Source organism: Tamandua tetradactyla, chromosome 4 (assembly GCF_023851605.1).
Source record: "Tamandua tetradactyla isolate mTamTet1 chromosome 4, mTamTet1.pri, whole genome shotgun sequence".
NCBI classification, from domain to species: Eukaryota; Metazoa; Chordata; class Mammalia; order Pilosa; family Myrmecophagidae; genus Tamandua; species Tamandua tetradactyla.
Window position 1 is genome coordinate 141,126,909 of NC_135330.1, and position 561,524 is coordinate 141,688,432.

The 561,524-nt window shown below is 37.3% G+C and overlaps 1 protein-coding gene, 2 long non-coding RNA genes and 2 pseudogenes across 9 annotated transcripts; 3 read left to right on the forward strand and 2 right to left on the reverse strand.

Moving 5' to 3' along the window:
* Positions 1–1,965: 1,965 nt before the first annotated feature.
* KLF12 (KLF transcription factor 12) lies at positions 1,966–485,440 on the reverse strand. Of its 5 annotated transcripts, none has more exons than XM_077158426.1 (9): positions 485,030–485,440; positions 370,896–371,017; positions 336,658–336,721; positions 284,742–284,831; positions 175,124–175,670; positions 141,054–141,189; positions 87,323–87,385; positions 24,100–24,257; positions 1,966–8,028 (listed from the first exon to the last, which is right to left on the reverse strand). In XM_077158426.1, the coding sequence occupies exons 3-9, from the start codon at positions 336,688–336,690 to the stop codon at positions 7,847–7,849; spliced, it is 1,209 nt and encodes a 402-aa protein (XP_077014541.1). In that variant the 5' UTR covers positions 336,691–336,721; positions 370,896–371,017; positions 485,030–485,440; the 3' UTR covers positions 1,966–7,846. The 5 variants fall into 5 exon arrangements, with proteins under 5 accessions (XP_077014541.1, XP_077014540.1, XP_077014542.1 ...); XM_077158425.1 differs by lacking the exon at positions 485,030–485,440 and adding an exon at positions 484,741–485,011; XM_077158427.1 differs by lacking the exon at positions 370,896–371,017.
* Positions 16,493–54,955, forward strand: LOC143681422 (uncharacterized). 2 transcript variants are annotated; one of them, XR_013174601.1, is made up of 3 exons: positions 16,503–17,333; positions 49,675–49,896; positions 53,931–54,955. It is a non-coding gene; the product is annotated as an uncharacterized LOC143681422 (long non-coding RNA). The 2 variants fall into 2 exon arrangements; XR_013174602.1 differs by lacking the exon at positions 53,931–54,955 and having other exon boundaries at positions 16,493–17,333; positions 49,675–49,745.
* LOC143681421 (uncharacterized) lies at positions 113,619–122,908 on the forward strand. Of its 2 annotated transcripts, none has more exons than XR_013174600.1 (4): positions 113,619–113,756; positions 116,341–116,416; positions 120,325–120,438; positions 122,730–122,908. It is a non-coding gene; the product is annotated as an uncharacterized LOC143681421 (long non-coding RNA). The 2 variants fall into 2 exon arrangements; XR_013174599.1 differs by lacking the exon at positions 113,619–113,756 and adding an exon at positions 113,991–114,207.
* On the reverse strand, positions 192,661–194,176 carry LOC143679390 (THAP domain-containing protein 5 pseudogene; annotated as a pseudogene).
* On the forward strand, positions 228,791–229,151 carry LOC143679551 (developmental pluripotency-associated 5 protein pseudogene; annotated as a pseudogene).
* Positions 485,441–561,524: the final 76,084 nt, after the last annotated feature.

Genomic DNA, 561,524 nt, shown 5'->3' on the forward strand with positions numbered 1-561,524 from the left:
ATGAAATTAGAAGAAAAGGGAAGCTGTTGGTGTATCTCTTGAATAACTTTTTGATTGCTTGGACACTTTCACTGCTAGATTTGGATCCCTATTCACCCTCATTTCTCAGCAAAAATGAGACTCTGATAGTCTTGGTTAACATGCTTTGGGAAAATTAGAATAAATAAGTCATTGGTTCTTTCTTTGTACGTGTCTCAAGCACTTTAAATTTCTAGAGATGAAATTTAGAAAGAAAAAGTACTGATATATCTATTTCCATACTTCATCTCTCTCAACTCACTTTAAGTTGTGGTTTTGTTGAGAAATTATTGCTTGCGAAACACAATTGACTGAGAATAGTCTTCAGAACACTTGCTTTCAGCATGGAAGGGGATTTGCTTATACAGGTTTTATCTCTTCCCCCAGCCAAGTAGCAGGGGAGCAAGATCGTAATTCAGGAGGTTCATTTTCAGAAACAGAAAACACTATGAGAAATGACATTCTCAATGTTTTAGAACGCCCATGAATCAATACTGTCAGAGACCTTGTTCTACATAGCAAAAAGGGGAGGTGGGGAGAGCATTTCATTTCTCTGATGTTGGGCAGTGTCTTCCATAACACTGAAGTGCACAGCAGTGCTGTAAACAAATTTATAGGACTTTTTATACATACCAAGTTGGTGCTGTTAGGTGAGAAATTTGAAAAGGTGTTCTCTCTCTTGGCTCATCAGCATCCCATTAACAACTGTGTGAATGGCTTCTGATAGTAATTAGCTCCATGGAGAGGAAATTTTCACATTAATTTTGAAATTAATAACTATCAGCTCTAAATTGATGGAATAGCTTTTACTATACATACAAAGAAATATGTAGAGATGAGAAAACCCTGTCAGGCTAAAATGCTACTATATAGGGAAGAGTTTTGATTGATTTAGGAGGAAAGTGACAAGTTCAGGGACACATAAGGTTGTTGCTGTTTGTTTATAATGATCTCTCATGGCTGACTTGCCAGGAGAGTTCTAATTTTAAATATTCTGAGCCTTCATCAAATCATGTGTTATGCTGGATTCCAATATTTAACTTGGAAAAAATGATGACTGCTTGTATGATGTCCATAATGAAATAGTTAGAAATATGTGGAGTTGGCTGCTGGGAACATACATGAAGTGTGGTGTGGTGGAAAGGACACAAGCTCCCGAGGCAGACAGAGGCGACTTGAAATTCCTGTCGGGCAGTTCACTATTTCTGTGTTTGTGGACAGCATGGCCACCTTCTTTGTGCCTCAGTTTTCCATCCAAAATTTACTGAAGTTTTATACAGATTATTGGCCGTGTGTCTAAAAAGTATTTAGCATACTGCTGGGCACGTAGTAAGTGTCCAATAGGGATAGCTATTATTTTCATGGTTTGATGAATTTTTGACTTTTCAAGTTATTTTAGCAATTTTAGACAATGCAGAGAAAGGCCAACAGAAGACTTGACTTCAGGGAGATTATGGAACCCCGCAGCTTTTCTTTGACACTTAAAGTGGTTGTTTTCCTCCCTCTCTCCTGGCATGTTTCCTTCTTTCTTCCTATCTGAAACTTGGAGGAAATAGTAGATGGTTTTTCTAGGCACGCGGTCTGGTTCGGGAGAACACAGACCATTGTGGCAGTCTTCACAGTCTAAAGCCTGAGTGTTTAATCAGTCATGCTTTTAAATTGCCCTTACAAAATGCTTGCGCTGAAAGAGTATAATTTTACCAATAGCCTCAATAGCTTGTTTGGGTGAATTTGTGCTCTGAGACGCTAGGGCTGGAGAATTTCCAGGGCTTGTGTCTATTCACATAATCTTATTGCATATTTCTATCCATGACTCCACTTTTAGCAGTAAAGTAATTATAGAAAAAAACTTTGAACTTCTGAATGTAAAATCTGGTCGTTTTCAGAATTGCAGACCTTAGTTAAAGCTAAGGCTTTACTAAGCCTTAGGCTTACTATAAGTATTTCAGTAGATTTTATGGGGAGAAATGATTTTGTCCAATATTCATTCTAGAGGGGTTCTTAAAAGAAATCAGAAAATATTAGAGAAAAAGGAAAAGAAGAAATGTAATGATGGAGCTGTGCATTTGATACTAGTGGATAAAATAAGAGAAAATAAAGTAAAACAAATACAAACAAAAAACCCTCAGTGTTTTGCTCTAATTTTTTTTTTTAATGAGCAAAACTTTATAAGCTATACACAGTCATAAATTTGGGGCAAATCACAGTAAAGTTTTTATCTGAAAATTATAATTGCCATATGCCATAGTGTACACTGAAGATAACTTTAATGTTCAGATAATCTGCAAGTGAGAAAGATCAAATTAAGAAATGCTAATGTTAACAAGATTAGGTATATTTAAAAGACAAAATGATTTTTTGGTGTGTGTGTTAACAGATTTGATTTACTGTGTGTATATATATACCTTGTGTATATGTTCTCCAAGTGTGGAGGGAAAAAACCCAGTATCATGAATTATTGCTGTGTAAAAGTATAGGAAAATCTCATCGATCATACTGTTTATTGACAGGCACTTTCAGCTTTTACTTCATTTCTGAAAATGGCCATTAGCTTATTTCTATTGCCAGTATAGATTCATTTACCATGTGGCCATATCCATGGCATTTAATCTTGTCAACATATAACCACACCTAAAAGTGTTCTCTCTGGAATTAGGCAAAAATAAACTTGGTATAGATTTTTGATCAAAAACCACTTTGTTGAGGGAGCAAGAAAGAACTGAGAAAAGAGAGTGGTTGCAGGATGCTTCTCTTTAGCACAATAAAATCCTGTGCAGATGTTTTGCCCTTTTCAGACCAAGACATTTTGAGTTTGGAATCAGCTGTCTGTAACTCAAAATGTTTCACTGTAATTTAAACCATCCTGGTTAAACCAAGACTAGTGGTCACTCCATTTTGTAGACAAGAAACATGCTCTGACAAAGTTGAACATTTGCATTCCCATGGCAATATCACTAATTGTGTGTAAGATATACAAGGCATATCTGAACAAGTTTTTTTTTTTATTGTGATGAAAACTAGAAGCTTTTTCCCAACATACTTCATCAAACTATTTACAACCTCTGTAAAATCTGAGTTTGAAAATATTTTCTCCACTATCACATGTTACGAATACAGTAAAATATCTTCAATCTATCTTTTAAAGATGCAGTATCCTCCTATTTCAACTTCATATGAAAATCTGAGTTCCTATTGCAGTTGCTCAGTATTTAGCATATTTAAAGTACCAATGGACATGGGTTGCTAAACAGACATTACTCTATAATGAAACTCTGAAAATATAGCATTTTTAATTTTTATGTACATTTCTTAACTATAAAATGCAGGCAAAGTCATATATAGCATTATAAGCTGCTTCCCTATTAAGGTAAATAACTTACATTTCTAGACAGCATGGATTACAAATTCTTCCTTTCAAAAAAATTTTTTTGATATTTATTAGGTATGAAGCCAACAGACTGCATATACAGCTGTGTATACAGATGTGCATGTGTTGAGAGTGCTTGTATAGATAAGTGGAAGGCAGTACAGGGATAAAAAGAAATATAATATGGAACACATGACTTATCAAAACCCCTTTTCTAAATAAAAAAAATTAAGCTGAAAAGATATTTTAATGGGATATACTACCTCAGTAAAACTAAAGGAAGAAATTGATCAATGAAGTTGTAAGAGAATACATTTTACCTGCTAAATTTGCAAGAATTAGTAAAGACTAAAATCTAAGATTGGATAATGGACTGTGGATATTAAGGCTTCCTTGGCCTAGTATGATTCCTAAGTATTAAATCACTTTCAGTATCATCTACACAGACTGGAACTCTCAGTGTAACGTGGGTGTGGTACTCTCAACACTGCTTAAATTCTGTCAATCCTTACTATAAACAACGAGATACCTTTATAACAAAATCACAGCTACCTTTCTAAGCAGTTATATGACAAAGACTTATCAATACATTCGAAGGCCTCACCCCACCAGATTTATTCAATTGCAACTTTGGTAAGTGTAATAAATAAAGTACAGAATAAGGAATACTGCATCTTTATCCATATACTCGCCATCATTCGAATGAACCAACTTCAAGGAGCAGAATTATATTCATGTTGAAAACACAAATGGCAATTTAAAGTTAAAAAAAAAAAAGTTGTGTAAAACAGAATACAATCTTTGTATAACCTATTCCAAGTTTCAATCATAATGAAAATGATCTTTCTAATCATCTATAACTGGCACTTGTAAACACTGTAGCATTTTAAAAGTCTTTTTCAAGTGACAATAATCTTCCTAATTCCTGTTTAAACTTTAAAGAGAATAAAAAGTGCCCATGTTTAAAAGAAAAATGTGGTTTAATTACTGTTATTCCACAGCTTTTGAAAATAAATGTCATATAGTGTTTCGTAAAAGTAATACCAGGCAGTAGTAAAATCTTTATGGTCAGGCCACTCAGAATTTTAATCTGAAAGCCTTAACAGAATTTAAGACAACAAATCAAACAGGATTCCCAGAGTCTATGTACAGTTGTCAGGATGGGGCTGGAGGTGGGCTGGGGAAGTGTGAATGTTTTCCCAACTTCAGAAAAAAGTGTGAGAAGGGAATCTATTAAAACCCCAAAGTCTTAACCTCACCAATTTTCCAATATGTGACTCCATTGAAATCAAACTCTACAAAGCAAAAAGATAGTTGGGCCTACTGCAGCTTTTCTTAAGCCTTATAACAAAATGTGTCTAAGTTTACAAATATACACATACTCTAGCTCAAACTGAATAGCTCCAAATTTAAAACCAAAGAATGCTCCTAGTTAGGGAATGACTGACGGGTCCTTTAGCATTCTATCCTTTTTCCTTTGTTCATTATGTACTGTGCTTTTTAAAAAGAGGCTAGAAATTGACATAAAGTGAAATGGAGGCTTTTCCACTCCTGAAGGAATCCCTGCTTAAAAATCAGTTTCCTTCTGTCCAAAACCATTTTTCTTTCCATGGGGAAACACTTCTGAAAACTCAGCAAGGACAATTTACTGTGTCCCAAGACATGTCAGAAATGAGTTTCAGTTCCTTAGGCATAATTTAAATATCTCCACTATATCAGCTCAATGGCTCATTCACTTAACTTGTGCTTAGATCTCTCCTTAGAAGTATGGATGTGTTAAAAGGGGAAACAGCTGACAGATCTTATCTTTTAACTTACCATCTCAGTCTGGTTTCCACTTTCAGAGGGTGAAGAGAAAAGCTCCTTTCCCTGAATTTTCCCCAAGTTAGAAGGGAGAAGCAGGTCATTTCATGCTGTGCTATATTTAAATCAAGCTGTAACTCAGAGGGGGGGGGTCCCGCTGCCTGTCAGTTCTATGAATTCTAAAACCCATTTCTCCCTGCACCGCTCCCAAGATGTCTCTCAGCAGAAAAACAGATGGACGCTTATAAAAGAGGAAGAATTAAATCTACACTTGACCTGAGTGATTCACCTACTAGCTACCAACTTCCAGGATGGGCATTGAGGGGTTCAGGCTGTGTTCAGCACTCTCTGTTCTTTTGCCACTGACCATCCACCCACGCTGGCAGGCTGAGAAGCCCTTTACTACTGTGAATGGTCACAGGCGATGGAAAGTAGGTGTTGCATACAGTACAGATAGAAAACTTTCCAGTTGGTAAAAAACCAAAAAAAACCCCAGTGTTTGGTGGGTAGTTGATCGTGTAGCTAAAGGAGCTACTTTTTAATAGAATTGCAGCCCTTATCGTAGGGGAATTGACTGAATTTTTCAGGCCTGGAGGAAAACATAGAACATTTATTTTTGAAGATGTAATTTGACCTGAAAATTACTATACTGTCGCTTGACGAACAGTTTTAAAAATTCCTTTTAATGCCATCTAACCCAAATCTTCCTCGTTTCAATGGTCATAGTTCTTTGCTTTATCAAAATCAGATGATCTGAACTAGAAGATAATCCTAAAAAGGAGAATTCTGTAACCAGGAACTATTTCAGAATGTTCAAATATTTAAAAATGAGCTAGTAATAATGTGAGGTTAATTAATTTGTGCGATTCCCAAAATCAAGTGTCTGTAATTAAAATATATTGCAAAGGCCTTTGCCAGAGACCTCTTATATCGGTGCTATAAAAAACCCTAACAACTAAAAACCTCACCAAGCCCCTTAGCCACATAAAGCTGAAAAAACAGCTTTGAGTGGGGGAAAAATACAATTATTTTTCTGAAAGAATGCTTGTTGGTGATGTATTGCTTTGTCTGCTGTATACTTTGCTAGTTGCAAAAAGGCTCATACTTTTAGGGGGGTGATAGAACTACAACTTCCTTTCATGCTCAGCACAGGATGAGTGGGTTCAGCATCCCTGCAGATGCCAGGGGAGGACCACTGGGCACTCATGCAGTTTAGAAAATGGAATTGGCATAGAAGTACCTATTGGAGAGTCGCTTATCCTTGGCTCTCCGAGAGAGGAAACTAGCACCATGTCAGTCTTCCTTGGGGAGCATTCCCTTTCCACTGACTCAGTTCTAAGGAGAGCTGACCCATTAACCCGAGAGTTAATTCCCTGCTATGCCTCCCTTGCCTTTCTAGTCACCAAATAACTGTTTTCAAACAAGAGAAGGGGAGCATAATCTTTAATTGTGGTACCCAACCAAGCAGGACAACAAACAGCAGAAAGATTACCTCGATGCTAGAAATGTAACCAAGACATCTAAATGCTGGGGTGTTTTTTACAATCCCTTTAGTAAGTATTGAAAATTGGTAACGTGAGTCCTTAGTGAAGTTATTGTAGGAAAGTCCTTTTATTCGTTATTGCTTTTCTCCTCAAGAGGCGCATTATTTCCATCTCTGCTTTGTCTGATTTTTCATGTTCACTGACTTTGCCTGGGCAGCCCCACCTCTTACCTTGGTGCCAGTGTGTCTAAGAAAAGTTTTTTTTTCCCCCCGATTCCTTGTAATCAAATACTAGGGGCTGGAAGAGATGATGCCTAGGTGACAGAACACTGCAATTTGAAGTGGGGCAGTAGTTTTTTTTAGACAGGCTCTTCCTATTCAACTACAGAACACCTCTGTGCCAGTCCGTGCCAGGGCAGACACTGGGACTAGACTTCGACTGAAATGTCGCTGCCCCTCTGCTTGAACAGATGAACAAAACAGAATAAAAACAAAACAAAAACAATCAACAACAAACAAATGAAAGATTCAATGTTGGTTTTCTTCAGGGCATGGCATAATGACAAGTTGCGGGTGATATCTGATTTCCACCATTGCCATTGCAAAGGGCTGCTTGAGAGCCCCTTTATTTGCAGGTAATGGAACCTTTCCAACAGCTTCTTCTTTTCTACTTTCATGCTGCTTGCTGGTAACAGATTGGATGCATGTTCTATCTTACTTGGGTAGGAACTAAAATCTTTGTAAAAAGGGATAAGGGGTGGGGGGTGGGGGTAAGGTGGAGGAATAATCCCAATTTAGAAGGTCTTGCTCTAGCCATCAATGTGTGGTAGTTGACCTTTAAAGAATCAATAAGAAAACATCTGACAGCTCAGAAAGTGTACAAGCTACACACATCTTTCGATGGCAGAGGACACTGCATGGAACACAATGCCTGTCTCTTCAGCACGTATGTCACTGATCTCCGAGGCCAGCGTGAGGAAGGTTCTCGTGCAGTCATGATGGGGGTTACCTTCAGACCAAAAAGGAGAAGCGCTCCTTCTTTTTCCTGCTCTGGTTTCAGACATCGTGGGATGGTGATGCCCTTTGTGTTAACACTGTGAAGGGGATTCAGCCCTGCTGAATTGGGTGCCACTAAGAGATCCAGCTCTTACGCTCAGCTGGACAGGTTGCATTCTTCACACCAGCATGTGCCTCCGGCGGTGCAGTGCCAAGTGATCTGACCGGGAAAAGCTTCGATCACAGTCCGCGCACTTGAATGGCTTCACTCCCGTGTGTTTGCGGTAATGCCTTGTCAGTTCATCCGAACGAGCAAACTTCCAGGTGCAGCCTTCCCAGGTACACTTGTAGGGTTTCTCTCCTGGAAGAAACAAAGGGACATGGTTTTGGGGTTCTACAGTTTTTCCATCATCGCCAAGCCAGCACTCTATTTTGGGTAACTGTTGGTCTCAATGCCTTCTCTATTTCGTAATCCTTTGTCCAGGAAACCTAACCAGCTCACCAGAGGATTTGGAGCAAGGCAGGTGGGGTTTTTGATCTTGTCTCTCCTGCCGGGAACTCTGTCAAGTTAGTTTAACACTCGCATCCTTGATTTATGGGTAAATCACTCTGCAGTTAAAATATGAAAAAGCATTACAGAATGATTGCTACTGAATGGAATCACTTACCACTCCTGGGTTTAAAAGGAATATTAGAGTTCAACTCCTGTGATTAGCTCTAAGGTTGGAATTCACAAAGAACTATAAGGAGTAATTATGATGTTTCATTTCAATACCACCTCTCCAAAACTGCACATTGCTCAGAAGCCTTTAGGATATTTTAGGACACAATTATCCATCTATTAGTCATGGAAAATAAACACAACATTTCATGAAAAGGTAGGGCAGCCCTACCCCCTAAAATTAGCTACTAAGTATACAATATTCATAAACACTGTATTTTGCTTGTCCACTGGCAAAGATTCCTTAGACATCTTAATAGTGTAAAGCTTTTTTAGCAACTTAAAAACTAGGGTGATCCCTGAGGAATCATCAAGTTAGTCCATATCTTGAAACTCACGGTATAAAGCAGCCTGAAGAAGTATGTAATTTGACCAGGTCCCTCAGTCGACTTGTAAGGACAGTAAAATAAGCAAAGGCTTTGCTGGGAAAAGATACACTATCAACTGTCCAAATGAGCTCTCAGGGGAAGAGTGACAATAGTTGACCCAGGTGTGCTGTTTTCCTGGCTCTCATGTGGAACAGAAGCCCTGTCCCCAGGCAACCCCACAAAAACTCTTCTCTCCTCCTGCCCCTTCCATCCATTGGCCAGCAACTGTGCTTCCTGTGCACTCAGGGATAGTGGGGATGCTGATCTGTTCGTATAAAACTGCAAAGTGAATATTTGTTAACTCTGCTTAACAGATGAGAAAACCGAAGCTCAGCGTAGTAAAGTTACTTCCCAAGGCCAGTAAAAAATTGGGATTATCTCCAAAGGCAGTACTTCTTCACTATGCTACAGTGGAATGCATAATTCTTTCCCCATAAAACTTTGTTATATCTCCTAACAGAGTCAATGTTACTTTCTTAGGTAACTCTGAATTGTTCACTTCATGTTGTATCCACGTATCACAATATGTTATGAAGATGCCTTTCTCTCCTACCAGTTTCTTCAATAACTGGCAGTCAGGGGTCATGGATCATGCCTCTACTTCTTTCAGTACCCCGGGGGCCTAGAATTGGTACCAAGCAAGTGCTCACGTGAATTAAGAAAACTGTAAAACTCACAAACACAGAGTGAACCTGATGTCCAAATACTTCCTATGTGACAGAACCAGACTGAGTTGGACCAAAGCATTTTCCATTCAACTGGTAAATCAATGCTATCTGCCAATATGGATCCTTTTAGGATCAAGTGGCCCTTTCAGAAGAGGGTGAATAATGAGTGAGCAATTAGACCTAGATATGCTGATGCACTAACTCTGGCTCATAGGAGGGTCCAGGTAACTCTGTCAGAGATTCTTTCACATTGGAGCCTGGACTGATCCAAAACCTCAACTTCTGACTCATACTAGATGTCCTGTGGATGCAAAATCTGCATTTTGAAGTGTCTACTGACCAACAGTTTAACAGAAACTAAAAAAAAAAAAAAAAAAAGGATTCAGGTTTACTATATAGAATTATAAAAAAGAAAAAATTCAGGTTTACTATATAAAATTATGTTAACAGCAATTTTTAACATGCTTTTATTTACATGCCATCCCTATATATTTTTTAATTTACATCATGAACATGGGTTCTAATAAGCTGAGCTTTATATAAATCCTCTCTTCAAGAACACATCTATCTTTGGTATACTGAACTTAGCTAGGTGGCTGTCACAGACAGGCAGGCATCTCCTAGGTAGATGCTTTGTTACTATGGGACCAGCTGCAGAGAGTGTAAGGTTTAAGAAGGCAAAAATAAAGGATTTTCTTAACTGGAAAATTAGTTGCATAGGAGGGAGATGTCTGCTTCTCCCTTGGTGAACAAGAGTCATATGTAAAGCACAATGCATGTCATAGGGTCAGAAAAGCTGCTGGACTCTGATCTTGTCATTGCAAAGAGAGTGAGGGGAAGGTGCCCAGAATTGGGAGGAGCCTGGAAAGTTAGCAGAGGCAAAAGGGAGAGGGACAGAGAGCTTCTCACCTCTTCAGGAAGGAGTTAGAGGCTGGGATGCCTTAAAATAGCGTTGTCTTTTTGTGTATGTCTCAGGTGCTCTGTAGATTTTCTGGTACATCCAATTACGCATTTAAAACTCCAATTTCACCTTCAAAATTATAATAGTTATACTTCTACTTTAGTTTTGGTTGTTCAGTAATGGTATTTATGCCCCTTTTCACAGGCCAAATCCGGCTGGTGGCTTGTTTTTTGCATAGCATATGAGCTAATAATGGTTTTTACCTTTTTAAATGGCTGGGAAAAATCAAAAGAAGAATAATATTTTGTGAAGTGAAAAGTATTCTAAATTCAATTTTTTCACGTTCAGTAACAGCCATGCTCATTTGTTTCCATATTGTCTATGGGTGCTTTCCAGTGATGGCAGAGTTGAGCAGCTAAACAGAGACCGTGTGGCCCACAAAGCCAAATCTATTTCCTATCTGGCCCTTTACAGAAAAAGTTTGCCGAGCCCTGATACAAAGGATGGGCACTTCTGCTTACTGCAGGATTTGTGAATGTGTAACTTACTGAATTGGGCTATATTTTACACATTGTTGAAGGGGGTGTGTGTGTGTATGTAGGGATATTCTGGCCACGGTTTAATCATCTCCCCTCACTTGAAAATGAAGTATATCAGAAATAGTAAATTGAATTATCAGAGCAAAGAATGGGTTTTCCCTGAAATGTTCCTTACAAAAATGTAAACTTTTAATATAGGAGAAAATCTGACGCATGCCATTTTCTTTGCCTCCACTGCCTTATTAATAGACCTACAGTTTGAGTAGTCTCCCTCCATGTATTTAAAAAGAAATATAGGGAGGGAAAAAAAAGAAAAAAAAAACCTTCACAGCTTTCTTCAAAATCAGGGGCTGAGCTATGTATGTGGGGAGCTGCTACTCTGATCAGGCAGAGGCTGGCTAGGTGCCTCACTGGAGAGGTCTTGGTGTGGATTATATCCCACTTGATACCTACTAGCATTTCATTAAAATTAATAAATGCTCTTATGAGACTAATCAAGATTTAGAAATGGATACACATAATTTTAGTAGTGACTGTCATGTTTTCTAACTGCATATTATATTTTACACTTGCACTTTGAAGCAATTTAAAGGGAGCAATTTTATAAACAAATTAAGGTAACGAACTGATTTCACGATGTGAGTAAAAAACCAACTCCAATGATAAATAAGTTTGTGAGATGTATAGCAGTGTGTGTGTACAAGTACTGAAAGGATATAATGAAGAACAGAATCTTTCTTCTAATCCTCCTTTCTTTCCTTTAAAAACGTGCTAGAAAATAGAAAGCTCAAGTTCATTTTAAAAAGCCAGTGATAGGGACTGAGTGGTGGGCAAGTTTTCCATGAAAAGTTTCCTGGGGAAAGTGTTGGCCTGGACAGTGAAAGGAGTGAGACACCTTCCAGGGCCTGTGCTTCAAATGTACGCAGCTGCTTTGCAGCAGGCTGAACAATTGGCCACCATAAAAACACAATTTCCATTCATTTCCCCAAGAATAGAGATTTTCCTTAAATTAATTTGAATTAGAATTCACTGAATGTTGTCTTTAAAACTATCCCTAGAAACAAGCTAAAAAATAAAATAGCATGCCCACTGTCTTTGTCCCTTTTTTCTATACACATACAATCCATAGTGGTAAAATCTTTGAAAATATACTTAATATTCTTCAAAATAATCTTAAGCTTTGACTCTACCACTAGATCACCTTTATTCTTTTTTTATATGAATTCCATGAAATTATGGAAAATGATATGGTATTTCTTTACCAATAATTCTTTGTAAGTGAAGTTTTTTAAATGTTGTGTCATGAAGTTACCAACATACAAGAAAAATAAAGGGTAGCATCTGGGTGACCGGTGGCCTAATACTGGCAATCCAGTTATTAACTTTTAGGTTTTCAATTCTGAAGTGAAGGTCTCTATATTCCATGATAAATCCCTAAGCCATGTGCACCTTTGGCATTTTTAGAAAAAGAATTTGACCTTTTTTCCCAACACAATCTGCACTCCTCCAGTTCCTTAAAAAACCTGGACTAAACCATGAAAATTTCAGAAAAAGGAACAGGTTAACCAAAATGAGTAACAAAAGCTTTTATTTTTAAAAGTGAAATAGTCCTCTAAAGATTAAAATGAGGGTGGGCCACGGTGGCTCAGCAGGTAAGAATGCTTGCCTACCAAGCCCGAGGACCTGGGTTTGATTCCCAGTGCCTGCCCATGTAAAAATAAATAAATAAAGATTAAAATGAGAACACAGCAGAAAAAGAGGGTTTGCTATTTTTCATTCTAAAAAACTCTTTTTGGGGGTTCATGTAAAATATAAATTTCTATGCTAATGTAGCCAATTTGTGGGTATGTGTGTACACACACACACACACACACACACACACACACACTCAAAGGCATTATTTATATAGAATCCTAATTAAGTGTCCCAGGAAAATGAAAACAGTCAACAAACAAACTGATTTAGTTTGAGAATGCCTGTCTCTTTCAATTTTTACTAAAGAAAAGGATTGAGTCTCAATGTATTTTCTATGACTTTTACCCAGCAGAAGGCATAATAAAGTCTAATGAAAACACCAAGCATTGAATGGATTCCCAAAACCCTCTAAACAAAAATAACTTTTTCAGGTGCCTCCCATGTCACCAAAAGAAATGCCGAAAGGTACATGTGTCCTGAGACAAAAGCCAGGTGCCCTTTCGTATTAAAATGCATAGGAGCAGTACAGCTGAGAGCAATGTGCAGTCTGAAAAAGGCTGTGTTAAACAAAACACCCGTGTTCTCATCAGCTTCTCTCTGTTATTTTCTCAAGCAACTGAAAAGGAACACCTTTTGCAACAGGAAACATACGCTTTTTCTTAGGTTCAGAAGTGCATTTGTGAAATGTGTCCCTGCTTAACGTTCACCAAGTTACAGGGCCCCAGACACTGACAAATGAGCTTCATTACATTCAAGGCTCAGCATATTTGCTGTGACAACCTGTTTCACTTGAGGAATGGTATTTGCATATGAGGAAAAAACCAGCATCAAGATTCCTATCTTGTCTTTTTGGTTTCTATTACACTAGTAGTTCATAAAAGTTCATAGATTTTAGATCTGGAAGGGAGTGAGGTACTTATAAGATGAGGAACTGGAAATCTAGAGACCAAGAAAAAGCTGTGGTTACCAGCCCTTCAAGCTCATCCAGGGAGATACCAAGCTGCCTTCCTTCCTCCAGGTTTTACGGTAGCAAAAAATACCACAGGCCCAACACATGTTACATGCAAGCACAGTCAACTGATTTGCAATTGGATCTCAGGCTAGGGAGTTAAGCCTATGGAAGCATGGTTTTCCTAGCTGTGAAATAGGAATAGTGTCCACCCTGCAGTACTACTGAGAAACCTGGAAATTCCACATGCCAAGTGCCTGGCCAATGACACATGCTCAATAAAAGACGTTCAGTTTTATAGTTAGGGAATTCAAGATTTTTCTGCTTTTGTTTAAAGAAAATGAACTTAACACTGGATCTCTGTTGGCTATTTTTAAGGAATGAAAAGGTTTTCAAAAGCCACTAGATGCCCATCCTGATCTCCCTATTATATGCCAAGCAGACCAATTTGATAATGTGTTGGATTCACTTGGTCTTGTCAATTCAATCAGACAAATAATCAACATGCTAGTCTCTGTCCCAATGAACTGTCTGGACCAAATTGACTGTCTCACATTATGTATGAAGGAGATCAAGTGTATCTGTTCTTTTTTTCCCCCATGCAGTTCTATAATGGGTATCTTTATTGGAAATAGTATTAAAGCAAAAATCACTTTCCATGTACCACATTTTGCTCTAAGCACTTTATGGATACTAGCACATTTAACTTCCACAACTTTCGAATGAAGTAGTTTCAATAACTATTTCCACTTAGAGACATTCTGTCAGTGTGCGGAGATAGGATTTGAACCCAAGGTGTCTGATGTCAAAGTTCACAATCTTAACCACCACTCTACACTTCTCTCAATATTTTAAAATACTGCTTTAATAAACCAAGAGATCTGGTCAGAAGTGGGCAAGCAGACTGCGAATGAATGTGAACCTAATTACCGCTTACCGGACAGAGCAACGTGTTGATTATAAAGGCTAGCCCCTGCTCATCTACAAATCAATATAAATGATTTAAATTTGCTAATAATAGAGTCCTTTACAGAATGTGAAAGTTCAAAGTCTAAGGACAATATTTTATTTGACTGTTCTGAATTCATATTTCCATGTAGTTGACACCATTTATTCTCCCATGTTTCTGATTACTTTTTCTCTGTTTCTTTTACCTATCATGTAAATTTTTAATGAAAATTTTAACTTTGACTTCTCACCTGCGTACATTCTCCTGTGCTCCCAGGGTTTTCACTATATTTTCCGCTAAGTATCTACCTCAGTCTCTGTCCCAAGGACCAGCGTGATATAGGACATTTCCAATGGGCAGTCCCCTAGAGCAACCCCAACATGACAGAACTTTATTGATCATTTATCAACCTGACACAAAACTTGCCCCTTCTTGTTTTGTTATCTGGAAGAGAGACAGTCTCATCTACGAGGTCTCATGTCATACTATCTCTTATTCTCTACCTGCCCCAATATGATGATTACGTCTGTTGGGTCTGCCTTCCAAATATCTACCCAGCTGTCCTCTCCTGTTTGTTCCTACTGCTGTGGTCTGCTATTCTTCAGGTTCTTGCCACCTTCTGCCAGGATCAATTTCTAATGATTTTGTTTCCCTTGTGTTATGTCCTGAAATCGCCTACCCCCAACCACTCCAGTATATTACCTCTAAGGTATTTGAAAGACAGTCTGATCAAGTCACTCCTGTAGTGACGTCCAGTTACTGTGGGATGAAGTCTAACTCTTTATCTCATGACACAGAGCCTTGTGATAGAGTCCCCACTGATTTCAGCTTCATCTTTTGCCTTGCCCTTATCTTGTCCCAATCTTCAGTCATATGGAAACACTGGCCATTCCCTGCTAGTACTGGGGATGATATGTGAATGAGCCTTCTGTTTTGTTGCTCAAATAGGTATTCTTCTAACCTTCAAACAACATATTTACTGCATAATTCTTTTTATCTCTAGTTACAAAGACCTTTTATTGAATTATTCTAAGCACTATAAACATTCTTTTATATATTTGTTAATGGTGAACATGTGATATTTTCTATAAAAACTCAGCTCCTCATCATCTTTAATAATTATCATTAAAACAAAAAAAAATCTACCAGTAGCAGTTAATGTAACCATGCAGATAAGATGACCAAATAATCCTAAATCCATAGTTCTTTTTAAGCAGAACAGATGAAAGTATAAAGGATGGAGATGTTAATACTCCACCCATCCTTACTAGCAGCTTTGATGGATTAGTTAAAATAAAGCTAGAAGCCAAGGAAGAAAATTCAGGAGCACAGTCATAAGATCCTGTGACATTTTAAAACTCTCTTCTCTGTCACTGATATGTCGATACAAACAGGATTTTAAAAACCCTCATTTGCCAATTCACTTATTTACATGAGATAATAATTGGCAGGCTATTTTGGAAATCTTGACTTTTTTAAGTATATGAAACAGGTCAAATTATTTTTTTGTATGCTGTATGGTGGGGGTCACATTTCATCCTTTTTCCATGTGAGTATCCCATTACTACAGCACCATTTGTTGAAGTTTTGTTTCTTCTTTGTTTGCTTGCTTGTTTGTTTTTTGGGGAGGTGCATGGGCCAGGAATTGAACCCAGGTCTCCCCCATAGCGGGTGAGATTTCTACCAATGAATGACCCCTGTGCCCCTATATTTTTAAAGTTAATTAAACAGGTAAGACTTCAAAACCAGAAGTAAGTACAATATGCACAGCCTCGGGACCTATGTTCATATAATCGCAAGTGATTGTCAATACTAGGTCCAAAATGTTTCTAAAGAGCAAATCTCTAAAACAGATTAGAGACTCTCTCCTCCCTCCCCATTACAGAAAATAAGAGCAGCACTTTCATTACATTTTGCCACCAAACTAAATTTTTCTGTTTCTTTTTAGTGGTGGCAGTAAAATGTGTTGCTTGCACGGAGTGATGCTCCTAGAGAGGCGCACCACCCGCTCCGAGCTGCAGTGGCAACACGCATGCGCTCTCGGGGCTCCCCATCGCAGGGCTTCCCATCAGGCTTTGCGGGCGGCTGTGTGCGGAGGTGGCCGGCCCCGCCGGGTGAGGAACTTGCTGCCATCTTCACCTGTGCTTCGCCCCATGCCCTCTCAGGGGGCTGTACTCTGAGGAAGCACTCAGGAGTGGACTAGTTCATTATTAAGCTTCCGCTCCGTGTTTTTTCAATGGCTTTCTCACGAAGTACAATTTTAGTAGACTGGGGAGAAAGACGGGTCTATATGAATGAAAAGTCTTACAATTCGGTCATCTAAGTGGCTTGTTAACTTATTACTTCAAAGTACCTTAGACGCCATCACTAACCTGGCAGGTACCGCCAGGGAGACATACTTAGGAACGCGGCTCAGGTGAACGTGAGACGGCGGGTCATTCACAAACTGGTCTGAGGCTCTAGAGAAACTGGAGTTTGATCCTAGTTCTAACGCTTTTCCACTACATGACCCTGGATGAGTGCTCTAACCGCACTCCTGTACAGGGATTTTTGTAGGTGATTAAAATAGTAAAGCAGTAGCAGAGCTGAGCACCGGGCCTGGGGCGTTTCAGGTCCTCAGTCATAAGCCGCTGGCTCCCACCTACGAATCCCGACTACTGTTGGTAGCATTCCCTCCTCCTAACCAAACAGGCGGTGTTGACAATCTTCTTCGAGGTCTCTCTCTCCCCTACGCTCACGTCCATCTTATGTCTTGTTTCTACTGCTCTAATGTTTCCCCCACACCCTTCCTTTCTGACCATCAAACAGAAATGTACTAAGTGCTCTAAGGTCATGGACGATGGACGGGGCGATGGTCAAAGACCTTAACAGACAAGGTAACACTGAGGCGGGTTTGGAAAAGAAATAGGAGTCTGCCAACTAAAGAGGCAGGAAGAAATGAGGCAGCGAGGCAGGCCATTTCAGGCAGGGAGGAGACTGTGAATGTGCTCCATGGGCTTGTATGTCTAGGCATGTTTGGAGGTTCACTTATTTGTATGGCTGAGAAATAGGGTAGAAGTGGGACAGAGTAAGTGAGGCTAAACAGGTGAACAGAAGTCAGACGAGAAGGGTCCTACATGCCCAGCTTATGAAAATGTCCGTAACGGCCACAATCGTTGCCCTCCTTTATCACCTGCTTATACCTTTTTGTCATAGGGCTTTAGGTACTAGACCTTTGTCATGACTACTCATGACTCTAGTGGACTTACTGACAAGTTCTGAAGATGGAGCTGTGATTCTTTCTGCCTTAACAAAACTTCTGTAGTGCCTCTGACGCAGAAAATGCTTAAAAAATATTTGTTTATTTAACTTTGTGTATGACTCGGTGCTGTCAAGGTAAAACTATTATGTTTTGCTAAGTATTTGAAATATACTTTTTAATACTGTTATTGTTTTATGAAAATTATGGCAAAAGGGGCATATTAACCACTAACTTTATGCCAAATTTTCTGAACTATATACATTAGTAGAGTCTGAAGAGATTTTATTATAGTCCATTGTGATAAATGTGTACTAAATTAACCCAATTTTCTTGCTTTGAACTACTGCTCACAATAGCACATCTGAATACATAAAATTTCAATACAAATAATTATTGAGTCCCTGTGTTAGTCACTATATTTACTGGCAATATAAAGATGAATGATGAATAATTATGTAACATGCTATGTTTACCGTCAAACTTAAAGAAACAGAAAACCTGAGATTCAATGACATTGAATAGCATGTTTAAGTTCATCTAACCAGTTAAGGGTCAAAGATGAATTCAACTTTTTGTCTCCTGATTTCAAATTTAGTGCTACCTCTATTCTATTTTCCCATATATCAGTAATTACCAATATTGCTCATATTTGTGAGCTGTTTGATCAAACAACTTAGAAGATTTTTCCCTGAAAACTGATATGTTATCTTGGCATCACTAAACCCTAAGCTTTATCTAATGAATCTAGACAGAGGGTCAGCTTGGAGCTTTACATAGAATGAGTTAATTAATGAATATAGTGAAATTATGAACAGTAGTAGCACCCACTTATCTGAAGGTCTAAGCTAACAACCACAAGCTGGAAAACCCAAAAGACCTTTAAGATGCATAGCTTTCACAAAGCCCATGATTTTACTTTGTAGGAAATACCATTAAATCACCCTAGAATCCTATTGAATAAATTAAGACGCCAAATTAGAAGCAAGAAATATAGGATCAGCAGTGAAAAGTGATGAGGCAAGGGAAAAAGGGGAAACTCATAGGCTATGCAGGCATTTAGGATCAATATGTTTATGCATATGAATGTGCTTCAAATAGTGTCATTACCTGACATTAATAATTATAGCCCCTGATATTAATTATAAAGGCTTAAATCATCAAGGAAAGGATTAAATAATACATACCTTTCTTAATTCATAAAAGAAGGAAGGACATTTAAAAATTGTGTCTACTTTTGTTAAGCATACCTTTAGGTAAACTTTACATATATTTTTACCACCGAGTGAGTTGTTTTTTATAAAGCCAGATAGGTAAGAAATGTGAGTGCCTTAAGTTTCCTTTTTTGGTTCGAGAGAACTAAAATGAAAAATTCATATAAATTTTTATATGAATTAAAATGAATATTAGGTAAGATTGGTTAAATGAGTTTCATATATTTATTATAGGTTATCAATTTGGAATATGGGGTATTTTCAGATTCATTTGGAATTGAGTATTTTTAAATGTTGCAATTACTTTGAAAATCTGGTTTTAAGTTTATCTTGTCTTTTCTTTATTCATTGTTAAATTATGATATTCTGTAGAACACTGACAATCACCTTCCATTTTTAAATCGTCATACACACCACTAGAGGGTTCTAGATGAATCTTTTTCTGACCCTCTTCTAAGATACATCTGGTTCTAGTGCACCATCTAGTGGCTGTAGGAATCACTGATGTTATATGTGCTGCATTTTGGAAATTACGATGGCATAAACAGCAACACTGAATCCACAAAATTATTTTATTCTAAAATTTTAAATAATTTAATAAGGAATAAATTTTTAAAATGAAATCAGGGAAATTCAGAGGACATGGTTATATATAGCACAGATTTAACTGACTATATTAATTTAAATATACTGTATATTCATTTAAAAATAAATACATATAGAAGAAACACATACAATTTTGACCAGTGAATAAGAACAATGTACCTGCTGATAATAACATATATGTGATTGCTGAGATATATATATATTCTTTTCCTCTTTTTAAAATAAGCACCTAAACATACGTAACACAGGCACGTGTTACTAAAGGTATTTAAAGATATTTGGTCAAATCTTATTTCTTAAACTGCATATTCATGAAAACATATTTAATTTATTTTTTAATTTAAAAGGGTTCTCTTCACCATTTGTTTTCTCTAAATTTCTTGCTAGTATCTAGAAAATGTTCCTCTTTCACATTCTTACAAGTATATTTAGTTTACTGCATAAGACCTAAATAAGCAGAAAACTTATCAGGTACTAATGAAACATACAATTTCAAGTGTTATGGCTAAAGTAACACAATGTTCTCAAAAAAAAGTTTCTCTTGTTGCTTGTTCACCTTCCATAATGTACAAGGCTCATAAGTCATCTGTTATAATCCCACGCTCCACATTAATTATTATTGGCCACACACATACAACTTACTCAATAGGCCTGAGGCAAAGGTAAGGCTAAGAAGATATTTATTAAAAGCAGTGCAAGCCACCCTGATTCCCTACAGAACTAGTGGTGATTTTGTTTTGAATGCTGTGTTATAAAATCTTGCATGTAATTCGAAAGCAGAAGCCAGCGTGGGCTCACTTTGAACCAATTGTAGCATATCTACTGAATTTCACTCTTTCTTTTTAAAAACAGCACATTACTGATAGTTTAGCGGACTATGCTTTGCACAGAGGAAGTATCTCTTTTAAATAAATGAATGGATTTGCCCTATTTTGGCTTGGGGCAGGAATTTGACAAGGTCTTTTTGATGTAACTATGGAGAGAAAAATGTGATCTGGAGGTAGGACAATTAAGTGGATTCTCAGCAATTGGTAAAAGAATTAAGACCACTGGGTGGAAGAGTTCTAGGATCATGTCTCAGGGCTTTTTCCTTGAATCTTTCCACTTACTACATTCATCATTTGCTGGACAAAGATGGGCTTAGAATAATAATTTCTCTGACTTGATAGAGCCTTCCAACCTTGAGAATAGTGTTTCTGTCTTTGTTCCACATCTCTAACAAAAGCTCACCCAGTCTGTGTTCAAACACTTTCAGTGACAGGGAGCACACTATTTCCCAAGGGAAACCATCCCTTGAAGGATAGCTCTCACCATGAATATAACATTGCATGTTTAGGTTTCAGATAAATCAGGAAATCAGTACAGGAGACAGATAAGTTCTTAATTTAGATGCCCTAACAGAGACAGTCAGCTGCTAAAAAACTTAGATTAATCCTTACATGTATTAAGGGAAAGTTCATTATCAAGATCTTCTTCCTTCAATTTTTTGGTATGAAAGCTTTAAAAGACATAGTTATCAATTGGAGTGTACTAGAAAGACATGGCTGAGACAACTGGGGGTGTCTGATTTGGAGACATGAAGAGGTCAGGGGTTCAAGACAGTGCTGGGACCAACACCAGGGCTAATAAGTGAAAATTACAGGGAGGTTACATTTGGCCAGTGCCATCATTAGAGCAATCCTATCCAACCAGAATGTTCCAGAGGCCAAACGATGCCCGAAGAGACAATTCAACATTGTGAGATGAGACTGCCCTCACAAATTTCACCCAACATTCTACAGAAGAATAAGTTCTCTGTGGCTTAAGTGTTTAAAGGGAGGTGGGGAAGTTACTGTTGTGGGAACAATACTAGACAAGGAATCACATTTGTACTAAGGAGATAATGATATCTGGAATCACAAGATTGCTGTGAGGAGCAAATAAAAAAAAAATGTGTAAATGTGCAGAAAACTGCATGGTACTGACCCGCTCTCTGAGAGGGATGACACACAAAGGATTCCCCCAATTAGGAAACAAACTAGAGGGTGACACACACAAAGCCCATTTTGACCCTGGGAGCCTATAATTTCATCTTATGAAGACACCAAACTAATTAATTCCACAGCAGCATTCAAGGTTTATATTGTTTAGACTTATAATGCATAAATCGTATCTCTTCTACGTTCATATTATATGTTAAAACCTGTAAAATGCAATCCTATAATGTCATGGAGTTAAATCCTTTAATAGTACCTAATTAAAACTTTTCCACTCTTTTACTGTACATCACCAGTTAAATGGAATAGTCATCTGTGTGAAGATGAGGCTAATATGTATTCCAGGAAGCTCAAAGAAAACAGCTATAACTTAATGTATGCAAGGACTAACTGAAGAAAGATAACTTATTTTTTTAATAGTAATCACATGAAAAGCCATCATATTGACCTGATCACTTAGTGCTACAATTTGTGTTCACTATACACTGATATGATAGAACATGCTTTTTCTACTTTCATGTCTTCTCTGAACTCATTCTTTTGCCTCAATGATAAAGTGATTGATTCAAAAATAGTGCCTATAAAATGGAGACGGAAGAATCTGGAATTAAGTAGGAAAAGGAAAAGGATTGGGAAGAGGGAGGAAAAACGGAAGCAGCAGCTTGAAAATGTGTTGAATTAGCTATCTTGGAAATATTATAAGTGTGAAGTTTTAGATGAGCAAAAGTAAAAGCATTAAATCTGTAATGCTTTTCTGACTTCAGGAAAACTTCCTATACATAATGTTATCATGAAAAAAAAAAAATACCTAGCCTCACAGTTTTGAAGTTATGAAGCAGTCTCTATAAAGAAAGCAGCTGTGGAAATATTCTGATGATATAAAGTGAGCAAAGTAAGTGGGAAGAATAATGACAAACTATTTTGCTAACTAAACAGCAGAACACTACATTCTGTAGTCATTTTAATGTAGTTGAGAAAGGAGTATATTTACAGAGTGTTATAGTTGCAATTGGAATTTCATGTTAGAGGCAGATGAAGTCTAAGTTTCTGTTGTGGACAATCACTGGGCTTGTTTTGTGGCACGCTGCTACCAGGAATATGCGTGCGTGAGTTTCCTTGTTCTATCTGCCTCTTCAAGCTTCACTCATGCCAGTCACCAGTCACTTTTCCTAAAAAAAAAAACTATGGTAGTTGTGGGGTCTTCCTTCAGTCTCTTGCCAGCACCACTGGTGGTGCAAACAGGACCTAAGAGCAGTGGAAGCCAGGTCATGCCAGCTGAGGGGCAGAAGCCTACAGCAGGGCAGACAAAGGCACATGATAGACTGGGGCATGTAGGAGACCAAAGGAAGGATCACCAGCTCATTTCCTGGATGGAGGGATGGAGGGATAGTTAGTGAATCACTTGTGGTCTCAATTTTCTTCTCTATAACTGGGAATAGTAAAAAATTCTCTCCCTCTACAAAAAAGTACTAGTGAGAATCAAATGGAATTGGTTTAAAAATTGCCAAAAGTGCTATGTATATGTAATTTTTGGGGTGAAAAATGATGAAATCGAACTGAAAAAAAAAAACCATTGAGTTAAATGGTGAGAAAGGTGACCCTATAAATACACACAAATGTGTATTTGTGTGTATTTATTTGGGGGAGGGGTCTGAGGAGAGAAAAAAATGTGGTCTAAGGTTGGCAGCTGTTAAAATGTTAACTTTAACATAAGAGAATAATTTGTTTCAGTTTCTTGTCTGATATGCCATACAGACATTTTTTTTCTTTTGCATGGGCAGGCACCGGGAATCAAACCCAGGTCTCTGGCATGGCAGGCAAGAACTCTGCCTGCTGAGCCACCGTGGCCTGCCCTATGCGGAAATTTTTAAACCTGAAAAACTACATAATGATTAAGTGGTGACGCTGATTATGAGAAAAACTAGAGTATTATGTTCACACCATTTAAAAGCTCTTAAGAAATAGAAGACACACTTCATTGGTTTCTAAATTCACTAAGACTTAAGCCCTTTTCAAATGACAGAGAGAAGGCATTCCAGCCAGAAGGAAGGAACAAAGTATATGATGGCTGTGGCAGTTAATTTCACGTGTCACCTGGGCTAGGTTATGGAGTCTGGTTGTTTGGTCAAGCAAGCACTGGCCTGATTGTTACTGTGAGGGTATTTCATGGATAGATTTGCATATACTGTGGTCAGTTGACTGCATGGATGGCTGATTGCGTCTATAATCATGGACAGCGTCCTCAGCAATGAGGGCAGTCTCCTTATCCAATAAGCTGGAGGACTTAAAAGCCAGAACCGAGGATTTCAGCAGTTGGAAAGAACTAGCCTGACAGCTTCCTCCAGGGAGAACTTCACCTTCTTGCAGCCTGATCTAAAGGAATTTGGACTAGCCAGCTCCCACAGTCTAATGAGCCAATTCCTATAATAAGTCCCTTAATGTTTAGGTGTATATGTATTTTGTTGGTCTGTTCCCCCTGGAGAACCCTAACTAAACACAATGAGTGAATTCAAAACACCATTACAGCAGACTTGTGGCCCTGGAGTCGAGCGGCTGGTCCTTTTTGGACTCTCAATGACCCTCCATGAGAAGCCCCATGGAGCTGTACCTGTATGTGTCCTCCGATGAGCCTTCAAGTGAGAACTTTTTGTGTACACTTTGTTGCATCCCTCAAAATCACATCTGTGGATACGCCGTTTTCTGGAATCTGGAGATTCAGAACGTCGCTGGCGTCTTGTGCTCTCAATACTAAATGGTGAAATCGAACTAAAAAAAGAAAAAAGTGGAGTTAAATGGTGAGAAACGCGACTCCATCTTATTTCTAGTGGCATGAGGAGTTGGTCTCACAATCCACAGTGTCATACAGCCTTAAGGCTACAGTGTCTATACTTCCTGCTGCACATCTCACACTCTACACATCTCACTTCTTAATCTCTAAGGCAGGCAGTGTCACACCTCATTTCTGGTGAAATACTCCCAGTGAGAGAAAGGTGTACTTAAAAAAAAAAAAAACAACCAAAACAATAGAAACAAAACTGAAAGCAATGGTAGGTAAGTAAAGGCCCATTATCAGACTAATCTGGTCAGATTTATACCTCAAAATTTGAACTTTTCAATATTTTACAGAGGACATTTGAGGAAGCTGCTATACAAAACTGCCAAAATAAATGTATTTAATAAATAACATGTGAGTTTGAACTGCATGAGACAACAAACAAAATAGTGTAAAATCACAATGTACATTTCAAAACAACTGAGGTCAGGCTGAAAGAAATGACATCAGAACATCAATAACATGACTCATGACAAGCTATTTCTGTTTGGTAAAATGTAAGTGACATTTAAAGTTTCCAGTTGGTGGATTTTCATGCTGAGGAATAAAGTGAACTGCATTTAAAGATTAGCTGTACTCCCATTACGTGGGAAAAAAAAAGTTTTAAATATGAAATTTGGCCCTGACTCCTACCTTGTTTAGTTTTAAAACCCCAGTAGAAAAATAGGACTAGTTTTTAATTCAGTATTTGATTAACCCGTACTTCTTCTAATCTTAGTCTCCTTTGATTGAAATAGAAATGAAGAATATGACATTGTTTAAGATTATAGTGAAATACAATAAAATGATAAATATCCCAAATGCCAACATTAAAAATTTATCACTAATACTGATATATTTTCTCCCATTTTTATGTTCTGATGCTTTTAAAAACTACTTGATTTATTATTAAATCACTTCTTTTAAAAACTGAATATTACAGATATTAACATTTTCCTTAGACCTTCCCAATTCTTTTAAAATACATGTACCTATACATGACCTATAGTCATAGAAATTCATAATATTGTTTTGTGCTTAAGAGGCACGTAAATATAATCTTTGTATCGTTCTGCAAATTGTCCTATACCTTTCTTTATCTCACTCAACATTTTAGACCTATCCATGTTGATGTAAATGGCTATAGTTTATTTAATTAAAGTCCTATGTACTGCATTTCATTTATTTTCAAATGTATTTTTCATATTTAACATCTCTAAAATCTGACACTTCATACAGAATTAGTAGTGTGTTATAGCTTAGTTGGCTAATTTTTTTCTTTATTTGCAGTACATAAAATATAAGGTCACATCTTACAATAGATGGCATTTTAACTTAGATCAGGAGTCAGCAAACTTTTTCTTTTAAAGGGTACGCAGTAAATCATTTACAATTTTTGTTGTAACTAATCAACTCTGTCACTATAGTGCAAAAGCAGCTCTGGACAATAAATAAACACATAATTGGGGCTGTGTCCAATAAAACTACAAAAATGGGGGTGGGCTGCATTTTGGCTCATGGGTTGAAGTTTACCTATTCCTGGTGCTTAGACGAAATCTGAGAATAGTTCAAGGAATAAAACTACCAGAGTTTTTAGATCCATTTTCCAAGACATGGACATGTGGTTTGTTTCTAATATTTCACTGTTATATTGCTCCAGCAAATTCCTTTTGAATATCACCATTAGTATATGTGCCTTTTAAGTTGTTTTTTTTTTTTTTTTGTATGCTGCATGGTGGGGTCACGTTTCATTCTTTTTCCATGTGAGTATCCCCTTCCTGCAGCACAATTTGTTAAATTTTTGTTTGTTTTAGTTTTTCATTTGTTTGCTTGGGAAGTGCGTGGGCTGGGAATCCAACCCGGGTCTTCCTCATGCAGGTGAGAATTCTACCACTAAACTACCCTTGCACCCCACTTTTAAGTTTTTAATGTAACTTTTCCCTTGTACAAATAACAAATTCAGCAGACCAAACTCTATAGTATTATGTAATACCAAATAGAAATGATGTTCGTCTACCTGTGTCTTAAGCAGTTTTAAGTAAGAGCTGTATTAGTTGAATGAAAGAACTTATGGTGTTCCTAAAATGCCTGTATGACCTTCTTATCAATCAATGAGGATTCGTGGTTTTCCACATCATTGACTCAGTTGCAGGAATTGGAATCTATTGTGAAAAGAGTCAAACTAGTGTGACTGGCCTTCCCCAAAGAAAAGCAGCTTTAGTGATGGGGGGTGAGTCGAGGGGAGAGATAAGAGTGAGTGTGTGATAATATAGCTACAGTACTTCATTTCTTGCATTTCTAATCACGAAAATAAATGTGGGACTTGGGACCTAAAAATAGAAGCTACTGTTTTGTATTTGTATTTTGTAATGTTTGACATATTTAAAAAATAGATATAATAATATGGTATTTGTTTTCTTCTTTAAACTCTAACAAATTCTAAAATAGGAACGCTTTATTTTTCATAATACTTTCTACACGTTAATATATGAAAGTCTAAATGTAACTATGCATGAACACACAACACACACAGTTTCACTGGTAGCTGATTTCAGCTATTTATTTTCCTGTGTATTTGTGCATACTGAGAAAAGTAGAAAATAAATCTAAAATCAAAATCAAGTAACTGCTAAATGGTCCTCATGGGACCAATGGAGTAATGTAGTTAACAGTCCATCAGCTACTTAACTGTATGGCATACATAGAAACATGTAAAGGCTGTAAAGACTAGCCTGAAATTACTTCACTAAGCATTTTGAATTTACATGTTAGTGGATGGCCTTAATGCTACAAAACCTTATACCCTGGTTTTCCCAATATGAAGGAGAGACTGTTTTGGGTCATTTAGGAAGAACCACCACCTAGAGGCATCTTATTGTATCTGTGATAACTGCACCCAGCAAAGCTGTATTTGTGACTTTCAATGGATGAAAATTTCTCCTTGCTTCTCCTATTTTTAGATGGCAGAGACACTCTCCAAAAACCTCAAAGCACCCTTTGCTAGGCTCTAACCCTTTCAGAATGACTTATTTGATCTCTTTGAACAGGCGGGAAGGCAGGGGGAGCTGAGATAAAAAGGGACCAAAAGTAGGGAAAAGTACAGCAAGGAGAGAAGATAATCTGACCCCAAGGAGGGCCACTGTTGAACTGGGACCCACATTATAATTTCATACACGGGAGATGGTTACTATGGGCTGGGAGTTTGGCCAAGCAATTTAGTGGCCGAAAGGACAATGGTCACGGTACTGGTACCAAGTTACTTTTTAAACGTAAGACATTGCAGGCATTCAAGAAATGTTGGTTAAATCCAATGAATGGATGAGTGAATGTTAAAAGTCAGGTATTCCTAATTTTTAATTTAATATAATCAGTTGTTTAGTTAATCTTTCATTGGTTAATTAATTCTTACTCTGATCCTTTGATTGCAAGTTTTCAGATGATGGGTACTCAGTTCCTGAGTCCCACTCCTGTTTCCCTAAGTTTTATATATTAAATGTTACACAAAGTGGCTGCTGAATATACAAGTCCCTCAGTTCTTTCCTCTAACTTCAGGGGAAGGGCATACTGAAGCATTACTTATAACTAAAATTCTCAGTGGGAGGCTACTGAGATCTCTTGCAACATGTGTAGGATGCTGATGAGTGATTAATAAAAAAGTAAAACATCTTCCCTGTGATCCTAGTAAGCATTGGGGTAAGGAGGAAAGGTCAAAGGAATGATCTTTACACCCAGCAGCATTATCTGGTCCCATCCCATTTCACTCTGGGGCTATCCATATGTGTGGAGTTTGGTAACGGAACAGCTATGGACTTCGGGTACTTCCACTTGTCTCTTCCCATGCTTTTGGAGCAATGTGCGCTTTGTTGAGAAGGCACTTGAGATATCCTCAAACACAGGCAACCTGACTTTCATGCTTCAGAGACTGGTGTTCTGTAAATTGGAAATGAGCAAATAACTTTATTGCATTTGTCAGTACAGGATTCTTCCTAATTCTTAGTAATAAACTTGCTATGATGACAGGGTTGAGGTAAAAGATATGTATTTCTGAGTATATTCCCAAATACTGTACCAAAAACATTGTTACAGTTCAAAAGAACAATAGCTAAGGCTCCCTCCCTTCCCCAGAAAGTTAGACCATTTAGCATGGTGAATAAATGCCTAAGGGGGCCTCACAGGCACCAAGTTGTAATAATTAGATTTAGGAGAACAAATGAGTGAATCATGACTTCAGCTGCACAATGGTCCCAATTGGAAAGGCAAGTTAAATTAGAATTAAATCCAGAGAGGCTCAAAAAGTCACATCTAAGAACAACTCTATTTAAATAGAAGGCACTGCATGGCTGCTATGAAAGAAATTAGGGTTAACTGTAATCAGCAGCTAATAAAAGACCATTTGTCATGTCTGACCTTAGTGTGATGAGATGCCCTCCACTGAAATTGGAGTTTCTAAAGGAGGTTCAAAAAAAAAGACTAGGACATTCTTTGCAGGCTGTAGAGAGGACACACATATTCGAAGTGCACACAGTGGTTTATCCAATTCACACACATGCAATGTCCAAAGAGCATGGAAGAGGATAATCATGAAGGCTGACATTTACAGACTGCTTTCTACATGCCAGCTGCTGCTCTAGAAGCTTTAAGTGGCTAAGTAATCCTCTGAAGCAGATACTGCTAGTGCCCCCATTTTACTGATGAGGAAACTGAGGCACAGAAAGTTTAAGGCCAAGGCCAAAAGAAAATAAGTGATTAAACCAGGACTTGAACCCAAGTAGTTGACCCCAGATCCCAATCTTAACTAGTTTTATACTGATTCATATGAAGACAATGGTAGTACAAAATCAAAGGATAAAATTATGTAAAGCTACAAAGCAATCTACATTATTGAAATTGTCCCTCTATCTTAATTATATAAAATAACACCACATAAAAAAGTATTCTTAAACATAGCCAAAACTGTTTAAGTGTAGCCTAGAAACATAAGCATATTGTTCTCTCTTGAGAATCTGAAGATAACCTGATTTATAAATGGTATCAGAAGTACCCAGTATAATTATTTAATATTGTTCTAAGAAAAGATTTTCTTAAAATTGTTGTAAAAAATATATATATATATTTCGAGGGAGATGTTCTAGAAGGCTGGGTTTGTCAGTAGCATGCAATAGCTTCCTTGACCATAACGGCCAGAGAAATTAGTTCCTTCCCTGCTATTCCAGTTTAGTTACAGTTGTTCCAACACATATTGCAGGGCCTGCAAGACAGAGTTAAGGGAGGTGGGAAAATTCAGTTTAAAAGTATATTTTGCACTATTTTCCAAAGTTCATTTTAAATTATTTTGAATAGAACATTCAAAGTCATCTACTGGGTGATGTAGCTTCTGCCACAGACTAAAAGTAAGTGGAACCACTCATCACTAAATCAAACACCACACTGGGAATGCAGTATCAAAGCCACAAGCCAAAAATAAGACTCTGATAAGACTTTCAGTTAACCAGATAGTATTCACGTGGACTAGCCAGGCACGTACTATTATGCAGGCTTTCTTTCAGCCAGCAGATGGCTCTTGGATGCAGGAATCTTTACATTTGCTTCCACACTACAGCAGATTCTAGCTCCTATCAAACCAGTCAATGTCTTTTCTAAGGTATTAATTGGAGAAAAGGGGCTATTTAAATATTCCCCCTAACCAACAGTCACAGTCCTAGGCACAGCAGATTTACTGACATGATTTCCTCTTCTGTTCCTGTCTGTAGTGTCTTACTGAAAAGTTCATTTGAACAGATTGAAACTTTAAGATTAGCGGATACCAACCTTTCTGGAAACTGAATAACCCATTATACCACTTGAAGTTCAAATATGGATTCAACACAAATGTTGTCTGAACATGTATAAATTAAGAGCAACACAATCTTAGTGTATATTCAAAATTGAGTTTGCCACTACTATTTTTCATATGAACAAATGTGTCTAAAATGAATGTTTTAAAAGCCGTTTTACTGAGTTAAATTCACATGCCATACAATCCATCTAATGTGTACAATCACTGTCTTCTAGGATATTCAGAGTTGTATATACATCACCACAGTCAATTCTAGAACATTTTCACCCTGAAGAGGCTTCACTATTTTATACTGTCTCATGTTTTATCCCCTAGCTTTCCCTCTAGTGACATATACAACTCCAACTTTTCCCTTACAACCACAATCACACCCACAAATTTTTGCTGTCAATTACAGTCACTAAAATATGCTCCCATCACTCCATCCATTTCCAAACATTTCCAATCAACCTTATTATATATTCTGCACAAATTAAGCAACAGCTTCCCATTCTCTGCTCTTATTCTATATACTTGTGACCTATGTTCCAGATTTTTAACACCATGAGTTTGCTAGTTGTATTTAGTTCATATTAGTGAGGTCATATATTTGTCTTTTGCATTTGATTTGTTTCACTCAGTATACTATCTTCAAGGTTCAGCCATGAGTCATGGTTTCATTTCTTCATAATTATGGTCACTATATCCCATTGTATGCATGTACTACATTTTGTTTATCCATTCATCAGTTGATGGACACCTTGGTTGTTTCCATCTTCTGGCAAATGTCAATAATGCTGCTGTGAATATTGGTGTGCAGATGTCTGTTTGCGTCCATGCTCTCAGTTCTTCTGAGTATATACCTAGTAGCGGGATTCCAAGATCTTATGGCAGTTTTATACTTAGCTTCCTGAGGAGGTTGACCAAACTGACTTCCAAAGCAGCTCTACAATTCTACAGTCTTCCCAACAGTGATAAGTGTTTGAATTTTTCCACATCCTCCCCAAATACTTGTAGTTTTCCGTTTGTGGATGTGGCATTCTAGTAGGTGTGAAATGATATCTCATTGTAGTTTTGATTTGCATTTGCCTAGTAGCTAGTGATCGTGACCATCTTTTCAAGCACTTTTTAGCCATTTGTATATCCTCTTTGTAAAATGTTCACGTCTTTCGCCTGTTTTTAGTTTATTTGAATTTTAATCAATGAATTGTAGGATCTCTTTATATATTCTGGATATTAAACTCTTATCAGATATGTGGTTTTCAAATATTTTCTCCCATTGGTGGGCTGCATTTTTACTTTCTTGACAAAGTCCTTTGAAGCACAAAATGTATTCAGTTTTGAGGAGGTCACATTTATCTATTTTTTCTTTCATTGCTTGTGCTTTGAATGTAAAGTCTAAGAAGCCATAGTTTACCACAAGATCTTGAAGATGCTTTCCTACATTTTCCCCTAGAGTTTTATGGTTCTGGCTTATATATTTAGGTCTTTGATCAATTTTGATTTAACTTTTATATAAGGTAAAAATTAAGAGTCCTCTTTCATTCTTTTGCATATGGATATCCAGATCTCCCGACACCATATGTTGAAGAGACTGTTCTTTCCCTGTTGGGAGGATTTGGCCATCTTGTCAAAATTCAACAGACTATAGAGATGAGGGTCTATTTCTGAACTCTCAATTTGATTCCACTGGTCAATATGTCTGTCTTTATGTCAAGACCATGCTGTTTTTATCATTGTAGCTTTGTAGCATGCATTAAAGTCAGGAAGTGAAAGTCCTCAACCTTATTTTTCCTTTTTAAGATGTTTTGGCTATTTGTGACCCCTTATCCTTCAAAATAAATTTGGTAATTGACCTTTCCAATTCTGCAAATTAGGCTGTTGGAATTCTGATTGGGATTGCATTGAATCTGTAAATCAAATGGGAAGAACTGACATCTTAACAATATTATTCTTCCAATCCATGAACGCAGAATGTTCTTCCGTTTATTTAGATCTTTGATTTATTTTAGCAGTGCTTTGTAGTTTTCTGAATACTAGGTCCTTTACATCCTTGGTTAGGTTTATTTCTAGATATTTCATTCTTTTAGTGGTGACTGTAAATGGAACTTTTTTCCTGATTGCCTCCTCATATTACTCATTATCAGTGTATAAAAACACTATTGCTTTTGGATCCTACAATTTTGCATATTAATTTTGTATCCCACCAGTTTGCTGAACTCACCTATTAGCTCTACTAGCTTTGTTGAAGCTTTTTTTTGGATTTTCTGGGTATAGTATCTATCATATGCAAATAGTGAAAATTTTACTTCTTTCTTTTTTTTCTTGCCTAATTGCTTTAGCTAGAACTTTTTAAAATTTTTATTTATTTAAAAAAATTATAAACATTTATAAAAATTTATAAACAAAAACATTCTTAACATAATCATTCCATTCTACATATATAATCAGTAATTCTCAATATCATCACATAGTTGCATATTCATCATCATGATCATTTCTTAGAACATTTGCATCAATTCAGAAAAAGAAATAAAGACAACAGAAAAAGAAATAAAACAAAAACAGAAAAAAAACAGTACACATACCATACCCCTTACCCCTCCCTTTCATTGATCACTAGCATTTCAAACTAAATTTATTTTAACATTTTGTTCCCCCTATTATTTATTTTTATTCCATATGTTCTACTCGTCTGTTGACAAGGTAGATAAAAAGGAGCATCAGACACAAGGTTTTCACAATCACACAGTCACATTGTGAAATTTAGCTAGAATTTTTAATACAACATTGAATTAACAGTGGTGACAGTGGACATCCTTGTCTTGTTCCCAATCTCAACAGGAAAGATTTTGGTCTTTCACCATTGAGTATGATATTAGCTGTGGATTTTTCAAATATGCCCTTTATCATGTTGAGGAAGTTTCCTTCGATTCCTATCTTTCATTCAAAGTGTTTTTATTAAGAAGGGTGCTGGATTTTGTCAAAAGCCTTTTCTATATCATTCAAGATGATCATGTGGTTCTTTCTCCTTTGATTTGTTAATGTGGTGTATTACATTGATTTATTTTCTTGTGTTGAATCAATCTTGCATACCTGGGATAAAATCCACTTGATCATGGTGTATAATCCTTTTGTAGTGTGCAGTTGGGTTAGATTTGCAAGTATTTTATTGAGCATTTCTGCATCAATGTTCATTAGAGAGCCTGTCTGTAATTGTCCTTTCTTGTTCTATCTCTATCTGGCTTTGGTATTAGGTGATGTTGGTTTCAGAGAACATGTTAGGTAGCGCTTTCTCCTCTTCAATTTTCTGGAACAGTTTGAGCAAGGTTGATATTAATTTTTCTTGGGATGATTGCTAGAATTCCCTGTTCCCGGCACCTGTTCCCGGTCTTTCTTTATTGGGAGGTTTTTGATGACTGTTTCAATCCCTTTACTTATTATTGGTTTGTTGAGATCTATTTCTTTTGGAGTCAGTGTGGTTATGTGTTTCAAGAAAATTGTTCATTTCATCTAAGTTGTCTAGTTTGTTGGTGTATAGTTCATAGAATCTTATGATCTTTTTATTTCTGTGGCATTAGTAGTAATATTCTCTCTGTCATCTTATTTTATCTGCATCTTCAGTTTTTTTCTCTGTCAGCCTAGCTAAGGGCTTGCCAATTTTGCTTTCTCAAAGAACCAACTTTCATTTGTTGATTTTTTTCTATTTTTTATTCTCAACTTCATTTATTTTTGTTCTAATTTTAGTTCTTACATTCCTTTTGTTTGCTTTGGGGTTAGTTTGCTATTTTTTTTCTATTTCCTCCAGGTATATAGTTAGGTCTTTCATTTTAGTTATCTCTTCCTTTTTAATGTAGGCATTTAAGACTATAAATTTCCCTCTGCCCTGCCTCACTACATCCTGTAAGTTTGGATATGTGATGTTCTTGTTTTCATTTGTCTCGAGATATTTACTGATTTCTCCTGCAATTCATATTTGACCCACTGATAAATAAGAGTGTGTTGTTTAACCCCCATAATAAATTTATGCATTTCCCAGTCCTTCACTGGTTGCTGAATTATGGTTTAGTCTGCCAGTGCTGCCAGAATGTAACACACCAGAGATGGATCAGCTTTTAATAAGAGGATTTACTTAGTTAAAAGTGGATAGTTCTTCAGAGGAGAGAGTGCTAACTTTCATCTGAGGTTGTCTTGTTACATGGGAAGGCACAGGCACAGGGCAATGTCTGCTGGCCTTTTATCCTGGTTTCTGGATAAAATGGCCTTCCTCGGGGCGATTCCTTTCTGCATCTCCAAACATCTGGGTCACATCTTAGTGCTGAGGTGAGGTATGCTGAGCTGCTGCCCTCTCTTCTGACCTCTCAATTTTAAGCCTCCAGCTAATTAAATTAAACTTCATTCATTGTGGAAGGCACTCCCCTTAGCCAACTGTAAATATAATTAGCCATAAATGAATTTCACATACTGATGAGTTAAGTCAACAGAAACAGAATGGGGCATCATCACCTGGCCAAAATGAAACCTGAACCCAACTACCTGGAGATGGCAGAGATCCTGGGTGCTGCCCGAAGCTTGGAAAGGGTAGAGCTGAAAAAAGGTAGTCTCTGCAATGTCCCCCAGATTGCAATCACCCCAATGTTTGGAGATAGCAAAGGCGCTGTGTAGGCCCTTAGAAAAGTGTGGGACTGCAACTTTCTAAAGACCTGTTCTAGTTTGCTAGCTGCCGGAATACAACACACCAGAGACGGACTGGCTTTTAATAAAAGGGGATTTATTTCATTAGTTCTTCAGAGGAAAGGCAGCTAACTTTCATCTGAGGTTCTTTCTTATGTGGGAAGGCTCAGGGTCTTCTGCTGGCCTTCTCTCCAGGCCTCTGGGTTCCAACAACTTTCCCTGGGGTGATTCCTTTCTGCATCTCCAACGGCCTGGGCTGAGCTGTGAGTGCTGAGATGAGGTATGCTGAGCTGCTTGGGCTGTGCTATGTTACACTCTCTCATTTAAGCACCAGCCAGTAAAGTCAAATGTCATTCACTGCAGCAGGCACGCCTCCTAGCTGACTGCAGATGTAAATAGCAACAGATGAGGTTCACGTACCATTGGCTCATGTCCACAGCAACAGAACTAGGTGCCTTCACCTGGCCAAGTTGACAACTGAATCTAACTACCACAAGCCCCAAGGATAAATGAATCGCAGACCCTGAAATCCAATGGAGTTTGTGCTGCAGGTTTTCAGAACTGTTTGGGTCCAGTGACCCCTGTGTTCCTTACCATTTCTCCCTGCGGTAATGACAACATATATCCTATAACTGTCCCTTCTTTTATATTGGCAGCAGATAATTTGTTCTGAGTTTCACAAGTCCAGAGTCAAAGAAAATTTTTGCCTTAGAACAGACAATGCCTATAGCTGACTTTGTTGAGATTTTGTACTGGTTTTAACTTTGTATTGCATTTGTGTTGTTACTGAAAGAACTTAAGCCTTTTCTGATATTATGATGAAACAAATGTATTTTGTCTATGGAAGAATTTACTGCATTGTATGGGGTACCAATGATAGTTTCCAAGTTGACAAGGGGTGGACATGTGGTAGTTAAGTTCAGGTGTCAACTTGGCCAGGTGATGATGCCCCATTCTGTTTCTGCTGCCTTAAATCATCAGTATGTGAAATTCATTTATGGCTGATTACATCTGCAGTCTAATAAGGGGAGTGCCTTCCACAATGAGTGAGGTCTAATTTAATTAGCTGGAGGCTTAAAATTAAGAGGTCAGAAGAGAGCTCAGCTGCTCAGCATACCTCATCTCAGCACTTGGAGCTCAGCCGGACATTTGGAGATACATAAAAGAATTGCTCCAGGGAAAGCCGTTGGAACCCAGAAGCCAGGAGAGAAGGCCGGCAGATGTCACCCTGTGCCTTTCCATGTAACAGAGAACCTCAGATGAAAGTTAGCTGCCTTTCCTCTGAAGAACTATCAACTTTTAACTAAATAAATCCCCTTATTAAAAGCCAATCCAGGAACCTTCCTAGCAACGTGGGACAGAAATCCTGGAATGAGCTGAGACTCAGCATCAAGGGATTGAGAAAACCTTCTTGACTGAAAGGGTGAAGAGTGAAATGAGACAAAGTGTCAATGGCTGAGAGATTCCAAACAGAGTCAAGAGGTTGTCCTGGAGGTTATTCTTACGCATTAAATAGATATCACCTTGTTATTCAAGATGTAATGGAGAGGCTGGAGGGAACTGCCTGAAAATGTAGAGCTGTGTTCTAGTAGCCATATTTCTTGATGATGATTGAATAATGATATAGCTTTCACAATGTGACTGTGTGATTGTGAAAACCTGGTGTCTGATGCTCCTTTTATCTAACTTGTCAACAGACGAGCAGAGCATATGGAATAAAAATAAATAGGGGGAACAAATGTTAAAATAAATTTAGTTTGAAATGCTGGTGATCAGTGAAAACAAGGGTAAGGGATATGGTATGTATAATCTTTTTTTTTTTCTGTTTTCGTTTTATTTCTTTTTCTGTTGTCTTTTTGTTTCTTTTTCTGAATTGATGCAAATGTTCTAAGAAATGATGAATATGCAACTATGTGATGATATTGAGAATTACTGATTATATATGTAGAATGGAATGATCATATGTTAATTTTTTGTTTGTTAATTTTTTAATTAAATAGATTTTAAAAAACATAATAAATAAATAAAGTGTTTAATAGCACGTTGCTAGAAGAAAAAAAAAGCCAATCCAGGATGCACAGGTGGTTCAGTGGTAGAATGTGTGCCTTCCATACAGGAGACCCAGGTTTGATTCTCAAACCATGGACCTCCCCCCCACCCCCCCCCAAAAAAAGCCGATGATCTCTGGTGTGTTGCATTCTGGCAGCTTTAGCAAACTAAAACAACTTCCAACTTCATTCCATTAAAAGTGGAAGTGCCTTTTATAATTTTGATCTTTTTAAAAATTTTAAGGCCCATTTTGTGACCCAGTATATGGTCTATCCTGTAGAATGATCCATGAACACTTGAGAAGAATATACATCCTACTGTCTTGGGTGGCACTGGTCTGTAGATCTGCTAGGTCTAGTTCCTTTAGCATATTATTCCAGTTTTGTTTCCTTATTGTTCTCTGTCTAGATTTTCTATCTATTCATATGAGTGGTGTGCTGAATTGAAATTTCAACTATTATGATGTACTTCTCTTTTTAGTTTTGCTAGTGTTTGTCTCAGGTATTTTGTAGTACCTTACTTAGGTGTGTATATATATGTATAAATATATATATTTATGATTGCTATTTCTTCTTGATGAATTATCAGTTTTATTAATATATATAATGAACTTCTTTGTCTCTTATAAAAGTTTTGCATTTAAGGTCTATTTTGCTGATATTAGTATATCTACCCCAGCTGTTTTCTGAATACTGTTTGTATGGAATATATTTTTTTTAGGCTTTTACTTTACTTTCGACCTATCTGTATCCTTGGGTCTGAGCTTAGTCTCTTATAGCAGCATATAGATGGCTCACATTTTTTATCCATTCTGTAGTCGCTTGTCTTTCGATTGGGAAGTTTAATACATTAACATTCAACGTTATTACTGTAAAGTTCCTGAATCTACCATCTTATCCTTTGTTTTTTTGTCAGATCTATATATTTACCCCTTCTACTTTTTTTCCTTAAGATTACCCATATTAATACTCTTCACATCTGTGCTCTCTTCCAGTCCTCTCTCTCCTGTCCTTTTTTTTTTTTCCCCCAGGGGACAGAACTTCCTTTAGTATTTCTTGCAGGGCCAGTCTCCTGTTAACAAAGACTCTCAGCATTTGACTGTGAACATTTTAATTTCTCCCTCACTTTTGAAGGCAGCTGGATAAGGAATTATTGGCTGGAAGGTTTTCTCTTTCTGAATCTTAAATATATCATACAACTGCCTCCTTATTTCCATGGTGCCTGCTGAGTGGTCCAAACTTAGTTTTTTCTGGCTTCCCTTGTATATGGTGAGTTGCTATTCTCTTGCTGCTTTCAGGACTGTTTCTCTTCAGCATTTGACAGGTTGATTAGTATGTGTCTCTTTATTCTATTTCAAGTTTGTTGGGCTTTTTTGATTTATGTCTTTTATAAGGGTTGGAAAGTTTTCCCCAATTATTTCCTCAAATAATCTACCTAGCCCTTTACTCTTCTCTTTTCCTTCTGCGACACCAATGATTCATGTTTGTGTGCACAACATTCGATGTTATTACTGTACAGGCAGTATTTTACTTCATTTTACTCTTTGGTTTTTATATGTCCTATCTTATTTTTATCTTTTTATTTTTTAACTTATCCTTACTGATGTGATAACCTTCATTTCTACAATCTTGTCTAAGCCTCTCTCTTGTCTTTTCCTTTCAGCCTGCAGGACTCCTTTTAGTATTTTTAGGGCAGATCTCTTGTTAAGAAATTCTGTTTCTTGCTAGTGATCAATGAAAGGGAGGGGTAGGGGTAAGGTATGTCTGATTTTTTTTTGTTTTCTTTTTATTTCTCTTTCTGAATAGATGCAAATGTTCCAAGAAGTGATCATGATGATGAATATGCAACTATGTGATGATATTGTGAACTACTGATTATTTATGTAGAACGGAATGATCAAAAGTTAAGAATGTTTGCATTTGTTTGGTGTTTTTTGGTATTTAAAAAAAAATTAAAAAAATTAATTAAAAAAAAAGCTCTGTTTCTGTTTATCTATGAATATTTTAAATCCCCCCCCCCCCATTTTTGAACGGCAGCTTTGCCATAAAAGCTGGTACTTTTTCTCTGTCAGGATCTTGTACATATCACCCCACTGCCTTCTCACCTACATGTTTCTGATAAGAAATTAGTGCTTTGTCATAGTGAGCCTCCCTTGTGTGTGATGAAGCACTGTTTTCTTGCTGCTTTCAGATTCTCCTATTTCCTTTGGCATTTGACATTCTGATCAATATATCTTGAATTGGGTCTATTTGGATTTATTCAGTTTGGGGTAAAATGAGCTTCTTGGACCTGGATATCCACGCCTTTCATAAAAGTTGGGAAGTTCTTGGCCATTATTCATTCAAATATTCCTCTTGCCCTTTTTGCTTTTCTTCTCCTTCTGGGACACCCGTGACATAAGTTCCTGGAGACCTGCTCAATTTTTCTCATTCTTTTCTCTGTTCGAATTCGGACACCCTGTCTTCTAGCTTGCTGATCCTTCTCCCTCTTCAAATCTGCTATTGTGTGTTTCTGGTGCATTTTTAACTTCATCTATTGTGCCTTTCATTCCCACAAGATCTGTTATTTTTCTTTGTATGTTTTCAAATTCTTATTTATGTTCACTCAGTGTCTTAATAACTTTCCTCTCTTTAGCCATCACATTGAATTTGTTTAGGAGGTTTGAATATCTTTGATTAGCTTTTCCAGATTCTCTATCTCCTCAGACTTTTTGATTTGCTCATTTTTAAAATGCCTTTCCTTGCCACTTGGTTTGTATTACTCACCCTGGGCTGGGCCAGTTAAGGGGTACACACTAGCTCCACAGTGCCCCAAGGAGGTCATGTAAAGAGGCCTAAAAGCCTTTGCTTGCATTCCCCCAAGGGTGTACTTTTCTGGCCTGTCAGCATATGTATTATGTTAGTCTAGAAGTTGCCAGAATGTGATATTCCAGAACTGGAATGACTTTTAAAAGGGGGAAGTTAATAATTTTACAGTTCTAAGCCAATAAAATTGTCCAAACTAAGGAATCCGGGAAAAGATACCTTAATTCAAGGAAAGTTGATGGATGGGTCAGGAACACCTCCATCAGCTGGGTAGTCATGTGGCTGGCATTGGCTGGTCCCTTGCTCCTGGGCTCTGTTGCTTTCAGTCTCTGTTCTTGTAGATGTTTCTCACTTTGCTTCTTCTCCAGGGCTGGCTTTCATCTCTTGGCTTCCCTTGGCTCTTTCCAAGTTCTGGCTTGTTGAGCATCTCATGGTGATATCTGCTGAACTCTAAGCATCTCCAAGCATCTATGTCTTTGTTCTCCAGGTGTGGCATCTGTGTCAATTTGGCTCTGAAGTTTCTGCCAGCTCTGTCACTTCTGGCATTTCTCCAAAATGTTTCCCTTTTAAAAACTACAGTAATTTAATCCAGACCCACTTGGAATGGGTAGAGTCATAGTTCCATCTAATCAAAAGATCATACCTACAATTGGGTATGATCTCCATGGAGATAATCTAATTGAAAGTTTTTAACATACAGTGTTGAATCAGGATTAAAAGAAACGGCTGTTCCCACAAGACTGGATTGTGGCATTAAAACATGTCTTTTCTGAGGTATGTAATATTTTCAAACTGGCACGTGTACCTTATTCACTTACTTCAAAACCTTTCAGATGTCTTTCCAGAGGCGCACTTTCCAGGTCTGCCAGCAGATGGTACTATCAGAAATCAATTCCCCTCCCTGTTGATTCCAGACAATGGTATGGCAATTTTAACCCACTGGTGGTCCCAGCAGTGCAAGTTTGCAGGCCAAAAGCTTCCACAGTGGTAAGTTATGTCCTGCTCGGTTCTAGGGGGAGTGGACCTTTGCTGTCCTCTTCAGTATGGAGCTGGCTACCTTCCAGAAACTGGTGAACCAAAGGTTTTCTGCCCTGAGTGGGGGATGGGCACCAGAAGCCAAGGGTGAGGGGAGTCATTTATGTCCTCTCTTATAGCATCCCTGTCTCTTCATTCTGTATTGTCCTTGGTGTTATAGAGCACTTCTCCTGATCCCCAGAACCCCAGATTCATTGTTGCTGACAGTTTCTGCCTGACCCCTAGCTGTTTTTCTGGGAAAGAAGTGAGCCCAGCCTCTTCCTAATCAGCCATCTTAGATCCTCTCTAAAATTTATTTTAATCATTGCTTTATTTTAATAACCAAAATCTCTAGAAAACTAAGACACAATGGATTTACATATTAACTTTTTTCTAGTCTGTGGGTAGATAAGTTCACAGTAAATGGCTTATATTTCTATTTTTTTTTAAATTTGTTTACCATATTTTAGCAAGTATGAGCATAGGTTGTATTATGCAAAAGGTTTAAGGACAATCAAAACAGAAAAAAATGCACATTAATGTCATCAACTATGAATGGTTTTATTGGCAAACTTTTACGACGATTTAGATAAGACAAATTTGCCAAGTTGAGGCACAGTGTATATTCAAAATAGTTACTTTTGAGTATACCATATACACAGCAAAAACTTAACACCCTCCCCCAAATTAAGTCATATTGTAGGATGTCACAAGGGCTCTGCAAAAAGTATATTTTTTCTGAATTATACTGGGCATATCCATTGAATGGAAGCCATATAATTTACTTAAATATTCAGATAAAGTTTTCCCTGGAATTTCTTCAGAAGACACTGGAGTTTAATCATGTTTTATGACAAGAGTTTTAGTTTGGTGCATCATTGAACCTTAGAAAGATTTCTTTTTTGTTTTAGGTCAGAATAGAATTAGTTTTGTTAATCCAGATGCCTTTGAGACAAACTCTTTCCTGATGAGTTTGGCTCAGGCCCATCACTCCCTATTATCATATAAGGGCAGTGCTGGACATTTATCTTTCCCTGCGGCCCTTGAACACAAAGGATTTTGAGACCCTCTAACCACAGCTGAATTAGAAATAAGCTCTCCTTATTTAATTAACTAAAAGTAAACTAATAAACTCTTGAAGAAGAAAGATGTTGTCTTATACATTCCTTTCGAGAAACTGACATATTTGATGCTGGATGTAGGAAGGGGAAGGAAGGGAAGGAGAAGCACAGGGTTACCCCATCAGCAAATTATAAAGTACCTCCACTGGAAGCCTCACCCTACACTGCTCTCGAGCAGAATTTGATACAGGAGGTTAATTTTTGCATTATCAGGAGGATCTTATAAGGCAGATTCACAAGTAAGATAGTCCCATGGCTGAATTCCAAAGAAGAGCAGAGGAATGAGAGCCCATGTTTTAAATATTAAAACATATATAAAATGTTCCAAATATCCAGTTCTAATGAGATACTATAATGCAACCATATAATAAACTTTTGAAGTGACTGTCAAAATAAGCCTCCATCTATTTTATGCTGATCATTAACCAGGTCTATGTTACACTAGAGATTTTTATTAAAGAGCACTGAAATTATATCAGTTAACTATCTGGTACTTAAGCTTACATAAATTATTGAAACGGTTTTTATTGCTAGGATGGGAATACATAAATAATAAAACCAAGTAGAACTCATCGGCAGTGTTCCACTTCAGTTTTTGTGGGCTAAAATGGCTGTCTGGGTGCCTCAAACAGGTATTTTTTCTATCATAAAATGTTCATGTGTTTGGTGAAAAATTAAAAACCCTCCAAATTGAAAGAGGAAATATTTTACCTGCTTTTTAAATTTCCCTTTCTGGAAACTTTCCTTAATATTTGACCACTCTGTTAAATTAATGTTGGAAAAGTAAGGAGGTAGATTACTTGACCCAAATTCATATTTGGAAGACATTTAGAAGGTGACGAAACTGAGGCTCAGAAAGATTGTACTGATTACTGCTGCAGTGCCACAGAGTGGCAGAGCTGGGTCCAGAAGCCAGGTTTCCTGACGTCTAGTTAGGACTTTTCTACTCCCTGCTGAGGTTGTAGAAAGATTGTATGATTATTTTTATTTACTATGGAGGAAAATCTTCCTTGGAAAATTTATTATTATTAAAAAACAAAACAGATACTTAGAACTACAAGACCCACTGTATTTATTTTTTTTTTTGGCTGCCAGGAAACTCAGCTGTAATATATAGCCCAGAATTTGGTATGCTTATTTTCCATTTTAATAAAATTTCCAAGCCAAAATCATATGGTTTTAATTTTATATAGTTTTTTAAATGTATGGCTCAAGAAGTCCCTTCTGGACTAGATAGAGTACTAATGATGAACAAGGAAACAAAAACCAGAACAAGCTGCTCTTAAAAATGGAGAAAACATGTGAAAACTAAGTCTGGGTTTTAATTTGAAGATTTCTAAATTAAAGTTTTATGATCAGTAAGCTCATATTATCTTTAAAGGAAAAAAAAATCAAGAATCCTTATTTTTGTTGCTGTTTCTGCAGAAAAAGCACAGGAATTGTATTCTGAAAACCTGGATACGCATTATACGTCCTATACTTCGTAGCTGTGGTATCTTGGACATTTAATCTCTTTGATTTCCAGATTCTCAAATTTCAAATGTGTGCATGTATGTATACATATATATTTATTTATTTTTTGCATGGGCAAGTTCTGGAAATCAAACCTGGGTTTCCGGCATGGCAGGCGAGAATTCTGCCACTGAGCCACCTAAATGTATGTTTTAATACTGGAGTTGTCATGAAGATTAAACTTAGAATCATGTAAATCTAGTGTGCAATATATCCCCACACTTCTAAAACCTTGGGCTCCTTCTTCAGTTTTGTTAATAACAGATTTAGATATAATCCACGTATGATAAAATGTACCCTTTTAAGGTGTACAATTCAGTGATTTTTAGTATATCTACAAAGTTGTACAACCATCACCACTATCTAATTTCCTATCTAATTTCAGAACATTATTATGACCTTATTCAGAGTTTCATCATTAAGTATGATTATTAGACATGAATGGTGTTTTGTACATGTTCTTTATTGGGATGAGGAAGTTCTTTCTACTCCTGGTTTGTTGAATCCTTTCTTAAAAAAATCATGAAAGGGTTTTGGATACTGTCAACTTGTTTTCTGTGTCTATTGAGATGATCATGTGGTTTTGTTTTTTATTCTATTACTGTGGTATATTACATTGATTTTTCATATGTTAAACCAACTTTGCGGGTTAAATCCTGTTTAGTCATGGTGTAACAATCCTTTTTTTCCCTACATGTTGTAGGATTTGGTTAGAATTTTGGTTGAGTATTTTTGAGTCTATAGAGTAAGGGATTTTGGCATGCAGTTTTCTGCTCTTGGATGCTCTAGCTGATTTTGATATCAGAGTATTCCTGGCTTTGTAGAAGGAATTGGAAAGTGATCTGGTCTCCTTGACTTTGGACTCTATGATGCCATGTCTACACCAAGAACCATTCCTTAGTATGTTAATTATTCCCATTTGCAGAAATTTCCCCTTTGTTCCCAACTTCAGTTTTATTCTCAGTCTGCTTCGGCTGGACTTGATGTTTTTGATATATCTCTGCTACAGGCCTTATGCTCATCTAACTTTTCACAAGGCTAAAGCCTCGGGGCTATGCTGCCCATCAAATGCACAGTCTAGCTGTCCCTGCTCACCTAAGAGGAAGGGTCAGAATAGAACTCTGCAAGCTTTAAAGCATTATGTAGTTAACTACTTTCCTAATTTCTTCTTTAATGGCCAAATCCTGCCTACAATCCTCAGGAACAGAGTACTATTGTATATTACTCTTAAAAATACTGCAGGTGGCATAACAATGTTACATATCACCATAAATAAACTTAGATGGTCACCAGAAAAAGTAAGCAGGGCACATATTGTTACTGGCAGTCTTGTAGCTGAGAAATAGCTGAGATAAAGAGTAGTTCAGAACAGTTAAGTACCTGGGAAATGATACACCTAAGAGCTCTCTGTAGTTTATACTTGATACAGCACATCTTTTGTATGGAAAGATGGAAAGTATATAATAAATCAAAATGACAATATTAAATCTTCTGCACCATATTTACTGAAGATTAAAAGTGACCCCAATAGGTTAGCCTGGGTGACCAGATAATCAAAATGTCCTTAAGCAGGAGAAGGGGCAGGATAGGAGAAGGTAATGATTAACATGAATCGGTATGTACCCAACAGACTGATGTTTAAAAGACCACAGAATGCTCTTTTCTTCTCATCTGCTAAACAGGCAAAACTTTAAAATGGTAGTGGAAACAGGACAATAAAATGGGTATTTCCAGGATAACTTGAAGGGATTTTACAAAAGATGGCTCATAAAATAAATTAAGTTTAATGGTAATGGAAGTTCATTAAATGTTGTCCAATATGTAATTCTAAAGGCCAGGTACTCTGTAGAGAAAATTAGACTAAAAATGCACAGTTTTTGTTTATTCAGTCAATTACCATTCATTAAATTCTTTGAGGGATACCAAGTTTATAGTTGGCAGTTTACATACTTGATGACCTAGGTGATTGCTTTACTGATTGGTTTTAGTTATAGGAATTTGTTTATCTGGACCTTAAAGAGAATCACTTAAGTGAAGGGTAGGACAAAGGAGAGAAAGAAACAGACAGAAGCACTTCCTGTGACCTTGGGCACTTGCTGTACATGTGTTTCTAGTTTCAGCAGAAACAGTGAATGGATTGAAAGAGGGGGAGTCTCAAACTCCCAAAGTAAGAACCTTGCTGATCAGATTTTAACTGTGACTTAGAAAAAAAAGTTATTGGCTTTCCTAAGCTTTGGCTTCTTTTTCATTTAATAATACCTGCCTTATGTGGTTATAAAAAGGATTAGGGTTTATTAAAATAAAATACCTTATGTGAATAAAGTGGATATTCTGTTAATGACCGATGCTACTGTTTTCATGTTTGTGCTAACCTCAATGATTAACTCCATTTTACAAATGAGGAATCTGGGGTGCAGTGAAATGAACCAATATGCCCAAGATTACACAGATACGAAGTAGTGGGTGCTGGCTTTTCAGTATGTGTTATCCCAAGGACCTAGAAGACTGGCTAGCAGAAGAGGTGCTAAGTGCATATGTGCTGAATCTTACTTGAAAACATCTCGCATCTTTGTTCCCCTCCTCTCCTGACCTCTGAATGCTGGAGAGTCCCCTGAGCTTGGTCCTCTGGCCACTTCTCTCTTCTCTTTTCCCTCTTTCTCTGGGTGAGAGCATTCATTTCCATGCTTACGTCAGACATTTCTAACCTAGCTCTAACTTGACATGTCCAAAGCTGAACTTGTGATTTTTTTCCCCTCTCAAATCCACTCCTTTCCCAGTTTTCTCTATCTCAGGAAAGGACCACTATTCTGGTTGCTCACACCAAAACAGGCTTGATTTGTGTTTTACCATCTTCTCCTACCTAAAATCTATCAAAACCTAATGACTCGACTTTTAAAATGCATCCCACATTTGAATACTACTATCTTCATAGCCATACTCATCTCTTATCTGGATTTCTAAAAGAGTCTCTAATTAGAATCCTGTTTCCATATCCTTACCTGCCCCCAGCCATTTTAATTAAGCAAATGATGTTCCATCAAAATGCCCATGGCTTAGGACAAAGCTCAAAGTCCTCATATCAATTAAAAGGCCAAATAGGAACTCTCAGACCTCATCTTTCTCCCTCTAGCTTACTCTGCTCCAGCCACACCAGCCTTCTGAACTGTTCCAGGTACAAAGTCAAACTCCAAGTCAGGGCCTTTGCTCCTGCTATTCCTTCAGCCTGGAACAAGTTTTCACCATTAGCACATAGCTTCCTGCCTCACTTAATCTGAGGTCTCTGTTCAAATGACACTTGTCAGAGAGGCCACCCCAGCACCCAAGCTAACCTCTCCCATACCCCTGTACCCATACCCTCTCACTTTCTTTGTTTGCTCTGAACATTATATGGTATCTTTCTGTTCATCATCCATCTTTCTCATCAGAATGTAAGCTCCATAGGAGTAGAGACTTTTTCCCCGTGTCTCCCAAATGTCTAAAACATGCCATGCAAATAGTAGGTACTAATTATTGAAGGAACCCTTAGTTTTATGTTTATAGTCTTAACAGTGTGAGTTTTTTCTTTTTTTTTTTTTTGTATGCTATATGGCGGGGGTCACATTTCATTCTTTTAAGTATCCCATTATTGCAGCACCATTAGTTGAGTTTTTGTTTGTTTGTTTTTTGGGGAAGTGCATGGGCCGGGAATCGAACCTGGGTCCCCTGTATGGCAGGTGAGAGTTCTACCACTGATACTCCTTTCCTCAGTGTGGGGTTTTTAGGGTATAGAATCCTGATCTATTTACTTTGTCATTTTCAGAGATGACCAAAGACTCTTTGGCACTTGAAATTTTAAAAACACAAATCTCTTCCTTTCTTTTTGGCAAGTGTCCTCTATTCATCATTTTACAAATAAATAGCTACTAAGTAATAAAAATGATATACTAAGCATCTCCTTGGACTGAAGCACTAGGTACTAAACATATTATTTCTAATTTTTGCCAAATTCTTTAAGGTATTTGCACTTTACCGATGAGAAAACTAAGGCTCAGGAAAGGTAAATGCCCAAGATCATATGGCTGGTAAGTGGCCAGCCAGGAATTCCAACCAGGCACTGCCTAGCACCAAGGTTTATTGCCTATCCCACTTTCCACGCTCCAGCATACTCAGCAATTTGGAGGCCCCAGAGGACTAAAATCCACAATGCTATCTTGAGGAACATGCTGCTTACTTAGTGTGACCAGGCCTTTACTCACACACCCGAATTCAAAGGCGCCTGACAGTACAAGGGACAGACTTGGTGCCCCCATTACTGCTCACTGACATTAGAGGAAGTCAAAGCACGGAGCTAATCTGCGGGGTGGGGTGGGGCTGTGGTGGTTGGGAAGTCATCCTGGGGAAGCAGCTGAACTAGAATTAGTATGATAAGGGAGGTGGGACACAGTGGGGAGGGCCACATGTCAGACTGGGGGAATCACTTGAGCATTGCCAGAAGAACAAAAATGAATGAGAGGTGTCTGGCCAACAGTGGGTAAAGCAGCTGAAAATTCAGAGTTTACCTTTGGAGGCACAGAAGAAGAGGAACATTAGCTGCTTAATATGTGGTGTGAAGTGCACCATAAATGGATTATCTTATTTAATTTTCAGAATAACTCTATGAGATAGATACAAATCAGCACCTTTCAAGATAAGTCTCCCAGCCTCTGGCCGTTCTGATGGGATTGCCAGCCTTATGCTCTACTACTGAAATTTCTCATATATCTCTTAATTCCTCCAATTAAGGACCCATCTTCAAGTCATCAAAAGACCCATGTAATGTAACTTGCTTTGGGGAATGGCTGTACAGTTTAAGATCATTTCATAGACCAGTGACAATACTTAAATAAGGATATTATCTCCAGAAAGCAAAGAGTTTGTTACAATTTATGCCTCCCAACTCTGTGTTAATTATCAATATAATAAATATTTGATTCTTCCAGCTGTCGATATAAACTACAGCTCTCTGAGACTATCCAACAGACTCCAAGAATCCGTAACATGGTTCATACACTAAAAACATACTATTTTGATGATTTTTCTCCATTATTTCATATTTTACACAAGTCTGCACATTGCCATGTAATATAAGGGTTTACATATTAAATATTATAATGCCAAGCAGGGCCTTTCTATTTTACCAAGCATTTGCTGGTGCTTATCCGTATATGCGGAAAACAATGTATTATGGCTTCCAAATAACATCATGGAGGTCAGTTGTCAGGAATTGGCCTCAGCCAGATCCTGAAAACCAGAAGGTGGGTTGTTTCCATGCAGAATGAAATGGGGGATGTTGTGCTCGATTGTTCAGACATGTTTGATAACAGAAGTACAAGTTATTCAGGGAGTTAGTAAGGCAGAAAAATGAAATGTCAATGCTTATTTTTACGTAATAAAAATAGAGAAAGTGAAATAAACGAGGTCTTCCCAATATAAAATTACACAGATAAATATACTCCTATATATACATATAGCATATGAAGACACTGAATTACTATCTTTCATTTACTTTTTAAAATTTTAGAGTAATAACTGAAACATTTGTTTGCTATACAGTTCTCTTCATTATACACTAATCTCTTTTAAAAAAAAGAATTTTTCTTTTGTTTTCTGTCTAGACTACCTGAGGGCAATTTATGGGGCATTTCAGAAAGCTCAAGTACTCAGAAACTATGAAGTTGCTATGGAACTTAATGTATTACTAGCAGCATAAGAGTAGTCTATAATTTGTTATTTCATATTCTGTGCTTTCTTCAACTATAACGATAATCTTTTTCTAAGTCACAAATTGAAGATAATTTCATCAAGACCCAGATTTATTTATTCTTCAAATTTACTTCACTAGTTGCTGAGGTTGCATATTCTTAACATTTTTCAAAAGCCCTACAAGTGATTGTAATTAATGGAAAAGCACTGGGAATAAGATGTGTGTTATTCTTATGTAACCATGGACAAGTCATTTATCATCTCTGGATTCTAGTTTCTTCATGGGTAAAGGAAAGTGTGGAACAAAACACTTTCCTGTCCTACAAATCCATGATTCTAGTACACTAAAATATTTTAGAGACACTGTACAGACACTGAAGGATTAAGTATGAGTTATCAAAGTATCTGTGAATCACTGGTTATTTAACAGTTTACTTTTCCTTGTTTATTGGGCAATTAAAATATACCTTGATATAGAATAACAGGGCTTTGACATTGTCTAAATCTATGCATGAATAGTGTATATATGGGAAAATGTATGGAAGTAATTTCATTGAACTTTATCTGATACCTATGTTTTACAGCAAGAATGTTATTTCACTAATATGTACACTACCAATGTGAACTAATTAAACATTTTTTTTGGAAAATTTTCTGACAGATCCCCTCAGAAGATGACCTGACTGGCTCCATTGTACTTTGACATTAAACCAATGATGCCAAAATATCAAATGATTACAGCATGACAGATGTGAGAAATAACTTAGTTGTTATAATCAAGAATAGTTTACTTCCTTAAATCCACTTCATCCAGCATACCTTTTTGTGGGAAATGAAAAAGTTGCAAAAGATATTGTCTCCAATCCTTAAAAACAAAATCTGGGTGAGTAAAATGTGCATTACGCTTGTGGGGAGGAAAAAAACACAACAACAACATTGCAAAAACCAAATGTGAGCAAATATTGTGATTCATACAGAATCTATGAATGCTGAGGGAGATGACGGCAGCGATAAGATTACCTGAGAGCAGCATAATTGAAAAGTTAAAAAGAACGAGGGTAACCAAGTTCATTTTTATACAGTTTTCATTTATTATTTATTAATGTTATTAATACTCTGAACTATCTATTATGGGAGGGAGTAGGGCTATGATAAAGTGCCTGGGTCTAAAGTCAGATCACAGCCCCACTCATCTTAAGTATAAATCTGGAAAAGAAATTTAAGGCATTGATGACTTGGTTTCCTTTCCATAAAGGTGTCAAAGCAAGTACCTGCCTTACAGAGTTGTAAATACTGAATAATACATGCAAAGTATTTAAGACAGTGCCTGGAATTTGGTAAGCTTCGACAAATATTTCTTCACAGTGTCCCCCTAATTTGCGGCTAGGGACAGAGGAAATTATTTACCTCAAGGGAAACTGCAAAAGTGCTCAAATAAAATGAATTTTACTTCGGTTCAAAGGCAAAAGTATGTTCCACAGCCCATGTGATATGAAGAAGTGAAGATATAAAACAAAAAAAGTTAAGGAGTTATTCATCTCTAAAAATTCTGGAAGTCAGGGCTGTGTGGCAAAGATTAGAGGAATAAACATACCATTATGCCTCTTCTGAAACTACCACTATCTGATATTCTCTAGAGATTCTTTTGTGCCAGTATAGGCAATTAATAATTTGGAATCAGTCTGTCCTCCAGGTCAGCTAGTAAGGGAGTGTCTGAAACAACTGTTCGGAGGACTCTGTAGACCAGAACCTAGTCCAGTCTACCCCCCAGGGATGAGCAGAAGGAAGAGGCTGATAAATTGTCATGATCAGACCTAATAACTGAGTTCAGCAAAATGGCAGGATACAAGATCTGCAATAAAAATCACTAGTATTTTTATATACTAGTAAAAGGAGCAATGTGAGGAAGAAACCCATTTAAAAGTGCAACAGAAGAATCAAATACCAGGAATAAATTCAACCAAGGATATAAGACCTCAAACCAGAAAACTGCAAAACATGGCTAAAAGAAATCAAGGCAGACCTAAATAGATGGAAGGACATAGCATGTTCATGGGTTGGATGACTAAATAGATGTCAGTTCTACCCATATTGATTTACAGATGCACACAATGCCAACAGCTTACTCTGTAGAAGTGGAAATACCAATCCATAAATTTAGTTGGAAGAGGAGGGGTCTTGAATAGCCAAAAACATCTTGAGAAAGAACATGAAGTTGGAAGACTCACACTTGCTGACTTTCAAGCATTTTACAAAGCTACAGTGGTCAAAAAAGAATAAAAACTTTGACCAATGGAATCAAACTGAAAGTTCATACTTATGGTCGAGTGATTTTTGACAAGGCAGCCACATCCATGCAAATGTGACAGAGCAGCATCTTCAACAGATGGCGCTGGGAGAATGATATTCATAGGTGAAAGAAGACCCCCCCCATCTCACACGTTATAGAAATGAACTCAAAATGGTTCAAAGACCTGCACATTAGAACTAAGACCATAATACCGCTAAAAGAAAATGTAGGAGAGCATTTTAAAGGTCTTATAGTAGAAGGTGGTTTCTTAGACCTTAAACCCAAAGCATAAGCAATGAAAGAAAAAAATAAATAAATGGGATGTCTTCAAAAGTAAATACTTCACTGCTTCAAAAGGACTTTGTCAAGGAAGTTAAAAAAAAAAAAAAAAAAGCATGCCCATATGGAGAAACTATCTGGAAACTACATATCCAGTAAAGGTTTAGTATGTAGAATATATAAGGAAATCTGACAACTCAACAATAAAAAGACAAACCAATTAAAAATGGTATAAAAGAAATGGATAGACGCTTTTTCAATGAGGCAATACAAATGGTTAAAAAGCACAAGAAACAGTTTTCAACATCACTAGCTATTAGGGTAATGCAAATCAAAACCACAAGGAGATATCATTTCATACTTACTAAAAATAGCCACTATCAAAAACAAACAAAACAAAACAGAAAACTACAAGTGTTGCAGAGGACATGGAGAAACAGGAACACTTATTCACTGCTGGTGAGAATGTAGAATGTTTCAATCTTTTTAGAAGGCAGTTCGGAGGTTCTTTGGAAGCTAAGTAAAGAACTACCATATGATCTGACAATCCCATTACTAGGAATATACTCGGATGAACTGAAAGCAGGGATGTGAACAGATATTTGCATACCAATTTTCATAGAGGCATTATTCAGGATTGCTAAAATATGTAAACAGCCCAAGTGTCTATCAACTGATGAACAGATACACAAACTTTAGTATATGCATATGTTGAGATATTCACCTGTAAGAAGTAACGAAGTCCTGATGCATGCAACAACATGGATAAACGGTGAGGACATTATGTGGAGTGAAATAAGCCAGGCACAAAAGTATAAGTGTCATAAGATCTCACTAACATCAACTAATCGTAATGAGCAAACTCTGGGAGTTAATATCTAGAGCTGGTTACCAGGAGATAGAAAGAAGATAGAGAATAGGCACTTGATGCTTAAGGTGTAGAGAATGTTTAACAAGGTTGATTATAAATGTTTGGAATTGGACAGAGGTGATCATAGCAAATACTGTGTGTCATTAACAGTGTGTGTGAGTGGGGTCACTAGAAGGAAAGCTAGAGGATAGAACCTGGGACTGTATAACATAGCGAAACCTGTAGTGGATGATGATTGTGGTGAATTGTACAAATATAAGAAAGTTCTTACATGAACTAGAAAAAAAATGTAAGTCACTATTACCAGGTGTTAATAATAGGGTGGTATATGGAAAATTATATAATTAATGCAAACTAAGGACTATAGTTAACAATAATGTAATATTCTTTCATCCTTGTAACAAAGGTATTACATACCAAAGCTAAGCGTCAGTAACAGGGGTATAAGGGAGGGATATGGGATTTTTTTTTTTTTTAAACAATAAGAAGGTTCTCAAATATATTGTTGTGGTGAACGCAGAATAACTATATGATTACGCCAAGAGCCACTGATTGCACACTGGATGGACTGTCTAGTGTGTGACTAAAACTGTTAAAAAATAACTTACAACGAACCATTCTCATATTTACAGAGAGATAATAAATAATCAGGAAACATATTAAAGTAGCTTTGCCAATGATACAAACATTTGTAAATTTATCTAGAGTTAACACATTTTTGGACAATTTTTAAAAACAGGTTGTCTGATTTCAAACTCTGAATCATATTTCCTTTGAACAGAAAACAGAAGACGTTCTGAGGTGTGCTAATTAAAAATTGATAAAATGCATAGGAATGTTTTTCAACCATTTGTCCAGAGCTGATCTGGTGGGCTCAGAGGATAGAGAACTTGTAGAATTGTTCCACTTTGTGCACCATGTGACCCAGAATCTGTGACCTATTTGCAAGTCCTCAAAGTATAATAGGAAGGGCCTGAGAATCACTTCTGAGAGCTGCAGGGCAAACCTGCTCAAAGGTTATCACAAAAGAAGATTCAGGACTAGCCCTGTCACCTGTGCTTCAGTTTTATTAAATGCATTTTAGTCTTAATTTTTTTTTTTTGCAACATCTAGACTTCCTCTGTCAAATGTTCTTTTATCTCAGAAGCAAGAATCAGGGACAACATTCTTTAAACATCCTCTAAGAGTCCTGAGGGGAAATCATTTCTTGCTCTAACATATGGTCTAAGTGTGGGAGCCTCTGGAGCATATCAGTGTGTGGGTAGAATTTTAGGAAAAAGAGAAGAGCAGTCTGCTCTGACAGACAGCTCAACTTATGTATGAAAGTACTAATGCTATTTACACACCCTTAAGGGAGGCCTAAAAATTCCAGGAGCAAAAGCAAAATGTAAGGCATAAAATGGGACAGATCTCAAGGTGCTACAGGCATTTTAGCATCTCAGTTTTTCAAAAGTTTCTAACTCCTTCCTTCCTACAGCATCTTTCCTCTGAGGAATTAAAATTCCTCTAAGGCTTTTCATCCCGAGGATGTTCCCATGAAACAGAAGGAAACTTACTTGCATCTCGTTGGAAAGGAAAACCAAGGCTCAGTTAGATGAAAGCAGTCAACATGACAAGCACAGAAGGAGAGTGACAGAAAAGGTCACGCCTGCTCTGCCATGGCAACCCTGAAGCTGGGAGGCTGGGGCCCTGGTGATGAGCTGCCCTGACAAGGTTCCCAAGACTCAGAGAAGCTTTGGGTGGGTTAGAGTCAAAGCCTTGGACTCGGATTTCCTTGCAGGACGGGAAATCTTGCTTTCGGATGTATGAATCTATAGCATTTCCTTCCAGATGGAGGGGTGGCCTCGCCTGTGCCTTCCTCCTCAGCTCTCCCCTCACATAACACCCTGGAAACACTCCGAGCTTTGGCTGCTCCAACCTTGAGCACAGCCTACGCCGAGCACATTTATGTTTTGAGAAAAGAGCACATGCGAAAATGGTTTCCTAATACTTGCATGCAAGCCCTCGGCACTGAAGTCTCCTTTGTCCCTCAACCATATACAGCCTGAAGCGGGGGCGTCGTGGGTGTGGACTCACTCAGGTGAACCTTTCACTGTCTTGCCAAGTGTTGTAAAGTAGCTGCCACTCTCTTGAAGGACATTCTCCTAATAAACGCTTGTGGCCTGACCACTTTGGCATTTAGTGCCTCTTTGGAATCGCAAGGAGCCCCTGGGGCACGGCAGTTTGGGGCAGTTCTGGCTGGACCTTGCCCTGTCTCTTCATTTGGGGCAGGTCCTGCTGCTGGCTCAGCGGGAACAACGTCGGACTGACCAAGAGTCACCATACAGGCTTCTGCTGCAAACCTCTGAATCCCAACTAGTCTTTCGGCCACAACACATTTTCTCTCAACTCCATGACAGCAGATTTTAAACCTTGAGAGGCTTCAGGGCTCCACGTTTTCTATAATGAATAATTTCAACTTCAAGCAGTCCAAGGCTAATGTAAAATAACAACTCTCCTCTTTGACCCTCAATTAGAAATTTCACATTTACCAACACTCCATGGTTTTCAGTGCAAGACTTTAAAATAATAAACCAGAAATCTAAATTCATTAAAAAGGATAAATTTATCCTCACAAAAGATCACTTGTATCTCTTGAAATATTCCATGTAAGGATTAGGTTTAAAAACTAGCTGCTGCTTTAAAATATCCTCAGAAAATCTCTTCTTGAGGTTGGCCATTCCCTTCTTGTTTCACAAACACTTACTGAGCACCTGCTACGTGCTGATCGTGCCACTCAGTTCTGGGGATGCAGCAGTGAGTGAGGCAGATGCTGCCCCTGCTCTCATCCGCTACAATGCCTAGCACCCAGGCCCCCAAGTGACAGTAAACTTTCACATTCTATAGCTGCTCATGTTTGCCTTTAAAAACAGGGTGGACAGACAAACACACACAAAAACAGGTTGGGAAACCTATGGACATGTTGAGTTTCAAACCCAGCCTGCCAAGGATTCTCGTGCTTTGTGGTTGTGGAGCAGGGCAATTTAATAAAACGGAGGGTATATATAGATGTAAGCAAAGAAAAAACTGATAGAAGCAAAGGGCAATGTTTCTTTTTCGATCTTGCTATAAGCATTAGACTTGGGGAAGATTCCTGAATATTTAAGATATTCTGTGGAACAAGCACAATTTTTCACTTAGAAAAGCAGAAAAGTTGAAGGACTGAACCAAGTCTCTGAAATTACTTGCTAGCATTGTTTCAGTCAAACCTGAGCTCCAAAGACAGAGTATATATACAGATTTCAGTCTTTACTTACAGCACTACAAATAGTAATTTTCCTTTCATTGAACTTTTGGTATTCAAATAACAGTGAACAATAGCTAACACTTATAGAGCAATTATACTGTGTTAAATATTTACATATGTTATTTTATTTAATTCTTCCAACACTCTAAGATGATGGCCTTATCATCCCTAGTTTGCAGATCAACTAAGGTTAAGACACTTGAAAGAGAACGCATCAAACAGAAGGAAGTAACATTGGTACCCTTAGGGTACAAATATGAAATTGCAGGGCATATACTTTCAAATGAAAGCTAGAAATTACAATGTGATATTGCCTTTAAGAAAACATTTCAGCCTCAAGAGACAATAATTATCTATTCCTGTTTAGAACTTGTACTGGCTCTAAGGGGTGACAGTTTCTCCATTATTTCACATCACCCTTTTATTAAGTCAGGGAGCCACAGCTTTGTGTCCTACTGGGCATAAAGAAAAAAAAAGTTAGCTTTTAGTCCCAACCCTCCTCTAGCCTCCTCAAGAAAGTCCCAAATCCGTCCATTATTTTCTCCACTTCAAAGAACAAGTTGTTAGAAAAGAGGGCAGAAGCAACATGTACCATTTCAGAGGGACTGAGGACACTGTCTTTTATAGTAGATTACTCTTTTCTCAGCGCGGGGCTGCACTGTTTCCAAATTCTGGGCTTAGAATATGTGAAAATTGGGTGTGAGAAGTTAGCCGTACTCATCTATGAACTATATAACTATTGCATGTGCCAGAGGATGTTTTTATTACTCACTCTTACAGAATATTGGCAGAAGGGTTTAATGTTAATGTCTTCAAGTTTGTCTTTCTTATGTAGAAAGTTGGCTACATGTTGGGTAAATCAGTATTATTCTCTATAAAATACAGTACTATTTTAAGACCCTGAAGGCACTACAGAATATAGCTTTGCCTAAATAATTTTACTGCATGGTTATTTAACAAATTGAATGCAGACATTTTACTTATAATAAGAAAAGTTCAAGAAGGAATGCTCTCTTATTCAAGTTACATAACATTGTGTCTTTTAAAATGGGTTCTGGCAAACCTATCAAAAGATATGGTATGCATATGCTATATGCATAGGTTTATGGCCAGTTAGAGGTATTTGGACAAGATTGATCCAAAAAGCAATTTTTAAAAATCTGTTTCTGTATCAATATGCTTCAGAAGCACCAATTTCAGAGTAATCCCATTATTTTTAAAGTCCCACTGTCCAAATCAGGAAAACCAAAGCTGCAGTTTCTAAGAAAGCTAGTTTCCAAGAAAGTTGTAGCTTCTATGAGAGAAAGAAATATCACATGCCTACAAAGTACATTGAGAGTTCTTATAATTCGCCAGTTCTTTGAGGCAGGATTGTATTTCAAGCATTCCAGATGGAGGAAACTAGTGTATACCTCAAAAAGGTTTTGAAAAGAAATTTCAACAACCTCAGTATGTTCTCATGTTTATCTGAAAACCCTTCTTTATATAAACAAAGTTCCCCATCTATAAATATTTTTCCATACTTCAAACAAATGCAAATAATTCTTCAGATGTATGGCATCTTTGAACCAAACTAAAACAAGGAGATATGTCTTCTTTTAAATTTTCCTCCCACAAGTAAGAATTCAGAGTCTGACTTGGGCAGCATGGGTTAATAGACCCAGGGTTGAATTTAGAGTGAGGAGTTTAGATGAGCTCGGTCTGTTGCACAGTGGCTTTCTTACACAGGAGAAGGCACTGAATCTCTTTTTTTTAGACCCTCAATTTAATCAGAGACAAAATAGGTGTGCTGGTTTGAAAGGATGTATGGACCCTAGAAAAGCCATGTGTAAATCTAAATCCCATTTCATAAAGGCAAAATAATCCCTATTCAATACTGTATGTTTGAAACTGTGATCAGATCATCTCCCTGGAGATGTGATTTAATCAAGAGTGGTTGTTAAGATGGATTAGGTGAAGACATGTCTCCACCCATTTGGGTGGGTATTGATTAGTTTCTGAAGTCCTATAAAAGAGGAAGTATTTTGGAGAATGAGCGATCCAGAGAGAGCAAAGCAGAACGACGTAGCCACAAAAAGCAGAGTCCGCTAGCCAGCAACCTTTGAGGATGAAGAAGGAAAATGTCTCCTGGGGAGCTTCATAAAACAGGAAGCCAGGAGAAGAAGCTAGCAGATGATGCTGTGTTCGCATGTGTCCTTCCAGATGAAAGAGGAACCCTGACCGTGTTCACCATGTGCCTTTCCACTTGAGAGAGAAACCCTGAACTTCATTGGCCTTCTTGAACCAAGGTATCTTTCCCTGGATGCCTTAGATTGAATGTTTGTATAGACTTGTTTTAATTGGGACATTTTCTTGGCCTTAGAACTGTAAACTAGGAACTTATTAAATTCCCCTTTTTTTAAAGCCATTCTGTTTCTGGTATATTACATTCCGGCAGCTAGCAAACTAGAATAGGGTTTTATAATATCTAGTGTTAATGTCCCAAAGGTTGGTTTTGAAGTTCTCATGAGAAATGGATGAAAAAGCATTTGAAAAGAATAAATGTAGACCCCCCTCCTCCCCCACCAGAACTCTTTATAAAGACCTATTTTGAAAACTCTTCTGGCATGTCAGGGGTAGGAGTGGAGAGGAGGTGATGAGGGTCTAGGTGGACCTCATGGCGCCTGGGTCATGTTTGAGGAGGGGTAGTTACAGCAAGGGCAAGCCCAGCCACAGGGAGAAAGACAGGAAGAATCGCTGCTAAGCCCTGGGACTACAGGAGTAGGTAAGTAAGCACTGAAGAGAAAGGCATGGAATGAGAGAAAATGAACAACGTTGCTTAGGTCTAGCATGACAAAATGATGCTAATCACTGGCAAAACTTGTGACAAGATATTGAAAAATAAAACCACCGGGTGTCATCTATATAAGTATGGCTATGTGAGTGTGTCTGGGTGTGTACTGCTACTTTGAGTTCATTTCAGAGTGGCTGGTTGGGGTCACCTTTGATGAGGGCTAGTGTTTCAGAAAAAAATAAAACCCACAATTGTGCATCCGGGGTGTTAAATCTTATGACAGTGGCAACACTTAGAAATTACAAACCCTTCTAGCTTTCACCGGCTCCACCCTTTAGACTAAGGCCTGCTAAGGTAGTTACTTACATTAATGCCTAAAACTAAAGTTTTACTCATTTTTAGGATAAATTATTTATCATTTATGAGAAGTTGTGATTAATAGATTGATTACCATAAATATCCACAGTATGGTAATTTTTTGAGCATGTGCTTTTTGACTCCTGTGAACATAAGACCATGTGTATTGCAAATGCACATTCATTTAAAGGATATGTTTCAGGTGGGAAAGTGATGACACTACCCTTACCCAGTTGTGAGTAAAATTATGAAATTGCGAAAGAGCTCACCATAATTGCGCTGTACCAGTGGTCAAGGAGCTAGCTCTCTTCTCCTCTATTGCTCTAAATCATTTTAGATCAACTGAGATGGGGGATCTCTGTGCTTTAACCAATATAATTATAATCATGCACATTTTTAACTAATAAATGCAGTTATTATTATAGCTAACATGTATCTAACAAAGGACATGTTATGCCCAGATAGTAACAATGACTGGTTTCATATTTGGTGAAAATTTCACATGCAAAAATTACTATATTTCATATACTAAGTCAAAGTACAAAGAGCAAAATGAAAAAAAAAGAAATGCTCCTTTGTCAGCACTTGCTATTGTGCAGCACATTTATAATTCCTGGAAGCACAACCTTCCCAACCTACTAATAAGCACCAATTTGCAAAACCAAGGCACTGTTTCAGATTGGCGAGGAAAAATAGCCTCGCGGTTCAGCTTTGACTTAATACTATTTCCAAGAGTCCCACCAGATAGAAAGCACAGAAGCCAAGGGCATGTCACTGAACAACAGAATCAATAACAGTGGAAAAACATTTGTGGTCATGCAATAAATGATGCATCATCTTTACATTTCAAAGATAGTAATGTCATATTAAGTAGGCAGGACATGTCTGCACCAGGCAAAACACTGTTACTGAATGTCTGACCTTCAAATGGGTCTCTGGGGGAGAAATCAGCATTCTAATAACATTTGACAAAAGAGTAGCATCAGGATGGTAAAGATCTGCAGGTGAAACCAACAAAAGAAAACACTGCACTACCACAATCTGGAGGGTGTATATGGATACGCGGGCAACTGCCAGATATCAGTGTGATTATTTTTCAATCTGTATGTGGGACTACACTAAGAGAAGCAAAGGCGTGAAGGCAATGAACACAGATACCTCTTTATAACTTATAATCGTCAAAACAAATTGTAAAATAGAAATAATTTGGACTCATGAATTCCATAATATCAAATAATGCCAACTCCCAAGGCCAAGTCAAGAGGCATTATCTAAATCTGTTAAGTTGGTGAGACACAGAAAGACCAACCTGTGACAAAGAGATGACATTATCTCTAAACTGTTAACACAGAGCAGTAACATAATTTTGCTAATTCATTCATGAATATTTGAACTCTTTCCCCAAAGACAAGATGCTCCTTGAGGATTTTTTGATATTTCCAGTATTAGCATGGTGCCTAGCTCAATATGTCACACTTTCAATTAGAAAATTATTTTACTTGACAAAATTTTGGAAGTACTCTCAAACACCCCATTTCATTTGGGTTCTGAATATCCTTCCAAAAAAAAAGAAGAGTAATTTAATTGTGGAACTGGAGCTAGAAGAATTGGAACACTTTGGTTTAATGCCATGGCCCACCACTTTCTTCCTTCTGGAAATATTTAATAAGTACCTACTGTGGACCAGACCTTATGCTACGGGGTAGGGACGGACAGTCCAAAAGAGAGAAACACACACACATTCTCAAACATGCACTTAAGGACTGTGAAAGAAATACAATTGATACTCATTATTCGCAGTAGTTGTATTCCGTTAAATTGTTGCAGATACTGAATTAGTGAACACTGAATCATTATTCTCAGGGAAAATACAGGGTTAGGGTCCGGCAAGCCTTCAGTCATACATTTTCATCAACCAATCAAAGCATAACCTCGTTTTCTGTGTGTTTCTGTTTAAAGACATAATATTTAATACACGTTGCTGATTTGCTAACACTGAACTCATGACCAACAGCACTATAACTCATGCCTGAATGAAGCTTATCAACACACATGTTTTCTCCGTAGAACACATCCTGTCCTTCTTGTGCTTAGGAATACTACAAAGCACTTCAGGGCTACGTGTTGGGCCATTTTAAAGAGGAAATCACCCACAAAAAGCACAAAAATGAGAAAAGTATGGCACAAAATATACTACAAAAAGAACACTTGCTCACAGTCTTAGAGCTGAAATAAGGAGGTAGAGTGCTGCATTGTTAACCACAGTTGGGAGTATATATACTGGATGATTCAAATTTTTACTTGGAACTTATCCATGAAAAATCAAGCACTGCAAGTATTGATTTTGGGTTACAAATATATTTTAGTAATAGGCAAATTTGCAAATACGGAATCAGTGAATGGTGAGACTTGACTACTTGGTGGAGACCCAGAGGAGGGAATGATCAATCTAAGCTGTCATCAGCAACGAGGTGAGGCTTCATCTATAAAGAGGACTCTTCATCAAAAGGGAGATTATGTAGAATGAGACATACTACAGAGGAGATGAAAATGTGGTAGATAAAGAGGAGTGAATGGGAGATTGCAGTAGAGATTTCACGATCAGCTTAGTTATTTCCTACTTAACCTTAGGCTCAATTTCATCATCTGGAAAAGGGTCAAAATACTTTGTTAGCTAACATCCGAGAGGGCTAGTATTAGCCATCTATTTGGTTATGGCCCTATGCCCTACATAAAATAACTTCAAAAAGCCTCTTTTAATAATAGTCAACATTTACTGAGTTTGCAAAATCACTGTCCTTAGTGCTTATATGCATTAACACATTTAATCTTCACAATATCCATGAGACAGCTGCTATTAGCATTTTATAGATTAGAAAACTGAGGCACAAAAGTAGCATGCCTAATTTTGGAGTTAATATGTAGTAACTGGGAGGCAGGGCAAGATGGTGGCATGGGGAGGTGTGGAATTTAGTTCATCCTCTAGAGCAGCTAGTAAATAGCCAGGAACTATCTGGAAAAACTGTTTGGGGGATATCCATGACTGGACACACTTCATATACCAGTGTGGTATACATGGAAGGGTCAAAATCATACCACTGAACTTTGAGTAAAGCCCCCCAAATCCAGAAGCTGGCGCCCCTTTCCCACTGGTACCACAGACTCAGTCAGAAGCACTTTTCCTGGGGGCAAAAGAAGCTGTCTCTGCTGGGAGTTAGGGAAGGAAGCCCAGCCAAGCTCCAAGCACAGATAAGCTGAGAACAAGCAGGTAAGGAATCTGGAGGTTTCTCCTGGAAGACAGAAGTTGGGGCAGATGGGAAAAAAAAGCCAAACTGAGACTTTTGGAGCTGGCCCAGCTCAGAATACTGGAAAAGGGCTGTACCCCAAGGCACATAAAGCCTGGTACTAACTCCAGCTCTTATAGAGCTTATAGATCTTGTGATGGGAGGTGGTTTCCTAGACCTTACAACCAAAGCGCAAGCAATAAAAAAGAAATAAACAGGATCTCCTCAAAATTAGACACTTTTGTAAATGAAAGGATTTTGTCAGGAAAGTAAAAAGGCTGTCTATGCAATGGGAAATAATATTTGGAAACCATATATCAGATAAATGTTTAATATCCAAAATATATAAAGAGATTCTACAATTCAACAAAAAAGACAAACAACCCAATTAAAAAATGGGCAAAAGACATGGGAAGACATTTTTCAGAAAAGGAAATACAAATGGCTCAAAAACATACGAAAAAATGCTCAACTTCACTAGCTATTAGGGAAATGCAAATCAAAGTCACAATGAGGGGGTGCAGGGTAGTTCAGTGGTAGAATTTTTGCCTGCCATGACAAAACAAACCTTGAGAACAGTATGGTGAATAAAATAAGCCAGAAACAAAAGATAAATACTGTAACACCTTACTAATACGGACTAACAATGTGCAAACTGTGAGAATTGAATTCAAGAGCACAGGTTATCAGGTGAAGGCCTAATGTATAGGTTCCTAGATTATAAATTCATATAGCAGTCACATCTATTCCAGAGTTGTAGCTATTATTTATAAATTCTGAGATGCTGAGCTCTTTGTGTACAACCTGATTGTTCTCTAGAACTCTGGGTTTTTGTGTGACACCTGATACTCAGAGCTAGAGTTCTGCAGCTATGAAAATCAGCATTACAGCAACTGAGAAACACACTAAAAGAGTGATCAGACTTCAATTAGAGATATCAATGAAGCTGATCTTGGTAGGACTAAGATAAATCAGACTAAAGGGTAAAGGAGGATATTGACTGTATTTTCAAACTTCAACTTCTATGTGAGACCAAAGGAAGAGATATTTACTTGGTACAAAATTTATATTTTTGGTAGCACACTATCTAATCTAACTTGTATGGTCAGCCATTAGCTACATGGAACCTTGAATAAAGAGTGAGATCTTGTTGGTATGTACAGGTTGATGGGATGCCTCAATGCATCCCAAAGAAATCTGGGCAGAAGATTAAAAAGTATTTGCAAAGTCCCCATGAGGGACTGAGGAGAAAAGGTAAAAAATTAAACTTCCCCACCTGGTGAAGACCTGATAGTCCTGCAATTATTGGGGTGTGCCAATTTGATCGGCCATGCCCTTGATTTTGGGGCTTGCCCTTATGAAACTTATTCCTGCAAAGAAGAAGCTAAGCCTACTTATTATCAAGTCCACCCGTCACCTCCACAAAATCTCTTTTGTTGCTCAGTTGTGGCCTCTCTCTCTAAGTCAGCACTGCCCTCCCTGCTATGTGAGGCATGATTCCCAGGGGTGTAAATTTCCATGTCAATGTGGGACATGACTCCTAGGGATGATCCTGGCCCTGGCATCATGGGATTGAGAAAGACTTCTTCACTAAAAGGGGGAAAATGAATGAAACAAAAGAAAGTTTCAGTGGCTGAGAGATTTCAAATAGAGTCAAGAGGCCATTCTGGATGTCATTCTTATGCAGTATTTAGATATCCCTTTTCAGTTTTTGGTGTATTGAAGTAGCTACAGAGAACTACCCAAAACTGTTGAATTGTAATCCAGTAGCCTTGATTCTTGAAAATGACTGAATAACCAGAACTTCAAAGGTGTGACCTTGTGACTCTGTAAACCTTGTGACTGATACTTCCTTTACTCAGTGTATGAACAGATGAGTAAGAAAACAAAAAAAGACAAAAAAACAAAAACAAAAAACAAATAATAGGGAGTAGAGGTATGGCATGTTCTAAGTGTCCTTTTTTACTTTTATTCTTATTTTCATTTTTTTTTGGAATAATGAAAATGTTCAAAAATCTATTGTGATGACAATGTACAGTTATATAATGATACTGTGAACCACTGACTGTGCAATTTGGATGATTATATGTTATGTGAATATATAATATATCTCAATAAAATTGCATTAAAAAACATTTGTAGGACTTCCGGGCCAAGATGGCGGCTTAGCAATGTGCTCGTTTTAGTTTGTCCTCCTGAACAACTAGTGAATAACCAGAAAAAATACAGAACAGCTTCTGGGGCGTCACTGACCGGACACACAGTGTACCTCAGTCTGGACCAGCTGCGAGCCCCCCCAGAACCGTGAGTTCCCCAAGCTGTGGCAGCCGGTGCCCCTCCCCCATGGCTGCTTCCCACAGGGGCAAGGAGACTTTACCAGCAGCAGGGGCTGAGCCCAACCAAATGCCAATTGTGGAGTTAATTAACAAATTCTGACTACTAAAAATAGGCCCCCAGCTCAGGTGAACCTGGTCAAAGCATAGGTCACTCATTTTTGCCCCGGTGCCAAGGGGGCAGGGCTGACAGAAAAAGGAAAAAAAGAAAAGGAAACAGAGGTTTTTGTGGCTGTGTTTCTACAAAGGCTTGACTGCCTTTAGATACAGCGGCAGGGCTCCTCACCTGCAACTGCCCCAGGCATAGGCAGAAACAAACTCGTTTTGAGGGCTTGTCTGGAACCTGTGCCTTCCCCAGGGGAGGGGTGAGGCCCAACTCAGGTGGAATCCCTCTCTCAAGGAATTCAGACACCAGGGCTTGGTAATTTGAAGCCATTAAAACCAGCCTACAAGCTCTACTCTGTCTCCACCACGCCCCCAGCCAAAGTTAAAGGTACCGCATCATCTTGTGCTGGTGGGACCTGCAGGCAGACAAGCACCATGTACTGGGCAGGATAAGAAAAAAAAGAGCCCAGAGACTTCACAGGAAAGTCTGTCAACTTGCTGGATCTCACCCTCAGGGAAAACCGACGCAGGTGAATCTTTCCTTCTCATAGGCCAGTTTGGTCTGAGAAAATCCAGCTGGGGTCTATAATACCTATGTAGACCCTCCTCAGGGTGGGGGGAAAAGGCACCATACAAGCAGGGCAAGAAACAAGAAACCAAGAACTGAAAAATTCTCCTATGTTAAACAAAACCTAAGCTAGAGGTCCAGAAAAAGCCGAACCGAATGTCAAAGAACAGACAACAAATTTCATCCGGCAAGAAAACCCTAGGTAAAAGAAGTGCAAGCAATCTCCAGAATAAACTAATTAAGGTAATTAAATGCCTAGATGCCAGCAAAAAATAACAAATCACACTAGGAAAATTGGAGATATGGCCCAGTCAAAGGAATAAACCAACAATTCAAATGAAATACAGGAGCTGAAACATTTAATTCAGAATATACGAACACACATGGAAAACCTCATCAAAAACCAAATCAATGAATTGAGGGAGGATATAAAGTAGGCAAGGAATGAACAAAAAGAAGAAATCGAAAGTCTGAAAAAACAAATCACAGAACTTATGGGAATGAAAGGCATGGTAGAAGAGATGAAAAAAACAATGGAAACCTACAATGGTAGATTTCGAGAGACAGAACATAGGATTTCTGAACTGGAGGATGGAACATCTGAAATCTGGCAAGAAAAAGAAAATACAGGGAAAAAATGGAAAAATATGAGCAGGGCCTCAGGGAATTGAAGGACAATATGAAGCGCATGAATATATGTGTTGTGGGTGTCCCAGAAGGAGAAGAGAAGGGAAAAGGAGGAGAAAAACTAATGGAGGAAATTATCACTGAAAATTTCCCAACTCTTATGAAGGACTTAAAATTTCAGATCCAAGAAGTGCAGCATACCCCAAAGAGAATAGATCCAAATAGATGTACTCCAAGACATTTACTAATCAGAATGTCAGAGGTCAAAGAGAAAGAGAGTATCTTGAAAGCAGCAAGAGAAAAGCAATCCATCCCATACAAGGGAAGCCCAATAAGACTATGCACAGATCTCTCAGCAGAAACCATGGAGGCGAGAAGACAGTGGGATAATACATTTAAATTATTAAGAGAAAAACTGCCAACCAAGAATTCTATATCCAGCAAAATTGTCCTTCAAAAATGAGGGAGAAATTAAAACATTTTCAGACAAAAAATCACTGAGAGATTTCGTGACCAAGAGACCAGCTCTGCAAGAAATACTAAAGGGAGCACTAGACACAGACATGAAGGCAGAAGAGAGAGGTGTGGAGAAGAGTGTAGAAAGGAAGACTATGAGTAAAGGTAAAAAGAAGGAAAATTAGAAGGACATATAAAAGCCAAAAGGCAGAAAGCCTGGGCAGTAAGAACACTGATGTTAATGGATTAAGCTTCCCAGTCAGGGGACATGGACTGGCAGAATGCATTAGGGAATGGGACCCATCTATATGCTGTCTCTACTCAAAGGACATGAGGGTAAGGACACAAACGGACATTTGCACACCAATGTTTATAGCAGCATTATTTACAATTACCAAGAGATAGAAACAGCCAAAATGTCCATCAACAGATGGGTGGCTAAACAAACTGTGGTATATACATACAATGGAATATTATGCAGCTTTAAGACAGAATACAGTTATGAAGTATGTAACAACATGGATGGACCTTAAGGACATGCTGAGTGAGATTAGCCAGAAACAAAAGGACAAATACTGTATGGTCTCACTGATATGAACTGACATTAGTGAATAAACGTGGACAATTCGTTGGTGACAGAGACCATCAGGAGATAGAAATAGGGTAAGATATTGGGTAATTGGAGCTGAAGGGATACAGATTGTGTAACAGGACTGAATGTAAAAACTCAGAAATGGACAGCACAATACTACCTAACTGTAATACAATTATGTTAAAACACTGAATGAAGCTGAATGCGAGAATGATAGATAGAGGGAGGAGGGCTGGGGGCACAAATGAAATCAGAAAGAAAGATAGATGACAAAGATTGAGATGGTATAATCTAGAATTGCCTAGAGTGTATAATGACAGTGACTAAATGTACAAATTAAAAAAATGTTTTTGCATGAGGAAGAACAAAGGAATGTCATTACTGCAGGGTGCTAAAAATAGATGGTAATTAATATTTAAAAATTTCAACTTATGAGACTAAAGCAAAAAATGTTTATTTGGTACAAAATTTATATTTTGACTAGTGCATTTCCTAATATAATTTATGTAGATAGCTTGGTTGAACAACATAAGTACATGGAACCTTGGGTAAGACATGAGATTTTGTTGGTTTGTCCAGAGTGATGCCCCAATGAATCCAGAGTGATTTGATCAGTGAGCAGAAAAGTATTTGCAAAGTCCCCTTGGGGAATGGTGAGAAGGGGGGAAATTTCAACCTCCCCCAATTGAATTCTTGATATTCTCACAAGCAGTGTGGACAGTCAAAGCTATAGGCTGAGCCCCCAGTCTTAGGGTTTGTTCACATGAAACTTAACCCCACAAAGGATAGGGCAAGCCTACTTAAAATTAGGCCTAAGAGTCACCCCCAAGAGAACCTCTTTTGTTGCTCAGATGTGGCTTCTCTCTCCAGCCAACACAACAAGCAAACTCACCACCCTCCCCCTGTCTACGTGAGACATGACTCCCAGGGGTGTGGACCTTCCTGGCAACATGGGACAGAAATCCGAGCATGAACTCAGACTCAGCATCAAGGAATTAAGACAATCCTCTCAACCAAAAGGGGGAAGAGTGAAATGAGACAAAGTGTCAATGGCTGAGAGATTCCAACCAGAGTTGAGAGGTTATCCTGGAGGTTATTCTTATGCATTAACTAGATATCACCTTGTTATCCAAGATGTAATGGAAAGGCTGGAGGGAACTGCCTGAAAATGTAGAGCTGTGTTCCAGTAGCCATGTCTCTTGAAGATGATTGTATAATGATATAGCTTTCAGTGTGACTGTGTGATTGTGAAAACCTTGTGTCTGAGGCTCCTTTTATCTACCTTGTCAACAGATGAGTAGAACATATGGAATAAAAATAAATAATAGGGGGAACAAATGTTAAAATAAATTTAGTTTGAAATGCTAGTGATCAATGAAAGGGAGGAGTAAGGGGTATGGTGCATATGTTTTTTTTTTCTGTTTTTGTTTTATTTTTCTCTTGTCTTTTTGTTTCTTTTTCTGAATTGACGCAAATGTTCTAAGAAATGATCATTATGAATCTGCAGCTATGTGATGATATTGTGAATTACTGATTATATATGTAGAATGGAATGATCACATATTGGGAATGTTTGTGTTTCTTTCCTGTAATTTTTTTTTAATTACTAAAAAAATTAAAAACAAGAACACAAAAAACATATGTAGTCCCTGGACCAGATAAACCCTGAAATGCAGAGGGGCCAGCCTCTCCAGAACATCAACTAGTTCCATCCCCCATCCCATATTTTTAACAGCCCTTTCCAACATGAAGAAGTCAGAGTAGGCATAACCAAAATACCCCTAAAGAGTAGGAGAAAGATCAAAGGTGATGGTGGAGTTATACAGAAAAGGTAGGGTTTAACAAATGAGTGTGATTGCTGAATCAGTATCCTGACATTTCTTTTAGTCTCCAGTACCTTAGAACAGTAGAATTAAAAGCCTAAAATTGTGGCATTGTAACCCATACCAACTCTGAAATCTGTTCTACAACTAATTGTTGTGAGGTATTTTGAAATTTATTGTTTTTCTGTATTCCGTTATTTTCACACACACACACACACACACACACACACAAATTTCTTCTAGCCTCCTGTGGTTTGGAGCAGCTAGAAAGAAAAATCTGAACTAGTGGAATGGTAACCCATAACAGACTCTGAAATCTGTTCTGTAACTACCTGTTGAAGTGTACACTGAAAGTCATTGCTTTTTCTTTTCTTTGTATCTCTGTTATATTTAACAATAAAAAGTGTTTAAAAAATTTTAAAAAGTAGACTGAGTCCTTCATTCTTTACTCTATTTTTGCCTCTCCTCAGATTATACCTCAAGACAGCTCACAGAATAGCTATGAGGAATAAATGAAATAACATAGGAAACTGTGTGAAAACTATACAAAGCCTAAGAATTAAGATCTCATTGAATGCTGGTTCTAACAAAGCACACTGTCCATCTTCCAGTGAAGCCAATTTCCCCATGAAGAGAAATGCAAACGTTTATTCCAGAAAGTGTTGAAAACGAGGAGTTTGTAGACACTCACTGTGGAGACTGAGGTCTACAACCGAGGGGGAATTACTTAAGAGCAATCTATAACCAGGCATGCCTGCGTGCAAGTTATTGATGTCAGGGACCATGTCTAATCCCATATCAGTTTCCCTCTGTCATCAGGGAGTACAGCACTCACACAGAAGCCAAAGCCTGACACAAGTGGTGTTTAGATGATTGGCTTTGTGTTGGCATTTTAATAAAAATTATCACTAACATTTATGCTCCTGTTCTGTCTACACCTTTGACCTGAGTTAACACATTTAAATTTTAATCTGCTAAACCCTGTGAAAAAGGTATTCTTGTTGGATTTTTTTCCCGGAGGAAAGAGAGGTGAAGCGTTTGATGACTCTCTCGAGGCTGCATCACCATAAATGCACAAGGCAGGCTTTGAACCAGTAACACCTGACCCCAAAGCGTGTGCTCTTTTTTAAGAGTCGCCTGACTTACTCTTCCTTATATTTATTCATCCCAGGTCAGTTTTAAAGGTCTTAAAAATTATTGGTGAATAAAAATCTTGCATTCAATATTTCAGAGGCCACATCTCCCTCTGCGGCCAATTAAAGCACTAGATTTGCTTAGACAGTCATTTTCTGTAGAGTAAACCATCATCGGCTTAGTCACACCCTGCTCTATTAGCATGGTGGGCATCCGACTGAGTCTGGGCTGAAATTTACCTTCCTATTATCCTGAAACAAAGCTCTCCAAACTCGTTCTTTACAGTGTTGATGTTCAAACAGTTTTATAGAAGAAGCTGTCTGGGAGAACTTTATCACACTGAATGTAAAGAGGAGGCTACTGAGGAAAAGGGAATCTTGTCTAATTGATTTATTTAAGTCAACCAGAAAAATTAGTGGAAAGGACTTCGGAGGTTGCTTCATGTTTCTGTAGTTACTTAAAAGAAACATTGTATTGTTTAAGATGTACCATAATTGAGGCTTTTTATTAATCCAGATTATCTTTTTGTCTTAGTGAGTCTTACACTGCTTCTTTTCTAAACCACATAAGCATGACTAAGAAATATTATCTCAGGATGAAAATGTGTATCATGGAGCTGACCACTTAAGCATAATAATAAGTGTAAACTTTTTTCTGGTAGGCCTTGACATATTGACTTGAAGGTTGATAATCACAAACACTAGTTCACAGAGCCACCAACATTCTGAAAATTTCCACTTAGATGAGTCTATAGTGTGAATATTAAATGGATGACATATCCTCTACACAGCATGGATTCTACAGTGATTAGGGCCACATTAAGAAAAATGGTTATAATCACTTGTTTTAGCATCACCCAATGAACAATTAGAAGAAAGAATCAAGAAAAAAAAAGTTATATTCACAATAACAACTAAAAGAATAAACCATCTAGGAATGAATCTAACCAAGGGAATAAAGGACCTAGACATAGAAAACAATAAAACATTGCTATCAGAAATCAAAGGCCTAAATAAACCAAAGGACATTCTGCGATCAAGGATTAGAAAATGAAATATCATTAAGATGTCAATCCTATCCAAAGCAATTTATAAATTCAAAGTAATCCTAATAAAAATGCCAAGAACTTTCTTTGTAGAAATAGAAAAGTCAATCTTCAAATTTATATGAAAAAAAAAGAATGAAGTTGTAGGATTTGCACTTCCTGATCCTAAAAACTTATTACAAAGCCACAGTAATCAAAACAGCATGGTACTGAAGGGATTCAAATCACTCCCAGTTGACAACCAGTGCTCTAGACTGATTCTGAAAGCTCGCTAGCAATCTCCACTTCCAGGCATTCCTCACTCCAAGTTACATACGTTCTGCTCCTCATGGATAGCCCCATCTCCATCTGCCTGAAACATTCAATGACTCCCTATTATCTACCACATCATATTCACCACAGGCCTCACCCAAACTCTCAAATTCTCTTTCACTATTACTCCATAGATTTCTTTCTCCAAATCATGTTAGACTCACCTTGTATCCTTTATTGCATTTGTTTCCCCAACCTCCCCCACCACCCCGAGTCCCTGCTCTCTCTTGTCACAGCAAATCTAATCATCTTTAAAAGTTACTGCTCAAATGAAATCAGAAGGAAAATTAGATGATAAAGACTGAGATGGTATAATATAGGAATGCCTAGAGTGTATAATGATAGCGACTAAATGTACAAATTTAAAAATATTTTTCCATGAGTAAGAACAAAGAAATGTCAATACTGCAGGTTGTTGAAAACAGATGGTAATTCATATTTTAAAACTTTAACTTATGTGTGAGACTAAAGAAAAAAATGTTTATTTGGTACAAAATTTGTATTTTGACTAGTGCATTTCCCAATATAACTTGTGCGGATAGTTTAATTGAAAACCCTAAGTACATGGAACCTTGAGTAGGGCATGAGATTTCATAGGTTTGTTCAGAGTGATGCCCCGATAAATCCCAGAGTGATTTGAACAGTGAATAAAAAAATATTTGCTAAGTCCCCTTGGGGGAATGGTGAATAAGGGTAAATAAGGGGGAAAATTCCCCATGTGGAGAATTCTTGATATTCTCAGAAGCAGTGGGGACAACCAAAGCAATAGACCGAGCTCTCAATCTTGGGGTTTGTTCACATGAAACTTATCCCCACAAAGGGTAGGCTAAGCTTACTTAAAATTAGGCCTAAGAATCACCCCTAGAGAACCTCTTTTGTTGCTCAGATGTGACCTCCCTCTTTCAGCCAACAAGTTGAGACAAGCAAATTCACTGCCCTCCCCCTCTCTAAGTGGGACATGACTCCCAGGGGTGTAAACCTTCCTGGCAACGTGGTACAGAAACCCTAGAATGAGCTGGGACACAGCATCGAGGGATTGAGAAAACCTTCTCAACCAAAAGGGGGAAGAGAGAAATGAGACAAAGTTTAATAGCTGAGAGATTTCAAACAGAGTTGAGAGGTTATCCTGGAGGTTATTCTTACACATTAAGTAGATATCACCTTGTTATCCAAGATGTAATGGAGAGGCTGGAGGGAACTGCCTGAAAATATGGAGTTGTGTTCCAGTAGCCATGTTTCTTGAAGATAATTGTATAATGATATAGCTTTCGCAATGTGACTGTGTGATTGTGAAAACCTTACATCTTACGCTCCTTTTATCTACCTTATGGACAGATGAGTAAAACATATGGATTAAAAACAAATAAACAATGGGAGAAATAAATGTTAAAATAAATAAATTTAGTAGATTGAAATGCTAGGGTATGGTATGTATGAACTTTTCTCTTTTTATTTCTTTTTCTGAATTGATGCAAATGTTCTAAGAAATGATCATGATGATGATTATACAACTGTGTGATGATAATTGTTAGTTATCGATTATATACCAAGAATGGACTGATCACAGGGTAAGAATGTTTGTGTGTTATGTTTAAAAAAAAAAAAGTTACTGTTCAAAAGTGTCTTTCTCTTTAAAGTCTGCCTTGACTTGGTCTTATGAGCTTCCTCTTCTCTGTCGGGCGTGACACAGTACTCACATTATTACTTATTTCAAAAGCCTGAATTTCAGTAGTGCTGCCACACACCTGGTGTGTAGGACAAAGGTGTTAGGTTGGTGACTTAGCCTTATCTGCCCTCCAGCACCTGCATCTCATGGGAGATGTGTCAGTCTCCATTCACGATTGCAAACATAGGTAAAGAATGGTGATATTTGGGAATTTTGTGATTCAGGGACTTGCAAGCTAGGCCTTTTCAGTATCAGTGTTCTGCTTTGGATTGCTCTCTATTGTTTGCTCTCTGCCAGGTGCTAGTTTTTTCTTCCCAGATGTATTACAAGCCTTTTAAAGACGAGAAGCACAGAACTGTGGTCCCCACCCTGAGTAGCACAGGATCAAGCAAGGGCTCACTCAAGATAGAACCGACTGTTACATTTCTGATACTATGACATTATGAGTTATTTCTAAAATACCTAATAGGAAACTTACGAGCAGCTTGTTTCTAAAACTGTTTAATTTCATAAACTGGGTCTTTCAGTTACCTAGTAATAACTGAGCCAACTAATAGATTAAAAAGAAAAAGATACTCTTTGTTCATGTGAGAAAACCACAGATAGGCCTTAATCTTGTTACACCATAGACCCAACATTTAAATCTTGCCCCAAATCCTATTTCCAGGGTTGTGATATTTGAGGGTGTGTGTATCTTTGTAGGCAAAGCAGTAAAAAACTACCTATGAGGTTGATTTTCAAATCCATTAATATAGACAAAAAATAAAAAAGCCATGGAATTAGTTCAGTCAAAGGACAAAGAATTAAAAAAAATAAATACTAACAGAAAACCCATCCAGGAGCTGAGCTCCTTTTATTGGATTAATTACAAGGAAATATAAAAGGGCAAGCTTTTATTAATCAAGCTCTTTTCATTCAGCCATGAAAAACTGCAAAGAGGGAAGAAAGCAAAGAGACAGGGCGTTCATGTAAGTCTGATAATTAAATTCGGGATCAAGTGGATCAGAGGGAAACCAGTAAAAGTAAAAGTCAGGTGGAAGCTAGAATGGAATCCTAATCCTTTATGATACTATTTGTTTTGTGAGAATAAGAAGACAAAAGGAAAGCTATCAAGTACTTTTTAAAAAGCAACCATAAAGAAGGTTAATTTAAGAGAGAAGGGAAGAGTGAACAATGATCAATCATATCACTGAGGCATTTTGTAGACTCTCGATGTCTATAGCATAAAGTGCTTGCGTATATAGTCCCTTCCATTCATTTCCACGTCATCCCTGTGAAATAGAGAAGCAAGGACAGGCATGAGGGCTCAGATCCCATAATTACCAAGTGATAGAACTGGGCCTGCAATCCATGGCTGCTGAAGTTGAGGTCAGTATTTTATAATCGATCTTTCATCCATTGTGTCAAGAATAAAAATTACAATCCCAGAGAGCGAAGAGGTGCTGTAACCAATGTTTAAAAGATGTTTTTAACTTGAGAAAATTATCACTGCCTTTTGAATTTAACATTTCTACCTTTCTTAACACATGGGGTGAGGGATAGGAAACAGACATGATGGCACGGAGGGGAAACCTGAACGTCAGGAGACAGGTTCTAAGTCCAGCTCTTACTAGCTGTGCAAACTTGGGTACAATTATTTCAACCTTCTGGGCCTCAGTTTTCCCACCTATGAAATGAGGACTTTGAAAGAAATAAATTCATTCTTTCGATCAATATGTGTGGAGCACCTGGCATCATGTGCTGTGCCTGAAGCGAGAAATGAATCTCACACTGAAGGGTCTTGATCTTAAGTTCTAGAAGGTGGGAAGACCATTACACACAGGCAAACAAACGACTACAATAAATTGCATGAAGGGTGATAATTTGGTGCATACGGTGGTAGCGGATCAGAGATGAAGAAGAGGCTGATGGCACAGGGGACTGTAGGTAGGTCTTTGCACAGAAGAGAATTCTTAACCAGAATCTTCCCAAATTAGCTTCCTTGATGATCAACGTGTTTCAAAGCATAACAAATATTATGCCGAGCCTAAGTTCAGTGTGGTTGAATTTAGGGTCTATGGAGGATGGGGAAAGGATGGGGAAATTTATGGAAAGTGAGGTGGGAACGGAGGAAAAGAGTAGGTTTGTGAAGGGCCCCAAAACTTATTCTAAGGACTACAGGCTTCTAAAAGATCTGCAGGGTTTTAAAGAGAGGGGCCACCCCACTGGCATTTTACAGTGATCACTGTTATCATGGTAAAGATTGGATTTGGGGAGAGGTGTAAGAAACAGGCTGAACCCAAGGAGACCAGTTAGGAGCTGAGTGTAAAATTTCAGGCAACAGATGGTGAGGGCACGTGGGGTGAGAAGCGCCATTACTAAGAATTATTTAGGAGAATGCCAGTCTTGGGTGATCAAATGGATGTGGTTTTGACATTGTCGGGGATACAAAGAGGTCTCTGGCTTGAGTGACTGTGTGGATGAGGAATAGGAAGATTGGGTTTGGGGTATCTATGCCTATGCACACTCACAAAAACCACCTGGGTAATGTCACTATAAGCCAGTGGTGCCCACGTTTATAGATATAGCCTGCCCTCTCTTCTAAGCTCCTGTCATGGTTAGGGACAGGTGTCAACTTGGCCAAGTTGTGGTACCTGTTCATCTGATTGGGCAAGTGCTGGCCTGTCTGTTGCAATGAGGACATTTCATAGGATTAGGTCATGATCAGGTCAGCTACATCCACAGCTGATTCCATTTGTAATCAGCCAAAGGGGAGTGTCTTCTGCAATTAGTGATGCTAAATCCAATCATGGGAAGCCTTTTAAGGAGGACTCAGAGGAGACAGGTTGCATTCCTGCTTTGGCTGGTGAGCCTCTCCTGTGGAGTTCATCCAGGCCATCCATTGGAGTCATCGGCTTCGCAGCCTGCCCTGTGGATTTTGGACTCTGCATTCCTACGGTCACGTGAGACACTTTCATAAATTTTATATTTGCAAGTGTTCCCTGTTGGTTCTGTTTCTCTAGAGAACCCTAACTAATACATCTTGGTACTGGGAGTGGTTCTTAAGGAACAGAATCTTAAAAATGGGTTTTTATGAATGGTTTTCTACTCTGACTGGGCTCAGAGACACTAAGGACTCTGATTCCCGTAATGAGAATGACACTCCCAATCCATGGACTGAGTTGGCAAAGGAGATAGTCAAAATATCATCATTCGATTCTCCTAATGCTTCGCTTGTACGAAGCCAGACTCTGGGGGATAATGTTTTTGACACCTTTACAGAGTTTTGTAGAAATAAGAGTTATAGAGATGTTGGTTGGTTGTTGTTAGATACACTGTCTACATTAAAGGGTGAAAGGGATGGGCTTAAGGCTTCAAACAAGAAGCTTAAGTGCCGTCTGAAAGATGTAGAGGTTTCTATGAGTATCCTGAAGGAAAATTTTATTTCCTGTAGCCGTAGACTTGAGATCTCTGAAAATCAGACTCAGAATCTTATTGTTAGAGTAGCAACTTTACAACGTAAACTGAAATCTCAGTCTTCCATGGTGTCTGCCGTTAAAGTGAGGGCATTGATTGGAAAGGAGTGGGACCCTGAAAAATGGGATGGTGACATATGGATTGATAATGATGTTGGGGGTGAGGTTGAAACCCTAGACCATGCTGAGCCTTCTTTAGATAACCCTGTAATAGTCTGCCCTGAGGACATAGCCACCCCACCTCCAGCCTGCCTTGAGGAATTGGCCACCCAACCTCCTCCTGAAGGGATTAGCCCTAGAGTTATTAATCCTGTTTCACCAGATGAAACTGCAAATGAAAGCCCTGAAGCAAATGGCTTGGAAGATATTTTTAATTCTTTTCATGACCCACCCCCACCACCCCTCATTTCTTCTAGACCTATAACTAGACTAAAGTCCCAACAGACCCCTAAAGGTGAGGTACAAAGTATCACACATGAGGAGGTACGTTATACTCCAAAAGAACTGTGTGAGTTTTCCAATTTATATAGACAGAAATCAGGGGAATATGTGTGGCAATGGATTTTAAGAGTGTGGGATAATGGTGGGAGGAATATAAGGCTGGATCAGGCTGAATTTATTGATATGGGCCCACTAAGCAGAGATTCTGCATTCAATGTTATAGCTCGAGCGGTTAGAAAAGGTGTTAACAGCTTGTTTGGGTGGTTGGTTGAAACATGGAATGGGTAGTGGAAGAAGGTAGTGATAAATATGAACTTCGACCACGTGATCAGTTACAGAAACGAGGACTGTAATGCTATTTTGTTTGTGTTATACTATTTAAGTTGTAAGATATCAAGTTCAAGAATGAATGTTGCCCAAGAATTTGCACCCTATTCTGGAGAGATTTAATGTGTTTCCAGTTATATGCTGGACAGTTGAGTATTGTCAGGTAAAAGAAAAAATGTGTGCTTATTTGTTTTCATTTGGAAATTAAGTATGGTCTAAGGTGATATATATATATGCCAAGTTGACAAGGGGTGGACTGTCATGGTTAGGGACAGGTGTCAACTTGGCCAAGTTGTGGTACCTGTTCATCTGATTGGGCAAGTGCTGGCCTGTCTGTTGCAATGAAGACACTTCATAGGATTAGGTCATGATCACGTCAGCTACATCCACAGCTGATTCCATTTGTAATCAGCCAAAGGGGAGTGTCTTCTGCAATTAGTGATGCTAAATCCAATCATGGGAAGCCTTTTAAGGAGGACTCGGAGGAGACAGGTTGCATTCCTGCTTTGGCTGGTGAGCCTCTCCTGTGGAGTTCATCCAGGCCATCCATTGGAGTCATCGGCTTCGCAGCCTGCCCTGTGGATTTTGGACTCTGCATTTCTGCGGTCACGTGAGACACTTTCATAAATTTTATATTTGCAAGTGTTCCCTGTTGGTTCTGTTTCTCTAGAGAACCCTAACTAATACAGCTCCCAACTGCAACCTACCAGTTGCTTAGACAAAAAGTAGGAGTCACCATTGATTCCTCTTTCCTTCCTTCCCTTCATATGCTACTATGTTGTGGACACTGTTTTCAAAACAAGCCCTGTTCCAACCATTTCTCTCTCTCCACCAAACCACTCTAGTCTAAGTCACCATCATCTCTTCCCTCAACCACTGCCACAGCCTCCTGACTCATTTCCTAGCTTCCCATGGATACTCCTTTCTCAGCAGAGCAGTCAGAGTCAGGTTTAGAAACAGAAGTCTGACCATGGCTCTGGTTCCACCCAGGCCCGGGGCCCCATGTCTTTGGATCCCACCGACTTCTCTGACAATATCTCATTCCACCCTCTCCCTCACTCGCGTTTTTCTGTTCTGTGAATACGCCAAGTCGGTGTCTGTCTTAGACTTTTGTGTGAGTTGATTCTACTACCTGGAATAATTTTCCCCAGCTGCTCATGTGGCCGTGGTGCCTTCGCTTCATTCAATTCCCAGCTTCCAGGTCACTTCCCTTATAGAGACTTTTTCTGTTCAACCCCCTTGGATTGTTTTCCAGTCATTTCCTATTCCATATCTGTTATATTTTCATGGCAGCACTTTCTGCTACAGATATTAGCAAGCGTCTCTTTCACTCTGCTACACAGTCATGTCTGTGAAAGTAGAGGCCTTGCCTGTCTTGTAAAATAGCGGCTCCAGAGTACAGATAAACAGCTCGATGACAACCAGCCCCATCGTTTCAGTGACTGAAGAACAAATGAATGAACATATGAATATTCTGGAAAGGGGATGATGCTATTAAGTAGGAAAAATGGCAACTTTTCTTGGGACCTAGCAATGTGAAAAGGTGATCAGGACTATACGTGACACAGGATCTAAAAACTTAAGTTGTTGATTGAATACAGGCTAGGAGAGAGTATAAATGGCAAGTAGGCAGGGAGGAGATCAGAAGGCAGCTAGGCAGAGAGAAGAGATTCAGCTAATGTATTCTAAGGCTTTAAAGTAAACAAAGAATACTCTGTTAGCCTTTTTTTTTTTTAAATAAAGGTTTTGCTGATACCTTCTGGTATTTTTTAAAACTCTTTTTCCCTTTTGAAAACCATCATCACAATCATCAACAGTATTCAGTCAAGGCTCCCCATTCAGGAGAGGAGAGAGAAGCATACCTGTGAGCTCACACACATATTCTCTTCATACTGTCTCACCTTTTCACGTCAGTATGTTTGGCTTTAGTGCCCCATGAGGCACCCCTCACAGAGAACACAATGTGGATAGCAGCTCCTGGAGCGGTGCAATATGGCAGCCCTGGAAAGCAAGCCTACAAGCCAAACGTGGCAGCACTACATTGCTGACTAGACTTTTTCTTTTTTTTTTTTTTTAGGAAAAAGCCTTTTTCATTAAAAAGCATCCTCACAAGACAATAACAGAATGGTGGTGCTACCTACAATCAAGGAACCCCTGTCCTCTCGGCGGCATTCCCTGGACGCTCTGTCTCAGCACACACATTCCTACACGTGCCTCCTCCTGTATCAGAAAGGAGAACATCAGCCCCGCCATTCCGTGAGAAACGGAGCCCTAGCCAAGCTCCTGAGGTAGTAACTGCGAGAGCCTGGATGGTGGAACAGATACTCGCTGTTAAGGCAGGGCGATGAGTTTTCCAGATAACCGAGACTGAAACTGCAGAGGATGAGCCCTCCCAATGATGTCCTTAAGCGTCTGTGATCAAGAATAAGCCACTTCTCACAAAAATGGAGAAGCCCACTAGGGTCACTGCAACGTCAGGGGGAATACTGTCACACTTCCAGCGGGGTGGGGGACCCGTTCAGTACGATGGGATGAGTCCAGTTCCACATAAAGGGAGAGACGGAGTCACATGACCGCGTTTCAGTTTTAGGATGAGATCACACAGTTTCTGTGAAAAAGGCAATTTCACGAGCGCTCACACCGGACCGCTGAGGTTCAAAATGTTACCAACCTTCACCTCTAGGTGGCAGCAACTCTCTTCCATGTCAACAGTTGCCTTTGGCCTTTGTTTCCTAACTACAATAATTCCCTACTTCCTTCTCCCAAATAAATACTTCACGGCCTGCGTAGCTGGGGAAGATTACTGTAAGCCACGTTCACTCTAAGAAAGCAGTCCATTCTTGCAGTTAAGCTACAGGTGCTTCAAAGAGTACAAAATAATTCAGCCTAAGGTACAAAATAAAAGAAAGGCATTTTCTTTCCTTCTCTGTACCTGTACACAGCAAACTCTCACAAAAACAATGTTTCTTTTTCTTTACAGATCTCTGAGGGAAAAAGGCAATGAGGAAAGGGATGCAACAACTGATGGAACTGGAGATATCTCTATTTTACAAAACATTAAAGTAATACTTTGGGTGCTTTGAATCACTGTTTTTCTTTTTGGGATGTAACCCAATGTATCCATTTATGAAGGTGTTCCCAATCCATTATAGGATGGAAGAGGAGATTATTTATTACACAAAATTGAAGACATACAAAGAGCATTATCCTTCTGGTTTAACTGGCCTTAGAAGTAAACTGGCTGCATCTCTGTGACCTAAAAAATGACCATCTCTGCTCAGATGTAACATATGCCCCTTCTGGAAGGCATATTTATATAATGTATCAAAACTCAGTCCTATTCAAATATACCTACTGCTCAGGATTCTAAATTGTTAGAGTTAAGAAGGACCCAAGAGATTTTAAGCAAATTACAGCCTTGTTTGAGGCTATAATAAAAGGTGGCTGTGTAAAAGAATCATCTAGTTGGTAATAAAGAGATTCCTTTGACGTAACATTTTAAAATTCGATTCCTAGCCCATGTACTTCCCAAACAAAGAAACTAACAAAAACAAACAACCACAAAAAATCAATAGACGGTTTTGCAATAATGGGATATTCACATGGAAAAAGAATAAATTGTGAACCCACCACACAGCAGATAAAAAAACAAATATACTATGAAAGACCAAGAGAGAATACGGCTTCTCTAGATATATATAACATAAGATATTCATTTAAATTTGCTTATGTTAATCATAACATGACCTGTACTGGTATTCTTTATAGAAACATATTTTTCAATGTTGGGACAGTGCTTTTCCCCTGCATTATTCCATTGCACCATTAATCCAGAGGAGCTACTTTCTGAGTGCCTCACAGGTTTTGGGGGTTGTCTGGTGAAAAGGAAGAAGGCACATTGAATGACTCCATATTCCCTAGCTCTTCACATTTATTACAGCACAATCATTATTTTAAAGTTCTACATCTGATCAGTTTAGATAGGAGGGGATGGCAATGAAGAATGTCTTACATTACACACTTTAAAACTCTACAAAAAGCTATAGTTCATGTAGCTTTCCCAGAGCAAACTATTATGCCCAACAAGCTAATATAAAAAACAGCAATTGTATGAAAAATATGCTGCAAATCACAATATTACTAACAAAGCATTTTGAAAACTGAGCCAGTATCTCTTAAATCATGCTAAAATTAGTTACAACAAGGCAGATATTTTATTACATGATAGTACTACATCTGGCTACAGTGCTAGGAAGATGCTGAGAATCAATACAGAATATACTGACATGTCCTACAGATTCATGTATCAGATTTTCAGTAAGGAACTAATATGGATCTAAGCAGCAGGTTGGTAAAAACAAAATGCTCATGGACTTTTAATAGGAAAAAATGTCTTATGGAAGTGGTGACCTTTACAACTCAGTATGATCTTATAACCCTAATTCTCCTATAACTATGGAAATAAATTGTAGAAAATAACCTACTTTGATTTTTTCTCCCAAGTCATCTTTACTGTAACTGAAGCAATACTAGAGACAAAATTAGTCGATACTTATAGGGATGAAAAACACTTTTATCATGGAACTTTCTTGCTGACTAGTAGACAATTTAAGAAAATTAGACGAAAGTTCTACAATAATGTTAATTTGAAAGACTGTATACCAGTATAAAGTATACGTAATTGTAACCAAGCTAAATTTGAGGTGGTGGGTTGAAGTAATTAAATCATTTAGAAGGACTCACTAACTACATCATAACATTAAAAGAAAAAAAGATCTAATTTGGAGGTATTTAAAATATATTAATACCCTGGAGGCATACTTCTTTTCAGTGGAATTCAGAATGCATCCACAGCACATAAAACTGGCCCGTGATTATAATAATGGCAGCCATTTTCTCAATCTCCTGTGACCAAACCTTGGAAAGTCCATGTTTCAAAACAAAACTTAAAAGCAACTTCTTGCTACTTGCTATTTTCCAAGCCATGTGCTTTAATCACATGCATGGAATTAAAACTTTCTGAAGGCCATTCTGGGAAGCAGAAGTTTCACATATTAAAGTACACACATAGTATCATGATTTCAAGTGGCATAATTTTGATAAATCACAACAATATAATCAATATTATCTCTAGATAATAATTGTGCAAAGATCCGCATGATGATGCGGAAAGAGTATAGCAGGGAGTTAACCCTTATTTCATCTTCAGCATTTCTCTTGCTCTACACACAAAGGCAGTATCTGCCAGATATTGGAAGACTATTGGACAAGGGTTCTGGGTTTATGACCAGCTTTGACATGTGACATTTTTTGTCTTTGGCTCTCCACTTCCACAATTTTAAAATGAGGAAGTTTCATTGAAATGATGATCCTCCAACATCCTTTAGAGTGCTGTAACTGACGCCTCGTCCATCTGGAGAGCCTCTGTTCCTCCTTAAGTGCTCAGTCCAGGTTTGCCCTCATCAACTTTCTGACTAGTTTCCAATAGCAACAACTTCAGTGCCTCCTTCTACTAAGGCAAAATGTTTAGAATAAGAAGGAATACTCTCATTTTCATGACAAAATTCTATACTGGTTCATTTCCCTCAGAAATACTCTATGCATTCATATCTAACATTGCAGATAAATATTTTAAGGTTATTGTGACACTATATATCCAACAATAAAACCTCAGAAGGAAAAGGCTCTTCCATGCCCTCCGTAAAAAAATTTGTAAAACAAAATGTTTTTGCATCCAAATGCGAAATGTGATTCACATACCAAACAGCATAATTTACATAAATGCTATTAAAACTGGATCTTCTGCTTGTATACAGCTACCTACAATCTCAGGCATGCTGGTAAAAAATAAATCACAATTGTAACCGGTGGCAGCAGCATCCAACTGATTAGGGAAATTATTCTATTTTGCTGGTGACACTTTCTATTAATAATGCTTTATTTTATATGTCATCATATAAATGGTCCATAAAGTCTCTATAACGTGACACTCACCACCTCTGCTATATAATAGCCCTAGACAGACGTTTTGGGAGCCTGGCATAATCACTACCACCATCAACAACAGCAACAATATAAGCCTAAGTCCTTAACAACTTTATGATGGAGCAGGGTAGAGAGAGGAGTGGAGAGGAGTGAGAAACGTGAAGAGCTGAAGATAACCACATACTAATACATACGTCTTCAGAATTCTCATACTGATCCTGGAAATTTCTGAAGCTTTAAATCAACTCCAGTGTTCAGTTCAGTTCACAGATGATCCTCACCAAACCCCTCCTTGGAAGCAGTGTATCTGTAGTCTTTGGGAATGAAACATTCAAGAAGACCTGGAAAGAGCTACTCTTTGGATTTAATACCAGAATTTAACAGATATAAGCAGGAAGATCTGTAAAAAACAAATACGGTGTTTTCCTCTAAATCGAGCAAAGTGTTTGTACCTTCTGCTATCAGATTCAAGAAAGAAGTTATCTAAAAAGGTATATATAGGTATTGGACAAAGAAAGGTGTGCTCCCCTCTGCGTAGGGCCAACGATGAAGGATAGAGGGAAGAGATGATGAATGAAAAAAATAAAATTCACAGAACCCTTTCAAAGGGGTCATAAATCCTCAAAACTGTAATTATTATTATGGCATGGCAACACTGAAAGAGAGAGATTTAGATGGTCAGGGTTCATATCTCTCCTGGATGACTACCTGTGATGGTTAATTTCATGTGTCAACCATGCCTGGGTTATGGCATTCAGTTATTTGGTCAAACACTGGCTTAGTTGGTCCATGGAGCCATTGGTAGGTGGTATTAGTATCTATACTCAGTTGATCTTAAGTAAAGGAGATGACCCTGGAGGATGTGGGTCGGTTTCATCTAATCAGTGGGAGATCTTAAGAGGGAGAACTGAGGATTCCAGGAATCATGAAGAATTCTGCTTCAAGACTACACCCTCCACTCCTTCTTGAGCTCCAGCTTAAGGAACTCAGATGCAAGACTTCAACCTCAACCTTACAGTAATTTCCAGACTCTGGCCCACCCTATGGAATTGTGACTTGCCAGTCCCTACAGTTTCATGAACCAACTCCTTACCATCTTTCTGTCTGTCTGTATGTCTGTCTGTCTATCTGGTAGATAATCTATCTATCTATATACATACACACATATCTTCTTGGTTCTATTTCTCTGGAGAACCCTGACTGATACACTACATTTGATTAATTGTAAATTAAATGAGCCATTCAATGATCTGATGTTCCCTATTGGGCTGCTAATATAACCTGCAAGAGAAGTTCTTCTTGCCATTCTTTAACCCTGGGAGTTCACAGATAAATTCTAACAAACCTGGCTCTGTCACCTGTCATTGGACTCCTTAAACCCAGGGTACTCTCATTTCTTCCCTAAATATGTGTACTTGTTCCAACATTTTCTTTCCATATTAGCAGGTTTTATGTTAATTGAAGGCATTGTGTCAACACATTTCTTTAGCTCCAGAGGAAATGCTGTGACGTGAATGAGGCTAGCTAGTGCCCTCTCTCATTTTAACATTATGCAAAGAAAAACACTACTTAAAAGTTTTAAACCATCTTTACTCAACAATTAAGACTGGTTCAGTAGTTTAACCACAGCCACCGACATCACAACCTACCAACTGTCATGTATTTCCTGTGCTTAATATTTCAAACACTTTCTTTTACTGCGATTTCATCTTACTTGATGAACAATATTTTTAACGTGTTAGAGCATTTGCTAGCCCACCTCCACAAAATCACTATCGCTAATTCTCACCTACAGTGTTTGAAGATCTAACTCAAGCCAGAGAGCCAAGTCAGTGTTGAACCTGACATCCAATTTCAACCAATTTTCCCAAGATTCTACTTTGGGGAGAGTAACCACCACTTTCTCTTTATCTCCATTGCTGATATGATTACCTGAACGTTCTGAATTTTCAGGATCTAGGTTTCACAGACAAATAAGTATTTATCACTTCACTAGGTGCAGATGTTGTGTGATTCACTACTTAGGGTGATTTATTTCCATAAACCAGTCTCGTAGTATTTACTTAAGGGAGATTCACTTTAGAATACATAATGGAAATTTTAGCTAACTCATGACCAAATAAATAAAGTATACAAATTAAATTGATGTATGGTCCTACTATAGATAATCTGGATGTATGTCTAGGGCCTTGCATATGTGCATCAGTCTACAAAGAAAGTACTGTCTCCACCTGTGCTTAATGACCTCCTAACACTTCTAGGTCTTTACTCAAAAACCTTCTTTTGGATAATTTTCTGACAGAACCCCAGTTAATTTCCCTTTTTTATACTTAACCTCTTCCTTGCCTATACACACTCAAGCTGGTCCTAAAGAGAGTTGATAACTCATCCCTTTGAACACTATACCAGAAACATATCTCCTTAGTCCATTATCCACACTTTATTATATATGTGTTTGTGTGCTATATATTATAAATCATGTGTTTGAGTGTGTGCACGATGACACACACACACACACACACACAAACATCCCCCATAAAACACTGAGTCCCTTGAGGACAGAAACCATGTTGTATTTATCTTTCTAATCTAGTGCTCTTTGCAGTGTCTGGGCATATAAGTAAGTCTTGTGAATAAATAAAACTTGAATTTTCTTAAGGCTAGTAATAAAACCCCTTTTCATTTTTCATGGATTGCTTCTCTGGAGCTAAACGTGGTTTAAACTTACTAACCAAATAATGTGCTATGAATTATGCAGGAACAAATGATTGTTACTCAAATATACCACACAGGAACAGTGAAGAGAAAAAAAATCTGTTATTTACTCAGTGTTTCACATTAAGCTACTGAGGAACAACTTGTGGAAACTGGATCTTATGACTGACAATTAAGCATTCTATCCATTGGTTTAGGTTGCTCACTGGAGCGTTTCGTATCCTCTATACATAATACAGTTTCTTCAGCATAAGATACCTTGTGCTGAGCAGGGGTATAAATTCCACATTGCCAAGGAATGGCCTGATGTCTCCTTTTCCTTTCACGTAACAACCATCCTCATCATTATTCCCTCAGCTTTCTAGTTTTGACAGAGGACAATATATTTCAGTGACAGTGAGAAACCATGAAGGCAGCTGCCCTAGCTTTTAGGCTGTGGTGTAAGCAAATGACTGTTTCCTCTATGCTCCATTTCCCCCTGGGTGAAAAAGAAAGCATAATATTTAACAACATCACCATGCTATTGTGAGGGTTAATTAGATTTAACCATGGAAGGGAGGTGAACTGATTAGGCACTATTCAAATTCAAAGTATCATCATTTTGTGTCTAAAAATAATCCTGACTTGGGTATAAAATTAATTTGGAAGCTCCATCTCTGGAAATCATATTTCCATACTTAAAAACAAAGCCATAGTTTTAAATCAAAATTTCATTCTAGACACAATTCAATGAGGAAAAATGGAGATATGTGCATTTTCATTCTTCTCTCCAAAAATGCAGTAGGCAATTCAGTTTTTTTTATTTCATCCTTTTCTCTTCCTTCTTGTTTTTTTGCAGCTACATTATGAGTCAAAACATTAACATTTGTGGAATAAAGCAATGCAAACAAGTAAGTGCTCTGAACCTAAATTTATTTATTTTTTTTGTTTTATGTGAAAATTTTGTTGAAAATTTCATTCAGTTGTTTTTTTCAAGGAATCAATGATCAATGTTTTGTGGTTGAAGTAACTTTTCAGGTTGCTTCTGATAAATTCCATCTATATTTTTTGTTTAAGATCTCAAGTCAAAGAAAATTAAAACCAACAAACAAAAACCCTGGATATTTAATGCTAGGGTCAGGGAAAAAAGAATCATCTAAATAGTATCACTAAATTAATATAATAGGTTATATTATATTAATATGTGATATTAATTATTTTATATAATTAATATTAATATCCAATACCAGAGAAAAATCTGGGCTGCTGCCTAAATCTCACTGAAAAGTCTACAGTATCTTAAAAAAAAAAAAAAAGAGGGAACATTCTCTAAGAATGTAACAAATAGTTGATAATCCTGGGAAAGATGGCATATCTGCTAGGAAAAGTTGTTGCATTCACAGTTTTTGGTGAGTGACATGTTTCATCTGGAAAGTGACTCCATCAGTGTTTATTCAACATTGTCCAAAGGAAAAGGAAACTGCATATTCTAGTTAGAGGTGCTTTCTCTTTAGGAAAGCAGGAAGAATCCTCTTGGTTTTATCATGGCCCTATTAAAATATCCCACCAGGCTTTCAAATACTGGTAATTTAGACTGTATACTTACCAAGCAAACTTCTGATTATTCATTCGAGTTCCCCGGACCCTTGCTACTGGGGATGGATGTATCCTGTAGGCAGAGGAAAGTACTCTAGTCAGCAAAGACGCATAGTCCCAGTTGCAAATGAAAAGAAATAAAGGTTTGTGGTTTATGTATCAATCTCTCTTAGATTTGCTTAATATCACCCCCCCCCAACTTGATCACCTCTTATTAAATGGATACAATTAAGTTCCTATCCCAGCAAGCATCTCTCTTTCCCTCTTCACTCTAAGAAAACATGAATTTGCCACAGTTTTCACTGTGAGGACCCCCAAAAAGCAAGACCAACAGCTTTTACTGATTGATTCATTCATTCGATCCAAGAGAAAGTTACTGAGTATCTAACCGGCCAGGTAAACAGGTAGGCACAAGTGATCTAAGGTATGGTGATTGCCCTAAATGAGCCCTCTATATTACCTCCTCCCAGCAGGGTGGGAGGCAGCAGTGTAAGGGCGGCACAAAGAGCGAGTCTGCATGCATGCCCATGACTTCATCCCAATGCACAGAAGCAGGATTTGTGTTGCTGGGGACAGAAGGACAGATGAGAAGCTTCTTTGGGCAGCAAGGCCCTACTCTACTGCTGGGCTTTGAGAAAGACCATGCCAATTCTAAACTTCAATCAGGTAAGTGAAGGGCATGTTGTTTTACAAGATTTGAGGGTTGGAGACAGCCACTGGGAATAGGTTTAGGCTTCTAGGAACTGCTGGTATCTTCCAATCAGGGGCTAGCACTGACCCTCCAACTCTTCCGGGGGGGGGTGCTAAATGGCAAAATAACATGCCCTACTTCCTGCCTCCTTGTCGCCCCACTTTCCGCTTTGGCTTCTCTCCACTAGAATGTATGGGATGTAGGCCGTCCTTTAGCTTGTGTTATCGGTTTGTTCCTCAGAAAGAAGGAAAACGGGGATTTTAAACCAGTCTTAAAGCCGAGTTAGAACCAAGAGCTTCAAGGTTCACTCAGAGCTCAGTTTTCCATGGCAGCTGAGCAAGTGAAAACCATCTCGAAACAGGTAATTCAGTGCCAGCCTCTCAGAGGCGCCCCCCTCCGCCTTTGTGTAATCCGGAGTGAGTGCACTTTGCTCTCGGAAGGCTGATTTCTCCCAACATCCCTTATTAACATTCTCCTCCTCACAGAGCTTCTCAGTGGCCGCTGCAGCTGAGCTGCTCAGCCCAGATTTTCTGCTCAGCATGGGGGAGGGGGTGTTCATTATGCAGGAAGATGGAGGGGGCCGGGCAGCCCCTCTGGTGAACTGTCTCATTCAGGCTCGGCCACTTCCTGCAGTTCTGCAGCTACAAGGATCACCTGTTGGTCCTGGCATCCGGCCAGGCGGGGGCCGGGTGGAAATGACAGACTCAGCTAAAAATGAAAGCCAAATCAGGGAGTGACAGAAAAAAACATGCAATAAAAATGCATAAAAATTATACAAAAATTATTTTTTTTGACATATCCTTTTTTCTCTGCTCTGCTTGTTCTGTCTTTTTCTCTTTTTTGGTAATAAAATCCTAAAAATGGGAATCTGAGCCCCAAAAACATTTCTCCCCAGTTAAACCTCCTCCCCCTGACCTAAGCGAAAATGCAAGGAATCCTCCCAAAACTTCCCTACAGCCCCCCCCCCCCACTGGGGTGTCAGAGTTTTAAAGCCTAAATAAAGTTTTGAGTAATTAGTCCCCAGTACTCCTGGTTCTTCTTTAAGTAACTGTACATCCTCTAAATGTTTCCCTCTTTCATTGTCCCCCTCCTTAACCCTAGTAATTCAAAGTAACTATTTCTATTCATCATGATAATTCTTCTAGGTGAAGTTTGATGCAAAAAAGTATTTTACTAGTGCTCTCATTGGATTCATCAGTGGAGAAAAATGAGACAGTTTAAATACATAATTACAAGATTCTCTAGGTATCTGTATCTTTTACTATAATTTCATTGATCCTTACCTCCAATACTACAAGGGGACAGTTTTTACAATGGTTTAACACATTCAAAGCAGTATTAAAAAAATTCTAATATTTTATGATCAAATAGTTCTTTCTTAAATAAAAAAAGGGAAATCAAGAAAGTTTTTCTTTTCTTCCCCAAAGTGAGTAAAATAACCTGGAGTTTACTGCATCAGAGAAAGTAGGGCATAAATATTGGTTTACATTTCAGCCACCCCCAATTTTTTGTTTTCTTCAGGGGGACATGCAGGTTTTTTGTGTGTCTTTAAATTGTGACACTTTTTGCCATCATCTACCTTCTTTCCACATACAGCTTCCTGTGCTTTTTTAGCAGCCAGGCAGGTAGCAACCTCAGTAGGAGAAACCACTGCCTAATCTGCATGCCATGCATTATTCATGACCTCCTGATTTCTGCACCTGCATCTAAGCAGGAAGCTTGTGGGCGATGTTCGTTATTCTTCCCCTAGTCTCCCACTGCTAAGCCACTTTGTTCTGTAACTAAGGGTTTCAGGCCTTAGTACTAACTGCTGGATATAGAAATAGGGGAAAAAATCACCATGCTGAAGAAAGAAGGGCAATATTGGCTGTTGTGCACCATGGACCAAAACCTTAAATGTGCTCTTCTGAGATTGACAGTTTATGTCAGCTGGAAATGATCACATTTGGTGACTTACCTGACAGAGGAAATAAGAAGCTACGCCACTGAGGCCATGTATTCCCGCTGTCCTATTTATAGACTCTTACTCACTGGAATCAGATGGCATGTTTGTAATTTTACCCAATGCAGGGCTTAATTTAGCTTTCTTGCTAAGCATGTGAGAACTTTTTAGACATCTTAATATAAAAATGTCTCTTCCTCCTTTGGGTGTAAGCACCAAAGTACCTGCCTTTCAAATTTTGTATTTTTGTAACATCTACAGTTGATCACGAGGATCTGATCACTGTTTTCCGATGTTTGCATGAGCCCACCTGATGGTCTTTAACAGCTGGTGGATAAAGGTGGGATGGGAAGCCCTGACAGCCAACACATATTAGTGACCACTAATAAATTGCCAGGGGAGACGAATAGTCCCAACTTTGTACTAATTGCACCACAGAAAAGCTGTGACAATTTAAATCCCATCTTAAAGGCTCAACTGTAATTAGGATGAAATGGTTAGGAGGGCAATTGGTGTAGCCAGTCTGCCTGGAATTGAATCCCAGCTCCACCACCAACTAGCTGTTTAAGGGCTAGTCATTTAATTTTTCTGTGCCTCAGGTTCCTCATCTGTTCAAATGGAGGTAATAATGACACATGGCTCCTACGGCTCTGAGATTCAAGTGAATCAGTAGTTGTAATGTACTTAGAACGATACTTGGTATCCAGGAAGAATTTATACATGTTAGCTATTGTCACTAGCAAAGGGAAGTTGACTGGAAAGGATGGGAAGATGGACCTGGAATATCTAGGTAAGTCTGGGGGAGCGTAAAGCCTCAACTTCTATGCTTATACAACTTCCCAGAAGGTGAGGAAATAACAAAGAGAAATGAACAGATATAGAGTAACACGAACCAAATACTGTGGCTTACAAGGTATAGCTTACTCTTTGGCACCTCATTTTTCTCTTCTATTTTTAGAAGACTGGATTTCTAGCTACCAGATTGCATGGTATATTATTTACGCCCTATTCCAAAACAAGACAGTAATCACAGCAATACAAAATTGCTCCCATTTACAGATCTGTTACTATGTGTCAGGCACATGTTAGGCACTTTAGACATATTATCTTATCCTCATATCACTATCACCCACATTTGTTCTTTGAGAAAACAGGCTTAGAAGAATTAAGGAATTTTGCCAGGGTCATACAGCTAGAGAACAGCAAAGTCAGAACTTGCACACAGGTATGCTTCATTTGTTTAACTCTAGATTACCATCAAACATTTATATACTCATATATATTCCCTCCTCCTCATCCCAGAGGATGCAATAAAATGATTTAGTACCAGGGGCTTAAATAAGAGAATCAGCATTTATTTAGGCCCAATTGAACATTCTATAATGTAAGTGACTGCAAAGTGAAAGTGAAAGTTCTGGTCTTCCTGGCTTAAAATAGTCACTGGACTAAATCACGAGCATATTGGTGGTCAAAAGAAATACAGTCATCGTAATATACTTTGTTTTCCCTTTGATTGTTTATGAAAATTTCTCATTTTTAGCGCTGCTACTTTAATATACGATGTAGCACAAATAACTTTTGGATAGTAGAAATTATTTCTAGCTATCTCCACTTACCCAAATTATCATTTCTCTAGAATCCAATCCAATCCGGTGTGTGTCCCCACCTCCCCCACTCTTGTTATGGTCACTGATGTCCTCTAGGTTTCAAATCTAATGGTTTATCCTCAGTCCTCATCTTTCTTAGAGTCTCAGCAGCAACTGACAGAACCAATCACTCAATCCTTGACACAGCTTTCTCTACTCAGCATCAGTGACATTCTCGTTTCTTCTTCTTCTCTTTCTCCTGTACGTGAGCCTCTTACTCTCATGTTGGCTTGGCTTAGCAGTCACTTTTCTATGACCCTTTCTATTCCATATGTAAATTCATGCCCTAGTTGTAGGAGTATCAGATATAGCTACCTCATTTCCTTCTACGATCACCCTGTCTAAAGGCCCAACATACCATCTGTACAATGGCGCTGCGCTGGTTTGACTCTATTGTGGACCCCAGAAAAGCCAAGTCCTTTAATCCTCATTCAATACTGCTGGGTGGGAACTTTTTGATTAGATGGTTTCCATGGAGATGCATCTCCACCCATCAAGGTGTGGTTGTTTACTGGAGCCCTTTAAGAGGGAACCATTTTGGAAAAGGCTTTAGAGCCCATGCATCCAGAGACCTTTGGAGATGAAGAAGGAAAATGCCCTGGGGGAGTTTCATGAAACAAGAAGCCTGAAGAGAAAGCTAACAGACATTGCCATGTTCGCCACGTGCCTTTCCAGTTGAGAGAGAAACACCCGGAACTACACTGGCCTTCTTGAACCAAGGTATTTTTCCCTGGATGCCTTAGATTGGACATTTCTATAGACTTGCATTAATGTGGACATTTTCAGAGCCTTGCAACATGTAAACTTGCAACTTAATAAATCCCCCTTTTTAAAAGCTGTTCTGTTTCTGGTATATCACATTCTGGCAGCTTGCCAACTAGAACAGTCACCTTCCAAATTTCTATCTCCAGCCCTAAGTTTTCTTTGAAATCAGACTTAGGTTTCTCAATTTGAGCATTTCCTTAAAAATAAAAAAAGTTTTCTTATCATATCTTTCCAATCTCAAAATTGGCAGCATCATTCACCCAGCTGCTAAGGGCGAAAAACTTGGAATAATACTTAAGTCCTCTTTTTTTATATGATATCGAAGCTAATTCTTAATATGAGAAAAATCAGAATAAATTATTCTTTCACATACAAATAAAACCTTGCTGGTAGGATATTACTCATTTGGGAAGATCAGAGATTTAATATTAAGATCTTCAGAAAGTACAATGTATGAATAATATCTTCTCTTCCAAAATTCATTTTGTTTCTATCTTATGTAATGAAATTATTAGCCCCTACTTTTACTCACAAATTGTTCAAATTGTCCAACATAATATGCACTTTAACTCAGTTTACTACAATTGTAGAATACTACTGTAGGAATAATTTCAAAATATTCTTAAATATGAATATTTTCCTGATGCAGAATCACATGGAAGATAATTTAAAAATAATTATTGGGTATTGCTTCCTTCTTATAATTAGCTGTACATAAAACAAGTTCTCATGCTTATTCAGGTTCGTTCAGATATTTTTATTTTAATATACACACTTTGGGCGTTGCAATGGTGGCTCAGTGGCAGAACTGCCACCTGCCCTGCCAGAGACCTGGGTTCCATTCCTGGAGCCTGCCCATGTAAAACAAACAAACAAAAATATACATACACACACACACACACACTTCACTTAACCAAATAAAAATATGAAAGTGACTCCAGCGTTTTAAGGATGTGGCCCTTGGTATTGCCAGCTTTTAAATCAGGCCACTGATTCGATAAGTATTAGGAATACTGTTTAAAAGTTCTTCGTTTCCCGTCCTTACACTTCCATTTCCCGCTCACGAAAACTCACTGCTGTTACTGATAAGAGTGGGCTGAACTTGAACACTGTATAGAATTAATGCTATGATCATTTTCTTTTCTTTTTTTTACCGTTTACGAGAACTTTGTTGTTCTTGTGTCGTGGACACAAGAGGGAAGGAATAATGTTTATTTTCTGCTATACATCTATAGAATGAGGGATTCTAAAAAGAAAGCCTCTGATCTGCACAATTATAATGTATTAATTAATCACAGCTTCATCTTTCCCACGCCCACCTGCTTCCTCTGTGAAAGTGACAGTGAAGAGCCCCTTCCTTCCATTCTTACTTGGATAACTGATACTCAACCTAAAGAAGCCCCCCCTGAGCCCCAAGTCCAAGTCAACTGGCCCTTAGTTCTCAGAGCGTGGGGTACTTAGCATGGGTTAATGAAGATCACATCTTTCATATGCTTCATTTTTTTGTTACCCCAAACTAGACTATATGCTCTAAGGGGACAAGCAATTGCTCTTCTTTTTTCTCACTGTTGTATCTCTGTAACTGGGCACATAATGGGCACTCAATATAATACCTGCTATATGATTGGCCCTATGTTCCTATAAGACTTACATCTTTTAGGACAGCAGTTGCCATATCTTTCTAAGTCACCATCGTATCCTCAGCACTCAGCACTATTCACAGCACACAACAGGCATATAACAACCATTTATTAATCAACGAGATGTAGCAATGGTTAAACATTTTGAGATTTTGGAATCTGAGCTAGTTCACTGAATTAGTGAATAACTCCAAAGATACCTAGAGCTGGAATAACTAATCAGTATTAAGTCAATCCAACAAACATTTATTCAGTAGCTTCTACACAGTAGGTTCAGTGAGAGACGGTATGAGGAATAAGACAGGCTTTCTGCCCTCAAGCAGTTTACAGTCTAGCTGAGATTAACAGGGAGCAACTATCAATGTAGGTTAAAAAATATATGAGGATTGGAGCAACAAAGGAGGTTAGAAGTAATTTAAACTTTGGAGTAGTGGAGAAAGTTTCAAGGGGGAGGAGACTTTTAGGCTGAAACTTGAAAAATAAGTACAATTTTCAGATATAAAAGTGGACAATAGGGCACATGGGTGGTTCAGTGGTAAAATGCACGCCTTCCATGCAGGAGATGCGGGTTCAATTCTCGGACCATGCACCCCACCACTCCCCACCCCCACCAAAAAAAGAGTGGACAACAAATGTACTTCCAGGAAGATGGTGGACCAAGGTGGCCTGGGTTCACCCCTGCTCTGCAGAACAAGATAAGGGATGTGAAAAAACAACCAGGACTGCAGTCTGGGAGGTAAGTGATCCAAGAGGGTCTTCAATATTTCACAGGGAGGAGAGAGGCTGGGAGATCGAGATGGGGAGAGCAGGGGGGTCTGACGGTCATGACCCCCACCAGGGGCAGGCAGGGAAGTGCAGAATCGGAGGGGAGGGACCATCCCTCCGCTCCAGCCTGCCGAGCTGCTGGCTGCGGAAACTCTCCACCCAGTGTGGCTCTGCAGCGGGCAGCACCTGTAGGGAGCCCAGACGTGTGCTTAGCTGTGAACAACAAAAAGCCACAACGCTGAGTGCTGGAATCAGTTGCCTCGCTGAGAGCCAAGAACTGGCTGTGGTGAATGGTGAACTGGTCAGGCGCTCCCCCCCCCCTGCACGCCATCTTCCCAGCCTGCGCCACAGTCAGGGAGGATGAGCTAGAGGGGAGGAGGTCCGTCAACAGCACCACCTTCTGGGAAGAAGCAGTAAGTGCAGTTTTGCAAACTCCCTATCTGCCTAGTTTTTTAAAAAATATTTTTTCTATAGTTTAAAAATTATTATATATTTAAAATTTTTATTTATATACTACTACATATATTTATATTTCGTATTTTTTAGGGAACTATAGACGTTTCAACAATAATAGTGGGAGACTTCAATACACCACTTTCCACTATAGACAGAACAACCAGGCAGAGGATCAACAAAGAAAAGAGAGAACCTAAACAATGTGATAAATGAATGAGACCTAACAGACATACAGTTTGTTATACCCCAAAACACTTGGACAGACATTCTTCCCTCGTACACACAGAATGTTCTCCAGAGTAGATCATATGCTGGGACACAAAATAACTCTTCACAAACTGAGTAACACTGAAATTATCTAAAGTACTTTCTCTGATCATAACAGAATAAAACTAGAAATTGATAGTCACCAAAGAACCAGAGCTTTCACAACTATATGGAGATTAAACCACACACTCTTGCTAGACTAAGAAAGAAAATAAGAGAGAAGACACATGCAAAAAAAAATCAGAAATGGGGGGGAGGGGGCTGTTACCATGGATCCTGAAGAAATTAAAAAAAATTATAGGATATACTATGAACAACTATGTATCAACAAACTAGACAACTTAGATGAAATGGATTAATTCCTAAAAACACATGAATTACCTGTAATGACTTAAGATGAAATAGGAAATCTCAACAAACCAATTATAAGAGATTCAATCAATCACCAAAACATCTCCCACAAAGAAAAGACTAGAACCAGATGGCTTCACAGGGGAATTTTATCAAACATTCCAAAAAGAACTAACACCAATCCTGCACAAACTCTTCTAAACAACTGAGGAAAAACGAATACTTCCTAATTCATTTTATGAAGCTAATCACACTAACACCAAAACTGGATAGAAATGCTAAAAGAATGGAAAACTATACTCCAATCTTTCTAATAAACACTGATGCAAAAATCCTCAAAAAAATTAGTAAATCAAACCCAATAACACATTCAAAGAATTATAGATCACAGCCAAGTGGGGTTTATATCAGGAATGCAAGGATGGTTCAACAAAAGAAAATCAATCAACATAACAGCACATTAACAAATAGGAAGGGAAAAATCATGATCATATTGATTGATGCTGAAAATCATTAAACAAAATCCAGCATCCTTTCCTGATAAAAACACTTCAAAAGGTAGGAATCAAAGGTAGCTTCCTCAACAACATAAAGGGCATAAATGAGAAACCCATAGCCAGCCTCACACTTAATAGTGAGGGACTGAAAGCTTTCCTCCCTAAGATCAGGAACAAGACAAGGATGCCTACTATCACCACTATTGTTCAACATTGTACTAGAAGTCCTAGTTGGAGCAATTAGATAGGAGGAAGAAATAAAAGGCATCCAAATAGGAAATGAAGAAGTAAAACTTTCATTATTTGCAGATGACATGATATTATACTTAGAAAACTCCAAGAAATCTACGACAAAGCTACTTGAGCCAATAAATAAATTCTGCAAAGGGTGGGATACAAGATTAATATACAAAAATCATAATCTTTCTATACACAAGTAATGACTTATCTGAGGAGACAATTAAGGAAAAAGTTCCATTCAAAATAGTGACCAAAAGAATCAGATATCTAGGAATAAGCCTACTAGGAATATCAAGGACTTGTATACAGAAAACTATAAAACATTGCTAAAAGAAATGAAAAATGACCTAAATAGATGGAAAGACATACCATGCTCATGGATAGGAAAGTTGAATGTCATTAAGATGTCAAGTCTACGCAAATTGCTCTACATATTCAATGCAATACCAACCAAAATCCAAAGAACCTACCCTGAAGACTTGGAAAAGCTAGTTGTCAAATTTATTTGGAGGAGAAAAAGACCCGAAAGAGCTAAAGATATCCTAAAAAAAGAAAATCAAAGTGGGAGGGCCAACACTTACTGACTTTAAAGCTTACTATGAAGACACAATGGTCAAAGCAGGATGGTACTGTCACAAAGAGAGAAACATGAACCAAAGAAATTGAATAGGGAGGCTGGAGATAGACCACCAAATCTATGGACAACTGATCTTCAATAAGGTCCCCAAATCCACTAAACTAGAACACAATAGTCTTTTTAATAAATGGGCATGGGAGAACTGGATTTCAATAGCCAAAAGAATAAAAGAGGACTCCTACCTTATACCTCATACAAAAATTAATTCAAAACTGTATTAAAGACCTAAATGTAAGAGCCAGTACCAGAAAACTTCAAGAAGAAAATGTAGAGAAACATTTTCAAGCACTAACAACAGACATAGCTTCCTAAACTTTATACCCAAAGCACAAGTAGAGAAAGGAAAATAAAAAAAAAAAAAAGATAAAAGGGAACGCCTTAAGATCAAGAGCTTCTGTGTCTCTGAGGGCTTTTCCAAAAAAGTGAAGAGGCTGCCAACTCAATGGGAGAAAATATTTAGAAACCACATATCAGATATCCTACTTGGTATCTGTATATATTAAGAAATTATACAACTCAACAACAAAGGAACAAACAATTCAATTATAAAATGGGCAGAGGATATGAACAGACACTTTTCTGAAGAGCAAATACAAATGGCTAAAAAGCACATGAAGAGATGCTCATTTTCATTAGCTATAAGGGAAATGCAACTCAAGATGACAATGAAATATTACCTCACACCTATAAGAATGGCTGCTATTAAACAAATAGAAAACAACAAATGTTGGAGAAAATGTGGAGAAATTGGAAAACTTATTCACTGTTGATGGGAATTTATAATGGAGCAGTCACTGCAGAAAACAAGTTTGGTGATTCCTCAGAAAACTAAATATTGAGTTGCCCTATGACCAGGCAATACCAATACTCCATATTATACCCAGAAGAGCTGAATGCAGTGACATGAACAGACATCTTCACATTGATGTTCACAGTGGCACTATTCATAACTGCCAAAAAAATGGAAACAATCGACGTGTCCATCAACAGATGAGTGGATAAACAAAATGTGGTATATAAATACCATGGAATATTATGCAGCAGTAAGTCAAAATGAGGTCCTGGCATATATGACAATGTGGATGAACCTTGAGGACATAATGCTAAGTGAAATAAGTCAGACAAAAAAGGACATAAATGAAATGGTTTCACTATCATGACTCTGGTAAAATACAGCAGACCTAGAGATACAAAAGCTAGAGATGGGGAAAAGGCTACCCAATGAAGTTGAACTTAAAGGCAAGGGAAAGAGTAGAAGTGATGCTAACTAATTAGTGGGGTTATAAGTAACACTGAACGTGAATATGATTGAAAGGTGATGTATAGTGCCATGTCCATTGATTACATACACAATTTTAAATAAGTTCTTGCATGAACTATTTCAAAGGATTGATATTGGACAAAAAAAATCAATGGTAGAGGGGCTTAGAGGGAAAACTAAAATTACATGCTATGGCCAATAGTTAACAGGAAGATATCCACAGTATCACAGCACTATTAGGGGCAACTAACTGGGGGGGCAGGGGTAGGGACAAGTGATAAGGGGCAGTTTTGATGTGATATTTGGTAAGGATGTATTTGTTGGTTCTTTGTTTTTATGGACCAATGAAAACTGTTTAAAATTGAGAGAGCTGCAATTGTACAACCAAGTGCGGATACTATAAGACATGGTTTGTTTATTTTGGACATTAAACTTGATGCCCAACAGACAGGGGGAGCCTAAGGGTTCACTGTTGACCGAGAAGCAGAATGGCAAACTGTGATACATTTATAGGATGGAATTTGGTGCGGCTACAAAAAGGAAGGATGTCAAGAGGTATGCAACAAGCTGAATGAATGTTGGGGATAATGTGTTGCGCAAAATAAACCAGAAACAAAAGAACAGATAGGCTAAGGTTGCTTTCACAATACACTTATAAGAAAACTGGAGCCCAGACTGTAAGCCCTTATAGCAGCCACACTTCTTCTGAGGTTGAAAATGTATTTCTAGATTCTGAGACACTGAGCTACATGTATATCAGCTGATATTTCCACGGAACTTTGAGTAACTCTGTGACACCTAAGACCCAGAAATGGAGTGCTGCACCCCTGAAAGTTACTATAGCTGCATATAATAACAATTAAAGTAACTGAAAAATAGATCAGACCTCAATTAGAGATACAAACGAAGCCAATCTGGCTGGGACTAAGGTAAATCAGAATGCAGGATAAAAGATTTTAGTATATGTACTGTAGACCTTCACCTACTGTATGATACCAAAGACAGAGAATATACTGAATTGTGTCTAGAACTTAAATTTTTATAACATACAACCTAAATCAACCTGTCTGGATAGCACATTTAAACAACCCAAACACCTGGAGTCCAGAACAGGAATGATGCCTTGTAATTCTGTACAACAACTTCATTTATTACCCAGATACATCTCAGAATATAGTGGTCTAACTAAAAATATTGGTAGAAACCCTGAGGGTCTGAAGGAAAACAAAAATGAAGCTATTAAACTTTCCCTTCTGGAAAACCCTGGGTAAATTGGAGACTTCCAAGAAAATAGGCTAAATTCTTGATTTTGAGGCTTGCCCTTATGATATGTCTCTAGTGGAAAAGCTAAGACTACCTATAATGAGGCTGTGCTAGTTTGAAGCTCTTATGTACTCCAGAAAAACCATGTCCTTTAATTCTCATTCAATATTGTTGGGTGGATCTTTTTATTGTTTCTATGGAGATGTGACCTACCCAATATTGGGTAGCAACTTTAGATTAGATGGTTTCCATGGAGATGTGTCTTTCCCCATTCAAGGTGGAGTTGCTCACCATTTTGGAAAAAGCTTTAGAATGGACAGAGCCCCAGAGAAGCCACAGAAGAAGCCCAGAGAGAAAGCTAGCAGATGTCACCATGTGCTTTTCCAGCTGAGAGAGAAATCCCAAACACCATCGGCCTTCTTGAACCAAGCTATCTTTCTCTGGATGCCTTAATTTGAACATTTTTCTAGGCTTGCCTTAATTTGGACATTTTCATGGCCTTAGAACTGTAAACTTGCAATTTAATAAATTCTCCTTTTTAGATGCTGTTCTGTTTCTGGTATATCACATTCCAGCAGCTTTCAAACTGAACAAAGGCCTAAAAGTTGCTTCTAGGAAACCTCTTTTGTTGCTCAGATGTGGCCTCTCTCTTTCTCTAAGCCCAACTCTGCAAGGAAAATCACTGCTCTCCCCGTATGTGGAACATAACATCCAGGAGTCAAAGACTCCCTGACAATGTAGGACATGACTCCCAGGGAACAGTCTGGCCCTGGCACTGTGGAATTGACAACACCTTCCTGACCAAAAGTAGGAAAGAAGTACAATAAAATAAGGCATCAGTGGCTTACAGAGATCAAATAGAGTCAAGAGGCTATTCTAGAGGCTACTTTTATACAAGCTTCACTAGATAATGCTAATTTACCATGGTTTGCTAAACCCCTATCAACATCACTCCTGTTGACTCTTAAAAGCACCATGGGCTTGAACTGAGACTCTGGAAGTTTCATGCACTAAATTTGCTTCCCTGAAACCTATGATTTCCAGAGGGTTCCTAGGCCAGATAAATACCGAAACTCAAGGGGATCAGCCACTCCAAGATTATCAACTAATTACATCCCCCTGTCCTTTAGCACTGACACCCCCATCTCAACATCAAAAAGTCAGAATGGGCATTGCCTAAAGATCCTTATAGTCTGGGAGAAGGATCAAAGGAGAAGGAAGAGCTGTAACAGAGAACATAGGATTTAACAAACAAGTATGACTGCCCAATCGCTAATACTGATATTTCTTCCAGCTTCCAATATTTTAGAGTAGCTAGAAGGAAAAATCTGAAATAGTGGAACGGTAACCCATAACAAACTCTGAAAAGTTCTGTAACTACTTACTGAAAGTATACTCTGAAAGTTAATACTTTTTCTTTCTTTTCTTTGTATATTTGTTATATTTTGCAATAAAAATGTTTAAAAATAAGAAAATAATAATAAAAAGTAGACAACGATAGAAAGGACTGGCATTAGGTACCTCAACGTAAACGTGAACTGAGGGTGTGAGGTGAATAAAACGTGGTAGAACTGGAGGGGAATGGTTCTTAGAAATATTAGGAGGGGAGTGAGTTAGAATATGAAGATAGGGTTAAAATACTGATAAATAAATAGATGCCTAAAGAGTTAGAAATTGAGGCAGGAAGCTATAAACAAGATCAAGCTTTCCTCTATTGACAGAGCTGTAAATACAACTTTTGTATCTTTATTTAACCAACATGTATTGCATACCTATTTATTAATCATTGATTCCAATATTAATTGGACACTCACTTGGGCCAGGCACTTTGGGGCTCTTATGTGCATTAGTTGAAGGGATACAACATCAATTAGAACACGGTTCCTGCAATCAGGAAGCTGAATGACATGGTGAATTTAGACAAATAATTGGCCATCATGGTACAATGTGATAAACAGGCACGGGAACATAAAAAAGCAGTATCTAAATTATGCTTTGGAGTAGTCATGGATGTGTCCCTAGGGTGATAAATGAGGTAAACTTTAAAAGTTAAGCATCGTGGATGAGAAAAGGGACATTTCAGATATGGAAAGGCACTGACGGGTGGAGACGTGGCCAACAGCCAAACTACAAAATGTTCTGGGTAACTGGAGAAAAGGGTATGTGTGGCAGGCCTGGGGAACAGGCAGGAGATTATGCAATAATGGGGGCCTAATCAGGGAGGGTCTTGGTATTGTCCCTCAAAGGGACTTAAAGGATAAGCATCAAAGGATTTTAAGCTTGAAACTGGTACAATCTGGAGGTGGGGAGGCAAAGCAAACTGAGGTAACGCATTTTGGATGACACCCAGTGTTCTGACCTGGGTGATCAAAGAACTTAGTATAGGGAGTAAAAGAGAGTTATGTTTTGGGATTAAAATAATCAGCAGAGAGTTGTGAGAAGAGAGCAGCAGACTGGAGAGTCCTTAGCATATAAGGACCCTGAGTTGACTGAGGTCATCAAAGCAAAATTTAAAGTGAGAAGATCAGCAGTTCAAGGCAGGATCCCAGGGAATAAGATGGCATGGGGGATTTTAAACCTTTCTTTCTACTCATTCAGGGAACACCAGAGATCCTCACTTAAACAGAAGGTGGCATTTCCTGACTCAGTTAAGACTGATATGCTCTCATAATGAATACTGAGAGTTAAGAGATCATCTTTTCTATCCCTTCTTCAATGCCAGAAATGCCAAAACAGTGTTTCTCTATCAATGGCTGTCTTGATCAGTAAATGGCACAAACTCCTATTCTGTCAAAGAATCTAGAAACTCAGCAGTTGATCTTCGACTGGCCCTCTCCTCATATCCAATCTTCCATCAAGGTGCATCCACGAAGCTGTCTCTATTTCATTCACTCTTCATTTCTGCACCATCACCCTATCTCAACCACTCCTCTCTCTTACCAGTCTATTCCAATAACCCCCTCGCCTAATCCATTTGCCTCACTACAGCCACAGTGATATTCTTAGAAGGAAAAACTACCCTTTTTACTCCAGCATTCTTTTGGTGGCTTTCTATCACTCTTGAAATAGACGCAAATTTTAACATGGCTAAAACACCTACCATCTGGCCCTTCCCTTCTGTGATCCGATAATCCTGGCCTCCTGGCAGGCTTTCATTCTCATTTCAGGGCCTTTGCATGTGCTGGTCCTTCTATTTAGAACTCTCTAACAGGCCCCCATCCCCTTCTTCTAGTTAGCTCTTACTCATTCTTTAGCCCTCAGCTCAAATACTACTTTCTAAGAAACTTTCACTGACTCACAAAATTAGCTTATGCCTCTACATACTCTGCTTATTCCCTGCGGTCGTCATTCATAGCATTTAGAAGGACTGTAAATATAGGTGTGATGATTCAATGGAAAGCAGGAACCCTTACGCCTTAGCTCCCCTCTATATGCCCTATGCCTTGTACAAAGTAGAAACACTTATTAAATATTGCTCCATAACCAAAAAGAGGTGAGGAGAACTCATAATTTTTCCCAAGATTTGCTTTTGCAACAATCTGCAAGTATTACTGACAATTAACACGAAAAAATAATACAAGGAATAACATAAAAAATAAAGTGGAAGACAGGGTGACTGAGAAGTAATGTGGTCTCGGTTTTGCCCAAAGTAAGTTGGGCCCTGAGAAGGAAGAATATATCAAGGCAGATGCATCCATCACGTCCTCACCTCTGGAGAAATTTATGGAAAATTAGTGGACAATGGTGGGAAAACTGGTGAAATGTGAATTAGGTCTGTAGTTGAGTGAATAATGCTATAGCAATGATAATTTCCTGGTTTGGATAATGGTATTGTAAGATTTTAACACTAAGGGAAGCTGGGTGACGGTTATATGTGAATTCTCCATATTATTTCTGCAAAAATTTTCTAAATCCTAAAATTGTTTCAAAATGAAAGAATTTTAAAAAGCCATTCTTCGCTGGAATAAGAATATAAGCGTTACAGATCTTTCAGGAACTACTATTTTCCTATTTAGTGATGTCCTTCTTTTTCACTCTTTTCAACAGTTAATTATCAATAACATTCCTTCTGTATATATTTACAAATTTATAGTATATCTGTTTGCATATATATATATTTGTAAGATACTCTCTATCCTTTTTAACCAAACTCATCAGTTTTACCACTTTCACATTCATGTCTTTTGCATGCATTAAGTACAGAATTATTAGTAAAAGGAATGTTGAAAAGTGGCAGAAAAAAAGAGAGGGGGAAAATATGGGGAACAAATATTTATCAATTTAATGAAATCATGGTGAGCCTTGGTAGGGGAGATTTGTATTACGTCTATAAAGCAATAGCACATATTGTGGAATTGATACTTATACAGGTTAATATAGACCCCGAGTTCCAGCTCTGACCTGAGATACTCTGATAATTGCTTCAATTTTCCACTTCATTTTGCATGTATACAAAAGTCTGAAATAATATTTTCCAGTGTTCAGGATCTGGTATGTTGAAGTTCATGTCTTTTAATACATGATTTAGTTTGATTTAGTTGTTAATGTGAACTGAGTTGGAGGAATTTCACGAATTGGCAGGCATTCAGATTGGTGGTTATTCTATTAATCCCCCAGGCAATATCTTTGATTTGGTGAGCACTTCAAGAAAGAGTAGTAGCAAATAGTTTGAGGAATTATTTCAAAGGCTTTTGCATCTCTGGCTGCATTAATTTTGATGTCTCACTCATACTAAAAAAAAAAAAGAGGCAAAGTTAAAATATGTAATATGGGGCACCCCAAATTGGATCCATTACAAATTAGCATTCTCTCAAAAAAGGCGTCAGAGCTCACTAGTCTGTACCACTTTCCCCGAGTAGGATACAATTTATATCATTTGATTCGCAGGCATAGTGTAAATTACATAAAAATTCTAAAGATGATAAATCTTCTCTAAAGAGAAAATGTAGCTTACATTTCACAATAAAATTTCAAATGTTATATAGCAACTGTAAAGAAGCTATAAAAGAGATCAGACTTCAATTAGCGTAATGAATGAAATGGACATGGTTAGGACTAAGGTAAATCAGAATAAAGGGTAAAAGATGATAACGTTTGTCGTTTAAAACTTAAACTTCTGTGTGAGACCAAAGGAAGAAATGTTTATTTGGTACGGCATTTATATTTTCTTTAGCACCCTATCTAACTTAATCTGTACAGTAAGCTTATTTAGACAAACTAATTACATGGCACCTAGACTAGGATATGAGACATTATTATTCTGTATACAGTAATGTAATATACCAATAAATGCTAGTTATTTTGGGCAGAAAATAAAGTATTTGCAAAGGCCCCTTGAAGAACTGGGGAAAATGTGGAAGTACTCAATTTCCCCACCTCGAGAATTCCTGATATTCCCACAAGCATAAATTAGGGACTCCCAATTTAGTAAGTCAAACCCTTGATCTTGGGACCAGCCCCTATGAAACTTATCCCTGCAAAGGAAAAGCTAAGCCTACTTATAACTATGCTTAAGAGTCACCATCAGAGAACCTTTTTTGTTCTTCAGATATGGCCTCTCTCTTTCACCCAACTCTGCAAATAAATTCACTCCATTCCCCCCCAACATGGGACATGATTCCCAGGGGTGTAAATCTTCCTGGCAACATGGGACATGACTCCCCAGGATAAGCCTAGCTCGAGCATCATGGTGTTGAGAAAGCCTTTTTGATCAAAATGGGGGAAGAGAAATGAACAGAACAGCATTTCAGTGGCTGAGAAATTTCAAACAGAGTTGAGAGTTCATTCTGGAGGTTATTCTTATGCATTATATAGACAGCCCCTTTTAGTTTCTAGTATATCAAGAAAGCTAGAAGGAAATACTTGAAACTGTTAAACTATAATCCAGTAGACTGGATTCTTGATGATGACTGTGTAACTACATAGCTTTTATCACGTGACCATGTGACTGTGAAAACTTTGGGCCTGATGGTCCCTTTATCCAGTGTATGAGCAGATGAGTAATAAAATAAAGACAAAATAAATAAGTAACTAACAGGGGTAATAAAGGGGATGAGATTTTTGGATGTTCTTTTTTTATGTTTTTCTTTGGAGTCATGAAAATGTTCTAAGATTGATTGTGGTAATGGATGCAAGCTATATGATGATACAGTGAGCCATGGATTGTACACTTGGGATGGATTATTTGTCTGTGAACATATCTCAATAAAATTGTATTTTTAAAAATTTCAAATGTTAGAAAACCCCTAATCTTCTAATTAAATGTAAGTATTATCTTTATTTTAAATAATTGCTTTAAATCAATAAATGTGCGTGCACATGTATAATTAAAAAAAAAATCCAGATGTATTTTCTTTAAGCAGACACTTACATCTGCTTAAAGTTATGTTATGTTTTAGTTTTAGTTATGTTTAGAACATAACTTAAATTTTAGTTATGTTCAAATTCATCATTCTCTCTTCTGTTCCACTTCTAGCCACCTGCACTCTCTTTCCACGGCTTCACATAGCACAGGTCAAAAAAAAAAAAAGATACAGAGGTAAGAACTGATTAAAATGTATTGAGCACTACTATGTTCGCTATACCTGCCAAGCAGGTTAGGCAATATTAAAGAAATCTAAGATATGGCCTCTGACCCTAAAGAAGACTATCGTCCAGTTGGTTGAGTATGTAATAGCATGGGGAAGGTATAATGATAACAATATAAAATTAAGACGATCCAGTATCCGAACAGAAGAGTTGTTGCAAGACAACAGTTAACTAAACAATAAAGCCATATTAGAAAATACTGATTGTTTTAGTTCACAGGAGAGAAAGTCACTCCAAGTGAATGGGGGTGAGATCTGAGGCAGGTTTCAAAGGATACTGCTTTTGTGCAGGCACACAGAAATAGCCAGACGTGCAACTGAAGACTAAGCAAAAAAGGAAGAGGTGGGAAAGAATAGGAGAGTATGGGACCCCTCAGTTGGAAGAAGGAGTCATGCAAGCATGTGCAAACCAGAAGGTGGGATGTGTTTGATGAATGGTGATAAATGGTGTGAGGCTTTTTTCTTTTTCTGAAAAGCCACAGGAAGATTTCTGATGAAACGTAATGTAATAAAGGCAGAACAACTGGTCTGCAAGTGGTGTGCAGAATGACTGGAAGGGAGGGTGACTAATAGCTAGAGAACTTGATGCTACTGCAATAGTTCAGATGTAAAGCAACAAAAATCTAAACCAAGAGGTCTTGAGGGAATAGAAAGAAAAGGATAGATGAGTAAAGATTGACAAAACTTGTTGATACTGAACATAAGAAGATAAAGGGAATAGTAAAATATTTGTAAGACTAGAGGAATGGTGGAAAACTTGGTTCTGATTTTAAGCATCTGGAAATAAAAGACTGCAATTCAAGAGGAAGGGTGGACTTACAGAAATGGAAGCATAAAGGGAGAAGCTAAATCTGAAAAAGTGGACAGGATTTCAAAAAGGAAAACTATAAAGGCAGAGGAGGATGAGGGTATTGTCTCGAACATACCTTATAGTTGAGGCAAGAGGAAAAAGAATAATCAAGGAATGAGAAGTAAAAAATCAGTGAGACAAGAAGGAAACTAATAGTTACAGAGATCATATCAGAAGTATCGGGAAAACTTTAGGGACACCCAAATCAACAGGCCATGCCCTCGATCATGAGGCTTACTCTTGTGAAGCTTATGTAGGTAGTGGAGAAGCTTAGACTACCTAAGATTCCACAAGGATTCCAGGCAATAGAGTAACTAGAATAACTTTCCAGAAACCTGCGACCTCCAGATGGGTCCCTGGTCCAGATAAGTCCTGAAACCTAGCCCAGCCTTTATAGAACATCAGACAGTTCATCTCCCTACCCCATATTATTGACAGACCATTCCAATATCAAAAATTTAGAACTGCCATAGCCCAAATACCCCTAAAGAGAGGTATGGAAGGATCAAAGGTGATGGTGGAGTTATACTTAGAAGATAGGATTTAACAAATGAATATGATTGCTGAATCACTGAATCGATAATCTCTTTTGGTCTCCAGTGTTTTGGAGCAGCTAGAAGTAAAAACCTGAAATTGTGAAATTGTAACCATGTCAAAGTCTGAAATATGTTCTACAACTAATTGTGGTGCTATGCTTTGAAATTTATAGCTTTTTTTCAATATGTTATTGTTCACAAAAATAGAAGGAAAAAAAGTTGATTGTGATGATAAAAAAAAGTATTTAAGCCCTCTACCCTCCTATATCCTGGAAGAGCTAGAAGGAAAGACATGAGAGGAGAGGATTGATCATATGTCCTGTAACCAACTGTTGAAGAGTGCTTTGAAAACACTTGCTTTTTTTATTTCTTTGCTTTGTATGTATGTTATACTATACAATAAAAAAAGTTAAAAAAAAAAGACTGAGTAGACAAAATAAATAAATGCAATACCTGGGGGGAAAAATCACTTCATCAAGTTTTCTAAAAGGAACAGGAGTGAGAACTGACATAGGCCAGTATGTGGGTCAGTTACTGGTCAGACTGTAGAAGGTTAAGGCTTCAAGGTGGTGATAAAAGAGGAGAAGCTGAAACAGAACATCGGTTTAAGAAGCTTTTGCAAGGAAAAAGAAAAAGGGCTGGAATACACAATTGGGTCAGGAAGTCATTCAGTTTTTCTTTTCCTTTTTAAAGAAAATGGAAGACAATTTAATTTTAGGTAGAAGGAGCCAACTACAAGGGAGAATCTTTAAGTACTAGAGTGGGGAAAACTGATTCACAAATCCTACAGGAAAAGAGTAGCCATAGCAGTGTTCAAGAACATTCAGCAGTTAAATATATATGCATTTTTTTTAAAGTAAGAGCTAACTGTGGACTGTGTACTGTGCTAAAAGTTTAATTAGACTGTCTCACTTATGCACACAACAGCTGATGACTTAGTATCATTTCCACTTTGCAAATAAGAAAACTAAGCTTAGGGAGGTTATAGTCCTGACCCGAGGACATACCCCAGAGTTATAACACAGTCCAGGCCTCCCAGGTTACCATCCAATAACCTTTAAAAAACATACTCTTTATTTGATGAACAAGGAACTAACTATTGAGAAAAAAATGTTAAGTGAAGGTAAGCTAGAATAGAAGTGTACAGCAAAATTTAGTTACTTACAGTTTCATCTTTACAAAACAATGATTTTACAATGATCTTGCTTGCAATTGTCCTATAGTGCATTAAAATCAGCTCTTTTAATGATCTAATTTGTATATCAAAATATTGCTTAATAAATTCACTGGTTTGCATAGATTATTCAAATTATTTTATATGAGGCTTTCACCATGCTCTACTTTCTTTGAAGACTAAGTTAAACCATTTCTTTAAAATTCTGCAATTTTTTTGTTTGCTTTATTCTCCTTCAATCATCAATTACTACCAGAAATATAGATGGGGTGAACGGCCATAAAATAGAATTTCCTGTATTTAAATCTACCAATTCTGACACCCTCTTTTAAATAATTCAGACAAACTGAATTTATAAAATATGATGAGAGCAGTTTGCTTAAATTTGTAGTCCCTGATTAAATACAGATGTTATGCAAAGTAAACTGGGTCTTGAAAGTACCCACAAATGGATTCTTATTATCTAGCTTTATTTTTGCTTTGAAGAAGATAAAGCAAGCATTTTCACAGAGCCCCTAAGACAAGTTGCAAAAATAAGGAGAATCAATATAGAATGAAGTAGAATACAAATTTCACATATGTACTAAATGGTAACACACAAAACACATACCTAAAGCACACATATTATCAAACACTGAAATATTACCAAACAGTAAAAAGGAAGTACTGTGATTTTTCAAAATACATGAATGATAAAATTAAATTTGATCAACTGATGTTTCACTCTCGAATTCCTATCCAGGAAAATTGGGAAAGAAAGAAATATAAATCACCTTGTACTATAAGGGATAAAATTACAATTCAATAATTAAGAAGAGAGAGAATTAATTCCGAGTACAGCAGAGGCTGACACTTGTTTACCCGGCCTAACCCCCATATCCTTTATCCTAGGGAGAGCAGGGGGCAAAAAGAGAGAACAAAACAAAACTATCATAACTAATGAACTGAAACATCTTCTTAGTTTCCATAATTTCCCAGGCTGGAGGTTAGGCTCTGGGGATGTACAAAATGCATGGAATATTGCCCTTGCCCTGAAACATTTTTCAGGCTGAAGTTAAAATATTACATAATGCATGGTTTAAAAGTACAGAATTTGGAACAGACTGCTAGGCTTCCATCCAGGGTATACGACTTCTGGCTGTGTGGTCTCAGTTCCGGTATCTAATTTTCCATGACTCTGTTTTTCTGTCTTTAGAAAGGGACCGGTTACCACAAGTAACCACAGGGGTACATCTCATTCAGAATAGTGCTGGGAGCACAGCAGGTGCCACACAAGTCTGCTGATTACCCTGTCCTTGCCTGCTCTGTCCCCATCCCGCAGTGGCGATGCTTGCTCACGGCTGCCCCAGATTACACTGTGAGTCTCTCCGCCTAACTTTCTGCAGAAAAAAAGGCAGTAAGATAGGATTCTGTCTCTAGCTACTGGTATTGACAGGCTATATGCTGAGAGACTACATTAAAGACAATCTCAAAACTTCCAATGCCTGATTTACACGAGGGAAATTCATTATGAAGAAAGTTTAAAAGCTGAATTTTGGAACAAAAAGTAACCAGAGTGTTGTGATATCCTGTTAAAGAGCAAGATAAACTTAACTCACCCTACAAATATCCCAGATAAGCCAGCACTTTAGAAACTAAATGTTAAACTGACTATATAAATTATCTACTGACTAGGAAGTATGACTCAGCGGTAACGAGGTGACCTTTGTTTCTTTTTAATTTTGGATCTACACATTTTCGAATTTGGTGTTGACTGCCAATCAGTTGAGTGGCTGGCACGCACTCATGTCTGGGCTCTGATTCGCCAAGCTGTCTCCTAATTACCGGCTGTGTTTATAAAAGGGTGGTCAATCTGGACAGGGTGAGACGGGGCAGCCAGTTGAACTGCTACACTATATTCCGAATGCACACAGTGCTGAAGGGCAGGGACTTAAAATTCCCTTCCTCTCACATATGTATCAGTATGCTAAAAACACACTCGTTCTCTTGTTTGACTCATTCACACCATGTAAAGCAAATCATGAACAGATTAAACTGTGGATCTTTCAGGTAGCAGCATGACCAACAAAAGTTCAAGGGCTTTAAAACAGAATATTTCTATTTGGCTGATAGGAATTACTGCAGAATGCAGCGGTCTCATGAGGGTCTGGGCATACTCCATTGTTTACCTGCACCATGAATTAATCCACAAGCATGCAATTTTGAAATATACTTTGCACAGTACTAAATTCAAATTATGCCATCCTGTTCTGCTTATCTTTTATAAAATTTTAACATCTTTTGGGCTTTTACAGGCTCTTGTTTTGTAAACTACACAAAATTATAAAGCAGAAACATTCTTTATTTGAGCTATCATGTTAAATCTCTGTATGTATATACATTGCATGTTAATTCCAAACTGCTTTGAATGTAACACACTCACAGGTCATTGCTGAATTTACTTGGAGTTCCAACAGCAAAGTTTAAAAATGACAGCAACATTTTAATTTTTGATCAAAAAAACCTTATTTAAATCACTTTTATTTATAAGCTTTCTTTCCCTGGTACTCAGAAATATACTTAATAAAAAGGACAGGCACATGGAGCTATGGAATCAAATTCAGAGTGCAGAAATGATCCTGTACATCTCTGGCCAACTGATTTTTTTTACCTCGCATGGGCAGGCTCCAGGAATCGAACCCAGGTCTCTGACTTGGCAGGCGAGAATTCTGCCACTGAGCCACCAAATGATTTTTGACAAGGACTCCAAGCCCATTCAATGGGGAGTCGATAGTCTCTTCATCAAATACTGCTGAGAAAACTAGATATCCACAGGCAAAAGAATGAAAGTGGACCTTTACCTCACACCATATACAAAAATTAAATTAAAATGGGTCAATGACTTAAATATAAGAGCTAAAACTATAGAACTTCCAGAAGGAAACATGAGGAAATCTCTGGGACTGTATTATGCAATGGACTCTCCAACTTTGCACCAAAACCATGAGCAAGAACAACTACAAAGATAAATCGGACTTCATCAAAATTAAAAACTTTGGTGCAAAGGTCAATTACCCAGAAAGAGAAAAAACAAACAACAGAATGGGAGAAAATATTTGGAAATCATATATTTGATAAGAGTTTAATATCCAGAAGAATATAAAGAACTCCAAGAACTTAACAAAAAGACAAACAACCAATTAAAAATTGGGCAAAGGACTTGAACAGACATTTCTCCAAAGAAGATACACAAATAACCAATGAGCACATGAAAAGATGCTCAACATAATAACCATTAGGAGAATGCAGATCAAAACCATAATGAGATACCAGTTCACACCCATGAGAATGGATATTATTATTAAAAAGAAAAGAGTGCTGGGCAGTGTGACAGTGGCTCAGTGGCAGAGTTCTCACCTGCCATGCCAGAGACGCGGGTTCGATTCCCAGTGCCTGCCCATGCAAAACAAAAAAAACAAAAAACAGAAAATAAGCGCTGATGAGGATGCAGAGAAATAGGAACCTTATATATTTTTTATGGGAATGTAAAATGGTGCAGCTGCTGTAGAAAATAATTTGGCAGGTCCTCAAAAAGTTAAACATAGAACTACCATATGACCTGGCAATCCCAGTTATAGGTAAATAGCCAAAAGAACTGAAAGCAGGGATTTGGCCAGATATTTTTACATCAAAGTTCATAGCTTTATTTACAAAAGCCAAAATATGGAAGCCATCCAAATGTCCCTTAGCAAATGAATGGATAAACAAAACGTGGTGTATCCAAACCACAGAACATTATTCAGCCTTAAAAAGGAATGACGTTCTGACACATGCTACAACATGAATGAGCCTTGAAGACATCATGCTGAGTGAAATAAGTCATACACAATGGTACAGACAGATATTCTTTTATTCCACTCACATGAAATGGGTACAACGTGCAAATTCATACAGAAGAGAAAGCAGAGTACAGGTTGGGGGTGGGTAGGGAGAATGGGAAGTTAATGGGTATTTTGTGCAGGGTTTCTGTTTGGGGTGATGGGAGGATTCTGATAATAGATAGTACTGAGGGTGGCTCAGCACTGTGTGAAATTATCCCATTGAATGCTATGCTTGGTAACAGGAGATGGGAAAGATTATTTTATGTATGTTTTTTCAATTAAAAAAAGAGAGAGAGACTAAAAAGACAATAACAACTAAATGCAATACACGATCCTTTACAGGATCTAATAATGGAGGAGAAAATGCCCAGAAGTATTCTAATTGGACGTATGAAAATATTAAAACATGGAATTGTAAGCTTTATGTCAATGCTAAATTTCCTGAATTTGATAACTTCACTTAATGTGGCTACTAAGTGAATATCCTTGTTCTGAGAGAAAATATGTGAAAGCATTAAGTGTTCAACTCTTACATGTTTAGAAAAGAGACAGATGGATAGATGGATAGATAGAAATAATGACACAGTATGTGTTGCAAAATGTTAAAAGTTGGTGAATCTGTTTTTCTGGGTGGAAGGTATGTTGGAGTTCTCTGTATGGGTTTGGTATTATTTTTGCAACTATCTTGTAAGTTTGAAATTATTTCAAAATAAAACACCATACTAAATGAGTACACTTAAAAATTGTGCTGGTTTGAGTCTATTATATACCCCAGAAAAGCCTCTGTTCTTTTAATCCAGCCCTGTGGGTACAGACCTATTGTGGGTGGGACCGTTTGCTTAGTTTGTTTCCATGGAGATGTGACCCAGCCCATTCAAGGTGGTCTTAATCCCCTTGCTGGAGTCCTTTATGAGAGGAAATGGCAGAGATGTTTTGGAGGGGACCGAAAGATGTCGCCATGTAGCTTTCCATGTGACAAAGGAAACCTGGATGTCTGCAACCTTTTCTCAAAGAAGGTATCTTCCTCTTGATGCCTTAATTCAAACATCTCCATGGCTTTAGAACTGTAAATTTGTAACCAAATAAATTCCTCAGCTGGTTTGAAACTATTATGTACCCCAGAAAAGCCATGCTCTTTATCCTAATCCAATCTGGCTGGTGAGGGCAGACCTATCATTCGGGTGGGATCTTTTTTCTTGAGCTGTTTCCCTGGAGATGTGACTCAGCCAATTGTGGGTGGAACCTTTTGATTAGGTGGTTTCCACAGAGATGTTTCTCCACCCATTCAGCGTGGGTCTTAATCCATTTACTGGAGCCCTTTAAAAGGGAACCATTGTGGACAAAGCTCAGTACGGACACAGACAGAGATGTCTGGAGCTGCAGAAAAAAAATGCTCCTGGGGAGGTTGTTTGAAACCAGAAGCCAAAGAATCAGCAGATGCCAGACATGCCTTTCCAGCTGACAGAGGTATTCTTGATCATTGGCCTTTCTTAAGTCAAGGTATCTTTTTCTGGATGCCTTAGTTTGGACATTTTTATGGCCTTAGAATTATAAACTTGTAACTTAATAAATCCCCTTTATAAACGCCAACTCATCTCTGGTATATTTACATTCTGGCAGCTTAAGCAAACTGAAACAAGTATCAAGACAAACTCAATAGATCTAAAATGAAATTCATCTTTTTTCCATTACCAATTCTACACCCAAGTTTCTATGACTAAAATTAGTATTTCAGTGAATATTTTAGTGAAGTCACCAGATTTCAGAGTCCTATACTATTCTTTACTGCCTGTCCTGTGTGTTAGAGCCAGTATCACTTGTTGATTCACTCTGAAACGTCTCTACTGCCCTTGCAATCTCCCCAAATGAGGGAATTACTATCTGACCCTTTGCACACTAGTGCCCATATGATACCAAGCCACATATCAACCTCTGTCCCTACAGCATCATCTTACTTGCTACCAATGGGTGAGCCATCTGGGTAGATGCTACCTGTTGGCTCACTGGCATCCATTATACCCCCTCATTTTTTTTGCTATCCTAAAGAGGAGAGACTGGGAAGATTAAAACTACATTTCCCAGAGACTATTGCAGCAGAGGTCCTGCATGTGAGTAAGTGTCCAAAACAAAACAGATGTGAGCAGTGGAAGGAGGAGCCTTGGGCAGGAGGCTGATTTTTTGAGTAGATATGATAACAGGGGCATAGTTCTCCTGGGGCAGCTAGGAGGAGGTTCTGTCATCCTATCCCAATTGAGGGGTGCAAGTGATGGGCGGGGATGGTACAGCTGTTTGACCACAGTTGACCTCTGGCTGCTCTGCTTGCACCAAATGTCTTTTAGTAATTCCCTTCACCATAAATTGCCTGAGTAGATTTTCATACAGACAACTAAGAACCCTAAAACACTTTCCTAGACTACTCTGCTCATTCCCTCAATGCTATGTTCAATAACTGCGGAGGGGGGTCCTGATGTCCACAGGATAAAGCCCTGCCTCCTTAACATGACATTAAAGGGTCCCCATGGTTCAGCCATACCCCACTAGTGCCGTCTCACATCATTTCTCTCTAAGGACATTTCCCTTTAGGCTTGTAGTTTTCTGTGACAGGGCTTCAGCTTATACCATTTCACTCGTGGAAATGCCATTCTCTCTACTTCTGACATATAAATCCTAGCTATCTTTCAATGCGTAGAACAAGCCCCATCTCTCTCATGAAGCCATCGTTGACCATGTCAAGACAAAGTGCTTTTTCTCTCCCCGTTCTCCGAACAGACAGAATGTACTGTCAGAATACATATTTTTCACTTTATTATGTTTTTAGTAATTTCTTATTATATATACTAGGTTTTATCTCATTTTAATTCCTAAGGAATATAATTACAACATTAGAATAATACACCTACTACTCTCCAGCCACTTATTTCATCTCTCATCCTTGAAACAACCATGTGACATTATTGGTTCATTTTAGAGAAGATGAAACAAGCCCAGAAATAATACAGCTTGTTCAAGGTCATGCAATTAGTGAGAAAAGCAGTGTCTGGACTCAAATGTAACACAGATGCCCAGTTTGTATTTTCTCTGGGGTAGAACACAACCCCTTTTATCAAGTTGGTACTCAACAGATATTTTAGTAAATGATTGGTCAAATAATTAGTAAGTTAATTTCTCAGTGAACATTTCTTTAGCAGTTAGTATTTGCCTTGCTCTCTACTAAACACTTTATACACTCTGTTTCATTTGATCTACTCACCACTGTATGATTAAGGTTCTTCACATATTCTAAAGTTGAAAAAATAAAAAAACAGTAACAAATAAACTGCAGCTTCTAGAAATAAAGTAAATTGCCAAGATCAGATATCCAAACACTCAGCTGCAGGTTCTGAACCCAAGCCTCTGGTCCCAGAACTTATTTGCTGGGCAGGTAAGCAACCACTTCCATTTTAACAGATATACCGATTTGAATGGTAGACCATTCATTCAATGAAATGGTTTATGGGAAATGTTTTATTTTCTAGCAAACAAATAAAAAAAGGTACACCATAGTACATTTCTTCATTACAAAAATCATCACAATAACTGTGACAGCTTTAAAATTTCTAGTTTGCAGGTGGCTGAAATAAGTTTACAGCTGAACATCTTAAAGGAAGTCAGCAAAAAGAGAGGGGCAGGCAACTCTGTAAGTGAAATCATTGCCCTTTCCCCTACGTGGGACATGACATCCAGGGGTGAAAGTCTCCCTGGTGACATGGGAGAGGACTCCCAGCGATGAATCCAGACCTGGCACTGTGGGATCAACAATTACATCCTCACCAAATGGGAGAAAAGAAGTATAATTAAGAAAGTATCAGTGGCAGAGAGTTTAAGTAGAGTCAAGAGGCTACTCTGGAGGTTACTCTTACGCAAGCTTCAGGTAGACCTTGCTACCTATCAAAATCTGCCAACCCACAACCAGGACCATTCCAGCAAATCCTAAAGAACACCTAGGGCTGTACATAAGATTCCACAAGGCACTAGAGTAACTTGCCAGTAACCTACAACTTCTAGATAGGTCCTTGGTCCAGGTAAGTTGTGAAACCTAGCCCAGCCTCTCCAGAACATCAGATAGTTCCATCTCCCTACCCCATATTAGTGACAGACCCTTCCAATAGCAAAAATTTAGAACTGCTATAGCCTAAACAACCCCAATGAGAGGAACGAAAAAATCAAAGGTGATAGTGGAATTATACATAGAAGACAAGACTTAACAAATGAATATGTACGAATGCTGAATCATTAAATTGCTATCTCTTTTAGTCTCCAGTATTTTAGAGCAGCTAGAAGTAAAAACCGAAAATTGTGAAATTCTAACCCATGGCAAAGTCTGAAATATATTCTACAACTTAATTGTGGTACTGTGCTTTGAAAGTTATAGTTTAATATATATGTTATTATTCACAAAAAAAAAGAAGGAAAAAAGTCTATCGGGATGATAAAAAAGTATTTAAGCCCTCTAGCCTCCTAAATTCTGGAGCAGCTAGAAGGAAAAAATAGGAGAGGATGGTATGGTAGCCCATGACAAACTCTGGGATCTGTCCTATAACCACTTGTTGAAGAGCGCTTTGAAAACTATTGCTTATTTCTTTTTTTTTTTTTTCTTTTTTTTTTTTATTTTTATTTTTTATTAACGGAAAAAAAAAAAGATATTAACACAACATTTAGAAATCATACCATTCTACATATGCACTCAGTAATTCTTAACATCATCACATAGATGCATGATCATTGTTTCTTAGTACATTTGCATCGGTTTAGAGGAACTAGCAACACAACAGAAAAAGATATAAAATGTTAATATAAAGAAAAGAAATAAAAGTAATAGTAAAAAACAACAACAACAAACAAATCAACAAGCAAACAAAAACAAAAAAAACCCTATAGCTCAGATGCAGCTTCATTCAGTATTTTAACATGATTACTTTACAATTAGGTATTATTGTGCTGTCCATTTTTGAGTTTTTGTTTCTAGTCCTGTTGCACAGTCTGTATCCCTTCAGCTTCAATTACCCATTGTCTTACCCTGTTTCTAACTCCTGCTGAACTCTGTTACCAACGACATATTTCAAGTTTATTCTCGAATGTCCGTTCACATCAGTGGGACCATACAGTATTTGTCCTTTAGTTTTTGGCTGGTTTCACTCAGCATAATATTCTCTAGGTCCATCCATGTTATTACATGGTTCATAAGTTTATCTTGTCTTAAAGCTGCATAATATTCCATCGTATGTATATACCACAGTTTGTTTAGCCATTCTTCTGTTGATGGAGATTTTGGCTGTTTCCATCTCTTTGCAATTGTAAATAATGCTGCTATAAACATTGGTGTGCAAATGTCCGTTTGTGTCTTTGCCCTTAAGTCCTTTGAGTAGATACCTAGCAATGGTATTGCTGGGTCGTATGGCAATTCTATATTCAGCTTTTTGAGGAACCGCCAAACTGCCTTCCACAGTGGTTGCACCCTTTGACATCCCCACCAACAGTGGATAAGTGTGCCTCTTTCTCCGCATCCTCTCCAGCACTTGTCATTTTCTGTTTTGTTGATAATGGCCATTCTGGTGGGTGTGAGATGATATCTCATTGTGGTTTTGATTTGCATTTCTCTAATGGCCAGGGACATTGAGCATCTCTTCATGTGCCTCCTGGCCATCCGTATTTCCTCTTCTGAGAGGTGTCTGTTCAAGTCTTTTTCCCATTTTGCAATTGGGTTGGCTGTCTTTTTGTTGTTATTTCTTTGCTTTGTATATATGTTATACTATGTAATATAAAAATATTAAAAAAAGAAAGGGGGAGCAGAAAAAGTAGGAGGAACCTGTGGGAATAACCTACCAGCAGGAGAGAGAGGGTGGCACCGGTAGCTGAGTGCTCCTCACCCGGCTGCACATATATTTTATTCAATAAAAGGAAATAGTGGTCACATCAGGGTTTTCTTGTTAGGTCTTATTGGATAAGACTAAGTCTTGCCCTATGTAACTTATTTCCAATATGGAAAAGTATAGGTTGTTTTTTTTGTCTATTGGCTTGTCTAACACATTCTCCCTTGTGAAGTTATCACGTAGAAAATCTAGCAAATGTAGACAATTATACTTGTTTTTGAAATTCGTATATAACTAAAGGTATTTTAAATCTTGGGCTTCAAAGCAAATGATCTAGAAGTTATGGCTGGGAATTTGAGGTGTTGGCTCTAGTTTAGTCCAAATGGGTCACCCTCCTGTGAGGATCTTTTTGTTCCCATTCTCATATCTTTATGCCCTACAGGCAAGCAAAGAACAGGAAATGCTGATCTGAAGAAGACAACCCATATAGGCACATTTCAAACGTGCGTGCAGGGAGGTGTGTTTTAGGACTAGACGTTCAGTATGATGCTATAGAATGTTAACTGTTAACAGCACCATGGGGTAACTAGAAGCCACCTCTGTGCCCTTGGATTAAATATACATCATGCTCCCTTTGTCTAGATATTGCTTCTTAGTTTGTGTGTGTATGTCTGTGTGTGTGTTTTGCTTTGTTTTAAGACTTTGTTTCTTCCAGAAAATTGCTTTTATTTCATTTTGCTGTTTCAGAATATCTCAATGCCATATATTAAATTTCAAATAAAGTAAACTGGTACTGAAATGGAAATTCCCTGCAATTAACTCTCTTATAAAGTGTGAAACTTGCACCTACACATTCTGCTAATTAAGATATGAATAAAAGTCATATTCTAGTGAAAACTATATTTCATGACTTTTATAGTCAACAGTGTCATGTAATCTCAGTGTCAGCTCTGCTGAGTATTCCAAAGAAACTTTCACACTTTGTATATGCTTCAAATTAGTTTGTTGCTATTTCTGAAAGCTATTAAGACTACATTTTGTTCAAATTGTAGCAGTTCAAGTCATTAGAAAAACTCAAACTCCTGAGAAAGACTTTCCATTTTACCATGATGAGCAAAGAGCAAAAAAACACTCTTCCTAACACACGATATTCTCATAAATTGCATCTTATGATTGGAAGTTTGTATGCCTTTGTTGTTTTTCTGTGAATATTTTCAATCACTGAACTTTAAGTGAGGACCAATGGCTCACGGTGAGTCTCTACATTGGGGAAGTACTTTAGAGTGCTCAGGACACTTTTATACATCTTATCTCATCCGATCCTCAAGAAAGCCTTACAGCAGGAAGCCATGGCTACATTCACCATCTGTAAATGAATTCCAGGCATTCTGGGACTTGGCGAGTGCTACAATAGCACTAGGCAGACGAACGAATTCGAACCATGTTTCATTTCCCACCGAATTAAATATACCTCAACAGGACTCAGAGGCAGAAAGTATTTTGGACATTGTCTGGCCTGTGGCTACATCAACCCAACCTGACTGAGGGAAAACTCCATGATTTGCCCCAGATTACACAGTGAGATTCTGGCTGCACAGGGTCTAAGAACTTCCGTGCACTTTCAGAGTATAATGGAAAGAGCAAAGATTCAGGCAGAGGAGCTAGGCTTGGATGTTAGTACCAAAATACACTATTCTGATGCTAAGCAAGTTCAATCTAACATGTTCAATTTTAGGTTCCTCATCTCTGAACTGGAAATATTAATACTTACCTTATGAAGAGGAGCGGATGAAAAGAGAAAAGGGATGTGGAAGACACATCCCATAAGCACTGCTGAACACAGATTAAGGTCTTACTCTTTACATAATGGTTACTAGCTTTCAAATTTCAGCTCATAAACAAAAATACTTCAGCAATTAATAGTTACTTACAAAAACAGGTTTTAATTGATTTTAGGTGCTTCTGATTTTTAGAGGTAATCTGTAAACTAAATTAATTGCTTGATCTTTTTGTGATATATTTTCCTTTTCATTAAAATGCAAAATTGAAACAGTTAGAAATACCATTTGTATGTCAAAATAAATTTAGATTGAAATGCTAGTGTTCAATGAAAGGGAGGGGTAAGGGGTATGATATGTGTGAATTTTTTTTGTTTTCTTTTTATTTCTTTTTCTGAATAGATCCAAATGTTCCAAGAAATGATCATGATGATGAATATGCAACTATTTGATGATATTGTGATTTACTGATTATATATGTAAAACAGAATGATCAAAAGTTAAGAATGTTTGCATTTGGTGTTTTCTTGTATTTTAAAAAAAATTTAAAAATTAATTAAAAAATGAAATACCATTTGTAAGTCTCATTGAAATTCAAGTAAAATTACATTTTACTTACTAAAATGTAAGTAAAAACATACATCAGTCTACTCTGGGCCATCTATTTGTTAGCTTTAGTTTATTTTTGTAATTTTGTAATCACACTGTTTTGTGATTAGAATACAAGTTAATCCTTCCAATTAGCAAGTATTTTGTGAAATGACCCATGCTAACACTATTTTGCAATAATAAAAGCCAATACTCTTTAGGGTGGCACTCAAAAGCAAGTAATAGAAAGATACATAATTTTGTGATGCATTTATATCTACTGCATGAAGTGTTGGGCTAGGTCTTGGGGCCAAAACTGACCTAGAGAGCTTCCCTAAAGAATCTCCCTGGGCTGCCACAGTGCATTTAGGGTCAATTTTGCTAAGAAATTTAAGAACTCCAGATAATTGTACTGCTTCCCTTCTCATAATCTAATAGGAGAGGAAGGAGCAGATGTGGTCCATTCCACACTGGTGGGTGCTCAGATTCAATGACTTGAAGGCAGAGCTGGTTACAGCAGAGGTGGAACTAAAATTCAGAAGTAATTACTACCAGCCCTGGGCTTCCACTAAATCACATTTTCTCTTTCATGAAAGTGCTTCCTGTTCTTTTAGGGAATAAAAATAACAGATTGCATTGGATGAAAACTTTTTCTTTTCTAATCTTGAAATTTTGAATGAACAGGGGGAACTGTGCCTTGGAAAACATGTCCTGTATTTTAGAAATAAATTTTAAAAGACTCCAATTTCATTCTTTTCAGGATCCCTAAAATAACCTCACTTTCACTTATTTTATATTCTTGAAGTTCTTTGAAAAATTAAATGGATACAAATTGTGACAGAAATTGGAGTTAGCAGACATGTATAATTAATGCTTTTTGTAAAGCCAAAGAACAGAATGTACTAGGATTTATGCAACTGTGTATTCATATATCTATACATATGTAGCGAAAGCTACAATTTATTATTGCACTAATGATTCAACTAATGTTGAAATTAAAGTATTTTATTGTATATAAATAAATAATATAGTAATAGAACTTTCAAGCAATTTGTCACACCCCCTTATTGAAATGACATTTTCTGCCACATTAACTATTCGTCATTTAAAATAAGCTGTCAAGTAAAAAAAAATCATCGTCTTCTTAAGGGCAATATTTTGTGGTTATTCTCCTACAGTAAAACCTTGGAGAAGTGAACATTAGGTGCATATGGATGAAATTAGCATCTAGTCTCTATTTATTGTGCAGAACCTTAATCTCTGCATATCTAAGTAATAACATTTTCCTAGATTTATCTAACTGTTCTCATATTTTCCTGTTACTTTCACTGTTTTCCTGCTTGTTATTTTTCAATTCTATTATATAGGATACATTTATATAAATTATCCCAAAGTCTTTTTTTGAATTGGAAGAGAATAAAGAAATACACTATTCGGTCTTATTGTCAGACCAAATGCCATGGTTAAAGGTCATATAATAATGATCCTTGTATAGAGAATGTAATAATCAAAACAGGAACATATTACACCGGGCTGATGATGGAATATCAAAATGTATTCCCAGCAACATACTGAGTTGATAGAATGCACAAAACATGGCAAGTTCCAGACCTAAATCAGATGTTTTCTATTATTCTTTCCCCATGTTCAGAGACATAATACTCTTATGAATGTGTCTAATTAGGAGGGTCACTCACTATGGCTGTGACACAGACAGCAGGTCAAATGAAACTGCCAGCAAGTTATCTGCAACTCCTCTCTTTACTCTTAACAGATGCCAGCCTACCAACACCTCCGAACCCATTCATGTGTACCTTACATTGCAAATGAGAACTGCTGGTTCCAGAAGCAGAACGCTTTTAACAATGAAATTTTACAGAGAATCATCTGTATAAAAAAATAAACAATTTCTATGTATAATAAACTTATGAGTGAAAATCAATAAATATTATGAAGAGTACAATGATGTGTTTTAATGAGTACTAAATTCTGAAAGTTTCTGTAACATCAATGGCGGCATCCAATTCAACTCTATTTTCTTCAAATAGTGAGTAGAAAAGAAGCTATATTCACTGAGATTCACAGTTAGAAATAAGAGTATTTATCATGTCATCTTATAATCTTGGAATCCTCTTCCATTAAAACAATCTATATTACCACTAGTTGGAAAAGCTCTAAAATAATCTACATTATCACTGTGGAAAGGGTATAAGAGAATCTGCTGAGGTGCTCAAAACAGTCTCTATATTGATCAGGATGAAAACCACTTGGGTGTATTCATGTGTGACATGGACGGAATTGTGTCCCTTTCCTAAAAAAGACATGTTCAAGTCCCAACCCCCAGTGCTATGAATGGGAATTTATTTGTAAATGGCATCTCTGAAAATATAACCAGTTAAGATGAAGACAAATTGGATTAGGCCAATATGAAAAATTCAATGATTAGTGTCCTTCTAAGCAGAGGAAATTTGGACACAGCGGGTAAGAGAGAGACAGAGAAAGAAATGCTCAGAAGGCAGAGTTCTTGCCTGCCATGTTAGAGACCTGGGTTCGATTCCCAGTGCCTGCCCATGTTAAAAAAAAAAAAATGGCCATGTGATAAACAGAGACTGAGTTAAGCCAGCCAAAAGCCTGGGAAGAGGTGCAAAATATATTCTTCCCTTTAAGAGGAACAATAGCCCTGCCGACATCTTGATCTTGGAATTTTAGCCTCCAGCACCATTAGACAATCAATTTCTGTTGTTTAAGCCTGTCAGTCTGCAGAGCTTAGGTAGAGCAGCCCTGAAAAACTAAGATGATATTTAAACAATTCATTGAACTGCACACTTAACAGTCCACGCCATTCCTCAATAATAAAACAATGACCCAAAAGCTTAAAAACAGAATTAACGGTGTAGAGGAACTTTTTGTTTCAAAGCTAAATTAACAAAAATTTCTAATAAAAGTTTATATTCTTTATCAGTATGATCAAAGTTAGAAACTAAGAACCAAAGTTATTTATACCATTGCAGCCACACATTCATTTGCTGGGTTTTGTTTTGTTTTTTGGCATGGGCAGATACCAGGAATTGAACCCAGGTCTCCAGCATGGCCAGTGAGAACTCTGCCACTGCACCACTTCTGCATTCATCTGTTTTTGTACATGTGTTAGGCTGTGGTGAGGGCACATGCTTAGCACCTGTGCTTACCTCTGCCTGACATCTAATTGAATCTGGCACATGCAGGCTTTAGTAATGTGCTCAAATGTGCAATTTTATGGGAGTGGACATCTGCAGACATGAATTTGAAAAGAACTAGTAGAAAGTGATGGTCTTTCTAACCAATGATATAATAAAAAGAATGAGAACAGGAAGCAGCAAAAACTAGCATTTATTGAGGTTTTACTACATTACGGGCATTATGCTAAGTTCTTGGATTCAGCGTCTCAAGAATCCCATTTACAAGAATTTTAAATATATGAACAGAGATGGTGGAAGATACACTGTGAGATGTGTCACCAAATAAGATAATCTGAAAGTATAAGTTAACACATTTGTTTAGAAAACTTTGGCTCCAATTTGCTTGGTGGCAGACATTAAAATGGACCCTCTGAAAGACTTTGACAAAACCTAGGATTCTGTAGTTAACATTTTGAAAAGGATCATTGAGGCCACTTTCCTGTCACTGGACTCATGAGTTCTCATTGTGAGAGTTCACGGCTGACAGACTCCTTTGACAGCCCACGATAACACTAATATGCTTTGGAGCCCTGAATGAATTTCCTGGATCGGGACTCCCTCCTTTAACATCTGCTCTCTGTATGATTAATATTTTCTGCATGTAAAGGTCCTGCTACTTTTTTCTTGAATCTCTTATAAATCATCTATTATTAAACCTCATTCAACAGTTTCATTAATAAAACTCTAAATTCCAATATCTTACTTATTTGAATGCAAGTAATTGTTAAAGAAAATGCATATAAATGTGACTCAAACTGTGATAACCACCTAATCCTCTCCTACTTAGGTAAAGCCATCATTTTAGACATAGTTACCTGGCATCATAAAGGCAGAGTGAGTAGAAACACAAACCTCAAACCACATGATTAAATGGCCACTGATTCTGGGAGGTTAGGAGAAGCTATAATTACCAAGGAGGGCTCAGAACTCTCAAGTATGTTGATAAATCATTGACTCATTACATAGCAGACCCGAATAGGATCTGAGAGATAATTTCCTCCAAAGCCCTCATTTTCTGGTTGTGAAGGGAAGAGAGGAAAGGGGGGGGGGGGAGGGAGGAAAGAAAGACCTATAGACATTAGGTATTACAGTGGTGGATAAGGATCCATCTCAAACCACCTTTAAAAATGTGATTCTGTGTAACTTACTGGAATAGCCTTACTTAAAAATTGCAAGCACTTTATCTATACTTACAGATATGTTTTCCTAAAGAAAATATAAAACATTTATATTTAGGTCCTCTTTCTACCTATATTTGAGTTGAAAAACTGTTCATACTCCCTATTTGCCTGATACTATTGGATAAATTTAAAGATAACTTTGAAAATGTCTTTAAATAACTCGTCTCCTAATAATTCCAATTTTTTTTTACTTATTCCACAGCCATTACGTTAATAAAAGTGCATAGTAAATAATGACATATATAATATATAGTACATACTATGCATGAGACAAATCTCTCTTTCTCTTTTTTTATTTTATTTTTTTACATGGATAGGCTCTGGGAATTGACCCCTGGTCCCTAGCATGGCAGGTGAGAATTCTGCCACTGAGCCACCACTGCCTGCCCTAGACAAATCTTTTTATTAGACTAGATTAAGAGACTCCAGAAATAGATTCATGTTTTTATAGGAATCAAAACAGAATGTTAATTCAGAGGAGAAAGGATGGTTTTAAAAACATTGGTAGTGGCTAAACTGCCTGGATATCTAAGAAAGCATACCAGGATCTACCTCATTCTATTTGTAATAATAAATTCCAAATAGATCATCATTTTAAATGAAAGCAAAAACAAAAACATGAGACACGCAGAGTGACTATATATAATCTGAGAATCGGGGAGTCTAAAAATCAATGAAATTTACATGGCAAGAGCCATGGGAGCAAGTTGCATTCTGACCTATGTGCCATCTTCTATTCCCATGTAGAAGATTAAATAGAGGGCAAGGGTCAGGAAGGAATGTTTAGATGAACCTGTTCCCTGCAGGGTTTATCTTCTTTTTAACTAGCCTACAAAATTATGGAACCATGATATCAGCAAACTTTGATTGCTTATAACTCTGTGCTTTGCACTGCTTGGGATGTCTGACCCTAGTCTTGCCAAAAACAATGGTTACATATGTATGTTAGAACTCAGGGCCAGGCTACCACTGTTGTGTCTATTTCTTTATAACTGGTTTCAAAATTGACAAAATACAGATCTTACAAGCATCAAAACTTGTTAAAAAGAAAGTCATCATGCTTTTTTTAATTTTGCCAAATATTGACATACAAGGTAGCATTGAATATTTTTTCCTCATGATAAAGATGGTTTTACCTAACCCATGCAGACCTTCCACCTGACTGGTGATTTCCTGGCATATAGTAGATGCTCAATAAAGCTTCCACGATAGATGAAAAAAATCACTGTAATGTACACAAAAAGTTTAAATCATCAGATTTTTTTTTAAAAATACAAATACCTTAGACATCATAGAGGTTGGAAAATAAAATCACTCTTGGCATGTTAAAGAATATTTTCTACTTTCTTACTCCAGAAACTCTTGTATATGAGCAATGTGCAACAAGTACTGAATGAATGAAGTATAAGAATGAAGTTACTCCCTTCCAAAACTTGATATGTCATTATATAGAACAATGTATTCACATAAAATAATCTAACAAGAGTCTCTGGATGAGTCAGAAATGCTTATCTTCGATTTTGATTGTATGATCTCAGTTCTTCACAATATAAAAAAGTAAATCTATAGTATCTGAGCGCTTCACCAGTACAGAAATATGGAAAGAACATAAGGTGTCGTGTATCTCTAAAGGATAAGCAGTGGGAAGGTTAGAGCACTATAAAATAGTACGGAGATGGTGGCTCAACAGGCAGAGTTCTCTCCTGCCATGTTGGACACCCAATTTTGATTCCCAGTACCTGCCCAGGCAAAAAAAAAAAAAAAATTATGGAGACAGCAAGTGAAAGGGCTATTACTAGAATAAAAGCTCCTTTATTATTAGTTCCCACCCCCAGTCGCATGGGCAGGCACCAGGAATCGAACCCGGGTCTCTGACATGGCAGGTGAGAACTCTGCCTGCTGAGCCACCATGACCCAATCCAAAAGCTCCTTTATTTTTATCATCAGAACATACCAAGAGCCAGCCTACACTGTGAGTTCACAATGTACAAATCTGCATTCATTTTTTAAGAGTTCAAAGGAAGAAAGGAAAATTTCCAAGTTCATGTGAATAGGAAGGGAAAGATGTTGCATGTACAATTAAGATTAAATGGGTTGGGCGGGCCATGGTGGCTCAGCAGGCAAGAATGCTCGCCTGCCATGCTGGAGGACCTGGGTTCGATTCCCGGTGCCTGCCCATGTAAAAGAAAAAAAAAGATTAAATGGGTCTGGTATATACTGGGCTTTAATAAATACATTTTGAATGGATAAAATTCATACTTGCTGGGGGTGTAAAGGTAGCTCAGTGGTAGAATTCCGCCTGCCACGTGGGAGACCCGGGTTTGATTCCTGGCCCATGTACTTTCCAAAAAAACAAAACAAATAAAAATTCAACAAATGGTACTGCAATAATGGGATATTCACATGGAAAAAGAATGAAATGTGACCCCTGCCATACAGCATAGAAAAAAAAAATCACACTTGCTATCCACACTGATTTATCCAGAGAATTATCATATAAGCAAGTTCATTTTATGTATATACACACACACACACAAAAACCATGCTATAATTCAACTATTATTCAAATGCAATTATGTGAAGCTCTGTCTTAGGCTGTCTTTTCAAAATGGGTGTATCTCCAGACTACCCAAATGACCATCATTACTCTGGGTATATTTGGTTTAGCTCATCTCTCTTAAAGCCCATCTCTTCAGTTGCGTCTTCAAAATCTACTCCTTCAATATGCAAGATTCTTTCTATTAATGTGCTACACCCTGGGTTACAGCCCTTTGCACAATCAACTAGATTTGTCCTATCTCTAAATCAGAAGCTTTCTGGAGTCTTACGGTCCTCATCTGTAAAATGACATCAACTTGTTCATTACTATACCAAAGACTGCTTTGAGATATAAGTACAAATATACTGAAAATTATAATGTAGTATGCTCCATTTTTAAGTATTTTTATTTGCCATTTTAACCACTTTCGAGTACTCAGTTTAGTGGCATTGATTTCATCACAATATTGTGCTGCCATAACCACCATCCATCACCCAAAACAGAAACTCCGTGCGCATTAAGCAGTAACACCCTACTCCAGCCTCTCACAATCTCCAATCTACTTTCTGTCTCTGAATTTGCAAATTCTAGTTATTTCATGTAAGTGGAATCATACAGTATTTTTCCTTTTGTTTCTGGCTTTTTCTCTTAGCATAAGATTTGCAAGGTTCATACGTTTTGTAGCCATGTATCAGAACTCCATACCTTTTATGGATGAATTTTATGTATACAGCACATTTTGTTTATCAGTTCATTTGTTGATGGGCAGTTGGGTTGTTTTTACTATTGTGAATAATGCCATAACAAACATGGGTGTACAAGTGTCTATACACAGTCTTAATATAGCTTAGGGTTACACTGGCAATTGTTAAAAGCTACTAATGGAGCCTTGGCCCAGGTACAGAATTGCTCATATATGAATTACATCAAAATTTTCTATATTTTCCTCCTGATATTTTTTTCAGTGCATTATCAATCTATTAGATATTTCCATGACTGATAATTTATGATGTAATTCCTTCTAGAATACTGGTACAATCTTAATCTTTTGAAAATATACGGTAAGATTTATTATGAAGCCCCATTTACTCCAAAGTAATTGTCAACCTAGAAGCTCAGATAACAAAAATATAAAAGTAAAAAGCCAAAGCTAAAACTCTTACCAAAATAATACTTAAAAAAAAAAATCAAACAAGAGACAAAATCAAGTTTATCATGGCATATATTATATGCTTTTAATCCAATAACTACATTGTTTTCTTGAACAATTTCTAATTTTGCTGGATAATCTTAATGTTTTAAAAATGTTTATTGGTTTACTGACTTTACTAGATAATAAGCCATATAGAAAAGCTAGAGTGAAAAATTAATATTTTAGCCCCACAATTTAATCTACCCAATATGAGATAAAAAAAATTGATATAAAAAATTATTTTGTTTTTCTTAATCAGTGTGTGCATTTGTTATGCCATATATTGGAAATATTTCTCTAAATGCACAATTTAAAATTAGTTTTATATTTGTGTTAGAAAACGGGCACTTCAACTTCAAGAATCAATCTCAGGTTTTGTGTCATGGTGATAGTACTTATAGCCACAAGACAAAATGGAGAATGGATGCAGAATTGGAGACCAAAACACTTTTTACTGAAGGGCTGTGAAATTTTATTTCAAAGATTTTATTTTCAATTATCTGTATAGGAGCTTCAATTTTATATGTGTGTCACTATTGTAGCCCATAGCTCTGTAAGTCCAGAAATCATGAAATAAAGGGCACAATAGCTGATGTTACTTTTTGCCATTTTGTGCATCAGGAGAGGTCAACCAATTTTACTGTGAATTTAAAGACCGAACAGAACCGTATTTCACAGATTTGGCTAATTCAGCTGGAATGAGCCTTCTGTCAAGTTCTATATTCTAATAATAGCATTGTATTCTACATGGCAAAACATAGCATACATTTCTGAGAGTATAAACTGTGGAGATAAGTTTTTATACTATGAAATCCAGGTATCAAGAAACAACAAACGCTATTACCATATCTATTATTGATTTTAAAAAATAAAATATTCAAGGAGTCTAGGGACAAAAACTTATGAAAACCAGCAGAACCGCATAGAAACTCTATAGGAGATCAAGAATAAAATTTGCTAAAACTTAGGAAATTAGATTGTAAAAACGGGTAAATTCATTCATCTGAATTCCTTCTATAAACAGTCTTTCTTTTCCAAAATATCAGCGCCTCGCACATCCCTCTCCCAAAGCTCCCATTTCCATGGAAGGGAGAAACAGAATTCCCATCCCACTGTTGGTGAGCTTGCTCAAGTGACTTATTGCGGCCAAATGGAATGTTGGCAGATGGCTGAAGTGAGCAAAGCCTTGAAATGGGCTTGCACGACTGGCTTGCCCTCTTGTGCTCCAGCCATGGCTGTGAGAAAAACACTCCCTGGGTAGAGGGCTGGTTCCCCCCAAAAATGACAGACATCAACTATGCTGTCCCCAAGACTTACAGACCTGCCCCAACTGACTCGCAGAGGTACAGAAGGGAAATAATTTATTGCGGTTTTCCACTGCATTTTGGGATGGTTGTCAACACAGCATTATTGTGATAACAGATGGCTGATTAAAAAAAAAAAACTTATTAGAATTGTGGTGTATGTACGTATTAAAGTTTAAGCTTAGTGACAGATATTGTTGGTTAACAAACTTAGTTCCCATACAAATGTCCCTTTTTCTTAGTCCCATTCTAATAACTAGGGCCATGTAAACCAGTTTTGTCAATAAGATAAAGTCACTGAGGTGGGACTCCTGGGAAAGTTTTTTAAAAGTAGTACAGTTGACTGGTAGGTGCCTTATGTACTTTGAGTTTTTTGGCCTTTTCTTTTTTTGTTTGGGGTTGGGGGGTCCCTACTCCCTTCTTACTAGGATAAGGACAAGATACTTAGAGGTGTGGCACACTTTATACAATCATTGGGAAGAAAGCCATAAGTGAAGGGCAACAGAACAGGAAGAGAGAATAAACCTTAAACATTCTGGGCAGTTCGACCAGACTGCCCTTCTTAGCCCAGATATCTTTTTACGTAAGAAAAACAGTCCCACATATAAACTCTATAGTAAGGTTTATTGCTATTTTCAGCCATAAGCAACACCAACCAATATTCAGAAGAATGGATGGATGGATAGATAGAATTTTATTCAAATTATTAACAAAGATCCAGAATTTTATCTAGAAATACTATTTGCCTTAGTCTAATATTTTTAAAAATTATGTCAATAACATGATCATTTTGGGTAGAAATAGCTAATTACTTTTAAGTTAAGTTAAAGCTTCAGTTTTTATATATTAGATTTGCTTTTGCATAAGTGGAGATAAAATGACCCTAATACAGATACATAGTTTTAAATAAAACTGTCAGAATTTTATTTTATAATTTAAAATTTGGAATTATTTTCCCCACACTAGTAATTCTGCAGAAGAGTGATCAGGAATATTTGCAAAGATTTGCTGATGTTTTTAGTATACTAACTGCATATAGTTTGGGATTCAGTTTTTAGGATAAGCCATAGTAAAAGGCGCATTAATAGCTTTCAAGTGGGTCATGACCCTCAGCTATGTGATTTTGAAAGTATAGGGCAAATGTGATCAGAAATGGCCATGGTAAAATGTCAACCTGTTTAGATTCATGCTTATCTTAGACGTATTTTCTACCTGTATCAGACCTTTTAATATAATAGCAGGGTCTCCATGAAAACGTATCCTTCAATTTTTTACTTTCATTTGATGCATGTAAGTAAATGTTTTCAATGAGAGTCAAGCATGTGGGAAAGTGTCATAAAGTAAAGGAAAATTACAGTTCGATAGCTATAATCCATGGAGAATAATAAGAAAGAAAAGTATTTGGAGCATTTGATTGAGACTAGAGGAGATTATATCCTGATGAATTGGGTTACTTTCAAATACATTACAGTATTTTTCTATATTATGTGTACTCTTACTGACTACACTAATAAATGAAATAGTGATGAATGGTTACAGGAACTTGTAGTGAAATATTAATATTTCAATATTATCACTGAATATCTGTGTCAACACATCAAAAATGCATGAGAAATGAACTACTGAAACTCACTGGTTACACCTATTAGGAATATATATGAGAAATAAAAACGGTACACATAAATTTACAACGTGATTACAGGTAGAACAAACCAGCAAGAGAAGAGCTACATGAAGAGTTCACATGGAAAAGTAAGCTGTATAATCAAAAGCAAAATAATACCTGCAATCAGTCTGGGGTACACTGTATGATTACATGGACTACTATTATACTTTAAAATTTGAGTTATTTTAGAAATTATTAATACCTCCCCCAAATAAATATAACTTATAAGTAGCAAAAATAAACAACCACTATCAAGTAAAAGTAGCTCATCAATCTTATCTATAATGTAATTTTGGAATCCCACAGGTAAAAAAAACAAAAATAAAAAATAAAACTTTAGCTTTAAGAAATCTGATTTATATCTACTTTAAAACTGATCCAAGCGGTAATAAACTCATACTAAAATCAGGCATGACAGTTTAGCAAATAAATCAACAATCAGTTAACTGAATAATTTCTAAGTGAGTAAGGAGGCTAAACATAAACCTATTTATATCTGTTATATCAGAAAATGTTCAATTCAGTTAAAAAAACAAATTGGTCATTTAGCATGATGTACAGAATATAAAATGTTCATTATGAGATGAGAAATATAAATTGCTATCAAAACAGCAATATCTGTGTAGTAGCCTTCATATATGATACCTTTAAATGATCAGAAATATCCATCCAAATAATATGATGAGGATAATCTCTCAATCGTAACTAAAGTTGTAACACTTTTATGGAAAAAAAAAGCAAGTACTTAGTTGCTGGAAGATAATGCAATAATATATACAACATTCCAGGATAATAGATATATTTGACTCATCATTGAAGAAAAATAATATATTTAATAAGATCATTTAGAAACAAACACAAATTGTTATTAAAACGAATAACATTCACATTAATATGGTTCCCCCTTTCCAACGTTTTAAATATTTCTTAGAAGAAATCCTTGCATGTGTACTACATTCTCAGGACTCAGGTAAAAAGACATACAAAGTAGACAAATGTTTTGAAAGAAAAAAATGTGTTTTACATGATTTTTTCTTGGGGGAGGGTGTGTGTGTGTGTTAAACTGTTTGTGGAATCTCTTAGAAAAAGAGAATTTCTTTAATAACACACAGGGAAAAGGATGAGTAGAGATTGAAGAGATTCAGTTCCGACTCCTCCTTCCTAGGGATGTGATGCTGGGATAAGCAGCTGGCTTTTATGAGCTCAGTCATTTCTGTAAAATTAAGGAATTATATATTTATGTTCTCTATTTGGCCAGCGAATTTTCTGATTCATTCATTCATTCAGGAATGCCCCTTCCTCAGGGCCTCTGCACCTGTTACCCCTTTTGGCTGGTTATGCCCATCCTCCCACGTGGCCCGACCTCACACCTCTTCAGTTTTCTCCTCAAATGTATTATCAGAAGCTCTTCCTCTCAATGTCTCACATGCAGTGTGACCTGCACCTCCCACCTCCTCACTGCCCAGGCCCCACCTCCACAGCACTTACCTCCTTCAGAGATACAATGATGTTCATCATCTGTCTTCCCCACCGGAATACAGACACCCCATGATCACTAATTTTTGCCTATTTATTCAGTGCTATTCTCAGGCCCTCTTTTTTTTTTTTTGGCCCTGGAAAAGCAAAGAAGGCTAGGACATGTTATCTGCCCTCCGAGTAGCTCAGCATGTTGGAGAGTCATATAGGGGTCTGTGTGTGTGTAAATAACTATTTATTTACCTAACTGCGACAGAGAGAGTCAAGTGAGAAGAGAAACATATGGGAAGGGCTATAGGAACAACTAAGTGTCTGATCTGGGGTTGGAATGATTCGGAGAAGCACCTTTACAAGGGTGATAAGCATCTGAAAAGAACTGAAAAAGAAATGTTGTCTTTTAAGAGACAACACTCTATGAATTGGATCTGACCTGATTTATCCGTTATCCTTTACAGTCAATCTGTGTATCTCTTGGTACTGCCCTTCTTAACCTCATGAATATCTCAATTGTAGGTTTTTATTGTCTGATCACGGCTCCTCTCAACCCCTACATTGTGCCACAAGCTCCTGAGCCCAAACAGGGAGGTTGTGGCCATCTCGGCAGCTCTACTCATATCCACGATGCCGTAACAGGCATCCGTCAGGGTGTACAGTGCTCACCTGCACAGCCGTGCCCGGCTGCCCTCAAACTCATCTCCGTAAAACACAAAGTCAATCCTGCCATTTCCTGCTTCAAACCCCTCAATGGTTCCCCATTGTCTGAAGAATAAATTCATCGTTCTCAATCAGTTCTCCACATACCTCTTCAAGCGGCATCATCTCCTACCTCACCTTCTCACTTACGTATGTACTGGTCATTACGGACTAAAGCACCCCTATCTGTAATACTCTATCGTCCCCGAATACTCTGATTCTGAATTCCTTGTGGTCAGGAGCAGTGTCATTCACTCACACTGCAGTATATAACACAGGGTTGAGCAAATGAATGAATGAATGAACGAATGAATCACTGAATGACTACATGCCTTAATTAGGTAATTCAAGAAGCATTTCAAATTTTGAATTATTGACCAAACTTGATTATCACTTTTCTTTTTTCTAATTTCAAGGGTGGCCAATAAGGTTCCACCAAAGCAGATAAAAGGGACAATATGTGGGCATATGGCTTCCATGTTGCTATTAAATACCCAAAGACTGAGTTACTAAGTCATGACTATATTTTGATTTTTTCTTTTAGGCTTGGGTGACTGGAGGGCTGATAAAGATTAACATAACTACAAGTTTCATCTGTGTTTATTTACAGTAAAATCAGCAGCTTTTCTGACCTCCTTCAGATAAAAAAGAACAATCTGGAAAGAGAGTGAAGAATGCCTCCCAGATTTAACCCATCAGCAGGCATCCACACCAGCCACTTAGTCAAGGGGTACCGAAAAAGATGACATTGTAAACCCTTGGACAAAGTTTTCCTTTTATAGGCAGAAACAAAGGCACTCAAAAAGGGACACTCATTTATTTGGGTTTAGGAACATCAGCATATATATATATATAATATATATATATATAATACTGAAATATGCCTGAAACCATATTTTTCCCAGCAATTATTTCTTTAAATAATAGTAACAGGAAAGTTTATCTAAACAGCACTCTATTTTTATTTTATTTCTTCACATTTCAATATAATACAAGTTACAGTAGCTCAATACTCTCTTTTCTATTGCTGAGAATTGTTATCTAAGAGAATTATTTCCCGCTAAATCGGATTATATTTAAAGTAACAGTGGGTTTGAAGATTAGAAAGTTTGAAATTATTTCATACAAGCTGTATTCATACCAGGGTTGATGACTCAAATAACTATGCTACTTTTAGACAGTTATGGTTTAGCAATTTTAAAGCCACAGCATAAAAATAGGGGCTGTCTTCATAAAGGAATGTGGATTTGTAAGTTGCACATACTTGGGTTTGAATATGAGCTCTGAAAATGACCAGCTGTGGCACCTCCGGGGATAAAGTAAACCTCTTGGGGCCTCAGTTTCTTTATCTGTGGGTTAAAAATAGGATCATGGCAGAACTAAATGAAAACTATATATAAAGTGTTAGGCACAAACTGCCAAAATGTAGGCCCTTCATAGCAGTTCTTGTGTTTTCCCTTTCCTCCTCATTTTTAGTACTGTTCTCTACTGTAATTTAAAAGACAATTGTACTTGAGGAAATTAAGGAGAATGGGGAGGAGCATTAATTATCCAAGAAATTAGAAGAAAAAATTACTTTTTAAAAAACTGCAAGATTCCTAACCTCATTTCATCATTATATGAGCTTTTATAAATTAAGAACCATAATGTTTGAGCTAGCAACAGAAGAAATCAGAAGGAAGCAATAGGATACCGAATTGTTGCCATATCTGCTTTTCAAGGAGCAATGAAGTGAATATGTACTAAAGATAACGTCCTTCATTTCCAGAAATCCAAAAATTGTGTTTCTTTATGAAGAGGGTCAAGTCACAGGAGCCATATGATAAAAACAGGGGGAGGAAGATGGTAAAGTGTTTTAATGAGTTGAATGTCATTGACAGTAAACCAATTAGAGTATCATTTAAACAGGTGCAAATAAATGCTGGTCAGAGCAAAAATTTACTAAGACACTAATTCATGTTGCTTACAGTCAAAACCAGAGAAAGCAGATGACTCACGTCTGACTGAGTTCAGAAGTAATGAGCACTCCCCACGTCTGCAGGGGCTGACTAGGGAAATCGAGGCACAGCTCCTCCCATCCTCATCAGCTTCCCCCACCTTCCACTGCCCTCTGTCCCACCGCACGCTTAATGACATCATTATATCTAGATCATTATTCTTTTAAAGTATGCTCTTCAAATGAAAATAGAAAACCCTCAGGTAAAGGCCCCTTTTTAGACATTAGTATATATTTACACTTTAGTTTGAAGGAACTTGATTATTTTACTCACATCAACAAATGACAATTATGAATGTTTGGAGATGTTTGGAAAGAAGAAATGGGGGAACAGAAATAAGAGTCTCTGGGCAAGGAAACCAAACTTTACCTATTTTTAAATATGTCATTATTTTGCCTAGGGCTGGAGTTAATTATAACAATTTGCTTTAATCGTGTGCCTTTACCTCTTTTTTCTCTAAACACTTATTTCATAATTATGTTTATCAAGTTGTTAAGGGTAATGACCCTATTTTACCATCAGGGGAAGAAAAAAAAAGGAAAGAGACCAAAATAAAACAGATGTTCTATGAATTGCTAGAGGTTGGCTTTGTCAGAATAACTGAATACATGATTTCTGGCTCAGGCAGATCCTATACAATTGAAATCAGAAAAGGGTAGAGCCAGTCTTACAGGTTTGTGGGTCTTTCTGTGACCAGTTCTTGCAATTTATCTGAAGTCACTACAGCTAAACTCATATATGGAAACTGAATGAATCAGTGAAATGGTTGCCAGGATCAGCTTAAGCTCAGTTCAGTAGCCTCACTATATAAATCTACTTAAATAGACACGACCTTAGTATGCTACTCTAGTCAACAAGCAATGTTCTTTTTTTATTTAAAGACAAGTATATCTGAGTAAGTGGGGGCAGGATGCAATTTTGGCAGGCAACTTGTGCATATCGAATCTTACAGAAACATTTTTTAAGAGCCAAGATTTTTTAAAATGTTCAGTTTAAAACCCAATAAAATACATGAAACTAGGCCTTTAAAGAAAACATCACTTACTATGATATTAAATAAATGTACTAATATCAGTAAAGTAGGACACAAAACTGTACTGGTTATGAGCCCTGCATGAAGCAGGGCTGAGAACAGGAATGGGGCAGGAGACTTCAGCTGGAAGTCGTTACCCTGTGGTTTAGCATCTTGTCAGAAGCCCCCAGACAACAGAGCTGGCCTAAGACAGACCCTCTCCAGCCTCATATTTGTTAATATCCATTTCCTTTCTCAACTACCCCCTTCTTTTCACTGATATTCCACTGGTGGTTAATGAATTTAAGAGGTGAGCCTTTGAAGCCTTCTCAGAACATGTCTCTTCTTGGCTTTCACTGGAAAGACAAATGTTTACTGGTTGCCTAGGGCTCATGTGCTGTCTCTATTGTACATAAGTCTGGTTTCATCACCTCTCTCCCTGCAGAACATCTTCTCAACCGAATTCTCTTAGGAAGGTTCTGCAAGCACAAGAGACAAAGAGATAGACAGACAGCTGTCTTGAAATTCTCTCATCTTTCATGTACCAAGGTGACATTTTGTTCTTTTATTACTTATATTACGTATAACTTTAGTGACACTACTACACTGGAATATTTGTTGTTGTCGTTTTTGACAGCTTTTGAGTTAACAGAAAGCAACCAAAATGAGGAGAGAAAAGAAATAGTGAAACAGTGTTATGAATTAAGGAGAAACTAAGAGAAGAGCAGTAGGTCAAATTCAGAATTGTACACAATGAAAGTTAACTTTGTGTAAACCCAGGAACAGAATTTTTTAAACTCTATAAGAATTATATTTTATTTGTCACAGAATAAAATTTTCCTCAATACATTGTTCTAGATTTTGAAATATACCTATATTTAAGAGGTCTCTGAAGAACATTCTTCTTGCTTCACCTAACAGTATCTCAGCACCTCCTAATGTTTACGCACACATACACACACACACACACACACACCCGTCCTGAATGAGATGGTTTATTAACTATCAATGGGTCCTGGCATTTTAGGACTTCCCAGATAAGAGCTCAGTGTATTCCTTATTTAATTGTTTAATGAAAACACATGAATAATGAATCTGGCATTTCCCTGAGATACACGCGCAATTTTTGTAATAATAACAAAGACAGGCATAGGCCCATATATCCAAAACAGTGTGGTTTGAAATGTGCATGCAAAGTGAATCAGAAAAGTATTCTGAAAATGAAGCCTCGGTTTCTGAGGTTGCTATTGAACAGCATCAGGTTAAAACATCCTATTACATTATAAACAGACAATATTAAAAGCACACGTGTTTGAGTTTAGGACATTAATGTCATCGTTTGCTACACCAACCCCCAATAATTTAGATTTTAGCAACCACAATCCCAAACTTTAAAGACAGAACTGAAGCATTTATATACCCATATACACACACTCATAAATGATATACGTATTGCAATGATGTAAAAATTGTGATTCAAATGTCTATGGAACTTACTCATCTCAGAATTGAAATATATCATCATTTAGCCTGATTTTACAGGTCAGAAAATAGGACCTCACGACTCAGCCCACACTAAACTGTGACCCTGCTGCAGCTCACGGAGTTGGGATGAGGGGACGCGGTGTGCCGCCGGTGTGTGCGGGATTTCAGCAATCTCTCTGGTGCACTGCCTATCCTGGCTTGAGCTCACACTGACTCTGGAGAAAATAAGTTGCTACAAACCATTACTTGAACAAATGAGAGGGGAAAAACATCTTTGTAAGTGTTCAAGCGGAAGCCTATTATTGCTAACGGCTACTATAGGCACTTTTAGACAAAGATCTGTTTTGGAGTTTTCAAAGTCCTAAACTTTATGTCATTTTATGCCTTGTTATTGTTTATCATATGGCTTCAGACAAGTCATTTAATGACTCTGATCCTCAGTGTTTTCATTTGTAAAATCAGAATAGAGATATTTTCTATATTTGTATTTCCTTGTTATATACTTACACTGCTACACGATTACCACCACAACTAATAAATAACACTAATTCTATCGTTAATGGAATGCCTTCTTTTCTAGTTTGCTAGCTGCTGGAATGCAATATACCAGAAACCAAATGGCTTTTATCAAGGGGAATTTAATGAGTTGCTACTTTACAGTTCTAAGGCCGAGAACATGTCCCAATTAAAACAAGTCTATAGACATGTCCAATTTAAGGCATCCGGGGAAAGATACCTTGGTTCAAGAAGGCCAACGGCGTTCAACTTTTCTCTCTCAGCTGGAAGGGCACGTGGCGAACATGGCGGCATCTTCTGGCTTTCACGTGGCTCTACCAAAAAGGGACTGTCTCCAAGATGTTTCGTCATTTAAAGGATTCCAGCAAGCAACTCCACCTTCAGTGGGTGGAGACACACCTTCATGGAAATCATCTAATCAAAAGTTACCACCCACACTTGGGTGGGTCACATCTTCATGGAAACAATCAAAATGCTCCCACCCAGCAATACTGAATGAGGATCAAAGAGCATGGCTTTTCTGGGGTCCACCACAAATTCAGACCAGCACACCTTCTCTGCCAACAACTCTGCAACTTGCCTTTTTAAAATTTTTTGTGTGCTGTATGGGGGTCACAATTCATTCTTTTTGCATGTGATTATCCCGTTATTGTGGCACCATTTGTCAAATTTTGGGGGTCGGGTGGGGGGAGTACACAGTGTAACTTGGTTTTTTACATCTTGTATCTGCATCAAACCTTCACAACAGTCCTGTAAGCAAAATATTCTTATCTTCTGATAGAAAAGAAACATTTCAGAGTCTTTAACTTGCCAGAACTCACACAGTTATTAAGGGCTTGAGTGTGAATTTGAATCTAGGTCTTTCTGACTTTTTCATTTCAGATCACCTATACTCAGTTTCCTCTAATTTATATATATATATAAATTATCTATACACGTAGACATATATATAGATATCTATATAACATATTATTCATTTCATACATACACATACATACTCTTTACAACAATGTGTGTATATAATATTTTTCATTTCAAGACCTAATGCATGGAATAGGTAGCTACTTAATCAGTATTTGAGAAAGACAAATAAACAGATGGCAGGAAACTAAAAACATTTTAAGTAGGCTACTAATGAATATGTGTGCCAGCAATAATGGTGGCTATTTAAATCCTCTACTTCTTTATGAGCATGTTGTTAAAGATTACTATAGGGAAAAATATGCATGGACTAGTCATAGGTTCAATTATAGATTCACAGAGTTCACAATGATGGAAAAGGAGCCAATTCACAAGGGCCATAAACTAACCCCACAGCCTAGATAAAAGGAGAGAGAAAAGATCCCTTTATAAATCGCATATACTTCCTATATTTCAGTTTTAATATATTATCTTCCAAATTCTAATTTTCAAAAAAAGCTATTCTTTAATCTCCCACCAAAATAAGATAATGATACCTGACACATTTTCTTTTGCTTGGCTGCTGTATACAAAGAATGATGACGATGATGGTCACTGGATGCTGACATTCAAAAGAACAATATTTTTTCCTCCGAGTTAAGGGGAACAGTGCAGGACTTATCAGAAAAGATGTATAGAGGTCTTATTTCTAATCAAAACACAGATTTTCAACTATTGAGAACATTCCACCTTTTCCCCTAATCTTCTCCAAAAGAGCATAAGACTGAACGGAAAGATGCCGACACATGTGCCGGGTCGGAGCCCGGGTGACGTGTCTGGGGAGCAGGAGATGCCGCTGCTTTCATTATTCATTGAACACCTTGGCAATTCTTAGTTCATCCTGAAACGTGATACTTACTCTTGTACTGCTCTGGCTATGGAAAGGGCCGTGGATCCAGTTTCATTAACGCTATCTAAGGTCACATTTGGCAGGTCATCATCATCACTGTCACTTTTACTTTGTCTGGGAGATAGGCCTCGGGGGTCCATTTGTGCTGGGAAAAAAAGGCATATATAATGAATTAAAATTAGTGTGCAGAAAGTTAACCTTGTCCTGGACCAACAGCAAGCACGGAACATCTCTTCTGTGTAAATCACACGAATGGAATTTTCGAGAAATCACAGGAATTACTGAGTGCCACGTATTTTATGTACTGAGTACCCACTGACTTTTTTTTTTGCCTTTGTTCATTTGATTCGCAAAACCTACACCGGCCTTCAAGAGTTTCAGAGTATGATGAGAGAATAGAAATGATAAAATCCACAATATTACCAATTCCAGAGTGGTGAGAAGCCGATTATGTGGCTCATGAATTACTGTTCAGCTCTCTGGCTTCTCCTCCTCCTTGCTCCTGCGGCCAGAACTCTGGCTGTTTCACTGCTCATTAGCACTTTCCTTGGATGGCAGACAGCACGAGGGAGAGGAGATATTATTTGCTTATAGCTCTTCCCATTAAGTTTAAAGAAGAACAAGGTTTAAATGCCGAAAATGAAGTTTTAGATACTTCTCATATTTCAGTGAATCATTGCCTCGCTGTGCATCACTACTCTAAGTGGAGGTTCGAGCACATTTGTAAAAATGACAGAAATAGTAAAATTTTAAATATGTTTATATGTGCCAGAAAGTGTTCTTCCTCTCCATGTTGATTTTGATATTTAAAAAAGCATTTCCAGATGATTCTCTACCCACCGCGAGCTTGCCAAAGCAGGCAACAGTCCAGTGGTCTGACCCCTGCTGACCAGGACAATCAGATCTTTTCAAATGACAAGATTACTATCAACATTTAATATGTTAATACACTTTTTTTTTTAGGTATTAGATTTCATTTCTACCTCCTCCACTCTTTGTCTTTAGCAACTACAGCCCAGAAACTCCACAGGCCTCACTCCAAGCACAAACTAAGCACACCTAAATTAAAGTACCGCTCTAGCTATGTAACTGCAGTGTTAAAAATACATGACTTCAACCCCACCCAGCTCCAACCAAACTGCTGCTCTTCAAATCTGCTTAAGATTTCTAGATCCACCACTGCTTACAAAGGGAAGTGAAATGCACTGAAAACCATGGTTACAATGATAACTGGATACACTTGTAATACCTATCTTTTTTCTCAAATCATTTTCTTGTCGCTATGCATCATACATTACGTAGAAAACCAGACAGAAATGCTACTATTTGAGAATTTATTTTTACCCACAAAATGGCAAATTCTTATGATTCTATCTAATGTTTATTATATGGCAGGAAAACTATACCTAGAGTATTTCAATACACTTCTAACCAGGATAGGAAGGAACCTGTATCTGTGCTAGCATTTTGACATACATTCTACCTGTAGATATAAACATACCAGAATGTGCTTTGCACAGTGAAAATGCTTGGTCAGTGTTGGTTGAATTAAAGAGATAATAATCCAAATAATCTAAAGCAGCTCTCAACCGAGGATCTAGTCCCCCCAAAGACTCTTAAAATCATCTGCAGTCAGTTTTGCTTGTTCCAACTGGGGTGGACATGCTACTGGCATACAGTAGGTAGAGGCTAAGGATGGTGCTAAACACCCTAAAATATGCAGCACAGTCCCCACAACAAAGATTTTACTGGTAAAAAATGTAAATAGTAATGACTTGAGACACTTCAACCTAGAGATTTATAAGTTTTGACATATAAAGGTGGGACATCTTAATGATTTTTAATTATATAGTTATGTTCCAGTTTCAAAATTTCATAACAAAGAATATAAATCCTATAGAAGCTTATCCATCTGCCCTTGTTACCAAATAAAATGATTCACTTTCACGTGACTGCACTCACAACTCCTGAAACTACAGCATTCACTTCTCAAATGCCAGCATCATGCAGGGACATTCATTAATAGGTTTTGAACATTTTCTGTGTACCCCCTTGGTGGGGGTAGGAGGGGAGCAAAAAACGACTTTCCTTTTCAACTGTAGAGAAGTGTCCCTAGAATAAAATTGTTAGAGAAACTCTCTGCAGGGCAAAATGACCAGTTTCACCATAACCTAGTAACAGAGAGCTACTGAAGCATTCAGCCATTTCAATGGCCCTGAAGGAGTCATATCACTTAAGAATTATTCTGGCTGCAGGCATCAGAAGCTGGCTCTGGCTAACATATAAAAAAGGAATGTACTGAGAGTTACTGAGCAGTTCAAAGGAAAGATGAACAACCAACATGCAAGCAGCACAGGACTCAGGGAAGACACAGGCATTTCATCCAGGAATGCATAGATTCTTTTTGGGGGCTCTGCTATTAGAGAATGTTTCATTTAACAATTGTTCATAACTACTCAAATTCAGTCAAGAAAATGAGTATCAGACATATCTAGGCTTCCAAGTCACATCTTGTAAGTGGCATTATATATGCCTGTAAATGTCAGTAATTTAACATTTAAAGATTTTGAAACATCATGCACTAAGACCCATTTGCCAAGATGCCAGTTTAGCAAACAGTCAAAGAAAAGAGAATGTACTGGTGGTCCCATTTTGTCCAAGACAACTAGTGCTCTTAGAGGTAAGAAATACCAATTCAAAAAGTTTTAGGCAGTTAACCAATGAGTAACCTCTCTGTGAAAGTTAAAGTGTAGTTCTGTGAAAGCTCCTATGAAAAAAATAATTGATGTGAGTTGTTACACGATCATTTAAATTATGTGTGATGTTTATATTTTAATGAAAGCTTAAAATATGTTAAGTATAATATCTTTTTTTGATGTACTTTTAAGGAACATCATAATTGAGGATTTCTTTCCAATATTTTCAATAAATATTATGAAGTACATCTGCTACCATCACAGTGGGAAATTTTTTACCCATACCTTCAGCCAAGTGGAGGAAGTAATTAGAAAGACTTTAAAAAATCTGCATTGCTGATTGGGTCAGATGATTAGCTTATCTACATACTTGCATAATTCTAATCTATTTTTATTAAATGCAGAATAGGGATGTCTACCCTAGTTAACCTCCATTAGTCTTTGAGTTTCTCAGCTCATTTAAAACCAGAATAAACCGATTTTCTAGGGTGCCCATGCACAGACAATGGAAAAGTTACCTGGACATTAGAACCAATACTATATCTACTTCCCTAAGTAAGACAGCAGCAAATGATTTATAGACATTTGAGATTTGTTCCTTTTAAATGAAAAAGGGATCAGACGGTTTCGGTTAATCTAGCTGTTTGCTAGTGGAGGTGTCGTATCTCAGTGTTCTCTCAAACACTGAGGAGATTTCATTAGTGTGACAAAATCCCTGGGGAGAGTGGCACCTCATCACCGGAAGCTGAACCTATTCACTGTGACCTTCGGATTTCCACCAATGGTAGACAGGCACTGTAAACATCCCCAGTGAATCACGCCTCCCTGTGCCTCTGACAATGACTCTGGGCTTGACTACACGGCGTGATGTGACCAACGGCACTACATTAGCAAACGTGACGCAATCAAAAGCTTGAAAAACATTTACACATTCATTTTTTTCTTTTCTCTTGCTGTTTCTGGAACCTGGCCACCATGTGAAGAAGTCCAGGAGAGTACCTAAGAAACATGCTGCTCAAGCTGGCAGCCAAACCCAACTGCCGGACATGACAGGGAGCCATTTTAGACCAACCAGCCACATTCCAGCCCCCACATGACTGTGGGCATACGGGAGACCTGGGGAGGACCAGCAGAACTGCCCAGCTAAACCTATCGCAATTTTGAACCTCAAAGTTGTGAGCAAATAAAATGGTTACTATTTTAAGCCACCACTTTTTTTTTTAATTAAAATTTTTTTTTAATGTAACATACAAACAAACATTCTTATCATATGATAATTCCATTCTTGGTATATAATCAATAACTCACAATATCATGGCCATGATAATTTCTTAGGACATGTGCATAAACTCAGAAAATGAAATAAAAAGAAAAACTCATACATACCATACCCCTTATCCCTCCCTGTCACTGACTGCTAATATTTCCATCTACCCGATATAGTTTAGCCTTTGTTTCCCCTATTTTTTTCTATCCCCCTTACCCCTCCCTTTCATTGATCACTAGTATTTCAATCTACCAAATTTATTTTAACACTTGTTACCCCTATAATTTATTTATTTTTAAACCATATGTTTTACTCATCTGTCCATACTGTAGATAAAAGGAGCATTAGACACAAGGTTTTCACAATCACAAAGTAACAGTGCAAAAGCTATATCATTATACAATCATCTTCAAGAAACATGACTACTGGAACACAGCTCTACATTTTCAGGCACTTCCCTCCAGCCTCTCCAGTATACCTTAACTAAAAAGGTGATATCTATATAATGTGTAAGAATAACCTCCAGGATAACCTCTCAACTCTGAAATCCCTCAGCCACTGAGCACTTTATTTTATCTCATTTCTCTCTTCTCTCTTTTGTTCGAGAAGGTTTTCTCAATCCCTTAATGCTGAGTCCCAGCTCATTCTAGGGTTTCTGTCCCATGTTGCCAGGAAAGTTTATACCGCGGAGTCATGCCCCAAGTAGAGGCAGTGAGGGCAGTGAGTTTGCTTGTTGTGTTGGCTGAGAGAGAGAGGCCACATCTGAGCAACAAAAGAAGTTCTCTGGGGGTGACTCTTAGGCCTAATTTTAAGTAGACTTAGCCTCTCCTTTGTGGGGATAAGTTTCATATGAACAAACCCCAAGATTGAGAGCTCAGTCTATTGCTTTGGATGTCCCCACTGCTTGTAAGAATATCAGGAATTCTCCACATGGGAAAGTTGAATTTTCCCCCTTTCTCGCCATTCCCCCAGGGGGACTTTGCAAATACTTTTGATTCACTGTTTAAATCACTCTGGGATTTATCAGGCCATCACTCTGGACAAACCTACAAAATCTCATGCCCTACTCAAGGTTCCATGTATTTACTGTGTTCAGTTAAACTGTCCACATAAGTTATATTAGCAAATGCACTAGTCAAAATATAAATTTTGTACCAAATAAACATTTTTTGCTTTAGTCTCACACATAAATTAAAAGTTTTAAATTCCTATTATTATTTTTTTTTTACATGGGCAGGCACCAGGAATCGAACCCGGGTCCTCTGGCATGGCAGGCAAGCATTCTTGCCTGCTGAGCCACCGTGGCCTGCCCAAAAGTTTTAAATTATGAGTTACCATCTATTTTCAACACCCTACAATACTGCCATTCCTTTGTTCTTCTACAAGCAAAAGCATTTTTAAATTTGTACATTTAGTTACTATCATCGCACACTCTAGGCATTCCTAGGTTATACCATCTCAGTCTTTATTGCCTATCTTTCCTTCTGATCTCATTTGTGCCCCCAGCCCTCCCCCCTCTATCATTCTCACATTCATAACCTACCACATTTTGGGGTAAATTGTTACCCAACGATAAGATAATCATTGTACCATATCATACTCCAGCAACTATTTTAGACTTCCTAGCAATGACATGGACAAATTACAGCTAAAATGAAAGTCAAATCATCACACGTCTCTCTATTCTCCTCCCCAGTGGCAACCTTGCCTTTAGTTTATAAATACTTGCATATTTCAGGGGATTATTAGTATAGGAAAAGGAAAATAAAAACTATATACAGTGTCCAATGATATTAACTTTTCAATCAAAATTATTCTGAAATGTCTTTACAGGTATTTTGTCTTTAGAGGCATCTTCCTTTGATCCATAACCATTTCTCCCGAGGCAGAGTTCTTCTTTGGAAGAACTGTTCAGGCGAGCAAAGCTTTTCTATCCATTCTTCCAAGCCATACACATGGTAGGAAGCTCATATTGGTGGATCCTCCCAGGAAGTTGTTTACCCAAAGCTCTTTTCTCCTATCATTGGCTCTTTTCAACTCATAGAAGTTGAAACTTCATTCTCTCCTCTCCACCCCACCACTCCCACCCCCATATAAAAAATAGTGGCTGGAAAGACATAGTGGCAACAATACCCATTCTAACCTCACCCCCACTTCAGCCTAGCTGTTGACAAAGGATTAAAAGCTCTTCTAACTTCCTTAGAGATCAACTGGTCTATTCAGTTAATCTTAAGGAAGTTTTTCCACAAGTCACCATATTCAATGTGTACAATACAACAACCTGCAAACATATGCTAGAACATACAAATTACTGTTTCCTAAGAAGAATTAAGCACAGAAGGAGATACTGAATCTCCTTCTTCTCTACCCATGGGGGCCGGAGGAGAGTGGCTCCCACACATGGAAGATGAGAGGTGGCAGGAGGCAGCTGGAGCACCAGTGCTGATGGGCTCTTTTCTGCCTCTCTGAACCAGTGACGGGCTGCAGGTGACCTGCAGAACAGCCCTCACTGTTCACCCTTCCGAAGCCGAGACATGTCGCAGTTAGAAAAATCTGGGCTTCCAGGAGAGCTACCGTTTTTACTAGAAAGAGCGATGTGTGGGCATGACTGCAGGGGGTGGAAAGGGGAAATTCATAGCATCAGGGTAGAAGAGTCCTCTTTCAATATATTGTATGCAGGACTATTTCTGAAAAGAAGGAGAGTTTCTGAAGGACTGAGAAGAAAAGCTCAGCTCTTGACTCAGTGAGCAAGGGTGTAAATCCAGGCTCCACCATTTCTTGCTCTCTGAACCTGGGTGATTGATTTTACACCATTAAACCTCAGTTCATTCCCCTGACCTTGGTGTTGTGAGGAGTAAATGAGACAACACATGCAAGCCATTCAGTACCCTGCCTGGCAGTAGTAGTGGTACTCGGTAGTAATAGGGGTACTCGGTATTGCTGGGGACTGAATCAAGTCCCCAGCAAAAGGCATGTTCAAGTCCTAAGCCCAGGTCCTATGGGTGTGAACCCATTTGCAAATAGAACTTTTGAAGATGCTATTATAAAGTTGCAGCCAACTAAACGAGGGTGTGCCTTAGATCAATATGCCTGTAGTCTGTAGATACACAGGACTTTGGACACAAGCGAGAAGCCAGTAGAGACCGGAAGTCAGAAGAAGCCAGAGGAAATGAATAGTTGCGTGCCTGAGACCTCTAGAGAGGCAAGCCAAGGAAACCCTAGGACTGTGGCAAGCCAGTCTCAGGACACTACAGACTTTGTGAGGCCTTGGTTTGGGACTTCTAGCCTCGGAAACTGTGAGACAAATTCCTGTTGTTTAAGCCGACCCACTGGGTGGTATCTGTCATAGCAGCAATCCTGGCAAACTAAGAAAATATGTTTTACCCCAATAGTAAGTTTAGTGCATCTTTAACAATCCCAAACATTGTTTCTAAGTCCTTCACCATCTTCTAGACCATTCAAAGGTGGCAGTTTTCTTGGTAAATGTGCCTAAACTGAAGATAACACTACAGATGCAGAATATATATCGGATGATATCTTAAACCATTGCTTCTCTTGATCTAAATATTCACTGATGTGTTCAGTTACAGATATTTGGAGGGTACCTACCCGGTACCAAGCATTATTTGGGTGCTGGAGATAGAGCAGTGAACAACACAGATGAAAATTCCTGCTTTCACATTGGGAGAAGACAGATGAAACAGATAAACATGAAAAACATATATTACATCAGATAATAAATGCCATGGGAAAGTGGACAGGGGCTTCTGAGAGGCAAGGGAACAATCTTAGAGAGGGTGGCCAAGAAAAGCTCATGGAGAACATGGTATGTGAGCAAGGATGGCCAGATGGTGTGAGGGAGGCTTACAGACTGGGGGTTTGGGGGTCACTCCTGACAAAGCAAACAATAGGTGAGAAGTCCCTGAGGTCAGAAATATGCTTAATGGTGCCTGATTACCTGCAAATTGACAAGGATCGCTGGAGCAGAGGAAGGGGGAGAGGAGAGGATGAGAGCAGAGAAAGAGGGAGAGGAGAGGATAAGGGCAAAGAGAGGAGGACAAGCAGAATATGGAAGGCCCCAGAGGCCAATATAAAGATTCTGACTTTTGCTCTGGGGGAGAAGGGAAGCCACGGGAGGCTTTTGAGTGACATGATCTGAATTATGTCATTTTACAAGCATCAATCTCTCTATATAATCCTGGAGCACAGGGGAATTCCAGCTGGGGACATACATGTGGGAAGCATCAAGGAGATTAATATTAATGTTCTCTTAAAAAAAAGCACTAGCTTTTTATTCTTCAGTTGCCTTATGCTGTTTGCACATGTAATAATCAATTAAAAATCAGGACTTTATTACATAAAGGGCTATGAAGCATGCCCTTTGTAATATATTTGCACAATTGATATTCTGAAGCCAAATGAGAGCTTACTTTATCCCTGTTAAATGTTATCTCTTTCTGGCTTATTTTGCAGGCACTACTAGGCATGTAATGAGCAAAAAAACATGAGCAAATAAAGCATATACTTGACTCAAAGAAAGGTGAACTCCAAGATTAGAACTGGCTCTCTAAGGTCCAGTCTACTTACTGATGATTGGACTATGCCCTGCTCTATTGCTTCCCTTACTTTTGCTACTGCCTCAGAGATTGCCTGCCTCTACAGCATAGAAACTCTGGGGTCAGTATAACCACAAATGGAGATTTTGAAATTCAATCAATTATGTAAATCCTGGGATGTTTGGCAGAATAAAGAAATAATATACAATTTATTAAGTTTTTCCGACTCCTATATGTACACTCGACAGTGTAATGGCTTCTGCACCCATTATACCAAAAAATAACCTTATAATGCTCTTATAATTCCCTAGTTCAAGGTCCGATTCTCAATTATAACGCCATTAGACAGCTTTCTATAATGCCACTGGACAGCTCTCTACAGCTTTCAAGACTATTGTTATCTCTCTTCATTTTCAGCCTCTACTCCCCTGGTTTCAGGAAGGGGCAAACCATGAGCTGTGGACCTTGCCACCTGTTTGCGTGAATAAGTCTTATTCTTCTTTGCCCATTCATTTCCTTTCTGGCTGCTTTTACACTGCATCGGCACAATTGTGTACTTGTCACAGGACACCATATGGCTCGAACGGCTCACAAAGCTTCACATACTATGTGACCATTAGAGAAAGCCTCTGCTGGCTCTGCTGCAGATGACTGGAATTCTCTTTGGTCTCTCTGAGTAACTAACCTGCTATATTCTTGTTCAACTCCTCTTTCCTCACTCACCTAAAGGTTAGTTTTCCCCTAGTCTTCACTGTCCTGTTTCTTCTTACTGCCTTTCTTTATAGGTGAGCTTATCACCAATTCACAATTTCCACAACCGCTATTACTGTCTGAGAGGGGAAGCGTACCAAAGCCATGTTCCCAGCTCTCTGAACTCACCACTAAACTCCAATCTCATATTTCTAGTATTCTACTGAATCTGGTTCCACTTGCAGTTCAAAAGTCATGCCCAGTTCAAGTCCTGTTCTTCCTCCTGGTTTTCAAGTCTCTATTGACAGCCTCATAATTTTCCTGGTTATCCAGGTTCAAAACTTTCATTCATTTTCATTTGTCCCCCTCATTAAATCAGCTGCTAACTTCTATTGCTTTTACCCCCATAATTTTTCTGGAGCCCTTTCTTTTCTATTCATTCTCCTCTCAATGAACAGCCTCAAAGAACTGCTACATACATTAATTACAGATAGCATTTCCCCAGAAACTGAAAGAACACAGGACTCCTCAAGCATCCTTACTGGAGAGTCTTGAGTTTTCCCTACCACTTACCCAATAAGGTTCAACCATTTCCCTCTCCAACTGCCTCACAACTCACCCGGAGACGTGAAATTGCTTCACATTTTATCCCCCAATCCCTTCAATCCAGTCAGGTTTGGCTATTTCTTTCTATCCACAATTCTGCCAATAAAAATCTATCCTTCCAACAGAATGGTATCTTCCTCATGAACTTCTCTTTATTCTTTAACTAAAGGAAACCTTTCCTTTTTTTTTTTTTTTAAAAAAAACACCCATATGATTACATTTATACTTTATAGGACTTTGGCACATTCTATTTTGAATTATACTTAAGCATATATGTATTTACATCTCCCCAAACCATGTGGCTCAGACTCCCTTGTACACAGTAAAATGAAATATTTATGGATAAAGATGATTGTAATAAGGGCAGGTTTCTATTAAAATGATTCCAGTCGTTCCCAATTGACAAGAGATTCTTCAGTATAATCATAAAAATGTTACACATTTTCACTTTAAAATGTGACTTACATTCTATTATTAACATTTGTGAAAGGAAAGTCACAATTACATTTATATTACTCTGTAAAGTCTCAGATAATTATATTTTTGATTTGAACAGGGCATAGGATAACATGGGAATGAAAATGCTTGTGTTAATTTTTATTCTCTTTTTTTAGCTAAATTACATCTAACAGGATTTCCTTCCTTTCAGGAAATCATTTTAAATGCCTCAACATACCTATCATTTCTATCACATGGGTTACTACTTGCAAATTGCAATGAAGGACTGTCTTCATTTAAAATATACTTTAAAATTAATTATATGTCTGCTGAAATTATAACAGTTACTGAGTTTCATATCATGACAAACTATTTTTCCTGTTAAATGCAAATGAACATAGATTTACAACTGTCTTGTGTTCCCCGAGAGTATGCTATTGAGTACAAAGGACTTTGGATATGAAAAAGAGTTAATAATTTGCATTAATAAGTGGGCTTTTACCCTCTGTTTGATAACCTTACATTACTCTCCAGAGTCGGCCAGGAGCCCTGAACTCCAGGGGCGTTCTGAGGCATCACACAATACACTTCCCATCTTCCCTTCCATCTTATCAATTAAGTATAAATGTTCCAAAGCCAAGCCAACTAGCTCCCACGGATTTACTCAAAACTGAATATACTTTTCTTTTCTAAAACTGAATATATTTTTAGCAGAGAAGATTTAAAATACTTAATAATAAAGTGATTTTGTGGTGAGTATATATGGGAAATAATAAGATCACCAAAGTTGTCTTCATGTTATGCACACAGAGATTTTAGGCATTGATACATAGTCTTTTTTTTTTTCCCTACCCTTATTTCTCTCTTTGCATTTTCTGGTTCATGGACTGGGTTGAACTGAATCTTTCAAGAAAGATAAAGCAGTTGGTACTCAGAACTATTGTGGACATTTACAGCCAGTCTTGCTATTCCTGCACCCTTCATCAATTAGTGCATCCTCTCAGCCTCATCTTTCAAATATATCTAAAACCTAGATTAAAATTAAGTCCTGATGCGTAACAGTGATTTGGCCCTCTTTGGTCCTCTTCGAAATAATGGTATACAGCCACCAAAATGCCTCAAATTTGTCAATTATTTACACTTGTGTTGCTACTTCCTATAACACTTTCCAGTGGAAGTTATTTCTTGTGCATTTCCTCATATTATATTTTTCACATTTAATGAAAGTCTTCTTTCTCATTTGATAGGTAATTTTCTCTCTCTTCCTCTCTCTCTACCACACACATATGGGAGCTTTTCCCTCTAACATTTCACAAGAGTTGATGTGTGGGGCGGGCTACGGTGGCTCAGCAGGCAAGAATGCTTGCCTGCCACGCCAGAGGACCTGGGTTCATTTCCCAGTGCCTGCTCATGAAAAAAAAAAAGAGTTGATGTGTGGGTTACAAACAGAGAACACAAGGCCCCACTGAAATGAGTGCTGCAGTAGTGTAGGTTCACTCACTGAATGACTCCCAGTGTGTGTACTTCTAACTTGTAACTTGGCAAACTACATGAATACACACACACACACATATCCAAATGTTGCGGGGTTGAATCATGTTCCCCATAAAAGCCGCATTCAAGTCCCAACCTCCAGTCTGGTGAGTGTGAACCCATTAATAAATAGGACATCTGATGAAGTTTTTAGTTAAGGTGAGGGGCCAAAGTGAATGATGGCGGGTTTTAATCCAGTATCACTGAAGTCTTTCTTAGCAAAGGAAATTAGACACAGAGGGAGAAAAACAAGAAAAGAGACAGATTTCCAAGTGGTGGAGGCAGAGACTGAGCCACCACCAGAATGCTCTAAACACTGGAAAAAAACACATCCTGCTAATACCTTGCTGTTGGACCTATAGCCTCCAAACTGTGAATAAATTCCCTTTGGTTAAGCCACACAACCAGTGTGTGGTATCTGTCACAGCAGCCCTGGTGAACTAAACAACAGACTTCTGAGGACACTTGTGAAGAGCAGAAATCTTCAGTGTTATTTCTGTGAATGCCAGGCTTACTGTGTTAAAATCACTGAATATAATTTTTCTTTTTGAGGGCAAAGTAAGTGCTGACTATACATTTTCCTGGACAATATCCAGGAAAATGACTTGTACATGTCCTTGGGTCAAAAAGAAGGTATTGCTGTATTTTTAAATTCTCCTTCAATGGAGGTTGAAGGATGTGTTTGTTTAATTCCTCATTTTATGTAAACCCCAAAGAGAAAAAATTGTGGTTTTATTTGCTATCGTTTATGAAATCGAACTAGAGGTGTTTTTCTGCATCAATTCTCTGTTTGGTAAGCTTCTGTAAGAAGGAGCACTCCTGTTAGCTTCCACCTGTCCATAGGAGGCATGTATTCTTAGTTTTGGCCTTTCTGTGGTGGCGGTTGATTTGTCTGTTAAAAAGCAAAGTCATTTTGATACTTTTGCTAGTAGACTCCTTGAGATTACAAGTTACCTAGTCTCAGAAAGCTGGTAACATCTTTGCCATGTCAATGATACAAACTTCCTCTGGCCTTGGCCACTCTATTGCGGTATGTTTGGTGAGACCATTTCCTGAGCCCAGCGGCTCAGACCGGAAACCTTAGGGAAGGAACCCACCCAGCCAGGCGGTGCTACTCCAGAAAGGACCCTTGAAGAGCAGTCAAAGCTGTTATCTCCCCGAGAGGAGGCCAGGTGAAATAAGTGTTTTGAGAACATGGCTATGGTATATACTAAACCGGAATAGTGCAGAGAAGGTACTTCTTGGTCTTCTTTCTTTCCTAAGTTTCAAAACCTGGGTTTCTACCAACTTCTTTGTGGACATCCATCTTGTGTTTTTGTGAAAAGAGACTTTCTGAAGATTGTAACAATAGCTATGAGGGTTTCATTTTCCTAAAAATGCATGACTAAAATTCCTTTCCTCATTTGCAACACAGAAATGAATTCAATCTGGTAGACTGTGGGGTGCTTGAAGTCATATGTTTAGGTGTTAAACGTTTTATGTGGTTTTCTTTGAATATAATAAGAAAAATGAATAGTTTTTCCCATTAGTTAAAACCTATCACATCTAAATTCAGACTGCTTTCATCATGGCATTCTGAACATCATTTAGCCTGATTTCTTTGACTAAAACTGTCAAGCCACCTCTGCACTCAGCATTTGCTGTCCCTGAGGCCAAGCTGAGATCGGTAGATCATTACAATCTACTCGAGTTTACCGGCTAATAAGAGAATGATAATTTTTTATGTGTCCACTAAATTTAGCCTACCAATTAAACAGGATGGCAGGGGCCAAATCAATTTTTTAATATTTGTATTCCTCTTTCTCCTTTAACCACCCCAGGTTCTGAAAATTGTTTCTTCCCGTTTGTCTCTCACATCCAACTGTTCTTGATCTAAAAGCTAAAATGGGAAGAGTCATTTAACTTATATTCAAGTACTTGCTCTCCAAATAACTTGCTTACAAATTTAAGTTCAATAAGTTGTAGGTTTCCTTTTATTTCAAGTCATTTCCATCTAAGAGATTTCAAGCATACATATAATATTTATTCTCAAAATTTAAAAAAATCCTGATAGTTTGCTATTTCTTTCAGATTATTAAAAAAATAAAATACCACAGAAATATTTGAAACACCCTTGCATTTTTAAATTCCTATTTCAATTTTCTCGTCCACAGTTTCGTGAAAAGGTAAATCCTTCCTATTCATGTTTTTATGCTTTAACCACATGTACAATGAATAATACCTATATGATTTTGCTCTTTTAAAAACTGAACCCAATGCTAACATTCTAAAATTTGATTATTTTCATTTAATATTAAACTTTTGAGAATGATCTTTCATTTAAATTGCTGTACAGTATTTCATTTTGTATAGTTCAACGGTATTTATCTTTTCTCATGGCAATGGAAAATTAACTTATTTACAATATTCACTATCACAAATGATGCTTAAATTTCTTAATAATATATGCCTGGAAATTACAGGTTATGCATTTCATTAATTTTACTAGATATTGCCAAATTGCTTTCCAAAAAGTTGAATCAATTAACACTCCTATTGGTGTATAAATATGCCCATTTTCCATGTCTTTGTAAAACATATTCCTGCCAGATTTAAAATGTTCCTAAAGTCTGAAGTTATTCTTCTCCCTGGCACAAGGATTCAGCATGCAGTTAACTCTCACTGAATGCTTCTATCTCCTCCATGTTCTTGTTTCATCTTCTAGAATTTTAATCCATGTGTTACTGTCAAGAGCTCTTTATTTCTCGCTCTATTCAGGTATCTATCTAGATTTGTAAACCCAGTTTTAAGTTCACTTTTCCTTTTAGGTTCATTCTGCTTCCTGTAAAAGTATATCCACAAGGGCGGGCACGGTGGCTCAGTGGTAGAGTTCTCACCTGCCATGCCGGAGACCCGGGGTCGATTCCCGGTGCCTGCCCATGCCAAAAAAAGGGGAAAAAAAAGTATATCCACCAGTAGTTCTTATTTGTGTGGGACGTAAACTTTTAGTCAATATATGTCTACAAATATATATATATGTAGTCATAAATTGAATTTTACTTTAGCTGAGAAGGGATTCTAGGATTCTCTTAGCCCACTGAAACACTACTGCATTGCCTTCTAACATGTGCTTTTTGCTGACGATTTGTTATTTCTTAATTACTTCGTAAATAGGCTTTTGAGATTTCCTTTATGGCTGAGATGTCTGCCCATTTCACTGCTATGTGTCTAGACATGGACTGATTTTTACTTATATTTCCAAACCCTAAGATCATGGCATCCCTTAAATGTTCAAAATTCTTAGATATTATCTCTTTAAAAATTGCATCAAAATTTAATTTGAATCTTAAATTTTATCCATTCCTATCTTATACAAGTTCATTCAGGTATATTTTAGAGACCTCAATCCACGTCTTAACTTTTCTTTCATGTTTTCGTCAACACCTTCACTCTGCTGTTTATGGGTGAAAACATCAGTAAATTATTCCCCCATTGAATTCCTCAGGACGATCCAGCTGCGAAACAAGAAACTTTGGAGTTCACCTAAATGCATCTTTTCCTTCATCCTCCACATCCAAATGGGCGATACGTGCTGCCTTTCAGATTTCCACCCTCACTGCCTCTACATGCCTCTCAGGAGCCCTCACCTGGCTCGCTGAAATAGTCTTCTAACTTGTCTCCCTTTTCTCTTTTCAATATATTCAGTCCTTCATCCATAGGTGTGAATGAATGCCACCATGTCACTCCATCTGCTGACAAGCTGTCCTGTGTCTCCCTTCCCTGCAGTGTTCACTAAATACACAAACTCCTCAGCTTTGGCACAGGAATAGCTGGATCCATGACTACCTTTTGAGTCTCATTTCCATTTCTTCTAAGCAATCTTCATTTGAACCATACAAGCTATATACTCAACTGGTGCCTCCTCCAAAAAACACCCTTCTGATGTAACAACTAACCCCTCCCTAACCAATGAGTTTAGCGCTCCTTCATCTGTGATCCATCTCTGTGGAGACATTTATCTGTATTACAGAACTTGTCTTCAGTATGATTTTTTTTGTCTGTTTTATTCTTTAACTATAAGCTTCTTCGGGGCATCAACTGTATATTACACATTTAGTTAAAGTATAAATGCATGTTAATCAGTGAGCTCTGTGAAGATGTGGAATAGGATAGATCCAGTTCACCCCTGCTCCAAGGAACCGCTAGAGAAGGGACAGAATGGCAACTGAGACGCCAATTCCAGGGTGTAAGTGGCCTGGAAGAGTCTTCTGCACCACACAGGGAGGCCCTGGTTGCAAAACCTGAGGAAGCGAGAAGCAGAGAACATCCAGCAGGTACAAACGGTCTAATGTGGAAGCCCGGAGCCCTCAGGAGGGCACAGGTGGGAAGAAGGGGACTAGAAAGTAAGCCAAACCATGTCCCTTGAACATGCTACCCTCACCAGTGCAACCCAGCAATCTGCAACACACCCCAAACCCCATGCACCTGAACCCCATCACCCAACCCCCTCTCCACACTCCAAGTGCCCCCACCCTGCCAACCGCTCGCATGTGGACCACCCCACAACCCACAGTCCAACCCACCTCCCCTGCACAAGCACAGTCTTGCTCCGCCCCTCCCAAGCCCTATCTCGCAGTCCCTGCCCCCAGCAGGCTTTCACCAGCACATAAAGGCTGCTGGTACTTACCTCTATATTCAAGCTACGCCTGTCCCCAGCCTATACAGTAATGCAGCCCCACCCCACTCACCCTGAGCTGCACAAGTGTACATCAGCTTACGGCACTCCCAGATCTGCGAATGTGCATGGCTCCCAGGTCGGGGAAAGTGCTGACCTGCGCGGCCAGCCCACATATGCCCCCAGACCATGCCAAAGTAACAGCAACACACTGCCCTAGCTTTGCGCATGCACGCAAAGGGCCCCACGCCCCAGATCAGTGCACACCAGGGTCCTGCCCCCTATGAAAAGTGCAGCTGCACAGCCACATCCTCCATCGCCGCCTGGTACCCACATTCATAGGCACCAATGTAGCTTCCCCAACCTGTGCTGCAGCACATCACCACACTGTTACGTCCCGCCCCGTGCCCTGCATCCTGCGCCACATCCAGCCTGTAAATCCAAGGCTTCAGACTACTGAAGGAAATCAAACTCCAAAGAAAACCAATCATGATGTTTACATGCCATGAAAGCAACAGAAGATCACTGAACATATCACAGTGCAGACAGATATAGCCCTGCCTAACAACCAAATTAAAACACCAGAGGAAACACAGATGTTGGAACAACTAATAAAGATGTTCATATAACTCTCCTAAATAAAATAAATGGGATGGCTAATGACATAAAGGAGATCATGAAGACAGTAAAGAGCATAAAGAGGAATTTGAAAGAAATCAACAGAAAAATAGTAGATATCACAGAGATTAAGGATGCCGTAGACCAAATAAAAAACATACTAGAGACACACAACAGCAGATCTGAAGCGGCAATAGAAAAAATAAGCAAACTAGAGGACAGGACATCTGATTTCAAACACTCAAAATAGCAAATGGCAAAAAAGATGGAAAAATCTGAATTGGATCTCAGGGAAATCATGGACAAAACAAAGAGCACATATCATTGGTGTCCCAGAATTAGAAGAGAGGAGTAAAGGGCTAGAGGATTAGTTGAGGATATAATGGGGGAAAATTCCCCAACCCTTATAAAGGACATAAATACACAAGTCAAAGAAGCTCAACAAACTCCAAATAGAATAAATCTGAATAGGCCTTCCCCAAGACACATACTAACCAGTCTGTCAAATGTTGAAGAGAAGCAGAAAATCCTGAAAGCGGCAAAAAAAAAAACAAAAAACAAAAAACAACCAGTCTACGACACACATGGGACACTACATAAAACTGAGTTCAGACTACTCCACTGGTGACAATGGAGGCAAGAAGGCAGTGGTATGATACATTCAAGATCCTAAATGAGAAAGACTTCTAACCAAGAATTCTGTACCCAGCCAAATTGTTCTTCAAAACTGAGGGAGAGATTAAAATTTCACAAACAAATCCTGAAAGAATTTGTCAATAAGAGACAGGCCCTACAAGAAATACTACAGGGAGTTCTGTCAATTGGATAAAAAAAAAAAAAGGCAGGAGAGGGAGGTCTGGAGGAGAGCAAAGAATTGAAGAATACCAGTAAGGGTAATTCACAGGATAAAAAGAGAAAGAAGGAAAAGAATATATAGATCTGACAAATAAAATCTATAAGATAAGATGGTGGATTCAAGAAACGCCTTTTCAGTTATAACTGAATGTTAATGGACTAAACTTACCAATGAAAAGATACAGATTGGCAGAACGGATTAAGAAACATAATCCGGCTCTATGCTGCTTACTAGAAACTCATTTGAGACACCAAGGATACAAACAGTTTGAACGTGAATGGATGGAAAAAGAATTTCCACACAAGTTGTAACCAAAAGAAAGCAGGGGTGGCTATACTAATATCAGACAAAATAGACTTTAAATGTAAAGACATCATAAGAGACAAAGAAGAACACCATATATTAATAAAAGGGACAATTCACCAAGAAGAAATATCATAAATGTTTATGCTCCTCATCAAGGAGTACATGCTCCAAAGTACATAAGACAGACATTGGCAAAACTGAAGGGAGGGATAGATGTTTCAACAATAATAGGAGGAGACTTCAATACACCACTCTCCTGTATAGACAGAACCTCCAGACAGAAGATCAACAGGGAAACAGAGAAGTTAAATAACTTCATAAGTGAATCAGACCTAACAGACATATATAGGTCATTCACCCCAAAGCACAAGGATATACAGTCTTCTCTAGTGCTCATGGAATGTTCTCCAGAACAGATCATATGCTGGGACACAAAACAGGTCTTCATAAATTTTAAAACATTGAAATTATTCAAGTACTTTCTCTGATCACAATGGAATGAAGCTGGATCTCAACACCCACCAAAGAATGAGAACTTTACAAATATATGGAGATTAAATGATACACTCTTAAACAACCAGTGGGTCATAGAAGAAATGGCTAGATCAGCAGCTACCTGGAGATGAATGAAAATGAGAATACAACTTACCAAAACTATGGGATGTGGCAAAGGCTGTGCTGAGAGGGAAATTTGTTGCCCTAAATGCCCGTATTAAAAATCAAGAAAGAGCAAAAATCGAGGACTTCACAGCACACCTGGAGGAACCTGAGAAAGCACAGCAAACTAACCCAAAGCAAACAGAAGAAGAGAAATAACAAAAATTAAAGCACAGATGAATGGGACAAGAAAAGAACAATCGAATCAGTAAAACCAAAAGTTCGTTCTTTGATAAATGTGTATTAATCAGAAGAATAAGTAAATGGGAAGGAATATACAGGATAACTCCTAAGGAGAAAGATTTTTTAAAATGGAGAGGGGGTGGTGATGGTGCAACAGTGGCTCAGTGGTAGAATTCTCATCTGCCATGCCACAGACTGGCTTCGATTCTCGGAGTCTGCCCATGTAAAATAAAAATAAAAAATAAAAATAAAAAAAAAAGAGGAAGGGGGAGTAGAATTAAAGATTTATAAAAAAATATTCTTAAGTTTTCAATCTACAGTTCAAATTTTATTTAGATATGTGAAATGAATGAGAGCAGGAAAGAAAATAAATGGGAGCCATAATCACCATATTTGTTTAAGAAATAAACATGAAGACTTTTTCCCATTTGAATGGTATAACAGGAAATAAAATTCAAGAAGTTCATAACAAATTAATTAATTTAATTTAGTTTATAAAGTACAACAGTTTAAGGTGGTATCACATACACATACATACGGCTATGTGTATTTATGTTTTTATATACATACACATGCATAAAGAAGGGACAGTAGGCCTAGCTTTTCTCTGAGCAGACTCTAACATGTCCAGATACCAGATGGCCAGTGCATCCCTGATGACAAATACGCAAGGTCTCTCTGAATACACTACTCACTAGCTGAACAGCAGTCACGTGGCTGATACTTCTGGAAAAAGGCATGGAATAAATAAATAATGTCGACAAAGAGAGACTGGGTCCGGGGTGTTATCCTCTGCTGTTAGTAAAGATGATTCCATTCTCAGTGCTGATCACAACTAAAAATAGAGTGCAGCATTGGGGGAAGAAATCTTCAGGGGCTTATTTAGACTTAGAAACTGAAAAAGTTATAACCTTTCATCTGTATCAGTTCAGACAAAATTATATCCTCAAAACCTAGTTTAAGTTTTAGTTGGAAGGAGGTGTACTTTTATAATGTGCTTGATATATAAGGAGGTGATTCACATAAAAATCATCTCATTTAGTTAAAGATGAAAACGGACCTGTTACTAGTTGTACTAGTTATAAGGTGGATAACGAGGTAACAGAGCACATTATTGGAGGCGATGCTACCTTGATTACTGTAGGTTATGGCGATGGGCACGACGATGGCTCAGCATATGCCCCAGCAGCGCGTATCTGCTGGATGATGAGTGGTTTATGCTCCCTGAGAGCCAGGACTGCAAGATCGTGTTGGAAAACACTTGTTATCCAGCCCATGAAAATCTACCAGTAAATTTCAGAAAGCAAATAAGATATTTTACTGTCTGATAAGCTAAAGAAAAAATTGAAGAGCTACAAGAACATTAAAAAGATAAAATATGGGGCTCCGAAGAGAAATAGAAACACAAAGTGGAAAACATCCAATCTCGCTATGAAGCAACTCTCTAGTAACCAACTACCGAGTTTATGGAATTTATTTTCCACATTTGAAGAAGGCATTTCTGAACATCTGCTATATACACTAGGATAATTCTCAAACTGTAATGTTATAATGGTTATTAGCTATTGGCTAGTACTTAGAATTTTACTGATCTCATTAATCTAGGAAAAAATAAATATAATTATACCAGTAATAACAGATACTCATTGTAGTTTTATCTTGTGGTTTTCCCTTATGTTTCTCAGAAAATAACTACTGCCAGAATGAAGCAAGATAGAGCAAGCATCTCTCTGCTGTATGTGTCTTTCCAACCAATTCCCTGCTCAAAACAGCTCCAGGTAGGGACCAGACATGTCTCAAAATGACACAAACATCAATTTCTGAAACTCGGTGAACCATACTTTGACAAAATTTTCTTACACCTAGAAATCTTAACCTACATCTTGGGGCTATTGTTTTTAATGTAGCAAAATGCTAGAGAAATGGAAATATATAATAAGATACTCTAGTGTTAATAATAAGCAACATGGAATTATTTCATACAATCCACACAGAAATTTTTAATGATTTCAATGATTTAATGCAGATTTTGAACTTTGGCAAAAAACCTAAAGTATTTTAATTTAATTAAATAAAATAAATTTATGTTATTTTATTTGAGGAAATATGGAGTTGCAATATTTAATATTGATAAATTCTCTAGAAAACTCAAGCTCCGTAAGCTCAGAGCCCAAGTATGGCTAAATGGCTTTGGAATATTTAAGTTTGGATTTTAGTGAGGGCTCTAGCACTTACAAGGGGGCAACCTGAGGATGTTACCTGAGTTTCTGTTTTCTTATCTGCAGGTGATAGACAATAATACCTATCGGTGGTTATCGTAGGGCTTAAAGGTAATATATACGAATGATATCTAATATTCAATAAAGGTTAATTTTTATTTAGATGATTTTAATAAATATATTTTTAAGATTTATTACATACTTTGTTGCTTTCTTCAAATAGGCTGCATATAACTTAACCTTTACTTATGACTAACAGTCATTATTTCAAACAGCAATTATATAATTACGTAATAAAGTATTTTATCCCAGGACTAAAGAGGTGTGGAAGCTTATTTGCTCCCATCCTGAAAGACCTTACAATAATTGTTTGAATTCATATTTTCATAATTATTTTGTCACCCTCCTTACTGTCGAGTTGTTTACTGTCCCTTTTTGCCATTAGCGTACCTAGAGATAAAGAGAATTTCTTGACCTGGGCAGAGGGTAGGCATATTCAAATCTCCTGGTATATGGAGCATCTATAAGATTGATGATGCAAAATCAGGAGAACTATTTTCTTTTACTAAGAAAAATTACAGAAAATGAGGCACTGCAAAAATTTTGTACCCACTAGGGAATACATAAAAGAGCTAAAGAACAAACATTTTACAGGACCTGGTTAAAAAAAAAGATTGAAAAATATTCCTCTCCTCTATTTTTTCTTTGCCATTCTTACTGGCTATTTTCCATCTATGCACAGCTGGAAAATCATATTCACAAAGAAGGTAAGAAATATATTTAAACTAAGAGGAAAAAAACTCTGAAGAGGACATAAAATCATCTCCTATAAGAACTGTAGAGCAAATAACGATATGTGATATATTTGTGTGTGTAGCATACTACAGTTTAGTAAAATCACACTATTCTTCATTCTTTATAAACTCTGCATTCTCTGCCCTCTAGAAAACTTCTACCTACTCTGAGTATCAAAGACAGTTTTCTTCAATTTTCAGCTCAACTACTCCACTTCATTATAAGGTATGACTTCCTCCAGAGTCTAATTAATATTCTTCAGGATTTAAAATTTAGATCCCTAAAAGGGCTCCGTGTCTATGAGGACCGATTGAGAACATCCACTCCTGACAAAAGCCACACCAGATATAATTAGGGATCCCTTGGATTTGGCACAAATGAGACAGATGTAACCAAGAAGCTGACAATTCCTTCTAAACACAGAAGAACTGAAATTCACACAAAGCTTGGGTTTGCTCATCACACCTTTAAGTTTAGAGATCCCTGGTGGAAAACCAAATCTTTGCTTTATGGATGCCACAAGTAAGTCCACTGTGTAAACATATAATTTATTCTTTCACTCAAAGAGACATTTGCTGCACAGTGCAAAAGAAAAGTAGCATTTTCCTCCTACTTAAGGTTTGATAAACTTTGTTTTTAAAATGCACTGCAAACACAAAAAATTATTGCACCTTTATCAGCTTTTTAAGTCAAAACAGCTTGCTATCTGGTAAGGACAGCAGAACCGGTCGATTTATTTCATAAAACTTTATGTACAAAGAGACAGTGTCTATGAACTTAATGGAGAAGATATAGAGTCTAAGGGGTTTTTTTATTACAGTTTATAGTGGGATTATCCATACTCCACAGTTTTCAGGTTTTATTGAGATTTTATGGTACTATGATGCTGACACAGTTAACTGCAGTGGGGTGGGAAGCATAATTTTGTTTTGCCCTGCCTGGGAAATGAAATTGGCATTACTATTATATAAGAAATCTAGCAGACTCTATTAATTGCCTGGATTGACTCAAAGATGTTATTTATCCTAGTTTCACAGCTAAAATATTTTACCTGGGAGTAAGAGTTGATAAATAAGAACTGATGATAATTTTCATACAGCAATATCTTTTCATTAAGACTACTTAGAAGCTGTAAGATATTTCTTATGAAAGGCTTTGAAGCCCACAGTTCCAGAAACTACTAAAACGTAAATCATATTAAGTATCTGTAAGGTACTACCAAATAGCATTCTTTACTAAGTACTATGAAATAAAGCAAACTTGGAGAAACAGCAGAAAACAATATTCTCAACAATCCCAGGGAACAGCAGATAGCCTGCGGACATAAAGCAGTGACAACCTTGGGGACGGTGTTCATTCATTCAGCAAACAGACTGTTTACTGTGTGCCACGTACGGAGGAGGCATAACGCCATGTGGGGAGAAGACAATGTACACGCTGATGAGCTGTCATAATCTGGGGTGTGCTTTAGCAATATGCACAGGCAAGAACTGCTCTGATTCAAGGAGCGAAGTGCCTAAGTCTCTGACTTACCCCGAATAAAGGGATTAAAAGGAAAAAGCTCCTGCCCAGAAAAGAAGGCATTTGGACCAGATAATAATTAGAATTAACTTTCTAATTTCACCTTGTTTCAACTAAACTTCTTCTGAGTCTTAGTGAGAAGGCAGGTCCTCTGACAATTCTCCTAAAACCACTGTCAGTTCCTTCGAAGACACTCTTACTTTCTGTCTACTTGGGTCTAGCTAAGAAGGAAGTGAGATATAATGCCCCACTTTTCTTTTGTTTTCTCTTTCCTACACCATACCAGACCCCTGATTTTTTTGCTCTCTGTGGAATCAGCTCACAGCAAAACTTGTTAATAATTTACATTTGGCATTTATGTTTCCAATAGTCCAACAAACATAACCCACAGTTAAAAAAACAAAACAAAACAACACAATATGTAAACACAGATCAACTGTAAGTAGTATACTTTTTCCTACAAACAGAAGCCACGTATAAATGTAGAGAATGGGAAGTAGGAAGGAGTGAACAGAAATTATACTTTCTCTTTCTGGCCCAAGTTAAATATATGTTTAAAACAGGGAGCCCTCAAAACAAAGTAGGTAAGTCAGGCCACAAATTCTGGTTCAAGTTTTCCTTAAAAATGATATATTCAATTGTACTCCCTCTACAATCTTAATCAAGCTAGGGAAAAACCATAAAAAATAAAATAATCGGAGAAGAGCTCCTCCAAGTCTTTCAGTTTGCATGGTTTTAAAATTTCACCACTAGATGGCAGTACAATGACTATCATGCCCAATACAGGTTGCCTAGTTCAACAATAAATGACTTCTGGAATAGGTGACTGGCTAGATCAGGAAAAAGAAGGGTCAAGATTCAGAGAAAAGGGTAGAACGGTGATGGATGGAGGAAGATAGAGAATGACAACTGAGAGAAGAAAGATGGGAAGGTGAGACGGCAGAGAAAAGAAGGCGCCTTGTTTAGAAGAGTGATGCAGAAAGGAGGAAGGAAAGGGGAAGGAGTTGAGCTAAAAGGTGGGAGGATTGTAGTGGAGTCTCTCTCAAACTTTCTGTACAGAAACCACTTTAAGGAATATATACTTCACCATGACCCAGCACACACACAAACTCACAGCACGCCATCTGCATGTATGTATATAGACATTTTACTAAGTTTCATAAAATAATACTTATTAGAATAATGCATTCAGATTTTTTTTTTATTCCATTCCATTCTATTCAATTTCTTTAAAACTGCTGGTTGTGAGCTCCCAAATTGATATCAATATTCGCCAACAGGAAAAGGCTGACAGTGCAAACAACATTCTTTGTATTTTACTAGAGCCAGCTTTCCAAAAGAGCTTTCTGGTTTCTTTTTTCTTAATTTTTAAAATTCGAACGACTGTAGCTGGTAGTGGAGGGGATGCATTCCTGGATGTATAAATGGTCCATAAAATATTTGTTGAATAAATGAACTAATAGGAGAAAAAAGATGGTGGAGCCAGCTGGTCATGGAAAACACATATAATTGGCCAACGACCACGATCATATTTTCCCCACATAAAGTTGGCTGGAGAAAGAATTAAGTACGTGACTATTACTCTGTATTGGTTGCTCTTCTTTTATTTCTTAGATAGAAAGACAAATACCAATTAGTTCTTCTTTAAAGAATTCAAAGTAGAATGCCAGTTAATCAAATTCTCTATTAACAATGGAAAATTGAGAGAAAGAGCTGGAAAACAATAACACAGTTTCAAAAAGAAAAAGAATTATTAAGGGAATAAAAAAATAGGGAACAGAAACCACAACCACAGAGCTATAAATAATTTAAAAGCCAATTTAAGACAGTGCTGGCAATGATTCTAAGACTAAGCTTCCCTCTTGGATCTTATATTCTTCCTTCTTTCATTTGTTCCTGTGAGGTCTTAAGAGTCACTGGGTAAAATGTTCATTTGCTAAATATAAAATGTATACATGAATATATATATATATATTTATATATATAAATACTCAGAGGTTTCTTGCAATGAGCATATATATTTAAATACCATCAGAATAGTTGCAATCTAATATGCAAAATAAGAATTTCCCTGTACCATAACAGCACCTGTAGTATGTGAAATTAGAAACTTCATATTTAAACAGAACATTATTGCAGCAGGAAAAAAAAAAGTTTGTTTTTTCAAACTATTTGTAAAGGAAATGAAAGATATTTCAAAATCTATTATTTTATGTTCAACGTATTCAATATTACCAGAGAAAGCTTTTCAGATGTGGTGGAAAATGACATTAAAATATTATATTCATAAAATGTAACCTTTAAGTATATATTTATTGAAATGAGTTAGTTCATTTATTATAGGAGAAACTTGCTCTAACAAATTAAAACTGTGTGCTGGGCTGTTCTTCAGTAGCTCTTAATACTATCTTAGAAGAAATACATGGTACATTTTGTTAGCTTCCTGCTTTAGTTATTCTACCTAATTCAAATCTCTAGTATATTTTTAATTCTTTAAGTAACATCAACCTTTTTTTTTTTTTTTTTTTTTTTAAAGGAAAGACAGAGAGAAGGAAGGAAGGATAGAAGGAAGGAAGGAAGGAAGAAAGGGAAACATCTTTTAAACATTTTCTTGTTTTATTGTATTTTGTTTTTCCGTTTTTTGTTACATGGGCTGGGGCCGGGAATCGAACCGAGGTCCTCCGGCACAGCAGGCAAGCACTTTGCCCGCTGAGCCACCGCGGCCCACCCAACATCAACCTTTTAATGTGGATTTCCCCTGGTATCCACACTGTCTTCTTTTCTCTCCTTTTTCCCTTTTTACTTCTACATACTCTTTTTTAAATGTTTTTTACTGTAAAATATAACATATATACAAAAAAGCAAAAAATTTCAAAGTAGATCTTAACAAGTAGTTATAGAACAGATTTTAAAATTGTGGGTTATAGTTCCACAATTTCAGGGTTTCCTTTTAGCTGCTCCAAGACACTGGAGACTAAAAGAAATATCAATATAATAATTCAGTTCTTAAACTCATTTGTTAAATCCTATCTTTGTTATTACTTCTCCTTCTCCACTGATCCTTCTTCCAATCTTCAGGGCTATGTCCATTCTAACTTTTTCATGTTGAAACAGGGTGTCGACAATATAGGATAAAGGGATGAAATTAGTTGATGTTTTTGGAGAGGTTGGCACCACTGAGTTTCAGAATTTATCTGACTTAGGAACCACCTGGAGGTTATAGGCTTCTGGAAAGCAAATTTAGAGTATGAAACGCTTATATAATCTGAAATAGAGCCCTGGGTGTTCTTTAGGGTTACCAGGAGTGATGCTGGTTGGGGTTTGGTAAACCATGGCAATTCGCAGTATCTAGCTGAAGCTTGCATAAGAGTAGTCTCCAGAACAGCCTCTTGACTGCATCTGAACTCTCTTAGCCAACTGAAACCTGATTTTGTTACATTTCTTTCTCCCCGTTTTGGTCAGGAAGGAGTTGTCGATCCCAGTTATTATTTAACTGTGGGGGGAAGAAGAGAAGTCAGTCAAACTCACCCCTTGGCACTGTAAAATACAAAGCGTTTTATCTTAAGAGTTTTCTCTTTTGCACTTGTTCTCTTAGAGCAATAGAGGTAGCTCTGTCTCCTCTCTCAGTCTGTTATTATGATCAAATCTTAGAACTAACACAGTCTATACCAGACGAAGCAGTGGGGTTGACAGACTGTAGGCATTTCAGATAAATGGTAGCAGGAGTGTAAGAAGCCAAAGGAAGATTTGGTAGTGGAATCACTCAAGGAGGAAAGACAACTGAACCTGTCTCCACAGGTCAGCTGCCCTGGACTGCCCTGGTCATGTGGACAGATGCTACCAGGACCCCACCGAACGGTAAATTCAAAAGAGGCCGGGTACAAGGTAGACAGAAGGAAGGCTGTGACAACATCAGTCAGGACTTGAAACATGACTTCCCCATGTGGGAAAGCTGACAGCGAGAGAAAACTAGTGAAACAGAGACTTCAAATGGGAAGTTCCACGGGAAGAGAACCAGTTATATGCAGTGGGCCAGGGGCTAGGATTGTGTCCTCCAATCAGCTTTGCAACAATCACTGTGATGCCCAGACTTCCTTCTACAAATATAAATGGCACAAGACTAAAAATACACTTGTGGCTTCTTCCTGTAGGCTGCCGAGAAAAGCAACAGCCTGTAGGAAGAAAATGGGGTGTGATTATTTCAAATTTGCCCCAGGCCACATCCCTTCAAAACTCCTGAATGGGTGCTATGAAAATAAGGCATATTTTTGGAGGATTTTCTTCACTGTGTGTCTACATCTAAATTTAATAAAGGAATAACACTCTTTTAAGGTGGTGGCCAAAGAAATTGCATACCCAATTTCTTAACAGCAGTGCCAAAAGGCTCTACTGAGATATTTTGGGAAATAGTACTTTCTACTCAAGGATTCAATCACAAAATTGCTATAAGTGAAGGGTAATGCGACTAAAGATATTTTTCAATAACTCCTTTTTAAATAAAAACTAACATTATTTTTCAAATATTACATTATATCACTAAAAAGTCTTCATGCAATAAATATATTTTGTAAATTATACTTAATTTACATACTACTGGTATTGCATTTGCATGAGCAAAAATGTGGCAGCTTAGGAAACAAAGCTGAGTACCTTCCCACTAGGCAATCTATTCTATTACTGCCATGCGGACATTTGATTACTTTTATTTGGCTAAGGAGAAATCATTAACGGGGGAAGGAGAGAAATAAGTGACTATCTACATAAGCTGATAAAGAAGAATAAGAAAAGCATTCAGGGAAGAAAACTGGGCAACAGTGAAATAAATACACAACCAGCCGCATCAGGTCTTTTCAAATTCTGACTGTCCCAAAGCCATGGCTCAATCATACATTTGCTCAACCTCATTCCTGGATATCAAGGTGATATCACTTGTTCTGCCGGCTACATGGAGAAAAGACCAGTTCAGGTATTGCAAAGAGCTAAATTAGTATCTTTTTAACTTTTTTACTGGTTTGTCTCAAACTGGTTACGGTACTGCCCTTTGAAGTACTGTGAATTTCTATAACGCAATACCTATTAATGTTTACATGTAAAAATGCCTTTAAAAGACAAATTCAAATTGTTTGGATTTATGTTGGTTTTGGACTATTCTGTTCTTTCCACCAGATGATGACTAGAAAATTTCTGACCTTATATTTACATTAATTCTGGTATCATTTTTATATTTCTTAATGGAACCAAAATTTTAATGAACTTGTTTGCTTTTTATTGCCAATCATTGGTCCTTATCTTCTGTTTTTGTATTTCTTTTAATTTTCCATGATGCATCTTTTTCCTATCTTGTCAATCTAATAGTTAATTTTAGAATTCAAATTAATTATCAGATGCAGTCTACTTTCACAGTATAATATAAACAACTGAAGTGTAATTAAGGACTTCACTTCTATAAACGTTCCCTCTTTAGAATTATCCATTTTCAACTCTCTCCTGGATTATTCTTGTCGGTATACAAATATACTATACTATCTCCTCCCTCTTTTAAATTCTCTCCATTGAGATTTTTGCTCAACCCATACCTCTACAACTTTTACAGCAAAACTAGTCCAAGGAGCCATCTAAACTTTCAGTCTCCCCTTCCTCACCTCTCATCTGAACATGAACTCGCTTCTCTGTCAATCTTTTTAGACCCACGGAAACTCTACTTGTTAGCGCCATCAATGAATACTACCTTGATAAATCCACAACCCTCAGTCCTCATTTCATTCGTCCTCTTAGCAATATTTGATACAACTGACTCCCTCCTTCCTGAAACACTTTCTTCCCTGGCATTCTCTCTCATACTCTTCCTCTGCAGCCTAACAGGTCTGACTCAGACTGTTTGCTGCATCCTTCTTTTCCTGAACTCTAAATGCTGAAGTGTCCCAGAGCTCTTTACACAGTGCCTCAATGGTATTTGTTAGACGCCAAACAGATCATACCACATCTGCTCAAACATTCCAATTCCAGTGCTTTCATCATATTCAGACCAATATCCAAATACTTTACAAACACCTCCGAGGCCGGCAGGATGTGCCCTGCTTCCCTCCGTGCCCTCCTTTCCACCTTTCTCCCACTGCCTTCTCCCTCTCCTCCCGCTGGTCTCCTCTGCACACGCCATGCTCACTTCTGCCTCAGGGCCTTTGAACTTGCAGATCTCTCTTTCTGGAAAAGTCTTGGACCAGGCCTTATTAACACAGCGTACTTCTCAGAGAAACCTTCGATTGTATCTAAACTTGCACCCCTCTCTGATTACTTTCCATCCCCTTACCTTGCCTTATTTTTCTTCAAAGCACTTCTACTACCTGATATAGATTTATTATTTGTCTCTCCCACAAGGTCAATGAAAGTAGGGAGATGTTCATATTGGTATCCAAAGACCCAGAACTGTACCTGGCATATGGCACATCACAGATGTGTACACGGGTAGGAAAGGAGAGAGGGAGTGGGGAAGGAGGAGGGGAAGGGAAGGAAAAGGGAGAATCCCAAATACCTCCTTTTCCATTAAGGTAATTATGAATCACAACACTACTTGTGACTGACTATGAACCTCTATGTTTTCCTGCAACTAAATATCTGTAAAAAATGAATGAAAATTTTCTGGGAAACACCAAAAACTTCCCTAGGTTGGAATGCAATTCCTTCAAGAAATCAAATAATCCCTCTAGGAATTTGTCTCAGGTTACCCAGAGGCAAAACTTTTGGCCAAACCAGTCCTCTCCGCTGGTCCCTTGGCCTGGAGAGTCACTGCTTCTCACCACCCCCTCGTTGGGAGCTAATACTGCTGCCTGTCTTTCTGACATTAAGCTAAAAAGAGCCTTCCTCTGGAAACTTGATCTGGCATCCTCGCTTCCCATAGCTCTGGGCGAAATTATGTCGGTTTACTGGACTTTTCAGAGCATCCTTTCATTTCTCTTCATATCACAACTTACTCAAGGCCCAGCTATGACATGTGTCCTGGGCTAGCTGCTAACCTGCCATTCCTTTAGACCGATATTCTTAAATACTTGGGGAGAGATGAGTGTGGTCTAAGGAACAGGATGCGCTTCTCTCCTCATTAGACAGCATTTTTCTCTCCTGCTGTTGTTGGACAGGCATGGCCTTGGGGAAGTTTCACCCCACGGCATCCCCCCAACCCTAACCATTGCTTTTGAGCACCACAGTAAAAACATACACAATATCCTCCGTGAAAACACTTTTGGCAAATAAAGCTTTTTCTCTTTGCATTTCTATTTAAATCCCCTTCACTGGGTAGCTGCTTAGCTGGCCCTTGTTATAATCTACATCCGTCCACAATTATAAAAAATTTAATTGTATGCTTTTTGTTTAATGTCTACATCTCCCAATAACTGTAAGCTAGTGAGATACAAATAGCATCTGTTTTGTTCTCCGTTATACCCCTGCTTGGTCGACAAGATGCCTGGCACATGATAGGTGCTCAGTGAATAGCTGAATGGACAGACGTTTCAATCCACATGGTCTACTACCTCAGATGTGGCTGTGAACATTTAGTCTATTGTGTATTATGACATTCAGAGAAATCTATTTCTCTACCCTAGACTAGATATATCAACTTTGAAATTATCAGCTACTACAATAATTGATATTTATATGAGTTACATTCTGTATTTTTATTTTTGGGGGCAGCATTTTGAAGGTTCAACTCCCCTACCAGTACTTTCTTTTACTTATTCATACCAGCAAAAAGGTCCTAAATGGGAATGGAAGAAAGGGCCCCCTTTATGACTCAGCATTTCACTGCTGGCCCAGTGCCCCACTGCAAATGTAGAAGATAAAGTCCTAAATTATCACTGAAATGCCCTTTCCTTTATCCATTCTGTGAGGAAGGCAGGCCTCCTTCACTGAACACTTTTACCATCATCTAATTAATTGGTTAAACACAAAAATAAAAATTTACATAGCTATGGTAGTTTTTATAGAATATGGTGTTTATAAAAACTTAATATAAGCTAATAATACAAAGAAACTACAGTACATTTCCAGTTTCTAATACTAAACTCTCATCTCTTTTAATGTGTTACAGCAACAACTTTGAGGGGCAATCCCATATCAATTTCTTAGGACACTTTGTCATTTTTAAATTCAAATGTATGATTTTTTCCATTTTCTGATTGCACAAGAATTGGAAATGCTTAATTTCTGAACATTATTACTTCTAGTGGGTTTTTTTTTTGCAATAATGATAAACAACTGCATATATTTATTGATAGTTGATTAATTCTAAGCATTTACACATATGGTATTTTCAAATTTTCCCAATAATCTTGTGGGATGGATCATAGTATTATCCCCATTTTATCATTAAGGAAACTGAGGATTAGTAAGACTAAATAAATAACTTTCCCAAGTCTAAAGCTATAAGTGAGGATTCTAACTAATAAACACTTGACCCCAAATCTCATGTTCCTAGCCACGCCCCAGCACAGCATGGCCCATAATTACATAGTTTGTCATTCTTCACATGAGATTATTGAATAAAAAAACACTGCAAAAAAATAACATAAATATACTCATGTATCGAACAAATTACAGCATGAGTCTCCACAAAATCCTTCAAAGATATGTTTTCCAGAAAAATCAAATTATGGCAATGTATATTTTATATATTTGACTTTTTAAATTAAAATAACCTCCCTCACAAAAACAATAATGACAAATAAAAGAATATCTCTTTTATTGCCTTCATTAATAAACAAAATTGTATAAAAAGTCATAAGCAGCAGTAAAGTCTATCAATTTCATAATAAAAGCAACGTTTCTCAAGTGTTACCACATAGAGATTGGATTCTATGGTATCAACCCTCCCCTCACATACATATAGAATAATATGCAAGGTTATTATTTGTTTTCACTATTTTTTGACTCCTCCTCAGAAGTTTTAAACTCAACTGTAAATTATAAAAGAAAAAAAAACTGGCATGGCCTTCTGTTATTCTTTGCTTATTTATATCAAAAGCATTAGCAGTATCAAAGAGGGTTCAGCCTGTGAAGCCTGTGAAAAGGGTCCATAACCCCTCCTTTTGCTCGACCTGTTCATGAGAGGGTGACGGGGCTAGTTCCTGGTCTGCACCCACAACAGCTCAAAGGACAGAGATGGTCAGGTAAGCAATGAATGTCTGTACTGGAAGTCTGCAGCCTAAAATCCCTGTATGCTGTGAGCCCAGAGTCTTTTATCTTGGTGAAACTGAGAAGGTGAAATTTATTTCATGTGCTATGAAGAAGCTCACTGCACACATAATAAAACAACTTGCTAACTGCAAAAGCACAATTTCGTACTGTATATTTGCAAACTCTTCTCTAAGTTCACAATCAAATGGTATTTCTATGCACTAAATTCTACTTTATACAAGAATCAAAAACACTGATGTTTACTATTTTGATAAGAAGACAGTTTATAGACAGTTTATGTATTCATCAATGATGTTTTAATTATAGGTGTCAGTGGAAATATAGTGTCTAAGCACAATGTAATATAAAAGTCTTAATCCATCATCATTTCTGGGTTCTGAAGATAAATTTATGGACATGTTATGTTTCTGTAGAGGGGTGGCTTGCTTTTCAGATCTATGGGAAGGGAAGAAAGAATAGACAGTATGACACTATTACAATTCCTTCTACAGAAGGGGAAAAAAAGAGGAAAAACAAAGAACAAGAGAAATAACTTCAAGGTCAGTTGCATAACTATCAGATTTAATTAAATAACTCGGCATTATTAATTAAACACAGTCATGTGGCAAAGTATCTTCCTGCCTTCTAAACCCTAGAAGGGAATATTAATATAGCATTTTGAGATATTCCCAGCCATACTAAGTTATTTAAGATAACTTGGTTTATTTAAGATAATAACTTGGGCTTATAAGATGGTAAGAACCCAAGCTACCTGATACTTTTATAGTCCAACACTCAACTTCAAAATTATTTTCATGGGAACTTAATTTACAAGTCACTCAAAAGTGAAGGATCTGATACCAGGCACAGTAACTCTAGTGTTTTATATTATTGTCATTAAAGTAAGTTCCAATCGAAACAACTGAAAGAAAAAACATTCTGGCTCACTTTTCAAAAAATTCATGTCTAACTTCTATAAAGAATTTAAGCATTTACTGCATTGAATTTGCTTCACCACAGATCAGAGATCTTTCCCATATAAGCACTTGAAGATAAGCATTATCTCACAAATTTAAATATCTGAATTTTGACATTAAATGCCGTGGTAAAGAAAAATACACACCAAGCATATACCTATGTAAACAAGGGGTCAATTCCTACTACGCTGCGCCCCACTCAACGGCTGACAAGCTGGTGTCTCTGTGCTGTTCTGGCTGGATGAGTGTCCTCACACAGGCTTTAGGTAGGTTCCTTTTACTGAAAAAAATTAAGCTCCCTCTAGTGCAGAAATAAGTCAAAGCTAGACTTGCGTCTCTTACCTTTGCCATGGCTTCTCCCATCCTCCAAAAGCGGAACTACAATAGTGTTGTTCACATTTCCAGGTGACCGCACAGCTGTGTAGACAACAGGCACCGACTGGACCACCACGGGGATGCGGTGAACGTGACTCAGTTTGTTAGACTGTAAATTCATGGGACTCGAAGGTGGTACGGGATGGATAATGTGCAAAAACTGCTGGCCTCCTACCCCAGAGGCCGAGGCAACAAGGGGCCCTGGAGTTAATACTGTTGACGAGGACGATGCTGAAGAGACGGATGTGATGACAGTTGGGGATGAGGCTGGACGACTAGAAGACGATGACGAAGTTGAAGTAGAAGAAGGTGAGGAGGCAGACGCTGTCATGGAAACTGGGGAGGATGAAACAGCTGTAGGGGATGTCCTGGCTTTGTTTATTGACAAGTCCACTGGCTCAGTTTGTGTTTGGAAGTGATCTACAGATAACGAGTCCTCCGGGGGCTCCCCTTTCACATTATTTAGCAACAGGGGGACAGCTTCCATATCGGGGTAGTTGTGGACGTTTGGAGACTGTGGGGAGAAAAACGGAACACATGTTTATCTTCGGTAATCATGCATTTAAATAGATGCAAGATTGATTAACGTGGGTATTTATTCACTTTTCTCTTTCATTCACCAAATATTTGAAAGATTTCCATGTGACAGTTAACTGCAATTAAAATGGAGGGTACACAAATACAAAAGAGAGTTAAGACAAGATCTCTGCCATAAACACACTTTCATTCTATTGGGAGAGACAGACACAATCGTTAATACACAGTGAAATTAGTGTCCTATGGAGGAGAAAAGGGGTCACAGGAATTTAAAAGAGAAAGTCAGATTCAGAAAGCAAAATAGATACTACCTGTTTAATTAAAAAAAAAACACATTCAATTGGTTGGCATTTTGAACCATGCCTCCTCACTGCATTTATAAGCTTCAGTTTTCTCAGTGATAAGCTAACAGGCATTTTGACTAGACAGTCTTCTTTCAAGCTCAAAAATACTAAGATTTCATTACAAATTTTATAAAAAGTTATTAGCAGAAACACTGGGCATTTTAAGCCTTAACTTCCTACTTCCGATACCTCATTTCATTTCATTTCCTCACCCAACACTCTCATAATCTAGAGACAAAATATTACCTGGCCACCACACTGGGAGAACTCACTAAGACATATCTACTTTCATATTTAGGGCAAAGGCTACCACACCAGCCATTATAGTATTACAAAAAAGCACAAAATTTATCTAATCCTCCACACCTGATCACTAAATCATTACATCCATGCCATTTCTAATGCGTGGATTATAACCTACTCTCTGAGTACGACAAATATTTCTCAAAATAAAGCTCAAAATAATATGCAGAGCCACTACATTGGACGTTTTAGGAAACAGTAATACTTTTAGGAAAAAAATCCAAGGAAATTTAAATTGTTGACAACTGCTTTAGCTTATCGAAAATGAATGATAACTATTTTGTCCAACTTTATTTTACTCTTTTAACTTTTAACGAGCAAAATTAAAATTTTAACAACAGCAATAAAGATTCCAAGATTTTGCTCTGACGGATGTGCTTAGCATGTTATTCATGGGCATAAATATAAACTTATTCGTGCACTTATCGACTCGTACAATCAACAAATATTTATTGAATGTGGACTTCTGAGGTCCAAATTTGTTAGTATATGTCAGGGTAACTTTAAAGGGGAGAATTAGACTATAAAACAATTTTGGTTGCATCTAATTTGAGGAGAATAATACAAACATTATTGTTCTATTATATGAGGATCAATTTTTTTTCAGATTTATTATGGTTTCAGAACAATAGTAACTAAAATTATATTAAATTGTTTCATTTGATTCTTTGTTTAAGAAAGGATTTAATTTGCTAGTCCCCCTAAAACTTGAGCACATAACCACAGGAACAAAGCATGATGCTTAAAGTTTTTCTTTATAGATTATATATTATACCTCCATCCAGAATACACAACAGGTACTAGTGCAAGGGCATTTTATTCAGCAACAGTGTGAAAAGAAGGAAAATGATAAGTCAGCAATGGTAGCAAATCAACTCTAAAGGGAAATAGGTTTATGTTTTACTGTTTTCTTTTGCATTTTTTCTTCTAACAGGGCTACTCCCACAAACTTTTTTAAGAGTTAGAAAAAATGAAAATGAGCCATCCAAAATGTCTACTACACAAAATTCCTAAAGACAAGATTTTTATTTTACGTGTTGACATTGAGAGAAGAATGGTTTTCAATCTTCTTACAAACATTAAGAAACAGAAGGGAAAAAAAACACCATAAATTGAACAAATTTTATTAAAAAGTTATTAGCATTATCTACTCTTCTAACTAAAATGATATTTGAATTTGTTCTCAGCATTATAATTTAATTTCGTCACAGAACAATGTAAGATTTTTTAAAAATATGTTTTACCCATATGGAAATTCTTCATCGAGGCTGCTTCTATAAAAGTCATCATTAAAAATATAGAATACATTATTAAGCACATATTAAATGCCACCTGTTTGCCTGACTTTAAATATAGTCTTAATAGTTTCTTTGTTTTTCTGTAAAGGCATATCCAAAATTCTTATTTTAGAAATATTATTTCCACCATAAATTTTTCTCCTCTCCATTTAAACATAGGTTCCTGTATATATTTATAAGCCAAGGACCAAGGTGTGATTTCTTACTATAAAAGCATTCCATAATGCAAAAGGAAAGATTGCTTTGGCAGATTATGACCATGCTCTTGTTGGTGAATATGGAACTTATTTGTAAAGCGATTACATTCGAGACATCAAGCTTCACTGAGCTTTGCAAACTACTTAGACTTTTCTACAAAATGAACAAGAGTCTACCTTTTGTAGATATCTGCTAAATCCCTCACTGAGGAAAATAGTCACTCCTTAAGCTACTTTATAAAAATGGGAAATAGAGAGTGTTCCTTGCACAACTCTGATGTATATACGAGAAAGCTGTAACTATGAAATGTTAAGAGCCCCAAGGTGCTTTCTTTCTTTCTCTTTCTTAGAGAAGTTGTGGGCTTACTAAACAATAGTGCATAAAATACAGAATTCCATATACTACCTCACCACCAACACCTTGCATTGACGTGGAACATTTGTTACAAGTGATGACAGCACAATTTTATAATTGTACTATTTAAATAAAATCCATGAATTAACTTAGGGTTCACTGCTGGTTCCACGGTATGCATGCATGCATGTATGCATGTATGTATGTATGTATGTATTCTGTTGTCATATATGCAACCTAACATTTCTCCTTTTAATCATATTTAGATATATATATCAGTGCTGTTGAGTTCACAATGTTGTGTGAGCATCACTACCATCCATCACAAAATATTTCCATCATTCCAAATAGAAATACTGGGCATTTTAAGCCTTAACTTCCTATTCCCGATATCTACTCATCCTCTGATAATCTATATTCTAGAGTCTGACTCTGAATTTGCTTATTCTAATGGTTTCAAATCAATGAGATCATACAACATTTGTCTTTTTGCATCTGGCTTATTTCACTCAACATAATGTCTTCACAGTTCATCTATGATGTAACATGTATCAAGACCTCATTCCTTTTTTATGGCTGAATAATATTCTGCTGCATGTACATACCATATTTTATTTATCCATTCATTGATTAAAAGGACACTCGGGTTGCTTCCATATTTTGGCAGTCGTGAATAATGTCACTATGAACATCAGTGTGCAAATACCTGTTCAAGTCCCTGTTTTCAATTCTCGTGTACTGCCATATCATATGCCAACTGTATACTTAGCTTTCAGAAGAAATGCCAAACTGTCTTCCACAGCAGCTGCACCATTTTACATGGTCACCAACAATGAATAATTGAGTGTTCCTACTTCTCAGCCTCCTCACCAACACTTGTTATTTTCCTTTTTTTATATATATATGCTGTATGGCAGGGTCACATTTCATTACTTTTCCATATAATTATTTCATTATTTTTCCATAATATATTCCATATATATTCCATATGAGTTGTTGCAGCACCATTTCTTGAATTTTGTTTTGTTTGTCTGTTTTGCTTGTTTGTTTCTTTTTGAGAGCACATAGACTCGGAATTGAACCTGGGTCTTCCTCATGGCAGGCAATAATTCTACCACTAAATTACCCTTGCATCCCCTCTATTTTCCATGTTTCTTAATAGCAGCCATTCTAATGGGTGTGAAGCAGTATCTCATTGTGGTTTTGATTTGCATTTCCCTGATGGCTAGTGATGTTGAGCATCTTTTGATGTGCTTTTTGGCCATCTGTATAGCCTCATCGGAGAGACACCTATTCAAGTCCCTTGCACATTTGTAAAATGGGTTGTTTGTCTTTTGGCATTTATTTATATATTCTGAATACTAAACCTTTATCAGATGTGTAGTTTTCAAAGATTTTCTCCCACTATGTATGTAGATTGTCTTCTTACTTTCATGAAAGAGTCCTTGAGGTACAAAAGTTTTTAATTTTGAGGAGGTACCATTTATCTATTTTGACTTTTGTTGTTTGTGCTTTGGGTGTAAAGTCTAAGAAACCACGGCCCAACACAAAGTCCTGAACATGCTTCCCTATATTTTCTTCTAGGAGTTTGACAGTTCTACCTCTTATAATAAAGATATTTGATCCAAACTGAGTTGATTTTTATATATGGTATAAAGTAAGAATCCTCTTTTTTTTTTTTTGCAAATAGAGATCCAGTTTTCCTGGCACCATTTGTTATATCTGTTCTTTTCCAACTGAGTCATCTTTGGCACTTTGTGAAAAATCAGTTAGCCATAAATGTGAGGGTTGATTTCTGAGCTCTCAACTTAATTCCACTGGTCTCTAGGTCTGTCCTTGTACTGGTACCATGCTGTTTTGATATCTATGGCTTTGTAATAAGTTTTAATATCAGAAAGTGTGGGTTCTTCAACTTCACTCTTCTTTTTCAAGATGGCTTCAGCTATTCAGTCCCCTTACCCTTGCATACAAATTTGATTATTGTCTTTTCCATTTCTGCAAAGGTTGTTAGAATTTTCATTGGGATTGCACTGAATCTGTAAGTTGCTTTGGGTAGGATTGAAATCTTAACAATATCTAGTCTTCTAATCCATGAGTACAGACTGTCTTTCCATTTATTTAGGTCTTCTTTGATTCCTTGTAGTAATGTTTTGTAGTTTTCTGTGTACAAATCCTTTACATCCTTGTGTAGATTTATTCCTAGCTATGTGACCCTGTTACCTGTGATTATGAATGGAATTCTTCTCTTGACATCCTTTTCCGATTGTTCATTGCTTGTGTATACAAAGAAACACTACTGATTTTGGGGTGTTGATCTTGTACCCCACTTTACTGAACTCATTTATATACTTCAAGGATCTTTCAGGTGGATTTCTCAGGGTTTTTTGTATATAGGATTATGTCATCCACAAAAAGTGAAATTCTACTTCTTCCTTTCCAAATTGGATACTTTGCATTTCTTTGCCTTGCCTAATTGCTTAGTACAATGTTGAGTGATAGTGGGCATCCTTGTTTTGTTCCTGATCTTAGAGGGAAATCTTCAGTCTTTCACCATTAAGTAGGATGTTAGCTGTGGACATTTCATATATGTCCCTCATCATGTCGAAGAAGTTTCCTTCTATTCCTTGTATTTTAAGTGTTTTTATCATGAAGACATGCTGGATTTGTCAAATGCCTTTTCTCCTGAGGCATTTGAGATGATCATGTAGTTGCCAATGATCATAGAGAGTAATTCACAGTTCTTTATTGTAAATTGGGAAGACAACATGTGTCAAGCCCCTTCCTCACTCTCCTTCCTGGAACCTGTACAGTGTTCTCTGGCCTCTGGACTTTCAAAATAGTTGTTTCAGACAGTCCTGCCTGCTTAAGAGTTGTTTTGCTGGAAGAACTGAGTTCTGAAGTTCCCTACTCCACCATCTCCCCACAATCCTCTCTCCAAGGTGCTTTCAAATACTTGAGAAATGCAAAGCTTTTACATTAGCTCAAACCTAAATATAGAAAATGCTCATGACAATAAAGAAGGATAAACTAAACTTTTGGACCAAAGACATATCTTATTTGGAAACTTGGACAGATTATGTATGAATTTATAAGCACAAACATCACAGACACACATGCTGGGTTCCTTTTTTCATATGTAGCAGTTGAAATGCAGCCAGCATGTTAAAAAAAATAATGCTTCATCAGTATAATGCGAACAAAATCCTTATGTACCATTCATCTGTTCACAGTGTTGACATAATATCCCATAATATCATATCCTGACAGCCCATACTAATCTCTTATACTGTGGTAGTGTGGCAGGAAAAGCCATGCATAACTCCGGTTTCAGGCTTCACAACATATTTGTAAAGCCAATAACAGTGCATAAATATGATTTCCGAACAGTTACAGTATAATCCGTCCACCTTTTAGAGAAAAGACCTGAACGGCTTAATCCTGAAATCACTGTTAGGAATTCATTTCTTTACTTTTAGAACTGTTAGGAATTCATTTCTTTACTTTTAGAAAGTGGAAAATCAAAAATGCACTGGTTCTGAGACTCAATCCCTAAATGTGGAGCTGTAGTGAGGTGACAGAAGCAGAAGAAAGAGCCAAGAGGAAAAAAGAAAACTGAGGAGAAATAAGAGGAAAATGACAGAAGTATTAGAAGTAAAGTATTAGAACAGCTTGGAAGATCACCCATTTACTAGAGAAAGGAAGAGACGATATGGGCAAGTGACCCAAAGAACAGCCACTAAAGGAAAGGGATACTTAAAGGACCAGAAATAACAAAGGTTAAGTTTGTAACTTTTAAGCAGGTCGAGGGAGAGGAACTGCTGTAAAAAGAATGAGAAAGGATTCTAATCTCAAATTCTACTCTTGGTAAAATCTACTCCATTTTTGATACAGCGCTGATAACTGAACTAAGTGTTTTTTTTTTTTTAAAGCCCTTTAAGATTTTCACCCAGTTGTGCCTTTAGATGCTCTTTTGCTGTTGCTGTCCCTAGAGTGTAAAAACAAAACATTTACCGTATTCACAGTATCAAATGAAAACAATATTCCTTCTAAAGACATGAAGATTGGATGGGGAGACCAATGTGTATCAAGTAAAATGAGAGTACTTAATAATTTCATTTTCCAAGAGATTATATTCATTCATTCATTTCTAAGAAATTGTATAATCCAAGAGATTATATAATCCCCCTTGAAAGGACCCACATAATTATTATTAGTAATAATGTATCAAGATGTAATTCCACAGATACATGCAAACTTTCAGCCAGGTACATGCCAACAATACACTTTACAAATACAATGTCTGTGAAAACCTAAAGATAATAATTATATTATAAACAGGATCATATTGTTATATATTAACATTTTATTAGCAAGGATGAAAGCCAATTTTACTCATAATAATCCACTGAAAAGTATAACATGTAATATTCTCATGCACGTCTCAATTTAAATGATCTGGGAGTTAAATTTCAGCTTTTCTAAATCAGATAATTTTTTCCCTAAATACTGAAAACATAACTTCAGCTTTAGACAGTTTGTTGAATGAATGTAAAAAAAATGAATCTAAAACCTTCTGTGTATTAACAACCTGAGTACCAAATGTGTTTCTTACAGTCAGCCACTGCCATAAACTGGACCTCATTATTTATTGTCTGTTAAGTAGATAAATGTTTTTTTTTAATACTGACTGTGTATTTTAATTACCTACTAGCTGCCAGAATGCAATAGACCAGAAATGGAATGGCTTTTAAAAAGTGGAATTTAATAAGTTATATAAACATATAACTAAGTTCTAAGGCCATGAAAATGTCCCAATTAAAGCAAGTCTATAGAAACATCCAACCTAAGGCATCCAGGGAAAGATACCTTGGTTCAAGAAGGCTGATGAAGTTCAGGGTTTCTCTCACAAGTGGAAGGGCACATGGTGAACACAGCCAGGGTTTCTCTCTTATCTGGAAAGGCATATGGTGAACACAGCATCATCTGCTAGCTTCCTCTCCAGGCTTCCTGTTTCATGAAGCTCCCTAGGAGGCACTTTCCTTCTTCATCTCCAAAAGTCACTGGCTTTTGGACTCCCCCCCTCTGTGGTTCTGTGGCGTTCTTTCATCCTTCCCTGCTCTCTCACAATCTCCAAAGGTCACTGGGTGGTTCTGTAGCATTCTCTGCTCTCTCAGAATCTCGTGGCTTTCTCTGTTGTTGTTCTCTAGCTTTTTCCAAAGTATTTCTTCTTTTCAAGGATTCCAGTAAAACCAATCAAGACCCACCTGGAATGGGTAGAGACATGTCTCCACCTAATCATGTTTAACACCCACACCTGACTGAGTCACAGCTACATGGATATAAAATAATCAAGTTTCCAACCTACAGTGCTGAATAGGGATTAGAAGAAACCGTTGCTGCCACAAGGTTGATTAGGATTAAAACTTGGCTTTTAGGGTACATAAGTTTTTTTCAAACTGGCACACCTGGTAATCTTAAAGAAAAAAAAAAGTTTTGTCACCACCAGAAAATCAGTATCTTAGAGAATCTTATGTGTAGTCATGTTTGAGGACAACAATATCCTGCTGAATGTCATCCTAGAGAGATATGCAGTCCGTTTCCCCTTTACAACACCAGGGATTTTTAAATACATGTCACCTTCACACACACACACACACACACACACACACAACACGACAGCCCCAGCTCTCCATCCATCTATCAATCAATCATTTAAATAAATTATGTTTAATTTTACCTTTACAAATTTTTCTGCAAATAATCTCATGGCAGGTTTTAGAAAAGATCATCAAGTGGCTTGGCTAACTCTATATAGCTTGTGCCTTCATTGTTTTGTACCTTTGTTGTGTTTGTGCCTTGATATGTGGTATTATAGAAAGAAAACTTGATTTGGACAGAAAAGACTTGAATTCATGACTTATCCCTGTCATTTATTAGCCATGCAATCCTGTTATAATCATGAAAATTCTCTGTATCATAGTAACATTAATTCCAAACTCACAGTTGCGATGACTGAATTAAGGGAATTAAGTGCTTCTACTGTTCGACCGAGAAATGTGTAAGAGAGAAGCAAATAAGCAGAGCCCTCCCTTCTAAAACTAAAAATCCCAGTCAGAACCCCATCTATTATTCTATCTCAGAGGTGACTCACTGAACTCAGCATAAGCTATATTCTGACAGAGGATCACATAAATACATCCACTGCAGAGATACAGTATTTGTTAAACAAGTAAATAAATAAACATTACAAAAGTAGCTGAACAAGTCTGAATATTGTGAGCATTTTTAAGGTCCACTTATGATTTTAAACACATTCTCTTTTATAGAAGGCAGTCATTTAACACCTTTATTTCTTCTGCTATTTTTGGCTTAGATTTGCCCACTGGAGGCTATATAACAATTGATGATACACATTTTAGATGATTAATTTGATTTCTTAATTCCAACAACACACATCTACCCTATATTAATCCACAATTCAGTTTGTATCCATTATGACGATAATTTATAAAAATACTTAAGTGACCGTTTTGGGATATTGGCCATTCTTCAATTTTTTTAATCATCGGATGAAACAGGAGAAAATCCTGCATCTCGGTAGAAGATTAGTTTATATGATGTTCACTGTCTTACTTGGTGATTAAGTGAACATGTACCTCTTACCGGAGGCACTAAAAGAAACTTACTGTGCACTTCATGCGGAAAAGGAATGAAAGTAAATCTGAGACTCCACATTCTGTGATGATCTGAGCTTTTCAGTTACAATGCATTATTTTAATGCACATATTTTTCGATTAAAGAGTCAAATTCCTCTTTTTCACATGAAATGCGTAGTAGGCACATGCCTTAATTTACCTCTTAGTATACCAGAAAGAGTTAAGTTTATTTTCAAAAGTTGTCTTTCATGTGTACTGATGGTCATAATTAATTTTACTTTCAGCCCCGTGATTTTTCTTCTTTACTCTAAATGTTCAGTGGTAAACTCTTAAACACAAATGCCAGAAAAATATGAACTTACAAAACTGACAAAACCCCCCACAAAGATACTATAGAAAGGACAAATAAATTGATAGCTCCTCTATAAGTACAGGTAAGAGAATGAAAGGAAGGAAACAGAACTGTCCTAAATTGACAACCTGGAACTAATTCTAATAATAGTGAAAGAGTTATCTACTGCATGTAAGATATTTCAGTGAATATTTAATTCAACTGAATCATATCAATTATCTCCAGAATTAATTTAGAAATGATTGAGTCCTTAAGAAAATTTAGAACATATGCATAACAAACTACTGAACTCTGTGTTTGATTTTTACTTTTATACTTCACAACTGAATTGAAAATCCAAAGCTCAAAATGGGTTCTATACATAAATTTAAATTTACTGCAACTTTTCCTTGTTTCCTAGTTATTATATTTTTTGGCTGAACTATTTCCCAGGACATTCATGAATTATATTGTTTGTCCAAAACAATCAGTAACTATTTTTACAGGTAATGTGATTTTGAAACTTTGGCTTGGAACATGTAGCTGTGAACATGTGGGCTGCAAGCTGAGTGGGCTCACCATTAAGATGGTGGGAAACACAGGGAATACTTTTTATGAACTTTTAAAAATTAATAAAAGAAATTCCTAAGCATTGAAAAAACTAACAAATATGTTTGGACATGAACATAATGTGTTATATGTAATTATACAAATATTTAGCAAACAAATATTTTGTTTTACCACATAATTTATTCTGTGAATGCTCATCACATTTGCTGATGGGGATATTATATTCATGTTATCTTGGATCTTAAGCCACTAAACCCTATTCATCTTGTCACACTGGATGAAGAAATAATATTTACTAAGACAAAAGTCAAAAAAGGAAAAAGACCTTAGGGGAACGGGGAGAAAGGGGGCAATATTCAACTTTCCCATTTGGAAAATTTCTGATATTCTAGGAAGCAGCGGGGACAACCAAATTAATAAGCCGGGCCCTTGATCTCGAGGGCCACCCCTATGAAACGTATTCCTGCAAAAATAGGCTAAGCCTTCTCAAACTAGGCCTAAGACTCACCACCAGAGAACCTCTTTTGTTGGTCAGATGTGGCCTCTCTCTCTCTAAGCCAACATGGCAAGTGAACTCACTGCCCTCCCCCTCTGCGTGGGACATGACTCCCAGGAGTGTAAACTTCCCTGGCAATGTGGGAGAGAAATCCTGGGATGACACAGGACCTGGAATCAAGGGACTAAGAAAACCTTCTTGACCAAAAGGGAGAAGAAAGAAATGAGACAAAATTAAATCTCAGTGGCTGAGAGATTTCAGAGTCGAGAAGTTATCTTGGAGGTTATTCTTATGCATTATATAGATATCCCCTTTTTAGCTTATGGTGTATTGGAGTGGCTGGAGAGAAGTACCTGAACTGTAGATTATATAATAATGTAGCTTTTACAATGTGACTGTATGATTGTGAAACCCTTATGTCTGATGCTCCTTCGAACTAGGGTATGGAAAGATGAGTAAAAAATCTGGATAAAAAATAAGTAATAGGGGGAACAAAGGTTAAAATAAATTAGGTAGATGGAAATACTTATGGTCAATGAAAGGGAAAGGTAAGGGGTATAGTATATGTGAGGTTTTCTTCTTTACTTCTTTTTCTGGAATGATGCAAATGTTCAAAAAATGACCATGGCAATGAATACACAACAATGTGATGATACTGTGAGCCACTGCTTGTGTATCACGTACGGAATGTTTTGTATGTTAAGAATGTGTTTGCATGTTGTTTTATTAATAAAAACATTTTTTAAAAAAAGGAAAATGAGGCAGTTAGTTATGTTCCTATTTTCTTACAAGTACTTTCAAAGAAAGATTAATATCAAATTGAATTTTACAAAGCACACAAAGATGTCTTACTAAAAATAAATTGTGCTCAATATTAATGATGTTGATTAGATCCTATTTAGTCTATTAATGTGTCTACCATTCTTTGCAATATTAATAATCCAAAACTATTATCATGACATTGTAAATTTTAAAAGGTGGTAAAGTCATAAGCTTATTTCTACCACATGATTAGAATATTTTTTGTTCTTTTGGTTTCAAATTAATATTATTACTTAGTGGATGATTTAAAACAACATGTTTTACTATACATGAGAGAAAGCATATGTCATACAGTTTTAAGGATAAAATGTACATTTGAAACTTCATCCTAGGACATAATTTCACTGGTGCTTGAGGCAAATGTCTTGGGTTACTTACCTAAAAAAATATACAATGTTTATCATTCTCAAATAGATTAATCATCTCCGCTATCAGACAGACCCTGCTTTTGTTTTTACAAAATACTCGTCATAAATAGTTTTTATCATGACATCTCAACAAATCTCAGAGAAAATTAAACTTTACTTCACAGGGTGGTTGGGATACTCAAACGATACATTTGAAAAGCCTAACATACTGCAAACATAGAAAGAAATGATGTGGACTTGTTATGTATAGGAAAGTATATTTGCAAAATAAGGATTTTATTTTTTATGTAATTCAGGCAGGCAAGTAGTCAAGAAAGCCTATGATTCCCTTCTCACAGAAAATGCCTTTAAAGGCAGATAACCCAGCCAAAACAAGACTGATGATAAACTTAGAGAAATCTGTCTTTTCCCACCTCTCTCAGGAATCACATGCCACAGCAGTGGGAAAGCGCCCCAAACAGAAAAGCAATAGTGTTAAAATCCTTCATAACTTTTTCATGAGCAGTGGATTTAATTCCATCTCTGCCCACAACAGGATTAGCAAAATATCTTCATGCAAAGCAACGATTTAGCCTGGGCTTTTGTCTTCCTGCTAAAAGGACTACAGACTCACACAGCTCTTTCTGAGGGTCCCCAGGGGTAAAACTGTCTAGGTGTCCCTTTCGCCAATTACCACCGGGCACACAGAAGTGTACACAACTAATACATTTATCGAAGTGGACAATGAACACCACAAATCAAGCCCCTGTTGCTTTTCAAGAAAGCCACATCAGCAAAAGGCTGAGTAGGGGCAGGCTGGACCTCAGAGCTGACGAAAGAGGACCAAAGAAGAGAGGCCAAGGGAAGTTACAGAAAAGGACTTGCTGGGCAGTTCAGATTCATGCTGATCTGATGTGGTTTACAATGATGGGGCAAGTTTCATCTTGGCTGGGGTACTATTTTTTTAAATAAAAAATAAAGATTTTTTAGAAACGATAATAGTAACGCTGACCAGGATATAGAAAACTGAGACTTTGTTATGTTGCTGAATAGGAGTGTAAATGGGTGCCTGGTTTTCCTTTTTCTTCTCTCTCTCACTCTCTCTCTCTCTCTCTACACACACACACACACGCACACTCTCTCTTAAGCAGAGAAAGAGTGTCTATATTCAGAATCTACTCAAAGCATATCCTATTAAAAGGCATACAAAGTTATTACTGTATTTTTTGTTGTTGCTGTTACATGGGCAGGCACCAGGAATCGAACCTGGGTCTCTGGTACGGCAGGAGAGAATTCTGCCACTGAGCCACCATCGTACCACCCTATTACTCTATTTTGATAAACAAATTATTGTTTGGAAATGATATCACCTATCAACACTAATGTTGGCTTTCAGGAAAAAAACCAAGAGATTATTTAAAAAAAACGGCAAGGCAATTGAACAAAGATTTAGTAATGACTTCTGTGGAATGACTTCATAATTTCAAGTGCTGGCCCATGAGAAGCCTTCTAAAGATGGTCACTGCATTGTAGAGATTATATACATACCACCTATATCAATTTCATGTAAATAAACGCTTGAGGTTGCTTTAAGTGAAAATCCCAGGGACAGCCTCATAAAACGATTTAAACAATATTTCAAGCAAGTTAGATAAGAGTCTAGATGATGTACTCTGCAAAACTGCATTAAGATGACTTAAAGAGCGGCTCAAGTGAGGACACAGACACTGATGTTGAAGTTGTATGTGAAAATACTGAACGAAATAAGATCCTGAAATTAAAAAATAACATTTGAGGTGCTAGAAAATTTTAATATTTCTAAATTAGTATACTTTTTAATGTGAAATGGAATGTAGAATATATTTTATAGCCAATTTAATATACTAAAATATAAGTATGGAATGAAAACATTATCTAAGAATTTATATATTCAAGTTGGTTAAAAATTTCCTTTATAGGAAAATAACGTAATGTAAAGATTTGCATTTAGGGACATGGCAATTTGGGATTTTGACAATGACATATTCCTCTTTACTGAACCCTATCTATTTATAGGAGTAAGAACTGGAAACTATGTTAGGGAGCATGAAAACCAGAATAAAATTTACAACATTGGTTTTAACCCTTGCTATTAACTATCTCTGGAACATTTTAAAGGCACATAGAGACACAGCAAATCTGGGTGGAGTGCAGTTGCTGGATTATCGGTGAGGCACCAATAATTTTAAAACAGCTCATGTGATTTCACTGATGAGCCAAGTTTGAGAAAAAATGCTTTAAGACAATATAGGTGGCATAAAAAAATATATTCCATGTAATGTAAAGCAAAAATATATTGGCATTTAACCTTCATAAAGAATAAGCTTAATTTCATCCATCAAAAGCATTTTTATTTATACACAAAATAAGGAAAAAAGATAGAAAAAACACTCCAGAATGTTAACAATGGTTTCTCCATAAAACGGGTATGTGGGTAATCTATAATTTTTTTATTATATTGTTTCTGTAGTTTCCAAAGTGAATCTGTGCTTCTAAAATGAAAAGACATGCTACATTTTCAGAAAGAAAAAAATATACAGGCATCATATAAAACATATTTTATGGGAAAAAAAATCTAAAAAAGCAGCAGACGCCTGAATAACTTTAATTTGGCTTTTGTGTTCCTAGAGTTTAGTGAACCACAAATGTTTTGAAAAAAAGACACTATACTGTTATTAAAAAAACACCAAATTCTATAAAAAACACTATTTATCAAGGGTGTTACTACCATTATCCTGGTAGAAATGATGGTATCCATCTATCATTTGGGATTAAGCTGAAGCACTAAATATAACTGATAACTAAAGGTTTACAATTCCAGGATCTCCAGTGGATTCAAACCACAGTATTGCCCTGGAAATCCCAAGCTGCAGTTACAGAATTAAACCACAGTTTTCATAGCTGAGAAGCAATTACATCTCAGTGTATGGGTACTATAAAGCTCATTCAGTGTTCTCTTAAAAGCCTTCCTTCGGTCAAGAGGTATTTAGTAAACATTACCATATAATTAGCCCTGTGATAAATCTGAGGATGTTACACAAAAGGAGTTTAATCCCTGTCCACAGACAAGCACATATATATTTTTTTCAGAGACTTAATGACAGTTCCATCACTTTTTTTTAGAGAACTGTGTTTAAAAAACATGAAATGTATAAGTATCAGCTGCACAGTTGCAAAACTATGCTTCTATGTTCTGTAAGAAATGGAGGGCAGGGCGCATGCGTGGTCAGTGGGTGAATGCTCACCTTCCATGCGGGAGACCCGGGTTCGAGTCCTGGGCCGAGCACCTCCCCCCCCCAAAGGGAGAACATTAAAAATGAATTGAAGGAAATAAAGTTGATCTCTTTAAATCAACCTCTTTAGACTATATGGACAAAAAAGTAAATAGTCAAATAAGTATTATTAGGGATTTTAAAATCATTTATTACTGATTATAAAAAATAGAGGGCAAATATACATTTATATCTGGCATTTATTACAACATTGCCTGGTAGAATTTTCTTCTCTAGTTTTTTAGAGAAGGTGAAAAAATTGTCTATGGCCACAATGAAACGTGGATCTGTGATCTAAACCAAAGGGGTAATTCCTAAGACTGAACTCATCCCCCACCAGGACACCCTCCTTGGTAATGAAAGAGGGAAAGTGAGAGAGATTTCATGGCCTTGAGAAACTCTGGTCATACAGTTCATGTGAAATTAGTACTTGGCAATACTCAACTAAAGAGAGAATAAAATGAACACTATTTATGTAGCTTTCTGGCAAGCACCAACCCACTTATCCAATACATCCTCACATTTTATTTAATGGCATGAGACAGGAATAAGTGAGTCATGTCATAATGCCAATTGTTAAATTTAGTCCCTGTTTGCTCTCAGATTAGGTTTTAAGATAAGAGCAACTAAGAAAAAAAGCATTTTAAATTTAGGAATACCATCTACATATTTTGTGCGCTGCATAGGCTGTATGTGATATGTTTCAAAGAAACAAGTAATAAGATGAGAGAATGAGACGGGAAAAAAATAAAAAAAGAAAGCCTAATTAGAGTTGTATAGGGTACAATTAGAAATGTTAAGTGGAAAAATTAGTTCATTATCTATTTATTTTCTTTTGTTCCTTTTCTTTTATCTTAGAGAAGTAGAAAAATATATAGTTTTATTTTTGACCCACGATGTATGGCCTCGATGAAGGCAGTATAATCAAGTTTAACTTTTGTAAACAGAACAATAAGAAGTAAAAGGTAGTGGAGTGTAGAATAAAGCGTACTTCCCTGAGTTCTTATCTAGGTTCTCTATTACACGATCAGTTCACAATTCTCTCTTCCTTGATGGTATAACTGGAAATGACTGATTATGCTATTGCACATTTCAGCAGTCTGTTGCCTCTTCCACCCTTCCCCTGGTCCATGTAACCTGAATCAGATGCTGCTTTCTGTGCTTCAGAAGCATCCTGAGGTGTGTGGATCTCATTCTAACTAAACTGTGAGCCCATTTGTTTTTGTGAGGTTGGTTTTTCTGTTTGTTTATTTTGTTTTTGCATGTAATAGCAGTTTTATTAGCCTGAAGAAAATAAGTAAAATTTGGCCAAAAATAATGACCATGCATTTACAAAACAATTTATATATGCTATTCAGAGATAACTAGTATTTATTGAGCACTTCCTATTTTTCAAGACCAAAAACATATTAAAGAATTCTCAAATCCATCCTATAAAATAGGCAATAGTATCTTTTATTTTATGGATGGGAAAACTAAGACTCAGACTAACAGGAACTTATCCATAAGCAAAAGGACAACCATAGGCTAATTATATTAATTATATTGCTAATTATAATTAATTAATTATATTGCTAGTTTTAAGAGATCATATCACCTATTTTTCACATTTGTGTGACTACCACTAAGTCTTTGCTTTTAAATTCTTGTGGACGTAAGCAGCATTTTTAGTTACATCACCATCACTTCTCTTTTTTCCCTGAGGTCTTCGTTATTTATTTGTAACATCCTGCTTATAAATTTCATTAAAATAAGTAGAAATGGGAATGTGTAGTATTAGATATTATTGTTTCATTTTGGAATTTAAAAATGACACAAGTACAAACTTTTTTAAAGGTACATGCATTAAGGAAAAGATACAAACTATGATTTTTAAAACATACGTTTACATATTTTTCATCCTTTTTATTTATAAATATAACCTTATGAATACAGAATGTTAAAAAGCTTAAATGACTATGTATTAAGACGGACAATCACACTTAAGTTAGGGAACTATGAATGTTTTACAGTTTAAAGTAAACTCTCCTAAGAACTGGGCTAATGAGTGGTTCACTGTTTTAGTTCAACTGAATAAAATTATAAAAGGAGTGCTTCCTTTTATACTACAAATGTTTAAGTAGCCAAAAGATCAAAGAAAGAAGTCAATAAATATTGAGGCTATCCCAAATAGTTACTAATACTGAATGTAAGCCAACTTGTAGAAATATGTAAGAACAGAGTATCGCATTGAAAACCTGTTCCGTTAAAAGCATCCTCACAGAAAGGGAAAGAACAATAAAGAAACGGACCACATCCGAGATCTACTAAATGTCCTTAATTACAGATTTAAGGACCAAGGGTCAAATTTGATAAGTAACTTGTCTAAGATACATGCCAACGGTAGACCCAGGTCTGATTCCTCCGCCTGGTTTTTATTCTGGGCTCTTCATCACAGTGTTCTCTCATTTTAATACTTAATCATATCACTTACTGTATTTTTAACTTTAATTTGGAAAACAATCAAGGAATAGAACCATTCTGTACAGTTAAAGAAATCTCGTTTGCCTAAAAAAATGCACATTACAAGAACAGAATGTAGTTCATAACATTAGCGCACTTTCATACCTTCATTAAAATAAGAAGTTTATACAGGAAAGAGTTCATTTTACATGTGATGTACTTTGGTTTGGCTGCAAAAAACTCAGCTATAGCTTTAAAACCTTTTTATATCATAATAACTTCATATGTTGTGAAATGATTTTCTATAATATTGACATTTTCCAAAGACAGCCAATTTTCCTGTTTTAGCTGCCTTAGAAGAGCTTCCAAAGACTTCAACTGTCCCAGGGTTTGCTGCTCTTATATTTCAGGAAGTGTTATCTTTGAATGCAGCATAGAAACTTTCTACCATAGAAGTTCCTTATTTATGTCTTGTCTACGATACGAAATGTTCAAATTTGTAAAACCTCTGTTCCATAGCCTAAATATAAGGAGTCTTCAACGCTCATTCTTCCCTTTCCATAGTTTTTTTTTGGGTGGGTATAAAAGAATTAATTGTAGGTCTATGGTTTTCAGTGGGTACAAAAATAGCAATCACAGATTCCTTCTTTGTGTTTAATTCTTCAACTGCTTGAGTAACTGTGCTGAATAAGACTGGATTTTCCTGTGATGACTTAGCTTCCATGGAGTTATTTGTAAAATTTGGATGAGCAAAACGATCCGTAGCTATTTCAAGCATTTTCTGAGTTTTCAAGTTCACTGAATACCTTCTGCATCTGAAGTTGTCAGAGTAATAGTTATAGAATTGAGATTGTCAAAAGATGCACCTCCATCTGTATCTTGGTTAACTGATGTTTCCAAAGTAGATTGCAGTTTTTCAGTATCTTCTTTAACCAGGCTAAGCGTTAATATGTTATTTTGATTATTTTCTGCTTTTAGAGCTGGCGGCTGGGCCAAGGGGGCACATCCTTGTTACCTGTATTTTTTGTAGGCTCAATTGACACAAATGATGATTCTTCTTTCTCAACCTCCAATTTTTTTATTCTGAGACCTTTTTTTCAAAGTGTCATTTCCTAAAAATATTGTTGGAATTCCAGCTTATTTCTAATATCGAATACCCCATCCCATGTCAGGAGAGTCAAAAAAACGGTCGCTGCCTAGGAACTGGGAACCAGGAATCACGGTCCATATTCTTTAACTACTTTGCGAGTCTTTCTTTGTCATGCAGAGGAAACGGGTAAAACCTCCACCTCTGGCCTTCATCGTTCCATCCCGTTTGGTTCATACATCAAATCACCGCGCAGTAACGGGACACAGCCCGGGAGGGCTCAGCTCAGCGAGCAGCGCGTGCAGTCGGGCCCTTTTCGCGGAGGCAGGTCGGGGTCCGAGCCGCCGAGACCCTCCCAGGGGCAATGCCCACCACGTGTTTTTGTAACCAAATCTCCTGCAGCCTAGCACCTGTCACAGTTCCTGGTACAAAATAGGCACTCAGTTAAAACTCATTAGTAAGTTGCTCTCCAAAGCCCTCAGTAGCTCTAAAATACAATAAATCTATGCAATTATTCCACAATAAATCTATGTAATTATTCCACTCTATGTCTGAAATGTAAACAGTAAGTATATCTACTGATATAATTAAAACAAAAAGAGTTGGACGTTTCCATTCACTCGTTCTTTTGTTAACAAAAAGATACACATTATCATTGCCATTTTATTAATTTCTCTCATCACAGAACTTCAAGACATTATTTTCAAGGTAACAAAATATTTTTTAAGAGAGATGATGGAAGGCATGAATTTCCAATGAAAGTTGGAATCTAGATTGTGAGCTACATTTTGCATTTTTAGTTAATTCCAAGCACATTACTTTTGTTTTTTTATAATTAGAAAATTCATAGACTCCCTATGTCACAGAGAGAAAGTTAGAAAAAAAATTACAGTCACTGGTTCCAAAATTCAGTTTTAGTGCCTACTGAATTTGCCAAATTTATTTATGATTAAGTACATATTTTTTCCATCAATCAGGGGAAGGGAAATTATAAATCCTACAGCTAGATACAATGATAAATGCCTGTGTCTGATCCTTGTTAATTTTCCATTTCACAATAATAAATGAAAAATGCTTATCTAATCCCTTTTGTGTGGGGCTGACCTGTAACCAGGTAATCTGACTTTATTACTTTCAAACTCTGTTGTATTCTATGTATCTGCTCTTATTTTCCTTTGTCTCCCCCATTTGCTTATTGCTTTTGTGCCTCTGCGTTAATCCTATTCTTCTAAAATTTTTGCTTTCTTCTATCCTATGGTCTCCAATTTCACGCACATATCTTACTTTCTTACACTAAGCCAATGGTTCTCAACTAGTGGTTCTCTTGATTGGAAAACAATCAAGGAACAGAACCATTGTGTACTGTCAAAGAAATCTCGTTTTTCTAAAAAATGAACACTACAAGAACAGAATGTAGTTCATAACATTAGAGCACTTTCATACCTTCATTAAAATGAGAAATTTATACAGGAAAGAGTTCAATGCTAAGTGTTCCCTGGGAGGAATTCTGTCACCCAGGGAACACTGAGCAATGTCTGGAAACAGTTTTGATTGTCATGAATGTGGGAAGGGTGACAGGAAAGCCCCCACAACAAAGCACAAGAGTCAACAGTGCTGGGCCAGGGCGGCTCATCAGGCAGAGTGCCTGCCTGCCATGCTGGACACCCGGGTTCGATTCCTCATGCCTGCCCATGCAAAAAAAGAAAAAAAGAAAAAGAGTGAACAGTGCCGGGCCAGGGTGGCTCAGCAGGCAGAGTTCTTGCCTGCCATGCTGGACACTTGGGTTCGATTCCTGGTGCCTGCCCATGCCAAAAAAGAAAGAAAGAAAGAGAGTCAACAGTGCTGAGGCTGAGAAGCCCTGCACTAAGCTACCATCCTTTGTCCTCTAGCCGCCTCTTTTTAGGGGATAATGGGTGGGTTGGTAGGGGCATTCTATGCTTCCTTCCATTTTTTCATCTACTACTTCCAGCGTGTTAGTCACATAAATATACATACATACAGTTAAAACATGACTGTGTATTTCTGTGGCGTTGGTATATATACTGGCATGAATGCTGGTTAGTATATATTCATTCTTGAGATTTCTTAGCATCTAGCACACTTAAAACTCATGAGTATGTATGTGGAATGAGACTGCACGAAATGTAACCTGAGGAGTTTATGACTTACATATGAAAACGTGCATATGTGCATGTATGTTTATTAAATGCCTTCATACTGCAAGTATATTTTGCGTAGTTTTCATACATAATTTGTGGGGAGGTTGATAAAAATTGAGGGGGGATTGAGTCAGGGTGCTCAAGTAACAACTGCAGTTAATGATCCCCAACTCCATTAAACATCTGCCTTTTCAGTAAGAATTCTGGGCATCAGTTCAAATGATGGTTACTGCTGCTAACCTTATACCCCAAATCTAAGTCACTTTCTCCAAATGTAATGACACGTATGCTAACACTTACTGGCAGCATGTACATGCATTACAAAAAATATATCCCGTATTCCTCCTCCATTTCAATATAGGAAGCAAGTGCCTTTTACAGATGGGCAACAGAAACCTGGAGAGGTTAAAACCCAGTGGTTCTTAGGTGGGGAGGGGCAGGGCTGAAACACAGCCTTGAGTCGTTCCTGATAACAAAACCCATGGCCTTAACTACTCTGTGGTACTGATTCCTATATCTGATTCTATCATGCATGCACTGAGTAGATCAGAGCATACTAACATCACTCCTACAAAAACTCCTACCACTCCTTTAATTTCATGCAATTTAAAGAGAATATAACATGTGATAAAGAAGAAAGGGCCAAAAAGTTAAGAAGACACTTCGATGGACATCACAAGCACATATTAGCAGAGCTATTTTTTCTTTTATTAGCTTTCCTTATAATACCACTGCTAAGAAAAAACCACAACTGTGTATTAGGCGATTATTTATTATGGAATAAATAACAAAAAGAAAAGAGTGAGACATATTAATCACATCTTTTATTCAAATAATAGAAAATTTGGCTCTCAGGAGATAAAGCTACTCTGTGGTCTTTTGGTTTTAAATTATTTGTTTTGAAATCCCAAATTAGCTATTAAATAAATAAGCAAACTCATATTTATATAGTTTGTTTTCTTCTTAGCATCAGTGTTTTCAACCGCTGTAAAATAGCCAACGTTCAATTATCTACAATCATAGAAGGGATTGCAGAATAAGTAATCCCAAATGACAGATAATCCAAAAACATTTATGAGGGATTTTAAATTCATTATATATTCCAGCAGATACCACCATAATCACATTTTTTTCTCAGGCTCATTAAAATTCACTTTATTTCTTGAGGACAAGCCAACTGACAGCTGAGAGGAAGATTCCAGACACATGCTGGACAACAAAAAAGAAGCTGATTTGCTATCAGCCTTTTTCTATAAATAATTGACATGAAGATATCTAGAGTTGACGAAGAAACTGATTTCACATTTATTAAACATTTTATATAATTAAAAATGATATATTACAATTATATAGAGAAGTGCTAAGACCTGGACTAGAGAGTCTATCAGATTTCAGTCTGCTTCCTGACTCAGCCCTGGCTCCACAACCAAAAGGCGTTTCTTAATCTTTCTAACTTTCAGTTCTTCACTTATGGTGCTAATATTAATAGTTGTTTCAGAAAGGTGCTCTGAAGATTAAATTATTTAAAGTGTGTGAAACACTCAGTAGACTGCCAGGCACAGAATAAGTACTCAGTTAAAGTTAGCTGTGATTTGTTGGTTTTTGTAGTTATTATTTTATCTATTTTACTCTAGTGCTAAGATTAAAGAGAATATTACATCTGATGGTCTGTATCAGTTTGGTATACATTTATATATCCAAAAAATGGTCTCTTTCATTATTGAATAAATTATATGGTTCATAGTAGGGTCAAATATCAAAATATATTCATAATGTGCTGCAGCAGAAAACAGTTGGACATAGTTATAACTGTCAAAACTAATTAGAAAATAATGGAGTTGCACAATCTCTTATTTAAAATTCCTGGGACCATATCTTTCAGAATTTGAAATTTTCAGATTTTAGGAAAGTAATAACAACAGCTCCCCAAGAAGTCTTGGGCAAAACTGCATACTCAGACATATTAATATTTCTGCAGTAAGAAAAAAGAGCATTTACACTGAATGGAATAAGGACTCTAAATATTCCCATATCAGGTCATTCTAGATTTAAATCTGTATTTGGATTTTTTTTGGTTTACTTTAATTTTCCAGAACTTTTAGAGATTTTAGAATTACAGATACTAAAGTGTGAAACTCAATTAAATAGAATCATATCACTAATATAAATTCTATTAAGTTTTATTTACTAATAGCATAGCACATATCAGAGAATTATAGGGTTAAATAAGTGGAGAATTAAAAATTCTTCTAATGATTTACAAAGGATAGCCCCAAGTAATTTGCTAAAAATCCAACTACACACAGTAATTCAAGATTAAATAATTACTCCTTAATTTATATAAAGAATATAATAGACTTTCAGATTTGTAAAAAGGTAACAAACAGATGGCACTATAACTTTCCCCTTGTTTTTCAATTAGGAATTACTTCTTTCATACTTATATTTTACTACTGAGCTGGAATAAATTAAAAGCTCTGAGTCAAAAAAGAAAAATAAACTATTAAATTCTTTGATGTCTTCACTGGTCAGGATAAGACAAAGAATAAAAGCAGTATGATGGGAAATGGGGCTAGGTTCTTAAATGAGAACCATAGACCTGTACCCCTGTTTACATGCATGCACATAAGATATATCACATTATAAATAGTCTTCAATAGGAAATATAAAAATAACATATGATACATACTTGCAAAAGGCTGAAGGAAAGGGCGTATATCATTCACTGACATGTAAATATTCTTGTTATTTGTGAAGGGAGCTTTAGTGACTCCAAATCCAATATATCCAATCAGAAGGGTGTCAAATTACCAAGGAGGGCGGGCCGCGGTGGCTCAGCGGGCAAAGTGCTTGCCTGCTATGCCGGAGGACCTCGGTTCGATTCCCGGCCCCAGCCCATGTAACAAAAACGGAGAAACAGAATACAATAAAACAAGAAAATGTTTAAAGATGTTTCCCTTTCTTCCTTCCTTCCTTCCTTCTATCCTTCCTTCCTTCTCTCTGTCTTTCCTTTAAAAAAAAAAAAAAAAAAATTACCAAGGAGTTCAGAATTAGTCTGACTGCCAGGGAAGAATTTACTAAGAATTCTGTCCAACAATGACATCACCCAATGCAGAGTGCATTACTCAGGATGTGATAAATTTTCAGGAAAATGTGACATGAGATTTGTGGTAGTTAGGTTCAGATATCAACTTGGCCAGGTGATGGTGCCTCGTTCTGTTACTGTGGACTGAATCATGAGCAGGTGAAACTTACTATGGCTGATTATACCTGCAGTGGCCTAAGGGGGGTGCCTTCCCAATAAGTGATGTTTAATTTAATTAGCTGGAGGCTTAAAAGAGAGAGGTCAGAAGAGAGCTCAACACAGCATAGCATAACTCATCTCAGCACTCACAGCTCAGCCCAGAAGTTTGGAGATGCAGAAAGGCCTCTCCCCAGGGAAAGCTGCTGGAACCCAGAAGCTAGGAGAGAAGGCCGGCAGACATTGCCCTATGCCTTCCCATGAAACAGAGAATCTCAGATGAAAGCTAGCTGCCCTTCCTCTGAAGAACTATAAGTTTTTAACTAAATAAATCTCCTTTTATTAAAAGCCAATCTATCTCTGATGTGTTGCATTCTGGCAGCCTTTGGCAGACTAAAACAAGATCACAGCAAAATAAGAGAATATATATATGCAGTGAAAATGGCATAAAAAAGAAAGACTTGAAGAAAGATTTCCAGGGGGAAATAATATTGGCAACTATGAATACAATTTGTTGAGAGAAGTTTACAAACTTTCAAACTAAAATTTTAAAAACACACATAGCAAATGAAAGCCCCCCACAAAAAAACTTTTCAAATAGGTCTATGTACTGAATTGTTATTTATTTGATCTGTGCTTCATGTCAGAGAATAAATTAGCCAGAATAAAATCTAGGGGTAGAATGCTGGGGAGGATAGTAACATACTTAAAAGAGTAGAAGAAATATGGGATAGATCTTTTATGCATCTAATTAGAAGCCTAGCAGGACAGGAGTGCGAGAAAAGAGAAGGACAGGAGAAAGAGAAAAGAAAGAGAAAACTGCTTACAGCAATACTGTTCAAAACTTTCTAAAACTGTTAAGACATTATGCAATAAATCTAAAAAGCTCTACAGATCCAAGCAACATAACTTCAAAGAGAACAACCTAAAACTAGTTAATGAAAATATGACCTTCAAAGAAACTGACTGACAGATTACATTTTTCCTTTTAGTTTTTTTTAACAGATTACTTTTCAACAGGAAAATGAAAGCTAGAAGACAATGGAATGATATCTTTATATTTTCAAAAGAAAAAAAAACTGGCAACTTTGATACTTTTCTATTAAAAGGTTAAGGCAAAATTAAAAGAAATAAAAGGTCTCCATATGGGAAGGGAAGAAATAAATCTTTCTCTATTTGCACATGGCATGACCGTGCATATAGAAAATACTGAGAAATCCAAAACAACGCTCTGTAACTAACAAACAAATTCAGCAAAGTGGGAGGGTACAAGACATGCACACAGAAACCAAGTGCTCCTATACATTAATAATGAACAAGAAGAAATTTTTAAAATTACAACTAAAAGAATCAAATATCTAGGAATAAATCTAAAAAGGGTGTAAAGAACTGTACACAGAAAACTACAAAACACTGCTAAAAAAATAACTCAAAGAAGACCTAAATAAACAGAAAAACATTCTGTGTTTATGGATTAGAAGACTAAACATTGTTAAGATGTCAATTCTACCCAAAGCAATTTACAGATTGTGTTAGTTTGCAAGCTGCCAAAATGCAATATACCAGAACTGGAACAGTTTTTATAAAGGGGAATTTAATAAGTTACAAGTTTACAGTTGTAAGGAAGTAAAAGTGTCCATATTAAGCAACCAACAAGAGGTTACCTTCACTCAAGAAAGGCTCATGGGTCAGAAACACCTCTGTCAGCTGGGAAGGCACCTGGCTGGCATCTGCTGGTCCCTTGCTCCTGGGCTCTGCTGCTTTTAGCTTCTGTTCCTGTGGGGGTTCCTCACTTTGCTTCTCCAGGGCTGGCTTTCATCTCTTGGCTTCTCTTGGCCGTCTCCAGGTTCTGGCTTGATTAACATCTCATGGTGATGTCCGCCGGGCTCCAATCATCTCCAAACATCTGTGTCTCTGTTCTCCATGTTTCCACATGTGTGGCAACTCTGCTGTGAAGTTTCTGCTGACTCTGAGGCTTCTGTCATTTTTGAAGACTCTGAGGTTTCTGTCATTTCTGACTCTCTCCAAAATGTTTCCTCTGGCTTCCAGTAAACTAATCTAGAGCCACCTGGAATGGGTGGAGTCACAACTCCATGTAATCAAAGGCACACACACAACTGGGTGGGTCACATCTCCATGGAGATAATTCAATCAGAGTTCCTGCACTACGATTCTGGATTAGGATTAAAAAGAATCAGTTGTTCCCACAAGACTGGATCAGGATTAAAACATGGCTTTTCTGGGGTATTAATAGATTCAAACCAGCACATTCTATCCTCTGGACCCCCAAAAAGACATGATTTTTTTCATATACAAAATACATTCATTTCATCACAATATCACAAAGCCTTCAAACATTTCAGTAACAAGACAAACACAAGACACAGTTAAAACCAGTACAAAATCTCATCAAAGTCAGCTATAGGCATGGTCCGTTCTAAGGAGAAAGTTCTCCTCTGGCTCTGGACCTGCGAAACTCAGAACAAGCTATCTGCTGCCAACATAGAAAGGAGGGGCTGTTGCAGGATACATGTTTCCATTTCCATAGGGAGAAATTGGAAAGAACACAGAGATCACAGAACCCATGGAGTTTCTAAAACCTGCAGAGCAAATTCCATTGGATTTCCAAGTCTGAGAGTCATTTATCCTTGGGGCTTTACAAAGTGGCAGTCCCACCCTACTTTCCAACAGCCTATGCAGCGGCCTTGCTCTCTTTTCAAATGCTGGCTGTGTTACAACCTCAGGGGGGCATTGGGAGACCACTTTTTCTTGGCTCCACCGCTTCCAAGCATGGGGGAGGCACCCAGGCTCTCTGCCAACTCCAGGGTACATGCTCTACCCCTCCAGGACAATGGGGTGGCACAACTCTTCGTGACAATGACGTGGAAGGCCCACCCTCTGCTTCTGGGGCAAACTCACCCTTTCTACACGTATGGGTCTGTCCGCTCTCCTGGCCAGAGGCTTCCTGGCTCCAGACCTTAGCCTCCACGGTTCTGCCTCTGAATACACTTTTCCTTCACTTTGTCCTGTCACTGTCCATTTTATTCCAGACTAGCAGTGGTTCCATTTATACAGATCCCACAACACTCTTGTTGGTTTCTATGTAATATGCTGGGATCAGACAAAAGGATTTTCTACTATATCCAGCATTTCTTTTCTTCACTTTTATAAACTTGCTCTCCCATCTAGCAACAAACTGCCAGTAAGTTAAAGATTTACCAATGTCCTGACGCTATTCTCCAATAATATTTTATTTATAAATTTGAGTAATTAAAACAGCTCATTAATTTTTATGATACAGTAAAATACACTGTCAACACAAACTTGATTCTGCTCTCTAGTCATCAAAGTTTTCAAATGTTTCCCACTTTGAAGTTGAGAGCTTACTATTTATTGTCACGTAGAGAAAAATATATTATTTTGGAAAGTACTTCAAGGTAAGTGCCAGAGGGTGCTTGTGCATATGTGTGTGTGTGCACATGCACAAATACTAACAGGTACAAAAAGGTTCTTAAAATGATACTTGTGCTTTCACACCTATATGCTCTTTCAGCTTTATGATATCCATAATGCCAGAAGAACATTTGCCCACATAGTGCTGATGAGTTTGAAAGCAGAGAAACACAGAAGATTAAAGAGGAAATTGGTGTTGCAGGTGATCATTGCAAACAACCTAAAATTAGCTACCATGAAGATGACCCTCTGAATCTTGCTGTCTCTTATGTTCTTCAAATGTGTGTCTTTTCTTCTAGCCAAGCCTGGGTACTTTTGCTCTCCAGACTTTTCTACAGTTCTTTGTTAACTTCCTTGACTTTTCCTTTCTGGCCATTGTCATATTAAGGGTAGGATTCTTTGGGGAAACTGGGATCAGAAAAAAAAATTAAATTTAGCATTTTACAGAACATATAAAAAAGTACAAAATAAAACACGTGCTGGATATGACTGGGTGTTGCTTCCCACTGCCACTGCTTACTTAAGCACAGGAGGTAGAACATGAAATGCCCTTCCAGAATTTTCGATTCTGCCAGTGACATGCCTTCATGAGAGTGTTAGGAGATGGAACTGGGAGGAAGGTCATCTTCTTTGGAGATGGAACTGGGAGGAAGGTCATCTTCTTGATGGTACGGCTACTGGCAACAATATTCAGTATCCCAGGATCTTTGCAGATCTGACCAAGTTTAAGAATTCTCAGATGGGGAACATCTGAGTGGGCCCTAAGTATAATCACAAGCACCTTTAGAAGAGGCAGACAGAGAGGGACTGGACCCCAAAAGAGAAGAAGACCATGTGACAACAGAAGAGACTTGAGCGATGCCCACAGCTCTAAAAAGCTAGAAAGGACAAGGAATGGATCCTCCCCGTATCTCCACAAAGGAATGAGCCTGCCAACCTATTTATTTTAGCCTCAAGAGATTCACTTTAGACTCTGGCCCCCAGAAGTGTACAGAATAAATTTCCATTGTTTTAAGCCATTAAATTTGTGGTGATTAGTTACAGAAGCAGTTGGAAACTTAAAGAAGGTAAATTGGGAAAGTTTTATTCAAGGGATTATGTGGTAAAAGCAGAAAGAAGCAAGAGGGGAAATTTAGGAACCTAAAAGACTAAAGAAGACCAAAAAGTAAATGAGAAACACACAAACACCCTTTCATTAAAGAAATTATACTTTTGCTATACGAACAGAAGAGAGCACTTTTGAAGTAACAATCATTTATCTTCCCCAAACCCCCAGCCCTTTTCATGAAATGGAGTCATAAGTAGTCCTTAAAGCTATTATAAGAAAATGGAAAATGAGAATTAAAATCTGTCAGCTGGTGAAAATTCTCCTCAAAACACAAACCATGAAGAAGGAGAAAACTGCAACATGCTACAACCAACTGAACTAAATATTCTCAGAAATTATTTGGGAATAGGGGAACAAAAAACTACTTGGATAAAAATTTTATATCTAAAAACAGAAAGAGAAAAAAGAGGAAGAAATGAAACACGATTCAACTGAATTTAGGAAAGAAATGGGGAAAAAGGTAAAATCATTAGCAATAAAGACTAAACTACAAGGGGCTTAAGGGAGAGTAGATGAGAAGGAAAGTGTGTTATGGGGCATTTAAGAAATAAAGATAAAAACCCAAGAGAATGAAAATAAAGAAAAAAGTTAAAAATGGTTTGAGAGAAAGTTCTTAAAATAAAAGATAAGCAAAGAAGATCCAGTATGCATATAACTGGAATCCCTGAAGAAGAAAAACAAAAGCATGAGACAAAAATATTTAAAACTATAAGCCAAGAAAATTTTCTTTAAATAAAAGATGACCTAAATGAATATATTAAAAAGGATTTCCAAATACCTGGGAAAGCACTATCAACTCCCAAACACATCCTAGTAAAGCTAATGGACTTCAAAGAAAACGTGCATGGCCTATAGCAGTGGTTGGCAAACTACAGTGCCTAGTCTGTTTTCACATAGCCCGTAGGCTAAGCATGGTTTCTATATGTTTAAAGGGTTATAACACAAAGAATATTTGACAGAGATCATATGCAGCTCAGTGCCTAAAATGATGACTAATGATGGCCCATCACAGAAAACGTTTGCTGACACCAGCCTATACAAATAAAGTACAGATAATTTATAAGGGCAGCATGATTAGGCTGGCATTAGACTTCTCAAAAGGAACATATGAAATGAATACAATTGATAAGTGTTTTGAAGAAACTCAAGGAAAGAAAGTCTGAACCAAGAACTGTATATCTGGCCAAGCTGTTCCTCAAGTATCAAAACTATACTAAAACACTTGTAAAACGCACAAGAACTCAAGGACAACTGTACCAACGAGCCCTTTTGGAGGACTTCAAGAGGATGATTTTAACCAAATATGAGAAGACTGGAGAAATTCTGGCAAAATGATTCATAGTAAGCATCAGATATATTTAATTGCAGATCCAAGCCTGAAACTAAAATGAGTACGAGAGTGGAAGAATAATATATAATCATCCTGACAAAACTGAAATAAAACATCTAAAAATTGGGAGTAGAAAGGTAAGGGAAAAAAGAAAGTGACACAAGTGCCCTGATTGTGGAAAGGCAATATGTGGGATTTAAGTATACCAATAAAAACTCACCCACCAGAGTGCAGAAGTTTAAAGAAGAAAACAGCAGACAAACGGCATTTGAAAAGGTAAAAGTAAAACTGTAACTAAGAGAACAAAAATCAAGACTTTCCTAAATACCAACAGAAATCTAAAAATAAAAGACCAAGGAAACCATCACATACAGAGAAAGCAGCATAGCAAATACGTAGTGGAGCTAATGCACAACATAAATTATATTAACAAATGGGCATGAGTTTAACTCACCTACTGAATATTTTCATTTTGACTTACAAAGCAACAGAGAGCCAACTACATCTGGATAAAAGGGGCCCATCAATAAGAAAGTGACTCAAAGATCAAAAATGAAGGAAAGGTAATGTTATACTACACAAACGGAAGTAGAGCATTAAACACGAGAAGGAAATGGGATCTATTAACACTAAAAGCTACAATTTACAATGAATGTGAAATGTGAAACAGTTTAATAAATATCTATGTACCAAACAACACAGAGCCACCTTTATAAAGCAGACAACACAGAAGCAGCAAGAAGAAACATTAAAAATAGGAAATTTTGACACACTAATAATACGACACTTTTCAATATGCCCATTCTTACTACAAGATGGATACACTGGAAAAAAATAAGGCAAGACAGCATCTGATGACATAATTAGTAAAGCTATCTTATACTTACGCTGAACCTTATACCCCAGAAATCAACATTTTCTTCTAAAATTCAGGCAATATGCACAAAAGCTGATCCCAAGATAGGTAACAAGGAAAGGATCAGCATGTATAGATCACAAAATGTTGAAACTAGAAATCTGTAACAAAATTTCAAAGAAAGGCCCTCACCTGGAAATTTAGGAAAAATTTCTATTAACTCTTGGGTGAAAGTAAAAACATAAAGCAGAATTAAAGAATCCCTTTAAAAATCACGATACTACATAACATACTATTTAGAATACAGTTAAGTAATGATCAGAGGAAATGTCACAGTTTTAAACACTCATCAATAAAAATGAAAGTGGAAATAAATGCATTAAATTCCAGACTCAAACACCTAGGAAAAGCATTACAAACAACCCAAAGAAAGGAAGTAAATAATAAAATAATAAAAAAGATAAAACAAAAAATAATGAGGTAGAGAATTTTAAAAGATTGAATTAATTAATGCATCAAAATCCTGGTTTTATGGCGAGCCATGGCGGCTCAGCAGGCAGAGTTCTCACCTGCCATGCTGGAGACCTGGGTTTGATTCCTGGTGCCTGCCCATGGAAAAAAAAAAATCCTGGTTTTAAAAATAGCAAAAAGCAAACAAACAAACAAAGAGTAGTTATCTTAAGACAAAAAGGGAAAAAGATAAATATTCAAAGTGAAATACATCAAGGGAGAATTAACCTTAAAAAAAGAAGATATTAGATAATATTACTTCTCAGAGAATAGTACAAATAAATTTGAAGATCTAAATGAAATGGACAATCTCCTCAGAAAACAGGGTTTACAAAAGAACTTATATAGAAATAGGAAGCTTAAACAGTACAATTTCTACAGAAAATATCAAAGAACTTTTGCACAAAAAAACTGCTGGCACAGAATTTATAGCATAACTCTATAAAATTATTAGTACAGTCCCAATGTTCTGTAAATTATTCCAGAGTATAGAAAATGAAGGAAAATCCACAAGAATTTTTTTATAAAGCAAGTATAACAATGCTACTAAAATCTGATAAAGATAGTAAGACAAAATGTATACATCAATATCACTTGTGAATATTGATAAAATACTTAAATATTAATGAGCAAAATCTAACACTTTATTAAGAAAATGATACATGATGACCAAGTAGAATTTATTCCAAGAATACAAAGCTGATTCACTACTGAAAATCCAAAAGTATGCCATATTAATAAATTCAAATAGACTCATCTTATGATTATCTTCAGAGATGCTGAAAAAGACTCTGGCAGAAATTTACTACCCATTCCTAACGTAAAACACCCAAGAAAATTGGGACTGATGAATAATTTCCTGCCATTGTAAATGCACACAATGCATTTTACATACACTTTAACCTTAAAAATCAACTGGTTCCTTGATAACAGTGGAGACAATTCTAAGATGAGGACCAAGAAAAAAAATGTCCTTTATCTCTGCTACTATTCAAAACTAGAGACACCGGCTAATGCCATTACCAGTGAAGGCTATTAGATAAAAGTAATTAGAGGAATAAGATAATACAAATAATACAGTGGATACTCTGAAAACCCTTCAGATTCAATGTTCACACATGTTCAAACAAAAGAATTAATATAAAAATTGATGACCATGCCAGAGACATGGGTTTGATTCCCAGTGCCTGTCCAGGCAAACAAATAAACAAACAAACAAAATGACGACCTTCCTATATACAAAGAGTAACCACCTACATAACATGAGAGAGACAAACACATAAACACATTTACAGTAACAAAAAAAAGATAAACACTTCAGAATAAACAAAAAAAGTGTATAAATATTATATAATTATTTAACACATTCGTGAAAAACACAAAAGTATACACAAACAACCTAAAAGGCAGTACTGGTTATTAGGAAAACTCAAAGATGTCATTTTTCTCCAAGATGATTTATAAAGTTAATCCAATTCCAATAAAAATGACAATACTTTTTAATGGAGCTAGACAAGCTGATACTAAGGTTCATATAGAAAAGTAAAATGCAAGTATGTCTAGAGATGAAATCATTGACTAAAGAAGGGCTAAGAAGGATGACTCACCTGACCAGATATTTAACCATTCTCTAAAGCAATTGAATCCAAAAAATGGTTCCAAGATATAAATAGACAGATCAGTGAAACAGAACAGAAAGTTCAGCAATAGACCCACAGAAATGTAGTGTATGGGGATATGACATGTTAAATAACTGGGCCAAATATGGTATGGGGTCAACTATTAGACAGCCATTTGGAAAAGGTAAGTGTAGATCTACGCTCACCCCTTAAGCAAGAATAAACTCCAAATGTAACAGAGATCTAAATACTAAAAAATGAAACCAGGTAAGTACTAGAAGAAAATTTGGGTGGATTTCTTTTAACACCTGGGTGCAGATAAGACTCAAAACTCAAATGCAGCAAATCTGAGTTTACCGAATTTTGTTTTCATATGGCAAAAAACATCATAAAGTCAAAACCAAGTAAACTGGGAGAAAGTACATAAGGAACTTCAAAAATAAGGGAGAAAAATCAAAAACATGACTCAATAATGTCAGAAGCCAGATGTAGAATTTAGCTTTTGTAAAATATATAGATATATTGGCAGTGTTATAGATTCTCATTTCTTAGTGAGGAACTAAATTCATTTGTTCATTCAACAATTATCTGCACTATTTTACGTACAGGAGTGATAGCAATGAGTGAGAATTTCTCATCCCCATGAAAATTTGGGGCTGGAATATACCTGGCATACCCTCTGCCATGAGGTCTGCCTGAGGGTTAAGGTCCAGAGGGCAGTAGATCAACTGATCTTTTCTGTGTCCCCCAGGACACATTCCAGAATGTTCCACATACAGTGAAGGTCTGTTTGAGACGGCATTCAGCAGGCAAACCTAGATAAACGGTTTGGACCATGATGCAAGAAAAAGGCCTTGAATAGGAAACTCAAGGGAGAAGGAACTGATAACAGAAATAAGTCAGAAAATGAAGGGTTAAGTAGATCATCATAAAGAAATCTGGGCTGTTGGCTGGGAAAGCGAAGGTGCCATGGGCTTTTTTGGGTGCATGTTCCAGAATCGAACCCGGGTCTCCCGCACGGAAGGCAGGCATTCTAACTACTGAACTACCCATGCATGCCATGGGCATTTAATGGAAGTTGGCAGAAGTCAATTGGGTTAAAGGCTCAGGGCTAGGCTGTGCAGGAATAGGCAAAGATTAAAAATAAATTCATTTATATCATGGATATATGGTGTAAATATTTTCTTATAAAAAATTTCACTGTGCACTTCCTTCTTTGCTTTTAAAAAGAAAAACACTAGTAAACCTGTTTCAAATGCAATTATAATAATTTTGTTATGCTACGTTTAGAAATTTGACATATGCTGCTTACATTATAGTTTTAGAAATGCTGTAGTTGAAACATTTGAAATTATATTTATCAAAGGTTAGATTAATTTATACATAAAGAGAACATTCAAATTTTTAAATTCAGTGTTTTATTTTAAAGGCCTGAAAAACCTTTGTTTTTACTAAGCTCAAATCTGCCACTTTGGTAATTGCCAACAAAATGCTGTTTTTTATTTGTTAACACATCCAGTCCACTTTTCCCTTTCTCACTCTGTGGGAGGCAGCAACATACCTTCTGGAGTCACAGAGGTGTGAGAATTCTTTCCATGCCATTTCTATCAGTAGGAAAAGATTCTCTTATTCACTCTTAGACCCACAGAACACTTCTCCTGCTGGCCTGGGCAGGCGTCAGGCTGGATGGAACGTGAACTGTGATTTGCAGGTGGTGATTAAAAATTATGGCCAACCTGAACACCAGTCCAGATCCTGGAGCTGGCTGTAGCTCTCAAGTGCTGCATCAGCTGGTTTGTTCTAGAATTACACCTAAGGAATTATCAGAGGAAGGAAAACCTAAAATTAATTGTTAAATTCTACGCCGATGATTAAGTGGTGATATGGGCAAAAAAGGAGCAATATGAAGACATGAAAGTGGAAGGCAGGAGCAATTTATTCGCGTGACACCATTTGTGTAAGTTTAGGTTAGGTCCTAGGGGTATAATGATAAAAAAATAGCCAGTGTGCTTTAAGAACTCATAGTATAGTGGGTAAGAAGGACATGTCAGAGAAGTGCTATGTTATGCTTGGAGAAAAGAGAGGTTCACCCAAACCCCAGGCTGGGAGGAGATTAGGGAAGGCTTCCTGGAGAAGGTAACTCGTGAGATGAGCTTTGACAGATACATTAATGAAGAGACGAAGTGGAGGAAGGATATTCAAGTGAGAGAGAATTATAAGCTAAGAGGCAGCAGTACAAAGCTGCATGCAGCATGAGAGGACTATAAATAGCTTGGCATTGTAGAAGGAAGATAAAACATCGAAGAGATAAAAAGATTAAGTGTTAAGAAATAAACGTAGTGTGTTAGTATCCATAAAGGAGCGTTTACGTTTATATTTTCCCCTGAGAGGTGCTGAAAGGAAGACCACTAAGTGGAAACTGCACTTCTGGACTGATACACCATGGTGACTTTTAAAATGGCATATGGAAGAAAAATAGGCAAACTTCAACACAGTGAACTTAGCAAAAGAACACTAAACATTAATAGCTCCACTAGCCCTCATTAAGTAAACAATTGGCAACATTATTTGAGAAGCTGTGTAGGAGCTATTTTAGAAACTACATTTGGGTAGCTGTGAGGAAGTAAATAGTTAGGTCGTCAGCCTGTCCTTTTCCTGGGGTAAGAAAACGCCCTGGGAACATGTGACTTTAGATCAATGTACCTTAGAAGTACAGAAGCATAAAAGGCACAGAAACCCTACAGCAAATCACAGGGTCTCTGGCTTTCCAACTGGGTCCTATTTAAAAGGGAATATTTGCTTTAAAGTAGAGTCAGCACAAAGACACAATGCACATTTCTATGGTTAAAACATAAGGAAAGTAAACTTTAGTACATATTCGTCCTCTTAGTATCTGAATATTTTTGTTTTTTATTACATTCTAGGGATATTTTAAAAATCTATAGTTCTTTAATGGGAAAAAATGAATGAATATGCTCCAATTTCTAGAAACTCACTGCATATATACTTAAGAACGACGAACTTCTAAAATGAACCTTCTGTAAGTATCTCTGGCCCTGACGGTTGGAATGTATGTGGCTGTTACCCTACCACGCGCATGGTCAGTATTTAAGCCATGATTTATACTGAATTGTATCTTCAAAGATAATCCTGCAGTTCTGCTAAATTTAGATTATTAAACCAGGGTCATCCCTTGCTTTCATATCTATTTTGACACCACAAAGAAAAGCTAAAAAAACTTCTCAATGAAACTTTTAGAGGGCCAGAAGATTTTAAAAGATATTCTCACTCATTCATTTAACACCATATCTTAGCCCCTTGTCTTTTATAAACTGTTTATTTTAAAGATTGTTTTGTTTTGTTTTGATGAGTCAAAAGTTTGTAGTCATTCCTACATAGTTTAATATTACTGTCAGCTAAAAATTTTGTGATTAAATTTCAAGTTACCTTAATCCAGACAAGTCACAGAACAATCTGTGGTTTTAATTTACTACATAATGTTAATTCATATTTTGAAGATACTTTTGAGGACAAAATTTCACCCACTTTATTTTGGCATTTGACTATTAGAGAACATAGGGACTAAAGGCATGCTTTTAGCTCGGAGAGGAGGGAAGGGGAGGGGAAGCAAATCAGGTTGGTCATTGTAATGATGTCAGCTTTCATTCCGAGGGGAAGCCTTGAATGCAGAGATCCTGGTCAGAGGGGAGAACAGAAGTGTTGAATGACTAGCAAGACATAACTGGAAAAGAACCCTGTCCTGGAGATGTATAACCCGTTATCAGTTTGGTCTTTGCAATCCAGCACCTGGCTGTTCTCCTCATCAAGCTACTTAAGTAATCTGGGTCCTTACCAGCCCACCTGTAAGCATCTTTATATTTTAAAAATTTCTTGATTAAGCATCATTTTTGTTAAATTCTCAATTAGGAAGACTGTACAAACTGAGGAGAGTAGGGAAATAAATATTGGAATAAGAAAGGATTCATAAAAGTAATAGTCTGAGCCAGGTTTCAAACTGAATAGAATTTAGATAGGTAGATTAAAGATGATAGGCTAACCCAGACATGCAGAATTACGTATGAATGGAGCCAGAAAACGTGCTGAATACGAGGGACTTGGGAACCATGAAGAAACAGATTCCATTAGGATGGAAGCGGAATATGGAGGAACTACAGGATTTGTAGGTGGATATAAGATGCATACAACAGGCAAAGAAGATTAAAATGCTGCAATGAGTAAAGAATCATCAAATAGTTTAGAACAGATGTCAATGTTTAAGACAATATGGACTCTGCTTCTAGTGATATATCATTTCAAACCAATGGTATCCAAACACAATTTTTGGTGCTATGGTAGGGACTAAATAGGGGAAAATCTCTAAAGACTGTAGCTCCTCCATCCCCCTTAACAGAATACAACACATGATGAGCCAAAATCAGAGCTGAAAACTGGAATTGTGATTACACTGAGAACAAATGCTTATAGACGCTTCTATCTCGATACCTTGGACAAGCAACAAGGAAGGAGGTTCTGAGCCTGAGATAACCACATTAAATTGGGACCTATGAGATGGGCTAAAATGTATCCAGGTTGGTAGCACGCGCGACTCTCAGCAGAAGCATGCAGAGAAAGGCCTGCTCTCAAATTTGCACCCTCAATAAAGGTTTGCTGGATATTAACAGATAAAGATCAAGCAGGTCACATTTATTGATCACAAACCATTTTGAGTGCGAATTTGCCAAAACAATAAAAACCAAACATTTAGACACTGAAGTATTTCAGTTACTGGGGAGTATCAAAAAGAGAGAACACAATGGCTGTATACATAGTTAAAGGAATAAAAGATGAAACACAAGAAAGAGCAAGTAATAAAAGACTATTGGTAATGACCAGGAAGATCTGAAAAAGCAGCAAGCAGAACCACTAAAAATGAAAAAATGTTGTTGAAATAAAAAATGGAATAGAGAGGTTAAGAAGCAAATGAGTCACAGCTAAAGAGAGAAATGGAAAAAATATATAAGAATTACACAGAAGGCAACACGGAGAGAAAAGGCAATGGAAACATAAAAATTCAGCGATAGGTTGAATGGACACAGAATGGAGGAGAGTCAATCCTTGCAAACATATTATCTATTTCCAGAATCAATAAGCACATGAATTCAAAATGCAGAATGTACAAAGCATCTTAAGAGGGATAACAAAAAATATGCTTATGGTAGCATTATATAATTATAATAATAATCTCTCTTATTATTTTTAGAGCATTTGGGAGACTGAAAACCTGTAATTGATGATATCAGCTTAGAGTTTGGGTACCATAATCATGGTGTGAGATGACAACTTGAAGTAATGATATATCAGTAACAATGGAGAAGCAACTAATATACATTTTGAATTAAAATCCAATGTGATAAGTTATGTGATACGATGATAAAGGAAAAGGTCAATCCAAACCATGACTTCCATTCTGAATTTTATGACTAAGACACAGGCATTAAGATAAGCAGAGAAGGTGAGATGAAGTAATTCGTGGGGAAAAGAGATGTTTGGTTTTATACAGTTTAAGTTTGGGAGAATGGTAGCATATTGAAATGAAAATTTCATATAGAGAGCTAATCCTTATGAACATTTAAAATTTGTCTTATGCTTATGTGCTGGCTTGACAGTACTATGTACCTCAGAAAAGCCATGTTTTAATCCTGATCCAATCTTGCAGGAGCAGCGGTTTCTTTCAATCCCTGTCCAATACTGTGGATTGGAAACTTGATTGGACTGTCTGCACGGAGATGTGACACACCCAATTGTGGGCGTGATCTTTTGTCTGCATGGAAATGTGGCTCCACCCATTCCAGGTGGGTTTGGAATTGGTTTATTGGAGTCTTTTAAAAGAGGAAACATTGTGGAGAGAAACAGCAGAGCTGATGGGAACAACAGAAGCCTGAGAACTGACAGAAACTTCAGAGCAGAGCTGACAGAGACACTTGGAGTTCAGCAGACATCTCCATGAGATGGTAACCAAGCTAGAACCTGGAGAGAGCCAAGGGAAGCCAAGAGATGAAAGTCAGCTCTGGAGAAGTAAAGAGAAGAACCCGCACAGGGCCAGAGGCTGAAACCAACAGAGCCCAGGAACAAGGGACCAGCAGACGCCAGACACGTGACTTCCTAGCTGACAGAAGCGCTCCAGAACCACTGGCCTTTCTTGAGTGAAGGTAACCTCTTGTTGGTGCCTTAATTTGAACACTTTCACTTTCTTAGAACTGTGAACTTGTAACTTATTAAATTCCCCTTTATAAAAGCCGCTCCAGTTCTGGTATATCGCATTCCTGCAGCTTGCAAGCAAACACAGCTTACACAAAGAAAAACGTATCACACAATCACAAAGTTTTAATTGCTTTACTATATATCCAGAGTTAAAAATATAAGGATCAGTTTTAGTGTTCTATTTCAGTATGTTATCTTGCTTTTATGTGTGTGTTACAATGATATGAAAAGAGAACAATACAAGTTCAGTGATTAAATTTAATGGGGAATTAAATTTCTGGAAATGGAATCTTCTTGTTAACATAAATTAACTCTATGCAAAAGAACAGGAACTAACGCTTACAGAAATTCTTGGACTTGGGCACAAATATTTTGGTTTTACTCTGAACTGTGTATTTTTAAAGCCATTTTATTGTTACCTATCCAGGTTATTAATTTGGCAATGGATGATAACACATTTCAGCAGAACCTCATGAAAATAAAAAGATTACTACTGCCTCAGGTTTCAGCTGAGTTGAGCAGACCAAGAGGGAAAACCTTGAACAAATGAAACAATAATCTGAAAGTCAGGGGTTAGTCTCAATAACAAAAGAGCAATGTACACTACAGGTTAAATTTCAGTAATAAATGGATTCCTTCTGAAGTGGGAGGGGGAGATATTAAATGCCTCTAAAATTGTATTCAATTTTGTGGTTTATAATATTGCATAAAATAAGTATATGTCAAAATCCGGGCCAAAAACCTTCAAGAATAGTTCTTATACAGCTAGAAAAACAAAATGAGTATGTAGATTAAATATAATCAACATTTCAAAAACCTATAAGGTTCAAATGACCAACCTCAGGTCTTTAATGGATTTTTTTTCCCTGAATATAAATTGCTTTCAACTTGAGGACGCCAGCTTGTTAAGGCACAGGTGTTTTGAGTCTGGCAAGCTGGTCAGTTGAGTTTTGTGTAATTCTCATGCTTTCCTTTATTTGAACTGCCGGAAAACCAGTATCATAGCTCTTGGGGCTGAAATTTAGCCTGCGCTTGCTTGGTCCACCTGCATCACCTTTGCTGAGTCCACTCCTATTCTCTTCCATTAATTCTGAATGTTAAAAGTTGTATCTTAACATGCTGCTAGGTCAATGTTAAACACAGTTACAAACCCAGGACACTGAAATCACATGACAATCCTGTAATAAAATGATCCAGAATGTGGCTATGTCAATTTTTAAGATCATCACTGAAATGAAATGACAATTTTTTTCTTAGAGATAGCTAGGCTTTCTCATACTATGTCCCTTGGACTCTCTGGACTCAAATTTCACAAACAGTGAATCAAAGTTAAATAAATGTTGATTTAAAAAATACAATGAAAATCTATCATTCCATCTCTTAGTGAAGTTGATAACCTTAAGTGAACAGTGCTTTACTTGGTTTTCTCCAGTGAAAATGGCATTTTCTATATACTGAAAGATTCCAGAAAAGAGAACTTTAGAGATTTGGGGGAAATGATTCTTACATAAATTAATCTGTACCTCCCAGAAAACAACCTGTACCTATAGAAAAACTGTAGGGTGCTGGGTTTTATTGGTCTTCAATGGTTATAATTAACATGAAGAATTTTTAACAAGACTGACAAATTTATTTTTGTTGTTTTCTGTCTAAAGTGGTTGGTTGGGACCATTTTCATTGCTCATTTCAAGTCTGCTGGGTCTGTATTTCCGACCCTACATTTGGCTGTAGGTGCCTTCCAATGTTTAACTTGGAGAATGAATGAATACCCATGTAGTAATTGTCCTTAAAAAACAACTGATTACGGTCATCCTTGTCTTGGACCACCGTCTTATATCCACTAGTATATCTTCAGCTTAATTTTGTTATAGTAGGTTTTGAAACTTCTGGAGCATTAACTTTCCCACGCACATAATTGTTAAAATTCAGTAGATACACCTATTTGAGAATTGTAGGAGTTATATGTGGATAGTTAAGCATTTACAAATAGTTATACAGTTCTATGCTTGAATTTGACTTTAGAATACAAAACCCATTATATTTCAAGCTCAGAAGTATGATCAGAGTTTAATACCTTTAGTTAATTTTCAAATGTCCTGTCAAATTTATCATTCTCATATTTTCCCAGTATTGATCTACTTACAGGCTTGCCAGGTATTTGTGGAATGCCATAATTAATAAGACTTTAGACTCCACAGTTAATTTTAGTTTTTATTGCCTAGTTCTTGATGTTAAGATCACTTCATCACTCCCTCAGCACGTTCTGGCAGACACAAATGCCGCACACAGACAGAACCTCTTAAAAAATATATGGTATTGCTGTAAAAATTAATGTATCAATTAGACATCAGCCAAATGAGATGTGTTCTTTTAGAGCAATGTTGCATAAAAATTGTTGTCAGCACATATGAAAAAGTGTACTATCTTTGTTTGTGGGTCAATTTTTTTGTCAAAAAAAATTATAAAGATAATTTGTCGGTGGCAGATAACGAGAACTGCTCTGAATAAAGCAGCCATATCCTAATAAAATAAATTAATGAAGACTGCAGATGGAGGCCTTAGGGATTCTCCAAAAGAAACAGTTAAAAAAAAAAATACCAGTACCAGCAACAAAAAATTCAGTCATTTTGTTGGACAGCACTTATTTGTAGGCTTCTCTTTGCATTAGATTTTCACCAAACTGAGTTATCATCATGTCACTGAAAGTAACCTGGCCCTCTTGATGAATTTTAGTACTTACTCAGTAAGAAATTATCATCGAGGATAACATCAAAAGAAAAGAAGCTTAATATTGTTAATTTAACAATGAATTATTATAGAGAGAGAAGAATTCTTCACGGTTTGGATAATATTTTGGAATGTTTTGTGTAACTGCGGCCAGGTGGAGAGGAAAGACTACATGTTACTTTACTTACATTAGTGCTGAGGACAAGGTGGCCTGAAGATATTTCTATGGCAACAGAAAGGCCCTAGAGATGCCTGCCTTTTACACACAGCCTTTCTTTTACACCTGAAGTAGATAGGCTGTGCCCTTTCCAGGACTTCACTAATGAGTTAGAATGGTTTCACTTCCCCATGAACATGTCTGTGAACTTGGGCAAGCCAACTTAAACTTCCTGAGCTTTGATGTCCACTTCTGTGAAAATGGAAACGTTACTGTAATACCACCTCCTCCCATGATTTTTTGTTTTACGAAATAATTGAGAGAACATACATCAAAAGGCCCCATCAGAATGCCTGGTAATGTTGAATTAAATAAATTAGGCACCTAAAGCGACAGTGAAACACAATGTCTGCCTCAAAGTAGTTGAGTACCAAAAGTTTTCATGCTCCCTCTACTGCTTCTGCATCTCCTACCCCTTCTAACAAGCCTCTCCATTCCTTCCCTCTTTATCCCTAAGCATTATGGGATAATCAAAGTCTGACAAACTGCATTTGTGTTATTCTTCTTTTTAGGTGTCCTTTATATATAGTTATGATTACATGTTTACATGGGCTTAGGAATAAGCACATTACAGTATAACCACTATAAATGAACAAGTTCTAGTTTGTACCTAAAGGCTCAAACTCTGTAACTATGAATTTCCACTAAAAGTGTTTACAGCTATGAAAATGAATTTATACCTTTTAACCATTATACCTCAAGGGAAGTCAATTTGATTCTTTTAAAAACAACCTTTAAAATAATAAAAAAACAGATTTTGGGGCTTTCTCCTCCCTCTGCCAAATCTTAATGAATGAATCTTAAAATGCATTTTCATTTTGAGTTGACATGAAATTTATTTTCCTATTTTACAACTATGGATGATATCTTTACTTAGGAAGCCCATTACCCCAGAACTCAGAAATAAGAAAAGGGACAAGAACGCTATGCTGATTTATTTTATTTTATTTCATTTATTTATTTTTTTTTGCATGGGCAGGCACTGGGAACCGAACCTGGGTCTCTGGCATGGCAGGTGAGAATTCTGCCACCATCACACCACCCTCTTTGCTGATTTTTTATTGCTTTGCTGCATTAAGGAAGTTTTCAATTGAGCCAAGGGAACAAGAACCCATTCGTCAGGGGCTGCTGTCACAGGGAAGAATTGTGTTTTCCATGTTTTAGAACTAAAGAATACACATCATTTATAACCATGAGGACAGGGTAAGTTATTCTATAATTTGGGCTAATATATACTCCCAACCCTGCCACACACGCACACACAGGGACATATACATTAATAGGAGGTTAATGCGAAGACAACGTTTAGTGCTGAGGACAAGGTGGCCTACAGATATTTCTATGGCAACAGAAAGGTCCTAGAGATATCTGCCTTCGAAATTTGATGCTGATTATTAGAGGCTGACTGTTGTACAGTCTGTAATTATCATCAGGTAGAGAAAGGTTGCTGCATGTGGGTGGACTGCATGGCTGAAGCTTTCTGAATGATTTGTTTAGCACTGCTTTGAAATAAATTTCAAATAAGTCTTAAGAACCTAAGATCACTGTGCTACTTGTCTCCATAGGTGAAACCATAGCTGGTTATGGGATGTTTGCTGAACATGAGTGAAGTTTCTGAACAGATAATCTAAACAGCAACACAAAAATATAATTAAGAGTCATCAGTCTGTTAAATGATTTTAGTGTGTTTGCAATTATACTGTTTGGAAAACTATTATTTCTTTTAGGGGAAAAGACGTTTCAATCAAAATAACCTTTGAAGGAATCAAGCTGTCATTGGATTGTTTGTCCAGAGATTACCATCTATGACTCAGAATTTATCTTAATAAGGGCAACAAAAATCTTGCCCTTATTAAGATGTACGTGTTCTATATCTCTGCATTTATAGACATGAACAGCATCCATTAAGGCAATACCATGTTTTTGCTAAAAAGAAAAACTTGTAGAAATTTTAGTAATTTTTGCAGCAAACCTGAAGTTTCTTCACTTTTTTTCAAGAATGAGATTTTTTACTGTAAGTTTGCAAAAATCAATTTCCTAGTACATATGGTTAGTTTTTTCTGCAATCTAGAAACTTCAGTGGTTTCAGAGTCATTATTCTAACTTGGAAAGATTAGAAAAAATTATATATTGCTATCCTTTGTATCTGAAAATTATTCACCGGATGATCACTTTTTCTAGTAGATTAATTCATTCAATGAACATTTTTAAAGAGTATACTGTGTGCCAGGCAAAGGAAGTGAAAGAAAAATGCCTTAATGAAAACCACAGGGACCAAAGAAGGTCAACCCAGATTTTGGAGGTCAAGTAATCTCTCCTGGAGGAGGTAAAATCTAAGTAGATGCATAAAGACATAGGAGCTAGATAGGGGAAAGAAGCAAGAAAAATGTAGGAAGAACTGAGTCAAGGAGCCGAGCTACCAAGTGTCACATGTAGCCAATTAAGGTAATAAGCAAAAAAGGAAAATAACAATCAAGCCTGTCATCACTTACCGTGATGTGTCAACTTGGCCAAGTGATGGTACCCAGTTATCTGGTCAAGTAAGCACTGGCCTACTGTTGCTGTGAGGACTTTTTGTGGACTTAAATCATGAGCATGTTGTCTGCATTCCTGGCAGGTTATATTCACAGTAAGCTAAGGGGTATGTCTTGCACAGTGAGTGATGCTTAATGTAATCATCTGAAGGCTTTTAAGGAGAATTCAGAAGAGAGATCTACGCTCTCACCACTTCAGCCAGCCAGCCTATCCCTGGGAGTTCATTGAGGACCTGTCATCAAAGCTGCATTGTCAAGGGATCTCCAAATGAAAGGCCCCTCCAATGTAATGGGCCTCGGAGCTGGATAAGGGGTATGCTAGGAATGGAAAGTAGTGAGTCAGTGCAGAAATGTCAACGTTTCCCTTTCTTGTCCCAATAAGCAGGATTCAGCCACCTACAAATGCAGACATATGCAAGAGCATGAACAGCCAGGCCAAGTGATTCCTGGACTGCAACTCCTTGCAGAGAATGCAATGCACTGGAGTTGCACAAAATCTGCATGAGGATGGCAGCTTTCCCCTGTGAGGCCTACCCGGTAAGGCCTTCATAACTGCCAATGGTCAGGAAAGAGAAATCACTTGTAGGCTTTGGCCCAGGAGCTGGACTGCTCAAGAATGGTGTTCCTAAGCAAAAGACAATAGTGTTTGCAAGGGCTCAAAGTGAAGAAAGAGCATGGAACTCTTAAAAAAATGAAGGTCCTGAATAGTAGCAGCTTTTAGAACAAGCAGGGGTTGACAGTAGTGATCTTATATGATTTTAGGGGAAATAAACAGAATCCAGATTATGACAGGAATATGAAAACTGTCCTGAGAGTTGAAGGATTACTAAGACATTCTAAGTAATGACATAATGTCATTTGTATTTTGGGAGGCAAAATATAGAAGAGGGCAAGAGGATAGTAGAAATCAATCAGTAATCCAGGTGGGATATGATGGTGGTTGAGAATAAGGTAGTAAATTTATGTGAAGAGAAACAGACAAATTGAAGAAAAATTTAGGACATGAGGTAGTCGGCATTTAAAGACTGAGGGCATGTGGACACTGAAGGAGAGATATTCATGATGGTGAATATGCAACTATGTGATGATATGAATTACTGATTATATATGTAGAATGGAATGATCATAATAATAAAAAATTAGTTAATTAATTTTTTTTTAAAAAGAGGGAGGCACATATTTCTGTCCTTAGATCCTGGGGAGTTTGATACTGGTTTATACTAAGGGTTAGAATACAAAAGAAAAACCTGATTTAGATGAGTAAGATGATTTTCTTTCACAGGAGCTGAGTCTGTAGAGCTTGAGGGTCATAAAAGAGGAGCTATCTAATAGCATTTGAAACATCAGGAGATTATCTGCGAATGAAAACTTGATATCATGTATAGCTTATATTGCCGTAATTGTTTTTGTATTAACCATTCCTTCATAGTTTAAGCTGAATGTGCCACTTCCTGTAGTGCCTGGTCAGGACCTGCAAACTCCGCGACCCATGGCAGGATTCAGAAATCCCCTCAGCATACTGCCTGGCACATAGTGGACATTCCAAACGTGTTATTTCCACCCTCTCACATTTGCATTGTTTTTTGATAAAATATCCTTCTCAGTGTGACAATTTCACCTGAAACTGTTTCTCATCAAAAGTTCTGAAATCAGTTAATTGGGAACTATTTTGTTCAATATATCCTCCTATATGAACTATAATGAACCAAAACACACAGGAGGGGACGCTTTATCTTATAGCAAATAATTGTGCTATTAACTTCTTTTGTATGCTAAGTCTTCTTGGGATATGATTGCTCAAAATATTCTTCCCACCTATCGAATCCTATATAATTCTTACTGACCTACTCATTATAATCAAACTTGTACTCTAGGTTAGCAAAACTTGCTAATAAAAGTTTATTGTTAGCTTTGTCTGTTCCATTCAATGTGCCCACTATGTGCCAGATAATTTTTAATTACTTTGTTGTCCAGTCCTGCCATTCCAGGCAGCCTGGCCTTGGAAGGTTCCCAGTCATTCATTCTTCCCTCGTTGAGTCCTGATACTCCTCTTATGCCTTATGCATTGCTGTCCACTCTTTAACACATGGCTCATAATTTACTTGGCAACCTTTCTCTTCAGTGTCAGCATTGATAGCCACCTACCATGAAGGTTATAGACAGCTGGCATAGATCAAACCACCTTTTTTCCCTTTGCTATTGTTTCACACCTTAAATGTAATTTCACGTGAAACATTCTATTACCCAAACGCACATGAGAAAAATCATGGTATGTGAAAATATTACCTGATTGGGAAGGTGAGATTTTGTCCTAATATACTACACACTGTTAGAAAAACTGCTTACCTCTCTGGGTGTTAGGTTATTTTGTGTGTGTGTTCTCTGTATGATGAGAGCAAAGATGTTCAACAGTCACTGTATTTCTCTATTCCATAGAAGTTAGACTTCCAGTAACTTCAGCCATCTAAGACAGCTCTGAATTTGAAAGATGAACAAAAGCAACAGCCCGGTCTGGCAGTGACGAGCTGACGTCTCATGAGCAATGAGAGAACTAGTGAAGAAGTGTTGAAGAAGCACAGATCAACTCGGACTGTGTGTGCATAGTTCCTACCGGGGGAAAGACCACAAAGAAAGACAGACTTGTCGGCTGTCTTTATTATAATGCCAAAATATCCTGGAGGCAAGCCAGGAGATAGAGGAGGATTAACAACAAAAGGAGATAGGGGAAAGAAGAAAAAGGAAAACCATTGTTAAAAAAAAAACTAGTACTGTATAATCTTCTCAATAAATTCAATAGCCGTTCCTTATAAAATATAAAAAACTGAACTTATTTAATATTGAAATTGGCTTTTCTCCTAACCACAGTCAAATGTACATTTTTGAGGAAACCACGAGAAGATTCCATTGAAATCAGAAGACACCCAGCTGCCGGCCTGATCATCAGGATGCTCATCTTCCTCATATTTTGTTCTAGAAATTCCACTCATTGTGGGCATGGGGCACAAACGAAAGGGGTAATCAGTACATAATATTAAATAAAACGTTTTATTATTTCCAGAAGATGTGATCAAATACCTAAAATCAGACTAAGTGGTTAGAATTAAATGACTCCAGTTCAGTGAAGTACATATGCTAAAGTAAACAGCACATTAAATATTATTAATAACTGAATTGAAACTATAAGGTCACTCCTGGTGGCATTCATCAATGACCTAAAGATAAAAAGAATTTTGAAAGTGATGAGAGTACAGGGCCGAGAGTCTGCCAGATCACCAAAGGTTTAAAAGACTGCAGTCTAGAGGCGCGAGGGCAGTTCAGTGGGAGAATTCTTGCCTACCATGTGAAGACCAGGGTTTGATTCCCTGCCCATCACTTCCCAAACAAACCAACACACCCCCAAAAATCAACCAAACAAAGAATTCAACAAACGGTGCTGCAATAACAGGATACTCACATGGAAAAAGAATGAAATGTGACCCCTGCCACACAGCATACATAGAAAAAAAAGACTACAGTCTGTTTATTACTTACTTATGCATATCATTTCATTGTGCGTCTGCCATGTCTATGTGCATGGACGCACTCATGTGTGAATGTGTGTGTGTATGGGGGGTAGACATCTTAAAACAGCAGACAGTACATGGATTTTGAAAAGTTTAAAGAATCAGTGGTGAAGTACTCACTGTCTGCATCACCCATTCCCTGTTCCTTCCAGAAACTGTTCCAAGTCCGTCTGTCTACTGACTTCTCAATAAATTCAGCCAGTGTGAGCCACTGGCACACAATCGCGGAGCGGAGAGGAGGGGGTACCTCTCCCTCTCTCTTACTCAGGCAACACTTTCCGGCAGCAGCTGTACCTTTTGTCACCCACCTCCTTCTTGGCAGCCCCTCTAGTGGTTCTTCCTCCTTTTGGATGTAAGCAGCCCTGGATTCTGATAACAATCATCCCTTCCTTTTATCTTCCCAGCCTTTAGGATGGGAGTGGGCTGTTGTTTTGTTTTTGTTTTTTTTGGCTTTTTGCTGTTGCTCATCTAGATATTTTCACTATCCCACCTTACGGCTTCTCAGTGCTGCTGTCACCTCTGCGAAATTTCCCCTATTTGAAATTTCCAGAATGGTACCTATCTTTTTTCTTTTTTTTTTTTTTTACATGGGCAGGCAACGGGAATCGAACCCAGGTCCTCTGGCATCGCAGGCAAGCATTCCTGCCTGCTGAGCCACCGTGGCCCACCCGGTACCTATTCTGGATGGGACCTTGATTTTATAAAAGAACACACTTGTGTTTATTTCACTTTTATTTTTTGGAACTATATAGAACAATATCTAGTTCACAGTAAACAATCAATATTGGTGACTGAATGCATTCTAAAGCAAAGAGGCTTAGAAAAAAAAAGTGACAAAATTCTTTGCAGATATTCAGGTAACTAATGCTAATGACAGGATCAGCACTATACACATAATAAATTAGATCATATGGATTGTGTTTATTTAATCATTATTATAATATAGATTGAAACATGCCTCTCTGCCTGACCCAGTGTTAATTGGAAGAGGAATGCAAGGGTGTGGGTCGAAGATTTTTGGAAGGGTGATTTTCAAAAATATGATACATTAGAAAATGAGCTCTGGGGGGTTATTAAGCAGTCAACAAAACAGGTAACAAGAAGAATTGGTTTTTTGACTTCCAAAGATCGCTCTTCTGAAGAGAGTATTTTCTGAACAAATTTATGCTGACAGTCAAAGTGGTTGGTTTTAATAATTTTCCCTTTTAGGATTTTTTTTAAATAATAAAAGCAACACATACTCACGGGAAGAAAATTTCAAATATGGTTGTGGATAAAAAGTAGTTTTACCCCCTTAACCCTCATCCCTGCAAACGTAGCCACAGCAGGTAAATGATGTACAGTAACTGCTACACTGGTCTGTGCATATATGAACATTGTGCAAACTGCATCCTACTATGCATATTATTTTGCAACTTTTCTTTTAATAAAGAGAATAACTTAGGCATCATTCTCTAGCAATCCATGACTCTAGGCCATGCTTTTTAATAGCTGCATAATACGCTACTGTACACATATAGCCTGCTTTGACAGACTCCTTATTGATGGGAATTGATTTTTGACAAAGGCTTCTACCCTAGCAGATGAGAGCTTTAAACAAAATAGGGAGAGCTTCTATTTTAGTTAAAGATACTATTTCATAGAGTTGATTATAAAAACCTTACGTGGCTATAAGTTTTCTATATTCCACAGCTTTCAAATATGCTTGAATACAGATGTGGATATTTGTTTCTGGCATCTTTTATAAGCTGACACTAAAAGTTCTTTTCAAAGTCAACTTTATTACCTGAGAACAGAAACATTCCACCGCAGTATGATTTTAGAGATCATCTTGAAGAAGGTAACTATTTCTACATAGTTTCACTCACTTTGCCTTTCATTGTTGTCCCATGGTTTTCATGAGTTATTTCAGAGAACTGCTGGGATTACAAAATAGTACAGACAGTGTATCTGATCAGAAGAATCTGTAGTTTCAAAAATAAGACCTTCCTCAGATGTATTTGCCAAAAGTCTTGGAATTGCTAAGTAACACCATTAAAACAAACAACCCTCTATCAACAAACTAAGCCATAGAAAAATGCCTGCCATAAAGTAACTGCTTGTAGCAACACAGAAATCAAGTATTACGAATGAATCCTATTGACAAGTTAGCCACAGACTGCACTAGTGGGGATGGAGAGCTCTAGCAGACAGAATCACCACTTGGGAAATTATTGCTTTGGCTTGAATTCACGCTCCCTTGCTCATACAAAAGAGATAATTGATCTGAAATATAAACTATTAAAAGAAAAAAAAAATTTTTTTATTGTAGCATTGAATACAATGTGGATAAAACATTTGTCGGCATGTATAACAGCAATCACATTTCAGCTACAGATATTAACAATAACAATATATATATATTGTTATATAATAACAATATATATATATATAGTTATTTCCTTACCTTATATATATATATAAGGTAAGGAAATATACACTTATCTCAGGAAATTTTCATCTCCAAACAACTTTAATTATTTTTAAAGCATACCTGTCCAGAACATATTATTTCCCATGGCTCTTGAAAATTATATTTCTGGATTTTCATTCCATTTTTAAATGTCATTTATAACACATAAGTAATTAAGTAACTGCATGTAATAATATAAAAAAAATTAAACGAGTGACCTTTACTTGTCCCATCTTTAATATATTCAGGTGCTCCAAGGAGAGGGATGGTTCTTATTCTAGGTCATTCTAGACAAGAGAGATTTTTATCCTTACATAGCAGCAGTGTAAAATAAGCAATATCCATTTAAAAAAATATCATTTGAAAATATATTTTATATAAAATCAGCATTTTTTTTTCTATATTGGAAAAGTTGTGGTTTACAGACAATCATGCATAGAATACAGAATTCATATATACCACCCTATATTAGCACCCTGCACTGGTGTGGGATACTTTAATGTCGCAATTGATGATGGCACATTTTATACCTGTACCATTAACTATAGTCCATGAATTAACTTAGAATTCATTGTGGAGTGCAATTCTATAGATTTTAAGAATTTTTATTCTGTTACCAAATATATAACCTAATACTTCCCATTTTAACCACATTCAGATACATATTTCAGAGCTGTGATTTATATTTGCAATGTTGTGCTACCATCACTGCCATCAATTACCAAAATTTTACATCATTCCAAATAGGCACTCCCATATATATATGTTTCTTTTGGCATGGGCAGGCTCTGGGAATCAAACCTGGGTCTCTGGCTCAGCAGGTGAGAATTCTTCCCACTGAGCTACCATTGCACTGCCCCATATATTTTAAACCTTAACTTCCCATTCCCTATCCCCACTCTGTTTTTAACATAAAAATGTAAAATTTTGACCAAAGTTTATTCTGATCTTTCATGACCTGTTCATCCTCATGAAAATGATTTTATATATATACATGTACAGATCGTCTTTAAAAAGTGGAACATCCAAGGCTACCAGGAAAATGGCCAAACAGAATGGCTTAAGATAAACCCTGCTCCATGGAAAAGTTAAAGAAGGGACAAGAAGGCAACTGAGGTAGTGATTCAGGAGTGCAGCTGACCTGGGAGAGCCTTCTGTACCACATGTGGCAGCCCTGGTTGCAGAGGCCAGGGAACTGAGAGGCAGAAAGCCGAGCCTGACACGGAGGCGCAGAGCCCACAAGAGTACACAGATGGGAGTTGCGGACTAGGAAGTAAGCCAGGTCGTGTTACTTGGGTGTGCTACCCTCACCAACACAGCCCCATGACCAGTGACTCACCCCATACCCCATGCACCTGAACCCCAACACCCACTCTCATTCCCCATTCTCCAGGCGTCCCCACCCCAGAAGCCCCAAGTGCACGTACCTGCCCCATTAACCCCACCCCAAGGGCAGCCGAACCTACTCTCCTGCACCCCTCCCAAGCACTACTTCCCCCTCGATGTTCCCTGCAGGCTGCTGCCAGCGCATAAAGGCAATGGGCACTAACCTCCATACCCAGGTAAACCCCTGCCCCTCTGTCCATAGTATTGTATAGGCATAGTCTCACACAGCCTCACCCCACACCCCCTCGCCCCCAGAGTTCAGTGCATCCATTTATGGCACTCCTAGGCCCACACATGGAAAAAGAGAAGTTAAAGAACTTGATAAATGAATTAGACCTAACAGACATATATAGCTCACTGCACCCCAAAGCACAAAGAATATATATACGTCTCTAGTGCTTGTGGAACATTCTCCAAGATAGATCATATACTGGGACACAAAACAGGTTTTTGTAAATAGAAGAAGAGAAATAGCAAAGATTAAAGCAGAGATAAATGAATGGGAAAACAAAAGAACAACAGAAAGAATAAATAAAACCAAAAGTTGGTTCTTTGCAAAAATCGAGAAAGCCGATGGGTCAGTAGCAAGACTGACAAAGAGCAAGCGAGAGGATGAGAAACAAAATGAGAAATGAGAAGAAGTGTGTTACCACAGACTCTGAAGAAATAAAAGAAATCATAAGAGGATAATATAAACAACTATACGACAGCAAACCTGACAACTCAGATAAAATGGACAAATTCCTGGAGATACACAAACAAGCTACACTGACTCAGGAAGAAATAGAAGATCTCAACAAACCAATCACAAGTAAAAAGATTCAACCGGTCATCAAAAATCTTCCTACAGAGAAAAGCCCAGGGCCAGATGGCTTCATAGGGGAATTATATCAAACATTCCAAAAAAAACCTAATACCAATCCTGCTCAAACTTTTCCAAAAAACTGAGGGAAAAAGAACTCTACATAACTCATTTTATGAAGGAAATTATCATTTTAATACCAAAACTAGGTAAAGATGCTATAAGAAAGGAAAACTACAGGCCATTCTCCCATTCTCAGTAAAATATTAGCAACAGGGCGCGGTTAGGCCTATCTGGGGCTGGAGCGCGGTCTCGAGAACTCAAGATGGGGAAGCTCCCGGAACGGAATTACATCCCACCGTGGGTGAAAATTCCCGAAGACTTGAAAGATCCTGAGGTGTCTCAAGTTCAGACGCGACTGCTGGAAGCCATGTTTGGCCCAGATGGATCTCGAATCCTGTACATCGAGGAAGTGAGCAAGGCCATGGTCGAGCTGAAAGCTCTGGATCCTCGGACCTCACTGAGGTCGTGGTTTACGGCAACTACTTGTACAAGCTCCAGACCAAGTGGATGCTCCAGTCCCTGGCCGAGTGGCACCGCCAGCGACAGGAGCGAGGGATACTCAGACTTGAGAAAGCCATGAATGCTCTGGAACTAGACCCATGGATGCAGCGAAGCTAACTCGTAGCCAGCATGACTGGTGGTAGGCTGTGGAGCGAGTCAGGCCTGATTTAAACTCTGTTCCAGTCTGACAAATTAGGGGAAAACAGCTAGTTTTTGGCTTCTGCCTTTGGCTCTATGAATCCTGATGTGAATATTTGTTTCCAAGGTTGCTACTTAAAAGAATAAAGTTTTAAATAAGCAAACAAACAAAATATTAGCAACATATTAAAAGTATTATACACCATGACCAAATGGGGTTTATACCAGGAATGCAAGGATGGTTCAACACAAGAAAATCAATTAATGTCATACAACACATTAACAAATCAAAAAGGAAAAATCACATGATCATCTCGATTGATGCTGAAAAAGCATTCGACAAAACACAGCATCCTTTTCTGATAAAACACTCCAAAATATAGGAATCAAAGGTAACTACCTCAATACAATAAAGGAAATATAGAAAAAACCAATAGCCAGCATCATACTCTTTGGAAATAGACTGAAAGCTTTCCCCCTTTAAGACCAGGAATGAGACAAGGATGCTCACTGTCACCACTACTATTCAACACTGTGCTAGAAGTTCTAGCTAGAGCAATCAGGACAAAGAAATCAAAGGCATCCAAATTGGAAAGGAAGAAGTAAAACTCTCATTATCTGCAGATGATATACTTGGAAGATCCTGAGAAAGCTACAGCAAAGTTATTTGAGCTAATAAACAAATTCAGCAAGGTGGTGGGATATAAAATTACTGTGCAAAAATGAGTTAACATTTCTATACGCAAATAATGGCCTAGCTGAGGAGTCAGTTAAGGAAAAAATTCCATTCAAAACAGCAACTAAAACAATCAAGTACTTAGGAACGAACTTAATTAGGGACATAAAAGACTTGTACACAGAAAACTAGATAACATTGCTAAAAGAAATCAAAGGAGATCTAAATAGGTGGAAAGACATTTCCTGCTCATGGATAAGAAGGCTAAATATAGTTAAGATGTCAATTCTCCCCAAATTGATCTACAGATTCACAAAGTACCAATCGAGATTCCAACAGCTTACTTTGAAAATTTGGAAAAGCTAATTACCAAATTTATCTGGAAGGGAAAGAGACCCCAAATTGCTAAAAGTATTCTGAAAAAGAAGAACAAAGTGGGAAAATTAACACCCCCTGACTTTAAAACTTATTATAAACTCACAGTGTTGAAAACAGCATGATACTTGCACAAAGATAGAAGCAATGATCGATAGAATTGAATTGAGAGTGCAGAAACAGATCACCAAATCTATGGTAAACTGAGTTTTGATGAGGCCCTCCGAACTCGGACAAAACAGTCTTTTCAATAATTGGTCATGGAAGAACTGGATATTAATAGCCAAAAGAATGAAAGAGGACCACTATCTTATACCCTACAGAAAAATTAACTCAAAGTGGATCAAACACCTAAATATAAGAACTAGCACCATAAAGCTTCTAGAAAAAATGTAGGGAAACATCTTCAAGACCTAGTAATAGGAGGTAGCTTCCTAAATTTACACCCAAAGTACAAGCAACAAAGGAAAAAACAGATACTTTGGAATTCCTCGAAATCAAACGTTTCTACACCCCAAAAGACTTTGTCAAAAAGCTGAAGAGGCAACAAACTCAATGGGAGAAAATATTTGGAAATCACATTATCAGACAAAGGTTTGATTTCCTGTATACAAAGAAATCATATGACTCAACAAAAAAGACAAACAATCTGATTATAAAATGGGCTGAAGATATGAACAGACATTTTTCTGAGGAGCAAATATAGCTCAAAAGCACATGAAGAGATGTTCAGCTTCATTGGGTATAAGGGAAATACAGGTCAAGACTACAATGAGATACCACCTCACACCTATAAGAATGGCTGCTATTAAACAAACAGGAAACTATGAATGTTGGAGAGGATACGGAGAAACCAGGACACCTGTGCACTGCTTGGTGGGACTGTATAATGGTGCAGCCACTGTGGAAGACTGTTTGGCGATTCCTTAGGGAACTACACATCAAGTCGCTCTATGATCCAGCAACTGCACTGCTTAGTATATACCCAGAAGAGCTGAAAGCAAAATGGCACAAACAGATATTTGCACACCAATGTTCATAGCAGCATTATTCACAATCGCCAAAAGATGGAAGCAAACCAAATGCCATCAACAGACGAGTGGATCAACAAAGTGTGATATATATACACAATGGAATATTATGCAGCAGTAAGACAAACTGACGTCCTGAAGCACATGACAAGATGAATGAGCCTTGAGGACATAATGCTGAGTGAAACCAACTAGGCACAAAAGGATAAATACTGTATGATTCCACTTTTATGACCAGTATAAAGGTATAATCAGAGGCTTATAATATAGAATGTGGGGGACGTAGAAATATATAGAAGCTAGAGATGGGTGAATCATTAGCTAATGAGGTTGAACTCAGGTGTAAGGGAATGCATAGGAGTGAAAGTGGTTCTCTTGTGGGTCTATAAATAATATTACCTTATTGGGGATGAACAAGATTGAAAGGAGTTATATAGACTCTCATTGTCCCACTACTTGACACTAGAAATATCAATTAATTCTCACAAGAATTACTTTAAAGATATGATTCTTGTACTAAGAGAGTTTAAGCTCAGGGTACAGGGGGAAAACTGCTATTAAATGTTATGAGCTACGTTCAAAAGCAAACCATCAGTACCACCTCAGCAACAACAGAGGTAAATAATGGGGGAGCTAAAGAGTTAAGAGGAGGTTTAGATTTCCTATTCGGAAAGGGTGTGTTTACTGGTTTTTCTTCTCTTGGGAAAAATGAAATCATCTAAAATTGAGAATGTTGATGGATTGTGAACTTTGGGCACTATATATGATGACCAATGAATGCAGGTGGCTGAAGGATGCACTGACGGAGAAGGAGAATGGAGAACGATGGTGTATACTTATGAACAAAGGTTGTGCTGCTATAAAAGGGAACAAAGTCCTGAGGCATGCAATGATGTGAATGAACATGTGGGACATTTGATGAGACAAAATAAGCCAGAAACAAAGGAACAAGAATGGTATGGTCACATTTAGAAAATGCTAATAAGAAAACAGGGGCTAGACTGTTAAGCTTTTAGAGGAGACACATTAAGTCTGAAGTGGTGATTTCAGGATTTTGAGAGGCTGTTTTATATATATAACCTGATATTTAGAGATAAGAACGAAGCTGAACAGTTTGGGGTTAAAGTACTTGAGAACATAGGGGTAAGGAAAGCAGTGTCTATATTTTAGAACCACACGTACTCTTTGAGACCAAATGGAAGAAATGTTTATTTAGGTCTGGAACTGAAATTTTCTGTAGTGCATAATCTAATTCAACCTATCTGTATAGCTCATTTGAACAACTGAAACACAGGGAGCCAAGAATAAGAAAGGTCCTTTAATCCTGTAGAGATTATTGTAATACCTGGTACCTCCTAGAGCATATTAAACTGATAAACAAAAAACACTGGTAAAGTTCCCTGTGGAGAAAAAATATCGAACTATTAAACTCTACCACCAGTGAATCCCTGATATGGTGTTAAACTTCAATAGGCCATGCCCTTGATCATGAGGCTTACTCTTGTGAAGCTTATGTAGGTAGCAGAGAAGCTTAGACTACCTATAGGCATGCCTAAGAGTTACTTCTGGAGGACCTCTGTTGTTGCTCAGACATAGCCTCAGTCTCTCTAAGCCCAACTCTGCAAGTGAACTCATTGCCCTCCCCTCTACGTGGGACATGACATCCAGGGACGAATCCAGACCTGGCACCATGGGATCAACTATTCCATCCTGACTAATAAAGTAGCAGTGGCAGAGAGAGTTCAAATAGAGTCGAGAGGCTACTCTGGAGGTTGCTGTTACACAAGCCTCAGGTAGATCTTGCTACCTATCATAACTTGCCCACCCCCAGCCAGGACCATTCCAACCAATCCTAAAGGACACCTAGGGCAATACATAAGATTCCACAAGGGTTCTGTTCTAGTTTGCTAGCTGCAGGAATGTAACACACCAGAGACAGATTGGATTTTTTTTTTTTTTTTTTTTACATGGGCAGGCACTGGGAATCGAACCTAGGTCCTCGGGCATGGCAGGCAAGCATTCTTACCTGCTGAGCCATAGTGGCCTGCCCCAGATTGGCTTTTATTAAAAGGGGATTTATTTCATTAGTTCTTCAGAGGAAAGGCAGCTAACTTTCATCTGAGGTTCTTGCTTACATGGGCAGGCACAGAATGGTCTCAGCTGGCCTTCTCTCCAGGTCTCTGGGTTCCAACAACCTTCCCTGGGGTGATTTCTCTCTGCATCTCCAAAGGCCTGGGTTGAGCTGCGAGTGCTGAGGTATGCTGAGGTGCTTGGGCTGTGCTACCTTGCGCTCTCATTTAAGCACCAGCAAATTAAGTCAAACGTCCTTCATTGCAGCAGGCACACCTCCTGGCCGACTGCAGATGTAATGAGCAACAGATGAGGTTCACGTATTATTGGCTCATGTCTACAGCAACAGAACTAGGTGCTTTCACCTGGCCAAGTTGACAACTGACTCTAACTACCACAGGTTCCATGCACTATAGTAACTTTCCAGAAATTACAACCTCCAGATGGGTCCCCAGTCCAGATAAGTCCTGAAACCTAGCCCAGCCTCTCCAGCACATCAGATACTTCCATCTCCCTACCTCATATTAGTGATAGACCCTTCCAATATCAAAAATTTAGAATTGCCACAGACTAAACACCCCTTAAGAAAGGTATGCAAAAATCAAAGCTGGATGGGGGGAGACTTCCGGAGAAGATGGCGGCTTAGTAGACGCGCAGGTCTTAGTTCCTCCTCCAGAACAGATACTAAAGAAATAGAAACGGTACATAACAGCTCCCGGAGCCACGACACAGACCAAAAAGACAGCATACCCCATTCTGGAATGGCTGAACCGGCAGGGAGAATCTGCTGTGGTGAGATACCCGAGGGGCGCGCGCTTCCATGGGCCGGGGTGGCTGGCGGCCAGAGTCCCTCCCTCCCTTCTTCCTGGGCCGGCTAGGAGAATTGGACAGGCGGTTCCCTCAAGCCGCGGTGGCCGGCACCCACGACCCCCACGCGTGGCCTCCCGGGCCGGCTGGGAGAATTGGATAGGTGGTCCCCCAAGCCGCGGATGCCGGCGAACGGGGTCCCTTCCACACACGTGGCTTCCTGGTCCGGCTGGGAACGTTGGATCAGCACTCCCTCAAGCCGCAGCGGCTGGCGCCCCACGCCACACTTGGCTTACCGGGCCGGCTGGGAGATTTGGACCGGCACTCCCCCAAGCCGCGGAGGCCAGCACCCCACTCCACGCGCGGACTCCCGGGCCGGCTGGGAGATTTGAATCAGAACTTCCGCTGCCGCTGGCAACTCTCCCCCACAGAGAGAGTTTTCCAAAGTTAAAGGAGCCACAGCATCTTTTACTGGTGGGACCCGCAGACAGACGAGCACCACGAGCACCACATACTGGGCAGGATAAGAAAAACAGAGCCCAGAGATTTCACAGGAAAATCTTTCAACCTGCTGGTGCCACACTCAGGGAAATCTGATTAAATGCCCAGACGCCAGCAGAAATAACGGATCACGCTAGGAAAACTGAAGATATGGCCCAGTCAAAGGAACAAACCAATAGTTCAAATGAGATACAGGAGCTGAGACAACTAATGCTGAATATATGAACAGAAATGGAAAACCTCTTCAAAAACTAAATCAATAAATTGAGGGAGGACATGAAGAAGACATGGGCTGAACAAAAAGAAGAAATAGAAAAACTGAAAAATCAAATCACAGAACTTATGGGATTGAAGGACAAAGTAGAAAAGATGGAAAACGCAATGGATACCTACGATGGTAGATTTAAAGAGACAGAAGCTAGAATTAGTGAACTAGAGGATGGAACATCTGAATTCCAAAAAGAAACAGAAACTATAGGGAAAAGAATGGAAAAATTTGAGCAGGGGATCAGGGAACTGAATGATAATATGAAGTGCACAAATATACATGTTGTGGGTGTCCCAGAAGGAGAAGAGAAGGGAAAAGGAGGAGAAAAACTAATGGAAGAAATTATCACTGAAAATTTCCCAACTCTTATGAAAGACCTAAAATTACAGATCCAAGAAGTGCAGCGCACCCCAAAGAGAATAGACCCAAATAGGCATGCTCCAAGACACTTACTAGTTAGAATGTCAGAGGTCAAAGAGGAAGAGAGGATCTTGAAAGCAGCAAGAGAAAAACAATCTGTCACATACAAGGGAAACCCAATAAGACTATGTGTAGATTTCTCAGCAGAAACCATGGAAGCTAGAAGACAGTGGGATGATATATTTAAATTACTAAAAGAGAAAAACTGCCAACCAAGACTCCTATATCCAGCAAAATTGTCCTTCAAAAATGAGGGAGAAATTAAAACATTCTCAGACAAAAAGTCACTGAGAGAATTTGTGACCAAGAGACCAGCTCTGCAAGAAATACTAAAGGGAGCACTAGAGTCAGAACCCAAAAGACAGAAGAGAGAGGTATGGAGAAGAGTGTAGAAAGAAGGAAAGTCAGATATGATATATATAATACAAAAGGCAAAATGGTAGAGGAAAATATTATCCAAAAAGTAATAACAGGGCGGGCCGCGGTGGCTCAGCGGGCAAAGTGCTTGCCTGCTACGCCGGAGGACCTCGGTTCGATTCCCGGCCCCAGCCCATGTAACAAACAAAAAAAAAACAAAATACAATAAAACAAGAAAATGTTTAAAGATGTTTCCCTTTCTTCCTCCCTTCCTTCCTTCCATCCTTCCTTCCTTCTCTCTGTCTTTCCTTCCCTTTCTCCCTCTTTAAAAAAAAAAAAAAAAAAAAAAAAAATTAATAACACTAAATGTTAATGGACTGAATTCCCCAATCAAAAGACATAGACTGGCAGAATGGATTAAAAAACAGGATCCTTCTATATGCTGTCTACAGGAAACACATCTTAGACCCAAAGATAAACATAGGTTGAAAGTGAAAGGCTGGGAAAAGATATTTCATGCAAATAACAACCAGAAAAGAGCAGGAGTGGCTACACTAATATCCAACAAATTAGACTTCAAATGTAAAACAGTTAAAAGAGACAAAGAAGGACACTATAAACTAATAAAAGGAACAATTCAACAAGAAGACATAACAATCATAAATATTTATGCACCGAACCAGAATGCCCCAAAATACGTGAGGAATACACTGCAAACACTGAAAAGGGAAATAGACACATATACCATAATAGTTGGAGACTTCAATTCACCACTCTCATCAATGGACAGAACATCTAGACAGAGGATCAATAAAGAAATAGAGAATCTGAATACTACTATAAATGAGCTAGACTTAACAGACATTTATAGGACATTACATCCCACAACAGCAGGATACACCTTTTTCTCAAGTGCTCATGGATCATTTTCAAAGATAGACCATATGCTGGGTCACAAAGCAAGTCTTACCAAATTTAAAAAGATTGAAATCATACACAACACTTTCTCGGATCATAAAGGAATAAAGTTGGAAATCAATAATAGGCGGAGGGCCAGAAAATTCACAAATACGTGGAGGCTCAACAACACACTCTTAAACAACGAGTGGGTCAAGGAAGAAATTGCAAGATAAATCAGTAAATATCTCGAGGCAAATGAAAACGAAAACACAACATTTCAAAACTTATGGGACGCAGCAAAGGCAGTGCTAAGAGGGAAATTTATTGCCCTAAATGCCTATATCAGAAAAGAAGAAAAGGCAAAAATTCAGGAATTAACCGTCCACTTGGAAGAACTGGAGAAAGAACAGCAAACTAACCCCAAAGCAAGCAAAAGGAAAGAAATAACAAAGATTAGAGCAGAAATAAATGAAATGGAAAACATGAAAGCAATAGAGAAAATCAATAAGACCAGAAGTTGGTCGTATGAGAAAATTAATAAGATTGATGGGCCCTTAGCAAGATTGACAAAAAGAAGAAGAGAGAGGACACAAATAAATAAGATCAGAAATGGAAGAGGAGACATAACCACTGACCTCACAGAAATAAAGGACGTAATAACAGGGTACTATGAACAACTTTACGCTAATAAATACAACAATTTAGATGAAATGGATGGGTTCCTGGAAAGGCATGAACAACCAACTTTGACTCAAGAAGAAATAGATGACCTCAACAAACCAATCACAAGTAAAGAAATTGAATCAGTCATTCAAAAGCTTCCTAAAAAGAAAAGTCCAGGACTAGACGGCTTCACATGTGAATTCTACCAAACATTCCAGAAAGAATTAGTACCAACTCTCCTCAAACTCTTCAAAAAAATCGAAGTGGAGGGAAAACTACCTAATTCATTCTATGAAGCCAACATCACCCTCATACCAAAACCAGGCAAAGATATTACAAAAAAAGAAAACTACAGACCAATCTCTCTAATGAATATAGATGCAAAAATCCTCAACAAAATTCTAGCAAATCAAATCCAGCAACACATTAAAAGAATTATACATCATGACCAAGTAGGATTCATCCCAGGTATGCAAGGATGGTTCAACATAAGAAAATCAATTCATGTAATACACCATATCAACAAATCAAAGCAGAAAAATCACATGATCATCTCAATTGATGTAGAGAAGGCATTTGACAAGATTCAACATCCTTTCCTGTTGAAAACACTTCAAAAGATAGGAATACAAGCGAACTTCCTTAACATGATAGAGGGAATATATGAAAAACCCACAGCTAATATCATCCTCAATGGGGAAAAATTGAAAACTTTCCCCCTAAGATCAGGAACAAGACAAGGATGTCCATTATCACCACTATTATTCAACATCATGTTGGAGGATCTAGCCAGAGCAATTAGACAAGAAAAAGAAATACAAGGCATCAAAATTGGAAAGGAAGAAGTAAAACTATCACTGTTTGCAGACGATATGATACTATACGTCGAAAACCCGGAAAAATCCACAACAAAACTACTAGAGCTAATAAATGAGTACAGCAAAGTAGCAGGTTACAAGATCAACATTCAAAAATCTGTAGCATTTCTATACACCAGCAATGAACAAGCTGAGGGGGAAATCAAGAAACAAATTCCATTTACAATTGCAACTAAAAGAATAAAATACCTAGGAATAAATTTTACTAAAGAGACAAAAAACCTATACAAAGAAAACTACAAAAAACTGTTAAAAGAAATCACAGAAGACCTAAATAGATGGAAGGGCATACCGTGTTCATGGATTGGAAGACTAAATATGGTTAACAGGTCAATCCTACCTAAATTGATTTACAGATTCAATGCAATACCAATCAAAATCCCAACAACTTATTTTTCAGAAATAGAAAAACAGAAATAGAAGGGCAGGGTGCCCCAAATAGCTAAAAGTAGCTTGAGGAAAAAAAACGAAGCTGGAGGTCTCACGCTGCCGGACTTTAAGGCATATTATGAAGCCACAGTGGTCAAAACACCATTGTATTGGCATAAAGATAGATATATCGACCAAATGGAATCAAATAGAGTGCTCAGATATAGACCCTCTCATCTATGGACATTTGATCTTTGATAAGGCAGTCAAGCCAACTCACCTGGGACAGAGCAGTCTCTTCAATAAATGGTGCCTAGAGAACTGGATATCCATATGCAAAAGAATGAAAGAGGACCCGTATCTCACACCCTATACAAAAGTTAACTCAAAATGGATCAAAGATCTAAACAGTAGGTCTAAGACCATAAAACAGTTAGAGGAAAATGTAGGGAGATATCTTATGAAACTTACAATTGAAGGCGGTTTTATGGACCTTAAACCTAAAGCAAGAGCACTGAAGAAGGAAATAAATAAATGGGAGCTCCTCAAAATTAAACACTTTTGTGCATCAAAGAACTTCATCAAGAAAGTAGAAAGACAGCCTACACAATGGGAGACAATATTTGGAAACGACATATCAGATAAAGGTCTAGTATCCAGAATTTATAAAGAGACTGTTCAACTCAACAACAAAAAGACAGCCAACCCAATTACAAAATGGGAAAAAGACTTGAACAGACACCTACCAGAAGAGGAAATACAAATGGCCAAAAGGCACATGAAGAGATGCTCAATGTTCCTGGCCATTAGAGAAATGCAAATCAAAACCACAATGAGATATCATCTCACACCCACCAGAATGGCCATTATCAACAAAATAGAAAATGACAAGTGCTGGAGAGGATGCGGAGAAAGAGGCACACTTATCCACTGTTGGTGGGAATGTCAAATGGTGCAACCACTGTGGAAGGCAGTTTGGCAGTTCCTCAAAAAGCTGAATATAGAATTGCCATACGACCTAGCAATACCATTGCTAGGTATCTACTCAAAGGACTTAAGGGCAAAGACACAAACGGACATTTGCACACCAATGTTTATAGCAGCATTATTTACAATTGCAAAGAGATGGAAACAGCCAAAATGTCCATCAACAGACGAGTGGCTAAACAAACTGTAGTATATACATATGATGGAATATTATGCAGCTTTAAGACAGAATAAACTTATGAAGCATGTAATAACATGGATGGACCTAGAGAACATTATGCTGAGTGAGTCTAGCCAAAAACTAAAGGACAAATACTGTGTGGTCCCACTGATGTGAACCGACATTCGAGAATCAACTTGGAATATGCCATTGGTAACAGAGACCAGCAGGAGTTAGAAACAGGGTAAGATAATGGGTATTTGGAGCTGAAGGGATACAGACTGCAACAGGACTAGATACAAAAACTCAAAAATGGACAGCACAATACTACCTAATTGTAATGTAATTATGTTAAAACACTGAATGAAGATGCATCTGAGCTATAGTTTTTTTTGTTTGTTTGTTTGTGTTTTTTTCCTTTTTTATATATATATTTTTTATTTTTTATTATTATTATTTTTATTTTTTTTCTCTATATTATCATTCTATATCTTTTTCTGTTGTTTTGCTAGTTCTTTTCCTAAATCGATGCAAATGTACTAAGAAATGATGATCATACATCTATGTGATGATATTAAGAATTACTGATTGTATATGTAGAATGGAATGATTTCTAAATGTTGTGTTAATTTTTTTTAATTAATAAAAATAAATAAATAAATAAATAAATAATACGGGGAACAAAAGTTAAAAATAAATTTAGTTTGAAGTGCTAGTGGTAAATGAAAGCGAGGGGTAAGGGGTATGGCATGTATTATCTTTTTTTTTTCTGTTATTGTTTTATTTCTTTCTCTGTTGTCCTTTTTATTTTTTTCTAAATCGATGCAAATGTTCTAGAAATGATGAATATGCAACTATGTGATGATATTAAGAATTACTGATTGAATATGTAGAATGGAATGATATCTTAAGGTTTTGTTTGTTAATTTTTTTAATTAATAAAAAAATTTTTTAAAAAATCAAAGGTGATGGTGGAATTATACAGAGAAGACAGGATTTAACAAATGAATAGGAATGCTGAATAATTAGAAAATGATATGTCTTTTAGTCTCCAGTATTTTACAGCAGCTAGAAGTAAAACCCTGAAATTGCGAAATTGTAACCTATGTCAAACTCTGAAATTTGTTCTACAGGTTTGTGGTGCTGTGCTTTGAAATTTATACCTTTTTGGTATATATGTTATTGTTCACAAAAAAAGAAGGAAAAAAAGTCGATTGTGATGATAAACAAGTATTTAAGCCTTCTAGCCTCTATCCTGGAGCAGCTAGAAGGAAAAATCTGAGAGGATCATATGGTAGCCCATGACAAACTCTGGGATCTGTCCTATAACCACTTGTTGAAGAGCGCTTTGAAAACTCCTGTTTTTTTCTTCTTTGCTTTGTATATATGTTATACAATACAAAAACGTAAAAAAAAGAAAAAAAAAATTTAAAAAAGCGGAACACCCAAGCACAATCTTTTTCTGCTTTCAGCTTCCTAGTCAAAATAACATTTCCATGTTCTTGTCCTTTCCAGTTTTTTCCTTATTAATGTGCAAAGAAGAGTTGGAATAGCCTAGGAAAATGTTTTCTATATTCTCATGTTTCCACTTAAAGTTCAAATTCATATTTTCTGAGAAATTTTCAAGAGTTTTAAGTACTTTCAAAAAAATATTTGTGCTTCAATGTTATAACTGTCTTTAAAAGAATAAAATTTTTAAGTTTCCTTTGAAATCTTTCTTTGAGGAGAGAACATTGGATTGTACATAATAATATCAATTAAGGTATGTCTCCCTTAATTTTTGAAAGCTTTCACTAGTAAGTTAGGACCTTACCCCGTGAGGGATCACTGTGTAAAATAATACAAAAACAACTCCATTTAGAAATATATAAAGTGTCTTTTAAAAATAACACTTAAGGGGATATTAAGGGTTATTTCTCTTTGCATGAAAGTGTGATATCAAATGATATTTTTCAATCTAATTTTAATGGAAAGATCATTTTGGAATTTCTAGGCAGAAAATTTAAGCCAACCTGTAGAAAAGTCATATGGTTAATTTCTCATTGCTTGGTATAAAGAGGCATTTGGTGGAAATGTTTTTGAAGTACAGCCTAAAAGTAAGGCTCGTAAAATTCATGACCCTTGACATTTATATGCGGCAGATGACAAGGAATAGAGTTTAGTGGCTGGAAAATGAGAGAAAGGAATATTAAACAACAAATAAGACTAGATACTCCAGTAGCGGGGTATATTTAAAGACAATGCCCTTGTGTTTCCTCTACCCCAAATAAATGTAAGGTCAATATATGCCTGATAAAGCAAATGGTCTTATCTCAAGTTAGTCACTTAAACCATTACTTAGAGGAAAAGTATGTTTAGAAATTCACTTTTCATTTGAAAAATGAAAAATCATTGTTTTCAGAAAGATATCCTCATTAATTCTCTTTATCTCCTAAGAGAGAGAAATTAAAGATAATGCCCTAGTTTTGGTTTGAGTATTTATGTAGATGTTGATTTAGGCAGATGTTGCAGGAAAAACTGCATGAGAAGAGGGCTTTTTACAGGAAAGAGAAATCAAGAACGTTGCTCTTAGATTTGTCACATTTAGATGTTATGTCAAGATTCCAAATATGTCACTGGATCTAGGAATGCGTGTTTGGAGAGGAAACTTCATAGTGATTAATACACATTGGACTGGACGAGATTTCCTAAGAGTGTGAATAAAGAGTCTGAGCCCAAGAGGTGGAGCTAGCAAAGACTGAACAGACGGCCAGGGATACAGGTGGAAAACCAGAAAAGTGCTGTTCCATCCACAGGTCAGAAGTGTCACAGAGATCATAAAGAAGCAATGGTTTGAACTGCATTCCATGTTACTGAGACTTGAGGGAGATGAAAACTGAGCAGCAAATAATGGACTGACAACAAGGATGTCATCAGTGATCCTGACAAAAGAATGAATTCCTAGTGACCAGTATGTTGGCATTTCAAATTTTCAGCAACCACATGTGGCTAATGCTACCAGGTAGGACAGTACAGATATAGGATCCTTCCCCACTGAGGAACGTCCCATTGGGAAGTGCTGCTCCAGAAGCAGGGAGCAGCCTCTGAGAGGGCACGTCCTCCTCTACCTACAGGAGAACGTGGCTGGAGCACAACCAGGGCACTGTCCTCTAAAGCGCTGCATCTAAGATGATACTACCCATGGAAATAGTACAGTTGAACATTACTGGAAAGGTCCAGAAGAGGTGAGGGAAGAGAAAGAGGCTATAGACAAACCTGATTTTGCAGATGATAAAAGTGATCACAGGTCTTATTTTTATTATTATTATTTTTAATTGAATATGGGTTAAACTGTTCTGAGCAGTGACACCTATAAAGGAGCAAGGAAACTGGAGGAAGTGATTGCAAGGGGTTGGTTGGTCTGGAAAAACTATACTCAGTAAGAAGTACTGGTCTTGAAAGTGGTTAAGATTTGGATCCATAAGGGGGTAGGTATTTCAGCTTAGGGGAGATAACAGGACAGGTAAAGTTGTGTTTTAAACATGTCAACACAAGTAATCCTCAGAACAACTTTAGAAGGTAAATATTGTTAACATACTCAATCTCCAAATGTGAAAAGAACTACATCTTGTTTTGACAAATGATATTGATAGGTAAAGTGAGGTTTTGTTACGCAGACCTTTGGAAACCAAGTATTGGAGTTAGAGATTTAACAGAGTGACCATAAAGGACTTTGCTATTTTCCAACTGTATTAAATTTTAGGAAGGTGACCCAGAAAGGCTGGCAACTTTCTCCAAATAACTTGTATCTATAATTACATTGGCTGCCACTCCATTTTAGCAGACTGTGCCCTTTATAATAGAGTAGCCACACATTGTGGAATAGGAACATGGTTTATCTCTAAATTTGATTTTTAAAACAAAACTAACACTTTGTTGGAATAAGGGTTAATCGCCCACAATCTATTAGAGGTAACTGTCCTACCTTTTGCCGCCCTTGTGCCTTAGATCGAATTAACCATGTACATTCAGGATTATAAACATCTTGAAGTAAAATGTATGTATCTTTGCTTTATCCTGGAGTGCCCTGCCTGAATCTTAACAAATCATTAGGTGTTTCATAACTGTGTTATCATTCCTGGCCAGCAATATCCCCTACCTACTTTTCTACTGTGTTTGATCTTACGGTGTCCTTCCCTGTCACATATTTTCAATTAAAAAAAAAAAGACAAATCCCTAACTATTCTACTTTGTCCATATCGAATGTCATCCTGTTTATGTAGGACAAGTTGCCAACTTGGCAAAGACATTTAAATCTACCTGCCTGTCTTCTAGAGTACTATGCCATGCATTTCTAAGGCTTATGTGATAAGGTTTGGTGCTTTGTTTTTTGTAACAAAGGGAAACTTTTGAGAGTTTGATAGAATCACTCATTTTTTTTCTCATGCAAATAACTGTTTTAGTTTTTAATGAGTTTGCCACTGCTCTTATTGAAGTTGCTTATTTGAAAAAGAATAATAAGGCATAATTATTTTATTCAGCTACCAACAAACCTCAGAGTGCGTTTTTAAAAAAAGAAAACAAAAAGGAGGGGGTAATATAATGCTGATGTCAGCCATGGTAATTATTTGGAGAAAGTATTCTTAATTTAGCAGTCATACCCACAATAACCACATTATTAAATTTTGCGTTCAGGGATGATTATTTTCATCTCACAGAAGACAGTTTACCAAGATACAAATGTAACAATACAATTAAAAGAAAAATGAATAAGGAATATAATTCTTTCCATAAAGACTATGCCTAAGCAATAAATGGTTCCCTAAATCAATATACACATAATCTTAATTTTGTTTCTTCCCAGAATTTGCTTTAAAACATATAAATGATGAACTCTGTTAATGTAAAAGAATTTGTACTGCTTCTGGTTCAAAATATTTGCAACTCTCTTAAAATGGTTGTAAGAAAACATCAAAACACTGGATGCAATGATTTTAGATTCTGGCATTAACTCTTATGATTCAGATATTGTAATTTTCATTTATATCACTGCTTAGCAGTAAAATATGGACTAAAAACAGAATGTGATTACTTAAATATCTTTGTTACAGTAAAATAAAATTCAACATTTATAAAAGTCAAATTCTACATGTGACATTTCCCATACAAACTGTTTTTAAAACAAATTTTATTAGTTGATTTAAAAATATTTCCAAATTTATATACTAAATTTATTTACTTGTTTTGAAATTCAGTAGTAGTTAATTCTTTATACACATATACATTTGGTGTGATAAAATCTAAATACATTTTTTCTGTTGGAATATTTTATGTGATGATAACATATTAAAGTGAAAAATAACTAGAATGGGAATGCCTAAGGAAGACTTAGTTCTGCAGACACCAAAAAATACATCTCCTTCCAATGCTAAAGAACAGGAGTTTTTAAACTCAGGGTCTGTCTGCAGAGGTAAGAATTACAAATACCTGTTAGGTGTGTGTCCATCACATAAATCAGAGAAGTAGACCAGGGAAAAGACAAGAGACATTAAGCTGCTGTTACTAAAATCAAACACAACACACCACCCTCATGGAGCCAACAAAACAGTCTACAAGTCCTAAGTTCTTAATTTCTGGTGGGCCAAGCCACAAATCACACTGTTCCTCTGAGATTACACTAATGAAAATGACCTGGTTACCTGAATTTATTTTACTTTATAATGAGTTCTGTTAATGTCATATAGATAACATAATGCCACATTACTGGAGTTAGCATTTAATTTCACCATTCCATTAGCACTATAAATAAAAAATGGAAGAAAATCTATGGCTTTAAATAGGACCAGATTTCTACTGTTATTAGTAGATATGAATGGCCCAAGCATAATAAATAAATAAAAAACTTGTATACAGTAGGCACTTTCTAGTGCTAGCAGATGAAAAACACAGGTTTAGTATTGTTTTTTAATAAGAAAAAGCACCACAGTGTATTAAAATATATATACTAAATATATGTTGAGGAGACAGACTTTGTTTGCAAAGGCACAGGAAGAACTACTGTTTGAGAAATGTTCACATGGGATAATACTATAAAAAATTTTAGGATATGAAAGTCTCCGAACTTTGTCAAACTGTAATTATATTATCCTGGTTTTTGAAAATATTGAATGATTTTTTAAATATTTTAATTATTAGGATTTATAAGTTAGGAGATCTGTTTTTAATCATTTAGTGTGAATAATTGGTTGAATTTTTTTTAGGTCTCACATTAAATATAAGGAAAAATGTATATTGCTAAATAAATGAAAACAATTATTTTACTACTTTCAGCTTTCAAGAAATTTTTTTTAATGTCATTTTAAATATTTCTATCTCCTACAGAAAATAACATTTAATGGCTCAATATGTGAACGCCAAAATGCAGGGCTACAAATGAAATCTACAAATGCCCTTACACCTTTACACAGTTCTGGAAGAGTTGCATCTTGTTTAATAGCACAGATACCTTTGTAAATAATGGTTCATAAATCTGAGTTATAAAAATGATAGTTTTCCCTAATTCACCTTTGATTTCCAAAACTACCACCCTTAATTTTTCTTTAAATTTCACTTGGCAGTGACTTCTGAAACTTCATTTTTGTTTTTGTTATTTCTAGAGGGCACACGCAGGAATGAATAATTGTAATTAGGTATATTTTTAGGTATCAGGCTTGCTTAAAATTGGGTGTTTTATTTTTTAAAGCAATAACCTAACTTCTGTTTGCTAATAACATTAAGTGTATTATTTTCATAAGTAGAAGGTCTGCACAGATCATTTTCTTCAAGAAAGTCAAAGTGTTGTTTTCCACTCCACATTAGTTCAATTAATTGTACTAGGTTTCTGATTCAAGGAAAACACCCACGAAGAACACTGCCAAGAAACTGGAATTGAGAAAAATTTTCTTTGGAATAGTAGTCCTGTTTATGCACCTGTGAAAGAAAAAAATCCCATAGGTCCTTAAAAGCCTGCTTATTCTAATTTTAGACACTGGTTTTCCACGTTTGTTTTGTTTTCCAGCTCTCAGAGTAGATCTAAAGCAGCAAGTTATAAGGGGATTGAGTGAGTCAAGGCTAGAGGCATCTGGAAACAGCTGGAATTAACAGAGGAAACTCCACCTCAGTTTTAGAGGCAATTCCTCATTAGGACCAATTACCCCATATACACATTTAATAGGAAAATTCCTTTGTAAGGCTTTCCCCTGCCTTAAACTTTTGGCCTGGGATCACTTCAGCCTGTTGATTTGTAGCATGAGGCAATAAACTCACTTTGAATTCTCTGACTCACTAAACTCTCTCAAGTCTGAGACTAAAGCCAACTACATAAGTTGAAATGCTTAATATTTGTTCATTTGGAGAAGAAATGCAAAATTCACAAAACATCTACTGTTCTCAGGGATTTGATGTTTAATCAGGATTGCGAGAATATAAATAAATAAAATCAGGTAGGTTGTGCCACAGTCCAGATACACGTGTGTTGTGGACCTGAAAGGGGAATGGTATGCTGTGCTGGTTTGAAGCTATTATGTACCCCCCAAAAAAGCCATGTCCTTTAATCCTCATTCAATATTGCAGGGTAGGATCTTTTTTATTGCTTCCATGGAGATGTGACTCACCCAACTGTGGATGGTAACTTTTGATTAGATGGTTTCCATGGAGATGTGTCTCCATTCATTCAAGGTGGTGTTGCTTCCTGGAGCCCTTTAAGGGGAAGCCATTTTGGAAAAACCTTTGGAACCAACAAAACCCAGAGAGCCAACAGAGTCCACACAGCCAGAGACCTTTGGAGATGAAGAAGGAAAACACCTCCAGCGGAGTCTCATAAAACAAGAAGCTGGGAGAGAAAGCTAGCAGCCATCCCAATGTGCCTTTACAGCTGAGAAAGAAACCCTGAACTTCATCAGCTCTTTCTTTGGGGTTAAGATATCTTTCTCTGCATGCCTTAGTTTGGATATTACCACAGCCTCAGAACTGTAAACATGCAATTTAATGAATTCCCTTCTTAAAAGCCATTCCATTTCTGGTACATTGCATTCTGGCAGCTTACAAACTAAAACATTGTCTGTAAAGACAATTTTGTTAGAGGCACACAGCCTGGAGCTGAGTCTTCAAAGAGGAGTGAGCTTAGCTGAGCAGAGGAGAGGAGACAGAGAACGCTGCTCTAGACTACCAGAAGCAATCACTGAGAACCAGAAGGAAAAGGACATATTTGAGGACCCCAGGTAGTACAAGAGCTTATGGGGAAGTAGCGTAGAGCAGGAATCAGTAAATTTTTTTCTGTAAAGGATCAAATAAAAAAACAACGTTGTCATATGAGCTGTAAAGCCTATTCCAACGACTCAGCTCTATTGCTGTAGTCAAAAGCAGCTACAGACAATATCTACATGAGCACAGTGGCTGGGTTCCATAACTATCATTTACAAAAACTGGCAGGCTGGATTTGGTTCACAGACCTTGTTTGTAGGCTCCTAGCATAGAAGCTGATTACACCATGAGTAATAATAATAACAATAATAATAAAGTACTCTGAATAATTTTGTTGTTGCTTTTGTTGATACCTTCATGGGACTGACCTGTTTGGCATAATGTAGATAGTTAAGAAAAACTTTTCTATACCTCCTCTTGTTTTCAGGATGTTTTAAAACTTTTTCTTCTGTGTTTTAAATATTTATTTTACTATTAGATCTATGCTTCCTATTATGGAGACTGTAACATTTGTTAGCATAGAGTTTTATATAGTAATGATCTTGTGTTTAATTACCTTCATATCTTTTGATATATTTTCTTTTTGTTTCACAAATTTGTGTCATAATAAAAATGTATGGTGAAAGAAAATCAGAAAACCACTTAACATCCTGGGGTCACGACGTCATGGAGCTGTAATGTTCACCAGCAGTTAACATGGGAGCTGGTTCCTGAGGTATAAGTTGGGTTTGGCAAACAATGAAAAGAAGAAATGATATTTTGGACATTACAAAAAACATAAGGAGAAACAAAAAGATATGAATGGTTAGGCTATATTCACTGAACATCAAGTAGTCCAGAATATCTAACCTAGAGTATCTAGGTTTTTCCTGTCTTCACTGACACTCTCAGTAGTTCAGATTTTCTTGTTAGCTGTGGAACATTCTGGTTCTTCTACAGAACCTATCATCCCTACCACAGCCAAAACAATCATTGTAAAATAATACACCAGATCGTGCCACACTTTTGCTCAAAGGCTTCCCTTCTCAAACATAAATCCTAATTGACACTATAGGATCCGGTTCTCACTCTCCTCTGTGCTCTCGCCTTTCCGACACCTTTCTTGCCCTGGTGTCCCTGGCCTCTCTGGGAGTCCTCCAGTCTACTCGGCCCACTGCCAACCTACAACACTGGCCGGAAAGTTCTTCACGAGGTTAGCTCCCATATTTTACTCAGATCTGCGGTCGAATCTCCCATTTATGGGCACCCCACTGAAACCTCCTTCCATCTTGCTTCCAGCCCCTAATCCTGCACTGTCATTCTTCTTAGAAAACCTGTTTCAGAAAACTAAATCTGATGTCACAGTAGAGGCTGAAATGAGAAGTAGTTGAAGGCAGGGACTATAGTGAGGTGATGACAAGAAAACACACGAGAATTATGTGAAAAATACAGCAAAGAACAATTTCTAGATAATTCAAGGCTGAAAATTTTAAGTATAATTACTAGTTTTGTACTTACTTTACCGTATTTAGTTTTCTTCCTTTTCCTTTTTAATTTTGCCTACACTGAACAGCTTTATAGCATGCCTACATAAGAATGATTATTTTTATTTTATTTAAAAGGTTAAATTTTATGTCTCTTTGGCCCTTATGGGAAAAGGAAAGAAATATTTCTCCTTTTTATTAGTCTCAGTATAAATTTATATGGTTATCCATATAGAGTTGAATTTTCTATTGTGAACAGAAGTTGCAGAGTAGTTAATTATTTTTAAGTTCATGTTTTTCAAAACCAGGAATAAAGTCTGTGTAACTCTCATGATCCATTCAGGAGAGCTATCTATTAACACTATTTCTAACCTGAAGGTCAAGAGAAAATGACAGTGGATTTATTGTATCATGTAGTCCTTTATGACACTTAAAATACTAAGGAAAGTAGTAACTAGATTACATGTAATAAGGATCTATTAACTATATAAACAGCTGTTAGAAGGGAAAACACTCCAAGTGTAGAAAAAGAGGTCATTTTATATTAAGTAAACTGTTATTTATGTACCATAACATGTTCCCTAACTTTCTGCCTTTTTTTGAGTCATGTGATAAGGTGTGATACTACCCAGAAAAAGTTCAAGAAGAACTGAATAAAAAACAGGAGGATTATCACTCATTCCTGATGGAGAACTTACTGATTTTTTATGTCTACCTGTATATCAAATAATGAAACATGACGGTGAATTGGTTGGGAGAATTGAGCAACACCCACTGGATATGAAGACATTTTTTTTTTAATTTTGTTGCCGGAATTATGTATCTATGCCTATGGAAAACCACTGCAGTCATTTAATGTTGTATGCAAGGGCTGCTCTGAGGGCTATTCAGATCCGACTTACTATGCTGGCTCAACGGGATTTTATACTTGATAATTTATTCAAAATATGGAGAAATAACTTGGCATTATGGGAAATGGTCTTCCTTCCTGTGCTAGTTGTGAAAATAATAAAAAAAAACTTCATGAGCAAAGAAAAAAACAACTTTTAAAAGATAGTTAATTAAAATGATTTTATGCATTGTTCTTTATAGACCCATGCTAGGACAGAGGACAAGACACTCTAGTTATCCAACTAAAAAACAATTAGAGCAGGGATAATAAAAGGGAATTCTCTAGGTCCTTCCATGTTTCTTAGGAGGTCATAAATTGCAGTTACCCTGAGAACAATGTGACTTTTAGAGCTGGGGTAGACTACACAGTGTGAGAACTAAAACTCAGGGCACAGATCAAGCTGATGACCCTAGAAAAGGGCAAAATGGACACAGGCTTTTGTTAGAAACAAATACAAATTCTTTTCTGAGGAAAGGAACCTCAACTGAAGCCCCTTATTTTTCTATAAAATAAAACTAATCAAATATAAACTCATTATCAAACATCACCAAACATACAGGGGTATAAAAAACATCAAGAATGATAGCTGGAAGAAAAACAAACATGGATTAAGTTATGTAAAGATTTTGTATACTCAAAGATTGGTATATAATTATGTATGTATAAAATGTTTAAGGAAATAATGCCAGAGACCTGGATTCGAATCCCAGTGCCTGCCCATGTTAAAAAAAAAAAAAAAAACTGTTTAAGGAATTAAGAGGTGGTAGCACAAAAAAAACTTTCTCAAAAAAAAACCTATTTGATAAAAAAAATCTTCAAAAATAAATACAATTGTTGAAATAAAAAATATATTGGTTAAACTATACTGTAAAAACCAAAAAAAAAAAAAAAAAAAAAAGATAAAGCAGTTCATAAAAATAGCAAAAGACTTCATTTTACGAAGTCTTTTGTAAATTAGTTGACAACCCACTTTTCAACATCCACAATAGCAGCTAGGAGAAAGTGGGATAATATTTTCAAGGTGCTGAAAGAAGATGTCAACATAAGGTTTTATAGCCCCTCCTTATGATTCTGGGAAATATCTACCAAAATATGAACAAAAATACGGACATTTTCAGGTGAATGAAAATAAAGAGATCCAAAGAAAAGGAAATTCTGCATTACTGGACTACAGTAACATTTGAGTTTGGAGAGGAAATTAGGATTTAGTTTCCTAGTGTTTTCATGTAATTTCTCCTTGTCAATGTTAATTATGATTGGTAAAAATTCAAGGAAAGCTACTAAAAGAATAAAACTGGAGTACATAATTTCCAAAGCCAGTAGAATGTAAAAAAGTATACGAGACAAGAAAAAAAAAGTATAAGCAATTTTCCTTCTCTCTTTAAGATCAGAAATGAGAGCAAATAAATATAGATAAGGCAGGATAAATAGAAAGCAAAATGTTTGATGGAAACAAATCCAACACCAATAATCATAACAAATGTAAGTGGATGCAGACTAAGGTGCAGGCTCTGTATAAACCCAGGTACTACGAGTTGGATCAATTTTACTTGCATGATTGGGTTATGTTACATGGCCCAATTGATTTATCTGGATGGACCTGACCTATCATATGAGGTTTTTAAGAAAAGAGTTTTCTCAGACTGTTCTAAGTAGGGTAAGTCACATGGCAAGGACTTAAGAGCAGCCTCTAAGTCCCCAGCCAGAAGCTAGGAAGACAACTTGGCCCTCAGTCTTATACCTGCAAAGAAATGAATTCTACCAACACACTGGAAGTAAACCTTTGCTAGCTGAACACCTAGATGAGGGTGTGGCCTTGATTTTAGCCTCATGAGACCCTCAGCAGAGGACCCAGATAAAGCATTTCAGACTCCTGATACACAAAACTATGAAATAACAAATGAGTGCTGTTTTAGTCCACTGCATTTGGTTATTTTGTTACTCAGTAATAGAAAAGTAAAACAACAGACTGAATACAAAAGCCAAAAGACAGAAACTATTGGAATAGATTTAAAAGTCTACTTACTTAAGGTTTACAGTAAAGAAACCTAAACATAAATCAAAGGAAGACAAAGTAGAAGAATAACAGGTTTACCATGGAAATATATCTGCTTTATTTAAGACCATTCAGGCTTTAGAACAAAAAACATAAGTAGGGAAGAACAGAGTGGTTTACTACATAATTTATCAGGAACTTAACAACAATTCTAAACTTGTAAGCAACTAAAAGAGCACCATGAAAATAAATGAAGCAAAAGTGATGCAATATAAAACACTGAAAAATCCACCATTACATAAAGGGAGACCTCAACATACCTTTGCCAATTATTTTTTATGTCAAGCAGACAAAGATTGTAAAGATGGTGATGATTTATACAACATAATTACTAAGGTAGATGGAATAAACTCACAGAATTTTGCATCCTGCAGTTAGAAAGTAAGTATTCTTCTCATGAATACATAACTGGAAACATTTACCACAAAATTTGTTAAAGCAAGTCTAAACCATTTTTTTTTTAAATTACTACCACCGACCATATTTTCTGACAGCTATATTTAATTAGAAGTCAATAACAGAAAATATAAAAACATTTTATAACTTAACATCTTTATAAATAACCGATTAGTAAAAAAAAATCACAAGGGAAATTTAAAAATATATATTTTTAAAACTACATGATAAAAATAATTTCAAAACTTACAGGATGTTGCTCAACTAGTACATGCAACCTGAGAAGGTAATAAATGCATGTATTAAAAAAGACTGATCTTAGGTGTCCATTTTATTATTATACTTTATAACTATATTAATTTCATTCTTTTGCATGTCAAATATTGCAAAAATAAAGCTGTCCAAGTTTTTCTTAAACAGTGAATAGTCAAGGATCTTTTCTTTTTCTTTTTTCTTTTTTGTATGCTGTATGACAGGGCCAGATTTCATTATTTATCCATGTGAATATGCCATTATTGCAGCACCATTTGTTGAATTTTTACATTTGTTTGTTTTTTGGGAAGTGCATGGACGGGGAATCTAACCTGGGTCTCCCACATGGCAGGTGAGAATTCTACTACTGAATTACCCTTGTACCCCCGCAAAGATCTTTCTAATGACAATAATGACCGTGCTGTCTGTACGAAAACACGAAAAATTTAGATGACGATGCTGGTGAAAAAGAGCAGGAAATAATAAACTGATTTTGATCATGTTTTAATTCTATATCTCACCACTGAACCTACTTAAATCGGGGTTTTTAGCAGTGGCTCTAGAAATTTGCTCTTTCTCAAGGTGGTGGGTGGTACAATAGGATGCACCCGTCTTTTCCCCAAGTCTATACACGTGCCTGCCATGCTTTGGTGAAGAAAATAAAAAAAACATTATTTGGCTGGTCGTAATTTAGAGCATATTCATTTAGCTACAGTAACATTTTTCTAAGAACTGAATTTATCAGGGCTGAATTATATTGTGAAAACGGCATCAAATCATTTATTTTACACAGTGTTCTAGGTTGCTAGCTGCCAGAATGCGATATACCAGAAACAAAACAGCTTTTAAAAAGGGGAATTTATTAATTTGAAAGTTTACAATTCTAAGGCTGTGAAAATGTCCAAATGAAAGCAGGATGCAGAAATGTCCAATCTTGGGCATCCAGGGAAAGATACCTTGGTTCAAGAAGGCTGATGATGATCAGGATTTCTTCCTCAACTAGAAAGGAACATGGCAAACATGACAACTTCTGCTAGCTTTTCTCTCAAGACTTCTTGCTTCATGAAGATCCCCGAGGGGCATTTTCCTTCTTCATCTCCAAATGGCTGTGTAGATTCTTGTGGTGGTTGTCGCTCTCTCCAAAGTGGTTCCTCTTTCAAAGGATTTCAGTAAACTAATCAAGCCCCACCTGGAGTGCATGCAGCCTCATCTCCCTCTAATCAAAAGCTAATACTCACAACTGGGCGGGTCTCATCTCCGTGGAGATAACCCAATCAAGTTCCAGCCTGCAATGTTGAATAGGGATTAAAAGAAACAGCTGCTTCCACAAAATGGATTAAGATTAAAACATGGCTTTTTGAGGGCACATAATCCTTTCAAACCAGCACACATGGGTATGTGTTTCACAGGAAGACTAATGTATTTATATTATCTATTCTAACTTACTGTAGCATATACTTCCTTAAAAATATCGAACAGGCATGAAATATTTCATGGAGAAAATCCTCCCACACACACACACACACACAGACAATTCACTTTTGATTTGATAATCCGAATGATTTACCTTTATAGAATTGCCTATTTTCCCAATAAAAGGCAATATATCCAGTGTTCATAGTATAGTCCCAAGGTCAAATATTCAGACAATCCATAAATACCTTATATGAAATTATCACAGTATGAGCAAAACTCAGTAATAAAAATCCAGAACTGCTACCTCCTTTAACAAGTAATTCACTGCTCTGAAGGCTGCACTTGACCTCATCAGAATTCTCCCCCATGAAGAGTCCTCAATCTTGCCTTTTTTCACTACCATTATAGTCTTTGGTTCTTAGTCTTGCTTTTTCTAACCAAGACTATTTTGTATTCATTTACTCTTTAGTGAATTATTTGTATCAATGCTTTATTTTGGATAGGACCCTATGTTTACTATTCAAATTACAATTCTGAGCACATTCTTAATTTAAACACTATAGCAAGGCTTTTGAACGCATCACTAATGTGAATTTTTTAATAGATATTTTGAAATGTATTATTAATGTATATTACTGTTATTTCAGAACCATATGTCTTCTCTTCTCTGAGAATGGTATAGGACATCTTTTCATATTATATCTTTCGACCAGTTTTTACAGTCATTTTTAAAAATATATATAACAGTTCACTAATGAATTCAGGCTGAGGAAAGGTTTATAGAGTTTTTAGAAAAATCACAAAAATAAGTATAGGTATAGGGAAGGAATAATGAAGCATGGTTTCAATAAAATTTTCCAGAAGCTTCTTTGTAGAGTCATACACACAATTCTCTTGGTGTATTTCATATTTATGCTTATTCTCTTTTATTTTTTTAGATTAATTTTTTTTTTTTTGACATGGGCAGGCACCGGGAAGCGAACCCGGGTCCTCTGCCATGGCAGGCAAGCATTCTTGCCTGCTGAGCCACCATGGCCTGCCCAATTTTTTAGATTAAATTTACTAAAGTGATTTCAAGTTCTCACCTGATGGGAGAAGAGGCAAGAACAAACTGATCACAGATTAGGTTAACAGGCCATTATCAAATGGCCAAAGCTAATAAAATCACTCATTTAGATCAGTTACTGAAGCCATGAGAATGCTCATTGGCAAGATTATGTGATTAGTTTCTCACCCTTGATTTTAATGTAATTCATACTACATTTATTACACACATGCATATCTGACATAATTAAGATCCTAGCTTTAATTTAAAGCCATGAAACTATGGTCAGTGAAATGGTCAGTACAAAGACCAGAGAGGATAACTAAGAGAAAAATGAGCACAAAAGAGAAAGAAACACATTCAATAGCCTGGCCTCATTTTACTCATTTGTTCAACAAACCTTCTAGGTTATTAGAGAGGCAGCAGGGAACAAAACCAAGTCCCACTCTCATGGGTTTCATTCATTTCTTTCTGCCACTGGTAGTTCTGATTCCCACAGTTAAACCCAATGGACTCCACACCTAAAAGCTTGACCCTTAACCAGAACATCCCCCAAACTGCCAGGCAACAATAAGGTTCAGTCCTCCATTCCTCACCCCACTTACTGCTCTGCTCCCCTACCCACTTATAAGGATGTCTTACTCAAATGAGAGGTTAAAAATACTTGACAGTAGATAGAACGATTAGTCAAAATGGGTTCTGGCCATGAATGAGATTCTCAAGTAATGAAGAGCACAAGATCCAATTATAGCCAGTAGCTTCCTAGATGCTCCCAGATTTAATCACCTCCCCCACCCCCCACTTCTTTCTAATCTAATCTGACACCATTATCCTATTTTACCTTGAACAAAGGTGGTCTCCTACCAGGTTCCAATTCCATCACCCCACTCCCAGTTCTCCATGAGTGATCACCACACCTTATACCGTCCCCTGAGGTAAAGCACTGAGGAGTCTTGGTAAATCCATAAACTCACAGTCTCTTAAAAACACTGAATGAGACTCAGAGATTGATTATTTTCCTTCCTATTTTTGCGTGTATGTGTGTAATTCATTGTTGAAAGGGATCTGAAAACCTAAACAAGAAAATTCAGCCACTAAATTCGTTTACACAGGGTGAAGCTGGGTGGTACTGACATATATGTGTGTAGATTAAATTTTGAAATATATTTACAATAATATGTATGGTCAGGCATAAATGAAATTCAGAGTAAAAATCTCATCGTTTAGCCTGAATAGTACATGTCAGAATCACTTGTCTTAATATGAAGGCATGTAGTCTTCCACACTAAGGGAAACAGCTTACAAGGAGAATCAGAAGTTTCTCTAGAAAATCTTGCTTCAATTCAAGCCTAAACATGATAATTTTTATCTGGAAATCTTCCTCAACCCCTTTATAAAATGAACCCTACAAAAATGTAACATTCCATCATATTGAATAGGGAATATACATTTTTTTAAGTTGATATAATTTATTCAAGCAGGTGGAGCAATGAAAAACATAGACTCATTCTCTCATTTATTCATTCAGCAGAATTTACTGAAGGTAGTTCCGACTGGCGAGGAGCTCACAGCCTTCTAAGAGAGACAGAAATATGGGCAGCTCATTTCAAGACAGTACGATAACTGAAATAATTGGATGGGCAGTGTATTATAGGATTATAGAGGAATGCTTCTAATCAGTTTAGGGCGAGGATCAGAGAAAACTTTCTGGAAAGGGGATGCCTGAAATACATGTAAAAAATGACACAGGTGGCGGGCCGCGGTGGCTCAGCGGGCAGAGTGCTTGCCTGCTATGCCGGAGGACCTCGGTTCGATTCCCGGCCCCAGCCCATGTAACAAAAACGGAGAAACAGAATACAATAAAACAAGAAAATGTTTAAAAAGATGTTTCCCTTTCTTCCTTCCTTCCTTCCTTCTATCCTTCCTTCCTTCTCTCTGTCTTTCCTTTAAAAAAAAAAAAAAAAAATGACACAGGACTTGGGGAATGGAGAAAAAGTGCTTGGGAGAGAATTGCAGGCAGCAGTAAATGAATATGCAAGGACCCCCCATTGCCAAGATTGTAGGGAAACTGCATCATGCAATTTGAGGCAGGGAGTGTGGGGGGACACGCAAGAGGCTGGCATGGGACTGTGGAGTCCAATGCACACCATGTTAAAAACACAGAATTTACATGCTCATGGTGCTGGGTGAAGATGCATTTTACTTCCTAACACTGGCCACACCACCACCACACCACCGCCTTAACATTTGTTATCTATATTCACATTATCTCTTTTCCAACCTCTTATCAATGAGGTCAGTGTGTAGTACAGGAAAGAGTAGCTGTTCTAGGTATTTTAAGCAGATAGGAATTTAAGACAGAGAGTTAGATATTCACAGAAACAGTAGAAGAGGTGGAGGAATGGAAGTCAGGACTGCCTCTCTACCACTGATTTCAAGGACACACATACCAACATAGCTATGAAGCTATAGCTATTCCCATGAATGCTGCTGATACAAGGTAATAGCCAGAGATTCCAGGGATTAGGACATGGATCATTTGGCCTGGGGCTAGGGACAAGATCATTCAGCCTCCCATGCCCTAATTTCCCCAGAAGTGTTGCCTTTCAAAGACTGCCTTCTTGAGTCCCAAACAGCTTTTAAATCCCTTCCCTGCAGTCAGCCCTCTGATCTACTCAGGCCATTTTTTCAGTATTTTTTGTGCTGAGAACTTGCTTTCTCTTTCAGTGGGGTGAGTTTAGCTCTATAGCCTTTTCTATTTTCTGTATGGTTTTTCCAAAATTGTAGCTCTCCACAAAGGCTTGAGAAAGTAACTTAGGAAATATCTTTTCTAGAAATCGGTGCTCCCTTTCTACTTGCAGAATCTGGAGTTCAGTGCTTTCTGTCTTCCTGCTATGCCTGAAGTATGGGGTTTTATGGTTTTATCTGTTCTTGAGCTGCATAGATTTTTAGAGATTTGGTTGCCATTATGAAGCAGTATAAATCCTGGGAGAAAGAGGCAAATAATCAGTATTCCAATTTGGGAAAGAGCTATTGATTATTTTTTAAAAATTCTCTAAAAATAAATAATTTCACATAGCAGCTAAAGCTTTGTATAATTACTCACAGAAATAACTATTTATACACCACAGATTTCTGAATTCCAGAAATGGCATGGACCACAAGGACCAGTGCTGTCACACTTCTAATAAGTACCTCTGACTATAGCAGAGTAGCCATGCAAATTATCTCTGCAAGAATCTACTTTTCAACATTTGAAAGCCCACAAAGTAAAAAAAATAAATAAATAAAGTGAATGAAATTAATGTCATTATGGTGAATGTGGCACTCTAGATAGAATAAGTTCTATGGCCAGTGGAAATAAACACTGCCAGTGTCTCTGCCCATATACTTTGCCTATAAAAGAGCAATCATAATATTTAAGTAAGAACTATCTAAGAAGGATATGATGAATGAGCCAGAGTCTGTAAGTAACTTTGTAAATGAAAGCTTCAGAACCATCATTTAGCTTTGACATATGGGGTTATAAAGCAGGTTAGTGAAAGACTGTGGCCATATAAATTAATATATTAATATTTAACAAAGAAATAGAAGATGAGAAGTTGGAATGTCTGTAACATGCTATTAGTTTTCTAGGCTATAAGTACGCGGGCAGGCCTGAGATTTTGCAATGCTATAATTGTTTTTATTTAATTAACTTCATCTGGCCCCAGTTAAGGTATAAAAACAAATTTTCAAAGCAAGAAACTGTCCGCAGCAATTATTTTAAGGTAGGAATATGTACACTGGTTGTTCTTGGCCACTCTTCTGCTCAACTAGGTCAGAGATTGGTTGATTCTTTTAACTCCATAACTATCTCCTGTTCAAATTTGAACAAGCACCACCAAAAGTACATCATCCAAATTTAGCATAGATTGTTTACAGAGTGTGCTGGTTTCAAAGGAAGTATGCCCCCTAGAAAAGCCATGTTTTAATCAAAACATCATTTCGTAAAGGTAGAATAATCTCTATTCAATACCGTATGTTTCTCCTTGGATGATGTGATTTAGTCAAAAATGGTTGTTAAACTGGATTAGGGGATGACATGTCTCCACCCATTTTGGTGGGTCTTGATTGGTTTATCGGAGTCCTATAAAAGAGGAAATATTTTAGAGAATGACAGATTCAGAGAGAGCAACACTACAAAGCAGAGAGTCCACTAGCCAGCGACCTTTGGAGATGAAGAAGGTAAATGCCTCCCGGGGAGCTTCATGAAACCAGAAGCCAAGAGAGAAAGCTAGCAGATGACGCCGTATTCGCCATGTGCCCTTCCAGCCGAGAGAGAAGCCCTGACTATGTTCACCATGTGTCTTCTCATTTGAGAGAGAGACCCTGAACTTCATCGGCCTTCTTGAACCAAGGTGTCTTTCCCTGGATGCCTTTGATTGGACATTTCTATAGATTTGTTTTAATTGGGACATTTTCTTGGTCTTAGAACTGTAAACCAGCAACTCATTAAATTCTCCCTTTTTAAAAGCCATTCCGTTTCTGGTATATTACATTCCAGCAGCTAGCAAACTAGAACACAGAGTATCTAACTGGCCCTGTCAATTTTTTTAGTCTCACTTATCTGTTATAAAAATAGCTATTAAAATACTCCTTAAATAGCATACTTACTATAAGATAAACATATTCTACATGTCTCCATACCCTTTCCTGGTGCTAGTTCCTCTGCTTACCAGGATTCTTTAAAACCCTGTATCAATCCTTCAGGTCCTTAACAGGTATCACCACTTCAACTCTTCCAGATCTTCTAAACCAGATAGAATCACTCCATGTTCAGAAATTTATTAATTTTAACACCCACTAGCCCATACTATTTATTGCCCAATTTTGGTGGCATATCCTGGTAACACAGAGGTCTGTTTAAGAACTTGGCTTTGGTCCATTCTAAGTACCTATTTGTTCTCTGCCATATCTGTATTATCAAACTGACTGGCCTATCCTTCTTGAAATTTATGTGCTTTAATGAAGAAAAGGGTAGTAATCTAACTGCCTAGATTTGCCATAGAAATGACATGAAATAAAGTACGTAAAGGGTTGAATTTAGTCAAACATGATAAATACAAATTAGCTAATTTTATTATTACTGCTTCAATCTTATCCTACTTTATGAGTGTAAACAGTCTTCGTATTGGATCAGAGATTACACACGATGCATCTGGCACCTCTGCTTCAGTACCTAGGGCAACGACTGCAATTTGTAGGTATTCAGAAGGTATATTTCAAATGCAGTTGAGTAAGAAAATATTAATCAAACCTTTGTGGAGCTTTTTCATTTTGAAGGCACAGTGACAGATGAAAAAGACAAGCATTCCTGTACTTTAAATCTTAATGTGCTTAGTCTAGTTTAAAGCCTAGCTCACAAGACTGAATGAAAAGGACCAAGGAACATTATAAAAGTGAATGCTGACTTGGCAACCACAACTATAAGTGAGTAAAACAAATGCCATTTTTTCTTCTTTCATTTTTTCAAAGCATAATTTCCTTCGCAAGTCTTCTGTCTTCTTCTAACTCCTACTCAAATTTTTGTTTCCATGGCAATATGTTTCCACCTTGAAATTCCATCACTGGAATGCCTGTCTTCAGTCTACAACTACTTTGACTGCTCTGTCTTTTAAACTGCCACCAGAAAAATGCATTCTCCACTCCATGTTGTAAATGAACTATATAAATGCCCACCAATGTAAGGTGCATTTCTACCTCATTCCCAACATTATCTAAGATTCTTCTATAGGACTATCTGAGGTACTTTTTAATACTTGTTTAAAAAAAAAAGAAACTAAAAAAGAATTCAAAAGACCATGGTGTGAATAAATAAATGATGATTCAAGCTTGTTCAGTGTCAAGCTCTTTACTTGGTTGAGAGAAAACATTTAGAGATCTATTTACAATCAAAGCCAGAAAAAAAGAAAGAATACCAGGGAAGAGAATTATCCAACAAGGACTTGTTTCCTACCACCTGATCCTGAGTTTGGCTAGACACTCAATCTCTCTTGCCAGAACCCCAGAACTGTTAAGGGAACCCTAATTGCTACTGTGAGGTTTTCAACTGATGTGCTCTAAACTCTACTCCTATTAGACTCTTTAATACTGCTTGATTTACTCTTAATTCCTCTGTTTTGACTTACACTGCCAAAGTTCTGAAGATCTGAAATACACCATTACCTCTGAATAGATGCTTGATTTGACAAACTCTGAAAATAAGTCAGATTCTGAAGAACATCTGCCAAGTGCCACAAACTAAAGGGCTGCCCTGTAATCAAACTGTTGGGATTAAGTCAGGGAGGCAAGTCTTTCCCTGAGCTTTTGAGAGCCAGTGAGAGTCACTCTAACTCCCCCTAGAATATAGGCCAGGTCGAATGAGGTCCCTAGCTGCTCACAGAATGATATTTAGGAAACCTCAAAGTTGTCAGAGGACTCAAAGATTAAACTCCGGTGTGCCTTCAAGACCTGTAACGCAGGAAGTGCCTAAGTAAAGGGCCTCCAGAGAATTAGGAAGAACGTGTTTAGAATGCTTAACTACAAACTGGATCTAGACCCCAGAAAACCTGCTAACACCTGTGACAGAGTTTTGACTGTTAGGGCAATAGCCAACATTAACTATACCAAAATGACTCGCCCTGTGGTGTCTGTATACTATGTCATGGAACCTGGATTTTCTACTCTAAGCTTGCTTATCTTAAAGAAAGCTGTCCCTAAATCTTAAATTAGAAGAGAGTAGACAGAAAAACCAAATGGATCTCTAAGGAAAAACCCTAAATTCCCTAAACTTTTAAATCCAAATTAAAATTGGGTACATCATTTTACATTTGCCCTAATGGGTCAAAGGATACCGTTTACTTTAATGTTGCAGTTTACTTGTCTTCAGTATAAAGCCATCGTTACCATATACTTATATTGTCATGAATCAATACTTATCATTTCATTGGAATGCCTCCAGAAATCTGAGTATTGTAACCAATATACCATAAAAAGAAAAACAAGGATCTGCAATGATGGAAATGAAATGCTTTCATTTCTCTCATGAGGCACATTCTAGTGTGTCAGAGTTGCCTTCCAACAGTCTTTGATATATCCTTAAATTCTGAACCCTTATTCAACATACAAGCTGGTTACTTGGATTTAGATTAATATCCAAGCTGATTACTACTGTCATTTCTTTATCTCTTACAAATCTTTCTTAAATTTCCTTAATTTATGGTAAGGAGGGACTAGCCAGCAGCAGCAGTCACCCACAAATCTCTTCAGGGATTTTACTCAGGACATGGCCCCCTCTCCCTTCAGAGGCTCCACTGTTGTTGCCTTTTCCCCTCCAAGTTCAAAGAAATGAGAAACAATTCGAAAATCCTATTCTAAATGTATGGCACTGCCAATGCTGTGATCAGTATTGGGTGCTTCTGTGAATAAATTAAAGTACATGGAAATATCCAGCACACACATGTATAAATGTGTATACATGTGTATTTATTACGCACAATATATACAAATATAAACACATATTCTTACATTTGTTCTTTGTATATATATAAATTTACGCATATATAGTCACATATATTTATATTTGTATAACTATATATATGTGTGTACACGTGTGAATTTTAATACACTAAATAGAGGTGAACTGCTTTATGGGCTAGGCATAACATCTCATCCAAGAAAATGCTAGTCTACTTTTCAAGAAATAATTCAGGTGTTAATTTTCCCAAGACCAAACTAAAAATTATAATTTGATTATAATGTACAAACTTCTTACATTCTCTTTCCCACATATTCCAAATCTCGAACACTTAGCAGATACATCCCTGCCCATCCACTAAACTTTTTACCTTTTTATCCAAATTGGTCAAAATTTTTTTGGCTCTTATGCTTAATCCTGTTTCCACCCCCCAAACACCTTTCAAAAAATAAATTATTCTCTCTTTGGCAATAGCTCTTCGCCCCTTCCCATATAAATAAAAGCATACTGGTTTGCCTGCTTTTCATTCTATCCTCTCCACCACCCTTAAATCTTATCTTTCTCCCATTATCCAGATTCTGCATCACAAAGGAAGCTGGCAAAAAGGAAAGGTGTGGATACTTTTTTCCTATCTCATGAATCTCAGAGAATGCAGTTAAGACAGCATTTTTCATTATCCAGGTATCGTGGAATGAACACTCCTAACCTTTGAGGTCAGATGGACACTTACACAATCAGACACAGTTAATTTCCTTAGCTGAAAGGCTGTTATAAGAAGCAAATATAATCAAGTGTTTTAACTGATTGCAACAAATATCTGTTAATTTCTGGTCTCAACTGTCTGATAATTCAATAGTTTCCGCTAACATGAATCTAAGGTTTTTAGCTGGATAAATTTCAAATCTTTTCAAAGTGTCTCTTCTTGGGACTAAATAATACACATAAGTGTCTCCTCTAGGGACTAAATAATACACATATTAAAAACCCATGCTGTAAGCTTTCTGGATGCCAGGCCTATCACAGTTATTCCAGTTGTTCTCTGTGCCTGCCCACAGGCAGGAAGCAGTATGCTCTCGATTTGTTAAAAATAAAAAAAAAAAAATTAAATCTCTATTATTATTATGCCTCAGAGTTTGAGGAGCATCGCAGTCTGTGGACTTAGCACATGCCTGCAGGACCAATAAATAGCATTATGTCTTTAATTACACAAAATCTCCCTTTCTCTTTTTCATAGGGAATATATGTGCTTTGAGTAAGGAAAAGAATCTTAGAGAGTTTGTTTTTTAACCATTGCACTCATTTTGGGGGGCACCTAGTTTCCATTTAAGTGAATTAGTTTATTGTTTAGCTTCAAATGAAATATTTCCCATTTCCTCCAAGAGATAAAGCCATTGTTTTCTACTTACACCAAAAAATACTTGATTCTTACCTTATTTGAATTTAAGTCCAGGTCTGCCCCCACCAGCCCCGCCTCCTTCAGAGTTCCACACGAGAAATCATACAGATATTCTCCTGGTGTCATTCCTTTATTTCAAGTACAGCACAGAACTGAAGATAAGCTAAACATACCAGTTTCCATAGAAAGACCAGCAAAATCAAGAAATTGGCCAAGTACACAAAATGTCCTGAGGTGTTTGGAATGCTTATGCCAGTTTTCCCTTCAATGATTCTGCTGGTTTCAAACTGCTGTATATCCCCAGAAAAGACATGCTCTTTAATCCTCATTCAATATTGCTGGGTGGGATCTTTCTATTGTTTCCATGGGCATGTGACCCATTCAATTGTAGGTGGTAACTTTTGATTAAATGGTTTCTATGGAGATGTGTCTCCATCCATTCAAGGTGGGGTTGCTTCCTGGAGCTCTTTAAGAGGGAACCATCTTGGAGAGGGCCCACAGAGCCCACACTGCCAGAGATCACTAGAGATGCAGAAAGAAAATACCCCGGGGGAAGCAGCTGAAGCCTGGAGAGAAAGCTCACAGATGTCACCATGGGCCTTTCCAGCTGAGAAAGAAAGGTCATCGGCCTTCTAGAGCCAAGGTATCTTTCTCTGGATGCCTTAGATTGGACATTTTTATAGGCTTGCCTTAATGTGGACATTCTCATGGCCTGCGAACTATAAATCAGCAATTTAATAAATTCCCTTTTTAAAAAAGTCATTCATTTCTGGTTTATTGCATTCCAGCAGCTTACAAGCTAAATCACCAGATAATAACAGTATTATTCTGGCCTCAAAATGACTTCTTTAGGCTTATGGCAGTGATAAGAATTATAAATGATGGTTACTGTTTAGCCAAAAAGGGAAAGTGTTCACTACTTATTCCCCATCTCCAGATAATACTCACAACAAGAGAAGTAACTAAAGTTAAGGTTGTTCCATTGTGGCAAAACAAACTGCTGCTGGGTACGGGCGGTTCAGGGGTAGGATGTACGCCTTCCATGAGGGAGACCCGATTCCTGCACCATGCCCCACCCCCCCAAATGCTGCTGGCCAGGTATTCAAGGAAAAAGTATAAGAGAATCAAGGCTGCAAATAAATGCTGTTAATCTCCTTTCCTTTAAGTAAGGTGTTCCGAACTTCTTTGGTACTCATACAATATATCTTTATGAGATGCGATTTTTTTTTTTACATTGTAATAAAGTAAATGTCAATGATTTTTTTTTTTAAAGATACCACACTACTTATGTTGATTCTCATGTAAACATCCAACCCTCACATATAGTCATCTCTGATTACTAGGAAGTGAGAGAACCGGAGATAAATGAGAGATAGGGTTCTGCAAAACTGGAGAGGTAGTGGGAGAGAGGCATACTGTGATATGCATCTTGTCTGTAAGGTTTCTAATTTATTCCTTTACTTTGTTTTGGCTGCTGGGGGAGGGGGGGTGGGCCCTAGAAAAAGGGTAAGGTGAGCCCACCATGTTCACAGGAGTAGGAGAGAGGCAGACTTTTCTCACCAGCAAAACAAGCTAAGATTCCCTGTCAAAACACTTTGGCACCATGTCACAGAAATACAAGCTCAGGTCTTCAGTCAGGCCGAATAAATTATAAGTGAAATAAACATTTACTGAGAACCTACCCAATGCATTGATCATAAGTGCTGTGCAGGAATTCAGATAACCAAAAAGTTTTTTGTTCACTTTTTTTTTTTTTTTTTTAATTAGAAAAAGATATCCCTTCAAGAGTGAGTAATTAGAACAAGTTATCCCAGATGAACCATGTTTCAGGGCTCCTGCCGAGCCAGGAGAGCACAGAAGGAATATCACCCCCCAGGCTGCTCCAGAGGGGGTTTTGTGCAGTGCCCAAGCAGACACTGCAACTGCTGCTGGGCAGCATTCCGGGAAGAAGCCCACATCCCAAGCTCACTCCAAAAGCAAGTCTCATTCTGTACAAAAGATGTGGAATCTTTGGAAGCATCATTTAAATGCCAATTTCCATGCTTCCTCTTCTAAGTTATGGCACTTATAACATCAATATTTTAAACCGTTCAAGTTCAAGTATTTTTTTAACTTCTAAATGAGTCATTCACTCTCTTAGTCGAGAAGAGATAAAATAAAATGTCAATGACTAAAATGTGAACTCCTTCAAAGAGAGAGCCAAGTACATTTCTCACAATTCAACGACAACAGGCTTGGAATCTGAAAATATAATGCTGCACTTGACAATGGGAATTCACAGGGCGCCACAGGAATTAAAAGGCTGCTGGAGAAAGTGGCCCAGGGACTAGCAGCAATTTCCTCACAACTCCTACTGAGTTTTAAAGGAATCCTTTCTGCCATTTAGAATTTAAATGCATCTATTAATCAATATCTGGTATTAAAAATTCCTCATATGACCCACGCCTGCACACCTCTTGGCCAGCCCGATCGGCCCTGCCCATGAGTAGCAGGGCCATCCTTCCCCGAGGATCACAGCTTCCGTTCTCCCCTCACGGTTGGGAGAGCCTGTGATACAGATACAAGTCACCAGAGACCTAACGAACCAGACAAGTATTACTTCACTCAGTATCAGCTGTTCTCAAAATGATGTAAGCATCAGAATCACCTGGGGAATTTGGTGAACATACAGGTTCTCTTTTCCTACCCATAGAGATTTGATTTGGAGGGGGGAATCCAAGAGATATTGAAGCCATACTCTGCAAACCACACTTTGAAAAACACTGGTTCAGGTTTCCAAGCACGGAGATTGACACATCCTCCCACCAATTCAATCTGGCTTATATTTTGATCATCCTGCAATAAAAACACTGGCAGTTTTTTTTTCCCCCCCTTTGGCCATCTGTGGGAAATAATTATCAAACCATACTACTAAATAAAAACTCAATTTCTCAGTTTTCTCAGGTGAAAAATGGTGATCACAATGCTTGTTCTATTCCATCTTCTCACTGAATTGAAACAAACATCAAATGGCAATGCATAAGAAAATGCTCTGAAGTACATAAAGGATATTTACAGATCCAGAGTACTACTCCTGTATAGCATGACCACCTTTCAAAATAATAAAGTATATAACAAATTACAGTATCATACAGATAAACATATACATATATATACACACACTATAATAAATCATGCACATAACTTCGAGTATTTTTAAGGTAGTTCCATTAGAAAATAAGTGGGAACCAAAGGTGATATAAATGGATAACATTTTGCAAACTAAGTGAACTAAATCTCTCTAACTTATGACCCACCAGCACAATAAATGCTTCCGTTTTAAGCACATGTCCTCTGGCTGCATGAATTACTCAAGTTGGTCTGGCTATGCAGGAGCAGGCTAAACGCAATGTACATCAGTAAGACTGTCTAATTTCAGCGAATAGGAGGGGCTTTCGAATCACACTCACACCATTTTAGGAGTCAACTGAGAACATGACAGAGAAGCACTCGACATCCCGGCTCTAAAAATAATGGGCCCAAAGTAGTCCTATGTTTTTCTCAAAGTTGTTGCAGAGAATTATAATGAGATCATACTAGATAAATGAAACGGCATAAAGAATCTGAAAAAGTGTGAAGCATGAAACTCAAATGTCTAACAATTTATAACACAGCTTTCATGTGAACAAATCCCGATAATTCCAATTTTATCTAAATGAATTCTGGAACAGCTAAATAGGCTGGAAAATTCAGTACCACCAGAAGAAAAGGGGAAAGCTGGCAATGAAAAAGTGCAGAAGGGAAGGAGAGAAAGCTATATGTCAGATAAGAGCAGTGACAGCGGCAGAGGTTGTGAATCCCTCTAAAAAATCAGTACTGAACGACATTTTCCCTTAAAGTGAATTCTGGGTGCAAACGGGTAGTTCAGTAGTTAGAATGACCGCCTTTCATGCGGGAGACCCGGGTTCGATTCTGGGACCAAATACCAAAAAAAAAAGAGAGAGAGAATTCTGTTGTCCAAACAAAAGGATGAAATACCAGCTTTTAGATGGCACCCTGTACAAAGATAAGCTTCATTCTCATCCCCGTTTTCTTATTTTCTTTTTTTAACCCACTATCTGGACCTATCCAATAAAGTCCATTTCCACCTATACCATCAGGCTAGCACTTCCCCACACCAATCACCATCAATCTGTATCAATTAAGCTCATGATGATTCCTCTCCACCCCCATTCTTGTCTGTCCAGGTTGCCTACTAAAACCCCTCAAATGTATACACACTAGCACTTGAAATATGCCAGCAGTTAAACCACTTTAAAAGCATTAGAAGCCCTGGGCTATAATTTCAGAACTGTCACTGATTATTTTTGGACTTTCGGTACAGCATTATTATTTTCCTCTTTTCTCCTGTGAAAAATGGTGATCACAATACTTGCTCCATTCCATCTTCTCAGTTATCTCAGACAAACAGATTATGTTTTGTAACCGTAATGCAAAAGAGTGTTCTGAATGATGCAAGAGATACACGCAGATGCAAAGCAGTACTTGTTGCAATCATTTCCTTCAGCATAAACCTGAAGAATACAGAGGATGTCTATTTGCAAGACCAAGGAAACACAAGGGTAAATTAACAAAATCAGTTTTAGTTTGTGTTAACTAGTCAATAGGCAGCATTATTTCAATTAAGTATTGTTCATGAAACATAATGAGAATGACTCTTAAAGATCTGCAAAAATCAATGATTTTACATGATTGTCTCACTTGTGATTTTCTATCATTTGTTCAGTTGCAGCTCAGTATCACAGAAAATCAGTTTTTTTTAATAAGAAAGCTGGTTCTGACACTGACAAGCTGTGTGGTTCTGGAGAAGCTACTTAACCACTGCTAAATTCAACTTAACTCATTGGCAAACGGGAGATAATTCCTCCAGGGTGACTAGGAGTGCTAGACGAGTTAATGTAAATCAAGGACCAGGCACAGAGAAGCGTTCATATATATATTCTCCACAGGCTTTCTTATTGGGAAATTTAAAATTAGGCTCATCCTCCAAATAAACCATGGGGCTTCTTTAAGTGACTCCCTGGCCTACCTTGATCCTTAGCAACCTGCTCCTTAAATGATTGTTTGGGGACTGAATTAACAAATGAAGGGGCTTGAAATCAAGCTGAGAATGGAGTTCAAAGACAAGATACAATTTGAGCTCAATTAAGTGCTAAATTGGGTGGGTAGTGACTATAAATAGATTAAACGGAAGTACAGAGAAAAGAGTGCAATCAATGGGGATGCTTTATGGAGGAGAGAAATTTTATGCTGGAAACTTGGAAGATAATCATGACCTAAATAAACTCAAAGAACAGAGAAGGTATTTCGGATTGGAGCAACAGCTAGCAGCTAAAAAAGATTACCTACGTGTTTTTGGTTTGCAAAATTTGCTGAAATGCAATATACCAGAAACAGGTTGGCTTTTACAATGGGGATTTATTAACTTACAACTTATGGTTCTAATGCCATGAAAACATCCAAATAAGGCATCAACAGGTGATGCTTTCCCCCTTAAGACTGGTTGTTGGCAATCCTGGACTCCTCTGGCACATGGCAAGACACATGGCAAGTCTACTGGTCTCTTCCTTCTCTCCAGGGTTTTGTTGCTTCCAGCTTCTAGATTCATTCTAGTTTGCTAGCTGCCTGAATGCAATATACCGGAAACAGAATGGCTTTTAAAAAGGGGAATTTAATGAGCTGCTAGTTTACAGTTCTAAGGCCTAGAAAATGTCCATAGAAGTCTATAGAAATGTCCAATCAAAGGCATCCAGGAAATGATACCTTGGTTCAAGAAGGCCAGTGAAGTTCAGGGTTTCTCTCTCAAGAGGAAGGGCACATGGTGAACATGGTCAGGGTTCCTCTCTCATCTGAAAGGGGACATGGAGAACACAGCATCATCTGCTAGCTTCTTCTCCTGGCTTCCTGTTTCAGGAAGCTCCCCGGGAGGCATTTTCCTCTTTATTTCCAAAGGTCACTGGCTGGTGGACTCTGCTTCTTGTGGCTATGTCATTCTGCTCTGCTCTCTCTGAATCACCCTCATTCACCAAAATATTTCCTCTTTATATAGGACTTCAGAAACTAATCAAGATCCACCCAAATGGGTGGAGACATGCCTCTAGCTAATCCAGTTTAACAACCACTCTTGATTAAATCACATCTCTGGGGTGATAATCTAATTACAGTTTCAGACATTCAATGCTGACTAGGGATTAGAAGAAATGGCTGCCTTTACAAAATGGGATTAGGATTAAAACATGGCTTTTCTAGGGTACATACATCATTTCAAACAGCTCAGTGACTTCCTCTGTTTCTGTGTTTTCTCACTGTTTTCAGTGTGGCATTCTCTCTCAGTTTCTCTGGCTTTTCGCTCTCAGCTTTTCCAAATTTCATTTCTTGTAAAAGGATTAAGACCCATGGAGGCATGCCTCAACCGACATAACCTAATCAAAGGTCCCACCCACACTAGGTCTATAGCCGCAGGAACGGATTTGCTTTAAGAAAATGATCTTTTCTGAGGTACATACAGCTTCAAACTACCACAGTATTTAACTCCTTTATCGTCCCACAAACCCCATGAGGTACATACTATTATAGCTCCCACTTTCCAGGTGCAGAAATCAAGACAGAAATTGCTCAGGTTATGGAAAAATTGACAGAACTGGTACTAAATTTAGGTAGTGTAGCTCCAGAGTCCACACACTCTGCCTCAAAGTGTCACTGAGGTAAGATCCAGTATATTTAGGCAGAAAAGGGTGTGTATCTCAGTGTATTAGTTGAAAATAACAAAATCAACTTTAATTTAGGTGAAGAGAGATTCTGAAAAGATACCAGAGAGTTCACAAAATCTCTCGGAGGGTGAGGGTACCAGGCAAAGCCCAGCCATGCTTCGGATCAATTCCAGGGCTGCTGCCTTCCAGCACTTGATGCCCAAAAGTCTGCTACGGTCTCCTCAGAAGAGTCAGAAGTCCCTGCCACCCATGCTTGTCCAGAGAGCCATCTTTCCATGCTCAGATATCCTTCTCACGGGTTTTGCAATTGCTTGGCATCCAGCCTATCCCCTAGCTGCAAGAGAAACTAGGAAATATAAGGGGTTTTAAGATCCTATCTTGGAAAGATAGGAATCACAATATGAGAAGTTTAACAAAATGTCAAAATGGTAAACAAAGGATGTTAGGCAGCCTGAGAAGTTTTAGGAAATAATGTCAGCTACATAAAATAAGGTTAGATCATGTAGTTTTAACTGTACCTCACTTGGAAGCATTTTTCTCTTGCCAACATAGGCCTCAGGTCTCATTATAGCAAGACATTTTCCCAGTTATAATGTAAAGATGCATGTAATCCAAAAACTGCGAATATCAGCTACTTGGTAACTATTTTTCAACTATTTCAAAATGTTATAGCATAACAGTATGCTTCATTTATCCCTTAAGAAAAAAAAAGCTATTAATTTAGGAAACTAGCTGCATTATACTTCTCTTATATACTTGTAAAGAACATTATCCAAGACAATGGAATTTTTAAAATTTAAATGGTAGTAATAGAATTTTACTTTTGTGGAATTAAAAGGGTAAAACAAAACACTAAATATGCACAAGAAAAGGTGTTTTTAAATTTGAAAAATAGTTATTTTTTCAACCATTATTACTTTAACTATTATAATTATTTTTATACCATTACTCCTTTCACTATCCTTAAACATATATGTTTTTCAATAACAGTACAAATGCTTTCCACTATAAAAATTATCTTTGGTTCTTTATATTTAAGGAAAGATAGCTATATGTGATAAGATGCAATATTTCTAAGTAGTGGACAAAAAAATCCAAGAATACAGAATTAAAGCTACCTATTACAAAATGACAACAATGGGTAAAAGGCAGTTCATTTTTAAAAAGCATAATATCAATATATAGTATTTTTTTCCGTGTAAGAATATAGATTGGACTACCATTTTCTCCCCTGATAATGGGTACAGTGGGGTCTTATAAAACAGCATAACTTTGGAACATCATTAAAGTTAAATCTTTTTTTACTGTCATGTTGAATTGGAGGTATATTTTAGTTTACAAATGCAAAATATTTTAGATTACGTAATTAGGCACAAAGGCACATAGTTACAAGAGCAGTTGCTTTTCACTGATCAGTTAATATATATGTAACAATTATAAGAGCAGCTGCTTTTCACTGATCAGTCAATATACTGTATATGTACTCTGCTAAGCATTATGTATATAATGTCATTTTCCTAGCTGAATCCTTTGAACATTTCACTGTATGCGAATTTAAATAAAAAGGAAAATATTTGACATCCTTCTCAGAAACATCTTTAGAGTTCAAATACACTGCACGGAAATGTGAATATACCCAAGGAAAATAATCCAAAAAGGATTAAAGTAAAATCTCCACTTATATGTATTTATGAAAATGTCAATGTAGAAATCAGAAGCCACTGTGGCCAATAAAATTAAGGAGAAAAAAGAGCAAATAACAGCATGCAGTCATGCTATGTGAGTGGCTAGAGATTGTATCTATTTTATGGTTTAATAACACAATAGACATTAAGGATTTTGCCATATTATTTATTTAACACATTAATAATGTCTATGAAAATAATGCTGCTTTGCAAGAGTTGATGACAAAAAATTTCCAGTAATAAATGCAAGTCTGTAATGAGTACACTACTGATCAGGGGACAAATATATGATCTTATACTGAGGAGTTCACATTTATGTGCCTGAAATCAATATTCTGACTTTCAGGTCTCTAATATACCAGTAGCTACCACATTGTTCACAGAAAATACTTTGCCTCTTTATTTTCTCAGTAAATACAGTACTATGTTGATGATCCATTTTTAAGGCCATTATGTGAACTGTGTAACAACATAGGAAGTGATGCAGGAAACCTGTTCTACTACATAATTTTAGCTGACTTAGCCAAGGATGGTTAGAGGTTTTGAACCAACAGTTGCATTAATTTCTTTCCAATTAGAAAAAAAAAGTTTATACTCAAGAGTTAAAAAAAGAAAAACAATGTTTTTGCTTGTCTTAATTTTAAAGAATAACATTGTCGTATTTAGTCGACATAGGTTTTAAGAATGAATAATCTCAATAATTATTTATCTTCATGGCTTTACTGAAAAAGATGTAATTATTTATGACAAGAATACAGCAAAGAAATTGAAGTTTGAGAGAACTGGCTTATGAGGCATCTGTGCATCACAATTCTTTCTTAATGAATGAGAAGTATGTATTTCTTTACTAAGAAAATATTTTGACAGTACTTCCCGAGGACAACAGGATTATAGAGAATTTCATTCTTACATATGCCACAGACAAGATCACTTGGCAAGATGTTAAACTTATCAAAATTTCCATCCAGTCGAATGTGTCGTGGTGGCATATTGTAAATTTTCCTGTGTGTTGCCTCTGAGATAACTTGTAAAGCAATAAAGAAAAAAAAAAAAAGAAAAGCTGACAGCTTTACATCACTACATATTTATGAAATTCCACGTTCTCAAAATACTATGACAGAGAGGTTTTCTAGAAGCTGCATCTAATATGTGGTGTCAGCTCTGTTCAATTCCACTTATGTCTGAAACTGACAGACATGGTAAAATAGTGCTTTACCCATGTGACTATCAGGGAAAAAATTTTTGTTCACTTTTATTTATTGTTAAGTAATTGAAAACAGTATTATATATTAACATAAATATATGGAGTAAAACATTTTTAAAATCCTATGAAATTAAGAAAAAAGATTTTTAAAAATTTCACACTTCACTCAGGACACTTCGCATGACAACCTCTGAACCTCTGTGATATCTTGTTTTTATTGGGGTACTGAACTAAAACTTTCATAAAAACTTCATGAAATCCTTCCTAAGCATTAAAAGTATAGAGGGAATTAGTTTACACTGATCATTTTCAATGTGATAAATTAGTTATAGTCACTACCAAGATTATGCTACAAAGACAGCTTGAAATAGTGAAAAGATTATTACATAAAAGTCTGGACTCCAGTTCTGTTTCTGATATTTACTAGTTGTGTGACCTTAGATGCACAATACTTCTGTCAATTCATTTACTATGGAGTATATTAGCCAGGGTTTCCTAGGCAAACAGAAACAAGAGATATCTGTAAAGAGTTTGAGATTTCACTGAAGTGCCTCAAGAAATGTGGGGATGCAAGAGTCCAAATTTCATAGGGCTGGCTGCAAGCTGGCAACTCCGACAAAGGTCTTCAATGAATTCCCAGGAAAGGCTGGCTGGTTGAAGCAGAGACAAAAGTTCCATCTTCTGCCTGCTGAAGTCATCACCTCTTCCTTAAGAGCCTCCAACTGAACTGGATTAAATGTCTCTTATTGTAGAAGACACTCCCCTTAGTTGATCAAAGATGTAATCAGGCACAGATCCATCAAATAACTGATGATTTAAATCCACAAAATGTCCTCGCAGTAACAGGCCAGTGCTTACTTGGCCAGACAACTGGGCGCCATCACCTGGCCAAGTTGACATATGAACCTAACCATCCCATGGGGATAATTACGTCTACTCAGATGGGTTTAATAAGGTATGTAAACATTTGGGACTGTTACCTTCTCTTAATAACTACCCCCTTTATCATTATGAAAGTCCCTGTTATTCCTGTTATGAAGTCTAACCTGATATTTACATCGGTCCTACAATTGTGTTCTGTTTTGTTTAGTGGTTGTAGGATTTTTCTATCCTTTTATTTTAACCTGTGTTGTTCTACTTAAAGATTTTTTATAGATAGCATACTATCTATAGATTTCCTTTTATTTCAAATCTGGCAATCTAATCTTTTAATTGGGAGTGCTTAAACCCTTTGCATTTCGCACTATCAATATGGATGGGTTTAAATCTACCATCTTTCTATTTGTTTTCTATTTCTCCTATCTTTTTTTTTTTTTTCTCCAATTTTCCTCTTTGGGACCAATAAAGGTTTTTTCTTGCTTATTTGTTTTGTAGTGATTCTAGATCACCTCCACTATTGGTTTATTTTCTTTTTGTTGTTGTTTGTTTTGTACTTTATTAAAAAATTTTTTGTGGAATGTTATACAAAATGAAAGATATATGATATATATTTTATATATGTATGTATTTACATACATACACATATAAAGTCCAAGGAAAAAAAAAAAGAGTACACATTGCTCATCACTCAGATTAAGTAGAAATTGCTTATCTTTGAATACTGTGTGCCCCTCTCTCATATTCCCATCTCTCTCCATAGAAGCGCCACTATCCTAAGTTGTATGTTTAGGATTCCTTTACTTTTCTTTACACTTTAATCATCTTTCCACCATTGGTTTATTAACTATACCAGCTGTTTTATTTTGCATGTGTGGTACTGTTCTAAGATTGATAATATACATCTTTAAATTACCACACTCTATCTTCAAATAATACTCTAATACAAGTAAAATAATACTCAAATAGAAGAACCCTACAACAGTCAACCCCTTTTCATTCCCCCACTCTCTGATATTACACCTTTTGATTCTACACATTTTATAAACCCCATAATGTACTGTTATTTTCCCTGTAAGCACTCAATTTTCTTTTAAAAAGTTTTTTTTTATTTTTAAATCTTTTATATTTATCCATATATTTACTATTTAAAGGGCTCTTCATTTCTTTGAGTTTAGATCCAGGTTTCTTTCTGGCATTCCTGAAGAGCTTCTTTTCTTCTCTCTTGAATGATTTCCAACAAGAAGTCTTATTTCCGTCCCTCTTTATGTATACTTTCTTTCCCTTAGACTGCTTTTAAAACTTTTCATCATGTTTCAGTAATTTGATCATTTACTTGGGTTTCATTGGGCTTCTAGGGCCTGTGGTTTCATAAATGTAGACAGTTTTCAGCTGCTCTTATTTCTTATTTCCTTTTTTTTTTGGTCCCCCCTCCTGAGACTCCAATTACATATAAGTTAGTCTACGAGATATTACTCCACAGCTCCCAAGGCTCTATTCTTTTTTTTTCAGTCATTTTTTTCTCTTTGTGCTTTATATTTCAGATAGTTTCCATTGTTGTTATTCACAGCCATTGGATCTCTTTTTATTTTTCTTTCTTTTTTATTGTCAAATATTTTCATCTGTGGGTATTTCACTTTTTATCTTTTTATATCTTTCATTTCTCTATTTAGTATTTTCATGTTTTCCTTCAGATCTTTCAACATATTTATATACGATATATGACAGTTCATTTACGGTCCTTGCTTACTAACACATTATTTCTGCTATTGCTGGGTATGTTTCTATTGACTGATTTTTCTCATCGGGTTAAGAGTTATATTTCCCTTTACTTTGTATGCTTGGTAATTTTCTATTGGATGCCAGACATTGTGACTTTTACTTTGTTGAAGGCTAGATTTTGTTATATTTTTTCAACGTGTTGGATTTTGTTCTGGCACACAGTTCAATGACTTGACGATCAGTTTGATTCTTTCAAGGCTTGCTTTTAAGGTTCCGTATGACAGGCCCAGACCAGACTTTATTTCAGGACTAATTTAGCATCACTGCTAAGCTCGACTCTTTCACGATCTCTACCCAACGTCCCATGGGTGGAAGACATCTCTCTGCTCTGAACTGTGTGAACTTTATATGAGCTTCAGGAACTTTTCAGCCTATTCCCTCCTTGTTGTTCTTCCCTTGCCTTCCTCATTCCCAAAGGCAGATAAGTACTCAGGCAAACCCTTAAAAGGACCCTCTACAGAGCTTTCTCCTTGCACTGCTCGCTTCTCTCTGGAATTCTTCCCCTTAAAAATTATTTGGGCGAAGGCCTCTCCATATTTCAATCACTTTCTGAATAACTCAGTATGACTACAGGCTCTTTTTGGATCCCTCTTCCCTGCCTTAAGTCTTGCAAACTTTCTCCAAGCAGTAAGCTGTGGTAATCACAGGGTTCAACCACCTTTCTGTCCTTCTTATAAGGATCGCAGTACTTAACTGCATTTTCTCTAATACATAAAATATATTTCATACAGTTAATCCACAATGGTCATATAGTTAGTCCTCAAAGGATTAATTGATATCTTTTTGTGATAGTAAACTTTGAATTGGAATGCAAACGTTAGCACAAGAAAACACACCTAGATAGAGAAAGACATATTCTTTTGTGGTTCAGAATTTTTTTTTTATTCTAACACAATAAATACTAGGTGGAGTAGGACACAATAATACATAAGCTCAAACAAGGAAACACTAATTTACCTAAAATCAAAATCCCCAAATTATTCACAACATGAGAGGCCTTTAAGAATTATTCCTTTTTATAAAGTATTGACCCTATAAAAATGCAAATAACCCTTGGAAAGACAGCATTTTATGTCCCCATCAATTAATGAGACTGCAGTTAGAGCTGGTCATTTGTCGGTCCCTTGAACAATCACAGTGCAATCAGACTGCAGGTGTGCCTGAACTGTGGTAGCAGGGGAATAAGCTGGAGGAGCGAGTAGATCGCTAAAGGGAAGGAAGGGGGGCAGAATTATCAACTTCAGAGCTCTGCCCAGGGCAGGCCCTGAGGGAGAAGATTTGTCTGCCTGTTATATTTCCCGTGGGTACTATCTGTAATTACTATCACAGCTCATTGATTTTCAATTCTTTCTATTAATACATTTATTGGCCATTCTGACATTATTAAAATCAGTCTAACTCTTTGCTTCTTTAAGGGTAGAATATTTCTTCCCTAAAATATGAGTTTTACAAGCGAAAAAATTTTTTTTCTGCTTTAAAAAAAACGGGCTTCTCATATTAGCAACAGCACGGCTCCTGCATATGTTTTCCTTTGAAGTCAGGTAGTGACATGTGAAGATTTCACACAGATCAAAAGACCTCAAGCAGCAGGTCATCAGAGAATATTAAATGATAAGCAAATTCATATTTCCAAGATAATTCCGCGAATTTATTAACAATGTTGGACCCTGTTCCCCAGTAGGGGAGGTAATAATGAGGCCTTGTTAAAGGGTAATGCAAGTGGCATTTTTATGCCTTTTTTTCACTTCTGATAAAGTCATTAAAATAACAGTCTTACTAAGCCTTATCACATTTACATTAAACTTTTACGTAAATTTCAACATAGTGGTTCATTGAGGGAAAAAAGTCAGATTTGTTGTTGTTTTTCCTAATGAGGTTGTGTTTCAATGTAATAACCTGTCTTTAATAAGTATTCCGTAACACATTTCTAAATATGGCTACAATACTTGCACCCATCCGTATTTCTTTTACTAAGCCTAAGAATTCAGTTCTTTCCAAAATAGCACCTGGCTCAAAATCTTCTTAATTCTACAGTGTGACAAACTGGCTCACACAATAAAAAAGCCTCTAAATTCGTCAATATTTACTGAACCCTGCCTATGCTTAAGCTCTTGTGCTAGGCTGATGAGAAATAATGAGCAACATACAGCATAAGCTCCCTTCTTAAGGAATTTACAATCTATCGCTGGCTTAATGCTACTAATCTGCTCTTTGTGATATACAAATATTCTCAATACCTGTTAGGAATGTTCTGCAGGATGGTTTGCAAAAGTTACTTTGCTTTAAGGGAAAACACCAAGTCTCTGTCATTCTCCTTTGTCCTAAACCTAAAATTAGGAAGCTTATAGGGATTTCTTTGATTGACCAGGACTGTCATTTTCTGCTAGTAAGACACATAATACACAATTGAATCTATACCTTCTAACACTATACCTGCACTGTTCCCAGCTGCATGGCAAGGAGCTTTAAGCTCTCTCTTTCAATGGTAGTGTCCGGGGTCTTTCACCATTAAATTGCTAACAGTATATAGAGAGCACTGAACGTTGGCCAAACAACTAATCTCTTTCCCTCTCTCTGCCACGCTGCGGCCACTAGACTCGACCTCCAGGCCTACCGGTTAGAATCGCACCTGCTTCTAAAGGGACGAGAGAGGCAGGGTAAGCAGGGGCTCCGATGCTGCAGTGGCTGGTGTGGGGCCCAGGTCAGCTCCTTCCCGATCTGTGGTTGATCCCTCCAGCCTTAAAACGGTGAGGGGGTCGGAGTGAGCAATGTGTCTCTTATGTCTCCCTCTAAAGTCTATGCACTTATGTAAAATTTTTACTTTCAGAGAGTACTTCTAACTTTTTATTTTAAAGAATTTCAAACGTACGGAAAAGTAGGCACAACAGTTAAACTCTCACGTACGCCTCACCCAGCTTCAATAATTACGGACTTATTGCCATTCGTGTCTCAGCTCTATTCCCATCCACTCCCCTATCCTATACTATCTTGAAGCAAAACCCATACATTTGATCATTTCACTTGTAAATGTTTTCATATCTTCAAAGCCCATGAACTCGGAACAGGAAAAGTCTTGTCTCCCACAGCCCCATTGAACAGATGAGGAGAGAGAGGCCTGGAGATGCAACATAACTTTCCAACTTCATTCAAACCCGTGAACATCAGGGCCAGGAATAAAATCACGTTTTACGGCTTTGAGGCAAGTACCTTTCTCTACACACACCTTCTCTCTCAGTGTAACAGTGCTAGCACTCTTCCTCCTGCTTAGGCCTTTCCTTAATAACCTGATAGAACATCCAAAGGCTGACAGTATTTGGGTAGCTCGTATAACAGCAGGGCTCAAGAACCAAAAGTCACAGACAAAGTCATTCAAACACTTCTTGCTGTGTCCCTGAAATGTATCACAAGAGCACGTGCCCTTCCTATGGACTGCTTAGCAGCATGGGCTATACTACTGACAAAAATCAAGAAAACAGAAGATTCATTTCAGGAGACTGCAACAATAGCCTACTTAGGAATTAGGAAACTGGGAGAGCACACCACACAGAAGGCACACTGTGTCCGAGTCAGTACGCCTCCCCACTTCACCTGTTCCACGTGGCTGTAAAATAAGGCCCTCCACCACCAGCCAGAATCTGTATTTGCAATATTTATCATTTTGATTTCTATGTTCATAACAACAAGATGATATAGGCAGTACAGGTTTACAACTAGCGATTGTTTGGTTTTATGTTTTTCATCATGACAGTTACAGTGCACAGACAAGTTTAATAAATCATGTGCCAGGAACTGTAAGAGAATGACAAGAAATTTGCCCTCTAAGAACTTACAATCTGATTGAAGACACATGACCCCCCCATTTCCACCCACACCATTGAAGCTATTAGGAGGATGAGGCAAGGCAGCCAGTTTTGTTCAGAGAAGAGAGAAAGTGAAATGGTTAACTTAGGCCTGTTCCACAGTCTTTCTTTAAGGTCTGAAATGTACTCAGTGAGTCCTGAATTCTTCAGAGCTGGGGGGGAATAGGGGGAAGGCGGGGGGTGGGAACGGATGGACATGCGGACACCAGCTGATGGCAGAAAACCTAAGGGATTATATATAGCAAGCAGAAAAGAACTAACATATGCCTTCATGATACTCTAAAACAGAATTTCCATGCAGAGTAGCATATCTTTAAAATGCTGCCTGCAGCCTGAAAGACAGATTCATTTTCTTCCCCCAAAGGCTTCAAGTTAATGTCTGCGTCCTGAAGATATTCTCAATTCTAAGGTTTCCCAGTGCGATCAGATTCTAGACAATGTACCAATATCAGGTTTTCTCATTCACTGTTGTGTCACATACCCATGTTTCTGTAACATTTTGTTCATTGTAACATGCCTCATATTTATTAAAAGTCCACAATCACACAAGACTATTTTCATGTCACCAATATGTTTACATTTTCTTATGACAAACCAAACGCCAATTAGCCTTTAAAAGTAAATGAGGAGGGACTCGTGTAAGGTTGAAGTCAAGACAATTTCAAAATTCTAGCACTCCTTCTCTAGAAACGGTTCTGAGATTCTGAAATTAGACAGTATATGCCACCCCCTCTATCATCTCCAATGACTAATCCAATAAAGTGGCCAAAACTGAAGTGCACTGAAATTCTAGATATTATTGCTAATTTTAAAGAACAGTTGATTTAATGTATCACAAAATGTTAAATACAAATTGTTACAGCCTATAGAGACTTGGTTCTTAATACATTTCATTAGGCTACTATTCTCTAAGTCTTACTATAAAAAAGAATGAAATGTACCATCATATATTTAAGAAGAACATACCAAAGTAAAGAAAAAATTAAAGCTTCCATTTATCTCCTACCTGTACTATCTAAATTAAGGTTAAAATACCTACATGAGCTCCATTTACAAGAAGGAAGATTGATTTTAATGAACAGGCATTAAGTAAAACCAACAAACAGACAATTTTTCTTCTTTCTGTTTAACAACAAAAAATGCTTTCTATAAATAATGTGATGTGGGGTTTCTTATTTACACTGTAAAACCTCACGGAATATTGGCTTTTGTTTTTTGTGTGCACCTGAATCTTTCATGCAAACCTTACCTTAAAACTGAAAAATGATATTGAAAGGGAAAGAACTGTGAGAATGTTGCTAAAGAGTGACAGGACTTGAAATAACAATGTATTTTCCTGGTTCTGACAAGGGTCTAGGTTATATTTTTTCTGACCAGTTTTGTACTTTTTTTTCCTTTTTGCCAATATGGATAGCTTGAGGAGATTTATTGCTATTCAACTCAAATAAGGAATTGTTAAATAAAAGCAACATTGTCAAATGCAGACTGCTTTTTTTTTTCCCCCATCAGCAATGGAAAACAGGTTATCCTCTCTGAATGAGATTTTATGATCTATATGATTTGCCAAGCATGGGTTGTGCAGACATTTATTTTATTAACCTCAAGATAATGCATCAAGATAAATGGCCACTTCACACCTATTTGAATGGTTATTATTTTAAAAATGGAAAATAAGGCATGTTGACGAGAATGTGGAGAAAGTGGAATACTAATACATCGCAGGTGGGAATGTAAAATGGTACGGCCACTATGAGAACAGTTTAACACTTGTTCAAAAAGTTAAACATAGAGTTACCACATGACCCAGCAATTCCACTCCCAAGAATGAAAACAGGGACTCAAATAGGCGCGTGCACACCACTATTCACTGCAGAGCTCTCTACAATAACTGAAAGATGCAAATAACCCAAATGTCCACCAACATGAACAGATAACAACATGTGGCACATATTCACGCAATGGAATATTATTCAGCCATAGAAAGAAACAAAGTGCTGCCACATGTGACAACTTCAACAAACCTTACAAACATTATGCTAAGTGAAAAAAGCCAGACCAAAAATAAAAGACAAATATTATATGATTCCACTTACATGAAATTTCTAGAATAAACAAATTTATAGAAACAGAGAGTCAGTTAGTAGCCTCCAGGGAGTGAGGGGATGGGGAGTTATTATTTAATGGGTGTAGGGTTTCTGTGGTAGGTGTTGAAAAAGCTTTGTCAATGGACGGTGATGACAGTAGCATAACATTGTAAGTGTAGTTAATGCCACTCAACTGTATACTTAAAATGGTTCAATTGGCAAAATTTATGTTTCATATGTATATATTTATACATGTGTATATTATATAATATATAGAGAACAAAAATAAATTTAAATAAAGAAATGAATTAAGAAAACAGACCTCCAAAGAGATAAAACAAATCCTTCCTATAGCTATTCGGTAGAGGTAAAAGTACCTAGATAGTCTGAAGGCTATATGGAGTTTAATGAGACAGGTTAGAAAATCCAGGTGCACACACGGCTTTTTCTAAATGTCCGTCTATACTGAACAAACAACATTATTAATCGCCACACAGTCTCTTCTTTCATAATGCTCTATTACCTAAGTCCTGGGCTGAGTCTACATGCGTCAGCCTTATGTCACGCACAGAACATGTGGCTGACATATTCAGCGGAATTCATTTCAAAGCTAGAACAATCAACAGTGATCATAAAAAAGGCATGACATCATCTGCCATGATGGAGATCTGTTTCAAACAGATTTACATCCAAGAGGAGAAAGATATATTTAGAGACCATATACCCTGTCGCAGAACCCTCAGAAAGAGGGAAGTTATTAAAGACCCTGATTTAAACACTGTCCCCCCACCCGTCCCCTTAGATGTCCTCCTTGGGAAATCCCATTGGCACATCAGTTGTAGTGAATTAAAATAGTATGGGGCTTGTCCACACCACTGGGATGCCTCAGCATCTTAAGACCCTGTTGTTTAATGTCTGTCAGTGACTACCCCAATACCTGTTTTATACAAGATAAACAGCTTTTCCCTCTCTTCCCCACATCTTATCTTTGTTCATGCACCTGCAGAAGTCAAACGCAAACCCCCCAATCCCAACTCTTGCTTGACCAACTATACAGCTCCTCCCATGCACCACTGAAAATGCAGAGTCCCCTGGACCACTGCGCACCTCCTGCTCCCCAGCTGCTCAGGTGAGCCTCCACTCCGCAGGTGTGTCCCTGTGAGCCTGCTGCTCTTTTCTGCTCCCGGACCTACGAGTACTAATAAACTTTTCCTTCTTGCCTCTCTGCTACACCTGACTTTCCATGTAAAGACTGTTTCAATAATACAGCAGTATCCTAATGCCCTGATTGGGATCACAGCTCATCCACACTGATTTTTGTACTATGAGATTTTATTCACACTTAATATTTATTCTGTCCAACTGCAAAACAATGGTAATTTTTAGTTCTGATTTTCTGAGTAAGAGCTATATTTATAAGGTTACTTTCATATATTTATTTGATTTATGACCTTTTCTCAGATGCCTGTGCTGCCTCGACGAAGGTTATTTGATGAGATGTGCAGCCAGTGTGCAATCAGCACATGGGCAGGTCCTCCTCCCTTTGAACATAAAGCCATCAGCAGACACTGCGAGCAGTCATGCTCTTCTTATTTTCATCTTAACTAGTGATGCTAAAATAGTTAGCAATTATGAAATCCCCTAAATCCGTTTAAACAATCTCTCTGTCCTCTGAGTCTTTTTATTTTTCAGTAGCCATGAATTAATCTTTCTTGCGCTTTTATGAACTTTCCAAATTCACTGACTTCAAATCCATCAACTCTCTTCTTAGACTTCACAGAATAAAAAAGGGTAAATAAAAATGTCAAAAGAGAAATCCATTCAATAAACAATAACGGTCCAATACTTGTTCTTTGTCATTTCTTCACTTAAAAGGATCCAAGCTTTTTTGACATTGAGATTATATTCCCATCTTATTTTTTTAATACTTCTTTGTTTGGGATTTTTATTATTTTTTCAAAACGTTCACCAATTTGAATATAGATATATGGTTCAAAGGTCCCTATGCCTTCTTAATCTCAGGAGGCTAACCCTTCCATATGAGAAACATCTGAATTTGCAAATGAGTGAGAATCAACCACAGTCTGACATGATTTTTGCTTGAGAGACAAACACTTAAACAAGGGCAAAATAATAAGTGATCTGCAAACCTCAGGATGTTCTGGGAATGCCTGCCATTATGATAAAGAAAAGAAGAGGTGTGTGGAGACATAGTTTGGAAACCTCTGCTTACCCCTTGTTCAGATTCCAACAGCTCTGTTTTGACTCTGACTGCCGGCATCCCATCAAGCATTAACATTCTGTTCTCAAAGGTGTTGATATTCTGAGAATGGAAAAAGAGAGGGACTTCAGCTATAAAACATTCAAACAAGGACATCTGGTAGACACTTCCTTCATTATAGTACATTTAGCACTGCTAACCTAATTTTTTAACAATGCGGTACAATTAAATGAGAATATCACCATACCAATTACCCTACTAATCTGAACTTTCATTTGAAGTAATGACCAGGAAGGTGAATTAATCAGTTGGATTCTTTGACCTCTGGGTTGGAGGTCAGACTGTAATAAACTGGAGTATGGAAACCATACATTAATTTATATGGAGCTAGAAAAAATGCATACTTTTTTTTAATAGAGGAAGGAAATGTAAGTCAGGTTTTTCACTTTCCCTTAGTTCTGGTGATTGCACTGTTTACAGAAATCCACAAAAGAGAAAACCCAATGAAAAAAACATAATTTGTATACTGTCATGCAATTATCAATGTCTACATACATTTTAAAACAAGATAATATATTGTTAGTTATACTGAATTTTGATATCATGGCAATTCTGATGAAATGAAAATTTCTGTATATCAATCCCCAAACATCAAATATTTTAAAAATGATTAACATGAGTACTTTGAAAATTACTGCTTTTTTTCTTTCTTCACCTCGTATGTTATATTATACAATAAAGATTTTAAAAATAATAAAAAAGATTAATGTAAGTCTTGGAGTAAGAATGGGTTCTTAAGCTGAATTCATAACCAAAGAATGAATAAAAATCTGTTTTCAGTTCTGGTATACGTTTTGTTCAATGTACTACAACCTGAAAGGAAAACCTTATCTCTACTGCAGCTCAATAGGATTTCAAACCACATTTATAAAAAGATTAACTCAAGGTTATTTTCTACTAATTTTTACAGCTTTGGGGATTTTCTGAAGTCAATAACCTATGAAGGGAGCCAGAAAGTCATACATCAATGTTTGCTTAAGGCCAAAAATAGGCTCATATTTTAAAGCATGTTTACATTGCAAACGTTAATTTACACGACTAAATTTTACTAAACATATGCTTTTATAGTGATTACTTTTGGTCAGTTACAGAATGTAGCTACCTGATACCAAAGCAGAAAAATATCAGTTTCTAAATATTTTCCTACATGGTGACAAATGTTAACATATTTCTAAACCTTCAGATTTTTTTCTCTCATATGGTTCCTTTCCTACCAAATCAATTAACAACAAATCTCATTTCAACTAATACGCTTAATGTTTTTTTATTACCAAATAATACCAACAGAGTGCAGTATAGTGAAGCTCTAATTATTTCTCATATTTTCTAACCCTTCTTTTTGTTTAAGAAAAATACTCTAAAAAATAAAATTTGTAGGGCCTCATCACAAATATTTTCACTGAGAAAACAACCCTCATAAGAAAACAACAAATTTAACTCGAGTTAATAAATGAGCATTTAAAAATTCCATGCCCCCTACCGTATTAGGCAATTAAAAGAAGTAAACAAATTATTCTAATGCTCTTTCCTTGGAAAGGGATAACACTATAAAGATTGACAGGGTAATTTTTATTATTTTTATTTTTGCAGGAAAATTTTTTAAAATTTTGTTTTGCTTTTGACTTGGCCATATTTTTGAGGGATTTTACATTCGGAACTATGGTATTCATGACAAACTCAGTTAATTCGTTCCAAACTTGAAATCCTTTCATGGAGGCTTGTGGGTTGTTTACACGTAGGGCAGAGATCTCAAATCCTAACCTGTCACTGGCTTCTCTGGTTAGAAGCAGCCAGCCAGGCACAAGTCCCTGACTTTCACAGCAGCACCAGGAATCTACCCTAACAAAGCATCCCCTGGCTGCTTGGTTGCTAGACAATGAAGGATGAGCTGATACTGCTTTCTACCCCGGAGGAGGTCTTGCCAGATGAAAAAGAGAAGCCACCTTATACGGGAGACCCAAGCAAAGGAGGTGAAAAGACAAAGAGTGATTCTGGAAAGGCAGGTTTAATGAACTGTTAGAATTTGATTAGAGCCTAATGTCCCTTTTAGTGCTTTGTACCAATTTACAGCTGATATACTTTAACCATTTTCCCACTGGCTGTGATAAATTCATTAGTTTAAAAGATGCAAGCTAACCAGAATCCTTGAAGTTAAAGAACGGATAAATCACGAGAACCTGACTCAGTCCATGTTCCATTAAACACATTTAAATAGCACCTTATTTTCACGGTGGAGTTTTTGTTTTTCTTGAATAACTCTGCATGTGTTAAAGTCAGGCTGTACGTTTCAACTTTACATAAAAGAATAAACAAAAGACACATTCTTAAATTGTTCTTAAGAGATGAAGATGACCCGGGAACTATTTCTCGTCCCATGATTTTCCAGGATCACTCACAGCCACAACCGTAATAAACACCATAAATAACAATGTTCACAGCTAGAGAACTAAGCCTTAATGTTAGACTCCTTCATCTAGCACAGATTCAATCTGTACATGTGCCTGAAAGCTATACCGTTAACATATGTGAAATGTATTAATTTCTGCATTCATGATTCTAACTCTGTTTAGAAACAAGCATCACAGCATGTTCCAAACCATCCAAGAAGGAGTATGCAATCACACAGCATTGACAGTACAATCAGTGGGACAAACTACTGATAGATTTATGTGTCTAAACTCAGATCAGAAACACATAATCTCAGACGAATGTAAACTTTAAATATGCAATAGGAGCACATAATTTGGAGTGGCTGTCAAATACACCTTGCCATGATCTTAATCATAACACATCTGCTGTGGAATCAATAGTACAATTGATTCCCAAGAGACAAATAAAAATATACAGCCATCAATTTTGGTATCATGGTACTCCTTATATATTATGTCATAATATTTAAGGAAACTATACAACCATCAGAATTATAATTTATGCATATGAGTGTGTGTACATATATATATATATATCCAAACATGGGTGCACATGTACTATTAATTCACATAAAGTGAATTTTATCTATTAAAGCAAAATTTACCATCAAATTTGTTAGGTGGCTGTTGATTAATTCCAGGTTCACCAGATGAGAATGGTACGCTGGATATTCTAATTTACCAGGTAAGATTTGGCAACACAGTAGTCCAGCTAACAGTAGTTTCCCTAGCCAAAGGCCACATAAACACAACTGTCACTGAGTCCAACATCTCAATATATCCTGCACGGGACGTGCAGCTCAGAGAAGAGACCGATCCTCAGTGATCACAACTCACAAAAACAGAACAGGGGTGATTTGGCAGGTCAGCTACTATGATTTGCCCTCATATACCTACAACACAAGTATGTTCCTCTCCCTCCACCTATGGGTTATACAGTTTGCAAAATTAGAGTAACAGTCAACCAGTTAATATTCAATAGACCCATTTTTTTTTAAAGGATTCCTTTGATAAGCCAAAGATATCTACTGGCATTTGTTCTGCTCTTTTGGAGTATTGGATGATGTGTCAAGCCAGTCATGTGTCGGACTGTGATGTGTGACACAACTCACGTGTCAACTTCACTAGCTTACAGTGTCCAGCTGTTTGGTCAAGGAAGCCCTGGCCTGTTACTGCATAGGTTTACATCACTGTTCAGTTGATTGCATCAATGGCTGACTGCATCTACAATAAACAAGAGGTTCCTCTCAGCAATAAGAGGAATCTGCTCATGCGATTAGCTGGAGGTCTTAAAATGAGAACTTAAGATTTCAGAAGTTAGGACGAAGAACTTCTTCCTCATCTTAAGTCAACCAGCTTCTCCTGGGAAATACAACTTCACCTCATGGGATTTACTAGCTTGCAGTTTGCCCTACAGAGTTGGGACATCACAGATTTCAGAATGACCTTTTCTGAATTCCCAGCTTACAGCCTGCCCTACAGTTACATAGCCAACTCTTATAGTAAATCTCTAAATATTTATAAGTTAACTTATATATTAAAGTTAACTTTTTGTAGAGTAAGCAGGCAGAAAATTTATTCACTACATCTGTAAGAAGACATGCAGACACACATAGAAAAAGATGGACAGCAAGAGCTATTACGTATCCCAGTAAAGCCAGTTCTTTTAACCCTCATTCAAAATTACTGGTGGGATCTTTTCTCTTGTTTGCATGGAGATGTGATCTATCCAATCATGGGTGGTAACTTTTGATTAGATGGTTTTCCATGGGAGTGTGTCTCCACCCATTCAAGACGTGGTTGCTTACCGGAGTCCTTTAAGGGGGAAACATTTTGGAAAAAGCTTTAGCCCCATCAGAACCAAGAGAGCCCACACAATTGGAGACCTCTGGAGATGCATAAAGAAAACGCCGCTGGGGTGGTCACTGAAGAAGCCTGGAGAGAAAGCTAGCAGGACATCGCCATGTGCCCTTCCAGCTGAGAGAGGAACTGCCTTCCGGAACCAAGGTATCCTTCTCTAGATGTCATGACCTTAGAATTGTAGACTTGCAACTTAAATTTCTCTTTTTAAAAGTCATTCCTTTTCTGGTATATTGCATTCTGGCAGCTTTTGCAAACTAAAACATGGGCCATTTGCTTTTATAAATTGGTTTTACTTACTCCCCCTCCCCCTTGCTAGTTCAGGGCTTTTTCTATTACTCTCGCTTTTCCCCACGGCGGTACATGGTGGTAGAGAGTGCATTTGGGTGGGTTGGTTGGCTCCACCTTTTTTCATAGATGATTCACACAGGTGGGGTCACTTGCCTTTGGATGGATCAGCTGCCACTGGGTTCTTAAGTGGGTACTCACTGGGCAGGGTGTCTGTGCTGGACACCGTCCGTCCTGCCAACCTTGATAAAACATCCTTGTTCATGAGCTCTTTTTACAGTTTGTTTTTTCCTCTTCCCTCTTTCCCTGTTCTAGCCTGCTGCAAATTCTCCCTCAGAGAGTTCTTAATCTTAAGGGGTGCTCAAGGACAAATATCTGTCATCTATAGCTTCTTGAGGCTTATTCCTGCCTGACCAGGTGTACGAGTTTCGGTCTCATTTAAGTTGAGAGGGGGAGACTCCAGAAGGGCATTCAGAATGGCCGGAAACCTTTGCATTAACATGAGTTTGGAGTGAAAGGCTCCTAGTTTGGAAGAAATGAATCTGAAGAGAAGCTTAAAAAATGCAAAGTTCTATTAATAGCAAGACGAGGCTAGTGAGTGGGATTAGGGAAGAGGGAAGGAGAAACAGCCACCTTTCAGGTCTAAGTGTGAATCTTAGCTGGTCTGCTCGTTCTTGCTTAACTGGGGAATAAGAAGGCATATTTGCTAACTTAAAGGGTGCAGCAATGAAGCTTAGAAGGTGCCTGACTGGGCTGGTTTGGGTTGTCATATCCAGTATCAGCCCAATTATTCCCTTGAGAGATGTTAGTCTTACTATTTTTTTAATGGGTAGGGCAATGAATTACCACTATTTTTTTATTGGTAATGTAACCAAGAAATTAGGATTTGAGGGATGATTTTGATTACTGAATCATTATATAGATATTCCTTTTTGCTTCCTGGTATACTGGAGTAGGCAGAGGGAAATTCCCGAGATCTCTAAATTGTCATCAACCTGCCTTGATCTCTGATGATGATTGTATAGCCCTTATCTTCTGCCCGTGTTTGTAAAAACCTTGTGACTAACCTTCATTTCTACCCAGTGATCCAATTTTTCAACATTAGACTCTTATAATCACTAAAGACAGCCCCTAATGTATATTAATGAAGGGTCTTGGGTCCGCCCAGAACTAACCCACCCCAAGTCTGAAGTTATCTTGATGACCGAGACTGGATTTAACCAAAGCGGGCCCACTGGACATGCACAGCAGCTTAGCCTTTAACCTACAAGTCACCTATATGTCACTCCACCATTTTCTTACACACATTCTGTGACTAAGCATGTAATCAATCTGTGCATGTTCAATAATCAGATCACCTCTATATCACATCATCTGAGGCCACTGTGCTCATTATCCTAACCCTGCCCATCTTTTCTCTAATAAAACTATCACAATTACTGCAGTTCAGGCAGACAGATTTGGGGCCACTAGGCCAACTACTCTCCTACCATGTGCCTAGTATTAAACTCTGTCTTTGAAACCCCGGTGTCTTGGAATTGGTTCTTGAGCACGCTGGGTAAAGAACCCACGGCCTTTGTCTAGTAACAGTAAGAGAGCAACAGCATCATTTGCATGTTGCATATGGAGTAAGGCTGACTTTCAGAGCTGGAGAACTTTAAATCTGAGTCTTGGATGCTACACAGATATTTAATGTTCTAGGGAATTATTAGGCTTTACAAACAGCAAACCATCTCAGAATTTAGAAAAAAATTAGTTAAAGCAGGAGTAAATGTGATTGCAGTAAGAGTTTGCACTTAAAGCTTTAATTTTACTTTTATTATATATAATTAATTTTGGTTTTATATATATACATATAATTATATTCATATGTATGTGTGTGTGTGTGTATGTATGTATATATCAGTTCTGTTTGTTCTGTTTCTCTTGTGGAAGCATGCCAACTGGTGAAAAGTCTCATCCTGTTGATACCTTTTCCTATAGAAAAAGCAACAGAATCAGATTACAGGGAAATTAGGTTTTTGCATAAGAAAGTCTTAGAAACATCAACCTCTTCCCTTACCGGACTCACTTCAATGAGAACAACAAAACCAACAATAGCAAATTTTTTAAAGCTCTTACTATAGATGTGCTGGTTCAATCAACAGGTCATTTCTATGGAGAAAACAACAGCTTGATGCAAACACCAAAACCTGGGCTGCGAAACTAGAGAATCAGTGAATTCCTCCCTCTCTTTAAGGATAAGGGTCAAAAAACTTAATTGATTGGAATGATGCTTAGGGAATGGTTTCAGTTATCCAATGCTGTACAACAAACCACCCCAGAAATTAGTGGCATAAAACAACAATTGTTATATTACTATTTTGGTAACAAATATAACACCTAATATTTGTATATTTACTATGTGCCAGACAGACCCAGTGCTAAGAACTGTACATAGATACCCAATCCTCACAGTCATCAACAAGTAGATTTTATATTATCTTCAGATGTGGAATCTGAGACAGAAAGGTTAATTAAATTGCCCAAGATCACATACTTAGTAAGCCACACAGCTGTGGTCCAAACCCAGTGAGTCTGACCCCAGGCTGAGCTCCTAACCACATATAAATCAAGATGGGAAAAAAAATAAGGACCTTATTGATGATCCCAACAGAGGAGCCCTGGAATCTCAATAACAGTTGCTCTCTGGGCTAAGGCGTTTCTCTGGGCTAAGCCGACTTGGTCACCGAACAAAATGCGCACATTCTGGTCACTAGTAAGTATTAACATTTTGGAGAATAACAATGAAAGAAGTCAAATAGCCCTTTAGTTTCCAATCTATTAACTCTTCTTTTAAATTTAAAATTTAAATAAAAATTTTAACATTTTTCCATAGCTTGATGAAATTATACATTCCTATTCAAGAAATAAGTCATAACTAATTTAGCAAGTCAGTCCCATCCTGCTTTCAACATTCAGAAAATCTATGGATATCTCATCTGCTACCCAATGTTTTGAAAATATTCATATTCTTGGTGGCTCATTCAGTCTTTTCACAGTAGTTTTATAGAGTTTTATATATGCGGATGATTTTGTAACTTTCTCTTCTACATTTTCTACTCAGGAGAGGGAAATTTTGGTATCACATTTAATGTAAGGAGTAAATATAAAAGCTTATTTTTCTCTGTGCACATGGTCACCCTGAGACCATAATCCTGGAGAGCGTTTATGAATAATCAAAGTAACTGAAATGGTAGAAAATCGAAATCAGTTTAAAAACAGACTTAGCTGCCATTCTAGCTCAACCCTTCATCTTTCATTCCCTTGCAAAATGGGAGCAGCGGTAACACGTTAATGACCCTACTTTATTGACAGAACTAAGAGCCAAAACTACAGACCCTACAGGGACTGTAACTTATTTAACTGTTAGGAGTTTCAATGATCCATTTATTAATCATTTGGAAATACTTGTCTTCAGTCTCAAAAACAAAACCTCCCATAAAGATCCTCACATTGAAACATACGGAACAGCATCTCTCAACAGGACTGGGGCCTACAAGGTATGTAATGCAGCAACTTACATTTTTCTGATTTCAAGGAAAATCTGTTCGCTGTTTCAGTGAAGTGCTAAGCTCCAAAAACAATGTAAGGTCTACACTAATGTTTCAGAAATGTTTCTTAAAACAGCTGCTAAACTAGTCATGAAAAACAGCTCTGATTCAAGCTGTCAATAGTTCTCAAAAGGGCAACCAACCCAACCAAAAATGGGAGAAAAAATTTATTAATGGCATTTTCAGAGGAAATTAATACCTTTTCAGAAGTAAAACAGATACACACACCTCCTTCTCTTATTGTACAGAGGACTGTTAAAAAGACATCTGAGCTTCCGGACCACACTTTACACCCCCGCATTAACACAAATTCTAATGGAGGGTTATTTTTGCCCTTCATGCTGTGCAGAGGTACGCGCACTTGGGAGTTGGGAGTCAGCTAAATCCAACCATAAATACGCCATGAGTGTCTCTTCCCTGCTGTTCAGTCTCCACATTACAGTGATTCACGCCATCCCCACCGCGGTCATGAACGAAGAGGCGCTGTGGGAGTTAACAGGGGTACACCAGGACTCAGGAACAGAAGTGACTAAACACCAGGAAAGTGTCATGGCAAGAGAAGTGCCCAACCCGCCACTCACTAAACCCTAGAGAGGGAGGGCAAACTTTGGTTTGGTCAGTCAGGTATTCATATCCCTGGGAAAGACAGTGTATGGGAGCTGGGAACAGGGTGTCAGGATGGGCTAACAAATGGCATTTGAGCCTGGTAGTGTTTTGAAGAGAATTCAATTCCCTCCTGGAAAAGGAACCAGAAACAATAGCTTCTACAGGAAACAAGAAATTGATTCTGAGGGCCTATCCCGACAGAGCTCAGAGCTAGGGAGCAGGAAGAGGCAGAGATGAGGAATGCTAGCCCTGGGCCCCAGCCCATGCCCCTAACCCTCCCTCCCCAGACACGTGCATGGACCTGGAACCAGGCACTGTAAGCCTGGGGAGAGGGGTCTCTGCGGCAGACAGGCCCCACACACTGACAACTGGGGGAAAATGTTTGTGACACAATCACAATATAATCACAGGGTTTCACAATTACAAAAATAGTAACTATCATAACAATAGCCAATATTTATTGTTGGCATTGTTCCATGTGCTTTACATTCATTACATCATTTTATCTATTCCTTCAAAAATTACTTATTACTAGGCACTGCTCTGGGTATTTAGGATATATCCATGAACAAAAGAGAGAAAAGGTTTGTAGAGTTTCATTGTAGTATTTAATTCCCCAATGGCCCGTTTTTTATTATGATATCCAGTTTAGATAGGAAAATTATAGCTCAAAGAAACTACTCAATCTGCCAAATGTTGTGCATAGGTTAAACTCTGAGGCTGAAATCTATGCTCTAACTACCTAACTGCATTGCTACTAGAGATAGAGCCCCTCAGCTGCAGGGAATTCACGCACTGGCTGCAACACTGTACAACTACTCTGGCAAGTGTGCTTCAGGGTCCTGATTTACTACCGCCAGGCACCAAGGCTGAGGGCAGCTGCAAGGCAAAGGCAAAGGAGACAGTGTTAAACTCATCCCCAAGTCCCTACCCCGCTTTACAGCATGGGGCCTCAGCCAGTTACCCAACCTCCGTTTTTGATCATTCTCCCACTGACTCATGCTACCCAGGCTAACTCCTCAACCGTGTCTAAAATGCTTTCTTCCCCAGGTCTTTTGCACCCTCTGTTCCCTCTCTGCACTCAGCCCTATCTACAACTATTTATTTATTTATTATACTAGAATGTAAGTTACAGGAGGGCCATGACTTTGTCTTTTTGTTCACAACTGTCTTCCTATCCCCAGCATTGTATCTAACATATACTATGTGCTCAGTACGTATCTGTTAGGCTAACAAAAGAATAAATGATACAGATATAAGAGGAACTCCTTTTCCTGGGGGGATAGGAGATGATATGCTGGTTTTTGCCAGACACGAAGAAAATCAAAGGCCAAACCTTAGAGCTATGAAATTCCCCACATTCTGAAGAACCATAAAGAACCTGATATGGAATTCCAGAAAGATGGCGGAATAGGTCAAGTTCACCCCAGCTCCAAGGAACAGTTACAGAAGGGACGAAAAGGAGACTAAGATGGTGATTCCAGGGTGTAAGTGACCTGAAGGCTCTCCTACACCACACAGGGAGGACTGGGTGCAAAAGCTGAAGAACTGAGATACAGAGAATCGGAGACCATCTGGCTGGTGCAAACAGCCTGCCCTTTCCAAACAGAAGCCTGGAGGCCTCAGGAATCACCGACGGGGAAACAGGGGCTAGAAAGTAAGCCAGGCCATGTTCCTTGACCATGCTACCCACAAAGCCACAGCCCTGTGACCTGAAACTCATCCCACACCCCACGCACCTGAATCCCGTCACCAGTACCCCCCTCCCTGCACTCCAAGCACACTGTCCTGCCACCCACTCACCCCCATCCCCAGCATATACCCGCCACACACTCTCACCCCAAACACGCATGCCTCTCCAAAGACCCGCACCCCCCTCCCTGTCCCCTGCAGGCAGTCAACAGTGCATAAAGGCTGAGGGCACTCACCCTCATACCTAGGCTACACATGCCCCCAGCCCATGCAGCCACAATCAGCTGCCCCGAGCTCTATGCATGCACACACCAGGGCCCCACCCCCTCGACCAATGCACACAAGGGTCGCACCCCATAGACCGGCACACCCACACAGCCCCATCCTCCCTGCTGCAGGGAACCCATGCATTAGTGCACTAACTTCTTGATTCCTGCACCCCAACCCCTTGACCCACAAATGTGCATTCTTGCCCCACTCCCCAGAACAAATGTCCTGATCCCACACCTGGCAGATGCCCACCGGTGAATTTGTGCTATACAGCCCCTGCCCTGCACACAAAGGCACACCTGCTCCAACCCCCTCCACACCAGGGCACCTCCCATCAACACCACCCACACCAGGGCACCGCCCATCCAATGCCACCCATACCCCTACCCCCTCACGTCTCGCAATGCCAGTGATTTGTGCCTGCCCCTACACATTCTCACAGCCACATCCAGGCCCTCTGGACCCCTCCCCCTGTGCAAGGACAAACCCACACCCTGCCCCTCTATGCCCTAATCTCTGTGCCCCCACCCTATACCCTGATACCCATGACTGGCATGCTACACATGCCTACTCTAATCCTACTTGCATACAGCCCCCTGCATCCACACAGCTTCCCTATCTGCCTCCCAACATGCTCTACCTCTGTGTTCCCCACGCCACAGCCTGCTCCTGCACTCCAAGGTTGGTCTGAGCTGTACTCATACCCACAACCTCCACACTGCACCTCCACAACCCAGCAACCCACACCCTATGCTCATAGGCACCAGCGTAGCATCCCCAACCTGTGCCTATACCTGCACTGCAATGTAACACCACACTATTGTGCCCTGCCTCATAACCAGCATCCCGCCCCACATCCATCCCACAAATACAGAGTCAGATTACTGAAGGAAATCAACTTACAAAGTAAACCTATCAATATATTTACATGCCTTGAAGACAATGGAAGATCACTAAGCATATCATATACAGACAGATAGAGCCCAGCCTAATGCTCAAATTAAACAATGGAGGAGACACAGACTTTGGAACAACTAATCAAAGATGTTCATATAATTCTACCAAATAAAATAAATGGGATGGCTAATGACGTAAAAGAGATCAAGAAGACACTGGAAACATAAAGAGGGGAATTTGGAAGAATAAATAGAAAAATAGCAGATATCACAGAGATGAAAGATGCTGTAGACCAGATAAAAAACATACCCGAGACACACAACAGCAGATTTGAAAACAGAAGAAAGCATAAGCAAACTAGAGGATGGGACAATTGATTTTGAACCCTCAAAATAGCAAACAGCAAAAAAGATGGAAAAATTTGAATTGGATCTCAGGGAAACGATGGACAAAACAAAGTGCACAAATAAAAGAATCACTGGTGTACCAGAAGGAGAAGAGAAGAGTAAAGGGCTAGGAAGATTAATTGAGGATATAACTGGGGAAACCTTACGAACCCTTATAAAGCCCAATGAATTCTAAACAGAATAAATCCAAAAAGACCTTCACCAAGACACATACTAACCAGTCTGTCAAATGTTGAAGAGAAGCAGAAAATCCTGAACGCAGCAAGAGAAAAACAATTTATTACATACGAGACCACATAGACTGTGTTCAGACTACTCAACTGGTACTATGGAGGCAGAAGGCAGTGGTATGAAACATTTAAGATCCTGAAAGAGAAAGACTTCCAGCCAAGAATTCTGTATCCAGCCAAACTGCCCTTCAAAACTGAGGGAGAGATTAAAATTTTCACAGACAAACAAATCCTGAAAGAATTCGTCAGCAAGAGAGCAGACAGTCCTACAAGAAATACTAAAGGGAGTCCTGCCAGTTGGGAAAAAAAAAAGACAGGAGAAGAACTTGATATGGCTGGAACATAGTACTCATTGGAGGACTTACTGGAGATGAGACAGGAAAGGTAACTTGGGGTCAGGTCATGAACAGTCTTATATGTTATGATAAATCAGCATTCATTCAAAATAGCCCCTTAATGCCTGCTACGTGCTATGTGCTAGGGTGCAAATGTAAGAGAAAGTCTCCATTACTTAAGACAGCTCAAGGTGAGTAAAAGAGGAAATATGTTGGGCATCATCCAATAGGTGATAGATGTCTTAAAGGTTTGCAAGGAAAAAAGTAACCTTTAAGCTTTCTGTTTAGAACAGCAGCCCTATAACTTGAAGGTGACTTATAAAGATGTACAATTTCTTGCAGAAGGGAGGGCAACCAACTCTTAAAGCACCAAAACAGCCCACAGGAGATGTGGTAAGGACCTCAACTAAGGCAGCAAAAGGGAATAAAGAGGAGAAAAACTATTTGAGAGACACTTTATAGAAGAATGGAGAACTTTTGACGATGGACAGATGGAGGAAGTGTGGTTGTAAAACAACAAAGGAGAAGCATGTCAAGCATGGCACTGACTTTTCTAGGTTATACAATGAAGATCAAGGAAAAGCAGCAGGAAAATAAAACCACCTTATAGCATTCTATATCTCTTAAAGGCCCCACTACACTCTGGGATATTGGGATATTGGGATATTGGGATATGTTGGTCAATTTCTGTATATTTTTGCTTACTCAGATTTTTCTTAAGCTGAGTATATTCAAATCATATAATAGATGTTAAAGTCAAGTTTATTCAAATCTGGAAAGCACAGACTTGGCTGAAACAGAAAAACAAAATTATATAAATGAATCATCCTATTAGCTACACATTCAAGAGAATAATTAACTCTGTTTGTACTATTTTTTCTTCCTGGATTCAACAGTTCAACAAACTATCACGGTTAGAAAGGCTTAAAAAAATAAATAAATAAAAGCAGTATCGTTACCACAGGAGAAGTGTGAGTAGTGTATGTTAACATATTCATCAGTCATGTTTCTTTATGAAAAGTCACTTGGATAATAATGAAAAATATATGCAGAACACTGAATGGAATAACATCACTCGCCCTTTTGTGCCTAGAGAAAATGAGGCTTACTATCAAATATTAAGTCATTTATTTCATGTAGGAAAAAAAGGAAATGATTATTGACCTATGTTTTCACCTTTCCTGGTCCACAGATGAAGTCAAGCAGCTCTTTATCAAATGCCAAGTGGATTATATTCTAAACGATTGGCTGTTGAGTGTCTCCTACTCTGCTTTAAGAGATAGTACTGATGCGTTGAGAGAAAGTAAAAGCAATTAGACAAGAAATAAAAATTCAAATTAATTTTCTTTAATTATGACTATACTAATGTGAGAGAGAGAAAAGATTTTAAGATCCTCCACAGCGACCAGAAAAAATATGCGAACCGCTAAACAAGTAAACTACATTTTGTCTTTTACTCCAAGAATCAATATTTAATCCTTTCTCTCATCTATGTTTTAAACATTTAGTTGTAATTTTGTACCAAATACATAATTTTATAGTCCTTGAAAACCCCAGACAAGATAATTGTTTTCAATGTAGGTTTCAAAATAAGTAGAGGTAGAAAACTTTATCTTTTCTCTCTATTTAATTGAAGAAGGGTTCTCAAAGCTTGTGAAAACATTACGTACTGTTTGTCTTCTTGTTAAAAGGGTGTGACAAAGTTCATTTGTCTAAAAGGTTTCATCACCAATGACACTGCAGCAGTCTGTGCTGCCCGCAAAGCCGTGTTATTCCCGTCACAGGCATGGTCATGCCTTTCTTCTCTCTTCTCCCCTCCCTCCCCACACTCTGGATTCTGGGATTGCACTGAGAAAGACATTAGTTGGCTACCAAATGCACAGAGGTGACACCAAATGTCATTTGTCAATTTCCAAGGATAATCCACCTATAAATATGATTTTTTCCAGAATATCCAAATGATGTCTTAAATTGTAATACTTTTATTTTAAATATTTTTATTGATAAATCTTAACATACAAACATTCCACACACGGTTTACAATCAATGGCTCACAATATCTTCACATAGTTGTGCATTCATCACCATGATCATTTTTCAGAACATTTGCATCACTCCAGAAAAAGAAGAAAGGAAAGCACATACATACATAATCACTCCTCCCTCATGGGGGATGACCACTAGCATTTCCATCTACCCAATTTATTTTAACCTTTGCCCCCCCCCCATAATTTGTTTATCCTCCAACCATACTTCTTACTCATCTGTCCATACCCTAGATAGAAAGAGCATCAGACACAAGGTTTTCACAATTACACAGTCACATTGTAAAACCATATCGTTACACAATCATCTTCAAGAATCAAGGCTACCAGAATACAACTTAACAGTTTCAGGTACTTCCCTCCAGCCACTCCAGATCACCATAAACTAAAAAGGTTTAGCTGTACAATATGTAAAAATGACCTCTAGGATAACCTCTCGACTCTGAAATCTCCCAGCCACTGAAACTTTGTCTCATTTCTCTCTCCCCCTTTTCAGTCAAGAGGGCTCTCTCAATCCCGTGATGGGGCCCTGGCTCATCCTGAGATTTCTGACCCGCGTTGCCAGGGAGATTTACACCCCTAGGAGTTATGCCCCACATGGGGGTGGGGAGGGCAGTGAGTTCACCTGCCAGGTCCGCTTAGAGAGAAAGGCTACATCTGAGCAACAAAAGAGGTTCTCTGGGGGTGACTCCTAGGCCCAATTTTAAGTAGGCTTAGCCTACCCTTTGCAGGAGAAAGTTCCACAGGGACAAACTCCAAGATCGAGGGCTCAGCCTACGACTTGGTTGTCCCCACTGCTTGCACGAATATCAGAAATTCTCCAAATGGGGAAATTGAACACTTCCTCCTTTCTCCCCTATCTCCCCAAGGGGACCTTGCAAATACTCCTTTATTCCACTGCCCAAATTACTCTGGGATATATCAAGGTATCATAGTAACCTGGACAAACCAACAAAGCCTTATTCAAGATTCCATGTACTTACGGTGTTCAACTAAACTGACCATATGTGTCAAATGTAATAATTAAACTTTATGTATTATCCAAATCCTCTACTAATTTGACATTTTTATTGGCAATGCTGTTGAAGATCTATTTTCATTCTACCCCTATATTATACATCCCCAATAATTCTGACTACCTTGTCTTTACCTTTTTCAAAGGATTCTTCCCCATCTGTGATTTCTTTCCCTCACTTTCACAACTGTATAGAAACGTAACTCAGTAGAGGATACTGAGTAAACAGATGGTCAGACTGCTGGGTGCATTAACTTCTGATGGTTTCAAGTTCCTTATCTGTCAAATGCAGATACCTTCCTACTTTAGAGTATGGTTTTAAGGATTCAATGAGATAATGCCTATAACGTGTTTGATACCTTGTAAGTCTTATGATATTAATCATTAATTTATAATTATTATTAGTAGTAACAGTCCCATTCTAACATTCTTCCCAAATGAATTTTTAAAGTTGGATTTCCTAATCTGATTTTTTAAAAGCTCTTTGCAGCATCCACTAGGTTTTATGGATCAGATTCCATATATGAACTATAATATAACCAGAAAGTAAATGCAAGATTTATTAAAAAATACTGATAAGATTTGATAAAAGATAGATCCACACAAGTAATATATATTTTTCGTGAAGAAGGGCTGCAATGAACTATTTGTTTGAAGCTGTGAGGGTACATGTGGGACACAGCTTCCCACTCGGGACAGCCATAAGATATTTGAAAGCCCTTCCTCACTATTTAGTTTGAATTTCTTCTCCCTTCTCTAAATTTCTAAGTTTTCCTGCTAAATAAGCTCAATATACAAAAAAGGAGAAAGGGATTTGCTCATTAAATTCAAGCTATAGGAACTGAAAGAAATCAGTAAGGATTCTGACTACTAATAGAGCAGAAACTCAAAGGAGAGAGTTAGCCTCGTCCTCAGGCCAGCCCAGTGAGAATCTACCACATTAGCCTCAAAAATCCCCAAAGTGAAAAACTGCAATTAACAAAACAACTATGGTAACAACACGCCAACGAGAAAACATAAGACATAGTTGTCATTGTTGGCTCTACATCAGATTTGCAGAGTGACGTTTATATTTTGCTTTCCTTCTTAGAAACTAAGGCTGACCTCTCTATCAAGTACAAAGTATTTCACCAGATGAACAGAAATATTATTTATACTGAACAGAAACGTGCTTATATTTTAATTTTGGTAAAAATGTAATTTTCTAAGTAACACAAAATTTAATATACCTTGTGGTTGCTTCTTCAGGTTGCTATGAATTAAAAGAATAATATAAAATCATCACAGGTTATGTAAAAATTAAATTATAACAATGTCCTTGATAAACAAGAGAGGGTGTCTTCTTACAAAAAAACAAAAAAGATGGAAGGGGTAGTAAGGAAAGAAACACTATTTTTAATTTTGGGAACATGGACCCTCGAGGATCTTACTGATGAATTATAAGAATAAAAAAAGGAATAAATTCTTTTTAGAAGGTGAACAAATGTGCTAGAAAGCATGTTCAAAGTCACTTTGGTTAGTATATGTACTTCTCTGCACAGTCTTGCTAAGCTGTCCATGGCAGCCACCAGTCACAGGCAGATATTGAGCAGGTGAAATGTGACTAATCCAAATTCAGATGTGTTTCAGGTATAAAATGTATCCTGGATTGCAAAGACTTACTAAGAAAAAGAGAATGTATAATGTCTCAATGATTCTTTTTACTTGGTTACATAATTGAAATGATAATGTTTGGTTATACTGGGTTAAATATACTATTAAAGTTAATTTACTGAATTAAAAAAATTTTTTGAACATGGATACTAAACATTTTTAATTACATATATAGGTTGCATTCTATTTCTACTGGAAATACTGCCCAGTACTATCATGTGAGCACATCTTAATTTGTTTTAGTGCCATGGTCTCCTGCCAGCCTGCACTCACTGAATCCTTCTGTAAATTAGGGAGTGGGGCGAGGATAACTGGTGGGAAGGTCTGAATGTTATAAAATTGTGTGCGTGAAGGGGTGTGCAACTGGCCCTAGTGCTCAAGGGCAAGGAATGCCGAAGGTCCTCAGTGCAGAAGTCAGCCTCATACAATGAAGACTTGCCAATCCACTACACTTCAGTTTGGCACCCACTGAAAAACAGGCAGGTGACCTCATCTGCCAGCCTGACTCCAGTAATTAGATGCTGAGACCCAACTTTGTATTTTCAGCCCTGACATTTCTCTCTCAAGATCCAGAAGCATATTCCAACTGACCATCGACATCTCCCACTAAAACATCCCATGAGCATGCCATAACTAATCCAAACCAAACCCAGTTTCTCTGACTTCCACCCACTTCAAAATTTAACAAATTAAAAAGAAAAGGAAAGAAAGAAAATCTTGCTCTGCTTCCAAAATCATCCCTTAAGGAATGACATCATTGTCAACTCCATTTCTCAGGCCGGAAACCTTTCCCTTGCTGCCCACATGGGCATCACCAGAAGCCGTGGTCAGGCTCAGCCAGCCTTTCCTCTCCATTCCCGTAGCCTTCATCCCAGATGAAGGGGATGGTCCTACTACCACTTCTCCTTCCGCCTACTGCCAAAGTTATTTGGGGACAGAAGAGAACTATTCCCTGCACAAGACTTAACTAACTTAACCAGTATTGGAAGGACGACCTCCTTTATCTTTGCTATTAGGTTCAATTTGAGGTCATGAGGTAGCCCCAGATAGCTGGACTATATTTTAGGCAAGAAGAGTGAAATAATGGAAAAATCATAAATTAAACTTATTAGATCTGGGTCAGAAGAGACTTATAAAGGAGTTAAAATAGTAGACACAGTGACATATTAGATATGGCTATATATTTGGTTATAATAATACATGCATATGGCTATACACTAGATATATATAATATCTTAATTAGGTAAGTCATGTGTAATATATCCACATATTATGTAATAAGCATGCATGGTTAAAGCAAATATAAAGATATTTACTTTAGGAACACTATTTTTAAACCCAGTATCAGATAAATGCTATCTTTAGAAACAAAAAAACTGCTGCTAGATTTTAAAAGGGTTAAAGCACAGTAAACTTTTATTTTGCTCAGAAATAAATGGTTTAGTCCTAAAGATCAGACCTGGTAGACAGTCACCACCTTTCATATGTATAAAACTGTGAAAGAGCAGCATCAAATATTGCAAAGAGCAATATTTTTTTTCAGCGTTAATGAAAGTCTACTAAACTCTTGGGAAAGAAGCTGGAGATACACAAATGAATGAGAAACATCAAGTTCTGCTGGCACCCTGCTAAAAATAATGAAGTTCACAGCCAATACTATTGTAAGAAAATGACTGAGCAAATAGAGACTTAAGTGCGTAAAACACAGTGCTGCCTAAAGAACAACAAAAAAATTGGAACCAATCAAAATGTCAAACAGAATGGAACTGAGACATCCAAACTGCCTAATAATATTTATCTATTACATGTATGAAATGTAACTCTTTTTTTAAAAAAATAACACATATGACAGAAAAAAAGAGGCAGAAGTTGGAGCTGACAGGACATGGAATGATATTTTTCATTTGACATATTTTCCTTTATGAATTTCATATATTACCTGTGTAATTAAAAGAAATGCTTGGCAGTTCAAATTTTAAGTAAAAAAGAGACAAGCTGGCTAAAAGAAAAAGAGATGATCAGGAGAGAAATCAAATTATTTATCCAGGTTAACTCTCATGAAGCATACACTCTATATCAGGTCTCAACCAGAAAAATGCACTAACACAAACACTCTCGTATATATTCACATTAAAGCCAAAATTTAACTAATAAAAGCCTAAAAATTATATAGGTGACAATGAAATGAACAAAAATAATAAGCTATAATTGCTATTGCTGCACCGAATTTTGTCATACACTTGAAGTGGGCTATCAGCCGATATTTGCAAATATTTTCATTATACAGAGTTCTGTTCTATTACTTCATCTGCAAATGCGATAATCTTTTGTCTTCTAAGGAATGCCATGACAATACATAAATGGATATATGATACTACTGTCTAATGCTAAGTATTTTGTATCTTCAAAAAAAGTTTTTCCCACCATGGACAGAAGCCAGTGAGTATATCTCAAAAGATTTTGCTCTTATGGAAAATCAATCTTTTCTGTTTTTGTCTGGAAAAGTACATAGGAAATGAAAGACCTGAACCCTTCATAATTTTTTTTTTAATATACTATCTTATAATCTGCTCTTTGTGCAGATCTCATACTCTCCTGTGCCTTTAATCATTAAGGCCACATTCTCAGATTATATAACAATAATGGGAACTGTTATTTGAGAAAATTCCTAGAGAGTTATAAGGAAAAGAACTGGATTCTCATCAACATTGCATTTTTGGAAGAACTAAAAATATTCCCTGCTCTAAGTTCAACCACAAATTTCATTTTTTAAAAATTCAAAACAAAAAGAATACATTTTTGCAGAGTGATCCCTCAAAAAGCAGTTTAAGAAATGACAATTCAAGAACGTATTTCTTACTTTATTCAGAGGATACTGGAAATAATATTTAGACATCTGCAAGAATACCAATTCCTAAGAGCAAACACCACTGCCAAGTCTATCAAACTATCAAAAATGCTATCACAAGAGTGAGAGCGAAATCAACTACTCTCCCATGCTCCCACCCCCCTGCCCCATGGGCAGGCTCCAGGAATCCCATGCTATTTTATATTATTCAAATATACTTATAACAGAGCTCAAGATGTTATTCAATTGCTTTACATTACTCATAAACATTTTGTCAAGACCAACAGAAGGGAAAGTAACAATATGAAATATTATTTCAACATGGAGTAAATAATCATCTGCATTTAATCATTTTTCTACTGGTAGTAAGGAAATTGTCACCCAGAGTATTTGCTATATTTAAGACTAAAATATGACTAAATAGAGCAATAAAATACCCACCTTTATGCTAAAAGAGAAAATTTCAGACGGTATGGAAATATACACACAGTCATATGCATGAGTGTGTATATAAATAGGGAGATGCATATTTTAAAAACTGATTTGCATGTCCCTGGAAAACGTCTGGTGGGACATTGAGGAGGCTGAATAGGAGGTTTTCAACCACAGGATTCTGCCCTGACTAATCTTAATTTTTCAATTTGTTTCCAATTTTAGAATTCTTTATATAAATGTATAAAAGAGTTTTAAGTAGTAAGTTTTACCATTTACTTCTCCTAACAAATAGGTCTTTTGACAATGCTTTTGGAATGTTTATTACTAGCAATTTTTCTTAAAGTTAAAAGTGTTAATCAAATTCCATATCTATATGTGGAAAAGCCTTGTCATAAACTAGTGCTTTGTAACAATATCTACATATGTGTTTTTCATTTTAAAGTGAATTGAGCAAACCTTAATATTCTGACATAGAAATTATGTTGTCAAGTAGAAGTTAAAATGCTAATATATTTCTGTAAACAATCTCTTGATACAGCATTCTACCTTTACATCTCTCCAATCTATTCGTTTTAAATCAGAAGCTGCAATGAGTTCTGTCACAAACCACCCACAGATCTCCATAACACAGCTCTCTCTTTAAGCACCAGCACCAAGTGTGGGGATTCACAGGGCCACCCTAATTTCTGACCAACTGTCTACAAATTCAGGGAGTCCCACAATCCCCTCAGTGTTCAATAATTTATTAGAAAGACTCACAACTCTGGTAAGCACTATACTTAAAATCATACACTATTGTAGCAAAAAAGATACAAATAAGAACTACCTATAGGAAGTGATGGATAGAGGGCAGTTTGGGTCAACACCAGCTGTTCTTCTGTTGTCCTCTGCATTGGGTCACCTTCCCAGACAAAGGGTATGACAATACTCAAAGAATGCTAGCCAAAGAGGCATACCTGAGCTTTGGTGTCCACCAGAATTTTTACTGGGTTTCCATCACATTAGCATGGAAATCATTGCATAAATTTTGGGGAGGTTTCCATCACATTAGCATTAAATCATTGGCTACATTTAGTTGAACTCAATCTCTAGACCCCTCCCCTCCCTGGATGGTGGGTTGTAGCTCAAAGCCCCACCCCTCTAAGACTACCAGTCAGCCCCACCCAGTCATTCATTAAACTATAGAGTGGGTGGAGACACCATGAATATCAAAGCTACTACTATCTCCTGGAAAATTCCAAAGGTTTAAGGGTTATCCACCCAGAGCCAATACAAAGGTGAGACTTCTCTTTGGAGGCCAAATTTCTTACTATACTACAACTATACGGAACTTGTTTGCTAAAATTTGGTTCCTTGGTTGATCAGTGCAAACACCCAGGAAGTGGGAAAGGATTCCACCCCTCAATGGAAGGACGAAAATTTAGCACTCAGTGGATATGAAGTGGAATCTAAACAATAATACCTTCTGAAGTTCATGGGCCCATTTTTACAAATTACCAAGGAAGCTAATAAATAAGGAAACCAACTTCAGAGAGATGTAGAGCCTTCCAAAAGCGTTTGTTACGAAACCCTAAATGTCTAATTTTATGTCTAGCTAACTATTCAGAATCTTCTATCCAAACAGGAGACAATAAGAAAGTGATCTGTGCTATGGTGCTCGCTTTTTTTTTTAAGAGGAAACCTAGGTACCCAGGACTTGTCCACACACATCAATTTCAGCCAAGGGTGTAAAGATCTAGGGAGTCTGCAAGAAACACAAATATCAATTGATCAGATCCATGCAAAAGTGAGCTTCTTAATGACTCTTACTCAAGATTAATTTATTTTTGCATCCTGTACTAACTATGATAGAACTCCCAGAACACAGGAGCTTAAAATCAAGTCTGGCTGGAATGACCCTTTAATATCAGAAGTGATCTATGAGAATTTTAGGTAATCCCAGTTTGGGCCTATATCTGAAGACCTTCTGAATTTTCTAATAATCCCAATATAGTATCAGAATAAACTGTAGGAAGCAGAGTAAGAATGCTCTGACACATTAGAGTCGGTCTGAACTTAGAATATAATATTCCAAGGACACTGAGGGGTAAACAATTCTGCAAGCAGCGGTGCTTCTTGAGCATTTTCCCATTACAGAACATACAGAAAAGGTGACGGCACTAACTGCATGGTGGGGTGCAGTCCCGAGGGCTGAAAGTACGGCTAGGCCGTGTGCACTTGTAACCCATATCAGTTTGCTATATACCACTACCAGGTGAATGGCTTTGCCTTAGGATCAGATGTCTTCAACATGGCTCAGGTTTAAAAAAGAAAAAGTGCTGTGAATCAAAACTCCATCACGGTTTTTATACTTTAATAGAAGAATGCCACAAACATTAAAAGTACATTTTTCCCAAGACAATAAGTTTCTTGTATGTTTATTTTTATTTCAGATGAAAGACATTTCAGGGAACATATTTCAATCAAACCCTCATAAGAAATATACATATATATATTTTTGTATGCTATATGGTGCAGTCACATTTCATTATTTTTCCATGTGAGTGCTCCACTATTGAACCACCATTCGTTGAATTTTTGTTTTTGCTTATTTGTTTGTTTTGGGAAAGTGCATGGACCGGGAATCAAACCCAGGTCTCCTGCATGGCAGGCGAGAATTCTACCCCAGAACTACACTTGCACCCCCAGATATATTTTATTTTAAAAGCACAATTTCTTTTTTGATGGTGCATTTCTTCATTTTTGTAGAAAAATATTAGCCTGATTTTTTCAACTAACACACAGAGTTGTCTCTGTCTGGACAACAGACAGAGAGAGGCTGATGGGGTTAGGTAGGTCAGACAGATGTGATGGATGGGGTTCCTGGTTGTCACCCATCCAGTGACTGCATTCAGTGTGCACAGATGTTGAGCACCCATTGGGTACAGTGCCTGCAGGAGCACTGTGGAGGCAGGAGCCCCAGAAGGCAATCTCACACACCACTGTCACTGCTCCAAATCTCTAGTTCTCTTCTTCTACCATTCATCTTTCATTTTCGAAAGAGAATAAATGAATTAAAATTTCCCACTGTGACCAAAAGCATGAAATAGCTGGAATTTGGGTAGAGGAACTGGGTTATAGTTATTAAGCACCGATTAGAACATGCTCATCAAGCTAGTAAATACAGTGAGTCATCTTTTCCAAGTAGTTGCAATGCAGCGGTAATGTAAATTAAGAGAAGGCCACGCTCATCCTCTAGTGGGTGGTGCTATAATGTAAACTGCAGGGCAATTTGGTAGAAAATATCAAAATCCATAAAAATGCACATGCCTTTTGGTCTAGTAATTCTAACTCGTGGAATTTATCCTTAGGTGATAATTAAGGATGTGCAAAAATAATTTCTCTGCTGTTCGTAATTATTAAATCTTGGAAGTGAACTAAATATCTACAAATAGAATAATGGTTAAATAAATTATAATCATAAAATAAAATACTACAAAGGGTCATTTCAAAAGATATACATATGTGTCCACTGACATGAAAAAGTTTTCACTACATATTCTTAATTAGAAAAATAAAAATACAAATAGCAGGTATGGAATTCCCTCATTATTCTAATTGTCGATAAAATTATGGTAGCTTTACTTTTCTTGCCTCTTGTTTCTTTTTACATTTTCTGATATTTCTGACTATATAATAATGAACATACCTTGTTTTGATAAAAAGTAAATAAAAACAAGAGAAAAACAGTAAAAGTTTAAAAATTAAAAAAAAAACACAAAACAATACCATAAAGAAGAAAGTGAAAAAGGAAGGATTAGGAATGCGATTTAAGAAGAACTCCTTACAAGCGTGATTGTGAGGCTCTGAAATGTGCGGTCAACAGAGGTCATGAAATCTCTTTTCCTTGGGGATTTGTAAGAAAAGGGCAGCCAACTTTCATTTGAGAAAAGCTTGAATGCAGTCCTGACCTCTGTGGTCTCCTGCAGCTCCATGTGCAAAAAGACTGGACCAAAATACAATTTTCACTCACTGACAAAAAAGTGGTCAATTCCACACATTGCCCCCATCCTCCACAATCCTTTACCTTAGTCAAGAGAAAGGAACCTAATGTCTTCTGCAAAGCACCGAAACCCCATAACCTTGAATTTGTACAGACACCTAGCAATCTGCCAATTCACTCAGGAGATACGGTTAAATGCTAACTAATATTCAATAATGCACAAATGATTTCTTCCTTTTTTTTTTGGCATGGGCAGACACCAGGAATTGAACCTGGGTCTCTGGTATGAATACACAACTGACTTTTATCTACTGACTTTCCATGTTTAAAAAAAAAAAAAAGAATCATAACTAATTCCAGGACACCTAACTATCCTAAACACAAAGAAAACAGTGATTCCTTTTTAAAACTGTATCATGTTTACCTATAAATTCTATGGCTAAAAATGTTACAAACGAATGTCAGGCTATGGTTAAAGATAAATACAATTTCACTCTGACAAATTCCTTTGCTTTCAAAAGGCAACTCATTTTGTTTGTTTTCTGACATTTCTTATACATACAAATGTAATATTTTCCAACACCATATTTAAACACAGTCTCGACTTGGTTATCAGCTTTTGGACCTAGGGGAAGAGTAGAAAGTAGAGACATGGACAGCCAAAGGGGCTGATCCAAGAATGACCAGCTAAGATGCGGCTATCCTCAGTCACCAAAACTAAGACAATGAGTTTGAATCAGAGCAGAGCACCACAGAAATGCCAAGCATGAAAGCACATGCCATGAACGAAAGCATCTGCCAAGGTTGGAATACAGAGTCACAGAACAGAAATCAAGCACGGTGGTGTTCAAAGCCAAGGATAAGATGGTCAACATGTAAATGAGAGTCTAAGGTAACCCGATTCTGAGACAAAGCTAAATGACAAAAAATATTTCTGCAAAGGCTCTCGTGCCATCCTCCAACAATGAGCCTCAATGCATCAGCTTAGTAAGGAAAGGCACCTGACAAGGATCACTCCCTCCCCTAAACATTCACTAGGAATTCTGTTCTAAATAAGGTTATCCAATCTTTAAGGTAGGTCATATCCCTCTCTGTACAAAACGTCAGAGTCTTCTCTTTTTAATGAAACAAGGCTGCAAGAGAAGTCTGCACCTACATTAGCGAGACTGTTATACACCATACTTAGGAATATTGTGTTCTGAAGGGTTTAAATTTTCCAGATTGTAAGCGTTTCTTTAAACTGCAAATTTAGAAGAAAAAATATTAACTACTTGAAAAGCATCAGTGGCAGAGGGAGTTCAAATAGAGTCGAGAGGCTACTCTGGAGGTTGCTCTTATGCAAGCTTCAGGTAGACTTTGCTACCTATCATAACCTCCCAAACCCCAACCAGGACCATTCCAGCCAATCCTAAAGAACATCTAGAGCAATATATAAGATTCCACAAGGATACCATGCACTAGAGTAAATTTCCCAAGAAACCTACAACCTCCAGATGGGTCCCTGGTCCAGATAAGTTCCAAAATCTAACCCAGCCTTTCCAGAACATCAGATAGTTCCATCTCCCTACCCCTATTAGTGACAGACCCTTCCAATACCAAAAATTTAGAATTGCCATAGCCCAAACAACCCTAAAGAGCAGTATGGAAAGAACAGAAGTCATGGTGGAGTTAAACAGAGAAGATAGGATTTAACAAATGAATATGAATGCTGAATCATTCAATTGATCTCTCTTTTAGTCTCCAGTATTTTAGAGCAGATCGAAGTAAAAACCTAAAACGGTGAAATTGTAACCCATGTCAAAATCTGAAATATGTTCTACAGCTAATTGTGATGCTACGCTTTGAAAGTTATAGCTTTTTTTTTGTATATGTTATTTTTCACAAAAAAAAAAAAAGAAGGAAAAAAGTCGATTATGTGACAAAAAAAATATTTAAGCCCTCTAGTCTCCTATATTCTGGAGCAATTAGAAGGAAAAATATGAGAAGATCATATGGTAACCCATGACAAACTCTGTGGTCTGTCCTGTAACCACTTGTTGGTGAGTGCTTTGAAAATTATTGCTTTTTTATTTCTTTGCTTTGTTTATATAGTATATTATACAATAAAAAAAGAAAAAATACATTAACTACTTGGGATGGAAATATTCCTAATGTATATTGTATAACAGGTAAGGGACATAAGTTAAACTTTTTCTTGATTACTCACCACATGATTATGAACATCAATGAATGTGCAATGCTGTGTACAGAAATAACTTCAGGGCCTATTTAAGTATGTCTATTCTAAATCATCTGAAATGGGTGTGGTTCTTGAGTTCTTGTATCTGCATTTTATAGTCAGACTGTTACTCCTCAATATGCTCCTTTTGCCCTACCATGGTGTGCCAGTTTGAAAATATTATGCACACCCAGAAAAGTCATGTTTTAATCCTGATTCAATCTTGTGGGAGCAGCCATTTATTTTTATCCTGATTCAATACTGTAGGTTGGAAACTTCTGATTAGATTATCTCCACGGAGACATTACATTCCCAAATGTGGGTGGGATTTTTTGATTAAATAGAGATGTGACTCCATCCATTCCAGATGGGTCTTGATTAGATTACCAGAGTCTTTAAAGGGGGAAACTTTTTAGAGAAATCTCAGAAATAATAGAGCTGACAGAAACTTCAGAGCAGAGTGGACACAGATGCCCAAACTTGGAGAACAGATACAGGGATGTTTGGAGAAGCTTGGAGCCCAGCAGATGTCACCATGAGATGTTAAGAAGCCAGAACCTGGAGAGAGCCAAGGGAGGCCAAGAGATGAAAGTCAGCCCGGGAGAAGCAAGGTGAGGAACCCCCACAAGGCCAGAGGCTGAAAGTAATGGGAGCTCAGGGGCGAGGAACCAGCAGGTGCCAGCCACGTGACTTCCCAGCAGACAGAGGTGTTGCTGACCCACTGGCCTTTCTTAAGTGGAGGTAACCTTTTGTTGGTACCTCAATTTGGATATTTTCATAGGCTTAGAACTGTAAACTTGTAACTTATTAAGTTCCCTTTTTAAAAGCCATTCCACTTCTGGTATATCACATTCCAGTAGCTTACAAACAACAGTAGAACAGGAAAACAAAAAACCTTGGACTAAGAATCAAGTGGATTTAGATGATCATTTCTAGCTGAGTGACCTTGGGTAAATCGGTTAACATATATGGGCTTAAGTAAGATGAGGAAGTCCAACTTTAAAAGCCCTTTTATTTTTTTTCTTAAAGCTCTTTTATTTGCTAAAATGGTTCATTCAAATTTGTTGCTTTTCATAGTTGTATACTTTGAAACCAGAAAAATAAGCAAGCTAAGTTTTGAATGGAATACAACATACATCCTAAGAATGTAACATATTCTCTTGTAAGTAAAGTGGATGTGCCTTAATGAGATCTATTTAGTTTCCCAGTGGTTGAAAGAGTCTCAGCTAAAGTTAAGGTTGCTGAATAACTAAAGGTCCTATTATTTATATGTCACTATACTCCTTCTGTATGCCTCCACTTTAATACTCTCAATGCAAAATGACTATTTGATATTGCTCTATTACAGGCCATGTAAGAGCAGAATCTGTACATCTCATCATCTGTGGCTGCACAGCATACTGGTTCCAAAATGACTACTCTAATTTTGGAACATTCCTTGCCTTACTAAATGTTTGTTTAGCAGACATTTTTTTTAAGACGTTTTCTAAAAGACTGTGTACATGAAAAGATAGAATAAAACATAAAGCACAATGCAAATGCAGAGAAAAAAAAAAACCTTGGACTAAGTTCTGCAAACTTCTAAAGGGTAGGGAATTTATTCATCTGTGATTTTTCTGCAGTCCCTAGCACAAGAGTTCTATTAGATATTTAATATCATCATCAGGAACCTGAAAACCCACATCTGAGTCTATATCCTTCTCCCTCTGCGTATTTTTCCTTGAGAAATCTGATTCATGTTCAACTCTTTAATTTCATCTCTTAACAGATAATTCATCTCTAGTTCTCAATTCTCTTCCGAGTTCTAGATCCTTTTAACCTATCATATCCTTCCTCTACTTAGATTTCCCATAAATTAAAAAGTATCCAAGAAAGATCTTAGTCTCATCTTCCTTATTTCTCTCTTATCCCACATTTATTTTCTCTATTTTCCTCTACTCATGTTAACGATACCAACATTAGCTCAATCACCCAAATGAAAAATCTAGGAGTCCTCCTTGATCGTTCTCACTCATGGTCAACTACCAAGTCTAACTGAGGCTACCTCTTATCCCTCTCTCCACTCCATCCCAGGCTCACCATCTCCACTGCACCAGCCTTAATATACGTGATGGTATCTTAATTAGAACATTAAACAGCCCCTAACTGATTTTCCAACTGCCAGCAATTTACGTCCAGTCTACCTGGCTATCAGCAATGAGTTTTATTTCTATAAAACACAGCTATGCATGTTCTCTCCCTACTTAGATATTTTAAATTTATATACTGCTATGGCAATGGCTCTCAAATTTTTCTTCTAGATTGGAGATAGAGGATAATAACGCAAGGCAATACTGGGCTGCTGCGGAGTCAGGACTCCAATGAGTGTTGGGGGGGGAGGGTATAGGGTGGGATGCACACAGGAAAAATGGGCCAGAACTGGTGGCAGGGAAGGTCAGATTAAAAACACTATCTTCACCGAGATTCTAAAGCACATCTACAGAAATAGAAGATAGGTGAAAAATCATTATGGGTATTATGTGCAATTTTCTTCCATTTATCCTATATCCCTAAAGAGAGAACTGATGACAGACAGGCTCTAGACTACTTTCCAATTTCTCCTCCATTCCTCACAACATCTCACTACCAGTAAGATTTATTAACATTTTCCCTTTTACACTTCAGAGCATGCCCATACTTAGTTTATCCCGAGCGGAATACCTTTCCCCCTTATTTGGTGATGGAACTCCTACTCAACCTTCAAGCCCTGGGGTAAATATTGGATTTTGAAGACTCCTCTCTACCTCTACCAAATTTAGCAAGAGTCACTTCCTCCATTATATTTAGGTTTTTTAAAATTAAATTATTACCCTCTTAAAGCTGAATCCTGTGTATTCATCACCTTTTTATCTACAATATCTGACATATTGCTTGACACAAAGCACATCTATAGAAAGCACTGTTAATAGGTGAAAGAGAAACTTTTCTACCACTTTCAGTTAAATGATAATACAACATTCTCAAAATCTTCCTCATATGGCTATATCAAAATCATCGTCCTTGTAATACAGAACACACACAAAGAGAAAATATCATTTACATCAGTATAGATATGTTATTGTCAACCTGTCACGCAGATAGAAATTTCCATCTTCATTTATCCATCTTTTGTTCTTATTACATAGAGCTACTTGGAGTTGCAGATCCTATCTAATCAAAACTTAAATCCCCTGGTGCTTCATCAGGGTCAACAGATGCTTATTGCTGGTTGACCTCATAATGTTGATTCGATGCAGCTTTGGTTTACACTAGGTCAGTCTGTCTTCCATGGGCCATGACATTTCCAGCATGGCACAGGAAAAGAATGTGGAAGGTGGAATCAAAGGATGAGGATTTAAACCACAGGGCCAACACTTCCAGCTGTTATGACTAACTTCTCAACCATAAAATGCAGATGATACCATTGACAAGGATTTTTTTTATGATTAATCAAATGGGACATGGCAACTTACTTTATAAACTATAAAGCATTACACAAGTAAGGCTACGGCTTGTACCATAAAATATCTATGTACAAAAACAACATATTAGAGCTCAATTATATGAAGTGTCTTGATTACCTTAGATTCAGCATACGATTGAATGGGTTTGATCCAGCATATAACTGGATGAGCTGCCCTAAGAGTTCTGATTTTCTTGAGTTACAGGGGATCTCAGTGGGCTTCCTCAAACCACCTTGGGCAGGCATGGGGAGCTTTTTCATATCTATATGCTTCCAGGCTTGTGAGGCTAATTTCTGCCAATTATAATGAAAGCCAATCTGGCTATATACAGGAACATTCCGACGCTATCAACTCTCCACACAAACACCCACTTCCACCCCCAAGAGATAACAGACCATTGGAAAACTTGGCTGCGAGCCTATGAAAATATGGAAAAACGGTAGAAACATTAGCCAAAAAAGCAATATTGGCAACTGAATCAAATGTTTAGGCTCCTGAGTTTATCCAAATAAACTGTGTTCTAACAAATGTTTTACTTGGAATGCATTTCTCCGTGCAGATGCTATGAAAAGTACCCATTTTTAGGGGGTTTATCAATGGTTGGAAGCAACAGAAGGGTGTGGAATATTTTTAAGAAAAATTGCACAAGCTGCAGAAAATGTTAATAGTGACTGAAGAAGTGCATAATTAGAAGGAAATTAAAGAGTGGTTTAAGTTGTTGGTAGTTTCCAAAGTTACATATATAACTAGGAGTCCTCCTTGATTGTTCTCACTCATGGTCAACTGCCAAGTCTAACTGATGCTACCTCTTAAACCAATCTCTTAAAATACATATATATATTTTTTACCAATTGTAAATTTTTTTAAAAAGCTGTAAAAATAAATACCATAAAATTAGAAAGATAGCAGAGAACGTAGCAAGAGATTTAAAAAAACCTTGTAATATATTACAATTTTTAAAAACATATACTATATTAATCAAAATAGATTAGCCCCCCCCCCAAGAAAAAAGCTGCAGTCAAGCACGAATCACAAATATTTAAGGGTTTTTATACTGAGATTAAAAATTGGGGAAAGAAACACTAATACAATCCAAATACATGAACTTCCTTAACAAAACAAGCTCTATAACCAAACGTCAGACAGATTCTCTTGACTTGCTGTTAGCCTCTCATGTGGGAGCAATCATACACTATAAGAGACTGGGAAAATCACTACCCTTGTTCTTTGGCAATGATGTAATGCATATATAATCTCTATGGGCTCTATCATCCACTTCCAGTTTTGTTCAGAATCCATGGTAATAATTCCAAGATAGAAAAGTCACTAAACTGCAAACTATAATTTATAGTTTGATTCCAAAAACTTTGATTCCTTTGAGGCCCCTGATTAGGAAACAGATGGTGAATATATATACGGAGGCTCAGAACTAAGAACCCCCTTCTTCACTTACAAAGACCATCAGCACCATTTTTCCAATAGGGTTTACATATAGCTCTTTTGGCAATAAGAATACAACACTCACGGTAGAAATGTGAACTATGATAAAATTTTTTAAAAACTGAATTGACCAGATGATTCAAAGGGGGTTTTAAAGGCTTTTCTATAGGTGTTTCTATATTTCTATATTTGCAAAAGGAAATGGTGCAACAGCAAGTACACAAATATTGTAAATGTAAAATACATTTAGAGCTTCTGAAGATGTTTTGCTCTAGAAACCATGTAAAATGGCTTTGCTATTTACACTGGAGATATCTCTACTATCCCCAAAATAATCCTAAATAATTAAAATAATCACATCATGAAGAAAATTTCTGTTCTTTAATAAAGAAAGATCTATGCCACAGGGGTCATATTTGCAAAGAGGGAAATAAAAGAATCTGAAGAGGTACAGACGTAGTTGGCATGACATCAAAAGTAAGGTTTGCACCTGAGGTCCCTAAGAAGGGGCACCATTGTCTGTACATGACTAAAATGGGAAAGGAGCACTGACATCTTGATGCAGCTTGCACATAATCCAGACAGCTCCTCCCCATCTCTCCACTGCTCTAGAACAAGCCCCTACCAACTCCTCATCCTGAGTTATAGAAAAATGGAAAACACAGCAACTGATTCTCAAATTGTGGCTCCCAAATGAAAACGGGTCTCAACTATAGTATGAAGGAAGGCAAGAGAGATTAACCAACACCAAAATAGAGTATCTGCCCCCACCAAACAAGGCAAGATGAAAAGAAACATTATGGCAAACACATAAAACATACCACTGGATAAAAAGGAAGGAAAGAAGAAAGGGATGAAAAACAGATGAAAGCAAGGGAACAAGTGTACAGAGGAGAAAATGCGCACTCATTCCTAAAGAAAATCAACCTACGGAAGAGAAAGCTTTATATTCCAGGACTTAAAAAACGATAAACAAATGAACAGACACACAAAATATATTAGAGACTGAACAATTTATCAATTTGGTATTGATAAATAAAATAAAAATAAAGAAATGAGGAGAAATGGCTAAAAATGAAAAGACATGGCTAAAAACTGAATTATTATTAGAGAGGAAAACTGAATTTAAATCTAGTTCAATTAAGAGGAAAATGACAACAACGTTTTCTTTTTTTTTTTTCACAGAGGAAAAGATAAGAGGTACAAAGAACAAACAAAGCCTGAAACTTGCTGATACTGAATAAAAGAACCCCCAAACTGGACAGAAAAATATTTCAAGTTATAGTACAAATTTTCCTTAACACAAAGGAAGAACAGATAGAAACAGCAAAGTGTTCCAGGATAAACTGTTACAGAATGATCCAAAAGAAGTTATGGTGCTGGTCATTCTTATTTCATGCACTTGTTGTACCTATTTCATAAACAGTTGATCATTTTAAATTGAAACACAAAGAATGATAGGAAATTGCAAAACCTAATGAGAGAATCATTAGTTAAAATGACACACACCTTACAAAGTATATAACTCCAAGATAAACTGAACTTCAAGATAAAGAAAAAACACATCAGGTGTTCAGACAGAAAACAGCAAAGCACTTACTTACAGGGGGCAAAAAACAAGCAAACTGGCCCCACCCCTTCTATTAGGAACACTCCGTGTCAGAAAACAAAGAAGCAAAATCAACAGATTTCTAAGTGTGACTGATCCAAGAATTTTACAAGGCAAAAACTTCTTTCAATATTAAAGAAAGAGATATTTTATACACCCAAGAAGTCAGGGAATACAGCCTCCATGAGAGCTTCCAAAAATAAAAGCAATTTGACAATAAAATCCAACCAGACCAGTGATTGAAGGCTGTGACCAAAGGACTAGTTCAGCACTAAATTTCTACAAAATTCTCAAGGAAAGTATAATCTGATTACTTTGTTATGTCAACATGACAGTATAAAAGTAGCAGACTAATATATTCAAACAAAATATCTCAAGGAATGCAGTACTTACATTTTATTAAAATTATTTGAGAATGAAATCTAGTTGAACAAGATATAAATGAAAACAATTCAAGAGTGAAAAAGCCAAGGAAAAGAACCAGAAATGAAAAATGAATGGATTTAAATATAAAAATACCTTATTCTCCTTGAGTGGTTGATAAACTCATTAAGAACAGAGTGTAAGGGGCGCAAGGGGAGAAAGCTCACCCTCCAGGCGAGAGACACGAGTTCCATTCCTGGCCCATGCACACTCACCACCACCCTGCTCCCTGACCCCCCCAAAAAACCACAGTGCATGTTTCTTCTTCAAAGGATTAGGTATAGAGCTCAACACCCAGCAGATAGCCAACATATATCCTAATTTCTTAAATATTCAGAAAATGAAAACATGCAATTTGTTCCTTCTGTTTGGATCATCCTCATTTGTAATCTGTCTAAATATTAACTATCATTCTTCAATGCTATCTCCTTGAAGATGACTTTCCTGGTTCCCTTAACAATTAGAGACTACTCCCTTCTTTAAAACCCCACAGCACAGTTTCTCTCTCTCTCAGTGCATTTCACCATATTTTTTCTATTATAGACATGTGCATACTTGGCTTATCTGCTCTTCCTCCATATTTGACCCTCTCAGATATTTTTCTCTCTTCATCCACAAACAATATTTGGATGATCTCATTTACTCTCACAGCTTGAAATACCATCAAAATATTACTGACTCCCTAGTCTCTCACCTAGAACTCTCCCCTGAGCATATATACCTCCTGGACGACCCCTTCAGATTTTTCAGATGAACTTCAGATCCCACAGGTTTAAAAGATCTCATCATCTGCAAACCTGACCTTCCCCACATTTCCTAAGTTGAATGGCAATGCCATCTACCCAGTGTCCCGAGCCGTATTTTGGCTATAATTTCTGACTTTTCCTTTTTCTTCAACCCTACACCCACTCAATAACCAAATGTTCATTATTTTATCTCCTAGATATTATCCAAATCTATCCACATTCCTCCTTCTCCATAGCTAATCCAAGACCCAGTTCAAGAAATGAGAATAAACTCAAAGAAAATGTAATAAGAATATAATAAAGACAAATAAAAAAACTTAACAAAACAAAGAATGAAGATGCAATAGAAAGAAACAACAACCCAAAAGGGAGCTCTTTGACGAAAGTATAATAAATATGGCAATCCCTGGCAGGATAAGTCTTAGTGATAGATTTGAAAACTTGTAATAAATGGACAAATTTATAGAAAAATACAACTTGCCAAAACTGACTAAAGGAATAGAAAATCCAAACTGCTTACTACCATTAAAGGAAGTGAATCTCAAATTCAAATTTTCCCCACATAGAAATCGCTAGTGCCAGATAGTTTTATAAATGAGTTTACCCAAATATTTAAAGAGTAGACAGAATATTTTAATTTCATTCACATGCTTTCAAAGAACAGAAAAAGAAAGATCCTCGCATTGGTACCAAAACCCAGTCAGATTATAAGAAAAGAAAATTAGAGGCCAAGCTTACTTGCAAATGTAGATTATTTTATATTTATTAAACATACTGATTTAATAAATATTAAACAGCATTCAGTAGGACAAAATATATTATCATGACCAAGTTGAATAGACGAAGCACCAAAAACTGCATAACTATTAATTCAAATAAATGAAAATTAAAGTAACATTTTTAAGAAATAAAAAGTCCACAATCTCAAAGAAATTACTTTTCTGCATTTAGTCAATCCTAAATCTGTACCACATTCAAAAAATAAAAATAAAAAATTAGACCAATATTCAATAGAAAAATAGGCAAAAGACATGAAAAAGAATTCCACAGAAGAAGAAACCTAAATAGCCAGTTAACATATGAACCATTAGGAACAGGAAAATGCAATCACAGCCACAGTTAGACACTAACACACACCAGACTGATAAAACTTGAAATGTCTGCAGACACCATGAGATGGTAAGGATGAGGAGAAATGGAAACTATTAAACAGTGCTATTTAGAGTAAACTGTTATAACCACTTGGGTAAACAACTGTGCAATATCTAGTATACTTGAAAATGTTCATACCCTATGTTCTAGTTTGTTAGCTGCCAGAATGTGATATACCAGAAATGGAATGGTTTTAAAAAAGGGGAATTTATCAAGTTGCAAATTTACACTTCTAGGCCATGAAAACATCCCAATTAAAGCAAGTCTATAAAAATGCCCACAGTAAGGCATCACCAAGAGGTTACCTTCACTCAAGAAAGGCTGACGAAGTTCAGGGTTTTTCTCTCGACTGGAAAAGCACATGGCAAACATGGCGACATCTGCTAGCTTTCTCTCCAGGCTTCTGTTCCATGAAGCTCTCCCAGGAGCTTCTTCATCTCCAAAGGTCTCTGGCTGCGTGGGTTCTCATGGGTTTTGTGGTTCTGCTGTAGCTCTCAAGCTTTTTCCAAAATGCTTCCTCGTTCAAAGGATTCCAGTAAACTAATTAATCAAGACACACCCGGAATTGGTGGGGTCACATCTCCCTCTAATGAAAGGTTAATACCCACAATTGGGCGAGCCACATCTTTGTGGAGATAATCTAATCAAGCCTCCGATCTATAGTATCTAATAGGGATTAAAAACGGATCAGGATTAAAGCATGACTTTGCTAGTGTACATAATCCTTTCAACCCAGCACACCCTACAGTCCAGCAATTCCACTCCTAGGCATATATCCCAAAGAAACTCTTCTACAACTTCCCTAGGAGATACTTAAATAACTGTATATAACAGCATTGTTTTTAATAGCAAAAACCTAGAAACAATACAAATGCTCACTGCTCGAGAATAAATTGTGGTATGGTCATACAACGGAATTCTATTCAGCCGTTACTGTTGTTATTATCTCACCTCTTTGCATAAGTATAGATAACAAAAACAAAATCTTTGAGTTTTTGGACATTATAGGAATAATGTTATACTGTTTATATGGTTTTGTGGAAGCATATCACAAAACAATATAAATAGTATAACACTATTCTTATAATGTCCCAAAACAAGAAAAAGTAAATAATACAGTTCACAAATATAAAAAGCAAGGAAATTATAACATAAAATTCAGGTCATGTCTGGGACCAAAAGCGACCTTTAAAGTTACTATAAACATGCATTTTTTAATTTGGGAGGTAGGTTCATAGACGTTTTCTCAGCTGTTATATACTAAAGCACATTAGTCATTACATATGTTCTTTTGTATCTATCAAATCCATAATATTTAATGACAGCATCTATCGTTCCTTTTTTTTTTTTTTAACATGGGCGGGCACTGGGAATCGAACCTGGGTCTCCAGTATGGCAGACAAGAACTCTGCCTGCTGAGCCACCACGGCCCACCCTCTATCGTTGCTTTTTTACACTTGAACAATTTATTCTTTTAAATGATTAATCTAAATTTTTCAAAATATTGATTTTAAAAAGTGATTATTAGCTGAGTAGGATTTACTTTATTAAGACTAAATAATCATCACAAAACACAAGCAATTATTTTATTATTTTTAAGGTGAGAATAAAAATTAATACTAAGAAAATGGGTAGAAGGGAATACGCAGAGATGACAACTTACAAAACTAAAAAACATTTTTTGCCTCCCCCCAACTTAAGGCGAATATAAACCTAGATGAATAAGCAAAGAGAATTGTGAAAAAGCACACTGTCCTCAAAAAAAAAAAAAAAAAAAAAAAGTCCTACCCTGTTGCTAGATACCTTGATATAAAATTGTTGGGCTACCACAAAAGTGTAGAGTAATCATCGTAAACACACTCTGTAAAGTATTTTCTTCATATTTGTTATGATATTTAATCACAGCCTAAGTAACAAATTCAAAGCATTTTAACCATGATATCATAGCTGTGCAGAGTTGAATGTTTAGGAAACTCCCTCTCTTGCTATTTTGTACATAGTTGAATCCTGTAACCCAAAGCATTTCCCTCAATTACCACTTACTAGAAAACTCAACCTTAATAAGAGAAAGTTTCAGTATTTCATAGTTTATTTGACCCATTTATCAATTTTTTTTTAAGATTTCACCTTTCTTCCTCTTCCTTCACATGAGATCACGCTCTTTAAAACTGCTTTCAAAGGGGAAGGGGGAAAAAGTAACAGAATCACTCTCCTTTTCCTTCTCTCACTCTCTTTCTTTTGCTCTCATTCACACTCCATTCATCCATTTATTCAACATCTATTTAACAAGATAAGTATCAGGTGCCTTGATACTCACTATAAATTCAGAAAGAGGCAGAAGTCAAACTTGCTTGTTAAAAATGGATTCTAAAAGTTATCTGTGAATTACAAGTGAACACGTTCCTGCTCCATCTGCCTGTCTCCCAAGCCCCCCCGTCTACAAATGGGTTCTGTGACCCTGAGCAAGTGACTTCACTGTCATCGATTGTCTTCCTTTCTGCATTAGCCAGTCGAATGAGATAATTCTTATAATGCTGTCCAGGCCCAAATTTCTACATTTCTGAGATACATGCTCGAAATTTTCAGAATTACTCAAGAATAAAATCTAGAAGTGCAAAGCTTTCGGTGCCAACGACAGCGTCATCCCCTTGGAGTGCAGACCCTATATCCTGGACTACTTAAAATGACTTAGCTGGCATAAAAAGAATGAGAATTCGCTAACCTACTTTTCCCAATTAGTTTCCCCTCACCCTGCACATGTATTTCATCATGGAAAGAGCAACTATCGTTACCAGTAGTTTTTGTCAAGGCTTTAATATAATCTCAGTTTCACAGTTAGAGGCAAAGTAAGGTTGAGATACAATTTCTCATTCAAAAAGCATTAGAGACTCTTTCATTATAATTAAATTCTTATAACAACATACATCTTCTCTGCCAGAACAAAAATAAGCAGCTCTTTTGTAATTAATTAGAAGAGGGGAAGAGGAGAGTCAATTTTCACTCTTAGTTCCAACACAGAATCTCTTGGACTTTTCTCTTTCTGCCTCCCCCTTTTACTGTCTGCATTAAGCTTGCAAGTTTGCACTGTTTGAACTAAGTCTGCATTAAGCTTGGCTGCGGAACTGCCAAATTGCATGGCAGATGCACTTTTGCATCTCTAACACCTCGATTTTCTTCAAAATCTACGGGAAGAGTTGAGAGGTAAGGTGCGGCTGCAATAATTACCTGGTTAATTTTAACAAATTTAAGTATTTAAGATACATTTCTAACACAGAACCGAAATAAACTAAGTATAAATTTATCATTTAATTGCTTAAAAAATAAATTTTTGCTTGGTACCAATACTTCTACCCATAAGCAATCTTCTCTCTTCCTCCTCCTTCCGTCTCTCCCTCCCCCAGCCCCGCTGCACCTCCCCCAGATACCTTCACAAGTACCAATTCCACTGTAATTTCTCTGCTGGGGCATTTTCACTCTAAATGGCACTTTAAAGGAAATGATACACAAATGTTATGAAACAGATAGATTTATGTAATGTGTTACCAATTGTTGTGTGATTTTGGTATTTGTGTGCCCCTCAGTACTTCAGATGTTAACAATGAATCCGGCCAGCAGCCAGATTCCCATCTATTTCTGCCATTTTCTCCATGTTAGAATTGCGTATACTGTGGAAGTGAGGGAATGCACAAACGTAAGCAAGATAAATTCTATGGGCAACCTCATATCTATAGTTTGGCAAAATTAATCCTCAAAAAAAGTATTCACTACTTAGAAGAACGGAGTCTACATGAGAATTACAAGATAAAGTGTCTTATTTCATATGTTCCTAGTGTTTAAGGCAAGTGAATATATTTATGATTCACTTTAAAAATAACTTAGTAAAGAAGATATGTGATTAGTAACAGTAAAACGTAGCAAGCAATTTTTTTCTTCAAGAGGGGCGTGGGTTGGAGACAACAGTAACTTCCTACTACCTCAAGTCTGCACTTACATGCACCATTTATACATTCTTACTCCCTGGTCTCTAAGGAAAACACGTCTCTCCTTCCCCAAAACCACGCCCTCCACCTTCCTAATTCACCTTCTTGCCAGCTCCCTCAGAAACCCCTTCCACAAGCCCACTGTACTGAACGTTCATCCTCTCTCAGTCTCTTTCACTTCGGGCAGTAAGCACAGGCAGGTCCCTGCCACCACAAAAGCACAGTAACCATGCCTCTCCAGATGCCACTCTAGTACCTTTCCCCTATTCTCTCTCTCTCTCTCACCTAGATGCTAAAAAGAGGAGCTTACAATTTTTCTATTTGTGTGCCTGCTTCTTCAACTTGATTCCGAGATCCTCAATGTCAGGGATTTCATCTTATTTACCTTACCTTCCATACACTGCACAACTCACTGAAGTGTGTCTTCTGCACCCCTCCTGCCCCAGCGAGACTCATCTCCCTGCGGTCACGAGTGATGTCTTTGTCTTGAAATCTGATGGAAATATTCTCTCTCACGTTATTTGCCCTGCCTGCCAGAGTAAGCCTAGTCACTTTTAAGAACCATCTTCCTCTTTCAGAGGGGTCTGTCCTCCCAATTTTCCTCCTACCTTGGCTCGTCCCTCTACCTTTTTCCCTGATTCTTCTTCTTTGTTGTGAAATGGCATCAGCCTAACTCCACGCAAAATAAGCAACAAAGTGGTTCAAATACCAAGAAACCATATCATTAAGGACTTCTTCTCAGCCTCGCCTCAAAAAACCTATGCAAAATTAAAGCCCTGCTCTGAAACTTTACAATAATGGGTCCCTTATGGCTTCCTTTTGCCTCTCTGGAGTTTCCATCCCTTTCCTAACCCTACGGAACATAATCAGTGAAATCTGATGGTGACAAGACATTGGACATTGCACAGATTTCAGTTATAATCAGGGAGGAAGAATTTATCTTTCCCTTTGGTTCTTAATTCCTCATATGCTAATTTAGGTAAGTCTAGAAGGAGATATTTCATCAATGCTCTAGATTTCAAAACCTATCAGGAATTTACCAACAAACTAGAATCTCATGCACACACAGACTGTAGAAAGGATAAATGTATAAATATAAACCAATTTATTTTACCAGTGAATGATTTTTTTAGCAATCTACTTTTTTTTTCTCCCTTATTACCTAACAGACAGATTGTTACTTCTGAATCTCAAACAAGAGTCAAGTCTGTCCTGGAGTTATCAATAGAATTCTGGGAACTTAAGCCAGGTTGTTTTCAAAAGCTTTCCTTTTATTATTTTTATTTTTCCTGGATCCAATCAGAAGCTAGCAGCCTCGCCCTGCCTCCATTCACTCACCTCACTTGGTACTCCATTTATCATCTAAGTTCCAGGAAGCCCACCTGTAAATGACTTCACAAGTCCCATACTATGGCTCAACAGAGAACCCCAGGAAACCTTACCAAGATACAGGAGTTGACACATCAGGCAAGCTCTGTGCCATGCCAGCCCAGTGGTTGAAAGGTTGTCCTGTGGCACCATCTTTCTTGGCGCCAACTGGCTTCAACTTCTGAAGTGTGGCCCTTAGCCCACTAACTATCCATCCTCTTTCCCCTCCAGTGTCAGTGCCACTAGACTGATGAACCTAAGCCTTAATTAATACATGCCTTCTCAGCAGATTTCTCCAGCATTTCAGTCCTCCCAGTTACTGCCTGTCTACCTTGCCCCTCACCTACTGGGGCCCTCACATTAATCATTCATACCCTAACAAAAAGCTGTAACATACTGTTGCTGCTTATAATTAGGCTCTAAACTTTACTACCCGGGTATGGCCCTAATGCCCAGACTACTCACGTGATTTCACCAGCCCCATCATTTCTAAATTCTTCCCTTCTTGGCAAGAGGACAAGAATCAAAACTATGTATATAATTGAAGAAACTCAGGGGAGGGAAGGAGTGGAGAAGGAGAGCTCCAAGTGAGAAGGGAGAAAAGAGGCAATGTGGGAGCTGAGAAGGGCATCTGCACTGTATCAACCTAGCTAAGGTCCACCTGCATTTCCCAGAATTGCCTTCCCTATGTGGTTCCCTGCTTCTTGGGTCATAAGAAATATTTTGGTAAGATTCATAAGCAAAGCAGCTGCCATAGTTATTTCCCATGAGAGGCTACAGCTCACAAAAGTTGTCATTGATGTGCCAGCTCACCTTATAGGTATGGGGAACAGATCAGACTCCAACTCTCACAGCATCTCATTTATTAGCTTATGGTATGTTTTATTCAGGGAAAGCACCAGCTTCTCCTGCAGTTTACCAGCATCACTGAAGGTGAAGTAGGCAGTGAGAGGTCTATGTGGCAGTTTCATAAGTAAAATACATACTATTGTTTAAAGCCACTAAGTTTTGGGATGACTTATGTTGCAGCAATAGATGGGGAAAGAGTGGTTTTCAGGAGGTCTCTAGATTTCAGTTGTATCAGCTACAAAGGATGCTCAGGAGCACCTGGGATACCCACCCTTCAATTTGCACATCTAATGACTGTTATGAAAGAAAAGAACTGCCTTGCAACAGGAGCAGACAACAATGAGAAGGGATTAATGATTATCATTACACAAAATATCAGGGGAATCAAGCTTCAAGGAAGGCCCAGCCAGATGCAAAAGACTGCAGACCTCTCCTTGTTACTCCTTCTGTCACATTGCATACAATCCTAGCACTGACAACTTTCTAGAATTGTGTCTTCAATCTTCCAGCTTCTCTTTATCCTATCCATGGTCTTTACAAACACACATCTGAGCTATCAGAGTCATTCCAGTGACGTGTATTACCAAAGTCCCTTCTCACAGATATCACTCCCCTTAGACATGCTTTTTTCTGGCTTTGTGGAGATGAATGAGAGAAGCATTTCTCTGATTTGATGCCCTTCCACCACAACCACGAGAGAGAGAGAGAGAGAGAGAGAGAGAGAGAGAGAGAGAGAGAGAGAGAGAGAGAGAGAGAGAAAGGGAAAAAAATCCACTAAAAAATTCTTTCTAATCTATAGGAAGCAAGAGCCCCATCCTATCTGTTCTATTCAATAGTAGCTCCATACCAGATATTACCTAAACTTTAAATATGACTTCTGAGCAACTCCTGTGAGACGTGCAAGTCACCTCAGTAAGTGATTCCCTGTAAATGCATGCCTATAACCAACGGGAATAACGAAACAATCTTGTTTTCTAAAACTAAACTTAAAGTATTTTTATCATATGTACTGCAAATTACAGCACATGGAAAGAAGTTTTCCAGGCCAAAGTCTGATGACTTTCAAAAGGAGTTCATCCAACTTTGAACACACATGGAAACACACACCACGGTATAAAATCATGAGAACAATCTAACATATGGAGGTTATTTAGATTTTGAATTATTCAGTTGCATATGTCTTTAAATTTCATATAAAGGAAAAAAATATCTTTATAATGTGAACTCTTAATAGACTTACTTAATTTAACTACTGAGTCCAAGTGATTTCATTGACTTTTTAAAAAAAAATCACTTTACAGTTGATATGAATCATTGCAAATGTGTATGAATACGAATGAAATGGTAAGTGAAAATTCTCTGGAAATTCTAACCCCATGTATACAGCAATGGTTGTTATATACCTATGACTACTGATGGTCTTTAAAATCTATGGTAGGCAGAATTATGGCCCCCCAGAGGTGTCCTTGCCCTAATCCCCAGGACCTGTGACTGTGTTACCCTATGTGTCAAAGGGGAGTAAGACTGCTGATGGAAGTAAGTTTGGTAACGGGCTGACATTGAAATAGAGAAATTATCCAGTAGGGCCAATGTGATAATAAGGGTCCTTAAAAGGGAAAGAGGGTAGCAAAAGAAAACCACAAAGATAGTAGCATGAGAGGTACTTGGCCTAATAATGCTGGCTTTGAAGATGAAGGAAGGGGCCATAAGCCAAACAATGTGGGCAGCCTCTAGAAGCCAGAATGGGCAAGAAAACCAACTCTCCTGTAAAACCCCAGAAAGATATAACTTTGCCAACACCTTGATTTCACCCAGTGAGATCTGTGTCAGACTTCTATTGTACAGAAGTATCCGATAATAAATTTTTATTTTAAACCACTAAGTTTGCGGGGATTTGTTACAGAAGCTATAAAACTAATACAAGACCTTTCCTAAAAATAAGTTGAGCTTGACCTTGCTCTAAAGTCACATAAATGAGGCAAATGTGTTGAACATTAATAAATTGGCCCTAAAATTGTAATATTTCTAAGTCTGAAGTCCACTGAGCTTTAGGGTATACTGAAGGATTGAATTATGTTTAAGACTGAAGAATCAGACCTGAAATTGAGTCAATGACTAATTCATACTTTTTAAAAATAACATTCCCTTAGGGCAGTATAAGCAGTGGCTCAGTGGCAGAGTTCTCACCTGCCATGCCAGAGATCTGGGTTCATTTCCCAATGTCTGCCCATGCAAAAAAAAATAAAAACAAAAACAAAAAATCCCTTAGAGAAAGGTCAGAAATTAATCTGTAACCAACATTAGGTTTGGGAAAGAGAAACTTTTAAACAAAATATCTAGATGTTAATCTCATAAAGTTAATGAGATGATGTATTACTTCAATAAATGCTTTTAATAATCCATTACTAGGTTGTTTCAATACTATAATGTTCTCATTAAGTTACAATTGTTTAACTAAAATGGTTATGCTTAAAAGATGCTCGTGTCATTTTTATGAATACTTCTGAAGCTTTCTGGTAAAATATATAAACAACTTTACTAATATGCTCTAAACAGGATGACATAAAGCTTAGCTGAAGAAGCACTCACTTCAGTCAATGGTCAAAGATTAAAAATGTGTGAACAAGAGAGAGAAAGAGTCATGTGAATGTATCATGAGCCTCAATAGATTCTGGCTGAAACGTTTCATGATATCACTGAATACCACATTCATCCTTAACTCCAGGGAGAAATTTTTCAGAGTACTTACTAGGATTTAAAGTAAGTAAGTAAATAAATAAATAAATAAATAAATAAAGATTGTCACTTTTCTTAGCTGCTTCCATTTCTGCCAGTCAACATGATACTATCATTCAAGACCCAGTTCAAATGTCACTTCACACATGAAGCCTTCCATGACCCACACTCCAACTCCCTAGGCCAAATACAATTTACTATAGCACTTATACTTTAGCATAGTAACTTATTTGCCTGTCTCTGAGAAGACAAAGCCTTGAGGTCAGGGTCAAAATATAATTTGCCTTTGTAGTCTGGTGTCTAAAAATAATGTATCCTAAATGCATAGCTGCTGATTTTAATCACACTGCAGGATAGGAGAAGAAAACATTCTGTGAGTAGACCAGATAATACACGTGCCAACTACCACAGCATAACCATTGCCTCTCAAGATTTTATTTCCTCTAAGAGGAAACAGGATGTATATATTCTTTATCAACATCGAGAGTAATAATATAAAACCAGACCCCCAGACTAGAAGCTGACACAGCAATACACAGAAATAGGAAACCCTATAGCCCTCACCCAAGCATATTATTCCATCGAAGGAGGGAAAATCTCCAGATGCCAACACAAGTAACAGATTTTCTTAAAGCCAAAGTGACTACAGTCTAAACACAACAAATATGGCATAAAAGAACAACAATGGCTACTTCAGTGAGCACTCAGTAACTTCCAGGCAATGTAATACGGCTTAAGCATTTTCTTCACATTTACCTTCAAAATGACTTTATGCAGTCGGCAGTATTCTTACCCCATATCACAGGTGAGGCAACTGAGTAAAGAAATGAGGTAAGGCAACTCATCCAAGACAACAGATTTTGGTAGAGGGGGAATGCAAAGCCAGACCGTCTGAGTACAGAGCCATGCTCTTAAATGACTACAAGTTCAGCCCTCTATGTGTGCCTGGAATGCACTACATTTAAAAGACCCTTACACTTAAAAGATCACTGGTTGAAGATGGTGATGCAAAGGCATTTTCATACCCTTTTTTCGAACCCAGCCAAAAATTTCTAGAATGAGTTTAGAATAAAGAGCAAAAACTCTTTACAGAAAAAGTAAAATACAAGTTCTGAATTCCAAATTATCAACCAACGTGTCCCCCCACCAAATACTCTGAAACCTGGGAGGACACAGAAAGTTGATGCATACCTCTCCTCAGACCTTGAGCAAGAATAAGAATTTTCTAAAAAGTAAAAATCACAGTTATGAAAGTCCTATCTAATGTCTGATTAGAACGAAGACATCCGGGGGCATGATCAAATGATCTGCGAATACAAGTGTCTCGGAAAGCAAGGACAGTGGTGCTAAAAGAGCAAACATACTGACATGCCATTTCATAGAGCCTTGCTCTGGGCAAGGGGGTCCGTGGAAAGTGGCAAAAGCAATTTAGACAGGAGTCCTTGTCTTATGAGGCTTTGTATACAATGGGAACAGAGGGGAGACTCTGGAAATAACATCTCTATTTAGAGTACACTTGAAATAAATTCAAATCAAAGATTTAGGCTCATCTAGCTTATTCCCAAACCATCTACACCTTCTTACAGGGTACTGTGGCAAATACTGGCCCCATTTAAAGATGGTTACTAATCAGAGAGAAGCCACCAGGGAATATGCATAAAAAGAGCAAATATAAAAGGCAAGAGAGAAATGTAAACAAAAGGTCAGGGAAGAACAAACATTGCAAGAGGAATAATCCAAGCAAACAGATGAAGAATTTAGACAAATTAACACTTCATAGACTCATACACCAAAAAATTACAGACAACAGGATCTCTCTTTAAAAAGAAAAGTTCAAGGAAAAAGTACAAGGGTTCAAATGATAAAATAGAAGATATCTAAAAGAAATGAAAATAAGCTGGCAGACTCTGAAATATTGCTGAGATGAAAGGCACTTTGAGAACAAAAAACAATGTGACCAAAAACACAGAAAAGATGTTGAAGAGGAAAGCATATTAAATGAAATAAAGAGAAAAGATATAAAAATTAAAAGATGAAGATCAGAGAGCTGGGAAGACAAATGACAGATATTATACAATGACCGGAGTTTTTTTAAAAAGGAACAAAAAAATTGAAAGGAATATATTTTAAATATAATTTTAAATTCCTAATATAAAAACAAACCTACACCTCAGAGCTTTAGAGCATGAACAAAGAAAAACTGATGAACAATGATAAAAACCAAGACATAGTAGACAAAGTTACTGAACTTTGAAGTTAATAAAAATAATCTATAGACATCTGGACAAAAAGCAAAACAAGAGTAAGTGGAAAGATTAGTTTGCTTTAGTCTTTTTGGTAACATCAAATACCGGAAACTAGTGAAGTATTGCTTCCATATTTCTTAGGGAAATAATAATTAAGATTAAATAGCTTTCAAAATTATTGTTAGCAATCAGAAAATAAATGTTAACCTTAATTATTTTTCAAAAATGATAGTAAAAAGGAGGAAAAGGAAGTTAGAAAGCAGCATCATTAATTTCCCCACTTGTCATACTGAAAAGTCAAAAAGAAGCCATTTAAAGTTAAATTGGATAACTTTAAAGTTTTTCAAACTCAGAAGTTTTTTCCTTAACTTTTAAGTAATAACATCACTTTAATGAAGGAACAGTGATCTGGTATTAATAAATTTCTTCAGTTTCAATTCAGTTTCTACTTCATTACATTGGAAATGAACTGAAAAATTACTATTTCCATTTATAAATACCAAATATAAATATGATCCTACTTTTTGTAAAACTGCCTCTATCTATTTGCATACTTAAAAACAGAAAGATGCTCTTACAAATGCCCACCAATTGCAGGTTTTCAGAACTGTTTGGGACCTTTGACCCATTTTCCTTCTAACACCTCTTATGGAAATGGGAATATCTACCCTATGATGGTCCCTTTTTGTATACAGGCAGCAGATAATTTATTCTGAGTTTTACAGGTCTGGAGGCAGAGGAGAATTTTGCCTTAGGTCAGACCATGCCTGTAACTGGTTCTGATGAGATTTTTTATACTGTTTCTGACTTGGTATTGTATCTGTACTGTTACTGAAATGGTTTACAGCTCTGTGATATTGTGATGGAATGAATGTATTTTGTATATGGAAAGGACATATCTTTCTGGGGTCCAGAGAGTGGAATGTGCTGGTTTGAAACTGTTGTATACCCCAGAAAAGCCATGTTCTTTCATTCTGTTTCAATATTGTTGAGTGGGATCTCTTTTATTGTTTCCATGGAGATATGACCCACCCAGTTATGGGTGGGACCTGCTGATTAGGTGGTTTCCACAGAGATACATCTCCACCCATTCAAGGTGGGGTCACTTACTGGAGGTCATTTAAGAAGGAAATCCCCATTTTCAGAAAAGCTGCAGAGCCCACACAGCCAAACCTTTTCTGCTTTCTGCAAAGATGCAGAAAGAAAACGCCCCTGGAAAGCTGTGTGAAGAAGCCAAGAGAGAAAGCCAGCCAGGTAGGTGCCTTCCCAGCTGAGAGAAATTCCCAGACATCTTCAGCCCCTTTTGGAGTCAAGATATCTTTCTCTACATGTCTTAGTTTAGAAATTTTTAATGGCCTTGAACTGTAAACTTGTAATATAATACATTACCTTTTTAAAAGCAAAAAAAAAAAAGCTCACTAAATGTTAACAGAAGTCAAGGAGAAGTAAGGTAAGAAGTTTTGGATGTTTTACTATTTTTAAAATAAGCAATGCACCAGCTTTTCAAATAAAGCTATTATTCTATTTTTCAATAATGGTATAATCTTTCTCAAATTCCAATATGACATTTTGTTCTCTATTCCCAGATAAGAAAAATGTGACACCCAAAGTAGAAGTGACTTGACAGAAATGGTCTAATTCTGAATGATATTTTAATTATTATGATAAACCCACTAATTTTCTTCCTACTATTATTGAATCTATTGATTTGGTTCAATAAAAGGAAGACCTTCTAATATAATTATACATGCCTGAAAATGGGATGATTGGAAATACAAACTAGGAAATTCCAATATGATGCTAAGTAACCAACCAACCTGTTACAAAAAGTAGTCATGCATCATGCAAATGTTGGCATCAATGACCCCTAAGAACCCTTCTAACCCTAAAAATGTCTGTCTTCATGATGTGAAGTCACACAATAATGCCACTCACCCTTGTCTTATACTATAGAAATAATAGCCACACCATGCATACCTTTTACAGCTTTAAAATACTTCGTATTTTTCACCCCCATCACAAATCTTGAAATAGGTAAGATAGGTGTTATTAATTCCACTTTGTATTTGAGAAAATTAAAATTCAGTAAGGATTCTGGTCATTTTGCAAGATTCTGCTCACTGCTCCAGTTAGACAGACAGATAATTGCAGGGCCAACATGTCCTTTTTTTCTTTTTTTTTTAAATTCTAAGTTTACTGCCCAGGCAGCTACCCTATACCCACTGAAAGGAGCTCAATGCTGACAAAGTTTCGTTTACATCAACTGTGCTTTTCTTAACAACTGTAGCTACTTAGTTCAAAATGGAAGGAAGGCTGGATTGCTGCTATACGATCCTTCCATTCTGTATGAAAAAAAACAGCCTTGGAACATCCTAGGAAAGAAATTCACAGAAAAGAAAAGCAACCACATTTTACATATTCATCACTGTGAAACAAAACCATTTTTGTTTGGAATTAAGGCATTCCTGGAAAGGCTTGCTAATGTCCTCTTGGCTTCCCAGCACACCAAGTCTCTACCTGGTGAATGATGGGTGATATAAACAGCTGTTCATCAGAGGCAGTCACAGAGCACAGATTTTAATATAGACTCTGATAAGCCGGGCTGATGTATATCCATGTGTATGTTTTGGACACCTGCCCTAAGCCAGCTGCTGAGAAGCACTCAGTAAACATACTGACATGGCAGGAAAATAAACGGAGGAAAGCAATGAGCCAAAGCCATAAAGAAGCCACCATATTAAGAACAAGAGCAACTGTTAAAATATATTTAAAGGATCTATAGACCAGATTTTATACTGATGTTTGTTGAGGAGAAAGTAATGTATGACTGGGGTCTTTTTAGGATCTACTGGAAGTTTTCTAATGGCAGGTGGCAAAGGGACAAATTCAAATGCAATGAAATTGAGTAAAGGAAAAAACTTAATGCAAATATATATATACTTTAAGGAAAAAGCAGACGACAAATGAATGCTCCTGGAAGTCAGACTTTTAATATGGCCACAAAATAATTTTACAAATCTGAAGGAGATTGTTTAAATATTAGTGCCTGGGCAAAGGATATACTGTAGCTCTTGGCAAGGTTTTATCACCACTAGCAAACTGGAAATTACAATACAGTTTTAAGAGCCATATTTAAAACCCTTTTCAATTATGTAGACAGTGGCAATGTTAACTTCCACCACTGACATTTTAAGAACTTCATCTTCATACTAACCTTGTCAATATCTTTGAAATATAGAGAAGATAAAATCTCAAACTCTGCAATTCTCTCTCTGAATCTGACTGTTAAAACTAATAATACCTGATACAAGCAGACTTAAAGGCAAGCCAATGTAGAATGCAGAAAATCAATGCATTTTCTCTTCTAAGACAGTTTATACCTTAAAATACGGATTGAAAATATTAAAAACAGAAATGAGAAAAATAATTCAATGGACAAAACACATTAAGTGAAATACTCACTGCTCCTTCCTCTATAAAGACTTCTGAATCATGAATCACAAGCTATGAGGCACAACCACTTAGAATGAATCACTTATATTACAGTCATTCATGATAATATTTTCAGAGTTTATCCTTAGGGTACACAGTAACACAACAATTCTCTTTGCTATCATCGTCCATTGTCATCATCAAATTAGTTACAGAACTACGATACTGCCAAAATTTATAAACTTACAAAGCTAACACTGATCCTTCCGAACATAAAAATTTAATGACAACTGAATAAGAACATAAATTAATATTATGTCAACATCATGCATAAGGGATAAATATATTTTGAGATAAGCCAGGAAAATATAAATTTACTACCTTTACCCCAGTAGTCCCAAGAAATGCAATTTTTTTAACTTCTCTTTTTAAATCAAATTATCAATGGTATGTTGGAACCAGCTCATCCCGACCTCATGAGCTGTACAATGAATTATCACAAAGTAAAAATACCTCCATATAGCCAATACTCAGGCCAAGAACAGAGCATTATCAATACCCTAAGAAGTCTCTGTTGTACAAAATCTGAATCAACAGTCACTCTAGAAGTCTGAAAACTTCCCAGATACAAATATAAGAAAGGAGAAATTTCAGTGAGGAGGATGGGAAAAGATGCTTCAAGTATAAGATGCATGTAACATAATGGAAGATCTTTCATAAATAACTGTGAAACCGGGCTGGCAAAAAAAATATGACATGGCACATATTTCTTTGGAAGCAGCAAGACTAATGGGAAAAAGAAAATTTGAAATTATATATGTTATGCATCTATATGGAGAGTGATGAGGCCCAATGAGACCAGATCTTTTCAGCATAAAAACCTTATTCACAAAGTGAGGATCATTTAACATTATGGAATTTTCTTAGTATTATCTATGACTTTTATATCACAACCAGTGTAGAGTACAAGGACAGGGCAAATGTAGTACCAGGGAAGCTCAAACGACCATCACGAATAAATCAATGACCAGTGTTTGATTACTGTTGAAATTCATGGGCTCACTCCCCCCCCGCCCCCAAATTCACACTGTTTGTGAGAAGCCAAAGTTAAAGCTTTGCATAGCGTTCCCACATCATTTAGGAAAGCAGAGACTGTGGGTGCAAAGAGGACAGTGTTTGATGGCAATCATGCCCCATACGGTGCTGATATTAGGATCGAGCTCATAGGAACTGATGTATATTAAACAAAGTCTCGGGTTCTTTGTTGTTGTTGCTTTTCTATTCCAGTGATCAGTTGTAATAAGTGTTTTTTTTTCATTTGTTAATATTAATCTGAAAGTTGATTTTTAAAATACCAACTTACACCTTGGAAACTAATGGCAGCTAAATCTCCAAGAAAAAAAAAAAACTGGTTACCACCTATAAATTGCTTTATATTTAAGAGGTTAAAAATAAAAATTAGACTTTATAGACAGATGAGTGTGTATAACTATTGACCTCTGCTCATATCAGGACAAGGAAGTGTTCTAATGAGTATAGCTGCCCAAAAGTAATACTTGAAATTCAAGTATTTTCAACACAAACACAGTCTGACTAACCAACCTTTACTGACTTCCTCTTCATATGGATATTCATTCATCCATTTGTTTCTCGAGTCACATTGATCCTGCAAAAAAAAAAAAAAAAAAAAATCAAAAGAAATGAGAAAAAGTTCCACATGACGATGATATTCCTCCATTTAACAAATGAACAAATGTTAACAATTCTCCATTTCTTTAAGCTCCTGATTATTGGAGCAACATAATAAAAATGATAAGATGGAAGAATTTTTTTTTAATTATCCTTTGCTTGTTCTTCTAAAGAGTGGCCAGGTAAAGGGGAAAATGGTGGTATCAGCACTAGTAATGATGAAATGAAAGATCCTGGTACAAGATAATAAGATTTAAAAAAATACAGAAAAAAAAAGGCAAAGAAAGAGAGAGATGCAATAGAGAAAGAAGTCTGGGGAAAAAATGACTAACTGGTTTAAAAGTAAAGTCACGGGCGGGCCACGGTGGCTCAGCAGGCAAGAATGCTTGCCTGCCATGCCAGAGGACCTGGGTTTGATTCCCGGTGCCTGCCCATGTAAAAATAAATAAATAAATAAGAGTAAAGTCACAAATATTCAAACTGGAGCACTTCATTGAACTGAGTTATATCATTAGCATTAAAGAGATTCAAAAGTAATGCTACTTTACAGGGGAAGTGATCAATTGTTTTCTCTTTACAGTAGATACAAATGGTGTATGATATTTAATGTGAATAATTTTCAATGGTTTCATATTGCTCAACATAAACCAATTTTTAAAAAACTGAATGGATCTAGGTTAATGTAAGCAACTTCTTAAAAATTAAAGAAACATGAATTAAGGTAAAACTACATGTGGCATACAAAAAGTTACAAATCTCTAGGACCATCAATGTCACCAAATATAATTAAATATTGCTGGCTCGGAGAGATGTGACTGCAGATCATTTGCCCCATTTTGATGTATCTTGGAAAGTCTTCCTATTTATTCTACTCTTGGCATTATGTAACTTGTTTCAGAATTTCCATTTCATGAAGCATATTTTCTTTGGCATTCAGGTAAGCCAGCTTATTAAACACAGCTGATCTTTTTTTTTTCCCCTTTTGGAACTACTCTCAGGAGGGGGTAAGCCTTGGAGCTCACAGCAGCACCCATTCCTTGCCAATGTCCGTGTCTTGTAGCACTGGGTCAGGTTTCCTGTGTTCCAATATTTCTGGGCAGCAAAGAGTTCACTCACTTATAAGGCCTTGAAATGAAGCAGAATTCACAAGTTTTATGACCGTGGCCTGTGAATGGAACTGGCCTTTAATTATATATGAATATAACTATATATGAATATATGAAAAATATACATGAATATATAATGTCTCAAGGTTGCACCCCAACTTTATACTAAACCTTTTATTATTACTAGGAATGCTATTAAGCAACATGAGTTGTATTTTAATACTATGATGGCAGAGCTAAAAATATCTTCTTGAAATTCAGAGTATTTCTATTCCATATTATGAAACAATAACATAGTAACCCTAGAAAGAATTTAAGTCAGCTAAAACACTGTGTTTCTTATTAAACACATGTTGGTCTTTTATAGTCTTCAAAATGTATCTAATCCAATCAATTCCAACTTCTTAGCAGAATGTACCATTTGCTTCAACATCTGGCTTCAGTCTTACATTCTGGCTGATTATATTTCAAACCATGTTTTAAAATTCCCTTCTAAACATTTTAATGTATCGTCACCATTTTCACATACTTAATGATTAATCTAAAATTCATTATTTATCCCTTACCTAATAATTTATTACTGAAAATGTTTAAATATCCAGCTATGTAAATCTCACATGCACCAGGGGCTCTGCAAGCCTGTAGGAAACCTTGTACACCCAGAAAGGATGCCCCCTCCAGGCAAACACAGACAGACTCTGATGAGGACACAGAGCCTGGAAACTAAAGATGCCAGATCCCCACCCACCCCTGAGTCCAAGCACCATCATCTTACACTATTTTACCCAGCAGCTCTAGTCTGCACCTTTAATTATTTCCTTAGAGTATAGCTGTAGAAGCATAATCACTGAATCAAAATAATATGAACTTTTCCCAGGTTTTCAAAATACAGCACTAAATTTTTTTTTAATTTATTAATTAAAAAAATAAGAAACAAAATAAAACAACATACATAATCAGTAATTCACAATATCATCACCTAGTTGCATATTCATCATTTCTTAGAACATTTGCATCAATTCAGAAAAAGAAACAAAAAGACAATAGAAAAAGAAATAAAACAAACACAGGAAAGAGAAAAAAAAGATTATACCTATCATACGCCTTACTCCTTGCCTTCACTGATCACCAGCACTTCAAACTAAATTTATTTCAACATTTGTTCCCCCTATTATTTATTTTTATTCCATATGTTCTACTTGTCTGTTGACAAGGTAGATAAAAGGAGCATCAGACACAAGGTTTTCACAATCACACAGTCACATTGTTACAGCTGTATCATTATTCAATCATCTTCAAGAAACATGGCTACTGGAACACAGTTCTATATTTTCAGGCAGTTCCCTCCAGCCTCTCCATTACATCTTGAATAATAAGATAAGCACTAAATTCTTAAAAGCTGCAACAGTTTATACTTTCACCACGAGAAGAATCAAGTACTAACGCTGTGCCATTCTCACCTGTTTCCCAATACATACATAGCACAGAGTCATGCAAATTTTAGAAAGAGCAATCATGTTTGTCAAATGAAGAAGTGATGCTAATAATGAGGAATGGAAGGAACCCCTGCCCCACCTTTATGTCACGTGGATATTTCTTACTTAGGCCTTCGTTACATATTTGTATTTTTAGGGTACAATTAGTCTGCACACTAAAATAAATGTTAAATTATATAAACTGTACATAACACAGTATCATATGATCATACATTTTTAGAGCATTTGAGGATTTACAAAGTATCCTAATGTTATCTTAACAAGTCAGTGAGGTGACCAGATTAACTATTTCAAGATCCATTTGATAAGGATGAAACTGATCTTGGAGGGGTAAGCCACATACTTGAGGTAAAAAGCTACATACTGTCAGGGTGTTTATAAAACCCTCCTTAGTCTCTCGTCTCTGAAGGATTCTTTGCGGTAACCCATGCCTTTTATTTTTATAACCACCTCCAGTTTAATGTATACTTCTGTATATTTGAAATCAGGAACAGTCTGGTACAGTACTAACTTTTGCTTTCCATCCACATTAAGCAACTTTTAAATATTTACCTGCCATACACATAAATGGCATCACTCCTTAATCAACAGTCCAGGTGTTTAACAGGTAAAAAAAAAAAAAAAAAAAAAGTCCCTAATTTGAGACCACATGATAAAATAGACAACTGTCTTATTTTGTTCATGCTAAGGGGACTCTGGGTTGTTCCCCAAAACCCTATTAAAATTAGCCCTGACATTAAATAATAAAACTTAAAACTACACATTTCCAATAAGTTAGTATCTCATCAATTTCTTAATTAAAGGATTCCTTAGGTCAGCAAACAAATTTATGAAATTATACAGCATAGCTTCCTAAAGCACTCCCCCAAACTTTGAAGGACTCTGCCTTCAGGGAAAAACTCACTATACCTGGTTTGGTAAGCACTTTCCTGGCTTCAAAATGATTCTCAATTGGCTTTAGGTGAAGAAAAGTAAAGCTCTGGTTATTTATCTCAAAGGTGAAAAATATGACAAAATGGATAACATATTACACTTTGGAGAGAATTTTAAGATTTACTTTAAAACAAAAAAACTATTGCCTAGAACCATGGATAAACTAATAATATTTTAGTGGAGAGTTTAGACATTCTAGTTACAATTCTCTTCAGTAGCTGTAAGCAATAGAGAACGATTTTCCAAATTCTTCACTTTTTTTGTTTCCTCCTTTAAAAGTTTCATCTCCCAGCTTCCTTTAGAATCCAAAGTGAGCACCCAGGACAACAGAAATGACCTTGGCCATTAATGAAAGAGAGGTTCTCTACCTTAACAAGGAAGGAATTACTGCAGAATAACTACCACGGAGAACAGACATTATAGGCATTCTGGTACACTACAGTACCAGGCTGCTCTCTCTCCATCCCCTCTTAAGTGATCTATTATCACTTAATCTTTAAAGGTTCTCAATCTTTAAAGGTCATTGCTTAATATATTCTAAATACTTCAAGATGCATGAGTACACTTGTAGCTAGCTCCTCTAGGATTCCCTTTATGTGTTTTTAAACAGACACAGAGAAACAAGTTGTAAAGATGTTTGTAGACATGTGACTACGCAGAGCATTTCACTCTTTGTCCAAAGGTAATTTAGTTATTTTGTTTCAAGTAAACTGAATCCTGGTGCTGGTACAGCAACCCCTTTTGGAATTCTGTTGTCTAGATTCAGCTTTACAAAATCACTGCTTCATTAGCTGTGATCCTGTATTTTCAAGTGCTGATGAAAAAAAAAAATCAGGCAATAAAATTCGACATACATATCCAATTCAGTCACCATAACTTTTACACCTAATTAAGGAACAGGCAAGCTTTGTGCATGTAAGTCTGGGGTATTATATAACAGATTCAGCTTTGGCTCACTCTGCATCAAAGTTTCTTCTATATGATTTTTTTTTTAATTTTCATTTAAAATGATTTCTGTTTCATCTGTCCCAGTGATTTCTCTTGGGAAATAAAACTTTTGAAAATTAATCTAATCTAAATATTTCTTGAAATGGATGCAAATCTAAGTGCTACATTTTCATTGCTATTTTGACTTAAAATAAAAAGAGAAGCTTAAGACACAAAGCGTATGCTTGTTGCTAGGTGACAGGTGACACCTACTATATCTGTCTGATCTTGTACAGCATGAGATAAGTACTATTCAGAGAAGACATGGATTTCCATTGGATACACATCACTCTCTATAAAGAAGTGAATCAGTGTTCATATATTTTCTAATATAAGACTTTTATAGTCAGAGAACCATATCTGTATGAATATCTGATTTCAAAGATGCCTCTCACAATAGAAGAGGATGTTCTTTATCTAATTTTCATTTTGGTTATACATGTTTTACTTTCTAAATCTATAAATGAAATACATATACCTTTCAGTATATTGAAGTTCATGTGATTGAAGATAAAAGTGATAATACTTATTATGGATGACATTCAGTTAAGGTATGTAGTCCATACAGAAAGAATAATTCTTATAATAAGGAAATTACTTTCATATTTAGCAATACAAGACCACCATTTAAAAAGTTCTAATTAGGACTTCCGGAGAAGATGGCGGCTCAGTAAGATGCGCGGATCTTAGTTCCTCCTCCAGAACAGCTACTGGGAAGTAGAAACGGTACAGAACAGCTCCCAGAGCCACGACAGAGACCAAGAAGACAGCGTATCCTATTCTGGAACAACTAACTGGCTGGGAGAACCTGCTGCGGTGAGATCACCGAGGGGCGCGCGATGCCCCGGACCGGGGCGGCAGGCGGCCGGAGTCCCTCCCTCCCTCCTTCCCGGGCCGGCTGGGAGAATTGGACAGGCGATCCCCTCAAGCCGTGGCGGCTGCTGCACCCCCCTGCACGCGCGACCCCCCAGACCAACTGGGAGAATTGGATTGGAGATCCTCCAAGCCACGCAGACCGGCGACTGGGGTCCCTTCCAAACACGTGGCTTCCCGGTCTGGCTGGGAACGGTGGATAGGCACTCCCCCAAGCCGAGGCGGCCGGCGCCCCCAAGCCATGCTTGGCACCCCAGGCCGGCTGGGAAATTTGGACAGGGGCTCCCCCAAGCCACGGCGGCCGGCACCCCCCCACCACGCTTGACATCCCGGGCCGGCTGGGAAATTTGGACAGGCACTCACCCAAGCCGCGGAGGCCGGGGCCCCGCCACCACGCTTGGCGTCCCAGGCTGACTGAGAAACTTGGACAGGCGCTCCCCCAAGCCGCGGAGGCCGACGACCCTCCCCACGCGCGGACTCCCGGGCCAGCTGGGAGATTGGGATTGGCACTCCCCCAAGTCGCTTCGGATGACGACCCTTCCCCACAGCCAGAGTTTTCCAAAGTTAAAGGAGCCACATCATCTTTTACTAGTGGGACCCGCAGACAGGCGAGGGCCATGAGCGCCACCTACTGGGCAGGATAAGAAAAACAGAGCCCAGAGATTTCACAGAAAAATCTTTCAACCTGTTGGGTCCCACACCCAGGGAAAGCTGATTAAATGCCCAGGCGCAAGCAGAAAATAACGGATCTCGCTCGGAAAATTGAAGATATGGCCCAGTCAAAGGAACAAACCAATAGTTCAAATGAGATACAGGAGCTGAGACAACTAATGCTGAATAAATGAACAGAAATGGAAAACTTCTTCAAAGACCAAATCAATAAATTGAGGGAGGACATGAAGAAGACATGAGCTGAACAAAAAGAAGAAATAGAAAAACCGAAAAAAACAAATCACAGAACTTATGGGAGTGAAGGACAAAGTAGAAAAGATGGAAAAAGCAATGGATACCTACAATGGTAGATTTAAAGAAACAGAAGCTAGAATTAGTGAATTGGAGGATGGAACATCTGAATTCCAAAAAGAAACAGAAACTATAGGGAAAAGAAGGGAACAATTTGAGCAGGGGATCAGGGAACTGAATGACAATATGAAGCGCACAAACATACGTGTTCTGGGTGTCCCAGAAGGAGAAGAGAAGGGAAAGGTAGGAGAAAAACTAATGGAAGAAATTATCACCGAAAATTTCCCAACTCTTATGAAAGACCTGAAATTACAGATCCAAGAAATGCAGCACACCCCAAAGAGATCAGAACCAAATAGGCGTTCTCCAAGACACTTACTAGTTAGAATGTCAGAGGTTAAAGAGAAAGAGAGGATCTTGAAAGCAGCGAGAGAGAAGTAATCCATCACATACAAGGGAAACCCAATAAGACTATGTGTAGATGTCTGGGAAACCCAATAAGACTATGTGTAGATTTCTCAGCAGAAACCATGGAAGCTAGAAGACAGTGGGGTGATATATTTAAATTACTAAAAGAGAAAAACTGCCAACCAAGTCTTCTATATCCAGCAAAATTGTCCTTCAAAAATGAGGGAGAAATTAAAACATTCTCAGACAAAAAGTCACTGAGAGAATTTGTGACCAAGAGACCAGCTCTGCAAGAAATACTAAAGGGAGCACTACAGTCAGATACGAAAAGACAGAAGAGAGAGGTATGGAGAAGAGTGTAGAAAGAAGGAAAGTCAGATATGATATATATAATACAAAAGGCAAAATGGTAGAGGAAAATATTATCCAAACAGTAATAACACTAAATGCTAATGGACTGAATTCCCCAATCAAAAGGCATAGACTGGCAGAATGGATTAAAAAACTGGATCCTTCTATATGCTGCCTACAGGAAACACATCTTAGACCCAAAGATAAACATAGGTTGAAAGTGAAAGGTTGGGAAAAGATATTTCATGCAAATAACAACCAGAAAAAAGCAGGAGTAGCTATATTAATATCCAACAAATTAGACTTCAAATGTAAAACAGTTAAAAGAGACAAAGAAGGTCACTATCTACTAATAAAAGGAACAATTCAACAAGAAAACATAACAATCATAAATATTTATGCACTGAACCAGAATGCCCCAAAATACGTGACGAATACACTGCAAACACTGAAAAGGGAAATAGACACATATACCATAATAGTTGGAGACTTCAATTCACCACTCTCATCAATGGACAGAACATCTAGACAGAGGATCAATAAAGAAATAGAGAATTTGAATATCACAATAAATGAGCTAGACTTAACAGATATTTATAGGACATAACTTTCCACAACAGCAGGATACACCTTTTTCTCAAGTGCTCATGGATCATTCTCAAAGATAGACCATATGCTGGGTCACAAAGCAAGTCTTAACAAATTTAAAAAGATTGAAATCATACACAACACTTTCTCGGATCATAAAGGAATGAGGTTGGAAATCAATAATAGGCAGAGTGCCAGAAAATTCACAAATACGTGGAGGCTCAACAACACACTCTTAAACAAAGAGCGGGTCAAAGAAGAAATTGCAAGAGAAATTAGTAAATATCTCAAGGCGAATGAAAACAAAAACACAACATATCAAAACCTATGGGACGCAGCAAAGGCAGTGCTAAGAGGGAAATTTATTGCCCTAAATGCCTATATCAAAAAAGAAGAAAAGGCAAAAATGAAGGAATTAACTGTTCACTTGGAAGAACTGGAGAAAGAACAACAAACTAACCCCAAAGCAAGCAAAAGGAAAGAAATAACAAAGATTAGAGCAGAAATAAATGAAATGCAAAACATGAAAACAATAGAGAAAATCAGTAAGACCAGAAGTTGGTTCTATGAGAAAATCAATAAGATTGATGGGCCCTTAGCAAGATTGACAAAAAGAAGAAGAGAGAGGATGCAAATAAATAAGATCAGAAATGGAAGAGGAGACATAACTACTGACCTCACAGAAATAAAGGAGGTAATAACAGGATACTATGAACAACTTTACGCTAATAAATACAACAATTTAGATGAAATGGACGGGTTCCTGGAAAGACATGAACAACCAATTTTGACTCAAGAAGAAATAGATGACCTCAACAAACCAATCACAAGTAAAGAAATTGAATCAGTCATTCAAAAGCTTCCTAAAAAGAAAAGTCCAGGACCAGACAGCTTCACATGTGAATTCTATCAAACATTCCAGAAAGAATTAGTAACAACTCTCCTCAAACTCTTCAAAAAAATCGAAGTGGAGGGAAAGCTACCTAATTGATTCTATGAAGCCAACATCACCCTCATACCAAAACCAGGCAAAGATATTACAAAAACAGAAAACTACAGACCAATCTCTCTAATGAATATAGATGCAAAAATCCTCAACAAAATTCTAGCAAATCGAATCCAACAACACATTAAAAGAATTATACATCATGACCAAGTAGGATTCACCCCAGGTATGCAAGGATGGTTTAACATAAGAAAATCAATTCATGCAATACACCATATCAACAAATCAAAGCAAAAAATCACATGATCATCTCAATTGATGCAGAGAAGGCATTTGAAAAGATTCAACATCCTTTCCTGTTGAAAACACTTTTCAAAAGCTAGGAATACAAGGGAACTTCCTTAAAATGATAGAGGGAATATATGAAAAACCCACAGCTAATATCATCCTCAATGGGGAAAAATTGAAAACTTCCCCCCTAAGATCAAGAACAAGACAAGGATGTCCATTACCACCACTATTATTCAACATCGTGTTGGAGGTTCTAGCCAGAGCAATTAGACAAGAAAAAGAAATACAAGGCATCAAAATTGGAAAGGAAGAAGTAAAACTATCACTGTTTGCAGACGATATGATACTACACGTCGAAAACCCGGAAAAATCCACAACAAAAATACTAGAGCTAATAAATGAGTACAGCAAAGTAGCAGGTTACAAGATCAACATTCAAAAATCTGTAGCATTTCTATACACTAGCAATGAACAAGCGGAGGGGGAAATCAAGAAACGAATCCCATTTACAATTGCAACTAAAAGAATAAAATACCTAGGAATAAATTTAACTAAAGAGACAAAAAACCTATATAAAGAAAACTACAAAAAACTGCTAAAAGAAATCACAGAAGACCTAAATAGATGGAAGGGCATACCATGTTCATGGATTGGAAGACTAAATATAGTTAAGATGTCAATCCTACCTAAATTAATTTACAGATTCAACGCAATACCAATCAAAATCCCAACAACTTGCTTTTCAGAAATAGAAAAACCAATAATCAAATTTATCTGGAAGGGCAGGGTGCCCCGAATTGCTAAAAACATCTTGAGGAAAAAAAACGAAACTGGAGGTCTCGCGCTGCCTGACTTTAAGGCATATTATGAAGCCACAGTGGTCAAAACAGCATGGTATTGGCATAAAGATAGATATATCGACCAATGGAATCGAATAGAGTGCTCAGATATAGACCCTCTCATCTATGGACATTTGATCTTTGATAAGGCAGTCAAGCCAACTCACCTGGGACAGAGCAGTCTCTTCAATAAATGGTGCCTAGAGAACTGGATATCCATATGCAAAAAAATGAAAGAAGACCCATCTCTCACACCCTATACAAAAGTTAACTCAAAATGGATCAAAGATCTAAACACTAGGTCTAAGACCATAAAACAGATAGAGGAAAATGCTGGGAGATATCTTATGGATCTTACAACTGGAGGCGGTTTTATGGACCTTAAACCTAAAGCAAGAACACTGAAGAAGGAAATAAATAAATGGGAGCTCCTCAAAATTAAACACTTTTGTGCATCAAAGAACTTCATCAAGAAAGTAGAAAGACCGCCTACACAATGGGGGACAATATTTGGAAATGATATATCAGATAAAGGTCTAGTATCCAGAATTTATAAAGAGATTGTTCATCTCAACAACAAAAGACAGCCAACCCAATTACAAAATGGGAAAAAGACTTGAAGAGACACCTCTCAGAAGAGGAAATACAAATGGCCAAAAGGCACATGAAGAGATGCTCAATGTCCCTGGCCATTAGAGAAATGCAAATCAAAACCACAATGAGATATCATCTCACACCCACCAGAATGGCCATTATCAACAAAACAGAAAATGACAAGTGCTGGAGAGGATGCGGAGAAAGAGGCACACTTATCCACTGTTGGTGGGAATGTCAAATGGTGCAACCACTGTGGAAGGCAGTTTGGCGGTTCCTCAAAAAGCTGAATATAGAATTGCCATACGACCCAGCAATACCATTGCTGGGAATATACTCAAAGGACTTAAGGGCAAAGACACAAACGGACATTTGCACACCAATGTTTATAGCAGCGTTATTTACAATTGCAAAGAGATGGAAACAGCCAAAATCTCCATCAACAGAAGAGTGGCTAAACAAACTGTGGTATATACATACGATGGAATACTATGCAGCTTTAAGACAGGATAAACTTATGAAGCATGTAATAACATGGATGGACCTACAGAACATTATGCTGAGTGAGTCTAGCCAAAAACTAAAGGACAAATACTGTATGGTCCCACTGATGTGAACAGACATTCGAGAATAAATTTGGAATATGTCCTTGATAACAGAGTCCAGCAGGAGGTAGAAACAGGGTAAGATAATGGCCAATTGGAGTTGAAGGGATACAGACGGTGTAACAGGACTAGATACAAAAACTCAAAAATGGACAGCACATTAATACCTAATTGTAAAGTAATCATGTTAAAACACTGAATGAAGCTGCATCTGAGCTATAGGTTTTTGTTTTGTTTTGTTTTGATTTTACTATTATTACTTTTATTTTTTTCTCTATATTAACACTCTATATCTTTTTCGGTTATGTTGCTAGTTCTTCTAAACCAATGCATATGTACTAAGAAATGATGATCATGCATCTATGTGATGATGTTAAGAATTACTGATTGCATATGTAGAAAGGTATGATCTCTAAATGTTGGGTTAATTTCTTTTTTTCCATTAATTAAAAAAAAAAAAAAAGAGAACAGGTAATTGGAGCTGAAGGGATACAGACTGTACAACGGGACTGGATATAAAAACTCAGAAATGGACAGCACAATACTACCCAATTGTAATGCAATTATGTTAAAACACTGAATGAAGCTGCATGTGAGGTATAGGTTTTTTGTTTTTTTTCTTTCTATTATTGTTTTAATTCTTATTCTGTTGTCTTTTTATTTCTTTTACTAAATCGATGCAAATGTACTAAGAAATGATGAATATGCAACCATGTGATGTTATTAAGAATTGCTGATTGTACATGTAGATTGGAATGATTTCTAATTGTTTTGTTAATTCTTTTTTTAATTAATAAAAAAAAAAAAAAAAGAAGATATATCGACCAATGGAATCGAATAGAGTGTTCAGATATAGACCCTCTCATCTATGGACATTTGATCTTTGATAAGGCAGTCAAGCCAACTCACCTGGGACAGAGCAGTCTCTTCAATAAATGGTGCCTAGAGAACTGGATATCCATATGCAAAAGAATGAAAGAGGACCCGTATCTCACACCCTATACAAAAGTTAACTCAAAATGGATCAAAGATCTAAACATTAGGTCCAAGACCATAAAACAGTTAGAGGAAAATGTAGGGAGATATCTTATGAAACTTACAATTGGAGGTGGTTTTATGGACCTTAAACCTAAAGCAAGAGCACTGAAGAAAGAAAGAAAGAAATGGGAGCTCCTCAAAATTAAACACTTTTGTGCATCAAAGAACTTCATCAAGAAAGTAGAAAGACAGCCTACACAATGGGAGACAATATTTGGAAATGACATATCAGATAAAGTTCTAGTATCCAGAATTTATAAAGAGACTGTTCAACTCAACAACAAAAAGACAGCCAATCCAATCACAAAATGGGAAAAAGACTTGAAGAGACACCTCTCAGAAGAGGAAATACAAATGGCCAAAAGGCACATGAAGAGATGCTCAATGTCCCTGGCCATTAGAGAAATGCAAATCAAAACCACAATGAGATATCATCTCACACCCACCAGAATGGCCATTATCAACAAAACAGAAAATGACAAGTGCTGGAGAGGATGTGGAGAAAGAGGCACACTTATCCACTGTTGGTGGGAATGTCAAATGGTGCAACCACTGTGGAAGGCAGTTTGGCGATTCCTCAAAAAGCTGAATATAGAATTGCCATACGACCCAGCAATACCATTGCTGGGAATATACTCAAAGGACTTAAGGGCAAAGACACAAACGGACATTTGCACACCAATGTTTATAGCAGCGTTATTTACAATTGCAAAGAGATGGAAACAGCCAAAATGTCCATCAACAGACGAGTGGCTAAACAAACTGTGGTATATACATACGATGGAATATTATGCACCTCTAAGACAGAATAAACTTATGAAGCATGTAATAACATGGATGGACCTAGAGAACATTATGCTGAGTGAGACTAGCCAAAAACTAAAGGACAAATACTGTATGGTCCCACTGATGTAAACCGACATTCGAGAATAAACTTGGAATATGTCATTGGTAACAGAGACCAGCAGGAGTTAGAAACAGGGTAAGATAATGGGTAAATGGAGCTGAAGGGATACAGACTGTGCAACAGGACTAGATACAAAAACTCAAAAATGGACAGCACAATAATACCTAATTGTAATGTAATTATGTTAAAACACTGAATGAAGCTGCATCTGAGCTATAGTTTTTTTTTTTGTTTGTTTGTGTCTTGTGTTTTTTTAGTATTTATTTATTATTATTATTATTATTTTTATATTTTTCTCTATATTAACATTCTATATCTTTTTCTGTTGTTTTGCTAGTTCTTTTCATAAATCGATGCAAATGTACTAAGAAATGATGATCATACATCTACGTGATGATGTTAAGAATTACTGATTGCATATGTAGAATGGAATGATTTCTAAATGTTGTGTTAATTTTTTTCTTTAATTAATAAAAATAAATAAAAATAAAAAATTCTAATGAATTAAAAAAAGAAAATAGCACAAAAAACTCCAACGTAGATTATTTCCTCGTAATTACACATCACCTTTACAGCATTACATCTCTTCCCTGAAACAAAATCCAATCACAAAGCCCCACCCCTCTCTCCTTTGACACATAAAATAATCCAGGTGATAGATAATATGGAAACTTCAGGAGCTTCCTTACATCCACAATCTCATATGAATGGACACCACGCTGCACTCTGCACTGTGAGAAAAGATATACAGTATCACGAAAAAGATCTAGATAGGAAGGGCAGACTGAATGAGCACCACCTTCACACTGAGGAGTAATGTAACTTGGGAAAAGCGGCTTAACCTTTATATGCCCCCTTTTCTTTATTTTTTAAACTGGTTTCATTAAGCCCCCCCCCCCTTTTTTGGAGGGGGTATGTCTTAGACTATTCGAAAAAGAGAATATTATGATGTGTATACCAGGTTGCCTGGCATATTGACATATTCAACAACTTCCAGTCTTGCCCCATTCTCTATGTTTATGGTCAAATGTCCAAACTCCTTTTTCTCACCCAAATTTCCTGAAAATCAGGAACAAGCAGTGACCTGTTTTAGCTCAAGTTATACTTCTTCAATAGCACCTTGACTGTATGTTTCTTATGGGAAGGTCCTAGGGATACACAAACAATAGGGTTTCCACCCTAGGCTCTACAGCAGACCGTCTGTAACTCATCCATTCAGAGAATTCGACGATATAAGAGGTAATAGAAATAGCAGAAACAGAGTTCAAAGGTCACCGATAACCCATATCTAATAACGATCCCTGTTAGAAATCTGATAGTTACACATAAATCAACTGAAAATTCTCAATTTATACAACCGTTCTTTCCTATTTCCAGTTTTATATTCCATGAAACTATGCTTCCACGCAGGAATTCATTATTATTAAAAAAGTAGACAATTCACAAAGAGCAAACTTTAACAGTTAAGGGCCCACTTGGAGTAAGATATGCTTCAGCGGTCATTTAAGAGAAGAGTTCACTGAATAAGCAGCCCATTTTCAGTGGCAGGAGACAGAGCAATACTCTTTTAATCGGTTTTCCGCTTCCAATCTTTCCCATCAGTCTATATATATATAGTGAACAAATAAACCTTAAAAAGAAACCACAGCAAATGAATGAAGCATTCCTTTCACACATATCATACTCAATATAAAAGTTTGAAAAGTAATTTATGCTACATTCATATTCAGGTGTAAGGTTCATTTTATTAAGACTGCAGAGTCAAAAAACTGATTTGTACTTCAAAGGATTGACAAAATGATTAAATTTTATCTTTGTATGCCTAATTTATATGATTTGGATTGTAACACAAATATAAGTCTGTGTTCACATACTTGCACGTAAAACTACTGCATGTACTACATTCTGCCAAAAGTAACTTGGCCAAGCACAAATTTGCATTCACTTTTGAGAACACTGACATCCTTCTCTTAATTACCTCTTTATCAGGATGTGCTTTAAATCTTCATGCTAAAAATGTTAAAATCGTTGGGGTTTTTAAGTGGCTGGTGGGGGTATGGGGTGAATAGAATATGAGTGTCCATTATATTTAGTACTAATTTTAAATCATAACTCACAAAGCCTGAAAATGTCTCTACTACATTTCGACAGGCGTTGTCTGAGCTTAGCTAAGCACATTATGGAGTAAATAACTACAAATTTTATATATTAAATATCCATGATACACTTAAGAGAAGTAAGTTACCCCATCTATATCCAGCACACATACTTGGCTTTCCTATTAATGTCTGCCTTATATGTTTAGCCTGCCAATGCCTAGCAAGATAAATAACATTCAAATGCATAGTAAACAGTTTGCTTAGAGAGCAAATTATTTTGTAGTCCATCACAACAATAGTTGATTAAAATATGTTGCTTTTATCCAGCTTTGAATTAATTCATGTGAAATAAAACAAACATTTATTAAATTGTGGGGAAAACATTCCATCAAAGCGTAAAACCTGAGTAGAAAAACAAATGGCACAAGCTTAATTATGGTTGACATTTAAATGAAATTTGCATTTTCAAAATATTTTATAACATTAAAAAGTATCAGGCATGGTATTTTTAGGATACTTTTAGGTATAATCTCTTCACAAATCTGAACCCAAGGAAGCTTTAAAATAGGCAGATGTTACAATATAATTTGAAAGATGGATCACAGAACTGAATAAATCTGTTTTACTGACATTTTGACATAGTGATACAGAAACAAGAGGATTTATTTGATATTTTTCAATGAATATCTTATGGGTTGCTGAATATCTCATTGAACAATAGTTTTGAATGGCTAAAAGCATCAATCCAGTGTTTGCATTTAGACACCATAATCTTTGTCCCTATGTTGCCTCATAACCTGGTCTATTCAACAGAGAGCTAGCTGTCATAATAAATACACAGTCAATTAGTACTTCCCAGAGATGGGCAAATAAGTAATTGTCATATGGATTGTTTATACTTAGGCTTCTCTCACAAATAAATACCAGAAAATCAAAATAATATTTGTTAAGAATGGCAAAAGATATGTTGACTTGTTTTTAAAAGGCCAAAGACTCCTTTAAAAATTAAAAAATAACGAATTTGGAGATCAACAAATATAATGCAAGCACTTGCTGCGAGGTGATGAAGGTTACTGATTTATAACAGTGATAGATATTACATGGCACATATACTCTGTTATTAATTCAGTCATGAATCACCTATATGTCAAGCAGTTAGGACATCAAAAATCATACCTGCTCTAAAGAAGCTCAGACAGCAAAGGTGAGCCAGATGTAAATGAGTAAAATAATTAAAACAATAACAGCTATCATCTATTGAATGTTTACTATATGTTTAACATTGGCTGGGAAATATATTATTTAACTAAATGCATGTACAAAGCATAGCTATCCTCGTGAACTATGATTAATATCCCCATTTACCATGGAATTAACTGATTAAAGGTCATTTCCTTAATCTAAATAAAGATGTTACCTTTAATAACATTAAATAGAATTGCTGGTGAAAGAATATCAAAGTATACCAAGAAGCTGAGGGAACCCAAAGAGTCTTTACAGAGGAAGTGACATAAAACTTAGTCTTGAAAATGGGGAAGAAGAGACATTTCAGGGAAAGGGGATATACTGGAGATCAGTAAATACAAATCTGGGTTTAAGAACAATCATACACATACACATAAACACGTACTGTTTCTTAAGAATGTGTGCTTGGAGTTAGAACACTTGAAAATCAGTATTACCCTTTATACCAACGGTTAAAAAAGCTGAAAAAGTGATCAGATTTCACCTAGGGATATGAATGAAACTGATATGGAGAGGACGGAGGTAAATGAGAATACTGGGTAAAGGATGATATGGCCCTTATTTTCAAACTTCAACCTCTGTGTGAGACCAAAGGGGGAGATGTTTATCAGATACAAAATTCATATTTTGGGTGCACATTATCTAATTTAACTTGTATAGTCAGTTTACTTGAACACAATAATTACATGGACTCTTGAACAGGCATGAGATCTTGCTGGTTTGTACAGGTTAGTGTGCTGTCCTGATATATCTCAGAGTAATCTGGGCAGAGAATAAAAATGTATTTGCAAAGTCCCCTTAGGGGACTAGGGAGAAAGGAGAAAATATTCAACTTCCCCATCTGGGGAATTCTTGATATTCTCACAAGCAGTGGAGACAACCAATTCAGTAAGCTGAGCCCTCAATCTTGGGTTTGCCCCAATGTAACTTATTCCTGTAAAGAATCTAAGCCTACTGATAATTACGTCTAAGCGTCACCCAGGGTCAAACTCTTCTGTTGCTCAGATGTAAACTCTTTCTCTAAGCCAACAACTTGACAGGTGAACTCACTGCCCGTGTTTCCCACCCAAGTAGGATATGACTCCCAGGGGTGTAAATCTCCCTGGCAATGTGTGACAGGACTCCTGGGGATGTGCTGGGACCTGCATCATGGAATTGAGAAAGCCTTCTTGACCTAAAGGGGGAAGAGAGAAATGAGACAAAATAAAGGTTCAGTGGCTGAGAGATTTCAGAGTCGAGAGATTGTTCTTATGCATTATATAGATACCCCTTTTTAGTTTATGGTGTATTAGAGTGGCTAGAGGGAAGTACCTGAAGCTGTTAAACTGTAATCCAGTAATCTTAATTCTTGAAGACTGCATGACTATGTAGCTTTTACAATGTGACTGTGATTGTGAAAACCTTGCGTCTGATGCTCCTTTAATCCAGGGTATGGACAGATGAGTAAAATAATAGTAATAATAAAATACTAGGGACTTCCGGAGAAGATGGCGGCTTAGTAAGACGCGCGGATCTTAGTTTCTCCTCCAGGACAGCTACTAGGGGAGTAGAAACGATACAGAACAGCTCCCAAAGCCACAACAGAGATAAAAAGGACAGCGTACCCCATCCTGGAACGGCTGGCTGGCTGAGAGAACTCGCTCTGGTGAGATTGCCGAGGGGCGCGGGCTTCACCGGGCGGGGCGGCAAGCGGCCGGAGTCACTCCCTTCCCCCTCCCCAGGCCGGCTGGGAGAATTGGACAGGTGGTCCCCTCAAACCGCGGCGGCTGGTGCCCACACCACGCACGGCCCCCCGGACCAACTGAGAGAATTGGATCAGAAATCCCCAGGCCTCGGAGAAAGGTGACGGGGGAAGGGGCCCCTTCCAAACCCGTGACTCCCCGGGAACGTGCACTCTCCCGGGTGGGCCGCTGCCGCTGGCGCCCTCCCGCCACGCTTGTAGCCCCGGGCCGACTAGGAAATTCGGACGGGTGCTTTCCCGGGCTGTGGTGGCCAGCGACCCTGCCCGCGTTCGGATCCTGGGCCGGCTCGCACTCTTCCAAGCCGCTTCGGCTAGCGAACCTCCTGGACGGCGAGAGTTTTCCAAAGTTAAAGGACCCACAGCACCTTTTACTGGTGGGACCCGCAGACAAACGTGTGCCACGAGCGCCACCTACTGGGTAGGATAAGAAAAAACAGAACCCAGAGATTTCACAGAAAAATCTTACAACCTTGTTGGGTCCGACACCCAGGGAAATCTGACTAAATGCCCAGACGCCAGCAGCAGAAGATAACGGTCCACGCTCAGAAGATTGAGAATATGGCCCAGTCAAATGAACAAACCAATAGTTCAGATGAGATACAGGAGCTGAGACAACTAATGCTGAATATACAAACAGAAATGGAAAACCTCTTCAAAAACGAAATCGATAAATTGAGGGAGGACATGAAGAAGACATGGGCTGAACATAAAGAAGAAATAGAAAAACTGAAAAAACAAATCACAGAACTTATGGAAGTAAAGGACAAAGTAGAAAAGACAGAAAAAACAATGGATACCTACAATGATAGATTCAAAGAGACAGAAGATAGAATTAGTGATTTGGAGGATGGAACATCTGAATTCCAAAAACAAACAGAAACTATCGGGAAAAGAATGGAAAAATTTGAACAGGGTATCAGGGAACTCAAGGACAATATGAACCGCACAAATATACGTGTTGTCGGTGTCCCAGAAGGAGAACAGAAGGGAAAAGGAGGAGAAAAACTAATGGAAGAAATTATCACTGAAAATTTCCCAACTCTTATGAAAGACCTAAAATTACAGATACAAGAAGTGCAGCGCACCCCAAAGAGATTAGACCCAAATAGGCGTTCTCCAAGACACTAGTTAGAATGTCAGAGGTCAAAGAGAAAGAGAGGATCTTGAAAGCAGCAAGAGAAAAACAAACCATCACATACAAGGGAAACCCAATAAGACTATGTGTAGATTTCTCAGCAGAAACCATGGAGGCTAGAAGACAGTGGGGTGATATATTTAAATTACTAAAAGAGAAAAACTGCAAACCAAGACTCCTATATCCAGCAAAATTGTCCTTCAAAAATGAGGGAGAAATTAAAACATTCTCAGACAAAAAGTCACTGAGAGAATTTGTGACCAAGAGACCAGCTCTGCAAGAAATACTAAAGGGAGCGCTAGAGTCAGAAACGAAAAGACAGAAGAGAGAGGTATGGAGAAGAGTGTAGAAAGAAGGAAAGTCAGATATGATATATATAATACAAAAGGCAAAATGGTAGAGGAAAATATTATCCAAACAGTAATAACACTAAATATTAATGGACTGAATTCCCCAATCAAAAGACATAGACTGGCAGAATGGATTAAAAATACTAGGGAGAGATAAGGGGTAAAAATTGGGTAGACTGAAATACTGTGGGTCAATGAGATGGAAGGTAAGGGGTATGGGATGTATGAGTTCTTTTTTCTTCTTTTTATTTCTTTTTTTGCAGTGATACAAATGTTCTAAAAAGTGATCACGGTGTAGAAGACACAACAATGTGATGATTATATAATATGGTTGGACTGTATGTGTGTGTGGATATTTCTCAATAAAATTATTTTTAAAAAAGAATATGTGTATACTCTCTCTCACATACACATACATCCTAGGAATTAGCATATTTACACTGATCAGTCTATGCCATCTGAAGATGGGCTCTAATAAAGGAAAAAAAAGTTGTGTGCTTTTTTTCATTAAAAAATATCTGTCTTATAATTTAAAGGGATTTATATTTTGTATGCTAAACCAGCATCAATAAAATATGATTAAGAGAAACGAATAATATGGAAAAAAAGACGTGAAGGATTGTAAAACTTCCATATGATTACTAACATATCTGGCATCTCAGAGAGCAAATATTTCAAAACATTATTCAACAATGAATCAGTGGGCAGGTCATGGTGGCTCAGCAGGCAAGAATGCTTGCCTGCCATGCCAGAGGACCCAGGTTTGATTCCCGGTGCCTGCCCATATTAAAAAACAAAAAACAATGAATCAGTGGCAATATGTCCAAGGTAGAAATATCTCTCTCTCTCCCTCACACATGCACACATACACACACACACACACATTCAAACAGTGAAAAACTGACCAGAGGAAAAATCCTGAGGAGTATGTAAATTACACAGAAAAATTTATTTTTAATACTCCAAAATTTCATGATTTTGAAAAATAGTAGTATAGCAGCCAAGGAGTGCCAAAAGCATCCTGAAAAAATAATTTTAAAACAAAAATTGCCTATTTGCAGCCTTAAAATATCTATTCAGAAATAAACATAAAACTAAATTACTAAAATCAGGATTAGCTCTACAAATATATAATATATAGATTAATCTTTATTCTAATTTCTAAGAAATGGTCACAAGCAAAATTAACTATCAAATAATCATTGAAAGTAAGCAGGCCATGTGTTCACATGTATTTCCCCAATAAGCATAGGGAATGTATTTGTAATGTTTAATATAAATAAAGGACAGTCCTTTAAAGGTTCATTTATAGGACTGTCCTCTAACTTCATCTCCAAAAGTGTGTAAATATACATTTCTTCTGTAAGAAGGAAAACTGCTGTTGGGGACTGAATCATGTTATTATCTGAGATGTGCCCAGACTGAATAGGGATGGGCCTTACAAATAGCAGTAGTCCTTATAAGCAAAGAAATCAGACCCAGAAGACAAAGGAGAAGCCACCATTAGAATTGACATGTGGTGGAAAATCAAAGAAACCTCAATCACCATCAGCCATCCCAGGAGGAAGCAAACCTTCTAGCCTCTGAAATTATGAACCAATGAATTCCTATTATTAAACCAACCCCACTATATGGTATTTGTTCTAGCAGATGAGAAACAAACAATTTTTTGTACCAGGAAATGGTATGGTGCTAAGGCAAATACCTGAAAATGTGGAAACGGCTTTGGAATAGGGTTGAGACTGAAAGAATTGTGAGGTCATAAAAGAAAAATCCTCAAGTGCTATCAACAGACTTTTGGTAGAAATACGGATGCTAAATGTACTTCTGATAAGGTCTTAGCAATGACGAATGTGTTATTGGAAACTGAGGAAAAGGTGATCCTTGCCATAAAATGGCACAGAACTTCGTAAAACTGTATTCTGATGTTGGATGGAAAGTACAATTTGCAGTGATGAACTTGGGTATTTAGCTGAGGAGATTTCCCTTCTAAGTAAGGAAGGCACAATCTGGCTTCTCTTTGCAGCTAATAGTGAAATGAGATCGGAAAGAGAGAAAGTGAGAATTAAAACTTGAGCACAAGGGACCAGAAATGGATAATTTAGGAAATCCGGAGCATAGCCAGATGGTATGCTCTGAAACTAGGGTCTGAAACAGCTCTATCAAAGACCTCCCTGAGCATCTGGGAAGTTGGTCCCCAGAAAACAGGGCTCCAAGTGAGGGTTTAACTTTTAATTGAACAATCCGTTGCTAAAAAGGCTTTGTCCATGGATCCAGTCAGTCATTTCAGCAGAAGTCAGGATTGGAAATGCAGTTATCTAGGAAGGACTTGCAGAAATCTATGGTCTAATGGCTTGGATATCCCTGGAACTGCACACAAAGACAAGAAGGTTTTTGAGAAATTTGAGTGAACAGAAGCAATGCCTGAAAAGAACTGAGAAGGGTCAAATTGAAGTAAGAATGACTTCAAGACCAAAATCATAGAAGATGACGTGTGGGCCAAAGCGATGTCCTCAAGCCAAGAGAGCAGGCCCACCCACATACAAAGGGCAGGTTGACCTCGTGCTTCCAAGTGGTAGGCTCTGTGCCCTAATGAGAGGAACAGGGCCACCTCCTCAATGCTAAGAGATGGTGGGGCCTGGGCCCCAGCATTCGACAAGAGTCTGGACACCATTTCAACACTTGGTGTGCCCTACACCCCAGTGTTCAAGGAGAGCATGGCCACTGCCCAAGCACTCGGAAAGAGTGAAGCTGCTACTCCAAAGGTCCAGAGGACAAAACCTGGGTCCATAGATGACTCTCAGATCCTGAAGACAAATGGAGTTTGCCCTGTTTGGTTTTGGACTTCTTTGGGACCTGTGACCCCTGTTTTCCTACCAATTCCTCCCTTCTGGAATAGGGAATTTTATTCTATGTCTGTCCCTCCATTGTATACTGGACGGAGAGAACCTGTTTTCTAGGTTTCATAGGCTACTGAGATAGAGGAATTTAGCCTCAGGATGCACCACACACATAACTGATTTTACTGAGATCTGTACCTAGCATTGTTCTCAAATGACTTAAGGCTTTTGGGATTTTGTGGTGGAATGAATGTATTTTGCATGTGGGAAGAACTTTTGGGGGTCCAGAGAACAGACTGTTGGGGACTGAAACATGCTGCCCATAGAAGGCACACCTCTGGTCCTGTGGATGCAAACCTATTTGTGAAGAGGACCTCTGAAAATGTTATCAGTTAAGGTGGGTAGGTAAGGCGTATCCAAAGTTTCTTATAGTCAGAGGAAACTGGACCCAGAAACCATGGGGAACAGCCAGAACCCAGAAGACAATGGAATCCAGGAAAGAAAGAATACACCGCCACATGAACTACTATCTGACAGAATCCCAAAGATTGCCAGTCAGTCAGAAGACACCTTCCTTAGGAAGAAGCAAGCATTCTAGCCTCTGAAACTGTGAGCCAATAAATTCCTGTTATTAAGTCAAGCCATCATACGGTATTTGTTTTAGCAGCTAGAAAATGAATACAACTGCTAGCAAGAGAAATGAATTCAAATTGCCCACTAAGTGGAATGGTATCAATGCTCAGCAGAAGATGGGGTAGTGGCACCAGAACTAAAAGCATTAGCAAATATTTATACTACTGCATAAGAAACTATGCCAGGAACTGTTCTAATTACTCCAGCATATTTTAACTTATGTTATTCCTCACAACCCTAAGAGGTAGGTGGTATTATTTCCATTTTATAGATGTGAAAACACAGATAAGTTAGCTAACTTGTTTTCACAGCAAAACCAGGATTTGAAAACTGGCAGTCAGGCTCAAGTCTTCATGATTATAACTTCTATTCTATACTGATAGTTATAAATAACCTCGACATAACCTTCTTATGCAATGCACAAGTGTGGTATTTTTATTTGTGAAAAACAGATAAGCTAGCCAATCGCAACAAGATAGTTTTGGTATTTTTCTCTCAAACAGATTAACATAAGATAAGTATTTCTGAACTAAAGGCCTAAACTCAGATACTTCTCCAATAAAGGAAAAGAAAAATACATTCCAAATCTGAGATCATTTGAAATCTTGCCCATTACAATAAACCCAATGTTTTTAAACTTTTTCCCCTAATTAGAAATTAACTTAAACCATTTTTTACGTTTTCAGAGATGTACTGACATTTTAGAATTTTTATACAATCGTCTACACAAAACCCTAAATACATACTTAATGAAAATCATCTCAACTTCCCACCCTAATGACACCCAAAAACATACACAAAGATACGAAAGGATTTTAACTTTTCCCATTAGAAATAAACTGCATGCTTCGATAATGTATTCAATATAAAATGGCCAATTCTGAAAATACATTTCAAAGAAGTATTTCTGACCTGTGTATGACTCTGTTATCCAAAAACAGCTATCAAAGTACATAATTTCAAAAGTAATTTATTATAACTGAAGCAAGCGTGTGTCTTTCAACTCAGACCTTTCAAATGCAACTAACTAACATTAGATTCTCTTCTGATTCTGAATGCAGTAACATGAACATACTATTAAATAATCTCAATAAATTAACCAAATAATAGTTTACATCTCATAAATAACACTAAGTAAAAGCAGTTGATACTTTCAAATAGTTATCTTTCTGGAATGGCATTAAAGATATAAAGAAATACAAAAGAACTATAAAATCCCTAATTACATGTACTCATTGATTCTCTCATTCATATAATAAATACCCCTGCCAATCACTAGGGATTAAAAAATGAAAAAGACCTCAAATATCATATATTTTAAGATTAAAAAAAGCTGGTGGTGGCATGCTGCCATTTGGGGAACCATGTACTTGCTAGAAAAGCATTGGTTAATGTGATAGCAGTAGAAATCAGCTACTGTGTTTTGACACATACTTCATTTCTTAAAAAAAGGCAGGCTGTGGGATGATAACTGCATTTCAGTCCAGTAGAACCATCAGAGAAAAACTTGCTAGGAATCAGGAATGGAGCCATGATGCATGGACATGTACCTGTTGCTCACTCACTTTTAGTTTCAGAAGAGCATTCAACCAGCATCTAAACGAACACAAGTGCCACACAAGAGCAAATGATATACTATTCGCAGGTTTTCCCAGATCCCAATCTTTGTCCAAAATATATTCATTTCATCATGAAAGGTTGCTGATTGCTAACCTCCATAAAGATATTTCTTAATTTTCAATCAGATACTCCAAACTCGAATGTGCTTAAACTTCAGGTTCATAAAAGATTTTATTACTCCAGGTATGCTTTCTTGGATTTTTGTTTTGTTCAGGGCCTACCTACCCTTCCCATCACTATATCTGGGTTCTCATTTCCCACTCTTCACCAGAACAGAAAACTCTTCTCTTCCGCCTGAAAAATGCTTGGACAATCCTTATATCTCAATACTAAACTTTTGATGACTCTATAGGCTATATGTAGTTACAGAACAATTACTAATCCTTCCTCAGACAGGTGATTACAGCTCTACTTTTATCCCTTTCCCCCTTTAAAATGGTCTCTTTGGTCACTGGTGTATTTTTAGGATTAAAGAAAATCTGCAACAGGAAAATTATTCTCCCGTGTTTCAATGACTTGTGAATTTTTTCTCCCTTCTCTCTAATGACTGCCATTAGACCACTTTTGAAGAGTCTACCTTCCTACCAAGGGGTAACTTGCCAGACTGTCCTTAACATTAAGACAATCTCTCTGTGTGTACTGTGATCTCTTAAAACATTCAGCTGTCATAGTCTCAATAATTACTTCCTCAGGGAACTCCCAAGTATCCCAAATATCCCTAAGCCTGGTTTCCCACCTACACTCACTATACTTTGTCTCCAGGTAGATATCATGGAATACTTTAATAAACATGTCTCAACTTATCAGATGACTAGAGCTTTGAATTTTATGCAGGCTAGAGACTTACAACCTGCACACAAAGAACTCAACCTTCCATGGGGGAAAAGGGCCTCACTTCAAAGTACCCAAAATGAAAGTCTTCATTTTTCCCTTGAAAAGAAATTCTTTTCCCAGCTTTCCAATTTAGGCTATGAAATCATCTATGCCCAATCTCTGGAACTGTATCTCTGGAGTCAATTTTAGCATCTTTCTCTAACGGTACATGTATTAGTTAGGGTTCTCTAGAGAAACAGAATCAACAGGGAAAATTCAAAAATATAAAATTTATAAAGGTGTCTCACGTGACCGCAGGAACGCAGAGTCCAAAATCCGCAGAGTAGGCTGTGAAGCCGACAATTCCAATGGGGGGTCTGGACAAACTCCACAGGAGAGGCTCACCAGCAGAAACAGGAAGAGCCTGTCTCTTCTGAATCCTCCTTATAAGGCTTTCAGTGATTAGATTAAGCATTACTCATTGCAGAAGACACTCCCCTTGGCTGATTACAAATGGAATCAGCTGTGGATGCAGCTGACATGATCATGATTTAATTCTATGAAATGTCCTCATCGCAACAGACAGGCCAGCACTTGCCCAACCCCACTTGGCCAAGTTGACACATGAACCTGACCATGACAGTACATAACACAAATTCTGTTGTTTATTCCTTCCAACACTCTTCAGGTTCACTTCCACCTCAGCTCTGTTAGACCACTGTCCTCGTTTCCTAGCTGCCAGGGCAAATACTATACAGTGGGTTGGCTTAAACAACAGGAATTTAAGGGTTTAGTTTTGAGACTAGGAGAAATCCAAAACCGAGATGTCAGCAAGGCACTGCTTTCTTCCCAAAGGTATTCCATGTGGCCGGCTGCCAGCCGCCCTTGATCCTTGGATTTTTTAGTCACACAGCAATACTCATGGTAGCATCTTCTTTATCTTCCAAGGTTCCGCTGACCTCCAGCTTCTGGCTGCTCCCCACGGCTTCTCCTTCTGGATCCAATTTACTTTGCTTGTTAGGATTTCAGCCACATGGGATTAAAGCCCAACCTCACTCAGATTGGGCACACCTTAACTAAATAACATTTCACAGATCCTATTTACAAATGGGTTCGTACCCACAGGACCAGGAGTTGAGAAATGAGCATGCCTTTTGTGTGGGGCATGATTCAATCTCCAAAAGCCCTCTGTTAGCAAGTATACATTATTGTTAAGCTATCTATCTCTCTCTCTTTCCAGTGCATATCACAAAAATACCAGGTTAATATTTAAAATATTTCATCATATTATACCTGATCTACAGAATTTATAATTTCTTTCCAATTAGTCTAAATTTCCATTGATTTTCAAGGCTTATTTAAAAGAAGCTGAAATTTCCTCTCCTCCCTCAGGGAAGTATTTCATCTCTGCCTCCAGCCAAACTTCTACTGCCTTATCACCTTTTCACACAGATACAAAAACAAAATTATGTTTTTGTTCAAGACAGGGTATTTTTTTTTTTTAATTTAACCACAGAATATAGAAACAGAAGAAACTAATTGCCCTAATATGTTAACAAAGTATCTGCTTTCAAAACCTATCACAAACATCATACTGGTAAAATACTAAAAGCTTTCTCCACTGGGATCAAAAAAAGACAAGGATGTTTGTTACCATTACCTCAACTCAACCTGCACTGGAGGTCCTATTCATTATCAGAAGGTATAAATAAACAAACAAAAAACTAACCTTATTCAGAGGAAACATGATTTATAATAGAAAATCCAAGAGAATAAATTAATAGACATTAATTTAGCGAGGTCACTGAATACAAACTCAATGTGCAAAATCAATGTATTTCTATTTACCCGTAGAAAGTCACAGCAATAAATTCAAAAGCCAATATAATTTATACCATTAAAAATTAATTACTTAAGAACTAAAAATAAAAGGTGTTCAAGGCTCAATTTTGGAAAAGCAAAACATTATTAAAAGAACTAAAGGAGTCCTAAATAAATGAAAGGATATACCATGTTCATGGGTGGGTAAACAATATTAATTCTCTTTAAATTGACCTGTAGATTCAATAAATGCCCAGTCAAAATCCAAGAACTACGTCTGTGTGTGTGTGTGTGTGTGTGTGTGTGTGTGTGTGTGTGTGTGTGTGTGTGTGTAAACTGGAAAGCTGAGTCTAACTTTAAAATACAAATGCAGAACCATGAGCAGCAACCTTAAAGAGGAAGAACAAAGTTGGAAGATTCATGTTTCCATATGTCAAGATCTATTTTAGGTTCTAATAATTAAAACACTTTCAAATTGACATACAAGTCTAGATAAATGGCACACATTTATTTGGTCACTTGTTTATGATAAAGGTGGTACTGTCTCGCAATTAGGGAAAGATGACCTTCTCAATAAATGCTGCTCAGTTAACGGAATATTCATACAGGGTAAAAAGTGAGTTTTGATCCCCTACCTCACACCATGCACAAACTGATTCTAGATGGTTACAGACATAGGTATAAAAGCTTAAAAAAAAAAAAAAAAGCATTTTCTAGAGAAAAATAAAGAAGAATATCTTTATGACTGAGTGTTCTAGTTTGCTAGCTGCCAGAATGCCACACACCAGAGATGGACTGGCTTTTAATAAAAGGGGATATATTTCATTAGTTCTTCAGAGGAAAGGCAGCTAACTTTCCATTGAGGTTCTCTCTTACAGGGGAAGGCACAGGGTGATCTCTGCTAGCCTTCTCTCCAGGCCTCTGGGTTCCAACAACTTTCCCCAGGGTGATTTCTTTCTGCATCTCCAAAGGCCTGGGCTGAGCTGCAAGTGCTGAGATGAGGTATGCTGAGCTGCTTGGGCTGTGCTATGCTGAGCTCTCTCATTTAAGCAGCATCCAATTAAATCAAATATCATTCATTGCAGCAGGCATGCCTCCTAGTGGACTGCAGATGTCATGAGCAACAGATGAGGTTCCTTGACTCATGTCCACAGCAACAGAACTAGGCATCTTCACCCGGTCAAGTTGACACCTGAACCTAACAACCACACTGAGTAACAGGCAAAGATTTCTTAAATAGGACACCAAAAACACTAATCATAAAGGACAGACTAATAAAATGACATTAAAAGAATTTGTTTTCATCAAAGAAATCATATTGAGAGTGAAAAGGCAATTCATATATAAAAAGAAGATATTTGCAAAACATATCTGACAAAAAACTAGTATCTAAAATATACAAATAATTTCTACAAATTGATGAAAAATGCAAAAACCTAAAAGAAAGAATGAATAAAAGATTTTAAAAGGCACTCTGCAAAATAGAGTAGCTGATAACTAAATGAAAGATAACTAAACAAAAATGTTCCCACCATCATTAGTCACCATGGAAATATAAATTTTACCACAATGAGAGCCCACTGCTGCAGAACTCTTGGAGTGGCTAAATTAACACAATGACAGTACCAATTTCTGTGAGGATGTGGAGCAATAGAATATTCACACACTGATGGTAGAAGGGTAAACTATGCAACAATTGTGGAAAACTAGCTGTCTGTGAAAGCTGAACATAAGAAAACTCTGTTACCCAGCAATTCCACTATCTATTTCTAAGTAAATACCCTCAATAAATAAATAAATAAATAAATAAACAAATAAATAATAAAAAGAATTAATTAATTAAAAAGGGTGCCACTTGGGCCACACTTGTTCCTGGGAGAGTGACTACCTTGAAACACAACTCTTAAAAAACCCTTTAAACGGAGCAGTAGTTCTTAATGCAAGCAAGCTATGAGATGTATTTTGTTTGTGGTCTCAATTGTTCTTAGCAATATGCTAAGTTCTCACACATGACTATTAAGCATTATTTGATTAGTAAGATGTGGGAAAAAAAAACAAAACAATACAGCCATTCTTCGTTAACTACATTACCAACCAATACTACCGTTAGTGCCAAGTGGCCAGTAGTAAATCAGTTCATCTCTCTGGGCCCCACTCACCCTCATCTACAAAATTAAGGGTTTGAAAAACTTTTACGTCTCCTTTTTTATGAAGTTGTGCTCCCTATGAATTTTATTTTTAAAAATAAGCAAGTCTATAAGGCACATGTAATGAACTGAAATAAATCAGTACTATCTAATAGAGTCTGAGTTTAATTCTAAATTGGTACACTCATGAAATTCAAGCAAACTTATTGGCAGTAGCTCTCCCCCTGCTTTGGGCAGGAAAAGAAACGGGTAACTGTTACACCATTTGTAACACAGCACTCCACGTATATTTACCTGCTACTGTGAATAGGAATTCTCAGATAAAAATGGGGCTGTAAAGAGAAATACTTTCCCCATATTCCAAAGCAGAGACTGTGGATACAGCAGACGCTCAGTGACCCTCTGGAGGTGGCAAAGGATGTAGCTGTGGCCTTGGGGAATTCCGAAGGTGAGCACAGAGGATTTCTCCACTAAACAGTGTTCAGTAAAGCACTGCTTTGTAACAGAATACACCTGCGACTGTCAATAATTTCTTTCCCTGCAGTTTCACCACAGCCACATGGAATACTCAGAAATGTACCTGTCACTTCATCTTCTATAATTTAAAAAAGTGTATCATTTGCAATAGTTTCTCTGCAGTGAAAGGAGAAACCATTAATCCGGTAAGTGCCAGGCAGTGGGCAGGGTACTTCAGACACCCCATCTTAGGGGGTCCTCACGGCACTCTTGTGAGGAAAGGGTATTAACCTCCCTCTACAGGTGAAGAAATACCAAGTTCCACAGCAACCGTACCGCACCCTCAGGACTGAACATACTTTGCTGAGCCCAAAGCCCATACTCTTTTCCTCATACCACAGTACCTCTCACACTAACAGCTTCTGAGCTCCGAGTTTAATGGAAGTAGTATGCTAGACTGTTCTGGGGCAGAAGGCAGAATGACTTGGAGAGGAGAAAAACTGGAGGTAGGGAAGAAAGTGGCAACTTTCAAAGAACTCCAGAAACAAGTTGATTGTGAATTACTGAGTTCTGCTGTGCAGGGTCTATGTGACACATCTGTACAGTTAGTGACAGATGTGGTCAGATCTCAGGAGTGCTACACAGCACGGAAATGGCATGAACCTTCACTGCAGCATTTATGTTTTGGTTCCCAAAGCAGCCTGAAGACTCTGATGTTCTCCTCATGTTCTGACCAGGAGTCACTGGACAGCCTGAATCTGGCTACCGTTTGGGCAGCACGTCCCCACGTACTTTCTGTATTCTGAAAGGGGTCTAAATTAAACATAGGGTTATGGAGTTCTTGTTTGTCAGTGCATTTTGTTTGCAAGGCAGGATTTCTGGAGACTTTATGTGAAGACACTCCCCCACCCCAACCCAACACCACCAACACACACATGCATGCACACACTTTACTGGAAAGTACCTCTCTTGTTTTTTATAAGACTATAATAAAAATTACAGAGCTCATCAGCACTTATGTTTCCTTAAATCACTTTATTCACCTTCGAATGCTGGATGGGCCTTGGAATCCTCCAGCCCCAAATTCAAAGCCCATCCTTTCTATTTGTAAATATGCAGCTATTGTCCAGCCACACTCTTTGAAATTCAGTCTTTCCACATCCCCAAAACGGTTAAAATAATGTCTACCTTGTAATAGATCTGGTTTTTTTTTTTTGAGAATCTAAGAAATGCAACTTGTAGAAGGTACTCAACAAAAATAGTAGTTATTATCAAAATATTATTTCTTATATTGATAAAAACCGCTTGAGTTTTTAAAACACAGAAACAGACAAAACTACAACTACGAACTGGCCACAGAAGCTACCAGGGTCCAGTGAGATCGGGAATATTCTGTTACTTATGAATATGGATAAACTATATCTCTTGTTACTTATGTTAATTTAAGAAAGGAAATCAGTTACTAAAGACAAGCAGGCTTTCATAAAACATGCATTAGTATATCATACTCTCCCCTTTTACGAAGAAAGAGAGGCAACCGACGAAGGGAGTTGTAATTTTTCATACTAAAATGATCTAAATAAATTAAAACATGGGTAAAGATCACTCCGCAAAGCCACCACCCAAACTTCCTATTTATGAAGATTTTGGGAGCTCTATTTTTTTATTTAATTATTTAAATATTGCATACATTTCAGTATGAGACCAACTTAGATTTTCATTAACTACTGCACTCCCCATCTTATTGCCTCTTTAATGTCAGTCATTCCTTTATTAGGAAAATCAACACTTTGATCTCTCTTACTATAAAGTTTATCCCTCATTTAGTGAATTGATAAACATGAATCTTTCTTTTCCCCCTTTCAGATAAATCCTGAGTCCATTAAAAATAAAGGAGCACTCCAGATTTCAGAAGGTACATATTTCAGAGTAAAATGAAATTTGCCATGAAAGTATGAATTGCAATAGTATAAAATCTCTGCTCACAATACTGATGAGGCTACAGGTCAAGAACTGCTAGTGGTTACTGCCACAGCTACCAGTCCTATGTGGTCATTGAGCATCTGAAATATGGTAGGCCAAACTAAATTGTATTGTAAATGCAAAATTAAGGCCAGATTTTGAAGGCTTTATGCAGAAAAAAAATAATTTTCAATACCTCATTAATCATTTTTATATTGATTATATGTTGAAATGATAAGAATTTGGATGTACGGGAATAAATAAAATCAAGTACTAAAATTAATTTCACCTGTTTTATTTTACTATTTAATGTGGCTACTTGAAACTCTAAAATTATGTAAGCAACTCGCATTACATTTCTACCTGCAATAAATACATCTATTGTTTTTCAGAATCTAAGAAATGCAATTTGTAGAAGGCACTCAACAAAAATACTAGTTATTCTCCAAGTACTATTTCTCATGTTGATAAATATTACGTCAGTTTTTAAAACACAGAAACAGACAAAACTACAACTACTAACTGGCCACAGAAACTACTGGGGTCCAAGTTGCACAATACAACGCAGTAGGAATTTTCCTAGTCTCTAACTGCATTTCATATAGACCTTTAATGGCATGTCTTCTGTGTCCACTAAATTCCTCAAAGATATGCTTTCTTGTTTAATCTAGCATTTAATATCTCTGGATGTAAATGTATCCCCTTTGGGAGCTATAATTATAAAGCATATATTTGATACTTTCTGGTATTTCATCTTTACTAGATTATCAAAATATTCAACTCTTTGAAAACTCTGCAAAATGATTTCAAAAGCATTGTGTGCGTCTTCCAAAGAGCAGTCGCTCACGCCAAGCCATGCCTGAACCGAAGGGCCAAGGACTTTCCATAATCCTTATAGCCCATTAATACTAAAAGATTCCCAGTGGACCACAAGTATAACCCACATCCATTCCTGAGTCTATGTTTGTGTCCTGAAGCCTAACTGTATTTTAAAAAGATGAAATGTAACCCATTCGGTATCACACATCCACTCTACTACTGGTTGGAAATGCACTGGACAACATAATTATGTTACAGTTCCATGTGGAAACAACTCAAGTCAAACAATGCTCTTAAATTTCTAAATGTCAAGCCTATTGACAACGTTTTCATCTATTCTGGAGGGTCTTAACTGCTCCTATTAGATTTTCTCATAGGGCATTCTACTGAATAAATAAATTTGATTAACTGAGTTGACAATTTTCATGTTTAAAAGTGGTAAAAGAATTCATTGTACATTTAGGGAACTTTTCAGCTCTTGAATAAACAACGAGCAGTACCTAACAAACAGCCACCTATTATAAAGACAGTGTCTTCATCATTTGGTCTCTACCACATGTCCCTGCTCTACTCCGCCCGTTTGAATGCACATCATGATGCACAGTCTGGACCATTCCTCTACGCAGTCTAAGTAAGGCTGTCCTCTGACAATTTCAAACCAGTGACATATTAGAGCAGCTATTCGATGAAAAGCATGTGGATTCATTTCTTCTACATCTGCAGAAGGCTTTACAAGTTGAGTTTCCAACTCTCCTTCACCCACATCGAAGATACAATATAGCTAGGACACTGAGGAAAGGCAAACACAGGTGAAGTATACCTTCTTAATGACTTCAATCCCATTTTAAGATAAATTTACGGGTTGGTATAAATACAAAAGAAGCTCTCATTTGAAAGGACTCCCTGACCCACAACCTTGGCGTATCCTGGTTTTCACAGTTCAGTGCTTCCTAATCTTCTTCACCTCATCCCCAAAAGTATGAAGAAAGCAGTAAGCCAGCATACTCGTAACCAGCCCAGAGCACATAAGTTGTGATGCTCTGGGCTAAACAATTTAGGTTACTATAAACTCAAATGCTAACAGGAGCCAAGAAGTAGAAACAGAGGATGGTAGCCTGCCAAAGAAAGAATTGAAGCAGGAACAACAAATGTCCTCCCCAGAGAAGGGGGCTACTTAACTCCTGACAACGGACACCCCCTCTCATTATATTCAAGTGAAATGAGAAATCTGTATCTGTTTCTGAAACCTTATAGCTTTAAAGCAATTGGCTGAACTATTTTAAACTGCTATGTTGACAAAAACTAAACAAAAAACTAACCACCACCCACAAATCAGCCAGTTCACGACATGTGTTGCACTATTCTGACCTTCAAACTCAAAATATCTAGAAGGACAAAAGGAAATCACACAGTGCAGAGACCTGAGATGTACTGGGGCCTCTGCAGCAGTGTTCTGGGAGGAATGTAAATAATTTCACATTATAAAGTATGATGCTTCCTACTGAACCAGCACTTAGACTCACAGATTTCTTTTTGAAAATTTACCTTAAAACAAACTCAGTACACTGGGATTACAGCTTGAAAATCGGATGATTTGGGCGGTACGACTATAGCTCAGTGGCAGAATTCTCACATGCCATGCCGGAGACCAGTTCGATTCTCGGTGCCTGCCCATGCAAAAACAAACAAAGAAACAAAACAAAAATCAGATGATTAAAAGTAAAATGGGAAAGTTAAAAATCAATTCACTCAGTGGCAGACCTCTCGCCTGCCATGCCGGAGACCTGGGTTCGATTCCCGTGCCTGTCCATGCAAGAAAAGAAAAAAATTAATTTAATGTCCACAGCAGGCTTCTTTCAACAACGTATCTGGAATTGCTATCCTTTCCTGAGGAAAAATCTGAGTAGGCTATTACTTCAGAGGGCATAAGAACCTCTGAAGATGACTCTGGAAAAAAAAAAAAACATGTAATTTTTCAAGGATTTTTCCATATTTGGAGGATCTTGTCAACTCTAAGTCACTAAGGTTGCTGATTCAAACATAACTCATATATCAGAGCAGTCATGCCAGCCCAAAGGATGAAGGGCACCCACTAACACAGGGACAGATTTGCCCAGGCTACTCTAATAAACAGTCTTCTTCATGTGTTCTGCTTTTGTTTACTAGCAATGAATAAAACATTTAAATACCCATTTGGAATATAAAGCATTGTAGCTCTTGCAAATGGTAAAGTTAAGCTGGCTATAGTTTTAGGTACTAAGGCTGTTATTTATAAAATAAAATCCATTATCACTACTCAAATATTGAACAAGAATACTTTATATTCAAAGATAAAGTTACCACAGGGGGCTACTGATATAGAAAATAAGGCTGGAAAGATATGGAATGCATATCAAAATTTATATGCTGAAAAGAAAAAAAAATGTATTTAGCAGGCATAGTTAATATTCCAGTAGCATCAACTGGAATTGTCAAAGTTATATGTGCTGACATTTCAATTACAACCTTCTATTTTCAGTGTCTTCAGTTCAATCCAAAAATTATCTGTTGGCCCCAAAATAATGTACTTTATAAGGTCTCAATCTGCAAATGATTTTTTGTTGTTAAGTGTTCAGCACATTGAAGCTTTCAGGAAAAGACCACACGTAAATTACAATGTTTCTCCTCAAAGGATCACCAAATTTTGAAAGAGATTTAAGACAATATTTTTCCAGTCTCCTACTTACACATGAAAGCAAACTTTTGAGCACATATGTTTGTAAATATCCTTGTTTTGGGGACCAAAAATCAGGACTTTGGTAAATTAAACAAGGGGTCAAGCGAAAACTTAAAATTTCCTTCATTTTTGTACTACTTTTAAATAACATTTTCCTATAAAGTGTAGTTGCTAGTATATTTGATATAGACATAACATTGGTTTCCTAATATAGGAAATATCTGGGAAAGGAATCAATGCAGAACAAAGATCCAATATCATCTGTGGCTTAAAAATAAAGATATCTGAATCCACATTATATAAGAATAATAATAACTAATACTAATATGTGTCAGATACTCTTCCATGTATTACTGGACTATTTAATCCTTTTAATAACCATACACATTTATTATAAACACTTTACAGATGAAGAAAGTAAAGAGAGGTTGAGAGTTTCAAGTTTGCTCATGTAAAAAATGGTACTTTGACCTTGAGGCTTGCTCTTGTGAAGCTTATTTACGTAAAAGATTATGAAAAGATTAACTTACCTATAGTTATGCCTAAGAATTACTTCCAGAGGACCTCTTTTGTTGCTAAGATGTGGCCTCACTCTCCCTAAACCCCCCTCTGCAAGTAAAATCATTGCTGTACCCTCTAAATGGGGCACGATATCCAGGGGTGAAGGTCTCCCTGGCAGCGTGGAAGATGATTCCCAGGGATGAGCCCGGCCCTGGCACCGTGGGATCAACAATGCCTTTCTGACTAAAAGGGGGGAAAAGAGTTGTGGCAAAATGAGGTGTCCATGGCTCAGAGAATTCAAACAGAATCAAGAGGCTATTTTGGAGGCTACTCTGATGCAAGCTTCAGCTAGATATTGTTATTTACCATGGTTTGCCAAACCCCAAACAAGACCATTCCTGACAATCGTTGTTAAAGAACACCTGGAGCTCTGTGATTCTACAAAGGTTCCCTGCACTATGATTACTATTCAGAAACCTACAACTTCCAGATGGTTCCTAGGATAGATGACTCCGGAAACTCAGAGGGGCCAGCCTCTCCAGAACATCAACTAGTCCCATTTCCCCATCCCATACTGTCAACACACCTTTCCAACATGAAATAGTGAGAAAGGGCATAGCCCAAATACCCCTAAAGATTGGGAGAAAGATCAAAGAGTTATAAAAGAAAATAGGATTTAGCAAATGAGTATGACTACTGAATCATTTTATTGCTATTTCTTTTAGTCTCCAGTGTCTTAGGGCAGCCAGAAGAAAAATCTAAAATTATGGAACTGTAACCCATACCAAACTCTGAAATATGTTCTATAACTAATTATTGCAATGTGCTTTGAAATTTATTGCTTTTTTAATATATAAGTTATTTTCCACAATAAAAAAAATAATAATAATAAATGGCCAGGAATAAATAGAGCCAGGAATCAAACACAAAGATCGAATGATTCCAGAGTGTGTTCTTAACTACTAGTTTATTGATTTTTTCCTTAACATCAATGGATAGAAGTATTTTATATATACATAGGCATAAAATATAAGTAATATTAGCATACTTCTTATAATACATAGCATCTATAAAAATTTTAAAACAATATTAGAAAATACAGATTCTTCTTATAATCTATTCCAATACTTACAACTCTTACTATTACCATATACATATTCATATATAACTTAATATTACTCAATGAAATTAAAGAGCTGTGTAATTCTTTGTGCAACTCCTGAAGTCCCCATGTCATTGTAAACAGAGTAAGCACAAGGGCAGAGCTAGGGTCTACTAAAGTTTCTTAGCCTTTCTAAGACTCAAAATCAAAATCAAAGAGGAAGAGTAACAGTGCCTGGCGAAAGAGGTTGAGGGCACCAAATGATATAATGCAAGTCAAGAGCTTGGCCTAGTGCTCAACAAAAAGGATACATTTAGTAAATGTTACTTATCATTATCACTGTTATTGTTATTATTACTTTTATTTGCCCTAATTCCTTGGGACCTGAACAAGGTCTGGTATATGGGGAAAATTCAGCAAATAATATCTTAAAAAGTTAATTAAAGTATCAAGTCTTATTAAACAATACTCCCACATTAGTCCTCAAACACCCTCTTTCCCATAGGCACTGCGGTCTCTCGGACATGACTTTTTGTATGCTGTGCCCTCTACTTAAAACACTATTCCCCACCTAATCTCTATCTGGCTAATTCATTCTGGTTCTGGCTCCTTTTCCTGTGAGAAGCCGTTTCTTAAACAGCCCATGTTTATGCTTTCATTGAACTCTCTTCTTGTCCCTAATTATTGAAGAATTTAATACAAAGTATCCTTGCCATCACTGGACTGTAAACTCTTTCAGGCAAATACTTACTTATCTTTTTACCACTCTAAAGGAACAGGACAGGAGATGTTCAATAAACATTTGGTGAATGAATGAGCAAATAAATATTTCTATCTGAAGAATTTCCCATGATTCTCTCTCCACAGCAAACATCAACCAGATTTAGGATTTAGATGAGCAAAAGTAAAGAGATAGAAAAACCAAGCACAACAACAAAACTTACTTGCACAAGCTCTTCCTAAAAAATGGCCAAATGACCATTAACATGACAGGTCTGCATTACCATTAGTCATTGTGAAAATTCAAACTAAAATCACCAACAGATACCAACACATAAACTAGAATGGCAAGAAAGCAAGAAAATACAGAGCATACCAATCTCTCATAAACTGCTTATGAACATTTAAATTGATACCATCAGGAAAACTGCTTGATAGTATCTACAAAACCAAAAATATATGCATTTAGATTCAGCAATTCTACTTCTGTCACGCAGAAATAGGTACATACGTGCACAAGAAGCACTTACAAGAATATCCCCTACAAAACTGAAAGCAACCCAAATCTCAACCAAAAATAAAGCTGATAGATTAAGTTTGTGGAAGCTTGTTCGTAAATTTATATAATGGAATATTATACAACACTGAAAAAGAACATGTGGAATCTCAAAAATGTAATACTGAGTGAAAAACTCAATCTCGAAATAATACATATTGTCCTTGGGTGGTGTTTGAGGACAGACAGTAGGTTATATAGAACAGACAGTGGTCAACTCCTGTTTGGGAAGCTGCTGGTAATGTTTTCTGTCTTGATCTCAGTAGTAGCTGCAGGTGTATGTTTGCTTTAAGGGAATTCACTGAATTGTACACAGTTGTAATATGCATCTTTTCTGCCCATGAATAGTACTTCAGTGAAAACGTAAACTATAAACACACAAATAAATAAATTTCCCAACCTTAAAAAAAAAAAATTTAACATAGATGATTCCCACAACTCTATGGATTCTGAAATCCTCTGAATCTGACTATTCACTCACTTGATTCTATTTGGATCTCTCTACTGGGAAATTCTATTTTAATCTCTTTGGTAAATATGGACTACATATACACAGGTTTAACATTGCCATAAAAAGTGATCGTACAGCAGAAACAAAGTCATTATCTTTCTCTTCCAAAAGAAGGAGATTTTCTTGAGATAAGCTGGCAAACGTTAGAAGATATAGAAAAGATAACATACACACACGCATATATAAATATTTGTATTTATACTTACACATATCTGTCAAACAAATGGTCTCAATGGAAGTGAAACTGGGCAAACAGTGAAAGTCTCAGTAAAAGAAGAAGACCTGGTGTATCAGTGGTCCCACCCCACCCCCACCCCCAGGGAACAGGAAAGAGTTGCAGGAAAGCATCAGAGCAGAGCAGACAGTTCCAGGGCCCATCGCCAAGGGGCGCTGCCGACTCTACAACAGGCAGGGGCATACATCAGGACACCAGAACACTGAGTGTCCCTGCCAGCTCCATGGTGCCTCTCTGCACACTGTCGCAGGAGGAGAGACTGTGAGGACAGGGTGGGATCAGCCAGGCCATGAGAAAACTTTGCAAGTGCTTCTATTGTGGGTTTTTTGTTTTGTTTTTTTTTACTAAAATAAAACAAGCATGGGTAAACTCAATAAAGAGGACCTCAATGGCATTTTACTAATTTTAACTTAGTAATGACTTTCCACAATGAATTCCCCATTTTCAAATCTCTTAACGCACTAGAAATTTTTCAGACCTCTTTTTTCTTCCCCATCCAGCCTGTTTCTTGTTTTGCTTTGTCTTTTTCTGGTTAATTAACTCCCACCAAAATGACTTAAGATGCATAAATGCCCTAATGGGGTGTTCACTACAGCTGAAAAGGTATAAAAATAAATCCAAAAAGAAAAAACTAGAGTAAATCCACATACACAAGTCCAATAAGCAAGTCACCTTTGGGGATGGTCCCTGTTTAGAACACTCACATATTTCGCTTTTCAAAGCTGTATCATTTTTCATTAGAAATTATGTTTAAGTCCATGACATTCAAATATTGAGAAGTCCATCCTGGCCTTGCCACGGGTGATTCAGCAAGACCTATGACTACTATGAAGACAACAGTGCTTTTAAGTTCTGGTTTTTTACTGATCAAAACAAATAAACAATATCAAGCATACTAGATTCATTTAACAGAAATTACAAATATAGATTAAATATGTTTTTCCAAATCCTGGAGAGGAAAAGGATTCATTTTAACTTATAATATTTTGGCTCCATGGGGTCTTCAAGGGGAACTGACAACAGAGGCAAATTAAAAGTCTTATTTTGGGACTCTTAAAGCAATACATATGTAGTTTATCAGTACAAAATTAAATCAATGTTTAATTTATTACATGTTAAATACAAACATAGAAATTAATATCAACCTTTTCTATTGAAGTTAAATTTTGCAAAATAGTTTTTCCAGACAGAATTAAATCTCAAACTTTCAAAAATACATTTCTAATTCAATCAAAAAACACTTCAAATTGAGAAGGGTTTTGGTCACAAAGTAATTGAATTTAATTCATTTCATTATAACTCTCCTTGGAGGATAAGTATATTCATCATAAATCAGTGCAATTAATAGAACTATCACAGAGAGGAAGCCAATTCCCACTGATGTTGTTCATGTCGAAAAATCAGATTTCTTTGTCAAATTTACCCATAATAATAGGTTTTTTTTTACCTTACAAGTCTATTGCAATGATCTAACATCAAAAGTTAACAGCAGGAAACAGCAATATAACTCTACATCTCCTCTTGTAAATTATTTAAAAAAATTAAATTTCTGCTTTGCTTGGAAATTTCCCTTTCTTGTGGAAAAGTCTTACAATGTTAGCATTTTAAGAAGATAAAAATCTACTCCTTCATTTGCTCAGCAAAAACAAAATGAATTGTCCAGACTATAAACCACATCAAAACCTCTGGTCTCTTCACTCAGCTGCCTCTGTCACAATAACAAACTCAGCCCAGGTTTCTGTGCCATATGCTCATATGGTTCCGTGGTGTAGCCCACAATTACAACGTGTCAGACAAGCATGTCAAGATTTCTAATGAAAATATTTCTAAAAAGAATAAATAAATTAGAACCATAAAAAAAAAAGTTAAGGGTCAGGCTGTTCCCAAATCTCAAAACTTCCAAAATTTTTAGGGATCAGACATTCTATTGTGTGGGAAACCCCATGCCCTGTTTCCATATCTTCAAGAGAGGAGAAGAAAACCCAAGTCTGCCTTACTGGCATGATGCTTTATGGTGAAAAAAGCCTTACATTTATATTCACCAGAATATCCTTTCATGCATATATATTTCAAAAGAAGGCAACTTCAGAAACTGGGTTTCATAAGGCTTCGTGTTAAAAATATTACATAGTACTGTGGACTAAAGGAACTTCTATACCATCTAAGTAACTCTGAAAAAAGCAAGCATTCCCTGCCAGGGACGGATTCCAGCCCTCTATACCCACACAGCCTATCACAGCTCTGCTGAAGAGAGAAGACAGGTCCCCTAATCAGCATGGGGCAAATCTCACAAAGACAGCAGCACCCACATAGAGGTCTCAGCAAGGGTAGGAAACCTGACACAATGCTATGATTTAGAACGCACACCAATTTTTAAGGAAGTCCATATTATAGCCAAAACCAGGAAAATGAAAACCCTCTAAGACACAGGTTTTCTGAGATTTACAATCAGGTAGGAAGAAGGAAATTCAACAAGTGTTTAGACTTTTCCATCAAAATGCAATGGCAAAGAGATTTTAATACCTGCCACTCTGTAATTTTGTAGAGCGAATGCAGGAAATTCTTATGACTTTTCATTACCAATAAGATCCAGACCTTTTCCAAGTCAACTAATATACAGCTGTGTCAAGCACACCCTATCTTGGAGAAACGGTGGTTTCAGGTAAAGATTACACAGGGGAAAGGGAAGCATGAAAAGAAAAAAGCATTTTGAAGTAAACTAAATAAGAATAGTAGGTGTCACGAGTAAAATCAGTTTGATTCATTTCTGCTAAGCTCATAACACTGATTCCCACATCTGGAATGATCAGACACTTGACTTGATAGCATGCCTGCACTTTTCTTATTGAAAATAAATAATACTTGACTTAATATAGTAACTCCTATTCTATATACTCTAGTTTACATCAATAAGAGCCCCGGAACTGACAGTTGATTAGAATTTCCTGTCTGTAAGAAACCATAATATAGAGGCTACAAATAGGATAGGATGTTCTTGAGTTAGTCATGCGGGCAAATGACAATCCACTCAAGGGAGGAAGGGAGCCTAGGGAAGGAAAGAGAGAAGGTGAAGGAGGAGGAAAGGGGGAAAGAAGGAGAAAGGAAGGAGGACAGAAGGTTCAGAGAGAGAAGCAGCATAACATAATAGAAAGAACACTAGCTTTGCCACAAGATCCAGAAATGTACTGGACTGGCTAGAAGCACATGAGAGCTCATTTTGACACTCTCCACAAGTTCCTGACTATACTTTGGTAGCTTGAAACACATCATAGTCAAGGACCTACTTCAGGGAAATCAGCAAACAGAACAAATAAGGGCCTTTTGTTTACTGGCATATCAGTGGTTAGATACAAATTAAAGTGCTAGGTGGCAGTCCCCTTACTAGTAAAATGGAAATGACATCACATACCTCTAAAGATTGTTATGAAAACTAAATACAATCATATAAGAGTGCTTCGTAGACATAAAACAATTTCAAATAGAACTTACAGCTACTATCACTTTGCAGAATTAGCTTAGCTATCAAGTGCAGGCCTCAGAAACCAACATCAAAGGATTTCACCAATTATGAGGTCTTTGGTATCATTAGTTAGACCACAAGCTGCATATGGTTCAATTGCTGCTAAATCAGCAGTGGAATTTAAAAATAAGCAAACAAAAAGAAACATACTTATAGTCATCAAGAGGCTAGCAAAATATACAAACTGGACAAGGAAACCAGTACAAAATGAAAGTCAACACAAGGGCGCTCATTCGAAGCCTTCTATATGAAATGGCACTACATTAAATCTGATGCCTTATATATCTTCTCAGGTATTTTAAATATGCTATTACTACATAAAGAACAACAGTAACAGCATACCAGAAATGAGGCACCAGGACAACCTCAGAGGTATTAGCAATAACATATTTGCAGCCAAATGTCTGTCTACACAGTAAAGGCGTACTGTAAGACTGGGAGAAATGGCCTTGTTGGAAACCATCAAACAATACAACGGCGACAGTCACACAAACAGAATTTCAGAAAACAAAACAGAATGTAATTTATTATATGCACAAATTCTAAGTCACAAAAGCAAAGTATTCTGTAACCAGACATATATTTGCACAAATCTCTACAGATACACCACATTGAGTCCCCTCTACCAATTCAGTGGACATCTCCACACTCATACTTAAAAACCTACAAGTGGGGTACAAGGGTGGTTCAGTGGTAGAATTCTCACCTGCCACGCGGGAGACCCAGGTTCAATTCCAGGTTCATGCACTTCCCCCAAAAAACAAGCAAAACAGCCAAACTTAACAAATGGTGATGCAATAACGGGATATTCACATGGAAAAATACTGAAATGGGACCCCACCCATACAACAGGCAAAAAAAAAAAAAAAAAAAAAAACTACAGGTGTACCTTCTTGCCTCCCAACAGGTAGCATTTTTCCCTCCTCTATTCCTTCTCGTGTTGAATCCATTCATCTAGTCTTTTGCAGCCCCAGAATCACATTCTCATCTCCTTAATATGGGGCCAAAACAGGTTTCCCAATAGTAAAACAGGGAATGGTACAGAGAAGCTGAGATGGGTAAATCTAAAAAGCCCCCCTACCCCACATCCTGACCCATACGACACCACCAGGGACCACTTCAATAGTCCCCACACACGCAATTCACACATAACCCTTAGGATCCCTTTTCCAAAGATGTCCAGAGAAGCCTCACATTATGAAGTAGGAAGAATCAGAAAATAGATTTCCTTTTGTCTTGCTGCAACTAACATTAACCTAAGTCCATCCACGTGATTCCCCCACTCCAAAGAAATTCTCAAAATGCCTAAATTGTACATATCCCTGCTAGTCACTGGAATATAAGGACTTTTAGATGGGTCTTTTTCAACATTGGCATCACAAAAGAATTCACCAAAAGTTTTTAAAAATCCCTCTGGGAAATTCTGCATTTCCAACCAATCACAAGGCATCGGTAATTAGAAAATGTTCTCCAGGTGATTGTAACGTGTAGGCAAAAATAAGAACCACCATTCTAGATCTTCCTTAGTCTTTCCTGGACACTAGCGATCACCTGCATGTTTTCAGATTCACTTGAGAAACTTTTAAACATATAGATGCCCAGTTCCCATAGAAAAAAAATAAATAAATTAGAATCACCGGAGATAAGACCCAAACATGGAAAAGCTTTTCCTTGAGATTCTAAATTGAAGCTATGCTTGAAAACTCATGCTCTTCAACTATATATCCTCAGTTTGGTTTGGGGAATTTCTTGAATACTGTAACTCTGCATCTTTTATTTTCAGCTTTAGCATTATTTCTAGTAGTATAAACCCAAAGGAACTTTGCAAGTGCTTAAACACCTGCTTTAAGAACAGATTTACAGGCGAGAAACTCAGAAACTATATTCTTTCCCACCTACGAGAAAGGAAAAAGTGGTTTAAAAAAAACCAAAACAACAGCAACAACCGTAGTTAGAAGCACCATGTATTGATTGGGAACAGGCAGCATAATAGCCACATTTTGGAGATCAAAAGAAAAGGAAGGAATACATGAGAGAGAGCCAAGGTTAAAAGCGTCCCTAAGGGATGAAACAGGTAAGAGACCCCAAACCCTAACAGTTTATCACCACCAGTACACTGGAGTTCCTGTTTCAACTCCCAGCCTTGGAAATTTCAGGTCGCCTGTGGCTTAAAACTTTCAGATCCACATTTCTGTGGCCAGAGCTATAGCAAAAAATTAGTCCCTAAAAATTCATAGGAAAATTCTAGTGAATACATCTAAGTGCAAAACTTTTTGACCAAAGTCCTTACTCCTTCAGTACAAATTACTTTGGCCTCCTTATATATCTCACCTTTGGGCTTAGATATCCCTGAAAATAACTGGCAATAATTATTAGCTAGAATTGTTCACTGAAACACTATTTTAAGGAAAATAGGTAGAACCATTATTTAAGCAATTTGATTTTAATGAGTGCAAACACACTTAGGTAGACAGGAAAAAAAATCTTCAAAAAATGGCAAATAAGAAATCCTAAGTGATTTAACATATTTTTACCAATAAAATAATTTCAGCTTCAACAGACTTCAAATATTTGAGACCCTATACCGAAAACCTCCTCCCTGATACTTTCCAAATGTTAATAACCATTGCTCTCCTGACTATATTACGTTCTAAACATAAAAAAGACAAAAGAAATCTCCCTTTATTACACAGTACACAGAGAAAAAAAAAATCTCTATTTATGATGTTGATACTTACTATTTTCTCTTACAGACCCTTTCAGAAAACAATTTCTATACAATAATGCTTAAAGGAAGCAAACGCCTTTGGAAATTTCAAATATCTTAGAAGTCATGAACAAATGCAAATAAACTGAAAATACAAGGAGGATGAATCTCTCTAGTGCTGGCCTTTGCTTACTTTGTTTGACAGCAATGTTTTAAATTACAAGCAAGGAAATAAATCTTTCAATTTGGCTGTGATACTTGGAAAAAAGCTTAATGCAGTTTAATAACAGGTATGAAATTAAACCATACTCCTTAAAAAAAAAAAAGCCTAATAGTAGCAAAAGGAGTGCCTTTATCAACTACTACTTTTTTTTGAAAAGAGAAACCTCTGTTGCCAATCCATTCAGGTGAAGTGCCCCAATGAACTGGGAGCCATCTACTGCTGGACGGCGAAGGTCACTCTGAGGTCCTTAATTTTGTTATGGTTATGAACATCAGTGAATTACACGTGTTGGACATTTGGATTTTTTTTCCAGGTTTTCTTTTTTCAAAAAATCAATGAATAGCTTAAGCACATGCAAAGGTCGTCGGCATTTCATTGCCACAGGCCTATACAGTCCATAATAATCATGTATTAATATTCATTGAGCAAGAAAGATACCCAAGGGATGCAGAATAACATATTTGGGCCACAGTGGCTCAGCAGGCAGACTTCTCGCCTGCTATGCTGAAGACCTGGGTTCGGTTCCCGATGACTGCCCATGCGAAAAAAAAAAAAACACTTATGCTCTGCCTCCATTATAAATAGTGTCATAGATACAAAATACTGTAGAACATATCATCTGTCAATAAAGCAGAATGAAATGCTTTACTTTATAAAGTAAAATGATTGGATAACTAAATAACTGCAAATATCATTCAATTATGAAACCAAGAAGATATAATAGTCATCTAATTTCCTAAGACTTGATTACTGCCGAATAGTCACTCCTCTAGAAACCCCATAATAGGGCTGAAACGCTATTTGGAAAAATGCAAATGTTACTTCCTTAAATAATTTAGATTTGTTAAAATTTTTCCAGTAAACCAGCTGAATTTTGAGTGCTCTTACTCAAAACTGGACTTGAAGAATAATTCATGCCAACTGTCAATTTCCTATTTTTTATTAAGAATAAGTGCATATGGATTCTAAATCAATTTCACGAAAAAGATTATCTTTGACTTAAGAACCTGAAAAAAACTGATCTTTGCATTAGAGGAAAGTCAGGTTTAAAAGAGCATGGCAGTACTCCAACTACCAAAAATAGAGAGAGAGAAAATGGAGAAAAGGGAAGGGAAAAGAAAATTAGCTATTTTAATAGCAAAGAAAAAAAAAAGAAATATTTGCAAATTGATCTTTTTTTTAACTTAATTCTTCCCTAAGAAAACTTTATATAATGTTTCTTGAAGATTCAATTCTAAAGTAAAGTAAAATCACCTAATTTGAATTCAAACGTCAAAGTCATTTCCCTTGATTTCTATTCAGGTAAATCTGAACAACATCAATTCTAATCTATAATTTGTGTTCTAGAACCTGGTTATATCAATCTTTTCATTTTTCCAACCACTATAACGCTTTAGACCCATGGAAGGCCAAAAGGTTTGGAAAGAGGTCCAGGAATTCACTTGTGCATCAAGTTTATCACGCGTCCTACAATGAAGTCATGTACTCTGAAGTTTTTTGGGTCCTTTCTTGTGTGACTCACCACCTCAGAACCTGCCTTCAGTTTCTGACAGGAAATGTGCCACTGAAGTGCAAATTCACACGGTGGGGAAGCTGCAAGGCAGAGAGTACCAACAATTCACAAAGCTCTTCTTAAAAATAAAATGAAGTAGAAAAGAAAAGGGAAACAGATGCAGAAATTAGGTCGCCCAAACTACACATCAATGCATTATCAATAAATTTACCGGATAATCTATCTAATAGTTTGCAGAGAAATCTGTTGAGTTGAAGGCAGTGACACCAAAGTGAAAACTTCCATATTCCATGCCTTTCTCTCTAATCTCATATTCTTTTCTTCTCTTCAGTTCTCACACTTTTCTCTTTTCTTGTTTTTCATCATCTAGTTATACATCTAAAGGACGCCCCACTTTTTATACCTATTCAACCAACACTCCTATGTTTTGACTTGGGGTGGGGGAGTAGCATATATAACTTTAAAATACTGAGATCTGTCCTGCAAATGAGGGCAGAGAGGAGGCTAAGGGAGGAAGGCTTTGTGCAGTTGGCTTTAATAACAAAACTCAAGATAAAGATCCCCTAAGGCTATTTTTAAAAGCCCATAAAACAAAAACAGCGGTTTCCAATTCTACTTTTAATGACTGGAGCTTCAGATAGTAATAGTTTAAAGTAAATGTTACATTAAGCCAACTAATCAGTAATTGAATCTATAAGCCGGAAATATGTTTTTAGTTTGTTTTTCACTTCAAAGATGTTTTAGAATTTTTTCAACAAATTGCTTCAACTGCGAGCATTCAAATCCATCATATAAAAAGTCAACAAATGGCTTACAAAGTTTTTCTTTTAACTTAGCTCTAACAGTGTGTGCTTTTTAAATACTGTAATAACTATATTATCGATTTTAGAATATTTGAAGACATGACTATCTACTTCAATCTAAAACTAAAAACACGTCAACAAGGTCAATCTAAGCTTTGGTGGGTTCACTGACTCAAACCTTTTGCCATTTCTTCTAGATGAAAACCATCCTTTGCTCAACTAAAACCCATCCTTATGCTCTTTCAAAACTCTTGCTTGCTTTCTTCATGATGTTTTTCCTTAACTGATTCTCTTTATTTACTCAATCAGTCCAGCAATGTTATGGTTTTGCATGTGACTTATAATTCATTCCTGTATTTTCTTTTGTTTCGATGAAGTCATATATTAGATTTATGTTCAACCAATAAAGATTGTGCCTTCTATTTTGTTCTGAATTATTAGTTGTACCTACAATATCCTGAATATTAATTATCAGGTGGTTATACAAAGTTTGACTGGGGGAATCTCAGGTGCAAATAATTGGATTAATTAATATTAACTCCAGTTTTACAAGAAACTTTATTTAGAGGAGGTATATATTACGGGAAATATTCTCGTTCTTGAGCATGGCACACAGGGTTTATTACATTAAAAAGATAATTAATTTGATTTAACCATTACAATTAAAGAGATAATGTGGTATTTTTACCAAAAAAGAAATAATTATTTTTTCATATCTATACACACTTAATATGCTACTTGCATATTATGGATATAACTTTCATCTATAAAGAGTACATTTTAAAACAGTTACTCAAATAACAAAACAGTTAATATTATGATAGAATATAAATGACATGTAATATTTGACATATTTTTTTTACAGTCACACTAAAACGTTAAATGACATTTTATATGTTACTTATAGTTAACTAAAACATTTATGAAGTCATTGGCAAAAAATAATATTCAGTTTGTAAGATTAATTTAAGGGCTTTAAAGATATTTTCCCATGTCGTAATAAAAAAACAATTATTTCAAAGATCACTGAAATTACTTAATTGATAATTCAGTATTGCATGCTTTTTTCAACACAGGACAAATCTGAAAAACAAATGTGTGCCTTTACATGTTCAGCTATAAATATATATTTTGACAGATGACATAGGCACTCAGTCTTCATCTTCCTCTTTCTGTTTATTTTCCTAAGCAAATAATTAGAAATCATCCCCTTTAGGGATTATAAAAGAAATTCCTCTATTGAGTGAGAAATCAAACTAAATGAAGCCCAAAGCCCCTTCAAGCCCCTTCCAGCCCCTTCCAAGCCAGAGCTTCTTAATTAAGAACAAATGTACAGAGCCCTGATCATGCCAATCAGATCACTGCTTATGTAAAATCCATGGAATGCTGTTAATACACTATAAAATACAAACTGAGAACTGAAAATAAAACCTGTGATATCTAAGAGGAACTTCCAAATCTGTAAGGCATGGACTCCTCTGGATTATAGGACTTCCCTTAAATTTCTATAGAGACTGTAGAGAAACTTGTAGAAAACCAACGTAATTAGGCTTTGTAAACAGCCTTGAAGTATTTATCTGGAAATCTTTTTACATAAGTGTTTCCCACAATGGATGCTCTCTGTAATCTGGCTTCATCTTTCTTCACTTCCCCAGATCCAGCCTATATCTACTGAATTAACTCCTGTGCCTACAGAACGCTCTCTGCCTTCAGCTATCATCTATCCAGTTTTCAGTGTCAACTCAATGCTCAAGTACTTTCCGATTACACGTGAGTTCATGTCCCTCAGTATGATTTGGCCCTATCCATCTTCTACATAACCCCACCCTCATGACCAGGTCCATTTCTATATAAATATATATATATATTTTTTTTTCCAGTATTGCTGGGTGGGATCTTTTATTTTTTAATTTATTAGTTAAAAAAATTTAACAAACGAAATAAAACATTAACATATATAGTCAGTAATTCACAATATCATCACTTAGTTGCATATTCATTATTTCTTAGAACATTTGCAACAATTCAGAAAAAAGAGAGAAAGACAATAAATTTCTATATTTTCAACTGAAGTTTACAATTTACCACCTGATTATAGACTGTTCTAACTGTAACAGATTACCTCTTTCAGTAGTCTTGTTTTCACAACTCTATTGTCAGTTCTACATCTTGGACAACTCTTTATTTCTGGCAAGACTGGGTATTCAATAAATATTTGATGTTTCACTATAAAAATAAAACTGTCTTAAATGAATTTGGATGTCTTTATTTTTCCAAAAAAAAAAATCTAAAATTTTAACCACTATATGTATAGTTAACATGTTCTATTACTTTTATTCTATAAAACTCCATTTTTGTATCTACCCTAAAAAGTACTTCAAAAATATCACTTACACATTTCCTATTATCCAACACTCCATTGGTGTTCTTAAAAATACCAACTATATATGCTAATCACTCATACATTTTTCTTTATCTCTTCCTCTCGAAGTAAAACTTGACACACTGTATACAAATTGAAACTAGTGGCGCTTGCCCTTCTGAAAAATTGCTATTATATATTGAAAGCATTAAAATGAAAATAGCTTTGCTTACTTTTCTGATTAGAAAATTATTACATGCACATCCTAAAACCTTCAGGCAATGCAGAAAAGTATAAAATTATAAACAAGAAAATCAAAATCACCTGAAGTATTAACAAATAATAAGCACCGTGACCACATCTGCTGTATGTCCTCTCATATATACATACACATACACAAATGTGTAAATTCTAGAGACTGCACATTAAATCCTAGCTCCACACTTAACACTGGTGTGACCTTGAGCAAACTCTTTATTTAGCCCACTGATGCCTCTGTGTATTGTAAAAGGGCTAAAAGTATTTATTTAGAATGTGCTGACTATTAAATGAGATAACTAATGTAAAGCACAAAGTATTTAGCATACAGTAAATTTTCAGTTACTATATATTTTTGACATAAATGCTGTTTTGTAATTTGCTTCCTTCACTTAACAATATTTCATAACATAAACTTCCATATCAATAAATTTGAGAATACTGTGTTTTAATGCCAGCCTAGTTGATCATTATATCAATGTACCACAATCTATTTATTTAACTACCTCCTTAATTGGACATTTTGAATATTTCACAATTTTAAATTATAACAATAATAATCTGGTATAGCAAAGTCTTTGCAAATATTCACGAGTACATTTTTTTTTTTTTTTTTTTAAAGGAAAGACAGAGAGAAGGAAGGAAGGATAGAAGGAAGGAAAGGAGGAAGAAAGGGAAACATCTTTTAAACATTTTCTTGTTTTTATTGTATTTTGTTTCTCCGTTTTTGTTACATGGGCTGGGGCCGGGAATCGAACCGAGGTCCTCCGGCATAGCAGGCAAGCACTTTGCCCGCTGAGCCACCGCGGCCCGCCCTCACGAGTACATTTTTTGGAATAAATTCCTAGAAGTAAAATTTCTGAGCCAAAGGGTACCCATACGTTAAATGTTTATACTTGCACTTATAATAATATTCACCATACCTTCCCCAGCATTTGATATGGCCCATCTTTTTTATCTTACCCAATCTGAAAGCAGGGAAATGGCACCATTTTGTGTTAATTTGTATTGCTTACACTGCAGTGATTAAAGCATCAGTTCACCTATTTAATAGCCATTTATATGTCTCCTTTTGTGAACTCCCCATTCAAATCTTCTCCCATCGTTATGTTGGGAGAGCTACCTTTTTTTAGATAAAAGCTTTCTTCATTAAATATAGTAAACTTTCACTGTCATATATTACAGTTTTTTTTCCAGTTTATATCTGTCACTTACATTTCAAAAAATTTTATTGTAATGATACATTTAAAAAGTCAAATATCAACTACATCCAATTTATGATTTCTGGATTTGTTGTCATTGGTTAGGAATTTCTTCTCCATACCAGAATTATAAAAATATTCACCTACATCTTACTTTAGTACCTTCTGAATATGACTTTGATTCCGTTTTTATGAAGCAAAGTATTAGGAAGACGTATTTGAAATCATCGAATATTATTTCTGAAAATATCTCAGGTTGGACAAAGCATAATGCCTAGTCAAACCATTGTATTAAACATGGCATCAAAGAGGCTTTATCTAAGCTTCCAAAGTAGAATACCAAAGTAAAGATACATCAGATACACTGGCTTAATACTACCATTATTTTTAGCAATTATTTTTTATCCCAATCCATATACTTCTCCTCAGTTTCAGCCCTGCATATCCTACAGCTTACTCTGCACTGTACTCAAACATCACTTCTTCAGGGAAGACTGTCTCACGATACCTGTTAGAAGTGCTCAGAGAATTTTTCCTTTTATTCTATAGTATCTCTTGGTTGGTACTGATACATGTAATTATATTAATATGATTACTTGATCCATGACAAAGATGATTGTTTTTGAAACCCATTATAGTAGCTGGCAGATCAACAAATAGGCTTAAAAGAAAGGGATGGAGAGAAGTTCATGGGGAAGCTTTTTGTTTTGTTTGCTTTTGTTGGTTTTTCTAAGAACAATGGAAAGTCAGATTAAAGCCAAGCCTAAAGCTGGTGTATAGTTTTCCTTTGGAGTAATAACCAGTAACAAATTTCTAGAAAAACTGAAAAGGATAATAAGTATTCTAAAAATTCATTTCTGATGGGTTCAAAGGGGAATGCATATTTCATCTTAAAATCATCTGTTCATTGTGTTATTTTAGTAGTATTTCATGTTCTTAGAAATAAGTAAATAGCAGTATGTTTTCTGGCTCTCTTCTGTTTTAAATTGTACATAAAAGGAAAAAAAACAGATTTCTAAGAATGGTAATCAAAGAGTAATAAACCAAATTTATATAGGGTTTTGCAATTTACAGAGCTCTTTTACAAACATGACTTTATTTACTATCCACAACTATAATGCATGTCAGAGATTTTTATAGTCAAGGAAGAAATTTAATCTGAATTAGCTACTCTGGTAAGTAGAAGGACTTGAACCCAGGACTTCTGACCCCACCTGTGTGCTCACCACTCCATCAGAACCACATCCCCACGGCCTGTCTCTCTGAATGTTCTCTTCTCTTTCAATGCACAGCATTCATCAGCAACTTACGAACCTCCCAAAATGTATATTCCGTACTCAGACCACCTGTCTTCGGTCGCCATATCTGCTGTAACAAAGTACCAGAGACTAGCTGGCTCAACCAGACTCTTACCATCTCACAGTTCTGCAGGCCAGGAAGTTCAAAACTGAAGTGTGGGCAAGTCCACACGTCCTCCTCTAGAGAAGAATCTGCCCCATGACTCTCTCCCAGCCGCTGGCGGGTAGCTGGCAATCCTGGGTGTCCCTTGCTGTGTCCCAGTACAACTCAATCTCCGCCTCTGTTACACAGCCATCATTCTATTTGGTTCCAATTCTCCTCTTCATTTAAGGACACACACTATGCTGGATAAGGGCCCACCTTAATTCAATTTGGCCTCATCTTAACGAACATCATCTTCAAAGACCCTATTTACAAATGAGTTTACAGTCATGGGGGGTGGGGTCAGGTGGGTGAAGACTTGAGCCTGTCTCTCTGGGGCTCCCAATTCAATCCACAACACCACCTCTATACTGTTTACAATGCATTTTCTCAGGACTTAAATATTTCATTTTTACCATTTTGATTATTCCATGTTAATAATAATAGTCTAGTATTTTGCCTTTATTGGTAAATCTCTTGCTCTCACTGGCATTAAATCCTCTGAAAAGACTGTTAGTTCTTCAGAGAAAGGCTCCTTTATCTTCCCATAGTGCCCAATGCAAGAGTTAAAAAACTGATTGTTAATAAACTGGAACAGGGCAGTTATGTTCCAAAAACTGAAAAACAAGAAGCTATTTTTTACAGAACTTGCCCGACACTAACCCAGACTTGGCGTGGCCATCCCCGCCCCCAGGCTCACAACTGCACTTCAACACAACCCACAGGGACACAGGCTTCCAGAGATGCGCTGAAGTTTTTGAAATCCGAGGAGGTGGCAATTCTTTTCCTACCCCAAGAAATGGGGAGTGTCTGTCGCCTAAGGCTTTTCTTGACAAAATGGGTTTTTCAAGCTGGCTTTTGCCCTACGGGGAGCTCCAGGGAAGGGCAAGGCATGAAGAGAAATGGAAAGCAGAGTCAGTTAGGGGTCCTTTCACTCCCATTGATGAAGTTCCCAAGAAACTTCCATAACGCTATCTTCCAGCATAACAAAATGTGAAAGAATAAGTGAGGGGGAGGGGAGAGGAGACAGAACCTTCTCTCCCATCAAACAAGACAGGTCTCTTTCTGACGAATATATAGCCCCACTGCGAGCATTGTCATAATGTCTGTTTTTATCTTTGTGACATCAGAATCAATGGTTTTCTTTTTCAAAAATCTGAACTCTTTCCTAAAGAAAAAAATCTCCCACAAGAGCCTGATTTGCTTGTAAACATGGGTGTTATAGCTGCGATCTAGACTGCTATATTCACCCCAAGGGAGAGATTCCTTTTCAACACAAACGCACATTTCCACAATCCTGAGCCTACTGTATGCATCTGTGTTCATAGCCGATGATGCCCAAGACATTCACAGTCATAGCAATTAAAGCCCTCTGGACACACCACTTCACTGCTCATGAGCCTCCGTCAATTTCTTATCATTTTCTAACATGTACTAGTCAATATTTAACTTATTAGTACTGTGGATCACCATTTTCACCATTCTATTTATGTTTTGCAACTTCATACATTTTCTGGATAATTATGAATATAATACATATAATGAATTTTGATTAATGGAAATGGACTCCCATTATGATAATGTTGATAATTCATAATCAGGGGAAGCCAGATTTCAGATAATTTTTTTTAACAGAAAACACAGAAACTTATTAAGGGAGAAGAAAGATTTATGAAGGAGATGGTCAAAAATTTAATCATTATTGTTGCCTTTTCATGAACAGAAACAGATTATAATTATTTCATATGCCACGATTAACACATAGCTAATACTAAGCACTAAGTCAGAATGATTAAAAACCTGTTGGGGGGGGAGTGGGCAACAGTGGCAGAGTTCTTGCCTGCCATGCCGGAGACCCGGGTTCGATTCCCTGTGCCTGCCCATGCAAAAAAATAAAAAAACAAAAAAACCTATTGGGGGTGAAGAGTTATAAAAGAATGACGCAAGAAGCCTTATGGGGATGGAACCCTACCTCCGTACCCTAACTGTGGTGGTATTTATGTGAATCCACATGTGGCAAAACTGCACAGAATGATATACCCAAATATACACAAATGTGCACATGCAAAACTAGTGAAATCTGAATAAGCATCGTACAATGTGCCCATGTTAATTTCTTGGTCTGATACTGTACAATAGTCTTACAAGATAGTACCATTGGGGGAAACAGGGTGCAGGGATATGGTATCTCTTTGTATTTTTTTTTTAAATCCCCATGAACTTACAATTACATTAAAATTTAAAAATTAAGAAACCTTTCAGCTGTAAACATTGTTTCCTGTACACACAAACATACATTCAATCAACCATGTATTCATTCAACACTTATTAAGATACATTATTGCCTGGCAATACTGCACAGGCTGAGGCTACAGATACAAAATGATGCCCTCTTCGATCCTAAAGGAACTCACAGCCTAATCACCCATTAAGACATCAAGGTTTGGAGGGAAGAGAAGGTACAACCCAAGGAGAAAACACATGGGAATCTGCAGGTGGCTCAACTTCAAGCTCTACATTAAAGCAAATACATCTGTCCATCACCATTTAATTCACAAAATAAATTATTATATATGATGAGTATAAAACATTACTGCTAACCAAACTAAGGTTTACAACACTAAAATCTCATCTCTGGGAAGAAGTCTTTAAGTTGGTTATTTCTACCTTAAGGGCAAAAAATGTGTTTAGTTCAAATACGTTGAGTGATATAATAGGAAGGGAACTGTAACTTCAAAAGCTCAATATTTCTTTTAAATTGCTTTTTAAGTAGCATCTTTAGAAATGTTACCAAAAGTATCCAAGCAAAATTCCTACCATACAGAATTTTTACAGTTTCATGTAAAACCATGGAATGCTCACATCCTAGCAAAACAAATTGGTTTATATTATTAGAATTTAAGTATCTCTAATGAAAGTACAGTAACCTGAAATAGACATTAATATTTTTCAAACATATAGCTATGGATTCATCTGGGAAAACTTTGCAAAAGAAAATAATTCAATTTAACAATACAATATTTTATATACAAGATACTTTTTCTCTTTGCTTTTGACTTTCAATTAACGGTATCTCAGTATTTTTTTAGTTTTAATTTACTGGTCTCTACCAAATTGGTCTAATCAGATCTATCGGTTCCTTTATACTTCTACCATTATATGTGGAAAATATTACATACAAAAACATAATCCTGTGAAAATAATAATAAACAAAAATATTGCCATACTGTGTTTGGGCCTTGTTATATATTTATTACAGAAAGTATTGCTTTTGGAAATGGGGGAGAATGAAAAATAAAGGTTTCAAGAAGCTGAAGAAATTAAGATAACGATGAAAATTCAACATATATCCTTGAACCCAGCTTGGATGATCACTGGACTCTTAAAGCCAGAGATAAAGATGGCATGCTGACTACGCCAGACTGCTGACTGACAAACAGTCCAGTCATATAACACCCCAAAACTTTTCACTCGTGAGCTATTATCTAAAAACTCAAAATAAAAAAAGTGACTGAGAGTTGTCAATGGATAAAGTCTGTAATGCATCCTGTTCAAAACTCAAATTCATAAATGTCAAAGACTGTGGTATTAAATAGACATTCTAGTTCAAATAATTCAACTACAGGCATCATGAATTAAGATGCATAAATGAGAAATCAGATAAATAGGTCCCTTAATTCAAACTTTTCCTAATAAAAAAGTCATCAGTACATCACATCCTTCAAAATGGTATACACCAGTTCACAATGTGTCTATGACAGCGTTATTAATAAGCAGGACAGAAGTAGTAGCCACAGACTATCAGACAGAACTCATCGTCACTTCACTGACTTTTTTTATTCTACCACGTACTAGGCAAAATGCCAAGTGCCACAGATTCAATTGTCACCCAGAACAGACAGGATTCCTGTTATCATGGGACACATTTACAAGGATACCCGAAAAGTGTGCTCACTGCCACTTGTATACAGAATACAGTACTACATGATGAAGACCAAATACTATTCCTGAAAAACAAACACAAAAACCAAAACCGATGGCACTAAAAACCTGCAAACCTGGCTCCTGGACGTACAAGTCCCAGAGACCCCCGGTGCCTCCAGCATACCAAAAACACTTTTAGGAATGAAATTAACTCCCAGTACTGTACACTCAGTGCCAACATCAGTATGCCTACAACTTCTTCCTCTTTCTATTTTCAAACCACTTAAGAATGAATAAGAGGCTCTTAGAATATCTCATTTAGACACACCAAATGTAGTACATAACAAAGCTGCTTTCATACTAGGCATTTTCTATGAGATTCCATTAGGGAGCTATCCCCTCTCCTTAATCACACATCCAATATACAATATTAAGTCACAAGGACCAGTATCTCGGTAGCTGAGGTAGTCAAAACACGTTTATACCAAGTAACACAGTAAACCTTGATTCAGCAAAGCAGGCCTGAATGAAGACAAGCTCTTTCCTCTCCTGCCTTTCTACCTTCTTCAAAGTCTCGACTTAAAAGCCTGACGTCATTCTTGCCCTTTCCTCCATCTATACATTTCCTAATCTATCAGTTATCAAGTTCTATACATTCTAACAAAGAATAGCTCCAAAATTGGACCCTTCTTTTCCACAATAGTCCAGGATAATATTAAATACAATCTACAGTATATTCCCATTTCCAAAAACTATTTCCCATCACACACGTAACTTACGTATCTTACCCAACAACCACTCTACACTACTTGTACACACCTTTCCGTCTTAGCCCCTTTCTCCACGTTGCCTCTCCCACTTCAAATGCCATCTCCTTCACAGCCTAGCTCTAAAGTAGCTTCCTCAAAGAAATATTGTCCAGATTCTTCTTCCTAAAGTCATCTCTACCATCTCTGAATCCCCACATTTTGTAACACGTATATGTCTTGTACTAGAGTTACTTACATAAGAGTTTATTATGAAAGTATTTATATAAGAATAGCATTTGCCTTGTCCGAGTTCAAGGACATGTTCAATTTGTCTTTTTGTCTTGCTCAAATGGGAAAATGTACACAGGAGGTGATTAATAAATATTTATCAAGTGGAACTGAACCTTGAACATTCATTTTAAGATACCGGCATTCTCAAAAGCTAAGGACTGGGAAAGTAGGACTAAAAATGTGATGAGTTGGAAGGGGAGACTTTAATAGCTTAATATTTTATCACAACCATTCTTTCCTAAAACTCATTATCAAAATTATCAACATTTACAGCTTAACTTAATGAAAAAGGAACCCAAAAATCAAATATATGACAATGCAGTCTCTGCATTGTCATATATTTGCAAGTCACTGACTGGCTTGTGCACACACACACACACACACACACACCCCAAAAGGAAAGAGAAAGAAAACTCAGGGCGGGATAACAAAACTCTCAGGGCAGTACAGCAAAACAGTCTCTTGTATTGTACTGTCTCAATCCAGTCTTGCCTTCACCACTTGTTATGCTAGAAAATTATGTAAGCAATAGAAATATAACTTAGTTCTATCACCTGCAAAATTAAGGATTATAACTTAGTAACTGCTTCACATAAACATATATATGGGGCAGTGTAATGGTGCCTCAGTGGCAGAATTCTCGCCTGCCTGCTGGAGAGCTGGGGTCGATTCCCAGAGCCTGCCCATGCCAAAAAAAAAAAAAAAAAACACGTCTATGCTGAATAAATGTTAAATATTTTCTATTATTGTATTTTCTGTAATATTTATGGTTTATTCATAATTTACTTAAATATTTAGAATGAGGTTACCACAGGCTAATTTCTTAATAAATAAGGTCTCAAGTGCAATTAGCAACATGAAGAGCTGACCCTTAAAACCTACCTGGCCTAGCAGCAATCCCCCTGCCAGGCAGTACTCCATATTTTCACTGTCTTAATAATGTCAAAAGGCCAGCGGACTCAAAAGACTGCTAAAAAGAAACAAACCCAGAAAAGTACCTCGCGCTCGATTCAGCAATGTTGAACAGTGTTGGAGGCAGAGCTTTAAGAATCCTGGTAATGGATTAAATAATGGATTTGGTGAATTGACTAAAAGACAATGGATCACTGTCTTAATATCAATTAAATAAGACATTATAAGTGAGTTGAAAGAGGTAATAATTCAGAAGGTCCTCATAAATACACAACATTAAATATTCGCAATGTGCTATTCAATCAAACCGATAAGAACCATGTTTTTCAGAGAACAGGAATTCAGAAAGCACTTAAATGAATAGGAGAAAAGCATTAACTGGGACACAAATGAAAACGGAGAGCATACTGAATCTCTATGAGCAGGCAAACTTTCCAGTGGAGACATGGAAAAAGTAGAAAGAAATTTGGTAAAAATGAAGTGGAGATTCAAGAAAGCAGCAGAAGGTAGTCAGGATCTTTCTCGAGATTGTCCAAATATATAAAAAAGAAGAAAACAAATAAGATTCTACAACAAAAGAAAGATAAATAAGATTCCAATCATGATAAGTAAGGTCTGACTAATTGATTGAGAAACCTCTCCACAAGGTTAAATCGAGGTTGACTTTTTGATGTATTATTTTTTCGTTAAGTCTGTAAATTTGAATGATTGGATGAAGGAAGGGTCTAGCACTGCTCAAGCTTTACTAATTATCCTGCTAATGGCAAGAAGGAAAATAAAGTTAAGACCTCATCCTTTGACAGATTAAACCATCTCAAACAGCAAAAATTAATGTATCCAACTGCTTCAAAGGAATAGAAAATGTTTAGTAAGGACTAAATATGGGTGTGGGGGAGTGGGACAAGGATAAGATCATTCACAGTAACCAGATCTAAGATCATTCCGTCTATGATAAAAAGGAACAATGAAACTGGGACATCTGCAAAACTCATTCCAACTTCCCTATAAACATATAACAGGCCCCAATGGAAAACTAGAAATTAATTACTATGGCTGTGTTTGTGTTCACACGTGTACATTCTCTGCTCTCACAATGGTTTCACTGTTTCTTGATATTTTACTAAAGCACAGAAACAGGATTATACAAATATTTTGGCCTTCAACCATGACAATCAAAAAAAAAAGCTGCCAAACTCCTATTTCTAAAGAAAATTGATAAATTAATGCAAAGGGACAATAGTGGTGTATATTATTTTACTTTCTTTTCAAAAGTGTTTCTTGAGAAAAACTTGCATTTCTACATTCAAGGTAATATTTACACTTTCAAAAAAAGGCTAAACTTGTAAAAATTTGGCTATGGATCTAGTTATATCCAACTAGTCAGGCCTCACAACAATTGCTGTGTGGTTTGGGAGAAGCTAATAGGAAAACATTAAATCCATTAAACACACTAAAAGGATCTACACCTTACCAACGATCTTATAGGGAATTTTATACCCTTTCTTGTCATCAACAACACATAATACATTTAACAGATCATGTTTTACTTCTACGTCTTTTTGGTAAAAACAAAAGAACAACAAAAACAATGATGTAGTCAGTCAATGAATAACTTCTCTAGTCAGAGTATTAATAAAAACCTTCCTACACTTTGACCTCAGATTAATGACTTGTTAAAGTATCTAAGAAAATAAACCACCTAGCACAAATATCAGTGAGAAAGAGAAATTCACTAAATCCCCCATTGTGGAGGAATGGGAGAGAAACTACCCAGAAACAAGGCACCATATTCTACTCTCTGACCACACCCACCCCGACTCCTATCTTTGTTACTTGGCTTCTCCAATTCTACCTCTATAAAATTGGATAATAAGGCTGCTTTGCAACAATTTAGCAGCAACAAGCACATCCAGTGCTCAATTCTCCGGGCTCCTTGGAGAAATGACTGATTCCAAGACTGGGGCAGGATATATACAACAGGAGCCTAAGGCATCTTGTCACGCTGGAAATTAAGCAGTGCCAACACACACACACACACACACACACACACACACACACACACGTACGATAGAGTATGTCAAAGGGATACAGGAGACAACTGGAAGAGTTCCCAGTGGCCAAAGGTGGAACAATTTGTGCAACGAAATTAAGTAGTATTGGATTATAACCCAAAGTAAAAAATCCATGAGAAAGAAAAGTAAAATCCACGAGCCCATACTGATACAAATAAGTGAATAAATAAATAAATAATAAACAAACAAATAAGGCAATTAAACAAATCTCACACACAGAAGAATGCCAAATAATTGATGTGACTACTCTGCCTTCAAGGAGATGGAGCATAACTCCCCCACTGCTTCAATGTGCGCTGCATATGGTGATTTGTTTCAGAAGAGACAATAAGGAAGACAGATTTACTTTAGAGTGGAGAAACATGACAAACACTGTCGCAGCCAGTGATCAAGGTCAGCATCAGCAGTGATAAGACACGTTGCTAATCGTATTTACTACCCTTGATTTGATGTGATGAGAATGTCATTTTACCTCTGTGATCTTCCTCTCAAAAATTCCTAACCTTCATCTAGTCGTGAATCAAACATCAGACAAATCCCATTAGAAGGACATTCTTCAAAATATCTGACTAGTACTAGTCAACATCATCAAATATAGAAAGTCTGAGAGACCATTATAGCTAAGAGGAACCTAATGAGATATGATGAGTAAATATATTGTGGTAGGCTGATGGATGGGTCCTAGATTAAAAAAAAATTTTTTTAAGAGAGATGCTACATAAAGACAAATGAGATCTGAGCAGAGTATGGAATTCAGTTAATAATAATTAATTGATATTGGTTCATTAATTATAACAAATATTCCATACTAACATAAAATTTTAATAATAGGAGAAACTGGGCTTGGGGTTGTTTTGTTTGCAAATGCTGCCATAATGCAATAAAGGGAATGGATTTTATAAAGGGGATTTATTAAGTTACAAATTCTAAGGCCATAGAAATTTCCAAACTAAGGTATCCAGAAAAGATACCTTGACTTCGCAGAAAGGGCCAGATGGCATCCAGAACACCTGTCCGCTGGGAAGGCATGTGGCAGGGATCAGCTGGTCCTTTCTTAGCTTCTCTGGGCATGGGTACCTAGATGTCCTCTTAGCTTCCCTTCCTCTCTCCAGGCTCCAGCTTTTCTGTGCTGTGGGTCTTTGCTTAGCACCTCATGGGAAGGCACGTGGTGATGTCCGCTGGGCTCTGGTTCCTGTGCAGCTCCTGGTGGCTCTCTCAGCTCCTGGCATCCCCCAGGGCTTCTCCAGTTCCAAACGTCTGTGTTCTGGCATCTAAGCTTTCTCTTTTGGGAGCTTCAAGCATCTCCAAATGTCTGTGTTTATGTCAGCTCTGGAGCAACTGTGCTTTTCCAAAATACCCCCCTCTCTAAGGGACTCCGGTAAACTAATCAAGGCTCACATTGAACAAGTGGAGTCACATCTCCATCAAATCAAAAGGCCACACCCACAGTGGGCATGCCACAGCTCTGTAGAAGTAATCTAATCAAAAGGTGGCAGCCACATTTGGGCGCACCACATCTCCATGGAAACAATCTAATCAACGTCTCCACCTTAAAGGATAGGTCTGCCCTCACAAACTTGGACTAGGAAAGAGCACATGGCTTTTCTAGGGTACATAACAGTTTCAAACCAGTACACGGGTATATAGAGATCCTTTGTCCTAGCTCCACAATTTTTCAATAAATCTAAAGCTTCTAAAAAATAGTTTTGTTTGGTTAAAAAAAAATGCCTATTTCACCTTCCATGCATGGTTAAATTTTTAAAAACCAACATAAATACTTAGTTTGTTCAAGGCTACAAAGCCTACAAATTATGTTGAAAAATTATATATAATCTTTCATTTGTTTTGAAAAAGAAACAACATATTGCATTTCGTTTTGGGACATTTAGAGATGAGTTTTACCACAAGAAAAAGAAAACAGATGTGTCACTGGGTGGGGATTTTAGAAGGGATCACTGAAGAAAAAGAAGTATTATTCATAAGAAACTGCAAATTTGAATAGAATCATAAGGTTGTTCATTTCTCAACTGTACTTACAGAGTTTGCTCAGATATGCTGTAACCACTCTAATAAGGAATGTTGAATAAACAGTAACAAAAATGATCTCTAGGTAGAAGTTATAAATTTTCTACCATAGGCATTTGATAATCTTACTACTGTATTCTATAATGGTAAAATATTTTCTGCTTTCCTTACCATGCCATCATTTATATATATATATATTCACATCATATATATAATCCACATATAAGCATGCTTTATTTTTACCTCTATTACCACTGAGTTGACTATAAATTATTCATTTTAACATTCACTGCTTCCTTTGGAAAGGATTACTACACAACTCAGAAAAATTAAGAAATTAACATATATATTGGTTTTTTAAACCATAGCAATATGAAGTCTAATTGTATATAATGCAGTTGAACTTATATTTATCTTCCCAGTATCTCCCCCATTCCACTGTGATTCTACTTAGTCCCTGTGTTCGCATAAAAATGTCCTTTCCCTTCCACACCAGGAATTGGCACATACACGTGACCCTGACCTAACAGTCTCAGTATTCACCCCTGGTCACCTTGACTGGTATAAGAAATGAGTAACCAGGCTACTGTTGCCTTCCCCAAAATTTTGCCAGAGCTATCAGAAAAAGTCCTTGCTTTTTAATAAGATGTCTTTATGACAGAAATTTGAGGCTACTACAGCCATACTGCTGCCACATTTTGATAGCCTGAGAATAAAGCAAAGCAGAGACAATGAAGCTGAAAAGAGAACAGAGAAATAGAGAGCTGCTGACACTATTTAAACTGCCGCACAAGGCAGTGTTTGAAACCAACTTCACCTTTTGGATGTTTCAGTTCCATTAATCAATAAATTCCCTTTTCCAATTACGTGAGGTTGAGTTGGTATATCAGTTAGGATTAGGTTTAGCTGCAAGTGTCAGGAAACTCAAAAACACAGTGGCTTAGATATGACTGGTGTTTCTATCTTTTGCATGAAGAGTGCAAAGTCAGGCAGTTCGGGGTGGGTATGGAAGCACGGCTGCACCAAGACTTCCAGCTCACAGCTCCACCATTCCTAGGATTTGACACCATCCTAAGGGCACAATTTGGCAGCTAGATCATCAGCCACCACATTCACATTTTACACAAAAGAAAATGAAGAATGAAGAGGCAGGGTAAAGGCAATGCAGCAGATGACTTTAAAGGTGGGTTCCTAGAAGTTGCAACACTCTATGTCCCTGACATCCCACTGGCTAGAACTTACAGACCACATCTAGAGCCTAGGAATTGCAATTTTATTGTGGGCAGCCATGCATGCGTCATGGAAAGAGGAACAGATACTGTGGGACAAGCAGCCTCTGTCGCAGCGGGGTTTCTATAATTTACAACCAAAATAATATAAATAATACTCTACATAAGAGGTGTTCTTTCATTGTTTCTATTATTTTCACAAAGATAAGAACCATTAAGGCATTAAATCATTATAGCATTTATGTTTTAGAAATCCCACATAACAGTGACACAAACTCAGATACAGCCTGGTGATATTAGTGTCTAATTTCACATTTTAGAACATAGCAACTTTAGCATATGGTCCAAAGTTGCTAACAAAAGGCTACAAATCCAGTAAGGAATTAAAATCTGGAACATATAAGGAACTTCTACAAATCAATAGAGGAAACAAAAGAAAACCAATAGAAAACCTTTGCAGAACAAATGAATAAACTGTTAACAGAAAGGGAAACCCAAATAGCCAACAAGAATAAGACTTTTGAATAAAGAGAGCAGACTGATCTTACACACTTTCACTCTCTCCCAAATTCTAATAGATTTTTCTTTAGGCATAAAATGTGAATGTGAGAAGAGACAGTAAAATGAAACAGAGTTTGGAAATGTAAAAGCAAATAGACGGGAAGTAAATGATTTAGCAGATCCTAGAGGTAAATGATCCTATGCCAACAGTGAGAAAAATTGAGAAGCAACCTGAGTTAATTAACAATACCTCCCACGATCTAGAAAACTATCAGCTTCCTATGACTCTAGAAATGGGAATAAAAGTTTAGCTAAAATAAGGAAGATCTGGTTGAAAATTCATCTAGGAATCAGTTAGACATCTGACTCAATGCAGCTAGATGACTGCCCTCACCCACTAGAAAGGACCCAACATTTATTCCCTGGGTAAGGTTAAAAAAGAAAGAGCTTGGGCGGGCCATGGTGGCTCAGCAGGCAAGAATGCTTGCCTGCCATGCCAGAGGACCCAGGTTCAATCCCCGGTGCCTGCCCATGTAAAAAAAAAAAAAAAAAAAGATCTTAACTCATAGGCATAATGGTAGCAGAGGGATCCATACTAAGAACAGCATGATTAAGGGAGCAATGCTGAGATGTCTACTTTTCTTTCCCATTTCAATGCAAGCTGTGGGCAGCCTGGTCTATACCTGTAGGCAGGAATCTGCAAGGTCTTCCAAGAGAGAACTTGATTAGCCCAAGAATCAAGCCTAAAGGTACTTTCCTACATCACCGGTTATCCAAATAGTGGCCCAGCCAAGCAACCCTACTGAAAAGCCAATGACGAGAGCTCAGTGCTTCTAGGAGGAATGCACACCTGAACCAGAAATTACCAGATACCTGAGGAAAGACTTAAGGTTGCGGACAAAGATCCAACCAATCAAAAGAGTAAGAGAAAGATACCACATCCACCAAACAATAAAGGAGCCACTTAAAAAGACTATTAAAAAAAAAAAAGATCAGGGTGCACATGTAGTTCAATGGTTAGCTTGCCCGCCTTCCATGTGGGAAACCCGGGTTCGATTCCCAGACCACACACACCCCACCCCAAAAAAAATCTTAGAAATCAGAATATGATGGTAAAAAATGAAATAACAGGCAAAACGATGAGAAGGCAATGATGTGAACTTTCAGGAGACAGAAAAAAAGACAGAAAGTGGGAGCAAAATAAGAAAAACAGAGTTCCAGCACAGATGTTCCTTATCTGAGCATGGAAGTTAAAGAACAGTGAAAATGGGGAAGAGGACAGCATCAGCCTATCAGGGACCCCCTGATTGCTCCCCAGACTTTTACTCTGTGAATTTGGGAGCCAAATAGATGCTGGAATTCTTTTCTAAGTAGTCCTCTTTGGAGGAAACAGTATCCCTGATGCTCTAGTCTCCTGACCTGCAGTCTTGCTGTCTGAACTCAGTAACCAAATATATTTGAACAAGAGATTTCTGTATTCAAAGAAAATTTTCCTGAAAGGATCTAAGTGGACTAAATGAAGGTCCACTGAGTACCCTCCAAAGTGGATGAAAGTATACCCCAGGAAAGGTCATCACTGAGAAATTCAGATCCCTTTGGAACAAGAAAATACTTCTATAAGCTTTCAGAGAGAGAAAAAGGGAGGGTGAGGGAGGATGGCAGTAAATGGTCATTGACAAAAGGATGAGGAATCACGACGGCATCAAAATGGAAGCTCCAGTAGAGGACTATTCTTAAAACCTCAAAGGAAAATTAATTTCACATTATCCATCAAGTGTAGAAAGTAAAGTGAAGATATTTTGAAACCTGTTAGATGTCAAAAACATTTGTCGTATGTACAACATCTCTCCTTAGCTACTGGAGAAGATACTTCGGCAAAGAAGAGAGTAAACAAAAAAGGAAAAAAAAACATGAGATAAGGAGACAGAGAATCTAAGTCAGGGGAAAGCCCAGTTATGGGGGTCCCGGGATGAGAACTGCACACAGGCAGAACAGGACTGATGATGCCAGGAAGACGAAGCTGAAGGGACACCTTAAGAAACTGACTCTACTGACAGGAGACTGAATAACTCGCAAAGAGCATGGGGTTAAAACCACCGAACACTAGGCAAACAAACCAAATATCAGACTCTAAATTTTAAATGAAAAGTATTCACTGTATACTACACAGCTCGGCTATGCACAGCATTTTCAGATATGTCATCATACAAACACTGGATGCTGATCAAACCAAGTTATGGCATAACTACCCTGGCGGGACAGGAAAGTGGTGTGTTTGGCATGCAGTTGGAAAAAGCTAAATCCTTGTAGTATACATTGAGAAGACAGATATGGGATAAAATAAAAGGAAATAAAACATGGAAAAGAAAAAGTAATACATAATTTAGAGGCACCAAGTTTCGAAATCAAAAGAATCAGTAAAAACAGAGAATGGGAAAACAGGGAGAAGAGACAAAGAATTTCCATTTTTTCTTAAGTTTTCTTGGACAATTTGGCATTCTAAGCTATTTGCATAAAAAATTTTACAAAGTCAAAACTAAAAAATAAAATAAACATTTCCAACAGAAGTAGGAAAGCCTTCCACATGAAACAGAACACAGGGAAGAGACTGGCCAAAAACGTGGCTGCATTTAGTGAAATTAAGTATGATTATGTCCTCTACGATCAGATCAGGCAAGTCCACTCTTCTTAAGGAGACATATTTGGAAATGTTTTAGGAAACACTGTAGTAATAATGGGAGTTGGGAACTGAAGACATTCAAATATATATAGGGAATAGTAAAGTAAAATACGGCAGATGAATATTATAGAATACTATATAGTAGCACACAGCTGTAACTTAAATACGTACTGTCGGTTGAAAACTGTAAGAAAAAAATTCAGTTTTATAGCACAGAACAATTTATGAAAATTAAAAACACACAACCACCACCACCAACTCTTCAAGGACTCATGGACATTCAGGGATATATATTTCTGACTCAACCTGCTTTAGGAATTTTGCGTGTGTGCTTAGTTTTCTACTAGGCCCACTCTTGAGAAGCCTATCTCTCTTCAAAATAACTTTCTGACACTCCATGGAAAAAGAATAACAATAAGTCCATTTATCAAACTGAGAATCAAACTGAAAGCTAGGGAAGCAAATTATCCACACTGACCAACATCACACCCCACGGTATTGGCCAGATCACATCACAAATAATTCTAAGGGAGAATTCATCCCCTAAAGCAAGCTGCTATTAGTTTCCTGAGTTTTAAAGTCAACGTGCCATAGAAGCAAAACTCCCATACGTGGCCACCTTTGGGTCTGTGCTTTCCTCCTATTATCCACAGCCGAAATGGGCAACTGGCTTTCCCTTCCCTGCACATCATCTGCTCATTTCCGCCTCGCAAACTTCCAAAACGCTCCACTTCTTCACCGCTAAGCCCTTCCTATCTTCTTTGCCAAAAAAAGTCTTGCTTTCCATCTAACAACTTTGGGGTCTTCCCTGATTCCCTCATACTCTATACCTACCATAGCCATACCAGCATCCCTTCAGCATTTACATGAGTATTAACTTATACATAAACAAGAGAGAGCCATTCTATCAATCAGAAAAGTGTAGTATGTAGATTTTTTTTGTTTCCCTATTTGGCCAAGGTGCTATTTATAATTAGCATCTTCAGATACTTGCTATGGCAAACTGAAATACTTAATAAATATTTTATACTTATAGATAAGCATGGATTGTGTTCAGTTTATGCTTAATATATTACTGTTTTTGTTTGCTAAAGCCACCACAATACAATATACCAGAAGTGGAACAGCTTTCAAAAAGGGAATAAATTTATTAAGTAGCAAATTTACAGCTCTAAGGCCACAGAAATACCCAACTAAGGCATCCAGAAAAAGATACCTTAACTCCAAAGAAAGGGCCAATGACGTTCAGGGTTTCTCTCTCAGCTGGGAAGGCACATGGGCGACCTCTGCTAGCTTTCTCTTCTCATTTCATAAGGCCTCCAGGGGGCAGGGGGGTGGAGGGGCATTTTCTTTCTGCATTTCCAAAGGTCTCTGGCTTGTGGGCTCTGGTGGCTCTGAAGTTTTTTCCAAAATGGTTTCCTCTTAAAGGGCTCCAGCAAGCAACCCCACCTTGAATGGGTGGAGACACATCTCCATGGAAACTATCTAATCAAAAGTTGCCACCCACAATTGTGTGGGTCACATCTCCATGGAAACAACAAAAAAGATCCCACCCAGCAATATTGAATGAGGATTAAAGAACACAGCTTTTCTGGGGTATACAACAGTTTCAAACCAGCACAATTACATAAGCTAATTTCATTGAATATTTACATAGAGAAAAAAATTCATTTGCCTTTCATAGCAAAAAACTGACTGTATTCTAAATACACTTAATTTTACTTTATACACATTCCCTATAATCAAAATGGCAAGAAATAACATCTGTTTTTTTTATCCTCACTAGTATCATCACTAGTACCACTACTATTGCCAATATCATCAATTACCACCGCTGCACAACTCATCAGGTGTCAAGTATGGTCCTAAGGCCTTTTCATATATTAATTCATGTAATCCTCTCAACAACCCTATGAGGGAGGCGCTACTAACATCCCCTCTTCATAGGTGAGCTATGATATATGCATATCACGTAAACAGTGGAGCCAACACACAAGGACGAGCAGTCACCGGAGCTGCAGACGCTCAACATACTACCTCCACTGGCTTCCAGAACACTCTCAGCAATATTTTATCAAAAGTAGGGGTGACATGCCCACAACATTGACCTTGGCACATAGGATATGTTCTCAGGTATAAAATAAATGACTACAAACCTAAAATATCACAAGAACCTCTTTGGACTAGAAGAAGTGCTAAAAGTATTGCTTAAGATTTTATCAGTGCTATTGTGAATTACTGATTATATATGTAGAACGGAATGATCATATGTTCAGAATGTTTGTGTTTCTTTCTTGTAATTTTTTTAAAAAATTTTAAAAATTAATAAAAAATAAAAATAAATAAATAAAAAGATTTTATCAGTGCAATGTTGAGTAGGAGGCTGCAGTGGAAGAACAACAGAGAAGATTGTGGTATGTCTGAATTTTGGCTACAATGAAGGGACCTACAGACAAACGTCACTGAAAAACAGCCCTATGAAGAAAGCAGAGAACAATCATAGTAGTTAACATTTATTTTATAGAGAGGGAAATTAAGACAAAGAGAAATTAAATGTTTTGTCAAGAACATCTAATAGGTTGTGCAACTAAGAATGAACCCACTCAAGTCCCACGATACCAGACAATGACAACATTACTTCTTTTTGTATAATCCTTTTTCTTTTATTTCCAAAATCTTGAAGAACTCTCACAAAGTACCAGGAAAGTTCATATTTTATATAATCAGTGCAGAAAACTAAATATTTGAAAAGCACCAGAAAGATAATATTAAAAGAAAAACTAGCAAAAAAAAACTATCTTGAAGTTTTAATAACTCAGATTCTGCCCTTTTTTCTCTCACACAAAATGCCTTGGAGCCTTAACATCACATGAGTTGAAAATTTAGACTTCTATTCCTAAAATCCATTCACCAGTAAGTTTTTTAAAAGCAAAACCCTGACTGTAAAACAATTTATTAGAAGAAAAATGACGCTGTGCTGATGGGCCACAATAACAAATCAATACAAAGCATTTACTTTGCCATCAGAATATTTGAAGAGACTTGTAAATTGCATTTTCTTGGTTCTTTACAAGAAGCAACAGAAAAAGCAAAGCTCACCCAGAGAGCCATGTCTCTATATATCACTGTGCTTTAAGATGCTCATCACCATTCATCCAATAGTATGAAAACAAATTATAGACATAGTCAACATCCATTAACCTCTTTTCCATAGTGATACTACAAGACCCTTCTGCCTTTGGATTGGTCTTAGCTGCTCTGTCAGCAGAGTATTCTATGACTCAGGTCATAAAACAGTCAAGGTGAGTTCACCAGAGATTTTTCCATATTAACAAAAGAGGGGATGGAAAAATAGACATTCATTTATCCTGAGCACCGAGCTGTTCTAGGCAGTAGGCAGCCAGCAGGCAATCGGTTTAAAGCATCAAGCCTGAGACCAGAGTAAATGGATGCATGCTATAGGACCAGGAACAACTCAGAGGTGCAGATGACAGAGGAGGCACAAATAACCACACCAAAAACAGCCACGCAGGTCAGCAATGGCTGTGTACAGGTAGGCCACAAAGGCTGAGAAAGAGGCATAGGAGGCATCAAGTGTGAACAATGCAAGCACCTTCAAAGTTCAGGGCAAGACCTCAAGTCCAGACAATGCAGAGACTTGCCTGTGGGGTGGGAAGGAAGAGGTAAGGAATGAAGCAGGTCCCAACCAGAGAAGTGTTTTTCATAGGATTTAGGAGTTGGTCATGGAGGGGGGAATGCAGAAGGAAGAGAGAGAGGAAAGGAAGGGGGGAAGAATGGAGCCCACGTTGTGATCCGAAGTGAAAACCAAGGACCATATTGAGCGCCCACAGTGGCCCATCAGTTATGCAACATACATGTAACCCAAATTTCACTGACTGTCACTTCTTTGTAAAGCATCTGTTAGGGGATTTTTGTTTTCCTTTATGTTTGTTGGTAGTTTTTTTTTAGGGTCTGACTTTTATTGCTCACTTGTCATTCTACTTACTGTAAAGATTAATAACACTGCATATGGTACGTTATGAATAAGAAATTCAATTTAGATGGCAAAAGGTGTAAAATTATGCAGTGCATCCCTCTGAGTTTACAAGAATCCTATTTAACATAAAGAGTTCCCTAACATAGAGAAGTGAAACTTTTAAGTATTTGCCATGATCTGGTATACAAATAGGCTCAAAAAAGTAATCTGTGAAAATGAAAATAGTGTTCCTCGGCTATGCTGTCAAACTAAAAAATATTATGTCAAAGTTACAGTAAACTCCAACTCATCCAAAATCCACTCAACCAAAAAGCTGAAATTATCATAATTTGTTTTGGCTTTATTTCTACATGTAACAGAGAAGAAAAATATTCAGAAGCCACGTCTGCCTTTTTTGAGGGAGGGGGCAGGGGTGCATTCATCTTGGTGGAAAAATAAATCTGCATCCCACCCCTCCCTTATGGGGCCTGGTAAAGGAGGAGAAAGGGGGACACCTGGAGTTAGTCTAGTTCTGGGCAGAAAGTCTTAGTAGATCTTTAATGGGTAAAAAGAGGCTCAGGCCTGGGTCTGTAAGCACAAAGGGAGAGCTGTGGCACTCTGCAAAATGAAGAACAAGGAATGAGTTTTTTAAGATGCCTGGAGTCATTAATGAGAAAGAGAAAGGTCACGGACCATGATGGACTGCCAGGGCCACTGTTAGATATTTATAAGGGACTTTTTTTTAAAACATGGATTAGTATAATTTCAAGCTTTTTTGAGGCTGAACATCAGTACCAGTACTTTTCAGTCTCCCCTTATCCTCATCAACGTAACTCTAGTTTCAGTACTTTTCAGTCTCCCCTTAGCCTCATCGACGTAACTGTACACACTCTTTGTCAGACAGCAAGGGAGAGGAGGTGTGCTTGTGCATGGGGAGTACAGCGTGGAACAGGGACAGCCAGTTCACGATGGTAAGACCGAGGCGGAGCCATGGGGGCAGCAATCTCAGCCTCTTCCCTGAGACTGGGAGGGAACTGTGGCTTCTTCCCATTGCTTCTGAAAAAAATTTAACAAATTTCACTGTGCTCCCATAGGGCAGGCTATAGCACATCCTGCACTCTGAGAAGAAAGATTAATAGTCATCAAAATGGTGGCTAATATGGTGCCTTTCACATCCAGAGTACTCAGTTAATACAAGATCAGTGAAAGGTAACTTTCAAGATAAATCACTGAGCCAGCTTCATCTCTTAAGCTAGAGTAACAAATTACTTTTTCTATCACTAGTCATTGACATAGGAGAGGTGAGTTGGATCAATGATCTCCAATTTCAACTGAATTCAAATATTTAAAAAGAAAATAAAATGTTATTGCCCCTGTTTTTAAAACGTAGTACAAAAATTCTAATTGGTAAATTAGAGACAGTAACTACTTAAAACAGTTACTTCTGCTATTATAAAAGGAAAATATAAAAACAGGGAAAAGGTATTGTGCCAAGAAGAGGAGAAAGATGCAGAAGCTTGAAAAAAAAAAAGGGGCCAATAGTGTATAACCAAGGAAAGAACAGAGGAAGAATGAGAGCAGGAGAAACAAGGAGAGAGAACAAAAAGTGAAGTAGAATTAATTCAACCACTTTTTTGATAAGGCTCTAAGAAACTTCTAAAGATTACTTCTTCTGTAAAAAGGGAACAAAGAAATTTATCTCAGAATCCTGTTGTCATTTCAAGTACATATTCATATTCAAAAGTAACACATATAAATGTGTTATTGCACATATACGGTAAAGTATAAAACGGAGAATAGAGAGATGGAGGAAAGAGACCGTTTTAATAGACGATCACGAAAGAGACTGTCTGAACTTGGGATTATTGTCTATATTGCCTACTTTCTTTGAAATATTTATTGACCTCTATTCACTATTGAATTTTAGACATTCTAATTTCTCAAATAATATTCTCAATGGGGCACATTCCATGGCTAACCAGAAGGGAAATTATTTTGTAACATCCTGCAGGGAGGGCAGTGGTATTACAACATGGGTTAACCCCAGATCTGGTGTCTGGGTTACCCCGATGGTCCAGTACTTCAGCACAGATGATGAAAATGGTCTTTCAAATCTGTACCTTGGAGCATCACAGGGTAAAATATAACAACAATATTAATAACTGTTGTTAAGTAAAATAAAATGTTCTGCACTGGGCACTGCTGGAACAGACCCCTTTCCGAGAAAAGAGTTACCTGATTTCCTCCAAAAAACAGCAAGCCAGTTATTGAACATAAAAAAAAAAAAAGTTCTCAGATTTATACACCTAATTTCAATGACACTCTCTAGATCGTGAGACTTCAAGTAAGAAAGAAAGGAAGTAGACTTTCAGGTCTCAGTTCCTTCATCTGTAAATGAAAATGCTCTAATTGATACCCCAAATTCTATCAAATAGTAGATTATAAATTATCAAATTGATTATCAAATAATAAATTACTCTGCAATTCCCTCCCCTCTCCCAGTGACCCCAAAACTATCCTGAGTTTTTTCTACTGAAACATGATGGAAATTTCTGAATAAATGTCTGAAAGAAGCACCTTCCCAAAAAGATAACATTGATTCAAATTCATAAAACAGTCTAGATATCAGACCATGCACTCGTTCACATCTTGACTTTATATGACTGCTCTGTGAAATGTGAAATTGTTACTGAATAAGTAATGTAAATATTGTACCTTTTTAACTATAAATGTTAAGAGGTCAACAACAACAACAAAATAAAACTATAAGCTTTAGCAATGCAACAACACCTACAACAAATACTTGGGTTTTTTTTTTTTTTTTTTTGGTTTTTTTTAACTAGGGCTTACTATTCAGAACGAAAGTGCCAGCGGAATCTTCTTCGGTTGTCTGAGACTGTGGTTACCCTACTTCCAATAAACAAGGCAGCTTCCTGTCTCTGGGTTTTCACTGCTAAATCAGGGTTGAATCATGGCAGCTTTCACAGTCATGACCCCTGAGTGCACTCATGCTAGAATGTCTGGTTTGATTATCTCCTTATTGTAGGGAATTACTACCTATCTGAGTATACCTCTTGCTTTTAGAATCTAAAACACTTTCATCAGCGAAGCTGAAAAACGGTTCATTTCTTACACTCAAAACTCAATATCTCATTATCTCTAAGTTTATCTCCATCTGGTTGATGTATCTGGACTTTTTCTAAGGCTCAAAAGCCATGAGCCTATAGGTACACTTATGGTTATTTCGGAAGGGGCTAAAACAGCTTCTGGTACATAAAGATTCTACAATCAAATATTCACTGATGATTTTCTTAAGAATTAGTGGCAGAGCCCACCGGGCAGAGCTCACAACCAGAAAATTAAATTGCATTCCAGATTAACAACAACAACAAAATTACAAGTGATCTTTTTCTTAAGGATTTTTAAAGATGCAATTCAGCAATATTTGCTCCCATTTTGGGGTTGTTCGGAAATAAATTACTGTCCATCGTGGCATTCGTTTTCAATTATGCGGATAAATTTTATATGATGTGCATCCCACTCCTTTTACTCTGTTCATAATCTTCTAGAGGATTGTGTCAGCAAAAGGTCAGCCTTTGCATTTATGACTTTTAAGAAAAAAAATGAAAATTATCTCACTGTATAAACAAAAGACTTGATCTCCAAGCTGTTTACTATCACCATTTTCCTTACCCGTGGCACCCTATTCTGTTGGACAGTCTTGGTAACTTGACAATGAGACGCAGCTTCAGAGAACCTGTAAAAGCTAGGGGACCCTCTTCCACCTCCTTCTCCCTGGGCCACGGCACAACCTCTTGTGCTTCTGTGAGATGTCAGAGCCCCAGCCGGTGTGAAATGGTGATGCTGTCATTCACCAGGAAAACGCCCTGCTTCGGAAAACCTCTCTCTCTGCGCGTCACCTCCAGCTGCCTGGGTATACTGTGTCAGGGTATTAAAATAGCACTGGCTTGATGACTTCACTAGTTCTCACAAACAGGCCAATTGGCAGAACTCTTATGCAGTCTGCTCCTGTGTGTAAGACAGATTCTGCACCCCGTACCCCCCAACCAGCCCCTAATATGAAGGCTTAGTTTCATTTTGAATCTGGGAAAAGGCTCCTTTCGGAGATCACCTGCAGCACAAGCGAATGCAAAAATTCCAAAATGCTTTAGGAGGCTTGAAATGAAAAGACCTAACAAACAGCCAACGCCAGACATCCAGAGTCTGTATTATTATTTCTTTATATTCAATTTCAAGGACATCAAATCTGCTGTATAACATTATCTTATATAACGGATTCGTATTTCTTTCATCATACGCTCCTCAAGAATTTTAGTGATACCTGATAATCAGCCAATTTTAAAAAAGTGATATTTCTCATGTTTGTACATTTTCCAAAAGTCAGCGAGTCACCATAAGGTATCAGAATAAGAATTGATTACACCTAGTCAGCATAAGATGACAGAGGGCTTTCAGAAGCATTTTTTTGCCATCACAGCAAGTTCTGGTGATTAATACTCATATGGATTTTGAAATTAAAAAGAAATGTATAAGGCATCATTGCAATAAAAAGGGTGTTCTTATGTATTCGATTACCAAATTTTCTTTTAGAGTCTATAATTTTTCCTCACAATTTTTCATTCTCTTTTACAACTGCCACAAGCTAGAAAGGAGACTGACTATTCTACTACAAAAGAGATGTTCTGTCATCATAACTCAGTGCTAGGTCTGCATGGCACTTTTATTCCAAAAGAGAGCATTTAGAGTAACTGCTTCAGTGCCCCATGGACACGAGATTTATGTCCAGGAAAAAAGCTCCCATATGATTCCATGGACATAGAGCTAATGAAATAATTTGGTTCACTGGTTCAAGATTGTTCTCCTAAAAGGGGTGCACTCACTGTCCCCAAAAGAGGGAATATCGCTAACATTCTACTTCCTTCATCCCTCAACAGCACTGCCACCTTGCAACCATGACTGTGGGAAACCGCCTGTCTCCATGTAAGAAAGAAACACAACAAAACGTAGAGTATATGGGCGCATATACAAAATGGATTTTTAAAATGCTTTTTACCATACAATTATCTGTTCATCACATGAACATTTATTGAGTAGCTGGCATGTGGCAGACCTTATATATGTATTGCCTACAGAGATGAAGAGGACACCAATACTGCCTTCATATTCATTCGATCATTTTTAGTTAGGGATCTTATGGCAGTACAGCCTTAAAGAGATATGGATTACAACAATTCTTTCTTTATGCTAATCCAACAATTTAGGAAATTTGTTTTTTCATGATACATGCAAGGAATTGTTGGATCGATTAATAATTATAACAACCCTGGGCATTTTGGGCATAATTTTAATGCAATTAAAAGTTATCAATTCTCTCTCCTGCAGAGGCTAATAAACAAAGATACAATGGAGGTTTTCAATGTGGAAAGGTCAGTTATAAATGTCATTATAGACATAATAATTCACACAGTGATAGAACAGGTTGAGGAGTTTGTGATGGTGGCTGAACTAGCCATGAAATTTCAGAACCATAAAGGACCTTTGTTAGACCTTGCAAAAATCTCACATTTTATTAATGCCTAGAAAGGTTACATGATTTGTGCAAAGTCACACAGGTTTTAAGAAATTTCAAAATCAACAGTTTTGCTTTTTTACCACTGATACTACTGTGCATCTGATTCAAATATACACATCAAATGCATACACACACTACACTGTATCTGCTTCATACACAAACTCACATATATACACACGCACACTCGTCTACCTCTGATTCATGCACACATACATATACAGACATTTTACTACTCGGCATCTAATTTGCACACATACTCATTACGCTATTTTGCACCTGATGCATACACACAACATACTCGTACACATGTATCATGCTACTCTGCAGCTGACTTATACACCCACATGTATACACTTTATACTACTTTATACCTGATTTATATGCCAACACATTGGCATATATACATACACATTAAAATACAAAATAGCAAATCATGTTCATGCTCAAAATATATGTAATGTTCATGTCTAAAATTAAAAAAAAATTTTAAGTGAGAAATTCAAATGGGAATCAGCTACCCATGTGACCATTTCATAATATAAACTACAATTTATATTATGAGGCAATTTATCGGGTCCTTCATTTACCTCTACTGGAGTCCCTAAGGACTAGACAGAAAATGAAACCTACCTAGGACACTGTCTATGATAATGTGGGAAATTTGTTGAACCCAGAGGACTTTTGTTTCTTGGTGCAAGGAGGGCATTAGTGTTTTGTGTTGTACTGTTTTCTCTAAGATGGGATGGATATGCACAGAAATCAGGGATAGAGAACAGTATTATGTCTCCTTGCACTAGAACATTCCTGGTTTCTAAGTCCATAAAGCAGGTAAGAGTAATATGAGAAACCTACACAAGCAAAACATGGTTTGGTATTACAGCTATACAGAGTGACCCGAAGAGATATCTCTGCTCCGCTCAAAGGCAAACAACCTGGGGAGCTCTGTGAACGACCGCTCTCTCAACGTGAAATTAGGATCCTTGCAGTAGTCAGCATTAGTAACCATGAGGCCCTCTCAAGGCTCATATGAAGCGAGAATATGAGCAAGGAGAAGACTGAGATGCTGAGGGCTCTCCACGGTACCTAGATGGTGGAATGTTTCATAAGAGTGTGTATAAGATGTCCCCCTGGGACCTAGAGATCAGAGAACCCGGGAGAGGTTGAAAAGAACTGGAGACCCCGCAGCAGCAGGCAAGTACATAAATACATAAATGTGGGTCTCTGTGGACGACACGGTGCTAGCCACATCCACAGTCAAGTAAGGCCGATGGCTCTATGGGTGAGGTTGAAAAGACACAACATGAAAAACTGTTGGTACATGAGTCTTGTCAGTTTCAGACTGTTCTATATTATTCTCAAAGCTTACTGAAGCAGATGGTGAATATTCTGAACATTTGCTGTCTTAAGCGACTTGCGCTAATAGTCTAGCATACTTTTCTTTATCTATAAATAATTTGCCTTCATTGATAAATATAGCCATAGCCAAATCATAGATATATTGTACTGAAGCAGCCTGTATATTCAAACTACGAGGTACTGATTTTATGGTCCGTTTAAATAATTTTCTCAAAGTTTTCACTAAGTTAGTGAAAAAGAAGATGGAAAGGATAATGGTAATACAACTACTCATTTCTCATATTAAAGTGGGGAGAGGCACATCTCTGGATGCTAAGCAGGGGAGTTTTACTTAACATTTAAAAATCAATGACAGGCAACTGTGATGATAAAAAAAGTATCTAAGCCCTCTAGCCTCCTATATTCTAGAGCAGCTAGAAGGAAAAATACGAGAGGATCGTACGGTAGCCCATGACAAACTCTGGGAACTGCCCTGTAACCACTTGTTGAAGAATGCTTTTAAAACTTTTGCTTTTTTATTTCTTTGCTTTATATATATGCTATACTATACAATAAAAATGTTATATAAAAAAAAAAAAGCCATGTAGATCTATTTGACATTTTAGTCTATGGATATAGGCTTCAATAAAAACAGAAATCAGATTTGGTGATTTAAAAAAAAAAAAATCAACGACAGGGCAGTGCCATGGTGGCTCAGTGGCAGAATTCCCACCTGCCATGCTGGAGACCCAGGTTCGATTCCCAGAGCCTGTCCATTTAAAAAAAAAAAAAAAAAAAAAAATCAAAGACAGTTGCCCACTGGAAGAGAGCACTGCCAAATAACAGCATCTCTCTTGCCTTGGAAGATGGCTACGGCAAGTCACTAGCAACTTTAAAGTTTTTTAACTTTAAGTTTTAAGTAACTCTAAAAAGTGGAATATTCCTAAAAAAAAAAAAAAAAAGAAGAAAGAAAACATGCAGCTTTAAGAAAATAAACCATATACAGGTACTTTGAAGACAATTTTAAAGACCTCATCAATAGCCCAAGATACACGTCTGTCAAGGATCAGAAGGATCAGGCAGGCCAGGCCCTCTGCAGCAGGGGGGCAGGGGTTGCCCAGACGTAATGGCTAACTGGCAATGGAAAAGATAAAAAACACCTTTCAAACACTGGCATAAGAGCCCTTTCAAGGAATGCAGGGGAAACTCTCAAAGTTTCATAGGTCAAGTATAAATAACTAGGACGGCCAAAAAAGAATCTGAGAATCTGAGACTAACCTTGCAAGGTAACTCCAAAGCCAATTTAAAAAACATTACTGAATGATTGCCTTCCATGCAGGACGCCTGGGTTTGATTCCTGGACCAGCAACCTAAAAATATTATACACATATATATATCGTTGCAGCTACATTCTCAACTTGATAAACATGTTCCCCCCTCCAAAATGTACTTTTTATTCAGAAATGTCTCCCACTATGCGATTGAATCTAAGTCTTAATTTGAAATTGTGATCTCATTTATCTATGTAAAAGAAACCTGCAGCCCTGGACCCTGAGCAATTCCATTGGCTTGGGATGGAGCACAGTATGGTAGGTTTTGTTTTTTGGGCTTTTTTTTTTTTGGCATAGGCAGGCTCTAGGAATCAAACCCGGGTCTCTGGCATGGTCGGAGAGAATTCTGTCACTGAGCCACCATTGCACTGCCCAGATATTATGGTAGGTTTTTAAAGCTCCTCAGAAATGACCTCAATATGTACCCACAGACTGGAATTCCTGGATTAAATTGTTGTTGCAAATGTTGAAAAAAAAAAAAATTACTTAAAAAGAAAAAACCTTTGGAAATAGGAAATTTTAATGCAAAGTATGTACTGATATAAAAAAAAGTGAAATTGAATGTTTCCTTGGTTTTTATTTAGAAAAGTTTTAAGAATACTGCAAATACCAATTTGAAACAGACAGGTCTCAGGAACTAAATCAAACAGTGATTAACTTAGGGGAGAATCTAAATCTAATTATGAAACTAGATGTTTAAAACAAACAGAAAACAGATCGGCACTAGCCAGGAGCCAAGTGCAAATTGTACAATGTTGGCTCAAATGTAAAATTACCACCACCGCCATGCTAAAGAATGCAGCTGCTAACAGAGTATACCAAACTACAGAACTTTCAAAATGAAGGCCTTTCAAACACTGATTCAAACAATCCACTGAGGGGGTGCAAAACCAACCTGGAATTAATGATATTGATATAATAGATTGAGAACTTACTCTACTTGATAGCAATCAACAGTGTAACAAACCAGACTAGTTTTTAAAAATAACATTCCGTTAGCGCAGTAAACAAGTAACAGAGGAAGAGAAGTATGAGCAGGAGGACTTCCAGGAGACAGGAGCTCACAGTGGTCCTATTTAACATTTTTATAAATGATGGGAGGAGAGGAGATGCAGGAAAGTAGGCAAGGTCGTATTAAACTCTTCTAGCTACTGAAATGCCAAGCAAGAAAGATAAACATCCTCTTAGTATCAATCTGACAAATATGGTAGAATCCCTTTAGCCAACTTCCATTTAACCAACTGTCCAGATTAACCAATGACCTCCACTCGCTTTGTACATCACAGTGATGGATGCTGAGGGAATGCTCCAACCGGAAGGCTCCTCTCTGAGCAGCCCAAGTACTCTGCTCTCATCAGCTAAGCCCTATTCTTACTACAGGTAGTTTTCAATCCTAAACTTGTTTATGCAATTATATATTGCAATATAGTGGCCTCATCAAATGATACATTAAACAAGTAAAAAAGGAATACAAGGAGCATAATATGAAAAAGAAATAGAATGTTTTGAAAAACTTAAAAGACTAGTTACAAAACAATTTTTTGAAGTGATACCTAACTGTAATATAATTATGTTAGAACACTGAATGAAGCTGAATGTGAGAATGATAGAGGGAGGAGGGCTGGGGGCACAAATGAAATCAGAAGGAAAGATAAAATAAAGACTGAGATGGTATAATCCAGGAATGCCTAGAGTGTATAATGATAGTGACTAAATGCACAAATTTAAAAATGCTTTTGCATAAGGAAGAACAAAGGAATGTCAATACCGCAGGATGTCGAAAACAGATGGTCATTCATATTTTAAAACTTATATGTGAGACTAAAGCAAAAAATGTTTATTTGGTACAAAATTTATATTTTGACTAGTGCATTTCCTAATATAACTTATGTGGACAGCTTAAACGAACACCATAAGTACATGGAACCTTGAGTGGGGTGTGAGATTTGTAGGTTTGTCCAGAGTGATGCCCTGATTCCCAGAGTGATTTGAACAGTGAATAAAAAAGTATTTGCAAAGTCCCATTGAGGAATGGGGAGAAAAGGGGAAAATTCAACTTCCCCAAGTGGAGAATTCCTGATATTTTCACAAGCACTGCGGACAACCAAAGCAAAAGGCTGAGCCCTCAATCTTGGGGTTTGTTCAAAGAAAACCTAACTCCACAAAGGATAGGCTAAGTCTACTTAAAATTAGGCCTAAGAGTCACACCCAAGAGAACCTCTTGTTGCTCAGATGTGGCCTCTCTCTCTCAGTCAACATAGCAAACAAACTCACTGCCCTCCCCCTCACTACATGTGGGACATGACTCCCAGGGGTGTGGACCTTCCCTGCAATGTGGGACAGAAATCCTAGAATGAGCTGGGACTCAGCATCAAGGGACAGAGAAAACCTTCTCGACCAAAAGGGGGAAGAGCGAAATGAGATAAAATAAAGTGTCATTGGCTGAGAGATTTCAAACACAATCGAGAGATTATCCTGGAAGTTATTTTTATGCAATATATAGATATCACCTTTCTAGTTAAGGTGTAATGGAGAGGCTGGAGGGAACTGCCTGAAAATGTAGAGCTGTGTTCCAGTATCCACGTTTCTTGAAGATGACTGTATAATGATATAGCTTTTGCAATGTGACTGTGTGATTGTGAAAACCTTGTGTCTGATGCTCCCTTTATCTATGTTATGAATAGATGAGTAAAACATATGGACTAAAAATAAATAATAGGGGGAACAAATGTTAAAATACATTTAGTAGATTGAAATGCTGGTGATTGGGGAGAGTGTGTGTGTGCTATGTATGAATTTTTTTCTTTTTATTTCTTTTTCTGGATTAACGCAAATGTTCTGAGAGGTGATCGTGGTAATGAATGTACAACTATATGATGATTTTTTGGGGAGTTATTGATTATATGCCAAGAATGGAATGATCATAAGGTAAGAATGAATGTTTGTTGTTTGTATGTGGCTATGTTTGAAAAAATAAATTTTAAAAAAAGTGATATTGAATTTGTACACCACTGTTCATATCACCATTATTCACAATAGCTAAAATAAAGAAAACCAAGTGTCCATCATCAGAAGAACGGATAAACAAAAGTGGTGTAAATGCATAATGGAATATTACCCAGTCTTAAAAAGGAATGAAATTCTGATATACGCAACTACACGGATGAACCTTGAAGACCATGTTGAATGAAATAAGTTGGACACAAAAGGACAAACATTGCATTATTCCACTTGTATAAAATAGCTAGAATATACAAACTCATCGACACAGAAAATAGGGTATGGGTACTGGTATGCATTGATGAGAATGCAGATTTAATATCTAAAATGGATGTAAGGTTTCTCTTTGGGTTGATGAGAAAGTTCTGGTAACAGATGGTGGTGGTGAGTGTAGTACTGCCTTATGAACATGATTAATCCAACTGAATGGTGTGCTTGGGATTGGCTGAGATGGCAAAGTTTACACTGCATGTAGGTTTCCACAATTAAAAAAAAAAAAAGAGGAAGCACAAGTTAAAAGACTGCAACAATTAAATACAATCCAGGATCCCAAACTGAAACTAATAATGGAGAAAAAAAAAAGCCAAAAGGACATTATCAGGACATACGAAAAAACTGGAATAGAGACTATAAGCTTTATATCAATGTTAAATCTTGAATTTGATAACTGTATTTAAGGTAGTTCCTAACTGAATATCCTTATTCTTAAGAAACATACATGGAAGTATTATGTGTTCAAGGTATAGGCAATCCAATCTGAAATGTTTAGAAAATATATAGATACCCAGATAGATAGGCTGATAGATAGAATGATACGGCAAATGTGGCAAAATGTTAAGTTTGGTGGATACGGGGGTGGCAATATGTTGGAGTTCTCTGAATGGGTTTTGCATTATTTTTTGCACCCATCTTGTATGACATGATTTCAAAATAAGTTCAACAACAACCAAAGAGATGATGAATAATGTACGGCAAACATAACTGCACAACACTGGGGGAAAACAAATCACAAATACCTTTAAAAGTATCTAGGTTTGGGTGCACAGGTGGGTCAGTGGTAGAATACTCTTCATGCAGAAGACTTGGGTTCGATTCCTAGACCGTACACCTCCCCCCCAAAAAGGATCTAGGTTTTACTTTAAAGAAACAAATTGGAAACAATATATAATTCATTTTAGATGTGGTTTTGATTAGAAAAATCACACTGAACTCCATCTGTGGATCCAAAGAAAAATCTTGTCCCTACATCAAAAGTTTGCCAAAAATTGTATATATGTACATTTTATGTTCCAATAAAACATTTAAAATCTGTACATAACATTTTTATTCCCCTCTACTTTAACCTTTTGACTAACTGAGCCACTATTGTCTCTTATCTCTTCTGTTGAGGAGGCATTATCCAAATAGAACTGAAGATAAAATATTATTAACTTTACAGAGCTGTAATGCTATACATAATATTACCAAACCTTAATAATTATATATACATTACAGATGGGATATCTCACAATTTAATTATCATGAGATAGAGGAGAGCTATATGAAAATAATGTATATTTTTAGTCTAGAAATACAAGCCAAATAATCTATGGAATCACAGTCATCATGTATTTTATAACACTACTTTTCCACCTAATCCTGGCAGCAGTAAATCCAAGAGTTTTACTGACAGAAATAGAAATAAGATATAAAAAAGGAAAATATTATATTTTACTGCAAGGAGTAAATTTGCATAGAATGATTCTTTAATCTGCATGACAATTTATTTTTTGAGTTTCATAAACTTAAAAAAAAATTGACAGCAAATTAAAACATATTCACCAAAATCAAGGAGTAGTTTTAAAAAATTCTAATGTTTGTGGCCTATTGTTAAGAGACCAACCACATCAAGATGCTATCAGAAACAGGTTTTTGGATTGGCCATGAGCCTGACCCTGGGTGACCTTTACTATTTTAGACTATGCCAGTGGAAAGTATGAGCAACTCTTTATACATTAACAAAAGAACACAAAATGTACCCATCTATTAAACAGCAACTACTTGACTAAATTTTCCTTTCCCTTGAAACAATTTGACACTGTTATAAATTGAAACACCCAAGTCTTCTAGTTAGAGAAAATTTTACCTTTGGAAATAAAACCACTCACTTTCACTGCATGAATTCCACCTTCATTACTACTTAACTGCTTGTATGCATATTATCTTACATTCCTCTTAGCAATGAATACACTGTCCGGAACATGGAACAAGCTTGTTTAAAACAAATAATAATAATAATAATGAAACCCTGATTAACGTGAAAGAATACATAAATGAATTCTTGCCAACCCCATTACTGAATGCCTATTTCAAAGATTTTTATAGGAATAATAAATATAAATTCAAACAAAAGTTCCTTCCTTTTCACTATCTAGAAGAAAGTAAATAACATGATACTTTTTTAAATAGCAATCACTATAATGTAAACTATAATTTTTGAAATTTGCTTATTCTTAAATTAGCCAGCATCTGTGTCAACACAACTCCTTTAACACACTAAAGATAATCTAGGATTAACTTGTATGACCATGCATTTTACTGATTATTTGGTTTTTTTTTTTTTGCTTAGGATTTCTAATCATATGCTCTCTATATGTAAGATTTTCTAAAGAAGTTAACTGCCATGGATTGGGAGGAGGGGGGACATTATCACATGTGGTAATATTGACCTTTGTACTTCTGTAAATCTTTCTAAGACTTTTTGAGGCATAGGAAGTTCCAAATCCTGCTCAATGTTGCTTAAGGAAATTCTTTGTTCAAGCTGTTTTTAGAGAAAACATTCAATAACTATGCTTGTTCCTTTGAATTCAGCTGCACCAGCTGCTGACTTAATGACACTGAAATTAGGAAGCTTTGTTCTAATGGTGGTCACACAGAAGCTCCTTTGGTATACTTAAAGAGTTCACGAACAAACAAAATCCTTTAAAAGGCACACAAATACACACAGAACAAATCATTTGTAAAACAGAATAAGCAAGTTGAATCGTCCAAATAAAAAGAATAAGAACTGAGGAGGGAAGGCAGGGTAACACAAGAACCTCAACTACAAAACTTCAATTACTTCATTTACAAAGCAAAAGTAAAACTTCTTTCTTAAAATATTTTCCTAAAAACAGGAGATACTACATCTCTGCTTAATAGAAGTCACCATCATATATATAAGTTCAATAATGCCAGTGGTAGCATCAAAGAATCAAAATGTAAAGAATGCCTTGTTAAACCTTGCAACTCTCCTCACACCACGCTCCTCCCTCCACCCCATTTTATATTTCCTATAACAGCACCACAGCAAAATGCGTGACCTACCCAAAATACCCCACTGTTATTCAGAGGAGACTTCTCTATACACTGAGACTCTGAAAAAGCTAGAAATAACCAAATAAGAGAATCCCTGGTTTAAAAAATAATAAAGAAAAGCTTTGCCCCTTTACTTCTGCTACTGTTTTATTTTTCCATCGTCAAATATGTGTGCACGCACACATATATACTTTGATACTTTCAGGGACTCTTTATTGGTATATAAAATCAATTCTAAAATACCCTAGAAGATGGAGAGAAGCACAAGAAAAGCACATGATCAAATCCAGTGAGACTTTACAAACTCATACAGGATCACTCCAGGTCTCCCCCTCCCCTGCTCCTAGAGAGGGAAACCTTCCATGGGGCAGCAGGGAAGGCTGGGTTCTAAGCCCTGCAGACCAATGCTGTAGCTTCTTTGTTTTATAATGCACCTGCCAGAGAGGCACTTTCCCTATCATCTGACTTCACTCTGAATTTACCTAAAGCTTAGAGAAGGAAATTTGAGGGTCCCAAGCAGGTTCTGTGATTCCTCAAAGAGAAGCAAGATCTAAGTTACTAAGATGACATTTGGCTTTGGAAAATGTCCCAACCCAAATCATCCCAGTGGTTTATGCCTGGATTAAGATGGGATAACCCTAAAGATAAAGGGGAAGGACACAGAGGAATATGGAAATGACAAATAATGCTTGGAATGTTCCTGGACATCTAAAAGTAGTAATTTCTACAAAGGATTTGAAGAACAGGACAACAACATGCCAAGAAGGCTCATGTGATATTCTATTCAATTCAACAAATATTTGTCATATATCTTTTGTCAATTCAAATGTTAAGGATTCCAAATTGTAATTATATATCAAGTTATAAACAGTGGTGGAACAGTAGGCACCTAATGAGAATGAATGAGTGAGAGAAATTTCTAAGGGGCAAGCATGTGTTAGGAATCAAGAATGCAAATAAGTGTCGGAGGTATTGGTCAGTACTTCAATCGAGGTTCCTTTCTGCATTTTGTAATCAGACTCTATTTTAGTTTGTTAAAACTGCTGGAATGTAATATACCAGAAATGGAACAGCTTTTAAAAAGGGAATGTATTAAGTTGCAAGTTTAAAGTTTTAAGACCACAGAAATGTCCAAACTAAGGCATCCAGAGAAAAGGTACCTTGGTTCAAGAAAGGCTGATGGGTCTGGAACACTTCTATCAGCTGGGAAGGCAGATGAGGCTGGCATCTGCTGCAGTCTCTGGCTTCTCATTTCAGGAGACTTCCCTGGGGGCATTTTCTTCCTGCATCTCCAAAGATCTCTGGCTATGTCGGCACTGAAGCTTTTTCCAAAATGGTTGCCATTTAGAGGGCTCCAGTAAGCAACTCCACCTTAAATGGGTGGAGACACATCTCCATGGAAACCAGCCAATCAAAAATTACCACTCACAATTGGGGTGGGTCACATTTCCATGGATAATCAAAAAACTCCCACCCAGCAATATTGAATGAGGATGAAAGGACATGTTTTTTCTGGGGTATATGGCTGCTTCAAACCAGCAAGTGCTCTGATTTAATCAGTTCATTTTTGAAGATGGACAAAAGCAAATGGATTTAAAAGAATAATGCTGCAGGTTTCTGTTATTCAAGGTTTGACAGCAAGAATCTAAAACAAGAGTTCTCAATTGTAGCCATACATTACATTCATGTAGGAAATTTAAATTAACCAGCTATTAGTACCTAAATCCCATGCCAGATTCAATTACCAATTAAATTATAAGGTCTCGGGAGTACGTATGGGTAGCCACATTTTTAAATACTAATATGATTTTGTGATGTGCATCATCAATTGAGAACCACTACTCAATAAAAAATACACTACAAAATTTTCTGCCTGTTATCCAGTATGAACTTGATAAGCTAAAATATATATCTAACCCACCATTTAAATCATGTATATTCACAGAGCTCCTACCACAATGTATGAAATGCATTATTCACTGGTTTAATCAAACATCATCCACTTCACACTTCTCATCAAAACTTAACCAAAAAAGAAGTGAAGAAACACCAAGACACTACAACAATATAACAAAAAAACAAAAAAAAAAACAAACAAAAAGGTCTTTCACATTGTAAAGTTCCCAGGCTAGCACGCTGGTTGAAAATGTCTCTAAATGTCTTAGAAATAATTACAATATTATTAAAGATTTGAGAGCACAACATGATCCTAACACCAATTTTAAAATTAAGTATTCTGTTATAATGACCTATATCACCATTAAAATAATAAATGAATAGCACCTATTCATAACAGCCAAAACTGAAAACAAACCAGATATCCCTGAATAGCTGTTTTTAAAAGTAGGTTTTCTTACCCTCAAATGTTTATAAGATAGATAGACAGATGGATGGATGATAATCAGGTAGGAAGAAAGAACAATTTACAAATGTAACAAACTGCTAAAAGTTGGTATACCTTGGCATAGGGTAGAGGTATAATGAAGCTCTCTGTATGTTTTTTATTATTTTTGAAACTGGCCTGTAAGTCTGAAATTCTTTCAAATAAAAAGTTAAAAAGGATTTTCTTATGTTCTAAAATTGATTACAGTGACAGCTGCACAACTCTTGACTATACTAAGAATCCTCACTGAAATGTAAAATTTAAATGGGTGAACTGTATGGTATATGAATTATATCTCAATAAAGCTGCTTTTATTTAAAGGAAAGTTTTATTTCTTAACTCTATACCTACAATAGAAGTTTTTTATACTTGTACATGGATTATGGGCATTTCACAAAATATTAACATAAATCAATTTTTTTTAGTTAAGTCTCATTTTCTTCTTCATCTTTTTCTAAAATCAAGAGGGAATTCTACACCAAAAGAATTTTGGTTCTAACAGCTTTTAAAAGTCACAACTTACAGCAAAACTTTCAATGTATAAAAATTAGCATTAAAATATTTAAATAAATGCAAGCAGGATAAGTTATGTAATTAAGTTTGTTAATCATTAAGTATGATGGGGTGCAAATGAAAAGGTTCTAAGAGTCAGAACCCCTGATTCTGAATTCTGACTCCATCATTTGTAAGATGAGCATCTTTGGACAAATCATTCAAACTCACTATAAAAATTATAAATCACAAATATGTGGTGAGACCAAACTGAAAACAATGCTTTAAAAAACATTTGCAAATTATCCGGTGATTTTTAAAAACTGGTGAAATTAGTTTGACTTTGTCACAAAAAGAGAAAGGCCAGAATTCACTGAGACTATCACTTTCTCCAAGGACACATAAATTGTGTTCTCTACCACTTTTCTCTGTAGGATCAATTAAACTGCTGGAATTTTTTTGTCTACCTATTTTCTCATCAATAAAAGAGGTACATATTTGGGGGAAAAAAAGAGGTACATATCTGACTTTTAAGAAGTGATTAAAGTATAAATTAGGTAATCTACTTCACTCTGCAAAATAATTGCAGCTGATGAAACAGTTTTCTCACCTATCTTTTACATCTAAGAAGATTCAATATATTTTTATATTATCACAGTGATAAAGAATGTTCTTTACATTATTGAAATGATGATGTGTGGGTTTTGTTTATTAGTTTGTTTTGTAGCTTTAGACAACAGTCCCAGCAATCAGGGGAAAGGAAAAGGATGTAAAGAATAGTTCCTGTGGGAGAACACGGGATCCCAGTACTCTGAAAGACAGACAGACACAGTGGTTCTTACCAGGAAAGCTTCAAATTTATACTAAAAGAGCAAATCCAAAATTGCAACTGATTACAGTAATTAGTTTTCTCTTTCTTAAATTTCATCTCAGTGAAGTTCTATAAATTAAGTAATCGCATTTCAAAAAATAGTTGCACTTATCTCAAAAACGCATAACTATTACTCCACAAGAAAAACTCATTAAACATGTTTTCCACCTAGAAACAGAAGAAACCAGCTTGAGAAAATATTTCTACATATCAAGTATTACTCAAAACTGTTATAAGGCACAATTATAAAGTCTTAAATTTAATACTATTATTTAATTAAATCTTCAACTCTTTTCTAAGGATTAATAATTTATTAAATTTTCCTCATTGAAAATGACATTGAAATATATATACCACATATGTATGAACTGCTCAACAGTAATTAATGATATGCTTTTATCCTCTATTATTGTGTGGAAAACATTCTGACGCAAAATAAATGAAGCATAATCTTTCAGAGTAATGATTCAAATGTACTGATTAATGAAACCAAATAGCTTTTCTGTTCTTTAGTTAAATTAAAACATCTACAATCTGGGAATCACAAAGGTATTCTAAATGAATATCTTCTAGGTAAGCCTTTTCCCTGACAGAAATCACCTACACTACCTTCATTGATAAAAAGTTTCCATCGATTATAAGATGCACTATTATTTTATGTGCAGCTAAGTAACAAAAGCCCAGCCAATGAAACTATAAGGCAATGTTAACTATCTTCAGAAAAGTTAAAAAGTGTTGGGGACTGGAGGAAAGAATGATATATGGTATTCTACTCCCATAGTAGATGCTCAGTACATGTTTATCAAATAAACATCTTTCAGGGACACAAAGTATTTTCACTGGAAAAAAGCACACAAAATAGAATCACAAAATTATAAAAATCTTGAGATGGCAAGGGCATAAACTGAATTCAAACCATATTAGCTAACTTGACTAGGTCATTTATCTTTGGAAATCTCTGTGTGGGATCACTGAGTCCTCTCTCCATGAATGGGAAGCAAAGGTTCGGTTTTCTCTTATCAATCCCTGAATCTGGCACTGCTGCAGGCACTGAACAACGGTCTCCTGAAGGAGGTTCACACACCCCGCTGCCATCAGAATTACCGGTGAGTTTTTAAAAGATTTCTGGAGCCTCATATCAAATCAACTGATTTAGATTTCTGGGAATTGGGTTAAGAGACTCGTATTTGTAAAAAGCACCCCAGGTCATGGATCTTGATGGATCTATCAATAATATCTGTTGCCAAATGAAAGTGTCAAACACAACCATGTTTAACTCTTCATTTTTTACTTAAAAATTATTATGAGATACACCTCAAAGTATTTCCTATAATGGAAATTGGTCAGCTTGAAAATATCACAAAAAGATGCGTGCATTTTAAATACTGTTAGAGACAAACAAGCCCCTCACTGTCCCCCTACAATATTTCCTAGTCTCATCACTGAACTGACAGTAAAGGGCAGAGTCTAGGTTCTCTGGCAGTACCATGTGAATATGCTTCTGGTTTAGGTCAAGAGCCCAAGTCTTCTGGTCTGCAGGTGGCCAGAGAGCCTCTAGTAGCAAACTACCAACCTATACTCATCACGGTCCAGACAATTCCAGAAAGCTAGAGAGGCAGTTAGACTGCAAAGAAGAAGCAACAGAAAGAATAGGAGTCATAACCTGTCTCAGCCCCTTAGTTACTAGACAACCTCAAGCAATATACTGAACTATTACCTCACTGAGAAATAACAGAAATAATAATCTTGTCATGAAGACTCATTGTGACAATATATATAAAACAGGACAATAAATGGTGCAAATAGATATTCAGTAAGCAGCTGCCTTTTTCATCTGCTCTCCCCTTTTTAATTAAAAATTACCTTTAGTCCATAGATTTCAGTACCAATCATGCTCCAATTTTAATATGTATTGATTTTTGTCTCTGTTTCTAATTTACAACTTCAAGGATCATATTTAATATTATATATACCTACATATATAGAGATATACACGTATTCTGTGTTCTTTGGAGCTCATCACAAGGTACTAATCAACTAGTGGACATTTTATTTATCAACTCAGCTATTCACTAAACAAATGATAATTACGGATTTATCCTGTTCAAGGCACTGTCCTAGGTACAGGGATACAGTGATCTCTTCTGAAATGGCAATAACACAGAGGGCTGGAAAGCCTCCTTTCAGATTTACAATACCTGTTCTCCTACTTTACTCTTGCCAGAAAATAAGTCACCTTATTTAATTACTAAAACTACCCATTTCAACTTTTGGTCTCATGTTTCAGAACCCTAAACCAATGGATCGGTCTAAAAATGAAAAAATGTTCTATACATGCCTAATAACTTGTTAAAAAAAAAAAGCCAATCTGAATTTTTATCTAATTAAAAGTACTATGCTGCAAAAATTTCTGATTCAAGGGCTAAAGAAATGCACATGAATGAAAGCATTTTTATACACGATACTATAAAATATCTCAGTATATTCACAGATTGAGTGCCTGCTCTATGTCTGAAATCTCCTTTTCTCATGTAAAAATCTTCCAGATAGGAAAAAAAGTGTAAGTGAGCTAAAAAAAGATGACTTGAGGAAATTATACTGTATTCTAAGTAGCTAAGAAGGAGGCTATATGGTATTAAACCAAAGATTCTGTCAATGGAGAAAAAAATATAATTTTTTCCATTGCTTTAGGGCCATACCTTGATCTCAATTCCACCTCACAGCTTCCCTCAGCCACCATGTTCCATGCATGGAGCTGACTTTGCGCTCTATTCTTCCAAGAATCACCAAAAAAAAGATGTGAACATATACATATCTGTACAAGACGAATATTTTCCTATTCTTGGCAAAGGGGCAGGGAACATCCAAGGTTATCAGTACACTTACCTCCTGTGATTTAACCGCACCTTTAACAGGCACTGAACGTAACTTCAAAAGATGGAAAGAATTCCCCCACCCCACCCCAATTTAAACGAAGGAAGCCAGGAAGCATTTTCCAAAAAGGATCTTCACCGGAAAAAAAATTGAGAGGAAAAGTAGAAAACAGCAGCGTTACTGCTTTTACATTAAGCAAAAAAAAAACAAGACAAGCAGAGGCAAAATATAAAGCAAAATGTTTCATCAAAGATAATACAGTAAGAAAACTAAAATATTAGGATGGGGGCTTTGAGGCAAGGACTCTGGTTTTGTGACAACAATATCAAGATGGGTACACAGTGCACTCAAATATCCTAGCTTCAGAAGGGTGTAACCAGCAGGACATCTTTTTCAGATCAATTATTAGCTGTCTTATAAAGAGTCATGGTAATTTCAGCAAAACCAAATATTTGTTCAACAAACATCTTCTGAACACATTCTCATTATAAGCTCTTCAAATCAAGTGATCTAAGACATGGAGATACATAAATCCAAGTTCGAGATCTCTTTTAAATAACTAAGACCATTGCTTGTCTTCAAAAGTTTGTCCAGTTAATGTCCAATTGAATGATAAGTTGAAGCATATAAACATGACATGTTTTGTAGCTCAAGAACAGCTGAATAAGCCACAATTTCATATAGTTAAAATTAATATGTAATATCTATCATTTAAAGTAAATGAACTAATTACTAAGTAGAAATCTATGCAAAATGTCCCAGAGTACAGAATTTAAGAGTACAGAAAAAGCATTAATTCATTTTCACTACAGAAAGCAGGAAGGCTTTTTTGAACAGGTGGCATATGAACTTCAGGGATCAGATTTTAAGAGCCGAATCAGAAGAGAGAATGGGAAATGGGAATTCCTGAAGGAGAAAAAGCAAACACATAAGCACAGGATATTCATAAAGTATACATAACACAAAGTGCAACAGAATAATTTAAATGGCAAAATCACTCATTTTGATGTGAACTAGTACGCAAAGTTCATTATTCAAAAATAATTTAAATTCTATTCAATTAGCACATTTGATATTTGTCTCATTTTATTAACCCCAATAAAAATCTAGGATAGAAAAGAAAAGATTTTCTGATAAACAATAAAAGGAAAATGGAATAAAAGCCTCAACTCAACTACTCCCTAATACAGGAGGGCTTTCTCAACTTTGTAGAAATCTTAACATAAAATAAAACACAGAAATCTCCTGACTATGCTACAGACACAAGACTGTGCATTATTAGATCACACCTTTCTGGACCGTGACGGGCAACGGATCTCCCTTACTATCAGAGGAAGGGAGCTTTTTGGCTGCCCCTCCCTCTGCCTGCGCCACAGATATCAGGGTTAAAGAAAGGTCCTTTGGATTTTAAAGGTCAAGTTCTTCCCACCACTCCACTTAACAGATCACTAGAAATAACCACCATGGATCTATCATGGTGTCAGCAAAATTTAACCATCACCAGCATTTACTGAGTATCTATTTTGTGGGAATGCATTACAACCTGTACAAGTCCGAAGACAGGTGTCGGTCTGTGCATTTTACACTTAAAAAAAGTGAGGATCATGGAGAATAACTAGGTCATAGATTGTACGTTTGTAAGCTGAGTCTCCAACCTAAGTCTGCCTGACGCCACTGAAAATGTTCCTCCCATTACAAGACAAAACTCAAAATGAATACAAAATAATCCTTAATTTTTAAAACACTTACTGATGTCTGTATATGTGAAAATTCTGGGTGAAAGAGATTAGAAAGTATGAAAAGATAGGCAATCCCACACACACACACACTCCTGTAAACCATCACCACTCCTGTTGCTTCTGTTTAGAAAACAATTAGAAAAATTGAACTAATAAATATACTTCCTCGGTCATAGCATGAATTTTGTTCTGGCTTTTCATATGGTTATGAAATGGTAATGAAGTCTTTTCACTGCTCCATTACACATATTATTCTTAGCCACAATAACAAAGCCTGAAGCTTTAGGGCTGTATTTAAATAGATGGTTTAGGAAACAATAAAGCCTCAAAGACTACTGGAGGTGTATTCCAAATTTAGAGTGAGTATGAAACATCAGGGGAATTTTATCTACTCCATCAAACAATAAAGCACTCTGAGCCAACGACACAAAGAGGCCAAAAAACAGGGGACAGGAACTCCGCCCCCTTATGGAAGAGTCAGTGGCCTAATACAAATATTAATCAGCAACACATTTATCAAGCATAATATAAATATTAATCAACAGCACATTTATCAAGAATCTTTTAGTTTTTGCTTGGGAGGACAGTCTTGTTGTGTGTTTGTTTGGGGTTGTTTTTGTTTGTTTTAGGGGAAATATTACATGCAATGCTAGTTGCCAAGGAACACGTTAAGGTGTTAAAGGGGCAGAATAGAGTTATGGGACCAAGAGAAGAGAGAATGTAACAGACAGGCAGAAAAAGGCACAAAACACACTTAAGAAAAAAATACACAGAGAAAAAGCACCTACAGTCAAAGCCACATGACCACAAAATAACACTCCAATTACAGTACTTGATCTCCCAGACAACTTTACTGGAGACCACCTAAGGGATGTCTGTTGTGTTTTTGTAAAAAACAGGAGCTATCTTACCACTTGCCACAAGGGCCACATACAACAAGGGCTGAATATACAATCCCACAATCCAAAGGCTCTTTCCCAACTAAACCCATGATAACATTAAAGCCTAATGCAAAAAAAAAAAAAAGTCTAATGCAAAAAGGCACAACTAACACTACAGGAAAATGGCATATTCCTATTATTAATGTTGAAAAAAACAAAAATGTTGTATGTTAATCGTAGCTTATGTGCCTATGTATTACGCAAAGCTTACTGAAAGAAGTTCTGGAGGGTGATCTTTTCTAGCTTTGTGAAAAATACAAAGTTCAAGAATCATATCTTCATTTAGCTTTAAGTTCAAGATTATACTGAATTAGAACGTCATCATTTATACTGTAGGTTCCTCCTGTAATCTTATGTTGCTTCCTTTTGAGACCATTGGTTTGAGTTTTTTTGTGATCTGACAGTTCAGTTTTGGTTTTAAATTTAGAGGTGGGAGGGGATGATTGTATTATGTCTCTAGAATTCAAAGAGAATTCAAACTCTGCAGTAAGACTACCAGGACAGACAACCGTGCTTTGTCTACCTGTACTCTATGTACTGATTCCCTTTGCACGTTATTAATTGCAAGGACTATAACGTGAGTCTTGGGAGCCCTGAAAAGTATTCCCCCTTCCCACAGATTTCCAAGATGCTAAATTAGAAAAGGATCCTGCCACTGAGGACAAACTGCACTGAGAAGACAGTAGTAGAAAGGCACAAGGAAGGGCTGGCCCCCCTCTAAAAGCCTGAGGCTGCAGGTGTGCTGGAGGTCAATCGCAGAGGCAAGGACTGGGCCACTGTTACCAGCACTATCTTTATTACCTAGACTTGACTGCCTCTATACCATGGATTAACATATATCAAGCTTTCACCAAAAATCCTCAAAAATCCACGTAGGAGTCAGAAAACTTTTCCCTAGAAGGACAGAGAGTAAATATTTTCAGCTGCGTAGGCCAAAGACTCAAAAGCAGCCACAGTCAATACTTAAACAGATGGGTGTGGCCATATTCCAACAAAACTTTACAGAAACAAGCTGGGGGGGCATTACTGTGTGTACATCTGGTACAGAACTGATAACTCTCAAAAGTCCTTTATCGTAGTCTTCTCTCCCTTGACTTTGGGGGATTAGGAGTCCCATCAGCTGTAACATTTTGGTGCAACAACAAACAATAAGCACCACAGTGACTGCTACCCAATAGCATGTCTTGGGCACTTCCTTTTTCCCAGATACTTGCACGAATTAGTTTGTTTCACTGAATTTTCATACCTCCTTGAGCTAGCCACTGCCATCATCATCCCAGGTTCCAGATACCAATATCAAGGCATAGAGTGATCTAATAATTCTCCCAAAGCTTAGCAGCCTGGTGAAACAGGGTCTAAACCCAGATCTTTGTGAAGCTGATTCTGAGCTGCTCTCTACTATCTAAGGAGATTCTAATGCTAGTGCTTGCCAGAATCAATGAGGTACTTGTTTAAAAGCCAATTCCTGGGTCCCACTCTCAAAGGTTCTGATTTAATAATACAGGGTTAGGCCCTGGACTATGCATTTTAACACTCAGTCTGGTAATTCTGGTGCAAATTGTTAGTAGAACAAACACTGCATGCTGTGTTGCTGAAATCATAATTTAAGCAAATGACTGTCTTCAATGAGAACAAACTGCAGCGAATTTTACGTTAAGTTTTATTTTTAGCCTGATTTATTTCTCTTCTACATTAAAGTTATAAAATATGTACTGGGTTTTTAATATTTTGTATAAAATATGAATGTGGTTTTTAAAACTAATTTTTTATGAAAGAAAACTTATTAGCAAAGAAACTGCTAATATTTTACCTGTGGGGAGGGGTTGATGATGACTTGATAACATTTTTATTTCAAAGACTGAAATCTATACTACGTCTCTCCTTTTACGTTCCAAAATGTACACTGTCTGGCACATTTTTATTTATGCACCACTGAGGATGTTGGGGAAGATGCTGTTTGGCAATAATTTCTGACAACACAGCTTACTGGATAGGGAGTAAAATGAATGGCCCAAGGAGCAAACTTCAGATATGGAGCAGGAGCTACCTGAATTCTGCCACCAGCAAGCACATGTGCTGTGAACCTGACACACATCCTCAGTCAGAAGTTATGCAGATCAGGGCACCTGAAAGCCAAATGCTTTAAAAAACAAAACAAAACAAAAATCTTGGAAGGATTTTCTGACCCCTGAAAGTAGCTGATGCCCCAATCTGCTCTAAGAAAAGAACCTTAAGTACCCACTAAGAAGCCCAGCATCTTCTCCATAAATAATCTCACAAAAACACAGTTGGGTGCACAGGTGCTTCAGTGGTAGAATACTCACCTTCCATGCAGGAGACCTGGGTTCAACTTCTGGACCATATACCCCATTCCCCCCCCCCAAAAAAAAAGCACCCACTTGGCATCAGTAGCACAGACCAGAGCAGGGACTCAACACTTATTCAACATATATCTGAGCTCTTAACTATATGCCAAGATACGTGCTAAGTGCTGGTGCTAAAACAGTGATTAAGACATTTTTCCTGTCCTCAGGGAGCATATAGTCTGATTGAGGTCAGTTTTATTGTCCCAGCTGCTGCAAGTATTCAGCCATGTCATTTCAAGCAAGTCACTTAAAAGTTCCTAAGTCCCAAGGTTGGATGTTTCTTTAATCTACAAACTACAAAATAAGTTTTTCACAATTGTTCATATCAAATTAAGTATCTGTAAAGTGTAAGGTACTGATATAAATTATCTGGTATTTTTCCAGGTATTGTGAAAAGGAAGACAGAAGAGAATATCACTGAAGCCACAATGAATGCACCAATAGTTAGTGAGCAGAAAAGAAGGAAACATCAGTTACTGCACCCAAGTGCATTCTTAAAAAGGAGAGCACTGTAGAGGGGCTTGACCCAGTTTCAACAATATACTATTATTCGTGGAAACTTCACAGGGAAAAGTAACTGGAAGAAGAAGTGGTATCCTAGACCAAAGCATGTTCCTCCCTCTCTGCATCGAGGATGCTAAGAGCGAGGAGTCTGTTAACAACTCCATCAAAGATGTTGAACTCAGGCCCAAAGCCAAGCAATTCTCACTATTAGTGAACATTCTGCTCCCAAATTCCACAATAAATATCCTCCTTTAGAGGAATTTACCTACCATGGAAACTACTGTACTGGTGAAAATGCTGGCTGCTACTATCTTCCAACCCTAACACACAAAGAACAAAAAGAAAAAAAATAGAGCCATTCTGAAATCAGAATCTGGTTATCAGATGGTATTTTATGGCAATAATATGATTTACAAAAAGAGCACAGGACTGGGATTCTGAATATCTGAGTTACTATATTTTCTCTGCCACTATAGAGACTTATGACCTTGAGGTCTTTGTCAGTGCCTAAATTTATTTTTCTGACAATGAAGACCCTAATATTAACTCTACCCTCTTTACAGGGTATTGATGTTAACCAGATAGAATATGAATGTGGAAGCAACATAAAGTGTTAAAATCTCTCACACAGAATTATGATTAAAGATACAAATTTTGTATGGGTATAGGATGTTTCAAGACGATGAGTTATAATTTTCTGGATTGTACTGTAAACCACTTTATATAAAAACTCTTCAGAAATAAGGAAGCTGTGCAATACATTGTTTTATTATCACTAGTGGAACTTTGACAATTACCGTCTGTAGAACTCTTGTGCTCCAATCATCAAAATAAGTCACAACTAACTCTAAATGCAAATATAAGCTTAACATCCATAAAATTCAATTTATATTTTATTCACACTGTAAAATATTCACTGATTTTCAGGTAAATGATGGGGTAAACAGGCACATGCCTGCATGCACAGCCAGGAAACTCTTCCTTCAATTTTTTTTTTAAGGGGAAAAAGAAAAACACCACATTCATGAATAAGATAGATCCTGTCATTCCATTTTAAACACAGGTGCATATGTTCTCTTTTCAACCCAAACAAAATCCAATACATTCAAAATATGATGTAGGTAACGGTAAATTCTATGCCATTTTTATTTAGAAAATGTGTATTTAGAAAAACCCACACAGAAATTTTATATCAATTATAAATAACATGTTGAAAATTCCACAGATATTCCAAATAACTAGACATTTTTAAAAATGAATTATTTGCAAAGATCTTTAGAAGACTGTAATACTTCAAAAAAAGCACGAAGAAATGCGGTCAGCGCTACCGTTCCGGAGATGTACTGTTTAATGTTCTATTTTTGTCACCTTCATTTCAAATTTCTTTTACAAATCTCTTCACTGATTTTCTACTTTAAATTTCTATTTCTCCATCTTTAAGGATCATCCATGTATCATCTAAAAAGCAGAACTTCAAGGGACCTTTCAGTCCTAAGTGGCTAATCTCTGGTAAATCTTCAACTCTGTCTTAAGTCATCATCATTTCACATCACTATACTAACTCTTCAATAAAGTACAACTTTCCTCTGTGCTCATGTTGCCAGGGCACAATTATTAGTGTAATTATCTGAAGTACCAGGCATAAAAGTCCAAATCTATGCATCATTCCTGGAATGCTGTAAGTGCAGTCTAAACCCAGCTTCCTGTTCCCTCAAGTGATCTGTAGCTACCAGGGATATCAATTTATCTTCCGCGAGATTCCATCATTGTCTCCATGTCATTCTTGATGTGAAATGATCAGAGGAAACCACTTACAATTAGTTATTGCAGCTCTGGCCAGAATATCACTATAGTAATTAACCTTCATCCAACTCAATGCCTCTAGAGAAAGTATCAAAGGAACTGCAGTGAGATGAGCTGAAATGTATTACCATAAGGGAGGGGGGGTGTAGAATAAACATTTAATGGAAACACGCAAGAAAGAACATGACAAAATCTGGTTTGTTATGGTAGATATGGCAAGCACCTCTCCTATACCCACCCTCCTTCTCTTGGTAATTATCTCATTTTTTGTTAAGGCATCCAAACTTCCCCAGGACAGATACATGCTTTCCAGGAAGCTAGCTCCACCTGTGCCTCTATGACTGGGGCACGTGCCTCAAACCTAAAATGCCATTCTCTTCTCAAGAATTACTGGCACAGGAACTGTCACAGAACCCCAACTTAACAATGAGAAATGGTTCCACATTTGCAGTTGACTTCTGAGAAAAAAAACTTCTTCATTCTCCTGAAAGAACTACCAGAAACCAATTTCCTTTTTACCCTGTGTAAGTGAAAAAACGGATATCTTCCTTCATACTGTACAAATTGGCATCTATCCTGAACTCAAGAGGGGAAGCCAAACTAAAGTTAAAGCCAACACAGAGAGACAGAAAGAAACTGGATCCATTCTTGATGGCGTGTTGAAATGTTAAACCAAACTAACTCTGCAGCCATACTTCTGGACTTTCTATCAGGCAACCAAAGCCCTCTTTATTATTTAAGGCAGCCTGGTTGATTTTCCTTACTCATCAACAAAGAAGTCTTAACTAACTGAATCATACAGTTAGGAAATGCTAGTGAATAAATGAATCAGAAATATAATCTTGGAGGCAACAAAAAAGCAAACTATGCTTTTTCTAGTAAATTGAATCACATCTCAAAGCTTCACCCAGAACTGTGTGCTCAAATCTTTTCCCAGTTCAAATATCTTACCTGGGGGCTCCAGTCCATAAATTCTAATGAAAGCACACAGCTACTCAAAGTTCCCCCTTCAACTAAAAAATAACATGACCAACACTGGGCTCAGAACCCTATCCTAATTCAAGTCTCTACTGCAATGTCCCTGTGAAACATCATTCTCACAACCAGTGTCCTGAAACTTCAGAATCCTCTTTGACTCTCCCTATGGTCCACTGCATTTGTCTAAACGCTCTTCTGGAAATACTCTTAATTGTACCCATTTCTTCTATTCCATATCTACCCAAAACCTCCTCACTTAAGACTTAGAATTCTGGCCTTCTACCTGGTCTCCCTGACTCTAATCTCTCCCCAGTAAAACTAATCTGCATCCTTCACATTAGTATTTCTACCACGTTGCTATCCTACGCAGAAAAAAAATTGCATTAGGGTCCTTACTGACTAAGCAATAGTGCTCCATAAACTGGCACACCAGCCAAGTTAAATGCCAGATAAAGATTTAACTGAGTGCTGACAGTAGTGGGTTGTTTCATTTGCTCTGGTAAGTGAGGTACTAAAAAGTCACTTTTGTCATTTTTAGGAAAGAAAATCATCTTCGTGCACAAAAGCTACTAAAGGTATCTTGTTTCAGAAGAACGAACGTAGGGCTCCCCCAGGGCGGTTTTTCCCCGGCCTCCCAAGCTCAGGGACAGACAGCTCAATCAGGAAAGAGGCCACAGTTAGGCCTCCTTGAGACTGTGGTTTAAAGAGAAGGGGAGAGAAGACAGGGGACAAAGTCAAGATGAACAGAGTGAAGACGGAAAGTGAAGACAGACTCTGGAATCCAATGAAATGGCTGAGTCCCCCCTGATTCAAAGTTCTGGGACTGGATGTGATAACAGAAGCAATCATGCCTGAATAGGGAAGGTTTCCAGAAGTAGGGCACTATACCAGTGCCCACGGCAATAGCCACAAGAGTCTATGGAGCTGGACACCATGTTCTATGCTTAACATGGTCCAGGACAAGTTTCCACTCCACTCAAGTGTGTCTCTTGTGAGCATCTGTGAAACATATGCACTAATTCTCCTGGACAAGTACATAACTGGGGACAGACTGAGCAAAGTGTCACTAAAGAAAGGTGACTTCTGGATTTCATACCTGTCTCTTACCTTCCCTTAACAGTCACTCTCTCCTCACTTTTCCCCATTACTCAAACTCTTTCCTCGTCAAAACAAAACTTAAAATATTTCTCTCTTGAACCTCTTCTGTTGCTCAGATGTGGTCTCTCTCTCACTCTCTCTGCCGACACGGCAAGTAAACTCACTGTCCTACCCACCCCCTCTACGTGGGACATGACTCCCAGGGGTGTGGACCTTCCTGGCAACGTGGGACAGAAATCCTAGAATGAGCTGAGACTCAGCATCAAGGGGTTAAGAAAATCTTCTCGACTGAAAAGGGAGGAATGAAATGAGACAAAATGAAGTGTCAATGGCTGAGAGATTCCAAACAGAGTCGAGAGTTTACTCTTACCCATTAAATAGATATCACCCCTCTTTTTAATGGGGTAGTTTGTCTTTTTGCGAAGTTTAAAGATTTCTTTATACGTTCTGAATATTAACCTTTTATCGGATATGTCATTTCCAAATATTTTTTCCCATTATGTAGGTGGTTGATTTACTTTCATACTATCTTGGACAGTAGCGTCAGCTGAGGCCACTGAGACAGGAGCAGTGGACTCTCCATCATAACTGGGAGACTATATTTTCAGACCTGTAAGTGTTCATGTCAAATATATTGACTAATGGATAGAAAGTAATTATAAGAATTAAGTAAAGCAGTAATGGATATGATTGCTAGTAAAGAGAAGAGAGAATTAAAAAAAAAATTTTTATTGATGCAACAACGTACAAGCACATACATTCTTTTTTAGTTAAAGTGTAATGGAGAGGCTGGAGGGAACTGCCTGAAAACATGGAGCTGTGCTCCAGTGGCCATGTTTCTTGAAGATAATTGTATGATGACATGGCTGTCACAGTGTAACTGTGTGGCTGTGAGAGCCTTGTGTCTGATGCTCTTTCCGTCTACCTTATAGACAGACAAGTAAAACATATGGATTAAAAATAAATAAATAATAGGGGGAACAAATGTTAACATAAATTTAGTAGATTGAAATGTTGGTGATTGGTGAAGGGGAGGGGTAAGGGGTATGGTATATATGATTTTTTTTCCATTCTCTTTTTATTGCTTTTTCTGAATTGATGCAGATGTTCTAAGAAATGATCATGATGATGAATATGCAACTAGGTGATGAAAGTGTGAGTTACTGATTATATAACAAGAACGGAATGATCATATGATAGGAATGATCATATGATAAGAATATTTGTGTTTGTATGTGGTTATGTATCATAAATAAAAAATAAATTAATTTTAAAAATGATCATGGTGATGAATATATAACTATGTGATGATATTGTGAGCCACTGACTGTATACCATGTATGGAATGTTTTATGTTAAGAATGTATGTGCTGGGGCGGGCCGCGGTGGCTCAGCGGGCAAGAGTGCTTGCCTGCTATGCCGGAGGACCCCGGTTCGATTCCCGGCCCCAGCCCATGTAAGAAACAAACAAACAAACAAAATATAATAAAACAAGAAAATGTTTAAAGATGTTTCCCTTTCTTCCTCCCTTCCTTCCTTCCATCCTTCCTTCCCTCTGTCTTTCCTTCCCTTCCTCCCTCTCTCTAAAAAAAAAAGAATGTATGTGCTTGTACGTTGTTGCATCAATAAAAATTTTTTTTTTAATTCTCTCTTCTCTTTACTAGCAATCATATCCATTACTGCTTTACTTAATTCTTATAATTACTTTCTATCCATTAGTCAATATATTTGACATGAACACTTACAGGTCTGAAAATATAGTCTCCCAGTTATGATGGAGAGTCCACTGCTCCTGTCTCAGTGGCCTCAGCTGACGCTACTGTCCAAGATAGTATGAAAGTAAATCAACCACCTACATAATGGGAAAAAATATTTGGAAATGACATATCCGATAAAAGGTTAATATTCAGAACGTATAAAGAAATCTTTAAACTTCGCAAAAAGACAAACTACCCCATTAAAAAGAGGAAAAAAAAAAAAACTTAAGTAGACATCTCTCCAAAGATGTTTCTGGCATACAAGTACCCAGAAAGCACATGAAAAGATGCTCAACATTATATAGCCACCAGGAAAAATGTAAATCAAAAACACGAGATACCAGTTCATACCCATTAGAACGGCTGCTATTTAAAAAAATGGAAAATTAAAAGTGTTGCTGAAGATGATGAGAAATAAGAACGCTCATTGATTGCTGGTAGCAAGGTAAAATGGTGCAGCTTCTACGGAAGACAGGTAGGCAGTTCCTTAGAAAGTTAAGTATAGAATTAACATGGAACCCAGCAATCCCGTTACCAGCTATACACACAAAAGAATTGAAAGCAGGGATTCAAACAGATATTTACACACTGATATGCATAGAGGCATTATTCACAATCCCCGAAAGATGGAAGCAACCAAAGTATCTATCAATGGATGAACAGATAAACAAAACGTGGACTATACACACAATGGATGTATATTCCTCAGCCCTAGAAAGGAATGATGTTCTGACACATGGTACTACATTGAAGAAGCGTGAAGACATCACGTTGAGTGAAATAAGCCAGATGCAAAAGTACAAATGCTGTATGAACTCACTAATGTGAAATAATTAGAATAAGCAAACTCACACAGTTAAAACCTAGAATATAGGTTACCAGGGGACAGGGTAGGGAAAAGTTAAGGCCAGGGTTCCTATTTGGAACGAAGGAAATGTTTTGGTAACGGATGGTGGTGACAGAAGAACACCGAACACAATTAACAGCACTGAATAATAAATGTGCATGTGGTTAAAAGGGGAAATTTAGGTCATATATATGTTACTAGAAGAAAAATTTCAAAAACATAGGACTATACAACACAGTGAACCCTACTGTAAACAATAGACTATAATTAACCTTACAATTATAAAAATGTCCTTTCATGAATTATAACACTAATGTGCCACACTAATGCAAGGTGCTAATAATAAGATGGTATATGGGAACTCTGCATTTTATGAATATTTCTGTAAACCTACTTCTCTAACCAATATATATATATATATATTTCCTCCTCTTACCAGCTGGGGGTTTCTAAGGGGAAAGGACTGGGTCAGGAATTCCCAAAATGAAGCAAGTGCTTGGCACACAGTAAGTTCTTGGTATTTTTTCTACAATCAGAAAAACTTATACTTCTATCATTCTAATGATTTAGCAACATTTTGGAAGCATTTTTTTAACCCACCTATTTTCAGCACCAAAAAATCCCTCAGGTAGATAATATATTCTACAAATGTTCTTTCTATTCACTGTGTGAAGTATTACCTTTCACTTATTTTAAATTTCATGGGAAAATTCAGCTCTAGTATAAGATTCGGAGAGTCCACAAATCCCTCCAGACTCACATTTTTTAATAAATCTCCAGAGAGAACAAAGAACAATTAGTGTTCTTTTTTTTTTTTTTAATACATATCCATGTCTTTGAGATTTGATTAAAAACTCCACATGGGATGTTAGATGAGAAATTTCAGGGTTTTATAACAAAACCAAATTCAGTGAAGTCTCAATTATCCAGAATCCTTAAGAAAGAAGTGAATGGATTTTTTTGTCATACTCTGTCGTGTTTTTAAATTTTAATTGAAATATTTATAAATTACATTACATATTACCACTTCCATAAAAAGAATGTACCGAAAAAAAAGCAAACTATTAGCGACTTGGAGCTACTCTGAACATCAGTTATACAATGAGGAGCTTACCTCTTCCCCAACTACACAACTGATTCCAGAGTTACACTGGGTGTGTTCGGTTGTCCCTGCCTGGTATTTTTATAACATCAAGGACGCACAATTTTACACACACACACACACACCATATCCCTGACATCTTCATGGAATCCTCTGGTTGAGGTAGTGCTTTTGCACCCAGATTCTTACTGTCTACAACATTTCCTACACTGGCTGTTTTGATCTGAAGGGGCGCTCATCTTTTATATACACCATGAACAATCTGTTTTAGTCATGTTTTTTGTTTGTTTGTTTGTTTTGCTAACAACTGCCAAGAAGATGTTTCTGGGGTTCTCTTCCTTCTCTTTTAGTTATAAAGTTCAGAAAGCCTCCACTCAAATTGTTGATATTGAAAGGTACAGAATGTGAACAATTCCAAAAGTTTTCCATAAAATTAACTACAAGAGTTTATCATTCTAACTAAATTCTAAGCTCCCCCCTGAGTTAGTTTATCTTCCCTTTGTGTTCACTCTCCCTTTCCCCGGCATTTAGCACAACGCTCAGAAAATCGGAAAGTAACCGACCCGGGGCGCGGGTGGTTCAGTGGTAGAATGCTCGGACCCAGGTTCGATTCCCAGACCATGCACCTCCCCGCCTCAAAAAAAAGTTGGGGGTGGGCCTGACCAGACCACTTCCTGGTTACAGGAAAAATAGGTCCCCCATTCCTCCTGCGCAGATCAGAGACTGCAATCAGGATGAGGCAATTTACAGAATCACAATGTAGGACGAATTCCACTTAAAATGTAGCCCTGCCGGATTCAATTATTTAACTTGCTTCCTTCAGAGAAACTATTTTAAAGTCAGAAACAATGGCCTAGGATTCCCCCAAGCCTTTTCAAATCAGTATTTATAAATCATGTTTCTGTTTCCTAGGAAACTATGTAGGTAAAACCTATGGCAAAAAAAAAAAAAAAAAACTCTACCAGTGTCATTTTTTTTTATCTTTGGCACCTACGTGTGGTTACTGCTTATTAGAAGAAGAAAAAATTACCATCTGAGCCACACTGAAAATCACAACGAAATGGGAAAAGAGACAGAATGTCACTTTTCTCAGACTGCTTCTCCAGAGGTGTGACGGAGGAACAGAGCAAAACACTGCCCAGAGAGTTCCAAATGTGGGAAGGCAGTTTAGCTCAGGAAGTGCCCAAACACAGTGCATGGCATTTAGCTTAATTCACTACGTGAGAGATAAGACAAAAACAGGGGAATCTGTATTAGAAACATTAGGTCAGACATTTCTGAGTTCAAATTCCAGAGCCACGGGATAAGTCCTGAAATGCAGAGGACCCGCCTCTCCAGAACATCAACTAGTCCCTTTTCCTACCCCATATTATCCACAGTCCCTTCTAACATGAAAAAGTTAGGATGGGCATAGCCCAATACCCCTAAAGAGTGGGAGAAAGATCAAAGGTGATGGTGGAGTTACACAGAGAAGGTAGGGTTTAACAAACGAGTCTGATTGCTGAGCCGTTATATTTATATTTCTTTTAATCGCCAGTGTCTTAGAGTAGCTAGAAGTAAAGACCTAAAATTATGGAATTGTAACCCATACCAAACTCTGAAATCTGTTCTGCAACTAAATTGTTACGGTGTGTTTTGAAATGTATTGCTTTTTTTGTAAAAGCAGTATTTTTCATAAAAAAGAAAAAAGTTGATTTTGATGATAAATGCACAGCTACATGATGGATGATACTGTACACTCTGGGTGATTACATGGTATGCGATTATATAATATATATCAATAAAATTTAATAAAAGTTTTAAAAAATTATTAAAGGAGAGAGCTCCCCAACACACACACACACACAAACACTCCAGATCCACCATTTCCTAGCTCTCTTTCCTTAGTAAATCTGTCACCACTCTGAACCTAAGTTTCTAACTCGTAAAAAAAGGAAAGTACCTAGTTCATACCATGGTAGCAAGAATTCAGTTAAAAATGAATATAAAACACCAAGGTTATAACTAATTTCCTACTTTCTCGGTCATTACTTTGTTGTGTGTGTCCCAAAAGAGTCTCTAAGAGCCACATTCACAGATGACAAAACTAGTATTTTCTCAAGGACTTTATGACTAATGTAAAATAAGGTTAATTTCTCTTCTTAGAGGGTGTACAATGAGACACAGCATTTTTAAAAAGTACAATGGGGTATCACTTCTATTAACAGCTGCAAATTGACCTTCAAACTCTGAGAACATGATTATTTTATATTATCCATCCTTGCTGGAAACACAGTACCTAAGCTCACTGATTGACTCCCTTTTATCAATAATCAAATATTGTAAGAACCAGAGGGACAAATCACATGGATGGGTTGTATGCATAGCTGCAGAGTTTGGTGAAACAGTTTCAAATTTCTTAACAAGCATTATTAAATCACCCTAACTTGTAGGGCATTAAAACCCTGGCTTCAAAGATTCAAATATAACAGATGTTGCTGTGATTTTCTCTTTAACAAGTCTCCGGCACTACATTCCAATATTTTTAAGTTTTAAGTGTTTTCCCAAACATTTAAATTCACAGCATAATCTAAAATGTGAATACATTATTCATGTATTTGCGTGCTGTTTCAGTTTGCTAAAGCTTCCGGAATACGATATACCAGAAACGGATTGGCTTTTGTAAAGGGAATTTTTTGTTACAAATTACAATTCTAAGGCCATGAAAATGTCCAAATTAAGATACCAACAAGAGGACACCTTCCTGGAGGAAAGGCAGCTGGCCTCCAGGTTCCTCTGACACATGGGAAGGCGGTGACATCAGCTGTCCTTCTACTGCAGCTTCCAGTTTCAAACAACTCTCAGCTTCTGGTGTCTCCTGGGGCATTTTCCTTCTGCATCTCCAAACGTCTGTGTGTGTGCTTTCTCCAAAAATGCTTCCCTCTTAAAAGCCTCCAGCAAGCTGATTAAGACACACCCTGAATGGGTGGGGTCCACTTCCATGGGAACAACCCAATCAAAAGGTCCCACCCTACAATAAGTCTGCCCCCCACAAGACTGGATTACAAGAACATGACTTGTCTCGGGTACATCAGTTTCAAACCAGCACATGTGCTTTTATGGCTTAAATGTCTGCAACTGCAAAGCAACTTTTTTGAACCAGTACTCACTGCCCTCTGTACAACAGGATCCAACTTCATCAATTACTGCTCCAAATACTTCTTCAAAATATTCCTTTTGATTTACAGGCACACCTCAGCCTACCAAGAAGACACTCAGAATTCAATCATTTCATTTTCCCTGTATTATAAAATAATATTAGTCCAAAAAAGAAAGAGACTAAGAAATGGAAACAACCAACCAAACATATTTTTATAGGTTACACTTTTCTACCATCAAATAGATATTTAGACTCAGCAGCTCTAATTTCCATTCACCTCTTCACAGAATTACGGAAGTCCTCATCCCGGGATATCAGTCATAATGATAAAGGCAACTCGAATTTTCAGTTTATCATACACAGCTGAAATCACTGCTTAGAATCTTGAATTATAAAACTAACAAGACACTCTGTCCATTTTTCTTGAGTGCTAAAAATGGTCCAGGTGATAGCACCAATAATTATTAATCATCAGCACTGCTTAATTCTGGCAAAAGCTTGATGTTGTAAAACAGGCTATTCAAATAATAATAATAATAATGAGGATAATCAAAACTACCATCATCAAATCCTAAAACACTGAAGGCTTGAGTATAGATAGAGTTTTGAAACCTAGAGAGCTAATTTTTCATCTGCGCTCTGGACTCTATTGCATTCAAGCTTTATGAACTTGAGGAAATCATTTTACCTTTATCTACAAGAGATACCCAATTTCTAAAGTTCTTTCTACTATCCATGACTCAATAGGCATATAGTCAGTGGCCTAGTGATCTGCATACTGAATTCTGAATAGCTGTGTCAAACCTCATACATGAGTTTTGGAAGTTTTTTGGTCTTTAACTTTGCCTGTTTATTTACTAACTTATAAATAGAAACATACAGCCTATCTAGCTTCATTTGATCAACGATTCATCACTGATAGTCGTCCAAGTTGTTGCACATAACAGTTTAACATTGATTCATTCTTATTAATTGTAAATTTTTATTGTGGCAACATAACACAAAATTTCCCATTTTAACCATTTTATAAATGTGCCATTCAGTAGTATTAATTACATCGGTAATTCTCTAATACTATCACCACCATCCATGTCTAACTCCCAATTCCCCACTCCTCTGGCCTCTGGCATCCTCTAATCTACTTTGTCTCTATGCATTTGCTTACTCTAAATATTTCATAAAACTGGAATCATATAATATTTGTCCTTTTATGCCTGGCTTATTTTACTCAACATGTTTGCAAGGATCAATGGGTTTTAGTGTGTACCAAAACTTCATTCCTTTTTACAGCTGAATAAAAATTCTATTGTTTGTATATTCTACAATTTGGGTTACTTCTACCTTTTTACTATAGTGAATGATACTGCATGAATATATCTGTAGTGGCTCCTGCTTTCAATTTTGGGGGTAAATGCCTAGAAGTGGAATTGCCAGGTCATATGACAATTCTCTATTTAACTTTCTCAGGCATTACAAAATTGCTTTCCAGAGTGGTTGCACCCATTTTACATCCTACCAACAATGTACAAAAGTTCAAATTCCTCCACATCCTTACCAGAATTTCTTTTGTTTTGTTTTTAATAATAGCTATCCTGGCAGATGTGAAGTAGTACCTTATGATTTTGATCTGAGAGATGGATAATGCATAAACTCTTGTTAATGAATTTAAAAAAAAAATTTTTCTTTTTTTTAGGCAAAGAGTTTTTGTAATAGGCTTAAACATTTTTTAGAAGGTATTTTGCTTGGCAGTTTATATAGCACTGAACTATTACTAAGCAATTATGTTCAAAATGTTTAAAAAATTATACTTCGGCAGAAAGGTAAACAAGTTCATAAAGAACATGTAATACTTTCAAATCCTTAGAGTGCTACTGTGGTATATATCCTAGGATTTGTTTCATAATATAAATTGAGTGAAATGCCATTAAACTGTTTTTGCTTTCTGACGATAGGGAAAAGCTATTTTAATGACTCATTATTTTTGTAATTGTACTTATGTTCCTAATTATCATTCTATAAATGGTTTTACGCAAATCTCTTTGCCCTGCAATTACCCCCAAAATCATATAAACCCTTTATAGTACAAATCTCCCTTTGTTCAGAAACCTGAACTATCACCTTCTGACCAAAAGAAAATATGAAAGATCATCAAATCAGAGCATTCTCCACTGGAGGGTTACTTGGAGAAATAGCCTGCTCCAGGTACGGGGGAAGAAAATACAAGATTAGCCTGAAATAGTTTGTTATGCCAGAAAATAAGGACGTGCCACTTGATGGACAAGTGTCAAAAGGACACAAAAGCCACCTAGAAGGGGCTCCCAGTTACCAAATCTGGGGTAAAACGAACCTCAAAATAATTAGGATATAACAGATTATAACCCATTAAATAAAATAGGATCATGAAATATAAATATATTAAAAAATCAGGGAGAAGAACATCTTTTCCATACAGTAGACTGTCAACTAATAAATGCAGAAGGAATGATAAATTAAAAATCACCATTTGAATGCTTGATTCTAATAACGTTTTCAATAGAGAATAAGACTGGTGGGTGGACCGCTGATGAAGGAAAGGATACTGGTGTCATTTTAAATTTTCTCTCTGATAGCACTAATCAGTTACAAAGGGAAAACGGTGACTTTAAGGAGGAGAAACTTGGCTGACACTAACACAACCATCGTGATCAAAATTAACATTACCTACAGAATATAATACCTGTACTCTTTAAAATGATCAAGGGCACAAGAGTCATTAAATGACTGTGGAAATGTTCCAAGTTGGTGGAGTGTGAAGAGACATGACTGCTAACTGCAGTGCTGTCTTCTTGGATGGGTTCCTGACCAGAAAGGGAAAGAGACATCATTGGGACAGTGTGTGGAATCTGAAAAAAGTCTGTGATTTGAAGGATTGTGTGTAACCTCAAGGTTGATCTCCTGACTGAGAAGTCTGTTTGGTGGATATGTGTGAATATTCATGTTTTGGGCAAACACATACTAAATTAGTTAGGGATAATGGGACATCATGGCTAGAGCTGGCTCCCAAATGGTTCTGAAAGAGACCAACAATTATGAGAGGGAGAGGCGTGTGACGGACAATTATGGTGAAATGGAACAACTGCACTGCTCCTGCAACTTGCTATAAATATAAAATCATTTCTAAGTCAATAATTTAAAATTATTGTTTAAGATTTTTATTCCAAAACTAGTCCTAGGACACTGTACAATTTCATTCCAGCTGTCAAAAAAAATTTTACAGTTAAAAAAAATTTTTAGAACTACTTAATAGGAATATTCTTAAAACTGACCATTTAATGTTTTCTTCATCGTGACAAGCTAGAACAACAATTTAACCTAAAACTTTGCACGCCCAAAGACGTTAATCGAGGTGCTAAGAAATATCATCAACATGGCAGCATGAAAAATGCTGGTTCAGGAGTACCCTAGATCTAAAGCAACAGAGTGTCCCAGGAACAGGGACATAGGGTCCTTAACAACCAGTGGTTATTAGCAGACAATCTCCTGAGTGGTTTAAGTAGCACCCACAGGAATTCTGCAAAGCAAAGTCCGCATCTTCAATTAGAGGTATTTAGCTATATTATAATGTGTTATTTGTATTTTACTTTAGACATCATCTTAAGGGAAAAACATATGTTTCGTTTCCCTTGCAAGAATCCTAAACTAAAAAGATCATTTTAAAATCACTACTGAATATGTACTGATGAGCCATAATTGATTTATGCCTTAATTTCAAAAGGCTTGTTTTACTACAATGCTATCAAATAAAGCACAAAGATTATATGTAATAACGCAACATCACAACACATTACCTACATTATCATAGCATCACAGTTTACATATTCATTCAAACAAAATGACAGAAGCATTGTTAGAAGCAGAGAGGGTTAGGTAAAACCCGACATTATAATAGATTCTAAAAAGTAAACTTAATATTAAAAAGGTGAGGAGAATTTTATCAATGAAATGATTACCTTTCAAATAGAGATTTTAAACTTATTTTATCGTTATTAAAATGTATGTATATATATATAAACACACACACCACCACCACCACCACCACAAAAATAGAGAAGCATATACAGATTTAGGAAATTTTCCAGATGAAGTATTTTGGGGGCTTATGAGTCATCACACTTGAACATATTTTTAGTACACTATTTGAATGATTTGCACATTTTGTTTCTAGACAGTTTTGAGGAGTGCATCATTATAACTCTGTGGACAGGTAGAAATATTCAGTGAATGCTCTGTGTTATCCCACACTTATTTAACCATAAACCAATCTATAGTCTGACATTTCCACAGTCACACATTGAGATTAATAAAGATGCACAAGGTACCAAAATTTCTTGTTATCTGAATCACTACCAATTAAATGATATTCAGTATAAACTGTTTCATGAATCTTCGTATCCAAAGTGTGAAAGACCAAAACCCCACTTTCTTGGCCATGTCAGATGTGATTTTTATCGTATTTTTCTCCACCTCCACACGTTTCTCTCAGCTTTCTTATTTTTGTTAACACCACCACCATTTTTCTAGTCTTGTAGACTGAAACTATAATATAGCTTGATCTATTATACAATTTCAGGAGTCAAAAATATTCTGTCAAATATATATAAAGTTCCTTGGGGGGCTGGGGGGAAAGGAGGAAATATTCAGCCTCCCCATTTAGAGAATTTCTGATATTCCTGCAAGCAGTGGGGACAACCAAACCAATATGCTGAGCCCTTGATCTTGGGGTTTGCCCCTATGAAATTTATTTTGGCAAAGGACAGGCTAAGCCTACTTAAAATTGGACCTAAAAATCACTCCCCAGAGAACCTCTTTTGTTGCTCAGATGTGGCCTCTCTCTCCAAGCCAACTCAGCAGATGAACTCACTACCCTTCCTCCCATATGGGACATGACTCCCAGGGATGTAAATCTCCCTGGCAATGTGGGTCAGAAATCCCAGATAAGCTGGGCCCTAGCATCAAGGGATTGAGAAACGCTTCTTGACCAAAAGCAGGAAGAGAGAAATGAGACAAAATAAAGTTTCAGTGGCTAAGAGATTTCAAACAGAGTCTAGAGGTTATCTTGGAGGTTATTCTTATGCCTTATATAGATATCCCTTTTTAGTTTATAGTGTTTTGGAGTGGCTGAAGGAAAGTACCAGAAACTATTGAGCTGTGTTCCAGTAGCCTTGATTCTTGAAGATGACTGTATAAAGATATAATGTTTACAATGTAACTGTGTGATTTTGAAAACCTTGTGTCTGATGCTCTTTTTATTCAAGGTATGGAAGATGAATAAAAAAATAAGGATAAAAAATAAATAATGGGGGGACAAGAGGTCAAAATAAATTGGGTAGATAGAAATAGTGGTTAATGAGAGGGAGGGGTAAGGTGTCTGATATGTATGATGTTTTTTCTTTTTATTTCTTTTCCTGGAGTGATGTAAATTTCTAAGAAATGATCATGGTGAGGAATACACAACTATGTGATGATATTACAAGCCACTGATTGTACATGTATGGAATGTATGTGTGCAAAGACTTCTCAACAAAAGTATTTTAAAAATATGTATTGATTTAAAAATATATTCTGTCAAGAAAACTTTTTACTAGGTTACTATCTAAATGAACATACACAGTGTTCCTTAATTAAACCTGGCAACTTCTAAATTCATCAATTTATCTTAAAAAGCAATAAAAATTTGTTCATTGCAATTGGTGGTGGTAATTGTAGTTGGTAGATGGTGAATGTAACCAACACTGCTGAATTATATATATTAGAATGTGGTTAAAAGGGGAAATTTTAGGTTGTGTGTATATATATATATTATGATAAGAAATGTAAAATAAAAATTCATAGAACTATACAATGTAGTGAACCCTAAAATAAACTAACAGTATTATTGTAATAATATTATTTCATCAATTGTAACAAAGGTACCACTCTAATGAAAAGTGGTATAACAAGGAAAAAAGCAACAAAATTAGACAGTTATTTCTGCAAGTTAAAATCTGGGATGCATATGTTCTCATATTTTAAATTTGCATTAGTAAACACTTAAGTTAGGCTCCATTTATACCATTTAGGTTCCACAAAAGTGTATAGTTTCCTTCAAAAAGTACTTTTCTGCTTATATTAAATTAATTTCTGAAATTATTTGCCCAATGTCTGTCTTTTTAGACTGTGAGCTGCATCAGTCCACAGTAGGCAGAGTCACCATTATATACATGACACCCCAGGGTCCAGTACAACTTAAGTCAATGACTGTTTCACTGCTGGGAAAAGAAAGCTCTTCTAAATAAGACAGGGTTTATTGGTTGACAATATTTATAAGTATCTTAAAGTTGGAGACACAATTATGCAGTTATAGTGTTTGATAAGAAAGATCAGGAGATATGCTGTCAAAGGAGAATACCAACTTATTTAGCAATTTCAGAATTCTTGATGGGAATATTTTCTAGAAATATAACTGCATTTCCAAAACAGAATTGTACCTTTATCCTAACTACTCCTTACATTGATGATGGGTTATTTGTTTAAATTGTTTAAAAATAACAATCTGATTAATGAGGGGAAAATGGGAAATTAAGCTAAGAAAAAAATTACATGGTCATATTCGAAATAATCTAATTGAACGCATCATACATGCAATTTGAAATTATTTTAAAATTATCCACAAAGCAAAAAAAAAAACAAACAACTATTGAGAAAGCAAGCATACTAGAAGGATAGAGAAAAGAGAGCAAAGAGCTTTGTTAAAAGATTAAATTCATATAGTAAAGCACACAGGCTGAGTTATTTGATTATTTCACTGTGCTGGCTTGAATCTATTATGTACCCCAGAAAAGACTATGTCCTTTTGATCCATTCCTCTGGGGGCAGACCTACTGTGGGTGAGAGACTTTGATTAGGCTATTTTGATGTGATATGATCCAGCCCATTAAGGTGGGCCTTAATCCCCTTAGTCCTTTCTTAGAGGATAAAAGACAGATGAAATTCAGAGAGCTCAGAGAAGCTAAGAGATGAAACCCAGAGGAGAGAGCCACTGAAACCAAGCCAGGAGAGAAGGACCAGGAGAAATCACCATGTGCCTTCCGTGCCTTCCCATGTGAGAGAAGAACCCCAGATGCAGTCAGGCTCTCTTGAGTGAAGGTATCTTCCTCTTGATGCCTTATTTGGACATTTTCAGGACCTTAGAACTGTAAATTTGTAACCTAAGAAACCCCCATTGAAAAAGCCAACCTATCTCTCATATATTGCATTCCAGAAGCTTTAGCAAACCAAAACACTCACCAAGTGCACAACTGGAAGGGACAGCATTACTTGGCTTCCAATTGTTAACAGAAACAGGGCTCACATGAAAGGGAGGACCTTTCAATGAAAGAATGGACTGCTTGCTCAAGCAATTTGATGCTCAAGCACTAAAAATAAAGAGTCAAAAACTAATACACACTACACCTAAGGAGAAGGGGAAGAAGGCCTTTGTAAAGTGCAAGGAAAAAAATACTTTTCATAACATGTGTAAGGAAAGTGAGAGTGTCCAGAGCAGGGAAGAAAGAGAAAAAAAAAAAATCAAGACAACCACTGATGCTCCCAGCATCATTTTTTATTGCAATAAAATTAAGGTAGTTATGATAGCAACTTCTTGTCATCTTTAAAAAGAAATGGTGTGAATGAATTCCACAAATTTGACTGTACAGCTTGTACCATAGTACCTGGGATTTCAGGGATATTTATTAGACATTGTCCCTGTCCTCAAGGCACTCACGGTCAAATTATATTTCATAATCACACATGATACTTGCTAGTTATTACGCCCTTGTCTATATTTTTACCTGTGATAGGTAATGCTCACAAAGGCATTTACTCAAAATGGCATCTATGCAAATGGTATCTATCCAAAACAGGGGATTAGCCAAAATGATATAACTATTTTAATAACACAGGAATTTCAACAGCTGTCTGAACCAATTTTTTAACTGGGCAAATCAGACATTAAATAAAAAAAAGTGACTTCAAATACTTAACATAAAAATTTCATGTACTTTTCTGAAAAGTACATTTATTATTTTAAATAACTGGTGAAATCATGATTACCGTATTTCACTACAAGAGGATATTAATAGTTTCTAGTACAATAAAAGGGAGGCCAATTTGGGGCACTTTATAACTGAATTCCCATTTCTTTTACTCAACACTACATTTTCAGATATATGTTACTTAAAAATATTTTCAAAGTTTTCATCTTATTGATAGGCAGAAATGGAATTTTCTGAAGAGAAATTCAATGCCTATTTATACGACCATGTTCACAGAATTCGCACATTTTCATCAAGTTTTCAAGACCATGAATTAAATCACATTCAACAACACATAACATCCTAGGAAATAGACTGTATTATGCTAAACACATGATTATTAAACACCAACTCCAACATAAATATTGTTCAATATTCTTTTCTCTCTACAAAGACAGTTAGGTGTATAGCAGCTCAAATCTAGCTCTCCACAGTCCAAACCAAACAATTCAGGGGACACTTTATTATTCTTCTGCATTAAGACAGTGAAGTCCTGGCAAGAGAGTTAATCCAATTCAAAAACGCTCAAAGGAAAGAGGAATAATCAAGCCTCTAGGGGAAACATATGTAGGTAGAGATCAGTTTCTAAGAGCAAATATTATAGGTGGAGTCCCTGGGAAATAATTTTTTTTCCTAGCTTTCATACCAAAAATTTTAATCAACTATCAAGGAAGTAAAATAAAGAAATAAGCTGAATTATAAAATAACATCTCAGTAGTAAAAAGGAATGTTAACTCATCACTTTCTTAGATAATTTTATGTTCTGCTTATTTACATGTGTGGTCTCTAGGTCCATACACCAATTTAAAGAATAAAAAGCTGCTGAGAGAAAGAAACTACAAATCAGAGAAAGCCAAGAAACCATTAAGACATGCCCTGAACTTCAAGGATAGCACACCTAAAACTTGTTGGAGCAGGAGATAAGAGGCAGAGAAAAGACAACAAGTAGGAAATGGACAAACGTAGGCCCTAAGATTCTAGCGCCAATGAGTGGTCAAGACAAATAATCTTTACAAAATCTTATAAAAGAGAAATAAGCAACTGCTAATACCAAAATATTTAGTCATGAGATAAGATGTTGAAAATTTGTCTTGGTAGTGAAGTTTACATTTACATGTTGTACATATGGTCCTTTAACTTCCATTCCATGAAAATGGTGGCTAAGTCTTCATGGTACTACTAGGTCACCCTTTTTAAACACTATTTCTTTGCTTACTACATTATCCATCTTGGGAAGTAAATGTAGCGTAGCTTTTTCACAGTCAGTAAGAGATGGTGAAAACACTCATTCCAAATTACTATAAAGCATGTCCCTCATCTCCTTGAATATATGATGATGTTCTCTTCAACAACAATAATTTATCCAAGTCCACGTCACTCTGATCTCAGACTCCCTCTGGATCAACTTTCTCAATACTATTTGGATATCAGATATCCTTCTTACACCAATTACTCTTCACAACTCCTTGAGAAACCCTATAGACGGAAATCTGAACAATAAAATAATGTTCACTTGCATATTCTCTTTCTTCAGGAAAGCTAAATAGAAATCTTTAAAAGCTACGGAAAAAAGTTAAGATATTAACACCAAATTTTACACTGAGTAAATATACTGTTTTCAAATATACATGAAAATTTTATCTAAATTAATCCTGTATTCCATAACAAAGAATGTTCAATAAATTCCAGACTATCAAACTGCATGCCAATTTTCTAATAACTAAATGTAAAATTTATTTTGAAATAGCTAATCAGAAAATGTAAAAGAACACAAAAAAATAGAACATAAATATTTGACAAATAACTGATAATGGGTTTTTAAACACCAAATGGGAATCTAAAATACATAGCACGTTTATATCTCAGCACCAAATTAGATAATAGTCACAGAATTAATTTGGAGGTAACCACAAAAATTGATATGGATTTAAGAGAAAAAGGAAATCTGAGCAGATCAATCACTACAAAATAGATTTGATGGGACATGGGGGGGAAGTATGTATTAAAAAGATAACATATAAGCATTAAGTTTTCCAAAAACTTAAAGAATATTTAATTAAAATTTTACAATAATTGTCAAAAGAACAGATCATTCTGATGCTATATGAACTTCTCCAGAGCACAGAAAAAGATAGAAAACTTTCTAACTTTTTACTTTTTGGGTTTTTTTAATTAGAGAAGTTGTAGGTTTATAGAACAACCATGCACAACATAGAGGATTCTCATACACTACCAACACTATGCATTGGTGTGGAACATGTGTTACAAGACAAAAGCATACTTTTATAATTAGACTATTAACTATAGTCCATGGTTTAACTTAAGGGTTCACTGTATAGTGCAGGTTTGTGTAGTACAGTCCCATGGACTGTTATTTTTAATTTTATTCTGTTAATACACATACAACCTAACACTTCCCATTTTAACCACATTTAAATAAATATTTCAGTGCTAGTAATTACATTCACAGTGTTGTGCTATCATCACCATCATCCATTACCCTGGGTATCTTAAACATTAACTTCCCATCCCCTATCCCCACCCTGTCCCCTGGTAACCTACATTCTGGATTTTAACTGTGTGACTTTGCTTATTCTAATTAATTCATATCAGTGAGATCATATAACATTTGCCCTTTTGGGTCTGGCTCATTTCACTCAACATGGTTGGTGTCTTCACGCTTCATCCACGTAGTAGCATGTGTGAGAACATCATTCCTTTTTAGGGCTGAGTAATATTCCACTGTATGTATATACGTTTCATTTATTCATTCATTCGTTGATAGGTACTTGGGTTACTTCCATCTTTTGGTAACTGTGAATAATGCCACTATGAACATGTGTGTACAAATAGACGTTTAAGTCCTTGCTTTCAATTATTTGGGGTATTAAGCTAATACTGGGATTATTGGGTCCTATGGCAATTCTATACTTAACTTTCTGAAGAACCGTCAAACTGTCTTCATAGCAGCTGCATCATTTTACATTGCCACCAGCAATAAGTATTCCTACTTTTCAGCATCCTCTCCAATACTTTTAATTTTCCATAATTTTTTAATAGCAGCCATTCTAATGGGCATGAAATGATGTCTCATTGTGGTTTTGATTTATATTTCCCTGATGGCTAATGTTGTTAAGTATCTTCTCATATGCTTTCTGGCCACTTTTTATCTTCTTTGGAGAGATGTCTACCCAAATTTTTTGTTCATTTTTAAACTGGTTTGCCTTTTTGCTGCTATATGGAAGGATTTCTTCATATATTCTGCAAATTAATCCTTGATCAGATACGTGGTTTCCAAATATTCTTCCCATTGTGGGCTGCCATTCTACCTTCATAATAAAGTCCTTCGAGGCACAAAAATTTTAAATTTTGATGAGTTTCCATTTGTCTATTTTTTCTTTTGTTGCTTGTGCTTTGGCTTATTATTAAAAAGCAAGGTATCTGGGGTTTGTTCATATGAAACTGAACCCCACAAAGGATACGTCAATCCTACTTAAAATTAAGCCTAAAAGTCACCCCCAAAAGAACCTCTTTTGTTGCTCAGATGTGGCCTCTCTCTCCAGTCAACACAATAAGCAAACTCATCACCCTCCCCTGTCTACGTGGGACATGACTCCCAGGGGTGTGGATATTCTTGGCAACGTGGAACAGAAATCCTAGAATGAGCTGAGACTCAGCATCAAGGGATTGAGAAAACCTTCTCGACCAAAAGGGGGAAGAGTGAAATAAGACAAAGTGTCAATGGCTGAGATTCCAAACAGAGTCAAGAGGTTATCCTGAGGTTATTCTTACACATTAAGTAGATATCACCTTGTTAGTCAAGATGTAATGGAGCGGTTGGAGGGAACAGCCTGAAAACGTAGAGCTGTGTTCCAGTAGCCATGTTTCTTGAGGATGACTGAATAATGATACAGCTTTCACAATGTGAGTGTGTGACTGTAAAAACCTTGTGTCTGATATTCCTTTTATCTACCTTGTCAACAGATGAGTAGAACATACGGAATAAAAGTAAATAATAGGGGGAACAAATTTTAAAATAAATTTAGTTTGAAATGCTAGTGATCAATGAAAGGGAGGGGTAAGGGGTATGGTATGTATAAATTTTTTTTTCTGTTTTCTTTTTATTTCTTTTTCTGAATAGATGCAAATGTTCCAAGAAATGATCATGATGATGAATACGCAACTATGTGATGATATCGTGAATTACTGATTAAATATGTAGAATGGGGCGGGCCGCGGTGGCTCAGCGGGCAAAGTGCTTGCCTGCTATGCCGGAGGACCTCGGTTCGATTCCCGGCCCCAGCCCATGTAACAAAAACGGAGAAACAGAATACAATAAAAACAAGAAAATGTTTAAAAAAAAAAAAATAAATAAATAAATAAATAAATATGTAGAATGGAATGATCAAAAGAGGAATGTTTGTGTTTGTTACATGTTTTTTGGTATTTAAAAAAAATAAAATAAACGATTAAAAAATATATATATATATAATAAAATAATAAGCAAGGTATCATGGTACCAAAACATCAATAGACCTAAGAGAAAAACCATGCTATAAGATGTTCAAAGATATTTGATAAAATTAAATATCTACTCCTGTTTATAATTCTTAGCAAAAAAAATTTTTAAAGATGCCACCTTAACATAATTAAAATAATTTTATCTAGTGGAGATTTTCTACAAGAACATACAAACAAATCACCAGTTACAAAATAAAAAGTCGTGACAGGGACATTCATAAAAGCAACCATAAATATAAAATATTTATAGAACTCAAATCATAGAAACTCAAATTTTTTGAAAAGCAATATTAAAGAAGGTTTGAATAAACCAGAAATAGACACCATGTTCCTAGAGAAACGAAAATAACTCTAAAGTCATATGGAATAATAAATGGACAATAATAGCCAAGACATTTTTTTTTCCAATGGAAAAATGACAAGATTTAAACTAAGGCATATGGCAAAGTCTTTAAAACCTTAAAATGACGTGTGACTAAGGAATTGTAGTAAGTTCAACCAGTATTGTGAGATTTTCTAATTTTTCAAGAGAGACTGGAATTGTAGGTTTTTAAATGAAATCTCCCACGTTTCTATGTTGGCTAAATCTTTTAAAGCTTTGTATATTTCCAGAGAAAGTATTTCTGTGGGCTGAACTGCCACAGTGGACTTCTGTCCCAGACACACCCAGCACTTCCGGCCTCACCCTGAGCTCGAGTTGCTTCCTGTGCCTGGCCAGCCCTTTCCTCCCCCCACCTCCATTCAAAGGCAGCACGCCCAAAGAGTGGCTCCCAAGCCTTAGCTTCACAGAGCACTCTTAGCATCTCCATTGGTCTATTGTTTACCATCACTCTCCCTCTCCAGCAAGGATGATAGTGTTTTTCACAGACGGCATGAGAATGAGTCTCTCTTTCTGTCCCTTCCTCTACTTTGGAAAGGAAGCTCTGTCTAATAATAATAACAGCAGGCTGCTATCTTGACCATACTCTATTCCCAACACCGGGAATATTCCCAAGCACCCAGCTTCTGGAATCTTCTCAACAAATGCCAACATAGATATGCCCATCTGGCAGATGATACAGCACTCAGAGGGGTTAAGTAACTTAACAAGCCCTGGAAGTAACCGGATTCTAATTCTCTGTTTGACTTCACCGCTCCTATCGCGCTTGGTCAGAATTTAACTGAACTGACTTGGGTTCTTGCTATGAAAGGAAGGCAGTGGGTGATAGATGCGGCAAAAAATAAGTAGAATGAGCCTAAACTCAGGGGGTTACAATCTAGATACAGGCTATGAATTCCACGTGAAGTGTAAGAAGAGATTAACAAGTAAGTGCTCTAATTCTGTACTTGAGAATGACTTTAACAACAGAACATATATTCGAAATTACCTTTTACCTTAACTAATTTTATTGATTTACTTGAATTCTACGTACTGAGTGGGGTAGGAGAAAAGAACAGATGGAGACAGCACTACAGTCTGACTAAAAGGTTGACCTGTATGGTATCTTTTGCAATATTTTTTTTAAATATTCTCTTCACTTTAAGGCAGGTATAAAGTTTTATAAAACCTAACCTGCATTTGTTTTGTTGGAATTAAAAAATAATAATAATAATAACACTGGAGATATTTATAGTAGTGCACCTAAAGATAACTTAAAATAACTGTAATATTTAATTTGTTGACAACTTCAAAGGCTACCAGCACTTTGTGGCAGATGTTTCAGGATTCAGGAATGAGAAAAGAGAAGACCATCTAACAACAAAGAATTTCACAAGATGATTTGAAATGTCCAGATAATGATTCACCCTAAAGAACACTTTTATTGAGGAGTCTTTAAAACTTCAACAGAACATGGGTGGTACAAGGGTGGCTCAGTGGGAGAGTTCTCGCCTGCCATGCAGAGAACCGGGTTCAATTTCCGGAGCCTGCCCATGCCCGCCACCCCCACCCCCCAAAAAAATTTTCAATACAATATCACACATAGGGCACCAAGGAAAAAGAGATGGTCCTTTAAAAGTGCTATTAGCTACTAAACTAGATATGTAGACTTTTAAAGTGTGGTACTATAAATGAAATAGTCAAGATGCATTCTTCCTCTTCAGGCTCTTGAAAGATTTGCTTTTAAATGTTCCATTTATAAAAGTGGCAAAGATATGACAGAAAATTTAAATATTTTTCTGGCTGTTTCTAAACATGTTCAATATTTTTTTGTTTATGCTAGGAAGCCACAAATTTCAACTATACTCTGACTCAGATTTTAAACTATCCATATTTGATATCTACATTTTATGGCAGAAATACTTGCCCCTCCTTCATTAAAAAAAAAAAAAAAGGGACACCTAATTTAATATGTTTTCATAGAAAAAAGTCAAAACCTATGGTCCATGGCCTGTTTTTGTAAGGCTTGCATCCAGAAAATGATTCTAACATTTTCTTACAGGTTGAAAAAATACATGTATATATACGGAGACTTGATGTGGCTATAAAGTCTAAAATATTTACTGTTTGGCCCTTTACAAAAAGTGTGCCAAACTCTGTCATAAGTATAAAGAATTCTTTATAATCACGACCTCACATGAGGCCTCTGGCTTCATACTACATCTAAGCTGCCAATGGACTGAGCCAGAATAAGTGATGAGGCATGGATGGAGGGTGATTTTTGAGTATCTTTTATAATATTGAATACTGAAACAGACTTCTAGAATCTGAGACATGGCAGCTTACACTGGCAACGTACCTTCAAGAAATTGTTTAACTCTTAATATTGAACCTTCAGACATACTCCTCATCTCACAGGTGATGATTAACAGAGCAGGACCTGCTATTTCATACACATCTCTGTCTCTCTCTCTCTCTCTCTCTCTCTCCCAGGAATATGCTAACTTCACATTCAAGCCCAGATTAAATGTTTCTTCTTCAATTAACCCTCCAAATGCTCTGGATAAAGTGAACTGCACCTTTCAATGTTTTCAGAACATTCTATACAACCTATTATCTAACTTATTGCAATGCGTTATGTTTTTGCTTAGTTTTCTCATCCAAAAATTATGAGTTTCTGGAAATCAAGGACCTCGTCTCGGCTCAACCCTGTACCCCTAACCTTTAGCCTAATGCCTTCCTCACAGTGGGTATAATCGTTTCCTGGTGCTGTTGGGACAAATTTCTACAAACTTGACAGCAAAAATCAACAATTCTGGGGACGAGAAATCTGAAATCAAGGTTATCAACAGGGTCGTACTCTCTCTGAAGGCCCTAAGGGAAAATCTGCTTCTTGTCTCCCAGCTTCTGGTAACATTTCTTCGGGTTCTTTGCTTGTGATCACATCACTACAATCTCTGCCTCCATCTTCACATTGTCTTCTCTATGTGACCACATCTTTTCTTCTGTCTCTTATAAGAATAGGTCATTAAATTTAGGACACACCTGGTTAAACCAGGATGCTCTCATCTAAAGATTTTTAATTGGACTGCATCTGCAAAGACCTTTTTTCCAAATAAAGCCATATCCATGGGTTCCAAGTATTTGTACATGGGAACAGTTTTTGGGGGGTCATCATTCAACCCACCACAATGGGCATTCAGTAATTATGTGTTCATTGTTCATGCCTCAGATCAATATTAAATAAGCTTATCCTACAGATAAATCTAAAAATGAAGGGAAAAGAAGAAAAGGAGGGAAAAAAAAAAAGAGTCCTGTATTCTCTCCAATCTCTGCTAGAGACAAAGCTAATGTCTTGCTCTAAAAATAAAAACACTAAGGCGAAACAGAAGCTTAAAAAACACTTTTTCCCTAAGCCCGAAAAATTATTCTCCAGAGTGTCCTGCAACAGATCTCCGGAGACCATTTCTTTGCTCCTAGAAAGGAAAAGTTGATAGTTTTTCAGCCTTCCTCCCAAACCAAGACTCTGATTCAAATAGTAATTGTGTAAAAACTCTATCCAGGCAAAGTTTCCAACTTATTAAATTCTCTCTATATTGCTAAGAATGTTCCACAGCACATGTAATTTCACTTGGGTAGTGGAAGATTAAACTATTAAATACTTACCCACACAGGAAACTTGACCAAATTTAAAGTCTTATTTTATAAGAATTTACGTTTTGTATATAAACAAAATACCCATATACATTATAAACACTCAATGACAGTTAGTTTGAGTTCCATGATTGTGATTATTCCTAATACACAGTTCATGATTTCACAGCAGGCCTTTTTACAAAATGTTTTGACCATATGGAGATCAAACACTGATACGACCTCCAAGTTATTGTTGAAAACCAATATGGGTGTGTTCATACTTACATACATATGTGTGTATGTGCATAAGTATGCATATGTATGCACAGGTGTGCGTATATGTATATATACACATATGCATATATATGCACATGCATATATGTAATGTATATATATGTATACACACACGTGTACAATTTCAAACATACTTTAAACTATAATTAAGACAAATATTTTTCTGTACAAAATAAAAGATGTACTTTATTAACAAATTTTGAAATTTCACCATCTGTCCAATGGATACACAGACTCACATTCCCCCACAAAATACCACTAGTGTCCTCCACCACGCCCCATATCAAGGCACCAAGACGAAACAATGAAAGGAAAATAGCAGTGAACATGCTTCCAGATTTGCTGAAAAAACTATTTTCCCTACTTCTTACCACAACATGATTTTCCAATTAACTAACTAAATTGATGTCTCCATTTCAAATAGAATGTCTGGTATTTCCTTTATTAATTAGTTTAATGTAAAATAAGATTTAAGAGGAACGACCAATTTTTGACCAAATTTGATTCACAATTAAAAACAGCATCCATCCCAATAACATGGAGAACTCCCAGCATCCTGATCTGGGTTTCTAAATACCATTCTCAAACACCACCACCACCAGAGACTCTTAGAGAAATGGCTGATAAGAGGACAGCATAGGGGAAAAGAAAAGATGGGCCTGAGAATCTTCTACTAGCAGAAAATAAGAAAGTGCTCAAAAAAGAAATGGATGGGGTGGGGAGCAACTCACAGGGGCATAAAAGCCAAACTGAAAGAGCTCCGAAAGACCAAAAGTGGAAAAACATGAGCAACAAATTAAGTAAGAGGATTAGCCAATGGCCCAATGAATAAAAGAAGTACACAGATACAAATAACAAAAGTAAATAAATGAGGGACAGGAGATAAATCTTCTATAGAGTTTGAAATACCTTTTGTAGTTACTCCCATCTCCAAAAAGTGGGGTGCAATCACTGCTCCCCACCTACCTTCCCAGGAGGCAAGACTTAATGATTCACTTAGCAAGGAACAGACCACGGAAAGGGAAAAAAGGAACTATACAGTGCAACATCTGCCAAACACTACTTTAATCAAGTGATCAAGGTTTGCTTCACCAATGATATCATGAGGGCATCATGAACCCCAGATATGATACAATGAAAAGGGCACCTGGTATTTTTTTTCCCCCTAAAATTTATAATCTAGCCTAATCATGACAAACACACTATACAAACCCAAATGGTGGGACATCCTACAAAATTCCTGAGCAGTTCTCCTCCAAACTGTTAAGGTAATGAAAAAGAAAGACTGGGAAACTGTCACAGAAGAAAGAAACCAAGCATACATGACAACTTCTGCAATGGGGTAACTTATGTGTAATATGGAAAAAAGTGGGCATTAATGGAAAACTGGTGAAATTCAAGTAATAGTAATGTCGGTTCCTTAGCTTTGACAAATAAACCTTAGCAATTATAGTAAGTGTCATAAAGGAATAATGGGGGAGGGGGTATGTGTTTATCTGCTAGAGAGGCATAATAAAGTATTTACAGCAAAAATTATACAATGTCTTAGACAAGCTTTATGGTCCTAAAGGGGGTGGGCAGCAAAAGCAATTTATGAAACAAGATGGTAAAATGTTGGGAAATGCTGAAGTAGAATATTGGTACATCTGAGTTTACTATATTTTTCCTACTTTTGTATATTTTAAAATATTTTACATTAAAAATATAAAGCATCAAAAATGAAAAAATATGTTTTGCAGTTCATCTAGCCATATTTAAATAAAAGTTTTAAACAAGCCATGTCTCTTATAATACTTAATGAATTTTATTAACCTTGGTATATTGTTCGAGAACATACTATATATGTAATCGTTAAATAAGATTCTCAAAGGTCACAGAAACAGACATAAAGATTGTCTATAAGAATTTCATCAGTTAAGCTGCAGAAAAAAGCTCAGTATTTCTCTGAATGAAAAGAACAACTCTTAATTTGTCTCTTGTGAAGAGTGTGATTTTTGGTCCATCTGAAGTTCACATTTCCTTCTAGATAAGAAAATGAAGGATGAAGTGAGCCACCTATGAAGGTTGGTAAGTTCGGGCAATGGAAAATGAACACATTCTCAAACACACCTTGACTATATGAAATTATTGTCACTAAAGTTTCAAGATCGGACATGGAAATGGAACAATATTGATACATTATCACCTCCAACCGTCAATTTACAAATAGTCAAATTACAAACAGTCAATTTACAAACAGTCGATTTACAAATAAAATCACCTTTATTGCAGTAAGAATGTATGAATTCATTCAAACAGCTAGCCTCAATGATCTAGTATCTTTCTTACACAAACATTATTTGTTTGGAGAATGTCACAAGATGCTGTTTTTTGATGGTTCTATGAGTGGTATTGAAGTTTATCCACATTCCAGTTTATTAATAGAACAGAACAAAAGTAAACTGATTAGAATTATCAATATGCAGTAGAAATGATGCTAGAAATACATGAACAATGTGGCCAACAGAGAAGATTCTGAGAAGACGGCACCTAGAACTGGCATGCTATGCATCCACTCCAAAATCCAAACTTTCTACCTTTCCTGAAACACATACAGAGGCCGAAGTACAGCCGAATAATGAAAAGGAAGTCTATGGCCCTGAGGGAACCCCAATGAAAGAACTATTATATTGAACCATATGACATTTGATGATTAACAGTGGTAGAATCAGCTTTTCATTTCTTTTTTTTTCCAACATGGGCAGGCACCAGGAATCGAACTTGGGTCTCCAGCATGGCAGGTGAGAATTCTGCCACTGCGCCACCTTTGCCCGCCCTCAGTTTTTCCTTTTGGTTACAACTTCATATGACTCTTGTTCACAGGACGGCTGGACAGAGCCCAGTGACCAGCTTCAGAATCTCTAGATGTGATTTAAAAGTCAGTCAGTTTGGGAAAAAGCTGAGCCTAGAGAAACATGCGAAGCTCTGGAAATACATCAACACAGGCCTCACCGAAGTTTGCCACTCTTAACCCTCAAAAACCAGGAAGGTTCTCCATGGAAGGCTTTGGCCGCAACACTGAGAGGAATAGTGTGCCACCAAAATTCCTGCCCAACCAGAAGTTTAGAGGGGACCCTATCCCACCCAACCACTGTTGTCCTTATAAGAAAGCTGCGTAAAGACATGAACACAAGGGAAATGGGAAGTTGAGGTAGAAACTGGAATGACTCAGCTACCAGCCGAGGAAAACCAAGTATTGCCAGCAACCAGCAGAACCATGGATGATTCTTCCCAACAGCCTTTAGAGGGAACATGGCCCTGCTTATACCTTGGTATTGGAATTCCAGTTTCACAACTCTGAGAGAATAAACTTCTGTTGTTTTAAAACCTCCTAGTGTGTAGTGATGTGCTACTACTGCCCTAGGAAACTAATATAGTGGCCATGGACTTTTGCCACTCAGATATTTCTTCAAGAAAACCTGTACATGGAAAATACAGTAGACCAACAGCCTTTAGTTGTCACATTTTCACATCCATCACAGCACTCACGATGTCAAGGCTACGCTTTTCCTAGGATGCCCATAGCCTATGGCTGATCACAATGAAGGTACCAGGGTCAGGACATTTCTGCCTCAACACAGGACTCCTTTAACAGGCAATCTGTGTTCAGGAAATTTTCCATTGGCCTGGTTGAGAATTTCTCACAAGTGTACTGCAGTTGGAAACTCTTCATATCCATATTTCCTTCCTTCCCTCCTTTCAAAGGCATCAGACTGATATCACAGTCCGAAGGTTCTACCTGTGTACTCTTGATCGCTTCTCCTTAATTCTCTACAAGCATTTTCTTCCAATAAATCTTTTGCACATCTAATCCTGTCTTAGCATCTGCTTATCGAACTGCCAAACCAACATGGGTGAAATCCTCTCTGTCCCCAAGCCTGGAGAGTATAAATGAACTGAAAGCAGGAAAAAATCTTGCAATTTCAGAGAGGGCTGTCAGCCTGCCTACTACTGTTGTGGGAGTTCATGGAGCTACTGCCACTTGGTAAAATGCAATAAGATTTGATCCCCCCAGTTGCTGAGCAAGAATAATGACCACCAATTCAGCAGATCCCAGCACAGATTAAGATGAAAAGTCACTGTAGTTAGTTACTTTAGTAAATTAGAATAATTTAACAAATCTATATATCTAACTTAATGGGTGAAAGATGAAACCTCACATTCCTCAACAAAAAAGGCAACTTCAGTCAAATAAATCATACACTAAGCTACAAAGAAAACTATAATAACTTTAAAATGAGGATATTTTACAAGATACAATCTCAAAATAAAATCAATAAAATTTAAAAGTAAAAAATAAAAGACCTAAAAATGTTTAATGCTCAAAAATTAAGAAACACATTCATAGAAATCCTTGATTCAAAGGAAAATTAAATAGTATAATCACAAGAAACAATGAAAATAAGAATAATTCCTCCAAAAAAGAAACATAATACAAAGCAAGTGATATACTGAGAAGAATATTTCTAACTTTAATATCCTCATGGATAGAGTGGATAAACTATATAGTTTTAAAAGATCTAAAGAGGAAAAAAAATGAGGGAGCAGAGAATTAATAAAAATAAATACTAAGTCATGAAAGAGAAAATGAGGGGGGAAAATAGAAATAATAAATCCAACAGCTTTTTGAGTTACAAAAGTTTATAAAAATAGCCTCTGGAACTATTTAAAGAAAAAAGAGAATAGCAAAAGCTACACAATATTAGGGGGAAAATAATCTTACTGTAGAAACATAATTATTTATTAGGGAATACTATATGTGATCCCGAGGCAACAAATTTAAAAGCATAAGCAAATGGGTAATCTAGCAAAATCTGACCCAAAGAAAAGTTAAAAGCCTTAATTGATCCAATACAAAGAACATACTGGTAAAGAGATTAAATACCAACCACTAAAAAAAGATTAAAAAAATAACTAAAACCATGATTCAAAGCACTCACTCCTGCATGCTAGACTTCCGTAAGGGACAGTTCCAACGACAACTCAAAGAAAGACATTTCTCCCAATTCATTTATGTAACCACCAAAACTTTTACACCAAGAATTACAGCACCAAGAACGAATATCAATCCCACTTGTGAATATGGACATATATATTTCAAATACCATTCCAATTTAGCAAGAAGAATCAAGCGGCGTATTAAACAATTAATAAATTATGAAGAAACAGGATTTGTTCCATAATACAAGGATAGTTCAAGAGCAACATATCCTCCACACAATTCCTTATTACATCAAATTAAAAGGAAAAAAATATATATCATGTATCAGTAAGAGCACAAAAATACCGATCATAAAATACATTTTAAGCTAAACAGCTAAAAAAAAAGAAAATGCTTCTATATGATTAAGACTATTTCCCAAAAGCCATTCAGAAAAAAATTTATTAGTAAATTCTCACACACTAATACCATACATATACATGTCCACAAAATTGTCAATAGTTGTTCTCTAGTGTAACAAACAGATGGAAAGAATAATAAAAAAAATCCATGGCTACATGGTTAGAAGACAGAAAATCGCAAGTAAAAAAATCAACCCCACTCAACAATGAGAAAACACAAATAATCTAAAAAATAATGTTTTTTCAGCCCAACATGCTGAAGTTACAAGATAATGAGATAAACCAGATCCCAAACACTGACAAACCCCTTGTGGAAAAACAAGACACTGCCTTTAATAGATAATGAAAGAACAGTGAGCATACATAAAAGCAGGTAAGACAAACACTACAATTTTAACAAATTTTTAAAGTCTTAATATGGGCTAGCAAAACAACTTATTAGACCGGGGACACACCCACATGCAAACAGCCCATAGCCATTCATATATTCCACTCTTTTACACAAGCTCTACCCCACCCCCAGCTGCTGAGACAAAAAAAGGGAGAAAAGAACTGGAGACCTAAGAGAGGTGCAGACATGCAGATGAGGATCAGCTACCACTGAGGCACAGGCACAAAATCTGCCCTTACCTCAGGCTCTATTCTCAATTGAAGCAAAAGCCATCTGCCACAGGGAGAGAGACAGCAGATACTCCCACCACCTTCCAGGCGAAGGCTGGCTGCTGCTGGATGAGTAGAAGCAAGAGACCTCTGCCAACAGAAGAGGGGCAGGAAACCCTCTGCCTATCTCTCCCAACTCCCATCAAGCATTGATAAAGGAACTGAAAATTCACTCGTACAAAAGCCTCCCACTGACAGAGGCAGAGTGAGGCTACCAGAGGAAGATACAGGGGTGCTAGGAAACTTATCTGAGGCTTAGGCATACAGATCCTGCCTAAGACTACAGCTGGAAGAGAACGGAGACTACGCATACAACTCCCCAGAAGGCTGCTGGGAGAGGAACAAAAACAGAGAGCCCTCCCCCTTGGGTCACTGGGAGTCCAGAGATGGCTGAAAGTTAAAGATAAAGCAGAAAATACTGAAGAAAAACTTGGTGGCACTGAGGTCTCACAAAACACTCAAGGTAAAAGCAATGAATGCTCAGATAAATTTGAATTGGATGAACTGACAGCTTCAATAGTAAAAACAAGATTCACACTCGTCTACTTAACAAATTGACTGTCTCCACTACCCTGACACAAACACATATTAACACCTCACAGAATGAAAGGCACAACCATTTATTAGAATAAATATGATTTACCTCAGTCTCTATTCTTCTCGTACACATAATGCCAGATAGTCAATCAAAAATTACAAGATATGTAAAAAACAAGAAAATGTAACCACTCTTTAAATAAACTTACCAATATAACCAGAGATAAACCCACCAATATGACCAGAACCTCAACAAAGCAATGTTGAATCTATCATAGGCTTTAAAATAATTATAGTTAAAATGTCAAAGAACCTAGAGAAAAAGGTAGATGACAGGCAGACAGCAAAATTCAGCAGAACAGCAGAAACTTTTTAAAAGCTACATGAAAATAATTCTAGAAATGAATGACTTTATATCAAAGATGAAGGATTATTTCCCCAACCTTACAAAAAGATTGGATAAAGCAGAAGAATCAGTAAGCTCGAGAAAAGATCAACAGAAATTATCCAGTGTGAAAACTGAATAGTAAGGAGGGAGGGTAGGGAAGAATACTCAAGACCTGTGGGACAAAATCAAGTTTAATATATTTGTCACTGTGCTCCAGAGGGAGAAGAGAGAGAAAATGAGGCAGAAGAAATACCCAAAAAGAAAAGGATGAAAATTATCAAAAATTGGGATAGACAATAAATTACAGATTAAAATGCTTTGAGAACCTCAAGAAGAATATTTACAAATGATGACACACCTAGACATGTCACAATCCAACCACTGAAAACCAAAAGACAAAGAGAAAATTCTGAAGGCAGTCAGAGGAAAAACAGAAACATTAAATACATGGAACAATGGTGAGGATGACATTAGATTTCTAATCAGATAAAACTGAAGGCAGTTTATACTCAGTCTATACATAGATCAGTAAAATGTATGAAGAAAAGAACATAAAAGATGGGAAAGAAAAAGTCAAAGTATATATTACGAGATTTTAACACTACATAGGAAGTGGTCCACTATTATTTGAAAACTGACTACAATAAACCCTAGAGCAACACTAAATACATACAGCAAAGAGAGAACTAATAAGCCAATAGCAGACATAAAATAGAATACTGAAAAATAATCAATCCTCAAGAAGGCAAGAAACAGGAAAAATAGAGAACATATGACACAAATGAAAAACAAATAAGTCAGTAAATAGAAATTCAATAATATAAAAATTGAACTAAATGTAAATGGTCAAAACACTCCAAATAAAAGAGATGGTAAGATTGGAGCAAAAAAAAGTAAGCTCCAATGGCATATTCTCTGCAAGAAAGCCACTTTACATATAAAGACATGAACAGGTTACATGCACAGGTTAAAAGTAAAAAAAGAACAAGATAGACTATGAAAATAATAATCAAAAGAAAATTATAATAGCTATTTTAATATAAGACAGAGTAGACATCACAATAAGAACTATTACAAGGGGAAAAGAGGTATATTACATAATGATAAAGCTGAATTCATCAAGACAACATAATCCAAATTATGCATGCATCTAATAACAGAACTTCAAAATACATAAAGCAAACACTGAAGATAGAACTGAAAGGAAAAAACAGACAAATTTACAATTGTATTTGGAGATTTCAATACCTCCACACACCTCCCCAATAACTGACAGAACAAGGAGACCAAAAAAAAAAAAAGAAATCAGTAAGGATATAAAAGACTTAAATAATATTACCAATTGACTTGGCCAAATTGACATTTATAGTATGCTGTAACCAATAATGACAGGATGCATTATTTGCAACTGAACATGAAATATTCACCAAGACAGAGTGTATTCTGGACCATAAAACAAATCTCAACAGATTTTAAAAGAACAGAAATAATACAAGGTATGTTCACTGAAAACCAGTAATAGAAAGATATCTGCAAAATTCCCCAAATATCCAAATGTCAAACATTTCCAAATAAATTTCTAAATTTATTTCTTAATAAAACAAGGTCAAAAAACGAACCACAACGTAAGTTAGAAAATATTGTGAACAGAATTAAAATTATAATTAGCACGCAGAGATAAAATTAAGAGCATTATATTCTTCTATAAGGTCTCAAATCAGTGTTCTAAGCTTTCATATTAATAGAAAAGGAAACAATTAAGCCAACAGCAGAAAGAAGGAAAGAATAAAGAGCAGAAATCAAAGAATTAGAAAAAGAAAAACAATAGGAAAAAAATAACAATGCAATCAAAAGCTGGGCCTTTAAAAAGATCAGTACAAATCTAATAAACTTCTAGCCTTTTTCTGGTCAGGGAAAAAGGAAAAGTCTCAATTCACCAGACTTAAAAATAGAAACAGTATAACAGAGCTTACAAACATTTACAAAGTAATAAGGAATACGAACAATGCTATTACAATAAATTTCATCACTGAGATGAAAAAGCTGAAGTCCTTCAAAGACACAAGCTAAGAAGGTTAACTCAAAAAGAAATATACAATGTGAATAACCTTATAAGTATTAAATAAATTGAATTTACAATTAATACCCTTCATACAAAAAAAAAATCCAAACTCAAATGGATTCACTGAATAATTCTTCCAAACTCTGAAGCATGAAATTCTACAGACAGTAGAATTTCAATACAATTCTACAGACAGTATTCCAGATAGTAGAAGATGATGAACTTTCTTCAAGTTATTTTATTTTATAAGACAAGGATTATTCCGAAACCAAAACCTGACAGTCATTAAAAGAAAACAAAAAAATTACTGACCATTATGTCCATGAACATAAATGGGAAAAAAAAAACTTTACAAAATATTAGTAAATCAAATCTAGCTCTATTAATGAGATAATGCATCTTATATGTAAAAGAATGCAAGTTCAACATTCAAAAAAAATGTAATTCATGATAGTAAGAGGCAAAGAAAGAAAAACATAGTGTCTCAATGGTCACATATAGCTAAAATTTTACAAAATACTTAGAAATAAATTTAATCAAAAAGGAAACAATCATTACAAATAAAACACTTTTCAAGTATAAAAAATAAGATGTAAACAAATGGAAAGAATTCATCCATGTTATTTAATCTGATGATAGAATACACTACAAATAACATTAAAATGTTAATTATAGGGTGGGCCATGGTGGCTCAGTGGCAGAGTTCTCGCCTGCCATGACAGAGACCCGGGTTCAGTTCCAGTGCCTGCCCATGCAAAAAACAAATAAATAAATAATAATTATCACAGTATTATATATAATTTAATGCAATTCTAATTATACCTGCAGGAGGATGTGTAATTTTTATCCAAGGGAGGTAAGCAGTAGAAAAAATATTTCTTATATATGAACTTTATACACATGTCCAAGAATTAAAAAAAAAAGAGTGGGGATACTATCATAAAATTGATAAGAACATCAAATATGACAAATGAGGGATTTATGTTCACTAAGGAAAAGACAGATTATTTTAAAAATGGTGCTGATGACATCTGAAAGTAAATAAAAATGAACCACTTTTCTTATATCCCATAAAACAATGAATTCCAAATGCATTAAAGATAAAATCAAAGTGTAAAAAAATGAAATATAGGTACAAGAGATTGCATGTCTTTTTCATCAATAGAAAAATCTTAAAATTGGAAACAAAAGAGAAAAAGAGATACTCAAAAACAGACACAGACAATATGATCAGATAAACATCTTAAGTTTTATATAAATATATATAAAATGTTTGAAATGCTATATAAAAACATCTCTTGAACAAAGGCAAGAGATAAAAGATCAGTTTTCTCCTTTTTACAGTACAAATTGATGTAATTAAAAGGTTTTTTTTAAAAAAGGCAAAACATTATCACTTAGATTTATTTTAATGCTCTGTTAAAATAGGATTAGAGGGTTAGAAGTGACACTGGGTGGGGTAGCACCTGACTAGCTTTGGGCTTCAGGTACAATGCAGAAGAGCACATATTAATTCAGCAATTACACACGAGGGATAGGAGTGCGTATAGGAACTCCTACACAAATCAGATCTGTCCAGACCATGCCAGGGCATCTCCCAGTACTCTAGACTCTAAAGTGACCTGGACAACATCATTCCCTTCCTTCCTCCTTCACCCCTTCCCATCCATACATTCTCCCCTCTCCTAAGGTGGTCTGCAAGCCAAGTTCAGTCTGCTCTCTGTGGCTGAAACACAGACTGTTTTGGCTGTAGGGATCCTGTGTGCCTAGGAAAGGTGTAAAAGATCAGTTTTTTAAAAAAGCATTTGCAATACAGCTGTCAGGCAAGTGACTGATAACTATCATATATAAAAAACTCCGACAAATTGATAAAACAAATAGAAAAATTGGACAAAGAATCTGAAAGGGGAATTCTTAGAGGAGCAATTCCAATTGACCTAGAAATATAGAAAAAAGATGTTCAAAGTCCCTAGCAGTCAAGAAAAGCTAATTAGAGTAACAATGAGATCACTATAAAACTATCAGACTAAGAAAAAGTGTTAAAGACTACTGCTGATGAAGTTCTAGGGAAAGAGTATTTGCTTCTATACATATAACACATATATATATATGTTTATACAACACTGGTTTTATTATTATTTTTAAACATGTAAACTTAGGTACAGGCACTTTACTTTTTTCTTAGGGCAACACTGGTTGTAATGCAAAAAAAACTGGAAACAAGATACTGTCCACCAACAAGTGAATGGTTAAAGAGACTATGGAATAACTATACCTTGGAATATCATGAAATAGTTTTGTTTTTGTTTTGATAAAAAGGATTACAGCTGTAGCATTTGAGAAGGAACACTCTCAGGCAAAACTGAGTGGAAAAGAAAGATGAAAAAAAAGTTTCCATAAAAGCAGCCCATTTTGTACACAGTGATAAAAAAAATTTCTGTATGTGTTCATAGCATTTATGAACATAAAGAAAAAAATAAAAGGCTACACACTAGCTCTTATGACATGAGTAATGGGTAAAGAGAACGCTGTTTTAGGCTAGAAGGGGGGCTAAGTAAAAAAAGAGAGTAAGGATTTCACTACAAAATAAAGCTTAAGAAGTATTCATATATATGTATGCTTCCTAAGAAAGATTTATTTGTAAATACTGCCCCCCATCAAGTGAGTTTCTAAACAACAAAGCTTATTTCCTATAGATCTTAAGTCGTTTTCCTTTGAAAACTGAAGAGTCACAAAAGTAATAAAAAATTTATCATAAATATCTGGCCCTGAATTGGTTATAAACATCAAATGAGATAATGCTTTTAAAATGTATAAAAGCACCCTGTATACACGGTGGGCCACGGTGGCTCAGTGGGCAAGAATGTTTACCTGCCATGCCAGAGGACCCGGGTTCGATTCCCATGCCTGCCCATGTTAAAAAAAAAAAAAAAAAAAAAAAATGTATTATACATGTAATATGTATAATATTAAAAAAAAAAAAACTTCTTAAGTTTTAAAAACTGCTCAAAATTTAAAAATTAAAACTGCTCAAATGAGGATAAAATGTAAAAGTGCCTAGGGTATTTGGGACATGACACCCAGGGGTGAAAGCCCCCTTGGCGGTATGGGATCAACCATGCCATCCTGGCCAAAAGGGGGGAGAAAAGTATAACAAATAAGGTATCAATGGCTGAGTGAGTTCAAATAGAGTCAAGAGGCTACTCTGGAGGTCACTCTTACACAAGCTTCAATTAGATATTGCTACCTATCTTAGCTCGCCAAATCCCAACCAAAACCATTCCTACCAATCCTAAAGAACACCTAAGGCATTATACAAGATTCTACAAAGTTTCCATGAACTAGGGTAACTTTTCAGAAACCTACAACCTCCAGATGGGTCCCTGGACCAGAAAAGTCCTGAAATGCAGAGGAGCCAACCTCTCCAGAACATCAACTAGTTCCATCCCCTATCCCATATTATTGACAACCCCTTCCAATATGAAAAAGAATAGGCATAGCCCAAATACCCCTAAAGAGTGGGAGAAAAATCAAAGATGATAGTGGAGTTAAACAGAGAAGGTAGGGTTTAACAAATGAGTCCGAGTGCTGAATCATACTGATATTACTTTCAGTCTCCAGTATCTTAGAGCAGTTAGAAGAAAAATCTAAAACTGTGGAATTGTAACTCATACCAAACCGTGAAGTCTGTTCTACAACTGATTGCTGCGATGTGCTTTGAAATTTATTGCTTTTTTGTATATGTGTTATTTTTCACAAAAAGGAAAAAAAAGCTGATTGTGATGATAAATACACAGCTATATGATGATATAGTGAACCAATGATAGCACACTTTGGTTTACATGGTATGTCAATATATAACATCTATCAATAAAAGAATGAAAAAAATTATTAGTCATAATAGCTTAAAGATCTAAATGAAGAAAATTAAGTAAGCCAGAATACACTAGTGTGGCCTTACCTTTCTGCTTATTAACTACTGTTTGTTTCCTGATCTGCCTATACTTTGGGACAAAGCCCCCATCTAACTTACCTGTGTATTCTCAGCACTTAGCACAAGGCCTGGCATGGAGGTAGGTGATAAATAATCTTCCCAATTTTCTTCAGAGCGTATGAACAAATCTAATGCACAATCTCCTCTAGGGTTGATTGGGTTGATCTCTCTAGCTCATTACATCTGGGCCCTAAGATAAATTCTGACATTTTTTAACGCACATTCTGGAAGGAGATAAGAATTCATCCAATAATACTCACTGAACATGAGTGAAGGTGGTACCTCATGTGTATGTGCAATGTGCACTTTCCCTCAATTTTCCATTTATCTGAAATGTCCTTGGGGGAGGTGGTTAGAAGTACAGTGCATAATTTCTGGCATGTGAAGATTAAATGAAAATTAAGAAGGCAGCAGTAAGATGAAACAGAGAAAACACTAATAGAGGTTTTGGTAAACAAGTTTTAGTTCTGATTTTGAAATCATTTAGTTATTTTGCCTTCTCTTGGCTTTAATATTCTCATAAATAAAATGGTTACATGTATTTTCACCCACTTTAGGGGACTGTAAGAAAGAAACCAAAAATTCTCTGTAAATCACCAAGAACCAAGAGATTTTTTTTCTTACCCCAAAATTCTTTAGTCTTCTAAATTGTTTCAATAAGGTATTTATAAATAAACACAAGGTAATTGTTTCAGCCAGGAGCATTGGGATAGTCCCATTATACCTAATAAAGTGCTGGGTATGCAATAAGAATACCATTAATGTCTTTAGAGACTCATTAAGAGTTATTTTTCTTTTTGTTATATAATCTCTCTAAATGATAATATTTCGTGTTTGTTAAAATTTCTCATATTTACACTTAAAGCAGAAAAGCTGATGACATCCTTCAGAAGATGTCACCTTTTAAACATCTACCCACTTTATATATCCTCTCAAGCAATACAATAAAATAAAATAAATTGCAATTGACTTTGACCATCTGTAAAATAATACCTGTTTTTAAATTTTTCCTTCTATTTACTTATGGAAAAAAGACCGTCCTCCTTTCTGGGGAAAGCTAAAATTCTCATCATTGATAGATAAAATATTATATCTCAAATCCCTTCAGCAATATGAAAGAACTTCATTAGACAGTGTCACATAAAGTGTATTTTTTTATTTTATTAATCAGACATCGTCATTTTTGCTTTGCTTTCATAGCCCAAATAAGCCTCCACTAAATTCATTATAATACTGTAGGTCCCCCTGGCTATGTACATCCCAGGATCTATTTCTGGACAAGAAAAATGACAGAAATAAGCCAAAACACCATAGAGCAATCAACTGTAAAAGATAATAGAAAAGTAGGGAGGAAATCACCACAGTGGCCAAAATATGTTCGTAATTTGATTTCACGCTTTTGCAGCTTCGCATTTTCTTCTCTATAAAAATTAAACTTTTTCCCACGAAAGATATTTTGCCAAGTACCCACTATAGTCCTGAAACATTTGACCGTGTACACTGTTTAAGAACTTGGTCCACTTACCACAAATTAATTTGTACTACAGTAATCTACACAAGCCTTAACTCCCCTATCTGATTTTCAGCTAAATGATGAAAGCCATGTCCTTTGGTTCCATATGCATAGTAGGAGCAAAAGGATAAGGATCAAATGGATATGGGAGACATTTCTGCTAAAGATAATACAATTTTATTACTTCATTATGCCTCTAATTTAAATAGCTTTACCAAATAGCACAAAACATACTGGCCAAAATTTATTAGTGTACTATTACCACTATCAAACACCCATAGCAGTTGTCTTCTAAATTAATTTTTTGGTTAAGTCTCAATTTTTTTTAGTGGATATATCAACAAACATAGAACTGGCTACTGTACTAAAGCATAATTCCAATAAATGCGGCATATCAATATAATCTGCGACAAAATAATATCGCCTCTATAAACACAATATTTATTTGCACAACACTCCCATTTTTGCTCTATTCTACAAGAAAAAAACCTGGAATATCATATTGAATGCCGGAGAGAAATAAGAATAACACAGGGGAAACTGTTCAAGGGCTTTCTAAATATATACTCACTGGATATTTGTTGAATAAATATAGAAATAAATGAAGGAATCTCAAATTTTTATAAATGATACACTCCTAAAAACTTGCACAAAAGTCAAATATGTAAAAGGAAAGGAAAACAGACATGTTTTAACGAAGATCTATTTCCAGAGACAAAAGGAAAATTAGAAAATCCATAATTATATGCATTATAGGTCATTAAAAATAGACATATAGCATTTCTTATGTTGTGTGATCTTATTATTTTTCATAATTCATCAGCATAACTCTATTAAGCACTCTCAAGGAAGATTCACCACTTTCAGGACACCAAATGACTCCTTTGTCTCAACTGGATATCAACATAATAAACCCTACTTCCTACAAGCATCAGCATTTGTGTTTCCGTTCCCCTCATCCCACTTTCTTATTTTGTTAAAATGAGAAAAGCTAGAGGCAGTAAAATTTTCAAATAATCCCTAAAGGTGGCATAGACACCCTGACACAAGTGAGCTGTTACATGACAGGTAGCACCATCATACAATAGATTTAAAAAAAAAGTGTTCATCAATTGATATTCATAGGTCAAAATTCAGTATATAAAAGGCACATTAGTGGTTTCCACATATAAAATTTTAAATGTCAATTATATGAAAGTCAAATTAACAAAAGACAAGGGCTTAATAAAGTTTGTTAGTGAGGCATTACAAAAGCTAACACATGTAAGGCACTGTATCTAACTTTTATGTTATAGTATCTGTACAATAAAGGGGAGCTATTTTGTTGCTACTATTCATTCTGAGTGGGCTGATTTTCAAAGCGCACTGACAAACTGGAATACTTAATGGTGCACTACATCAGTGCAAGTTTCTATACTGTATGTTTTACAGACATTACCACAATTTAATTAAAAACATTTTAAAATGCTAATATTATTGGCACCGCTTTTTATTTTTATTTATGAGTAAACTAAGGCTTGAAAGAGTAACTTACCCAGTTAGAAAAAATTGGGTAGCGTTTCAAATTCAGCATCTCTGGACTCTAGTTCTACCACCATACGCTTCTTTTCACATGATGCTAATTAAATAATTTAGGAAATATGGTGAATTAAGGAATGGCAGAAAGAATTAAATACATTTGGCAAGAGATGCCGACTTAGGTAGTAACAGACTACTAGAGTAGCACCTTGCTACTGATAGGTCAGCTGTATGGACTGCGTAGTAGCTATTCCACAATTCATTCTTTTCACTTAATACTTTTATACTTACTATTTATCAGCCATTATGTTAGATGCCAGTTAAAAAAAAAATCATTGTGCAGAAGACTCAGCTCCTGCTCTCAAGGGGCTTATTATTGAGAGAGGACAAAAGACCAAGCAACAATTACACCAGAATGAATACCGTGTGCTACGGGGCCATAATATAGACTTGAACCTGGCATACTCATCAAGCAGCAGTAATAAATAAAAGGAACAGAGACCACATCAGTGGTTGCTAGGGGATAGGGGTACTGACTACAAAGGGGTATGAGGAACTTCTGGGGGTGATGGAAATATTCTTCAAAAAAAAAAAAAGTCCCATAGAAAGTAATGTTTACAGTGATACTTGAAGCACAAATAGGAACTAAATAAGCAATGTGTACATACAAGGAAAGAGTGTAAAATGCATTATACTGACAAACTAGTTTGAGTTTATTTCTTTGATCTGGCAAAGGTAGTGTTTAGGCAGAGAGTAATAAAAATTATAGTTCTGTTATTCGTTAACTGGAGAAAATGTAACTGGGGAGAAATTATGTAAATCAATATTGTTCTTCTTTTCTCAGATTTGTATGTATAAAGAACTGTATATGGTGAAAAGATGCATGCATATAGATGTGTTCAATAATTTTTCACATAACTGCTTAAGATCTCCAGGATCCCCCTTTCTTCCTTGTGCACTCTGCATAATATTCATCAAGAGCAACACGGTTGTGTTGCAACAATGTCTAACCAAGCAACTTGAGCCATAAATCAGACATAGCTTAATCAACAGAATCTTGGCTTAACTGGGGATTTGCAGTTCAATAGACTGTTCTAAATTATAGCACATCACAAATCTAAGGATTCTATTAAAAAAAAAGGTAAGGACATTTTTAATGATCAGTTGATAGAGGTTTCAGTTGGCTCATTAATAAGGTAGCCTGGAGCTTTACAATCTCTAAATAATAATGGTTGATCTTTATCATAAACAGAAAACTAGAAAATAATGTGGACTGTTACTTTTTATGTATTTGTTTTCTTCTGTAAAACTCAGATACTTTACCTGCATTACATAAATCTTAATAATCAGTCATTTTTATACCAACAACACAGAAACTTTTTAAGAGTGACTTTCTCAAGGTCATAGAGCAGACAAGAATGGAATTCATGACCTTTGGCTACCAGAAGTCTTCTACCCACACGCGAAAATTCCTCCTCTATAAGTGTAATTCATATGCTCACTTTGAGAAACTGGAAAGTTCATCCCTCTTAGGAGGTGGGGGTGGGGGATCAGTGGGAGTGGTTTTCCTGTCAAACAGTTGCCAGACCAGTAATTTATAATTTAAAATGGTTTTTACTTACATTATCTCATTTCATCCTCACCCCAGCCCTCTAAACTACATATTTTTCCCATTTTACAGATGAAAAACTGAGACTCTAAGTGGTTCAGAAATTTGCCCAAGATCACCCAAAGTTAGTAAACAAAAGAGCATGACTTAAACAGACACTTCTGCCATTTGAATTAGTCCTGATCCCTAAATGTAAAATCTCAGTGGACACCTGAAGTGAAGGATATTTTTTTTACAGTTTTCTTTATCACATTTTTTACAATAAATGGTTGTCATTTAGGTTGGTTGGTTTGTTGTCTAAGGGGAAGCCCTGTTTTTATATTTTGTGATGAACAGGCGTGCTAATCTCAAAATAAAGAGAGAATAGTATTACTAAACATAGAATTTAGGGGAAAAAACAGGCTTTTGTGTATTTTTCTTTTTTCTTAATTTCAAATATGTGGGAGAGGCCTTTTATTATAATTTTCAGCCATAATGTATATAGTCTTGTGGATATATTTATAATATTTATATGTATACATATAACCGTGAATTTACATGTATATATGTATACAGATTTACATCATGGCCAGAATTACTGTGAAAAAACATAAACTGATAAGTATATATAAGATCATTCCATGCTGTCAAAGCAGGTATCATGGTGGTAGAATCAGCTGTCAGTTTTTATAGCCTCCGATGAAGGTGGGAATACTCCCCCCAAAGCTCTCCAAATTCCTACCCACCTCCATTCTTTGCAGGATTATAACAGCAAGGGCTTTCTGTACCTAGAAAGCAATATACTATCTGGACCTGCTTAACTACTACATTAATAAATTTTCAAAAATATATCCATGAGATTAGCAGCAAAAGAAAAGTATGTCATTACATTAAAAAAAAAAAAAACAGGAAGAAATACCTTGCTAGAGGAGAAATCTTTGGGTGAATATCCTGCAATCTAATGCCAGACCAACACAAATTTTTATGGAGCAATATGACTACTCAAGTAGCCACCTTTATGACAACAAACACCCAAAACCGAAAAATCCTTTTGCAACATAATTACTGAGAATACATAGAGAACGCAACCATTTAATCCACAGCATGTGTTTTCTACCACAAGAACTCAATAACTGACATCACATAGGGTGTGGCTAGGGCAGGCCCTGAGCAAGATTCTAGTGAGTTGAAAACAGGCTCTTTGGACAGGTTGAGATCTAGAAACTAAGCAGGTCTGACAGAGCCTAAGGCTGTTGACCTTCTCGGCACAGGGCGAGGCCCAGCTGTTCACTTGCATTTTGCTTTTGGGAGGGGTGCTTGTGTGGATGAGTTAAGGCTGCGGTTGTAGGATACTGCCAGTGATTTAATTTTAATGTTTTCACCCTTAGATTTTGTACACATCTAAGGCTGAAAGCTATGTATAATGTGTAGGCTGAAAAATAAATGAATTTGAATTAAAAAGGGGAAATAAATGAATATTGGGCAATACTACATTGGGCAAAAAACACTTATTTCCATTCTACTGCCATATGGTATTTTCAAAATGTAAATAATAAAGGTAAGCAACTGCAACCTATTTGAGGAAGTATTTACAAAAATGAAGTCTCTTCTAAAAAAAGATTCATATGTCAATTTTGAATAAAATTGTTGTGGGGTTTTTAGCTCTTGTTCATTAACATGGAAACAAAGTGGGGAAACTTATTCAAAAAAGCTTCAAATAATTTTGTGCCATTTCTACTCTTGTACAACAAAACTGTTTTGAACTAGTACACAACCTATCTGCAACTAGATTGAGAAGGTTGTTTATAAAGAAAACAAACCACTTGACATTCCAATTTAATACAATTATTCTAATGTTACTGAATTCACATAAATATGAAACTCCATATTTTCCTTTTGTACAATGGACGAAAAGCCCAGGCCCTTCCTATGTTCAAACTATTTAACAGTAGCACCTCATCGGGAAAGGTTACTCAATACTTTAGGTTAACCAACATTGGCTTGAATTCAAAATGCCCTCAGTATAGGCCCAGAGGCCTAAGTATTTAGGTTGCCTGTGCTGGGATTAAACACACCTATATTTAACACCAAATTATTTCATTAAGTTACTAACACCCTGCTTCAGGATAACAAGAAGCTCATTCTGAGACTGTTAAAGTGCATATCTGCAAAGAAGTCCCTGAGGAGCATGTGTATTTTTTTTAATGACTATAACACTATCGATAATATGCTCGATGCCTGCTCTTCAGAATGACCATTAAGCATCCTGGTTTGTTATTTCCTTGGCCTGGGGAGCGTGAGTGTACCAGTGTTTGCAATCCCTTCTCCTTCTGTGCACACATAGGCTGCAGCTGTAGTAAACAACCATCAGCCAAGAGTTGCTAAGGTCAAGGTCTCAAATGTACCATCAGGACCAGTTTTCTCCCAAATGACATTCGTTTCTTGGAAAGGAATTTTTTGAGAGGAAAAAAAGGAGGGGTGGGGAACCTCATCAGCACAATTTTCATTACTAAATAGTAATACAAAATAAAGTTTAGCTCAAGTTTCTCTAAACTGTAAATAACTAGATCATTTCAAAATAAACAGAAACCCCTCAAGAATGTTGTTTAACCCGACATAGCTATATTAATTACAGTTTTAGTTTATAAATTATGGAGATTTTATGTGAAAATATTCCAAAATTTACTAGTTTAATTATAAGTTTTGAATGAGAAGGCATAACAATACATAGCTTTCCTGAATACTTTGTAAATTTCCGCCAACTTTCATGTGCAGAAGTTCAGCTGCAACTCACAAGGAAATTAATTGACCAGGCTGCAGCAATAAAGATTCAATTTATACAACTGAAATGTTTGTCCTTCAATATCCTATTTCTACTAAGCCTCTACAGATAAATTTTCTAGGCTAAAAGTATACCCCTTTAACCTAACCAATGTCTAGTTGGCCTTAAAATATGTAAACAGAATGAATGAGGTCCGAAAATAGCACAGACTTTTTTTGGGGGGGGGGAGGGGGCGCGGAGGGTCCAGATTTTATTAAATGCCTATTCTAAAGACCATTTCTTAGAAAATGGTATACACCCACTCTTCAAAGAGACCACTCCTATTCCCATCACAAGATGCTGCCTGTAAAAAGCCAGCACATTTATTTCAAAGCATTTACTTAGCTAAACAACTCTATCCTCCAGTAAGAAAAGGGAATGGAGGCGTCTAGGTGGATTTACAGAATGACGTGCATTTGATTGGCAGATGTCTACCGAAGCAACCAGATGCACATGCTCTAAATGTAAATAGAGCTTGCTGCTCATCTCCCTGGTGTTCCAGGGAAGCCGAAAGAATATTAAAGCTGATTTAAAATAAAATATCCAAGTGCATGGCCGAGAATTCTATTAGCCAGTGGAACTGTTTAAAACAATCCATGTAGAATGATAGTTAAGCCATCTGTACAGTTAAATTAGAAAGCTGACAATATTAACCATACAAACTGTTTATCCAGATTACTCATTCCGTTGTACTAATAATCTTTAACTCAACACAGTTGGCCTTTATCAGGCGAATTAAGGCTATTACTATTAAAGTATGCAAAACTCCAAGAGCAGGGTGAAGGGGGTTGGGAAGCTGCAGGGCATGTAACAAAGGAATTGGTACTTTTTCCAAGCATTTGCCTCAAATGCACTGCGAAACAGACTGTTGAGTGCACCCCACCCTTTTTCCCAAAGATAAAAGTTTTCAAAGTTCTAACAGACAGTTCTTTACCAAAAAAAAGCCAGGAATGATTCTCCCCATAAAGGAGCATCTAATATGAACATCAACTAATGTCGCGGAGGTCAAGTCCGAGTCCTCGGAGAGAGCGTCTATAAGCCAAGAAGTGGCTCCTAGGCCGCCTCGGCGGGCTTCCCCGCCTGGGTGGACGTGCAAAGTTGCCCCTTGTCAACTCCGGCCGGGTCCCCCGTAACTGAAAATAACAGCCACGGTCCAGTCCCTGGCTACTTCCATTGACCAGGCACTGTAGCAAGTGACAGTTACACATCATTACGACCAGAGACAATAATGAATGTAGCACCAGGACCACTATTCATGCCAGCAGTGTCATCTCCGCGTTAACCCCTTCCTCTCCACGCTCTCCGGCGCACACCCACAGTCCACAGCCCACACAGCCGCGGTGCGGCAGCTATTCATCCAAACCTCTCCATTCCTGGGGCAAACTACTTTCAGAAAAACCCCCAATCCCGCCCTAGTGTTTTATTTTTCACCTTTGGCAACTGTCAGGCAAACACTGCAACCAACAATTTCAGTAGGGGTAGAAAAACATTTGAACATTTGCTTAATACACGTTACTTGATAAGTTCTCTTAAAATATTTTAGGGGAAGGGGGGAAGAAACCTCCTCCTTTCTTCTCCACGAATCCGACCACCGCTACTTGCTTTGCAATAGCATCGCCTTCCCCCGACCCCCTCCCGCTTCCGAACACTTTCCCCTTTTAAGATCACAGACCAACCAAAATGATTTAACTTGAGCAGATGACAGAAGGAAAATAAAACACGTTAAGAGAATACGGTCTGATTTGGGATGGCAAAAACAATAATAATAAGGGGGGGTGTTTATTTTGATAAGAAACGGAATCGACACAGACCTGAACAGAAGCTGCAGAGCAGGAGAAATTGTTTTCTTTCCCTCACAGAGTCCCCCTCTCTCTCCCTTTCTCTCTCTCTCCCTCTCTCTCTCGCACACATACACACACACACACACACACACAAGCGCGCGCACGCACACACACTCACTCTCCACACACACGGCGTCACCCGCTCACACTCACACGCACACTCGCACACGCACAGGCAAAGCTCTCAGCTGCTCTCTGCAGTTCTCAGGAAATGAATGGGGGGCAACCCAGGGAACTGTTGTACTTGCAAATGACTTACCCGGATCACATGATGCGCTAAATGTAGGGTGGGCCGGTGGGTGGAGGCAGCCGAGACGCGAGCCCGGGTCTAGCGTGGGGAGCCTCGCCAGGCCCGCATCGAATTACCCCGGGGCCCAGTCGAGGGGGTTGCAAGACGCCGCTTCTCCTCCCTTGCAGCACCGAGCTCAGGAAACCGGAGAGGCGCTGGGGGTGGGGTGGGGTGGTGAAAACACCAAACCCCCAAACAAAAGAGCTCCGGGTCCTCCTCCCCAGAAACAAAGCCCCGCTGCTGCGGGCGAGCCCCGGGGTGGGGCCGAGGGCGGGGGCGGCGGCAGGGAGGGGCTCGCTCAGCAGGCGCTAAGTCGCTTTATTGCCATAAAATGGGGCCCCCGAGCCGCTCCGCCGGAGGATTAGGAGGCGGGCTCTGAGTGTGATGGTTGAAATCCCCTGTGGGAAACTAACCCCTCCCCGCTCGCAGAGGTAGAAGGCAACACCCACTGCCCAGCCCTCGCCTCGCCGCCCGGGCCGCCGGGCTGGGGGGTTGGTCCGCGGAGCCTCCAGCCCGCCCCACCCCGCCCCACCCCTGCCCCCGCCTCCCCTGGCCTCCTTTCTCGGCCGCGCTTCCCTTTCACCTGCACCACCTTGCCGCGGTACCAAAAATAATGTACACATGGCCAACGGAGCTTTGTGAGCCCCTGGGTGAGGGGGCTCGCGGTGCCTCGCGGCGAGAGGAACCCCCAGATTTCAACTCGCAAGGCGAGGACTTGCGCTGAACGGGAGAAAGTCCCCTCTTTTGTGTCAGAGCGCGCAAGACAGCATTATTAAGAGAATTCGGAAACAAATAAAGCCTGGAGCCGGCTCCCAACCCCACCCCCTCCTCACTCCCGCCCGGATAGGGGCGTGCAGGGAGGGGGCCTGGAGCCCACGCGGTCCCCAAGGCTCGCCTAAGAGCTAACTTGGAAAGGTGTGGGCGGAGCTGGCAAGGGGGCCCCGCAAGGCTGCGGGGCAGGAGGCGCAGCCACGCACGGCCGCTCGCGGGGACCGCCCCCGGACCGGTGGCATCGTCCGCACATTGCAACAATGGGGTCGGTGCTGGGGCATCCCGAGCGGACAGGGGAGCCGGCAGCGCCTTTTGCGCGGTGGTGAGCGCGCGGAGTGCCGGGCGAGGAAGGAAGGGGGAATCATTGTTTGGGTTCCACGCGACGCGCGCTCTGAAGCAGTGGAGACACGAATCGGGGCGCCCTCTGCAAAGACCCCTCCCCGTGCTTCACCTTGGGTGGGATGAATGGGGGCGAAGCGGAGACTCCAGCTTCGCTTCCGAACCCCTGGCCAAGGGGCGCCTCCCTGAACCAGTTATTTAGGAAAGCAGGCAAACTTGCAGAAGGGGAGAAAGGCGGGAGCTGCGATCCCTGGGCCGAAGCTCGGAGGCTCGGGATCAGCAAGGGGGCGGTGGGGGAAGGGGCCCCAAGAAGCGGGGGGCCTGGAATCGAGTTCTCGGAGGCCCCCTCCCGCCCCGCCTCCGCGCCCTGGACAGCGGATCCGCGGGATTCTGGGGCGGGAGGGGGAGGAGGCAGACGCCGTTGGCCCCGCGGTTCCCGCCGCGGCTCTGAGGGCTTGGGGTCAGCGCGGAGCTGGAGGTTAGGCGGGAGCAGGGAGGAGACCCGGCGGAAGCGGATGGGTTGGGGGTGGGAGAGGAAGACCGGGCGAGGCGGAGCTGTCATTGATTGTTTCAGATTGCATGTGCCACTTTCTTGCAAACTAGGTGAGCGCGCGGTGCTCCCTCCCGGCTGACAGCCTTGCACGTCGTCCCTGGGCCCGCCCGCCGTGGGAAACGGCCCCGAGGCGGCGAGGCCGAGACGCTGGGAACGCCAGGAAGGGGAAGTTTGAGTTCAGAGAGAGAGATCTCCAATACTATGTGGCATGAAGTGGGGTGGGAAGAGAAACAAGGGAGAGGCCGAGAAACAGGAAATGAGAGCGAAGGAACGAATTCAAGCCAGGAAAAGCCCTGTTCTACATTCGTCTGGCATTGTGGCATTTTTCAAACTTACAAAAGCCTGGTGTACATCGTTAATGAGCACAGAGGCGGGGTGCTGCCCGGTACGTTCCCTGCCTCCTACCACATTTTGTGTGCAGGAAAACGGGGAAGGTGGTCCACCCTGGAAGAGAATTCCTCCATCCCTTTTTAGTCTTGACTGGATGAATCAGTGGGCCTGCGTATTCTGAAGCGTAATGCAGGATTAAGAGTTAGGCCTGTCCTGGTCCTAGGGTATCAGAGAACAAATGAAATGAGTATGAAAGTGGCTGAAAATTATGTACCATTCCTCAAGGGGAGTATCCTTAGACGGAAAAGCAGAGGGAGCGGGAAGCCGATGCAAGACCAAAGCGGGGTGCTGCGGAGGAATCCGGGACCCAGAAGGACCACAGGACCTAGAGGCTGAGGGGTAGAATCCCAGCGGTGGGATCTCTGATCTGCTGGAAGCAGCCTCTGACCCAGCCCCTGGTCTGAACCTGGGCGTGGGTTGAACCGCCCTTTACACACCAGTTCCCTACACGCCAGTTCATCTGCATGGAAACATGAAAAGACAAGTTTGAAATGATAGAATATCAACAAATACGCAATGTTTAAACGAACTACTTAACACTATTAAAAACACGTTAAAGGGTCCCTCTAGGTGGGGCAAGGAGAGGAAGGAATTGAAGGCAAGTTAACTGTAAGGGTAGAAGGATGCTGTGAGAAATTATGTCGGTGGGATGGGCCTAGTAATAACAGCTCTTTCTTGAAGCTGAGTGGTGGACAGACCATAAATATATGGTATAGTGAGTGTTTCTGCACGTGGGAAAGCAAACTGCACTCTGTTCCTCTGGCAACAGCCGCGGTATGTTAATAGAATGATGAAAGATAGAAAATAAAGTACAAGTCCATTCCCGAGGGATATTGAAATTAGGGGTAGGCCAAGCTTACTAGCTAGAGTCTGCAGAATGTGGTTAAAAGAAGGAAGTACATTAAGTGTTAGGGGGAAAAAGCTGGAAGATAAGAAAAAATATATTTCTTGATGGGTAAGAAGCAATGGAAAAGTTAGATTAATGAAACTCCCCAGAAATAAAGAGGGAAAAGAAAAAGAAAACTTCAAGTTTAGCAGGGAGACTCTTCCTTGCATGAGCTGAGACTGGCTGTGGAAGAACAAAGTCAGAATAAAGAAGCATGGGTACTTGTTGGGAGGGACGACACTTGAAAGAGGAAGAGGGTGTGTGTGTGCGCACGTGGGTACGTGATACACTTACACACAAGCTTCTATTTCCAGTTGAGCGCATATAATTCTATCTCTGCGGAAGTTGGATTTAAACAAATGTAAGGTGTGAACAGAAGGGGAGAGAGTGCAAAAAACAGCACAGGTATCCCAGCAAAGCTATATGCATATCTTTATATTCAGAACTTTCTCCTCTCTATCTCCATGTGCGTACAGTGATATGAAAAGTCAGAGTATGTAAAGACAGCAAAATTATTTTACCAAGAATGTATAATTCTAACCAGATGAAAGAATTTAGGGAGAGAAATTACAGAACTCTTCAGATTCTGGGCAATTCAGTCCTTATATAATACTTCACTTCACCTTAAACCAAGATCGTTTGGGTCATGGATGATGAGGCATCTCTCACCTACCCATTTCCCTGACTGTATATCACCTTAGTCTTTATTACTGCCAATACCAAAAAAAAGATATATTAACAAAGTAAAAGGATGACAGTTGGTATTCTGAGTTTCTTATAACATAGTACATGGAACATGCATTCTATTTTTTTACCTAACAGCATTGTCCAGAAAAGAGAAGACTATCCCAAAACAGATAATATATCTAAATCAATGTAAGTGACATAGCAAAACTTACAACTAGATGTGATTAAATATTACCTGCTGTGCCAGTTTGAAACTGTTCTGTACCCCAGCAAAGCCATGGCCTTTAATCCTCATTCAGTATTGCTGGGTGGGTCATTTTTATTGTTTCCATGGAGCTATGACCCACCCAGTTGTGGGTGGTAACTTTTGATCAGCTGGTTTCCATGGAGATGTGTCTCCACCCATTCAAGGTGGGGTTGTTAGTGAGCCTTTTAAGAGGGAACCATTTTGGAAAAAGTTACAGGGCTAACAGAGCCCACACTTCCAGAGATCTTTGGAGATGAAGAAAGAAAATCCCCCTGGGAAAGATGTTTAAAATGAGAAGCCAGAGACCCAGCAGATGCATCCATGTACCCTCCCAGCTAGCAGAGGCATTCAGGACCCATCAGCCTTTCTTGAACCAAGGTATCTTTCTCTGGATGCCTTTGTTTGGACATTTTTATAGCCTTAGAACTGTAAACTTGCAACTTAATAAATTCTCTTTTTAAAAGCCATTCCATTTCTGGTATATTGCATTCCGGCAGCTTTAATTAACTAAAACACCTACCCTAAACTTTTTTGCCAGACTTTCCCATACTTAACCTGCGGTCATTATCTGTTTGAAAAATTAATGTCAGTGGTAAAAACACCCCTTACATGGGCAGGCCATGGTGGCTCAGCAGGTAAGAATGCTTGCCGGCCAAGCCGGAGGACCTGGGTTTGATTCCCGGTGCCTGCCCATGTAAAAAAAAAAGCAAAACACCCCTTACAGTATTTATTAAGCATACTAGCTGTACCATACCCTAATTTCTCCAGGATAAAGACTCTTTTCACATACACATAAATTTCTTAAACTTTTGTATTAGTGATAACAAAGACTGCACGAATAATTAAACATTGATATAATTCCTGGGGGTGGTTGGGCGAACATCTATTTTCAGAAGTAAAAGTTGTGTTGTGGAAAGGTTAGTATGGGAATTGACTGGAAGCAAAAATAAAGGTGTTTCCTGGAGCTGTAACTAAAATTAAAAAATAGAGTCCTGATGGACAGCATAATAATACCTAAGTGTAATGTAACTATGTTGGAACACTGAATGAAGCTGCACCTGAAATATAGTTTTTTGTTTGTTTGTTTGTTTGTATCTTTTGTTTTTGGTTTTTTTTCTTTTTCCTTTTTATATATATATATATATTTTTATTAGTATTATTATTTTAATTCTCTTCTCTATATTAACATTCTATATCTTTTTCTGCTGTTTTGCTAGTTCTTTTCCTAAATCGATGCAAATGTACTAAGAAATGATGATCATACATCTATGTGATGATATTAAGAATTACTGAGTACATGTGTAGAATGGAATGATTTCTAAATGTTGTGTTAATTTCTTTTCTTTTTTTTGATTAATAAAAAAAAATTTTTTAAAAAAATAGAGTCCTGATTTTCCTAGGGCGAGAAGTGACTATGTACAGTTAAAGCTTCCAATGCCTGTATTTGTCATGTGTCACGATTTGGCAATAATATTAACCAAAGGGAAGTTTTCCTGTTTAAGTATGAGGAAGGCATGTGAAACACATAACAATGCAAATAGTGTGTAAAACTGTGTGATTACCTGGTAAAAGATGAGGAGTTGCCTGAAAGTTAGGGGGAAAAATGGCATTTCATATCTTTGTTGCAATCAAGACAGTTTTTGATCCTTTCCATCTAAATATCTTCATTACATCCCTCGGATATGTCTTTTCCAACTCCCTCCACAGTCACATTCATTCAGGGCTTCTCCTTCTTAGTTAGAAGGAGAAGACCCCCTTCCCTCCCCGTTGTACTTCAGACCCCTCCATCCTTTAGAGTCCAGTCTAACCCTCCTACTGCAAAGTTCAAATTGTAACACACGTACATTTAGAAACCCGAAGTGATAATACTGGTTTTAGTTCAGTACCATGGCACTCAAGGGCCCCACTGAGATTTTCCTATCTCACAATTCCACCTCCAGCCCACATGGGCATCTTGCCATGCCCCATCCATCAGGGAGGCCGCTACTCCACCGGATAAGCCCCTTCCATTTCCTCCTGCTGAATCCTCCAAAAACTATTCCGCCACATCCCACACACAGACACACATGTCCCATCCCCTTACTAAAAAAATTAATCTCTCCTTTCTTGGAACTTCTTTCCTCTTAATTTGGTGTAATGAAAAGAGTACCTTCACCATTGACTTGCTGATTTTTCATCTTTTTTTTTTCCCCACCTATTTAAAGAAAATGTCCCTCACAAGGAAGGATTGACATTTGTCAGTCACGTACTTGGGCCATTGTGAGGTATATTAGCCCATGTAGCCATCTTTCAAATGCTCGTTCCTTCACTTATTCTTAAGGTACTTACACTCTTCATTAAATATTATTACTATAATATGCATCTTGGTTCCCCTATCACATGTAACCCCTGAAAACAAGAACTGTACTTAATCACCTCTTTAGCCTTCCTATTTCCCCTTCCATTCTCGTTTTGTACGTGATAGATAATAAATGAATGTTTTTTGAATCAGTGAAACAATGATAGTATATAAAATTAGAATGATATACATTAAAACACAATTTGGAAGAAACCTTGTGTTTTTATGCAGATACATATATTGAAAGTAACAAACAAAACCCTGTCAGTAAATACCTTTTGAACGGTATTTCTGGCAACACTGCTCAAGCAACTTTCTTTTGAGGTTAAATGTTTTTACATAAAGTAATGTATCTGAAGTGGAGCACTTATACTTTGTTTAATGTCCCTATCATATTTAATACTTTAAAGATAACCAATCAAACTGTTCCTTATTCTTGTTTTTTTAATTAGAATTACATAGAATTATACTGTATTAAGTAAAAATTCAATTTTTTAATATAAAAGGGGAAAATCATAGCATATTTGTTTTTAAAAAATAGTACTTTACAAGTTTTTAGTTTACAAACTTTGAAGCTGTGATATGATAAATAGGGAGGATGTGCATTTTCAAATATAACAAATTGAGGTGTATGGGATATGAACAATCTTTGATTTTTTTTAATTTTACAAATGAAATAGTACCCACCATAGCATAACTAAATTTAGTAAGTGTACGTGTTTACAAAATACCACTTTCAATTTCCTGTTTTATACAGGGCACTAAATATTATAAGTATATGAAGATGGGCTTAGAAAATCTCAATGAATAATATAAGGTTCAATTAAAATACTCTGTGTGAAGTTACATCTGTTTGGAAACATGGGAAAGGATGAACTTAAAAGAATTTTGAAAAGATAAATAAGAGAGTTTTACTTTTTTTATTAATATGAGATGTCATGCATATAAAATAATATATATCACATCTATGTTAAGGAATGTGTGCTAGGTTGAAAGGATTATGTACCCTAGAAAAGCCAGGTTTTAATCCTTATCCATTTTGTGGACGCAACCATTTCTTTTCATCTTTATTCAATGCTGTGGGTTGGAAACTTGGTTAGATTATCTACACGGAGATGTGACTCGCCCAGTTGTGGGTATTAACTTTTGATAAGAGGGAGCTATGACTCCATCCTTTCCAGGGGGTCTTGATTAGTTTACTGGAATCCTTTTAAAGAGAGAGAAAACATTTTGGAGAGAGCCAAAGAGCCCTTAGAGAGCCATGAGAACCACGAGAGCCCACGCAGCCAGAGACCTTTGGAGATGAAGAAGGAAAACACCCCTGGGGGAGCTTCATGAGACAAGAATCCTGGAGAGAAAGCTAGCAGACATTGCCATGTTCACCTGTGCCTTTCCAGTTGAGGGAGAAGTACCCTGAACTTCATCGGCCTTTCTTGAGTAAAAGTAAACTCTTGTTGGTGCCTTAATTTGGACATTTTTATAGACTTGCTTTAATTGGGACATTTTCACAGTCTTAGAACTGTAAACTGGCAACTTAATGAATTCCCCTTTTTAAAAGCTGCTCTGTTTCTGGTATATTGCATTCCCGCAGCTAGCAAACTAGAACAGTATGTTCATATGGCCTCCACCTATCTAAAGGAAAAGAGCATATCCAGCACTATGGAAGCTTCTGGGGTGGTCCCTCCCAGCTGCATCCCTCTTCTGTCCCTTACAAGGCTACCCTCTGACTTGGGATTTATAATTTCATTATAATTTTGTATCAGTGTCTTATCTTGCCATAAAGTCTTCATAGTCATTTTCCTGATAGTGGAATGCTCTTATTTATTTAGTTTATTATCTTCACCAGATTAGAATTTTTCCTAGATTTTTGCAATTGTAGTTACCTTACATTGAACATCTCATCTTCTTTTAAATATATATATATACATATTATTTTGATAATTTTTCCTAAATTGTGTTACTGAGACAAGAAAAATTTGAAGTTTTTACTGTTCTAGAAACATATTGGCAAATTATTTTTCTTAAGTTTTTTTTACCAGTTTACAATGACACCATCATAAGAGTCCATTTTTCCAGTTTTTGCCAGTTTTGGATGGTATTTTAAAATAAAACCCTTAAGTTGGTAAATAGGAATAGTTTGTGTTTTAGTTCTTTGATTATTAGAGTCTGAACTCTATTCTAGGAATATAAATGTGGCATTGGTGGGTAAGCCACTTGGACTAAGTAGAACTGCTATTACTGTAGCCTTTGCTGAAAGAGGGAGAATCTGAACTTGGACACAGCTATAATAGGAAATTAACGTTGGTACAGCTGTGAAAGACATTACAAATCCAGACCCTAAGATTCAGCAACTTATTATTTTAGGGAGAAGAAGCAAGGAAAAGAGACTAGGAAACTCTGCTCACATTTCAAGCCTTGGCAATAAAAGAATAGTGTTTTAAAAATCAATAAAGAGAGAAGTGTCTTAAAAGTATGGAATTCAGGAAGATTAACTTGTTTTCAGTATCTAGTTAATAAATTTGTGCCATCTAAATTGATAATTGGCTCTACCCTATTTGAAGTCAAAATACCTAATTAGATAGCTGACAGAAAATAGAGAGAAAGAATGAATTGAAACCTGGTCTGAAATTTGGAATAAAATGAAATGAAAATAGGATTGGGGTGTGGGGGAGGAGAAAGAAAAGGAGAGAGGAAGAGCATTGTATTAATTAATATTACATTCATCTGCAAATAAACCTGACTAATGCTGGCTTAAGTAAAATACTTTTTTGCCCATCCCTTCACAACGAAACAAAGTCCAAAGGTCGGCAGCAGCACTCCAAGACTGGTGCTTGAGCAAGGCTTGGTGGCCCATGCATCAAGATCATTTTATTTTCCTGCACCCCCTTCTGAATGTGTAGCACCTCACTCCCACCCCTGCCAAGCCCACCAGTATAAAGAAAGAAAAAGACTAAGGGCAGGGTGCACGGGTGCTTCAGTGGTAGAATGCTCACCTTTCTTGCGGGAGACCCGGGTTCGATTCCCAGACCATGCATCCCACCCCACCCCACCCCCCAAAAAATGTACAAGACTAAGGGCAAAGATCACCCCGCAAACCTCACCCACGATACAGCTTATATTTCCTTGACCAAAACTGGGTGACCAGAACTGGGTCACATGGCTACCACTGACCAATCCAGGAAAGTGAGTAGGGAGATGGGCTCTTAGATGGATTTTGGGACAGTCAATCAGCAGCGTTTGCCTTTCTGTTGTATAATTTTATATAATGCTTTAGTCTTGCATTACAAGCCTTTATATTTCTGAGGCTCTCTGTTGAATTCTTGCAGGCAGGCAGCTAAAATGGAAAAACATACTGTCGGTTTATAAATTATTGTCACTATAATTGTTACGGACATCAATTCATAAACTAAAAAAAGGACTTTGTGATGTCTCTTAACATGTTCCCTTCAATGTGGTAAATAAGTCATTGAAGTACACAAACCATAATGTGGTTAACTGTAGATTAATCCATGTGTAATTTACCTAAGGCAAAATTTGAATCCCAGCTTAGAATGTCACTCAGTTATATGGTCTAGTTGTGGCTCATCTTTCCACTCCATCAATTTACAGGTCTTTGGAAAAGGAACATTAGTTTTTAAAAGTCGGAATAAGCAATCACAATTAGAAGGGTAAATCTGTACACACACCCCAAAATACATGAACTATGTTTGCATTCCACATTCAAATCTCAGTGAGGCAGCAAGTAAGAACTGTGCCTGAAAACAGGAGAGGTCCAAACTGATTCTAAACTTCACCACTTGGTTGTGGGAATTTTAACATATTGCTCAATTTATCTTAGTTTCAATCCCCCACTCCCAACCCACACCAGGATTGGCACCTTCTTTGCAAGGACATGAAGACTAATAAGGCATTTTATTCATTCTCCTACAAGGTTGTAAGTACTATGAGGCTGGCCAAGAACTGTGTCTGACCACATCTCAGTTATACATAAGTATTAAGATGAAAGGTGCTATGGGAAGGATAAATAAATAAAACAGAAAAAGTATATTAAGTTATTTTGGAGCTGTTGCACTGAAATTCTGTCTTGTTTACAATTTGCAACTGCACAAATACTCATCAATTATTAAATATTTTGCTCATTGAATTAAGCAGGGTGACTGTATTTTCTCAGTGGAAAACATCAGGTGAAATCTGGGGCTCACTTTTAATATTTATGAACAAAAATCTATAGTGCATATACTCCCCATCCTACTTCACCCCAAGCAGAAAGTATACATTCCATCTATTTGAAGAGAAAAAGAATGTAAAGCCCATCTTCAGTCCATGGAAGCTGGGTGCAGTTCTTTTCTATTGCAATGAAAAGAACAAGCAAAATATTTCATAAATTCAACCTCTGTATCTGGCATTGTGCTTGCTGCTGCCCTGACTGACACCAGGGAGTTTACAGTGATGATAACTGTTAGAGGAACGCCAAGGAAGGAATATAACTGTTAGGTCTCATGATGCAAAATGCCATGAAGTGGTTCACCATCAAATTGTATTACCTTTCATATTTATATTTCACTTATCCAAATTACTCATTAAAAAAAGGTTGGTTAAGTAGTGTTCTGTAATAATACAAAATGCTATTACTATGGCTTCTTGCCCACTAGAATTGTTATCCACGTGCATGAGACTGCCGGACAACAACGTAGACAAGAGCTGTGTAGCCAGGTCTGCTGTGAAAATCTAGACGCACGTGTTGGGTAATTCTATCTTGTTTTGTGCACACGTATTGACTTGTATGTCCATTCATGCACACCAACTTTTGGGATCTGTATCTCTTACAATCATGTGCTAGTAAAAATATTGGTATAATTTAACCCCGCAATACTTGTAAATATTGCTCTTGCATGGTACCACATAATCAAGCAACAAAGAAATATTTTGCCATTGTATCTGGAAGCTCTGCTGTTAGAAATAAGATATGTAATTCTCTGTGGATTTGACAGTAAAACCTGGTATTCAGATTTTTCACTCCTATTTCTGATCCTAGCTCTTAGATCAGTTTCCAAGGTTAACAGACATAGTCCAACACATTTTGAACCTATATCCAAAATGAAGTGTATTTCTTCCTCTTAGTACCACAAAGTCTAAGGATTATTTCCTTATAACAATTACTTGTTATAAGGAAATAATCCTTACGCACACGTAGCTCCTTGAAATTTCGAATTTAAAGGAAGCCTTTATTTTTAACTCGAACATGTTTTTCTAAAAAAAAAGTTGCTGTAATTATCTTGGAATTTTGTCAAAATAGAACTCTTTGAAAATTGGTTACTCCATTTCTGAAAATCAGCATAAAGCAGGTACTTAAAGGGCGTTAATAGATGGGAAAGTACATCTAAGTTAGAGAGGAAAGGGTTTAAATGGTCACGGACCTTTGAATAAAAAAGAACATTAAGCAAACATTTTAACCATAGTTATAAATATGTCAGAAAACAGGCTTTCCCACTGTTGGATGGGCAGAATGATTGTGCCATGTTGTTGACCTTCGCTAAGTCAGTTCACCCTTCTGTAACCTTTATTTTCCCATCAGGAGCAATACCTGCTTGTAAAGGAAATTCTAGGCCACAGATCTAAAACAATGTTATTTTATTACTATTATTATCCCCCACAGAAAAACCATTCCTTTCTGCAGTAATACACTGCAGGCTTGATAAAACTCTGCCACAGATTGTTACCACAATACTGAAAGATATTCTTTCAAAAGAGTGAGGAACAATAAATAGCTTCATACTTTTAAGAACCAGACCTATTTAGGATAAAGGTTGTCTTTCAAAATAAATTCTTAATTTCCTCTGCTCAGACATTAATAAAGAAGTACTGTTGCTTTATAATTTCGTGGGGTGTTAAATTTAGAAAACTGTTTCCTATCAGTTGTTGCATTCTATTTTCACAATATGTATGTTAGAAACAATGTGCTAGGTGTTTTGATGTGTATTTTCTCATTTAGTCCTTACAATATCCAATGAGGCATTCTTTTACTAAGAAGAAAACTGAGGCACATGATGGAGGCTGAGTAACTCGCCCAAGGTGGCACAGCTAGAAAGAAGATGGAGCTGAAATGTGCTCCTAGGGTATGCTCCAGACGAGACTGGTGGAGATAATCTGTCAGTGAACATTTAGACGCATAATTGTTCATGACTTGTCAAGATTTCCAAGCCTGTATGTATCAGGTCTGGGCTCCTGGATCCCAGCCTGCTGTTCTTCACGTTAGACTGACTTGTTACTGAAGGCTTTTTATGCCTCCATTATGGCTTATGAATGAGTAGCTGCGGAAAGCTTTTTTGCATTTTTCATCTGGTTCCTACATATCCCTTGTGGAAGGAAGAGCAGCATTTGCAAGAGCCTGTTCTGGAGAACTGGAGGACGCCTCTAGGGATACTGTAGTTGTGGCAGTGATATTCCAAACTGGAGTTCACAGAGCATTGTCCCACACTTTGCTAAGAGGAAATGGCATACAAAGAATTCTGCCCTTTCAAACATTTGGAAAGATTTCGATTACCCAATGTTAATCTTTCTTTGAGGAGGATGCTGGAATAGTTGTTAACTTATGTTAATTTGGTTGTGGCTTAAGAAAACAAGGCCACATGATATACAACAGTTTCCCCCAAATATTGAATCACCCAGTTTTTCAAAGATGCCTTTTAACGCTTTAATACTATTTTCCCATGGAGCCCTGGTTCAGAAATGCTCCTTTGGGATACTTAGTGCTGCCCAGCAATCCTACAACATTCCTCCAGCCCGCTGACTAGTCCACACTTTCTCTGTCATCTCAAACTTCAGCCTCCCTTCTTCCATCCTCCCAATCCACTGACAACCTTGATTCCTATTTCCCTGAAAAAAAAAAAAAAAGCACTCAGAAGTGAATTTGACACAATGTTTCTACTACCACCACACGCCATCTCCCAGATCTGCCTCCCCTCCCGATACCATAGACTAGCAATGCTCCTAAAGCCAGCTCCTCCACTTTTGGTACTGGGTTCCTTATGTGCTCACCCACTCATACACTCCTCTAGTGTTCGTTTCCTTGCTTCCGCATCACCAGTTTTTCCTTCTCCACTGAATCATTCCCTTCAGCATACAACATGCTAGAGTTTACCCAGTCTTAGAAAATAGAATTTAAAACTTCTGTCCTGACCACATAGTCTCCACTGGCCCCCACCCCTTTACTCTGTTCTTCCTTACAACACATTCTGCCAAAGTGGGTTCTATTTTCTCTTCTGTATTCAGTCCGTTTTCTCCCATCCTCTCTTGAAACCATTGCAATAAGACTTTCACCCCCACCACATGCTACTAAAACTGCACTTGTTAAGGTCAGCAATTAAATCTAATGGTTAAATCCAGTGGTAAATGGTCAGACTTCATCTCCCTGACCTATCTACTGTGTTTGGATCAAGAAGATGAAGGTTAACACTAATACTAGCTGATTGTTAAAGTGATAGATTAACACCCTCACCTCCTTAAAACAATTTTCCCCCTTGCCTTCCAAAATCTCTCATTCTCTCAGTAATTTTCTTCTGATTTTTCCAATTTAGGAGTGCCAATGCATCTCTTGACCATCTCCACCAGTTCCCTCGATGATCCCGCCCAATCTTGATGGCCTTAGATGCCACTGATATGCTCTGATAACTCCCAAATTGATATCTTACAGTGGACTTAACTCCAGATTTATATATTCTACTGCGTACTCTGTATCTACACTTCTACATATATTGGGAAACTAAAATTAACTGGTCTAAAACTGAACTCCAGATCTTCTCTCCCCCATACCTCCCCACCACCACTCAACCTTAAACCTATTCCTTAAAGTTTCTTCATCTAAGTAAATGTGAACTCCTTTCCCCTCTCCCCATTGTTAGGACAAAACCCTTGGTGTCATCTTGGTCTCTTGCTCTCATAACTGAGCTAGCAAAGCCTGTTGGCACTACCTTCAAATTACATCCAGAATTTGATATTTTCACTTCCTCCATTGTTATTATTTTTCATCCTTCTCCTGCATTATTGCAGAAATCTCCTACATGGATTCCCTGCTTCTATCCTCCTCTCCTGACAGAATTTTTCAAGACACCAGCCAGAAGGAATCTTTTCAAACATAAAGCATATTTTATTACCCCTCTGCTCAATGCTCACACAATGGTGTCCTAACCCACTCTTTGTGTGTGTGTGTGTGTGTGTGTGTGTGTGTGTATGGGCCAGGAATCAAACCCGGGTCTGCTGCCTGGCTCACCCCACTCTTTAAAGCAAAGCCCATATAAAGCTTACAAGGCCGTTGTGATGTGGTATGCCTGCTACTTCTCCAATCCCATCAACCTTTCCTCTTCCTCACAGGCTTCCACCCCATCTGGCCTCCTCCTAGTTCCTCCAGGCCATCCTGTCCAAGGGCCATGAACTTCAGACTCCCTCTGCCTGGCACGCTCTTCCCCTAGATGTATGCCTGGTGCCTTTCCTCCCCTCCTACCTGGTGTCAGGGAGACCTTCCTGTACAACCTTTGGAAACATAGCAACCTCTTCTCTCTCATCCCAGCTCCCCTCCCTGTTTTATTTTTCTCCATATATTAACATCAACGATAAATGTAAGTGTTTATTTTTATTTTTTGTGTCCCCACAGCAGATTGTAATCTCAGTAAGGGCAGAAAAAATTTCATCTTTTTTCTTCACTGATGTATTGGTATTGCTTACAAGAGTGTCTGGAACGTATTTGGCATTCAATACATACTGAATTAATTATTGGCTGAATACCACCCTAATGTACATTGAGGAAACTCTTCCCACCCAAATAGCATCACACATTTAAAGACTAAGACTAACACTCATACATAGAACATTAGTATTTTAAATAAGAGGGCCTTTTTTTTTCTCCATGAATCAAAAAACAAAACTCTTGTTTGATATTGATCAGTTGTAATCTAATAAAATAGTACCGCTATGTTTCTGATTATTAATTTTAGGATTTACAATAGGTGATAAGTTTATCTGAAATTAGTTCTATGAATATAAACTCACTTAATAATAAGGAGTAAGGATAGAGTATTTGTCTGAAGTACTGAGAGAATACTGAAGACTACAGGTTAATTGTTCTGAAGGACAGATCTTGAAATAGCATTTTTAAAATGCCATTTTGTTAGCATTTTTGTATCATCATTTATACTTAAAAATGCAATTCCAAGTGGATAAAAATAATTTTTTTGTTAAATTCTGTAAAATGTAGAATCAATAGACAAAACCATACAAGATACAAACTAAGAAGAATCCTCAAACTTAGGAGCAAGTCAAAGGAAACAGTAAGAAATTCTGGCTAGGAAATGATTGAAGTTTATAAATGCATGAATCAGGAAGTAGACTTGACAGAAGTAACTTATCTCTAATGGAATTTGGAGACATTTCAGAAGAAAAAAACTAAGAATAAAGTAGCTCTTTATATGCCAGTGAAAATAGCCAACCAAAATTACTAAAAACAAAAATAGTCTATAATTAATTTGCAATGCATTAAAAATGTGTGTTGAAAAGAAGAAGGATGAGGCAGACAAATACAAACTAAAGAGTGGTGGCACTCAGAATAAAAGGAGACAATTAATAATGTAAGAATGTTGCATCCCTTGGCAGTATTCTCAAAGCAAGAGGGTGGCCTGACTTTGGAATAGAAAGAGATGCTCTAGAGATACAGTCCTTTAATGAAGGAAAGCTGTTCACTGGGCTCCTACAACATGGTGAAAATAACCTACAAGACCACCCAACCCATCTACTCAGCTCCCAGATTTACCAAGCAATTTTTTAAAGTATGGTTTCTCAATGCAGGTTGGCAGGGATATTAGGTTAAGTTTCTCATTATTAATTATTAAACTGTCATCTGGTACAAATAATTAATGTGTGATTTGGGTGCCTGATGAGCTTGTTTTTTGTTTGCAGGCGATATTATGCATGAGATCAATTTTTCTCATAGGTGATGAGTAACCCCCTTTCAAACTTTCAGTCCTTTACCACATTCCTGTAATTATTTTGCTTCCCTAAGAACCAAAGATTTTATTTGCCAATACTTAGTTGCCACCTGATAAGTTTTCAGGACATTTGGAAGATGTTTGCCATTAAATAGTGGGCTCTTAAGACCTAAAAAGTTGATAGAACCAAACATAAAGTTAAGATAAAAAGGAAAGATATGCTAATACTATAAAAGCAGCTGTAATTTCTTTAATATTCGCTATGGGCCAGTCACTCAACAAATTATTGAGTTTAATTTTCACAGTCACAAAAATTGGGTGTCAAAGATGAAAAATGTTTTTTGTCCCATTATAACTGAAGACCTTAAGCTTCTCTGAGGGTGGACATTTTTGTATTACCTATTCAAGTTTATTTAGCCATTATCAGAATTCAAAGTGGCAAACTTAAGATTTCAAATCAGTTCATGTTTCTCCTTCATTTTCTCTTTGAAGCCAGGGTTGAACCAAGACCTGGATGGAAAAGGGCCTGAAGAAGGGACTCATGAATATATTGTCCTGGTCTAGGGCGGGGGTCATCTGCCGTCTGGTCCAGGTAGTATCTTCTGTGCTTGTTAAGTCCACAGCAAGTGTAGCAGGCCTGCCTGGACTTCAATACCTGCACAGCCACGGCTGAGTCCATATCCCTCCAATGGCCTCCAGTTGTCAAGCCATGCTTTCCTCATCTTCCTTGTTCCAAACATGAGTTCTCTTTTGGTCTACCAGTTCTCTCAGTTCAAGCCCCCAGGGATTTCCCACACTACACTCAAGTCAGGCGCTGCAGTGGTCTAAGAGCTCAGAGAGCTTATTCAGTTATTACGGCTCAATAGCATTTGGTTTGGATGCAAGAGCAAAACTTCTCTAGTATGTCTGTGGTGCTTTGGGCTTTACCTGGGGAAGCCAAGTAATTACACATCTGCTATGGGATGCCTATGAACTTATTGCTAACCATCGGGTTTCTAGAAATGTCCCCTATGAATTTATCTACTTGCCTGCACTAGATTTAAATCTTTACTTTCAATCTTAAAATGAGACAGTGGCTTTTTTGTTCCAGATTAGATCTGGCCCCCTCTTGAAGCAATGAATACTATTTCTTCAGTAGGCAGAGCCTTGAAAACATTAAGAACTTAAGAATGAGAACTAAAATTGCTTTGGTTAAAATTTCAAACATGTTATCCTGCTTCTTTTATCCCCTAAAAAATGTTCATATCCCCAAGGCAAAAACATGTATGCTCAAAGAGTATAGTAGCTGAGACTCCATTCAAGTTTTGTTTATCCAAAATATATACCCTAGAGTCTCTAAGATTGTGGAGTTCAATATAGGTCATGGATGACATTCTCACTTGTTTCCCCTGTAGGATCACCACTGCTTTCCCAGGGATTTCTCTTTCCTCCCTATCCCTTCCTAAAGAACTTAGTCTCTCCTATAGATGAGGCTTCCTTGAAGCCAAGATAACTAAGGATGAGCAAGTGTCTTTGTTTAGGGATATAGAAATAATGTGTAGGACCCCAATCCAAACCTCCTGGGATGCCCACTGGAAGTCAGGTGCCAGAGTGATTGATACTGGCCAATCCTTGGCTCTTGCATAGTCACAGTAACTTCACTCTTGAGGGCCCCAGTGCCTTGCCTATTGCACTTCTACTTCACTAACTATGGGTTTTCCTCACTTCTTGAATATGGGTTCTTGTTTTATCCTCCAAAGTCAAATCCTTCAAATAAATATTCTGCCACCCACCACATTTATGGCCTAAGCTGGTACCCCTAGAATCTGCCTTTCCTCCAAGAGAAGAGGGTGCATTTCTTTAAGAATTCTGAATCAGAGCTAATGGCTTTAAAATAACTCTCTGTGCTACTGCCATTCTTTCCTCCACTATCAGTATCTACTCAGTGAAAGTTTGGGGTTCCAAACTTTGGCTTCTTTCTGCATACAATTCTCTCATAGGATCACATTTTTATCTCAATCTGACTTGCTCCAATTCTTGTCTAAGGTTTAAATTAGCTCAGGTATGCCCTACATGAATGTTCCTTGGAATTTCAGGCAAGTTCCCACATGTAGCTGATTTAAAATTTTACAGTCATTAACCTAGGTGTGCAAAAACCTAATACTGTTTATTTTTCTAAAACTGAAATTAACTCAGTTCTGTAGTTCCCATTTTTGAAGATGCCAGAATGTAACCTAGGCGATTCAAGACAACTAAACATTTGTAATTTATCAATTCAAGTTAAAATTCAGTCAGTTGTGTATTCTCTCCCTCTCCCTGCTTCTCCTCTGGGATAATCTATGTTGGGGGTAAGGGAGGATGCTGTTGCTTCTGCGTCATCCTGGCACTGGGGAGAGGTGTTAGGCCCATGTGATGCCTTCTGACCTGGCTGGACTCCAGTGAGGTGGAGCACACTCTGACTGGTCCCTGTTGTAGTGCAATAGAGAGTCTGCTATTGACTAATTCCTGCTTAGCCTCTTGTTTCAGGATCTACAAACTCTTGCTCCTCTCTTGATTGTGCCACATCTACGCCCATAAGAACTTTGTACAAAGACAACTTCCCCAGCCTTTCTTTCCCATTGTTCAGATGCTGTGTAGGAAACTCACTCCAAAATACACCTTCCATAGTCCTTTCTGCTCTTAGAATTTCAAAAAAGTGTAGGGTTTATGCTACTATCCCTATTCATAACTTTCATTACACTTTGGGGCAGAGTGCAGGACACTTCTCATAGGTCTCTGTTTAGTCATGTTTTGTCCAAATCAACTCCTTCCGGTCATCCAATTGTTATCTTATGCCCTTTGAAATAGGAGTAACTGCTCTGTAATCATCATACAGAGTTCCCTACACTATAGTTTATGGAATAAAATCTACTTTCTGGATCTTTGGAACTCATAACTCATTTTGTGGACTGTAAACTCATTAAGCCCGGTTCTTACAAACTCAAAGTACTTTGAAATATTTGGCATGCAAAGGGTTTGTCCCAACTCCTAGAAAATGGGAAAAAGCCTAAAGGAGAATTAAAAGAACCTTGAAAACTTTACTTTTCATGAAATCAAGATACATATACATAATCTACCAACTTCAGAATTGCAGCCCGAAGTGACAGGGTAAGATAGACAGAAGGCCAGAGAATGGCAGAACTCAGATTGAACCTACTTCTTAAGATGAAGGTCTCTCTCTGAAATGCAAATGCTACAGCAATGGGTTCAGAACTGGGGTGAGCAGGGCTAGTGGCAGAAGTTCCCTAGATACATTTGTTTCAAATAAGTGGAGGAGGCAGGGCTAAAAAAGAATCACACAGGCATAACTGCAGAAAACTATCTCTATTCTAGTGCACAGGAGGAAGTCTTTAGGTCATCAAGTCTGGAAGGCTCCTTGGGGGTATCCACCCTGCAGAAACCTCCAGCAAAAAGCCCATCCAGGAATTGATGCAGCAACAATACAGAGTGCTATAAGAAAGAAAAATATGTAAAATAAAATATATCAGCAAGTAAAGAGAATGCACTAAAATATCAATACTTCCAGCACTTGTACAGTAATCCTAAAAGGAAATGTAAGTTAAAGATTAAATATCAGCCCAAATTTCCTTTAAATATAAAGGCTAAAGACAGTGTGGGCTGTTTTGCACATGCAGGAACACAGAGAATACTGTCCCAATGAATACTTCTTGATGAAATTCCTGGAGATAACTTGGGAAATTTTGGCTAAGAAGCTGGGAGTGGGCATTGAATCTATTCAACCATAGGCAAAGGTTAAGCCAAATATGTGGTAACATGGTAACAGAACATGTACATATATATATAATGTACACACACAAACACACACACGTACTCTAACAATTTAGACAGTATATAACTAATGATAATCTGGAGAGAAAGAGGGAAAATGGCAGAGAAATTTTGCTGATTGTGTCATTTGTAATCCTTGAGAGTCAAGAGATATCATTTAAAGTTAACAGATCAAGTAAAAGAAATATTAGCATATGTAACTGTGCTAGTAAACACTAAAAAGATAATAGGAAAGGAGAGAGAGGAGAGGCTTTATTCCTTATGAAAGGAGATTTTCAAACTGATCCCATAGAAAACCCAAGTCGATGATATACATGAGACACACCTAAATCATTCAGATTAGGAAAGTTTGCAAACAAAAGATGGACAACCTTAAATCAAGCAAATGAAAATTAAAGAACACAAGGATTGTGACCTTTCTATCAGATATAGTAGGTTTCATGTCAATAAGCAATAAATAAAACTAAGATGGCTGTAATTCACAGTGGAGATTCAGGTATGGATATTTATGCCCTTTAAAAAAACAAAGTAAAATGTTCCTAAAGCAGAAATTTTAAGAGACAAAGAATGAGCAGGAACATGGTAGTAGCACAAATTCTTAATCTACTTTTCTGTCTGACAGATAAAAACTAAGTGTGTAGAAGACCTGAATATCATAATCAGTAACATATACTGATCCAACATATACTCACCCTCTGTGCATCTCAACATATACTCACCTATATACATCTTTGTATCTTGAAAAAATCAAATGTGCATTCAAACGCTCAGTTAGCATTCACAAAAAGTGACCACCTGTTAGGCTACAAATATAATAGTAATAACTTTCGAAACTAATGTCAAAATCTAGAAAATGTATGTATTTTTCCAATGATTTTAAAAATAAAGTTTTGTTTTGTTTTACTTATTTTGAGCGCTATAAAAATGATAACACACTGTATCTTCTCACCCAATATCATTGTTCCAGCTCTCTGTTCCTGCCTTATACATCTCTATAAAACATAAAACAACTATCATTTTTCATCTCTTCTGGTGTCTATGGGTCAGAAATTCATGAGAGGCTTGCCTGGCAGTTCTGGCTCAAGGTCTCATGTGCTTGTAGACACACGGTTCCTAGGGCTGTTGTCATCGCAAGGACACCTTCACTCCCATGATGCCTAGGCTAGTAAGACTAGAACATTTGGGGATTGGAACATCTGGAGGTCCTCAGGGCATCTCTTGGTCTCTATATTACATCCTGATGTAAAGCTAGCTCCTCACCTGACAGCTCTGGGCTCCAAAGGGCAGGTGGAAGTGATATCACTTATGACCTAGCCTCTGAAGTCACATAGCATCTGTCTTATTTTGTTGTTGTGGACACGAAGACCTGCCAGATTCAGGGAAAGGAAACAGCCTCAACCTCTTGGTGCAGGGGTTTTGGAAGTGGTAGCAAGGTTCTGGAAGAGCATGAGAGACTGGAAATACTATTGTGGCCGTTTTTGGAAAATATAATCTGGACCAATTATTTTCCACAGATTATCCATAATACTGCATGTAGCTGTAGTTTGTTTTTAACACTGTACAAAAATACTTGAATTTATTAATTCATTTCTTCTGTACATGGACATTTGGATTCGCTTTTTGATTTTTACTCTCATGAACATTGTTGCTACAAGTATTCTTATATAAGTCCCCTCATATATGTGTGCAAGTTATGTCTCTTGAGAATATACCTAGGGGTTGGATTGCTGTTTCATAGAGTACCCAGATATTTTACCTAACAGCATAATATCAAATTATCTTCCACATAGTTGAATCAATTAAGACTCACCCACTAGCAGTATATTAATTGCTTCAAACCCTCTCCACTCCGTAACTTCCCTTCTATGAATGTATGTATCAAAAGAATGTAGTACCTATTTTATAAACTAAATTTTAAAAATTGAATAAAAACTTTTATTGCTTTTCTCACTGTTATATTCCCAGTGTCTAGAACAGTGCCTGGAAAAAAGTATTTGCTGAATGAATGCTTGCAAGGTGGTACCCTGTGACAAGTAATTGAACTCGATTTTTTGGAAGTTTGGATGTGAAATTCAAGTGTTCTTTTTTAAAATTAAACGTATTTTATTTCAAGCAAACCACTTGCAATATGAAAACTTAAGAAAAAAGTATGAAGGGACTTTTTTTACATGGTACTTTGATTTTCAAATCTGTTGTCTCTTCTAGGAATTTGGTAGCTCATTTTGGAATTCAAGGGCAACAATGTGACTACTGATCCTCCTAGGTTTTTCTTACTATGGCCTCTCTTTACTGATAGTATATGCCTCAGCTTTCCTAGTCAAATTTTAGAGGTGGAAAGATTCTATCATAAGAAGGGAATTAAAAGAAAAAGATATATTGGATAATACTTCAAAATATTTCACAACTATCATCTCGTATGACCCTGAAGCAATCTCTGTGGTAGGTTGGCATCTGAGGATCAGAATAGTTAAATGATTTGCCTAGGGTCACATAACTACTAAGTGGGAGCTAGGATTTGAACTTACCTCTGTCAGATTCTAATGTCCACGTTATTCCCTTTCCAAAACTCAGAATAAAGAACTGACTATTTTTCCTAATTCTAAAAATGATTCGTTTCATCTATTCATTTTCAAAGAATACAGAAAAATAAAAAGAATTTGAAATCATCTGAAATTCCACTTTGGGGATTTGACAGGGAGTTTTAAACATTTTGGTTAACATCTTAATATGCATGTATGTGTGTGAGTCTGCCAGTATAAATTTATCATAAATGGATCATTCATGTTGATTTTTTTTTACTTTCTTTTTTGCCCTTAACAATGAATCATAGGGGACTTTTTGTATCAATGAATAAAGATATACATTTTTAATGGTTGTCAAGTGATCTAGTAAATGGATGTAACATAATTTATTTTACAAATCCATAGATATTTGATTTATCAAATTTTACACATATATAAAATGTTGTAATAAATACTCTAGGTCAAAAGGAATAAAGGTTTATTGTTTCTAGAGCTTAAATTTTCTGTAGCACATAATCTAACTTGATCTTTCTGGATAGATCGTTTAAACAATTCAAACACAGGAATCCCAGAATAAGAATGAGAGCCTTTAATCCTGTGTAGCTTAATGCAATGCTGGATACATCCCACAGTATATTAAACAAATAATCAAGAAGTATCAGGGTGGGTCACGGTGGCTTAGCAGGCAGAGCTCTTGTCTGTCATGCCAGAGACCTGGGTTCGACTCCCGGTGCCTGCCCATGCCAAAAAAAAAAAAGTATCAGCAAAGTTCTTTGAAGAATGGGGGAAAAAATATGGAAGTATTAAACTTTACCACTGGGGAAACCCCAGATACTGTGTCAAACCTTAGGAACACCCAAATCAATAAGCCAAGTCCTTGATTTTGAGGCTTGCTCTTGTGAAGCTTATGTATGTAGCAGAGAAGATTAGCCTACCTATAGGATACCTAAGAGTTACTTCTGGAGGACCTTTTTTGATGCTCAGATGTGGCCTCTCTTGCTCTAAGTCCAACTCTGCAACTGAAACCACTGCCCTCTCCCCTACATGGGACATATCATCCATGGATGACAGTTACTCTGGTGGTAAGGGAGATGACTTCCAGGGATGAGCCTGGCCCTGGCACCATGGGATCAACAATGCCATCCTGAAAAAGGGGGAAAAGAAGTGGAACAAATAAGGTATCAGTGGCTGAGAGAATTCAAATAGACTCTGGAGGCTACTTTGGAAGTCACTCTTACACAAGCTTCAGTTAGACATTGCTATTTATTATAATTTGCCAAACCCCAACCAAAACCATTCCTGCCAATCCTAAAGAATACCTAGGGTATTATGTAAGATTCTACAAAGATTCCATGCACTAGGATAACGTTCTAGAAACCTACAACCTCCAGATGGGTCCCTGGACCAGCTAAGTCCTGAAATGCAGAGGACCCAGCCTCTCCAGAACATCAGCTAATTCCATCCCCCTATCCCATATTATTGACAGCCCCCTCCAACATGAAAAAGTTAGAATGGGCATAGCCCAAATACCTTTAAAGAGTGGGAGAAAGATCAAAGGTGATGATGGAGTTATATAGAGAAGGTTGGGTTTTACAAAAGAGTATGAATGCTGAATTATTATATTGATATTTCTGTTAGTCTCCAGTACCTTAGAGCAGCTAGAAGTAAAAACCTAAAAATGTGGAATTTGTAACTCATACCAAACTCTGAAATCTGTTCTATAACTAATTGTTAAAATGGACTTGGAAATTCATTGCTTTTTTGCATATATGTTATATTTCACAATAAAAAATGTTAAAATCTACACACATACCCCCATCCACTAGATCATGTACCTTTATTGTTCTCCAATTTTCTCTTTTGGCAAATTCCTAAAATGGAACTTGCAAAGCTCATATGGTCAAAACTTATGGTTAACCTGACTTACTCTCAAGAGTCCCAGAGCAAGGCAGGAGGCATCTGTTAAATCCGATTGTTCTAACACCAAGAATTAATTATGTTTTAAAAAGTGTTATGCTTTGAAAAAAAAAAAACCACATTTTCTTATAGCTGTGATTTAATTGGGGATGGCCAGAGGAATAGAGCTTGCTTCTGCTCACTCGCCCTGAGATGGAGCAGCAGCTCATAGCATGGTAAACACAAATACCCAGTCCAGAGCCAAAGAAAAGATGCTCAAATCATGGCTAGAGCTGGTCAATTTATGACCATGTATGGCCTGAGCCCCTGGGCTTCCTGTGGCTCTATTACAAAATCCTTAGCTGCATCTCAGACCTGTCATTAACCCTCACCTTGCCCCTAAAATACTGGACAAAGAATGTCAACATGGTAGGAGAGGCCAATGAACTGAGTTAGAGAAAACAGTTAAACACAAGGAATTGAGTTTTCCTGGGTCTTGACTAATTGTGCACAGAGAAGATATTAATTGTGCTTGTGACATTCTGCTGTTTCAGGTGACTCTCAGCAGGTGTGCTCTCAGCACTTTCAACCATCTCACTCCCTGTAAGGGCTACAGCCCCCTTGGGCTTCTCTCCTTTCCATTCTTGTATTAAGTTGCTGTGGCTTCTGCTGCGCTTTGTTGGTTTGTTCTCGTTCAAATTTAAAATGTTACAGCATTTAAAATCATGTTTCGCTTTAAAATTTCCTTCATAATGACATTGGTGTAGGTAAGTACTTGGGCCCTAGACTGAGCACGTTTGGGCACGGCTGGGAGATGAGAGAGCAAGGGAGGCATGTTTGGAACTTCAGGGGAGGGCCCCTGGGTGGTCCGGGTAGAGCCGTGTGAGGGCAGCAACCTGTAAAGGCTGCGGGGGCTGGAGTGTGAGTGAAGACACGTGTGGCCGCAGGATGTTTGGCTGGATTCCTTCCCAGCCACCCTGTGGGGAATTTGCCGGGGGTGTAAAGTGGATGGAGAAACCAGAGTGACCTGCCAGTGTTGTAGATGTGAGCAATTCACATTCCGGAATTATATACATAGATGGCTCTAAGGATCCTTTACCCATACTTTTGCTTTCCTTGTCAGAATCTGCTTTTCCTGCACTCCTGAACTTGGATTATAAAGCAATAGACACTTTTTTTTTTTTTTTAAGAAGAATTCAAAACAAATGAGTCCCAGAGAGAAATAAACCTTGGAGCAATTATGAGAAAGGGAACCATGTAGAGAGGGAGTTAGTGGGAAAGAGAGATCATAAGATTATCTGTATGAAAACATAATACCCACTGACCACTGAGGGCAAAGTCAGAGGACCCTACTCAAATGCCCTGGACTACCTACTGACTCCAAAATTTTGCACATTCTTGGTGATGGGGAGGTGGGGGGGTCCCCCCAAAATGGTAGTAATTTAATTTTGTGCTTGACTAGTGGGAAGGGATCTTGGAATAAATTAATCTTTTGGGGGTGTGTGTTGACATAATGAGGGGTGAAGGATATAAAAATATGAAGAAAAAGAATTTAGTAATTGGGATTTGGTTTTCTTGGTCTTGATAATTGAGCTCTTTATGGTCAGGAATAGGCAGTTTGTAATGAATGTTCACTGAATTAATAAATGGAAAACTACTCTTAAAGAAAAAATTAAATTGTCAAAAGGTGCTCACTAACCTGGATTTTAATTCAACAAAAATTTGCAAAATTTTTTATTGTTATCTGAGATTTTAGAGATGATCCATTGATCCAACAAGCATGAATACCTGACCGTGTGCTAGTCAGAGGGATTTTTAAATGACCTACTCCATTTCTCTCTGTTTGAGGAAACAGGCATGGGTTTCCCATGCTTCAGGTGTCTACAGACAGAGCTGAGACTAGAACCCAGCTATCTTGAATCCTAGGCCTTTGCACACTCCACTCTGCCATGTTCCTTCTTGGGATTAAGTACTCTGGAAACGCCAATGCCACATGTGCCCTTGAGTCCTTAGATGGTGAACACACAGGATTGCAGATTCCAAAAGGGTGCACCCTCCAGTCTTACTAAAAGAACAATTCATAATTCCACAATTCAGCTGAAATAACAATTCAAAAAACAAAGGAATGAGTTCAGTCCTTCGGGAGGAGTATTTTTCCAAAAATGTAACTTCCCACTAACATGACTCATATAAGTGTGTCACTGATAAGATAGCAATATTTTCCTCAAGTGCCATCATGGAAACCTGAATCTAAAAATATACAGAAAGTGAAGGATGGTGGTATGTAACTATGCTGAAAATTCCAACACTAAGTATAATTTTAATTACAAAAATATTTGTCTATTAATGAAGAATATTGACAATTAAGAACTAGATAGTACATATACTCCATTATTACTTTAGTCCACTCTGGGGCAACTGAGGAATATTTTGGCCTGCTTGGCAGTTCTAACGCCAGAGTAGAGAAGTTTCTATTTGACTTAAGCTCATTCAATTTATTTTATTCTCATTCAGTATTCATCAACATATCCTCTAATTTTAACTTTATTTCTCAAGTAGACAGTTCTATTTAGAAAGTATTATTCTAACTAGTCAAAATGAGCATTAGAGTCCACCTGGCAGTTATATTCCTTAAGGTAAATTAATAAATTAGCATTTTGGGTTAACAATGCTTTGCAATTTAGTTAGTGTGAATTAGTTCCCCAGAGAGAATGAAAATCCAATTTCATAACTTATGAAAGTAAGGAATATAATTTCTTCTTTAATATAGGGCTGTGACATAATGATATGTACTTCCTCACTCTCTGTATGTGTAATATTTTTTCTTCTGTACACCGAAGGCTAAATTCTGGATCCATTCATAATTTAGTGTATCACTAATTCTTCCTGGTGTTACACTAAACTTAATGGGGCTCAGTCTGCAATGGTCAGCTACCAGGTCTCTTGTGCTCATCTTATCTATACTATTTGTAATAAATATATATTTAATCCTTCGATATTCTTTGTTGGAGAGAGAAGGGAGCAAAGAAACTTATCTACAGTGAAGTTTCTGCATGTTTAGGGAAGATCTCTACCTAAGCTATGCACATAGCTAGACTTTTCCAGAAGGCAGAGAATAAATAAATTGTCTTTACCTAAGAGCCAAATAAGCTTGGGGGAGATAAATAAGGATGAGGGGACACTTCTCCACACCTTTAGAAATCAGCATAAATTTCCACTCAGACTTCCAGAAACATCTGTACTGGAAAGGAAGACACCTATGGGGGTAGGGACGATGGAGAGTTTAGGATTAGGGCACATGGGACAAAGTCCAGTAGGGAAGAATAATTGTGGGCAATTGACTCAAGAGAAATTTTGACAAAGGAGGCTTGAATTTGAGTCAGGTTTGATTTGCAATAATTAACTTAAAAATGCATATATACAAGGCTCGCAATTTTGTGGGAATTTTTAAACTTCCAATAGGCATGAAGAAGGAATATTCTTTTCTCCCAGTTTTCGGCAAGGAGGCATTGCAGCAGAGCCAGGGAGCGGTCGTGATGGACGCCCTGGGGACCTTTTAACCAGGAGGCAAAGCCATTCATATATGAGTGGTCCCTAACAAGGGATATTCTGGAATATTTTGGAAGCTTTGTAAACTGCATTAGCAGGATTTGGGAAAGGTGGTTGAGTCCAAATTTTTACCAAATTTGCTGGTCTGTGCTAAACCACATTAAAAAATTGTTATTAAAACTCATATTTCTCAATTTTAGGTCCAAAGCTGGGGTGGCCTGGGAAATATGGGCTACGTATTTATTTATTCAACTATTAAATAGAAATTAATTTCATTCCCCCTCACCTCTTCCCTCCTCAAGCACCTCATATATATATATATATATATATATATAAGCAAAATGCATGCCAAAAAATACTCATAAATTAAGACTCAAGAGTCAGGAAGAGTCATAAGAAATATTTAAAGGAGTTCTTTTCATTCCCTGATTAACCTAGAGGGGGGTATTTAATTACTGTATTTTTAAAAATTTCTATCATTTTCAGCAACTTCCAAAAGAAAAAAATAAAATTGTGACTATCAGGTAGAGTTCATTTTAATAAGGTATACAAATTTCATGGTAGGGTGAAACACTGGAAAACTGACAGCAGAGGATTTACTTTTGTATCCAAAACAGATAGATTTCTATTACAGAATCCCAAATGAACAAAACCTGCAGTTGCCACAGAATTAGGGCCATCCGGTTTTATAAACGATGTGCTCAAATCTGTTGCAAATCCACCCCCCCCTCCCACCCCCAAATAATATTCTCCTCCTTCCTGCTGTTTGTCTGATGTCCTCCTCATGAAACAGGGTGGATGAATGACACTACAAAAGAATCCCTTTGTTTGGCATTGCAGATGAATCAACACAGAAAAGACCTTGACCACCGTCTCTTTTATCTCTAACCTTTCACTCAGGCTCTTTCCGCCCTACCATTGACCTCTTCAGGCTTGATTTTTAATTAACCTCAATGTTTAATGTTGTGCTTTCCTGATCCTTCCTTTAGCAGTCAATCCTAACACATTAAAAGCTTGCCCATTTTCTTCTGTCTGCACATATGAAATCATATGGCTCTGAATTAGTAGGATTTAACAGTATTTATTTTTCCGTTCTGTTCTACTTCTGTCCTTCACTGCTCTCTTGCCTCTTGGGATTCTGCTTGCTTATCAGCATCTTCCTCTTTAGCACTTTCTCCACCACTGGGAGAGGTTTCAGGTTGACTAGAATGCAGTGGCACTGGCAAGAGTGCCAGGTTACTATGACTATGACTGCTAGACTAACTTGGGAAAAGAGGGGAACAGACTGAATAAAATAACAAGCACAAGACTAAAGTATGCATTTAAAAAAGAATGTGCATAAGAAACAAGATTAGACAGCAAAAAATAGATAATATCAAAGAAAAAACAGACAAGAACAACAATAAAAATAGCCAATGAAAGTAAATGAGTCAGTAACGTCCTATGAGTTCAGGTTGAGAACAACAAATGGATGAGTGAATATGGGATTCAAAGCAAGGATTTGGTGCAAGAAGGGAGAAATAGAGAAAAGCCAGTAAGTAAGAAAAGTAAGAATGGGTAATCAGAAGAGGAAAGGGACAGTATGGATAATAGAGAGGAACTAAATGAAATAGTGAGAAAGTAAAGATGAAAGAAGAAGAAATATCAGTACAATCCATAAGAAGCAGAGAAAGAAATAATAAAGGAACAACTGAAGAAGACATAGAGGTGCATTTCAGGGAAAGGCCACATTTGGCCATTGCTTTCTCATGAACATATTCCAATAATTATGATAGGGTTTGTAGTGTGTGTGTGTGTGTGTGTTTAATGTCTTCATCTGGTAGTCGGTGTGATAGAATAGAAAGATTGTAACCTGAAAGAATGATTGTATTTTAGTCCTGACTGCACTGTCTAGTTGAATGATCATTGACAGGCCACTTGATCCCTCCATTTTGTGGCATTTTTATGTCCTTGTTGCTCTCCCAGATGCTATGATTTTATGCATTTCTCAAATAAATTTTAGTTAAAATTATTAATCAGGAGTCAACAATGAAGTTATTTAAAAATAAAACATAAGCGCATAAATAAATGTTGTTACTCAACTTATTCATATTTTAATTTTCTTGTATATTCTTTTTATATCCCCAGTAGAGAGTGATGACACATGAAAATAGATAGAACAACTTGTTATACTTTAGATATCTGGATCTGTAACTCCCAGAGAATGTGTTAAATTAGGAAAAAAAGATAGTTCAAGATGTTTCATTGAAACATGTTCTTGAATTGCAAAACAAATGTGTTCTTTTAAGGTTCAAAAGACAAGGTGAAGTTTATAGGTTGAATGCCCAGTCCAGATGTGATTGAGAGACTAAATACTTTTGGGTTCAAGTAACAGAAAATCCAGCTAAATAAGGGCTTACACATGGGGCTTATTTTTCTCATGTTACTATTGTAAAATATCTGGAAACTGGCTGTTGCTGAAACAGCCACAGCTATAAAATGGGATCATCTGGAGCCTGGCTCTTTCCATTTTTCAACATTGCCATCCTCAGTGGGCTTTTCATAGTTACACTTGTCTTATAGTTCCAAGATAGCTATCAAAACCCCAAGCCTTATGGCTTCACCCCAATATCATAAGCAGAAAGAGATATACTTCCTTATACTCTTTTTAAGGCACTCTCTTCATACACTGGAAGGAAAATGCCAGATTTTCCTTGATGTCTCACTGTCTAGGATAGGTTCACCAGCCACCTCTGGACCAATCACTAACAAAAGAGAATATTATTATGAATGACCTAGACCAATCATGACTCAGTTCCTGAGGCTAAGTTAGAGTCCTGCACTCTCTGAGATGAAAGGATCTTATCCCACTACAAAATTATGTTTCTATTAACAGGGAAGAAAGGGATAATGGCTATAGGGTGACAGCCAACAGAAGGGCTTATGATCATTAAGAGAGCTACATGTATAAAACTTAGAGAAGGTATTTAACTGGTGGCTGTCAGTTCAAGGTGAATCAATTGGATAAGGTTTTGAACTAATGTATAAACACTGTCTTTATAAGATCTAAAAAACACCCTAAAAGATGACTTGAATGCCCCTGGTGTGGATTGAATTTTCCCTGTAAAAGATAAGTCCTAACTCCTGGTCCCAGGAATATGCCCTTATTCGAAAATAGGGTTTTTGTAGATGTGATTAGTTAAAATGAAACCAAACTGGATTAGGGTGGGTCCTATTCCAACATGACTGGTGTCCTTAAAAGAAGGGGAGAGAAGAGGAGACAGCAGACAGACAAGTACATGGGAAAAGCCTTGGGTACACAGAGGCAGAGGCTGGAGTTATGCTGTCACAAACCAAGGAATGCCAAGGATTTCCAGCAAGCCCTGGAGGCTAGAGAAGGCAAGGAAGAACTCCCCCTTAAGTTCTGCCCAGCCCTGTGGAACACTGCAATCTTGGCCTTCTGGTCTTCAGATTTTCGAGATGATAAATTTCTGTTGTTTTAAGCCATCCAGTTTGTGGTATTCAGTTATAACAGCCCTAGGAAACTAAGACAGCCTCCATTCCGGATGCTTAAGAGACTGAGAGCCCCCGTTAAATCATATGTGGACCCACAACTAGCAAAGTAAATGCCCAAAGGCGACACTGAAGGGCCGAAAGAGCACGCCTACTTCCTGGGCACTTAAGTGGCTCACTCCTGTTAGGAAACCAACCCATAAGCCTCCTTATATCATTCTTTCTCTACTTTCCCCTCTCTACATTTCTGTCCTTTCCTTATTTTACCTCCTTTATTTTATCTTTAATCCAATTTTTGCACTGATTTAAACAATCTCTCACTTTCCTTTGTCTACTAATTACCTTCAGTTTCTGTTTCTCTTGATTTAGACTCTCTTGTCTCACCATCTACTTATTCTATTAAATAATGGCACCAAGCATTTGATGCTCTCAACAGTCCATTGGTATTCTACACCTTCTTTAACCTCTTTCAGACATATGCTCAAACAGTTGGCTTCCTCCCACTGTATCTGGGTTGACTCACTGTTTTATATCACCCACCCTTCCATCACAACTTCCCCATCACACACTTTGATTCTCCCCATCCTTTCTCTTCATAAATATTTTCAGCCCATGCAGAGATGCAGAAACAAGTGTAGACTAACAAAACCATATGTTCTTATTTCACAAAACTAGAACTATGTATTGACCCTTCTCTCTGCTCACCTTGAACTCTTTAATTCCAATAAATTCCAGTCTCTTCCGCATTCATGCATTCTGACCCTGTATCTTGTGTTTTTTTTTTTTTTCTCTTTATTCTTTGTCTCTTTATCTGGCCAACTACCACATACAGCGGTGCTCAAGCGAAGAGCTCAAGCAAAGAATTGCATTAGAGCATAACTTCACTGGCTTCCTTGCTCACAGTATGTCCTATGGGGAAGAAGCAAGACTTGGGACATCTGGTGTGCCTCCCTCCCTTGCTAACAGAGGCCAGAGGGAGTGGAGAAAAAGCTGGAATTTTAGTATTAGGCACACAGGAACCAGTATAGGGTCAAGAGGAATAACTCCTTTTCCCAGAAGTTGTTTCTAAGACTGGAGTTAGTTAAATAAATAAATAAACTGGACCCTCATAGATCCTAGAGGGGGATATTTCTTTATCTACTTTCCCACCAGTCCACATCATAAAAACAAGATTGGTGGAATTTAAAGAGAAATGAAATGTTAGCAAAAATTTGATGAGTCTGAGGCATATGAAACATCAACAAAGGCAATTTGTTAATGAAAACGAATTTCTTGCTTCTCTAAAAGGTACTAATATTTACTGACTAGCTAACATATGCCAGGTACCATGCTTTTATACTTAATCTTGTGTTTAATTTAATCCACCATTGAATTCCATCCTCCATTGCACTTCATTGTTCATAACATCTACATCATAAAATCAGGACAGATCTTTTCTTCATTATCAAAACAGCAGTTCCTTATTAAATGGAAGCAAACACAGGGTGTTTGTTAATGCACTTAATAAATTTATGTAGTTTGTAAAAGTACTCTTTAAAAGGTGTAAGACTACTCAAATGGATATAATCAATGAATATCTACAAAGGTATCATAAGTACCTTTTAAAAATATGAAATTAAAGTAGAAGAATGTTTAGACAAATTGGCTAAACATCCTTAAATTGTTCAAAAATGGTAAATTTTTTTAAAAACACCTATTAGAATCCAAAATTTTGCAGAATTGGTTGGAATGGTTGCACCAAAATGAAGTGCATGTTTTATTTCATATTCAAATTTAAGTGGCTTCATCGCTGGAGGAACTCATTCTAAGTCAGCAAGCTTTAGGTATATTTATCTTGTAACATATCAAGGCTTTCAAATGGTAACTGCTCTAATACTTTGCATCCTGAGTCATTGTGGCTGTGGTAAGTGGCATCTGTAACGGCACTCTCTTCACAGGTGGTCTAATAGGAGCAGTTTTACCAAGGGGACAGCAGTTTTAGCTACTGAGCAGCCTGTTACTATCCTCTGATCCCTGACTGGACTATGACTCCTTATCTTATCTCCTCCTCTGTAGTACTACTTTCTTTTGGCACAGGCATGCTTGGCTCTCAGTGTTCACTTGTGTACACCTATCACCAACTCCGAGTTTTAAATTCTGCCCAGCCCTGATGCCAAGCTGGATGCAACAACTTGTGAAATAGTGTCACTGGTGATATTTGACACAGAGACCATTTGCCTCTCGGTAAAAAGATCAAAGCGGTCTCTACCTCTGACCTAGTGCTGGCTGAAAAGTCTGGGTTACATCAGCAAACACAGTGACTGCAGTGCGTGTGCTTTCTCAAGGCTGTCGCTGGCATTTTAAACAGTTATTGCCTATGTTCAGATAAATCACCTATGAACAGTTTAACAACCCGAAGAAACTGGGCTATTTTGGCAGTTCTAATCCAGAAGATACATAGAAGATAATCAGTTGCCTATGGGGTTAATTGAATAAGAAAAGGTTGTGTGCAATAATCGTATATGTTCCTATAATAGGCAAATATTAGGGATAGAAATTCATAGTCCTAGAGTATTGTTGCTCCTTTGCATTTACTTTTGATAAATGCACCAACCACATACAACTGGAGAAAAATGTTTTCTGACTGATCCATACATCTTTTGGTGGCTTCATCTAGGAAAGGGTCCTAGATGATTTTATATATTATTCTGGGGAAGTGGGTTTAATATTTGGGATTTTCTTTTAAACCAGTGTCATCTTCGAAGTTAAACTGTGGACCAAAGTACTATTAAGAGTATAGAATTATCCCAGAAAGGAGCATGACTGTGACTTTCAATGACACTGTAACATTTTAATATGCAATTTATATTATTTGTGGCTGCCAGAGTTCTGTTCAGATAATAGAATAATAATTACCATTATTATGTGCCTACTACATGTCTAATACTGGTAAAGGTGCTTCACAGATATTATCACATTCAGTCTTTACCACAACCCAATAATGTATGTCTTTTATTCCTGATTTATAGGTGAGGACTTTGATTCATAAAGATATTAAATAATATGCTCACCCTTCCATAGTTAATAAGGGGCAGAGCCAAGATTAAAGTCCAGATATGTCTTATTCCATCTGCAAAATGAAGAAAATAACTAAAGCATAGAATACTTGTGAGAATTAAATTAAACTGTGTACAAGGAAGTATCCTGTAAGCTTTTTTACGCAACTGTCAGATTTTTATTGTGCTGGTTTCAAAGTGTTGTGTGCACCAGAAAAGCCATGCCCTTTAATCCTGATTCAATATTGTGGGTGGAAACCTTTGATTAGAGTGTGTCCATGGAGATGTGACCCACCCAATTGTGGGTGGGACCTTTTGATTAGGTGGTTTCCATGGAGATGTGTCTCCACCCATAAGGTAGGGTTGCTTATTATTATTCTCTTTAAAAGGGCAACGTTTTGAAAAAAGCTTCAGAGCTGACACATTTGGAGATGAAGAAAGAAAATACCCCCGAGGAAGCCATTTGAAACAAGAAGCCAGGAGAGAAAGCTAGCAATTTACTATGTGCCTTTCCAGCTGACAGAGAAAACTTAAATGTCATTGGCCCTTTCTTGAGTCAAGGTATCTTTGTCTGGATGCCTTAGTTTGGACATTTTTATGGCCTTAGAACTGTAAACTTGTGACTTATATAAATTCCCTTTATAAAAGCCATTCTATTTCTGGTATACTGCATTCTGAAACTTTAACAAACTAAAACAGTTATCAATATTGTTCATAGGCTTTGGAATAAGCTACTGCCCTTTGCCCACCTCCTGAAGTATTAAGGGATACTTTTTCTAGACATCCTATCCTCTAGCTGTGTAAGTGAGGTAAAAGAGGAACTGTAAGGTGACAAGAAAAGACCCCTGGACCATTGAGTTATGATGCAGAAACAAAAGATAATGCTTTCAATGGTGTTGAGGAGAAAGAGACATGGCAAATGTGAAGATTGTCTGGAGGGCAAGACAACCACTTGGGAGAAGGCTACTTGCTTTAACTTTAGGTTCATTAATTAGTTTTACAGAAAAACAGCTGTGTTACACTGCTCAAGGTGGCAACAGCTGCACATTTTTCATTCCACTTTTATGAGAGTCAAATTGTTTAAAAGCAAACAAATATCTGCGATTTTTTTTCTAGAAAGCAAGTGTCAGACCATTGGTGTAGTCCTTCCATTCATCCCTATACACCACATAATTTTTTCATGTCCACATCTGCACCTAAAGACACTGCATACTACAACCACTAACATTCATAATGATGAACTCACAAATCCCTTTAAAAGTGAAATTATGCGCTGTGTGGTCTGCTAAAGAAAGCAGAAAAGCATAGAGTATAGTATAGAAATGCTTCCTCTGAAAAGAATTAAATGTTAAAATTCTGCTCTCTTCTTTCAACTTCAGACTCTGGAAATACATCTAATTAAAATGTATGTAATAGTTTACATTTTATAAAGGAGTTTATATATATTTAATGCATTTAGTCTTGGTTATTGGGCATTATCTTTATAAGTTTTCAATTTATTTGAGAATACAGTGCCAGGAAAATGCTAAATGTATTCAAAGGAACTGATATTCACTTTTCCTAATGAAAATCAAATATATGTAACCTCATTTTTCCCTCCATGCCCTGGCTTCTAGGAACCTCCAATTCTAATGTGATGAATATTTACGGCTATTGTACCCACCTTTATAGTTAGAATGCTTTCTCTCTTCTCTTTTCTTTGTTTTGAATTTTTATTTGTGTTTCATCAACTTTAGGTGATTATTGCAAATATAATTTTTATTAATCTGATTGAAATGTTTTAAAGAGAGTACATATGAGAAAATAAATAAGGAAATGAATAAGTAATTTGGCTATTATTTTCTTAATTGTAGAGATAGGTAAAGCCATCAGAGCACTATAATAAAACTCATAAATGACAGAGGTGGGGGTTCATCCAGGTCTCTTGATTCCAAATCATCTTATTTCCAGAGTGATTCATCCCTTGAGATTATGGTGGCCTATTAAGTTTCTACTGAATTAACACTTTGCCTCTAAGTTGTGCAAATTTATACTGTTGCTTTTGCTAACTTCTATAGGATTCTTAACCTCTTGAGAAATAAGGAAAACAAAGGAAGACTACCCTCTGCATTTCCAGATACTTCACAGATGCAGTGGGTATCTTTAAATTTCCATTAGGAGATTTGATCGTTTTAGAAAATGGTGATGGGTTGGGGGGATTCTGGAACATCAGTGTGGCTGCTATGCACATTACCTCCCATCTCATCCTAAATAAGGAAAAACTGCTTCTTTCCAAGTGGTCCATACATCTTTGCTGTTGAGACATTGTAGCAGCTGCCACCCAGTTATCCTTGCAACTCAGCATGAATTTTTCTCTTTGTTAGAAAGACGATATAAAAATTCAATGCATTATTTATAGTAGTTATTTTTATCATTACATATTCACAATAATTGAAAGGTGGAAGTAGAGTATGATATAATAGAATGGAAGAAAATATTCTGCAGTAACTTCAGAAGCATTGATAGGAAATGTTCAGCTGCTAAAAAACCCCAACAAAACAAAAGAGAAACACCAGATCTTAAAATACCATGTAAGCCACCTACATCTGCAAGGCTTTATTTCTGCTGCCATTTATTTGCCCAAAAGCAACAGATTTAGGGTATAATAGAACCTGAAGTAGAATTCTCAATTTCTACTATGTTTGCAAGGCCTGTAATGAAGTCATTTACATTGAGCATGACTTATGATGGTTAGGCCACTATCCTGACAAGGTCAAGGAAATGGATTCTACGCTGATATAACTTAACTGCATCGCAAAGTCAAGCATACCACTGACTCCAGCTAACTGGCTATCAAGTATATGTTCTCAGTTACAAGGAGTACTGGTTGAGAAAATGTAGGCAAGTCAGTCCATAATTATTACCTTCATGAAACACACACACACACACACACACACACACACACATACACACACACATTCTCTAATGACATGTTGTTCCAGTCTTGTCTTCATCTACAAAGGATGGTGTATCATACCAGATATAAACAATGTATTTTTTATGCAAAGACACTAAACCTTAGATTTCCCATGTAAAATATCAAGTAGTTGGACTGGATAGCACCAAGGATTTTTTTTTCTTTTTCAGTTAGGAGGCTTTCTGCTAAAAGTAACAGAATTCTGACTTAAAGTGTCTTAAACACTAATAAAAATATAATATCTTACATAATAAGAATTCTGGGTGGCTTCCCCCAGGAATTTGACTCCTTAATGATATTATGGTTGTAACTGAAATTCCTTCTATCTTTTGCCTTGTTGACTTGGTCTCAATCCAGCCCCATTTGTGGTCACACAGTATTGGCATAATTCCAGATATTGTATGCAAAACAGTAAAGTCAAATGGAAAAACAGATACCTTTCTTCTTATGAGTCTCTTTTTATTAGTAATGAAACCTTTTTCTGAAACCCTTTAGCAGATTTCCTTTCATGTTTCATTGGCCAGAATTGCAGCATATGTCTTTCCCTGTACCACAGGTAAAAAGAATGAGATGACTGCTTTGAATTTTATCATGTCCCCCACAAGGACTGTTTAAGTCCCAATCCCTGGTCCTGTGTATATGAACTCATTTGTCAATAGGATCTTTGAAAATGCCATTAATTAAGATAAAGGCTAAACTAAATTAGAGTGGACTTTAATCCATATGAATGGAGTCCTTATAAGCACAGGAAACTTGGACACAGGGAATAGGAGTAAGTAGGAGACAACTGGGAAGAGAGGTGGCCATGTGATAGAGGCAGAGATTGGGTTATAGATTGCTGACAAGTCACCACCAGGATGCTATAGAGTTCAGGGAAAGCATGTTCCTGCCAACATCTTGCTTTTGGACTTATAGCTTCCCAAAACTGTGAAATAATAAATTCCTGTTGTTTAAGCTAACCAGTCTATGTTATCTGTTATAGCAACTCTGGCAAACTAAAGACAATGACTGTGGTTAGCTAAATGAAGTTAAGAAGAGAATGGGTCACCAAACAAAACTAGTTCTGTTCAGTTGGAGTAAACAGGGGGATTGGTGTTGGGTAGGCAATCAAATATGCCTCCTGAAAGTCCACCCTTTGGCCACTCAACATATAAATATATACCCTTTGTCCTATTTATACATGTTAAAAAATGTTCACATCTATATGCAACATACCCACCACCTCTATAAATGGAGACAAAACATGGTCTTATCAGTCAACACACCTAAACCTAAAGCTGGGATTTCTTGGCATTTCTTTTTAAATAAAAATAATAAAATAGTCATGCCATAATGTCTTTGGACATATGTTTCAAAAAAAAGCTTTCTACTACCAGCATATGTCATATAAAGCTGAATAAACTCCCCATCTAACAAAATAAAATCAACTTTGATTCTGAAAAAGGGACAATAGAAAACAACTCACAATAATGCTGGTTCATAGCACTTACAATCTGTTGGATAAGAGCAGTGAGAGCTCCCTGTCCTGGCATTAGAAAGAAGCATATGGTCACCCATTGGACAGCCCCAGTTCTACTCTCAGGATGGGTCTCTCTTTGTCATGACAGAAATGGCTAGCTGTTCTCAATATCTGTTTCCTCTTCCTCCTGGGCACACAGCCAGGTCCGCTTTCCCAGCCTTCCTTGCAGTTAGTTCTAGCCTTGTTGACTGAGTTTGAGCCCATAGAATATCAGTGGAAGTGCCACATATGATTTCCAGGCTGAGCCCATAAAACCACCTACATGTGTGCTTATATGTTTACTTTTTCCCTCCTCCTGAATGAATGGAGACGCCTGATAGGGTTATCTTAGAAGATATGTATGGAATGTGGGAAGGCTTCTTTCAGCCTGGATCCCTGAAATACTGCATTGTTAATGCCTGCCCCATCTATCTCTTCAATGCTCAGTCCCGTTATGTGAATAAGGAGTAAATTTCTATTGTGCTTGAAACATTGAAATATTGTATCTATTTGCTGTAGGATTTACCTTCCAACCAATACAATGGTCGTTTATGATAACATTTGAGAGGGACATCAGAGGAAATGCCCTTTCTGGAGGCTGTACAGCATTAGCATGCCATATCTTGCTGGTGGTAGTTTAGGAGCTCAGAGAATTGCCCTAGTATCAGAATAGTAATAGGCCATTGTTTATTAACCTTGTACTTTCTTTGGTAATACAATTCCTGTAAGAACTCACTAGGCTTCAGGTGGTTCCAGTCAATTCCATGGGCTAAGATCACAGCCAACGGTCTTTTCTAGAAATAGACTGTGAGCCTGAGCATTCCTGACTCCAGGCCAGAGACTTCTACATGATACCAGTCCTCCCAGACCTCAGATTAATGACCCCTGCCCTGAGGCAATTGAAAACAATAACTCTGGGTGGGAAGGCAATATCCATAATCCAATCTTTGCCACTTGGGTTTTTCTCTTTGTCAGACAGAAACAAGTTTGTAGGAATTGTTAAAGTCAGGTCTGGGAGATTAAAATTCTCTCTTAGCCCAAATTTATCTGCTGCTGTTAAATCTCCTGCTCCCCTCTTTGCTTTAAGATGGTCCATCCTTAGTTGTAACTTATTTCTTTCCCATGGAGGCTCACCGAAAAGTTCGAAGAAGTGGTCAGCATACTTTGATATTCCGTCCATTTTCCCTGATATCAACACCTCCTTAGGCGGATGGTCTATGCGTAGAGCAACAGATGATTTAATCCATTGCCTCACAACCACACAGAAAAAATCATTAACTGTCCTGCCATATTTTTCCTCACTGCCATCTAACACACCCCCTCTATCCAATTCCATATCATAGACTGCTTCTTTTAGTACTCCACTTCTGGCTCAAACATCTGTGTCATTGTGGTTGCAACAATAAGAAACAACATCTACCTGATTTAAGGAGAAGTTGAATTCACTGAAAGAATATTGGGGGTAGGAATCATGTGGGAATAGAAAACTAGGATCAGAGGATGCACAGTGAGACAAAGACTGTAAGTCACCTACAGAGTTGGCTGGGTGAGGGCACGAATTTCACTGCCATTCGGGACGATGACCTGCAGCTCTCACTGCTAGTCCTGTGGGTGCTACTGTAGCCACTGTTGCCGGTGCTGCTCTGAGAAATTGATGTTGCTGCCATAGCCTCTGTCACAAGAGATATTTCATTCCACCTGCTAGATCCCAACATAAAGGCTTGTCAAGTTGCATCTCATTGGCTGAACCTAGGTCTTGGACATGCACCTGACCTGCAAGGGTGACTAGAAAAATGAATACCTGGCATTAGTTTCTAATGCAAACTCATAAAATGAGAACTCCCCCCTAATGTAGATATGGCTCAGATTGTGCCACAAGCATTTCCTACATTCTTTTCAGAAGTGTGAAAATGTGCTAGCAAAACTTCTATTTTCTAAAAGAAAGTTAAAATCTACAATTCGTGTTAATAATTTGACTAATTTTTTTCTAATTCCCATGTATCAGATACACAATTAGTTGATTTTTTTTTTTTTTTTTTTTTTTTTAAAGGAAAGACAGAGAGAAGGAAGGAAGGATAGAAGGAAGGAAGAGAGGAAGAAAGGGAAACATCTTTTAAACATTTTCTTGTTTTATTGTATTTTGTTTCTCCGTTTTCGTTACATGGGCTGGGGCCGGGAATCGAACCGAGGTCCTCCGGCATAGCAGGCAAGCACTTTGCCCGCTGAGCCACCGCGGCCCGCCCAATTAGTTGATTTTTATGCCTTTGAGACTGAAAGTCTTCTTTTACTGGATCTCACCACTGATGTTACCAGGGACATCCCTAAGATGAGACACAATCCAGGTCACTGCCAGTTCCTTCAAAAGCTTAAGTCATACCACCCCTTGGGAAGTTTCCACCATGAGATGAGAATCCAAAACTATCCAACTAGGTTAGAATTTCTTCAGAGACTATAGCAACTTCTTGACAATGTTTACATATGAACCTAGAGCAAAGGCCACAGAAGACTAACATTAGCTTCTTCCAACATACTTGCAGCTCAGACCGAGCCAGCTCTGAAACCACTTGACTCCAGCATTTCTTTTGAACCCTAATGCCAAATTATTCCACCATGCTTCACAACCCACGATCCTTGCCCCAAAGAAAACTCCTGCTGCCTATTCCTAGGTTTTATACCAATGATTTTCTGCATTTCTTCTCTTCTGACTAGTCTCCTATTGCTCTCTTGCAATCTTTTACATCTTCAAGAAATCTCATTTTATGACGTAGAAAAATTCCATCATCTTAATCATATTCACAGAAGACACATCACACCTTCTTGGTTTGATTTAATCTGATCATCTCTCAAGAATAAAATTGTCCTTAGCCCTTTCAGCTAAAACAAATGATTCCTACCTTTCAGCATGAAGCTTTGGTGTGTATGTGTGAATGATGTGGAGGGGAGGCCATGGGAAATGCCAATAATCTACTGTATCCCTGCTATTGCTTCCAAAACATTGTTCTTCCAGTATGCTCCTATTCCTGTGAGGCTTATGCTATTTAGCTCCACTACCCTCTATGCTTCCCCATAGACAAATTCCAAAAATACATGGAGTTTTTTCATTTGAATTACATTCTTCCTCTTTATCCCAAGTTGAGCTGTTATTCTAGATGACTTGACTGGCCAACATTCTAGCCACATGGTGCCTTGTCCTCAGTGCCAATGACTCACAACTTTCACTTCACACCACTCCATGACTTCTTAGTAGATGTCCTCATCCTTAAGGACTGCTTCAGCACTGAAACCTTCAACTCAAGTTCCCCCTTTCCTAATCAAGGTCTCTGGTTCTTCCAGCATCCTCACTCTTAGCATCCACTGCACTAATGGTACTTCTAGCACCCTCACTCTTAGCATCCGCTGCACCGATTCTTTGACTGTATCAAGACATTTAATTGAATAATATATTTTATCCCAATATTGTCAGTCTCTTCAGGTTTTCATTTTCTTCCATATCTAATCTAGACTTGGAGGCCTGGTAACTTACTCTTATCAATAATCTCAACTCTCTCGCCTCATTATACTTACTTACACTCTTTCCTCCCTCCCAGCTCCCCAGGAAAACCCTGCTTTCTGTCAATTCAACTGTCTACTTTTTCAGCTCCTTTATGTTCACAGTTAGATGCTTAATAAATGTTGAAACAATTAAATTAGTTGTACTTGCCACATTAGATGTTATCATGCTTCTGACCATTATAGAGTAGAACATTTTAGCTGCTTTTGGGTTACTTGGAATCTGCCTCATCCTGGCTTCTCATTAGAGCAAGTTCTAAAGAATCTTCCTTGAGTTCTCTCTAGCAGTGAATTATCAATGGGCAGCTACCAGAAACCCAACTTGTATTAAGTGAGTTAAATCCACTTATAGGTCACTCTTTTTGTCATGTTTTTTTTATTCTTTGGTACTAGGATATGTAAGGAAGGTACAAAGCATAAAAATAAATTATTCACATCATCAGAAACATCTATAGTTCACAATATTTAAGTAGGGTTTGAACTATAAATAGAAGGTCTTCTGGAAGGGAAGGTGAACCAGAAATTCCAGGCAAAATTATACGCAAACTAAGAGTGGTGTGAACATGTATGTTGTGTTTGGGGAAGGCAACTCACACTTCTAAGTGCCTTTTTTCCAGTTCTGTGGAAGGCATTTTATATGCATTACCTAGCAAACAGTTCACTGAACTTGAAAATAGGACTGGGAGAAGAAGGTGATGGAAGATGCCAAGATGAGGTTGGAAAGTTAGGTTATGAAAGAACTTGCATTGAGTTTCTAGTTTCTAGTTTTGTATATTTGTAATGGGAAGTCATTTTAGGATTTTAAACAGAGGAATGACAATCTAATTTACATTTTGGGATAATAACCGATGACTGCAAGTTGAGTAAATCAAAGCTGTGTAAGAGCACATATTACATCTACCTATTTCACTACTATTTCCCCATATCAACTTGTCTTGGCATTCAATAAAGAATTGCTAAATGCCATAAATTAACCAATGAGACTGAAAGGAGCAGCTTTTTTTGCAACAGTTCAGGTGAGGAAAGTCTGATCTAAGGCCATGGCAGTACAAGTGGAGAAGAGATGTCAGAAGGACTTGAGGGAGAATTGGATTAATTATTTAAGTGGCTGAGAAAATTCAAAATAACTAAAAAATGTGATGCTAGGTAATTCACTTTGGTCTTGTAATAATAATTCCTACCCCAGAGGGTTCTATAAAATCTTAATGAGCTAATGGATATAATACATTATATTAATGAATGAAATACATTTGGGTATTGTGTTTGACTGTGAGAAACAGAGATCCCTAAAACCTAAGCTTAAAAAATTAGGAGTTTATTTTCTCACATAAAAAATTCTAGAGTCAGGTGAGCCATGACTGAAATAATACTCTACAGTGCCACCAGGAATCAGCTTCTTCTACATTTTGCCTCTATCATTTTTCTTAATGTGTACTTTTTGCCTCTTCTTGTCAAAAAAGGATATCATAGGGTAGTGCAACGGTAGCTCAGAGGCAGAATTCTCACCTGCCATGCCAGAGACCTGGGTTCAATTCCTGGTGCCTGCCCATGCCAAAAAAAAAAAGGGATATCCTAGCCTCCCTCTCAGTGTTGGGTGCACAACACATGAAGAACAAAGAGATGGGTTGAATGGCAAAAGATATATTTGGGCTATTCCTCTTCCCTTTTCAGCTTCTCCCCTAAATCAGGGTTCCTTCAAAAAAGAAGAAGGCCAAACACATATGAGCAGGCAACTATTAGCAGTGTCTGCCACAGTACTAGGGAAAAAGAAATGATACTGCTATCTTGATTGATTTGACGATCTCTGTATTGGAAAGGCCAGAAGTTTTCCTTGTGCTTCTGTGTGGTACTCACAGGAGAGAGTTCAAGCTGATATTCAGTTTGAGGAAATTAAATGAGCATGTCATAGAAGAAAAATAATCTCCCCATGAAAGAGTTGCTTTCATTCACGAACAGGGGTTGGTTCATCACCTTGATTCTTGAAGATACAATTGTCCTAGTTGTATATACACTCCAATTTATGGGCTGAGAAGGAGCCCAGGATATCCTTCTTGTCAGGGAAAATTCTTCCATTTGACCCTTCTCAGATCTAGAATTTTCTTGTGATACCTTGTTTCAACAGGGGAAGTAGAGGTACCCCCATTTCTGCCCCTATTCCCCCAGTATTACTACCACTTTATAAGCTGTTGTTCTTTAGCTAACCAGTTTATTTTTAACTTATAACAATATAACCTCTGCCTTATTCTAAAAAATGAGATCAGAGTTACCACATATAGTTAGTTGCTAGTCAATAAATATTTATTGAGTGTCTACAATGCTCCCTGTGCTATAAACTTCTCTAGTTCTTTGGACATGGTCCAAACCTAAGCTACCAGCTTGGACCATCAAATCTTTAAGTCTTATGACCCACAGATCTTTGGTTATGAAAAAAGAGAGGCAAGAAAGCCTCATCTGTGTTGTTAGAACCCATTTGGACAGAAGCATTCCAACTGCAAAGGTTGACATATGCCTGTTAGGTGAGATGAATAAAACCGTGAGTTGACTCATGTGTACGTTCAACATGATTAGTTGTACCTGTCCTGCAGGAAAGAAAATTGCTTCTCCAACAATAGTATTCTGTCAAGGAAGACGCACTTACTTATACATTACTGCCTTTTCTGAGCATCAGTGTCTCACATCTTACCCATCCTCCTTTTAGTATGAAGGAAAATGTAGAAAGAAAATGATTTAAATGAATATAGCTACACAATCTTGTCTGAAGATATTTTGAAAAATTAGACTAGATGTCAAGGGGAAAGATTTTTACCCATTTGGTCAGTGATTTAACTTCTCCCCAGCCTCCATTTTAAGACATATTGATGCCATAGCTTTTCTGCCAGTCGGTGAAATTCTAGTTCTTTAGTGGTTTACAAAACCAAAGCTGCTTTATCAAGATCAACGCTGGAAATCAGCATACTCAAAGTGGCTAGAAAACTGAAAGCTTTATTCATCTTGTTTGTTTTAATGAGAGAATGGAGTTACTCGCTCATAATTACTTGAATGTATTTTAAGAAATGAGATAGCAGGTGTACAACCTCACCTTTCCAAACAGTAGCTCAAATTAGTTTCTGATAATGCCGAATGATTACATAATTAAGTTGTATTTTAAAGAACAAGGAAGTTTCTTACTCATATTGAAAAAAACCGACTTTAAAGGGAATTATCTTACAAAAGTTCAGAGAATAAAGAGGTATTATGGTTGTAACACATCTGGAAGAGAATGATAAAGATATCTTTATATATCATTTGAGTATCTATGATATATATATTGGCACATTCCTTGGCTGTTATGAAAGGTTTGATGAACTGGATTATTGAGTTATCATGCAATATATAAATTTCTCAATGGAAAATAATTCCAACCTACCAATCAAACCTAAACTAATAATAGGTATTTGGTTTTCTTGATTGGATGAAAGTCTTAAACTGCAACAAATATGTCAAAAGACAGATTGAGTTGGTTTGTCGAATATAGGGAAACACTTGGGCTGACAGTTAATCAATTGAAATACCTGCAATTGAAACATTGTATCATTAATTCTCATCACAATTTTTCTTTCCTTATTTTTTCCAAATAAAGACTCAGAAATGACTGCCTTTGCCAATGAAGTGATCTGCTTAGCAGGTAGCTTTTCTGGAACATGGATGGCTGATCGGCAAAACCATTAAGAAGTCCAGATCCTGCTTCTGAAAATAATTTTGGCAAATGTAAGATGAAACATACACGGATGATGTTTTCTAAACTCTAAGGAATAAAAAGTAAATTATGAAATTTAGATGGATATAGGCAAACATTTTGAGAAAAACACATCAAAATACCTAAAGTTTAAATTGATTCACCAAGGATGGTTATTGTTATGCCATGGAATCAGTACTTTGGGGTCAGAGACCTGTCAGAGTTATATGAATGATAAAGTATGAATATAAAATTATAAACTATAATTATTACTTGTAAACCATGTTTCTTGAATTTGTGCTCATTTTTTCCTACAAAGAAATAGCTGAGGATATTCTAACCTTCATAACAGAAGGTACATTTAATTTTTTATATACTTTACCAAATTTTAGGAGAATCTACCTATTTGATTATACTAGAAAAATAAGTCCTGAAAAATATCTCTAAAATATATTTGGCATTAAAAATGTAGAATGTAAAGACAAAGAAAAAATAGGGAAAAGGGGACTGAAATTGAAAATGAGACATAGAAGATAAAAACCGAATGTCTGAGGGACTTATTTGGATCTTCATTTGATTTGTCTATACCAACTGTTTAAATGTATCTTTGAGACAACCTGGGAATTTTGAATATAAACTAGGTATCACATGATATTAAGGAATTGCTATGAATTCTGTTAGGTTTGATAATAGCATGGTGGAGATAAATACGCCTTATCAGTTAAAGATACAGCAGAAATGGTACAATGCCTGGGATTCACTTTAAAATAGTCTAGAAAACAAATTGACAAATGTCATTAATTGATGATGCAGGTGATAGGTATACAGGTGTTTTTAATACTACTCTTCCTGCTTCTACGTATAATTGAACATTTTCCATATTAAAAGTTATAATTCCAATCTATGGCCTTAGAAATGAGCAAATAAACAAATTAAAAACAACTTTTTTCCCCCCAGGGGTGTTAAGTCACAATATTGTGCTGCCATCTTGTACTAATTATTACTTTAGGCATACTTAAAAATGAGTCTCTTTTAGAGTCCCATACATAAAGCTAGAGTCACTTTTGTCCAGGGCTGTCAAGGCATACCCACTTGAGCCACTTGTCCACAGTATTGAGTAGAGAATTAGAGGATGAGTTGACTGCAGTGTGATTACACTAAGTCTAAATCATTCCAGTCTACTCACACCACATATATGACGGCCTTGTCCCAGGCTACAGTGCATCCCAGTGAAGTACCTGGGGGTGGGGAGACTGACTGGGTTGTGGGGAGGGACAAGCCTTGGGAGCCAGAGCTTCTCCCACATCTTTACCAGCTACTGAGGGAACACAGGGATCCCCTCCAGTTGCTAAGACCAGATGCAAAGGAAGAGCAGTCCCATTGTTTTCTAAGAACAAATAAGCAGAGAAATGTGTTCTTGGCAATTTCACATTGGAATCAGTAATGGATTTCCTTACAGGAACTAAAACATTAATAGATCTATGAAGGAGCATGCGGGATGGAGATACGGCAGGTAAGTTTGATACACATGACAAATCTCCTTAGGGGCATGTGTGGACCACAGTGAATATAGTACTTTCCTGACTGTTTGATTATTATCTCGTTTGCCAGGACAATTATGTGAAAACTAATATTTCTTGAATATATTTTGGAGAATGCTACTCTTGGCCAAACCCTTTTCAATTCAAGACTGAACTGTACAATGGTCTCTCTTCAACATATCTTTCCTTTTGTGCCTACGAAAGCCATAGTAAAGTTTCTTTATACATTGTTTTATTGACTAGCACTTATTTACTGTCTATTATATGCCTGCTCTCTGCTTGGTGCTGTGGATATAAAGGTGAGTAAGACAAATATGAATAACAGTTTTTCATAGTCTACAGAGGGACCAGATACAATGCAAGTGACGTGGGTAGGTGTTCACAAGCCACATGAACACAGCACTTGACTATGACAGCACACAGAAGGGTGAGAATAACTTTGTCCTGAGGGCCGGGAAACATCTTCTGACCAAGCCGTAGTTGCCACTCATTGACTCCCTAGCTGGTAGGGTCATCTCCTCATCTCCCAGTTTGGTTGACTTTTCTTTTACTTGCACCTGAAACACCCTAAGTGATATATTCTTGTGCCCATGCCTTTGCCTTGTCCTTCTCTCCGATTAAAAATGGGCACCTTTCCACTCACCTAGGTCCTAGCCAAGTTCTGCCATCACTCTGTATTCCTTCTGAATCAGCTGAGTTTATAGTGCTCTCCTTTCTTTACCATATTTATTTAGCACTGATATCCTGATATGTTAAACACACACACATTTGTATATATCTGGTTTCCTAAACTAGATTGTAAAATTTTTGAAAGTAGAAACTGTAACTCATTACATTCAGAATGAATGTAATGCCCTACAGGAAGAGCTCTAATAATGTTTGTTGAATGAATATTAAACTCTTATCACTGTACCCCTCTTCTGCAGTTCTTAGCACAATGCCTGACATAGCAGAATCATAATAGCCATCCATATTTTACTACTTAGGTATCATGTCATCTTGGCACCTCCCTTGATTCCTTCCAAGGAGAAGTGAGCACTCTCCATATTCTGTACCCATAGTACCTTCACAGCTACTACATTACTTTCATTTATTTCTGATGCTTCCCCTCTGCTAGCTTGTAGGGACAGAGGACATATTTTTCCATATTTATATTCTCAGCACCTTCCCGGTACATAGTATACTTAATAAATCTTATTAAATATAGGAGAGAATGAATTAATTTATTTCTAGTTCTTACACTGATACCTAAAATATATATATGGTTCCAACATAAAATAATACTTCCATTTTGTTCAAACATATCACAGATATATATAATTGGCTCTGGGTTAAAATGGACTTAAGTACTACATTTCTTACATTCATTCAAAGACAAAGCATATAAGTTTAAGAATAATTTTTGCAGGAAAACTACTATGTCACAGTACAGTGCTGGATAATAATTATTTCTATTTCTGGGTAAAAACCTATACTAACATCACTTTTCTCATTGCAATAAAATGAATTGTATTAAAGAAAGAATCTGTACATAAAGAAGAAGAGAGGCAGGTATTATCAGATACTATTACAGCACCAGACCCTTTGATAAATATTGAGTGCATACAGCATGATAGCTAGTATATCAAATACATTGAGTGATGTGCTCCAAGAGATATTTCATTAAAGGTGCACAGTAGCTAAAAAGGCCAGCTTTCAGGTATGCCTTATATCTTTGCCCCACCTCCAAGTCCTCTTGATTTGTCATGGATTTACATCTCTCTAAGTCCAAGTTTTCTATTCCTCCTGTGGTACCTTCACATCTCTGCCGTGTGCTGAGAGTGTCTAAAATAATTCTATTTTCTAAATGCTACCCTCTTCACCAGCCATGTCACTCCTCTCTTCAACCATTGCTCAGACAACACTCCAGTGTTCTTTCCTGAATCACAAATACATTTTTTTGTGCTTGAGGGAACATCACAACGACAACTAAACTATGCACCAATTCTCCACTTCAGGATAGTTAAAAAATGAAGAAAAAATTCCCCCAATAATACATTTGGAAAAACTGTCAAAAATTTTAAGACCATTCATATTGCATTCTAATACAGCTATAGCAGCAGGTATACACATAGGCCACGCTACTGAAGGCGTGGGCCATGGACCACCAGCCTCTGCATCACCAGGAAGTTTGATAGAAATACAGACTCTAAGGCCTGTAACATGATCCTCAGGTGATTCATATTGAAAATCACCAAATATAAGCATAAAAAGATTTTTAAACACTGAAACAGAAAAATATTGCTGACAGATTTTTATTCTTTATGTGTGCTTACTAAACTTTCTGCCAAAAATCCTTAATAAATATTATTTTAAAAGATCCTTAAAATATAGTTTTAGTCCTCCTAGAGCTCACGCAGTTCTATGAGAATGATAAACTTCTACAAGACCCCAGAAATAGGTACAGTTAACTTACTGTGTGAAACCAGGAGAGACTTCAGTTCCCCAAACTATAAAAAAAAAATACAATGTTCCCAGTTGACTACCTCCCCAAGATGCTGAAATATTTTTAACACTGTTATTGATGGAACATAGTAATATACATTGAGAAAGAACTGTGTAAGCAACATTCTTGCAGATAATGTTTTGTTGAGAATTTCCTCCAGCAAATATTTTCTCCATTATAAAATGTTCAAAAGCATGCTCATATAAACCATAATTACCAGAGACTTTATAATTATGCATGTGAACTCAGAGCAAGTAGGCTATGGCTTGTATTCACGGTAGGTTGTGAGAGAGACAGTCTTCAGTAACCTGATAACCTAACAAATTCTAATTGACCAATAAGTCTGTTTCAGTTTGCTAAAGTAGCCAGAATGTACTATACCAGAAATGGGTTGACTTTTTCAGTGGGGATCTACTAGGTTATAAGTTTACAGTTCTGAGGCCAATGGAAATGTCTGAATTAAGGCATCAAGAGGAGGATATCTTCTTGGAGGTAAGGCCGCTGGCATCTGGGGCTCCTCTGTCACACAGGAAGGCACATGGCAAAGTTTGCTAGTCCTTCTCTCCTGAGTTGGTTTCAATGACTCTCCGTCTCCTCTGGAGGCTCTTCTCTGAATTTCGTCTTTGAGCTCTTGGAGTTTCACCTGTCTTTTATTCTCTAATGAAGGACTCCAGCAAGGGGATTAAGACCTACCTTGAATGGGCTGAGTCACATTTGCATGGAATCATCAAAAGGTTCCACCCAACAATAGGCCTGTCCACCCCCTCCCCCCACCCCCACCCCTCAGGGATGGGTTAAGAGAACATGGCCTCTTATGGGGTGTATAACAGCCTCAAACCAGCACAAGGCCTAGCCAGAGCTAAAAATATTTGATCATTTCTGTTTTTAAGCCGTATTCAACTTAGCCATCAATTTTTATGGGCAAAAGATGCAGTTTTGTGTAAAATTACAACTTGTTACTTTAGTATATGCATTGCAGATTGGACATTTTACTATTGAAGTACAACGTTGGCACTGATTTTTCATGATAATTTTGCACAAACATGTCACCATCATAAAAAGCCTGCATTAAGTGCCTCTCTGTAGCCAGGTACAATTGATTTAGGTAAGCAGGGTCCCTAGTCACTAGGGTGCCTAAGGTTTACCTTTAGTAGCCTACGTAGGTGAAGCAACATGGAGCTGAGGTTCATAATAGAATCTGTATGTGTGCCCACAGTCCCTGAAAGCTGTGTTGAGAAATAAACCATAATTAAATAAATATTTATTCCTGTTTAGTCAATAATATACTAAGCAATCTCTTAAGTTCCTTCTCCCTCATCCCCAATTATTCTTGAATAGCCTTTAGAAATCATGGAGGCCTCCAAAACAACAAACGAGACTTCAAAGCTGAGGACAAAGTAAGGCTACTGTGTATAGACAGTAGCTGACATGTAAACATTTTAGCTGGTCAACCGTGTTTTTTTCTGACTCGATCATCAACAGTTTGGGCTGTAGTTTCAAGTTCCTTTTTCAGATCAGTATGCATGTTAGTATGCAGTAATGCAGGTTAGGATCAAAGGAGTTTGGGCTATGCATCAATGGCGGGTAGACATAGTAAGAGTCAAAGAGCAGTCTTGGAACTTTTTGCTTGGAATGGTGGTAACTTTGGCCCTATTAATGACTTTGATTCAAAAGACCTTTTAACTTCGCAGGTCATCTGTAATTCTGTCGTCAGAACAGTGGTAAACTAGGAGTGTGGCTCTGACTAGTGATTAATGAAGTACTTTAAAGTAGTGAATGTTTTATACTCCCTGGTTGATATGTCCTTTACATGTTAATCACATAGCAATCATCAGAGTCTTCCAGAAAAAGAACACAACAAATAATTCAGAAATACAATCCTAATGAGTGTCTTTTCATAAAGTTTTTTTTTTGTTTTGTTTAGGAAATTACAACACTTTAGGATAAGCAACAGCTTCTTTAACTGGTATAGTCTCATTTTACTCCATGGTAATTGTAATATATTTCACCTGAAACTTAGTAGGCTTAATTGTTCTTACTTAGCAAGTTTTCCATTTGCAGGTGTTTATATGAGGCCATTAAGACCTAATCAAAGCCCAGTTTTTAGGCAATTAAAACAGATAGGGGAGGGCGGGCCACGGTGGTTCGATTCCCGGAGCCTGCCCATGCAAAAAAAAAAAAAAAGGATAGAAGAGTCCTGGGCTAGTAGTCCTTACCCAGAAGACCAAACTGTTGTTCTGGATTGTTCCTTTAGATAGCTTGAGGCCAAGTTCTTGGTATTTATTAGAGGTTATTGGTGGGGTGCATTTGATAGAGACCAAAAGCCTCAGTGAGGTTCAGAGACACAATATCTAGGTAATATCGGGAGAACTGAGGATATCGGCTATGTGACATCCCGTGATGGGATGTAAGGCAGGGGAAGTTCTCGTCTAGCTCTCCTTCAACCTCTCCATTTCCTTCCAATTTAAAACAACAACAAAAAAGTTGTGCCTTTAAAAAACTTTGAACTACATTTTACATAGATGAAAAAAATAATAATTAAAACTATTAGGATTACTAGGTGCTATGCACTGGTCTAGGTGTTTTGTTTATGTATTAACCCGTTTCATAATAATAGCCCTATAAGGTCTATACTTTTCCCATTTTACAAATAAGGAAACTGAGTCAAGGATACTTGCGTAGGGACACAGTGAGCCCAGGTCATTTAGCTAACGGATCTTCGGATTCTAAATATTGCTCTACTGTTCAGTCTCTATCTCTTAAATGAGATACCATACAAAAAATGTAAAACAAAGTGCATTGAAGGTGCTCAATAGATTTTACCTCCCCTTATGTAATAATGCTGATTTGTGTGCTTACTTATAGGGAAGACAAAGAGTCGATTATAGTTCGGTGGTTAAGATTTCAGGCTCAGGTGTTTTCCAAACTGCGTTCAAATCCTGCCATCCCTGATGAGGGTAGTGCAATACTGTGAATATGATAAATCCCACTGAACAGTATGTTTGGGAACAGTTGTATGGGAAAGTTTATGTTTATGTATGTTTGCACAATTTGAGAAAAAGAGCAACTAAAGAGATTATAACAATTAAATGCAATATATGATCCCAGACTGTAGCTAATAATGGGAGAAAAGGACAAAAAAAGGGCATTATTGGGACATATGAAAAAACTGGAATATAGACTGGAAGTTTCATGTCAATGTGAAATTTCTTGAACTTGACAACTGTATGTCAGGTGGTTACGTAAGTGAAATCTTTGTTCTCAGGAAATGTACATGAAAGTATTAAGTGCTCAAAGAGCATGATGTATACAGTCCACACTCAAATGTATAGAATAGATAGACAGAAAAAAAGATGGATAGATAGAACCATATAGTAAATGTGTGCAAAATTATAAAAGTTGTTGGATCTGGGTATTGGGGTAGGGGCTTAATGGAGTTCTCTGAATAGGTTTTGTAATATTTTTGCAACTGTTCTGTAAGTTTGAAATTTTTTCAAAATTAAAAAAAAAAAATCCTGCAACCCCTTCCTAGCTGTGTGGCGGTGGTCAAGTTATATAACCCCTGTGTCTCAGAGTGTCCTCATTTGTCAAATGTGGTAAACTAGAGTAGCTGTCTTAGAGGGTTGGTATGAAAGCTGAATGAAATATCATGTAAAGTTTTTGCACAATTCTCAGTATATAGTAAACACTCATTAAATTGTGTTGCTGTTATTAGGGAGCCTATAAGGAGTGATTTAATATCCAGCCTTCCTTTGGGAACATAGTAGACAGTAGGCAAATATTTAACGAATGAATGAACGTATGACTTAATTAATTTGCCCAAATTTGATTTGCCTAAGGGATGACTGGGGGCCAGAGCCGTTGGATAATATTTTCCTGCTCCCTGGAGGATGCCCGGATGACTCAGCAAACCCTTGTTCTAGCATTTGACAGTGACATGCTAATCTGGTCGAGCGCTATGACTCTGACATGACTCCAGCTCTGACACATTTCATGGCTTTAGACACTGACAAACCCAAGCCAGGTCAGTCCAAGGCACTGGGAGTTGCTGCAGATTGGGTATACTCAGCAGAAAACACAGGAATTTAACATTGCTCACTGCATGTGACATATCTAACTTTCTATTGACCAATATTTACTGAATGACAATTTTTCTTTTTCTTTTGTCCATCTATGTAATGAAGACAACATTTACAGTGCTGTCTCTGTGAGGCAGCACAAGGGCTGAGAGTACACTTGAAATAACACAAACAACAAAGTAGCTTAGCAGACACTTGGTGTTTTTTGTACCTGATTCTTAGATAGTTTACATATTATTAAGTATATTAACTAGCATATTTTATTTGTGCTGTGCAAGAAATAGTCATTGACCACCTACTATATGCCAGGCACTGCTCTAGGAGGTGGGGATATACCAGTGACCAAAGCAGATCAAAATTATATCAATCATCCAGGCAGTAAAATTGAAAATTTACACTAGAATTACATTACCTCAATCTAATAATACTTTTCTGAAGATATCATGATGTTGATCATCAAATTGGATAACTAAAATTTCCCTGGTTCTAAATTCTTTCATCTTTACTGTTATAAATACAGTTGAAACCCGTTTTCTTTCTTTCTAAGAAATAGCTATTAAATTGTGGCTCAATTAATATACCTGGCAAAATGTGATGGTAAAGCCTGGGAAATTTAATAGGGCCTGTTCCTCTGAACCAGTACTTTATATATTATTTCCATTGGCTCTTAACTGTATTCAGCTTTTTAAAAAAAAAAGTCATGTCCTTGCTCAAATAAATTTGGAAATGCTCCTATCCTAGTGATCTCCAAGCACAAAGAATGACACTCCATGTTTACAAAACCTATCTGATCACAGAATCCCTTTCTAGAAAGCAGATCTCTTTGTGGGACAACTGTTTCATTGAACAAGTTTTAAATAAAAAAAAAAATTTGCTAAACCTTCTCCATAAATTATTTGCAGAGAGGTCATAAAGAATTATAAACAAAGGTAGACTTGTAAGAAAAATCAGTGAAATGACTTTTCATTTTGTTTTGTTAGATGAGTAACGGGACAACCAAAATTTTCCCTAGATCAGTAACTTTCCTTCCTAAATGATATCTACATCTGGCACATTTTCTTCTTCAAGTGAGAAGGCCCCAGAGACATCTCACTCTTTCTATTGATGGCAGCAACAAATCTGCACCTACCTACGTGACTTCATGTAACTGATTTTATATATGGAGCCACTCCACTCAGCATCTCCATGGCCAGTCCTCATCCTTTTCCAGGACCTGTTCACACTGCAGGCACTGAACGTTCTGTGTTAACCTTACTTTCCAATACAGGGTAACATCTCCAGAGCACAGATCCTAGCTCTTCCTCTCTGTGTCCTCAGCATGCAACCCTGACCCATACACAGGAGATGCCCAGTAGATGCTTGTTGAAACAAAGAATGAATAAAACAACTGCTTTCCATTGATAATTTCAGCTTATCTCTTAAAATTTTTTTTGAGGATATGCATTTTTACATAGTTTGAAATTCAAGGGGCACAAAAAAGACTTATAGCAAAATATCTCCCTTCCATTCCAATCCTCCAACTACCCAGTTCAACCAATATTATTAATTTCTGTTTCATATACAAGTTTCATATACAAACAGCATGTGCATATATATTTTCCTCACCCACACTTTTTAAAGTACCACTCTCCCCCTCCTTTTTTTAACAAGTGTTATTGGAAGCTATTTTAGACCAGTCCAGAAGGAGTTTACACATTTTTTTTTAAACATGTGCAAAGTATTTCATTGAACAATGTATCATAATTTATTTAATTACTACAGTATCAATGAACATTATTATTCCCAATCTTTTGCTATTGCAATGATTGGTACAAAGAGTAACCACCTCAATTTGTATGTTTGAGAACATATTTTAATATGCATTCCTGAAGTAGGCTTGTTGGGTCAAAAGTATGTGCTTTAGCAATTTTACAGATATTGCCAAATTAACCTCCATGGGTGTTACAACCACACCCATGCCAACACAGTATACCAAACTTTTTTTTTTTTATATATCAAACTTTCTGATCTTTGCAAATGTAATAGGTGGAAAAAAGATAGTTTGGGGTAGTTTAAACATGGAGCTTAGCTCTTGAAGAAGCAATAACTTTGTTTTTTAATTGAAAAAACTTCTATAGAAATCGTTCAATAATATATTGCTTATTTCCTTTGCAGTTTTCCAGGGCTTCTATGACAAATACCACACAATGGGTTGGCTTAGCTACAGGAATTTATTGTCTCTTGGTTTTGAAGGCTAAAAGTCCAAAATTAAGGCTTTGGCCAAGTCATGCTTTTCTCCTCCAAATCTGTAATGTTCTGGTGCTGGCTTACTGTAAGGCTTTAGGGTTCCTTGGCTTGCATCTCTGCCTCTCCTCACGTGGCAATGTCTTTGGTCTCCTCCTGTCTTTCTCTGACATCTAGGTCCAAATTTATTCTCTTTTATTATTAAATTCAATTTATTAAGGTCTTCAATAAAACGGATTAAAGCCCACGGTGATTCAGTTTGCTCACATCTAAACCAGATCCTAAAAGATCCTATTCGGGGTGGGCCACAGTGGCTCACTGGCAGAGTTCTCACCCGCCATGCTGAGGACCCAGGTTCCATTCCTGATGCCTGCCCGTGTAAAAAAAAAAAAAAAAAATCCTATATCTTCACACTTTAACTGATAATGTATCTTCAAAGGATCATGTTTCTGTTTGCTAAAGCTGTGGGAATGCAATATACCAGAAATGGGTTGGCTTTTTCAATGGGATTTTATTCGGTTACAAATTTACAGTTCTAAGACCACAAAAATGTCCAAATTAAGACATCAAGAGGAATATACCTTCTCGGAGGAAAGGCTGCTGACATCCGGGGTTCCTCTGTCACATGAGAAGGCACATGGTGACGTCTGCTGGTCCTTCTGCCCTGGGTTATTTTCAATGGCTCTCTCCAAAATGCCTCTGGGCATTTCTTTCTCCCTTAGCTTCTCCTGGGGGCATTTTCTTTCTGTTTCCAAATGTCTCTGGGCTCTCTTTCATAAAGGGCTCGAGGAAAGGATTAAGACCCACCTTGAATTAGGTGGGTCACATCTCCATGGAAACAACCTAATCAAAAGGTTCCACCCGCAATAGGTTTGTGCCTATAAGATTGGATTAGAAGAGCATGGCTTTTCTGGGGATACATAACAATTTCAAACCAGCTCAGATGCCATTTACAAATGGGTTCACCACCACAGGAATTAGATTAAGACTAAGGACATGTCTTTTGTTGGGGTACATGATTCAGTCTACCACACATGCCTTCTCAGACATTGAGTCTATGCCATGATGTAGGATAGGCTTAAGGGGTACTGATGAGGGAGAATTTTTGCCTGGGGTAGGGTTTGGGGACAAATTTCTGACCATTATCCCTCTATTGTTCTTAGCTGCTTAATTTCTTTCAGCTGTTGGCTTTTACTTATGTGAATATCCTTTTAGCTTCAAATTTGTTCCCTTAAATAATATTTTATCATCTGAGGGAGGGACTGAAAGAGGGTCTAACAATCTTCAAAATAATCATTATAACAAGATATCATTCATCAAATGTCTTTTATATTTCAACACATTTTCTTATTAAATCATCACAATACACATTTTCTTATTAAATCATCATAAAGACCTTATTTGGTCGATATTATCACTTGCAGTTTACAGATGAAGTAACCCAGACAACCTATAGTTTATAATTGGGAGAGCTGGGATTCAATGCTCCAAAGACCATGTCAACTCTTTCCTCTTATCAAAAAAAAAAAAAATAGCGTTAAGAGCTTTGTGATGATTATTTCCCTTACTGTTCAAAGACCTTGTTCTTCACGTACTTTTGGATTCCCAGATGTGTTTTTGGGGCCTGGGGTTGCTGTACGTGTGACCTCCGGAAACACATGGCACTACTGCATATAACTCTAAGCTCAATCAGCTTTTGAAGCCAGAAGCTACGAGTGTCTTAATGTGAACCAAAATAACAAAAAAGCCAGGTCAGCAATCACTTTAGCAATAAATGTCTGCTTCATTATATTGTCAACTCTCTCTCTCTAATGAATTCTTTTTCAAAGGATTTTATGTGAAACATGTGACAAGCTGTATATTCTGTTCTTGAATTAGCAAGGAAATTCAAAGAGCTTGGCATCCATGGCATGCAGGTGGCTGATTTATCATTTCCTATCTGGTTAAGCCACATCTGAGGTTTCTTTATTGTTGCTTTATCACAAAATATGATTTGCCTTCTTCTTGGCCACTATTAGCGCCATAGAATATAAATGCCCAAAGCTCTGAAAGATCTTTTTTATTTTGTTTAGTAACATTCATTTTCTTCTGACTGTGTTGAGCAAACCCCAACCATATGCATTCTGATGCTATGCTGAGAGGAACTCATTTCCCCTCATTTGCTACTTTCTCTGATACCTGTTTCATGAAGAGCCTGGTTTCTCCCAGGTAAAGGAGGGCTACATACTTCAGATCCCAGGATTCAGGAAGTCTCCTCTGTGACAATGAAGTAGTCTCAGATTTTTTTCTGGGATTTCCCTGAAGAAATCCTTAGTGGGTAACTGCACAACTCCAATGTATAGGCCTATTTAGGGGCAGAGTAGGAGGTGGTGAGCCTCTGTGTACCAGGTTGAAACTCTTGTGTACCCCAGAAAAACCATGTTCTTTAATCGTCATTCAATATTGTTGGGTGAGACATTTTTTATTGTTTCCATGGAGACGTGACCCACTCAATTGTGGGTGGTGCCTTTTGATTAGGTGGCTTCCATGAAGATGTGTCTCCAACCATTCAAGGTGGGGTTGCTTACTGAAGTCTTTTTTTTTTTTAATTTATTAATTAAAAAATTAACGACAAACAAAAATATTAACATATCATTCCATTCTACATATATAATCAGTAATTCTTAATATCATCACATGCTTACTGAAGTCTTTTAAGAGGCAACCATTTTGGAAAAAGCTTTAGAGACCACAGAACCGACATAGCCAGAGGTCTTTGGAGATGCAGAAGGGAAACACTGCAAGGAAAGCCTTATGAAAAGAGGAGGAACGCGACAATATGTCACCATGTGCTTTCCTAGCTGAGAAAGGTATTCTGGATGGCATCAGTCTTTCTCGAGTGAAGGTAACCTCTTGTTGGTGTCTTAATTTAGACATTTTCATGGCGTTAGAACAGTAAACTTGCAACTTATTCCCTTTTTAAAGAGCTGTTCTGCTTTGGTTATATTGCATTCCAACAGCTTTAACAAACTAAAACTCTCTGATTTGCACAAATGGGTCTTTCCTTTACTCTCTTGAAAAACAAAATTTTTTATAAAGTAGGATGAACCCATCCACTTCCATTTTGAGTTTCTAGTTTTGAAATGTCTGCCATACCAAAACATGAAAAAAATGCCAAATGGACTGTTTAAGTTTTCTAGAGCTGCCACAGAACAGTAACAAATTTGGTGGCTTTAAAAAAAGAGAGAGAGAATTTTATGGTCTCACAGTTCTGCAGGCTGGAAGTCTGAAATCAAGGTGTCTGCAGGACCATTCTTCCCCTGAAGTCTCTAGGGAAGAATTTGTTCCATGCCTCTCTCCTGCCTTCTGTTGATGGCCAGTTCCTTGGGGTTCCATGGCCTGTGGCAACATGACTACAATATCACCTGCCATCTTCTCTCTCTCTCTCTCTGTTTTGTCTGTCTCTTTTGTTCTAATAAGGACACTAGTCATACTGAATTAGGGGCTCACCCTACCCCATTGAAACCTCATCATATCCACCAATAACATCTGCGTTGGCTCTATTTCCAAATAAGTTCACATTCTGAGGTACCAGAGGTTAGATTTCAACATATCTTTTTGGCAGATATAATCGGCTCCATAACACAGACTTAGAAAGAATGATGATATATTTCAATGTTTAGATTTAGTAAATGCATTCTTTTAACATATGCAAACATGCAAACATGAATTGGAGATAATAGCAAAAGTCAAAATGTGAGGCTTCTTACAAAAGTGATTTCCAGGCTAAAAGAGTCTCCTGGTCACATTCGCATTTCTTAGATCCCAGCCCCTGTCTCTATGCCACCTGTCCACAGTCCAGCCCTCAGTGTTTATACTTGAAATAGGGTGAGGAATTTGGTATATATAAGCTGTAAATTTTTTCCTTTCTTGACACTCAATGATCATTTTTACCTTCTCCAGTTCTGCCTTAAAATCGAGAGTGATTTAAATGCTATCTTTCAGAATTTTATGATTCCTATTTTTGAAAGAAATTGTGAAGGCTTGGAATCTTCTCCTTTCTATTCAAATGACATATATTTGTTGGGCAGCATCATAATTTTTAGGTTCATTACCCATTTTAAAACCTCAATAGACATACTCAGACTCATGATAACTAAGCCTTTTAAACAAAAAGCAGCAAACTGATGAGCACTTCAGGAGTTCATCCTTCCCCAAAGGGTAGTAGAATGAATAAAAAAGAGTGTCTTGAATATTAACTACATCTTAAATCTTTCTTTTTTAAAAAAAGAAAATAATAGCAAATTACTAATACTGGAACTAAAAGAAAAGCAATCAAGGGGTTTATTAGTTCATATAAAAAAATACTGCCTAGAATATATCTCAATAAAATTGCCAAAAATATACCATCTATAACTGATTGTTCCACTTCAATTTCTTTTGCAATATACTTTGCATATTTAGAAAGGCACAATTTGTTAAACTTCTAGGAATAGTAATAATGGTTTAAATTAGTCTAGAATTCTGGTCTTCCCTTTCAAATATTACTACAGCCTCTGGTGTTACTTAAAAAAACTCATTTCCAAGAAATCTAAAAAGATTATTAAGAATTTGTAAGGTGTTGAAGCTTTGTAATATGATTTATGAATGTTTATTACAGTTTGGTTTCACGTAGTGTGAAATATGATTACAAGGTAATGAAATGGGTTTTTGTATGTGGCAAGAGAAATCAGTTCCATTGCTTTATGTATCTATAATTTGACACACATATTTTATAAAACGGGTGCAAGTTGTCAATTCAATGGCAAAATTTTTATTTGCATTTTGGTGTCTTACATAAAGAAAAGGTATAGTGGAGATTGTTTTTGTTCCAGGAACACTTTGGGCAGGCTGGTAATAACTCTGGACTCCCTCTCATAATAATTTTTAAAATTCTTAAAATATATAAGTTTTCAATGAAAACCAATTATGTTAACATAAAATTTATTTTTCTTTCTCACTACTTGCTGCTGCTTTTCAAATTGTTTGTTACCATAGACCCTTGCCCCCCAACTTAGATGGGTTTCTAGGTTAGAATCAGCTTGAAAATTCTCTTTGTTTTAAGGGACGTTCCTTCTTAAAGAGTTAGTAAAGATGCGGAAGAAGTCTGACTCTCTCCCTCACCTGGCTACTTCCTCCCTGGCCCCACATACCCTCAGGATTCCTATGTTCTCCCTTTCTTCTGCTCCCTTCAGTTAGGAGTAAACTCCTGATTATCATCCTGATAACTAATCCTAATAAATAATCTAACTTGGCACTTTTCTTAGTTTGCTAGAGCTGCTATGACAAGTGCTACACAATTAATTGGCTTAACAACAATAATTTGTTAGCTCAGGTTTTACAGACCAGAAGTGCCAAGTCAGAGTGTAGGCAAAACCATGCTTTCTCCTGCAGTCAGTAGCATCTTCTGCTGGCTTGCCACATGCTTGGGGTTGGGGTTTCTTGATTTGAACTTCTGCCTCTGTCACATGGTGATATCCTCGGATTTGTGGCTTTTTCTGATTTCCAGCTTCTATGCCTTCTGACCACTCTGGTTGTGTCAGAATTTCCTTTATTATAAGGCCTCCAGTAAGATGGATTATGCCCTACCCTGATTCAATCTGGCCATAACTTAATGAACAATAACATCCTTCAAAGGCCCTGTTGACAAATGGGATCACTCCCACAGGAACGTGGATTAAGATTAAGGACCTGGGTTTTGTGTGGTATAGGATTCAATCCCCAACACTACTTGTATATTGAACAGACATGTACGGCTTTTTAGCAGAATTTATTTATTTTTTATTCATACAGCTGCTGAGGAGGGTGAGTCTCTTTATATAGATAATAATCTTTTGTTTTGCTGAACATTTAGATGGATTTGGATGGAGAGTTAATCCTCATTTTTCGCCATTTCTGTGTTTGCAAATTCGCCTACTCTCACGTTTTATTTGTAAATCCAGAGATGTAGTGGAATCTATAAAAGCCTCTCAACTCATATCGTCTTATCTCAACTCTTTCTTAAGTGTTTTTTCAGGATTCACTTCTTTTGAAGAGTATTGTTGATTCTTTAGGTGAACTAACTAGCAGAGGGGAGAAGAGGCAATCCTGGAATGAAACAAGGATTAACCATGGGCTTCAACACCAAAGAGACCTCTTTATAGTTGGCCAGTTATAAATTGTGTGATCTTAACTTTTCCAAGCTCCAGTTTGTATTAAAATGTTGACTACAATATATATCATTCAGATTTTTTTTAACACTTTCATACCCAGAACTTAATATAGCTGGATTGAGTGAAAAAGAGAATTAATGATGGTTCATAGCATCTCTAGGAGGGCCAGAAAATCAGACATGATGGCCTCACAGCCGGAAAAATATTGAATTTACACCTTTGTTGTACATGGACAGCACAGTCTATACTACAGGACTAAGTTTGGGACACTTATTGCTAAGAATTTGGCCTCTCTGGATCTGGAAATTTGAACATTTATGCTGTGCTTTATGACGCCTGCCAGGGAAAGGGAGTCCATTTGAGCTTGCCTTCCTTATTTGCTCTTTGCCAACCCCAGTTTCATCTGGATGAGTCTAATTGGCGTATTTTAGGATACTTGCCTGAGGTTGCAAACTCAATCATGGCTTTTATTCTGGGGTGACAAGACTCACAAAGAGAAAAATTCCGTAAATTTAAGGAGACTCTTTATGGCTGGTACGACAAAGCATGAACGTCCACTACAAAAAGAGGATGTATGGTACCTGGCATACAATGAATGACACATAGTGAAAACTCAAAACTCAATGTATTTACCATTGCTATCACAAGGTATTATGAAAAGAAAATAAGACGAATTACCTTACTCTTGATGTACATGTATATATATATATATATATCCCTTCATTAGCCTGTTTGTATTTTTGAAGTACACATTGTGTACAAAACACTTTAAAGAGCACACACGTGACCATGGAGCCTCTTAGAGCACACATTACAAGACAACATAGCACATATCACAGCACTGAGTGTATCAGGTGTCTTGTGTTTGTCCCTGTAGCTTCATACTCTACTCTTTTCCTCATTGCTCGGAGAACTAGGACTCTAAAAGCAGACTTCTTTAGTCTCTGACTCTGGTTGACTCAGCCAGTGGGGAAGACCATCAGGAGATCAGAGGGAGGGAGAAGACTGAAGGCAGAATATTTCTTTCCCAGCGTTTCACTATGGGATGAGCCAAAGTCATAGATGGTGTCAAGCAGGACTGGCCAAGCAGCTCTCTCCTTTTGGAGGCCTCTTCCACTGGCTTCCTGAGATGACAGGTGGGAACAATACCCTCTTGTAACTAGCCCTTAGCACTGAACCTTCTTTTTTGGTTTCTCTCCATTCTGACCCTCTTTCAAAAATAATTCCTTTATTAAATTCTCCCCAAAGTTTGCAATTTGTACCATCTTTTTCCTATCTGGACCAAGCTGTCAGCTTGGCAATGCACTGTCTAAAGATGCTGCAGGTATAGATAGCAATATTCATTTAGGATATTTTAAAATTGCATTTTCTATATCTTTTTATTGTTAGTTTAATTTAAAATGGACACAGTATGTCAGGCCAGTGTGCCCAAAAGAAGTTTGGGGAAGGTGAGATTTCACTGCTAATAATTCATCAATTTGGCAAGTATTTATTAGGTTTCTTCAGTATTCTAGGCCCCAAGCAAGAATTTCAAATACCAAATGAATAAGACGCAGTGCATGCCTTCAGTTTTAGGCCTCAAAGAGATAAAGTTACAGAAAACTACAATTTTTTTTTTACAGCAAACTTCAAGTATATAATAGCTATTGAAATAGAAATAACAGCTAGAATTATTCATGTGGTCATAGTAAATAATTGATGACAGGAAGAAAAAAATGTACAAACACTGCCTAGATTTTCTGGCTTCTTTTGATAGGTATTTTGAAATCTAAAATGAAAATTTGCAAGTAACTACAAAATTGCAATTTTAAAATACACAAATACTAAGAAGGAACCATCCAATTTTCTCTGGGCAACTCAGTTTTCATGAGTGTAAAACAGAGGTTAATTGGTATGTGAAGCTAAAATTCCAGGAGTGCACAAGGATCACCCAGTTAAAAACTAATTCTCTCTCCAATTGTTTACACACCCACATAGAATAACAGTTACGATTTTAACTTTATTTTATACTAGTGACATTATGTTTAAGTCCATATATATAAGGATATAAAACATGGAAAGCCTTCTTGTCTCATTGTAAGGTGAGTGTATAGTAAAGGGATATATAAATATTTGCATGCAAAGCATCATTTTAAGTAATTATCAAGTAAGTATAATGTAATGGTAGGAAAGAGTTTTAAAAGTTTTCATAATTATTGCTATATGTATCACCCAGATGTGAGTGTAATAGGCGTTTTATGAAATATTTTCACAGTCTGTAAAATTTTTTTGCCTCTGAGGCTCCCCACCCATTTTGTCAATGCCAGTTGTCCTTCCAGGAGCTGGGCGGATACCATATGGGACAAAGAGGGCATTGATCAGCTTTGAGTTTCAAATCCAAAGTAAAAAAAAAATCCCTAGCAAGAGAGCTGAGCGTTTTAGAGCAAAAAACATTTAAAATGGCTGAAAGAAAGAAAGAAAGAGTGAGTGAGTAAAGAAAAACCCCTACTGTTCACATGTCAGAAGAAAAGAAGGGGGTCTATATACCTCAAGAAGAGGGAAAGGGGACCTGAGGAGAAAGGAGAGAGGCTGAGAGAGACCCTGGGGAAAGGAAGTGTGTCCTGGCTTAACCCCTGAGGCTGAAAGGCTGAGATGTGGCAGCAAGCATCAGTGGGTGTGGCACTCGAGAGCTAGTAGATAAAATATAACTGAGAAACTGTGTGGAATTCCAGTGCAGTGGGGCTTGGCTTCCCTTCCCCAGGTACTGCCTGGGAAGATTAGAAGCCATTTCAGGAAGTGCTGGGTCCAATATGGCACATCCCAGACCCCACTACTCAAAGTGTGATCCTGAGAAAGGATTGGCCTGAAATCCTTTGTTACCCGTTCTTGAGATAAATTTTTAAATGGAGAGTTAAGATTTAGAACCATTTATGCAATTTGATAAACTAGTCAAATTGCATAAATTGTACCTGTTTGCTATTTTATTTCCTATTAATAATTTTTATCGTATTTTGCAAAAATATTGGTCTGCAATGGATTGGGGAAAACATAGTCTGAGAAGCACCGTGCTGAAGGATATTACAAATGGCTGAGTGAGGGGTGAAACAGAGGGCTAGAGGTCATGTTTCTCATTCCCCTCCCAACTCTCAACATACATCTTGAGTCTCACATTTCATGGAAGGGATCCAGAAGCACCTGTGTTTGACTCGTAAGGGACACAGAAAGGATCTGGATGGAGAATCAGTGAGCCAGCTGTGGGAACAAGAGCAACGTGTACCTGTCCACGGTGCACGGTAGATGGCCTAAGCCAGAGCTGGAGGGAGGACTTTGCTAATAGTCAGACAGGACTACAGTACCAGTGAGAGCCAAGGATGGCTGGAACCAGCATGAAGACAGCCCATGAGTCCAACAGACTTCAGCAACATAAGCCAGCAGGACATTCAGTGACAGACAAGCGGGACATTCTTGGAGAGATCAGTGAGGGCCTGAAGGTCATCCATTTCTGGAAGCTATGGGCATTGTCCTGACTCCTTGAATCCTAATAATTACCATTTTGGGAATAGGGATGGAGAAGAACTGAAGGACGGAGGATTTACTCCAAAGTGAATGCCCAGAAGAGATTATATACTGTAATTGAACAGTCATGTTTTCTCTTCCACCCAGCAAAGTGATAGTTTGACAGCCAAACTAGATTAGATATAGAAAATAAACTACATTTTCTTTCACACTTGATTGGTAGTGCACAAATTATTGAACCTGTCATACACCCCATAAACTGTGATGATAAAAATCATGCCTGGCATACAGTACATTCTTAATAAAGGCCTGCTGAAATATTAAAGGGAACACTTAAGAAAGTTATGTTTAAAAAATAGGCTCATAAGCAGAATTAGGACACTGAAGGATCAGCTGAGGCTCCCTCTACTTTTAGATTGGTGCAATCATTTCAGCTCCATTGCCTAAAATTTTAGTTGGAAAAAAAGGAATTATATAGAAGAGGCATGGCCATGTTGTTCAACAATAAAGTCCTGAGTAAGGAGCCAGAAATTTTTCTGAATCATGGGAATAAGCCTTAGGGGAGGGGATAAAATTTAATCCATTTTTCAGAATTGCTGGGTTTCCCAAAGAGGAAAGAATGGAGCTGGCAGGAGTGCTCTCCCCCTTAATTCTACCCAGAGACTTCATCTTAGATGTGACTTAGATGTGACATTTGACAACATCTGTTAGGGTAAGAGATCAATAGTCATTCTTTCAATAAACCTTTATAGCAGCCCAGTAAGTATACCAGGGGCTGAGGATTCAAAGATTATTAAAGATGATTTAGAAATTTAAAGATGATTTTTCCCACATTTAAGGAGACTATGTTCTAGTGGGAGAGAAAGAAATGTAAATAGAAATACAATGATATAATCAGTGCCATAATCAAGACAGCAGGGAACTAAAGAGGAACAGTCAGGGAAACACTTAACTTCTTCTAGGGCAAGTCAATGAAGTATACCCTAAGAGGGCAGTGATCTTTGGGGCCGAGTCTTACAAAACTCAGAGTTCACCAAGTATAGTGGGTAGAACAGGGCCGATCAGGGGAAGGAAGCAATGAGGGGAGTAAAAACTGAGGATAAATTTACCAAGGCAATACAGCTTGATATGCATGAGGAATTGAGATGGTTCTGTGACCAGAGCACAAAGCAACTGTGTGTGCATTGGAGATGCAGGTGTTAAGAGTTGATACTGGAAAGGTCTGCAGGATCATACAGGTTCTAAGAAGCGTAAGCTTTATTCTGTACACTATTGGGTGCCATGGGAGGGTTTGAAGGCAGAATAACCTGAACCGATTTTTTATTTAGAAATATTATTTTAGAAGTTATATGACAGGTAGGCTGGAGTAGAATAAGACTGAAAGTAAAAGAATATAAGACCAGCTTGCAAAAGACCTGGTGAGAAGTGATACTATCTTCTGGTGGCCTAAATCAGACTAGCTCAGGCCTCTTTAAGAAAAAGGGGGTCTTGTGATAGACATGGAAATCATCAAAACTGGCTGTATTAGTTTGTTAAGCTGCTGGAATGCAATATACCAGAATTGGAACAACTTTAAAAAAAAGGGAATTTAATAAGTTACAAGTATACAGTTCTAGGGCCATAAATATGTCCTAAGTAAGGCATCCAGAGAAAGATACCTTGGCTCAAGGAAGGGTGATCTGGGAAGGCACGTGTCTGGCATCTGCGGTCTTGTCTTCTGGTTTCAAACAGCTCCCCTGGGGGCATTTTCTTTCTTCATCTCCAAAGATCTCTGGCTGTGTGGGCTCTGTCACTTCTGTTTTCAAATGTCTGCAGGTCTTACTTAGCTGCTCCAGGACAAAGCTCTGTGTTTCATCTCTTAGCTTAGCACCTGTTGAGGCCAGAGATTTCTCCTCTTTGGGTTCTGGCTATTTCTGAGAATCTTTGCTTAGTATCTGGACTGTTTGTGTGTTGATCTCCAAATGTCTACCTCGGCTCTCTCTGTCGGCTCTGAACTTTTCCCAAAATGTTTTCTCTTTTAAAGGATTTCAGTAAACTTATCAAGACCCACCTTGAATGGATGGAGTCACGTTTCATCTAATTAAAAGATCACATCCACAATTGGGCAAGTCACATTGCCATGGTGATAATCTATCAAAAGTTTCTGCCCCACAATATTGAATCAGGATTAAAAGAAATGACTGCCCCAACCCCCCCCCCCCCCCAAGATTGAATCAGACTTAAAACATGGCTTTTCTGGGGTACATAATACTTTCAAACTGGCACACTGGCTCGTCTCATTACTTCCATTTTATCTTAGACATGAATTCAGTCTCAGAGAGTTTCTGCTTCTCTCTGTGGTTACATATCACTCGTCTAAATGGAAAGGCCTATTCTCTCAGTTTTCTTTATTCCAAATCCTAAAAGATGTTTTGCATTTTAGAATTATCCCTACCAAGAATGATCTTTACTGGGCTGCCTGTAAATTTGTTTCCCTGAAATCACATAGCTCAATACCCCAAAGCACAGATAAGTGAGTATAAGGCTTCTTTCTATAGCACTAGAAATGCCATGTCTTCCTGGGTACCACTGTTTTATTTAATGCAGATAGGCTTGAATGACCTATTTGTTACTTAATAGCTGTCTCCTTTCACTATCTACAAATCCCAGGTAGGAAAGCAGTTTCAACCCTGAGGTCACTTACGAGATTATTTTTAATGATTATAGAGAAGGATGCCTCTTTCAGCTCCAGCATGGTATCTAGTTTGGAACAACTAAGTAAGACACAAGGAAAAAGTAGTGTTCTAACATTTCTGTCGCCTGTATCATTTGTAAGCATTTTTTCCAAATTAATCACTAATGTTCTCACTCTTCATCATTATTGGTCAGGTCACAGCTGATTCCAGCAAACCTTTGGAGCCAAAGAAGACTGCATAGAGTAGAGACCTAGATCTGGATGGAGATAATCAACTCGGGGAGTGATGCAGATCCCATTAAGATTGCAGATCCTGACCTATTGTTGGGAGGGGTTGTTCTCATGGTTTAGCAATCTTTTATAACCCTACAACCAAATTCATATTCCTTCTGCAGGTATGCTTTCTGTAAGCCCACTCCAGCCCCCATCTGTGTTAGTCACGCAAGGTACCACAGGGCTCTGAATGTGCCTACATTGGTAAAATTCTTTGCCTCCTCTTACCCCCCTCACCCTCTTCCTTTCTCTCTTCATATTTGGAATGATTTACGCTAGATCTTTTAAAAATGATGATTTGCACTTCTTGGTCAACAAATGTAAAATTCATTGCTATACCTTCTCATGAAGCGCTTCCTGATATTCCTGGGACAACTCCTATAATTTCTTTTGATATAATTATATTTCCCTATACTTTGATTTGGCAGCTCTCGGGATCTATTGCTGCATTTGAATCTTCATGACTAGTTGACACCTTCTTCCGCTCATGGGGAAGGGAATCAATGCAGTGACATGATTCAGAGTATGCGAGGAGTCAGGAAATCCAGGCTCCTTTGGCTCCTCCCAAATGGCTCCAATTGCTAGTATGACAGTCTTTGCCAAGCAGAGCATTAATTTTAACCATAGAAACTTGGCAAGTCAGACAATTCCACTTGATGTTGCAATTTAGCAGTGAAAACTATTAGTTTTGGACCTGATTTTAAGTGGTCTCAGAATACTGGTTATAAACAGAAAGGGTTTCCTGAAGCCAAGTCATATGGTGGCCCTGTGTTTCCTTATCTGCATTCAGCCAGGCAACCTGGGACCAAAGCATGTGCTTCCCCACTGCAAACCATCTAATCTATGAGAAGCTGTCATCCAGTTCTGGGGTTCTAAATTTCTTTTTCTTTTTTTTGTCTTTTCACTTTTGCTTCCTTATTTCTTATTCCCAAACATTCCCAAATGCATGTATATTGTTGGAAAAAGAAAAGAAAAGAAAATACAAGTAATTTGAAAGATCTTAGCAGTCACTTGTATTTACACCACCAAAAAATTATCACTTTTAACAATTTGGTGTCTATCCTTCCAGGAGATCCAGTTGGGGAAGAAAGATACAGAGTAAGGGAAAATTTTATTGCATTTTCTCTATCATTGAATGGCTTCAAAACAAGATCACTGAAGCCTTGATTTGGCTAGTACAGTATACACTTTATCTTTGTCACACACCGATGGCTAGCTATCCATTCTGGAAGGGCTTCATCCTCATGGTTTCCCAGTCTTCTACCATCCTACAACCAAAGCCAAGGGTTCCAAGGGTCTATGCCTGCAAGGCCATTCCTGACCCCTTTATCTGTGTTAGTCACATCCTTCAAGTTTCATGACGTGGAGATTCATTCCCGTTATAAAAATGGTATTCCTTTTAAGTGCATTTTTGTGATACACTTGCAATGATCAATCTGTCTGTGCTTCAGCACCTCAATGAACCAACTTCTCTCTGTTTTTCTCACTCAAAAATACTTCGCTTTCCTCAGCATATCTGTGCTGCTGTCTTCTTTTTAAGGACAGGTCAATCCTCTCCACATAGCACATCTAAATTATGGAAAGAATTAGTCTGTAAAGATGCTATTGCCTCTGTTGGGAAGGGTTTCCTGCACTCAGTGATCTCATTAAGCACTGGCTAGATTTTGGAGCCTGGAGTTTTCTCTGGTCCATTCAGTGGCAAACTTGTTAAAAAAAACTGACTCATTCCTCCCATGAAGGGGGCAGGGAAGTTTTGGATGGGAGTGGCAGGCATCATGACCGGCACATTCAATAATGAGAGTGCCAATGAAGGAAATGTCAGGAGAAGGTAGGAAATGTTTGCTTGAAAGATATTTAGGAGGTGGTCTGAAAGGACATAACTTAGTGACTGATTATTAAGTGCCTAGATTTCTGGTTTAGATGCATAGGTTATATGGAGGTTCTATTAAGACAGAAGAATGCAAAAGGAATAGTTGGTTTGGGGATTTAGTTCTGGGCATACTTAGTTTGAAGAATGCATAGGGAGGGCATCTAGGAGATAGTATTTTTGCAAATACTAATGCAAATCTAGAGTGCCAGGGAAGAGAGCTGTCTGGAGATAACGAACTTAGGACTCATCGGGTATAGATTGCAGATCCCAATCTAAACCTCTGCTCTCTTACCCATGATAAGATCAGATGCAAGAACATGATGGCAAATTTAGCTTTGGAAGGAGCACAACTTCTTTTCAGAGATATTTCATGTCATCAGATTTATGAATTAATAGCATCAATAGTAAAAATCATGCTGAAGTATCATTTCCATAATAAAAAGTATTTTAACAATGTCAATATAATTCATTATGATCCCTAATAGGATCCCAAAATAACTTGGCTATTAGGATATGGTAAATAAAGATAATGCCCATGAGCTGCAGATACAATTGAAATGTATAGTGGTAAAAAACAAGAAATATGATTCTATGCAATGCGAAAATCTGTATTCAGCTTGGTAGAGTACAAGCAGGAAGTGATTCTTCCTGGCAAAGAAGGTTTAAAATGCCTTACCCCTAACTACAAGATGCAAGAGATTAATTAAGACAAGGAAAGGCAGCATCCTAGGAGAAGGCAGATACAGCACTCAGGTTACAGAGAGAGCGATAGTATCATCCAGTCATTCCTGTTGACCAATATAACAGGCAGGTGGCAATCTGCAGAGCATCCTGAAGAAAGACAAAAAAATTGATGAAACCACTTGAAAAATGTTCAGTCTCTAAAGACTCTATTTTGAACAGTGCATGAGTAAAGGCTCAGAAGAATCCAGGCATGAATGATTGCATGCAGAAAGACCTCTGAGAGAGGACCATGAAGATTACAGGAACAACATGGCTTCTTCAAAGCATAAGATAGAACATACAGAAGAATATGGAGTTGTTGTGGAAGTAATAGAGATTTTGCAATGCCTCACTTCCTTTCTCCTAGGACCACCATTCTACTGCTGTAGAATAGGCTTGAAATGATACAACTCTGGTTTTAAATCTGGGTTTCATCATTTATATTTGTGACTTTGGGCAAGTTGCTAAACCTCATCAGTAGAATAGGGATATTGTTTAGTGCTGCAAAAACTAAAACAATGTACACAAAGTGCCTGGCACATAGAAGAAAAAATGAAACCATCTGCTATTACTTAAAAAATGCTTTTTAGTTAATGCAAGAATAACTGTAAGGACTTTATTATAGTCCCTTATAAAATTATTTATCTTAGTTCTCTTTCCCATTAATATGAAAGCTGTCAACCACAAAATCTTTCTTATACAAATATGCTGGTTTGAAAATATTATATACTCCATTTTGTACCCTGATTCAATCTTGTGGAGGCAGCCATTTCTTTTAATCCTAATTCAATATTGTAGGGCAGAACCTTTTTATTAGATTATCTCCACAGAGATGTGACTCCACCTATTCCAAGTGGGTCTTGATTATTTACTGGAATCCTTTAAAAGGGGAAACATTTTGGAGAGAATCAGAAATGACAGAAACCTCAGAGCTTGCAGAGCAGAGCTGACACAGATGCCAACACTTGGAGAAAAGAGACATGATGTTTGGAGATGCCTGGAGCCCAGCAGATGTTACCATGAGATGTTAAGCAACCAGAACCTGGAGAGAGCCAAAGGAAGTCAAGAGATGAAAGCCAGCCCCAGAGAAGCAAAGTGAGGAACCTCACAGGAACAGAGGCTGACAGCTCAGAGACCAGAAGTAAGGGGCAAGCAGATGCCAGCCATGTGACTACCCAGCTGACAGAGGTGCTCTTCTTCTTTTGTTATATTTAAATTTTTATCAATAAAACCGTTCAACATACAACATGAACATTCTTAACATATTAACATTCCATACTTGGTGTGCAGTGGCTCACAATATCATCAAATAGTTGTGTATTCATCACCATGATCATTTCTCAGAACATTTACATCACTCCAGAAAAAGAAAAAGAAAAAACTCATACATCCCATACCGCTCCCTCTCATTGACCACTAGTATTTCCCTCTACTCAATTTATTTTAACATTTGTTCCCCCTATTATTTTTTTGTTTTTAATCCATATTTTTAACTTATCTGTCCATATCAGATAAAAGGAGCATCAGAGCAAGGTTTTCACAATCACAGTCACTTTGCTAAAGCTACATCATTATATGATCATCTTAAAGAAACACGGCTACTGGAACACAGCTCTACAGTCCCAGGCACTTCCTTCTAGCCTCTCTAATACACCTTAAATGAAAAAGGGGTTATGACAGAGGTGTTCTTGACCTATCGACCTCCTTTGAATTAAGATATCTTTCCCTGGATGCCTTAGTTTAGGACTATAAACTTGTAACTTATTAAATTTCCCTTTTTAAAAGCCTTTCCAATTCTGGTATATTGCATTCTGGTATCTTGCAAACTAACACACCAAATTATTAAGATATTTAGGAATCTCACCCTAACATTTGAAGAGAAATTATTGCAGTTTTGAGGAATCAATTGAATGGACTTCATCTTCCTCTAAATAGTAAGCAGTTTTCACATTTTAAAGTATCATTCCCTGCCCCATTTAAGATGGTAGAATGAAATGCTTCAGGGCTCCACCTTCCAACAGAAGCTTTGAACAGCCGACAAGAACTAACAGGAGCATCTCTCTCAAGACTCCACAAACAGGTAAAGGACTGGAGTAACAGGACAAATTCTAAAAGAAGAAAAAGGCTACTTAAAAGCAAAATAGGAATGTTTGCATTTGCTTTGTGTTTCCTGGTATTTAAAAAAAAAAAAAAAAGCAGTAGAAACTTGTGATGTCCTTACTAGTCTCTACCCTCCCCCTCATGGGCTCAGCATGGAGTTGGCCCATGCTCCCAGTGCAGATCCCTGCTCCCAATTCCAAGGGAGCAGAGTAACTCTTGCTCCCATACTGGAACCATGTATGTCTGGCCCAATATATCTTGTGATGGCTTGAGAACTTGCTGTGTGTGTAGAAGGCAGTTCATGGAACTCTCCTACAGTATACTGTGGGAGAGCAGTCAACTTTGTTGCCTGGGGCAAGAGGTTGCTAGCTTTAGGACACACAGTGCAGTGCCTAGGACCATTACAACACTATTCCTATGGAAGAGGGGACATTCAGAACCATGTAAATGGGGGAATTCTTAGGGCTACACATACAAGCCCAAGATGAGACACATGTACAGAAAGGAACAGGGAGGCTCCTATGTTTTGGCCAAGAGCTATTCTCTAAACTCATCATATGGATTAGCTATGAAGGAGAGCAGTTGCACAGGTCAATCTGAAATGACTGGGAAAGATGTTTTCTTTTTTACCTTTTATTCTTTGTAAATTCCTGGCAATCAAGGACAGTTCTATCATAACACTAGCTGCACACAAGCTGATGAAACAGACACCTGAGAGTCTAAACTCCAGTGATAACACATTAAAATATCAGAATATCCAGGTACCAACAAAATATTAGAAAACATATAAAGAAACAGGGGGAAATGGTCCAGCAAAGAGAAGTTTAAAGCTTTATAAAGTATCAATAAGTAGAACCAGACCTGGGAGATACCAGACATAATTGAAAAAAATTGCCCTAAATATGCTCAAAGAGCTAAAAGAATACATGAACAAAGGACTAAAGGCAATCAGGAAAATAATAAATGAACATAAAGAGAATATCAGTAGAGAATGAAAATTAAGAAAGGAACCAAACAGAACTGAAGACCATAGTAACAGTACTTTTAACAATAATAGAATTATAAACATTTATTTTCAGAGGTCTGGCAGATTGTTACTGCAGAAGAAAGAATCAGAGAACTTGTAATTATCCAGTCTGAAGAATAGAAAGAGGAAAGAATGAAGAAAAGCATTTTACAGGGGCCTAGATTGTAAGCTTTTAGAGCAGACACATGAAGTCCAGAGTGGTGATTATTATTTCTGGATTTTGAGAGGCTGTTTTATATATATAACCTGATATTTAGAGATAAGAACGAAGCCAAACAGATTTGGGTTAAAGTAATTCAGAACATAGGGGTAAGGAAAACAGTGTCTATATATTAGAATCACACATACTCATTGAGACCAATGAAGGAAAGGTTTATTTGATCTGGAACTGAAATTTTCTGTAGTGCCTAATCTAATTCAACCCATCTGTATAGCTCATTTGAACAATTGAAACACAGAGAGCACAGAATGAGAAAGAGGTCCTTGAATCCTGTATAGATTATTGTAATGCCTGGAAACATCTTAGAGCATATTAAGCAGAAAATCAAAAAGTATTGGCAAAGTCCCTTGAGGGAGGGGAGAAAGACTATGGAACTATTAAACCTTACCATCAGGGAGTCCCCTGATACTGTATCAAACTTTAGGGACACTCAGATCAATAGGCCTTGCCCTCCATCATGAGGCTTACTCTTGTGAAGCTTATGTAGGTAGCAGAGAAGCTTAGAATACCTGTAGGCATGCCTAAGAGTTACTTCTGGAGGAAACTCTGTTTTTACTCAGATGTGGCCTCTGTCTCTCTAAGCCGCACTATGCAGTTGAAATCATTGCCCTACCCCCTACGTGGGACTTGACATCCAAGGGTGAAAGTCTCCCTGGCAAGGTGGGAGGTGACTCCCAGGGATGAATCCAGACCTGGCATTGTGGGATTGACAATTCCATCCTGACAAAATTGGGGAAAAGAACTATAATTAATAAAGTATCAGTGACAGAGAGAGTTCAAATAGAGTCGAGAGTCTACTCTGGAGGTTGCTGTTACACAAGCTTCAGGTAGACCTTGCTGTGTCATAACCTGCCAATCCCCAACCAGGACCATTACAGCCAATCCTAAAGAACACCTAGGGCAATATATAAGATTCCACAAAGGTTCCAGGCACTAGAGTAACTTTCCAGAAACCTACAACCTCCAGATTGGTCCCTGGTCCAGATAAATCCTGAAACCTGACCCAGCCTCTCCAGAACATTAGATAGTTCCATCTCCCTACCCCATATTAGTGACAGACCTTTCCAATAGCAAAAATTTAGAATTTCCATAAGCCAAACAACCCCAATGAGAGGTATGGAAAGATCAGAAATGATGGTGGAATTATACATAGAAGATCGGGCTTAACAAACAAATATGAATGCTGAATCATTAAATTGATATCTCTTTTAGTCTCCAGTTTTGTAGAGCAGCTAGAAGTAAAAGCCTAATATTTGAAACTGTAACCCATGTCAAAGTCTGAAATATGTTCTACAATTAATTGTGGTGCTGTGCTTGGAAATTTATAGCTTTTTTGTATATGTGTTATTGTTCACAAAAAAAGGAAAAAAAAAGTTTA

Coding starts and splice junctions, on each gene's coding strand:
- KLF12 (XM_077158427.1), bottom strand. CDS start 336,690: ATGAATATCCATATGAAGAGGAAGTCAGTAAAG. Junction 284,832..336,657: donor TGAAGAGGAAGTCAGTAAAG/GTTGGTTAGTCA, acceptor TTCCATTCTCAG/AATATCAACACCTTTGAGAA. Junction 141,190..175,123: donor TGGGAGAAGCCATGGCAAAG/GTAAGAGACGCA, acceptor TTTTTTTCCCAG/CACAAATGGACCCCCGAGGC.